This window comes from Macaca fascicularis, chromosome 15 (assembly GCF_037993035.2).
Source record: "Macaca fascicularis isolate 582-1 chromosome 15, T2T-MFA8v1.1".
NCBI classification, from domain to species: domain Eukaryota; kingdom Metazoa; phylum Chordata; class Mammalia; order Primates; family Cercopithecidae; genus Macaca; species Macaca fascicularis.
Genome location: NC_088389.1, coordinates 41658688 through 42235403, shown reverse-complemented (window position 1 = coordinate 42235403; position 576716 = coordinate 41658688). Strand labels below are relative to the sequence as shown.

Below are 576716 nucleotides of genomic sequence, written 5' to 3'. Positions count from 1 at the left end.
GTATAAATTATGTCCTATAACTCCTTTGTGTAAATCTGTCTAACAATATCCCAGGGTAACTAAAGTACATTCAAAGTAAGAACTATAACCTACCAAGCCTTTCATGATCCTTCCTCTCAGCACCTACCTACTATCATTCTCTCCGTTTATTACAATGGTCCTACTTTTGTTTCACACATATGCTAATATTCAACTCAGGATTTTTGCACATACAAAGGCTGTAGTAGAATATTCTTTTCCCAGAATATTTCATGGATAGCTGCTTTTCATCATTCAAGTTTATGTATCACATATAGGGAGAGGGTTTCTCCAAGACCAGTCTAGCTAAAGTAACTTTTACCCCACCATAAGTTACTGTGGCATCACTCTATTTAATTTTCTTTATAACAACTCTTATTAACCTCATGTATCTGTTTTACTATTTTATTGTTGTTTACATGCTTATTGGTGTGGATGTTGTGGGGGGTTAATATGGTTATAGGTGATATTGGTTATATTTGTATTACAGGATGTGGTAAAGAAGGTATTCAATAATGGTCTTTCTTGTGGTGTGGGTTTCATTATGCCTCCTCATGGTCAAATCCAATAACTCCATGATCCTGGCAGAAGAATTGGTGTGTTTAATAAAAGAAATGTGGGTTCAGATGTCTTTCTCTCTTCATCTCTGATTCCAACATAATCACAGTCGCTGGCTTCCAGCCACTGGGGCAAGCCATTTTCCAGGCTTGACTTGAGAGTGAGAACTATACAAATTTCTCGATTTTTCTTACAGGCTTTTATATGATCTGAGCTAAGAATTTTCTGAAAAGGAAGAATATTTTTGGCAGATTTCTAGACTGTTAGCCAAAGCATCAACAGCTGAGTTCCAGCTGACTAACTTCTCCCCTGCTTGGTGCATCTAAGACACAGTAAAAATATTTTTGTATTTGTTTTGTTTTGTTTGTTTGTGTTCCAATCCCAAAGAACTCAAATACTCCCCAAAACAGCATGAGGAACTGCTAGTGTATTGTAGAAAATGTATAGAAGAAACACTGAATACTTAATAAAAGTGTGTACCCCCCAAAATTTGAACTTCCTTTATAAAAAGTTTCAATTCTATGTTTATTGAATATTTATTTTATAAACAAACTCTTAGGCGGAGACTACATAATAATCCCTTCAGACCCTCTTCCCTTCCTTAAAAGCAGGAATGGGTTTAGAAAACACACACACACACACACACACACACACACACACACACAACAGATGGGCATTGGGATGTCGCTAAAACATTTAGAATTTGATCTGAACTCAAGTCTTGGTTCAACATATAGTAGCTGTTTGATATTGACCAAACATTTAACCTTCTTGAGCTACAGCTTCCTCTGTAGTACAAGACATGTGATAACTGCTTTACTTTTTTTCTTGGTTGTTGTTGAATGCAAAATGAATTTGTTAAATCCTTAGGAATTCAATAAATGTCTGTTTTCTTCATCAACCAAATCACCTTAACAATGATCTTTGCTAAGAGAGCAGTCAAGTGAAAGAATTAGGTCTTTCTGATACCCCTTAAGGAACACAATTGCTCTACTAAAATGATTGCTGCTCTTCTTCTGTTACTCTGGAGAGTATTAACCTCAGCTGAGTGCAGCTTGTGGGGTAAATACACACCCATCAATGAGTAGGATGAGTTTGTAAACAATTATGCAAATACGGCTTCATGCTTTTCTCCAGACATAACCACAACATGAGTACAGATTAATCACTGCGGACACTGTTGGCAAACAGAGCATTTCATTCTGTTCTTCCTGAGAGTAGGAATTAGCGTCTAAGATTGAGTCTCATTTCAGCTAAACAAGCAGGGTAGAAATGAGAGGTGGCTGAATTATCTCTGTTCTCTTTCAAGTAATTCTCAAAAGAGAATTTGAACAGTTTAGTGTGGAGGAAAAATGCTGGACTATAGGAAGTGGGGGTAATCCTGAGCATTTGGGAGTTCCTATTATTCTATGGTAAATGTCAATATAAATTCCCGTCCTGTACTGTTGGTCAAAATTAGGCCCCCAGACTACCTGTATCTTTTATCTCTTAGATCTCAATGAAAGCATGAATCCTGCATAAGGGGCAAGAAGACACTTCTACATATGTGATTATCTATTAACTGAGTAGAGTGGAGGTAGAAGGGATCATTTATATTTATATGCAAATATAGCATTAAATGCCAACTATTGAGTGGCCATGGTGAATTCATCTCATTTCTGTTTTTTGTTTGTTTGTTTGCTTGACTTTGTTTATTTTTTGAAACGGAATCTTGCTCTGTTGCCCAGACCGTAGTGCAGTGGCAGGATCTCGGCTCACTGCAACCTCCGCCTCCAGGGTTCAAGGGGTTCTCCCGTCTCAGTCTCCCAAATAGCTGCAATTACAGGTGCACAAAACCTGTAATTTTTACATTTTTAGTAGAGACGGCTTATTTTTACATTTTTAGTAGAGATGAGGTTTCACCATGTTTGTCAGGCTGGTCTTGAATGCCTGACCTTGTGATCGACCCGCCTTGGCCTCCCAAAGTTCTGGGATTACAGGCGTGAGCCACCATGCCTGGCCTCATTTCTGTGTTTTAATGAGCTTCAGTTCTCTCCTTTGCACAATGAGAATAAATTATACGAAAGTTGCCATTTAAGGGAAGAGACGTTTTTGTAATTAATATTCTTATCAAAGCCACACTCATTTATTTGGGCAAGAATTTGACTTAATTTACTTGTTCAACAAATTTTTATTTAGTAACTATTGTGAATCCAGTTCAAGTCTAGTCACTTGAAATAAATTATTAAACTAAAGATACAAAAATCATTGCATTCATGGAACTTATATTCTAGCATAGTTCACAGATAAGAAACACATATTTGTATATATAGAGAGATAATTTATTTGTACATATATATAATTTGTTTATACATATACACATGCATATAAACACATAACATATAATACTATACATTCGATGAAACAAAATCTTGAACAAGAAGACTTCTTAAGATGATGTTTAAATCAGTTGAGTCTGTGAAAACATAGATACAAACAGACCAATATCTGTGTTGAGCATATTGGATTCATTGTGCCTTTGTTTCTCCATCTGTCTAATAAAATTTATCAACTTTAGTAAAATTTCAAAACATAAAATCAATGTACAAAAATCAATAGCATTTGTGGGGTACATAAGATGTTTTGATACAAGCATGCAAAACATAATAATCACATCATGAAAAATTGGGTATCCATCCTTTCAAGCACATATCCTTTGAATTAAAACAATCCAATTATGCTCTTTTAGTTATTTTTAAATGTATAATTAAATTATTATTGACTATAGTCACCGTGTTGTGCTATCAAATACTAGGTATCCACAAAAATTTTAAAAAATTGAAAATAAAAATCAGTAGCATTTCTATACATCAATAATGTTCAAGCTGAGAGCCAAATCAAGAATGCAATCTGATTTACAATACACACACACATACCTAGGAATACATCTAGCCAACGAGGTGAACGATCTCTATAAGGAGGACTATGAAACACTGCTCAAAGAAATTGTAAGTGATGCAAACAAATGGAAAAACATTCCATGCTCATGGTTTGGAAGACTCAATATCATTAAAATGGCCATATTGCCCAAAGCAATCTACAAATTCAATGCTATTACTATCAAACTACCAATGTCATTTTTCACAAAACTAGAAAAATACTATTCCAAAATTCATATAAAACCATAAAAGAGCCTGAATTTCCAAAGCAATCCTAAGCAAAAAGAACGCAGCCAGAGGCATAATATTACCTTATTAAAAACTATACTATAAGGCTACAGTAACCAAAACATCATGTTACTGGTACAAAAGCAGACACAAAGACCAATGGAACAGAATAGAGAACCCAGAAATAAACCTACACACCTATAGCCATCTGGTCTTCAACAAAGGCAACAAAAAATAAGCAGTGGTGGAAGGACTCCCTATTCAATAAATGGTGCTGGGATATGTGGCTAATCATATGCAGAAGAACAAAATTGGACCCCCGCCTATCATCATATACAAAAATTAACTCAGAGATCCATTAAATATGTAAATGTAAGGCTTCAAAATATAAGAATTCTAGAAGAAAACCTAGGAAACACCATTCTGTACATAAGCCTTGGGAAATAATTTATGACTGAGTTCTCAAAAGCAATTCTAACAAAACAAAAATTGACAAGGGGGACCTAGTTAAACAAAAGAGTTTCTGTGCAACAAAAGAAACTATCAATAGCATAAACAGATAATCTACAGAATGGGAGAAAACATTCATCTGACAAAGGTCTAATATCCAGAATCTATAAGGAATTTAAAAAACTCAACAAGCCAAAAACACCTTTATTTAAAAATGGGCAAAAGACATGAAGAGATACTTTTCAAAAGAAGACATATGAGCAGCCAATAAACATGAAAAAACGCACCATATCACTAATCATCAGAGGAATGTGAATCAAAATCACAATGAGACACCATCCCACACCAATCAGAATGACTGTTATTAAAATATCAAAAAATATAGACACTAGTGAGTTGTGGAGAAAATGGAATACTTATACACTGTTAGTGGAAATATAAATTAGTTCATCCCCAGTGGAAAGCAGTTTGGAGATTTCTCAAACAGAACTACCACTCAACCCAGCAATCCCATTACTGGGCATACATCCAAAAGAAAAATGAATTATTCTACCAAATGGATACGTGTACTCGCATGTTCGTCACAGCTCTACTTGCAATAGCAAAGACATGGAATCAACCTAGGTGCTCATCAGTGGTGGGCTGGATAAAATGCAGTACATATATAACACGTAACACTACACACCCATAAAAAAGAACAATATTGCCATTTGCAGCAACATGGTTGCAGCTGGAGGCCATTGTTCTAAGCAAATTAACACAGGAACAGAAAACCAAATATAACATGTTCTCACTTATAAGTGGGAGTTAGACATTGGGTATTCAGGGGTATAAAGATGGCAACAATGGAAACTGGGGACTACTAAAGTGGAGAGAGACAGAGGGGACAAGAGTTGGAAAACTACCCTCTGGGTACTATTCTTTCATACCCCAAACCTCAGCATTACACAATATACCCAGGTAAAAAACCCACACATGTACCCCCTGAATGTAAAATAAAATTTGAAAAAAAAAAAAAGGAATTTGTAATCAATTTCAGTCATAAAAGTAAATCCAACATATTAAATTTTTAAAAAGTATCAGTTTCTTCAAAGCAAGCAAATAGAATGTTTAAGTAACTTTAGAGGAAATGTGTAATAAAATCACATCAGTATAACTTCAGTAGGAAGATAGTGACATCTATCAGTATTCTGGTCTCTCTAGGTGTAATTAGCTCATATATCTCAGATGAGAACTAGCCTGAATTCTGTTTCTCATTAGTTTTTGTTTGTTTGTTTGTTTGTTTTTGCAAAGTTGACATTATATCTATTTGCCTGGTTTTTTTTTTTTTGGTGTTTTTTTTGTTTGTTTTTGTTTTTTTTTTTGTTTTGCAAAGTGGAGGTTATATCTGTTCTATCTATCTCAAAGATATCTGTGAGAACCATGTGGCATAAATGCACTCTAAGTATGTATAAACTCTATGTGGAAGCAAGTGGTTTAAGATAAATTATACATTTCTCATTAGATTGCAAGCATAAATAATATTTTATTTACCTAATGAGATCTCACATATTATAAGCAGTCTGTATCTCTTCAAAAATGTTCTTATAAATTTACTGTTATAAGTACAGAAGCTCTTCTACTTACAAAATTTTAAATTGTAAGTGTTCATAGATTTTAATAAAGCTGCTTATGAGAACAAAAGTAGATTGACTATACCCACCACAAGCAGATAAAAACAGCATCATAAACTCTTTTTAGTCTCATCCATCCTTTATTAGTTTATGTCATATTAAGTATTGAAATTACTAAAATTTTACAAACTTTCTATGATAAAGAAAGACAAAATGCAAACATCTTTGGATATATTTTTAAGAGAGTTAACAAGAAAGAAGAATATTAGAATTAATATTGTCAACATCTACAGTTTTCCTGTGAAACTTAATTTTACATAGGTTTTGAGCAATATTTTAGACATGTTAATGCACTTGTGTACAGCTATTTAGAATGTACACTTTTCTAAAAGACTCATCTGTGCTCACCTTTGTGACTGTTGTGAAAATCAAGGACATGCACAAATAAGTAGTGTTTTTAGGCTGAGTAATGGTTTCCCCAGTATGTCTTTGGCCTAATCCCTAAAACCTGTGAATGTAACCTTATATAGTTACAGGGATGGTACAAATCGTGTCAAGAGTTAACCAGTTAAGAGTCTTGAAATGAGTAGATTATCTTATCCTGCATTATCTGAGTGTGATCTAAATGTAATCACAACTGTCCTTATAATAGGGAAGTACAGGGAAATTTGACTACGAACACAGGAGAGAAGGTGATGTGATGACAAAGTAGAGCAATTTGAGGATGCTAAGCTGCTTGCGCTAGAGAAAGGGGCAAAAGGCCAAGGAATGTAAAGAATGGAGTTCTACAAGCTGAAAAGACTAAGGAAAAGGATGTTTCCCCCAGAGCTTCCCCAGGGAGAAGGACCATGCTGACACCTATGTTTGGGCTCAGTGAAACTGAATTTGGGTTTCTGACATTCATAACTATACAGAATAAATGTGTGTTATTTGGAGCCACCAAGTTTGTGATCATTTTTTTTTGATCATTTTTTTTAGCAGTGATAGGAAATTAGTAGAGTGTGAACCTCGAATTATTGATGACATCCCCCCAAAAGATACAATTTTATAAAGCTAACATTGTGCTATTCTGTGTTAAACAAGATTCAGATTCACTGGGGCCAGAATCTTGAGATCATTTGTTATATCTTCAGTATATCAAAGGACAGAAAGTTTCTTTTCTGGAAGCAGATGAAACCAGATTGACATTCCGGATCTACCCAGAAAGATATCATTTTTGGTAAATTGCTTAAGTTTTTGCCTCAATGTTCTCATCTATTAAAGGGAGCTTATAATAATATCTTTACTCACAAGGCTTAGGTTAAGTTATGATGAAATAATACAGGTTTAGCACATAGCAGAGTTTTGGCATCTATTATGTTTCAGGAACATATTAACTGTCGTTACTCTTGATGGCAGCAAACCTTGAGCCAGGAGGCAGCAATGTATTAGAAAGATCAACATCTGCCCAAGATAAAAGCGAAGTTGTGGCAAACACTAAGTGTAAACTCACAGTAAAAAGAAAAATATGCCAATTACCTTGATTATTGTTATATATTTGTTGAAAAAACCTGTCCAGGTGATCCAACACTCTTTGTTCTTACTCCTGTGTGTTAATATAAACTCCAGTCCCATAGTTGTCAATGCAGATCCCAGGTGACCACACCCATGTTGAAGTCATCTTGGTAAGAATTATCTTTCAGAGTTGGGGACCTGGGCTCTATCACTGACTAGGAAGAAGTACATTGGTGAGTTATTTTTCCATTATGTACCTCAGTTTTCTTACATGTATTGTAAGAAATTTAGGAGATATTATGTAGTTACCTATGTCAGTGGGCTATTTTAGAGATTGAGATCTATTTGGGTACATAGAATTTAGGAATTTAGGAAACTATTGTACCTAGAATATAGCAAGTCCTCAAAAGATGACAGTTATGAACAGTACTAATTGTTAGACACTGGGTGTCAGTCCATTTTGTGCTACTATAACAAAATACTGAGATCAAACAATTTATAGTGAATAAAAATTTAGTGTCTCATATTCCAAAGTCTTGAATATCCAAGATTTAAGGAGCTGATATTTGACAGAGGGCTTCTTGCTATGTCATCTCATGGTTGGAGGACAAAGAATGGGAGATTGAAACTAAGTGATTGAATTTGCAGACTCCAATCCTATTATAATCAGCACTAATCCATTCGCATCTTGCATTAGGCTCCACCTTCCAACACTGTTGCATTGAGGATTAAGTTTCCAGCCCACGTTTTGGGTGAGAAACATCCAAATAATAGCTCTGGGGATATAAAATGCATTAAGATTTGTGAAATCTCGTCAAAGATTTTGTAAGTCCAGGCATTAAACTTTGAGTGCTCACAGTAAATGGATAGATAGATAGTTGATTGATAGATAGATAAAATCACTCAAAGTGGCCTAAATTCTAGACTACCTCTGTGGAAATATAATGTGAGCCACATGTAATGTTTCAATATTTTTAGTAGCTGCATTAAAATGAAGTAAAAAGAAACCGATGAAATAGTTTTAAGGATATGTTTTATTTGCTCTATATGTCTAAAATATTATTTCAGTGTCATTAACATAAAAATATGAATGTAATATCTTTTTTTAATATTTTGTCTTTAAAATCCAGTGTGTTTTTATGCTTAAACAAATCTGTCAAGTTTCCCTGGGTCTGTCTAGGTTTTAGCCCTGGAAGTCTCTCATGCAGGAAAACCCTCAGTTTCAGACAAACTAGGCCAGTTAGTTGCTGCATTTTTTTTTTTTAACTATACTTTAAGTTCTGGGATACATGTGCAGAACGTGCAGGTTGTTACATAGGTATATACGTCCCATGGTGGTTTGCTGCACCCATCAATGCGTCATCTGCATTAGGTATTTCTCCTCATGCTATCCCGCCCCTCTCTGTACCCATATGTTCTCATTGTTCAACTCCAACTTATGAGTGAGAACATGTGGTGTTTGATTTTCTGTTCCTGTGTTATTTTGCTGAGAATGATGGTTTCCAGCTTCATCCATGTCCCTGCAAAGGACATGAACTTATTCTTTTTTTATGACTGCATAATATTCCATATATGTGCCATATTTTCTTTATCCAATATAACATCGATGGGCATTTGGGTTAGTTCCAAGCCTTTGCTATTGTGAATAGTGCTGCAATAAACATATGTGTGCATGTGTCTTTATGGTAGGATGACTTATAATCCTTTGGGTATATACCCAGTAACGGGATTGCTGGGTCAAATGGTATTTCTAGTTCTAGATCCTTGAGGACTCGCCACTTTGTCTTCCACAATGGTTGAACTAATTTACACTCCCACCAAAAGTGTAAAAGCATTCCTATTTCTCCACATCCCCTTCAGCATCTGTTGTTTGCTTACTTTTTAATAATCACCATTCTAACTGGCATGAGATGGTCTCTCATTGTGGTTTTGATCTGCATTTCTCTAATGATCAGTGATGATGAGGTTGTTTTCATGTGTTTATTGGCCACATAAGTGTCTTCTTTTGAAAAGTGTCTGTTCATATCCTTCACCCACTTTTTGATGGGGTTGTTTGTTTTTTTCTTGTAAAATTGTTTAAGTTTCTTGTAGATTTTGGATATTAGCCTTTTGTCAGATACATTGCAAAAATTTTCTCCCATTCTATAGGTTGCCTGTTCACTCTGATGGTAGTTTCTTTTGCTGTGTAGAAGTTCTTAGTTTAATTAGATTCCATTTGTCAACTTTGGCTTTTGTTGCCATTGGTTTTGGTGTCATGAAGTATCTGCCCATGCCTGTGTCCTGAATGGTATTCCCTAGGTTTTCTTCCAGGGTTTTTATGGTTTTAGGTCTTAAACCTTTAAATCTTTAATCCATCTTGAGTTGATTTTTCTATAAGGTATAAGGAAGGGGTCCAGTTTCAGTTTTCTGCATATGGCTTGCCAGTTTTCCCAGCACCACTTATTAAATAGGGAATTGTTTCTCCATTGCTTGTTTTTGTCAGGTTTGTCAAAGGTCAGATGGTTGTAGATGTGTGGTGTTATTTCTGAGGCCTCTGATCTGTTCTATTGGTCTATATATCTGTTTTGGTACCATTACCATGCTGTTTTGGTTACCATAGCCTTATAGTATGGTTTGAAGTCAGGTAGCATAATGCCTGCAACTTTGTTCTTTTTGCTTAGGATGCTCTTGGCCATATAGGGTCATTTTTGGTTCCAAATGAAATTTAAAGTAGTTTTTTCTAATTCTGTGAAGAAAGTTAATGGTAGCTTGATGGGAACAGCATTGAATCTGTAAATTACTTTTGGCACTATGGCCATTTTCACAATATTGATTCTTGCTATTCATGAGCATGAAATGTTTTTCCATTTGTTTGTATCTTCACTTATTTCCTTGTGTATTGGTTTGCAGTTCTCCTTGAAGAGGTCTTTCACATCCCTTGTAAGTTGTGTTCCTAGATATTTTACTCTTTTTGTAGGAATAGTGAATGGGAGTTTGCTCACAGAGCTGAACTAAAGGAAATAGAGACAAGAAGAACCCTTCAAAAAATCAGTGAATCCAGGAGCTGGTTTTCTGAAAAGATTAACAAAATAGAAAGACTGCTAGCCAGAATAATAAAGAAGAAAAGAGAGAAGAATCAAATAGGCACAATAAAATATGATAAAGGGGAGATCACCACTGATTCCTCAGAAATACAAACTACCATCAGAGAATACTATAAGCACTGCTACGCAAATAAACTAGAAGATCTAGAAAAAATGGATAAATTCCTGGACACATACACCCTCCCAAGACTAATCCAGGAAGAAGTCAAATCCCTGAATAGACCAATAATAGGTTCTGAAATTGAGGCAGTAATTAATAGCCTACCAACCAAAAAGAAGCCCAGGACCAGATGGATTCACAGCTGAATTCTACCAGAGGTACAAATAGAAGTTGGTAGCATTCCTTCTGAAATTATTCCAATCGATAGTAAAAGAGGAAGGGACTCCTCCCTAACTCATTCTATGAGGCCAGCATCACCCTGATATCAAAACCTGGCAGAGACACAACAACAAAAAAAAATTCCAGGCCAATATCCCTGATGAACATCAGTGCAAAAATCCTCAATAAAATACTGGCAAACCAAATCCAGCAGCACATTAAAAAGTTTATCCACCATGATCAAGGCAGCTTCATCCCTGGGATGCAAGGCTGGTTCAACATATGCAAATCAATAAACGTAATCCATTGCATAAACACAACCAATGACAAAAACTGTATGATTATCTCAATAGATACAGAAAAGGCCTTCAATAAAATTCAACACCCCTTCATGGTAAAAACGTTCAATGAACTAGGAACGTACCTCAAAATAATAAGAGCTGTTTATGACAAACCCACAGCCAATATCATACTGAATGGGCAAAAGCTGGAAACATTCCCTTTGAAAACTAGCACAAGACAAGGATGCCCTCTCTCACCACTCCTATTCAACAGAGTATTGGAAGTTCTGGCCAGGGCAATCAGCAAGAGAAAGAAACAACAGTATTCAAATAAGAAGAGAGGAAGTCAAATTATCTCTCTTTGCAGATGACATGATTGTATATTTAGAAAACCTTACCGTCTGAGCCCCAAAACTCCTTAAGCTGATAAGCAACTTCAGCAAAGTCTCAGGATACAAAATCAATCTGCAAAAATCATAGTTACTGTATCTTTATAGCACATCTCAATTTGAGCACTAAATTGTCATCAGAAATACCTAATCTACCTTTTGATTCCATCAAATTTACAGAGAAAAACATTCACATATAGAAATCCTTCAAAAGTACTTAAAAGATTGTTAATAACTGAATAGAGCATCCATCTTTAACTTTAAATTAATTAACACTTTAAAATATAGTTCCTCAGTCCTATTGGATACATTTCAAATGTTCAAAACTTACATATATCTAGAGGTTACTCTATTGGGCAATGAGGTTCTCTTGTGATAAAATTACATACCAAATAGTCTATGCTTTCTGGAGGGTCATTCTCCCATATAATTCAAGTTTCATCCCATAACTGAGCTGAGGAATGTATTGTCATATTGTATACATTACTGAGTATTATATTATCCTATAATTACAACACCCTGGGGAGATGTGACCACTGCCTTAAAGGTGTAATATTATACACTGCAACTTTATTAAGACTTAAGAAATATTTATTTGAAACATATTTGGAAGGAATGGAGTGACAAAGGCAGAATAGTTGGAAAGCGGGAGTGAAAGAAAACTGTGAGCAAAGTACATGTAAAATAAATAAAGCACATGGCTATTCATCCACCCTATTGTGGAAATATGAAAGCTAAGCTGAGAGCCAGGAGATCTGGCTCAATGGTAGGCATGCTAAAGACCATGAGTTAGTCCTTCTCCTTTCTTGACCTGACTTCTTCACACTTCTAGCAATATCATGGATGGAGCATCCAGAGACCCACTGTTATTCTGAACACATGGAAATGTGTTATAACAAAAATGATATAGTAATGATATTGCAACAGTGGTATAGCAATACATAGCTAAGACTGAAAGAAAGAAGCACAAATCCTGAAGGGTAAGAGTTAAGAGAGAGATCTAAGCCAAATGCATACGCATTCAAGTTAATGAGATAGTGGTTAAAGACATAGCAGACAACATGGGAATTGAATGCTCCTGTAGGAACAAAAAGTGTGGATTTAGGATTGTAGGGAACTGAAAGCTGTATATAGATGTTCTACATAACTCCAGGGCCATGAAAGATTGTAGAATCTGTGTTATAAGGGGAAATCTTTTCTCCTACAGGTACAGAAAAGTAGCAAGAAAGTTTGTCTTCTGCCTATGACTAATGGAAGGAAAAGATGTATCTACAGTTCGAAATTGAAGAAATTAACATGAACCATACATGCATATTGGGTCAGAATTTGATATTCATATGCAGTTGGGATCACAAGTGAAAAAAATAATGTGAAATTTTCTCTAAGACTATTGTAAGCCCCATGGTTTCAGAATACACTAATGAAAGAAACCACACTGTGGAGACACTTCCAAAATCCAGAGGATACGTGCCTCCCATTGACAGCAGGGGATGGAGTGTGGCGGAAGGACCACCACTGAAAGTAAACACATAGTCCAAAATTACAAATTACTTGAGGAAATAATCCACCATGTGGGAGATCAACAGAAACAACAAAGCAGAAAATTAATACCCCAAGAAGTTGAAATCAGAGAACAGAAGAATGAAGCTATCAAATAAATACATTTTAAATGATTAAAGAGAACATAGACAGAAACAAATTAAAGTGAAATAAGAAATTATAAAAATATAATTTAAAAAATATATACTATAAAGACAAAAATATATGGTCTTAATTTTTTAAAACATTACTGACCGGACTAAACAGTAGATTACTCATACTTGAAGAGAGAAGCAAAGAACAAGAAGATTAAGAAGATAAATTACCTAGATTGAAGTACAGAGATATAAATAAATGTAAACACATTTAAAAATAGATTAAGAATCATGAAGTAGGATATTAGAAGCTTCAATACTTTATTTTGTTAATATTTTATTAACCATCTAAAACAATGTACAGCAAGTAGTAGGTACTCAAAAAAAATTTGTTGAAAAGATGAATGAATGAACGAAGTTTCAAAAAGAGAAGATACATGATGCATGGTGATGGAGTGAAAATTTAAGATAAAAGAGCTGGTAATTTTTCAGAACAGAATAAAGACATGAGGTATCAGTTTAAAGAGTTGTAACCAGTCCTGAAAAGTAAAAAAAAATCAAACTAAACACACAAACAAAACATAGTGAATCTGTAGACATAGTAAGAATTGTAAAAAGCAAACAAAGGAAAATGCACAATGGCAAAAATAAAAATAAGAATATTAGATGTTTGGTAGACTTCTTATCAGTAATAATAGAGGCTAGAATGAAACAATATATATACGAAGGAAAGTAATTTTAATCTGGTGCCTCTATTATACCAAATGTCGTTCAAGATTGATACTAAGGTGAACAAATATTCAGAAAAGACTAAAGACTTATAGACCATTGCAAAAAGTGTTGCTAAAGAATGTATTTCAGAAAGAAGCAAATTATACTAAAAAGGAATTAGAGATGTGCAAGTTATAGTGGTAAGGAAAGAAATAAGTAGACATGTAAGTAAACCTAAATAAACAGAAACAAAACCAATAATAACTAAATTGAGGTTATTAGAAACAATGTGCAAAGAAAGTATTCTAAACAATAAATAACATGAATGACAGGGTGGCAGTGTGAACAAGATAAAGTATTCTAGGCTCTTTGAATTGTTTGGCAAGTTTGCAGAGACTGACAAAACTGACTTTGTTGTCATGTATGCATCCTAACATTTAAACATCAAAAAAAAAAAAAAAGAAAGAAAGAAGAAAGAAAGAAAGAAAAGAAATGTGACACACACTAATTGAAAGATAAATAAACATCTCAAATATATGTTTTAAATGTTTCATCAACTAGGCCACACAAGAAGTCTAAGCAAATTTCAAAGAGTTAATATCATAGACTGTGTTATTTAACCACACTGGAAAAAAAAATCAATAACAAAAAGATAACTAAAGTCTTTCATTTGAAAGACTAAAAGTCAATTAAATTGTTGATTAAGAATGAATAAGGAAAACTAAGTTATTTAAATCTGAATTACCATAACAGCATTGTTAAATATTGTGTAATACGGCTAAAGAAGTTACTAGGGCCAATTTATTGCCTTACTTAAGGAAAGAAGATACTATTCTAGAAGCCCATACCTCACCATTACAATATATACTTGTAACAAACCTGTACACGTACCCCTTGAATCTATAAAAATGTTAAAAAGGAAAAAATTGGATTAAATTATTTAAAAAGAAAAGAAGGCTAAACATAGATGAAAAAATGATTAAATTAAATATTAGAAAAAAACAGCAGAGGGAAGAAAATATCAGTAAAAAAATGAGAGAAATGAAAATAAAGCAGCACATAGAACCAAACTTACTCAAGAAAAAAGGAATCGATAAAACTCAAATCATTACAGAGATTAAATAAAAAATACATCTATATCTAAACATGCACACACTCCAACTGAACCTAAACATTTGCAGAAATGATCAGAACTATAAGGCATATGCAATGCCTGTCTTATACTAACTATTCCAGAGAATGTTGAGCAAAAACATTATGCTCCCAGTCATTTTTTGCTAAGATTAAAATTCAAAACTGGATAAGAGTACTACAAGAAATTTAAAACAGTATCAGTTAGAAAGATTTATATAAAATCCCAATGAATTATTATCAATTGTTAATTCAGTATTTTCTGGATACTTAATAATCAGATAAAAGTTATCTCAAAAAGGAAATTTTAACTGTTAAAAAAATCTGGTACTTTTAACTCCTACCATTAAAAGACAAAAGGAGTAAAAACATATGGTCTTCTCAATAAATGTAAAAAGGTGTTTAATGTAATAATCTCCATCCATGGTATAAGTAACTCTCAACAATATAAGAAAATTAAAAAGCATTTTACAGATAAATTTATCCAGCAAAAAAAAAAAAAAAAAAAAAACAGCAGCAAAACTATTCAATAGTGACATATTAAAAGCATTCCCTGTAAGGTCAGGACCAAGGCAGCAATATCTGTTATTGCTGCTTCTCTTAAATATGACATGGATGTCCAAGCTAGCACAATAAAATGAAAGGCAGAGAGAGAGAGAGAGAGAGAGAGAGAGAGAGAGAGAGAGAGAGAAACAGAGAGACAGAGGAAGGAAGGAAGGAGGGAGGGAGGGAGGGAAGGAAAGAATTCGAAAGGGAGAAGTGATGATTGGTATTTCTACAAAATAATTTCTACATGAGAATTCTAGGAGAATGTCTATATTTGAAATATTAAGAATTTAGACTGTTGGGTACAATATCAAAACATGAATTATCAGTATTGACAAGGCATCATAGCAATTTATTAGAAAACATGAATGTCTTAAAGATGCAATTTATGGTAGCAACATCAACTATACAATATGAAGAAATAAATCCAGAAAGAGATTTACATGAATTTTAAATAAGAATGAAATTATAAAACTTGTTGAAGTACGTAACAGAACATTTGAATATCAGGAGATCATGTTGATAGACATAAAAAATGCAACGTTAATTTCTCCCAAATTATTCTACAAAATCTCCAATTAATCTATAGTAATAAGTACAATTTTAATAACAATCTCAACAATATGTATGAGTCTGTGTATATGCATGCATGTGTACATGTATGTCTGTGTGTGTGTGGCATGTGTGTGTGCCACTTGTGCTTGCATGTGTGTGTGACCTGACAAGTTGTTCCAAATGATTGTATGAAAGATTTTAAGGCTAAGACTAGCCAAGAAAAGTTTGAATAATTATATAAGAGACAGAATTGCTGGGCAGAATATTAATAATTTATATAAGGCTATGGTAATTAAAATAATGTTTAATTAACTAAGGGGTAGACAAACAAACAATAGAATAAACTTTAGAGCTCAGAAACAGACACATTTATATATGAGAAATTGCTTTATGAGAAATGTGGTATTTACATTAGTGTGAAAAGAATTCATTCTTCTGTAAACAGTGCTAAGTCAATTGACTATTCTTAGGGAAAAAATAAAATATTTTCCTACCTAATTCCAGATGAATTAACAATCAAAATAAAAATTTCCCCTACCTAATTCCAGAAGAATTAGCAATCTAAATGTGAATAGCATAACTTTAGAACATTTAACAAGTAAGAAATTATTTCTGTGACGTCAGGGTAAGGAATATATAACAAATGAAATGCTAAACTTTTGCAATGAAAACTACAAAAATTATTGAAATTAAATCAAAGATCTAAATAAATGGAGAAATAGTTTATGTTCACAGATCTGATGACTCAATATTGTTTAGAAAGCAGTTCTCCTTAAGTTTTGGTGTATGGATTCAATACATTTTCTGTCAAAATTTCAGCAGATTTTTAAACTGTTTTAGAAAAAATAATAGTCGACAAACTGAACCTAAAGATTATATGAAAATACAAAGCAATAAGAAAAGCCAAAATAAATTTGTAACAAAACAAGATAGAGGACTTAAACATCTTGAATTCAACTTATATAACTTACAGAACGCAATACAGCGTGACAGTTGTTTGAGGATAACCAATGGAAAAAACTGAGTACAAAAATTAATTTTTACTTTTATGGCTAATTGAATTTTGACAAAGGTACCAAAGCAATTCAATTGCAGAAAGAATAATCTTTTCAACCACGATTCTGAGAAATGAAATAATGAATTTTTTTCACCCTTATCCTGTACCACTCACAAAAATAACCCTAATTAATTAATCATAGATTAATTAATCATAGATCTAAATGCAAGAGGTAAAACTATTAAACTTTTAAAAGAGAACTTTTGGGGAAATGATGTTAGGTTGAACAAAGTGTTCTTAGATATAACATCAAAAGCATAATCCATACAAGAAAAATATTAAATTGGACTTTATCAAAATTAAAATAATTTTTACTGCAAAAAATATTAAGAAGAGGAGTATGCAAGTCACAGACTTGGAGAAAATATTTGCAAATCATATTTGGTAAAGGACTTTTATTTACAATATATAAGGAGGTCATATAATTCAATAATAAAACAAACAATCCAATACAATAGCAAAATATTTGAAGATATATTTTATCAAATAAAATAAATGGCCAAATAGCTCATAAAAAAGCCAGCATCATTAGTCAATAGGGAAATACAAATCAAAACTACAATGAGATAATACTACATATCCACTACAATGTCTATGATCAAAAAGACAGACAATAATGAGTGTTGATAAGGATACAGACAATGGCAATCTTCATACAATGCTGGAAATGCAAGATAGTATAGCCACTTTCAAAAACAATTTCACAGTTTCTTAAAAAGTTAAACATATATTTACCATATGACCCAGAAATTCTACCCTTAAGTATATATTCAAAAGAAATAAAAACATTTGTCACATAGACCTGCATATGATTTTTCATAATAACATTATTAGTAAGAGTTCAGACATGAGAACAATGAAAATGTCTATCAACTGGTGGTGAATGGATAAACAAAATGTGATATAGCCATATGATTGAATATTATTCAGCAATAAAAAGGAACAACCCATTGATAAAAGTGACAAAGTGGATAACTTCAAAAACATTCTAAGTGGAAAAAGACAGACACGAAAGACTGCATATTATGTGGTCTATTTGTATGAAAGTTTCAGAAAAGGTAAGCCTCTACAGACAGAAAATGGATTAGCAGTGGCCTGGGGCATAAGGAGGAACTCTAAACTGATTGCAAACAGACACAGGGCTTCTTTTTAGAGTGATGGAAATGTTCTAAATCTGAATCGTGGTAATGGTTGCACAACTACATAAAGTTACTAATAATTACTGAATTTTACCCTGAAAAACAGGCGAATTTTATGGTATGTAAAATGTACTTCAATAAAGCTGTTAAAGTCATAAAAATGACAATCATAATGAGAAAGATGATCAAATTTGGTCTTACAGTATTTCTAAATAATGTAAATTATTTTATATACATTAAATTTGATATGCATTAAAGTGTAAAACTAGTATATAGCACACAGAGAAGCACATATAAAAACATGGTGTCATTTTTGAGGATTCTCATCTTCCTTTCCCATGATCTAGGGAAGCAGAACTGCGTAGTGGGAAACAGATTTGGAAGTATAGATCTAAGTAATTTCATTTAAGAGCTGTATAAATTATCAGTTACCCAAGTTTCATATTTCCCACCTGTAAAATGGTCTAACATCCTTCTAACAGTAAAGAGTAAGTGATGCAGCGTATAATATAAATATTTTGAAAACTGTCGAGTGCTGTACAAAATACTAAATTGCAGTTGCTACCATATTTGGATACATTCTGTGTGCCAGGGATTCTTTTTTGGCATGTTACATTGTTATCTCACTAAATGACAAAAAAATAAAAATAAAACTTACGAGGTAAGTAACAACCTCTTAGTACAATGAGGCTGAAAAGTAACTTCTTCAAGTTTACCAGACAACGGATATCAGGGATTAGATTTGGCTTAGATATGCTACAGTGAGAACCCTAACTACAACAGTGCAGCCTCTATGAAGCACAGTATAGAAATTCCTCAAAAACTACAAATATAACTGTTGTATGATCTAGCAATCTCACTAGTGGATATTTATTCAAGGGTAAGGAAAACAGTATATTGAAGAGATGTTTGTACCCTCATGGTTATTGCAGCACTTTTCACCATAGCCAAGATATTAAATCAACCCATGTTCAACAACAGATGAAGGGATAAAGAAAATGTGGTACATATACACAGTGAAATACTATTCAGTCATAAAAAGAATGAAATCCTGTCCTCTGAAGCAGCATGGATGGAACTGGAGGCCATTATTTTAAGTGAAATAAGCCAAGGGCAGAAAGGCAATAATGGCATGTTCTTATTCGTATGTGGAAGCTAAAAATGTTGATTTCATAGGAGAAATAGTAGAACTGAGGTTTCTAGAGGTTGGGAAGTGTAGGGAGAATGGGGGATAGAGACAGATATGTTAAAGGATACAAAATTACAGCTAGATAGGAGGGATACATCCTAGTGTTTTATAGCAATGTAGGATATATATTTTCAAATAGCTAGAAGAGGTGATATTGAATGCTCCCAACACAAAGAAATGATAAATGTTTGAGATGATGGGTATGCTGTCAGCATATCTGTAGTATGCTGTTAGCATACTCTGATCTGATCACAATACATGGTATTGAAATATCACTATGTTCCCCCAAAATACATAGTTATTATGTTTCAATAAAAATTAAAAACAAAGAACCCCAAACTATCTTGTCTTGTCTCTTTACGACCAAAATAAGAAAATCAGGCACATTTTCCATGCTTAAGGACTGATTCTCATTTGGAAACCCATCAAGAAAGTATTGGTTGATAGGTGCAGCAAACCACCATGGTACACGTTTACCTATGTAATAAACCTGCACATCCTGCACATGCACCCTGGAACTTAAAATAGAAAGGAAAAAGAAAAAGAAGGTAAAAGAAGGTATTGGTCCAGATGAAACAGGAGTGTTATTTTATTTTTTTATTAATTAATTAATTAATTTTTTATTTTTTCAAGATGAAATCTTGCTCTGTCACCCAGGCTGGAGGGCAGGTGGGGTGATCTTGACTCACTGCAACCTCTAACTCTTAGGTTCAAGCAATTCTTCTGCCTCAGCCTCCCAAGTAGCTGGGATTACAGGCGTGCGCCACCACACCTGGCTAATTTTTGTATTTTTAGTAAAGACAGGGTTTCACCATATTGGCCAGGCTGGGTCTCGAAGTCCTGACCTCAGGTGATCTGGTGCCTCAGCCTCTCAAAGTGCTGGGATCACAGGCGTGAGCCACTGCACCGGGCCTTATTTTTAAAATGTATGATTATTGTGAAAATTTCATTAAAATTGTAGGAAAAAAGTTTTGGTTTTTTTTTTCAATGTATAGGTCACTTAAGAAATTCTTACTGGCCGAGCATGATGGCTCACGCTGGTAATCTCAACACATTGGGAGACCTAGGCAGGTGGATCACTTCAGATCAGGAGTTTGAGACCAGGCCTGGCCAACATGATGAAACCCAGCCTCTACTAAAAATACAAAATTAGCCGGGCATGATGGCGCATGCCTGTTATCCCAGATAATTGGGAGGCTGAGGCAGGAGAATTGTTTGAACCCAAGAGGCAGAGGTTGCAGTGAGCCAAGATCACTCCACCACACTCCAGCCTGGGTGACACGAGTGAAATTCTGTCTCAAAAAGAAAAAAAACAAAAAATCCTCATTTAGGCTCAGAAAGGTCCATACATACCCACCTATATGGAGGACATTTCCACATGAGTCTCCTGCCAGCCTGCAGGGCTTAAGTAAATTCATCTTTGTCTTCCCAAATACATTCTTTTAAACTCTTTTATCTTCTATTTTCCATGGTACTTTTAGAATTCAAAGTCCAGAGATTTGAACTCATCTCTATAACAACAAATAACATAGACCTGTTGAGTCTATATTTTAGATATTTCTCAACTGTGGTTTTCTCTTGCTTTTCAATATCATAAGACTGGTTGAATCTTTTGATCCTTCATGCCCTCAGTATCAGAGATGCTTCCAAATCATTCCCCCCACCTCCAGTCTCTCCCTTATTTCCATCCCAGATTTTACTTAGACAAATAGCCCTAAAATGTCATGTCCATCATGCAATTTTCTTGTTCATTGCATTTTAGTCTACCGAGATTGAAAGAAATATTAAAGGCTACTTACTATAATATCCTTTCTGAAATTTGAATTTCTAATTTCTAGAGTTCTACAAATTTATAAACCGAAGCTTCTTTTCATTAGGGTAAAATTAGCTGATAACTCTATAGCTAGTTCAGAAAGGAAAAGGTTTGAATTCATGAAGGAGGACGCCAGGTTTTTGAAAGAGGGAAAGAGGGATATCATATCTTTGTCTAAATGGGTCTGTAGACAGGAAAATCCCTCTGTCCATGAACTCTTTTTACCTAGATAAGTCTTGCTTATCTTCCAGACCTAATTTTAGTCTTCCCTTCCTTTGAGAAGAGTTATCTCACAACCTAAAGCAGGTGCCACTAAGACATGGTCTTATACCTCTCAGTAATTTTTCTCGATAGCCCTGTGAAGTGATTAACCAACTCTCACTGTATCAAAGTCTTCAACGTGATATCCAACAGGGAGATTGTCTATGTCCTTTACCATTTTCTCACCAGTACTTAGCACAGTCCCTATGTGTTCAGTACTCATTAAATGAATGAATGGATGAATGAATACATTAAGGGAAAAGGATAGACTAATTTTGGTGACAATTTGTCAAAAACCTTGGGCGCTCACAATTATTACATGCCCACAAGCACCGTGCTAAGAACTTTAAAAGTAATGCTTCCCCTTAGAGAGTGATTAATATCTCATTTTATAGAAGAGAAAACTGAGACTCGATGAGGCAAAGTAGCCGGTCCCAGATCGTTGACAGATGCTGAACCATATATGAAGACGTATACACTATAGCACAAACCATCAAAGTTTACACCAAGGACAAGGATGAGCTGTTTAAAGCATTTCATCATAGAAAAAGGGTTTTCTGCCGGGCGCGGTGGCTCAAGCCTGTAATCCCAGCACTTTGGGAGGCCGAGACGGGCGGATCACTAGGTCAGGAGATAGAGACCATCCTGGCTAACACGGCGAAACCCCGACTCTACTAAAAACACAAAAAATTAGCCGGGCGAGGTGGCGGCGCCTGTGGTCCCAGCTACTCGGGAGGCTGAGGCAGGAGAATGGCGGGAACCCGGGAGGCGGAGCTTGCAGTGAGCTGAGATCTGGCCACTGCACTCCAGCCTGGGTGACAGAGCGAGACTCCGTCTCAAAAAAAAAAAAAAAAGAAAGAAAAAGGGTTTTCTGATAACCAGGAGATTATTGCTCTGCTACATATAAGAAAATGGTGCTTTTGGCCATTAATGGTGCCATCAATGGTACTTTTAATTTCACATTTTTAGAAATAGTAGTTTATGGTCCCTTTTAATTAGAATAACTAAAGAAACATCAGCAAGTTAGCTGACCAAAGGTGCTGAGCTTGCATCTCATCCACAAAGAAAAAGCCAAACAACTGACAACTATGTGTCAGAGTAAATAAATGCCTCCACTGTTACAGCTTCTTTTTTCCCTCTGTGTCTTTGAATTTAGAGAAATTTCCATCCTTGCTCAGGCATGCAGGTGAACTATAGGCTCTTTAGACCTTCTTATGCCCACAGGCAGTAAGGGAAATCAGACTAGTTTCAGAGCTGTCTCTACATCTTGAGGAATTTGGGATTTGTTTCATTTAAGATTCAGTAAAAACTCAAATGTATTTGGCCAAACACTCTCTCCCTTTAGGTTTTAATTCCCAGGTGCAATTTAAATTTAGAAAGCTTAATCCCTGGATTTGATTCACAAAATGTGATTTTATATAAGATATTTGATATCTTCTTTTGAATTTTTTTCTTTCCTTTCAAACACCAAAAGATTAGAGTTGATACATTTTGGTTTTAAAAAGTACAAATCCAAAATTCTTAGAATTCTTAATGTGGAAAAATATATTTGGGCTTTGTAGGTTGATATATAGCTTTATCTGTTATCTGAGTGACCTTTCCCCGCTTTCTCTAGTTCTCTATAATTTTCCCCATAATTCTCAAACCTCGGGGTTTAAAAAAAAAAACTGAACTAAAAACTAAAACAATATCACCATCAAACTGTGAAAACTGATTACTTGTAATATTATTTTTTATCTGTGGTTTGTAAAGGCCTATCCCTTAGAAAACATTTTTATGTTCTTTCGTGTTTTATAAAAGTTTCTGAAATTAATGTTTTTTTTCAGCAGCTATCGTCCGAAACATTTCGTTTATACCTTGAAACTGACTTTTTTTTTTTTTTTTCCTGGATCATCTTTTATTTGTGGGGGTAGGAAGTAGCCTCAGGTACAACACATTCAGGTTCTATTTTAGAGGACAAGTGGTAGCTTACAGTTTTACTTTCAGAATAGTTTTCTATTTACATAAAAAATTTAAAAATAGTGCAGACAGCTCCTAAATATTCCTTCCTCAGTTTCCTCTATTATTAACACTTTTCATTACTATGATACATATATTATAATGGGCTAACATGGATACATTACAATTAATTAAATGCCAATTTTTATTTGTTGCTTTATTCCATGAGTTATTGGAGTACAGGTGGTATTAGGTTACATGAGTAAGTTCTTTAGAGGTGATTTGTGAGATTTTGATGCACCCATACCCAAGCAGCATACACTGCACCATATCTGTAGTCTTTTATCCCTCGCCCCCTCCCACTCTTCCCTCTAAGTCCCCGACATCCATTGTATCATTCTTGTGCCTTTGCATCCTCCTAGCTTAACTCCAACATATCAGTGAGAACATATGATGTTTGGTTTTTCATTTCTGAGTTATTTCACTTAGAATAATAGTTTCCAGTCTCATCCAGGTTGCTGCAAATGTTAATTCACTCCTTCTAATGGCTGCGTCCACTGTGTGTGTATATATATATATACCACAGTTTCTTTATCTACTCATTGATTGATGGGCATTTGGATTGGTTCCATGATTTTGCAATTGTGAGTTGTGCTGCTATAAACGTGTATGTGCAAGTATGTTTTTTGTATAACGACTTCTTTTCCTCTGGGTAGATACCCAGTAGTGGGATTGCTGGATCAAATGGTAGTTCTACTTTTAGTTCTTTAAGGAATCTCCACACTGTTTTCCATAGTGGCTATACTAGTTCACATTTCCACCAGCAGTGTAGAAGTGTTCCCTGATCACCACATCCACATCAACATCTACTGTTTTTTGATTTTTTGTTACAGCCATTCTTGCAGGAGTAAGGTGGTACTGCCTTGTGGTTCTGATTTGCACTTCTCTGATCCTTAGTGATGTTGAGCATTTTTCCATATGTTTGTTGGCCATTTGTGTATCTTCTTTTGAGAATTGTCTATTCATGTTCTTAGCCCACTTTTTCATGGGATTGTTTATTTTTATTCTTACTGATTTGTTTGAGTTCATTGTAGATTCTGGATATTAGTCCTTTGTCAGATGTATAGATTGTGAAGATTTTCTCCCACTCTGTGGGTTGTCCATTTACTCTGCTGACTGTTCCTTTTGCCTTGCGAAATTGTTTAGTTTAATTAGGTCCCAACTATTTTTCTTTGTTTTTATTGCATTTGCTTTTGGGTTCTTGATCATGAAATCCTTGCTTAAGCCAATGTCTAGAAGGGTTTTTCCAATGTTATCTTCTAGAATTTTTGTAGTTTCAAGTCTTAGATTTAAGTTGATTTTTTTGTATAAGGTGACAGATGAGGATCCAGTTTCATTCTCCTATATGTGGCTAGCCAATTATTCCAACACCATTTGTTGAAAAGGGTGTCTTTTCCCCACTTTATGTTTTTTGTTTGCGTTGTTTGCTTTGTGGAAGATCAGTTGGCTGTAAGAATTTGGGTTTATATCTGGGTTCTCCATTCTGTTCCATTGGTCCATGTGCCTGTTTTTATAGTAGTATCATGCTGTTTTGGTGACTATGGCCTTATAGTACAGTGTGAAATCAGGTAGTGTGATGTCTTCAGATTTGTTCTTTTTGCTTAGTCTTGCTTTGGCTATGTGGGCTCTTTTTTGGTTCCATAGAAATTTTAGAATTGTTTTTTCTAATTCTGTGAAGAATGATAGTGGTGTTTTGATGGAGATTGCATTGAATTTGTAGGTGCTTTTGGCAGTATGGTATTTTCACAATATTGATTCTACCCATCCATGAACATGGGACGTATTTCCATTTGCTTGTGCCATCTGTGATTTCTTTTAACAGTGTTTTGTAGTTTACCTTGTAGAGGTCTTCTAACTCCTTGGTTAGGTATATTCCTAAGTATTTTATTTTATTTTATTTTATTTTATTTTATTTTTGCAGCTATTGTAAAAGGGTTTGAGTTCTTGATCTAATTCTCTGCTTGGTTGCTGTTGGTATATAGAAGAGCTACTGATTTGTGTTGATTAATCTTGTATCCGGAAACTTCACTGAATTCTTTCATCAGAAAACTGGAGGAGTCTTTAGGATTTTCAAGGTAAACGATCATATTGTCAGCTAACAGTGACTTTTTTAGTTCCTCTTTATCAATTTGGATTCCCTTTATTTCTTTTTCCTGTCTGAATCCTCTTGCTAGGACTTCCAGTGCTATGTTGAAGAGGAGTGATGAGAATGGGCATCCTTGTCCTGTTCCAGTTGCAAAGGGGATGCTTTCAACTTTTCCCCATTCAGTATTATGTCAGCTGTGGGTTCATTGTATATGGCTTTTATTCCATTGAGGTATGTCCTTTGTATGCTGATTTTGCTGAGAGTTTTAATCATAAAGGGATGCTGAATTTTGTTGAATTTTTTTCTGCATCTATTGAGATGGTCATGTGATTTCTGTTTTTAATTCTGTTTATATGGTGTATCACTTTTATTGACTTGCATATGTTAAACCATTCCTGCATCCCTGGTATGAAACTCACTTGATCATGGTGGATTATCTTTTTGATATGTTGTTGGATTCAGTTATCTAGTATTTTGTTAAGAATTTTAGCATCTATGTTCATCAAGAATATCAGTCTGTAGTTTTCTTTTTTGTTATGTCCTTTCCTGGTTTTGGCATTAGGGCTATGCTGGCTTCATAGGATGAATTCGAGAGGGTTCCTTCTTTCTCTATCTTGTGGAATAGTGTCAAAAGAATTGGTACCAATTCTTCTTTGAATGTTTGGTGGAATTTTGCTCTGAATCCGTCTGGTTCTGGACTTTTTTTGTTGATAATATTTTAGTTACCATTTCAATCCCACTGCTTGTTATTGGTCTGTTCAGGGTATCTAATTCTTCCCAAGCTTAAAACCTAGGAGGGTTATATTTTTCCAGGAATTTATCCATCTCCTCTAGGTTTTCTAGTTTATGTGCATAAAGGTGTTCATAGTAGCCTTGAATAATCTTTTGTATTTCAGTGGTGTCAGTTGTAATATCTCCTGTTTCATTTCTTAGTGAGGCTATTTGGATTTTCTCTCCTTTTCTTGGTTAATCTTGATAATGGTCTATCAATATTATCTATCTTTTCAAATAAATAGCTTGTTGTTGCATCTATCTTTTGTATTTTTTTGTTGTTCATTCGTTTGTTTCAATTTCATTTAGTTCTGCCTTGATCTTGGTTATTTCCTTCCTTCTGCTGGGGTTGGGTTTGGTTTGTTCTAGTTTCTCTAGTTTCTTGATGTGTGACATTGTAATGTCAGTTTGTGCTCTTTCAGTCTTTTTGATGTAGCTGTTTAGGGCTATGCACTTTCCTTTTAGCACCACCTTTGCTGTATCCCAGAGGTTTTGATAGGTTGTGTCATTATTGTCATTCAGTTCGAAGAATTTTTAAATTTCCATCTTGATTTTGTTTTTGACCCAGTGCTCATTCAGGAGCAGGCTATTTAATTTCCATGTATTTGCATGGTTTTAAAGCTTCCTTTTGGATTTAATTTCCAATTTTATTCCACTGTGGTCTGAAAGAATGCTTGATGTAATTTTAATTTTCTTAAAATTATTGAGGTTCATTTTATGGCCTATCATATGGTCTCTCTTGGAGAAAGTTCCATGTGCTGTTGAATAGAATGTGTATTCTGCAGTTGTTGGATGAAATGTTCTGTATATATCTGTTAAGGCCATTTTTTCCAAGGTATAGTTTAAATTCATTGTTTTCTTGTTGTTGCTGTTGTTGTTGACTTTTTGTCTTGATGACCTGTCTAGTGCTGTCAATAGAGTATTGAAGTCCCTCACTATTATTGTGTTGTTGTCTATCTCATTTCTTAGGTCTATTAGTAGTTGTTTTATAAATTTGGGAGCTCCTGTGTTAGGTGCACATGTGTTTAGGATTGTCATATTTTCCTGTTGAACAAGGCCTTTTACCATTACGTAATGTCCCTCTTTGTCTCTTTTAACTGCTGTTGGTTTAAAGTTTGTTTTGTCTGATGAAAGAATAGCTACCCCTGCTTGCTTTTGGTGCCCATTTGTGTGAAATGCCTTTTTCCACCCATTTACTTTAAGTTTATGTGAGTCCTTATGTGTTAGGTGAGTCTCCAGAAGGCAGCAGATAGTTAGTTGGTGAGCTCTTATCCATTCTGGAGTTCCGTATATTTTAAGTGGAGCATTTAGGCCATTTACATTCAATGTTGGTGTTGAGATGTGAGGTACCATTGCATTCATCAAGCTATTTGTTGCCTGTGTACTTTGTTTTATTGGTTTTGCTTCTTGTATTTTTGTTTTATAGGTCCTGTGTGATTTATGCCTTAAAGAGGTTCTATTTTGATGTGTTTCCAGGATTTGTTTCAGGATTTAGAGCTCCTTTTAGCAGTTCTTGTAGTGGTGGCTTGGTAGGGGTGAATTCTCTCTCAGCATTTGTTTGTCTGAAATATACTATATCTTTCCTTCATATATGATGCTTAGTTTCGCTGGATACAAAATTCTTGGCTGATAATGATTTTGTTTGAGGAGGCTGAAGATAGGGTTCCTCTCTCTTCTAGCTTGTAGGGTTTCTGCTAAGAATTCTGCTGTTAATCTGATAGATTTTCGTTTATAGTTAACCTGGTGCTTCTGTCTCTCACAGTTCTTAAGAATTTTCCCTTTGTCTTAACTTTGGATAACCTGATGACAATGTGCCTAGGCGATGATCTTTTTCCAATGAATTTCACAGGTGTTCTTTGTGCTTCTGTATATGAATGCATAGGCTAGGGAAGCTTTCTTTAATTATTCCTCCAAATATGTTTTACAAGCTTTTAGAATTCTCTTCTTCCTCAGGAACACTGATTATTCTTAGGTTTGGTCATTTAACATAATCCCCAACTTCTTGGAGGCTTTGTTCATTTTATAAAATTCTTTTTTATTTGTCTCTGTTGGATTGGGTTAATTCAAAGACCTTGTCTTCAAGCTCTGAATTTCTTTCTTCCATTTGTTCAATTCTATTGCTGAGACTTTCCAGAACATTTTGCATTTCTATAGGTGTGTCCAACGTTACCTGAATTTTTGATTGATTGTTTTTTCTTTGAGTTATCTATTTCCTTGAATATTTCTCCCTTCACTTCTTGTATCATTGTTTTGGATTTCCTTGCATTTGGCTTTGCCTTTCTCTGGTACCTCCCTGGTTAATTTAATGACTAACCTCCTGATTTTTTTTTTTAAGTAAATCAGGGATTTCTTCTTGGTTTGGATCCATTGCTGGTGAACTAGTGTGATTTTGGGGTCATGTTAAATAGTCTTGTTTTTTTTTTGTATTACCAGAGTTGGTTTTCTGGTTCCTTCTCATTTTGGTAAGCTCTGTCAGAGGGAAGGTCTTGGGCTGAAGACTGTTGTTCAGATTCTTTTGTCCCATGAGGTGTTCCCTGATGTAGTATGCTCCCCGTTTTCCTATGGATGTGGCTTCCTGTTAGCCAAACTACAGTGATTGCTGTCTCTCTTCTGGGTGTAGCCATCCAGCAAGTCTGCCCCGCTCTGGGCTGGTAATGGGAGTTGCCTGCACAGAGTCCTATGATGTGAGCAGTCTGTGGGTCTCTCAGCTGTGGATACCAGCACCTATTGGGATGGAGGTGGTTGGGGAGGATGGTTGTGCAGTGGACTCTGTGAGGGTTCTTAGCTTTGGTGGTTTAATGATCTATTTTTGTGCTGGTTGGCCTCCTGCCAGGAGGTGGCACTCTCCAGAGAGCATCAGCTGTGGTAGTATGAAGAGGATCCAGTGGTGGGCGAGGCCCTAGAACTCCCAAGATTATATGTCCTTTGTCTTCTGCTACTAGGGTGGGTAGGGAAGGACCCATCCGGTAGGGGCAGGGCTAGGTGTGTCTGAGCTCAGGCTCTCTTTGGGTGGATCTTGCTGCAGCTGAGTATTTGGGGTGTCTCCCAGGTCCTGCAAGTGCAATCCGCTTCCTTCATAGGGTCTGTGGGTCCTCTCAGGATTGCTGATTTGTTCTTGCAGTCCATCTGGAGCTAAAGTTCACAATGTGAGCCTTCCAATGCTGCTCTGTCGGTCCAAGTCAGAGCTGCATCTACTCCTGTTTCCCATCCGTCTCATGTGAGAATCTGCTTTCCTCCACGTTTCTCTCCAGCCTCTTTCAGGCTTCCTACGCCACCATCCCACATCGCTCCTCAGCCCCTCTGCTTCCTGGTGGGAGCTGAGGATCCTCAGGCTCCATCCAGTACTTCTTTGCTTCAGCAATGGGTTCATGTCAGCAGCAGCTGTGGTCCCAAATTTTATTTGGATTTCATTAGTTTCCTTTAATGTCTTATTCCTGTTCCAGAATTTCATCCAGGATACCACATTACATTTAGTTGGCAAATCTCCTTAGATTACTTTGTACTGTGACAGTTTCTCAGACATTTTTATGCTCTTGACAGTATTGAGGAATACAAGTCAGGCATTTTATAGAACGTCCCTTAGTCTGGGTTTCTTTGATGTTTTCCTCATAGTGAAACTAGGGTTATGGGTTATGAGCTTATGGAGGGAAAATCTCAGAGATGAAGTGTCATTCTCATCATAGTATATCAAGGGTACATGCTACCAACATGATTTATCACTGAGGATGTTAACCTTGATGACCCTACCAATAGTGTTTGCCAGGTTGGAAATGGATTAATTTTCAACCAACTCTTTTTTAGCATTCAGAGAAGCAACAGGACAGAGGTTTGAGGTATGTGATCTGAAGTCAATACATGTAAGTTCTTATTTTGGCCTTACCAACTTCCTATGGAACTTCACCCTTCCACGTCTCATCTGTATTCTGCGGGGTTTAGAGAATTATTAAAAGGAAAAAGGAAACATACTGAGTTCTTCTTTATTTCATAAATTTTATGTTCTCACTTTGTATGTTTATCCCACTTTTATCAGTCAGAGTCTCATCTGAAAGAAAGATGTGTAATTTGAGGAGAATATAATAAAGGAAGTATTGACAATGGTGAGGGCTGGGCATAGGGAAACTCAAGGTTTGAGGGCAGCCTGCTAGATCTAGTATGAGCAGGGTGCCTGTACTGACAGGGTGAGAGGAAGATGTTCTGTGGGGACCCCAGAGACACACATACAGCAGGTAAAAAGCTCCCTGGACGGGGCTGTGAGAATCACCCAAAGAACACAGTCAGCCCTTGGCAATCCTGGAGGCAGGGAGCTGATGGGTTAAGTCCCCTGACCTCATGCTCCTTCCCCCCTCCTCCCTCTAATCTTCTGGATGAATCCAACCGGAAGCCAGAAGGCAAGGAGGGTCATGGAGATCAGACACCTGGGCCACAGGGAAGGGTGCAGAAGGTTAGAAAGTGTATCTGGAGAGACCTGTCCAAGATATCCAGCACACCTATATTTTGAATACTATGAGTTACAACTGAATCAATTTAGCTCAGCATATAGCATGTTCAACATTATTTAATACAACTTTTACTTGCATATTTGCAGAGTCAGAGGACTCAATGAATTTCCAGACAGCCCATGTAGATGTGGTATAGTTCAAATTATTGAAGTCTTCCAACTACGTTTTCTATTATTTAATCTCACACAATAGGTCTGATTTATCTTCCATGTCATAACTTGAAGTATGTACAGATAGCTCCAGCAAGCTCTCTGGAACAGCAGATGCTCTGTTCTCCAGCTAAAAACCCCAAGTTCTTTGAAAATCAGGTAGGATATTGAACCAGTACTTTAAAGATTCACCCATATCTCAGATCTGTAATTCATTGGAAGTGCAAACCACTTTTCCCAAAATATTTATGACCGTAAGTTTCACTGATGTTGCATTAAGAATTAACATAAAGAGAAAAAACATTAACATAAAGAGATTAACTGAAAGAAGATCAAAATCCTGAGGTTATGGGTCAAAAAGCAGAGGATTAACTGCCTCTGTAAGGGCCATATATACAACAAATTGTCAATCAAAATGGCACCGGGAGGGGAAGGGGTAATCTGAGCCAGCTGGCAAGTGAGTCAAGAACTTCCAGTTGCATCAGATAGCCAACTGTCCTTTGCACAGAAATGATACCGTCTTGAATTTGATTTGAAGGAAAAGGCAAATAAAACAAAAAATAAACTTTGAACATGTTGCTTTACATTTGACAGATCTTAAATATGTCTTATGTCATTTGCAAGATTGTGATGTAGACATTATTATGTCTATCACAAAGATGAAGAAAAAGAGGCTTGACTCACTAAGCACCTGGTCCAAAGTCACACTGTCCTAGCACAGGACCAGGCACATATTGGACACTCAGCAAACCAATCTGACGGAACGAAGCTTAATTAACTTAAGTGCTGAGCTAATCTTCTAGAAAGGGCTGCCTGACCAGTTTCTACTTCCTGGCACAATTCTTGGGCACAGAGAGAAGTCAGCCAGAGCTCTTTTTTTCATATTGTAGCCAGAGACTCATTTGGACACCTGAATGAAAGTAATTTTTATATTATCTAATGACTATAACTCACTTTCTATTACTTAATAAATGCGATGAATAAAACAGTCCTTGTGAAGCCAGACAGCATTTGCAAATGGGTTGCTGTGACTTGACAGATGGATTTGGAGCCCGAAGCAGGGACCAGAGTGGCTGAAAGCTGCAGGTGTCGGCAGAAACTGACTTCCGAGTCATTTCTCTTTCCTTGGACGGTGATAATCTGGGCTTTTTAAATGATTAGAAAATCTTAAAAGTGCTGCTTAATTGTTTTAGTTTGTATATAAGAATCAGCTAACTGTTGGAATACAGAAAGTTTTTTTTCTTCACTCTTCCTAGCTAGTTCTAGCTTCTCTCTTGACTTTGAGAACTATTTAGCACTCTGAAAATAAGGTCATGAGGCCACTGGGGAACTCAGGAGAAGCCACAGTATTGCTTTTTTTTTTTTTTTTTTTTTTTTTTTTTTTTTTACAAGCTATGCATTGTTTAATTTGTTGAGTTTATGAGATATTTTAAGTATTCTAAAAAAAGATGGATTGGGGTCTTTAAATACTATGCCATGGTCAATATAACAGAAAATAACCTGGGTTTGGAGTTAAGAGTCTTCGGATTTTTAACATATCACTTATATCAGTTTTTTTTTTTTTTATCGGCCTGTTTTTAATTTTTAAAAATGTCTCCGTGTCCTTTATGAAAAAGTTACTTTGTTTCAGAATTCACACTTTAGCACAGTGGTTCTCAATTTGGGCTGCACATTAGAATCTCCTGGGAAGCTTCTAAAAGCTACAAATGCCCAAGTCAGTTAAAGCCTATGTGTGAGACCAAGGTATTTAAATATACAATACTCGCATGCATCTAAATTAAAAAGCTACTGCTTAGCCAATCAGAATGGAAGGTTCAGTTTTACAGGAACACAGAAGTTTTGTTTTGTTTTTGTTTTATTTTTTTTAGACAGAGTCTCGCTCTGTTGCCAGGCTGGAGTGTAGTGGCTGGATCTCGGCTCACTGCAAGCTCTGCCTTCTGGGTTCAAGCGATTATTCTGCCTCAGCCTCCCAAGTAGCTGGGACCACAGGCACACACACCACCACCCAGCTAATTTTTGTATTTTTAGTAGAGACAGGTTTTCACCATGTTGGCCAGGATGGTCTCAATCTCCTGAACTCGTGATCTGCCCACTTTGGGCTCCCAAAGTGCTGGGATTACAGGCGTGAGCCACCGCGCCCGGCCAGGACATGGAAGTTTTCAACGTTTACTCTAAGCCTCCCATAGGTGGGAAAGTTGAAGCTCAGAGAGATTCATAAGCTTGCCTAGAACCATACAGCTTGAAGCAGAATTCAGGTCTCCTGAAATCTAGGTCATAATATTTCCTGTGGTAGTATAGCATTCGTCTCAGTTGCTCATAAGCTGCCCAGAGAAGACAACAGAGTTTGGGACAACAATGGCTTAATAAAATAATCTAGAGGGAGGCTAGCAGTGAAGTTAGCCTCTATAATGGCCTGCACTCTGATTACCAACACCAAAACCTTGTATTTGACATAAACCAAGAGCCATGTAATCACACATCCACCAGTGAGGTCAAGCAGACAACTGACCTGCATAGGATAGCACAGAGAAATAGGAACCAGGATCAAATGGAGAGTCGTGTCCACCCAAAATCTTTAAACTTCCAAATTGTAACAAATTTCAGAGTAAACAAATCAAATTGATGAACTGGATTCCCTTATAGGCTGCTAGTTTGCAACCTTTGACTTCAATGTCAACTGATATATTACAAACTTCAGTCCTAGATTTAGGAGGAACTTCACAGTATGATGTGACCCGGCTTTTTGCCTTTAGTCTGGTTTTGTATCATCTCCATTCTAGATCTAAGGAAACCAGAGGCTGAAGATGTGGAGTAAAGATGCAATGTCTCATGACAAGTGGGTAAGAACTAGAAGATAAGTCTTTGAATTCCTTGCTTCATGGCTCTTCTGGGTGTTGGAAGAGTATGAAACCTGAAGTTGGAAAGAAAGAGATTCAAAATAATAGTGACACCACTTCCTAGCTGGGAGACTGGGGCCAAGTTACATTTGCCTTAGCAAGCCTTGGCTTTTTCCACTATGAAATTTAAAATAATAAAAGTAGTGACTTCATAATGTTGTAGAGGGATTAAATAAAACAACACATGTTAAATGTTTAGCCCAGTGCCAAGTACAGCGTGAGGATTTCTGAACCGATGCTTTGTCATTGCTGTTTTGTTGTGCCTTGTTGCTTCCTATTTCAAAGTAATGCATTCTTAGAGTTCCTGATTTTTTAAGGACCAGCTAATTTCAAATTGGCTCTCTCTCCCCCAGCAAGCCTAGTGTCTCTGCCACCAGAGTGCAAACACACTTGAGTTCACCATATTGAGAGCTCCACCTGCAGTATGTTCTAATTGGCAGTGTGGTGTTTGGAACTAGGGCATCACAGCTTTAGAACTGACTGGTATGTACCTGAGGTCAGGGACCTGGTGCACTGCCACTCCAAGATGTGACAACCCCTTTTTGTAATGTATTCTTGAGAAAAGATGTAGTTATATGAAGAAAGTAAAGGGAATCAGAAGCTTGAAAATCTTCAGGCCTCCTGGACCCTGGAAATGACTTACTTTTCCCATGGCCTGAGTAAGAGGAGTTTGGTCTGGAAGTTGGCTTGTGTTCGTTCCATCTCTGTCTCCTGTGTCTTGCCCCAGCCTGGTCCCATCTGTCATCATCTAGCAGACCTAAGGAGAGACATGTGAGTGTGGAGCGATGGTGGCGGACACATTTTGCAAGCCTCCAGGAAGCCCCAAACTGTGTTACTAGAGTTCACTCTTGGTGATTCTATGCGGGATGAGGCTTCCAAGGGTTATGGGACGTGGACTTGAAAGGAAACTCCTGTTTCCCATTCAGTGCATCCAGCTTCAGGGGAGGGAAGAATAAACCGGCATCTTCTGATGTGGGTTGCTGTGTTGCACAGCCTCTTCCCTGTCCTTGGTGCGGTCCGTGTTGATAACCACAAGGTGGCATTGCAGATTAAAGTGAAATACCACAAACTTGCTTCCCTGTTCCCAGGTGAGGCTCTGGTATTCATTCCACACCTGGGAGTTAAGAGGATATTTATCACAATCTGTTCATTTTACAGATGATGATATTGAGGCCAGAATCAAGGCATAATCTGCCTAAGCGAGTTGTGGTATAGAACATAAATCACCCAAGTACTAATCAGAAAGGGAAATGCATTACCCATTATTAAGTACCCAGGTAATGGAAGTTGCCTCTCAATGTAACAAAGTGTGAAATATGTCAATGTGTATTTTAAATGATTATTAGTATAAGAAATTCAAATGTATCCACCATGAGGGCAGGGATTGTGCCTATTTTGCTTGCCACGTAGAAGATCCTGGAGGTTTTTTGTCTGTTTGTTTTCTTTTTGGAGTATTGGTTTATGTTTTCTAACTTGTATAGATTTAGATTTTTCAGCTCTAAATTAGAAGTTATTGGGGGCACACATTACTTTCGCCTTTATCTCTCACTCGCTCAATTAACAAATGGTTATTAAGAAGCCAACAAATGTAGGGGCTGGGTTGTGCCCCTACTAGGAACCTGGCCCTGTTTTTGGTACTCAGGGGATGACAGGGACACTGAGGACCCTGCCCTGCTGTTATATGTCCACTGTGAACTCACACATTGACTTTTCAAGATGATGGAGATGGAGCAGGGATGTTTGGGCTGCCTTAACCCTTACCTTAACTCTCACTCTCTGGCTCCTCCACAGAAATCAGGGTCCAGCTTAGTTTCCGACTCTAGGAGAAGTCAAGTGGTCTCTGAAGTTCATTGTAGCATCCAGACCCCTGGATGAGCTTCCTGACGTTGCTCTGCTGCAATACTAATACACAAGGGTTCCTTCTCATTCCAGGTTTGTCACTCTCTGAGGTGCCTTAAAAAAAGTTACTTTTCTTGGGACCTCAGTTTCCCTGTGTTTCTCAAAGCCAAATATCCTAATTTTCTAGATCATCTAATACCCTCCTGTCATGAAGTTTGTAAGCAATTGAATCGCCTCTCCTACTGCTTCTGCTTCTGTTCAGATTCCTTTATAGCAAAACATTGGCTGTGCAATGAGGAGTCCCTAATGACTGAATGTGGAATGTTTATTATTTGGGAAGCTCTGAGGTTGGGACTTCAGGGAAAACGAAATGCCATCATGCTGTTTTAGAAAAATGCTCTCCCATCAGAGGAAGAGTCAATGATTCTCAGTAGGAAAAGTTAAAAAAAAAAATCAAGTGCCCAGATGAAGCTTAGTTTTGTTTTATATTTTAATGCTCAAATAAGCCAAGTGACCTCACTTGGGACACTGAATTTCTTAGAGTAATATTCAAGAGTAGATAGATTTTCTGGTTCCAAATTTGAAAATTCCCACGGGTAAAAATCTCCACAGCAAGTAAAACCACCAATGTTGGGGAGGGGAATAACATTAAATCATTACAGGTATGGGTATTTTTTAAAGTGATACATACTAATCATACATATTTACGGAGTGCTTGTGATACATTCACACAATGTGTAATCACTGAAGCAGAGTATTTAGGATATCCATCACCTCTACCATTTATTATTCATTTGTTCTGAGAACATTTTAAATCTTCTTTTCTACCTATTTGAAATATATAATATATTGTTGTTAACTGTAGTCACCCAACTGTGCTATCAAGTCCTGGAACGTATTTCTTCTGTCTACCTGTATGTCTGTACCCATTGACCAACATTTCTTCATCTTACTCTACTCTTCCCAGTCTCTGGTAGCTGTCATTCTACTATCTACCTCCATGAGATCAATTTCTTTGGTTCCCACATGTGAGTAAGAACATGCCATATTTGTCTTTTTCTGCTTGGCTTATTTCACGTAACATAATGTCCTCCAGTTTCATCCATGTTGCTGCAAATGACATGATTTCATTCTTTTTATGGCTGAGTCGTATTTCATTCTGTGTATATAACAGATTTTCTTTATTCATTCGTCTGTTGATATACACTTAGGTTGTTTCCGTATCTTTGCTACTGTGAATGGTGCTGCACTGAAAACGGGAGTACAGGTGTCAATTCGATATACTGGTTTTCTTTACTTTGTATAAATACCCAGTAGTAAGATTGCTGGGTCATATAGTCGTTCTATTTTTAATTTTTTGAGGAACCTCCGTATGTTTTTTTTATAATGGCTGTACTAATTTACATTTCCATCCATAATGTATAAGAGTCCCCCTTTCTCTGCATCCACACTAGCATTTTATTTTGTCTTTTTTATAATAGCCATTCTAACTGGGGTGAGATGATAACTCATTGTGGTTTTGATTGCATTTCTCTGATGATCAGTGATGTTGAACATTTTTTATGTACTTGTTGGCTATTTGTGTGTCCTTTTTTGGTTAGTCTTAGCAAAATCCTTCCTTCGTGTAACTGAGCTCTGGATTTAGTCTCCCAAGGCACAAGGAGATTTAACTGACAGTTCTCATGCTGTCCTGCCACCCTCACTTCAGCTCTGAGTGTTCCAGTATTCTAGCTTAGAGCTGTTTTTGTTCTTTCACTAGTTTCTCATATAACATTGTTTCTAGGCCCCTTTCCATCTGCTCCAGTTGTCCAATGTCCTTTTTGAACAGTGGTGGCCAGAACTGCAAAATTCCCATGTAATTCCCCCATGCAATTTATTTGTGTCCATCTCTGTGCTAAGCAAAAACAATAAGGAGATGTAGAAGACATGGCCTGTGTTTTTGAAGAGCTCTTCTACAAAACAAAGCTATCAAGTGGCAGGTAAACACAGAAACAGAAACAAAAGCCAAAAGTTTTAAGGTGGTTTTCCACGGATGGGACAGAAATTAGCACAGAGAGCAGACAAAAGGTTCTTAGTACTCATTTGTATTGTCAAGTTTCTGGGTGTTCTTATTTTATTCCTAATACAGTATGCCATTAAAATGCATGTCTACATTTATTGCCAATGAATGTTACCCACATGAATATTAAAGGGAAATAAATTCTCAGTGGGGAGCAAGGCTGGTTATATTCTTTCTTTTGTTTCCCTCCTTTCTTATTTTAAGTCAGGGATAGCCAAGTGCTCAGTGTAGACATTTTGTTTCATTAATCCCTTTCTTTTTTGAATATTGACACAGCTGAGACTCAGAGAGAGAATGGTGTTTGCACCCAACGCAGAATGGACCAAAGTGCTAGATTTCCTTTGCAAAGAAACTCATCTTTGCAGTAAATGTGTGTTTCTTTTTTTTTTTTTTTTTGGCTGATAGCACTTGGCACTTGTGAGATCATCATCAGGCTCTGGGTGTGAATGCAGCTTCATGGCCTCAACCTTTGCATCTTTGCTGACTGAGCACTGTTCTTGCCTGTTCAAGGCATAGGTGGAGGGAGGAATAATTCCCCAGCTATTTTGGAGACCCCTTTGCTTTCTCTGTAATTAGTGTAGAACCCACATCTTGGCCACACATTTGTAGACCATGTTACTGGTTACAGAGCAAAGTCATGTCCATCATTTTACTTCCTCCTCATCATAGCCCTGTGAGGCAGGTGAGAATACCACCATTTATATCTAAGGAGACTGAAGCTTTCAGATTGCAAGAGATAGGCCCTATCCCATGCAGGAAAGACCAGGCAAAGGGGCAGAGGCTGAATTTGATCTCAGGGCTTTTGACATCAAAGCTCTTGGTAAATTTTTACACTTTATGGCTGCCTCCAAAACATTCACCTTTGTGTATAATGTGTAACCATCTGCAAAGCCCTTGACACGTAATTCTAGTTCAGTTATGCCTCACAACAGCCATATGGGTTGATGTGCCTATTTTACAACCAAAGTGCATTAGCTTTCCTTGAATTTCTTCACTTTGTGTTTGGGAGAAAAAGGACAATTATATAAAGTTGAAGAATAGAATTGTGTGTGTGTGTGTGTGCGTGCGCGCATGTGTGTATGCATATATGTATGTATGTGTGTTTGATCAGCACAAATCTCCTTCCTGTGTTTTAGAAAATCTAGTGGGGCAAAATTAGAAGCAATTAAATTTCCTCTGCTTCTCTTCAGTCCAGGACACTGAAAATATTCCTTTACAAAAAATGTACCCCAAACCATATAAGATACAAAATGTTTAAACAAAATTCACATTATTTTCAATATAATCCTCTCCCATGGGTAAAAATGGGAATTATGTGTTTTTTAAAGATGCTAAATATGTTAATCAAAGTTTGATTCTCTCAGTTAACAATAACTTATGCTTCCTGGCAATTTACAATTGACCAAAAGATTTTGAATATCATGTATTTAATTCTTCCAGGAATCACACAAGGTAGACATTATCATTTCCACTTTACAGATGCAGAAACCAAGGCATAGAGATGATCATAAATTTCCCAACCACTGAGTGACAGAGCTCAGTCATGCAGAACTCAGGTTTGCATGACTCAAATTATGTACAAGTTCTTGGAATTTTCCATAAGGGACAACTGCATCTTTTGCCCGTCAACAACTAGAAACAACTCAACGACTCTTTCTGTGAGCAAATGTCAAGGTCTTAACCACTTTAGTTCAAGTAAGTTCCTTTTTTCTTTTTTAAAAATCAGGTTGCTGGAAATGGTACACAAAATAAGAGAAAGAAGGCCTAATTCATTCTGTCAGCTCAACTTGTAGTCACTTGACATGTGAAAATTACAGATGACAGCTTCTCTATCTGTGACTTTGACACACTAAATCATAAATGTGCCTCTCACGTCTTTGCTGAAACAGCAGGAACAATAAGTGTCCAATTGCAGCACTGGTAAGCAGTCAGGACCAAAATTATTAGAGGTGTCAGTGTAAGTAATATTCATTCCACCCAGTACAAACCAGTTTTCAGATTTGGCAGTGAACTTCTGAGAGCCTGGACTTGGGTTGCACCAGACCCTGGAGTTAGAGTGGACTCTGAGGAAAAATATAAAAATCGTCAAAGCATTTCATCCTATAGTTTGATAAGTTCAATAACATTATGTAATTAGAAGACATCTTATTCACCCTCTAATTCGTTCTTTCTATGTTGCAGATAAAATTACAGAGGCCCAGGGAGGGAAATGATCTGCCTAATATCCCACAATAGGCCAATTGTGAAGCTGGACATTTGGCTCCTATAGAGACCTTTTTTCTTCCATTACACAGTAGAGATTCACTGCACTCCTATCCCATATCTGGTTCCTGAGTAATGACACCAAAGAAAAAACAAACACATGAACCTGCCCTTCAGGCTGATGAGAAAAACCGATCAGTTAATAGAATAATGATGCATGTAACAATGACTACAATAATTTAAAATAATAACACCAGCCAACATATATTGAGTGGAATCTATTATTCTTATAGAGATCCCAAGAGGTAGATGTGTAATTATCTTGAAGAGGTAAAAGGAAATAGGATACTGGAGGTTAAGTATCAACCAAAGTTATGGTCTTCAAGTAATGGAGCTGGGACTGTGTGTACAACTGGTGGTTTGGGTAATCAGAGAAGGGGAAACACCCATAGCATCCTAGGAGGAAGGAAAAAGTGATGCCTGCACTGGGTTTTCAAGGAAAAATAGAAATTAGACAGGTAAAGAAGGAAAAAGAATGTTAGAGACTGAGGAAGAACATATACAAAGTTAGAAACGCTTGTGTCACATCAAACAACTGGAGGAAATTTATTTTTTTGGAATATCGGATTTGTGTGGGAGAACAATGACGGCTGAGGATTGGTCGGCAAATTTGGGAATCTCAGATTATGAAGCGTCTTGGTCAACACTTCTAAAGAGCTTAAATTTTATTTTAATGCAATTTATTAAGGGCAATGGGGTGTTTTAAACAAATGAGACAGCATGACCAGATTTTCATCTTAGATTGATATTTTTAATCAACAAGCAGAGGTAGAGTGGTCTGAAGAGCTTAGGAAAGAGTCAGGTAACCCACTGCAGAAGAATTTGCATCGACAAGGATGTGCTGATGAGTATGCTCCATGGTTAGGAATTAAGAGTCAAACCATAACTGTGGTACACCTGGCGTAATGTGTCTGCATGCGTTCACATTCATTTCATGTATACATATACATATTGCATATATTATGATGTCATAATACATATAATATACAAATAGATAATTTACATATATATGTACAGGCATAGAGTATAGATCAATTACAATTCTTCCAGTAACGCATAGTCACTCTTCTTACAACAAAAATGAAAAAGGATACTTTCTAAACACTTTAGTCAAACTTACAAAGCTTTTTGTGTCTGTTCCTGTTCACCAATCTGGCCTCATTCTTCACCAATGTACCCCCAGTCTACCCTCTAGGCACACTGTGCTTCGTTTTTTACCCTTTCTAAGAAGCTATGCTCTCTTTTATTTCTCCTCCCCTGATTATTTCCCACTTGACATTCAGCTCTCAATGTAGATGTCACTTTCTCTAGGAGGTAAGTCTGCCCTAACTCTCCATATTAACTTAGGGGGCCCTGCTATATGATTTCAAAGTACACTCTGCATTTATCCATCATAGCACCTATTGTACTCTACGAAAAAGCCTGTTCTCAGCATTGTCCATGTCTTATTTTTAGCTCCATGATTATTGCTCTCTTGTGTCTTCTTTACATCTTAATTCTTATTGCCTATGCCTAAACAGAGGGTAAGAAATGAGATGTATATGGCCAATAGTAGGCAACCAGTAAATATTTGTTTATATTTATTTTAAATAAAGAAGCAAACTAATGAATAAGTAAATAAGGAAATGAATGGAGTACAGATATACCAGCCAATAAAACTAAAATATTAGAGTCCTCACAGACTCCGTTACATCTCACTATTTGGTGGTATTTGAAGTAATTCTGAAATTTCTACCTTCTTCCCTATGATGCTGACCTGTCACTGGGTTTCTAAGGATCCATTCTATGGCAAGAAAATTCTCACTCGAAAATTTTTAGGAAGTGCTTGAAAGAGATGAACCTGCCTTTAGTCACCTGGAAATACTGGGTTGAGCTTTACACACTGAGCTATGACATGCACAGGCTAGAGGAGGCTTTTAAAAGTTTATTTTTTACTTTACTAGCACTTTTGTTGGTTTTAATAGGCCTCAATCAATCACTTTCAAAGAGTAGAATCATTGCTACTGCATCAGTCACACAAGTGATGACCAGGTAGCAATTATAATTTCAATACTTGATATTTTGGCAATTTTCAAAAGTTAAAATGTCTCCAGAGTGTCTAACCAATGTTTTAAGTTATTCTATTGTATTACATTATATTCTATTCTATCCTAGACTCCCTGGTTCTATTCTATCCTATTCTCTTCTAGTTTATCCATTTCCAATCTATTCTATTCTTTTTCATTTACATTTTCCATGCCATGACTCACACTAGGTATTAGCAAAAGTTGTGGTGTTAGCAAAAAATAAATAATCCTTGAACTCAATACTTCAGTAAAAATATTAATTTACAAAAATATTTCAAATATATGTTGATAAGTGCTCTATTCAACCTTGTGCAAAGTTCAGCTCTACACAGAAGAATCCATTTATTTTTATAACATCAAAATTATTTTCTTGGAGAAGATAATAAAAGAAACATTGTTTATAAGAGTGAGTAGGAGTTTGTGAAAAAAAAGGACTACAGAAGGTCATATTCTAGTCAGTGAAAACAGAATATTGAAAGCGATAGGTGAAACACAACGATAAGCTCAAAAATCTATAACTAATGACATTTTGCTAGTATACAAAGTACAAGGTGCTTCTTCCTTCAGAAAGATTTGGCAGCCATCTCTGGCTTCTTCCAAATTCATCAGTCAACCACATTAAAAATAATAATAGTATAATACCATATACAATGGCATGTACTTAGGTGACTTAACAAATTCAAATTCAAAGTGAAAGTGATGTCTTAGTACTTCAAATTTCCATACATTTGGGTCTTACGTTTTTAATTTTAATCTAAATCCCTTAAGTACAGTGACTGCATCTTTAGTCATCTTCATAGCCATCAGATCAATATACACACTGATGTCAAACTGTGTGTAGGATTTTTTTTTTTTTTTTTTTTTTTGCTATATAAAAATCTACATGCACAATGAGATACCATCTCACACCAGTTAGAATGGCGATCATTAAAAGGTCAGGAAGCAACAGGTGCTAGAGAGAATGTGGAGAAATAGGAACACTTTTACACTGTTGGTGGGATTGTAAACTAGTTCAACCATTGTGGAAGACAGTGTTGTGATTCCTCAAGGATCTAGAACTAGAAATACCATTTGACCCAGCCATCCCATTACTGGGTATATACCCAAAGGATTATAAATCATGCTGCTATAAAGACACATGCACATGTATGCTTATTTTGGCACTATTCACGATAGCAAAGACTTGGAACAACCCAAATGTCTATCAATGATAGACTGGATTAAGAAAATGTGGCACATATACACCATGGAATACTATGCAGCCATAAAAAAGGATGAGTTCATGTCCTTTGTAGGGACATGGATGAAGCTGGAAACCATTATTCTCAGCAAACTATCACAAGGACAAAAAACCAAACATCACATTTCTCACTCATAGGTGGGAACTGAACAATGAGAACACTTGGACACAGGAAGGGGAATATCACACACTAGGGCCTGTCGTGGGCGGGGGTGGGGGTGGGGGTGGGAAGGATAGCATTAGGAGATATACCTAATGTAAATGACGAGTTAATGGGTTCAGTACACCAACATGGCACATGTATACATATGTAACAAACCTGCACGTTGTGCACATGTACCCTAGAACTTAAAGTACATTTTAAAAAAATTTACTTTCAATAAAAAAAGATAATAGAGGATACAGTTGTAATAGAGAGTATGTTTAGCAACACAGATCATATAATTAACTTATTTATTCAACCAGTAACAATCACTTACTATGATCTAGCACATTTTAATCTAAAACACGTGTGCCAGACCACAATGACACATTGATATGTTTGGAGAGGAATGGCTAAATGATTGACAATGAATTTAGGAAACATTCCCGGGTTCTCTACTAATCCAAAGACAACACCATTAAGCAGAGGGAGTATCTAATTACAAAAACAAAACAAACAAACAAACAAAAAACCTGAGGACACTCATCTCAACTAGGTCTCCTGCCATTAAAAAACTGAAGCATCACATGTGTAGTAAACAACTGTTTTCAGATATTGAGCAACAGGTAAAGCATAACAGTGATCACTAAGAAATGGGAAACAAATTAGTGAATCCTCAAATCAACAGGCTTACATCCAGGGAATACATTTTGGCCCATAGGGCAGGAAGTATTCCAATATGGAACTGAAGGAATAGAACTTACACTTCCAAACTGCTGGTACGAGCTTGAGAGGAAAGAGTTATATGGAAATGTGGAGATCTCCATACAGAAATTTGGATTTCCCTTTGAGTATTTGACTGAATACTTAGTTGAACCTACTAGATAGCCTGCAAGTCTAGGCAAGAAATAAAATAAAGCAGTAAGAAGACAACTACTAGGGATATATTAGCTAAACATCTATGAGCTGTGAGATTCTTAAGTTTGTACAAAGCAAGCCAGAATGGAGAGATATTATCCATCTTAGATGAAATTCTAAACAACTTTCACCTTAGAAATAAGACTAATCAATTCACAGAGTATAGGTTAATCTACATGATCCTAAGAAAACTTACCAAAAAGCCCCAGAAGAAGAAAAAGACTTACATAAAATCCTCAGAAGAAATTAACTGCCTGGCAAAACAAACATCAACTATTTAAGTAAAGGCAAAATCCAGGCACTTAGTAATGAAGTATCCACATGTTCACGTACATAAATCAAGATTACTAGACTTGGAAAGAAGCAGAAAAGTTTGACTGACAATCAGTAGAAAGATTACTCAACAAAAATGCCCACAAATAACACAACTAATGGAATTACCATACAAGGACTTTAAATCAGTTACTATAAATATATTCAAGAACTTAAAGGAAAATGTGAACATAACTAGAAAACAGGGATCTCAATGTAGAAGTAAAAATTATGTTTAAAAAACAAAATAAATTATAGATTAATAAACCCAATATCTGAAATAAAGGATATTAACTGAATGTATTTAACAGCAGACTAGATGCTGCAGAAAACATAAGCAGCCTTGAACGCATAGCCATGGAAGTTATATCCATAAACATTCTAATTAAAAAGAAGGGATTAAAATGACTTTAAATTATGAATATACCTTCAATGATCTGAGGGATAATAGCAAGCAGTCTAATATATGTTTAATTAGAGTTTTAGAAAGAGGGAAGAAAGAGATCAAGAAGAGAATATATTTCTTTAAGTACTGGCTAAAAATTCCCCAGTTTAATAAAAATTGAATAAACCATGTATTTAAGAAGCTCAATGAAACTAAGAAAGACTAACACAAAGAAAACTACATTTAGGCACATCGTGATCACACTGATGAAAACTCAAGACAAAGAGGAAATCTTAAAAGCAGTCCTCAGGAATAGTGACAACAATTATCAGTAACTTTTCATTAGAAACAGGCCAAGAGCATCAGAGAAATGCAAATCAAAACCACAATGAGATACCATCTCACACCAGTTAGAATGGCGATCATTAAAAGGTCAGGAAGCAACAGGTGCTGGAGAGAATGTGGAGAAATAGGAACACTTTTACACTGTTGGTGGGATTGTAAACTAGTTCAACCATTATGGAAAACAGTATGGCAATTCCTCAAGGATCTAGAACTAGATGTACCATATGACCCAGCCATCCCATTACTGGGTATATACCCAAAGGATTATAAATCATGCTGCTATAAAGACACATGCACACGTATGTTTATTGTGGCACTATTCACAATAGCAAAGACTTGGAATCAACCCAGATGTCCATCAGTGACAGACTGGATTAAGAAAATGTGGCACATATACACCATGGAATACTATGCAGCCATAAAAAAGGATGAGTTTGTGTCCTTTGTAGGGACATGGATGCAGCTGGAAACCATCATTCTTAGCAAACTATCACAAGAACAGAAAACCAAACACCGCATGTTCTCACTCATAGGTGGGAACTGAACAATGAGATCACTTGGACTCGGGAAGGGGAACATCACACACCGGGGCCTATCATGGGGAGGGGGGAGGGGGGAGGGATTGCATTGGGAGTTATACCTGATGTAAATGACGAGTTGATGGGTGCTGACGAGTTGATGGGTGCAGCACAGCAACATGGCACAAGTATACATATGTAACAAACCTGCACGTTATGCACATGTACCCTAGAACTTAAAGTATAATAATAATAAAAAATAAATAAATAATAAAAAAAGTAGAAAGAGAAGAAATGTATATGTTGGGGAAACACCTTGGATAATATTGTAAAAATTCATTTATAATGTTTGACTGCAATAAAACGCCTAAAAGCGTTGTGGGGAAGCAAATAAACTTTACCAAGGAAAAAAAAAAAAAGAAACAGGCCAAGAGTATCCGGAAAATAAAAGAACAACATCTTCAAAGTTCTAAAGTAACATGGAAGTCAGCATCCAACAATAAAATATTTTAAATTAAAAATATTCCTTATGAATGAAAAAGACAGTCAAACACTAAAACAATTTGTCAGCAGCAAACATGTTAAAATAATATATAAGAAATATTAAAGGACTTTTTCAGGCTAAAGGAAAGTGATGCTAGGTGGGAAACAATCTATACAAATGAACCACACTAGAAATGAAACTTTAAAATATGTGTTTTCTCATTCCATAATACCTGTAAATATAATGGGATGTTCAGTGCAAAAAGCAATAACTATCTATGGTTGGATTTATAACATATGAAGAAGTAAAAAGTATGTAAACCAATTACTACAGGCAATGTGTTTTAAGTTAAAAGACACATACAGGCTACAAGTATAAGAATAAAAAATATTTATAAAGTGGTCATTGATTATAAGAAAACTGGCATGCTAGGAGTGCTGGGTTAATATCAGTCAAAATAAACATAAAAATGAATATTTCCAGAGAAAAATAGAGACATTTCTTAATAATAAAGATGGTAAAGTCAATTCACTGGGAAGACTGAATAATCCTAAATGTGCACGAACATAATAAGAGTTTCAAAATGAAGAAGAACTAATAGAAATAAATGGAGAAATATACATATTTGTTGAAAATTTTAACATTCTGCTTTTAATAATTAATATAATGCATAGAAAATCAGTGAGAATGTAGATGAAACAAACAACTCTCATATGAACTTGTTTTAATTGGAATTTATGGAAGACTCCACACAGCGGGAAACACATTATTTTCATGTGTACATGGACCGTTCACCAAAATAAACCATTTACTGGGCTATAATAAAAGGATCAATACATTTGTTGGGGAAAAATAAAAGCAAAGGTAGCATTGAGATCTGATTTCATTTTTTTACATAAATTGATTATAGCTTCATTGTCATTAAAATATCCAAATTAATATTATTACAGTTCAAGTTTGTTGTTCTATTAACTCTTTGTTCAACTTGGCACGTTTTTTTTTGTATCCCTGAACCTCAGTTTTCTCAAGCATCAATGTTTAGTTTTAACTAGACAATGTCTCCTTAAATTAATTTCTACTATTATTTGGGAAAAGAGCACCCATCACGATGTTTTGTATATAGAAGAGCACCTCAACAAATATTTGTAAAAAATGTTAAATAAATTAATAAAAGAGAGACTTTGACAGCACTTTGCTGCATTTCATCCTTTACATTTCTATCTTTAAAATATGCCTTCTTTCCAAAGTGCAGTAGACTAAGTCCCATAGGATAAGAAATTGGAATTTCTTATCCTTACTTAAATACTTGCCCTTTCCTAATTTATTGTAGATATGGAAATAGAGCATAATTTTCAGTCATCCATTTATTGAAGTAATAGTGTGATATCATTAGGTAAATTACAGTATTTATTTGCTGGAGTAGTACATAAAAACATGTTGGCTTTTCTGTTATACAAAATGTTATTAATGCCTGTGAAATATAAAATGGCAATAATGGAATTAATGCAAAAAATTCAAATTATTACTATCTTTGGCCCCTATCTGCATATAATATCTTGCAAAGTCCATTTTGCTGTTGAAAGTGTGAATTCTGGATTGGGTGTGGTGGCTCATGCCCATAATCCCAGCACTTTGGGAGGCCAAGGTGGGAGGTCACCTGAGGTCAGGAGTTTGAGACCAGCCTGGCCAACATGGTGAAACCCCATCTCTACTAAAAATACAAAAATTAGCCTGGCATAATGGCAGGCACCTGTAATTCCACCTACTTGGGAGGCTGAGACAGGAGAATCTCTTGAATTCAGGAGACAGAGGTTGCAGAGAGCCGAGATCATGCAGTTGTACTCCTGCCTGGGCAACAAGTGTGAAACTCCGTGAAAGAAAAAAAGAAGGAAGGAAGGAAGGAAGGAAGGAAGGAAGGAAGGAAGGAAGGAAGGAAGGAAGGAAGGAAGGAAGGAAGGAAGGAAGGAAGGAAGGAAGGAAGGAAGAAGAAAGAAAAGAAAGAAAGAAAGAAAGAAAGAAAGAAAGAAAGAAAGAAAGAAAGAAAGAAAGAAAGAAAGAAAGAGAGAGAAAGGGAGGGAGGGAGGGAGGGAAAAGAAGGGAAAGGAAAGGAAGGGAGAAAGGGAAGGGAGGAAGGGAAGGAAGGAAGGAAAGAAAAGGAAGGAAAGGAAGGGAAGGAAAGGAAAGAAAGGAAGGGAAAGCGAAAGAGAGAAAGAAAGAGAAGGAAGGGAAGGAAAGAAGGAAGGAAAGGAAAGGAAGGAAAGGAAAGGGAAAAGAAAAAGAAAGAAAGAGAGAAAGAATAAGAAGAAAGAAAGAAAGAAGAAAGAAAGAAAGAGAAAGAGAAAGAAAGAGGAAGAAAGAGAAAATATGAATTCCACAGGATTGCTACCTAAAGCGTAAATAACAGTGTGTCAATTGTTTTAAGAATGAAAGAGGCCGGGCGCGGTGGCTCAAGCCTGTAATCCCAGCACCTTGAGAGGCCGAGACGGGCGGATCACAAGGTCAAGAGTTCGAGACCATCCTGGCTAACATGTTGAAACCTCATCTCTACTAAAAAATACCAAAAACTAGCCTGGCAAGGTGGCGGGTGCCTGTAGTCCCAGCTACTCTGGAGGCTGAGGCAGGAGAATGGCGTGAACCCGGGAGGCAGAGCTTGTAGTGAGCTGAGATCCGGCCTCTGCACTCGAGCCTGGGCGGCAGAGCGAGACTCCGTCTCAAAAAGAAAAAAAAAAAAAAAGAAAGAAAGTATGCTATGATTTTGCAACTATTTTTGACTTAATTTTATGATTAGAAATATTTAATTCAATATTCTTCAAAGTGTACTTTGTAAATCATAGCCACACAGGCTATCAATGTTATGAAGAGAGTAGAGAAGGAATGAATCCCAGACTCAAATAAGTTTTGAAAATATTGACCTAAATAAATTCACTGACTTAATAGATCTTTTAATATATTAATGTATATTATAAATCTCTAAAAGGTGGAAGGGAGATCATTGTATAAAGGGATCCCAGAACTTTTCACCACGTGTATTAGAGTCCTGTGGCTGTAGTAACAAAGTAACACAAACTTGGTAGTTTAAAACAGCAGAAATGTATTCTTTTATAGTTCTAATGGTTGGAAGTCCAAAGCTAGCATATCAGAAGAGCCACGGTTTTAGCAAAATAGCCTCAAAAAAAGTTTTCTGCTAATCAATAAGTGTGCTTTAAAAAATGCTAAGCATTCACTAAAACACTTCAAAAAATATACAATGAATAAAATGTATCTTTTCTTTCGCTAATTTAGCACATTTAGTAATTTGGCAAATGTTTTTAAGAATGTCATATTTTTAAAACCTGAGATATAAAAGTTGATGTATAAGATATGGTCCTTGCCTTTATGAAGCTTAGATATGCTTAGGAAAATAGATGTAAACATAAAAAGTCATCTTCAGAATAATAAGATAGTCTGTTAGAAATATAAAGCAAGAAAACAAAATATAAAAAAAATCATGGTGATAACATGTTAGCAAAATAAAAAACTAAAATTAAGTTCTTATGGTGAATAAATGAAAGCATGGATTCAATGAAGAGTTAAAGAATCAAGTGGAAATATCAGACTAATGAATGTACATGGAAGATATTGGAAAGAAATATATTGATTAATATTCTTTTAACTTAAGGAATGTAAAGGAGTAAAAGAGAGTTGCCAATTTTTATATAATAGGAATACTGGAAAGAAGTTAGTGGGGGATGCATAAAAAGCATGCTTGAAGAAATAACAATTGAGACTGTCCTAAAATAAAACAGAAGCAAAATTACAGATAAAAAGGTCTCAGAGTGCTAAATCATGTGAAAAAGAAATCAAAACAAACAAGAAACAAGGAAATAAAAGAAGACTGTACAGTAAAATTAAAGACTTCAGTAAAGGAGAAAATTTTATCCAATTCCAGGGGAAATAAAGACCTGATCTATAGAGGAAGAGGAAACCAGGTAGAAACCAACATTGTGTATGAAGCACTAGATGCAAGAGGATAGTGGAGAAATATTTCCAAAGTGCTAAAAAAAAGTACATGTATATCAACTCTAAATGAAAAAGCCAAATAATCAGTCTTAGGCATAAAAAGTCCCAAAAGTTTTAATACAAAAATACCATTTTTGCAAACATTTTTATAAAAAAATATTACAAGTAGACTATTAAATTCAGGAGAATTATAGAAGATCTTGCTAACAAAGTTAATTAATTACCTTAATAAAAGTTATTGTCTTAATGATCTCTCACAAAATAAAAAAAAAGTGAGAAAAGAGAAAAAATGTATAGGAATTAAGATTAAAACTCAATATGATACTATGAGAGGATGAAGGAGAAGAGGACAAGTAAGAAGAAAATGGGCTAAAATGTTGTTCTTGATCATGGAAGACATGCACATTGAAAGTCTTAAAAATTGATAAGAAAATGGCGAAACAATATAAAATTTTTAATAAATGTTCTCTATCAGAAATAATTCAATATAATTTTTCTAAACTGTACAATAAAATTTACTCCATTAATTGGAGGCAGGAAGGAAGATGAAAAGGGAAATAACCATGGCAAACAGAACTGCAAAATAAAGTTACAGAAATAAGTAAAAATATAATCATGATACATGAAATGTTCATGGTTTAAATTTACTGTTCAAGACTCAGAGATTCTTAAACTGTACTTTTTAATGCCAAAATCCACTAATTTGTTATCTTTAAGAAAAAAATTTAAAAACAAAGGATATGGTGCACACAAAAAAATAGAAACATATATATGAGGATAATATGGACTACAGATGTCTGAGATAGCAATTTTTATAACATATTAATATAATTTTAAGTAAAGTCAGAAAAATAGTAAAATAACATAGGTAATGGAACAATAGATCAAAAAAGAAACAATATTCATAAACATACATGCACCTAAGGAAATAGACACAGAATTAATAAAACAACAGTATAAGAATATCAGAGAGAAATAAATGTGGCAATAACTTATAGGGTGAGATTTTTACATGTTCCTCTAACAGATCAAGTAGATTTTTAAAATAAGTGAAAGTATTTTTAAAAATTACAAAAATATGATTAGCAGGCACTATCTAATAGATACATACAGACCACTGTACCCAACAAAGAATATACATTTTTAAAGGACATATAAAACAGTGACAAATATTAACATGTAAGAGATTACAGAGTTCTATTAAATAATAAAAAAAAGGGAAAGGGAATATAAAGTGTGGGAGTTGCAATTTCAAAAAGAATAAAAAGTTTGGGGTTTCAATTTTTTAAAGAGCTTCAGTGAAGTCTTCATTTATAAATTGACATTTGAATAAAGACTTGAAGGAGAGGGAGTGACCCATGTGAATGTCTGGGGGAAGAATACTGCAGGCAGAGATAACATACACTGCTTTATATTTAGCTGATATTTACAATTGTGCCTTATTGTGTATGGGGTGAGGGAGTTGATATGGTTAGGCTTTGTGTCCTGACCCATATCTCATCTTGAATTGTAATCCCTATAATACCCATAGGTCAAGGGAGAGACAAATTGAAGGTAATTGAAAGTAGGGGCAGTTTCCTTCATGCCGTTCTCATGATAGTGAGTTCTTCATGAGATCTAATGGTTTTATAAGGAGCTCTTTCCACTTCCCTCCACAGCTCTTTCCTGCCACCTATGAGGAAGGTGCCTTGCTTCCCCTTCGCTTTCCACCACGATTTTAAGTTTCCTGAGACCTCCCCAGCCATGCTGAAACTGTGAGTCAATTAAACCTCTTTCCTTTATAAATTACCCAGTCTCACAGTTCTTTATAGCGGTATGAAAACGGACTAGTACAGGAGTGAAATGGGAACCCACTCCCTGCCCTACAGGTGGGAGCCTGAACTGGTGTGGCCAATTTCGAGGGCAAATCTTGGTAGTACTAAGTGAAATTGCATGTGTATGTGGCCAGGGATGTAGGAATCCTACTCTTGGGTATCTACTCCAGAGAAAGCCATGCACAAGTCTATCGAGGGATGTGCATGACAAATTTATTCATAAGATATGTATGGTAATAAGGAAGTAGATCAATCTAAATGTCTATTACCAAAAGTTGGGTAAATTATAAAGAAGAGGGTGATCAATACAAAGCAGAATTAGAGACAGAAGACAAAAACTAGATGCACTTAGAGGAATAAGGTTAAATGTTAAAAACACAGTATTTATTGAATAAATTAAGAAATAGGACAAGTAACAAATGTATAATTTTATTTGTGAAAATTAAAAATGTATATTTACATAAAATAACAAAATATGTGTTAAGCTTGACTGTATATCTAAGAAACATCAATATGCTAGTCTGGATGTTTTGAGGAACAAAGGGGAAAAGAGGAGGGAGAGAAAATGAATAGAAGATAAAATGCAAAGTAAAATAAAACAAGTATGAGGCCTTGAAAGAATCAAGATAATTACCATGAAATAGAGTAAGATTGACTCAATTATATGCTTCATCTAAGGTTGAAAACAAAAACAAAAACAACACAAACAACAAAACAGTTGAATATAAAATTATGCAAGTAGTATATAAAGATGAAAAATAAAAAGTTCAGACTGAAAACTAGAGACATATAGATCATATTTGTGTGTGTGTGTGTGAGTGTGTGTGAGTGTACACACGCACACTCACACACATTTCCAGTTGGTGGGATATAGATGTTTTATGCTGTTTTTAGAACTTTATTTATTTTGTATATTACCACACCGAAGCTCCTTTCTTATAATCAGAGACAAGGAAAAAAGAAAAGAAAAAGTGCCTAAAGGCATCTATATTTCATTTTGATATTTTCCTTTTTAATGTCATAACATATAAAAATGTAAAGTAAATTAAAAAGATATCAAGCAAAGAAAAAGTCTGATGAAATTATTAAACCAAATAGTCAAGAAAAGGCAAAGTCCTAACTTATGCATACCTCCTGATTATAAGACCAATACACAGGCAAGCTTGACTGCCTCTCAAAGCTAGTTTTTGCTACATTTTTAACTGTTTCTATAGCACATATCAAATTCAACATTTTACCCAAGCTCATTAGTTGAAAGACTAAATATGGAGCCTTTAGTTCTCTCCTAAAAGGGTCTCATTACTATGACTAACGTTTAAAAAGAGTATCATTACTAAGCCTGCAAAAATGGTCATGCCAATAATGAGATGGAAAAATCCAGACATGTGGTGCTTTCTAAAGAAATAATGATTTTTTAAAAGGGTAATTCCCTGATGTCAAGGCTTGGCCATTTTTAACTTCCACAAGCTATTTAAAAGATCAGACTTTTGATGCTAAATCAAGAAATCCAGTTTAGACCCTTGCAATTTTGCTGCCTTGGGTCACTAAAACATAGGCCGTAGCTATCCTGGAATTCCAAGAAATTCGCAAGTATAGAGCACTTGGTCCTAAGAGATGTTGGCAGACCTTTGTAAAATAAGGATGAAAGCAGCTTCATCCCAATACCTCTTACGGTATCCTTTGGTAGAGACAAAGTCCACCAGGACTGTTCTGGGCTGAAAACTCTAAAAATTATTTCAAACTGATGGTATTTCTTTTTTCTTAATAATACACATATCACATTTTATGCTCCTTTATAAAGATTTCAATTTTCTCATCTTTCTGTAAAAATTTAATTCATCTTCTCTTTCCCCTCCTTCCTGTCCTCCTCCTCCTCTTTTTTCACCTTGTTCTTCTTCCTTCTCTTCATCTCCCTCATCCTTCTCCTCCTTTTCCTGCCCCTCCTCCCTTTTCTTCATCTTATCTTTATGTCTTCTTACTTGTTTTTATTACTTTCTTCTTCATCAGAAAACTAGCTTCTAACTGACTCAAATACATTTCAGGAAGTAGTGCTGGTTATCAACAAAAGAGTTATTATGATGTCACAATTTTGATTATTTTAACAGACATATATTGAATATCAACCATGGCCAGTAACTAGGCATACCATTTTCATAGACATGGCTACATCCTCTGATGCATTCTGTCCCCAAGATCCTAATTTTATAAATGGAAAAACCAGTGTACATTGTGTATTTCACATAGGGTAGATTCTATGTTAAATTCTTCACTTAAATCATTTTACAAAATATTAAGAATACCCTATGTATTATATCTAATTAGACCATGATACAAATGAAAGAATTGCACTTCAAGAATATACTACATTTCACAGGTCAGTGAAGAAAAAGAGTTAGAAAAAGATATATATATATCTCAACTGAATCCAGATTTGTCTCATGCCAAAACAAGTACTCTTTCTACTACTAATTTCATTGCCCCCAAGAGATTGAAGGGAGATAATTTAAGTGGCAGAACTAAGTTTAAGACCCACTTATATCAGTATAATTGACTTTCTGCTTTAATGCATTGATACTTTTCTATAATCTTATTTCAGCTTAACATGGAATTATATATTATTTTTGACATCCAGACTTTGAAATTTTTTCTATTTGTTTCTTCAGCTGGGCAATGTAAAAAAACAAAAACAAAAACAAAAACAAAAAAACAAAAAACCAAAAAAACAAATTGTTGTCAACATTAATATGAACTCATTATAAAATGATGACTGGCAATTTTTGTCCCAGTGGCATATGGAGGACAAAATCTCAGTTCGATTCAAGAAACATTTATCGGTTGGGTGCAGTGGTTCACACCTGTAATTCAAGCATTTTGGGAAGCCAAGGGAGAAGGATTGCTTGAGCCCAGAATTTCAAATGAGGTTGGGTAACTTGCCCAGACCCTGTGAGCTGTGTTCATGTAACTGAACTCCAGCCTGGGTGACAGAGAGAGACCCTGTCTTAAAAAAAGATCATGGAGCATCTATTACGTGAAAGGCACTGTGAGTCTTTCAGGATACAAAGAAAAAATAAAACTGTCTCTGATCTCAAAAAACAAACAAACAAAAAAAACCACTAAAACAGATAATCACAATTAAATGTACCCATGCCAAGTTAAGGTTAAGCCCTGGGAGCTTTGCCAGCATAGCAGACGGGAGCCTAAATGTGCAAGGTGAGATGAAGAGATGGCAAGGGAGATTCTCTTGAGAAGACAGTTGATGATGAATGTCAATAACAAGAAAAAGTCAACTGGATGGAGAAAAGAACAGAAGGCTCTCAGAGGAAGTACTGTGAGCAGAGGCCTAGGGGCAAGAAACACGTGGAGAATTTAGAGGATGGTGATTAGATTAGTTAATCTTAAGCTTAGAGGTCTTGTTGAAGACTACTGTGAAATGATAAGTGGAGGTTTTCCCTGAAAGGCCCTTTAAGTGAGACTGAGAGACCCGGGATGGATTATCTGGACTGAGGATGGGGTCGTTGTGAATTGGGATTGCTATTAAGAGCCATAGATCAGCAGTGTTCTCCTTCCTCTATTGTACTTAAGAGAAATCTGCATCCTAGAGAGAGAAAGTGAGTTTCTCCAACTCACATCTAGTCAATTGGCAGAGCCATTTATTCAGTCATTCAATAAACATAATGGTTATTGAGTGCTGATGATGATAAGGATACTGCAAGACCCACAGTGTTCTACCTTCATAGATTTACCTACCACTGAGCATTTAAAAATAACTACCATGTATTGAGCTTTTACAATGTACCAGAAATAGTGATGAGCTGTTTAAGTAAATTATCGTAATTTTAATAGAATTAATATAATTATCTTAATACATAATAGAATTTTTTAATAGAATTATCTTAATTTTAATATGATAATTATCTCACATTACCTACTTCCCACTAGATTCTAAACTTGTAAGAATAGGCAACCTGTCTTATCTCGTTTCACTGATGTATTTTCAGAGCCTAGAACCTTCCTGGCATGTAGTAAAAGCTCAATAAATATTTCCATTAAAAAGTCCTCTTTATTAATTGGCCACTTTTGTTAAACCCATTTTTTCATTAAGATTAAATAATCCTTCTGACTCTCAGGCCAGGGTTCTTGGCTCTGAGCAAATCTTTCCTCTCCTCAGTACCCATCCCATCTCTTTTCACTCTCTGGGAAGCCAGATAAACAACCGCAAATATAATCTCATTTTCAAAGAGCTTGATCTTTCCTCCCAAGGCCCTGACATAATCCCCCACATGTGCAGGAAGGCAAATATGTTTCTCAGAAGCCTCTTCTAAGCAGGAGGCAATAGTCCCATGGTATGGCTTGCAGGTGGTACCCATTCTAACATCAGGGAGAGAGAACTTGGAGGGAAGGTTTCCGCTTGGGACAGGATGGTAGAACCCTGTCGGGGAAGATTCCCAGGGAACTGTGGAAAACACCCTACAGATGAATCTGAGGGTGGTTACAAGGGCCCACCTCCAGAGGCTGCGGACCTGATGTAGGGACTGAGATGTCATCAACCCTACCAGAGTGAATGCTGTGTGACTGTAACTTCGTGCACATACTACTCTTTAAGCCCTCTATAAGATTCATCCATGACCCACGGCTGCTTGCAGAATTCCAAGCCACAATTGGTACCACTTGACCTCCCCAACTCCACCCCTCACTGCATCCTACATACCCCCAGCCCACCCTGACAATCCTCTCCACCAATCCTTTGACTTTTCTTTGAATACTATGTTTAAAATACTAAACATGCATTTGGAATCTAGGTAGTTATATGATCTCAAAGTCGGAAAGAAGCTAAAAGGTCGCTGAGCCCAAATGTCCCATTTCGTACAGAAAAAAGCCCTTCGAAGTGGATTAAATCCTGGATGGTTAAAATGATGTGAACAAATCAATGTTTATTAAGGAAATATTTAGTTCTTTTTTTTTTTTTTCTGTTACATGGAATAAGCACACCTCAGAGCCAAGATGGAAAAAGAGGGAATCTTTGGTAAACAAAGATTGACTGAAACAGCAAAGTTTTTTTATTTAACTGTGCATTAAACTGGTGGTTGAGTGAAAAATTTACAAAGCAATGCAGAAGACTTCATAAGTAAATGGAATACTTTATATAAATAAAATTATAATGTTCCTTCACCTCTTTTGACACACACACAAAAACCCACAGAAGTTCACTAAAGTGACTAAAATACACAGGACTAAAGACAATTAGAATTTATTGAATTATCAATAGAATACATTAGATTTTTAATTTTTGTCAAGCTGTTAGATGTAAAGTGGTCTGTCACTGTTGTTATGTTTGTTTCTGTTTTGGATTGTTCATTTTTACTTTTCTCTTATTATTGGTGAGGTAAAGCATATTTTTATATTTTTAGGCCATTGTAAGCCATTATGTTTTCTATTCTGTCAATTGGCTATATATAATCTTGGCTTATTGAAATTTACATTTTTATTGATTTTAAAGTTCTTTATATATTATGGATACCATGAAACACTTCATAATAAAAGATTTTTAAAAGACTTACCTGTAACAAGTCCATTAAAGTATTTATTTTGCCCGAGACGTATTAGTTGTTACTATTTTTCGCGTCATTGAAGAAGATGATGAGCCATAAGCAGCAAGTTCATTACATAGGTCACATCCCTGCAATCTAGATTCAGGAGTCTGCATACACCCACTTTTTTCACTGAAGAAAGAGCCCCAGTCGCTAGTTCGAGAGATCGCCTTCATCTTATCATTGTATTTCTTTGAGGAGTACAGGTTGCTTGTGAATCCGCTAGCACTGAGCCTTTGGGAAGAGAAGTAGGAGAAATAAAACCAGAGATTAATTAAATTCAGCATATCTTTGTTTTTTGTCTGTTTTTTTTAATATAATTTTGTTTTATTTTTTGTTGAAGTACAATCAATAAATATTGCTCAGTATATATTTAAGGTGCACAATGTGATAATTTGATAAATGTGTACATTGTGAAATGATTATCAACATCAAGCTAATTTATACATCTGTCACCTTCTTTCATGTGTGCATGTGGTGAGGACACATAAGATCTACTGCCTTAGCACATTTCAAGTATACAATACAGCCTTGTTAACTACAGTCACCAACATTATTATGCTATGTTTGAGATCCCCAGAAGTTATTCATCTTATAGCTGAAAGTGTGTACATTTTGAACATCTCCCTATTTCTCCCACCTCCTACTCTCTGGCAATCACCTTTCTACTCTCTGCTTCTGTGACTCTGACATTTTTACATTCCACATGTAAGTGAGACCATGCAGAATTTGTCCTTCCATATCTGGTTTATTTCACTTAGCTTAATATTCTTCACGTTCATCCCTGTTGTCACAAGGCAGGGTTTCCTTCTTTTTTCTGGCCGAATATACTTGTGTATATATGCCACACTTCTTTTATCTATTGATCCATTGACAGACACTTTGGGTGTTTCCATATCTTGGCTATTGTGAATATTACTGCAATTAATGTGGGTGTGCAGATACTTCTTTGGCATCTTAATTGCATTTCCCTTGCAATGGAATTAATAGCCATAGTGGGATTTATGGAGCATTTTTTAGTGGTTCTACTATTCATTTTTTGAGGAACCTCCAAACTGTTCACCTTAATGGCCATGCCAATTACACTCTTACTAATAGTGTAAGGGTTCCCTTTTCTCCATAGCCCCACCAACACTTGCTATCTCTTGTCTTTTCGATAATAGCCATCCTAACAGGCATGAGGTAATATCCCAATGTGATTTTTATTTGCAGTTCCCTGATGATTAGTGCTGTTGGGCACTTTTTAACATACCCGTTGGTCACTCATATGTCTGTTTGTGAGAAATATCTATGCAAATCTTTTGCCTATTTTTAGGCTTGTATGTTGTTATTTTGTTTTGTTTTCTTAGAGTTTTGCTAAGTTGTATGAATTTTTAATACATTTTTGATATTAATTCCTTATCAAATGTATAGTTTGCAAATACTTTCTCCCATTCTGAGGGTTGTCTTTTCATTTTGTTGATTGTTTTCTTTGCTGTGCAGAAACATTTTAGTTTAATATAGTCCCATTTGTTTGTTTTTGGTGTCTGTGATTTTTGTGTCATATTTTTAAAAATCATTGGCAAGACCAAAGAGATTTTTCCCTACATCAAAGAGCTTTTCCCTTATGTCTTTGTGTACACATTTTACAATTTCGGGTCTTACATTCTTTAATTCATTTCTAGCTAAGTTTTGCCTGTGATATAAGAGTTCAGCTCTATTCTTTTACTTGTGGATATCCAGTTTCCCAACACTATTTATTTAAAGACTTTCATCACTGTGTATTCTTGGAGTTTTTGTCAAAGATATGACCTTATAGGCATGGGTTTGTTTCTGGGTCCTGTATTCTGTACCATTGGTTCATATGTCTATTGTTTTAATGCCAATGCCATATTTTTGAAATTACTATAGGTTTGTAATATAGTTTGAAATCACGACATATGATTCCTCCGGCTTTGTTCTTGCTCAAGATTGTTTGGGCTATTCAGGGTCTTTAGTGGTTTCAGGTAAAGTTTAGGACTGTTTTATCTATTTTCATGAAAAAATACCATTGAAATTTTGATATGGATTGCATTGAATCTGTAGCTTGCTTTGGGTAGTATGGATATTTTAACAATATTACTTATTCCAGTCCATGCACATAAAACATCTTTCCATTTAGTTGTATCTTTTTCAACTTCTTTAATCAATATCTTACAGTTTTCACTGAACAGGTCTTTCATTTCCTTGGTTAAAATTTTTCTTAAGTATTTTATTTTATTTCTGATGTTATTGGTAAATGAGAATATTTTCTTAATTTTTAAAAAAATAGTTTAATAGTATATATAAATGCAACTGATTTTTGTCAGCATCTCTTAATGAGGACACTGAAGAAGGGACAGAAGAACTGATATATAAGCAATAACTGCAATAGGAACACAAATTTTCTAGACAAACTCAGATTTATAATTTGCAAAGCACTTCATATTATTAGATCTTATCTCATTGGATCTTCCTAGAAATAGCCTTAGTATTTTCTCTATTTCACTGAGAGAGAAATCAAGGTTTGAAGGAGTGTCTAACTAAGTTCATACAGCTAACAATTAGCAAGGCAGGGGTTCAAAATTATTATCTTCTAGTCCTAGATCCTTTTGTCTGTTATTTGAGGGCAGATATATTTTGATGAATTGGCATATAAGCTGCCTGTGCTAGAGCTTCAGTTCACTAACAGAACCACAAAATATATTTTATAATGTAAATTGCTTGTCCTGTTAAAAGTGCATTTACTTTCCCAATTTTTAAAAAGTGAAAGGATGAGCGCAAAAGCCAGTAAATTAAAAAGTAAAATTCTCTGCAAGCTAACCTGACACACAAGAGTCCAGATGTTCATCAACTTCTATTAAAGGCCATTTACACAAGAATTTCCTTGCTCCACACAAGCAACCACATGAATTATCATTGCAATAATAATAATAATAATAATAATAATAAGACTTGCTTTATTCATTCTTCACTAACCAGCCCTGGTACAGAAGCCAAATAGAACGTTTTACTTCCCTCAAATACACATTTTGACATATGCATTTTTATTTTCTTAAGAGTTGTCATTGTTATGTTCTCACAAACTGTCACCAAATGACTGACTCTGTGAGGCTTTTATTGATCTTGGGGGTCCACTCATAATGCTGCCCTTCAGAACCTGAATGAACTCAGATGCTCAGCCGCAGTTTCCAGAATCCATTTCTCTCAAGTCCCGTGGTCCCCTAGTAAATATCTTTTTTTTAATGTCCCCTTTTCATTTTATTTTTGCTCATTGAAATACCATTTGGTTCAAATGAAAACTTAAAGCCTTTTTCCAATACTGTCCCTTCTCTTTTGCATGTGCAAATGTCACTCTCTAACTCATTGCCATCAGCACACTATACCAGCTGCTTGGGAAGGCCTTACCTGCCCTATGAGCCTACAAGCTCTTTGAGGGAAGGGACTGATAGGTCAGAGACAGCCTTTTGTAAGTCTGGACTATGTTCATGTTAATGCTCTTGCTCTTTGTTAAGGGCCAGATTCACAGATATGCTGTAGAGGATGTGCTGTGTTTTCCTGCACGTGTGGTGGGGGATGCAGCTTCCGTTGAGGCTCTGAGTAGCAAGCGATGACCATAAAGGCATTTTACCACACCCTTCTCATCACCTCAGCAATTGGAAACACTGATCCCAAAGGAAAGACAATCACGGAGTACTCAGGGTAAAGAGACAGAGTGCTCACTCATTCAACAAATATCTATTGGGCATCTTCCATGTGCCAGACACTCTCAGGGGCTGAGGATAGGAGGCTGGAGGAGGGCCTGAGACTCATAGTGCTTATAATAAGAGGATAGGTATAGACAATACATCAAATAAATAAGTGAAATGAGTCACATGTTTAATGGGAGAAATTGTATGCAAAAAAATTAAATAAGATGATGATAGTTAACATTAATTTGATTGCACATTTCAAAATTGCTAGAAGAGAATAAGTTGAATGTTTCTAGCATAATGAAAAGCTAAATATTTAAGATGTTGGATATCCTAATTACCCTGATTAGGATTGTATGAAGGTATGAAATTATTACATGTACTCCCAAAATATGTACATCAAATATGTATCAATATAAATAAATAAATAATAAAGCAGGAAAATGAGACAAGGCTTCAGTGGGAATATTATATAAGGTGGTCAGAAAGGGCTTTCTTGAGAAGATGTCTTTGGAGCAATGACCTGAAGAGGTGACGAAGTGACCCAGGCACATATTTATGGTACCATACCTCTAGTCAGAGGAATAGTGAGTGCAGAGGCCCAAGGAAAGAGCAAGCGTAGCATGTTGGAAGAGGGACAAAGAGTCTAAGATAGTTGGTGTGGAGACAGAAAAGAAAAGGTTGTTGACATCATGGGGAGGCAGATTGGAGAGGCATTTGTAGGCCATTTTAAGGACAGGCTTCCAGTCTGAGCAAGCTGCAAAATTTAAGAGAGTTTTAAGCTAAGGAGAGCTGTTATCTGATTTATGTTCTAAAAAAGCTGCTTAGTTTTCTGCCTTGAAACTAGGGGAATGGGATAGCAGCAAAGACATTATTAGTTAGGAGGCTCCTGCACTAATCTAGCAAAATACAATGGCATCTTGCTGTGGAAGGGGGATAAGTGGATGAATTCTGTATTCATTAATGGATTCGAGATGATGGGGGATGTTGAACAAAAGAGGTCAAAGGTTACTCTAGCAACTGCAGGTTAGAACAGGCACTTCATGAGGTAGGGAAAACTACTAGAGAGCAAGTTTGTTTATTTGCTGTACGTGTGGAAGATAAAAGGTTGGGTTCTAGTCATGTTAAGTTTGGGATGCTGATTAGACGTACACAAAGAAATACTGATCAGGCAGTTCATTTAATAAACAAATCTGAAAGTCCAAGAAACAGGTCTGGGCTAAAAAATAAAATGTTTTATATTTATCTGAAATAAGAATGCTTTTTCACCCAAAAAGATTAACCCTAGATAAGAAAGTGTCCAAAGACGAAGACCTGGGCATTTCAATATTAAGAATTCCAAAGGAGACTAAGGTGTGAGCAGAAAGAACAAGAAAAACAAGGAGAGTTTGATGTTCTAGAAATAAGCGAACATAATATTTTAAGGGAAAGTCATTATAAGGCGACTATAGCTTCTCAAGAAAACATAGTTGGTTGCTTGGTCCTTTAAGGCTGCTGCATCTCAAAACAGCCTGACAAAGGTAGGATAGAAAAATGGAAAAAGAAATGTATCTATCAATGTCCTTCTCTGTTCCTGTTTTCCATTGACAAAAGTCTTCCTGGTGGGTAGATTCCTGGTTTGACTCTACCAAGTATCATCCAGGTGAATGTGAAAAGGGTTTTATCACCCAGCCTGTGTATGCGGCCAGAGGCTCCATGGATCCCATCAAGGCTGGAGCTTCCGGGGCTCTAACTGCAGTGGCCCTGATGGAGGCCATTACCAAAACTAGTCCCTCACCCAGGAAAAGGTGAAAGCTGGGCTTTGTAACCATCAGGATAGTTTGAACCACCTGTGGTGCTATTCTGGCTAGCAAACAAGGCAAGTGGATGAGCTTCAGGAAGCACTTAACACCAAGTAGATATGGAATGTGCTTAAACTTGGTCAGTTTCCTCTGTGAAGGGAGAAGTCATTCGTTGCATTGCTGTTTTCTTTCTCAGTTCCACCAAAACAAACTCTTATTTGTCTTTCTTGCTTAGTCATATATCATCTCTTTAATAAAGCCTTTCGAAACAATTTCAGCCTTTCTTCCTCTTTTCTGTCTCAGTGCCTGAACTGGTCAATCAAGGATTTTATTTTGAATTTAAAAATTCTGGGAATCCAGGTTTGATTCTACCACCTATCAGTCAAGTGAATCTGAGTAGACCATTCTTCCTTTCTTTACATCATGTCAATTTAGTACTTTGTGTAAGCTAGAGGAAATTATATTTGCTTGCAGTATCACCTAAGAAGATCATTAGATTACCACATGTGATAATACTTTTATAAACCATAACATTGCGTACATCATCATAATTCTATCTTTGTTTCCTGTGAATGAGACCTTGAGGCCAAGAATGAGGCATCTTCTTTTATCTGTCCCCCAAATTTCTAGTGCAATGATAAGCCACTCAATGACAACTATTGGCCCAAACAAACTTGGAAAGGAAAAAAAAATACAAATCCTTTGCTTCAAATTCTTTGTGGAACTTGGTTAGCCATAAATAAATAAATAAGCACGTGTAAATAAATTACAAATCCAACTGTGTGCCTTGCCCTCAACTCTGTGTTTGACGTTAAAAACCAAGCCTCCCTCTTTTAAAATTGAAATATGAAACATTATGTTTGATTTTTTTTCCCTTTTAGATACAGAGCTGTGGTTGCAGAAATAATTTAATATACTGCACTGCATTTCTCCCACAAGTGTGCCAATTCTGATTACATGTTTCCAGATGCCCTTGTTTGTTGTGGTTCTTTCACTAGTACCTGGCCAAGGAGCTGAACGGCTTATCTCTGTAGGTAGTTCTGGCCAGCAACACTCAGTCAATAGGTGCTCTACGTACAAAGAGCACCCGCAGGATCATTCACACTGAGGTCAGCATTCTAGAGTCCTCTGGACTCCCAAGCTCAGCACCTGTACTTTATGTTTAAGAGCCAAGAAATTGAGGAAGAAGTTGAACTGGCCAAGATAGTCCAGCAGGCAACAAGCCTAAAACAGATTTAATAAAAGATCTCATTCCTTTCCACCATGTTTTTGTGAGATATTTCATGGGAATTGCCACTTGGGATGTGCATACAGCCAGCCTGGAGCATGGCCAACCACAAGCTTAAGGCTTTCAAAGGCTAACTCCTGGTCTATAGGCAGAAAACCTCAAGGAGTGGAGACTGCTTCCAAAATTCTCCAACCCATGAGCTTTTTGCAACAGTGTGAGAGTGGGCACTAGAAAGTATATTGTTCGAGTACAGAGATTTAAATTCTAATTGAAATGCAGCAATTTATTCACTATTACCTTAGACAAGTCCATTTTTCTCTGCAGGCCTCAGTATTCCCATCTCTAAAATGAGAGGCCTCGGGTATCTAAGGCATTTTTCAGTTACACTCTTTTGTAATATGCTCCATGGAGGCAAACAGCTGTGTTATATGGCAAAAAAACAGCGTTCAATCTTGAGCCACACATCCTGGGTTCCTGTTGGCTGTAGTTTTTACTACCTTCTGGCTACATGATTTTATCCAAGTTTTCCCCTCCTTGAGCTTCAGTTTCTCCAAATATAAAACAAAGAAGGAACTGAGCAAACACGCCAATCTCCATTTTGATATTCTGGCATCCTAGTTCACTGTACTCCTTTGTTTCGTATTGGACAGCAAGGCTGTATCCTATACCCCATCAGCTGCCACATCTAGAGAAAAAGAAATCTGTGAAAACTTCCAAGGGGCAATCAGAGATGCTCTCTTTAAACCCTCTCACCTCAGAAAGGCTTGAAGTTTGAACTTCTCTCCCATAATCCCTTTGCTCAGGAGAAAAGATTAAGGTATAGTCCTAGCTATAAGGATGCAGGAAAATGCGCTGCTTTGAGGTGAATCAAAATCTTCACCTTCTACTTTTGGTTTTGCACTTACCTGTGTGTATTGGGGAGTGGCGGTAGGGTTAAGACTCAACGTTTACTTTCTGAGTTTTCCAATTATTAACTGTTGCCAGCTTTACATATGCATTTAGTGTCCCAATTACATCTTGGGTTCCAGCCCAAACACAGTTGCTCTGGTTGCTCCCATTGCCTAGAAAACCTATCTGTCTTCTCTTGCCCATTGCTCTTCAATAGCAGATAATCATGATCATACTATTACTGCTAATAATAACAACAATAGCCGGGCGCGGTGGCTCAAGCCTGTAATCCCAGCACTTTGGGAGGCCGAGACGGGCGGATCACGAGGTCAGGAGATCGAGACCATCCTGGCGAACACCGTGAAACCCCGTCTCTACTAAAAAATACAAAAAAAAACTAGCCGGGCGAGGTGGCGGGCGCTTGTAGTCCCAGCTACTCGGGAGGCTGAGGCAGGAGAATGGCGTAAACCCGGGAGGCGGAGCTTGCAGTGAGCTGAGGTCCGGCCACTGCACTCCAGCCTGGGTGACAGAGCGAGACTCCGTCTCAAAAAAAAAAAATAAATAAATAACAACAATAATAAAACAATTATCACTTACTAAGTCATCCTTATGTGCATTATAGTACAGTGTGATTTATATACATATCACATCTCTCCTAAAGTTGGACTCCAAGTAAATATTTTTTGGTACCTCTCACCTTGCCTAGGACAAGAAGAATGATAGGCACTCAAGAAATGATAGATTCAATTATCTCATTTAATCATCACATGGGATTGGAGGAAAATATGTCAAGAGATGCTCAGAATCTTCTCAAGGTCACACAGCTAATGTAAATGTCAGAGCTAAGATTCAAACAGAAGTCTGCAAGATCATAAATTTCATCAGGATCTGTATTGCAACAAAGTACTTGCATAAACTTCAAGCTTATTTTTTAAATCTCTCAGGGAAGAAGGCATCAGGTTGTAATGAGAGCTGGACAAACTGGGAATAGCTAGTAAAAGCAACCTGGACATCGAAGTTTCTACATGTGTATTTTGGTAGAGAAGTTGGAGGGAGCAGTGTACATGGTAGCAGAAGAATTGCTGGTCAAATACCCTTTTCTCTTCCACTTGAAAGGCCTCTCTCTTTTAAGTACATATTGATTAGAGTCCAAATATCTCAATTCTATTCTTAGCCCAGCACCTTAATTACAATGGATTCTCAGTTAAGCCTGATGGTTCAGTTCCCTACCATCCTCCACCCCAAACCCCTTTTAACACAGAGATCAGAATAATGCCTCAGAATGGCTTTCTTTTTTAAAGAAATGATGATCTATGAGAAAAATATATTAACAACATTATATTCATGGTAAATATTTTAACCTTAATGACTCAGAGTCATTTTTCTTGGCAGACAAAATTTCAATGCCTAACTTATAAAATAGAGTTATGTAATATTTATGGTTAAATAATAATATTGATAACAACAGCAACAACAACAACAATAATCAATTTTAAGCACTTCTATGTAGCAGGCACTATGCTAAAATAATTATATGCATTATTTCATTAAATACAATAAACATCCTATAAAGTAATTACCATTATTATTTTTACTTTGTAAAACTTGGCCTTAGAGAAGTGAATAAATTTACCCACAGCAGCTAGTGAGTGAAAGAATTTGCAGTCTTTCTGGCCCCGGAGTCTAAGTTCTTAATTATTGACATAAACTGATTCTCCTAGTGAGAAACAGGATGATACTTCAAGAGCTGTAAGATATAGATTTGGGAATCAGAGGGGTTAACTCCCAAAGGAAACAGACATAATATGGGTAGAATAAGAAAATGCACATGCGAGTGCCTTTGCTTTTTTAAAGGATTAGAAAAATTTAAGCAATTGCTTTGTATGTCATAGAATTTTACATCAGGGACAAGGAGACCTTCATGACCACCAGCAGCCGACCTTAATGCCTCTTTCACTTGAATATCACTTTATAGTTATCCGGCAAAGCTTATTCCACAGTACAGTTGCATAGTTTCTTGTGAAGTAGCTTAGTCAGACTTGGACACTGTAGTGCAGAATGCTTAAGTGTTTGGCTTCAGATCACAAAGTTAATACATGGAAGTGCCAGGTGTCAAATCTTTGTCATTCTGTTCCAGTTACAGGATTCTTTCTTACAGATAAAAAAGAGTTTGATGAATTTTAAGCATCTTGACAAAAAGTTCAGTTATTTGGTAGCTTTGTCAAAATGGTTTTTAGAGACACTGGGGAAAAATCAGAGAGAGCAAAAATGTGTTTTGGATAATTCATCAGAAATATTATAACAAGATTTAGGTCTTTCAGAAGGAACTACACACTATTAAATGCACCAAATCATGACCAACAAATATGCAGGTTTTCTGGCTTTCAAGAGCTGAAATTAGGTAGCTTCTCCTGAACATGGGGAAAAGGATCCAGAATTTTCCTTCTTCACAAATACTCAGGAATGAAATCACAGAAGATTTGGAGGTCAAGGACTTCAATTAAAATCTTGCACAGTTTTCTCTACAAAATTGTGAGATCCATCACTAGATCCTTTTGTGATATTAAGGCTGAGTTATGAGTATGAATTTAAGCAATGGGAACCACCCTGTGTGTGTACATCTATGAAAATGTTCAATCCAAATGGAATCCAGATCACAGGGGAGGAATATGTCTGAGAGGCAGCATTGTTACTTATACCACAAATCATTTTTTTCCTTTCCATTTTATAAATTCCACTCCAGGATTAAACATTCAAGCTGTGGAAACATACAAGATCAGTTTCTCTTAGTGGCTATCATGGACATACTGAAGGAAGATGAGGACTGGCCTTGAGCTATCTTGTGGAAGCTCATTTGGGGTGTCAATTCCAGGCTTGTGTTTGAAACTTAGAATTTGGGGATGTCAGTTCTAGGCTTCTATGTAACTTAGATTTTTTTTGTGTGTATGTTTTTTATTCTATCCTGGTGATGTTTTCCAGACTGAATGCACTATTGTGGTTTCTATAGAAAAAGAGGAAAACTGGAATAATAATACTCCATGGTGTTTGTAGTTTCCTGCTCCATGTGTGGAGTTAGAAAGAGAAGAGGAATGAACGTTAACATAGTGTGGGCTACTCCAGCAGAGCAGGGGCTTGGGGAAGGTCTTAGGAATGGCTTTGGGAGGGTAGGCCCTGAATTATGTGTTGGTGAAGAGGTTAGGATAGTCAAAGCACCACACTTTGATTACTTTCTCTACTTATCTCAAGGTCTGACTCCCTGCTATTCCTCCAATATGACAGGCATCCTCCTGCCTCAGGATCCTTGCACCAGCTGTGATCTCTACTCAGAATACTCTTCTTCAAAGCTGACTCCCATAACACCTACAATGCTTGTTCAAATCCCATTTTTTTCAGTGAGGCTCACTCTGATGACCCTATTTCAAACTGCAACTTGCATCCTCCCTAAATCCTTGTTTCCCCATACTTACTACTTTCTAACAAACTTGTGTATTTATTTAAATTTGTTTTTAGTTTCCTTTTAGAAGGTATGCTCTGAAAAAGAGAGGATTTCCATCTACTTTGTTCACTGATAAATCCCAAGCACACAGAATAGGGCTAGCGTAGGATATAGGCACTCAGATATTTTTTAAATAAGTGGTTAATATTTTTCATATTGTTTCCTTTAATTACTTTTTTATCACATTATGATGTAAAGCCTATCCATATACTTCCTTTTAAAGTTATTTCTTTCTGCTGGGTGTGATGGTTCATGTCTGTAATCCTAGCAATTTGGGAGGCTGAGGTGGGCCTATTACTTGGAGATCAGGAGTTCAAGACCAGCCTGCCAACATAGCAAAACTCTATCTCTACAGAAAAATACAAAAAATTAGCCAGGCCTGGTGGCACATGCCTGTAATTCCAGCTATTCTGGTGGCTGAGACAGGAGAATTACTTGAACCCGGAAGGCGGAGGTTACAGTGAGACAAGATCATGCCACTGCACTTCAGCCTGGACTACAGAGTGAGACCCTGTCTCAAAATAAAATAAAATAAAATAAAATAAAGTTTTTTTTTCAAAAGATACCAATTTAGTAAACATGCTCAAGGGATACAACTGTACCTACGTCCAAGTCATTTTAGTTTTACAAATACATAATTAGTCAAATCAAAAAAGGCATGTCTGACAGATGAATGAATGTTAAGTCAATGCTAAATAACCTTTAAGGGGAAAGGGTGAGGAGGCAGAGGTGCTTGTATGTATCATCTTCCAGGAGCCAGGCATTGGCAAACACCACTATTACAAATAAAAGCCTGAGATTCTGAAAACTTAAGTGACTTATGGAGGTTACACAGCTAATAAAAAGAAGCGGTATGATTTAGATTCATTATTCCTGACTCCAAATCCTATGATTTACTGCAACATAGTGTACTATCTTCAAACTGTAAATTCTTCAGAAATGGTTATTGTAGACAATTTACATGTTGGATGCAGTGATGTGCCATGCAGATACCTCCATGCAGATACCTGGGAAAAGGGACTCCTTTGCCCAGATGTTGGGATTGCTGTTCACTCTCAGCTCTCCAGCTACCAACTGCCCTCTACTGCAGGGAGCCTCCTCACCCTAGGTCACACCCCTTCCCAGGGCCAGCCCATATCCAGTATTCTTCAATGTGGGGTACAAAAACATGGCCCTCTTGCCTCATGTGGAACAACTCTGAAGGCCATCCCAGCTCCAGCACTTCTGGTGGGACTCATGGAAGCCTCTGTTGTGACTTCATGGGACCCAACTCCTCCCTTTGCCCAGCCCTAGTGCCTTCACACTCCCAAAGGTGTATCTCCCAAAAGCACCCCTTGATGAACTTCTAACACACAAATCTCAGCCTTGGAGTCTGTTTACAGGGAGTCTGATCAATGTCAATATATTAGGTGGTATTGTTGTGTTCAGAGATTAGTGAACTCAACAATACTAGGAGCATATTCCTTAGATAAGGTCCCAGACCATGTGCACTGTTGGGAACTCCTAGTTTCACAAAATTTAAGGCACTCTCTCCTAACTTCCAGAAGCACTTCGGCAAAAACAAATATGATACACAATTTCACCCTTTTGAGATCACCTGTTAATTTGACTACCTTGGTAGTACATCACCAATTTGACAGTTGTATTTGTCCATTCTCACATTGTGATAAAGAAATACCTGAGACTGAGTAATTTATAAAGCAAAGAGGTTCAATTGGCTCAAGATTCTGCAGACTGCACAGGAAGCTTAGCAGCTTCTGCTTTAGGGGAGGCCTCAGGAAGCTTCCAATCATGGCAGCAGGCAAAGAGGGAGCAGGCATCTTACATGGCAGAAGCAGGAGCATGAAAGTGAAGGGAGAGATGCACACTTTTAAACGACCAGAACTCACGAGAACTCACTCATTACCATGAGAACAGCACCAAGGGAGTGGTGTTAACCCATTCATAAGAAATCTACTCCCAAGATCCAATCACCTCCCATCAGGTCCCACCTCCAACACTGGGGATTACAATTCAACAGGAGACTTGGTAGGGGGCAGGAGGGGAGGTGGACACAGATCTAAACCACATTAGCAGTCATCACAGCCAGCAGGTAACTTACTCTGAAAGCTCCTACATTCAATAAATAAGATCAACTGTGAGCTGGGAATTATGCTGCAGTACAAGAAAGTCAAAGGTGCATAAACCTAGTTCTATCCTCAAGTAGCTCTTAGTTTAGAAAATGATACTCTAACTTTTGTTCACCAGAACCACCCAACAAGCTTGTTAAAAATTCTCATGCTTTGTCTTGGAATCAGAACTAATAATGATTTCTGCAGGGTTCTAATATTAATATTGTGACACAAGTGATTCATGAACCACTTGTGGAGAAATTCAAATCCCAAAGATGACATAAAACATACATTGCTAGGTCTAACCATACTAAACACCAGACACTGTGCTAGAATCTGTGAAGAATTTTAAAGAGCACATGGAATGTAGTCCATATCCGTGGACTATAGTCCAAAGTACATAAAGACATATAATCTACTAGGAGTGATAATATTCCAATAAATCTATGTATGTTTAATTTTAAAAATTACATATTAGGTAACATGCTAGCCTCCAAGGCAACACAAAGGTGAAAATACATGGTTCTCCTCCTCAAAAAGTTCCATTAGCGCTAGATAAGTGTAATTAATTTCTGCCTTCACTCATTTACCTATTTGTTGCATCAATTAATTCATTTCTTTATGCATTCAATAAATATTTACAAAATAGCTGCTAAGTGAAATGTGCTATCATCATGGCAGGAAAATACGTGGTAAGTACCTACAGAAAAGTACCAATATCACCAATATCGTAGTATGGGAGGGTTGACACCTTAGCTTGCATACATTTTTCAATATCTAAGTCTTGGATAATTCAAATGCTGCCTATGGCAATGAAATGCAGTCATCTTAAGGTAGTAATCACTGTTAATATATGTGTAATTGGATAACCCTAATTCACTTTAGCTTAAAAAATCTGTGGGCGGGAATTGGTGGTAAGAGTTTTCTTTGGTTTGGCTGATTCAAATGAACCATTTTTGAATTTGGAGAATTTCGTAATCACTAGCCTGACTGGCCCGCACTAGCAGTTTTCTGGATTTCTAGGAAAATCTCTGGTATGCGTCATAGTGAAGAAGTATTCCAACAAAGAAAGGGGATAAATGAAGAATCACAATCATTTAGAAAGAATTCACTGAGAAATAGAGATCTGCGTGGTGTAACTGAGAATTGCACAATGCGATTGCAGGGCATGTGGGATGCATGACAGGTGGGGCTGCCTGCTCTTCCCCCTCGCCCTCCTGAGGCATCAGGGTGAATCAATCTGAGATCTCATTTCTATAGAGCACAGTTGGATCACAAACTGAAAACATACCACAGACATCCACTACCAGTTAATTAGAATTGGCATAAAATATGTTATCTAGTTTCCATTCCTACTGCTGCTTTTTGGATTTAAGAGTGTGGAGACTGGCCAGTCACGGTGGCTCACGTCTGTAGTCCCAGCACTTTGGGAGGCTGAGGTGGGTGGATCACTTGAGGTCAGGAATTCAAGACCAGCCTGACCACAGTGGTGAAACCCCGTCTCTACTAAACACAAAAAGTTAGCCTGGCCTGGTGGCGAGCACCTGTATTCCCCGCTACTTGGGAGGCTGAGGCAGGAGAATCACTTGAACCCGGGAGACGGAGGTTCCAGTGAGCCGAGATCATGCTATTGCACCCCAGCCTAGGCAACAAGAGTAAAATTATGTCTTTAAAAAAAAAAAATGTGTAGAGATTTTGAATTTAGGTTCAGTTCTACGAACCGGATATTTCCAGATATTTTCAACTGACTTAGTTTCTCTTGATATTAGCTCATTTGTCTTTCTGGTAGATTACCTATCTAACTAATGCCTGTGTGTGTTTATGAAGATTGGGGCAGAAAATAGGTGACTCAGCATTGAGAAAAGAAAGCGGGCAAAGGCCAACCTGCTCATGAATAACAGGGCTTTGTTTGACATGGTCCCTGACTTCCTCACTTCTGTGCCTTCTCTCCACTGGATGCACTGGCCCACCTGCAATCTACCTTTTGGATATTTTGAACTCCTATCATTTTCCTGAACTTCTATTATTTTTCTTTCACTTTATCGCTTATATGCTATAATAAATGCTGTTTTCTTTGTCTGAATAAACACCTCTTTCTTCACCCCTTGCCAAATTCAGGACTACTTATCGCTTGACTACGCAATGTATTGAAATTCATTCTTTAGCTTTCATGGCCCGTCCTCTGACGTTCTTGTTAGTGGCATCCGTCTGGGTCATACCACACATACCACATCCTTCCACCACTCCCTGTAGTACCCTTATCTCGGCAAGAGCCTTTGACTGTATCTCTTTTGTAATACACATTTTGTGTAACAAAATTACATGTTAGATTTTATAAAGCAAAGAATAATTTAAAAGAAACTCATAAAAAATAGTGAAGGTTTGGTTATACATTTATCCCATTACCATTTACCAAGTCACTTCTCTATGCCGTGAAATGAAAAAATTAAGAAGAAAATAGCACTGCCTTTCCCGTCAAAGTGTTCACAGCCTAGTAATAGAGACAGACTCAAAATATTTGACTTTAAAATAATGAGGAATTGGGTACTAATAATTTGTTCATGTTAATGGAGTACCTGCAGACTTCATTTTTTCAGGCTGCTATGACAAAATATTAATAGCTTAAACTGGATAATTAATAATCAACAGATTTTGTTGCTTGTATTTCTGGAGGCTGGGAAGTTCAAGGTCAAGGCACTAACAGATTCAGTGTCTGGTGAGGGCCTGTTCCTCAGATGGCACTTTCTGATCCTCACATGGTGGAAGGGGCAAGACACCTTTCTTCAACCTTTTTTATAAGGGCCCTAATCCCATTCATGAGGGCAGAGCCCTAAGGACTTAATAACTTCCCAAAAGGCCTCCCCTCTTAATGTTATTATATCATGTTGGGTACTAGGTTCCAACATACGAATTTTGCAGTGTGAGGGAGGGGTGCACAAACATTCAGACCATAGCAACTGCTATTTGCCAGGCACTGTTCTAGGCAGTGGGGTGTACAGGTATGCAAAGCCAAGCCTCACACTCAGTGAGCTTCTATTACAGAGCTTTCAGTGGGAAATCTGAAAAGCCATGAAGTTTACAGGAGGAAAAGCCTTATTCTGCCTAGGGTGGGAGTTTAGATCTGGCTTTTATGAGGAGATGACATGTTCACTGGGCCCAGTGGAGCAAATGCAGTACTAACTTTTAAGGGTGAAGGAATGCTCACTTAACTATGGAGCATCTAATGCATGATGAATGTGGTTGAAGGGAGCAGAGTTCCTGGCATGAAGTAGGTACTTGATAAATGTATCATATTTGGATAAATAACCCAAATCCAAAAATGAGTACTCATTTGAGAGTCCCTTCCCTCAAGGATCATGCAGTCCAGTGGAGAAGTTCATTCACTCTCATTCACTCATAACAATATGGCAAATGAAAGGAGAAGCCAAGAGTGGACAGAATGGAAACTCTAAAACATACATTCCTCTCCTATCACCATCCTCCCAAACATCCGCTAGTCCCTCTGTTTCCTCCTCTGAAAGCTTATATTCTTCTTGGGAGTTCTGAGTTCTCTGGTGTATCTATTTCTTTTGCTGGGTGCTTCACCTTGGCTTCCTCCCAAATGCCTCCAGCAAATGTTTATTTTTATAAATGTTGTATACACAGGGCAGAAGATAGAGAAAGGGGTGAGCCAGAGTCATTTACGAAAGCACTTTGGCACTCTGCTCTGGAAATCATTTCCGCAGGAGGCTACCCTGGACAGAGTGCACTTACTCTCAGACCTCCCATCCCCACTTCCAAGCAGAAGTCAATGCAATTTTTATTTACAGTCAGAAGCTCCATGAAATTCTGAGCCAAAAGGCTTCTTTCCTGAAAAGCTGGTAGTGGCCTCCAACATTCAGCTATCACCTTTAACAGGAACTGTATGCTGTTTGCACCAAACAAATAACCAGGCACCTGGGTCAGAAGCAGAATTAAGGACCTAATTTGTCTCCATCCATGGATATTTAATCGACACCTACTTGTGCAAATCCTATCACAGCCACTGAGAACACAAGACATAGGATCCTAAAAGAGCAGGAAGAGGCTGTCTTTTATTGATGACATATCATATATTGTCATGATTTACATACATAAAAAAGATATTATCATCCCGCTTTACAGATTGGGGAAAGGAGGAAAGAAGGAAGGGGAGGGAAGGGAAGGGGAGAGGAGTGGAGGGGAGAGGAGGGGGGGGAGGGGAGGGGAGGGAAGGGAAGGGAAGGGAAGGGAGGGGAAGGGAGGGGAAGGGAGGGGAAGGGAAGGGAAGGGAAGGGAAAGGAGTAGGGGAGGGAGAAATGGAAGGAGGGAGGAAAGGAGGGAGGGATGAACAGAGGTAGGGAGGATTTGAAGTTCTGTAACTTGTATAAAACCCACAGCTCATGAATAAGCTTTCTACTCTTTTTCTCTTCATCACTCTTAAATCACGCTTTCACCTCCACCTCTCCACCAAAATTGTTGTTATCAAGGTTATTATATATAAACCTAATTATTATAATAATGATTGACACCCACATTGCTAAACACAAAAGTCAAACATTAATTCTCATCTTGGTTCACTGATTAGCAACATATAATACAGTTGACTGCCTCCTTGTCCTTGAAACTCTTTCTTCACTTGGCATCTGAGACATCTTACATGATCTCTTGGTTTTCCTGGTGCTTCACTGCCAGCACTTTCTCAGTCTCTTTAGCTGGCTTCTGCTTGTCAACATCATCTTCTGCTATTGAAGTATCTCAGAACTCAGCCCTTGGACACATTGTTTGTTTTATATACATTCACTTTCTTGGTGACCTCCTTCCGTCTCATGCTTCAAATCCCACCCGCATACCAATAGCTCTAATGTCCTCTATTCTGTACCTCTTCTCTAAACTTCAGCTTGATATATACAACAGCATACTTGCTCTCTCTCCTTGGGTGTCTCAAACTTATCAGTTTCAAAATTAAATTCCCATTTTTCCCCACCAAACCTACTCCTCTGATAGACTCCCCAGTCTCAGTTCATGGCAACTTCATCTTTCCTGTTGCTCAGAACAAAAAGCCTCTTTTGGTTACACCTCACACCCAATCTGATGGCATACTGGTTTGTGTTACCCCCAAAATACATCCTGGGTGCAGCAATTTCTCACCATCTGCCCTGTGACCAGCCTGCTGCAACTCTCAGTCTTCTCTTATCCAGATTACTTCTTGGAGGCTCTTCCTTTGTATTTGCCCCATACAGCCTGGTCTTAACTCAGTCACCAGTGTGATCCTAATAAACCTATTAGACTTCTTGTTCCTGAACTCACAGCTCTCCAAAGGTCTCTCGTTTTATTCAGAGTAAAATCCAAAGACCTTAAAACAACTGAAAGGACCATACTCCCTGTTCCCTCCCTGAACTCATCACTTATGCCCCACCCCCATCCCAGCCACTCTGCTCTGGCCACACTAGCCTGCCTGCAGTCCCCTCTATCTGAAATTCTGTCCCCCAGAAACCTACACAGCTGATTTTTACATCTCCTTCAGGTCTTCACTCCAATGAGACTTTCTCAGCAAAGACATACTTGACTACTTTTCTTAAAATTAAAATCCTATCCCAACATTTATTTTGTTTCTCTCTCTTGTTCTATTTTTCTCCATAGAAATACCTCCATCATGTATTCTATATATCTTATTTGTTTTGTGTATTTTATCTCATTTCCCACACTAGAAAGTAAGCTTCTAAGGGCAATACTGGTCCTCTCCACTGATATATATATGTAACTAATCTAATAATACATAAAAAATAAATATTAATTGACAGTGAATAATTGTGAGACATATATCTCACAGCACTTTAGAGAAGCATATGTCATGTATGGGAACTTCAATTAATATTTATTAAGTAAATAAATCCAAACAAGAAAGAAAAAGAGAGACATCACTGAGGCTTTTCATAAGCAAGGAAGACTTTGTGGAGAAGAAAATAAAAATAATTTTTGAGTACTTACTGTGTGCCAGATACTATGCTAAGTGTCTTACAGCTATTATCTCATTAAACTCTCTTAATGACTTTGTGAAATAAGTTCATAAAATCACTGTGTCCATTTTACAGATTAGAAAACTGTTGTGTCAAAAGGCTAACCCACTTTCTCAAAATCCGTGCAACAATTTGTATAAGATGCCAGGAGCCAGACCTTTAACTCTCTGGTTGCCAACCATGGGGTACCATTTTAGAAATCTCTCTTAGAGATGAAACTATCCTACTTGAATTAAAGAGAGAAAAAAAAATAAAAAAGAGTTACATTTGAAAAGAACAACTGTTTATTAATTTATTTCTTTATTTATTCAATAACTGTTATTATTAGCTCCTTAAAGCAATTCCCTTATACTGTGTGCTGTACCCATTGGATGGAAAAATGAATGAAACATTGCCTGCTCTCAGTGAGCTTACAATCTAGCATAGCCTAGTTAGTGTAAAATTATCAGTATTTTATTTATTTTTGTATTATTATTATTTTTTTTTCTGAAACAGAGTTTCACTCTTGTTGCCCAGGCTGGAGTGCAATGGCACGATCTCGGCTCACAGCAACCTCCGCCTCCCAGGTTCAAGCGATTCTCCTGCCTCAGCCTCCCAAGTAGCTGGGATTACAGGCATGTGCCACCACACCCCTCTAATTTTGTATTTTTAGTCGAGATGGGGTTTCTCCATGTTGGTCAGGCTGGTCTCAAACTCCCGACCTCAGGTAATCTGCCCGCCTCAGCCTCCCAAAGTGCTGGGATTATAGGCCTGAGCCACCGCGCCCGGCCAGTTATCAGTATTTTAACAGCTTTGTGCTTTAAGAGCGCAGAGAAGGGAGCAATTGATTTCCTTAGGGATGTAGTTATACAAGAAATATCTCAAAGACAGATGGCATGTAAACATAAGCCCACAGAATGGATTACACCATTGCTAAATGCAGAAAGTGGTTTTCAGGCAGAGGCTGTATAGCAAGAGTATGGGATCTGCTCAAGGAAAAGAGCTTAGCAGGTAAAAATAAGGAGATGAACATGCCTTAAGGGTGGTAGGAAGCCATTGCCACGTTTAATCTGGGTTGTGGGCTGGTCAGATCTGTGCTTCATTGAGGTCACTCTGAGAGTCATCAGGGAAGATGGATGGCAAGGGATAAAAAGGGAGACAGGGTGCTGGGTTAGGGCCTTGTGACATCTGGGAGAAAATGGTGAAACCAGAGTTGATATGATTAGGCTTTATGTCCCGACTCAAATCTCATCTTGAATTGTAGTCCCCGTAATCCCCACATGTTAAGGGAGAGACCAGGGAGGTAACTGAATTATAAGGGCAGTTTTCTCCATGCTGTTTTCGTGATAATAAGTGAGTTATCATGAGATCTGATGGTTTTATAAGTGTTTGATAGTTCTTCCTGCATTGATTCTCCTTCCTGCCACCTTGTGAGGAAGGTGCCCTGCTTTCCCTTTGCCTTCCCCCATGACTGTAAGTTTCCTGAGGCCTCCTCAGCCGTGCAGAACTGTGAGTCAATTCAACCTCTTTCCTTTATAAATTACCCAATGTCGGGCAGTTCTTTACAGCAGAGTGAAAACGGACTAATACAAGTGCTAAGTCAGGAGAAGTGAGAATGATGACTCAGGTATCCATACTTAGAGAATTAATCAGTTATCCTCAAATGTGGATGTCCATTGAATGACCCAGGGAGCTTTTAACAACTCTGGAACCCCACACACAGCCCAAACCAATTACATCAGAAATTTTGGTCATGGGGCAGAGTATCAACAGCTTGTAAGGCTCCACAAGTAATTCGAATGTGTAGCTAAGTTTGAGAATCACTGGTTTATGAATTACTGGGTCTGGATGACTAGTTGCATATGACTGGGAAGAAAGAAGGAGGACATAAAGAGAGATTTTCTAGCTCACATGACCTGGGGAAACGCTATTGGTTTAAGGTCTTGTCTCCTGAATCAGAGTGGCTACAACAGGTGCTTGATGATAGCCTTGGGCAAATGATATACTTTTCGCCTAGAAATAATGGTAAAGTCACCTTATGGAATTACTGTGAGGATTAAATGAGATAATACATATAAAACACATAGCATAGTGCCGGAAACATGAGTGCTCAAAATTTTTATTGTATAAATTATTCAATTACGGTAGGCAAGAACAAGTCTACAGGGAAAAGAAAGATGAGTGATATCTAGTAGTTGTTTGGAAATAATACTTAGTGTTCAAAAGGGAGTTCAATGCTATAGGTACAAAATTGGTGTAGTTCAGTGGTATTGTTTAAATCATATAAATATATCATTCAGGGAAAGGGTATAGTGAGATGAGAAGGCGAAAGACTAGTATATCAGTTAGTTCTAATTGTTCTAAGCCTCAGGTGTCTTTGCTGTAGAGTGAAGATAATAGTATCATGTTTTACAGCATTTGTGTGGTATTAAATGACACAATGCAGGTAAAAAACATTAAAAATATGAGGCATCTAGAGTGCAAGAAGCCAGATGAGAAGAAAGGGAAACAATTTTCGGAAAAGTAGTTGTCAAGGAATAAGAGTTTGAGACTTGGAGGAACAATCTTTCATGTTAAATATACAAAATAAATAATTTTGGGACTTGGTGTTCCCTTTGGTACAACGAACCTTTGAATTAAAGGGTATTTAGATAAGTATTAATTTATAGTCCAACTTTAAATATGAGCTTCCTAGCACAGAAAACAAAGAGGGAAATGCAATTAGTTACATGATTGAAATACTACTTCCCAAGAAGAAACAGTTATTTACCTGTTTTGAAGCTGGAAATCAGTTTTGTTCCTAGGTCCTAATTGAAGGAAAAATGTGTAATATAATGGAGCACAATACCCTCTTCAATATCTCTAAAAAGCTTTTAAAAATGAGCTTTATGAGGCTGCTTCTCATAAAGTCTCTCTGTTTAATGCTACCCCATAAATGCATATTTACTAGGGACCAAACGATAATATTGTTTAATAATACCATAATGAAATAAGCTACCATTTAGCGAGCATTTATTATGTGTCAAACACTGTGCAAAGTATCTTATTTACATTGTTCTTGTGCATCACCAGAAGAAGAGAGAGGGCAAATGTTATCCATGTTTTCCATATGGAAAATCTGAGGTTCCATGAGACTAAATGACTGCTCAAGCTTAAACCACCAGTAAGTAGCATGGCCAAGATTTAAAACCAAGTCTACTCACCTTCAAGACCTGTGCTTTTGATACTGCTCTGTTCTTGCATTTAACCTACTGTTTTCTAAACATGGTTTGTTCGTTTGTTTGTTTGTTTGTTTTGAGGCGGAGTCTCACCCTGTCACCCAGGCTGGAGTGCAGTGGTGTGATCTTGGCTCACTGCAACCTCCGCCTCCTGGGTTCAAGCAATTCTCCTGCCTCAGCCTCCCGAGTAGCTGGGATTACAGGCACATGCCACCATGCCTGGCTAATTCTTTTGTATATTTTGTAGAGGCGGGGTTTCACCATGTTGGTCAGGCTGGTCTCCTCCTGGACTTCCTGACTTTGAAATCCACCCGACTCGGCCTTCCAAAATTCTGGGATTACAGGCTAGAGCCACCGTGCCCAGCCTTGTAAATATTGTTTTCAATGACAGTGGTTAAGGCACAAATCTACTGATTTTATTGATAAGGAAAAAGAGGCTCTGAGAGGTCAGAAGCTCTAGGATCCCATGAGTTTTTTGACAGCAGGTACCATATGCTGAGCCCCTTCCAGATGCCATTTTATTACATTATGCCCTGTCAGATATAAGTTTGGTGGATATGAACACAGAACATGGGTTCTTATGTTCCATCCTGCTTATGGACAGAGGATATTTTCAGAAAAGTATGGAAAATGTCAAACAGATGATTTAGTCATAAGTCCTGACCCCTACGTTATCAAACAAAAAACAAAAAACAAACAAACAAAAAAAAAAGATGCTACTTTCTAGTTTTGTTTCTGAACAAAGTACTAGTTTTACTTTTATTATCATTATTATTATTATTATTTGAGACAGAGTCTCGCTCTGTTGCCAGGCTGGAGTGCAATGGTACAATCTTGGCTCACTGCAACCTCTGCCTCCCCAGTTCAAGCGATTCTCCTGCCTCAGCTTCCCCAGAAGCTGGTACTACAGTCATGTGCCACCATGCCCAGCTAATTTTTGTATTTTTAGTAGAGATGGGGTTTCACCATGTTGGCCAGAATAGTCTTGATCTCTTGACTTTGTGATCCGCCTGCCTTGGCCTCCCGAAGTGCTGGGATTACAGGTGTGAGCCACCGTGCCCAGCACAGTTTTACTTTTAAGATGAGTCAATAGCTAACGAGAGAAGACTGAGTGGAGGAGTCTTCACCCAGCCCATCCGGTTCAGCAACACACAATAAGGGCACTTTCTCTCCAGGGGAGCAACACCAGCCATTGCTGTCTTGAATTATTTTCCCTTACCTCTCACAATTTATATTCTCTGACTCTCTTCAGCTACAAAGAAAATTTCCCCCTGAACTTCAAACAACAGAGCTCTGCCAAATACTCTGCCCTCATCAGTCTTCATTTAAATGCCAGCAACATGACCCTATGAATAAAGGTGGTGAGTTAATAAATCAGCATCCTTTTAAAGAATTTTCTTTTAGTTGACACAGGGAATTGGAATGACCACTTTAGAGGAAGAGGAAGTGATGAAATAAAGCAGATTTTTTGACCTCAGGACAGCCCAGCTTCAAATCAGGGCCCTGCTCTTTACCAGCCCTACGACCTAGAGCAAGTCCCTTACTGGATGAGTCTTGGGTTTTTGTTTTTGTTTTCTTCTTTGTATTAAGGGAAAATTAATTTCACTGTTTCCTATAGTAATTGAGAGTACTGTTGCCAGCTGGGGTGGGGGGCTGTGTTTTCATGTGGAAGATGTCGATGATCAAACATTTCTAGGTCCTCTCCACCTCTCACACAACTTGTTGGAACAAGGAGCTGTATTCATAGCTCAGCACTATCCCTTTCCTCCTTGGAATCTTTCTGTCTTCACAGAACCTTTGCCTGGGTGTGCCCTCTTGCCATGCAATGAACCGGGCAGTAAAGGCCCTGGCCATGCCAGAGAGACCTGGAGATGTCCATGATTGCTGTGACCAAGTGGGCACATCTAATTCCAAAAGAAGCCTACTGCACATTTCATATAGCTCTTTCAGTAATAAAGCCAGCATTTGGCTTCCTATCCACTCAACTCATTTGTGTAACTTGGTTATACAAATTCAGAACTTGAGAAGCTCCCTAGAATCCCAACAAGTTTTAAATAAAATAGCGTAGATCAAGTGATTAATGCAATGCTCCTGGTGCTCTTTGGAGGCATACTTTCAGATTCTCTTCCTTCTAATGTAGATTTTGTGTGTCATTCTAATTGATGCACCTGCTTCCCATTATTAGCAGTTAATTTCTAATTATTAAGATTTTGTCTGGTACAAGGTTCTATATATCAGACTGTGTACAATGTAGAGGTAAAAAATAAAAATTTTTTTAAAAAACAGAGTCAACCTCACTTCCCCGGATTTATCAGGCTACAGATGAGAAAAAGAAAAATGTATACATGTTTATACAAAGAGGTAGAAAAGAAATACAACACAAGAAAGAGTCAGATGAACTGCTATGAAGGTTAGCACATAGAAGGTACAATTGTTTTTATTCAGTGAGGAAGCAATTTGGTTTTTTTTTTTAATTTTATTTTTTATCATGAAATTGATATGAATAAACTCCAACCCTTTTTTGGGCCTCTGGTTCTGCATCTGGAAATAGAGGAGGGCTATTGAATGTCATGGTCTATTAAGATCTTCCTGGGCTGACATGCTCTGCTCCATTCTCTTCTATATCTCAGGGTATTGTAAAGACAGAAATAAGAAATGCAGGTTTAAGGTTCCTTATTGGGACTAGGAGACAGGTTGAGGAAGATCCCTGACTCCCAGGGCCCACCCTACCTCTGCAGAATTTCATTTTCTCCCAAAGCATCACCCAAAGAGATTCATGCACCTTCCTGAAGACATGCCACCACTCCCATCCTCCTTCATACTGTCTGCACTTTGTCTTTAGCCAAAACTGAAACCAGTTTCAAAGGTAACAAGATGTGTCCCTGGTCTTAGTCCCCCTTGGGGTGAGGTTTGCAGTTCCACATGTTTCAATAGGAGAGGGGGTAAAGGATGGGATGAGGGGAGCAAAAACTGGATTCAAAAGAGAAGAACTATTTAGTTCAGTATCCTAAGAGTTCAACGCTGAGACTTCAGGGAATCCAGCCAACCTCTCTCCCCAGTAAATACAAAATAGAAATAAATGACCCTCACTCTCATTCCCACCCCTCATCTCAGAGACCACATTAACGTAACAGAAAGAAAAAAATACTATCATGACAATAACTATTCTTTACTGAATAGATTATATGTGCCAGGTACTGGGCTAAGTGCTTTATATATTGTTCTATTGAGTCCTTGTAATATTCTGAGGTACTTCTATTATTGTCATAATTTTATACATGAGGAAACTGAGGCACACAGTATCGTAGTAACTTGCCCAAGGTCACCAGGCTGGGATGGAATACTTGTCTGTCTCCAAAACCTCTACTATGGCATCCCTTCTACGATATCCATGTATGACAGAATGATTTTTCTCCTGTTTCCTTGCCTGAAAATTGGCTCTTTTCCTTTTCTGTCTGCCTTCTTATCACCATCATGCTGACATTGCTCTGGTCCAGGGCATCACCACTTTCATCCCACTTACGTTAGCCCCTTATCTCCACTTCCTCGACATCACCCTGGTTCAAGGCATTTTCACCTCTCATCTGAACTGGACATTCTGGGCCTGTCTCTTGCCAATTCATCTCCCATCATGTAGCATATGGGATCTTTCCCAAAACCAACATCGGCCACAGGTCTGACCCTTACTTTAACTCTTCAGTGGCTCTATTAGGCATGGCCTCTTTAACATGTAAAACAAGGCTTTCACATTCCAGTTTGTGTACCCCTTCAGCCTCACTTATTGCTAGTCTCTCTGTCTCTTTCTGTGTGTGTGTGTTTTACACTTTATTCTCCACTCACAATAAGCTTCTGCTGCCTCCATTAAGTGGCATAATTTTTTCTTGACTCTTTAATTGAGCATATGCTGGTCCCGATTCCACCCACCTCTGATAATTCTTTCTTATCCTTCAACTGTGAATTAGTGTTCATGGAGGGCATCCCTGTGTGCTCCATATTCAGGATAGATGCCCTTTCCATGTGCTTCCACTCATGCCACACAGACCTTTGTCATACCATCTCTCCTGCATCCATATTTACATGCCTTTGTGTGCTTCACTCAGTTGTCTGCTCCATTACAGGAAGAACTGTCTCTTTTTTATCACTGTGCACCTGACTTCATTATATTTGATGAATAAGTAAAGTAGTAAAGGAACAAATTAGATAAATTTAAGTTAGCAATCATGAAAATTAAAACCCCATACCATTGTTTCCTTTGTGCTCCAAAGTTTCTTGACAATTCAAAATATAAAAGTGGCAAACACACAGAGGGGATTACAACTTGCGTTGAAGTCACTAATATTATTAGTGCTTCTTCTTATTAGACATTTGCTTCCTAAAGACAGCGAAACTGGATGAATTAATGCTTCATCAATAGCCCCACAATAAAAAACCATAAGTAGTTTAGATAACAGAAAAGAAGGCCTTTCGCCCTTGAATGCACTTTGATGTTCACTGAGGTGGTAAGAATCTCTCAAAAGCAAGGGGAAAAATAATCCTCAAAGTTTCTTAAAACAAAGAGATTGAAATTTGCAAACTCTACCTCATTAAAAATACTGTACAGTTTCAAGTCCTCTGAAGACTCTCAATAAATATTAATTGAATCGAATGTGAATTGAATTAAGCAGAACACCTATGAATGACTCATTTTTTTCCTCAGAAAAATTTAAGGAGCTGTAACACCTGCTTATTGTCCTAAGATAATGGAAATGTCTAGGCATCAGCCATGGAGAGAAGGGAAAGAGGTGAGAGAAGAAAGATAGATTACAATCAAACAGAGGTCAGTTCAAATCCCAACCGTACCATTACATAGCTGTGCATCCTCAGGCAGCTTACTCAAATGAGCTTTGCTTTGCTTGTCTTTAAAACTGGAAATATTGACACTTGTTTTTTGGAAATTACAAGTTTATTGTAAGAGTAAACCATATGTGTGTTATAACTCTAAATTAGAATATACATTAAAGAAATTACTTGTCAATCCATACAAGTCATGCAATATATTGCCATGTCAACGTATTTGGACTTATTCATCTCCGGAATTGCCTTATGAGTGGTGTAGTAAACTCACTACTCTCTCTCTCACTCTCACTCATTCTCTCTTTCTCTCACTTTCTCTCTCTCTCTCTATATATATATGTATATATGTGTATATATGTGTGTGTGTGTGTGTGTATATATATATATATTCCCTGCCTGAGATTACATAGTACATGGAGGCAGGAGGCAGGATGAGGAGGAGTATTAGCATGGATGAGACACCAGAAGACTGAACTTCAATCCTGGTTTCCCTGAATTCCCTTCTGTGTGACCTCAGGCAAATCATCCACTTTCTCAAAGCCTTAGTATTATGGGAATTTAATATATAATGTGTTTCAGTGGGTTTTGCAAAATACTTCATGAAAGCCTTGGTTCATATTATTTAAAGCAAGGGTTCTCAACTGGGGGCAGTTTTACACAAACACCCCCTAGGGATATTTGGCAATGTCTAGAGGCATGTTTTTACATTGTAGGGAAGGGGAGTGCTACTGGCACCTAGGAGGTAGAGGCCAGGGATGCTGCTCAACTTCCTGCAATGCACAGGGCAGTCTCTTTTCACTCCTCAGCAAAGAATAATCTGGCCCCAAATTTCAGTAGTATGGAGTTGAGAAACCCTGATTTAAATGTTGATATAATGAAAATTTAAAGGTGGTCTCTTAATAACAACATTCAAGAACATTTGTTTATTTCTTAAATTAGCAATTAATGATAGCCAGCGTGATCAGTACCTCATGGTGTACTGTTTCTTCTCCAGCTTTATTGGAATATCATAGACAAATACAAGTAATATGTATTTTAGGTGTTCGATTTTGTTTTGATATACTCATATACTGTGAAATGATTAACATCATTCATATGATTTGGCTGTGTCCCCACCCAAATCTCATCTTGAATTGTAGTTCCCATAATCCCCCACATGTCACAGATAGGACCCGATGGGGAGGAGGTAATTTAATCATAGAGGAAGTTAGCCTCATGCTATTCTCATAATAGTGAGTTCTCATGAGATCTAATCGTTTCATAAGGGACTTTTCCCCTTTTTGCTTGGCACTTCTCCTTGCTGCTGCACTTCACTCTGCACTTCACTCTTCACTCTGCACTTCACTCTTCACTCTGCACTTCACTCTGCACTTCTCTTTCCTGCTGCCATGTGAAGAAGGACATGTCTGCTTCTCCTTCTGCTATGATTGTACATTTCCTGAGGCCTCCCAGCCATGCTGAACTATGAGTTAATTAAACCTCTTTTCTTTATAAATTACCCAGTCTTAGGTATGTCTTTATTAACAGCATGAGAATGGACTAATAAAATCATCAAATTAATTATAATATCCATCAACTCACATAGTTACCTTGTGTGTGTGTTGAGAACATTTAAGATATACTCTCAGCAAATTTCGAGTATACAATACAGTATTTTAACTATAGTCACCATACTGTACATTAGATCTCTAGAACATATTCATCCTGAGTAACTGGAAGTTTGTACTCTTTGATCAACATCTTCCCATTTTCCCCACCCCCACCCACCTCGTGGCAACTACCATTCTACTCTCTGCTTCTCTGAGTTTGATATTTTTAGATTAAAAAACACATAACAATGAGATTATAGTCTCTCTATTAAATAGTAATGGGAAAACTGGATATCCACTTGTTGAAAGAAATTAGACTTTTATCTCACATCATGTACAAAAATTAACTAAAAGGGATTAGACTTAAACATAAGATTTGAAACTGTAAAAATCACTGCAGAAAAACATAGGAAAAATGTTTTCATATTAGCCTGGGCAATGATAACATCCCAAAACACAGGCAACAAAAGCAAAAATAGACAAAGGGTATTGCACAAAACTAAGAAGTTTGTGCATAGCAAAGGAAATAATCAATAGAGTGAAAATACAGCTTATGGAATGAGAGAAAGTATTTGCAAAATGTACATCATGTAAGGTGTTAATATCCAAAATGCATAAGGAACCCAAACAACTCAATAGGAAGAAAATAAATAGCCCAATTTAAAAATGGGCCAGGACCTGATTAGACACTTACCAAAGAGGACATACAAATGGTCAACAGGAATATAAAAAAATTCCATACATCACTAATCATCAGAGAAATGCAAATTGAAACTGCAGTGAGATATTACTTTATACCTGTTAGAATGCTATTATTTAAAATAAAAAAAAAAAACAAAAAACCTAAGTGTTGGTGACAATATCTAGAAGAGTGGTCCTCTGCACATTGTTGGTGGGAAGGTAAATTGGTATAACCATTATGGAAAACAGTATGTAGGTTCCTCAAAACATTAAAACTAAAACTCCCATACAATCCAGCAATCCTACTCCTGGGTATATATCTAGAAGAAGAAATAAAATCAATATGTTGAGGTATCAGCAGTCCTATGTTCATTACAGCATTATTTGCAATTGGCAAGATATCAAATCAACCAAAATATCCATGTATGAATGAATAGCTAAAGAAAATGTGGTATGTATATACAACAGAATATCATTCAGTCTTTTAAAAAGAAACCCTGCCATTTATGACAGAATGGATAATCCTGGTTTTTTTCAGATTCACCCATATCATGGGAGAAGATATTATGATTCTTTGATATAATGTCCTTTCAAAAGAATGTGTTTCTGTGTGAACACACACCACGTGTATGTGTGTTCAACATGTTCTTTGAGTGCTTTCTGCTTTTACCTATAAAACAGAGCACCCCTGTAAGGTAAATAGAGCAGAAAGTATTATCCCCATTTAACAACTAAGAAAATCAATGTCCAGAGGCCGCATGACTTGACTGAAGTCACAAAACTGTTAAGTAGTAAGGATTATTTTGTGTGTGTGTGTCTGGACATCGGAATTTAATAGCTATATAGAAGCTGATGCAGATGGGCATTCATGCTGAGATTTAGTATTTGTTTTGATTCAACATTTCAGTTAAAATCAGCAAGAATTAGTTAGGTATTAAGACTAAGTTTGTCATACCTAAATGACGCAATTCCTGCCATCAAATTTTCAGAGATTTGGATAAATTTCTAATCTAAATATTGCATGAATGTAATGATGTTAAGGAAAAGTTGATTTCAAAATTACTAGGGTGAACAGGTGTTCAAATAAATGTTCTAGGAAAACTGTGTAATCACATGAAATTTAATTAAAAAGTTAATATAAATAATGAACTCTTTCCAACATAACATATGTTATGTACTCCAACATACATATATACAAATATGTGGTATATTCCCAAATGGATTTCAAGTCCCTTGTAAATAGTGACTCTTTCTCATAAAATGGTTAAGATGGTGCTTGGCTCATATTTGGTTCCTAATTTAAAGAAAATGTTTAGGGAGGGGAGGAGGGCAAAGAATAAATATATTGAAAAGCTTATCTATAAAACCAAGGAAGGATTACATTGATGGAGTAATAATTATATTTAAAATGTGTGGTGGATTATTACTTTTAAAGGGTCTTCTATTATTTATAACATCCCTCCAAATAAATAGGACTTCCCTCACTGAATGAAATGCATGCATTTCCATATATAAATTAAATGATCTGTCATCATGGAATTGAGAAAAGTGAAACAAATCAAACTGAATTTCAACCCTGTAGTGGACTTCATAGAGTTGTCCTAAACCTCTTGGAACATTATTCAAATAACCCCTAGCTCATTGAAGTGCATTGTGTTTCTTCACTTCACTTAGAGGACAGGATTGCTGTGAAATTCAAATAAAAACCCCTCTGTGAAAGCTGAACCAAGAGGTAACTAGCATCCTAAACCTACCTAACCTTCACACAGGCACCTGCCAGTCAACAGTTCTCCAAGAACTGATGAGCTCATGATCAAGAACACACCAACTAGGCAGAAAAGGAATCTTAAATGAGCAGCTTCTTAAAAAAGGAGAAGAAATAGAAGAAGAAAGATGATGGAAAGGAGGAAGGGATATCCAAAACAGATTGGAGAGAAGAGAAAAAATACCTTCAATCATTTGACACGTCTAATTTCTCCCTACCAGTCATGCCCAGACTTCCCTTTCTTCCCACAGCTTAGATCCTGGGTGCCCACTTTAAAGAATTCCTTTATCAATAGAGTATTTTTACTTCTTCTACTATGCAACATTCACTGATTTGCTTTATTAATGTTACAGTCTGAACACTGCTGCTGAAAACTGGGAGAATTTTAAAAAATGTCCAACCCTGTGAATTGGGGCTACAACAAACCTTACTTGAGCTCTCAACACTCTATGGATTTGTCTGTTCAACACAGAGGAATCATTCATGTTTCTCCTACACTCTCCTCTCAAGCTTCCTCCATGGCCACTATTTCACTGACCCCAAGCGGGTCTGGAAACTCTACCAATTCTTGGCTCTCCACAGGTAAAACCTCCCTTTATTAGTAATAGAATCCAGGACAGGAAATTTATTCAGTTTTCTCCCACAAGTCTTCAAGTTAAGCTTCATTCCCATTCATTTTCCTCTCCTCTCTTCCTCCCAACCCAATATATGGCTGTGTCCCTTGCTGCCTAAGGACAGTCCCTCTATCTGTGCTCTGGTGAACTTCTCCAGAACTTGTCCCTTTGAGCTATCCCTATGCCATTGTGTGTCATCAACCCCATCCCTGTTTCTCCCATGAATCCTTTCTATCAGCACTACACAGAGAATATGTTCACCCATGTTAAAATACTGAAGTTTCTCCCAGATAACAAACCACAAAACAAGCTGAGCATGTGTCCTCTTCCAGTTACTAACATTTTTGTTTTCAGCCCTTTGGAACCTAACTTCTATAAGAATTGTGCATACTCCTAGTCTCTCATTTCTCATCCCCTATTTTCAGATCAACCCATTATCATCTGGCTTTCTTCCCTTCATTCATATCTCATCCCAATGGCACATGCCATTGTGCAATATGTAATTCATAAATATTTGGTGAATGAATCAAACTTGTTTTGCCCCACCTCCCCACTATCTTCAGCCAAGTTTATCAAAAACCTCACTGTTGCTACATCCAACAAACGTTGCTCATTTCTTATCAAATGGGCTTATTCGCAGCATATGACACTGCTGTCATCATGTCTTCTGGATTCCTCTTTTTTTCCCCTATAACAGCTCTATCAAGCTATAAATCACATGCCTTAAAATTCACCTTTTTTTGAAGTGTACAATTGAGCGATCTGTAGTATATTCACAGAGTTGTGCAAGCTTAACCACTATCTAATTCCAGAATATTTACGTCACTTCAAAGAAACCCCATACCCTATAGCAGTTTTCTTCTTCCACCCATTCCCTGGCGATCACTAATCTACTTTCCGTCTCTATGGATTTGACTACTCAGGACATTTTATGTAAGTGAAGTCATTTAAAATGTGGTCTTTTGTGACTGGCTTATTTCACTTAGCATAATATTTTCAAGATTTATTCATGTTGTAGCATGTATCAGCATGTCATTTTTAGATGGCTGAATAATATTCCATTGCATGCATATATATATATATATATATATATATAAAACATTTTGTTTATTCATTCACCTGTTGATGAACAATTGGGTTGCTTCTAACTTGTTACTATGAATAATGCTGTTATGGAAATGTGTGTACAAGTTTTTGTATGAAAGTGCATTTTTATCTAGAACTAGAAATACCATTTGACCCAGCCATCCCATTACTGGGGATATACCCAAAGGATTATAAGTCATGCTGCTATAAAGACACATGCGCACGTATGTTTATTGCAGCACTATTCACAATAGCAAAGACTTGGAATCAACCCAGATGTCCATCAGTGACAGACTGGATTAAGAAAATGTGGCACATATACACCATGGAATACTATGCAGCCATAAAAAAGGATGAGTTCGTGTCCTTTATAGGGACATGGATGCAGCTGGAAACCATCATTCTCAGCAAACTATTGCAAGAACAGAAAACCAAATACCGCATGTTCTCACTCACAGGTGGGAATTGAACAATGAGATCACTCAGACACAGGAAGGGGAGCATCACACACTGGGTCCTATTGTGGGGAGGTGGTAGTGGGGAGGGATAGCATTAGGAGATATACCTAATGTAAATGATGAGTTAATGGGTGCAGCACACCAACATGGCACATGTATACATACGTAACAAACCTGCACATTGTGCACATGTACCCTAGAACTTAAAGTATAATAATACAAAAAAAGAAAGTGCATTTTTATTTTTCTTATATACCTAAGACTGAAATTGCTAGGTCATATGGTAACTCTGTGTTTAACATTTTGAAGAACTGTCAAGTTTATTTCCAAAGGAGGTGTACCATTTAACATTTCTGCCACCAATATATGAGGGTATCATTTTCTCCACCATTTTCATCCTTGTCAAACTTGTTACTTTTTAAATTTTAGCCATCCTAGTCAGTGTGAAGTAGTGTCTCACTGTAGTTCTGTTTTGAATTTTCCTCATGTAGTATTATGTTGAACATCTTTTCATGGGTTTATTGGCCATTTATATATCTTTGTTTGAAGAGGAATGTCTACTCAGATACATGCCCATTTTTTAATTGCATTATTTATCTTTATTATTGAGTTGTGATCATTCCTTATATATTCTGGATGCAAGTCTCCTATGAAATACATGGTTTGCAAACACTTTCATTATCTGGATTGCCTTTTTCACTTTCTTGGTGGTTACCTTTGAGGCAAAAACTTTTTAAATTTTATCTTATCCACTTTACCTATTATTCTGTCTTCACTTTTGCTTCCAGTATCGTATCTAAGAAACTTTTACCTAACTCAAAATCATGAATATATACTACTATATTTACTTATAAGAGTTTCATACTTTAATCTCTGATATTTAGGTCTATGATCCATTTTATGTTAGCTTTTCTGTACAGTGTGAGGAAGGGTCCACTTTCATTTTTTTCCAGATAGATAGCCAGTTGTTTCAGCACCACTTGCTGAAAAGACTATTCTTTTCATATCGATTTGTCTAGGCAACCTTGTCAAAAAATCAATTATATTGTAAGGATTTATTTCTGAATTTTTATTTCCACTGTATTGGTTTATAGCCTATCTTTATGTGACTACATTTTCTTAAATACCATACTTTTGTTGTAAGTTATGAAATTAAAAAGCATGAATTTTTAACTTTATTTTTCTTTTTAAAAATCATTTTGGTCCTTCTTGGTCGCTTGCATTTTCCTATAAGTTTTAAAATCAGTTTGTCAGTTTCTGCAAAAAGAGGCACTAGGATTTTGATAGGGACTGCACTGATTTTATAGTTCAATTTGGGAAGTACTGCTATCTTAACAATATTACATTTTTCAATCTATAAATCTGGTTAAATTTCAATTTATTCAGGTCTTCTTTAATTTCCTTCAGCAATGTCTTGTAGTTTCAGTGTACATGTCTTGCATTTCTAAGCCTCGTGGACTATGTATTTTTTAAAAATTAATTAGTAAACTTTGGTACAGCAGAATTTAAACTAATAATTATAAGTTACCTGAATATACTCCCAATGAAGAATCTTTCTGTGTTTTTATTTTATTTTTCAATATAGGAAACTCTTTTAATCCATGTATGATATTATTTAGTTTATAATTATGTGTTTGGGCCATACCTTCCTGTTTCTTAGTGTGTTTCACAGCTTCGTGTTGAAAACTGGACGTTTTCATAATCTAATGTGGCAACTCTGGAAATAAGATTCCTCCCTTCCCAGGGTTTTCTATTGTTACTGTTTGTTGTTCCTGCTGTTTGAAGTTTGTTTGGTGACTTTCCTCAACTTATTATTTAAAGTCTGCAATATGTTGTGTGTGGCCGCTGAAGTCTCTGCTAAGTTAGCTTAATGGTCAGCGAATGATTGGATAAAAATTTGCATGAATGACTTGAATCCATAGGTCTCTCACACTTCACCATGGATCTCTGAGTGGATGTGTTGGGGCACCGTTTCAACATTCTGCCAGTTTTCAACTCTGCCTTAGCTTTCAGTTCCTGCTTATGCAGATTCTCAGTGTCAGCCAGCATAAGATATTAGGATCTTCTCAAGTCTTTCCTGGGCATTCTCACAGCCCTGCACATGTGCATCATTTTGCAGATGCCCTTGAATATGTTGGAGTCTTTTAAAGCCCCCGGTAAATGTTTCATTTTTCAGCTTTTTCCTTCAAGATTCTTAGCCTCTTATTTGCCCTAATTGATACAACTGGTATCACTATCTCAGCCAGCTTCAATTTAAATGAAGGACACTGTTCATTTTTCACAAACACCCTGGGGATACAGCATTTCCCCAGTGAATGAGCGCTGACTCAGTTAAAATAAAGCCAGTCTGAATGAATGGGGCTTTCCAGGGAGTTGTCAGGCAGGTCAAATAGTGATAGTTCTCTGGAAATGGACTTTTGGGAGATCTCTAAACACTTTCTATCCCCCCAGTAGCTGTAAGACTGCTGGTTTTCACAATTACCATGCTTGTGAGGCAATTGATTTTCACTGCTACTGTGCGGGAAAAGAGAAATAGGAATAGTGGGGCCAGGCGTGGTGGCTCAAGCCTGTAATCGCAGCACTTGGGGAGGCCGAGACGGGTGGATCACGAGGTCAGGAGATCGAGACCATCCTGGCTAACACGGTGAAACCTCGTCTCTACTAAAAAATACAAAAAAAAAAAAAAAAAAAAAAAAAAAAACTAGCCGGGCTTGCAGTGGGCTGAGATCCGGCCACTGCACTCCAGCCTGGGCGACAGAGCTAGATTCCGTCTCAAAAAAAAAAAAAAAGAAAAGAAAAAAGAAAAAAAAAAAAGAAATAGGAATAGTGTGTGTTAAAATGCTACAAAGCTCTTTGCTATTCTTACAGAAATTCAGCTATTTTTCTTTAATAAAGATTCTTCAGATTGTTACAAGCTTTTAAGTTTTACAGCTCTGTAAAAGTTTATTTTGTCAATTTTTTTAGTGTTCTTTTTGCTGTTATGAAGTAAATTTTCAGAAGTCTTTACTCCAGTTTTCAGAAAGTGTTCCTTCTCCTAATTATCTCTATCTCTCTGGCTACTCTTGGGAGGTTTAAAGGCTTTTCTTCTTAATGCATATGGCCCATAACTGGTGGTGGTGGTTGTTGTTAGAATTCTATGTTCGATGCTGTCCCCTGCTCTCTCACCTTTAATCAAGTCCTTGGATATCCTGATTCTCTGCTATGGCTTCTGCTAGCATCTTTGTGATGGTAATTTCTCATTTGTAACTCCAGCACATGTGCTTCTCCTGAACTCCACACTCTTTTATCTAAGTGTCTGTAGATAACTCTTGAAAGACTCATAGGCATCTTAAATCCAATCTGTTCAAAACTAAATGCATCATTAACGTTTTCCTCCAACCCCATATCTGCATTTTGATGTTCTTTATCATAATTAACAGCACTACTATATACATAGTCAAAAAAATCAACCAACAGCAACCCTTCATACTGCCTTTATCCCGTATAGCAGCTCAAGTGGTATTGTATCTGATAATCCCATTTTCCTGCATTTTGATAACATTGCTTCCCATTTCTTGGCCACTTGCTACATTTAGAAAGGAATTAAAGTGCTTTAATGAAATCTACAAAGAACTTCAAGATTTGGATTCTGTCATGCTCTCCGGGATCATGTTTTTATAATCTGCCAGCCACCTTGAATTTTCATTTTCATATTTTACTTTATCTTTGGTATTTGCAGTCCCAAGAGAAATCTCCGTGTGCTTATATTAGATCTCACATATTTTTGCTTATGCTGCCTTGAGTTGGATTCTGTCACTTGCAACCAAAAATCCTAAATAACAAAATAAGCTTCAGAGCATAACTACAGCATTAGTTATCTTGCTTTACCCATTATTCTAATTTTTCTCACTAATATATCTACTCTTAGCTGAGCTGATGAGGCTGCTGTCATACCCAGTGTGGTCCAGACTCTTCCAGTCTATCTTCTTGTTACGTTCTTGACAGATCTCATCAGCAAACTCTCTCCTCACAGCTCATATTATGCCAAAAGATCAGCCTTACCCATTAATTTAGTCTCTGAATAGAGAGTTGCTGTCTCTCTCTCATTTTATTTCTCTTCTCAGACAAAATCTCCCTTTTGTCAGGAAGAAAAAAAATGGTGTGTTTACTAGCTAAAATTTGCAACTAGTATATGAACTGTTATTGTCCTAGAAGCAAAACCTGATTAGACACTTTTCTCTTTTCTACATCCAGTATATGTAGATTACATAACCCCTTTGAGAACTGTAAAATGGCACACAATGGTTATTATTTATTCTAACTGCGGGGAGGCAGATTTGGGTTCTGGAATTATCATTTGTCTAAATTCATGTTCATTGATCATGAGGGCAGTTTAAGATACAAATTGTTCCTTGGCTCTGACAAGCATGTGTTGCTAACCTGTTTCCTCTTACTGGCTAGTTCCTGACTTTGAGATAGTGGTTTTATCATTCCATCTCACTTTCTTTCTTTCCTTTTTTATTCTTTTTTTTTTTTTTTAACTTGTAAAATCTGGTAAAGTCCATCAGAACTTGAGGATTGTTAGGAGAATTAACTCTGTAAATGGACACAAAAAGCCTAATATGAGATCTTGCCAGTGATAGTCATTCGACAGATGACAGCTCAGGTTATTGTCATCAGCATGGTCATTCACCATGTAACCTCTGCTGTTAACAGATTTCAGACTGTAATCTTTTGTTTCTCCTTTCTAATCCTGAACTTCCTCTGACTGTTCCATTTTGGTTCCGAGCAAGCAGGCCGCTTGTGTCTGAATCTGGCAGATCCTGAAATCTCTGTTTGGCTTTGTCAGACAAGTTCAGGCATGTACAGACAAGTCCATGAGTTTCTCAGAAGGTTGACTCTGCCAAAGCCAGAACACCACTCCCCCCCTTTCCACTGGGTCTTGTGCTCCAAGCTGTTGGACATAAGTTTGTGCTTTCGAAACTTCAGTATTTACACGGAGTCTGTGCCTCTGATTTACCCAGTGTCCAGCTGCTGATACTTATCTTGAAATTTCTAAGTGCAAGGCTGCAATCAAAGCATCAGGGGACAGAAATGAACAAATAAAGATGTTTGGGGACTGCCTGCTTTTCTCATGCGATTTGCACATTTTTCTTGGCTTGCGTAATCTGAGGAGGCTGGGACCATAGGCCCCTTCATTCCTTGGCCCAGTGGCTGCACATGGCAATGTTACAAATACAGGAGCTGGACATTCAGGAGGGGCCTCACCCCTGCTAGGAAAGCATCCACCTCTGTGCCTCCCAGACAGCGTTGACGCATTCAGACATGCTGGACAAAGAACGTACAGTCTACATTCCCTGGCCTTTGAAGGGAAGATGTTGCAATGTACAGGCAGTTGGAGTGTTTTGCCTAATTCATCAAAACATTCACATTTGCTAGTAATACAATGCATCTATGATGAGAAGGACTCAGGGGAAAGCACTGTGGATTAAGGGTAAAATGGCTCATGTCCCCTAATTTCTACCATTCGGCTAAGCTTTGAAGCAGCCTCCCTTCATTCATGAAAGTGTTGCAGGGTTGTTAAAAATGCATGGGCTTTGGAACCAGATGGATCTGTGGTTCAGACTTGCTAGCTGTGGGATCTTGGGCAACATACCCTTTCTAAAGCGTCTGCTCTCATCTGGAAAGTCAGGGCAGTAAAACTAAACTCTTAGAGGTTTTACAAGGATTCTTTGAGATAATGTATAGTGCTTAGCAGGGTAACAGACACAGTAAGTGCTATAAATGAACTTTTATCATTCACCTACTTTTTAAGTGCCTACCATGTGCCAGGAACCCAACCAGGCACTTAGCATTTCTTTGCCCTGAATTTGGTTGGACATTGCAATGGGAGTTGGAATACAAGGAGAAGCGTATTTTGAAAGAGGCAAAGAAGACTTGACTTTAGACCCAGCATCACCTAAAACCAATTCATATGGCTTCAGGCAAGAGATATTTCTCTAGACCTCATTTACTTCAGCTGAAAAGCAGAGTAACCATTTCTGCCCTAAGAACCAAGGGAAGGCATAATTATTATTATTACAATTATAATAGATGGCATTAATATAGAGCTTATTTGCTTCTTAGCACTTTCTAAGCATTTTACATTTACTGATTTATTTAGTCTTCACAACTACCCTAGGAGAATTATTACACAGATTCAACTAACAAAGGAATTAAGAGACCAAGAAGTTAGATGATTTATTCATAGACAGCAATCAGAAATCAGCTAGTCTGGCTGCAGAGTCTTTTCCCTCAATCATCACACTTTGTACTTGGTGGACAATAAAACCTTGCACAAATATGAAGATTTATTACTATGCTGGAAAATTTTACCCAAAAAACTAGTATTTTCATCTGATCATTGTAGGCTCCAATATGGTTATTTTTAAGAGATCTGAATCAATTTCTCTTTACTTTTTCTCAGGATTTTATTATAAAAATTTTCAAATAAATGATATAGTTTAAGTATTTTTATAGTAAACATACATATACCTACCACTCAGATTCTATAACTAACATTTTGCTATTAATATGTCTTATCACATCTCTCTCTCTAGATCTTCCCCATCTCTCTCCATCAATCCATCTTATTTGTGATATATTTAAAACTAAATTGGAAGGCATCACTGTGTTTCACCCAATTCTCCAGTATGAATGTCATTAATTAGAATTTCATCTACTTTATGATCCATTTTGTTCTTTTCCAAAATGAATTTTAGGTTTCATATCTGCAATGAAGATTTGTAAATCTCAGAAAATACTAAGAAATTGGTATTTCTTAGTAAGAAAATACTCAGAAAATGTTAAATTAACAACAAAGCATGGGACAGTCTACTTTTAATATTGTAACTTCATTAATATTATCATTATTGTTAGTATTGTAGTTGATTTTCACACCTGATTTTTCAATCCTAACAGCCAGTCTGCCATTCAGCTGCTATTTTTCCTGTTCAGACCTTCCATTTCATCCCCAGACATAATGACTCCTGCTCAATTTTTCCCACTTCCACCCTCACCCTCTTGTGCCCAAATTCAACCACAGTTTGCTCTTTGCCAGACCTCCATATATCCAGTGGGATTCCAATGCTACCACAGAATTCCACATGGTATCCAAGTATCTGACTGACCCAGCCAATTATTACAATAGCACCTTATATTTAGTTGGTGCTGGTTCATTATTTCATTCAGTAAGTATTTATCAAGAGCCTATTTAACCAGGTGACCAGGAAGAGGGAGGGCAAAGCATGAGCTAGGAGCATTGAGTAAATAAAGAATTAGATCAAGTAACTCACATGTATGACATAATTTCTATGTACACAACATTGCTATCAAGGAGTTTATAGTCAAGTCAGGGGAAGAAAACAAATGCACATGAAACAATTGGAGACCAGCTGTAGAGAGAGAAACAAGCAAAATTTCTATGTAGTCATGTGGAATGGTTTGTGTGAATGTCTGCCAAAGAGATGTAGAATAAAAATGCTTTTAGGATTCCACTTCTGAAGAGAAATGAGACTGTAAATTAATATTGGTTCGATCTAAGGCCATGTCCTAATAGAGGGAATAAAAGAGAGTTTTTTAAAAAATAGAATTATTACATAAAATGTTTTTTTTTAAAAAAAATTATGTTGGGCAATTGATAAAATGTCTTAGAATATGTGAAGAGGCTGGCCGCGGTGGCTTATGCCTGTAATCCCAGCAATTTGGGAGGCTAAGGTGGGCAGATCACCTGAGGTCAGGAGTTCAAGACCAGCCTGGCCAACATGGTGAAGCCTTGCTGTCTCTACTAAAAATACAAAAATTACCCAAGCGTGGTGGCAAGTGCCTGTGATCCCAGCTACTCTGGAGGCTGAGACAGGAGAATCACTTAAACCCAGGAGGTGGAGGTTGCAGTGAGCCAAGATCACACCACTGAACTCCAGTCTGGGTGAAAAAGTGAGACTCTGTCACAAAAAAAAAAAAAAAAAAAGAATATGTGAAGAGATTGAGCGAAGAGTCAAAAACTTAAAGCTGGAGCCAGAGCCAGATGCCACAAGGATGAATTCGATACAGTGAGAAAGATGGCTGTGATTCAGAGATAACATCTTTTCTAGTACTGTTAGAGCTGAAAATGTTTGGCAGCATATTGTGTACCCAAATCAGACAGAGATGAGTGGTAACATTGTACTTAATTGACGAAGAATCAGTAAACAGAGATTGGACCCCAGTGAAGTAACCAAAGAAAAATCCAACAGAAGAAGCCAATGATTATAAAGACTGAAAGAACTATGAGTAGCAAATTCAAGAAGTCTTATGGAATGAATACAAGTTGGTGACCTGATTCTGTTGCCTTCTAGGTATAAGAACTCCAGTTTTATGAGCTCCAGCGTTCTAAGTTATAAAAGTAGAATAGAATTTGCTCTTGAGTGGTGTTGTATGGATTGAATGAGATGCTAAACAAAGCATGTGTAGCATAGGTCCTGATTGAGAGAGCTTGCTGATAATTTCAGTTTGTTTTCTGAATGTGGGTCCTTTCAGCCTAGGGAGTATAGAATTGTGGGAATTCCCACTGAACATCATGAGGCTTTATTGTGGCCAGAGTTAACAGATCTGGCCCATGTTCTACATTGCCCTTGAGCATGTGTGATGACTTTGAATGAATAATTTTTTAAAAAAACAAAAAGGCACCTTTTGTTGAATATTAGTTGTTTACATTTCTTCCTCAGATAAAAATAATAATAATAATAATAATAAAGCCATCATTTCACCAAGCCTGTGCACATAGGTTGGTGAATACAGCACGGATTGGGTTTGAGCCCCAACTCATCCTCTCAGCCATGACAACCCCTCCCTGTCCATGTTTCAAGAAACTTTATTGGGAGAAGAGAGAAATTAGACTATCTGATACACCAAAAAGGAGTTAGTAGGTAACATCAAAGGAGCCATTCAGAAACTAAGAACCATCTATTTGGGTGACTGGAATTGACTGAAGGCATTAGAGAACTTCCAGTGTCTTCTCATCTCTAGGATTTGAGAACTAAGACTCTATATTCTATTGTAGCCTCAACCCCACCACATTATACTACCCTTTGTATATAAATAGGGTTACATTAAAGGTGATAATCTATCTTTTCCTTTGCATAACAAAGGATTTTAACTCCAAACCTCAATTTGTTAACTCTTTGAAGACTATAGATGCCATACATAGGTTCACATGAAGCCCATTCACTCCAGGTACTTTATGATATTCACTATGTTTTACATTTACATTTACTTCCCCATTTCCCCCTCTTTCATGTTAGATCATGAATCCATTTGGAGACGAAGCCTCAGGACTTCCAAAGACACTACCTTGTCAGGATGCTCCTAGAAATGGTATTTCTAGATGTTCTGCATTTCCAGGCACTCTCAAAATGCCAAAGTTTGACTGCATGCTTCCCAACAGTGAGCAGGAGTTTATTTGCATCCATTCAGTGCCATGTTTCTCTTCCTGAATACCAAAGATGCCATCTTTGTACTTCTGTACCCCACAGAGACCCTGTGTAATTACCTATAACCTCAGTCTCTGGGTCATGCCAGACATATCATAGGCATGCGGTTGTTCTCACCATTCCACTTTCTTCCTTCTGTAAAACCTTCTCCATTCCATCACCTCCAACTAGTGCAAAACTACGCATATAAATAAACAGGTACCCAGACAGTTTTCAAACATGTATGAATCCCAGTGTTAGCCACAGTTTGGGCTCATATTACTACATAGTAAATCAGGAGTATTTGTGAAGTCCTACACACGATGGCCAACTGAACTGTGTTTTGGGGATAACATTTTAAATGGAAAATTGGTTGATCCTGCTGTGCAGAAGTGCCGTCAAATAAGGATAGGTTTACTTTTCAAACATAACTGATTTTTTTAACAGAATAAAACAGTCTCATTTTAAACATTTTTAAAATTTCAGATCAACAAAAAAGGAAAGATCAAAAGAAAGAGAGAGAGAAAGAAGAAGGAAGGAAGAAAGGAAGGAAGGAAGGAAGGTAGGAATGAAGGAAGGAAGGAAGGAAGGAAGGAAGGAAGGAAGGAAGGAAGGAAGGAAAGAAGGAAGCAAGCTAGCTGCAGAAAAACTCACTATCCAGACAAGACATCTGCTCAATTTTGGATTGTATCATTCCAGAATTTTCCACAACATACTTAACTAGCTTCTAATTTTTTAATTAAAACATTTCTAACATTGTGCTATTTTAAACCATAAACATTCCTATGTCTTGAAGGAGATTCATGATTATCAACTTAGAATAAATTTTTAGAAGTGGAATCAGTGCCACACAAGCTCACAGCCAATCGTTTGGCAATTTTTGCCACCTTCATTTAAAAAGTGTATCCCAGGCTGGGCACAGTGGCTCACACCTGTAATCCCAGCACTTTGGGAGGCCGAGGCAGGTGGATCACGAGGTCAGAAGATCGAGACCATCATGGCTAACACGGTGAAACCCTGTCTCAACTAAAAATACAAAAAATTAGCGGGCATGGTGGCGGGCACCTGTAGTCTGAGGCTGAGACTACTGCCTACTCAGGAGGCTGAGGCAGGAGAATGGCGTGAACCTGGGAGGCGGAGCTTGCAGTGAGCCGAGATCTCGCCACTGCACTCCAGCCTGGGTGACAGAGCGAGACTCTGTCTCAAAAAAATAAATAAATAAAATAATTTTAAAAAATAAAAAATAAAAAGTGTATCCCAAATCCCAGTACCACTCATTATTTCCCCCTCCACTACCCCACTGCATCTCCCCTTACTCCATCACCCACATTCATTACCCTCATCTACTCCTTCTAGTCCACTCCTCTCCCTAGTCCACCATCTCCTAGTCCACCTCTTTCTGGTCCACTTTCTTTAGTCAGTTTCACCATCGTCTATCACCCAAATCTATCATCCCAGCCCATCTCTCCCAGCCTACCTTTCTTTAGTCCATTTCCACTTCATTCATCACTCTAGTCCCTCACCCTGTTTCATTTTCCCCAGTCTACCTCCCCCAGACTATCACCCTAGTCCACCTCCCCTCATGAGCCTTTCTTTTGTCCATTTCTCCTTTGTCCATCACTCTAGTCCATCACCCAATTTCACTTCCCCCAGTCCATCACTCCAGTCCCTCGCTCTGTTTCACTCCCCCTATCACCAACGTAGCCTCACCAGCCTCGTTACTTGTTTCCCTGCCTCTACATGGGTCCTTCAGTTTGTTGTCCACTTAATGGAATGACATATATATAAAAAAGACAAGTCAGATCATGTCAATCTCCTAGAACACTTGGAATCAAATCCCCATCATGGGCTCGCAGACCTTCAAAAAACTGTCTAAGCTCTACTTCCATTCACAAAGAACTAAAGGGGATAGTTTTAACCTGACCTGGCCATATTATTTTTATGTTTCTTAACTTCATCACAAAATCATGTTCTTAAAAGTTTACTCGTTAGTTTTTCATCTAATTACAAGTTTTCCTAGAAAATGACTCAAAATAAGCATGATATAAACACGTTTCTCCATAACCAAACTTCCTTTTCTACATATATAACTATTTAGAAGCAATGTGTGTGAAGGAAGAAATGAACATCTTTTTAAAAAGCCCAAGAAGGTAAAACTTGAGAGACTGCTTGGTATATCAGAAAAAGCTTAATTTCTGGAATGAGACCCATTTGAATTCAAATTCTAAAACCATCATTAACTCATTGAGTAGCCAGGTAAAATTTTAACACCTGGCTGAGATCTACTACCCTCATCTATAATATAGAAATAATTATCACTTCTGTTTCTGTGTCCTAGTTAGGATTAAATAAAATACCAGCCATAAAAGCCACCTAGAACTTTGTCTGATGTGGTCAATAAATAAAGACTGGTTTTATCTGCATTCTTATCATATTGGTGACTACAGCTCTTCATTCCAAAACCTTGTAGAGAAAGGACATAGTGGAATAAAGAACTGTCCTCCAATATATGAGGTATCATTTTTATGGAACAAGGGGATGCTGTTAGGACAGAACTAAAGTTACTGTTTAACAGACCCTGACCATGAAGAAACTTGGTTCTGCCAGGTAGCACTACCCAGCAAATAATGGGACTCCCCAAAAAGGAGTTTAAAACTGAAGCCCTCAAGAGGAGGCAGGAAGGACAGTCATAGGTAAAACTAGATCCTAGACAATGTCACCCCTGAAGTGTTATCATCCTTAAATTTCTTTTATCAGTGCACCTCTGTGTTGCTTGACAATGGCAGATACTTGAAAGAAGATTTTCCCAGAATCTCTCAAGCCATAGCTCTCTAACAATCTTCTTCTCCATTGAGATAGAAACTTGGTGTCCATGTGCAATTATGAAAGTTTATGAACTCCAACATGCATTTTTAGTATCTCAGTAGTTTGCCAGGAGCGTAAAAAATGCCAATATTCTGTGAACATTCTTGTTTACTAATATAATTTAGAGCTCCTAAGTCCTTTGATTGTCCCTAGATTATAATAAGAAAATATCACTTCTGGTGTTCTGGTACTCCCTATGTAAGCCCAGTTTCTTCTTTTAACAGCTTTCCATCTTCAGTAGTAAAGTCACTGCAGTAAGCTGTTTGTTGGCTGGAGACTAAAAGGAAGTAGAAGACTTACTGATGTCTACCCAGTAAATAGTGCGGTTTTGCATGTTCTCTATAACAGCTGGCACATATCTATAGTCTGAGTCCTATAGTAAGACATCAGAATTTAACCGGCCTGCTCAGTCAAAACACGTGGCATAAGAGAAAAAGATGGCTCCAGCCCCTGTGAAACTCTTGCTCACTATGTGACCTTGAGCAATTTGCTCTCTCTCAATCTCCATGAATCCTAGTTAAGAATATAGGCTTTGAATTAGGACAGATATCTAATGCATGCGGGGCTTAATACCTAGATGACAGGTTGATAGCTGCAGCAAACAACCATGCTACATGTATACCTATGTAAAAAACCTGCATGTTCTGCACATGTATCCCAGAAGGTAAAGTAAAATAAAAAATTTTGAAAAAGAATATAGGCTTTGAATCACACTGATCTGTGTCCAACACCTGGCTCTGCTACTCACTAACTTTGTGACACTGGTTGATTTTCCAATCTTTCAGAGCCTGAGTTTCTTTGTTTCTAAAATGGCGATTATAGCAATCATTCATTCCCCATAGAAGAATTCCTCTAAGACTATTATGGTCATAACTCATAACTGCTAATTGCAATACCACATGTACAGTGCTTAATCAAGTGCCTAGTACACTGTAAGTGCTCAGTAAATGTTCCATCATTATGATAATTAGAGAAACATATTCTAATCCTAGAGAAACCCTATGCATATCAGCTAGTGTCTTCAATTCTGTGTCATTAGTTGAATATCTGGCTGCGACATCGCTATTTTCTCAGTCATTCAAGCTAGAAATGTTTATTTAACAATGGGTCATTTGGGCTCCTATTATGAGTCAGGCACTTTGTAAATTGTTGGGATATTTTGACCCCAGGACAGATGTATTTCTTCCTCCCATAGTTCTTAGCACTTGCAGAGTTGTCACACAGTTACCAAAATCAATTGATTTTGTTGCCTAAATATCTTTCAATCCCACCTTCTCCTCTTACTCCATCTCACTCTCACTAGCTCCTCAGTGCTAGTTCGTTATCTCTTTGCTGGATGATCACAGCAGCCTTTTCACTATGCTTCCTTGATTCCAGCCTCACACTTCTCCAATCACTCTTCCCAATCAGTCACAAAGTAGTGCTTTACTAAAATACAGGCCTCATGATTCCCAGAACAAAACTCAAACTCCGTGGAATTTTATATGCGGTCCTTCATTATCTGCCTCTGTTGACCTCTAGCTTGTTTTTTGACCACTTTCCTACATGGGCAGGCTCAGGCCACACAAAAGCAACTTAAAATTACCTATTGTGCATTTGCTTTTCATGTTTCATGCTTCTGTGTCATTGGAGATGCAGTTTCCTCTCCTCAGAATACCTCTCTCCCTTGCTTCCTGGGAAAACTAGTCCTTTAATATTTATTTCAAATGTCACCTTGAGTGTGACTCAGAGTTGATCACTTCATCTTTTGAGCTATCTTTGTTCCTTGAGCCCACCTCCAGAGTAAAACTTACTACTCTTGGTGGTTGTTTCTTTTCTTTCTTTCTTTCTTTCTTTCTTTCTTTCTTTCTTTCTTTCTTTCTTTCTTTCTTTCTTTCTTTCTTTCTTTCTTTCTTTCTTTCCTTCTTTCTTTCTTTCTTTCTTTCTTTCTTTCTTTCTTTCTTTCTTTCTTTCTTTCTTTCTTTCTTTCTTTCTTTCTTTCTTTCTTTTTGAATTATTTAATCGTTATCAGCTTAAATGTCATCTCCTCTGGGAAGACTTCACTGACCACTCCCTACCCCCAGGGACCCCAAAGCCATAAATTTCTATGCTATATTGTTTTTCATATGGCTCCTTGCTATTTACAAGTATAGCTCAATGAATCTCATAATCTTTTGCAAAATAACCATATATTTATATAACTATAAAGCAATTAGCAAATTTTCTCATACTAAACATTAAGAAACAGTACGCATCTCATTGTATGTAAAAACAAAACAAAAGCATTACCATCTCAAGTAAATATTGGATTAAAAACATGCTGATTATTCAAACCTTAAAATTCTCCACAGTTTTATCCCTAGGTGAAGCCAGATCAGCAAAGAGTGGTGTCCATGGACCATATTCTTTGAGGTCCCTAAAGATTGTCTTTATGGAATTATGATTTAGCACTAATTTTTCAGTGTTCATTCAGACTAAGGCTATATACAAAAAACAGATATTTGCAGAATATCTTTTGGACTCTTGGTTAAAGTGCTGCTGAGAACATCTTCCAATGTATTCCTCAGTATCTTTTGTGACAAATTCATCTCAGAAGTGGAATCCAGGATGACGTGTGTATCTGTCTGTACTTTCTTCTACTAGATGCCAAAAGATAGATACCCATTATGTTTCTCTCCTTGCCTAGGGTTACAGGAAGCTCAATGTTAATTTTGGCACTCAATTGTTGAAAGCTTACTCAACCAAGATTTTTAAAAATATGCTTTTGTCTTTCCTTTACTAACTCCTTGCTTCTTTTCTAGCTCTTAATATACGTCTTTTCTCCCCTACTGATTAAAGGATTTGTGGCAAAAGGAGAATAAAGAATGTGGTAGTAAAAGCAGCATGCATTTTGCCTTGTTTTGTTCCCTTTTGTTGTTTTTCATTTTATTTCAAAATGATTTCAAACCTACAGAAAAAGTTTCACGAATAATATGAAGATTTCCCATATACTTTCATCCTGATTCTCCAATCATTAATATTTTGCCACATCTGCCTCTCTCTTTGTCTCTCTGTCTGTGTATCTGTTTCTGTGTGTGTTTCTGTATCTCAGTATGTCTACAGTACACACTCACACACATTTACACACACACACACTTTTTTCTCCCGATTGATAGTTAACTGCTCGCATCATGGCCCTTTACCTATGAATAATCAGGGTATACATACTAAGAAAAAGGATATTCTCTTACATTACTAGTTATACTGTCAAGTTCAGCCATGTAGTATTTGTTTATTATGTAATATACAGTTCATTCTCAGATTCTGCTAATTACCCCAAAATGAAGAACATGTTTTTGTTTGTTTGTTTGTTTGTTTGTTTTTGAGACAGAGTCTCCCTCTGTCCCCATTGCTGGAGTGCAGCGACAAGATCTTGGCTCACTGCAACATCCACTCCCCAGGTTCAAGCAATTTTCCCACCTCAGCCTGCTGAGTAGCTGGGATTACAGGCCTTACCGCCATGCGCAGCTAATTTTTGTATTTTTAATAGACACAGGGTTTCACATGTTGTCCAGGCTGGTCTCGAACTCCCGTCCTCAACTGATCCACCCACCTCGAACTCCCAAAGTGCTGAGATTGCAGGTGTGAGCCATGCGCCTGGCCGGAAGCATGCATTTTGGAGTCACACAATACTAAATTTCAAGGTCATTTCTGTCCGTTGCTAGTTGTATAACTTTAATTAATTCTACTTTAAGTTATTTCACTCAAAATCATGATAATAACATCTCTAGGTGTGGTTTTAAAGATTATGTGTAAAATAATATTCACATAAGCGTATCTACCACATTGCTTAAAATTTAACAGGAAACAATTTTAAATTATACGTGTGTCTCCTCAAATCCTTTGGGAAGTGGGCAACAAATGTACAAATGGGCAAATGATAAAAAGGTGAAATAACTATGAAGACAACAAGATTTTTCATCATCAAGTGTATAGCAAATGATAAAAAAATTGACTCTGATGGCTTAGAATGGCTTCATAGAGAAAATAAAATGCTGAGCTTTAAAGAATGCATAGGATAGAGATCGAAATTCTCTAAAGAATAGCCAGGCACAGTGATTCATGCCTGTAATCCCAGCACTTTAGGAGGCCGAGACAGGCAGATCACTTGAGATCAGGTGTTTGAGACCAGCCTGGCCAACATGGCAAAAACCCATCTCTACTAAAAATAAAAAAGTTAGCAGGGCATGATGGTAGGTGCCTGTAATCCCAGCTACTCGGGAGGCTGAGGCAGGAGAATCACTTGAACCCGTGAGGTTGGAGGTTGTGGTGAGCCAAGATCGGGTCACTGCACTCCAGCCTGGGCGACAGAGTGAGACTCCGTCTCGAAAATAAATAAATAAATAAATAAATAAATAAATAAACAAAATTTTAAAAACATTCTGTAAAGAATAGAAAGAGGATATTCTGGATAGTGAGACTTAGCAGGAAAGAGTAAAGTGAGGAAACCCAAAGCAGGCAAACCTCACTGCAAGTTTATCAACAAAAGTACCCCAATATGTATTATAATAATAAAAGTTAAAAATTCTGAAGACTCCTGCTCATACGATTGAGAGTCACTGAGCACACAATGAAAAGTTAATTTCCTAGAATATTAAATGGGAAAAGAAGGATGATGTTTGATACATTTCCTCCCTTCCCTGATTTCAAGTGATTGAAGATGTAAAAATGCAACCAGGAGTAGCTCTGAGAAACACCAGGATTACCTATACACCCTTCTGAAACTGAGAAGCAGATTTATGGAATCCGAACAGGGACTGGACTGGGTGCTTAGCACCAATTAGGGCTGCACATGTGAAGAAGGGAAGAGAAAGATCCAAAATCTCGCAAGATAGGAGGAGAGTGTAGATCAGAACCCACCACCTTCTCTGACTCCAAATATAATGCTCTTGGCTTGTCTGCACACCACTTCTTCTCCATCTCCAGGTCACTGCATTTAATTCTATCCCATCTGAGTATGTGAAATGGAAGCTTATTTAGAAAAATCTTTTTATCTGCCACCTCCTGAATCTTAATTCATCTTAGTGCCAAAATGTATAGTAATCCACAAAGCTGAAGAAGGCTGCATCATGTTTAGGACTTGTTCCTTGCTCATTTGGATGGCTGGATTAGAAACAACAGAAGAAAGAATGCTTGTCTCTTGTGAGTTTGCCAACTGAGTATTTGGATTCAGATGGATCACACGCAACACATCAAATTGTTTTTAGCTCAGTAACCAAACATTTGATTTTTTTTTATCTGCACTAATTCCAAATTTTATAACGTTATTGAAAGTTGCTTGTGGATAAGTTCATACATACTTGAAAAAGACACAACCAAAATACATTTCTACTTGTCGGGTGGGGCTGAGACAAAGGAAAGTGTGTTGGTAGAATGAGGGTAAATACTTCTTCCCTGGCAACAGATTTTTTAAAAAATCTAGAAAAGATGTAAGTGATGATCTATTATGGAGATGAATAATAGATTTTAGCAGACAACTACTCTCTAGTGGAAAATGTTATGAAGAATCCTGAAGCTATACTCCGGCAATGCATGAGAGAGGGTCTCCATAGATTGAGGATTTCTGCCATGAACATAGGAGGTATCAGTGGCACACACAGATCAAGCATAAACCACCTCTGATCTGACCTAATGAAATCCTTTTCTAATGACAGACAGGGACAGTGGCTAAACAGACTCTGTACTTAGGTACAGAGCCTAGATTTCCTGACTTCACTTTCATGGTTTTCATCATTCTAGCACAACTTAAAACGTGGTATCTTCCAGTTTGACAAAGAGAAGACTCACCAACATCACCAACATATCAAGCAGTTTCTTCAAGTATTTTTTTCTTTGAAACAAAACCAAAACAATCAGTAATATAAAGTTTCCTCCTATTCTTGAAAAAAATGGTCCAGACAGGCTCATAGACGTCAATGTGGCCTTGCCACAACATCTCAACTCTTAGCCACACTCCCAAGAAGAACTTGTAGATTCCTCATAGATGTTCTCAAGTTAGAAGGCAAAGCACAACCCTTTTTGACTTTTTCTAATTGATGCTTGTTTTCAGAAAGAGTAAACAAGGCCCAGATTTTTATTCATCTGTGAGGATGTGGGTAGCTAATTTTTCTTTGAGCCTGCCAGGTTCTACATTATATAAGGAAGACTTTTAAAAAGAGGAGCCCTGCATTAATTTAGAGAGAAAGCAGTTAGACCAAACATGCTTGTAACATATGGGAAGAGGCACAGAAGGCATGAGTTGTTCCGGACAGATGAGCAGAGGAGGGAGGGTGGGGTAGCAGAATTCTCCCTCCAATTTCTGATCACTGTGGCTGATCTCACCCAAACAACCTCTTCTTAGAACTTCAGAGCCACAACTGGACAGAAAGCTACCTAGTCTCTCTGCCTCCCACAGTCTCACTCTCTTCTTTGTTTTTTCTTTTTTTTTTTTATTTGACAGAATCTGAGCCAAATGGCTCTGCACTTTCCCTGCACTGATTCAGAGCATATTCAAGTCATCTAGGGAAATGCATCTCCCTACATGCGCTCATGCAGAAAAATAAACATGTAATACTAAAATAAAATTTAGGTTTGACCCCAATTTCTAGGATCTACTGTGTCTTCCAGGAGGGGATAATGGTATAACTTGGGGCTACATAAAAACAAGTCCTAAAAGTATAGCTTATAAAATTAAAATGGTAGAGGCTGGGGTCAATGCTCATGCCTGTAATCCCAGCACTGTAGGAGGCCGAGGGGGGTGGATCACTTGAGCTCAGGAGTTCAAGACCAGTCTGGGCAACATGGTGAAACCCCGTCTCTAAAAAAATAATAATAATAAATAAAATTAAATTAACATTAAAATGGTGAATAGTGAGCAGTCCAGTGATCTGCCACCTAGGTTGGACTTGACCTAGAAGATATGAACACTAATCCTGTCTTTAACACACACAAAATAGCTGTATGTTCTTGGGTGAGTTATTGCCTTTTCTGGGACTAATTTCTGGCTCTATAAATTATCTCCGCCATCCAGCTTTGTTGCTCCCAGTCTCCTACAGAACCCTATATTTGCTTCCATTGTCCCATTGTTCCTGCTATACTAGGATATGATTATGTGCTTGGTCTGCATTTTAAGGTGGAGAGAATCTGGGCCTTAGAAGCAGATTTGGATTGGATTCCTGACACCAGCCCCCAAGTGTATAATCTTGAGCAAGCCATTTAAGCCATGCCTAATTTATATAAAGGGGAGTAAACACCATGGCATAATGTCTCCTCACCAAGGTTCTTTTAAAGGTTAAAAGTCAGAGCACATATAAAAATGCCTAACTATGCATAAGTTTAAGATTCGCAAATCTTACCTTCCCCCATCTTTCCTTAATATGTAGCATAAGCTGAACATATGGTGGGTATTCCACAAATCTTATTAGGGAGAATGAAAGGGAAGGAAAAAGAAGGAAAGAAGAGAAAGAAAGAGGCAGATGTGGAAGAAAAGAGGAAATGGTATTAATCATGCTCCCCTCATGAGCCTGTCAGTTTCTAAGAAGCAGCTATGGCATACTCATATCTCCATCTTCAATTCCTACTACCAACATTAGTATTTGCATCTGCTCAATTAATATTTTAAACTAGACATTATTAATCTTTAAAATGAGGAAATGATATATGCTGTGTTTCACCCTATAGGTGTTCTATGAGGATCTAATGAAATGTTGATTGTGAAAGTGCTTTGTAAACGGTGAGAATCCTGATGACTGAGTCAAGGTCTAGCATGTATTATTAGGCCACACTATTTGTCTCAAGTACCTGTTTGCATCATCGAATAAATTTAGAACTGAGGAACCTATTTAAAACAGGCAGCACTCGGAAATAAAGGAAAATATACAGACAAATTTCATAGGACTTTATGGAAGGGATGCATAGAGAACAGAGATAAAAACCGGATTCGAAAAAAGAATTAGACCATGGGTTGGCTGAGAAAGAATCATATATTACATTATATAAAGAAGACTTTTAGAAAGAGGGGCGCTGCATTAATTTAGGGAGAAACCAGACAGACCATACATGCTTGTAGCATATGGGAAGAGGCACAGCAGGCAAGAGTCATTCTGGAAAGATGAGCAAAGGAGGGAGGGTGGAGAGGCAGATTTCTCCCTCCATTTTCTGATCCTTCTGGCTGATCTCACCCAAACAAAGTCTTCTTAGAACTTCAGAGCCACAACTGGATGGAAAGCTCATAAAGAAGCTCAGAACAATATAGGGGCATGGGGAGAAAAAGGATGGGGAGGGTGGGAAAAGTTGTCTAACTAAACCCTGTATCACTTTGGGACCCAAACAAGCAGCACTGCTCTCCAACTTCCCCAAATGAAAGAATGCATACTATCCTCCATTTGCAGGAAGGTGATGAACTACCACATAGGACTGGGGGGATGAATACCACAGTAAGTAAGTGTAGATCTGGGCCTGGTACAAAGAAAACATCCAAAGAAGATGCCTGTGTGGACAACTTTGTACCAAATCCTCAATGCAGAGGTGAGAGAAAATGCTTTATCAAAGGCCTTGGTAGTAGACCCTAGTGGTTCGGGGCAGGTAGACTGCACTGATTAATAAACATGTAAGACAACTCTGAAAGCCAAAAATTATAGGGTTGGGAAGGGAGTACATGGTAAAAGGATAGAAGAAACTTGATTTATTTTTGGTATATCTTATTGCATTAGAAGCCAGTTTTAATGTAGCTATGTCTTTTTTTCCACCTTGAAGCTTCTAAGTAATGTGGATATTTTTTCATTCATAGACAGCATTTGCCTGAATCAACAAATATACGAACTGTTAATTTAGTTGTCTTGATTTTTATGTTTCCCTGTGGCTTTGCAGAGAGCTGGCCTAATTATTATATATATATTTCACTTCACATATCGTTAATGTCACCTAGTTGAGGCAGTTGTGGCCAGCTTCATTTTAGAGATTAGTGTCTGCTGCCTAAAGCAATCCATGGATTTCCTGAGGCCAAACTGTTGTGATCCTAGAGATCCTTACAAGGAAGTAAGAGCAAGTTCCCTCTTCCCCATGTATTTTTCCAGAACCAGGATGACCTCGGGAACTAGATCTCATAGGAGACGATGCATCTCTAGATGGAGGTTACAGTCTGTGAAATGTAACCACGAGGGAGAGGGTGGGCAAGAGATATTTCCTAATGGTCAAGAGCATAGGCACTGGAACATTGTACCTGAAATCTCTGGACTCACATCAGTATGACCTTAGGAAATTTAGGGATTGCTTTAGGCAGCAGACATTACTTTTTTTTTTTTTTTTTTTTGAGATGGAGTTTCACTTTTGTTACCCAGGCTAGAGTGCCATGGCAGTGGCAGCTCACTGCAACCTCCGTCTTCTGGGTTCAAGCAATTCTCCTGCCTCAGCCTCCTGAGTAACTGGGATTACAGAGGCCCGCCACCACTCCTGGTTGATTTTGTGTGTGTGTGTTTTTAGTAGAGATGGGATTTCACCATGTTGACCAGGCTGATCTCGAACTCCTGATCTCAAGTGATCCACCTGCCTTGGTCTCCCAAAGTGCTGAGATTACAGGCGTGAGCCACTGTGCCCGGCCACTAATCTTTAAAATTGAGGTGACCATAACTACTTCAGCAATATGGCATTAAGGATATGTAAAATAAATAATATAAAATAACTAGATCAGTAATTAGCGGGAATAAGTTCTCAATAAATGACTAATAACAATACTATTGTCACTTCTGTGGTTTTTTGCCAACAAAGATCAGAATTAGGGAATAAGTTTGACCAAAAGAGCTAATCCTTGCCCAGGAGACAATCCTACCTTACTAAAGGATTCCCTCCTTTCAATTCACTGAAATTTCTGAGCTCTTAATATTGATGAGGCATTACAAAGGTTATAAAGATTATTGAGGCTTGCCTGTTTTTTAATCACCAGAGCTCAAGATCCATGAGATGAAAAGACACATTAACAAAAATTCTGTGAGACAGAGCAAAGAGCAATTGCACTCAGTAGTATTAAGTACCGTTTTGGTCATTCAAAAAAGGGAATTATTTTACCTGACTGGGGAGTTAGAATAGGCTTTATGAAGCAAGGAGGTGTTTGACAGCACTGGAAGAAAGCATGGAGTTTGGATAAACTCCATGCTTTTGGGTAAGAAGGAAGGACATTTTTGTTTGAGGAAACAAAGTGCAAAGATACACAGATTAGCTTATATATTATAAAAGGGTTGAGAAATGAGGCTGAAAATGTAGGCTAGGAGTACAGGGCAAAAGGTCTTAGAATTTTCTAAATACTATAGGCAATGGAGGAACATTAGACATCTTTCTTGAGGGGATTGTAAATTATCTGAAGATGGAATATTTGAATATTTCAACATCATAATGTTTGAGCAAATGGTAGATAGTGGATGGATAAATGAAGACATGGATGGATGGATAGATGAATAAATGAATGAAATAATGGTTATGGAAGATATACACCCAACTGTCTTATACTCATCTGCTTGCCAATTAAATCATAACATTTAGTATATATTAAATAAATTAATTTTTCACAGACTGTGCTATACATTATTTGTGTTTTGAACTTGGAGTAAATTCTCTCTTTATCATATTAAGCCCAGGAAAGACTATCTTGCCCATACTTTGGAGAGATTCATTTTCTATGTACTGTACTCTACCTATTGGAAGTCATGGATTTTTTTTCTTAGTCATTTTTGTTGAGTCATTGTCTTTATTTTTATAAGAAGGAGCACAGTTCTTTAAAAATTTGGACCCCCAAAGCCAATTTTTATGTTTCCCCAAGCACTGCAATTGAGGCCATTCTGCCTGGCTATTAATACTCTAATGGAACATTGTGCCCTCTTACAGAGGGGAAATCAGACATTGTGCTGAGCTGATTAGAAGTGATGGCATGGAGCTTCTTCCTGAGAACGGAAGTCTTGTAACCTCAAATACCAAGGACTATAAATCTCAGCAATATATAATGGTAATTGGTTTGAAAGGCCTAATCGACACAGAGAACGGAAGCCAAGTGCAGAATACTCAGGACTGGAAGCTCCAAGCCTCTGCCTCCTTCCAGAAGGAGATGTGTCATTTTCTCCCTCGGTGCTAGGAACAGCAATAAAGGATTTCAAAAGTTGAGCCTCGCTAAATGTCCAGACTAGAAGCCCTGGGGGGTGGTCAATAGGGTCTAAGATTGAAGTCTACCTGCAACACATTAATCTGGGGACCTGGTAAAAGCACAGATTCCTAGTTATCATGTTTGACATATTGAATCAGAATCTGTAAATTTTAGCCCAGTGATTAGTGGGAATTTTAACAAGTTTCCAGCTGATTCTTATGCACAATGATGTTTGAGGACCATATTGGCAAACATCAACCCCTATATACTCCATGAGATCTTCCTACGTCCCCTACCTCTATATTATAATGAAAATATCTCTGATCTTGAATTTAGCCAACCCATGCTTAAATTTCATGTGAGCCACCTACTTAATGAGCAGGCTTTAGGAAAGCTCTGCTTTCTTTAATCATATTTTCTTCATTTGGAAAATGAAGAAATTAATGTTCACCAAGCTGGATTCTCGTCAGGATCTAAAATGATTTGATAGTATATGAAAATGCTGGGACATGGCAGAGATCCAATAATAGTAGTCATGAGCTTGAAAACCATGTATAACTTCAAAGGGCATTAAAGACAGATTTGGCTATGCACCTCTGAATTTAACGAAGTCAAATCTGTTTTGAATACAGACACAATACAATTGAGATAGAAAGAGTTGGAAAGACCTTGACTGGACTTCCAGTTTCATTGTTTATTAGCTACAGAGACTTAGGCAAGTCACATAGCTTCTTTCAGACTCCAATTTGTCTTCTGTAAAATGGGCATATACCACCTGTTTCTCATACTGTGAGAATTAAGTATATTTATGAAATGTAGTTGGCATGTGTATTAGTTCGTTCTCATGCTGTTATTAAAAAATACCTTATACTGGGTAATTTATAAAGAAAAGAGGTAAAATTGGCTCACAGTTTCATAGGCTGTACAGGAAGCATGGTGATATCTCTTTTGCGGGAGGCTTCAGGGAGTTTTTACTCATTTGGGAAGGTAAAGCAGGAGAAGGCATCGTATTCGAAAGGAACAGGACCAATGAAAGGACACAAAGATAGATGTGTACCCGCCCCCCACCCGCTACACCCTTGTTCTGCTCTCTAATCTTTGCACATACCAGAGATTTCGTAAGTTCTGTGAGTACCTGGTTTTCTGCACGTACCAGAGATTTTGTTTTGCACATACCAGAGATTTTGTAAGTTCTGAGGCAAGGTCACAAGACGTGTTTAAGTAAGATAAACTCTTGCTGCCATAAACCTGCTCTCCCGCCTCAAAGTTTGAACCAAAATATCAGAAATGGCAGGAACCAATCATAGTTAGCCAAATCGCCTTGTTCAAACACTAGCCAATCATATATCTGATTTGTATAATAACTCTATGCCCACTTTTCTTAGACTATATAACATTGTTCGGAGCTGAGTGGGGGAGCTCTCCTGCCCGTCTCGTTTCACGAGCGAGGGAGAGTTCCAGGTTCGAACCTGTAATAAAGATCCTTGCTGCTTAGCTTTGACTCTGGACTCTGGTGGTCTTCTTCGGGGAATAAACGGTCTGGGCATAACACCGAGAGAGGAGGGAAGTGCAACACACTTTTAAACAACCAGATCTCATGATAACTCACACACTATCATGAGAACAGCAGCAAAGGGATGGTGCTAACCCATTTGTGAGAACTCTGCCTTCATGATCCAATCACCTCCCACTGGGACCCACCTACAACACTGGGGATTACAATTTGACATGAGATTTGGTGGGTACACAGATCCAAACCATATCATTCCACTCTTGGCCCTTCCAAATCCCATGTTCTTCTCACATTGCAAAATATAGTCATGCCTTTCCAATAGTCCCCCAAAGTCTTAGCTCATTCCAACATTAGCTCAAAAGTCCAAAGTTCAAAGTTTCATCTGAGAGAAGGCTAGTTCTTTCTGCCTATGAGCCTGGAAAATAAAAAAATAAGTTAGTTACTTCCAAGCTAGAATGGAAGTATAGGCATTAGGTAAATACTTCCTTTCCAAAAGGGAGAGATAGGCCAAAGGGAAGGGGCCACAGGCCCCATGCAAGTCCGAAACCCAGCAAGGCAGCCATTAAACCTTAAAGCTCCAAAATAATCTATTTGACTCCATGTCTCACATCCAGGGCACACTGGTGCAAGGGGTGGGCTCCCAAGGACTTGGGCGGCTCCACTCCTGTGTCTTTGCAGGGTTCAGCCTCCCTGGTTTCTCTCATAGGCTGACATTGAGTGCCTGTGGCTTTTCCAGGCACATGAGGCAACCTGTCAGTGGATCTACCATGCTGGGGTCTGGAGGATCGTGGCCTTCTTCTCACAGCTCCACTAGGCAGTGTCCCAGTGGGGATTCTATGTGGGGGCTCCAACCGCACATTTCCACTTTATACTGCCCTCCTAGAGGTTCTCCATAAAGGTTCCACCCCTGCAACAGGCTTCTGCCTAGACATCCAGGCTTTTCCATACATTCTCTGAAATCTAGGCAGGTGTTCCCAAGCCTTGACTCTTGCACTCTGAGCACCCATAGGCTTAACATCATGTGAAAGCTGCCAAAGCTTATGGCTTGCGCCCTCTGAAGTAATGGCCTGAGCTATACCTGGGGCCATTTTAGCCACAGCTGGAGCTGGAGTGATTGGGATGCAGGGAGCAGTGTCCAGAGGCTGTGCAGGGCCGTGGGGCCCTGGGCCTGGCCCAGGAAACAATTATTCCCTCCTGAGCTTCTGGGTCTGTGATGGGAGAGGCTGCTGTGAAGGTCTCCGAAATGCCTTTGAGGCTTTTTTCCCATTGTCTTGGCTATTACCATTTGGCTCCTTTTTACTTATGCAAATTTCTGCAACCGGCTTGAAATCCTCCCCTGAAAAAGGGCTCCTTTTTTTCTTACCACATAGCCAGACTGCAAAAGTTTTCCCAAGTTTTACACTCTGCTTCACTTTTAAATATAAACTCCAGTTTCAGATCATTTCTTTGCTCATCTATATGAGATAAGTTGTTAGAAGCAGCCAGCTTACCTCTTGAACTCTTTACTGCTTAGATAGTTTTTCCTCCAGATACCCTAAATAATCATTCTCAAGTTCAAGGTTCCACAGATACTTAGGGCAGGGGCACAATGCCTCCAAGTCCTTTGCTAATGCATAACAAAAGCAACTGTTAGTCCAGTTCCCAATCAGTTAGTTCCTCATTTCCATCTGAAACCTTCTCAGCCTGGATTCACTGTCCATATCACTATCAGCATTTTCATCACAACCATTCAACACGTCCCTAGAAAGTCCCAAATTTTCCTTCATCTTCCTGTCTTCTTCTGAGCCTTCCATACTTTTCCAACCTCTGCCCATTACCCAGTTCCAAAGTTGCTTCTACATTTTCAGGTATCTTTATAGCAATGCCCCACTCTGTATTAGTTCATTCTTACACTGCTATAAAGAAATACCTAAGACTGAGTAAATTATTTTTAAAAAGAGGTTTAATTGTCTCATGATTCTGCAGACTGTATAGAAAGCATGGTGACATCTGCTTCTTGGGGGGCCTCAGGGAGTTTTTACTCATGGTGGAGAGCAAAGCAGGAGCAGGCATCCTATATGCAGGAGTAGGACCAAGAGGGAGAGGGACGTGCTACACACTTTTAAACAACCAGATCTCAGGATAACCCAGTCACTGTTACAAGAACAGCACCAAGGGGATAGTGCTAACTGATTCATGAGAATTCTAGCCTCCTGCTCCAATCACCTCCTACCAGGCCTCACTTATACCACTTGGGATTACAATTCAACATGAGACTTGTGGGAACACAGATTCAAACCATATCAGTATGTATTAATTCTAACAGATAAAACCAGTGATTATGCCACAAGCTGGCTTGAGGTGGGACTAGTGTAGCTTCTCTTCACCTTCTTTAGCCACAGTCCAATTACTTCCTGTTGAACAACTGAAGTTTTCTCAATTACATATAACAGTTCATGGAAGCTAAGTTTTATGTTCCCAAGCTACCTTTTCCCAAACAGATAGCTACATAAATCCCTTGCTACACACACCTCAGTAATGAAACTATGGAATCACTACAAACTGTACCTATATATTACTTAATACCTATGTATATTACTCCAATCTTGCATTGCTGTAAAGAAATACCTGAAGCTGTGTAATTTATAAAGAAAAGATCTATTTTTCCCATGATTCTGCAGGCTGTACAAGAAGCATGGCACCAGCATCTGCTTCCAGTGAGGGCCTCCTGAAGCTCACAATCATGGCAGAAAGTGAAGGGAGAGCAGGCAGTCACATGGCAAGAGCAGCAGCAAGAGAGGTGGAGAAGGTGCCCGTCTCTTTTAAAACAGTGAGATGACGCATGAACTGAGAACTCCCTCATCACCAAGGGGATGATTCAAAGCTATTCATGAGGAATCCACCCCCACAATCCAATCACCTCCTACTAGACCACCTACCCGACATTGGGAATCATATTTTGACATGAGATTTGGAGGGAACAAATATCCAAACCATATCCCTATGGGCACTTGAAGAAGAAGTTAACCTCTCTAAGCTTCCCTTTCCTTCTCTGTAAAACAGTTACAGTGATTGTACCTTTATTATGTACCTATATTAGCTAGGATAAGTAATGTTTGATGTTGTAATAGATAAACCTTGAAATTCGAATAGCATTCTTATCACAGTAAAAGACTATTTTTTTCTGATGATTTCTGATCACTGCCTATAAAAAAGTCACTTAACTTCTCTGTTCCTCAATTTCTTTGTTAGTCAAAATAACAATGGGCTGTTTTTAGAAGTTATTTGTCAATGCCATCTTTCAATGACCTGGGCTCCTTCCACTTTGTTGCCTCTACTTTCAACACATTATCTCAAAGTTTACTGTAGAAAGAGAAGGGAGGACATTAGGATGGAATGCCAGAGACTCAAGTGCCTTGGCCCAGAAGTGACACACATCCTTTCTGCTCATCTTTTGTTGAACAGAACCATTCACATTGCCCACCTAGATGCAAAGAGGGGCTAGAAAAAGTCCCTGGCAAGGAAGCTGTTTACCAACAACAACTTTCCTTTGTGGAAAGAGAGCACAAATCTCTGTAGAAGGAGAGCACAAGTCTCTGTCTCAGCCAACATTACTATCTTGTAAGGTTGTTGTGAAGACTAAATGGGAAAACAAACATCGAATGCTTAGCACAGAGCCTGGTACGTAGAATATAATCAATAATTGTTAATGGAAGTCATCATCTTAAAACTGCAAGTTTAATTTCATTCTTTGAAAACACTGGTGGAATCCTTTGGATACTAATGTATTTATTATTTATTATTTTTATTATTATTATTATTTTGAGATGGAATCTCACTCTGTCACCCAGGCTGGAGTGCAGTGGCATGATGTCTGCTCTCTGCAACCTCTGCCTCCTGGGTTCAAGCAATTTTCCTGCCTCAGCCTCCCAAGTAGCTGGGATTACAGGCGTGCACCACCACACCCGACTAATTTTTGTGTTTTTAGTAGACACAAGGTTTCCCCATGTTGGCTGGGCTGGTCTCGAACTCCTGACCTCAGGTGATCCACCCACTTCGGCCTCTCAAAGTGTTGAGATTACAGGCGTGAGCCACCATGCCAGGCTGGATACTAATTTAAACACCAGATTGACTATCATGATGATCTATCTGATTTTTGTTTAATTTTTATTAATTTATTCAAAACACATTTATTGAGTGAACCAGACATTTCCTGTGACCATGCATTATGTAGAATGGAAAGAAAATGAGCATTAACATGCAGAGAATTACATAAATCATTATTTAAATTACAGTTTTGATGTTACATGAAATGGAAGTACAGAATTTTTTTTTTAATTGTTTCTATCTAGAGGACTTATTTAGGATATCGAATTTAATAGTCTTCTCTGACACCCGAAGAATAAATGGAAATTAGCCAAGTGAAGTGAGGTACAGGTTTTAGGCAGAAGGAATGAATGTGAGTTTTCACTTCTTACTAACTCTGTCCATCATTCAGTTTGGACAGCAGACCTGATGGAATATTCCAAAGCATCATCAGCTTTAAAAATATAAATACATTTTAAAATTCTGGTAAATGTCTACAAGGAAAACTCACAACTTGCAAAGAACACATAACATCCAAACACTTTAGTAGCCCCAAGGAACTTACAAATGTTTTCATCCACTTACAAACATTCTTCTTCTCTAATCTTTGGAATTGTCGACTGGTTTTTCTGTACGTAACTTTTCTCAGCCTGGTTCAAACCTCGGAGTGTGTTTGAAACAGAAACATTTCTGTGATTTATACTACCCTTGGATGAATATCTGGTCGTCGCCAGTTCTATCACAGCTCTCAAAATGCAGAAATAGTGTGTGCATATAGATTCCTAAGCACACACACAACCACACACATGCATTGTATTAGTCTGTTTTCACACTGCTATACAGACCTGCCGGAGACTGGGTAATTTATAAAGGAAAAAGGCTTGGTTGACTCACAGTTCAGCATGGCTGGGGAGGCCTCAGAAAACATAATCATGGCAGAAGGGGAAACAAAGCACCTTCTTCACAAGGTGGCAGGAAGGAGAATGAACGCAGGGGGAACTACCAAACACTTATAAAACCATCAGATCTCACTACCGTGAGAACTGATCTCATGGAAAACTACCCCCATGATTCGATTGCCTCCACCTGGTCTCTCCCGCGACATGTGGAGATTATGAGGATTATAGGAAACTACAATTCAAGATGAGATTTTGCGTGGGGAAACAACCAAACCATATCATGCATGCACACACAGAGTAGGAAAGTGTCACTGGGGGTGGTAGAGAGCTAAGTAGACCTAAGGAATTCAGGCCCAGGCTCTGCCACTTACTAGTTGTAGGGTCCAAATTTCTTAGCATGGCATTCAAAGCCATTCATGATTTGAAACCTACCAAAATTTGACAGCTGAGCTCCTTCCACCATTCTCCCCTCTGTGTGCCCTTGGTTACAGACAGAGCAAGCCTCTACAGGTCCTTGGCATTTTCTTTATGCATTTTTTTTTTTAATACATGGTGTGGACATCCACTACCTGAGATGCTCTCCATAAGCTCAGGCTTCTGTCCTCACCACTGCCACACACACTTCTACTCATCTCCTACTCAGTCTTAAGATGGATATCAGCCCTTTCATTAATCATTTTCCAACCTTGATTTGCCTCATACACTGCACCAAGTAAATTAGGTTCCCATTCTCTGTGGCCCTATCCCTGTACTTACCACACTAGTGCTATTTTCTAACCACTTATGTGTCTTCCTCTCTCAGTAATCAATACAATTACCGTGGCATGGGCAGATTGTGTGTGTGTGTGTGTGTGTGTGTGTGTGTATACATATATATAATCTCGGCACCTAGCATGAGGTCTTATACATGATATGGGCATTTAACACAAGGTTGTTAATCAAATGCCTATTCTAGTCATTTGTCCATCCCAAACCTCAGTTTTCTCACCTGTTGAAATGAAAAATCATACTTTCCCAATGTAGTTCATCTATCCTCACACTAAATGAAAAAATGTACGTAAAGTGCTTAGCAAAGATTCTGTCACATGGTAAGGAAAAGTGAGTGATTGAATCAGCAAACATTTGAGTGCCTACTATGTCCTGGATCACGAATGTAAAAATATTTTTCCAGTGATAAGCACTCATAAATAGAATCATACATTTAATAATCACAGTGTGATTGTTACAATATTAAGACAAACAGGTACATATGTTTTTTGCCTGTTTAATTATAATAATGCTAATAATATGAATAATCCTGTTCAAGTTCTTGAAGAATAATGAGGAGAGTAAGAAATGTAGAGTTTGCAAACATTGGAGTTCTGAACCAGATGATAGCACTCAATGCATAACCAGTTATGAATTCCAGGGTTAGTGAATTTAATACATTTTATATCATTGCAAATGTTTGCTCTACTCCCAGGGAAGATTAAAAATAAAAAATTCCTGTGTTTGGCTCAGGAGCTTCCTTCTCTCCTGGCAGTATGCATCAGACTAAATGTCACAAGAATATTTCAGCATATGTGGGTAAATATTTACACTCATTTTAAGCAGATATTCCAAATTCCTTGTTGTTTTTCAGCAGAGGCCTAAACCTGGTGGTAAAAGTCATGAATAGAACTTTTTCATTCTCACTAAGTGAGAAGGGGATTTTCAGCATTCTTTCCTCCAGGGTGCTCTATTTTTCTCCTTCCATTCTCTTTGGGTTGAACTATTGGAAGGGAGAACTGGCCCTCTGCCATGGATCTCTCTACCACGCCACTTCAAATTATTGCTCCACGGTCCCTGGGAGCCACTAGAAGATTCAGCTGCAAGCTCAGGAAAAATAATAATAATAATAAAATATATATATATATATATATATATACAGCAAAATATATACATATGTATATGTATATGCAAAATACAATGTTTCGGCCTTGGATTACAAAATGTGGACAATGACTAAGCTTCTGATTCTATGAGCAATGAGAAATAATGGCTGGAACAAATTCAAGATTGTACTTGTTCTAATGTGGAGAGCAGAAGGGTATATCAATGGGAGAACACTGCTGGGATGACAGGTTGATACTACACAAAGCTTGGGTGATAGAGATTTTTGTGTTTATGGTACACTGAAATGCTGTCTCTGTGTGTGTGTGTGTATGTGTGTGTATGTGTGTATTTTCCTGGAAATTTCCCTTGCTTTCCAAAATCTCCCAATAGTAGAAGCTCTCCCTTGCAGAAAAGGCATAAAGATCTCTGTTAATAGAGCAAAAGAAGACACTAGGCAAAGCTTCACCCTGGTCCAATAGGCAGGTGAATCTTCACTGGTGCCACAGAGTTGACCCATCATGAAGCAAGATGACTCAGTTTTATGCCCTTGTATTTGTTGGTTATTGCCTGCAGGATCCCCAAGAAGTTTGAGGTTGAGGGCCATCAGCAGTATGTACAACTCCTTCAAAACTAGGTAGATGAGGATTTGAGACTTGATTCTCAAAACAATGGGTAACCACGAATGGATTCTGAGTAGTAAAAATTCGTCACCACAGCTGTCCAGTGGGAGAGTAAGTCAGCAATGCATACTACAGGATGGTTAAAATAGGCATTCAATAAATACTAACAGATTGCATGTTCTTATTACAAATTAATTTACCATAGCTATAGGGTACTGCTTAAGAATGTTGGTGTGGAAATAAGACAGCCCTTAGTTGAAGTACTAATTCTTCCTTTTGCTTTTACTTTGTGATATTGACCAATTCGTTTTATATTTTTAAACCTTTCTTCTCCCATGTAAATTGAGAATAAAAATAGTTCCTCTGCCATAGGGTTATTTTGAGAAGTAGATATAATATTGTATGGTCTTAGCCCCAGTTCTCCAGAAAACAAACTTGTTGCAAGAAATAGGTGCTAATGCTTAATTTGGGCAGATACAATCCCAGGGTAGCAAGAATGTAGGAGAAGGAAAGTGAGGCATGGAAAGGTGGACAAAAATTCAAAGTGACACATTACTGAGCTGCTCACTGTTTCATGATGAACTGTAAAGAGACACAGCTGTACTATGAGAGATGGACCCACATGGTCATATGAGCCATCTCAAGGCAGTAGTATAAAGAATCTACATCCCAGAGCATTCCATGTGACAGGATTTATTCTTTTGCCTTTTGTGGTCCATAGTTAATACTCTATATTTCTGGAATGCTCTATCTATCCCTTTGGAAAGTTGCTAAGAAAACTTAATTTCCCACCCCAACCCACACTCCATGCTGTGCATTTCATTTGTATCTGAAACTGGAAAGAAAACCTGAAATTCAGGGCATGTAGTTGGTGGGTTTGGCTTTGCACAGAAATTCAAGGGGTAGGGGTTGATCCTTCTGGGGAAGCTGCTGGTCAGCTCCAAATGGAGCCAGACAGACCCGAGCAGATCTTCTTGGCCATTGTATTAGTTAGGGTTCATAGAATAGAGAACATAACAGCATAACCAATAGGATACAGCTATAGATATAGATGATATAGCTATAGATATAAATATATAGATATAGACATAAATATGGATATAGGCATAATATTTATTATGGAAATTGGCTCATGTGACTATAGAAGCCAATAAATCCTACCACCTACCATCTGCAAGCTGGGGAACCAGGAAAGCTAGTAATATAATTCAGTCTGAGTTCAATGGCCTGAGAACAATGGGTAGGGTTCTCCCAGTGGTGTAGCTCCCAATCTAAGTATAAGGGCTGGGGAATCTGTGAGTTGAGGTGGGGGACCCCACTAGTATAAGTCCTGGAGTCTGAGGGCCCAAGAACCAGATGAATGATGTCCAAGGGCATGAGAAAATGGATGCTCCAGTGGAAGAAAAAAGAAGAAAATCGCCCTTTCTCCAACTTTTTGTTCTATCAGGTTCTCAACCTACTAGTGCTGCCCACCCACATTGGTGAGGATGATCTTCGTTACTCAGTCTACAAATTCAAATACAACATCCTCAATGACACACACAGAAATAATGTTTTACCAGCTATCTGGGCAACCCTTAGTCCAGTCAAGTTAACACATAAAATTAACCATTATGGCCATAGAGGCAAGCTTGTGAATAACGCTTTAAAAATGATGTGATTTGCTGTGATTGCTGAGGTGCTACCAGCATTTTGAGGTCCCGCAGGGATTAGCACTAAGAGAACCCAATATGGCACAGAAGATGTGTCCGGCACAGAAGATGTGTCCAACACAGCCAGCCAATAATTGAGCACAGTGTCTGGCACATAAAAGGCACCTCATTTAATAAATATTAGTTATTATTTTCTCTTTTATTATGCAGTTAAGAACTTTGATTTAAAATTATTATCTTTATGCTAAAGAGCATAGATTGAATAGAGGAGAATAAGACTTTCAGCAAACTTTGGAACAGATTTTTTTTTTTTTTTTTTTTGAGACAGAGTCTCGCTCTGTCGACCAGGCTGGAGTGCAGTGGCCGGATCTCAGCTCACTGCAAGCTCCGCCTCCTGGGTTTATGCCATTCACCTGCCTCAGCCTCCCAAGTAGCTGGGACTACAGTGCCCGCCACCTCGCCTGGCTAGTTTTTTTGTATTTTTTAGTAGAGACGAGGTTTCACCGTGTTAGCCAGGATGGTCTCAATCTCCTGACCTCGTGATCCGCCCGTCTAAGCCTCCCAAAGTGCTGGGATTACAGGCTTGAGCCACTGCGCCCGGCCCAGAAGATATTTGTGAATCATAAGTTGTGTTGTTATGAGGACTTCATGAGTTAATCTATGTACATTGCTGAATATAGTGTATGGTACAGAGTATGGACTGAATAAACATTGAATTTTATTGAAATATTTGTTGAATAAATGGGTAAGTGAACAATGAATGTCAATCTTGGTTAGTCTGAATTGTAGAGCATTAGAGCTAGAAGAGTTCTTACATATTGGCTGTTCAAACTTCCTCTTTTTATAGAAGACAACATTGAGGCTCATAGAGGCAAAACTACTCTTCTAAGGACCAACAGTTAGCTAATGGCAAAACACTCAAGGATAATTGATAATATTTTAATGTCTTGCTCAAATTATCTATTGATAATACTCTGATAATACAAATAAATCTGGTAATTATAATAATAATAGTTATCATTTCTCTACTACTCAGAATGTGTCAACCACGTTATGCTTGTGTGGGGCGTTTACTATCCCCGTTTCACATATAGGGAAAATGTGATTTCAATAATGAAGTACCTTGCCCAGCTTTCCAAAGAAAGGTCGGAAATCAAACATAAGCTTTGCTGTGTCTCATTCTCTTATGCTTTATCTCTGTGCTACACAGATGTGGTGTTTGATGATAATTATTTCATCTTGTCATCCTTGCAAGATTCACGTGAAAGGAGAAGATGGAAGTCCAATAACATATGACAGGAAACAGGGGCATGGAAAGAAAGCAAGAGAAGTGAGCCATGGACCAGCAGAAAATTTCAAACCAAGATTCCTCTTGCCTCCATCTGCTGAATTTGCCATTTGTTACAACAACAACAAAAAAAATCCCTTCTGGGAAAGACTCACTCAATTCCAGATACTTTTCCAAGACATTCTTGGAGCTGAGACTAGCATATCCAATTTGGCAGTGCGAAGTGTGATTTTAATTAGGCCATTTCCCTCTGGGGGCTGGGGGCTTTGCTGGCTGAACTTCATAAGGGAGTCTGTGGGTGGGCAGTACACAAGGAGCTCAGAGGTGAGGAGCATTCAGGACAAGCCTCCCAGAGAGTCCTGGCTGTCATTTTGTGAAATTTCCTCTATTTCTTCCTCCTCTTAAAGTAATTGGAAATTGCTGTACTTGGGGAGAAATGTGGCTTCCCTTGGATAGGAATGGGCTTTAGAAATTTTGGATAAGAGCCAACTAATATCCAGGGCATTTGTTTTCCAGCCACGGGACTCCTGTGTGGATCAATCACTCAATTCAGACAGGTGTCCACCTTTCTTGCTCAATGAAGTCCCTTCTAGGCCAAGAGAGCCTGGTTATGCCACTACCCAAGTAAAAAGTTCATGTTTCCTCTGTCCATGAAATAATGTAGTCCCAACATTCTCTTCTTCAGCATGTCTAGTGATTTAAGGGTTTTGATTTCTACAAGGGAGAAACATACAGAGATATATCGTTGGCGTCTGACTCTATCTCTTCCTTGCTACAAACCCAGCTGCACAAGCCAAGGTTGTGATCACTCAAAAGGGACTGACTAAAAGCTGCCCAGAGGATGAAAACCGAGTAGCTCTCAGAAAACCTGAGACTCGGGAGAGAACCTCTTACACATCTTCCTTGGTTTGTTATCATTCTTTTGAAAACTGGATATTCACCTTTCATTTTGAGAGGTTTGAGGGAATTTTTAAAATGCAAACCCATTCACATTGATTTTCTGCTTTGAAACAGGTCTTTAGAATACTCATAGTAAGGACCTTGCGATTGCATCAAGCTTTCTTTTTCTTTTTCTTTTTTTTTATTGATACAAGACATTTGTACATTTATATTGGGTACACGCATATTTTGTTCCATGCATAGAATGTACAATGATGAAGTCAGAGTCTTTTGGATATCTGTCATCCTATTTGTTGGGAACATTTCAAGTTCTCTCTTCTATTTCACAATAGCACCAAGCTTTCTTTTTGCTGTGACCTTCACATTGCTCTCCAGCTTTCTTTTCTCTTCTTCCGCCCCACCCCCCATGCTTCCCAAACCAAATTTTGCCCTTGATATTTTCATACATTATTTTCACACTTACTGCAATATCCTTTAAGCCCCCTCTCTCTCCGTCAGTGGGCTCCCCTTCCCCTTCATCCTCATCTCTAGTCCTGTCCCTCTTGCTTGGCCGAACTTGCTAGGCTAACTTCTCGTTCTTCATATATCAGATTAGAAGTTACCTACTCTGAAAAACTTTGCCCAAATACTCTTCTTTCACTCACTGAAAAACCTGGAACACCCAACCACACCCTCTTGCAAGGACCTGTCTTAACATCTATTTTAGCACTCAACATGCTATATTGTAATTGCCTGTTTAATTTGCTCTCCTCCATTAAATTGTAAGCTCTCGTGAAACTAAAGACCAGGCTTATGTATTTTTTATTTTTTTTTTAATCATTGTATCCCTATTTCAGTGTTAGGTATATTGTAGACATGCAATAAATATGTGCTAAATTAATGAATGAGACCCCAGAGGGTATCATGTAAAATCTTTAATAATCTTTGTTATTTCCTGGAGATTAAATACTTCTCTTAAAGATATGCTGAACTGGCCAGGCACAGTGGCTCACGCCTGTAATCCCAGCACTTTAGGAGGCCGAGATTATCTGAGGTCAGGAGTTTGAGACCAGCCTGGCCAACATGGTAAAACCCCATCTCTACTAAAAAAATAAAAAAAATTAGCTGGGCATGGTGACGGGCACCTATAGTCCCAGCTGCCCTGAAGGCTGAGGAATGAGAATTGCTTGAACCAAGGAGGCGGAGGTTGCAGTGAGCTGAGATCATGCCACTGCACTCCAGCCTGGGCAACAGAGTGAGACTCTGTCTCCAAACTTTTTAAAAATTGCAGAATTGGAGGGTTGGTGCAACTGTTTTTTCAACTTTTATTTTAAGTTCAGGAGTACATGTGCAGGTTCATTGTATAGGTAAACTCATGACTTGGGTGTTTGATGTACAGATTATTTCATCACTAAGGTATTAAGCAGCCTAGTACCTGTTATTTTTTATGATCCTCTCCCTCGTCCCACCCTCTGATAGGCCCCAGTGTCTGATATTCCCCTCTATGTGTTTTCATCATCTAGCTCCCACTTACAAGTGAGAACATGTAGTATTCCATTTTCTGTTCCTGCATTAGGTTGCTAAGGATAATAGCCTCCAGCCCTATCCATGTTCCTGCAAAAGACATGATCTTGTTCTTTTTTATGGCTGCATAATATTCCAAGGTGTGTATACATTACATTTCCTTTATCCCATCTACCATTGATGACCATTTAGGTTGATAATTTTTAAGTAGACAGTAAGGACTGTTGGTAGTAAACACTGATATTTTGGAAAATTTTTGGTAAACACCGAGTTTTAATAATATTTTAAAATATTGACCTAAAGTATGGCAAGTACAAGTGTGAGTGAGTTGTATTTGGTCTGGAATCCTATTTATGTGGTTGCTCAAAGAATATGTATAAGCACATTAATCTGATTGGATACCTTCGTATTCACCAATAGAGAACTAAGGGCCTAGGACACAGAAATTTTGGTAGAGCTGAACCTAGGTATATCCAAGAGGTCATGAAACTTAGCTAAGGTGAGAGAAGCTGCCCTTCTGTGTTTCTCCAAAGGGAAGGGTGCTAAGCTGATCCTAGAAAATTATTCAGCAAATTTAAGAATGAGGGAATAGCCAAAAAGAGGATCTGGCTAGAGGAGAGCTTATATGTGGTTGAACTAAGACAATAAGAATAGCTGGAATACAAGAATTATTCAGAATTAAATTTTACAAATGTTGTCTTTCTAGTCTGTGTAGCATCCTATACTTTAAGGAGCATTGACAGATTCCTAAAAGTCCTGGGTAAGTTCAAAGCTGGTTCATAACCATCTCTTAATCAGTGTTAACAACATGAATGATACAATGCACCATAATCTTATGGAGATGGTTATAGAAATAAAGACCTCATGTAAGAAGCAATTTCTAAGCATCAGGCAAAGCATTGACATTTGACTCCTCTCTTAGTAAGAGTTCTTCAGAGAGAAACAACTGATAGAATAGATAGATAGATAGATAGATAGATAGATAGATAGATAGATAGATGGATAGACAGACAGACAGATACATGTACATACAGACAGGAAGAGAGAGAAAGGAAAAGGAATTTATGAATGAAATTAGCTCACTCCACTATGAAGACTGATAAGTCCTACAATAGGCTGTCTGCAAGCCAGAGAACCAAGGAAGGAACTCGAGTATGGCTCAGTCCAAATCCAGATGCCTCAAAACAGGGAAGCTGGTAGTGTCACTCAGTCCAAACCTGAAAGCCATAGAACCAAGGATACTGGTGGGGTGACTCTCTGTGTAAGACTGAAGGCCTGAGAGCCTAGGGGGCAACTTATGTGAGTTCTGGGGTCCAAAGACCAAATAACCTGGAGTTCTGATGTCCAACAGCAGGAAAAGAAAGCAACATGTCACCCTTTCTTCACCATTTTTTCCATTCAAGCCTCTGACTGATTGACTTATCTGACTGCTCACATGGAAGGCAGCTCATTCCCACTCAGTCTGCCAACTCAAACATCAGTCATCTCCAAAAACACCTTCACAGAAACACCTAAGGCAACACAATTATTCTAATCAAATGCCAAAATACCTGGGTTTCCCTTTTAGCTGAAAAGGGACCAGCGTAGTGCCTAGTGAAGCATTGAGAATAATTAATTATTTACCAGCTACCTGGATATTCTTTAATCCAGTCCGGTTTACACCCAAAACCAATCATCACAACTTCCAAGTTCAAATAACCACCATGACTCAAGTTATTACTCTCACTGGCTTCTGTTCTGATACATTCATTTTTTTCATCAGAGAAAGGAAAGAAATTCTTCCTTCTCTTAGGTATCCTCTATGGCTTCTTAACTTAGCAGAAGTTAACAATAGCTGCTCATAAAAATAATAGGCACAAAAAAGCAGCAGAAACCTCGGCAGAGGTAAATGCCCCATCTGACAGCTTTGAAGAGAGTACTGGATCCCCCAGCACGGAGCTTGAGATCAGAGAATGGACAGACTGCCTGCTGAAGTATGTCCCTGACCCCTGAGTAGCCTAACTGGGAGACATCCCCCCCAGGAGCAGACCAACACCTCACACCACACATGGCAGGGTACACCCTGAGACAAAGCTTCCAGAGAAAGAATCAGACAGGAACACTCACCGTTCAGCAATATTCTATCTTCTGTAGCCTCCGCTGCTGATACCCAGGCAAACAGGATCTGGAGTGGACCTCAAGCAAACTCCAACAGACCTACAGCTGAGGGTCCTGACGGTTTGAAGGAAAACTAACAAACAGAAAGGGCACCCACACCAAAACCCCATCAGTACATCACCATCATCAAAGACCAAAGGCAGATAAAACCACAAAGATGGGGAAAAAGCAGTGCAGAAAAGCTAGAAATTCAAAAAATCAGAGCGCATCTCCCCCTCCAAAGGAACGCAGCTCATTGCGAGCAACGGAACAAAGCTGGATGGAGAATGACTCTGATGAGTTGAGAGAAGAAGGCTTCAGTCCATCAAACTTCTCAGAGCTGAAGGAGGAACTACATAACCAGCGCAAAGAAACTAAAAACCTTGAAAAAAGAATGGATGAATGGATAACTAGAATAATCAATGCAGAGAAGATCTTAAAAGAACTGATAGAGATGAAAACTATAACACGAGAACTACATGAAAAATGCACAAGCTTCAGTAACCAACTCAATCAACTGGAAGAAAGAGTATCAGCGACTGAAGATCAAATGAATGAAATGAAGCGAGAAGAGAAGTGTAGAGAAAAAAGAGTAAAAAGAAATGAACAAAGCCTCCAAGAAATATGGGATTATGTGAAAAGACCAAATCTACGTCTGATTGGTGTGCCTGAAAGTGACTGGGAAAATGGAACCAAGTTGGAAAACACTCTGCAGGATATCATCCAGGAGAACTTCCCCAACCTAGTAAGGCAGGCCAACATTCAAATTCAGGAAATACAGAGAGCGCCACAAAGATACTCCTCGAGAAGAGCAACTCCAAGACACATAATTGTCAGATTCACCAAAGTTGAAATGAAAGAAAAAATCTTAAGGGCAGCCAGAGAGAAAGGTCGGGTTATACACAAAGGGAAGCCCATCAGACTAACAGCAGATCTCTCAGCAGAAACTCTCCAAGCCAGAAGAAAGTGGGGGCCAATATTCAACATTCTTAAAGAAAAGAATTTTAAACCCAGAATTTCATATCCAGCCAAACTAAGTTTCATAAGTGAAGGGGAAATAAAATCCTTTACAGACAAGCAAATGCTTAGAGATTTTGTCACCACCAGCCCTGCCCTACAAGAGATCCTGAAGGAAGCACTAAACATGGAAAGGAACAACAGGTACCAGCCATTGCAAAAACATGTCAAAATGTAAAGTCCATCAATGCTAGGAAGAAACTGCATCAACTAGCAAGCAAAATAACCAGCTAATATGATAATGACAGGATCAAGTTCACACATAACAATATTAACCTTACATGTAAATGGACTAAATGCTCCAATTAAAAGACACAGACTCGCAAATTGGATAAAGAGTCAAGACCCATCAGTTTGCTGTATTCAGGAGACCCATCTCACATGCAGAGACACACATAGGCTCAAAATAAAGGGATGGAGGAAGATCTACCAAGCAAATGGAAAACAAAAAAAAAGTAGGGGTTGCAATCCTAGTCTCTGATAAAACAGACTTTAAACCATCAAAGATCAATGAGACAAAGAAGGCCATTATATAATGGTAAAGGGATCAATTCATCAGGAAGAGCTAACTATCCTAAATATATATGCACCCAATACAGGAGCACCCAGATTCATAAAACAAGTCCTTGGAGACTTACAAAGAGACTTAGACTCCCATACAGTAGTAATGGGAGACTTTAACACCCCACTGTCAACATTAGACAGATCAACGATACAGAAAGTTAACAAGGGTATCCAGAAATTGAACTCAGCTCTGCACCAAGTGGACCTAATAGACATCTACAGAGCTCTCCACCCCAAATCAACAGAATATACATTCTTCTCAGCACCACATCACACTTATTCCAAAATTGACCACATAGTTGGAAGTAAAGCACTCCTCAGCAAATGTACAAGAACAGAAATTATAACAAACTGTCTCTCAGACCACAGTGCAATCAAACTAGAACTCAGGACTAAGAAACTCAATCAAAACCACTCAACTACATGGAAACTGAATAACCTGCTCCTGAATGACTACTGGGTACATAACAAAATGAAGGCAGAAATAAAGATGTTCTTTGAAACCAATGAGAACAAAGATACAACATACCAGAATCTCTGGGACACATTTAAAGCAGTGTGTAGAGGGAAATTTATAGCACTAAATGCCCACAAGAGAAAACAGGTAAGATCTAAAATTGACACCCTAACATCACAATTAAAAGAACTAGAGAAGCAAGAGCAAACACATTCAAAAGCTAGCAGAAGACAAAAAATAACTAAGATCAGAGCAGAACTGAAGGAGACAGAGACACAAAAAACCCTCCAAAAAGTCAATGAATCCAGGAGCTGGTCTTTTGAAAAGATCAACAAAATTGATAGACCACTAGCAAGACTAATAAAGAAGAAAAGAGAGAAGAATTAAATAGAGGCAATAAAAAATGATAAAGGAGATATCACCACCAACCCCACAGAAATACAAAGTACCATTAGAGAGTACTATAAATACCTCTACACAAATAAACTAGAAAATCTAGAAGAAATGGATAATTTCCTGGACACTTAACACTCTCCCAAGATTAAACCAGGAAGAAGTTAAATCACTGAATAGACAAATAGCAGGCTCTGAAATTGAGACAATAATTAATAGGCTACCAATCAAAAAAAGTCCAGGACCAGACGGATTCACAGCCGAATTCTACCAGAGGTACAAGGAGAAGTTGGTACCATTCCTTCTGAAACTATTCCAATCAATAGAAAAAGAGACCAACTCATTTTACAAGGCCAACATCATCATTTTACAAGGCCAACATCATCCTGATACCAAACTCTGACAGAGATACAACAAAAAAAGAGAATTTTAGACCAATGTCTCTGATGAACATCGATGCAAAAATCCTCAATAAAATACTGGCAAACAGAATCCACCATCACATTAAAAAGCTTATCCACCATGATCAAGTGGGCTTCATCCCTGGGATGCAAGGCTGATTCAACACACGCAAATCAATAAACATAATCCAACGTATAAACAGAACCAAAGACAAAAACCACATGATTATCTCAATAGATGCACAAAAGGTCTTTGACAAAATTCAACAGCCCTTCATGCTAAAAACGCTTAATAAATTCGGTATTGATGGAACATATCTCAAAATAATAAGAGCTATTTATGACAAACCCATAGCCAATATCATACTGAATGGGCAAAAACTAGAAAAATTCCCTTTGAAAACCGGCACAAGACAGGGATGCCCTCTCTCATCACTCCTATTCAACATAGTGTTGGAAGTTCTGGCTAGGGCAATCAGGCAAGAGAAAGAAATAAAGAGTATTCAGTTAGGAAAAGAAGAAGTCAAATTGTCCCTGTTTGCAGATGACGTGATTGTATATTTAGAAAACCCCATCAACTCAGCCCAAAATCTCCTTAAGCTGATAAGAAGCTTCAGCAAAGTCTCAGGATACAAAATTAATGTGCAAAATTCACAAGCATTCTTATACACCAGTAACAGACAAACAGAGAGCCAAATCATGAATGAACTCCCATTCACAATAACTTCAAAGAGAATAAAATACCTAGGAATCCAACTTACAAGGGATGTGAAGGACGTTTTCAAGGAGAACTACAAACCACCACTCAGTGAAATAAAAGAGGACACAAACAAATGGAAGAAGATACCATGCTCATGGATAGGAAGAATCAATATCGTGAAAATGGCCATACTGCCCAAGGTAATTTATAGATTCAATGCCATCCCCATTAAGCTACCAATTACTTTCTTCACAGATTTGGAAAAACTGCTTTAAAGTTCATATGGAACCACAAAAGACCCTGCATTGCCAAGACAATCCTAAGCCAAAAGAACAAAGCTGGAGGCATCACGCTACCTGACTTCAAACTATACTACAAGGCTACAGTAACCAAAACAGCATGGTACTGGTACCAAAACAGAGATATAGACCAATGGAACAGAGCAGAGCCCTCAGAAATAATACCATACATCTACAGCCATCTGATCTTTGACAAACCTGATAAAAACAAGAAATGTGGAAAGGATTCCTTATTTAATAAATGGTGCTGGGAAAATTGGCTAGCCGTAACTAGAAAGCTGAAACTGGATCCTTTCCTTACTCCTTATATGAAAATTAATTCAAAATGGATTAGAGACTTAAATGTTAGACCTAAAACCATAAAAACCCTAGAAGAAAACCTATGTAATACCATTCAGGACATAGGCATGGGCAAGGACTTCATGTCTAAAACACCAAAAGCAACAGCAACAAAAGCAAAAATTGACAAATGGGGTCTAATTAAACTAAAGAGCTTCTGCACAGCAAAAGAAACTACCATCAGAGTGAACAGGCAACATATAGAATGGGAGAAAATTTTTGCAGTCTACTCATCTGACAAAGGGCTAATATCCAGAACCTATAAAGAACTCATTCAAATTTACAAGAAAAAAACAAACAATCCCATCAAAAAGTGGGCGAAGGATATGAACAGACACTTCTCAAAAGAAGACATTCATGCAGCCAACAGACACATGAAAAAATGCTCATCATCACTGGCCATCAGAGAAATGCAAATCAAAACCACAATGTGATACCATTTCACACCAGTTAGAATGGCAATCATTAAAAAATCAGGAACCAACAGGTGCTGGAGAAGATGTGGAGAAATAGGAACACTTTTACACTGTTGGTGAGACTGTAAACTAGTTCAACCATTGTGGAAAACAATGTGGTGATTCCTCAAGGATCTAGAACTAGATATACCATATGACCCAGCCATCCCATTACTGGGGATATACCCAAAGGATTATAAGTCATGCTGCTATAAAGACACATGCACATGTATGTTTATTGCAGCACTCTTCACAACAGCAAAGACTTGGAATCAACCCAAATGCCTATCAGTGACAGACTGGATTAAGAAAATGTGGCACATATACACCATGGAATACTATGCAGCCATAAAAAAGGATGAGTTCGTGTCCTTTGTGGGGACATGGATGCAGCTGGAAACCATCATTCTCAGCAAACTATCGGAAGAGCAGAAAACCAAATACCACATGTTCTCACTCACAGGTAGGAATTGAACAATGATATCACTTGGACACAGGAAGGGGAGCATCACACACTGGGTCCTATTGTGGGGATGGGGGCGGGAAGGATAGCATTAGGAGATATACCTAATGTAAATGACGAGCTAATGGGTGCAGCACACCAACATGGCACATGTATACATATATAACAAACCTGCAGATTGTGCACATGTACCCTAGAACTTAAAGTATAATAATAAAAAAATTAAATACTTATAAGTCCAATAAAATATGTATCATATCTGTATTGTAAAAGTTATAAAATGCAAATGAAATAAAATTTAAGAAGACTTAAATGAAAAAAAATAATAGTAATATGCACAATTCTTTATATTTTCTAGTGTAGTAATTCCCAATGTGATTCCTCAAAACACCTATTGTAAGAGATGTTAATGAACATGAAGCAAAAACCAAAACATTTCCTGGCAAAAAAGTTTGGGAAATGATATAGCCCCCTCTTAGGAAGTCACATTGCATTTCAGGATGTTCAGAACCTTGATAAGTCCTTTTAAAGAAAACTATCAGTCTAAAAGAAACTATTTGACCTTAGAATTTATCTTTTTGAGAAATACTAAATTAATATTTCACAGAAAAACATGTATGGAAGCTCTAGAACCTCACCTAAGGACTGTGATTGTATGTTCCCCAATATCTGTACCCAATATTATGTTTATATATTTTAAAATCAATTATTTATCTATAGGCTTGTCAAAAATTATTTTTATGAACACACAGAGTGGAATGATAGACAGTGGAGGCTACAAAAGATGGGAGGGTCTGAAGAGGGCTGAGGGGTGAAAAATTGTCTACTGAATACAGTGTTTAGCATTTGGGTGATAAGTACACTAAAAGCCCACTTTTTATCACTATACAATGTATGCATATGAGAAATCTTCCCTTGACTCTGAAAATACATAAAACTTAAAAAACTAAAGTGTAAAAAAATTATTTTAGCTAGTCATTTATTATTATAAATGTGGTCTATTTTGTATTGTCTTTACCGATTGAGATAAAATATATATTCTGCTTTATTAGGAGCTAGAAAATTAAATTCCACAAAAGTGTTCCCTAAGTGCAAGATGCTGAGTTATACATTGATAAAAGGTTGAAAATAACAATAGTATTTTAAATAATAATGGTTACCTTTTACTGAGCTCTGAAACATGGGTCAAAAATTATCTTGAGTATTTTTACAACTGTTTTCTCATTTAGTACTCCCAACAGCCCTATGAAAATGGTGTTATTATTATTCCTGTTTTACAGATGGAGAAACTGAGGCTCAGAGAGGTTAAATAACTTGCCCAAAGTCATAAAGCTAATAAGTGGTATAGTCTGTGATTAGTTAATTGATGCTCTTAACCTCAAGAAATTCGTCATCTATATCACAGAAATGATGGGGTTTAAACATACCAAGTCTATTTTAAATTGCTTCCAGGAAAATAGTGCTTACTGTTTCAGCTAAGACCAGTGTGGATTCTCTGCCAAGGATAAGCAAAAAGTTATGGAGCCTCCCAGCCTTCATTTAAGCAGCAACATACAAGGATGAGATGCAACAGATGCAACCCAAGTTGAGCACTGGCTCCATGGATCAACCTTTCCTGGTAGCACTAAAGAGAAGACTTTCTTTTTTTCAAGTGTGAGGGTAAGTAAGCTGTAACCAAGTGGTTTTGTATTCTCAAAATTATGAGTTTGGCTTTGAGGTGTAGCAATCTATCAATGGTATAGTCACACATAATCTTAATTAACTTCATGCAATGCATATGAGAAAATATTTGTCATTTGAAATCAAAGCAAAATGGGCAATGACTCTCGGTTAACTTGGAATTGTGAAACAGATGAAAGAGATTGTCCTTATTGTAAAAGCTCCACATGAGATATGAGGAACCTTCCCAGCTTTTGACTAATAGAAGTCCTTCAAAAAGGCAATAGAGCTGCTTTCATTTGAAGGCAGAGGAGCTGTGAAACAAACATGATCATGGCATTTTCTTCTTAGAATACTTAGTGACTTTCCATCACACTCAGTGTCATGAATCCATATATTTGAATTATGAGGACTTACATTAGTGGGCCCTTAATTCTCCAGCAATGTCTACCACACTCATTCCTTAGACATCTAAACTCCCCAGTGAGATTGAATTCCCTGCAGTACCTGGAAGATTCCCAGGACTCTCTTGACTTTTCACATGCCTTTCTTTTAAAGCCAAAATTCTTTCCCACTCTTTCCCCATTCTGCCTGGCTACTTACTATCACTTCATTTATTTTTTTAAATCATGATTTTTTTTCACTTAGTCAGCAACTTGTTTGGGGTATCTAAAATAATGTCAGAGCAAGGCAGACTTGAGAAAATTGACTGAAAGAAATGAAAAGCAGTTAAAAAAAATAGAAAAGAAAATGTTTATGAGAGATAAAGGAAATAAAACATAAATACAATTGGTGTCACCAAAAATGTGATCTAGATAAATAAAACATAAAAATAAAATAAATCAAACATTTGATTATATCACTCTTTTGTTTAATACATCAAAATGTGTGCTTTACCAAGGCTGAACTGTATCTCCAAAGACACATGAAACCCTCAAATTTTCTGCAGTGTCCTTCCTTTCTCGTGGGGGAAAATAATACTTATTTATTAAATCAATAACTTGGAGTACTCTGAAAACAAATTAGATTTCCTCAAAAGATAGAAAGTTCCCCACCACAGATAATGTTCATGGAACTGCTAAAAGTATGGGAACATTTCTGGTAAATGCAACAGCATCATATGCAAAGGCAGTAAGGAGAGTAAGTGGAGATGGAAGGAAAGAAGCAAAAAGAAGAAAGTCTCCATTGGAAAGTACACAGGAGCATACCATGAAGAAATTTGTCAATACAGAAAGGCTTTGGGCACTTTTGTCAAAAGTTGGCAATATTTTTTTTTTTTGAAACAGAGTCTTACTCTGTCACCCAGGCACCCAGGCTGGAGTGCAGTGGCATGATCTCAGCTCACTGCAACCTCTGCCTTCCAGGTTCAAGCAATTCTCCCACCTTAACCTCCCAAGTAGCTGGGACTAAAGGCATGTGCCATTACACCTCACTAATTTTTGTATGTTTTAGTAGAGACCGGGTTTCACCATATTGGCCAGGCTGGTCTCGAACTCCTGACCTCAGGTGATCTGCTCACCTCAGCCTCCCAAAGTACTGGGATTACAGGTGTGAGCCACCGTGCCTGGCCAAGAATTGGAAATATTTTGACATTTTATACAAAAGAGGAGACATACTCAAATATTTGATTTGTTTTAATTTTCTTTCATTTTTCCTGATTGTATTCACAGTGACACCAATTATATGTATATTTTATCTCCTTTGTCTGTCTTTCATAAACATTTTCTTTTCTAATGCTTTTAAACTGTTTTGTATTTCTTTAGGTCAATTTCCTTAATCCTACCTAGCTCTGACCTTATTTCCACCAATAAAGATGGTGCTTTTAATGCAGGTTTAAACGACTGTTATATTTTTCACTTTTATTTCATTACTGATCTTGCTTGCTGCCTTGCTATCTGCTTGCTTGTTTATATTTTTGTTGTTCCTTGTGTCTTCAAATATTTTTGATCCCTTAAATCATTAAAACAATTGTTCATATTCTATAAATTCAGCCAAATAACTGGTAACAAATATAATTTCATCTGACAATATTTTCAAAGGTAGTCTTAATTTAATTTAATGTAACTTAATTTAGGAGAGCTAAGTAATTAAACATGAGGCCAAAGTACATAAGAAAGTGGCAGTCTTTTATTGCAAATATGCATACACTCTCTGGGGAGGTTCTCTGGTCCTCAGGTGTGGGGGCCAGGGAAGTTGCCCCAGCGCTCTCCCCTGAAGTTCTCCGGTCCACGAATGCGGGGGCGGAAGAAGTCACCCCGGCTCCCCCGGCTCCCCCAGCAGCAGACTTTTATGCATTGGTACTGGAAGGGGGAGGGCAGTAGGCGGGATAAGGGCATGATAGGGGCGTCTCCATAGGCGTCGCCAGGTAAGTTTCCATCTCTTCGGATTGACGTCTGGCGGCGCCTGCTCAGTTGATCTGCGTTTTCCCATGCGCGGGTAAGTTGGTGATGAAGAACCCAGAAGCAACATGGATTGTGCCTTCTTGTTCACCTTTCTCCATCTTGTCCCTTCTCCCTCACCCAAACAGTATTCTTCAATTGCCTTCCCTTTATAAGGTTTGTTTTACCTTTTCTTTTTGTAGGTATTAGTCTAAATTCTATGCTGTCTCCCCTTGTATTATAATCTTCATTGAATAACATTGGTTTTTTTCTTTATCGGTTTTGTAAAAAAATTAGTGGTGGTGGGAGAAAAGTCCTAGGAGTAGTAGGAGAACTCACCAACTCATAGTCTAATACCTTCTAATATGGAATAGTATGTGTATATGTGTACATAAAGGGAATGTAAAAATGAGAGACAGAAGCATAAGGTTTATGTTTCTCCTCTTTGTTTTCACTGAATTCTGTTGATATTGGAGAGAGGAAGGAACTACAGATACATCTATTTTTCCATCTTAAAACTCACCTATGCAAACAAAGAATTTCAAAAGATCATTCTAGCTACACTAAACAGGTTGAAAGTAAGATGGGAAAGGAAGCTGTAAGAAAAGTGTAGATAAAAAATGATGATTGCTGGATTGGAAATAGAATGAAGGGAATGGAGGTAAAACTGACAAAATGTGATGATTGTTCCAGACTCTACCGCCAATAGCCTGTGATGTTTTCAAGAGTGGAAGCTATATGTATCCATACATATATATTTCCAAGCATTTAAACCAATCACTAAGTAAATAGCAGTAAGTCTTCATTAAAACCAGACAAGAATTTATATTTTAATTCCCATTAATTTAAGTATTGTCCCAAATTAAATATTTTCTATTTCTTTTCAGAAACAACTCAGGTCACAGCAAGAGGATTTGTTTTCACAGCAAAAAGGATTTGTGTGAGAACTTTTTCTTGGGGATTGCTGTGAGATATTTTATGTCTGTTTTCCTAAAAGCACTTTAATGCTTTGGAAGTAACCATTGTGGATAAGTCATTTCACTCTAAATGCCTGTTTGCACCTTTTAAAAATGGGAATAAAAGTAATAGTATTTATTTGATAGGTTTTACTTGGAAAGAGTAAGTAAATATTCAATGTGCTTCCCACAGGCCTTATTTGGTCTAGACATTTCTCAAGGGAGCTCCCACTTGCTCTTTCTTCCTCCTTTCTCAGAGAGGCTATCAGGCCTGTTTAGACTGTCATCTTGGACGTTTCATTATAATTTTTGCTTCCCTTTATCATAACCCTTCTCACAGAGGTATGCAATTATATGTTTATGTGCTTGTACCTCCATTAGGTCACAGACTATGCCATTTTATTCTCATCTCTACCAATACCTAGACATAGTAAGTCTTTAATACATTTTAAATGATTAAAAATTGATTCTCAATTGCAGGCTTCATTTATCATAGGTGGGGATGCAAACACCCCTCCTGGTCCCTTTTCCTAGAAACCTGAGTTAAAGAAAGGCCACCCACAGCCTTTGATCTCTGGGATGAACAGTGAGGCTCATCAGTAACAGAAGAAAAAAAGAGTTGTGTCCATATTTGGAAAAGCATGTCTCTCAGACATACGGGTTTCTATGAGCAAGAGTCACAAGCTATCATGTTTTGATGAGTCATAAATATCTTTGGTATCAACCAGTTCCAGAAGAAAATTGCTTTAATTCATGGAAGAATACATTCCATCAGAGAAGAAACATATTTCTGAAGCAGAATATAGCACCTTAGGAAAACAGATTCTTTAAAGGTATAAAATAAAGCAAAATTGCAATATCATCTAATAACGTTGTTGTTTGTTTTTGTTTTGTTTTGTTTTGCTCTTTTGAAAGGGTAATTTGTTACTTAGTAAGCCCTTTATTTTTATTTGGGAAATTAAATAGTTGTAACTAACCCAATGGAATTGTGTTTTGTAAATGTTGGCCTCTTATAAATCAATTTTACTTCCTTCTCTCTAGTGGTGCTGTAGCTCATCCTAGGAAGACAGTCAGTTGGCAATTGTTTTCTGAACTCCTGCAGGGTTCTCAGCAGCCCATTAAGTGATGGATGGTTAGAAAACTGATGACTGAGAATGTGGGGGAGGTGTGTCTACAGTTAGTCTAGTCACCATTTTATTGAAGCTGGCAGAAGAATTATTGCGTTTCTTGAACTCTAGAAATTATTTTACGAAACCAGAATATTTATAAGCTAATTTATTCTTATAATCAAACTAAATCATATAAACCAAATTTTATCCCTTGTTTATTATAATGAGTAGATTAGCTGTGTTTTTGTGAAGATTTACTATGCACTGGATACTTTTAATTAATGTAGATATCATTTAACTCTTTTTTTAAGGTTATTGGGGGTGAGTTGGCCAAATTCAGCGTGGTCCAGGGAAAGTCGGAATTGTCTTATTTGATTGATAGATCAATTCCGTTTTTCTTTAAACAGTTTTTTAAATTATGCAAGCACTACATTATGTATTTTTTAAAGACCAAAACATTTTTAAAAAGAAGTAGCAATCCCCTTTTGTTACTTGAATTATCATTTTTGGAATGGCACTTTTTAACACTCTTACCTTTTCTTAAAAAATATATTATTTATTTCTTTGTTGTTACATTTTCTTTTGAGTTCTTACAGAACACAAGGATTTATATTTTTTTTGCAAACACACCCATCATCTTTCAATCATGATCTTACAAGTTTAATTATATCACAATTTCTGGTTTAAATAATTAAACCACTCAATGTCTAGGATATACCCAGATTAAATATCTGGATATAAAGTGTATGCCACTGCACAAACTTCTTTATTCTATTGGATAAAATTGCATTCATAACTTGTATAGTTCTGACTATGTAAATATTGTGCTTGGCTGAGTGCTATGAATTAAATGTTTCCCCACCAAATTTCAGTTGTTGCTGATGTGATAGTATCGGGAGATGCAGCTCTTAGGCTGTGATTAGGCCTTGAGTGCTTGGCCCTCATGAGTGGGATTAAGGTGCTTTTAAAAAAAAAAAGGGCTACCTGCATTTTTAGTTTCCTTGCCCTTCCACCTTCCTGCCATATGAGGACATGATATTTCTCCTCTTCAGAGGATGTAGCCCTCCCCAGAAAATCAAACCTGCTGGCAACATATTTTGGGTTTTCCAGCATCCAGAATTGTGGGAAATATTAAAAACAAAAATCATATGATCATCTCAACAGATGCAGAAAAATCTTCCAATAAAATTCAACATCCCTTTATGATAAAATCTGTCAACAAACTAGGTATTGAAGGAATGTACTTCAAAATAAGAAGAGCTAACTATGAAAAACCCACAGCCAGCAACATACTGGATGGGCAAAAGTTGGAAGTATTCCCTCTGAAAACCAGAACAAAACAAAGATGCCCTCTCTCACCGTTTCTATACAACATATTACTGTAAGTCCTAGCCAGAAGAATCAGGCAAAAGAAAGAAATAAAAGGCATACAAATATGAAGAGAAGAAGTCAAACTATCCCTGTGTGCAGAAAATATGATTGTATACCTGGAACACCTTGCAGTCTCTGCCCAAAAGCTACTTGATCTGATACACAACTTCAGCAACGTTTCAGGATACAGAATCAGAGTACAAAAATTAGTAGCATTCCTATACCCCAACAACATCCAAGCCAAGAGACAAATCAAGATGCAATCCCATTCACAATAGCCACAGAAGAATAAAATACCTAGGAATACAGCTAGCCAAGGAGGCGAAAGACCTCTACAATGAGAATTACAAAACACTGCACAAAGAAATCATAGATGACACAAACAAATGTAAAAACATTTTGTGCTCATAGATACAAATAATCAATATTGTCAAAATGGCCATACTGCCCAAAACGATTTACAGACTCAATGTTATTCCTATCAAACTACCACTAGGATTCTTACAGAATTAGAAAAAAACTATTTTAAAGTTCATTTGGAACCAAAAAGGAGCCCAAATAGCCAAGGTAATACTAAGCAAAAAGAGCAAAGCTGGAGGCATCACATTACTGGACTTCAAATGATACTTCAAGGCTACAGCAACCCGAACAGCATGATACTGGTATAAAAACAGACACATAGACCAAAGAAACAGAATAGAGAGCCCAGAAGTAATGCTGCATCCTTACAACCATCTTATCTTCAACAGAACTGACAAAAAAAGCAATGGAGAAAGAACGCCCTATTCAGTAAATGGTGCTGAGATAACCGGCTAGCCATATGCAGAAGATTAAAACAGAACCCCTTCTTATATGATATACAAAAATTAACAGAAGAAGGATTAAAAATTTAAATCTAAAGCTAAAAACTATAATAACCCTGGAAGATAATCTAAGAAGTACCATTCTGAACATAGGACCTGGCAAAGACTTCATGACAAAGATGCCAAAAGCAATTGCAACAAAAACAAAAATTGACAATAGTATTTAATTAAACTAAAGAGCTTCTGCACAAAAAACAAAAAACAAACAAACAAACAAAAAAAAAAACACTAACATCAGAGTAAACAGACAACCTAGAGAATGGGAGAAAATTTTTGCAAAATATGCATCTGACAATTGTCTAATATCCATAGTTTATAAGGAACTTAAATTTACAAGAAACAAGCAACCCATTACAAAGTGGGCAAAGGATATGAACAAACACTTTTCAAAAGAAGGCGTATATGTAGCCAACAAGCATATGAAAAAATGCTCAGTGTCACTAATCATTAGAGGAATGCAAATCAAAGCCACAATGAGATATCATCTCACGCCAGTTAAAATGACTATTACTAGAAAGTCAAAAAACAACAGATGCTGGCGAGGTTGTGGAGAAAAGAGAAGGCTTATGCACTGCTGGCGAGAATATAAATTAGTTTAGCCATTGTGGAAAGCAGTTTGGTGATCTTTCAAAGAACTTAAAACAGAACTACCATTTGACTCAGGAATCCGATTATTAGGTATATAGCCAAAGGAATATAAATCATTCTACCATAAAGACACATTTGTGCTTATGTGCATCACAGCACTAGTCACAACAGCAAAGACATGGAATCAACCTAAATGCCCATCAATGGTAGACTGGATAAGGAAAATGTGATACACACCATGAAATACCATGGACACAAAGAAGGGAACAAGACATGGGGGTCTATTAGAGGGTGGAGGATGGGAGGAGGGTGGTGATTAGAAAACGACCTATCAGATACTATGCTTATTGCCTAGGTGATAAAATAATGTGTACAGCAAACTTCTACAGCATGCAATTTACCTGTATAACAAACCTGCACATGTACCCTTGAACCTAAAAAGTTAAAAATAAAAACAAAAAAACAGAACTGTGAGAAGTAAAGTTCTGTTTATTATAAATTTCCCAGTCTCAGGTGTTTTGTGATAGCAGCATAAATGGATTAAGACACTAAACCACCAGTTTTTGCTCTGTGATCACATTTCTGTTTTGGTATACTTTTTTGTTTGTTTGTTTTTATTGGTGTTAATGATTGCCTTAAGAACAGCAGGGGAGATGTTTGTCTCCATGATTCAATCACCTCCCACCAGTCCCCTCTTCCAACACTGGGAATTGCAATTCGACATGCGATTTGGGTGGGGACACAGAGCCAAATCATATCACCTCCTCACAAATACACCTGTAAATGTTTTAACAGCTACCTGAGCATCACTCAGCCCAGTTGTGTTGATACATAAAATTAAACATCGCACCTTTATTTTCAGTGGAACACCTTTCAATAATGCTTTTTCCATTAAAAAATGTGTGGTCAAAACTAGTAGTTACTCAATCAGTTATAACTTTTTAAAACTTGAATATATCTCTTCCAGCATCCTCTGTCTTCTGGATTCTATGTGGATTAGATTTTCCCTAAGCCTTTTAATCATTTGTTATCCTGAGATTTTTCCCCTTCACAGTCCTAGAGATTTGTATTTCCTCTTTTCTCCTACATTGGAACCTAAGATTTCTTGAGTTCTTGCTTTCCTTTTTCTTGGTTTACTGTCTCTTTTTTTGGAGCATATCCTCCAAAAATGTTTTTGGAAAAAGTATGAGTAAAAGGCAAATTCTTCAAGATCACGAATGTCTAAACCTGTTTTCATTTGAAAATTAACAGGTAGAGATAATTCCCATATAGAAATTAAAGCTGCAAATCATTTTTCATCCGAAGTTTTAATGTATCACATGCATTACATGCATAGGAAAATTCTAATAATATTTCTTTTTTCTATACTTTTTTTATACCCTATTACACCTTTTCTTATTTTTCCTATAACTTTTGGTTTCTACTTTATGTTTCTGGGGTTCTGAAAGTTTGCGATGATTTTCCTTATTGTGTGTATCTTTTGATCTATTGCAGAAGTTATCAAAGCTTTTTCGGAAGGATCCAGATAGTAAATATTGTAAGCTTTGCAGGCCATACATTCTCTATCTCAATTACTCAGCTCTGCCATTGTAGTGTGAAAGTAATTGCAGCAATATTAAACAAGTGGGCATGGCTGTGTTTCAATAAAACTTTATTTAGGAAAATAAGTCGCAAGCTGAATTTGATCTATGCTCTATAATTTGCTGCCTCTGATCTATTGTGTCATAGACCTAGTGTTTACTTTCAACATGAAAATTATTTAGATAGGGGATTTGTCATTTTTCTCTGACATTGTTCTTCCTTTTCATCTGTCTTCTATTTCCGGAACTACAATTAAATAGATTATGGTGTAAAAAGTTTGATTTTATGTATTTTCTCCTTTTTTCCACATTTTTATATTTTTGTTCTTTTGTATCTTCAAATTTATTTAATTAGGAATTTTCAGAGAAAGAGAATCAATGGGATGAGAAGCTTTCTGTCTATCTATCTATTATCTATCCATCTGTTTCTCTAGATTCCAAATCTAAAATGTGGATCAGCATGCTTGAGACTTAAAAGAGTTTATGATCCAGTTTCATTCCAAAGGTGGCAGCCAGAGTTCCGCGGAGAGCTGATGATGCAGATGAAGTTTAAAGGTAGAGTCTTGAAGACTTTTTTTTACTCAGGGGAGCCTCAGTATTTTATGATCTAATCAGGCCTTCAATAGATTGAGACCAATTCCCATTATGGAGGGCATCTTGCTTTAGTCTTATTCAAAAACACCCTGTCAGAAACATCCAGTATGATGTCTGACCAAGTATCTGGGTATCCTGTGGTCCAGTTAAATTAGCACATAAAATTAACTAACATATGTTTCTTCTATCCTATCTATTTAAACTTTGATTCTGCTATTATATATTTAATTTTCAAAAGCTTGTTCTTATTTTCTGAATACCCTTCTTTCATAAGATCCTACCTTTTTGTTTGCTTATTTGAATGCTGTGTATTATCTTATTTCTATAAGAACACTATATTTGTTTAGGTTTCGCTTTTTATTTTTAGTTTGTTTTTCTGGTCTTTACATAAATTCTATTTTTTGAGCTTCCATTTTTAGTTTGCTCTGGTTTCTGCCTTTCATGTTAGAGGATTTACTCAAATATCTGCCAATCCTTGAGTATTCATTCATCAATACGATTTAAGGTAGTGAAAAATTACTTTGAATTTCAGGTTGTGTAAGTGGGACTTTCTGACTGGTGGGCCTCAATGAATGATGCTAAAACAGGGACCTGGCCATATTATTGGGGATTCCTTCAAATGTGAATATCTGTACAGTTTTAGTGTGGTCAAATTTCTTAGATAGAGGCCTTTCACTTTCCTTGACTTTGGGCATATAAACCAGCTTCCATCTCGAAGGAAGTCAAGTTGTAGAAAAGGGAACTTAGCAGTCTTGCTATTCAGGTTGTAGATTTTTGCTTAAGTTTCCTATTTTTAATACATGTCTTATCTAAACCTCAGCTTTGTCCTGCGTACCCACATCAAGAGCATCTTTAGTTTCACTTCTCCAAAGAGTAAGATTCCCACATTCTTTCGGCCTGGTTGGGGGAAGAGCAGCACCTGGCATTCTGGCCAGGGGAAGATATCTGTAATTATAAGTTACAGAGTTATTTAAAAATTAACTTTCAGTGAATCCTCCTCTTTTCAACTGTCTCCTCATTCCTACCTTGTGAGATACCAGGTGACTTTCCTGAGTCTTTGCAAAGTTTTGTGGCATGAGTCATCTTGTTTCTTTTGATCTTCTTCATGCTCCTTCAGTCATTTGGGTTTCTGCTTCCTCCCCACTGATGATGTGGTTTTCATTAATCCATCTGTTTCCCATCTTCCTAAATTTTGTTGACATACCTCATCTGCTTACTTACACCTTCTCTTTTTTTCCACTGGGTACTTCTGGATTTATACCATGTTTATTCCTTTACAGGCATGATAATGGCATTTCAGAAGATCCAAAGAAAAATGTACGTTCTAAGTACACCATACTTAAGTGAAAAACAATAACAAATATTTATTGTTTTCCTGACACATTCCACATACTTTTATATGCATCATAAAGAGAGCAAGAAACAAATGGCATATTGTCTCTGCCCTCTCAAATCTTTATTATAGTAGAGGGAAATAATAAATAAAGAAATAAATGTACAAAATAGTTTTTGGTACTCATAAGTATTGCTTTTAAAAGACAAAGCAAGGTAAAGGGTAACTGGGTAATGATGGGAGGGATCTAATAAGACAGGAAATCAAAAAATCTTTCTCTGAAGAGGTGATATTTAAACAAAAACCCGAATTAGTTAAGGATATGAGGCAAGTTAGAAATTGGGGGAACATATTTCCAAATAGAGGGATCAGCAAAGGCCTCATGGCAAATATAAACTGGGCACTCGAAATGGCAAAAAGACAAATGTGGCTGGGAGGGAATGAGCATGAAGAAACAGACCACAAAACCACAAAGGCAAGGAAAGACCAGATCATTTGGGACCTTCTGGGTCTTGGTAAGAAGGTCAAAATTTGTTCAGAATGAGAAGGAAATGTTAAAATCTAATTTTCTTTCTTTTAAATAAATTTATGTTTGCCATTCTATAAAGACTAAACTCTTGGGAGCTTAGAGGGAAAGCAGAAAGGCCTGCTGAATACTATTGAACTAATCCAGATGAATGAATTTCATGTCTTGAACCCAGCTGGCAATGGAGGATAAAAGTAGTGAGGTGGTATCAATAAGGCATAAATGGTGATGCCACTTATATTGCTGGTAAAAAAAAGACTGAGAGAGAAAAACAGGTTGAGTAATAGATCAACAAAAGTCAAAAGGTTCCTTTTAGTACATACTAATTTTGAGAGATGCCAAGTATCAGTTTAACTATCTCAATTTATGGTAGTCAGTAATGACATTTAAAGTTGTAGAACCAGATGAGATTACATAGAACAGGGATCTACAAACTATAACCATCAGTCCAAATATGGCCATTGGTTGTTTTTATTGGAACATAAAAACATTTGTTTTTGTATATTCTATATGGCAATTTTTGCACTACAATGGCAGAGTTAAGTAGTTGCAACAGAAACCATATTGCCCTAAAGTTTGAAATATTTACTATCTGATCTTTTATGGAAAAAGTTTGCTGACTTTTGACCTAGAGAGTAATCGAAGACAAATAAGAAAGTCAAAGATCAAGTTCTGGAGTTCACAAACATTTAAAGATTGGAAAGATGAAGGTGACCCAGCAAAAGACACTGAGAAGAAACAGCCAGCGAGGAAAGGAAAACCAGGTAGATGTGATATCCCAGGAACCAAGTACATTGTTAGGAAGAGTATTTAACTATGACAGATGTTGCTGAGAAGCAATCCAACATGAGGATGATGGGACTTGGCAAGATGAATTTGTGGTAACTTTGACAAGAACAGTTTCTATGGAGCAGCAGCAATGAGGTCTAATTGTTGTGTGTTCAAGAGAAAATGGAAGGTAAGGATGTGAAAACAATTAATATAAAAAAACTTTTCAGTTTTGCTGTAAACACAAGCAGAAAAATTAGATTGTAGCTGAAAGGAGAAAAGGTGTGAAAGGAGAAAAGGTGTGAAAGAAGAAAGCACAGGTTGGTTTGCTAAGAAGGAGACTTTAAGACAGAAATCAGAGTACAGAAAGGTTGTATTTTCAGAATCAACATCTATGGAAGGGAAGGCAAGATTGGATAAAGAAACAACCAATGGGTCAAACAAGAAATCACAAGGGAAATTTAAAATTATATTGAGACAAATGTAATGGAAACAGCAAAACAAAACCTATGGGATGTAACAAAAGTAGTTTTAAGAGGGAAATGCATAGCAATAAATGTCTACATTAAAAAACAAGAAAGAGGGGCCAGGCGTGGTGGCTCACACCAGTAATCCCAGCCATTTGGGAGGCATGGGCAGGTGGATAACTTGAACCCATTAGTTCAAGACCAGCCTGGGCACCATGGTGAAACCTCATCTCTACAAAAAAATACAAAAATCAGGCCATGGTGATAAGTGCCAGCAGTCCCAGCTACTCAAGAGGCTGAGATAGGAGGATTGATTGAGCCCCAGAAGTGCAGGTTTCAGTGAGCCAAGATTGTGCCATTGCACTCCAGCATGGACAACAGAGTGAGACCCTGTCTCAAAACAAAACAAGAAGGAAGATTCAAAGTAACTAATCTAACATTGCACCTCAAGGGACTGGAAAAGAGGAGCAAACTAAACTCAAAGTTCGCAAAAGAAAAGAAATAGTACAGATCAAAACAGAAATAAATCAAATAAAAAATGGAAATACCATAGAAAAACAAATAAAACTAAGAGTTTTTTTAACAAAAATAAAATCAACAAACTCTTAGCTAGACTAAGTAAGGATAAATTAAAAACAATAAATAAAATCAACAATGAAAGTAGAGACATTGCAACAGTTTCCTCAGAAATAAAAAGGATCATAAAGGGCTACTGTGAACAATTACATGCAAACAAATTAAATAGCCTAGAGGAAATGGATATATTCCTAGAAAAATACAACCTACCAAGATTGAATCAGGAAGAAGTAGAAAGCTTGAGCAGAACAATAACAAATAAAGAGATTAAAGAAGTAACAAAACACCTCTCAACAAAGAAAACCCGAGAAGCAGATGGCTTCATAGCTAAATTCTACCAAACATTCAAAGAAGAATTCATACTAATACTCCTGAAATCTTTCAAAAAATAAAACTAAAGGGAGTACTTCCAAATACATTTTATGAGAAAAGTATCACCTTAATACCTAAACCAGACAGATATATCACAATAAAAGAAAATTACAGGCCAATTTCTCTGAGAATCATTGATGCAGAAATCCTCAATAAAATATTAACAAGTTCAATGTAACAAAAAGATTATATATCATGATTAAGTGGAATTTATCCTCGGCATGCAAGTTTGGCTTAACATATGCAAATCAATAAGTGTGGTACATCATATTAACAGAATGAAAGCTTAAAACCACATAATTATCCCACTTTACACAGAAAAAGCATTCGACAAAGTTCAACATTCTCTCTTGATAAAAGTCATCAACAGTTTATGTATAAAAGGAAAGTTTCTCAACATAATAAAGATCATTTATTTAAAAAACTTACAACTAATGTTATGATCAATGACGAAAAACTGAAAGGATATTTACTACAATCCTACACAAGGCAAGGATGTTTACTTTTGCCTTTTTCATTCAACATGGTACTGGAAGTACTAGCAAGACTAATCAAACAGGAAGAAAATGAAAGAAAAGGCACCAAAATTGGAAAGAGAAAAAGAAGTAAAATTATTTCTATTTGCAGATGACATTTTATCTGTAGCAAACCCCAGCATGTACACACACACACACACAAACATACAAAAACACATACAAACTGTTAGAACTAATAAATGAATTAAGTAAAGTTGCAGTATACAAACTCAACATGCAAAAAATTAGTAGCATTTTTATACATACATAACAACCTAACTGAAAAATACATCAATAAAACAATCACATGTATGATAGCATATAAATACCTAGGAATAAATGTAATGAGCAAATAAAAGATATGTACAATAAAAACTATAAGACATTGATGCAACAAGTTAAATAAGACACAAATAAATGAAAAGATATCCTATGCTCATAGATTCAAAGAATCAATATTGTTAAAATGTTCTTGCTATTCAAAGCTACATACAGATTCAATCCCTACAAAAATAGCAATGGCGTTTTTCACAGAAATAGGAAAAATAATTCCACAATTTCTTAGGAACTAAAAAAATGCCACAGCAATTCAAAGAAAGCAAAACAAAATTGTAGCATTATACTTACTGATTTAAAATAATTTTATAAAACTATAGTAATTGAAACAGTATGGGTACTGCCATTAATATAGACATATCAACCAGTGGAATAGAATACAGAGCCCAGAAATCGATTTGAACATATAGGGTCAACTAAGTTTTGACAAGGGCACCAAGAGAACACAATTGGGAAAGAATAGTTTCTTTAATAAATGGCACTAGGAAAACTTTATTTCCATATGCAAAAGAGTAAAATTGGATATTTATACCATATGCAAAAATAAACTCAAAATAGATAAAAGAGTTAAATGTAAGACCTGAGACCATAACATTCCTTGAAGAGAACACAGGAGGAAAGTTCCTTGACACTGGCCTTGGCAATAATATTTGGATACTATACCAAAATCTTAGGCTGTATAACAATAAATAAAAAAAATACTACTACATCAAACCAAGAAGCTTCTACATAGTAAAGGAAATAATCAAAACATGAAACAGCAACCTATGGACTGGGAAAAAGTATGTTTACAAACCATATCTCTGATAAGAAGTTAGTATCCAAAATGTATAAAGCACTCGTACACCTCAACAGTAGAAAAACAAGCAACCCTATTAAAAATTGGGCAAAGGACCTGAATAGAGAAGAAGGCATATAAAATGGCCCACAGCTCTATGAAAAGGTGCTCAACATTATTAGTTACTAAGAAAATGCAAATTAAACCCACTATGAGTTATCACCTCACATTCCTTAGGATGGCTATTATCAAAAAGTCAAGAAATAACAAATGTTGGCAAAAATGTTGGTGTGGAGAAAAGGGAACCCTTGTGTGCTGTTGGTAGAGATGTAGATTGGTGTAGCCATAATGGAAACCGTGTGGAGCTTCCAAAAGAAATTGAAAATAGAACTATCATATGACTGAGCAATTCCTTTTCTGTTCATATACCAAAAGGAAATGAAATAATCACTCCATAAAGATATCTGAACTCTCATGATCATTGCAACATTATTCACAAATAGCCAAGATATGGAAACAACCTAAGTGTGCCTTGACAAATGAATGGATAAAAAAATGTGTGTGTCTGTGTGTCCTCAATAGTCATTCAATTTTGTCATTCAATTGTATGTTGATTATCTGCCTTATATACACACACATACACAATGAAATGTTATTCAACCTTAAAAGTGAAGACCCCAGCATTTGTCCCAAAATAGATGCATGTGGATGATATTCTGCTAAGTGAAATAAGACAGGCACAAAAAAATTCCATAATCTCACTTACATGTGGAATCTTTAAAGAAGAGTAAAAATATACAGAGATGGAGAATTAAAGAGTTGTCACCAGGAGCTGAGGGCGGGAAGAAAATGAGGAGAAGTAGGTTAGAGGTTACAAAGTGGAAGATATGTAGGATGAACAAGACCAGTGATCTATTGTAAAACATGAGAATAATAGTTAATAAAATTGTGCCGTATTTGCAGAGAAAAGGAAAGTGTGCAGTTTTCTATACCAATGTAGATCCATGTCAAAAATTAAAAGTGAACATTCAGAATGATAATGGCTACTGAACATATTTCTAAATTGGATAAATGTGCAATTATTTTAAGCATATTTTAATTGGTACATCTAGAAAATATTTTTTTCACATTCTCATAAAAAGAAATTTTTTTTGGTCCAATTTCCCATTTTTATCTCCATGGCATATAAAACACATCTTTTAAAATTGCAATGGAAGAAAACTTTTGGAGGTGATTGATTACCCTATTACCTTGATTGAAGCGATGGTTTCACAGATACATGCATATATCCAAAGTCACTCTATTTATACATAAATAAGTACAGTTTATTTTATATCCATTATACCTCAGTAAAACTGTTTAATAGTAATAATAACACAAAATCACCAAGAAACAATCTGTTTTGGTAATTTTTTCATATAAATACAGTGATCTTAAAAAAAAATGATTGAAGAAGCTGGCTGACACAAAATCCAATAAAAATTTCAGTCAACTTCATGGGGAGCTCTGAAGCTGAGATGGCCTTCAGAGACATCCCTGGGTGATAGAAGCATGTCAGACCTTTTGATGCAGTCATTGATCAATCAGTGGGTGTGGGTTGCTCAAGAAAGGGAACACCTGTGGGCAAGGTGGCCCTGCTCCACTCAGGCAATTCCTGAAGAAGCCTGACAAGTTAGAGCTCTCAGCCAGCAGCATTCCAAGCCGCTAGAAGACTAAATCTTTCATTCCCAAGGATGGAGCTGGGAATGAAGGCAAGATGAAGCTAGAATTCACTTCAAAAGGGGTTTTAAAATAGGAAACCTCCTACTCTTTTTTCCCCCATCGCTTCAATGCCTCTCTTGCATTGTCCTTCATAGTCCTGAAAATTTTAAATTTCCCTTCAGACTCGAAATAAACTGGACTTTGTCTTCTGCCTTATCCAAAAATGATGGAAAATGCTTGCTGTTTTACTATCCTGGCTTGGCTTTCTTTCTTCTAAAGAACATTAATATGATTATTAGCTTTTTCTTAAGGAATTATGGATTATTGTTTTGATCCAGAGGTGCTTCTCAAAAACTGTTGGTCCTCCTCCATATAAAATCTAGCATAAGGGAGAATAAGTGTAATGCGAATTCAAGGGCTCTTAGCTTTGGCCTTTGAAAATAGAGCTGAGTTAGAAACTAGATTAGATAGGAAGGAATTTTTATACTGCTTCATGTCTCTTCTTAAATTGTATCTATCACATTCCTTTCATCTAATAAATGTTTCTTATTTTTAGTCTCTTTAACATCAATTTGGAATCACAGGTGGAAATAAATTCATCAGACCTCTAATCCAACCATCTCCCCAGTACAAAGACACCTTGTGTAAATGATTTGGCTAGGTGTTATCCATCTCTGTTTGCATGAATTGAGGAGTGGAGACCTCAGCAAATGTTCAGTATTGAGTAAAAATGATTCTCCCTATAATTTCTATCCCCTAGTTCTAGTTCCACATTTACAGAATAGGTGTAATTTCTCTTCTGCATTAGAGCCTTCCAGATTTCCAGGTAACTTTCAATCCTCTTTCCTTGCCTACCTACCTTTAATACTCCTCTTCTGGTGGCTAAATATGTCCCTGATGTTCATTCAATCTAGCCACCCAACTGTATATTGATTATCTGTCTTAGGCCAGGCACAGGGCTACATTCTTGAACTATATATAAATCCAAAACACCAGAAAGTAGTTTATAGTATTTTCATTATTCTGGTTGCTCTCTTGGGTCATTTCTAACTAAAATGGGGTGTTTCCTCTTGGTTAAAAATTTATTCCTTGCTTCTCTTTCTTTCTCAGGTTAGATTCTTTACATACAAAATCTTAACTAACAGACACCATTTACTGAAGACTCACCCTATAAGATGTGCTATGCTCACCACTTTACAATCATTTCCTCAGTTCATATTTATAAGAAACCTGGAGGTAAGTATTTGTATTATCACTTTTTTAACAGGTTAAGAAACTAAGTCTTTGAAATGTTAGGCAACTTCACCAAGATCTAAGCCAGTCAGTAATGGAACTGATTGTCAATCCTAGGTCTGTGTGGATTGATAGGACCTGAGCTCTTAGCTACAAGGCTGCTCTTCTCTATAGCCTTGGCACTAAATAGCATTCAAATGCCAGTAACCCCCAAATGTATATCACTTCTGTTGTGGGTGGAATTATGTCCTCTCAAAAGTTACACTGAAACACTGATTGCCTTAATACCTCAGAATGTGAACTTTTTTGAAAATAGGACTGTGACAGATGTAAGTAGTTAAGATGAAGTCGTACTGGAGTAGTTGGACCCTTTATGCAGCATGACTGCTATCCTTGTAGGAAAAGGGAGATTTGGACTCAGAGTGAAGGCCATGCGAAGACAGAGGCAGACACTGGGGTGATGCTACTGCCAGCCAATGATCACTTGGGACCACCAGAAGCTGCAAGTGGCAAGAAAGAATCCTTCCCTGGGGCCCTTCACGGGGTACAATCCTGCCAATACCTTGATTTCAGACTTCCGGTCACCAGAACTGTGATACAATAAATGTCTATTGTTTTAAACCACCTAGTTTGTGGTACCTTATTATGGCAGCTCTGGAAAATTAATCCCCTCAGGCCTCTGTTTTGAGCTTCAATGTCACATTTCCAACTGCTCCACAACATTTTTCTTTGATGGCATCGTAGGCAGATACTATTTAAATAGCCAGTGCTGATTTTGCAAGCTTGCCTGCTCTCTCTTCCATGATCATCTTCCAGTGCTTCCTCTTCTCTGTGCATTACACCAATATCCACACAGTAACTCACACTTGAAAGATTTCCACTTACTTTTCAAATATGTATTGTGTGGCTGCCGGCACTGGGAGAGGTGCTAAGGACAAAGAAGAAGAGAACAATTAAAGTAGCTATCACTGTGCTAGTGCTTACTATAAACATGACATCCTTCTAAAGGCTTTGAATATATTACCTAATGTATTCCTTGCAACAACTCCATGAAGTAGGACTAGTCATATCTCCATTTGACAGATCAGGAGATGAAGACACAGAGAAGTCGATTAGCTTTTCTTGGATCACACAGTTGGCCAGCAGCAGAATCAAGATTTGAACCCAAGCAATCTGGCCCCGTGGTTGTGTACTTAATGACGGAGATTTTCATTTTCTTGGGAGAGAACAGCTCCTGCTTCAAGAATTATACATCCTTGTAGAGGAGCTAAACTATTAAAGTACTTTATAAGTGAGTGAATATAATGTTATAAACTGTGATACGTGATGGGAAGGGAAATTAAACAGCATTAGAGGAAAGGCAAGAGGATCAATTTCCCTGGAGAAGAGATGCTCAAGCTGAGACCTGATGAAGGAGCAACATTTCGCCAGGTTAAAAGAGGGGAAAAGGGAATTATTAGGCAAAGGGAACAGCATATACAAGGCCTTGTGATGGAATCAGACCAGACATTTCTCCCTTCCTCATACCCCAAGTCCAACTGATTGCTGAGTGTTATTGAATTTGTTTTCTAAATATTTGTCACTTCCCTACAAGTCCACAGTCACTTCTAGACTACTATGATAACCTTCTAACTGCTCTCTGTGCATCTACATTTGACTCTCCAATCAGAATGCTGTACAGCAGCAATGTTTATAATTTACATGCAGGTTTTATTGGGTCTCTCTTCTGTTGAAAACTCTTCAGTAGGTTCCCCCTTCCATTCAGCATGCAATCCTAACTATGTGTCATGATGCTGTGGACATCTGAGATTTCAAGCTTCTACTGTCTTTTCCTTAGCTCTGATAATAGCAATACATATCCCCTGACTTTGCCTTTGGAGAACGCTTCTTTACCAAATACTTCAGGAAATCATGGTGGCTCTCTCAGTTGCGGGATTTTCTCTCCAGACTGCAAGAGCAAGCCCGTGACCAAGAATTGTTTGTTTACTGCACAGCATCTCATGCTGCTCTGCTTGATGTTGATGGTGAAGATCAAGTTTAGGCCAGAAGCAAGATGCAGAGGTTTATATGTACTCAGTAGAGGAAAGTTCTCTTCTTCCATTGGAATATATAGCTAGGAAGTTGTATGGGGCCATATATAGCCAAAATCCCTCAATCTCTAACACCTAGAAAGAGTCCATCTGTAGGATGAGAGAATGTGGCTGAAATAAAGATAAAAACACATATGAGAGTTGAGAGTCTAGGCAGCATGATCTGAATTCCTGGATCTGATTATTTCCAAGGTAAGTGTTACTCTTACTTTTTTTTTCAATATGAGCAAATACATTCCTTGCTACCACCCCCCACTCCACCACCCCCCCAACACACACACCTTTTTCCCATGCATACTTTCTTATTCTCGTGAAAGTTAGGTTATTTTTTTCAGTAACTTGCAACAAGCTGGCCATGATTATAAAGGCATGGCTTTCAGCACCCTGTCTGATCTGTTTTGGGTCTATTTCACTCTGTTGCATCCAAATTTGGCAGCCTTTCCTTGTCCCTTCACCTTCTGCAGGGGCTTCACAGATTCATATGCTTATCATGGAAGCCTGTCTCCAACACTCCTCTCATCCCTTTCTATCTAACTCCTGTATAAAAGACCTTCAAGTCCTCAGTTGGTCTTCTCTCACCCAATAGGTAAGGTAAGCTTGGTCAGTGCATTCATAGCTTTACTTACCACACAAATAAATATTTGTGTAGTTAATTGTTAAATTTATGTCTCTTCCACCAGAATGTATAAATTCCACACAGGCACAGACCTGACATCTTATTTAAAATTGAATCAGAAAAAAAAAAAAAAACTAGATAAATTGAAGTTAAACAAAACTAAAGGCTTTCATGATTCAAAAGACAGTATCAACAGTTAAAATCAATCATAGAAAGAGAGAAAATATTTGCAAATCACACACCTGATAAGGGATTAGTGTCTAGAATATATAAAGAACTCCTACAACTCAACAACAACAAAAAAAGAAGCTGGTTTTAAAAAAAGGACAAAATGTCAATAATAGACTGGACAAAAAAGTGTGGTACGTATATACCATGGAACACTATGCAGTCATAAAAAGTAACAAGATCATGTCCTTCACAGGGACATGGATGGAGCTGGAAGCCATTATCTTCAGCAAACCAATGTAGAAATGGGAAACCAAATACTGCATGTTCTCACTCAAAAGTGGGACCTGAACAAAGAGAACACATGGACACAAGGAGGGGAACAACACACCCTGGGACCTGTCGCTGGGGTGGAGAGGTGAGGGAAGGAAGAGCATCAGGATAAAGAGCTAATGCATGTGGGGCTTAATACCTAAGTGATGGGTTGATAGGTGCAGCAAACCACCATGGCACACGTTTACCTACATAAGAAACCTACACATCCTGCACATGTGTCCTAGAATGTAAAACAAACTATGATTTAAGAAAAAAACTTTCCAAAAAAAATGAGCAAAAGACTTGAATAGACATTTCTCTAAAGAAGGTATACAAATGGCCAATAAGCACATGGAAAAGCCCTCAACATCTCTAATTCCTAGGGAAATGCAAGAAAAAAAGTCACGATAAAACACGACTTCACATCTCTTCTGAAGGTTACTATTTAAAAAAAAAAAAGCAGCAAATAAGTGTTGGTGAGGAAGTTGATATATTGGAAGTCTCACACGTTGTTGGTGAGAATGTGAAATGATAAAGCTGCTGTGAAAAGCAATATGGCAGTTTCTCAAAAATTTGAAAATAGAATTACCTTTTGATCCAGCAGTTCTACTCCTGGGTATATATCAAAAAGAGCTAAAGCAGACACTGAAGCAGAAGTCTGTACGCCCATGTCCACAGCAGCATTATTCAAAAGAGCCAGAATGTTAAAGAAAACCAAATGTCCATCAGTGGATCAATGAATAAGCAAAATGTGGTATGTAAATGCGATGGAATATTACTCATCCATAAAAAGGAAAGAACTTTTGACACATACCACCACATGGATGAACCTTGAAGACATTATGCTAAGTGAAATAAGCCATACTCGAAAGAACAAATATTGTAGTATTTCATTTATATGAGGTACCTCGGAGCAGTGAAATTCATAGAGACAGAAAGAACAATGTTATTTGCTAGGGACTGGGAGTAGGGAGAATGGGGAGTTATACTTAATGAGTACAGAGTTTCAACTGGAGAAGATGAAAAAGTTTTGGAGATGGATGGTGGTGATGGTTGTACAAATGTACTTACTGTTTGTAAATTGTACACTTAAAAAAAAATTGTTACAATAAAAATTTTGTTATGTATATTTTACTACCTCAAAAACTCCACTGTGACATAGAAGAAAAAAATGTACAAACTACTTTAAAGCCAAAAATAGGACAAAGACATTATGTATATATGAGTATAAGCCTATTTTCCTAAAGAAAAAAATGTAATCAAATATATACCTAGAAAAAAAAAGTCTAAAATCAATCCATTAATTGTGGTTATTTCTGGGTTGAAAGTATGGGTGATAGATTTTTAGTTTCTACTTTATACACTTTGTTACTACTTAAATGCCTTAAAATAAGTATAAATTGCTTCTAGTGTTAAGAAGCAATCAATAAACATATTTTCATTTTGAAAAATAAATGCAAAGCCTGAAATGAAGTACAAAACTTTCTGTGTAGGCTGGCCAGAGCAGGTTGAAGATGGCTATCAGTTGCCAAGTTTGGGATGCTGTGCTTCTAATTTAAGATGAATATATCATATGCCAGGCCCCCAACAAGGTGTTTTCTGGCTTCATGTTAATTCTGGAAAGGTAATTACTCCCACAACCTGGCAACCTACTCTCTGGGGATTTTTCTGGACAGAGCATGTTTTTCAATACAAAAGCAAAAATGATGGGGAGGTTGGAACTTTAGGAGACTAAGCTTAGAAGTAACCTTTTGTGGCTGGGCTATTTTAACCCTTCGCCATTCATCCCACACATAGCATACCACAAGTTTGTCTAACCAGGAAACCCGACCCATGAAAATCAGGCCACAGGTGGAAAGTGAGAGGTGGCATTCGACTGGAAGAAAGGATGTTATTGTTGGTGAATCACATCCGGTGGGAGCTTAAGGGACAGCTAGGGCACTGCCTTGGTCTTGATTTTGTCACTTATGGGACATAAAGTTCCCAATGAAGTCAAGGATGAGACTCTGCAAACCGTGTTGAGGAAAATGACTACGTATGCAGAGAACAAAGTAGATTCTTTAATGATGCCATGGCTTTTAGTGAATGGGAAAAGGACTATGAAGAAGAGGTTCACGTGTGAGTTTGTTTTGGAGAGAATATGGGGAGGAAGATAAAAAAGGGTCCTTATTCATAAGTCAGACACACCTAGCACTAGTTTTAGGTCTGCCTTAATTAGATCTGGGGTTATGGGCAAATCAGTTAATATCCTTGAATTCCATTTCCCTCTGTGAAATGAGGAAGTTGTGCCTGGTGACTTTCAAAGTGTATCTTAGTGTAAAGGCTACAGCTTAATTGGGCTTCAGCTCTCAGCTGTGCCACTTACCAGCTGCGTGTCCTGCTTAGTCCTCCTGCATAGCAAGGCAGGCCAAGCCTGGGGCCTGGTCCACTGCAGGTGAGGTGCTCACACCAATGCTGTTCACACCACCGTGAATGTAAGTGTGTCCCACCCACTATATTGCTTTCGTAGTGTCAGTAATAATTATATGTGTTTATGTATATAGACTACCCAAATTGTGGCTAGTCATGATCATGTGGACCTACCTGAGTGTGCACAAGGCTTTAGAGATCATTCTTACCCCTTGGCTAATTGAGGCACAAAAAGGTTAATGAACTTGCCCAAAGTCACACAACCACTAAATATAAGAGCTGGGATTTGAACTCAGATTGTGTATTGTCAGATTCTTTGCTCCTATTGTGCTACACTGCTGCTTTTGATTAAAACGTCTCAAGAGCACCTCATTCATTTTTTCTGTGTAACACAAATCAAAAGTAATTTAACACAAGAAAACACTTTTTAGCTGCCTTGACATTTGTGCTTCTCCAGACCTTTCTGCAAAGTGTTCAAACCCCCACCACGTTCGAATTATCCTAGCTGGAAGTTTGCATTTAAGAAGCTCCTACTTGAGCTGCAGCATGCATTTGATGTGCATTTTTGAAAATGTGGGAGTTTTCAAAATATTCTAAATTACCGACCTAAGGAAATAAGAGAGAGAAAATGGAGGAGTCATGCTGATTAATATTTGAACATAAACAATTATAAGGAAAACGTACAGAGAATGTGAACTGATAAAATTCCTTGCCCCATACAATGCATTTCTAAGCCATGGGGGTTTGCCTTCCTCCATACTTCCTGTGTACCCTTCTCATGGCTTTCCTGCTGCTTCAACTGAAAATCTAGATGAGCCCTCATTACAGCAACTCCATGATTGGTATCTCCCTCACATACTAGACCAAAGCTGGTTGCTTAATTCCTTTGTTTTTCCACTTCTTTGCTCCAGAACCATCCATGATTCCTCTTTCTCTGCTGATATTTAAGTTTGGCACTCAAAGTTTCTGTGATCTAGTTCTAAGCCACAGTCTCTATATGATGCCCCACCTGTTTCTCCTTTACCTATTCTTTGTTTCAGCAAATCTTGCCCATCCCATGTTCATTGAACATGTTCTCTATCCTTTATGCTTTTGCATATACTATTCTTTTTCCCTGGGATGTCCCTCTCTTCATCCTGCATTCTCAATTTCCACTTTTTTCCAAATCCTACACCCAGTGTTATCTCTTAGATGGCCCCTTACACACAGACTCTGTCACCGATTCTCTCTCTCAATCTCTGAACCCCCATCTGCATGGCTGGTTTCTCTGTTACAGCTCTTTCCATTTTATTCAGTCTCCAAAGTGGAAAGTTTAGGCATGTGATTGCCTTACTACTCCATCTAGCTACCATCCTCTCACTCACCCAAGACAGAAATAGAAAATGCTGAGTGTCTGGGAGAACTGAATACAGGACCCAGAAATTTTGATGTCCCTATTTCTGCATCAGGAATATGTATTCAACATTCATTCCACACATATTTATTGAGTAACAAGAAGTGCACCAGAACTTGGAGACTCATTCAGAGTAAAAGCCAAAACTTTACAATGGCTTACAAAGCCCTGTGCAACGTTTTAGTCTGCTCTGACCTGTCCAGCCACACTGGCAGCCTTACCGTTCCTCGAACATGCGTGGTGTAGCCCCACCTCTGTGTTTCATACCTGCCCCTCCTTCCTGCCCATGATAATCTTTCTCTAGTACCAACCTGCCTCATCTTTCACCTACTTCAAGGTTTTGCTTACATGACCCTTCTGCAATGAGGCCTTCTCTTACCACACAAGGTAAAATTGCAATCACCCCTGATCCTGACACTTCCTGTCTTCCCCTTGATTTACTTTCCTCCCCAGTGCCTACTATCTTCTATGCTTTTTCTATTTATTTACTGATTCTGCCACTAGAACATTAGCTGAAACCCTTAGGTATAGAAAAATACCTTACACATAATGAGAGTCCTATAAATATTTGTTGAATAAATCAATGATTACAAAGTTAGAAAAGACACGATCAGTCTTCACCCTCTTGTTCCTCATGGACCACTGAGAGGATGTGGTCGACTCAACACTCAATAGGAGAAGTGTTCTTGTAAAGAAATAAGGGTAGGTGATACTGACGAGGACAGTCACAGAAAATAAGCAAATCATTGTCCCTGCCTTAAAAGAGTCATAATTTTCTGTCCGGGCTCAATGGCTCACACCTGTAATCCCAGCACTTTGGGAGGCCGAGGCGGGCGGATCACGAGATCGGGAGATCAAGACCACAGTGAAACCCCGTTTCTACTAAAAATACAAAAAAAATAAGCCGGGTGCGGTGGCGAGCGTCTGTAGTCCCAGCTACTCAGGAGGCTGAGGCAGGAGAATGGCGTGAACCCGGGAGGCAGAGCTTGCAGTTAGCCAAGGTTGCGCCACTGCACTCCAGCCTGGGCGACAGAGTGAGAATCCATCTCAAAAACAAAACAAAACAAAACAAAAAGAGTCATAGTTTTCTAGATGAGCTAATGATAATAAATAAATGGCAAGCGACGTGAAAATGACCTTATCCGAAGATAAAATAAACTCTCTTTTTGTGCACATCTTATCCTTTCCACTTGTTTATAAATTCCTTGAGGACTTGGTTCACAGCGAATGCATTATTTTGTCCCCATTGCTCACTTCTCATCTCCCAGTTACAATGTCTAGAGGGAGGGAGCATGAAAGAAGATGCTTGGTGGATGAATGAATGGATTCTGAAACAATATGCAAGCATGTGATCTCTCTCCCCCTTAAGCATCATAAATACCACTGGTGATTTGGCTGTGAGATGACTATATTTTTCTGTTTATCCATTTGGCTGGCACAGTAAGAAGGGATTTCACAGTCATTCACTTACTGATATATGGTGTGATAAAAGCAGGCGTCTGCCTGTGAGCAGCAGTTCTCCATAAAGCTATTCTGAGAAAAACAGGTCCAGTAAGCTGAGCTCACACCCATTACTGGAGATGTATCCAAATTTATTACTGGAAGTAGTATTAGAGGAAGAGTTGACACAGCCTTATCCTGGTCAATTTCATCAATGATTTGGAAGACATGAGGTCATCTAAGCCAAGGAAACCATGCTGCCTTCATACACCCACTGAAAGGCTTGATGTGGGCTCCTGGATGGTGAGGGGATACTGCCTCTTTTAGAATGACATTCTTGTTTTAGAGAAATAGATGATAAAACTGGGGCCCAGAGAGAGGAAGTGATTTGTCTAAAGTCACAGAGCTGCAGCAAGGTTAAGCCTGAATTGGATCCTAAATGTGCATTCTGAAGAGTCCAGGATTTTGCTTTACTAGTCTGCTTCTAGTTGCAAGCTTTTCAAAATAGTTTTGTGCCCAAAGCAAACTCAAGACACACACTTGGTAATATTTTATGTGGTTGTCTCATTTAAAATGAAACATGGCTTCTTCATAAAATGTTTCCAGTTACAGGATTCTTGGGGTAAATGGCCCCATAAAGATAAAAATGGTGATGATCTTAGTAGAGATATCAGAAAGGCCACTGTGCTCTCATTAACACACACACACACACACACACACACACCACACACAGTCTAATAAGGGTATCTTAAATCACCCTGGAGACAGAAGTCAGGTCATTACAAAGGAAGCTAATAATCATGAACATCATCCTCACAAAAGACAAAAGTCAAGGACATGTAGTGTAACTCACCATCTGATACATATTTGTCATTGCTTGCATATCACCAATGATAGAACCTAATACCCACTGGAAGCTTTCAGTTTTAATACTGATAGCACTAGTACAGCTATTTTTTAATATTTAGTTCTTCTATAACAAGAAGCCAAAACAAAAATAATAAAAGTCCAGAAAAAAAAAATTAAGTCAAGAGAAGACTTAGTGTCAGGGTGATACACAAATCAACTTATCTTCTATCCAGCACATACAACATATCTACCAGTAGTGACCTGTCCCAAGTGCTAGGGATGCCAAGGTGCCCCTATCTGCCAAGGTGGTTTAGAATTGCGGTTCTGAGAGTACTAGTAGCAAAAGTAAATAAGTAAGTTTGACTCATACACTTATAGTGTCTATAGGGACCGGAGAATTGGGAGGAGGAAGGGGACCATGATTCAGGGCAAGAGAGATGCCCAAGAGTCACGGCTGCATCCTCAGACGCCTGGTGTGGACACCTAATTTTAAACTTCCATAAAACACGTTTGAGATTACTTGGCTAGCCAAGATCAGGATCTAGAGTATAAGTTCCCCCTAATCAAGGATTATTCCTGATTCATTCCTGTCTCTCCAATAATTAGCTAGACTTGACACTTAGATGATACTGAACGTGTGTATCCTGAATTACTGAAGGTGGCATTGGAACAATTACACAAAGAAACAGATAATTAGGAGACAGTAAAATGTGGTTTAGACTCCAAGTGCCAATAAACTGCAGACTCAAGAAATTGGTGATGGACGGAATATCAAGAGAGATGTCTTGGGAGGAGCATGGTTTGTGCTGGATTTTGATTAATGATAATCCTTCTCATCTGTTTGGTAATTTATAAGGCATTTCTGTATTCACAATTTCAATCTAGCTCACAAACTGTGAAGTTGGCAGGGCTTATGTATCACCCCCACTGTAATGGGGGCAACCGATCCTTGAAAGAATTCACCCACAGATGTGCCTCGCTACAGTATTATTTGTGCTTCACATAGGCATTTAGCCATGATTGCATTCTTAATGTGTTGTAAATGTGAGCAAAATTAGACAATATGGTAAATTGCTTGCCAAGATGATCACAATAATTCCACTGTTCTTGTATGTCCACCCTTTTCAATATGTCTTGGTCATCCTTCCTATTAAAAAGTACAGATTTATTCCCTCCACTTTGATTTTGGGCTTGGCCAAATTGTGAGTTCCTTTGGTCAAAAAAGTATTAGCAAGTGCGACAATGGCAGAGACTTGAAACGTATTTATGCATCATATTTTACAGTCTTGCCTCTGATGAAATCCTGACACTACAACTTGTAGGAGCTCAGGTTCACCTGATTGAGAGGCACCCCAGAGAGTAGTCTGCCAACTGCCAGTCCTGAGGGTGAGGCCAACTGAGATCATCCAGCTCTAATTGAATTGCCAGCTAACCTCAGTCGTTGTAAGTGACCCAAAATTAACCCAGCAGAAGAAACACCCAACAAAAATTGCTGACTCACAGAACTGTGAACAAATAAAATGTGTTCAAAGCCTCTAAATTTTTTAGTGGTTTTTAGAAAATGATAGACAACTGGTGCCCGGGATATCAGTAAAACATGAAACAATTAAAAATAGACCTTCTTGGACTCCCTGTGCCATTAAAAACAGTAGAAAGGTTTTCTAATGAAACTAAGCAGTTTGCAACTATTACTCCCCTCTATTTATGGACAGATTAAAAAGGTGAATTAATCTGGAAAAGCACCCATTTCTGATGTTAAGAAGCCCTCAAAGCAAATTATTTATGTAGGACCATTGTGCCTGGCATCCACTGAGATATTCATTCCAGAGATCTTGTTCAACCACAAGTCTCCAAATACTAGTGACTGCGGGAATGGGGTGAGAAGATAGCCCCTAGAATTGATTTGAGGAAAAACGTCTTTCACTACATTCAAGATTGTGATAGCAGAGGGACTGTAAGATAGTCTTGCCTTAAGATACAACATACCCTTGGTCAAAGAGATCAAGGAAAAGTAAAAGGGGCTTTATAAGAAATAATCACATAATTCACAGTGCTCACAGGGGCACTTCTGAGCACAAAGCTCTTAAACTATTAAAATAATTGTATAATTTTTCAAATATTTATTTGTTGCCTGACAGACTAGTTTTATTATACTGTCAAACCTATAAAATCATTCTTTATAAAAGCTGTTTCCAAAAATTAAATTATCTTTTAAAATAGCTTAAGTTCACATATACTTACAGAAATTATTTTTTAAATTAATGTATTGATTATTTGAAAAGAGGAAATGATAACTTTTATCAGTGGATATTTAGCTGATATAATGACTTTCTTAGACATATTTATATCTAATTTAGTATCGCTGATTTTTCTAATGCTTTTTGCTCTCGGTATGGTCCTTTTAGTTTTGATATTTCCACTAAATTGCTTGCAGTTTTTCTCAGAGATCTGCATTATGGTCAAGAAATGTAAAATTGTTGATACCCTCAATTGACTTTACTTAGTAAACCTTAGTATTGAGAAAATACACTCTACAGATGCCAAGACACCTGCACATCTCAGAGCAATTTATGCTAAGTAGGAAAAATTATCAACTCTATTTTTTCACATTTAAATGTGTAAATATTTCAGCACAAATATGTTTTACAAGTACTCTTTTCTCTCAATTTAACCAGATGGCTCTTTCATCAAATATTTTTACAAGACAAAAACTTATAAAATAAGTATCTCTATTTATGATGCTAAATTTAGGTGCTACAAAATTGTACATCTTCTCAATTTCATTCTAATTCAGCACTAAATATAAATTTATCTGATTAACAATAGGATCTCCTTTAAAAGATTGTAGCTACACAACTAGATGCCCCCAAATGGCATTCGACTGTACCTTCTGCCACTGCCCATATTTAAGCACCGTCATCTAGTCGTTTTCCCAAAATAACCTTTACAAATCTCTTGAAATGGTTTCAAGAATCACGGTATTTAATTTCTGTTTTATTAAAGATGCACTTTCATTATTCGATTTTATTAAGACTGGAAGGCTTTATCACAAAATTAAAAACCATTGCCAAACAAAGCAATATGTAATTATAGATTTACATCAAACAATAAATGATTTTTTAAAAGACTGCAGCAAGGGCATTTCAGACCACTTTCTGTGGAAGGACTACTCAGCCTTTGTTTCCCGTCCGTATTCATGCACATATCACCTCTTTATTTCTCACTGACCTGCCTGGCCATTTCCTCCATTTCCTGGGCTGTGGCAGGGGCCATGAAATTATTGCATGGTACACCGGTGGCCAGCAGGGGCAGCATTGTTGAATTATTTTTTCAACACCTCCAGACACAGGAAAGGTGGATTTTGCTAGCCAGTCCTGCTTGTGTGCTGACTCTGTAAGGAAAATGTTGGTTATTTTGTGTGGAAAGGTTCTAAAAACAAAAACAACAACAAAACGGACTAAGGATGATTGTCATTCAGATGTAACTGTAAAAGGAAGTCTGTGTTAAAGGAAGTCGTCTGCATTGAATGTGTCTCATACACTACAAGCTGAGGCCATGGTAAAGTCTGAATATAATGTGGAGGCCTTACACACCCTCCCTAATTCAAATGCAACTTTTAATAATGATACTTTACTAAAAATGAAAAAAACCTTGAACAAATTGTAAATTGGATGGGACAATAGGATAATTTGTCCCAGGTGAATTAAGGTATTTGGTCACCTGAATTTAAGGTGTTTCCCTTTTGTACAGTATATCTAAAAAATCTCAGCTGAAAATATTCTTATTTAATCAGCCTTGAGTGGATAAGGGAAAAATAATTAGTACAAATATTGGGAACCATAAAATGTTTGCCTTTATAACCAAAATCAGACAATTTTTATGGACATTCTACCTATGTTAAAAATGTGTTCAGAAAAGAAGAATGACTTCTCTCTTGTTTGTACAAGTACCATACAGAGGCAGGCTGAAATACAGATCATGCCCTCCTTCTAGTGTTTTTGCTTTTGTTGTTGTTTTTGTTTACTGTTTCATTGGATTTTCTTGTTATTGTTTTAAGATGTTTAAAACCTTTCAACAGATGCTCCATAGTTGCAAGGTCAAAGTTCGAAATCCTCAACATTTTCCTCAAGGTCCACCATGATCCAGTCCCTCCCTATCACTCTAGGCTTCTCTTTTATGGGCCTCTCCTTTATGTTCTTTCTTCTAGCTATGCATGATTATTTTCATTTCTTGTAATGTGCTACATTCCTATATGACTTTGCACATTGCTGTTTCTGTCTAAAATATACTTTAGCTCATGCCTTTTATTCATTTAACAAGTAATATTTTTGAGTGTCTATGATGCATTAGACTATGTGCTAGACATCCTAATTCACTTCTGTATCCCTAGCGTCCAGTACAGGGTTGAAGCATAGTGTGTTAGTATGTACATAATGGGTAGATAAATAGGCACTAAGTGAATTAGGCATTTTTATTAATTTGAAGAATATACAGGAAGCACAATGGGATGAATCACATTTTTCCAGGTAAAAGGGATCACATGAGCAAATAGCATAGAAATAGCCTGAGAGATTTCCTTCTTTTCCCCCTCTTATTCTTTGGCATTCTGTCATTTTGGTCTATCACAGCCGAGAAGGGCAAAAGCAGTAGTAGGAATGTGATCTTGACCTCACACCATATAATCATTCTTAAATTTTAGCTAATTACATAAAATGTCTTAATATAAAATTAAAAAGCAGATGATCAGGTGGTTACAAATGACAGTATCACTGGTGGAAATATGACCCATCTTCAAGGACAAGTTTCAATTTCACCTCCTCCAAGAAGCTTTGCTCCATATGCAAACCCACTACAAAAGGTTGTGATCACTTCTTCCTTTTTGTTCTCCATAACCCGTTATATGTACTTTTATTTATTTTTATCTTGTATTTATAGCGATTGGCTTATTCTTGTGTCTTTCTATCCTTCAGCACACTGTGAACTATCTGAGGACAAAGTACCACAACTCGTTCATTTTTGTAGCAGGTGGCAACGTGTCCTCAGTATTTGGTAATTTGATTGGAAAGTTTAATCTATTATTTGGATGCATTTTAATATCAGCATTCTCACTAAACAGCTTGAAAAATGTAGGACTATCATATCTTATATGTGCGTAATGCTTTTCACCCATTTGTCATTGGCCTTCAGTCACATCAGTGTGTATTTGGTTCCTGAAATACACCAAACTTTCTTTTATACTTAATATACTCCACACAAATTGGTTCTTCTGCTCATAACATCTGTCTTTTCCCCTGATGTGTGCACTTGTACACACACATACCGCACACACCTCCTTCATGGCTGCCTCTTTCTCAACTTTTAATTCTTAATTTCAGGGTTAGCTGTTCAGAGAGGCATTCCTGGACCACTCTACACAGACTTCCATTTCCAAATATCGTTATAGCCCAAACCATTCGGAACATTTTTCAGTTTATAACTATATACTTATAGTATATAAGTATATATATAGTATATAGTATATACATTATATATAATATATATATGATATTGTATATCATCTGCCTACCCAACTATATTATAAGTTGCATGTTGGCATGTAGGCCTGTTTTATTCACCACTTTATACCTGGTGCTAAGCACAGTATTTGACATATATTCTGTGCTCAATACATACTTGTAGAATGTATGAGCTTCAAAGTGCTTTTACAAAACTTGGTACGTCTTCCAACGCTTCCTGCATTCCTGGAAATTAGAGATGAGGGATGAAGCCATTCTCATTTTACACAGAAGGATAGTGAACCATAAAGGAATTACTAACACCCCGCAATAAATCTGTGGAGAAGCTATTCCAATCTCCTGGCCTGTAGCCCATTACATACAATTCCAGTTCAGGTCTCCCACTCCTTCTCCAGTCTGTTTCCAGTTTGAAAACAAAGTTAACAAGTGCCTTTAGCATGACTTTGACCAAGGACTTCTCATGAGACATGTTGAGGGATCTCAAATGCCTACTTGGGCAAGCAGCCTTCAATCAGAAGCAGGCACGTGTTGCAGGCTGTGAAAGGGGAAACCTTCTCTGTGTCACAGCTGAAAGCACTACTCTAGATATTTAAAGCAAGCCCTCTTTTTAAAAATTAATGACCTGAAAGGGGAGAGAAGAAGCTGCCTATGTAATGTGGAAAGAGGAGCTGAATGACCACAGCCCTGGGCCCTCTCCAGATGATATCATCAGCCTAGATAATAAATTTGTAACAATGTGGCTGAAGGAAAGGAGACATAATTTCAAAATAAGTTAAAGAAGCTGATAGCAGTAGAACAAAAACTAAGGATTTTTTTAAAATCTGGTAGACACAAATCTTCTATCGCCTGGGTAGTTAGATTATCCAGAAAGTAGAGCAGAAACTACAGTTATTTCTGAGTCTTGGCGCCTACTTGTTACCAGCCCATCAGAGCAGGCAGAGTGTTAAGTGGGCCTGTCTCTTTTGTGTGTCTGCTAAACATGCCCTTCTAGTTTAAAAAAGGATAAACAAGAGAATGCTTAAGTTATGAAAAGTCAGTCACTCACTTAACATGAACCATTGCCTAGGGATTCTCATAGATCCTCATAATTATAAATGTGTGATAAGTTAAAAAAAAGAATGAATGCATATGGGTGAACATTGTAATTAATTATGGTGTAATCAATTGTGAAGCACAGATCACTACCTCTTTCATGTCAACTCCAATATTCTGTGGCGATTCCCCTGCCCCACAGGTAGACTGGCAGCAAGAGGTTACATATATTTATGACGCGGTCATCTTAGCTAAGCACAGTCAAAAGATTTACTGGCAAAGTGCTTTTTTTTTCTGTTACCTTCTTTCTCCAAGCCACTGTCATTTCTCTCCTAGCCTACTATAGAAACCTTGTGATGGTTTTCCTACCAACATACTTCCTTCCCTCCGATACAATTTTAATAGTCAGTTGGCATTTAAAAATATTAGTTAGGGAGTTGGGGCATGGTAGACCATGCCTGAAGTCCCAGCAACTCGGGAGGCTAAGTTGGAAAGATTTCTTGAGCCCAGGAGTTCCAGACCAGCCTGGGGAATATAGTGAGTCACCATCCCCTCCCTCTGAAAAAAAAATGTACTATAAGTTCATTTTTGTTACTGCTTTGCCTGAACACTTAAATGGTTGCCCATTGCTTCTTGAATAAAGACCAAGCTCCTTCTGTGGGTGCCATATTATACCCTGTGTCTTCTGATATTCATCTACCTCTCCCATCTCTCCTTAATTTTCTTGAAATTTAAAAGATGATGTGGCTAAAGTGAACAAGGAAGCCATGTGTCTTTCTTAAGACACATATCTAATTAAGAAATGTCTTTAAGAAAGACACATTTCTATTCTACAGTCTTTTTATATCTCTGAGCTTTCACATTTATTGTTCCTTTCATGTGGAATGTTCACTTCCTTACTCAAACCTGGTTAATTCTAATACATGCTTCACCTACACACACACACACACACACACACACACACACAAACACACACACACCTTTTCTCACAATAACCTGGCATCCCCCTCTCACTTGGTCGACCATTTTCCATTTATAACTGTATGCTAGTTTCTATGACTAATTGTTTAATTGCATGTAAGGCGGGAGTGGAGGGGCAATGCCCATTTTATGTACACTGCTTCTTTCCAGAGATTATGCAATAGGGTGGTCAGTAAATATTTGCTGAATGGCCAAAAGAAAATTTACCACATTTTTTATGACTTTGGGAAGTGAAAGACATGAATTCAATTCTGAGGAGCCTCAGCACATTACACTAACCCATAACAAAGATGATAATGATGATGAAAATTATGATCACCTACCATTTATTAAGCCCCTTATACCTAATACTAGGTAGTAGGCACAGAGATAAGGATTTTCTCTATATTTCTCACTTAACTCCTTCAAAAGTGCTATGAAAACAGAGGCTCAGAGAGATTGCGTGCTTGTACAAGATCATATAGTTAGAAAATGTCAGAACTTTGATTTAAAACCAGGGCTGGTCAACTTCATAATCTTTTTTTTTTTTTTTTACAGCTCACCACAGGGTGAACTATACTTCTACTTTAGAAGTAGTTTCCCTGCAGTCTGGGAATAAATAACTCAAGGAACATAGCTGTGGATGTATGGCAGAGATGTGATCCTTACGGATAAAGGAGAGAAAGTCACGAAGAAGAACGGGGATTTTGTAGAAGAAAGCGTGCGCTGTGTGATGGTGGGCACATGAGGAGTAAACACGATCTCACCGATATTTTCTTGACAGTAAAAACTGAGTTATGATGGTGTATTACTATTTAGAAATATTAGAATATAGGGTGTAAGTTGTAAGAAAGAGATTGATATCTGTCTTTTGAGAATCTTGCCAGATGACTGGTGGAGAAAAGTTTAACAGAAATCAAACATCTGGTAGAGATTTTCCCAAATTTGCAACCCTCTTCTTACCTACCCCTACTCTAGCCTCAGTAAAGTTCTTCCTGTAGAAATTTCTAAAATTGATGAGAAACCAAGTATTTTTAGAATGAATCAATAGCTTTTTTAAATCTGTTTTTATTCTTCTAAAGTAGCTTAATAAAAATAACTTCATGAATTTTTCTTAATATTTTAAATCTTAGAAAAGTGAACATAAAATATTCAATGGAGACATGTAAATGAATGATGTTTACCACTACATTATTTTGAGAAAAAAGGATTTGCTTATCAAATAAATACACAATTTTGATATCATTGGAAAGAATGTTTAAACACTATAAGAGAATGAGCTATTCTCAAACACTTTACGTATCAACTACTGATAAATTTACTATAAATCACTCTTTTTTATTGACTAAGGTATGTCCCTAGAGACACCTGCTTGGCAATTTGTTTGAATTAACATATGTTTTTAAAAGACAATCTACATTTATTTTTAAACTTTGTGTAAAAATTTAAACTTTGTGTAATTCAAAGCACTACAGATTTATACCAATAGCTCTGTATTAGTCAAAATTAAGAAGGCTTCAGAATGTTTACATGTCTTCCATTTGGAATTCTAACAAGGGCCACAGAATCTAACTCTTCCTTCCTTCCTTCTTTCCTTCCTTCCTTCCTTCCTTCCTTCCTTCCTTCTCTCCCTCCTTTTTTTCTTTCTTCTTTTCTCTTCCTCCCTCCCTCCTCCCTCCCTCCTTCCCAGCTCCTTCCTTTCCTCCTTTCTTTTTTTCCTTTCTTTCTTTCTTTCTTTCTTTCTTTCTTTCTTTCTTTCTTTCTTTCTTTCTTTCTTTCTTTCTTTCTTTCTTTCCTTCTTTCCTTCTTTCTTTCATTCTTTCTTTCTTTCCTTCTTTCTCTTTCCTTCCTTCCTTCCTTCCTTCCCTCCCTCCCTCCCTCCCTCCTTCCTTCCTTCCTTCCTTCCTTCCTTCCTTCCTTCCTTCCTTCCTTCCTTCCTTCCTTCCTTCCCTTCCTTCCTTCCTTCTTTCTTTCCTCAGGCATGAGGCTTTTATGAAATATTTATTATGTTAAACTGCCTTTAAAAAAGAAACTCTACTTCTATTAGATGGCTTCTGTAAGAATCTAACCCTAGAATTGGCTGAGAACGTCTCCGGATAATATACCTTCCCCAAACAAAATTTGTTATTCAAAACACGGTAATTGAGAGAGCATCACAGATTCTCAAATCAAAGGAACAATTTTAAGAGGAAAAATCTGACATGGTATTGAGGAATGTGCAGTGCATATTATCTTTGAATCTTAACAGCAACCCTTTAGGTTGGCCTGGTTATTCACATGATGACAGAAGCTCAGTATTCTGATGGAGCAATGCCAAGGTAACATATTGGAAGGAGCTCAAGCACAACTCACACCCAGGTCTCCCAGGCTGTGAAGACCAACCTAATTTGCCTTTAACCAACTATAAAGACATTGCAGGGGGAAGGTGAAAGCATAAGCAAAGGAGTGATTAAAATTCCCATGATATTTCCTTGCTCAAGTTCAACTTCCTTTGCACGAATGTCAAAAGCAGTTGCTGAAATAAATAATATTTTGCTTATTTTTTACATTAGATTAATTCATTTAACATTTCAAAGTTAAGAACATCTAAAAAAAGATTAGAATAAGATTTATATACTGAATATCACCAATTGCCCAAATCAATACTAGACAAAAATGTTGAAGATTTTCGTTTTAAAAGTAAACAACAAAAATAAAGGTTTGAAACAAAATAAAGAAAATAAAATGTTACTTTCATCAAAAGCCTTTGAATTATCTTTTTCCCCATGATAAACCTATCCAATATAGCTTTCCTAAGTATAATTTGAGTTATCACTTTCCTCATTAATACAATTCCTACATAGCAGTGCTGCTGCGAGGGTTAGAGGAGATAAAATATTTGAGCACAGTGCACTTGGTCTGGTTCACAAAAAGCATTCGGTCAGTGTTTGTTCCTGTGCTTTGTTCTATTATTTTCTGTTTGTTTCCATGTTCAGACCAATAGTGACATTTCAGGGATAGTATAATAGCAACGCATAAGCTGACAATATTTCTATGGGTCCAAATGAAAAAGCATTCAACATGATTATGCTTTATGACCTGTAAATTTTCCATGATTATTCATGTTCATCTAAAGGGAATGTTAGAGGCTTCCTGATCCAAAAGTCACACATTACAGGTTCAGAGATTAGAGATGACTTTCCCAAGGTCATCAGTGTTTAAGTGATAAGTGTTTAAGAAAAGTTTATTTTGAAGAGGTCTGGAGTGTCATAACATTCTTGATAATTCATTTTCAGAAGACCTAAAGTGACAAAAAATTTAATTCCAAATTAGGATCTTGAATTCCATTACATAACTTAGCCATCTTAAAAACTCCACTTTGCCCAATGGATTCTCGTTCTTAATTCCATGCTGCTTAAACCTGGCCATAGTCAACCAGCAGAAGGCAACCCAATTTCCTTTCTAAATTCCACTACATATTGGCAAGAGTATTGAATTTTTATGAATGCAGACCTGTTTGAGGCACTGGTAATAAAAGACTAAATGGAACCATTGAGTTGCTAGCATTCAGAAAGATTTATCAGTTCCTTAAACACAATGAAATAAATATTGCTATTCTCCATGATAATTAAAAGAACAAAGTTGCTAGAAGGAGCCTAATAGATTACCTTCCCAACACAGTTGTGGTGTAGGTGGGAGAACAGAGGTCTACCCAAAGAAGAGGTATAAGTTGCCCAAGGTCATACAGTGAGTCATGACAAAGCAAGAACTAGAGTTCACAACCCTTGGGTCTCTAGTAAATAAATAGGCAAAAATACATGCATGCATATGTACATAAACATTCCCTAAAAAAGCATTCTTCAGCCACATATAATTCACTTTGACATCTTCTTTGCACAAATCCCATTGTATAGCTATGACCTGAACAGGAAGAGAGTGACATCACTTCTAGAACATCTGCCCCTAGTGGATAGAATCAAAGACCCTAGCCAAGGACACCTCGGATCTCCTTGGACATGCTGGTTCAGCTACTTGCTTGGCTGCCATCAGCCTGACTCACAGCTTCAGAAATGGCAAGATGTGCACAGTAAGGAATGGAACAAAGTCATGCCCAAAACTGAGTCAAGTTTGCCAAAATCATCCCTAAACCCCTTTAGCTAATTGGATATTGCTGGAGGGGACCTCCATTCTGCAGCTGAGCAACAAAAATGCCTCCAATGAAGACTTAACCTCCCAGAAGTGAGCTGAGATCATTTCTGGCAATGTAGTACTCCTTATTTTTTTTTAGATCAATAAAACAGAACTCATTGGCTGACTGCTGGGCTCACACAAATTATTTGGAAGCTACAGCTCTAAAAAAAAGTCTTCCAAATAAGTGTTTATTAATTTGTCCCTGTCTACATTATTAAGAAAAGAGGTTAATTAAGGTATTCACCAAGTATGGCTTTATTATTTTGTTCACCAAATATTTATTGAATTAACTTCAATATGTCAGGGGCTATGTTAGATGCTAGAAAATATAAGTTAAGAACACCTTATTCTATCTCTTCTAGATGTCTATGGAGATGCACTTTTGAAAACGTAACTAACAATTTTTCTGTGGTTCTAGAAAGAGGGTATTATGTCAGTACCAGGAGAGTACACAGTAAGGTTACCTAGCCATTCCAGGAGGTGGTGGAGAGGTTTTTATCAAGGAAACAACATTTAGGATGAAACCTCAAGGGGAAGTTCAATAAAAACTGAGAAGGATGTTTTAGTCAGAGGAAAACATATCAAAAAGATCCAAAGATGAAAAGACTTGGCAAATGTGAGGAATTGAAGGGAATTATCATGTCTAAAGCAATGCGATGAGACTGGGAAAACAAGCAGAACCAAAATTGTAAGAAGCCTTGAAGGCCGCATTAGAAAACTTTAACTTAATGCCAGTAACCAATAAAAGCAAAGAATGGTTGGGAGCAAGAGTGGTATAATCTTACATTCATTATATACAAGTCAGTTAGACTGCAAGGGAGGAGTTATTTAGAACTGTAATGGCATGGGGACTAGTTAGGGACTGCCTTGGTAATCCAGGAGAGAAATGATGTTGAGCCGAGACCCAAGACCAGCACACATAGGGACAAGTGAAACTTTCTGAGCTCCTTCAGAACCACTCAGGCAGGAAGAAGCAAAGGGCTTCCAAGGAAAGGATAATCACCAAAGTGAATAGTGACTGTAGAAGCCTTCTGGAAGAGTGACACATTTGGGTGTCACCAACAAAGAAGAGAACCAAGAGAACTAGAAAAATATTTTAAGTGGAGGGAATAGGGGCAAGAAGTTCTACATTGTGTTTAAGAGCAGTGAGTAGTTATGTTTTGGGAAAGTTCTTAAGTGCCAAGCCTAGGAACTTAAAGAATAGCTTAGAGGCTGGGCACGGTGGCTCATGCCTGTAATCCCAGAACTATGGGAGGCCAAGGCAGGTAGATCACAAGGTGGAGACCATCCTGACCAACATGATGAAACCCCATCTCTACTAAAAATACAAAAAGTTATCTGGGTGTGGTGGTGCATGCCTGTAGTCCCAGCTACTCAGGAGGCTGAGGCAAGAGAATTGCTTGAACCCGGGATGCGGAGGTTGCAGTGAGCTGAGATTGCCCCACTGCACTCCAGCCTGGCAACAGACTTCGCCAAAAGTCTCAAAAAAAAAAAAAAAAAAAAAAGAGAATAGCATATAGGTAGTGAGTTATTTAATGATAAATAAATTGTTTTTTTGTTGTTGTTTCTTGTTCATTTGCTGAATGTGTGTGTGTGTGTGCGTGTGTGTGTGTGTGTGTGATTAGCAAATGCTTCTGTTCAAAATTTATTTTTAGTCTTTTTGAGTCTCCTTTTTTCAGGAATAACTCTTGTGAACTATATATTAATAAACTTTATTCTTTTTAAAACTCAACTTGGTAGTACTTTAACTTTTAAAAAGGACTTATCTAAGCTATATCCCTGCCATATTTGTTGTTTCTATATTTATCTTAACTTTTTTTTGCTCATGCTTTTCTCTAACACAAAAATAAACCTTAGACTAGGAAATATGAACATTTATTTAACATTATTGAAGTAACCTAACTTACACTAACAACCACTATCACTTTCAGTACTGCAACTTTAATAGAATCATTTCTCTTAAAATTTCACAGGACATACAGTTGTCCATTATCACCATTGTCATTAACACTGTTACAGCCATTGCCATATGAAAAGAAGATATAGAACATATAACTATTAATCAAGATAACAAAAAATATCTTTACACATAATATTATTATTCACTTAGAAAATTCAAATTATTAAAACTTTTAAAACTACCACAAACTATTAGTAAATTCCCCCAATTATATAAAACTCAATTTGATAAACTACTAGAAAAAATAAAACAAAGGTAGATCCTTGCCTAATTTCAGAGTATAATAAAATTTCACTTGGACTTAAGATTTGACTGAAAAAGTAAGAAAAGAGGAGGAAGGAAGGGAGGGAGGGAGAAAAAAGGAAAAAAAAAATCATTGGAATAAATGAAGCCACAAGAAAATAGAGATTAATATTTTTACATCTTGACACTCCAAAACATTTTTATATATGACATCGATGTTAGAAATCATAAGGAAAAGGAGTGATATTTATGATTATATCAATTTTAACTTTATTGCTAAGGAAAAGACCTAACATCAACATGCTTAAAACACAAATAACAAAGAGCTATTACCAATTCAAATTTAACAATAAATCTCAACAATGATATAATTGCATTCTTACAAGAAAGAAATGAATGTATTTCAAAAATTCTGGAATGATTTTCAACAAAACATGAAAGAATATTATCTTTGAGTTGTAATATAGTGAGTAATTGAAGATCAATTTAAGATTTCTACCTTAGTCCATTTGGGTTGCTACAACAAAATACCATAGACTGGGAAATGTAAAAACATCATAAGTTTATTGCTCACAGTTCAGGAATCTGGGAAGTCAGGGCACAAAGTCAGGATACCAGCAGATATGGTGTCTGGTGAGGGCCCATTGCCATTAAATGGTGCCTTCTATGTGTCTTCACATGGCAGAAGATGTGGACAAGCTTTCTCGGCTTTCTTTTATGAGGGCACTAATTCCATGCTTGAGGGCAAAGCCCTAACGAACTAGTCACCCTCCAGAGGTCCCACCTTATAATACTGTCACATTAGCATTTAAGTTTCAACATATGAATTTGGGGTCATGGGGGTGCAAACATTCACACCACATCATATCCTTACATCCATTTTCCTTTTTTTTCTAAAATAAACATGCATCATGTGAACATGCATGTGTGTGACTCTGTGCCTGCTTCTATGTGTTGAGATGATGTGTAAAATAGAGATCACCCCGTAGAAGATACTCAGTAAATGTTACATCTCTTTCATTTATTCTTACATTCATTCAGGCATATATAATAAATGATTATCTTGCAGTATTTCATTATATGATGTTATGAGGTATTGGCTAAAATAAGATAAAAGAAACAATAGAATAATTTCTATTAATCAAAGAAGTGTCTACTAAATTCCTACTCTGTGGCAGACATTGTACTAAATGCTCAGGACATAATGGTAAGTAATATAAAGTAAAAGCAATGGAAGAGGGCATAATTTGGCGACAGAAGTAGCTGTACAAAGGAAAAAAAAAACATAATACAATGTGGTAAGTGATAGGACAGAGGCTGCACAAAGTGCTACTGAGCACTTAACTATGCTCAGGAAAATCAGGGAAGGTTTCCTGGAGCAGATAACAACTGGTCTGGGGTCTTTCCATGCTTGGGTGGAACAAAAAGATAACAAAAGAGCTTTTCAGGTATAGGGAAAAACCTACCCTTCTTTGTCTGGAGGATTGAAACTTCCTGTAGAGAGAAAGACTGAGAAAGCCCCTGAAGATACCCTCCCTGACCCATGGCCAAGAAGAGAGCCTCGGTGTCTACAGCACTCTCCATCTGGGCATCTCACAGCAGTCCAAAAATTACTTCTATTGGGGGGAAAAAAAGAAGAAGAAGAAGGAACCCCTGTGGGTTTGGAAGGTACTTTTCCTGTGAATCACTGCTCTGCAACACCCAAACAGAACCTCAGGCAGAGGCAGAATGGGATTTCCCTAGCACCAGCCAAAATAAAGGTTTGTTCAAACCTAAGATTTAGAGGAGAAAAATGAGGACTTTGTCAGTCTGATGCTGGTATAATCAACCTCATCTTTTTCAATTCAGTCGTACTGTTAGTATACAGATTTCAAAGGATTTGGAGTAGTAACATAGTTGGGGTGGGGGCTACGGAGCAGGATTTCAGAATTAAAGAGACTGTGGGTTGAGCCCTTGACTGTTTTAGAGATCTTTGTTCTAATATCAGTTCTACTATTGTTAGTTTGGGGAAAATCCTTCCTTAGCACACTTCTTTTCCTATTAAAATATGGCAGTTGGATTACACTTCTTTGTGTGATTCTTAAAGCTAGGATTCTAAGAGTCTGTTTAGATGCATTGCAGCCTAACAGATCTCTATAGATTTGCATCATTTACTGGGAGACCCAACCATGTTGGCCAGACCATGATGAGACCTGTCTTTGCAGGAGACAGATGAGCTCACATCTTCACAGGTACAGATGCCCTTTGGTGATAGATTGTATTATTTGTCCACAATTTTTCCTTCCCACCGTGACCTTGACATTCTTCTTGTAGGTCAGGGTGCTTTTCTTGGTTCCAATGACTAGAGCTGAATCTTGTCACTGACATGGGCCAATAGAATATGGGCAGAAGTAACTGTATGTGTCAGCTTTAGTCAATTAGCCTTAAGAGATGTGGCAAGCATGTATTAGCCTTTTGGAGCTTCTTTTCTCCACCAGAAGAATAGTATGTCCCATAGAGTTATTGCTGCTTCAGTCTGGGTCATGAAATAAAGACATGTGGAGCTGACCTGAACCCACTCCTAAGCCAAGACCCCAGTATAGCCCAGCCAAGCCTAGCAGAGCTCAGCCACATGACGATACACAGATTCACATATATCGCACAACTGACTTTCAGCAACCTATGAGCCTACAATAGATTTTTATTATTGTAAACCACAGATGTAAGGGTTGTTTGTCATGCAGCAACATTCTTTTAGCCAGAAGTTGACCAATGCAGTAATCCTTTTTGGATTCGATTCCATAGATTGTCCTATAGTACTGGGAAATGGGGAACTGCATTAATTTTCCATTGCTATTATAACAAATTAGCACAGATTTAGTGGCTTAAACAATACAAATATATTACAGTTCTGAAGGTCAGAAGTTTGAAATAGGTCTCACTGGACTAAGTTAAGGTACTGTCAGGGATGCATTCCTTCAGAAAGCTCTAAGAGACAATCCATATTCTTGTCTTTTCCAGATTCTAAACATGACCAGCAGGCCGAGTGCAGTGGCTCATGCCTGTAATCCCAGCACTTTGGGAGACTAAGGCGGGTAGATCACGAGGTCAAGAGTTCAAGACCAGCCTGGTCAAGATGGTGAAACCCCATCTCTACTAAAAATACAAAAAATTAGCCGGGCATAGTGGTGGGTGCCTGTAATCCCAGCTACTCCGGAGGCTGAGGCAGGGAACTGCTTGAACCCAGGAGGTGGAGGTTGCAGTGAGCCGAGATTACACCACTGCACTCCAGCCTGGGAGACAGAGTGAGATTCCGTCTAAAAAAACAAACAAACAAAAAAAAACTACAACAACCAAAAAAACAAAAACAAAAACAAAAACAGCATTCCTGGTTCTTGGGCCTTCCTCCAATCACCAATGCCAGCAATGTTCTTTTTGTGCTACCCTCTTTCTGATTCTTTTCTTCTGCTTCTGTCTTCTAGTTATAAAGACACTGTGATGATACTGTACCTACACAGATAATCCAGAGTAACCTTCCCATCTCAAAGCCAACTGATCAGCAATCTTAATTTCATCTTCATCATTAATTTCTCTTTGATCTGTAACCTAACACATTCACAGTTTCCATAAATTATTAAGGGGCCATATTGGGGGTCAAAGAGGGTATTATTCTGCTTAACACAGGAACCACAGCTAACCCTGTACTCATAGAAGAATCAGAGTGGAAGAAGTATTTATTTATGGGGCTCTTGCTGATTGCTCAAGACTTCAGCCTAGAAAGCAAATCAAAACAAAGACTAGGTATGGCAAATCCTTTTAGTGCCCCACATTTTATACCCTTATCCTATCTATTACCTTAGTGCAGCTATGATGGACAATTCAAAATGCACTCAAAATGCAAAATGCAACAAAAATGCACCTTCAGCAGTACACCACAATCTCTCTCCACATTTCTTCCTCATGGCCTTCTCTGGAACTGTAGAAGTGTACTCAACTCTTATGCAAGCATAGCCTTGACCAGTTAGGTGGAAGCTGATGAAAGAAGCCCCCAGTCTTCTGGGAACAAGGGGCCAATGCTCAATTTTTAAGATTCCTCCAAGCGTGTCAGCAGAACCACAATAATTATAAATTTAACAGCCCACAGTTGATTGGCGTTTCCTCATTTCCTGCTACTCTCTCTCCATTCTCACTCTACTTCCTAGGATCATCTCCCAATTAAACTGCCTGATACCCAGTCCTCAGACTCTGCCTTGGAAGGAGAACAAGCTTAAACACAGAACAATTGGTATTGATGGAACTGACTGAGAAGCCATGTCTTAAGGTTGAAAGAACCCTAAAGGACATCTAGTCCAGCTTGTGTGAGACTGTCTGGTCCAGCTTGTGTGAGCCAGCAAGGCTTAGTCTATAATATCCCGTACTGTGAATTGTCTATTCTCTGTTGATGTACCTCCAGGGATGGTAATACCACTTTTGTGAGGCAAATCTTTCTCATGCAAACAGCTCTCAATGAAAATTTGCTTCCTTGAGAAAGGCTCTCGTTTTCCCTAGTTTATGTTTTTAAATGCATCCATAATGTCATATATTCTTCCTTATGAAAATACTCTGAGATTTAGAGACAAAAAGTGATATAATCTAAAACTTCTTTGTTTATGTTAATGCCTCATGGCTTTTGACCATACCACACATAATCAGATATTCTTACTATTGATGGAATCTTCTTTTACGTATAAAAAGTTCATAACTCAACTGTTTCATGAGCAAACATTGAATTTTTGCTTATGTAAAACAATGTGAATTTTTTTCTTAAAAATGTGGATTTCAAAAACCATCTATGTCACTTGTTTGCTCTGTCTCCTTGGGGAAGTGTTTCACTCACCAATCATCAGTGTCCTCATCTGTAAAATTAAGAAAATGATACTCACGTCAGAAGGTTGTCATGAGGACAAAATCTGTTTCCTAATGAACTACCTGGAAAAGCCTCTGAAATGTTATGCTCAAATAAATGATTCAACTTTAGTTCAAACCTCTAACCAAAGGATGGAACTTTTTCACATGGGGCTCGAACAAGATTTACAATACATTATGTCTTCACTTTGAAATGACTAAGACATTTCACATTGAAATGACAAAGGCCATGGTTAATTATAGTGCTAAATGTTTAATGTGTCCTTTAGTTTGATCTGGTTATTGATAATATGAATCAATCCTATTGCATGGGACCAAAATATTGTTCCATGTGCTGACACTTTTGCAGTCTGCAAATCCTGGAATTGCCACACTTGTCCATTTAGCACCTCCCTTATATAATAAAAATATAGCAGATTTCCTTTTTGATCATTATGTAGAAGGAGAAAACTGAGGGCCAGAGGGAAAAGTACTTATTGATTCTGTGAACTGTTAGCAAAAAGCCAGTTGAGGATATGAGGCAGAGCAGTACTGACCAGTGTAAAGGTCCTGAGGCCAACCTTGGCCTATTCTGAGTAGCACAAACACTGATGTGTCATTACACAAGTGAGTAAGGGGAATAGTGGTAACAAATAAGGTCAGATCAGCAGGGGTCCGATTATACGGAACTTTTTAGAATATGGGGAAAAGTTTCCAGTTTACTTTTAGTATGATGGGAAATCTCAGGAGGTATTCGAAGAGGGGAGTGGCAAGATCTGATTTCTGTTTTTTTAGATCACACAGTGTCGTTAATTGACTGTGGAGAGTGAGTGTGTCCAAGGGAGACTGGTTAGAAGGTAATCACAGTAGTCTATGTGAAAGATGATAATGGCTTGGAATAAGCATATTAAAGGTAAAACCCAGTCAGGTTCAAGAAATATTTTAAAGGTAATGCGGTTAAAACATGGGGTTGAATTGGATGTAGAGTGTTAGGGAATGCAAGGAATGAAGGAGGATTCCTGCATTTTTGGCCTGAGGAATACAGAAAACAGTGGTTTCATTCATTGAAAGCGGGAAACTGTGCAGAAACCATGAGGAAGTCTCATTCTGGAGATATTACATGTGAAATGTTTATTCAATATGTATGCAATATATTTGTATATTTACATATATGTCACTTATGTAATTGAAAGTATCAACCTGAAGATAATTGGTGAGATCACACTAAGTAGAAAAGATATGTTGATGTCATCAGCATATACATGGTATTTAAAGCGCATAATCCAGCGGGGTGTCGTGGCTCACGCCTGTAATCCCAGTACTTTGGGAGGCTGAGGCAGGTGGACTGCCAGAGGTCAGGAGTTCAAGACCAGCCTGGCCAAGATAGTAGAACCCTGTCTCTACTAAAAAATACAAAAAAAAAAAAAAAATTAGCTAGGCATGGTGGCAAGCACCTGCAGTCCCAGCTACTTGGGAGGCTGAGGCAGGAGAATTGTTTGAACCTGGAAGGCAGAGGTTACAGTGAGCTGAGAGCATGCCACTGCTGCACTCTAGCCTGGGTGATAGAGCGAGACTCAGACTCTAAATAAATAAATAAATAAATAAATAGTCCATAAACCAAGATGACTACTCAATGAATATGTGTGTTAAAGTAAGAGAGGACCTGAGACTGAGGCTCAGTCTCCTCAGGTTGTGGAAGAGGAACTCAAAGTCAGTGGAGGATACAGAGAAACAAAGGCCAATGAAGTAGGAGGAAACCAAGAGAGGGCAGCAACTTGGGAGTTAATTGGAGAAAGTATTTCAAGGAGGGTGTAGGTGACAGTGTCCATTGATGCTGGTGTAACAAATAACAGGAGGATTGAGAATAAGTATAATGGCATCTAGCCTATCAGTGTTCTCTGCAGGAAAAAGACCCCTTTCATTTTGTTAAACCCACTTCTCAAACTTGTTTGTCCTAACAGCACTTTTCTTGTTAATATCAATGACCATGCCTCAGAGTAGTCAGTTTGTAAAATGTTGGTCTAGACATAAGGAAAAGAGAAGGACTGAACTCCCGTAACTCCTATTCTACCTGTTTCTTCCATTTTTGTTAAGAAAGCCCTATGAAAATCATCAAGAAAGACAAGATGGCATGCAATCTTGCAAATGTGTGTGGCCATTCTGTCTGATTTCGATTGGGCAAGGCCTGGTTTCTTGGGCATGAGAAGACCTCACATATGAAAATTAAGCCACAAGCAAAATCCAAACCACAGCATTCAGAGGTTCCCTTGTCACAAGCCAGGTCTGAAGTTTGGCAGGGGTGCCTGAGAGAACCTTATGAAGGGTGAGCAATACCTTGCTTGGCCTCAGCACTACCCTCCCTTCCCAGAGTCCAAAGTTCTACTGTTACTTAGAGAAGTGTCAGGAAAAAAAAATTCTTTTCCAGATCATTGGCAAATGTTTGCTCAGACCTATTTTTGGGTCATTAGCTCAACACTGCTGTCTGTTCTTCCCAAAGAATTAGAAGAGTGTTTCAAAACCACATTTATTTGCATCCTTGTCTTTTTATTCCTCTGTTGTCCTCTATTTGCTTTTATCACTTTTCTCTGTCCTTCTTTATTTCTTTATCTGTTCGGATTCAAAATGGATTGTGTCTGTCATGGCATGGAAAAGGCCTGTTGTAGCCAGAGCAAAGAGGAGTTGCTTTGCTATAGCACCGACCCTTGGCTTTCTTCGCAACCATTGCAAATGGCTAAGTCATTGCATACAATATGCATAAAAACAGCTATGCAGCTGCAGCCAATGTAGAAACTTCCACCAATCAAGACAGAGCCACTTATCCCTGTTTAATGTTATGCTCATGCTCACTAATGACACACTTTTTGTGAGACAGGATCTTTGCTATAAAAGCAAAGGACTGGGGATGTACAGGTAATGAAAATATAGCTGCAAGTTTCCATGCAGGTTGCTGCCACAACATTCTCATTGAATTCTTACAATCACTCCTTAAGGTACAATGTAAACATCATTATCCCCATTTTACAGTTAAGGAAACTGAGGCATATTGAAGTGATAGGACTTGCCCATGCCAGTCACAACTGGGCTATCAGCTCAGGCCTTCCTTTCTCTCTGGCCCAGGGTTTTCACGTTGACCTGAGGAGGGGTAGAGAGAGAAAAAAGAAAATAATTTCTGTCTTTTAAGAGCTTATAGTGTAGAATGGGAATTTACTTATGAACATGAATTGATATAAGATAAAATACCTATATCATTTTGGTAAAAATAGACTTCAAGCACATTTGTTTTTATGTGGTTCATATCTACTACACACCATGCTGGGCACTTTTCATGATCCTTGAAAGCCAAACAAGCTTGCCATGTATCCTTTTATGTAAATAGAAAATGCATACTTTTTTCTTTACTTTCTTCTTTTTGTTAAAATTCCCCCTGAATGTCCTGTTCAGTGACACAGAATATTTCTATTGTCATTCTGGCCATAAACAAACATACCACATAAGAGTAATCAATATTTACTCCCAAATTATTTTTCCCAGATTAGAAAAGTACTGTTTTGATTTGACAGCTTAAAAATTATATAAAAGTGCTATTAAAAATTATATCACTGAGAGTTGCATAAATAGAAGCTCTCTCATCATCTTAAAATATCTTCCCAAATGTGTTTTTTTTTTTTTCTGAGTCAAAAGGTCTCCCTAATTTGGCATCACAACTTGGACAGGGATGGAACAAGAAGCTTTGATCTACCATAGCAAAATACAATATACTCTTGTTTTGAATTACCTTCAGAAAACTAGACATTTGGTCCTACAAAATCATGTTTAAACTGCAAAAGGTGGGGACGTCGATGTCTTGATGAACTGCAGTAAATATTAGATTCTTTTGGGAGGCTTTCTTCTCAGCTCCCACCAGCAACCTCAGTACTAAGTCAGGTTATATTTTAAATAAGGATGTTAGCCACTGTTTCCTGGATCTTCACTCAGGCTATGCAGAGAGGGGTGAAGGTAGCTTTTTTCTAGCCACCCTATCTCACAAAGGATGATGGATGACCTTGGTGAATGTATGGTACTCTGGTCTTTTATGCATTCCCTCCTGACTTCAAAAATAAGGCAAAGGGATCAAGTATGACCATGGAATGAATGTGAAGTGGCCAAAGAAAAAAAGAGAAAAATAAGGAAGGAAGGAAAGAAGGAAGGAAGGAAAGAAGGAAGGAAGGAAGGAAGGAAGGAAGGAAGGAAGGAAGGAAGGAAAGAAGGAAGGAAGGAAGGAAAGGAAGGAGGGAGGGAGAAGGAAGGAAGGAAGGAAGGAAGGACAGCTTTCATTCTGTCCCCTAGGGAGGTTTTCCTGCTCACACATCAACTTCAGTTAGGTGACTATCTATTTTCTTACAGCATCTCATGCTTACTTCTATCAAAAAAAAAATCACAGCAATAACAGTCATAGCTACCACTGAGTCCTTACTATGTGCTATTTACATTTTCTATTTACTTATCTAACTGCTTTGTCAATATTAACTTACTTAATCTTTGTAATGATCCTCTGAAGGAAGTACTATTTTTATCCCAGGAAGGAAGGAAGGAAGAGAGGAAGGAAGGAAGGAAGGAAGGAAGGAAGGAAGGAAGGAAGGAAGGAAGGAAGGAAGAAGGGAGGGAGGAAGGGAGGGAGGGAGGGAGGGAGGGAAGGAGAGGAGAGAGGGAAGGAGGGAGGGGAAGGAGGAAGGGAGGGAAAGGAAGGAAGGAAGGAGGGAAGGAAGGAAGGAAAGAAGGAAGGAAGAAAGGAAGGAAAGAAGGAAGGAAGGAAGGAAGGGAAAGAGAAAAAGAAAGAAAGAAAGAAAGAAAGAGAGAAAGAGAGAAAGAAAGAGAGAAAGAGAAGAAAGAAAGAAAGAAAGAAAGAAAGAAAGAAAGAAAGAAAGAAAGAAAGAAAGAAAGAAAGAAAGAAAGAAAGAAAGAAAGAGTCCAATTTCCAGTAAACGGTTTATAGCTATTTATCAAGACATCCATTGTGCATACAGCTAGAGAAGAATGAAAGTCATGGGCTTACTCCTTTAGGAGGCCAACTAATCCTTCTTTAATGGCTGGTACAAGGATTTGTTTCTCTCCCATCAGTTTTAGGCTCTGAAGGGCACTCATGTGTTCCACTGAATTATACCGGATATATTAAATTAATTCTATTAACCAGCTTATCCTCTAAATCTTTAACCAGGCTCTAATGCATATGCATTCACTGGTATAAATGACTTCAAGCAATTTTAGAAATTGCTCATTGGGACTGTAGTTACATTGAAAGGTGAGCCAGTCTCTGACCTTACTGCATTCCACAATGTTAAATAATCGGCTAAATGATTGCAGCCCTTTTTCAAAAGGAGTTACTGCATTCTCCTCTTACCCCCTCTCACTCCTTTTCGAGTTTGGAATTTGCCTTCAAACCAATTGTAGGACTTATGAACTCCAACCAGCAAAAGCAAGAGATGTGAGAGGCAAGGCCTCCACTGAAGTCTGAATATAAAGAAATGCAAGATGTGTTGTTTCTAAATCTCCCATTTCTCTGGCTGTTTCCCTGCTCATCTCCCCACGCCTGGTCTACACTTTCATACTGTCCTCTAGGAAGTTTTTCCTGCTCACACATCACAACTTCAGTTAGGTGACTGTTTATTTTCTTACAGCATCTCGTGCTTACTTCTATCCAAAAAATCACAGCAATAATAGTCATAGCTACCACTGAGCCCTTACTATGTGCCAGACACTTATCTAAGTGCTTTGTCAATATTAACTTACTTAATCTTTGTAATGACCCTCTGAAGGAGGTACTATTTTTATCCCAGTTTACATGTAAGAAAACAGAGTGATTCAGTAACTTGCTCAAGAATACAAAATCAGTAGGTGGTAGAACTAGTACTAGACCTAGGTAGGTGGTCTAATTTAATCATAGTAATTAATATTGTTGAGTGACTCTAGGTGCAAATACTAAGTTGTTTATGCACTTTATTCCATATCATTATGCTAGCAGTCCTGTTCTGTAGGGATTACATAATAGACCTATTTTATAGATGTAAAAGTAAAGTGATCTGCTTGAGTTCACATGCTGAATAATGAAGCCAGGATTTCCAAGCCCAGGCTCTTAATCACTCTGCTTTAATACACAGTTTTGCAGTTGCTTATTTATTTTTCCATCAGATTTCTTTGTGTATAAATCATCTTTGCTGATTCCCGTCCACAATACCTGTGATATGCAACATTTATAAATACTGGCTATGCTCACCTGAACTGAATATATTTTGAAAGTGCCCTGTAAATTTGCCTCATCAGGGGAAAGAGAACTTCAAAGAACAGGAGTCCATTTGTCTTAGCTTTTTCTATGTATTTGCTCTGCTTGTTTAGCCTTTATGAAAATTGGTGGACATATAGAAACCTCCCTCTCTTCCATTCCCATGACAACATGTAAGTGTAAGTTGTGTTTACCGACGCTCCATTGTATAAGACAGGACTATGCTGATGTGATGTGACACAATTCTTTGTGTGTCATGCCAAAACTGCACCAAGCAATCTTAGGAAACGCAAAGATTTTGTGTGTGTGTGTGTGTGTGTGTGTGTGTGTGTGTGTGTGTGTGTGTGTGTTTTGACACAGGATTCTTCTCTATCAGCAGGCTGGAGTGCAGTGGTGCCATAACAGCTTACTGCAGCCTCGACCTCCAGAGCTCAAGACATTCTCCCACCTCAGCCTCCAGAATAGCTTGGACCACAGGTGTATGCCACTATACCAGGCTAATTTTTTTTAAATATATATTTTTGGCAGAGATGGGGGTATCACTATGTTGCCCAAGCTGGTCTTGAACTTCTGGCTTCAAGAGATCCTCCTTCCTCGGCCTCCCAAAGTGCTAGGATTGCAGGCATGAGCCACTGTGCCTGGCCTTTTTGTTGGCTTCAGAAGATCAAATGTAGAACCAGAATATCTCAAATTTGAGCCTATTTTCTGGATGTCTTACTCTGGATAAATTACTTAACTTTGCTGTGTTTTGATTGCCTTGTACAAAAAATGAGAACAGTATTTACCTTTTAATATTCCATGGTGATTAAATAAGATGATATTCATAAAGTGCTTGACACAGTGCCAATAAGAGATAGCAACGATCATGATTATGCATAGCTAAGCAATCTTTGCTTTTCTCCTACTCACCTCCTGAACACTTTCTTTGCGGCCATGTGCCCAGATTCATTAGGTGTGTTGTTACATACACAGAATGTTTTATGGGTGAGAAGCAAGAAACTATTTCAATAATAGTCTTACATGTATTGAGTCCTTGCTATGTGCCAGGCACTGTACTGAGCTCTGTAGATAAACACACTTAATCCTTACCACATCCTATGAAATTGGCACAGCCATTATTATTCTTTATTTTACAAGTGAGGAAACAAAGGATTAGACAGTCTAGGCAACTTGTCCAAGGTCATGCAGTTAGTAAGTAGCATGAATGGAATTCCAACTGAGGCAGTCAAACTCCACAGTCCGATCCCTTAACCAACCTGTTATGCTACACTTTCTTCCATGTAATCTTGGGTTGAGTCTCTGTTTTTAAAATGGGTGACAAAGAAGAACAAACACTTGGAAGGTCAAATTTACCCAGCTGTAAGTAACATTTGGGACTTGGCTTGCCAACGTGGAAATCTGTTTGTTTGCAAGCTTTTATGAGTTCGTTGTTCAGCTCTCTTCACTGGCTGTCTCCTGTGTATTCTTTACAGATGATCTTCAGTGGACTTGTGGGTTCTGGGAAGCAGCTGGGTGTTTCACATAACTGCCTGTGCACTTCTCTGGGACAGGTGTTAAATGTTCTCAAATTTGACACAGATAAAACCTAATGACTGTCAATTGGATTCTTGACACAGGACTCTCAGTTTTTCCTTCTCTCATATTTTACTACACTTCACAAGTGATATTGATGACTTTCTAAGCCTGCTTTGAAATCTTACTGATCATGTAATTAAAAGATCTCCCAGTCTATGTCAGAAGTCCAATTTCGATAAAACTCCTGCTGCCTAGTTTAACATAATTTCAATCCACAATTCTGCAGAGATGCCCTTCTCAGGCTATGCAGCCATTATGTTCAAAATATGTAGAGAGTTTGAAAGGCTAATTTTAGCATGGGTCACAGCCTACATTACAGAAAACATTGCCAGCATGCATCTGCTCTTATGTTTCTCTCACTTCCAGGAAAGCAGTATTCTGATTTTTAAATAGTTCCACATTCAGAAGGCAATTCAACTGGAACCAGGAACATGTGTTCCAAAGTGGACTTGCAACTTCTAAGTGGCATTATACTCTCTGTGCATGGCAAAACGGCTCAGTGAAGGACCAAAGGGACTCATGGGGAAGCCACAATTTGAAAGATGGCGAATGTACATTGTCCACCCATTGATTAATCAAATGTGTTACAGGTTGCTGAGATCCAGGCCACATTTAGGTGATGGTATAGTTAGTTAATCTATCAACTACCCACTATTTAGAGTGATAGCAAAGACTTCTTATATGAGATATGGCAAAGTAGGAAAAAATAACTGTAGCCCGAGATTCAGGGAATATGGGTTATAGTCTTTCACAACTCTCAGTGTCAGTTTCTTAGCTCAGGCTGCTATAACAAAATACAATACATTGAATGGTTTAAACAACAGACATTTATTTCTTACAGTTCTGGAGGCTGCAGAGTCCAAGATCAAGATGATGACAGATTCATTGTCTGCTGAGGATCGCTTCCTGATTTTCAGATGGCCACCTTCTTATTGTATTCTCACACAGTGACAAAAAAGATGCCTGTGGTGTCCTTCTCTTTTTATAAGGATACTAATTCCATCACAAGAATCCCACTTTCATTACCACATTTAAACCTAATTATCTCCCAAAAGCCCCACCTCTAAATACCATAACATTAGGGGCTGGGCTTCAACAAATACATTCAGAGTGGTGGGACAGACACAATTCAGTCTATCGCACTCAGTAGATCCTGCCCCCTCTCTGTGGTTCAACCTGACAATCTGAATTGATAACACGGGTCTGAACATCCCCTCTGTATGAACAGGTTTCTCCTTCTGTGTAAAGCCTGCATGAAGCATTGTGTACTCCCACTCTTAGAGCAGTTTGCAGCAGGATGCAAAGTCTGAAATCACTAAAAAGGGAGGAAGAAAGGCATGACTTTCAGCTCTGTTTTCAAGGAGAATAACCTCACCACTCACTGGCCCAAGGGGGCAGCCAATGTTTCCAGAAGTCTGGTGTTAACTGATCTCAAATCTGAACCCTAGTGAATTATAAGGCCAATTTTCCAATCAATTCTGGCTGAAATTCAGAATGTGTGTTGATATTTAGGAGCTGGTGAGCAGACTAAGCAATAGAATTGCCAGAATTAATTCCTATTACCATGTTCTGGACCCAGAGCAAGTCCTACTAAAAAAAAAAGTTTTAAAAGTCTGGCAGTATTGCAGAGTAAAAGTAATAGTAATTCAATCTGGATGTAAGGAATGCATTCAAGCCCATTTCCAAATCAGCAACAGGCAGGCAGAGTTCAATCTTTGATGTATTTTTAACATCTCATAAAACGGGTGCATTTAGTGTTTTAGTTATTCTTTAAAGGAGGGGATACACAGTGAGAAACAATGGCAAAGTTTTCCTTCACTATAGAAATGAGTTACAGACGGCTTTCTAATGTTGGTCCACCCAACCAGTAGTTGGAGGCTTTAATATTTTATTGCTGCCATTTAAGGTTACAGTGTAGGAATTAGAACTCCCCAATGTCATGCCAGTGTAGGGTGATTCAGTAGCTCTAAGTGTCAATTCAAAATTCCATAATCCTCTTAATGATTACCAATAGTTGAGCACCTACTGTTTACCTGGAATAATGATGGTCATTTCACATAGAGCTCCAACTACTTAAGACATCATGAAGAACTGTTATTATCCTATTTCATAAAGAAGGAAACTAAGACTCAGAGTAGCTAGGTAATTTGTCCAAGGGCTTATAGCTTTGGGATTTGAACTCAATTCTGTCTGATTCTGGAACACATGCTGATCGTCAAATTCATAGTCACAGAAAACGGGTCACAGGTACACTCTGGATCAAGCACTTTGGGTACCTGTGACCCGTTTTCTGTGACTATGAATTTGGCACCTTGTAGTATTTGAAGCATCTCTCATGAAGCTTGCCTCTTCACCCTGTTATAGTGCAGAAATAAAGTAACTGGCCAATTAATTAATAAAGGTAGAATTGAGCATAAGAAGTTTTACTTCATTTAGACAACTTAAAATTTAGTGCTGAAATAATGTTTTTTTCTAGTTATAAAAGCAATATGTATTCATTTTTAAACTTTTAGAAAATCACAAAGAAGAGCATAGAAGTTATGCATCATCTTACAGCTATGAAAAACATAGCTAACATTTCTTTTTCTGAATTACTTAATGGTTAGGTGATCAAATTATAGAGTCAGACAGGCTTAGGTTCAAATTCTAGCTCAGGCAATTAATTGCCAGATGGATTTGCATAGAGAGGATTCATTTTCTGTTTGTTACAAATAACTTCACTTTTAAAATTAAAAATAATAGCCAACACTTCTATAGTATTTACTTTGTACCAGGTAATCTTCTAACACTTCATAGATATAAGTTTTTTAATTTTTACAAAAAATCCTATAATATGGAAACAAATGTTGTCCCCCCTTTGCCAATGAGGAAACTGAGACAAAGAAAAGTAAAGTAATTTCCAAAATCACATAGCAAAAAAGTAGGGCTGGAATTTGAATCCAAGGTTTCTGACTCCACAGCCTATGTTCTCAAACATTAATGACACTACTGCTGGTATTGTTTAATGTTATTTCTTTCATGATTTTTATTTTACAAAATTAGAATCATATTGAACATACCGTTTTGTTATCTGCTTTCTTCATTTAACAATATGCCTTGAACTTCTTTCCAAGTCATTAAATACTTTTAGGGAATACAATTTTTTTTATGTCTGTGTGGTATCCAGTGAATGTCTAAAATGTAACTAACTTAGCCAAATTTCTATTGTTAAGCATTTTGGTTGTTTGTGATTTTTCACTGTAATAAACAATACTGAGATGAACATCACTGTTCGTTATTTCTTTTGGACAAATTCCTAGAAATAGAATTGCTCGGTCAAAAGGATACAACATGTTTTATATGAATATTGGTACTTTTTGTGATTGTTGAGAAATTATGGATCTCTCTCTGTAACCTTACCACATCAGGCATACTGCTGTGACAAGGGAACTGTTAAAAAGTCACATAACTAGAGTTAAGACACACATTACACAGAATGTAGTATTAATTATATACAAAACCAATGGTTCATGAGACCAAACTTCTTGCTAATTCAGGTTGGAAAAATGTAATAACTACTTAACCCTACATGTTGAAACAACCCTACTTTAGGGTCTGGAGACAATGATCCATTGTACCCATTGTTCAATTTCCCATTGTATAAGGTTCACAGCCTGCTGAAGGGAATAGTGCTTGGTTGAGCAATTACTATGTGTCAGGCACTTAATTAGGACCTGTAATAGTGCTTCATTTGGCATTGGAAAATATGCTTCACAGACAGGAAGCTCAGGGGTCATTTTACTTGCCCAATGCCATAAAGATAGTAAGAGGCAATTAGAGTGAGGCCCAGACCCACCTGTCCCCTAGTTTGCTCCTTCTGTATGCCACCACACCACCCTAAAAGTTTACCTTCCAGGAGGAAGTGCCACTGTGATCCTTCCCCTGCTTCTAATCTTAGTCTACTATGCAGTTCTGGTCTCCCATCCAGTAACCTTCACCTGAAATCTTACCTAACCTAAAAACCTCACTGAATCAATTTCTCCTGTTATCACTATCAATATCAAGAAAATTGGGTGTGTATAGGGCAATAACCTCATCCTCATTTGCCCAGGAATATCCTGGTTTTAGCACTGAAAGTCTCTTATTTCAGAAATTCTTGGTCCCGAGCAAACAAGGAAAACTGGTCACTCTCAGTGTCAACTAAACAGTAAAACCTGGGTCAAATATTCACAGATTTGTTTCTGTATAAATTAACTAATTTTTTTTACTTTTATTCACTGTCTCCTTCATTCACACCTGTTCACTGAGTAGCCATTTCATGCTTAACTTTGTACTCTAGCTGGGATTCAGAGAGTGGTAAAATTTTACTTTCTTTTTCCCCTGGGTTAACAGTTTCCAGGAGGAAAGTATCAGGAAAGCATAATTAAACTGTGGGATAAATGCTACAATACAATATGGAATAGGCACTAAAGGGGCACTGGGAGGGATCACCATTTGGGAAGATCAGAGGCGGTTTGCCATAGAAGGGGATATTTGTGCTGAGTATGGTGGGTTCTGTGGGATTTATGCAGTGGAAAGCATGGGGTGACAACGGAGGACAGGGTGGTCCAGGAGGAGGGAACAACAAGAATAAAGGCTAGGAGAGAAAGGAATGGTGCATTTAGGAAACTTTAAGTGGTTAAGTATTGCTGGGACATAAGTGAAGTACTTTAATAGCAGGATCCTGGTAATTGAGAGAAGGGAAGTAGAGGTAGAATGTGGTGAGCAAATTGCTGTCCATTACAGAAAAGGATAAGATTAGGAGGAGAAAGAGTGATGAAAGCCTATATTAGGACATTATGCAGAAAACAAGAGGAATTGGGGCTTGGTATTTGGGGACTTCATTCAGCGGGCAACAGTCACCCATTTGTTCATTTATTCGCTGATTTGTTTATTCTATAGATACTTTTGAACATCTACTAAAATGCCAATAATATTCTAGGTGCTGGTAATACAAAAATGAATAAAAAAGAGGCAACAGTTCCCCTCTTATAAAACTAACATCCTAATAGAGATCTGACAAAGAACAGAAAGCATATACAAGTAAAATTCATTTCAGAGAGGAATAAATAGAGCATAAAAATAAAAGGAGTGATGTGACAGCCAGTGGCTGGATAACAAGTTCAGATTGGGTTGTTAGAGTAAGCTTATCTGAAGAAAACGTCATTTGCACAGTAACAGGAAAAATAAGAAAAGCTAGCTATGCTAAGGGAGTAGAAGATTGTTTTAGAGATAGAAAAGAGCAACAGCAAGACAAAACCTAGTTCAGCATGTTGGAAGGATAGACACAAAATTAGTGACACTGGAATATGGAAAAGAAAAAGGAGACAGGGCAGGGACAAAGTTGGAGAGATCAACAAAGGCTTGTTGGAATAACGACCTGTGCAATGGAAACTTATTGGAAGTTTATGAATGAAGGAGTGATGTCATTCAAGCTAGGACTTTCTACACACACAGACACACAGAGTCACATACATCCATGTCGACCACCATTCAATTTCTCATTGCATAATTCTTCAGTTTTATGGCTGTGGGGGAATCATTTAACTTACCTACTATGTGCCAGACATACTACTAGTTCTGTGGACATAGTGGTGAGGAAAACAGATACACTCCCGTCTCCACAGATTCTTGTCTCTCTGAAGCTCAAGTTGCTGACCCAAAATTGTGGTGATGATAGCTCTCATGTTGTAAAGATGGTATGATGATCAAATAGACAAGACAAATGATAAATAAGACATCTAGCTCAGTGCCTGATACTTAGAAAACGTCCAGTAAATGTTGAGCAGTTTCCACTTCCATTATGAACCCATCATTTATAAGGCAGCTCAAGGCCTTTTCCTACTTTTAGCTAACGCGATCTTAGTCCAGCTCAGTTAAATTTTTCAATCACAGATCACCCATTTGGTGAAATGATACATCCATACTTTGGTACTCCTATTACTCCCTCAGAGTTCCAAGGGCTACTAATTCATTTCAAACCCCAGTTCTGATTATTCTAATTCTTTTTCTAAATAATTTGTTACAAAGTTATAAATATAATGAGAATGACCAGAGGTCAGCGTGTCACCAAATGTCTTGTGTAGCAATAATCAAGAGCAGTGAAGCACATATATGTTCAGGGTAGAAGGTGAAGCTGAGGCAGATGCCATATGGAGAATCTCTTAGGCTCTGAACTTCTATTCATTAATTTATTTTATTATTTATTTATTTATTGTAGATTGCATTTTTTTATTTGTAAACTATATTTTCTTTGAAACATACAAAAAAACACCTACTTACTTCACTTCCTGGAACCAGCCTTTTGCAGGGTCACGCACTATCTACTAGCTATCGGGGAAAGTTTACTAATTACCAGTTCAGTGCATGAACAGGGTCACAACATTTTTGAAAGAGCTATCTCTGAAGTTATTTCCTATGCTTATTTTTTCATGTTAAAGAATTATTAGAAAAGTGAATGTTTGTTGCAAGTTTTCAGAATTTCTTCCAACTTGCGTCAACTCCAAAGGGATTTTGCAAGTTCCTCCAGCCATGCAGGTTCTCCGATTTGGAAATCTAGCATTTTCAAGCAACCACTCCTCAAATTCTACTGTGTGCCAGATATTACATGCCAGGAAGTGGTTCACGAAGATGACATGAACTAGAATTCTGCCCTCAAGTCATTTGTATTCCAGTAAAAATGACTTCCCACTGCCTTCAAGCTAAAGCCCAAACTCCAAGCAAGGCCTCGGAGGCCTTTGGCTGGCTGCTTCTGCTCCACTTTCATACTTCCTCCTCCTCTGATCAAATAAGAGCTCTTCTTCCTTGTACATTTCTTTTCTTTATTTTTTAAATTAGTTTTTAAAACTTCTGTGGGTATATGGTAGCTGTATATATTTACAGGGTACATGAGATGTTTTAATATACATATGTAATGTGAAATTAGCCATCACGGAGAATGGGGTATCCATCCCCTCAAGCATTTATCCTTTCCATTACAAACGATCCAATTACATTCCTAAAGTTATTTTAAAATACATAATTAAGTTGTTATTGACTACAGTCACCCTATCGTGAGATCAAATAGTAGGTTTTTCAATCACTGCAATCTTCCCTCTCTTTGAATTTGTCTCAGGTGATTTACCAGAAACAATTTCATGCAGTGAAAAGAACACAAACATCAGATTCACACCCTGAAACTCATTTGTTGTGTGTTCTTCAGTAGGTCAATTTCCCTTACTCAGTCTCAGTTTCCCTGGCTGTTAAATGAGTAGGTGGGGCTATATTATCTCTACTCTTACTTCCATCTAGGATTCTAGTGTCAAAAGTAGAATGGACAGGACATATCAAGAAATGTTACTAGACGTCTTCTCAAACAAAGGAAAATGAACTGACTTTCTTCTGCTCATTCAATCCCATTTTCCCAGAATGATGACGATGAGATCAAGAAAGATGGCTCAGAAATCTATGCATGCTACTTTTCTCCTTCTGTTTCCTAGTGGACATCTAATAACACTGATTGAAAACTTGCTCAGTGTCAGGCATCAGCTCTCACATCCTCACATCAATATGGCGATGTGTGGATTAGTATTTCCAAGCTACATGTGGCTAAATGGAGGCTCAGGCAGGAGACTTGACTGAAATCTCATAGTAAAACCATGAACTCAGGATGCAAACAGGAGCTCAGGCTCCTCCCAAGGCAGCACAAAGTTTCCCCTATTCAGCCCATGTCCTGTCTTTGGTCCTTATGCCCGAGCCTCCATGCAGATGTGACTGCCTAAGGAGACCACATAATAAGAATCTCAGTGACTAAGTGCCGTGCCAGCACACGTTTACAGTGCCTGGCTCCCTTCTTCATGGTGGGTAAGGGAGAGATCTGGCTCTGTATGTGATAAAGGGAAACCACAACAAGGCAATCCTTAGAACTATAAAACCAAATTAAATCATGGGTTCTGGCTGGGGATTTAAACATCTTAGCCGCTCTAATTTCTCTAGAGAAACTGGGAGATCAAGCCAAGTCCCATCATGCACTCTCTTCTCAGTTATAGAGTATTTTGTCCTAGGTTTTCAATCTGGTTTAACTGTGTCATTTGGGGAGGTGAAAACTTTCCAGGGTGGAAGAAATTAGTTTTCTGAGCTTGAGAAGGACTTTCATCCCTCAGTATGCTCTGCTAACCATGCTGGAAAACTAGGACACTGGTGGGGTAAGTGAATAAGGTGGATGGCTCCTGTTTTCTGAGCGTGGGCCATTCTCTGATAGCTTTACACAGGTTAATTTTCACAGCAATGCCATCATGTCATCACATAAGTATTATCTTCATCCCCAATTTAAGATAAGGGAACTGAAGCTTAGAGAAATAAAGTAAATAATCTAAGGTCATGCTGCTAGCAGAGATGAAGACATGATTCTAACTCTGGATCATCTGACACAAACACCTTTCCTTTTAAACCTCATGACTATCTCACCTGCACCTCCCATTTTAGAATGACATGTGGATCCCTGAGTAGAAATGAAAAACAACAGCCCAACCTGCCTCAAAGGAGACGTTTAGTTTTACAGTTACTTGGACTTGAGGAGCACGGGGAAATGCAGATGGGCAGTTAAGACAAATGTTCAGAATAGCATTGACACTAACACAGACAAAAACTCCCACCACAAATCATTTGGTTGGAGGAAGTGCACAACCAAAGCAGAATTTAAGAAGAGAAAAGGGCATAAAGATAGAGGTACATGCATGTTTTGTAATTGATAAGAGGTGATATACCATAGTAAATAAGCATGAAGATCCTGTATCAAGATCAGAATCTCAGCCCCACTCTTACTCAAACAACCTTGAACAAATTATCTGTTCTCTTATTCTTTCTCTTTATCTTTAAAGAGAAAATAAAAATATTGCAACCTAACGGGATTGTAATGAAGATTAAATGAATTAATATCTATAGAGAACTCAGAAGAGTATCTGGCACATCGTCAATGATATACATGTCTGCTAGTATTATTTTGAACAGTTGTATATACATGTAATTTATATGCCATACAACTCACCCATTTAAGGTGTAAAGTTAAATGCTCTTTGCCATATTCATAGAGTTGTTCAATCATCATCGCAATCAATTTTAGAACATTTCCATCACTCTAAAAAGAAATGTTGTATCTATTAAAAGTCACTGTTTATTTCTAACCCCCTTGCCCTAGACAATCACTAATTTACTGTCTCTGCAGATTGGCTTATTCTGGATATTTCATATAAATTAAGTAATATAGTATATGGTCTTTTGGAACTGGCTTCATCATTTAGCATAATGTTTTCAGGTCTCATACACATTATGGTATGTATCATTACTTTATTCTTTTTTATGACTGCCTAATATTCCACTGTGTGGCTATACCACATTTTATTTATTCATTTATTCATTTATTAGTTATGGGTGTTTCTACTTTCATGGCTACTATGAACAATGCTGCTTTGAATAACCTTGTTTTATTTTCATTTTTCTTCCATATAGAATCAGGAAGGAAATTGTAGGGGGATACAGAAACTTTAACTTCTTCAGGAGCTTCTAGACTATATTCCAGAGTCAGCGATACATTTTTGTATTCCTGCCAGTAATGGATGTAGGCTCCAATTTTACACACCTATGTTAAGACTCGTTACTATCTGTCTCTTTTATTTTAGCCATCTCAGGTGACGTCATGGGTGGCTGTGATGGTAACTAATTATGGTTCTGATTTGCATTTCCCCAATGGCTAGTAATGTTAAAGTTGAAAATCCTTTTATGTATCCACTGTATATCTTCTTTGACGGAATGTCTATTGAGATCCTTGACCCATTTTTTTAAAATTAGATTATTTATTATTTTACTATTGAGTTGTAAGAGCTTATTGACACAAATCTCTTATTAGATATATGATTTGCAAATACTCTGTCTCATTCTTTGGCATGTATTTTCAATTTCTTTACGGTGTCCTTTGAAATACTGGATTTACTTTATTTTGATGGAGCCCAATTTATCTATATTTTTTCCCTTGTCATGGGGGCCTCTGGTGTCACAGCTATGATGACTTTGCCTAACCTGGGACAATGAAGTTGTACTCCTATATTTCATTCTAAGGGTTTTACAGCTTTAGAACTATCATTTAGGTCTACAATTCATTCTGAGTTAATTTTTGTGTGTGGTGTGAGAAAGGGAGTCTAACTTCCTTCTTACCCATGTAGATATCCAGTTTTCCTAGCATCATTGTTGAAAATATTATTCTTTTCTCCACCAAATTGCCTTACACCTCTGTCAAAATTAATATGACTATAAATACAGGGGGTTTTCTTTGAGACTTTAAATTCTGTTTCATTGGGCTATATATCTGTGCTTATGCCAGTAACACACTGTCTTGAATCCTTGATTACTATAGCTCTGAAATAAGTTCTGAAATCAAGAAGTATGAATTCTCCAACTTTGCCTTTCTTTTTAAAGCCTTTTTTGGCTTTTCTGGCTATATATATATATATATATTTCCACATGAATTTTAGAATCAGAATGGCATTTTCTAAAAAACAAACAAAAAAAACCTATCTGACATTTTTATAAGAACAGTGTGTTTAATCTGTAGATCAAATTTGGTGAATATTGGGGTCTTAACAAAGTGTCTTTTTATTCATCAACACGTGATGTCTTCACATTTATTTAAGTCTTCTTTGATTTTTTCAACACTGTTTTATAGTTTCTAGAGTATAAGCTTTCTATTTCTTTTGTTAAATGTGTTCATAAGTGTATTATCTTTTATGATGATATTATAAATTAAATTATTTCAATTTTATTTTGGATTATTTATCGAATTATTATGAAGATATAACCACACTCTGTTTAATCATTTTTAAGTACTGCTAATAAAAAAAACACATATATTTAAAAAATTCTATTACACACATATAATTTAGCTTGGAACACATGAAATTGCTGATTTTTTAACTTTTTCTGGTTTTCTATTGTTTTTGACTTTTAAAAATAAATGTTTCATATGGTCAATCAAATAAGTAGTGTATCTTGGAAATTTACTCCAGACACTATGTTGATAGTTGCTTTATTTCATTTATTTCACAAAATAACCCTGTGAGGTGTATTATATGCGACCCCCATTTAAGCTTTCTTATTTCTGAGGTTCAGGGATGCTACATAACTGGCCCGGACATAGACAACAGGTAAATTCAGAGTTGGGACTCAAAATCGGTATGCCCACCTGCAAGTTCATACATTTGGAGTTTGTCTATATGGTAGAATATTATGCATGTTACTTAAGATCATGAATTGCTAAAAGAAAGGGGTTGTGCTTATTACTTTGGAACATGAGCTCTGGAACTCATTCTGAGTTTGAATGTCTAATATCATCATTTACTGGGTGTGTGACTTTGAATTGAATACTTTTCCTCGATAAAGTGAAACTACTAATTCTGGAGCCTCAGGTTGTGAAGATTAAAGCTGATTATACCCACTGCATATGACACAGTACCAAACATATAGGAGGCATAGAACAACCTGGATCTGCCATTACTATACAGTTTATCAGAGAATTCAAAGAGTTTTTGTAATAATTGACTCATTTATTTTTAAAACAATTAAGATACCTAATAAAACATTGATAATTGCAATGGTTTTATAAGTTAAGTCAATTGTTTGGGGACATTAAACTATAAATCAAGAAAGATAGCAGTTACATGATAAATACAAAATCCAAACTCGTATCCTCTGACTTGAAGTTTAATGCTATGCTCAAAAGACTAGCTGTAATGCACAGTGGTCTGTGCGTGGCCAGAAAGTAAAAACCTCTGGGAATTAAAGTACTGGTATAAATAGGCAGTTTGCAAGCAAATAAATTAACATAAAATTAATAAATCAATCAAATTATTTCTGGTCACAGCAATATCTCCCACCTCAAATGCTATCTTGCAATGTGGCCTTGTCATTCTCTCATCAATAGGTAATGCTCTTTCCTCTTCAATTAAAGCTGAGCTGGTCATCTAATTTGATTTGACTAATACAACATCTCAGAATTGATGTATAACTTTCAAAGCTAAGTTTTAAAATATATGCAGCTTCCACTTTCATATTTTTAAATGCTTCCTCTAAGAGAAAAGCCACCATGTTGTAAGCCCCGGGTAACCACACATATAGTAGTAACCTACATGAGGGACAACCATAACCTACATGAAGGATCCTTGGCTGATAGCTCCAGATGAGCCTCTAAACAGTAACCAACACTAACTGCTACCCATTTGAGTAAGACCAGTTTAGACTAAGCCTAGTCAATATCAACTGAAACAAAATAAAATGTCAGTCAAGCCAAACCCAAAACTTTGACCCACTGAATCATGATCAATAAAATGTTTGCTGTTTTAAGCCACTATGCTTCAGAGTAAATTATTATGCAGTAATAGATTGCCAAATAGCCTGAAATTCTCAGGTAAGAAAACAATGTTAGAATGTTATTTATTTCTAACTTGACACTGCTAAAAACATATACCTTTTCTACTTTAACAACCCTATTCATTCAACCATGCCTCCTAGCATACATCTATCCTTCCAACAAATATGTTATGTCTGCCTGCTAAGTTTTAGAAACAGTGTTAGACCCTATGGATACAGAAATGAATAGGAAACATACATTCCTGTTCTTGTACATCTGAATCACTAAGAAGAAGGAACAGACATTGAATAATAACTACAAGTTAATAACCTGAAATCACATAGCTTATAATAGAGAGTGCTAGGCTTTCTACAGCTCAGGGCTGACTCTCCCATCAGGGGCCACTGGCTTGGAGAGATGGCTACTTATATTTCAGTTATTACTATTGGATAATAACAACCTCCTCCATCCCCCTTTTTCCAACAAAACAATGGCATAAAACAAAAGTCCTATTATAGCGATGAATTCTGTGAGACAGGGCATAGAGTAGATGATGTGTCTCTGCTCTATGATGCCTGGGGCATTAGTTGAGAAGAATTTTAAGCAAGGGATGACTTGACAGCTGGGGGCTGGAAAAATCTGGAGACACCTTCCCTTATGTGGTTTGCATTTGATGCTGGTTGTCAGCCAGGATCTTGAATGGGCTCCTCAGCCTCAACCCCTATATGGACTCTCCATGTGGTATCTCCACATGGGCTCATTCAGGCTTCCTCATGGGATGGTATCTGAATGCCAAGAGTAAATGTCTCAAGAGAGATTGCAGTAGAAGCTAGGGAACATGACTCTTATGACCTAGCTTCAGAAGTTAGCAATATCACTTCCATCACAGTGACAATTCACTCGTATATAAGAGGAGAGAACATAGACCTACTACTTGATCAGAGAAATATCAAAGTTTCATTGTGAGAGAAACACATGAAATAGAAGAAATTGTTGCAATTATCTTTAGAAAATATAATCTGTTTAAAAATATATTTAAATGCTATTTCTTTTAGATATCCATAAATGAGAAAAATTAACTTATAGTTCTTAATTCTGAAATGTAAAAGCCACTTGCATGCTAAGCCACATGAAGGTTTAAGAGCATCTGTATCTCTTAGTCCCAGAGTGCCTTAGGAGGAAAGCACAATTTTCATTATTGTTGTAACTCCTTCCTGAGAAAAGAATCAGGGGTCTGTCTCTTTATTCATGATGTGATGATGGAAAGACATAGATTCTTCTAATTGACTACAGCTTCTGAAGGAAAGTAACCACTAAAATTACAAGAGAGGATCCATGAGAACATATATTTGAAGAAATCACAAACTTTTATTAGATCAGAAGGCCCAAAGGAGTTACCTTGGTTATAAATTCCTCAATACATTCATCAGTTCACCTCCAGGATATTTTCTCTGCTTCAGTTACATGACTGTCTTTCATGTTTCCCTCTAATCCTAGAATTACTTTCCTCCACCCTGGCATCTACTCAATGTATTATGGTTGCTTGTTTTTTTGTTTATTTCATTAGACTGTGAACTCTCTAAGAATAGGCCATAGTTCTCATAAACTAGTATGTCCTCAACATCTAATTATCTTATTGTTTAGAACACAGTGCTTTTCTATAAATATTTGCTTCACAAGTGCATGAGATTTTCAAGATTAAGCAGTTGGAATTATAATGATGTGCATTATCTCTCACTAACTGCTTCTAACTAGCTACTGGGTCCGGGTTCTACTACCCATGAGAACTATACAACCAGTGAGAATTTCCTCATTAGGACTACCTGAGTCATAACAAAATTTCAAGAAAAGAATTGGCTGATTCTAGGACTGTGGAAGGAAATATAAAAGATGAGACTGGAACATTCTGTAGTGCCAAAAAGGAAAGAACTCAAACAAACAAAAAAAACCAGACAAATCTCACAGTGATGGGACATATCAAAAGGACACAGAAGCTAATTGAAAGAGTTTGCAATGGCCAAAACTGTAACAATTTGAGCAACCAAATAGATAAAACAGTATGGAATGTAACCTTAAACATAAGATAAACATCCATGACTCTGTACTGATGCAGATAAATGATTGAATAAGTAAATTGGGGAGAAAATACAAATGCCAAGACAAATTTCAAATAATTTATGCAGTTACTCTGCCCTTAAGGAGGTGGAGAATAATTTCCACTTCCCAATGTGGAAACTACGTTTCTTCTTCTTATAGTGGCTTCTTCCAAAGAGTATGATATGGAAGGGGGAAAATAAAGAGTAACTTTTCTCATGAAGAACTTGACAAATGGTACCTCAGCCAGGTGTTCAAGGTTAACATCCATAGTCACAAACCAGATTGATAGTATATATAATATATGCTATGGCTTTAATATGTCCCCTCCTCTAAAATGTATGTGTTTAAAATTTAATTCCCAATGCAACAGTGCTGGGAGGTATAGAATTTTGGAAGATGTTTAGGTCATGAAGTCTCCACCCTGATAAATGAATTAACACTGATGAAAAAGGCTTATGGAAGTGAGTTCTCCCTCTTTTGCTATTCTACCATGCGAGGTCACAGAGTTCATCCTATTTTGCCCTTCTGCCTTGTGTCATTTGAGGTGAGGACATGGCTAGAAGGCCCTCACCAGATGCACCAGATGCTGGATCCTTGATCCTGAACTTGCTTGCCTCCAGAACTGTGAGAAATAAATTTATGTTCTTTATAAATTTCCCAGTCTGTGGTATTCTGTTATAGCAGCACAAACAGACTAAGACAGTACTCTCAGTATGACTTGATGAAAATATCTCTGTGATTTTCCTCCTCAAAATGCATATGTCCACTCTAATCAGGAGAGGAAAAAAAAAAGACTGAAGGACATTCTATAGAATACCTCAGCAGCATTCCACAAAGCTGTCAAGGTCATCAAAACCAAGGAAAGTCTAGAAAACTGGCACAGTGAAGACAAGCCTAAGGAAACATGAGGACTAAATGTAATGCATTAACCTGGATGGGATCCTGAGACAGAAAAGGGACATTAGGTAAAAACTAAGAAAGTCTGAATAAAGTATAGACTTTAGTTAATAATAGTGTATCAATATTGGTTCATTAATCATGATAAATTTATCATGTCAATGTAAGAAGTCAATCAATAATAAGGGAAACTGGATGTGAGGTATATTGTAACTCCACTATCTTCACAATTTTTCTGTAAATTTACACCCATTACAATGGAAAGATTTACATTAAAAAAAAAAAATCCCAAGGAAACACATACTTTAAAACCCAGAGTTTTCCAGTTGAAAACAGAACCAATGTAAGCCATCAACACAGCAAAGCCAATAAGTGGAGGACTCTTAATCTTTCAATATGATGAAGCACTAGCAGACTTCATGTTCTGATTGTCCTCTTGGTCACTGAAGGAATTGCAGCAGGGGAGTATGGGAGGTGGGCATAAAATTATCTGAAAACTTTTGTCTTAAGATCTGGTGCAAAGATTTTCTGAAGTCTAGAGCAAAACCAGTTTCAATCTATGTAAATATCAGGAAATTAAATTCCATATGTTGCATGCCAGATGCTTTTAGCTGCTGCAGCTGTGCACAAACAGTGAGCAGACAGTTTGGATTTCTAAAGCAATAGAAGTGCCATTCTTTGCAAAAGGGAAGGCTATGGCTTTCAGTTGGAGATTAAGGGGTAACATGTATGAGTGACTTGATTCCAGCAATCTGACAAGTTAAATCACTGGACAGTTGGGAAATCCATGTGAGGCTTAAAGTTGGAAGAACCTACTAAGGGTGTCATAGTCTTTGGAACCAGAGATTGCTTTGAAACATGTTTATTCTAGAAATTGTATTTAAAATGCACATGTATAACAAGGAAAAGATGGGAGGGAGATTTCCATTATAATTCAATATGGAAGATCAGCATGGAAAAATAAGAACTTCATCAAAATGTAAAAAGAAAAGGATAATAAAATTTGCTTATTGTGGCTAAAATTGACTTGTATGGGACAGCTTTTAAACTTTCAGCAGGTGTCCCAAATCTCTCCAATGCCTGTCCACTTAGTTTAAATGCTTTGCAAAATCTGAAGATAGCACAACCCCTGGAAGTGCTAAATGAAATAAATAGTAGAATAGGAACATTTAGGAATTAGACATAAGAGGTGACATATAAAAATTAAAGGTCTTACTATCTCATGGGAGGATGAGGAGCTTGGAGATGTAGAAAAGGGACTGATTTTTCAGGAGTTCTCAGAATAGAGACATCAATTATGCTTTCAGCTCTTCCTCCAAACAGATTGTTTCTCTTGAGCATAAAATAGAGCTTAGACATTGACATTAAATTTCTGAGTTTGAATCCCAGATTGTCACATTGTTAACTTTGTGACTCTCGACAAGCAATTTGATCACTCAGTACCTCAGTCTCTTCACCTATAAAATGGGCACCACATCTTTCTCATGGATTGTGTAGAAAATTCAATTAGCAAATGCCTTTAAAGAGCTTACCCCAGTGTTTGGCACTTACTCAATAAACACCACCTGTTATTTTCTTTTCTAGTACTGAAATGACATTCAGAGCGCCCTTTACAGTCTAGAATGCTAATCTGAAACCAACAAAGAAGGATTTTAAAGAAGTTAGTGTGAGATCCTGAATATAATCTCAAGCAAATCAATTGCACAAGATTGGAATTGTTTTGTGGATTTGGGTAAGGATTTGTGGAATAAGAAGCCTAAGTCAAAGTTGCATTTCCAAAGACAGTGCAACCTGGTTAGACTAGTAGGTTGTCTAATAATTTATGGAGTCAAAACACATTCAGAGCATTGACTTTATTTTTGAACATCTCATTTTAGAAAGATATTGAAAATCTAGAGTCCTCAAAAAAGACTAAGTAATATCATAAAATTCTGAAAGTCACGTTGCATGGAACAGTTGCCTGAGAAGTTTGTAACCAAGGAGAACAGATACTTCATGGGGTACACAATTACCTTCTCCAAACACTTGGAAGATATCTATGCAACTAACTGTCAGAACCATTGAAGGGCGCCTTGAATGACAGGATTGGAATCATTTTTAAAAACCTCCATATCTGAGTTGGCCCTTGCTTCTGAAATCCCCAACACCCTTTTCTCCATCCTCATTCGCAGCAGAGCCCTTTTTTTCTTCCTGTTTCATTAAGAAAATGGAATCAATCTTAAGATAATTTCCACAACCTCTCACGTACCTCCCTGAATATATAAGAATATCTACATTCTAACCTATTAGCTATCCAAGACCAAGATTTCCACCTCATCAGTAGACACTATCCTCTCTCTCATCTAGTCAAAGACATTACTCAGGCAATTCTCCCCTCTTTTCTCATGAATGATTAATTTTCTCTCTCTTCGGGATCCCTCCACTGAGCATGCAAAATTGTTATTTCTCCTATTAACAAAAAAAAAATGAGATCATTTTTTCTTGTATCACCTGCATATTATTTTTCTTTGACTTTATGGAAAAAACTTTGGTTACCAATTTCTCCCCTCCTCTCCTCTTTTAAACTCTTTTTAGTGAAACTTTTACCCACACTAACCACTCTAATCAAAGTAATCAGTAATTGCCATGTTGCTAACTTCAGCAGTCAATTCTCAGTACTCACTTTACTCATCAGGAGCATTTAATAGTGTGTATCACTCTCCTCTTTGAAGAACTCTCTTCATTATTTGCCAGGACAGTCCATCCACCTAGTTTTCTTTCTTCTTCTCCAGACACTCCATAGTCTCCTTTGAAGATTTTTCCTAATCTTTGCCGTTTTTAAACATTGAATGTCTAAGATTCAATTCTGGGATAGTTTATCCTTATCTATACTCCCTAGTTAAGTTCATCCCATTTCTGGTCTTTAAAATACCACCTTGGCCAGGTGTGGTGGCTCACGCTTGTAATCCCAGCACTTTGGGAGGCCAGCACGGGCAGATCACTTGAGGTCAGGAGTTTGAGACCAGCCTGGCCAACATGGTGAAACCCTGTCTCTACTAAAATTACAAAAATTAGCTGGGCGTGGTGGTGCATACCTGTAATCCCAGCTACTTGGGAGGCTGAGGCAGGAGAATCGCTTGAATCTGGGAGGCGGAGGTTGTAGTGAGCCAAGATCACGCCGCTGCACTCCAGCCTGCATGACAGAGTAAGACTCAGTCTCAAAAATAAAATATAAAATAAAATAAAAATGCCATCTTTATGACAACTCCTAGATTTTACCTACTGCCTGGAAATATTGCACCTGAACGCCAGACTTTTATAACAATTACCAACCCAACAACTGCATAGAGATGTTTCATTTTGCATTTAAAATTAACTTTTGAGAACTTAATTCATAATATTGTCCCACTACCCTTGCACTAAAACTGCCCTATCTGTAATTTTCCACATTATAGCCAATGAAAATGCCATCCTTTTATTTTCTGAGGCCAAAAAACTAGCAGTCTTGTGATCATTCTCTTTCTCTCTCTCTCTCCAACACATCAATCCTCATTATTGAACCCTTACAATATATCTAGAATAATATCACTTCTCACCACTTCCATGCCTCTCTCCTTGGTCCAAGCTGCCATATTCTCTCACCTGAACTATTAATGATCTGTTTAACCTGACTCCTTGCTTGCTCCTTTTAATATCTTCTCAACAAAGCAGCTAGCATAGTCCTTTTTTATAGACTTTTTAATTGACAAATGAAAATTGTACATATTTATTGTATAAAACATTTTTTGATATATGTATACACTGTAGAATGGCTGAATTGAGGCAATTAACATATGCATTACCTCACATACTTACTTTTTGTGTGGTGAGAACACTTGAAATCTATTCTCTTAGCAATTTTCAAAAATATATTTATTAACCATAGTCAGCATGTTGTACAATAAACCACTTGAACCTATTTCTCCTTTCTAACTGAAATTTTGTATCCTTTAACTAACATAGCCCCAATCCCCCACCTCCATCCTCTGTAACAAGCATTCTACACAGTTTCTACAAGTTCAACCCTTTTACTTTCCACGTGTGAGATCACTCCATATTTGTCTTTATGTGTAGGCCTTATTTTCCTTAGCATTGTCCTCCAGGTTTATCTATGTTGTAACAAATGACAGGATTTCCTTTTTTCAGGATAAATAATATTTTATTTTGCATATACACATTTTCTTTATCCATTCATTCACTGATGAACACTTAGTTTGATTCCATATATTGTCTATTGTGAATAATGCTGTAATTACTGTGGGAATGTAAAGCAGTCTTTTAAAAATGAGTCAAATTGTGGCACTTCTTACTCAGAACATTCCAATGGTGATCCCTCTTACTCGGAATGCAAACCCGTGTCCACACCATGGCCTGCAGGGCTCTGCATAGTTTCCTGCCCCATACTGTCTCTTTGACCTTGTATCCAACTACAATCTTCATTTTCTCTCTCCACTTCAATGGTGTGTTAGCCTGTTCAACCCAACAGTCAGTGTCTCACTTTTGAGTCTTTATAGTCATTGTTATATCAATTTTGAGCTTTCTCCAAATAGCATCATAGTTTTATTTCTAATATTAACACAATGATATCACCTCAATTCTGCTTCTGCCTCTGTTTGCAGATGACATAATCCTATATGTAAGAAACCCTTAAGATTTCCCCAAAAGCTATTAGAACTCAATAAGCAAATTTAGTAAAGTTGCAGGATACAAAAGTCAACATACAAAAGTCAGTTTTGTTTCTAGATAATAACAATAGCTTATCTAAAAAGGAAATTTAAATTTAAACACAATTCCACGTACAATAGAGTCAAAAATATGATACTTAGAAATACATTTAACCCAGGAGGTCAAAAACTGGTACATTGAAAGTTCAACTGATCTTTGACAAGAGTGACAAGAGCATAATGAAGAAAAAGGAGTTTCTTTTATAAAGAGCATTGGGGAAAACTGGATATACACATTCAAAAGAATGAAATTGGACCCTTCTCTTACCTTAAGCTTAAAACATGAAACAATAATACTCATGAAAAAACAAAGAGAAAAACAAACCTTTTACACATTAAACCAGGCAATGATTTCTTGGATATGATGACAAAAGCACAAGCAACAAAAGCAAAAATAGACAAGTAGAATGACATTAAACTGAAAAGCTTCTGCATAGTGAAAGGAGCAACCAACAAAATGAAAACTCAATCTGTGGAACAAGAGAAAGTATTTACAGAACATATATCTGGTTATTATATAAAATATATATGGAACTCCTACACCTCAATAGTAAAAATCCAAATGATCCAATTTTTAAAATCTAAAAAGGACCGGAACAGACATTTCTCAAAAGAATACATACAAATAGCCCACAGATAAATGAAAAGGTATCTAACATCACTAATCATCAGGGAAATGCAAATTAAAACCACAATGATATATCACCTCACACCCATTGGGCTCATCATTATCAAAAGAACAAAGTACAACCTGCTAGAATTACTATTATCAAAAAGACACATGATACAAGTGTTGGCAAGGATGTGGAGAAAAGGGAACCCTTGTACACTGTTGGTGGGAATGTAAACTGGTGCAGCACTATGGAAAAAATGTGATAATTCTTCAGAAAAATAAAAACAGAATTACCATTCGTTTCAGCAATCCCACTTCTGGGTATATGCCTTAAGGAATTGAAATCTAGATCTTAAAGCGCTATCTGCACTCAGGTTTATTGCAGCATTATTCAGAGAACCCAAGATATGAAAACAACCTAAATACTCGTTGATGGCAAGTGATAAATAAAATATGGTGTATACATATAATGGAATACCATTCAGCCTTAAAAAAGAAGAAAATCCTACCACTTGTGAAAGCATGGCAGGACTTGGAGGACATTATACTAAATGAAATTAGCCAGACACAGAAAGCGAAATACTGCATAATCTGACTAACGTGTGGGATCCTAAAGTAGTCAGACTCATCACTTGCTAACCATGTGACATGGTTGCAAGAGGCTGAGGAGATGTTGAAATGGAGAGGTACTGGTTAAAAAGTACAAAGGTCCAGTTATGCAAAATAAATATATGCTGCAGATCTGTTGTACAACATAGGGCTTATGATTAACAATACTATATTGTATCCTTAAAATTTTGCTAAGTGGATAGATCTCATGTTAAGTGCTTTGACCACAAAAAAAAAAGCAAGTGGGAGGTGATTTTTGGAGGTGATGGATAAATTTATGGCATTGATAGTGATGATGATTTCTGGGATATATACTTATCTACTTAACATATCAAATTGTATACATCAAATATCTACAGCTTTTTGCATGTCAAACATACCTCACTAAAGCTGTTAATAAAAAGAAACATGATATATTGTTTACATCTTAAAATAATCAAAAAATCGTAAGTCATCCATTTTATGGATGAACCACTTGTGTTCTAGAGGTTGAAAGTAATCTGTTCCATGTCACATGGTTAGCAAATGACAGCAAAGGAAACTAATGAAAATAGCTCTTTCCATTAAACCACTCTTAATCCTGGCATGAAGTTTGTATTTGTGTAACATCTTGCCAGAAATAACTACTTTCTTTACCTATTCTCCCATAGTTGAAGTTTAAGTAAAAGAAGGTTCACTTCATTGTGTTTCTGAGGATGTGTTTATTGTATTAGGCACATGTGCCTTTTTAACCTAAGCAAAATGTTATGGTTTTTTTTTTTTTTTACTACAGTGTTTCTGAAGAAAGAGAAAACATAAATCCTAAAATAATTTCATGCTTTATTATATATATGTGTGTGTGTGCATATATATATACACACACACACATGCACACACACTTAAGGAGATAAGTGTGTGTGCATGTGTGTGTGTGTATATATATATGCATGAGTAGACAACAGCACTTTAAAAAACACTGTGCTTTATTGCCATTAGCTGAAACATAGAAACTAAGTCCCATACAGTTTTACCAAGGGTTATAGATTTGATCACAGGAAGGTGAACTAATGAGGGCCCAGGGTGATGATGATTCAGTAGCTGAGCCACAGACAGAACCTTAAAAGCTCCTGAATTGGAGAGCTAAGTGCTCAATTTATTTGATGGTGACAAGGGAGAGACCTGGAGTTTGGTTCATAAATGTCTTTTTCCTTGGGATTGTGTAAGGAGCACATGCAGCTGAAGTCTTGGGTTAGCTGACCTCCGGCAAGGGCAGGAAAAACATCTTAGTCCCCCCTCACGTAGTTTGTTCCTTCCCTTAGGCACAATGTATATTCTGCTAATGCTTTGAAATGAAAATAAAACCACATATTTCCAGCTACTGAAGGAGTTCCCAGAGGAAATCCAACAACCAACAGCAGGGATAGTCACATCCTAGGCATTGCATCCAAAGTCTTCATAGAATTCAGCCTTGCCACCGGGCCTCCACTCCATCCCTCACTAACACCCCAGTGATAATTTTAAAACCTCCTCTCAACCTACATTCTCCATGTTAAGACACTGCATGACTAGATTTGGTCCTACTTTCTTTACTTTTCCTTTTTTTCCAACCCAAATGGAAAATTCTCTCAAAAAAGAAATATCATGGGCCTCTGATGTCATTATGAACAGTGTGTGTGTATCAGAGTGATGTGGATGGTGATGCATTTGCTTACAAAAGTTGGGAGGATAAGGAGTGTGTATGTGAGTTAGTCAACGAAAGGTGAAAATACTGGTGGAAAAATCCAGCCACCTGATGACGAAAATTTCTTTAAATATAGTATCCATGACCCATGTTTCCAGGGAATTTAAAACAGTGGTTTTCCATTGACCACACAAATCAAATGTCAAAGAATCACATACTTAAGTGTGCTTTTATGGACTTGACATGAGAAGAAGGACAGAGAGAAGGGACCAACACAGTTCAGAATGATAAATAAATAGCCCCAGCACACGGGGTGTGTGTGTGTGCGCGCGCGTGCATGTGTGTGCCTGTGTGTACGTGTCCATGCACGCATGCAAGAACTCTAAAACTTGTTAGCCTCAAGGAGAATATGAAATACATAGGGCCTGCCAAGATATATGGTTTCTTTTACATTACCTTATCTTATTGGGAAATCTCTCTGCCTCTCCCAGCATTCAAGATACAAAGGGTTTAAAACTCAAGTTTGCCAAGAAAAACTACCATTTCCAATCTCACTCCTGTGGGGCCCAAATCAACACTACTTGTCAAAGTAACTTCCGATACCCATTGCTCACCAAATATCCTTTGCTTTTGAAACATGCATAGATCACAGTTTTGGAAGCCAACATTTTCTAACTGTGGCTTTCTGTTGATGCTGGAGGAGGGGAAAAGGGCAACACAATCATGGGTTTCCTAAATGATTCTGAAGTTTTTGTCGGCACTGGTTACAAAATCTTGGGACTCTTCAGCTGTTTTGTGCAATGCAAATTCCTCTTAGTCTTTCTCCAGTTATCTTTATCTTGTTAGATGTAGGTGTTCTGTATGACACACATTCCCCAGTTCCTCTTACCTCCCTTCACTGAGGAACATCTTAAAACTATTTGCTTTTTGTACTTACTCCTTGTATGCCATATTGAATTTGTGAGTTTTTCTTATGGCTTTTTTGTATTCCACATTTTAGAATATGTTTCTATCTTTCAATCAGATTTTATAATTATTTTATTTCCAGATTTTCTAAGAGCAATTGAGGTGGTGTGGAAGGTACAGTGGATCTCTCTGAAAAATAAAGTCAGGCAGTCTTGGCCTATAAATTTCCATTCTCCAACTTTTTTCCTGTTTTGGTCAAATTTTTCAGGAAGTTGATCCTTGATATTTTTAACCTTACTTTAACCACAATTTAAATAAATATGTAAAGTTTTATTAACAGAATCATTCATTTATGGAGTCCAATTATGAGTTTAATTGTTATTTCTCCTCCCCAACATTCTGCTTTGAACAATTTTATCTCTTAAACCTACTGCATCTAACAAATAAAACATTGTTTTTCTCATGCAGATAGCCCACATCACTACAATTACTTAATGTGACTCTATTCTAGATACACAAATATTACATTTTACTTAGTCTTTATGACATGCTAAGAATGAATGCCTTATTCCACAGGGCTTTTTGGAACAGCAAAAGTAGTTGGTAACTCCAACATAACATTCAATGTCCCAAGAGGTCCAGAGATAACCTATTATAACATTCATGTATTCAGTTATATCACAAAAAAAAGTTTTTAATATCTCAAACCAAATTAAGGTCAATGAGCCTTTGAATCTTTTCCACATTTAAATTTCTTGCCCTCTTCTTTTTCATGAGCTCCATAACTACATATTCCACTGCTTATTAGAGACCTCTTAGATTCCCACCAGAATCTTTACATTGGCATGAAACTGAGCTCATTTTATCTCCCTTCTAGTCCCTATCCCAATGAATTGTCTAATCATCCATGAACCACTTAATCAGAAACCAGGAAGTTATTCTCAACATACCTTTGTCCCTTAGCCCTCATGCCCTGTCATTCCCAGAATCCTCGTAAGACTACCTCTTCAATCTTTCTCATATATGACACCCCCACTCGACTCTGCCTAAGTTAGGCCTTTTGAACCTCTCATCTCAATTTCAATGACCTTTAACTCCTCTCTGTATTTACAATTCTGTCTCTTCTGCCCTACATAGTAACCAGCGTGATATTTCATTATCATTTATTTTACTCTGTTATTTTACAGCTTAAAACTCTTCACTTCGAAGCTCCTCATTGCTCTCAAGTGAATTTCCAGGAATTCTTTTTATTAGATTCAGGCCCATCTATCTTTGGGCTCATTGCCTTCCATAAGCACCCTCTGCTACAAACATACTATAAACTTCTTTTAATTCTTCATACCAGACCTGCTCTCGCACTCAAAGGTATCCAATCCTTTATATACACTGCTTCTTTTGCCTTGGGCACTCTCCTGGTGCACAAAATTTTTTACCTTTTTAATACCTGCTGGCTCTGTGCATTTATTAAATAATGATTAAGTCCTTTCTCCATGTCAAGCATTGTGCTAGGAAGTTGAGATAAAGAATCAGACACCAACTATATTAGTCTGTTATCAAACTGCTATAAAGACATACCCAAGACTGGGTAATTTATAAAGAAAAGAGTTTTAATTGCCTCACAGTTCCACATGGCTAGAGAGGCCTCAGGAAACTTACAATCATGGTGGAAGGTGAGAGAGAAGCAAAGGCACATTTTATATGGTGGCCGGCATGAGAGAATGAACAAGCAAATGGGGGACAAGACCCTTATAATACCATCAAATCTCATGAAAATGCACTCACTATTTCAAGAACAGCATGGGGGAACTTCCCCCATAATCCAATCATCTCCCACCAGGTCCCACTCTTGACACGTGGGGATTATGGTGATTACAGTTCGAGGTGAGATTTGCATGGGGACACAGAGCCAAACCACATGACCATTCTTTTGCTTCAAGAGTCAGAGTGTAGAAAAGGAATGAGAGAAAAGTATAAATAACTATGTTAGATGGTAAGCAGGAACAAACAAAATAACATAAAGAAAAAATGTATGGTAGATAAAGAAATTTGGCTTTATAAATAAACAAAGCTAAGAGACACAGAGATAGAAATTAGGTGTCAAAGGTTTTACAAGTCTGAATAAACACTGCTCTTACATGCCAAAGATTAGTGCATCCTTCCTTAGGTGATGACTGGGGACATTGGTTCATAATCACAGTATACGCAGTTGTAGCAAATTCTGTTAAGGGTTTCTTTCTTACTTTTCTTTCTTTCTTTCTTTCTTTCTTTCTTTCTTTCTTTCTTTCTTTCTTTCTTTCTTTCTTTCTTTCCTTCCTTCCTTCCTTCCTTCCTTCCTTCTTTCCTTCCTTCCTTCCTTTCTTCCCTCCTTCCTTCCTTTCTTCCTTCCCTCCTTCCCTCCTTCCTTCCCTCCACAATTACAATAATAGATAATCTCGGCATTAGAGCAGAACTTGAGGTTATTTTATCTTATTTTTCAACAGATGTTTTCATCGTAATAAAATTCTCAGCATGCGGTCTTCCAATCTCTGCTTGAGTATCTCCTATGATAAGGATCCCCTTCAACTTTCAAGAAACAAATAATGCTGAGTCTAGAATTAAATAACATGTGTTCAAATCCTGGCTTAGTCATGGATTGATCATCAGAATGCAGCCACTTCAATTTATCTTTCGAATGCTCCTCGTGTATATTTTAGAAATGAACCCTAGATTACAGGGCTACTGTTGAAAAATAGAGAGATAAAGTATGCGAAAATTCTCAGCACTATAACCGACCTTAGTAGGTGCACAACAAACAGCAGTTCCTTGAACTTTATGATGCTTTCCTCTTTGGCAAAATACCTGTTAAGATTTTACCCGTGCTTTTAGGTACCCAAAATACCCTTGATATTTCTGCTTTCATACATTGCTAGTAGCTATAAAGTTTGCCATCTTGCTCATTAAATCTAACACACACACACACCACACACACACCCCTAGAGATGCATAAATGAGTGATTTTGGTGTGTAAAATAAAATACAACAAATGTTATTGTTATGATTATTCAGCTGCCAGGGTGTTTTTTCATGGTACTCAGATGATATGTGACAGAGGAAGCTCTGAGGTAAATAAAATGAAATTTTGCAAACTTGTAAATGGTTCATTCAGCCTTATTCTTTAGAGAGAGAGAAGAAACCTTCACTTTTCTCTCTCTTTAAAGAATGAATGTTAAAATACTCTGCAAAATTTTACATTCAGCAATTCAGGAAGTGTTTTTTTTGTTTTTATGAGAGAGATATATATGTGTGTATATATATATTTATTTATATATATATTTCTATGCCAGGACTCATTCAGAGAGATAGGAAAAAAAATATTGGAGTAATTGCATTGTCTTTTACAAGTCTTTACTTTTACTTGAAAGTTTTGTAAAGATGACAACTTTATGTATATTCTTCAATGTAGTGTCAGCAGCAACCTAAACAGTGCTTTGCCTAGAGTAGTTGCATAAGAATTATTTAATAAAATAATTCTTGTAACATAGGCTGATATTCAAAACATTCTTAGAATGAAGGGTAGCTTGCTAAAGTAAGATGCCAATGATTCATGCATTCTTGTTTAGGTGATGTACTTTAACATGATAGCCTTCATTCTAAGAATGTTTTGTAAAGGGTGGTGCCTTGAAACAGAAAAATAAGGGAAGTGTTCAGACACACATGTACGCGGCTTTTATCAAACAATGTGGACAATACATTTTTGATTGAGGAAGGTTATTAATATAATGACATGTTACATTTTTTGTCTTGTGATAAAGGATTTTGGATAGTTTTGTTTCCTTCCCTTTGATTATCCTATGTTTATAAAGATTGGTGTTTTAAAATGATATATATATTTTTACATGAAGTCGATTAGAAAAGTCTTTCTCATCCCAAGAAAAATGTTCCGTCTTTCAATTTGTCATAAGTATATTTGCAATTGGCATTGCCCCACATCAATTTCCCCTAAAACATTTTATTGAAATATACTTTGCTAAAATATCCACTTAGCCCCAATCATCCTACTAACTTCTGAATATTTAGTTTTAAATAATCATTTTTATTGGGTTTGTGTAATACGGTTGTCCTTGGAAAACTTGATTTAAGCACATGTTAAGAAATGGTCTTGCATTGCCCTATCTAAACAATAAAAATCTCTAATTCTTTCCACCCCAAGCCACCCCCATTCTTTAAAATGGTGTTGACATAAAATCCACATTGCTTCTAAGAAGAAAAAGTGGGGATGAGGGAGTGGAGTATCAAGCATTTCTCAGTAGAAAAAAAAAAACATACTATAAAAGTATCTTAAATTTGTGTTTTCGTTATCCAAAGACACAAAAAAAGCAAAAAATTCTGGTGATAATAATAAAATGTGATGTTTGTTGTTGATTATGTTAATTTTAAAAATCAATTCAACAAACATTGAATGCCAAGGTTTGTGGGGCATATCGAGACAAATATATCATCGTGGTCATTTTTCGTACAGTCTTCAAATAGCACACTAAAGACAGAGCTACAGATAAGCTTAATCTGGCAAAAAATTAAGTGTAGTAAGACCAATAACACAGGAGGCAGAGGAAGAGACTTGCTATCAGCTAAGAGCAATTACAGGATGGTTTAAAACAAAATAGTAGTCGGAGTAAATCTTGAAAGTTGGCTTTCTTTTAGAAATACAAAAATAGTGAAGGATTTATATTAATAAATATGTGACTTACGAAATAACATGGTGAAGATGTGAGTGCAGAAATGTTCTGGACTCATTTGAGATTTTGTAAAAAAGGGGAGTGTTTTCAGTGGATATAAAGTTTCAGTTATCCTAGATGACTGAATTCTAGAGATTTTCTGTAAAATATTGTTCCTATGGTTAATAATACCGTGTTGTGCATTTCAAATCGTATTAAGAGAGTAAATCTCACGTTAAGTGTTCTTACCACCAAAGCAACAAGTACAAAGACAAAAACAAACAAAAACAAAGGGATACAAGAAAACTTTATAAGGTCTTGGATATATCTATTACCTTGATTTTGGTAATGGTATCATGGGTGTTTGCATATGTCCAAATGCATCAAACTATACATTATATATGTGAAGTTCTTAGTATATCAATTATACCTCAATAAAGTTCTTAAAAATAGTACTTTGAGAGAGTCTAGCATGGCATGTGGAGGACAGAGGAGTACAGTGTGAAATGAAACTGAAGGCATAGGTTCAAATGGGACTCCAGAGTCTCGACACTCTTGGTAAACTTTAGACTTAATCATGTAGACAATAATGCATTTTGAAAGAAGTACATGCTAGAGATTTCAGAAGAAAGAGAGTTCAGAGGCAGGACAGCTATCTGGGAGGCAATTTCAACAGAGCACATGGGATGATGAAAGTTTGGACTGCCTCACATTCAATGACGGTGGGAGGAGATGATGGAAGATGTGAACCGTGGAATGGAGGAATCAAGGAAACATCAGTGGAACTCAGCCACACATTATCTTGTGTTGTGGGTTGAATTGTTTCCCCCCAAAAAAGATACATTGAAATTCTAACTTCTGGTAAATCAGAATGTGATCTTATAATAAGAGTATTTGAAAACATAATCAAGTTAAAATTAGATCATTAGAGTAACCTAAATCCAGTAACCAATATCCTTATAAAGGACAGAAAAGAAGACACAGAGACACACAGAGAGGAAGTCCACATAAAGACAAGTAGATATTGGAGTGATGCATCTACAAGCCAAAGAACTTCAAGGAGTCCCAGCAGCCACCAGAAGCTAGGAGAGAGGCATGGAATAGATTATGTCTCAGATCCTCCAGCATGAACCAACTCTACTGACACTTTGGTTTTGGACTTCTGGGTTCTACTGCAAGAGAATAAATTGCTGTTGTCAAAGCCACCTAGTTCATTGTACAGCAGTGCTACAAAATTAATACAAACTAATGTACCTTGGTATAAATTTTTTATCTTTATACTCTGTCATTTGGGTTCTTTAATGTTCTACTCTGGGCAAGACTTCCATACTTCCCTCATATGGCAAAAGAAATAAAGACACAGATATTTTACGTATGTAGTTAGGTTATCTAGTACCTTGCAATACTTGCAATCAAAGCCCCATTGGCTCCTTTCACAGCACAAGTCTGATTCAGGCCTCTGGATGGTGTCTTCCTATCACACAAGGATGCTGGGACACAGGTAGGGTGCTGCTCAGATCCCCTTACAGGACTAAAGGACTTTTTTTCCCACCTGCTAAAAATGCTGCTGGCTGACAGCCTAAGCTGTCAGCTTTCTTTCAGAATTGCTCTTCGATGAAGAGGGTAGCAAAGCACCCTTTCAAGGGAGTCTCCCTTCCTAGCCTGCATCCAGTTATTGGTCTATGCAGGAGTATAAATGCTCAGCCTTCAGCCACAGCTCAGGACAATTCTTTTTCTTTTTTATTATTATTATTATTATTATTATTATTATTTAGGTTCTAGGGTACATGTGCATAACGTGCAGGTTTGTACATATGTATACTTGTGCCATGTTAGTGTGCTGCACCCATCAACTCGTCAGCACCCATCAACTCATCATTTACATCAGGTGTAACTCCCAATGCAATCCCTCCCCCCACCCCCTCCCCATGATAGGTCCCGGTGTGTGATGTTCCCCTTCCAGAGTCCAAGTGATATTGTTCAGTTCCCACCTATGAGTGAGAACATGCGGTGTTTGGTTTTCTGTTCTTGCAATAGTTTGCTGAGAATGATGGTTTCCAGCTGCATCCATGTCCCTACAAAGGACATGAACTCATCCTTTTTTATGGCTGCATAGTATTCCATGGTGTATATGTGCCACATTTTCTTAATCCAGTCTGTTACTGATGGACATTTGGGTTGATTCCAAGTCTTTGCTATTGTGAATAGTGCCGCAATAAACATACGTGTGCATGTGTCTTTATAGCAGCATGATTTATAATCCTTTGCGTATATACCCAGTAATGGGATGGCTAGGTCATATGGTACTTCTAGTTCTAGATCCTTGAGGAATTGCCATACTGTAGACACAATAAAAAATGATAAAGGAGATATCACCACCAACCCCACAGAAATACAAACTACCATCAGTATAGAATACTATAAACACCTCTAAGCAAATAAACTAGAAAATCTAGAAGAAATGGATAATTTCCTGGACACGTACACTCTCCCAAGACTAAACCAGGAAGAAGTTGAATCCCTGAATAGACCAATAGCAGGCTCTGAAATTGAGGCAATAATTAATAGCCTACCAACCAAAAAAAGTCCAGGACCAAATGGATTCACAGCTGAATTCTACCAGAGGTACAAGGAGAAGCTGGTACCATTCCTTCTGAAACCATTCCAATCAATAGAAAAAGAGGGAATCCTCCCTAACTCATTTTATGAGGCCAACATCATCCTGATACCAAAGCCTGGCAGAGATACAACAAAAAAAGAGAATTTTAGACCAATATCCCTGATGAATATCGATGCAAAAATCCTCAATAAAATACTGGCAAACCGAATCCAGCAGCACATCAAAAAGCTTATTCACCATGATCAAGTGGGCTTCATCCCTGGGATGCAAGGCTGGTTCAACATATGCAAATCAATAAATGTAATCCAGCATATAAACAGAACCAAAGACAAAAACCACATGATTATCTCAATAGATGCAGAAAAGGCCGTTGACAAAATTCAACAGCCCTTCATGCTAAAACCGCTGAATAAATTCTGTATTGATGGAACGTATCTCAAAATAATAAGAGCTATTTATGACAAACCCACAGCCAATATCATACTGAATGGGCAAAAACTGGAAAAATTCTGTTTGAAAACTGGCACAAGACAGGGATGCCCTCTCTCATCACTATTCAACATAGTGTTGGAAGTTCTGGCTAGGGCAATCAGGCAAGAGAAAGAAATCAAGGGTATTCAGTTAGGAAAAGAAGAAGTCAAATTGTCCCTATTTGCAGATGACATGATTGTATATTTAGAAAACCCCATCATCTCAGCCCAAAATCTCCTTAAACTGATAAGCAACTTCAACAAAGTCTCAGGATACAAAATTAATGTGCAAAAATCACAAGCATTCTTATACACCAGTAACAGACAAACAGAGAACCAAATCATGAATGAACTTCCATTCACAATTCAAAGAGAATAAAATACCTAGGAATCCAACTTACAAGGGATGTAAAGGACCTCTTCAAGGAGAACTACAAACCACTGCTCAGTGAAATAAAAGAGGACACAAACAAATGGAAGAACATACCATGCTCATGGATAAGAAGAATCAATATCATGAAAATGGCTATACTGCCCAAGGTAATTTATAGATTCAGTGCCATCCCCATCAAGCTACCAATTACTTTCTTCACAGAATTGGAAAAAACGGCTTTAAAGTTCATATGGAACCACAAAAGACCTCGCATTGCCAAGACAATCCTAAGTCAAAAGAACAAAGCTAGAGGCATCATGCTACCTGACTTCAAACTATACTACAAGGCTACAGTAACCAAAACAGCATGGTACTTGTACCAAAACAGATATAGACCAATGGAACAGAACAGAGTCCTCAGAAATAATACCACACATCTACAGCCATCTGATCTTTGACAAACCTGACAAAAACAAGAAATGGGGAAAGGATTCCCTATTTAATAAATGGTGCTGGGAAAATTGGCTAGCCATAAGTAGAAAGCTGAAACTGGATCCTTTCCTTACTCCTTATATGAAAATTAATTCAAGAGGGATTAGAAACTTAAATGTTAGACCTAATACCATAAAAACCCTAGAAGAAAACCTAGGTAATACCATTCAGGACATAGGCATGGGCAAGGACTTCATGTCTAAAACACCAAAAGCAATTGCAACAAAAGCCAAAATTGACAAATGGGATCTAATTAAACTAAAGAGCTTCTGCACAGCAAAAGAAACTACCATCAGAGTGAACAGGCAAACTACAGAATAGGAGAAAATTTTTGCAATCTACTCATCAGACAAAGGGCTAATATCCAGAACCTACAAAGAACTCAAACAAATTTACAAGAAAAAAAAACAAACAACCCCATCAAAAAGTGGGCAAAGGATATGAACAGACACTTCTCAAAAGAAGACATGCATACAGCCAACAGACACATGAAAAAATACTTGCCATCACTGACCATCAGAGAAATGCAAATCAAAACCACAATGAGATACCATCTCACACCAGTTAGAATGGCAATCATTAAAAAGTCAGAAAACAACATGTGCTGGAGAGGATGTGGAGAAATAGGAACACTTTTACACTGTTGGTGGGATTGTAAACTAGTTCAACCATTGTGGAAAACAGTATGGCAATTCCTCAAAGATCTAGAACTAGAAATACCGTATGACCCAGCCATCCCATTACTGGGTATATACCTGAAGGATTATAAATCATGCTGCTATAAAGACACATGCACATGTATGTTTATTGAGGCACTATTCACAATAGCAAAGGCTTGGAATCAACCCAAATGTCCATCAGTAACAGACTGGATTAAGAAAATGTGGCATATATACACCATGGAATACTATGCAGCCATAAAAAAGGATGAGTTCATGTCCTTTGTAGGGACATGGATGCAGCTGGAAACCATCCTTCTCAGCAAACTATCACAAGAACAGAAAACGAAACACCACATGTTCTCACTCATAGGTGAGAATTGAACAATGAGATCACTTGGACACGGGAAGGGGAACATCACACACCAGAGCCTATTATGGGGAGGAGGGAGGGGGGAGGGTTGGCATTGGGAGTTATACCTGATGTAAATGATGAGTGGATGGGTGCTGACGGGTTGATGGGTGCAGCACACCAACATGGTACATGTGTACATATGTAACAAACCTGCACGTTGTGCACATGTACCCTAGAACTTAAAGTATAATAAATAAATAAATAAATAAATAAATAAATAAATAGTAAAAAAAAATTTTTAAAGTATGATGAAATCGTTATTAGGATACAGTAAAAAATTGTGAAAGATACACTTTTTCAAGGAAAGGCTATGAGTTCAGGAGTATATGAGATAGGGCAAGGACACGAGATTTGCAAAATTAACCTAAGTTCAATTTCTGCTTAATAGCTGAATGACCACCCCCTTTCCTGCCTTCTTTTCTCACTCTCTCTCTCTCCACTCTGCCATCTGTCTCTTCATTTGCAAATGGGATATTTGCTGCACAAGAGGGTCTTGAGATTTGAGCCAAGTGCCACTTTTAGGTTGATCAAACAGAGACTACTAGGAGGTCTCTTTTAGATAGGGCAATCACCCATGCAAGCTTGCTGATACAGTCCTAGTTTATCTGTTACACTGATTTAATTATTAACACTTCCTCTTTCACTGTCAAAAGCGTCCCAGTTTGGATGATAAATTATATTGTCATCCTATTCATAGGAGACGTTGAAGAAGGGATTCATAGGCAACAAGACAGGTAATGGTAGAATTTCAAATGTGTTGGGGAAAGAAAGCCAGGGGAGAATGGTCTTTGCAAGAAAAGCACTTAAGGAAAAAAGGAGATTGTATATCCTGAGATCTTTACAACCTGAAGCAGCATTGGTCAAAGCCCAGAAGGAAGACATAGAAAGGACTGCTGAAGGATAAAGACATGGGGTAGAAGAAAAGAGGAAAGAGACATTCGTTGGAAAAAACTAACTGCTCTGTGATATGGAGACAAAGATGGGTTGGGAATTTTTGTTGTTTGTTCTGTGAAATAATTTCTCTTTTATAGGTTTATCAACCCAATCAAGAGAAAGACCAATCCTACTCTGTAAACCCTTTGGAGACAGAATTTTCCTCTGGATGCAATGAAATTCTCAGACTTTCCTGTAAGGTTGTCCAGTGTATTCAGACGACTTAGGCCTCGCAAAGAAAAATAGACAACAGGGGTTTTTATCGGTGCCGGGACTCACAGAAAAGGCATCATAATCTGTAATCATGAAGGATAGAGCTGTCTCTAGAATTCCATTTGGGATTTGGTGCTCCTGATACGTTCTAGCAAACAAAGCAAAGGCCAAACATGTATTTGAAGGGGCCCAAAACAAGGCAGATTTTACCTAAACAGAAAAACCTCAAAGTATAAAGGTTTAAAAGACAGCTAACATTTTATGAACCTGCCATGAGCAAGATACTGTTTTAAGAATCTTTATGTACATACATAAGGAGTACATGTACTTCTCCAATAGCCTTTTGATATTAGGATCTAGATGCCATTACTAATTTTATTTTATAACTGAGGATAAGGAAACAGGCCAGAGAAGAGGAATAATTTGCCAAAGTTCACATGATTAATAAAGTTAAATCAGTATTCTAATTCAGGAATTCTGACTCAAAACACCAGCTTCTGTCTCTTTGTTATATTTCCTCTTGATAGAATCTACAACAGGAATGACTGCAAGAATCAGGACTATCTAGACTGAAGAAGAGAAGATTCAGGACAGACTTAAGCTTTGTCTTTCAACCTCAGAAGAATTGCCACGGGAATAAAGAACTCAGGACAAGACAAACTGAAAGCTATAGGAGAAGCATTGCTGTTCAATATGGGAAGCTCTTCCAGCTACTGAGGCTGTGGAACAGTCATCCAGGGAGTCTCCACAGGCCAACACTGAATGCGAAAATTGCCTGTCAAGGATGCAGAGACAAGCATTTTTCATTGAAAGAAATAATGTACACTTTTCACCCCAAAATTCTCAACTCTTAAAAAAAATCCCAGAAAGCTATGATTTATGTAGATTCCTATGATGTCTTCAGTAGGGGGAAAAAAAAAAACAAAAATGAAGAAAAATACTGATGGACGAAATAAGTATTTGACCAGTCAAATGCAACATTGGCATTGAATATGACTGCACAAAATGGATCATTTTGTGATTTCCCCCTATTCTGGTTTCTGTCACCTTCTCACACAATGTATTCTAACCCTAGATTCTTGCGGGAACTAAAATTAAATCATTTAAGAAAGAGAGCTCTATATGTTTAGTTAATCATATCTTTTGAGAAAAAACTCACAAATTTCCACAGATGCCTTTGGCAATACAATTTGGAATTGTGTACCCTTTACAGTAATGTTCTTACTTAATGTGTGGCTGAATTTCACCAAACTCACTCTTTGTCCTAGGATTGCGTGTCTGCTATGTGCTGAAATTGGGAGTAGAGATATTAATGTGGGGAGTTTCCTCCCTTAAGGAGCTCACAGTCTCCTGAGGAAAAAGGGCAAGCCAACAGGCCCCAAAACACATGTAATAAGGGTTGTAAAAACAGTAAATACAAAGGCCTGTAAAATATCATCTCACCCTAACAAGGGCATGTTGCTATTACCACGGTGAGAAAAAAAAATGGTGTTATAAAGACCAAGATGTCATAGTGAAGAATCTAAACCTGAGTTCCAAGGACCACATCACAAAGAGGCAGGCAGTGACTCAAACTTGGCAAACAACATAGGGTCAGACAGGCTGTAGTCCTGTCCTGCTCCTTATTAGTGGGTGATTGGACAGAGTATTGGCTTGAGAGAACTTGCTGTTCTTTCAGTGAAACGGAGTGTTTTTCTGCTCAACACCTCAAAACAGATGCAAACAGCATCCACACCAAACAAATAACTGTATGGAACCTTCCCAGAATATTTTTTTCCTCCCTTACTTAGAGTGGTGATGTGGAATTCACACAATATTGTGATAACCATAAAATAATAATAATAACAACAAACTCCTGGATTTGATCCCAGCTCTGTCCTTAATGGGCGATGGAAGGTAGGCATGACAGTGAAATACTGTAAGCCTTTATTTACACGCCTAGAAAATGAGAATTGTTATGTGACCCACAGTTCTCAGGGTTATTGGTAGGATTCAATGAGATGCTGTCCATAAAACTACTTTCTAAACTGGAAAATGTTACCCCAGCAGTGAGACGGAACAATTGATACAAAACTAAGTTGTTAGCTTTGTTCAAAGGAAAAGTCTGGTTTGAGAATGCAGTTAATTACTGTTAATGAGGATCATATTCATAACACCTTTTTAACAGAATGAAATTAGTGAATAATCTCAAGATGCCCCCTTTGTCACACCCTATCACATCAGTCCTCGATGTCTGTGGTCACACTTTTCAGCACTTGATGTTTCTTGTTTATTATTTTGCCGTGTTCATTTGCCTGCATTAGAACATGATTGCCTCGTAAGTGCTGACTCTATCATAGTCAGTGCTCCATTCCCAGTGCCTGAAATAGTCATGGTCATGGAGTAAGCACCTCATGTGTGATTATGGAGTAAATACGTAAGTGCATTCATAAACAGACTGGATAGAAAAGTCACTTTGGATTAGTCACTTTCACAGTTTAGGGTCTGATTTTCCTTTTCAAGAAAATGAGATCTTTGGACTCAACCTTTTTAAGAACTCTTTAAATTAGAATAATAACACACCTAAAAGTCAGATAAACAAAATAAAATTGATTTTGTCCCCAGAAAGAGTATATCAAAAAGTCCAAAATAAGTTAAAACCCAAATTTTAACTAAGACACTAAAACCATACTAGAAGCCTCTTACATTTCTTTCTTTGTCCTCTCATTTACCTCTTTCACTTCTGTCCATGTCTTCACTAAAGCAGTGACTGGATTCTAACAAGATTTAGAGTAGAGGCTGCATATGAACAAGGCCCACTGGGACCAGGACCTGTGATGAGATTTTCTTCTTTAAGGTAGCTCTTATGAGCCATCTCACTTCCTTCTCCATTCTTAGTTATCTGCTTAATTCCCAAGATGTGGAGAAGGAAGCACTATCACTGGTTTGAAATATTTCAGGGTCTAGGATGGAAGACAAGAATGGAAGAGATAAATGCAACCAAAGACATACATGTGGCACCAAGGAGGAACAGAGAAGGGTCAGGAGGAATCCAACAAGGCTCTCCAATAGAGATGACCCCTGAAAATAGACACTACGTGAGCAAAGGCACAAAAACTTGAAGCGGCATGATGAACTCCGCAGTATGATGAATTCAAGCAGATGCCTATGAAAAGAGGACACAGTGAGATGTGGGTTGTGGTAAGACCGAAAAAGGGGATAGATTTCTCACAGTCTACCCCACCATCTGAGATGTTCTGACAACTTTCACTGTCTGATCCAGTTCTTGGATTCCTGTGAAACTTCTAAGTATTTTGCCTTGTCAGTCCCACCCATTCTACTATGTTTGTTCATGAACTCTCTATGTGAACACAGATTCTCCTCATTCAATTTACAATCCAGTCCCTCTGCACAACTAATGAAAAAAACAAGTAATTGTTGACAGGACAGAAAACCAACTTGAATTAACCTAGGCAAAAAGAGAAAGTTGTTTGCTTTTATCTTATGTAACTGAGAAGGATAGCAGTTGAACTGGGAAAACTGAAAAAATCGTTTTCCCATGAAGCCCTTATCAGCTTTCAGGATTAAATCTTCTCTGATTTAACACCAAGGAAAAAAAGACAGAAAATTTCTTTTCCTCCTAGTTTCAGGGCTTTTTGTTTGTTTGTTTGTTTGTTTGTTTTTAAGGCACAGTCAAGAGTACTGGTTGGTTCAGCTTAAGTTACATATTCACCCTCTAAACCCATTGCTTGCTAAGTGAGATTCTGGTTTTTGTCCAAATTGTTTCGTAAACCCAGTTTTGGAGGAGTCGCTGTGTTCCGTAATATTTCCTCTAGAGCACTTACTACTGAGGAAGGGAAGGTAGGAGTTGAAGCAGAGGAGGAATGGTTGAATGGTTGCTCAAAGAAGGGAGGAGGACAGCAGACGAGGACACTGGTACAGGTGTCTTGAGCTAGGTTTAAGCTAGGAAACCCTCCTAATTTGTGTTACCACATTATCCCTTCCAACTCCCACCAACGGTTATTGTCTCTCTTTACTTTTCTTATAGTGTGATCTGTGCGTCGCAGACTTTAAACCCTGGATACAATCATATACATTACCTTGAAAATTAGTCTAAATATGGCTACTAATCTGGGAATCTGGAAGAAAAAAGACTTTAGAATATAAAAAGGATGTCAGAAGCCCATGCAAATGTTAATACCATGGGTCCTCACAAAACCTATTCCTGAGACTCAGAAATTTTACTAAATCTTAATGAACATATATCACCGACGTTGTGCCCCACAGTGAATGAAGAGAAGACCACCACAACTGTGGATGGGGAAGTAGAAAGGGGCATTACTTCAAGGCAGGCACAGACACTGAAAGAGAGGAAGAAACCGTTTGAAAAAGTAGAAGCATCTGATCCCCTTAATGGAAAAGTGAACAAATCTAGACCCCTCAGGAAGGCTCTGAGAGTATCACTACAGGTCCAGGACATCGCTACTCTCACTGCAAGAGTGAACATGCAGAGAGATTAGGCTCTTGGTTCCAGAAGAAGCACCTGGGACATCCCTTCTTCCAGACTGTAGCATCTGTGGTGGCTCTGATGATACTCCTCCATACATGGCAAGGAATGTATGTCAGGGAAGCCTTCTCTGTAGGGCAACACAAGGTCAGACTGGCTTATACTTGAGTTCAGACCAGGCTTTTGGAGTCAGGTGGGTGTGTGTAGATATTTTTAAGCTACAAGACTCAGTGTCACCAAAAGAGCCAAACAGCTAGCCTTTCTTCTAGTTTCCAGAAGACACGTCAGTGTACAGGTTTGAGTGAGGAGTATGTTCCCTTGGCCATGATCCCAGGCCCCTCTATGGCTCTGCCAAAGTTGGGATGCGTGGGAGGACACAGCTCATTGTGGCAAACCTCAGCTCCCCGGCATGTCTGGCTCTGGCAACCACCAAAGGTTAAAATAATTTTAATAAAGTCTTAATGAACAGCCCAAAGCCTCAGAGTTATTCCTGGGTCAATGGAGTTTAAGGCAAAATTCTGGCATCAGTCCATTTTGTTAGAACCATTTGCCATCATGGTTCATGCTATCCACTCATCTATGAAATATTTGCAGAACACTAAAATGAGTATTTATAGTAAGTGTACCAGGGATCACCATGTGCTAAGAACTGTGCTAAGCACTTTGCTGACATTATTTCATTTAGTCCTCAAAACACAGCTGTGAGGTAGGTCTTATTATTACTCCTGTTTTACAGATGAGCAAACTAAGGCTTAGAAAAGTGAAGTAATTTTTCAATAGTTACCTGGAGAATAAATGAGAATGAGTAGATTCAAATCCAAATCTAAACAACTCCTTTTCAGGGAAAAGGCCTAGGAAAGAAAAAAAAAAGAAGAAGAAGAAGAAGGAAAAAAAATCTAACCAATTCCAAGTCTGTGTGTTTTTATGCTATGTATGTAATACAAAGTCCTCACATATGAGTCAGGCCCCATGTTAATTATGGGGACATAGAGATAAATAAAGTAATGTTTCTATCCTCAACCTTCTCATAGTCTAATAACATAGACAAATAAGTAAATAATTACAATACAGTAGCTTATGAATAATGTCCTATGCAAACCTTGGGAGGCTCTGAAACTACTGAGGAAAGGCAGTTAATCTGGTTTAGAGGATCAGAGAAGGTTTCCTAGCAGAGGTGATTCAGAATGGGATTTAGAAGAATGGGTAAGGCTTAGTCATTTGGACAAAACAAGAATGGAGGGGTCAAGACACGAGGAATCAAGAATTTGATATATTTAGGAGACTTCTTGGTAGTGCAGTAATGCTCAGATTTACATCAGGCAACAGGAAATCAGCAAAGGAGTTTATTTGGGGAGGGCTGATAGCTGCATATTCAGAAGCTCACTCTAGTAGCACCTTGGGCCGTGGGTTGGCAGTGGAGATCCAAGGGCTAGAATTCCAGTGAAGAGCTGGGCAGGCATGTGTACTCTGTCTCTCTTGGCATTGATGAGCACATTGTCTGTTTGAGAACTGGTGCACGTGGCCATTTGTTTTCTATCTGCTCCTTCATACCTTAGGGGTCCTAACTAGTCTCCTGCAGGTCCCTGCAAAGCTATTCAGGCATAGAAACTGGAAAAAAAAAATCCTAAAGTTTGTGATTTTTTGTGGTTGCAGCTGATTAAAACCACATTTGACAATGCGTAAGGAAGAAAATACCCTGTACTTGATGGCAGCATGTCAGAAGGGACATGAACGATTAGGTGCCTTCCTCTGTATTACGATATCCAATGCTGATCCAGAATCTGGCCTGCTGGAATTCCTTCTGATGCTGGACTATAAGGAAAGATCATCATGAATCACAGAAAGCCTCTACCTCAACCCCTTCTCACTCTGTTGGGACAGTTAAGCAATCCATATCTTCTGGTGAGCTGATGTCTTTCTTCTCCCCTAACTGCTATGAGTGTGGCAAAGTTTTACATCCTGCTTTGCCTCCAGTAGGGGAAGAAATATAGTAAATCACTTTATGGAGGAAAAGGGCTGTTGGGATTGATTTACGGGAAAAGAAAGGTTAAAGAAACTATGCAGTGCATAGTTGAACACAGTCTTAAAGAAAACAACAGGAAAGTTTGCAGATTTGGGGGACAGCCCTAGGGTGATGTTGAGGAAAGTAGTACAGGTGATTGGAGATAGAATTCACAGAGAAAACAATGAGGAACTAAGAGGTATTGCCTGTCTGAAGATGAGGATTGTACATATACATTGATTTTCTTATTCCTCATAGTAATACTGTAAGGGAAGTATCGTTAAGCTCCCTTGTGGGAAAAAAAAACATTCAGAAGAATTGAATTATTAGTCAAAAAAAAAAAAAGTGCAGCTGTTACATAATGCAAGTGGGATTTGAACTCAAGTCTGCTAGACTCCTAACCCCTGTTTCTGAACTTACCACATAAGTGAATGAAGTATATTTTTGTGGTTGGTTAATAAGAAATAGACCCTATAATTTGATTAGTCTGATTTTAAACTTTAATAGTATTCTAATTGTGGAAGCAGAATTTTAGATCTTACTCTGTAGCTCAACCATGTAAAAAAGAAATATCATTAGGAGATTCACTCAGAGAAGTCAAATTTTCCTTACCCCAAAACCATAAAGAATAGCCTAAGAATGATCCACCTCATCTTTTGAAAGAGTGTGATAAAGAGAAAAAGTGTCATATTGTCCTGAGTTTAAATTATGTCTCTTTCATTTTCAAGCTGAGTCATCTTCATCATGTTATATTTTGTTTTCTCACTTAACTCAGTTATTTCATCTATAAAATTGAGATATTTTATACTTCACAAGTCAATCATTAGAATTAAATACGATAATTTTATTAGAAAAAAACACCTATTATAGGGTCTGGCATACAGCAGGCACTCAATAAATTCCTCGTGACTTTAATGTTTGTTAACAGGATTAAATGATGATTATGTTATTGCAATTATATTATCACTATTTCCACTGCTACTATTATTGTTGATGTGTCTAAAGTCATTTTCCTTGAATAAATAAATTCTGTTGATCACTTCTAATGAAAATTTAATATCTCTCTTTCTTTGACTCTCCCCTCCCCCACATTCCTTTGGCATTTTTCCATGGAAACAGAAGGAGACTGTTGGAAAAGAAATACACACACACACACACACACACACACACACGTACGCACAAAATTTTGACAGCCAAAATGGTGGAATGCATCTGCCAAAAATCTACAACTTTATGCCAGGGGCAAACGTGTGACTTAATTTTCTCCCACCAGGATGGACTTATGCTGTCACAGCAAAAATTGATCTTCTGTTTGTGGGAAATTATAGACAGTTTGTTCTTGTCTGTGCTGGGGGAAAATTCAAGTCCAAAACCTTGCTTGAACATTCCGGCAAATGCTTTCTGCTTCATATCTGTGAATTTTTTTCTCCCACAAATGTTTATTGAACAACTATTATATGTCAGGTATGTGTCTAGTCACCAGAAATATAACATGAGCAGAAGCATACCTAACCCTTGTCTTTGCAAAGCTATGGCTCAGGGAGATTGGTGGTGGGATAAATATGAATCAAACACTCATTTAAATACATGACTGGAGCTAGAATGAGAAGCATAAGTAGGGCTTAAATAGGTGAAGAGAGAGGGAAGAATGTTTTCGACACAGTCACATAAGCTAATCTATTCTCTTCCTTACTCATAAGAAATACTTTGAGTTATAGAGAATAAAAGGTTGACAAACTAAGGAGGAGTAATATGAGTTAGGAAGGGAGTGTAGCTCTGATGTATGACCTGGAACCCCATCCCATTATTGTCATTTATAGCTTAATTCAATCTCTCCAAACTTCAGTTTTCTGATCTCTGAGATGGAAATAATCCCTTCAAGTCCCCAAATAACTAATATATATGGATATAAATCTTCTCTTTCTATCTACTCAGCTCTCCATATCTCTGCTGCTTTGTTAACTCCTATATACCTCTAAGATTTTCTTCTAAATGCTTCTTCCTCCGGAAAGTTTTCTTTGACCTTCCCAGACTAAGGTAGATCCTTCTGCTATATACCCTGATAGCACCATTCCTTTTGATACTTACTACACTGATAATAAAACATTTTTTCATGTATATAATTGTTTAATGTCTGTCTTTCCCACTAAACTTTATGAAGACAGGGATCTTGCCTGCCTTGTTCATCAGTGTACTTCCAGTTTCAGGGACAAGTTTGGGCCTCAATAAATATGCTTGGAGTGAACATTGAAAAAGCCTTTAACACATGCGTGGTACAGAAAAGGCCAGTAAATGGATCTTCCTGTTGTTGTTACATAGTTGACGTCAGCAGTACAGAATAACTTAGCATAATAAAAATCTCGGTCAATAATAATAAAGGTTAATTATGACTTAGGTTCACGATGATGGCTTCCTTTTCTCTTGAAGTTATCAACTTTTCTACCTTAGTTACCTTCTCAGAGGCAAACACTACGTGAACTTCCGACTTCTTTACTGTATTATCTTGCCTCTCTTCATTGCCCAATGCTTCTTACCTCTGAGTAGACCCTGAATTTCCTAAAGGCAGAAACCACCCTATTTGTTCCAATACTCCAAGTGTTTGGCTTGTTAAACTTGTGACAGGGAGTGTGAGTTACCCAAACTCACCAGTAATTATAAACTACTATGCCTGTGCACTTGCCCAACACTTCATAGCTTCCAAACTCACTTAATCCTCACATTATGCCTGTTTTGTTGATAAAGGAACTGAGATCCACTGACGAAACTGTAGTGCCCATATCAAGTCTCACTGAAATGATTTAAATTAGGAATCTTAAACCTCAATGCCCTGGAGGACCAGGAAGGTACTTAGGTGAAAGTAGGTAGTGTTCTGGATAATGGTGTGTAGGTGGGAAGGAAGGTGGGATCGGAGGACCCACATTCAGAGACAAGTGACTGCTGTCAGTCGCTGGCAGGCCATGTTGCCAGATATTCATTTTTTTTAAAATGAGAAATCTGGATTTTTATGTGAATCTTACCACTTTCCAATGTTGGCATCTGATTGAAATTCTTTTAAAGCACATTGCAGTCCAAACAAAACAGCCACAAGCTGAACTCAGCCCCTGGACCACCAGTTTATAAGCTATGATTTAAATTTTAGAATCTTCAAAAATAGTTCATATCACCTTTCACAGTGGGGAGAATATCAGAGCTGGGTGACCCTGAGATTCAGTGGTGGCTCCTAGGTGTAGGCCACTGACTAGCAAAATGACAGAGATTATAGTAGACATTTAAATGTGCTGACCTGGGAAAATTAGAAGCATGTTGCACCCACTCTTAATTTTTAAAAATTGTTGTAGTCCATGAAATCCAGAAGTCTGGAAACCAGTGGTTTAGCACAACCCGCCTGTTTTATGGAAGAAAACACAAAGATCCAAGGATGTTCATTAGATGAGCCAAGCATCAAGTCCAGGAGCACTCACCTCCTGTATGAGGCATCTTGCTTTTCACAGATCTCAGTATCTTCAAGAATATTTACCTTCTGGGCCAGGCACAGTGGCTCATGCCTCTATTCTCAGCATTTTGAGAGCCCAAGGCAGTAGGATCACTTGAGGTCAGGAGTCCAAGACAAGCCTGGGTAACACAGCGAAACCCTGTTTCTGCTAAAAATACAAAATTGGCCAGGTGTGGTGGCATACACCTGTACTCCCAGCTACCCAGGAGGCTGAGGTGGGAGACTCACTTGACCCTGGAAGGTTGAGACTGCAGTGAGGCACGATTGGGCCACTGCACTCCAGCCTGGGTGACAAAGTGATATGCTGTCTCGAAAAAAAAAGAAAAAAAAAAGGATATTTATGCCATCTCCTTAAGGGGCAGGAGCCCTTGCCAGTTGACATCACTTGAGCAGGTGTGACAGATGCTTTTTCAATACTTATAGCCCAGGTTCCTTCTTCATCCCCTACTGGGAAGCCCTGCTTGGAGGTTCAGAATTGTACTGTGTTGAATTTAACTAAATGTTGGCTTGAGGATATCTATGTATTTGAGTCCTTATGTGCAAAATGTTGACTAGCAGAAAACCTGATGCAGGAGTAGCTGATTTAAGAGTAGCTGAAAGCCTGATTTAGGAGTAGCTGACTTAGGAGGTGCTCAAAGCCTTAGGAATAATTGATTTAGAAGTAGCCAAAAGCTCCTACTGACTTAGAAGTAGCTGAAAGTGTGACTTAGGAGTAGCTAACTTAGGAGTAGCCGAAAGCCTGACTTAGGAGTAGCTGACTTAGGAGTAGCTCAAAGCCTGATTGCCACAAGTGGCTGAGTCTCTGTCAATGTCAGTAGCCAAGTCCTAGTCAATGGCAAGTGGTCAGCTAATTCAAACAAAGCAAAATGCCAAGCTGTAACCAATTCAGCTGTCTCTGTACATAATTCATTGAATGTCCATAGTGGTCTACGTTGCAGGCCCCAAATTTTTTAAACTTGCTGCCCAGTTCTAGAATTGTGAATAAAAGCCAGGTCAAATCTTTAAATGAAACTTGTTTTAATTTTGTTTTTTGACAACTGGTAACCCACATCTTTGACAAGGCCTCCTCAAATCCCCTCAGTTAAAATGATGGTTTTTTTCCCTTTCCTGTGCTCCTACAAGGTATGTCTGTCTTTCTGTCATAACTAGAGTCTTATGGAAGAGTTATTTTTGACATACCTGTTTCCACAGAAAGACTGTGAGCCAATGGTGGGCACACCCGTGTGCTATTCAACTCTGCCTCTCTTCCACAGATATGAGCTCAGCACCTTGTCTGAAGAAGTTACTTTAAAATACCTACAGAAGCCCCTGTTTTTTAAGGCCTTGTATAGAACTGGCACGTAGTGGGTGCTTAATAATGTCTTTTGATTGCTACTCCCTTTTAGAACCTAACACAGTTCCCTGAATGTGCTATGTACTCACTAGAATTTTCTGAATGAATGAATGAATGAATAGGAAAACGCAGCCATCATCAGGTTAAACACAGATCCCTTTTTTGAAAAACCCCAGGGAACTTCCAGAGAGTTATAACCTCAGTTCAAATGCCCCTATCATGAAGTTTGAGTGGTTGTTCCGTGCCAGGTGGTCTCTTGACAGTTGTCTGGGGTGGAGCTGGGATGAAGTTGAGGCTCCTCAGAAGGGCTTCAGCCCAGGGTTGAAGGACCTCAGGCTGCCCTGTGGTCATGAGAGGGAGTGCCTCACTTGCTCCATGACCCCATCCCAGTCTGCCTGATGTTTTTTGTTGTTGTCCTCTGCCTTTTTTTGTTAGGCAACATAACAAAACACCATTGACTAGGTGGCTTAAACACTGGAAATTTATTTTCTCATAAATCTGGAGGCTAAAAATCCAAGATCACAGCATGTAGGAACTTGTTCCCCTTCTCTCTGTGTCTTTACATGGTCATTCCTCGGTTTTCTTGCTGTCTGTGCCCTCATCTCCTCTTCTTATAAAAGCCCAGTCATGTAGAATTAGAAACCCCCAACAATTTACTTTAGTGACCTCATTAAAGGGTATTTCTAAATACATAACCCCATTCTGAAGTACTGGGATGGGGAGAATGTAGGACTTCAGTATACAAATTTGGGGGTGAGAGATCAAATTCAGGGCATAACAGCGCCCTCCCGTGCCCCGCCAAGCACCATAGTTAACAACTTGTTTTGATCTCTCTGAGAATGGTTTCTACCTTGGGATATTTGCAATTGCAATAAAACCATTAACAGTGTCCATTAAAAGCCAGTTAATGTGGACTTTTACGCAACTCAGTACTACTTGCCCCCACAAGAGATAACAAAATCCCTCTTCTTGTCATCCACCCCTGTACCAGGCCATCACCCTTTTGCACGTCCATATCCTACCTATAGCATCAGGCAAAGAAAATTTAGTGTGGGCTAGACATCTCTGGTTATGATATATGATTATTTGTGATGCGAACAGACAAGAAAAGGGGAGAAAGGCCCAGAATCATTTATGTTGCCCATAAAACACAGTTACAGACAGTACCTAGGTTTAAGTGCCCATAAATTCCTGTAAAAATGACTTATATTATAACCACTCCAGAAATAACTAACTGAAGGATGACCAAATATTTAATTCACTGGTGGAGGTTGTCTGTGGATTCTGGAAGGTTGGAAGAGAAAGAACTCTTTACTGAGATCTTCTTCAACTTAGATAACCATGCTAAAAATCAAACCAAAAACAAAACAAAACAAAACCCTGCTTTTTTAAAAGTATAAGAACAGAATAGGGAACATTGTGATGTTGAAGATTTATAGCTCTATGCAGTTCAGAATATTCCAGAAACGTGCTGGCATGCTTTCTTAGGACATGCATTATAACTTGAGTTGTTCAAGTAGTTCTTGGAATCTCCCCTGTCTTTCCTAGCACTGGAATCACCACCTCAGCTCTAGTGAGCCTGCCACATTTTGGCAGGAAGGACGGAATGAGTTAGGAGGAGAGTAAATACAGTTTGAGATGAGAAGAATGGCAAAAAGCAGGACATTTTGTTGGGTCAAGAAGCTATGCCCTTGGAAGGATCAAACCATGCAGGCTCCTTATCTTACAACTTTGTTTTGAAAACCTTTAGGTTGCTGCACTACTCTGAGCAATTTTCTAAAATGTATTTTATTTTATTTTGTGTTTTACCAGTTCTTTCTTGAGTTGTGTTTAAAACTGTCTACTGACTTCATACATTTCAAATTATAAAGTTAATTTTCAGACTTTATGTTCTTTTTTGAAAATTTATTTTGCTTTTATAGTATTTTTTCATAATTGTTTCTATCTATTTCTTGGAACATATAAATCTTATATATGAACATATATGTTTATATAATATATAATGTGTATAAATATAATATGAGTTATATAATATAGCATATATTAAATGTATACATTATAAATTTATACATATTTAATTTAAACTGTTTTGTTATCTCATATGCTTGGGGTTGTTACCTATTCTGTTTGTGTCCTTTATAGTAGGTTATTTCCATACATGGTTTTTAATATTATTGTTGACCTCATTCTATATGGAGGTTTTTGTGTGTGCATCCAGGCAGGGGGGACATTCTAACAGTGGAGCTCAGAGTATAGTGACCGGGCCTAGTTCTGCTCAAAATTTCCAGGAATTATTTAGAGAAGGATAATTAATAACACTTACCTGTTCTGAAATGTTCTTTTTTGAAAATTTATTTTGCTTTTATAGTATTTTTTCATAATTGTTTCTATCTCTATTTCTTGGAACATATAAATCTTATATATGAACGTATATGTTTATATAATATATAATATGTATAAATATACTATGTATTATGTAATATAGCATATATTAAATGTATACATTATAAATTTATACATATTTAATTTAAACTGTTTTGTTATCTCATATACTTGGGGCCCAGCCTAGTTCTGCTCAAAATTTCCAGCAATTATTTAGAGAAGGATAATTAATAACACTTACCTGTTCTGAAATGAAGATTGTATAGCAAGCATAGTTAATACAGCGGACTAGAGTCAGGGTCCCAGAAGATTCAATGGCTCAAGTTTAACAAGATATGAGAAAACCGGATACCATGCTCCAGTGATGAAAAACCATCTACCATTTACTGAACTGGCCAACTTCCTTTCTGCCCTTGGCATTTGGCACATAGTTACCTTCATGGTCTACCCCTTCACTTTTTAAAAATAAATAGATCAGACGGTATAAGAACGGATTTCCTACATGCATAAAGTGAAGTTAGCCCTTCGCTTTAACACGGTTAGCTGCTGCTAGTTCTGCAGGTCTAATTCTCAACGTCATTTCTTCTGGACTGTCTTCCCTCTCTACTTTCCTCAAGACTGGAATGAATATCCTTCCTCTATGTCCCCATGGTATCCTACACTTTCCTCCATCATGGAGTTCATTACAGCACTGATGCTTTCTATCTCTCCCACGATTCAGTAAAATTCTTAAGGACAAAGATCACATTGTTTACAATAGTGCTTTTTAAAATAGCCATAGTATCGGACACTCACTGTATGCCAGAAAGCTGCAGTAAGTTTTTCACATATATTTTATCGTTCATAACCTACAACAAACTTACAAAGTCACACATTTTCATCTCTGCATTAAAAATGATAAAACGGAGGCTCAGAGGTCAAGAAACTTTCTCAAGATGATTCAGTTGATGACTGGCAGAGCTGGGATCCAAATCAAGATCTGTCTCCAAAACTTGTATTCTTAATAATAATATATATATATGTCTCCAAATAATATATATTCCCCCACTGCCTCTAGCATGGTATAAAATGCATATTTAGTGAATCAACTCATGTGAGCTTTTGGGTACTGAAATTTAAAAGAAAAAAAAGAAAAAGAATGAAACACCTTTCTAAATGGAAGGGAAAAAGGGGGAAATACAACGTTCTGATTATATATTGCCATACGTGAAACTATCCTCAGGTCTTAAAAAACAGCATTTCCATTACAGCTCATAATTTTGTAGGTCAGAAATTTGAGCAGTTTAGCTGGGCAACTCCTCAACTCCATGTAGCACCACCTGGGATCACTCAATGGTATTCAGCTGATGGCTGGGCTGGTCTGGAGGGCACCTTGGTGGGGAAGTCTGAAAGACTGGGTTCATTCAGATCCCTCTCTCTCTTTCCATTAAGTCTCAAGGTGTTTCTATGTGGTCTCTCCTGCAGGATAATCATATTTTCTACCTGGCAGTTCAAGACTCAAGGTGAAATCTATCAGACTTCTTCAAGGCTAGACTTGGAATGGGCACAGCATCACTTGATTCTAGGGGAGGAAAATTGACATGCATCGCAGATGAAAGAGGGTCAAAGAATTTGTAGCTATCTTTATTTTACTACCTATGGTGAATTAAATCACAAAGGAGAGTTGTGCAGTAAAAGACCTTTGTATTGAGGGTCTGCAGGGCTTCTCTCTGGGCTATATCAGGTACCTCATTATATTTTCTCACAGCACTCTGATCTCCTACTGTCTTCTTCACAGTGTATGTAATATGTTCCACTTGACATTACTTGATTAGAGTCTGTTTTCTTCTCTGGACTGTTAGCTCCAAGAGGGCAGGGAACATTTCCATTCTGTATGCCACTGTACACTCAGCAGTCAGCACAGAGACTGACTCACAAAGGGAACTTAAAACATAGTTGTTGGAAGGGTGGATAGATGGGAAGAAGGACGCATGAATCGTTCTTCTAGCCACTGAACTGGATGGCTATGCTTCAATTCACCCTTTGTCAAAAAATGATCTTTGAGGTTTCTCCTAGCCCTGACATTCTGTAATTCACCAGCTGAGGCATATACAATGACTGGAAGGAAAGCATGAGCCAATGATGGGATAAGGTTGCCAAGAAAGCTAATGGGATCTCAGGCTCTTATGAATGAGGATGCTGAGTCCAGGACAGTGTCTGCTGCACAGTGTTCTGGCCTCTAACTGGAAACCACCTCTGCTTCTGGGCACAGTACTTTTAGAAAGATATTGACAAAGTATAAGCTGTCCAGAAGCCACTATACTGGTAGGTGAAGGACCTAGATGTCATAGAGAAGTTGAAAGCCTCAGGATTATTTTTCTATAGAAGAAAAGTCCTAAGGCTCATCACAAATGTATTCAAATGTTCCAGTGGTAGCCTCAAGGCAGAAGTAGACTTGCTCAGTGTAAACCCCAGATTGCAGAACTATGACTGATGAATGGAAGTTATATGAGGAGAAATTTTGGTCCAACAGAAAAAAATTTATAAGCAAGAAGTTGCTTGATAAATACTGTGAGGTTTAAAGGAGGCATGCGTCCTCAAACACCAGAAGTATTCAAGAAAAGAGTCTCAGTGCCTAAATACAGATGCTAAAAAGAGAATCAAAACACAATTAATGATTGGACCAGATGGCCCATGCTGCTGAAGTACAAAGCTCGGTGGTATTTGTGGATTTGAAGCCAGAGGACCAGGGTTCCAACTATAACTCTACCACTTTGACATGGTGTTAGGCACATGATTTTGCCTCTTCAATAAGAGACTCCTGAGAATTAAATAGAATCATGCATATAACTACCTAGTATATCAAGTAAGAACAGAGTAGACTTGTAATAAATGGTAGGTTTTTTTGTTTCGTTTTGCTTTGTAACAGAGTCCCACTCTGTCGCCCAGGCTGGAGTGCAGTGGCGTGATCTCAGCTCACTGCAAGCTCCGCCTCCCAGGTTCATGCCATTCTCCTACTTCAGCCTCCTGAGTAGCTGGGACTACAGGTGCCCGCCACCATGCCCGACTAATTTTTTTTATTTTTTTTATTTTTAATAGAAACAGGGTTTCACCATGTTAGCCAGAATGGTGTTGATCTAAGCCACTGTGCCCAGCCAATAAATGCTAGTTTAAAAAAATTATTTCTGTTAGTATGATTACATGAAAGGAAAAAGAAAGGAGAAAGAAAGCATTTCCCAACATCTGCTTTAAGCCAAACCATGTATGTATACATACATATATATTTAAGCCAAATTATATATATATTTATATATATATAAAAAAAAGAGACTCAGTATATATATATATATGGTTTGGCTTATATACATATATAACTTCTTTTCCTGTTTACAAATTCTCCTTTTGCAAATGAGAAAACTGGGACTCAGAGAACAGAAACAGTTCACCCGAGACACACATATAGGAAGTGGTAGAGAAAAGATGCAAACCCTGATATTCTAAACACAGAGTCCAATTTCTTTATAAATCAGCCTATATAGCACTCTACAAGTATGCCCTCTTATTCTAATAACCATATTTTCATTAAATGTTATACAAGCATTTGTCCTATTTTCTCCACTAAGCCAAAACCTTTGCAGCACAAGGACTTTTTTCCATATTCTGTTTGTATTCTGTGTCTCTAAGTAAGTCCTTAAATGCCTAAAGGGTCTTAATATTTCTCACAAACTGTAATTTTGCTGCAAATTTCTTTCTAGAGAAGATACTTTCCTATAATATTTATGTGGGACTGCTGGTTACTAGGCATTGAAAGCATATTCTCCAAACCATAACTATTTTAATATTTTGGGGGTCATTCTCACTCTACCAACCCAACCTGAGTATGCAGATATACCTCCCTCCAAGTTCATCTGTCTGTGCTGCCAATTCAAAACCTGGGCAATTAAAGGTAATTTAAGGGATGCCAGCTTGCCTATTGCTAATTATGTGAATTTGGGCAACTTATTTAACAGTCGTAAACTCCAGTTATCTCGTTTGTAAAGTATTTATTATAAGCTGTCTTGTAACAATTTTATGAAGATTAAATGAGATAATACAAGGGAGCTAAAACTGTGCTCTGCAAATTTTTTTTATTTTCCTTCTGGGCACATAAGTAGTTTTTATTGCCCAGGTTCTTTATATCTAAGTGAGGGCATCAGTGCCTAAATCTAGCCAAAAGAATGGGACAGTTGTGGCATAGGCCATTCCCTTCCCCGGACCTCAGAACTTTCTACCCACTAATCCTTCCCTAGTTACCAGTTGGATGTTTAAAAAAAATCCAGGGAAGGACACTAAGGTCCTAGAAGAGGTCTGAGATGAAAGATGTCACTCAGAGAAAAGCTGCTCTAGCCACATTGGACTGTGATCACTGTACATAAGTTTTTATTTGGGGATTGTTAATTACAGCAACTAGTATTTCTTGCTATGGCTTACAGAGCTGATAAATAAATGCACCATGCACCTAACATGGTATCTGCCACATAATACTTTATCATTGTTTGCACTCTTATTTTTCCTCTCATAATTTCCTTATTTTTGGCACAAGATGCCAAAATAAGAACATTTTCAAATAGCAATACTATTACAATTTATAAAGCTTCTCATCTCTGTACAAAAATATATATTTATTTGAATCATGCAACTCCCTAGAACTGGCATGAATTTATTGCCTTCATTGCAGTTAAAGAGACTCAGTACAATTACAGGGAGAGGAAAACATATTTTGTATGAACATTATCTGTGGGCCTGATCAACAAATAAGTGCTTCATTTAGTGTCTCATACCTGGCCATACAGGTAGTTAATGACTATTAAAACACTTGATGTGAGCACACTGGTACTCAGAGCACAGCCCAAGGCTGTATACCTAGTAAGTGATCAAAAGAGAAATTTAACTTGAGTCAATGTGTCTCTAAAACCTGTGCCCTTTTGAATACACAGGCAGTCATGAGACTGCCAAGATTACACAAGCAGGCTGCCACTGAGCTCATAGAAGACTACAAAAGTGTTGACTCCTAGCCTAGTTCCCCTTTCACTACCTCACATTGCCTTCTCTGGAGACAAATGATCTATCCCATCTATCCCCTTGTAATTGGTTTCTCAGCTATCAGGAGGAAGATAAGAATCTTTTCCATCTGCATCCCTTCTCAGTGACAACATTGTAGCATAGCAGTTTTTGAGTGAATTAATCAGATTTTAAATATTTAGAATTTACTGTGGTTGCCCCTTTATGAAATCAAATAAACCAAAAGAAATATGCTTCTGACTTTGTGCGTACCAAGAAATAAATATATCTTCTGCAAGGGAAAATATGGGTGCCTTTTGCCATTGAGTAACACAGCAACAGATGGAAGTCAGCGTGAGACACAGAAATCCATGGGTGTTTCCTGGTGGAGATGTCATTTGCCAGAAGAAAGCTGAATCGTGAGGCTGTTTTACAGCAATGAAAATAAACAACTTTATTCAAACATAATTCATCTTCCCCAAAATATTCTTCCTTCCTTGGTGTTTTTGTTCTCACCAGTGTTTGAGGAATCTCTCCCTAGGTTTGAGTCACCAAACACCTATTTTGATTTTTTTAATGTTTTATGTTTAGATACAGACATGTCATTACCCACTGAGAGCTTAGTCATCCTTTCTCAGGGTCACATCAGTGCCTCCACCCATCCATGAGTCTAGCTTTTCAGTTTCAATTACCCCTACATCTTTATGTCCACCTTCAACTACAGCTCATCCAGTTGTAAACTGATCCCTATGTATGGCTTGCAGCATTTCATCTTTGTATCTGTGTCTCTGTTCCCTCACTTCTGTTTTTCTTGCCTTTATATCCCTCTACAAAAATCCTCCCACCTTCCCTTTCTGTTTCTTTTTTTTAAAAAATTGTTTGTTTTTTGTATAATAACCCATTACCAGAAAATTGCTATAAATACTCCTTTGCCTGCATTTTTCCAATTCCATTAGTTTTTCACATTAAAAAAAAATACATTTCTAAGATTTGTTGAAAGCCAGAAGGCAAAAAAAAAAGAAACCGATATATTTGGAGTGCTTGGTCTGTGCTCAGTGTTGCGCCATGCACCTCACAGAAATTAGTTTGTTGAATGCCCACGATGACCTCGCAAAGTAGACTGACATGCTTCTTCACTGTTTAACAATTAAGAAACATAGGGCTCAAAGTGTTTAAGGAATTTCCCAAAAATTATCCAGTCATAAAATAAGTGGTGGAGTGCAGGATGCAGAGCACAATCTCTTTCACTTTTAAATCCCTTAAAATTCCCAGAACACTGCTGTATTCAGCTTCTTCCACTGAGCAAACCAAAAGCATAAATACTGAAAGGATTGTCAAAGAAAAAAGAAACATCCATAATTAACCTTTCTATATGAACCACATTATCCTTCCTTGGTTTCATGGAGACTTGGATTCATTGTGTCTGCATGACATATCAGAGGCTGCTTGACAAGCCAACCATCCCATCAACTTCCTCATTGCCTTCCCTGATTTGAACCACAAAACTGGAGAGCTTCGTTAATCCAATGTTGCATAGAAGACTTTGAAGATATTCTTGCTCTGTCTTTTAATTTGGAGTCTGTATTAGGTTAAACCCAAGTACATTTTCAACACTCCATACTCAAAAGGAAAAAAGAGAAGAAGTAGGAGAAAAAGAAAGATATGGAGAAGAAAAAGTGTACACTATTACTAATTTTTCTATAAAGCACTGTCCTATTCTGTTTCTTCTTACCTTACGTGCTTTTTCATTAACAGTGTGAAGGTGACCTCCTTTGGGAAGAGGGAATATTTTTCTAAAGAAAAAAGTGTTTCATATGCACATTAAGTTCCCAATAAATAGATGTGTGGCTTTTAAATGATTACTTGTCCCAGAGCTCTATAAGAGAGTGGTGTTGAAATTCTCCCTGAAACTTCTATATTTTGTCAAGGACCTTTATTTTCTCAAAGATTTAAAAATCTGGGCCTATCTTATGCCTATAAATCCCAGCACTTAGAATGGCTGAGATGGGAGAATTTCTTAAGCCCAAAAGTTCAAGACCAGCCTGGGGAACATAATGAGACACCATCTCTACAAAAATAATAATAATAATAAAAGTTTAATTAGCTGGGTGTATTGACACACACCTGTAGTCTCAGCTACTCTGGAGGCAGAAGTGGCAGGATTGCTTGAGCTGGGGAAGCTGAGGCTGCAGTGAGCCATGATTGCACCACCGCACTCCAGCCTGAGCAACAAAGCAAGACCCTGTGTCAAAAAAAAATTAAAAATTAAAAAAAATCTGATTAAACCCATCAAGTACATTTAAATTAATGTAAATAGAACTCAACTTCATAATAAGATGAGATTAAAACCAGTTCATTACCTTGAAAATTGGTGAATGAAGGGAAAGACTCAACCATTTATCCTGCCCTTCCTATAGCAACTGTACCACGGGTTAACTAAATAGTAGGTAATGGAATGTGACTTTTTATAAAAATATCCCAGTAGATAAATGCAAAAAATAAAATAAAATTAGAGTATTTTGAACTCTCCTTCCCCAGTGAATTGATAGATCCAATTACTGATCTTCAAAAGCTCTGAACATTACAAGAAAAACAACCAGCAGTCATAATGCAGTTGTTGATGGAAGAACTCATCACCACTTCCAATGTTACTAAAGGGATTGAATAGAGTCTCATCAGGCCTTGGATCCTGCTGCCACTTTGCAAGAAATAGGACAGGGGAACATGTTGTTCTGTACTATGAATGTGTATCAAACACAATCCAGACTGTGAGAGACTTCCCAGATGCCCTAAGTACTCTTGTAGATGAAGAATAAGGAAAAGTGAGAGTTAGAGGGTGAACCTATAGATTAATAGACTCAACATTAAAAAACAATAAAGAGCAAGCCTAAATTATGGTCTCTAGGGGTGGATACTTAGGTGACAAATCTATAAAGAAACAGAAGGTGATATGGCTTGCTTTGTGTTCCCAATCCAATCTCACCCTGAATTGTAATAATCCCAAGTGTTGTGGGAGGGAGCCAGTGGGAGGCAAGTGAATCATAGGATTGGGTTTTTCCCATGCTGCTCTCGTGATAGTGAATAAGTCTCATGAGATTTAATGGTTTTATAAAAGGGCAGTTTCCCTACACAAGCTCTTGCCTGCCACCATGTAAGATGTGCCTTTGCCCTTTCTTCACCTTCCTCCATAATTGTGAGGCTTCCCCAGACATGTGGAACTGTGAGTCCATTAAACCTCTTTACTTTATAAATTACCCAGTCTCAGATATGTCTTTATTAACAGCATTAGAACAAACTAATACAGTAAATTGGTGCTGGTAGAGTGGGGTGCTGCTATACAAATACCTGAAAGTGTGGAAGGGACTTTGGAATGGGGTAACAGGCAGAGGCTGGAGCAGTTTAGAGGACTCAGATGAAGACAGGAAAATGTGGGAAGGTGTGAAACTTCCTAGAGACTTGAAGAGCTCAGAACACAGGAAGATGTGGGAAAGTTTGGAACTTCCTAGAGACTAGAGACTAGTTGAATGGCTTTGACCAAATTGTTGATAGTGATATGAACAACAAGGTCCAGGCTGAGGTGGTCTCAGATGGAGATGGGGAACATTTTGGGAACTGGAGTAAAGGTCACTCTTGCTATTCAGAGACTGGTGGCATTTTGCCCCTGACCTAAATATCTGTGGAATTTTGAACTTGAGAGATATGATTTGAAATTGGAACTTACGTTTAAAGGGGAAGCAGAGCATAAAAATTTGGAAAATTTGCAGCCTGATGATGCAGTAGAAAAGAAAAACCCATTTTCTGTGGAGAAATTCAAGCCTGCTGCATAAATTTGCATAAGTAATGAGGAGTTGAATGCTAATTGCCAAGACAAAGGGGAAAATGTTTCCAGGGCATGTCAGAGACCTTAGCAGCAGCCCCTCTCATCACAGTCCTGGAGGCCTAGGAGGGAAAAATGGTAACCTGGGCCCCCCTGCTGTGTATAGCCTAGGGACTTGGTGCCCTGAATCCCAGCTCCTCCAGCTATGGCTAAAAGGGGTCGAGGTACAGCTCAGTCCGTGGTTTCAGAGGCTGCAAACCCCAAGCCTTGGCAACTCCCACATGGTGCTGAGCCTGTGGATGCACAAAAGGCAAGAATTGAAGTTTGAGAACCTTCACCTAGATTTCAGAGGGTATATGAAAATGCCTGGATGTCCAGGCAGAATTTTGCCTTCATGGAGAACCTTTGCTAGGGCAGTGTGGAAGGAAAATGTGGGGTTGGAGCTCCCACATAGAGTCCCCACTGGGGCACTGCCTTGTGGAGCTATGAGAAGAGGACCATCATCCTCTAGATCCCAGAATGGTAGGTCCACTGATAGCTTGCACCATGCACCTGAAAAAGCTGCAGACACTCAATGCCAGCCTGTGAAGGCAGCCAGGGGCTGCATCCTGCAAGGCTACAGGGACAGAGCTACCCAAGGCCATGGGAGCCCAACTCTTGCAACAGCAGGACATGGATGTGAAACATGGAGTCAAAGGAGATTATTTCAGAGCTTTAAGATTTTACTGACTCACTGGATTTTGGACTTGCATGGTGCCTGTGGTCCCTTCATTCTGGCCAATTTTTCTCATTTGGAATGAATGTATTTATCCAATGCCTGTACCCACATTTTATCTGGGAAGTAACTAACTTGCTTTGGATTTTACAGGCTGAGAGGCAGAAGGGACTTGCCTTGTCTCAGATGACATTTTGGACTGTGAAATTTTGAGTTAATCCTGAAATGAGTTAAGACTTTAGGGGACTGTTGGGAAGGCATGATTGTGTTTTGAAATGTGAAAGAGACATAAGATTTGAGAGTCACCAAGGGCAGAATGATGTGGCTTGACTCTGTCTCCCCACCCAAATTTCACTTTGAATAGTAATAATCCCACATGTCATGGGAGGGTCCTGGTGGGAAGTAATTGAATCACATGAATGGGTTTTGTTTTGTTTTTTACTTCATACTGTTCTCGTGATAGTGAATAATTCTCACAAGATCTGATGGTTTTATAAAAGGGCAGTTTCCCTGCACAAGCTCTTTTGCCTGCTGCCATGCAAGATATACCTTTGCTCTCCCTTCACCTTCTGCTTGACTATGAGGCCTTCTCAGCCATATGGAACTGTGAGTCCATTAAACCTCTTTCCTTTATAAATTACTTAGTTTCAGGTATGTCTTTATTATCAGCATGAGAATGGACTCATACAGAAGGAGATGACTAGAAATAAGTCAGGAAAGTTGTCAGTTTTGTGAGAGAGAGGTTGGGATACAGGGTTGATTTGAGACAGGGTACAAGGTAGTGCTATTGGAGTACTGGCAAGATTCTATTTCTTAAGCCAGGTGGCAGTCACAAAGCTGCTTTATTTACAGTAACTCATTTTTTGTTTTGTTTTGTGTGCTTTTTTGTGTCTCTATTATATTTTATAACTGAAACAATAAAATACCCAATTAAGCAGCTCTCTAAGACTCTAGTTAGTAAATTGAATAGTCATCTTAACCACATATTGAACTCAATAAAGGAGAGTGTTCCTAAATATAGGAAGCATTAATTTTTTTAAAATGAGGTAAGAAAACATTTTCTCCCATGAAATTCGGAATTACACATGCCTAGATTCAGAGTATGTATTAGTCCTATAACTTGTTACTACCTCCTCCACCCCAAGATGTAGTTTCCTCATATTTAAATGAAGAAATTTAAATTTAAACGTAAAAGGGGATAGTAACATCTTCTTCAAAGTTTTTTGGGAGGATTAAATAAGACAATAAGTGAAAATTAAATTAAATGTAAAATGCCTAAAATAATGTTCCTACACAGAAAAACCTCAAATGGCACCTCTGCTTAGTAGAGACAGGCTTTTATAATAGTGCCCTTTTGACTGTGAAACAGTTTCAAACAAGACATAAGTCAGGTATTAGAGTTAGATGGCAGATTTAAATATTTAAGTTCATGATGCAGGTGATGCTCCAGTGCCCAGGTGCATATTCACAGTATAGTCAACAAGAATCTAAAACAGTTGTCATTAAATGAAAAGCAGACACTGTATGAGAAAGCATTGCCCAGTAAAAAAAAGATACAGACCTCGCAGAATAAAACTAAGCTTTCTCTTCTAAGGCAGGGATTTGCATTTCTACATGGAAAAGTCAAATTGCTACCAGGTACTGCTTAGCAAGCAATTGAGTTTTCTGTTTCTGGAATTCAAGAAATAATCAGTCACCTTCTTATCAGGGCTGTTGTTTAGGTAATTCTTTCATTGGCAAAGAGTTATCCCAGATGGCCTTATGTTCTTTCAAACATCTCTGGTAGAGATGTATTATATGGAGATGCAAAATATTACTAAATAGCTACTATATACAAGATACTAAGCTATATGTTAAACATGCATTATCTATTTTAACACATACACAAGACCTAAGATTCAGATGTTATGGTCTCCATTTCAGCTATGGGAAAAAAATGGAGGCTCGAGAAGTTTAGAAGGTTTGTTCAAGGTCACAGAACTAGTGAATAGTGGAAGTGGGATTTGAAACTAGATGTCTGTGGTGACAATTTCCCGACTATATTGCTTATTGCTTAACATCTCCAAAAATACATAACACCAAATATGGGTAGTAAAATATATATATCGACCTGGGTGGCAGTCACAAAGCCTGTGTGTGTGTGTGTGTGTGTGTGTGTGTGTGTGTGTGTGTGTGTGTGTGTTTTTACAGATTTCACAATATATACTGGCTCAAGGCCATGAAGCAATTAAATAACTAGATGATAGAGACAGAATTTTGACCCAGGCAATCTGATTTAAGAAACCTAACCTACGTACACACTACCTCTAAATAGAACATCCTCTGGATGCAATTTTTCTTGGGAAATCAGAGAAGCATAACTCCAAATGGAGCTCACATTATACACGAAAAAGACAATAGTAGATGTACTAAGAAGTAATATAAGTAAAGTGAGATAATGAAGGCTAGAGAAAAAATAAACCAGTGTGAAGAGATGAAAAATAATGAAGATGAGTTTGGGAATAGAATGGTTCAAATAGTCTCTTGGAAAAATTAAAGGAGTGTGAACACTTGAATCAAATGAGATATGGGAGTCCCTTTTCTTTCTTTTAGTATCTTTAAGCACCACACACCCACACACGAACACACACGTGTGTGTGTTCACATAAACACATATACATTAAGGCATGCATATATACATACACACACGAACATATCCTGCCTTCCTCCTCTAGCCCAAGCCATCAGTCTTGATCAGTTCTGCCTTCACAGCCTGAGGCCACCAGCTCTACATTCACTGTTTCTTTCCCGAGAAGGTTTTACACTCTTCGTTTCATAAAGTGCTTATAAGACATAAACATGATCAGATACCTATGATGATGTTCACAGGCATCATCCGAAAATCTCATTACAACGCAAATCTCTGGGACTTAACCCCATAGACCCCAAATCATCAAGTCTTGTGTGAGAACCAGAAATTGCACTGTTCACCTAAACCCTAGATGACTCTGATGCAGTATCAGGAGCTCAGTGTCTCATCATTTGGAACTGTTCTACCTATGACACATCAGAAAGAAAGTAGCCTCTTCTGGACTAGAAGGGTAGATTGACTATTGACTTTGAAGCCAGCAAAACTTGAGTTTCAAATCTTCTTATTCAGTTTTCCTGAGCCTTGTTTATCTAATCTATCTATAAAATGGAAAAACTGATACCTACCTTATTGGATTGCTGAAGATTAAATAAGATAATACATGTAAAGTATGTGATAGTAAGTTTTTAGGAGGACCTCAGAACATTCTACTCTATTTCATCTCTCTCATGACATTATCTAAGTAGTTCTGTCCCCCTGATATGGAGAAGGATCTCAGTATGCTTATTGAGTGAATGAATGATGAATGGACTTCCAAAGAAGCACAATTTTTGGAGTTTGGAAAAATCATCTGGAACTAGCCATAAGAGAAGGATTAGGCTAACTACCTGCCAGATTATTAGGCAAGACATGAAGGTTAGGAGACTCTAAAGGAAACAACCCAGTGGGGGTGGGGGAACCCAAGAAGAATCTCTACCACCTGTAAATCTTTAGCAAGTTAATTATTCTGTCCGAAAACAAGTTTTCTTATGACTAAGCACATTTCCGTTCTTTGTGCTTAACATAAAGGAGAGATTTAACATACTTTTATTCCTTTGGGGCATAGTGTAATGAAGTAGTCTAGAGCACAGCTCTAAAGTCAGATTGCTCAATTTTTATTTTGACTCAACCACTTCTTTACTGTGTGACCTTTGGAAAGTCACTAAATCTTTCTGAGCCTAAGATATTTTATCTGTAAAAGTGGATAAAAATAATATTTACATTATAAGATCACTGGAAGGAATACATGACAAAATTCATGGGAAACATTTAGCATTGTGCCTATCCCAGAGATAGCACTCTTCAAGGATTATCTTTAATATTATACTGATTTTAATCTTATCTTTTCTATTTTCTTTCTGGAATTATTTAGATAAGTTCGGAGCTCCACACTTTATCTCTGCAAAACGGATTGCAAGTAATATCTCCCACATAAAAGCCATGATCCATGCAATGCTTGCATGCCACCAACAAGAATGAACTCAAGAAAACATCCCAATAAACTATGAAGACTTCCCAGTAGTGCAGTCTACTCAAGAAGGAATGCATTCTTAAGTACATATGTCAGGTACACTCACCAGTAAGAGTCAGCATGGCCTGACTCTGCTTCCTGGCTACATGGAAACTTTCGAACAAAACCCTGGGATCAAAATTTACCCCAAACTGGTCCACAAAGAGCGGAGCCACAGAGATTACTCATATTATGTGCAGGGAGTTTTATTCTGCTGACATCATGACCTTAAAACTCTTTTTCTTTACCCAGCCATAACCTGATGTTGATCATAAATGTCAGCCACCCTATAAAGGTGCCTCTGCATACCTGCCAAACCCTTGGGTCCCTCACAAGTGCTGCTCACCTTGAACCAGAGGCAGCTGCTGCTTAACCTCTCAGGAGAATTCTCAGCCTTAACAACAAGAGGGACTTTATTTCCACCATCACTTTCCCCTCTTTCTACACTTCCTTCACTGTACTAGGTCACATTTTCTGCATCCCTTCTGTATAAGTCAGGATGGATTATGTTGTAGTTACAGACAACTCTGAAAACTCAATTGTTTAAAATGGCAAACATTAATTTCTTACTCATGTGCCTCTAAAGAGATATAGGCTGATGGAGCAGTCACCAACTTTAATGTTGCTTGTCTCTGTTTCAAAGAATAAAGTGCTCTAGAGGGACTTACTGTGACAATTAAATGCTCAACTCACAAATGATACTTACGTCTCATTGGCTGGAACTAATTACTTAGCTCACCCATCTACAAGGGGGCAAGAATGTGCATTCTGCCACATGATCAAAAAGCATTAAGTGACCAATGCAATGAATAGAACTAATGACTGCTGCTGCTCCTGAAAGAACATATTTATTCATTCATTCAAAACACATCTCTCTACTGACTTCCTACTCAAGCATTGTGCCTGCCCTCAGGAAATTCCTAGTGGGAGAGGCAGACTAGTAACCTGATGCATGTTCTATTCATGGGCACAAAGAATATATTGGAGTGTAGCCAAGTGCCATGGGAATGAGGCTAAGGAAGTTTTCTTAGACAGGGAAACCTTCTTCAAGGTTTCTCAGCCAAGTCTTGAGGGATGAATTGAGATTGACTAAATGAAGGGCTAGGATATTTTTGCCTGGTAAAGGACTCAGTATTGGCAAATGCAAGTAAATACAGCCTGTTTGCATAATCAAATCAGTTCAGTATAGTTGAAATGTTGAATTTAAAGAGGAGACTGGCAGAAGATAAGGCTAAAGTAGTCAGAGAGGCACATCCTGAAGTGCCTTTCTGGTAATTCAAGCCATGAAGGGAGCTTGGTCTTTATTCTAAGAGCAATGGGGTCCCATTCAAAAGTTATCAGGAGGAGAGTTAGTTGCCGTTATGGAAGATGACTCTGGGAGCAATGTGGAGAATGGGTTAGTGAAAAGACCAACAGCAGTTAAGGAATAGCCAGAATGGTGTTGGAGCTGAATGATGAATGATGATGCCCAGGAACAAGGCATCACGTTGAGGAGAGAGAGAAATATGTGGCTAGAACCAGAAGGTAGTGAGAAAACAAAATCACAGTCAAGACCTGATCACTGTGAGATTTTCTAAGATACATTAAAGATAACCTTCATCGAGCTTGTACTTTCTTTCCAGAAAATTAATAACTCAAATTGTACCAACAGTACTTAAATGTTGGCAAAGATCATTATTTGTTCAGGAGGAAAGGCAAGATAACTTAAAATTTTAAGCACTTTTCACATGTTTGGTGAAACTGTAAAGTATACTTGAATATTCACTACAAGGTTATGTGTTAGTATTCTTATACCTATTTTACAAAAAAACAAAAAACTCAGGTAAATTAACATGCCAGGTTTGCAAGATATGAAGGGAGAGCTGAAATGCACACCATAATTTCCTGAACTCTAAAACCTATGTATTTTCCAGGAGTGTCATATTTGAAAAGACAGAATAAACATCCTTACAGTTATAAGGTGCTTCCCTGATGCCAGTCCTTTTAATAATCATTATTAATACACATTATGGGTCACTTTTTGTGCTTGGTTTAGGCATACATAGTGATGGACTATTTTATGACTTTAGGGAGCTTGGAACTGTATATTCATACAGAAAATAGAAAATGTCTTAGCGTCTTTAGAGAAGTATGGTAAATAAATAGGAGCAGATTGAGTTATAGGAAGATCATGAGATCTTCCATATTGAACTGGAAATGTCAGAATAACATTCTATGTGGGGACCTCTAAGAGTGAGGAGTTATGTATTTAGAAATAAGCTGCATACATGTGGTGTTTGAAACCTAAAGAATATATAGGTTTGCTAAAGACAGAGTCTAGAATAGCATACTCCAATTTGCTTCAAAGTGTTTATAGAGATTTTCTAAGATGAGGCTAGGGTAGGCAGTGCTGTCCAGAGTTTATTGACAATAGAATCCTTTTAATAGATAACCTCTCAGAACTGATGTTACAAAGAACACACTTTAATGCGTTTTCATCTAGACCAGCAAAGAGAAGAAGATTCCTTATTCAGAAGAAAGTAGGGTCTGTTTCAGTAACAACCAACCTCCATCTCTCAGTGGTTTATAATAACAAAGGTTTATGTATTGCTTTCATCACTGGTTGACAGGGAAACTCTCCCATATGCTGTCACTTAGGAAACCAAGTTGATGGAGCCACCACTATCTTGAATGTTGTCTCTGCACCAGAGGGAAAAAGACCTCTGCTGGGTGGGTCTTCAGTTTATCCCTTAAATATTCTGGCATGGAAAAGACACATAATACTTATCTTTACAACTTATTGATCAGGACTAGTCTCATGTTCCACTGCACCCCAGAGAGATTAGAAGTGTGATCCTACTACATGCAAAGAAAGTTTATCCTACCATTATTAGGTGAGTGGCAGTAGCATCAATTCCAAGGAGAAAGCCTTGAAGAATTCCCTTACTTATAGAGCAGGAGAAAGGACCTTGAACAAAGGAACAATGAAAGAGATGCATGAAGGATTTCTGGTATAGTTCAAGACACAGATTTTCCTGGGCTCTGATAAAATGCTCTTTCCAGACTTCTCTTCCAAATTTATTTCTCCTTGCAAGGGGGGAGTTGTGTTGCGAGGGAAGTACTGGAAATTCTGTGCTGTCCCATGTTTGGCTATGATATTCCTATTTTAAACCATTTCTCTTCTTTCCCACTTAAGGTCACACCTTTTTTGGATGGGAATGTTGATTCACCATGTTTCCAGCCCTCACCTGTGTCATTCTTTCTTCCTGAAATCCCTCCTTGTTTTTACTTGGTGATCAACTTTTCCTTTCTTTCATGATTTAAGAAGGTTAGACAAGAATCATCCCACTTGACCTTTATTGCTTTCACTCTTGGTGTTCTCTTGCTCAGACTTTGGTGCATGCCCTCATGGAGCCCCACCCGTGGGTGGCCTGCTCTCCTGTCTCCACTATGTTCAACTCTTGTCCCAAAGTCAAACGCCCTGATCAACCCACAAGTCATTTTTTTTTTTTCACCTTACTCAAGGTAGTGTGACATAGTATGAACTACATAGAATTTGGAACAGACAGACAGAGTAAAGCCTTGACTGTACCACTTCTGGTCCCCTGACCTTGGGTACATTACTTCTCACTTCACTAAATCTTTCTTTCCTCATCTCAAAAATGGGGTCCATGATGCAAAGTCTCACAGAGCAGTTGTGATGATGATAGGAGAAGATGGTATACAGGAACAGAATACAATTCCAGTATCAGTTGTCTACGACTAAATACCAAACCACTCAAATACTTTGTGGCTTAAAACAAAACAATTTCTTACTGCCCACGAGTCTTTAGATTTTCTGGGAAGTTCTTATCTGTCCAGGCTGTGAAGACATCAGCTGGCCTCACACATGTGTTTGTAGTCTTCTGGTGGGTCAATTGGGGCTGACTAGTCTAGGATAGCCTCATTCATTGCTTGGCAATTGACTGCCAACTTGGGAGATGGGTCACTTGACCAACCATGTGTCTTACATTATCTAGCTAGCCTGGGCTGGTCTTCATGGCAGCTGGCAAGGATCTAGGAGACAAAGCAAATGTATGTAATACCTCATGGACTTTTACTCAAAACTAGCACAGTCACTTCTGCCACATTCTACTGGCAAAGCAAAATCCAAGGCTAGCCCAGATTTGAGGGTTAGAGAGGAAGACTCCACTTAATGTGGGAAGCTGTTAAATAGCATTGCAAAAGATGTGGATACAGGAATAAGTGGAGGTATTAGAACCATTTTGTAAACAATCTATCAGAGTTCCATTTTCTTTCTTCCTCTCTCAAGTCTTTCCTGAATGGTCCTACTGATTGTGAGTTTCTTGAAGTCAGGGGCTACATTATATACATTTCTATTTTTCATATTCCCTAAGCATCCAATGAACAGTACCACTATCATCACTACCATTCATTAAGTGCTGACTATATTCAATGCTCTGTTTTAATCACTTTTTAATACATCACTTTGTCCTTATGACTATTGTCTTTGTAATTGCTACTCTTGACTGTCTTCCTATTCCCATATACTTAGTATATTCCCAGTGTAAATCTACTAAAGGCACTTTTTCTTCTGCCTCAAGCTATTCCATGGGGTTAACACTTGCTTTGTGGTTCCAGGAGATGGGGCCAGAAGTGAATCAGTGAGTCAATCAATCCCGTCTTTGACTTCTTCCAAAATCCACTTCTGTGTATCACCTGTCTCACCTCCAGTTCACCCTACAGACTTGTTATCCTGGATTGAATTCAGCCTCCCATGAACTCTTGTAATACTTCTCATGCCTCACAGTACCCATATTACTCATCTTGCTCACCCACACACCGCCTACTCCCCTCCATTCACGTCTTTGCATACAATCGTCCCAGCCCTTTGCTTATATGAGTTTATCACAGTTATTTTTCAGACAGAGATACCATAAACTCTATGCTTAATCATAAAGAACAATGATAACAGCAATGTCTTTCTATTGCCAAGTGCTTGTCCTGACATCTCATTTGATTTCTGGAACCACCCAGCTAGATATGTGATGCAAGTACAACAGTCCCTGTTTACAGGCAGGAAAACTGAGGCATAGAAAGGTTTAGTGCCTTGCTCAAAGTCACACAATATATTGATGTTCAAGACAAGAGGAAAACATGGGATTTATAATATATAGACCAGCAATGGATCTGCCCTCTTGTCGTTCAGTGTGATTTATTTGGAAGTTTCTTACTTTTGTCTAACTTTTTTTGTCCACTGTGCAGCAATGCTAACTCAACATAAACAAAGCACATCTAGTGGACATTGATTATATGCTAAGCACATTTCCAACATGGAAAGCATGTGAAGTCTGTCCATCCAAGGAGAAACACTGGTGTGTTGTATACAAAAGTTCTTTGTATTTAGGCAATCCTGGTTAAGCCTCTATCTCTTACTCATCTTGAAATCTTGGGCAAATTGCACAATATGTTTGATCCTCAGTTTCCTCCTTCTTCAGAAGTGAGAATTAACCTTCACACCATAGGTTTATTAGGAAGATTAAATGAGATGATGCAAATAAAGCTCTGACACATTGGAGCCCTTCTGTAGACTATTATTATTGTTAATAAATATGAATGAGGTAAGAATGAGTCATGTTACTCAATTGCTCAACTGTTCCCTGTTCAATCTTCATCACATTTATGTCCCTGTTATTCATTCCATGTTTGTCTGCAAAAGATATAAACCTTTTTTTTTTTGTCTTGCATGCCAAATTCCCAGATGACCCTCCTAGCTCAGAGGGGTATTATGAAACATAAGTGATAAGTGACATATTCATTCCAGTAAGTGTCTTTTTTTCGCTTAGGTGAAGGTGAACAAGAGATTGAGGGAGCAGTAGCTTAGGAAAACATTGATATCCAAAAAAATCAGTAGGGACACAATACTGAGTTCTTGTCAGGAGACCACTACAGAACTGAGCTTCTGATAGTAAATACAGCAGCCTGTATTATGATGCTAAGGGCAATAGTCTGTTCAAATCTAAAATTCTCTGAAGTCAATTTTACATGTGTTGTTGCTTTTCAGATGTTATTTAGATGGATCAGAACTCACTAAAGTTAAAGACAAGTTTAGACAAATGATAAGGATTTCCTTCCAATGCCTCGATGTTGTAATAGTAAGTACTGTGTACATAAAATTTGCTTTGTGCTTCTTTGCTTACAAGCAGTTTTGCATATATTTCTTTCTACTTAGTTATCTAAAGACCAGTGTTAGTTAAAGTAATATTACAGTTCATCTGTAAAATTTGGAGGAGAAGAAATAGGACTCAGGAGGTGAAGTAGCATGTCCAAGTTTGTGGTGTTAATGTGGAAGAGTTGGAATTTGAATGCATGTTCCCTAGCACTAGTGTTTTCCCGCCCCAACCTAGCCACCTTTCAACATCAACGGCTGTATTGGAATAGCATAAAATGGGACCAAAGATGGTCTGATCATTGAATTTTCTTCCAAACTTAGCTATACAGGAAAGTTTACAAAGCATGACTTCCCTCTTGAAGAGTGGAAAGTTGGAAAGCACTGAATGGATCCGTAAAAGACAGATCACTCTGCGAAGGAGCAAGGAAGAAACTGAATAATTCAGTGAACGTTAATGGGCTTTTCAGAACATGACAGCCGTCTGTTCCCATTTCCAAACCAGACGGTCACTGAGCCAGCATTCTTCCTGTCTGATTCTTTTGGGCAGCCTGGAGACAAATAAGGAGTGCTTTCTAGTAGGGTAGAGGCTCCTCGACTTGTGAGAATGGTTGTCTTCCCCCTTTCTGGGTGCTGATTTACACAGATGTTGATTTGCTGGGTGCTGATTTACACAGATATTGGTGGGGCTAAATGAGGTGGTAAGAATCTTGAGGGCTTCTCTCCTTTTGGACCTATTGTTATACACCAGGGCAGTGGAGATATACCAGATACAGTTTCCTGGCCACTTTGTAGCTAGATCACATCTCTGATGTCATGATGTCAGTTACCGTTATGGATGTTATCTTCCCATCTGTAAAACAAGAAAGCTAGGCTTCTATCTCTGAGCACCCTTTGAGTTCCAAAATGTTACGGTTCTCACTTACCAAATTTTTTCTTGTCAACACCAACAGATCTGTATCATTATTTTTAATGACCACATTGAATACCACAGTGGAAATTCTTGTTTTGTGTTGCTGTTTTGTTTTGGTAAAAAGCCTTTAGCGATAGACATTTAGATCTTTTTTAGTCTTTTGATGTTACACACAATTTTCTAATGTACTTGCATATTAGTGTATTTGTGCAAATACTTTTGAAGGTGGCTTTCTTGAAAAGGATTGGAGAAGTCAGGGTACATGATATTTTAAAATTAAATTGATATTGCCAAGTTCACTTCCCAAAAACTAATGCCATGAACATTTTATTGCATTAAATCTCAAATGACTCTAAAGACTACTGTAGAAGCAGAACCCCTATCAGATCTTGTCCAGAATATTGATGATGATGAAGATGATGATGATGGTCATGGTCAACATTTGTAATATTCTTACAATGTAGAAGTATTATGCTCTGCATCATTCAGACCTTGTAGGTATTGCACATAAGATAAAGGAAGCACAGAGAAATAAAAGTAACTTGTCCAAAAATAGATAGCTAGTAAATGGAAGAGCCATGATTTAAGCCTGTTTCTTTATGACTCAAAAGCCTACTCTACCACTGCAAGAGTACACAAGTGCTTACCATACACTAGTATTATGAGATGTTCCGCTAGGAAAAACTGCATAGTAAATGAAAGGGTTCTGTGACCAAACAATTTTTGGAAACTTTTTATATAGCCTGTACAATTTTGGAGATTCACAGTACTCATTAACTAAATAAATGCTCTAGGAAGGTGTTTAACCAAGCCAAATAAGCATTTTTCAAACTTACTTGATTGTAAAACCCTTACATTAAAACATGCCTATTCTGAGGAACACACTTTGAGAAATGTTTTCCTGCTTGTACAGTATCTCTATGATTCATCCATAGAATCTCAGGAATTTTTTAAGTTGCTTAATGTCATTTCCAATAAAATATTGACATGGATAACATTCTTCCCAACAACATTTGCAGACATGGGAGCTTACTACCATATAGAGCAGTGAATTCCATCTTAGGATTCCTCTGTTGTTAGAAAGTTGTTTCTCACAAAGTCGAGCCCACACATCTTTGTGAAATGTAATCATTGAATCTAATTCTATTCATTTGCAGTTTCATGGAATACACTGAATCCCACTTTTCAGATTTGTGTTACCCATGATCACATCTTAGTCCATTCCTCATCATCTTATCCCTTCAAGGCTCAAATCTCTTGCTTGTTCTTATCTGGCTTGTTTTTGTCATCACTTCACTGGCAACATGATTCCCTCTTTAACATACTACTCTTTGTCTGTTTTGGTAGCAAAGTATAATTCCCACAACTGGATACTCCATTGTGACTGTGGATTGACCAGCCGGAATCAGAATAAAACCAGATTCTCTTGCTCTAAGCATTCCATTTCTACTAACATGTCCTAGTTTGGAATAGTTTGGTTTTACAGCCACAGCACGCTGGAAACTCCAAGTGAACGTAAAAGCAGTTCAACTTCTTAATATCTATTAATTTGAAAGGGAGGGGGTGCTGATTGTAGCAACCACTGAAAAAAGCAGACATGTAGGTGATTACAAAGTTTTGTTCAGTACAGCTCTGACCCCAAAGTAATATTTAGCTTTGTGGTCTCCTGGCTTAAAGAGTTCTCTCTATACTTAGATAAGTTAATAAATTAAGGTAGGAGAGGTGAAGGGAAACAGTAAAAGATGAATTATAGCAATTATAGCAATTATTGCAAAATTTGCAAGAAAGATAAAAATATTGAAAGTATAGACCAAAGGAAAATAATTACAAACCAAAGTAAGAAGAGAGTATAACTTGTATGACCTGGCATTTTGCATATGTCTTCTCTCTTAATTTTCATATCATGAACTATTTTTAAAGTGCAGAAACTAAGAATTTGAAAGGTTAAATGACTTATCCATATACCCAGCTGGTAAAATACAGAATCAAGTTTTCTGCCTAGTTATATTTAACCTTAAAGCCCTAAAATTCTAGAATTACAAGACTGTCCCTCAGAACACCTAGATGAACCCCAGTGGTCCTGGGGCAGAGCAGCAAAGTCCAGACAGCTCCACTTCTGAGATGTGCCAAGGGTGGGTACTGGACAAGAAACAACTTTCAAAGACCTGAAATAGTCATGGGAAATTGCCCAATTAATCAGCCTCCATCAAGGCTCTCAAGAAGGAACTCTTTTAGCTGACACAATACGAATTAATTCTGAAAACCATAAGCCTTATAGACAACATGTTGGGGGTCCTCTATTAGGCTGCCTTGGACTCCAGGGATTTGGCCTATGAATCTTGTCTCCCTTTGAAATTATCTTATTGCTTCTTGTAAGTTCCTCACATCCCAGGGACACTGCTCCGCTGATGGAGAAGGAGCTACACAGGGCTAGATGTTATAATTTTCCTGTGTGGAGGTTGGGATTTGCAAAGTTATTTACCTATGAATTTGATATTATCAATATGATTCATAAATAACATCATTATACATCTATTACATGTCATGTACTATGTTAATTGCTTCATATATAGCATCTCATCCAGTTGTAAGAATCACATTTTGAAGTATTATTATTATTCCTATTTATCAATAGGGGAACTACAAAGTTAACTTGCCCAGAGTTACACAGTGAATAAGGAGTGGTGCTAAAATTTGAATCCAAATTTGTCCAAACCAAAGCCTAGTTAATTCAATACATACACTGAAGCATTTCAGATGTTGGCTGCATTGTAATCTCCTAGGTCTTAAATACACCCCAAATCCAGATTCTGATTTAGTGAGTTTTGCGATGGACCAATCACATTTTGAATCTACATTTTGACAAGCACCACGGGATAATTCTGAGCATCGATTTTGCAAAGAAAACTCTCTGAGACTATAAGAAGAGACCCCTCTAACTATGAATTGTCACCTTTCCCTTTCCCCAAAACGTGAATATGATGTTCTTCTAATAAGGAAACATCTGAAAAGCATCAAGGCTGAAAAAAGAAATGCATTCCTGTCTGGAGAGAAGAAAAGTGAGTGAGGCTAGGATAATGAAAGAGGATGAAACGATCCATCCTGAAATCCTAACACTCAGTGATTTCTAAAAGTTTAACCTACTGAGTGGGTTTTAATCACAGTGGTCTTCCTTGGCTTTATCCCACAGGCTTCCTGAATTGCTGGTGGGAGGATTTCCTGGACCAGTAACAACACAGCAGCAAAATGTTGGGAAAGCCATGACTGGTCAGGGGCTCGATTTACAAATCAAACACCTCCCCTCTCCTGCTCTTTTCCAGACTCCTGTACCCAAGAGGAGTGAACAAAACTGGGAACAAAAGTAGCCATGAACAAAAGTAGAATGAGCAGTTTCCCATGGAATATAAAATGTATAACTTATGCATTTCCTGGAAATGCCATAAGAAATTAATATTTGTTACAGAAACAGTGGGGTTGCATTAATATTTTAATGGTGAATGAATATTTAATTCAAAACTCTGGATGGAAGGCAAACAAGACAACCATGGCAGGAACAGTTACACTACCCGGTTAAGGATGCTAATGACTCATTGGATTTGTCAGTGGTAATAATGCCACACAATTTATAAACTATATAGTTCCTTTAACATACTGGTAAACACACCTTGGAATCAAAATCAGGACAAGTTTTTTATTATTCGAGAGGCAACATGATGTATTGGTTGGAGCAACTATTTGCAATCAGGGGAGCCTGACTTTGGGTACCAAAGCTTTAGTTTACTGGCTGTGCAACCACAAATAAGTTCAGTTACCTCTTTGAGCATTATCTTCAAGATAAAATGACTGTCTACTTTAGAGGATTGTTGGCAGCATACATTGTTCATTCAATGTTTCCTTTTTGTTCCTACTAATTTTTGCAATATGGTAGAACAAAACAAAAAAAACTGTGACTGAAATTTCTCTTAATTTAGCCCCAACTCTATTCCTTTGAGATAGGAAATAAAATTTCAATTTTTCTATTTCCCCTGAATACTTGTATGTGTCTTTCATCACTTCTCTTCAGTGGAAATTTCTGTAAATAGTTGGAGAAAACTATCTTGCTAATTAAAAACCCAGTTCTATCTATGACCACTAAAATTAAATTACAATACATTGACAATACCTGTTTTTTAAATGCATTAAGGTGTCTCCATATGGTCCCACTGTTAATGATTATGTTTAAAATCTAATTGCAGAAAATCAACAAGCTACTCCTGGCAGGTAATTCTACTTTATTTCACGGCTAGAATATGGCCTTATAGTACATGGTCCCTCTTATCTCTCCTTTGTGGTCCTGCTATACTTTAATAACTTCTCTATTCTGCCAATTTGGACTTTCTATAATTTAATAGTTAAATGCATGGGCTTTAGAATCCAACAACCATTAGATACACATCCTCTCTGGGCTTCTTAGTAGTAGTATAGTCTTGAGCAAGGTAAACCCCCTAGGCCAGGGGGTCCTAAGTTGTAACATTGAAACAATGACACCTACCTCATCACATTATTAGCATCTATGAAATATACAAATATAATAAAATATATTGTACCATTCTAAGTTTCCAGCTTAGGAAACTAAGATTTAGGTATCAAGTAACTTACTTAAGTTCATTCAGCAAGGACTAAAACCAAGTCTTTTTGAACCCATTTCCTGTGTACTGAATTTCTATAATACACTAAGAAGACATATTTTTTAAGTGTAAAGTTACAGTCAAAAGTTAACCACAACTCAATGCCATACAATGCATTCTGTCTAAGGGAAATAATCCTCAACGTCTTTAGACTGTAGTATTTAAGTGTAGTGTGATAGTTGCTCATCTCACATGGCCCAATCTGGAAACCAACACACAGAGTATAATAGGCCATTCACAAGAGCTAGAAAGATTACTTTATTGCTTCTATTCATTTTTTAATGAATCCAGGTATTACTGAGTTTATCAATCTTTTTCTCATATTCACTATGAATAAAAAGTATTCTAATATTAGATTTTTCTTCCAATCCTAGCTATTGTCTTCTGCTATATCAGTCCTAAGACTCTGAATCTCAGTTGTTTATTTCTTAAAGAGAACATGTGCAGTGATGACATCAGGCCCTATTTAATTCTCACTTCTCTAAGAAATTAACTAAGTGGGACATTAAGAGAAGAATTTTAAAAATAGTCTATATGGAAAACCCCATTGACTCTACAAAAGCACTCCCAGACTGTTAGGTAAGTTTAGCCAGATTGTATGATACAACGTAAAAAGAAAAGAAAATCAACAATATTTCTATCTTCTAAAAATGAACAATTAGAACCTCAAGTTTAAAACAAAATACCACCTATCATAGTTCAAAAAAAAAAAAAAAAAAAAAAACCCTGAAGTTTTAGGTTTAAGTCTCTGGTATAAATCTAATAAAATGGCTAGGCACAGTGGCTCACACCTGTAATCTCAGCACTTTGGGAGGCTAAGGTGGGCAGATCACGAGGTCAGGAGATCAAGACAATCCTGGCCAACATGGTGGAACCTCATCTCTACTAAAAATACAAAAATCAGCTGGGCGTGTAGGCACGTGCCTGTAATCACAGCTACTCAGGAGGCCGAGGCAGGAGAATCGCTTGAACCGGGGAGTAAGAGGCTGCAATGAGCCAAGATCATGCCACTGCACTCCAGACTGGCAACAGAGCAAGACTCCATCTCAAAAAAAAACAAAACAAAACAACAACACTAATAAAGCATGCACAGGATCTTTATTAGTAGCTGAAAACTACACAAAATTTATGAAAAATAATAATAAATACTTCAATGGTAAGACATACTATGTTCATGAATTGGAAATCTCAACAAAGTAAAAAAGTCAGTGATATGGTTTGACTCTGTGTCCCCACCCAAATATCATCTTATAGCTCCCATAATTCCCACATGTTGTGGCAGGAACATGGTGGAAGATAACTGAATCATGGGGGCAGGTTTCTCACATGCTGTTCCCATGAGAGTGAATACGTCTCACAAGATCTGATGATTTTAAAAAATGGGAGTTTCCCAGCACAAGCTCTCTTCTCTTGTCTGCCACCATGTGAGATGTGACTTTCACCTTCTGCCATGATTGTGAGGCATCCCCAGCCACCTGGAACTGTAAGTCAAATAAACGTCTTTCTTTTGTAAATTGCCCAGTCTCGGGTATGTCTTTATCAGCAGCATGAAAATGGACTAATACAGTAAATTGGTACCAGTAGAGTTGGGCACTGCTAAAAAGATACCTGAAAATGTGGAAGTGACTTTGGAACTGGGTAACGAGCAGAGGTCGGAACAGTTTGGAGGGCTCAGAAAGAGACAAAAAATTGTGGGAAAGTCTGGAACTTCCTAGATACTTGTTGAATGACTTTGACAAAAATGCTGACAGTGATATGAACAATAAGGTCCATGCTGAAACGGTCTCAGATGAAGATAAGGATGAACCAGAGCAAAGGTGACTATTGTTATGTTTTAGCAAAGCTAATAATAATATTTTGCCCTGCCATAGATATTTGTGGAACTTTGAAATTGAGAGAAATTATTTAGGGTATCTGGCAGAAGAAATTTCTAAGGAGCAAAGCTTTCAAGAGGTGACTTGGGTGCTGTTAAAAGCATTCAGTTTTAAAAGGGAAGCAGCACAAAAGTTTGGAAAATTTGCAGCCTCACTATGTGATAGAAAAGAAAATCCCATTTTCTGAGGAGAAATTCAAGATGGCTGCAGAAACTTGCATAAGTAATGAGGAGCTGAATCTTAATCCTCAAGACAATGGGGAAAATGTCTCCAGGACATATCAGAAGTCTTCATTTCAGCCCCTCCCATCACAAGCCCAGAGGCCTAGAAAGAAAAAATGGTTTTATGGGCCAGGTCGAGGGCCCCCTGCTCTGTGCAGGCTAGGGACTTCGTACCCTGCATTTCAGCTGCTCCAGCCATGGCTAAAAGGGGTCAAGGTACAGCTCTGGCTGTTGCTTCAGAGGATAGAAGCCCCAAGCCTTAGCAGCTTACACGTGGTGTTTAGACTGCAAGTTCACAGAAGTCAAGAATTGGAGTTTTGGAGCCTCTACTTAGACTTCAGAAGATATATGGGAATGCCTGGATGTCCAGTCAGAAGTTTGCTGTAGGAGCATGGCCCACATGGAGAGCTTCTGTTAGGGAAATGCAGAAGGGTAATGTGGAGTTGGAGCCCCCACACAGAGTCCCCACTGGGGCACTGCCTAGTGGAACTGTGAAAAGAGAGCCATTGTCCTCCAGAACCCAGAATGGTAGATCCACTGATAGTTTACACCATGCACCTGGAAAAGTCACAGACACTCAAGGCCAGCCCATGAACGCAGCTGGGAGGGAGGCTCTACCCTGCAAAGCCTCAGGGCAGAGCTGCCCAAGACCATGGGAGCCCACCTCTTGCATCAGCATGACCTGGATGTGAGACATGCATTCAAATGAGATCATTTTGGAGTTATAAGACTTGACTGCCCTACTGGATTTCAGACTTGCAGGGGGCCTGTAGCCTCTTTATTTTGACTGATTTCTCCCATTTAGAGTGGCTGTATTTACCCAATGCCTGTATTCCCACTGTATCTAGGAAGTAATTAGCTTGCTTTTGATTTTACAGGCTCATAGGCAGAAAGGACTCGCCTTGTCTCAGATAAGACTTTGGCCTGTGGACTTTTGAGGTAATGCTGAAATGGGTTGAGACTTTGGGGGGCTGTTGGGAAGGCATGATGGTTTTGGAATGTGAAGACATGAGATTTGGGAGGGGCCAGGTGTGGAAACATATTGTTTGGCTCTGTGCCTTCACCCAAATCTCATTTTTAGCTTCCATAATTCCCATGTGTTGTGGAAGGGACCTGGTGGGAGATAACTGAATCATGGGGGCAGGTTTCTCCCATGCTGTTCTCATGATAGTGAATAAGTCTCACGGGATCTGATGGTTTTAAAAAAATGGCAGTTTCCCTGCACAAGCTCTCTTCTCTTGTCTGCTGCCATGTGAGACATGTGTTTCACCTTCCACCATGATTGTGAGGCCTCCCCAGCCATGTGGAACTGTAAGTCCAATAACCCCTCTTTCTTTTGTAAATTGTCCAGTTTTTGGATATGTCATTATCAGCAGTGTGAAAACAGACTAATAAAGTCAGTTTTCCCCATTTTGACCTGTTGGTTTAATACAATTCTTGTTGAATCCCATCAGGAATTCTTGTAGATATAGACAAAATGATTCTAAAATTTGTATGGAAAGCCAAAGTATTAGAATAGCTAGAATAATTTGGGAAGATAATATAATTGAATAAATTATACTACCTTATTTTAAAACTTATTATATCCTTACAGTAAACTCTACAGTGTAGCACTGATGAAGGGATAGACACAAACATCAGGGGAACAGAACAGAGAACCCAGAAATAGACACACACAAATATGCCCAACTTACTTTAGATAAAAGTTCACAGCATTTCAGTAAAGAAAAGATAGCCTTTTCAACAAATTGTTTTGGAACAACTGGACATCCATAGACCAAAAACAATGTACCTTGAACTAAATATTACATCTGACACAAAAATTTACTCAGAATGGATTATAGAGTTAAATATAAATCTTGCAACTATAAGAACATTTCACATAGGTGAAAATCCTTGTAACCTAAGGTAAAGTGAAGAATTCTTAAATAGGACACCAAAACCATAATCCATAAAATAAAAAAAGTTAAAACTGACCTTAAAAAATTAATAAGTTTTGCTCTGTTAAAGTTATTGTTAAGAGAATGAAAACACAACCGTAGACTAGGAGAAAATAAGCAAATCACTTGTCTGGCAAAAGATTTTTAATCAGAACATGTAAAGAATGCTCTGAGCTCAACAGTAAGAAAACAATCAATCTTATTTTAAAAAATGGCACTTTATCACACAAGGTATATAGAGAGAAGATATATACATAAAATATTGTCAACTTCGTTTACCATTAGTGAAATGAAAATTAAAGCCACAATAAGATACCAGTACACACTTAATAAAATGGCTAAAATAAAAATTTTCTGGCAATAAGCACTATTAACAATAGCAAAGACATTGAATCATCCCAGATGTCCACCAATGTAGGACTGGGTAAAGAAAATGTGGTACACGTAAACCATGGAATACTATGCAACCATAAAAAGAAACAAATAAACAAAACCATGTCCTCTGCAGCAACATGGATGCAGTTGGAGGCCATTATTCTAAGCAAATTAATGTAAGAACAGAAAAACAAAATGCCACATGTTCTCATTTAGAAATGGGAACTGTACATTGGGTACTCATGGACGTGAAAAATATTTTTTGTTGTTGTTTTTTAAGCCACCTAGTCTTTGGTACTTTGTTATAGCAACCTGAACTGACAAAGACATACTTTTATTTGCAAGTTCAGAAAATTGAAAATAACTCAAACATCCTTCAACTAGATGGATAAACAAACTAGTATATCCATACAACATAATACCACTTAGCGTTAAAAAGGAACAAACTATTGACACAACCAAAAACTTAGACAAATCTTAAAGACATTAGGCTGTGTCTTTATAATCTTAAAAGATTACATATTGTATGCTTCCATTTATATAAAATTCTTGCAGTGAAAAACTTCTAGTGATAGAACATCCCTCAATCAGGTTAGTGGTTGTCAGAGTCAGACTTGGGGAGGGTGTGGCTACTGAAAGTTAGCATGAGGGAGTTTTGTGACGGTGTTGCAACATTTCTATATCCTGATTGTAGTAGTAGTTGTACAAATGTATACATGTGTTAAAATCTCATAGAACCATACACCAAAAAAGTACATAGAAAAAGCTGGTGAAATATGAATAAAGTCAGTAGTTTAGGAGTGTTTTGCCAATATCAATTTTCTAATTTTTAAATGTACTATCATTATGTAAAATGATCAAGAGAAACTAAGTAAATGGTACCTTGGAACTTTCTATGCTATTTTTGCAGTTCCTAAAATGAAAGAACAAAACTAACTTGAATATCCTACTCATTATCATTTAAGTCTCACTGATTTTTTCTTTTTTATCTGCTCCTATGAGACCAACAGCTACTGTGTCCTCATAATCTCAACAGTTCTTTTCTCCCTTTGCTATCGTAGACATTTTCAACCACATAAAATCACTAGGTGATTAAGCTAAAGGTGAAAACACTGCCCCCTACCAGTAGTGGATTATTTCTTTTGATAAATGTTCATTGACTGTTCATTATGTGCCTAATTTTACAGTATGTGTAATGGTGAGAATGGGAAGATGGTTACTTAGATAAAGAAAACCAAGTAAGTGGGATAAGAACATAAATTATTGCAATTCAAAGCAGAAGGCCATTTTTAGCAAAGGAAAATAATATATCGCAAATTGGAAACAAAGTAACAACTTAACTTTTAATTCATGTATTGGGGCTCTATCTATAATTTCGCCAGGAGGAAAGTGTCAACAATAAGAAATAGAAAAAAAAAAAAAAAAGCCAAAAAACACTCTGATAGATGATGTCAATGAACTACAACCAAACTTTAAACATCCATCATTCTGTGCCTTCTTCTGGATAGAATTAAGTCATGAAACAGATTTCTATAAATGCTTACCTTTTTGTTTTTCCTAGAAGAATGCATGAAGTTTACATGGGGGAGTGAGCATGATGGATAGACAAGAACGGGAAAAAGCCCGAAGCCTGCATTTGTAAGAGAGTATGCAGTCCTGTTACAAAGTTTCCGTGTTGTCAAGAAAGGAAAGGATCCATACCATTCCCTGCCAGGAGCTGTGCAAAATGCCCTACATATCTAATTTCTTTTAATCTCCAAACACCCCTAAGAGGTGGGAATTGTATCAGCAACAACAGAATTCACCTCTGCCTCTCTTAAACAACAGGTTGTTGTTGGGCAGAGGAAAAAGAGGCATCAGTAGACCTCCCCTCTATGAATGCTGACACTGAGACACCTCCGCTCCAACTGAGAATCCCCTCTCCCTGGTTCCACTGTATCTGACACATTCACTTGACCTAGAAAGTCCAAGGCAGAGGCATCCAATGAGCCACTTCAGAGTTATACCATTCATTCCAGGACACATGAAAAGATGCAAATCTCATACTGACTTTTCTGCTTTCCTTCCAGACACACAATGAAGCCTCCCAAATGGGGAACAAGTCATATGCATGGTATACCAAAATGACAATTGTCTACTGTAGGTACTATCATCCCAATTTTACAGATGCAGGCTTCAAGGTGGAGAGAAGTGAAAAGAAAAATGTCCCAAGGTTGCATAGCTAGTTTTCATGATTCTAGATTTTAGACTATGTAACTGGTTCTGAACACAAAGCCCCAGGTCTTTCCACTATGATTTTCACACCAGTTTTTCTCTCTCTGATGTGGTGCTTCTTATTTTATTTTTACCATTTCCATGCACGCTAGCCTGATTTTCCAACTCCCAAGACTTCCCCTCTCTCAATTCTTTGTGTGTGGGCTTCCTCAGGCCAGAAAGCCCACTTAACTTGTGTCTGAAACAGACCAGAAGTAAAGTGGGAGAATCAATATTTTGGGTGCATCCCTCAACCAATAACAGGTGTTGGTGTGTAAATAACACAGCTTCCTTGCTCCTCCCATAGGTGTTTTTTTTTTTAATGTGGTAAAATACACATAATATAAAATTTACGCTCTTAACCATTTTGAAGTGTACAGTTCAGTAATGTTTAGTATATTCATTGTTGCGCAACCACTTTCCAGAACTTTTTCATCTTACAAAACTGAAACTAAACTCTATGCACATTAAACACTAACTGCCCATTTCCCACTCCTGCCAGCCCTTGGCAATCACCATTCTACTTTCTGTCTGTAATTTTGACTACTCTAGGTACCTCCTGTAAGTAAAACCATGCAGTGTTTGTCTTCCTGTAACTGGCTTATTTCACTTAGCCTAATGTCCTCAAGGTTCATCCATATGGTAGCATGTGTCAGAATTTCCTGTTTATAAAGCTGAATAATATTCCATCATATGTATATACCACATTTTGTTTATACAATCATCTGCTACTGAACATGTGAGTTGCTTCCTCCTTTTGACTATGGTAAATAATGCCACCCTGAATATTAAGTGCACAATTATTTTTTGAGTTCATTCTTTCAATTATTTTGGGGTATATGCCTAGAAGTAGAATGCCTGGATCATATGATGATTCTGTTTTTAATTGTCTGAGCAACCGCCATACTGCTTCATATGGAGGCTGCACCATGTTTACGTTACCGCTAACAGTGCACAAGGGTTCTGATTTTGCCACCTTCTTGCCAACACTTGTCATTTTTTGTTTTTCACTCTTATTTTTATAGTAGCCATCCCAATGTGGGTATGGTCATCCATAGGATCACTTTAAGTGCATGTTCAACACTGGCTCCCAGACTTCCCCAGTAGGATGAGAGCTCTAGATGCCTATAGCAGTGATTTACTTAATAACTTAAAAACCTACTTAAAGGTTTCCTTTCCTTCCTTGTTATACTTCCCCACTTCATTACTGCTGCTTTATTGTATTACCTCCTAAAAAAACTATCTACACTAGAACTCTTACCTCAAGATCTGCTTCTGGGAATCAAGACACATATTTAAGATTATTCAGTATCCCTTATGGCAATTGTTAACAACATGTACCTTGATCAGTTATGTTAGACTGAGTTGCTTTTCAGCCTTAGTTTGCTGAAAGGTTATCTCCTTCCACATGCAGTATAGAGTCAATATTTTCCTAAATAACTCCATGAGCATAACCAACACTCCTAAGTAAACACAGGATTCATGCAGCCTACCACATGGATAAGAAATCCCTCAATCTTCACTGTACTCAAGATTCTTAAAACTGTACAACATCAGAAGTGAATGGGAGCTTATGGATCTCTAGAGCAGTTGTTTGAAAATGATGTACCATGGACCTCTAATGTTTCAGAGACTCTGCACATGTTTAAATTGTGCAATAGAAGAAATAAATTAGTTGTACATAAAATATCAAGACATTTCAAGTGGGCTAACTTGAATTACCAAGTTCATGGCTTTTGGTGCAAAACTCTTTTCACCATTTCTCCAATTATCTCTGTTAACTTAAAAGTATCCAAAGTCTCTCAGGCAAGTTTTTTTTTTAATGTTGTTATATATAGTCACAAATCTATGTCACTCAGGACTTTATCAATACTGTGTCATGATACTGTGACTCCAGATCTCTTATTTTTATATTAATCAAGACAATAAAAATATTAAATAATTTTCCAAGAAATGTATACCACTGCTTTTATCCTTATGTATACACTGGGGGTTCCAGTATAGTCTGATCAAACATAAACAAAGAGAAAATTTTTCATAGCCACAAAATATTGTAAACCATAGATTTATGTAAAGCCTTCATTGAATTCATAATGTCTTTCAACAGTATCTTGACATGTTAAAGAAAGCTTCTACCTTCTGGGGAAGTCTCCTTTATTTTAGGATATTTCTAATTCCTATGAATATTTCTGTTTTTACCCCTATTTTGCTAAAATATGCCTCCCTGCAACTTCCAGTATTCAATCCAAAGATTTTTTTATCCTTACTCTTTCGGAGCAGCCTTGGGACTTTGTTGTGGTTTCCCAGTGTTCTCCCTCAATCAGGCAAGAACTGCTGCAAGTGTTTGAATCTCTTTGCCTTTTGGCACCCAACAAGAAGAAAATTCCCCTTCTCCAGTGGCTGGCAACAAGGCTTCCTCTCCAGTTTATCTATAACCTATAGCAAAGTGATGGCAAAGATATGGATTTCACCAAACTTAAGCCTTAAGTGAATCAACAAGAATAGGGGTAGGAGGGAAGTTAGAAGTGAAGAGAAGGGATAGGCAACTTTCCAACCCCAAAACATATGGCAATCATTTTGAAAGTTCAAGACGGTATTTATTTCATGCAGCAACATTGTCCCAAGAAGAATGCAGGCCAAATTTCTAATACATTAACCCTATATCCAAGTTTTCAGATCATCCCCTTTTCTTCCCCAACCCCACTTCACTCGATGCTAGTTCCCCCTCTTTATTTTTTAAAGACTCCCTGTTTTTCTCAAAAACTGAGGCAGTATAACTGGAATGTTTTAATCTACTACAGCGCCTCTGAATCAATTAATTTCTGCTCATTCTGACAACCGAGGGGTTGGGGTAAGGGCTGAGAGACAGCAATGGTTGGGTGGTGAGAAGTTAGAATGCAGCAGGGAGTGAGGAGAGTGGGAGATGGAACTCCCTGGAGGACGTTAGCCAGGGGAAGATAAATTACCCTTGTGCTTGCTGTTGAGAAAAAAACGACTGGAGACTCTGGTATATGAGATGAGCACACATGAGCATTGGGGGAGGGAGTAATTCCTGTCATTCAGAAGGTTAAAAAATAGAAAAAGAAAGAGGCTATTGTACATGAGATTGAGTTCTTGATTTGATTATCAGCTTGGTTGTTGTTGGTGTATAGCAGGGCTACTGATTTGTGTACACCGGTTTTATAACCCGAGACTTTACTGAATTAATTTATCAATTCTTGGAGTATTTTGGAAGAGACTTTAGGGTTTTCTAGGTACAATATGATATCAACAGCAAACAGGGATAGTTTGACTTCCTCTTTTTTCCAATTTGGATGCCCTTTATTTCTTTCTTCTGCCTGATTTCTCTGGCTAGGACTTCCAGTACTATGTTGAATAGAAGTGGTGAAAGTGAGCATCCTTGTCTTGTTCCACTTCTTAGGGAGAATGCTTTCAACTTTTCCCTGTGCAGTGTGATATTGGCTATGGGTTTGTGATATTTGGTTTTTATCATTTTGAGATATGTTTCTTCTATGCTTAGTTTGTTCAGATTTTTATCATGAAGGATGCTAGATTTTATTGAATTATTTTCTGCATCTGTTGAGACTATCATATGGCATTTGTTTTTAATTGCTTATGTGGTAAGTCACATTTATTAACTTGAGTATGTTGAACCATCCCTGCATCCGTGGGATGAAACCCACTCAATCATGGTGTACTTTCTTTTTAATGTGCTATTGGATTTTGTTTGCTAGTATTTTGTTGAGGATTTTTGTGTGTATGTTTATCAAGAAGATTGGTGTTTCCTTTTCTTTTGTTGCTATGTCCTTTCACAGCTTTGGTATCAGAGTGATACTGGCTTCATAGAATGAGTTAGGGGGGATGTTCTCCTTCTCCCTCTTTTGGAATAGTTTCGGTAGCATTGGTACTTATTTTTCTGTGAATGTCTGGTAGAACTCAGCTGTAAATCTGTCTGTTCCTAGGCTTTTATTTGTTGGAGGATTTTTTTTTATTATTTATTCAATCTCACTGCTCATTAGTGGGCTGTTCAGGATTTCTTTTTTTTTGGTCAGCTTTGAAATTTATTTTATTATTATTATTATCATTATTATTATTATACTTTAAGTTCTGGGATACATGTGCAGAATGTGCAGGTTGGTTACATAGGTATACATGTGCCATGGTGGTTTGTTGCACCCATCAACCCGTCATCTACATTAGGTATTGCTCCTAATGCTATCCCTCCCCTAACCCCCCACCCCCAGACAGCTCCTGGTATGTGATGTTCCCTTCCCTGTGTCCATGTGTTCTCATCGTTCAACTCCCACTTATGAGTGAGAACATGTGGTGTTTGGTTTTCTGTTCCTGTGTAAGTTTGCTGAGAATGATTTCCAGCCTCATTCCTGTCCCTGCAAAGGACATGAACTCATCATTTTTTATGGCTACATAGTATTCCATGGTGTATATGTGCCACATTTTCCTTATCCAGTTTATCACTGATGGGCATTTGGGTTGTTTCCAAGTCGTTACTATTGTGAACAGTGCTGCAATAAACACACATGTGTATGCATCTTTATAGTAGAATGATTTATAATCCTTAGGGTATATACCCAGTAATGGGATCACTGGGTCAAATGGTATTTCTGGTTCTAGATCCCTGAGGAATCGCCACACTGTCTTCCACAGTGGTTGAACTAATTTGCACTCCCACCAACAGTGTAAAAGCATTCCTATTTCTCCACGTCCTATCCAGAATCTGTTGTTTCCTGACATTTTAATGATTGCCATTCTAAATGGCTTGAGATGGTATCTTATTGTGGTTTTGATTTGCATTTCTCTAATGACCAGTGACGACGAGCTTTTCTTCACATGTTTGTTGGCTGCATAAATGTCTTCTTTTGAGAAGTGTCTGTTCATATTCTTAGCCCACTTTTTGATGAGATTGGTTATTTTTTTCTTGTAAATTTGTTTAACTTCCTTGTAGATTCTGGATATTAGCCCTTTGTCAGATGGATAGATTGCAAAGTTTTCCCCCATTCTGTAGGTTGCCTGTTCACTCTGATGATAGTTTCTTTTGCTGTGCAGAAGCTCTTTAGTATAATTATATCCCATTTGTCAATTTTGACTTTTGCTGCCATTGCTCTTGGTATTTTAGTCATGAAGCCTTTGCCCATGCCTATGTCCTGAATGGTATTGCCTAGGTTTTCTTCTAGAGTTTTTATGGTTTTAGGTTTTACTTTTAAGTCTTTAATCCATCTTGAGTTAATTTTTGTATAAAATGTAAGGAAGGGGTCCAGTTTCCGTTTTCTGCATAAGGCTAACCAGTTTTCCCAACACCATTTATTACATAGGGAATCCTTTCCCCATTGCTTGTTTTTGTCAGATTTGTCAAAGATCAGATGGTTGTAGATGTGTGGCGCTATTTCTTTTCTTTGCTTTGCTTTTTTTTTTTTTTTTTTTTTTTTACTTTAAGTTCTGGGATACATGTGCAGAACATGCAGTTTTGTTACACAGGTATACACGTGCCATGGTGGTGGTTTGCTGCACCCATCAACCTGTCACCTGCATTAGGTATTTCTCCTAATGCTATCCCTCCCTTAGCCCCCAGTTCCCAGACAGGCCCTGGTGTGTGATGTTCCCCTCCCTGTGTCCATGTGTTCTCATTTTTCAACTCCCACTTATGAGTGAGAACATGCGGTGTTTGGTTTTCTGTTCTTGTAATAGTTTGCTGAGAATGATGATTTCCAGCTTCATCCATATCACTGCAAAGGACATGAACTCATATTCTTTTATGGCTACATAATATTCCATGGCGTATATGTGGTGTGGCATTATTTCTGAGGCCTCTGTTCTATTCCATTGATCTATATATCTGTTTTGGTACCAGTATCATACTGTTTTGGTTAGTGTAGCCTTGTAGTATAGTTTGAAGTCAGGTAGCATGATGCCTCCAGCTTTGTTCTTTTTGCTTAGGATTGTCTTGGCTATATGGGCTCTTTTTTGGTTCCACATGAAATTTAAAGTAGTTTTTTTTCAATTCTGTGAAGAAAATCAATGGTAGCTTGATGGGGATAGCATTGAATCTATAAATTACTATGGGCAGTATGGCCATTTTCATGATATTAATTCTTCCTATCCGTGAGCATTGAGTGTTTTTCTATTTGTTTGTATCCTCTCTTATTTCCTTGAGCAGTAGTTTGTAGTTCTCCATGAAGACGTTCTTCACATCCCTTGTAAGTTGTATTCCTAGGTATTTTATTCTCTTTGTAGCAATTGTGAGTGTGAGTTCACTCATGATTTGACTCTCTGTTTGTCTATTATTGGTGTATACGAATGCTTGTGATTTATGCACATTGAGTTTGTATCCTGAGATTTTGCTGAAGTTGCTTATCAGCTTAAGGAGATTTGGGGCTGAGACGATGGGATTTTCTAAATATACAATCATGTCATCTGCAAACAGAGACAATTTGACTTCCTCTCTTCCTGTTTGAATACATTTTATTTCTTTCTTTTGCCTGATTGCTCTGATCAGAACTTCCAAAACTATGTTGAATAGGAGTGGTGAGAGAGGGTATCCTTGTCCTGTGCCGGTTTTCAAAGGGAATGCTTCCAGCTTTTGCCCATGTGGTATGATATTGGCTGTGGGTTTGTCATAAATAGCTCTTATTATTTTGAGGTACGCTCCATCGATACTTAGTTTATTGAGAGCTTTTAACATGAAGGGGGTTTGAATTATATCGAGGGTCTTTTCTGCATCTACTGAGATAATAATAGTTTTTGGCATTGGTTCTGTTTATGTAATGGATAACGTTTATTGATTTGGGTATGTTGAACCAGCCTTGCATCCCAGGAATGAAGCTGACTTCATCACAGTGGATAAGCTTTTTGATGTGCTGCTGGATTAGGTTTGCCAGTATTTTTTTGAGGGTTTTTGCATCGATGTTCATCAGGGATATTGGCCTGAAATTTTCTTTTTTTGTTGTGTCTCTGCCAGGTTCTCGTATCAGGAAGATGCTGGCCTCAAAAAAATAGTTCAGATGTTGGGGAAAAGACTAAAAACAGGCCAGAAAGATTTGATGTCCGGAATGGCAAAAGGAAATCCTAGTCTCTGACAAAACAGACTTTAAACCAAAAAAGATCAAAAAAGACAAAGAAGGGCATTACATAATTGTAAAAGGATCAATGCAACAAGAAGAGCTAACTATCCTAAATATATATGCACCCAATAAAGGAGCACCCAGATTAATTAAGAAAGTTCTTCGAGACCTGCAAAGAGACTTAGACTCTCACACAATAATACTGGGAGATTTTAACACCCCACTGTCAATATTAGACAGATCAACAAGACGGAAAATTAACAAGGATATTCAGCACTTGAACTGAGCTCTGGACCAAGTGGACATAATAGACATCTACAGAACTCTCCACCCCAAATCAACAGAATATACATTCTCCTCAGCACCACATCACACTTATTCTAAAATTGACCACATAATTGTAAGCAAAACACCCCTCAGGAAATGCAAAAGAACCGAAATTATAACAAACAGTCTCTCAGACCACAGTGCAACCAAATTAGAACTCAGGATTAAGAAAGTCACTCAAAACTTCACAACTACATGGAAACTGAACAACCTGCTCATGAGTGACTACTGGGTAAATAACGAAATTAAGGCAGAAATAAATAAGTTCTTTGAAACCAATGCAAACAAAGACACAATGTACCAGAATCTCTGGGGCACAGCTAAAGCAGTGTTTACAGGGAAATTTATAGCACTAAATGCCCACAGGAGAAAGGGGGAAAGATCTAAAATCAACACCTTAATATCACAATTAAAAGAACTAGAGAAGCAAGAGCAAACAAATTCAAAACCTAGCAGAAGACAAGACATAAATAAGATCAGAGCAGAACTGAAGGAGATAGAGACATGAAAAACCCTTCAAAAAATCGAAGAATCCAGGAGCTGGTTTTTCAAAAAAATTAATAAAATAGATAGCCAGACTGATAAAGAAGAGAGAAGAATCAAATAGGTACAATAAATGATAAAAGGGATATCACCACTGATCCCACAGAAATACGAACTACCATCAGAGAATACTATAAACACCTCTATGCAAATAAACTAGAAAATCTAGAAGTGGATAAATTCCTAGACACATACACCCTCCCAAGACTAAACCTGGACTGTTCAGGATTTCTATATCTCCCCGTTTCAGGCTTGGTGGATTGTATGTCTCCAGGAATTTATCTATTTCCTCTAGTTTTTGTTGTTGTTGTTGTTGTTGTTGTTGTTGTTTGAAACGAAGTCCTGCTCTGTCTCCAGGCTGAAGTGCAGTGGCACGATCTTGGCTCACTGCAGCCTCCGACTCCCTGGTTCAAGCGATTCTCCTGCCTCAGCCTCCTGAGTAGCTGAGATTACAGGAGTGCGTGACCACGCCCAGCTAATTTTTGTATTTTTAGTAGAGATGAGGTTTCACCATGTTGGCCAGAATGGTCTTGATCTCCTGGCCTCATGAGCCACCCACCTTGGCCTCCCAAAGTGCTGGGATTACAGGCATGAGCCACTGCGCCCGGCCTCCCTTAGTTTTTCTAGTTTGTGTGCATAGAAGTTTTCACACTAGTCTCAAATAATATTTTGTATTTCTATGGTATCAGTTGTAATGTCTCCATTTTCATTCCCGATTAAGCTTATTTCAATCTTTTCTCTTATTTTCTTGGTTAATCTAGTTAGTGGTTTATCAATTTTATTTATCTTTTCAAAGAATCAACTTTTAATTTCATTGTTCCTTGGTATTGTTTTCTTGGTTTCCATTTAGTTTAGTTCTGCTCTGATCTTTGTTATTTCTCTTCTTCTGCTAGCTTTGGGTTTGGTTTGTTGTTGTTTCTCTAGTTCCTTGAGATATAACATTAGGTTGTCAGTTTGTGACCTTTCTATCTTTTTATTTCAGTCCCTGAGCTTCCCTAGGACTTTTTGTCTTTTTGTTGTAGGCGTTTAGTGCTATAAACTTTCCACTTAGTGCTGCTTTTGCTATATCCCAGAGGTTTTTATAACTTGTGCCACTGATACCATTCATTCTGAAAATTTTTTGAATTTCCATCTTGACTTCATTATTGACTCAAAAATCATGCAGGAGTATTATTTAATTTTCATGCATTTGTATAGTTTTGAGGAAAGCCATTACCTAAGTGAGGTAACTCAGGAATGGAAAGCCAAATACTATGTGTTATCACTTATAGTGGGAACTAAGCTAAGGGTAGTCAAAGACGTACAGAATGGTGTGATACACACCGGAAACTCCGAAGGGAGGAGTATGGGAAGGGGGTCAGAAATGAAAAATTACCTATTGGGTACAATGTACACATTTTGGGTGACAAGTACACTAAAATCCCAGACTTCATCATTACATGTACATCATCCATGTAACCAAAAGTTATTCCTAGCACTAAAGCTATTGGAATAATTTTTATTTAACAAAAGACAATCTTATTCCAAGAAGATAGAGGACTAGGGTATAAGATGTCTCCCCCACTCCCCTGCTCCCATTCTGTCTTGGGTTGCCTGAAGCCATAATTATGTTTTGTTGCCTGTCCATTTACTTCTGCAGAAGTAGCTCCATCCGAGGTGAGCAGCAATATTTCTCAAGAGCAAATATTCAAGGATTCTGGTGGAAAAGACTGAATGATGAGGCATTTCTTTACCATTTCCTTCCTTCCTTCCTTCCTTCCTTCCTTCCTTCCTTCCTTCCTTCCTTCCTTCCTTCCTCCTTTCTTTATTACATTCTCTCTCTTGATCACTCAGTCATTCACTTTCAAAATGTACTAAACAGTTATTCTATGAGAGACTTCATATTAATCATGATAAGAAAAACCAGACTTCTAATATATAATAAAATTCATTTCAAAAGCATTGCCTCATCAAGTCCTCTGCTAGATGCTGGAGATGCTGGGTCTAAGATGACGGACTCATCACTGATTGTGATCTCAAGAAATCCATTGCTCTGTAAGGGGAGACAGATATGTTACTCATTTGTTCAATCATTGAATCCCTAGGTGGGATGCTGGGACTGTTGGCTCTTTTCCATCTTTAACATGCAGGACCATGCCTGGACTCCAGTTGATATGCAATAAATGATGAAACAACTACATTTATTTATTAGAACACCTGTGATGTGTCAGGTATTTTACATGTTTTATTGTTAATCCATTTCCCAATCTTGTGACAAAGATGTGGTCAATCCCATTTCATAGATGAGGAAAAGAGATACAGAGAGGTTAGGCAGTTTGTCAATCTTAAACATCATTAAGGGATAAAATTTTAAAATGGTAATTCAGGTCTGCCTGATGCCAGTGCACATTATTTTCCTACTTTTCCATGTCTTTTTTTCAAAAATATGTAAATAAAAAACTATTAGGTATTTTTTATTTACCGTTGATGAGACCTTTCAAATTTAAGAGAGAAACAGTGTTCTTAATGGGCAGGAATTTGGGTTGTCGTCTATTTTTCATGGCAGGAACCTTAACAAATAAATATGTAAATATAACTGGCATGTCCCCTATGTCATTCATACTAGCCTGAAGTGTCTATAGCATGAATACCCAAATTTTGTTATTTCAAAGGCTCCCACCTGCAAGATTATAGGATCTTAGCACCATCTAGCTAAAATCCCTTTCCAATTATTGTTGCTATCCACATATACTCAGTAGTAACTTATCTCTTATTCTTCTATTTTGGTCCCTTTGTTGACATCTCCTGTAGAAAGTCACTTGGGGTGGTTGTTGCCATTAACATGGCACTCAGGATCCTGAATGACAATTCTGTACTCCTGCTGAGGAAGATTTATGCTAAGGTATTCCAAAATATACTTCCAAAGATTTGTTTATGATTATGACTATGTGCCCAAAACAATTTGTCAAAAAGACTTTGTTCATGGAGTAACTCACTCATCACATGCTCCCACCAGCATCTCAATAGTGAGTTGAGAGCTCCTGGAGTTGCCAACCCCTGCTGTATTTTCTACAGTACCCATTGCATCAGACCCAAGTTACATTCCAGGCCTAAAGGAGGAGAATGCTCCACTCCTCAACTCTGCAAGATCTTTATGACATGGCCTGAAGAAAATGTGCTTATATGTAGTAGATTGATTGCAAAACTTCTCACTCCTCTCTGAATCCATATCCATTGATAGTAAACTCCCTGAATCTGAGTTTTGCCCATGTGATTTGTCCAATGAGGTAATAACAAACTTGATGTAAGCAGAGACTTGAAAAAGAACTTTCAACAACACGCCTAGACAGGACTGCTAGAGGATGAGACGTGAAACAGATGTAGCTGTCCCAGCCAAGGCAATTTTAGATTTGCCAATACTCAGATGATCACCTGAGTCCCAGAAAGACCAGAATAACTGCCCAACCAAAACCAGCCTCATTTAGCAGAACTGCTCATAAAAGTCATAGACTTGTGAAAAATAATTTACAATTTTTCAAACCACTGTATTTTTAAAAATATATATTTTTTAAAATATATATTTTTAATGTTTGTGGGTACATAGTAGGCATTATGGGGTACATGAGATGTTTTGATATAGGCATTCAATGTGTAATAATCACATCATAGAAAGGGTATATATCCCCTCAAGCATTTATCCTTTGTGTTACAAACAATCCAATTATATTCTTTTAGTTATTTAAAAATATACAATTAAATTATTATTGACAATAGTCACCTGTTGTGCTATTGAATGCTAGGTCTTATTCATTTATTTTAACCATTTTTGTATCCATTAACCATTCCCACCTCCCCCAATACCCCACTACCCTTCCCAGCCTCTAGTAACCATCTTTCCACTCCTTCTACTATCTATCTCCATTAAAAACACCACTATTTTTTTAGTGTAATTTATTATACAGCTGTAGCTAATTGATATATTTTGAGTTGTATCACAAATTATCTCATTGAAACAGATAATTTAGCTCCTGCTACCAACATTTCTCTCCAGAGAGTCATCCTCCTGTTTCCATTCTCCTGTATCACCCCTTTCCTTTCCACCTTTCCCCCCACAAATCTGCTTAAAAATTCACCTACAGTGCTATCAAAAAGCAGGCGCACATGACCTATTGTCCACTACATTCTCCTGTTCTTAATCCCCAACCTTTCTCCCAGTCCCCACCTCTGCATTCACTAAGATCTCTTCTCCTTCAGTAAGAGAGAAAAATAAACACAAGCCTCTCATATAAGTTAATTCATGCAAATAGATGTCTATGGGTCTGCTAAATCTTTCATTTTTATTAAGCAGACATAAATAAGACTAAATTATCTTCAGACTAAGCAAGGATTTCACAACAGAAAAAAGAAATACATATAAACATAATTTACATACAGTCTGCCCTTTGTATACAAGGGTTCTGCATATGCAGATTCAACCAACCATGGGTTAAAAATATTGGAAAACAAAACAATAAAAAAGTACAACAATTTATATTTTATTCTCCTAACACTGATCTCTTCATTTTTATTTTATTTTTATGGGTTTTTTAATGTGTATAATTTCAACTGATATTTTACACTTAGGAGGTATAGGTACAGGTCATTTACATGGGTAACATGATGTTGAGGTTTGGGACATGACTAATCCCATCATCCAGACAGTGAGCATAGTACCTAGCAGTTTTCCAAATCTTGCCCTCTTCCTTCCCTCCTCTATCTAGTAGTCTCCAGTGTCTATTTTTGCCATCTTTATATCCATGAATACCCAATATTTAGCATCCACTTGTAAGTGAGAATCTGCTGTATATGGTTTTCTGCTCCTGCATTAATTCACTTATGATAATGGCCCTTAGCTGCATTCATGTTCCTGCAAAGGACATGATTTCATTCATTTTAATGGCTAAGTAGTATTCCATGGTGTATATGTACCACATTTTATTTCTCCAAGTGACCATTGATGAGCACCTAGGTTGATTCCATGTCTTTGCTATTATGACACATGCTGCAATAAACATATAAGTTCATGTGTCTTTTTGGTAGAATTATTTTATTTATATATATATATATATACACACACACACACACACATACACCTAGTGATGGGTTTGCTGGATTCAATGGTAGTTTGTTTTAAGTTCTTTGAGAAATTTCCAAATTGCTTTTCAAACTTGCTGAACTAATTTACATTCTCACCAACAGTATGTCAGTCTTCCCTTTTCTCTGCAGCCTCACCAGCATCTACTGTTCTTTGTATTTTCAATAATAGCGATTCTGAGTGGAATTGCATTGTGGTTTTAATTTGCAGTTCTCTGATGAATTGTGATATGTAGCAATTTTTCATATGTTTGTTACCCACTTACAAGTCTTGTTTTCAAAAGTGTCTGTTCATGTCTTTCACCTACTTTTTAATAGGTTGTTTTTGCTTGTTGAATTGTTTAAATTTCTCATAGATTCTGGATATTGAACCTTTGTCAGATGTTTAATTTGTAAATACTTTCTCCCATTCTGTAGGTTTTCCTTTTACTCTGTTGATAGTGTTGATAATTTCTTTTGCTATGTAGAAGCTCTTTAATTAGGTCCCACTTGTCAATTTTTTGGTTTTTTTTTTTTTCACTTGCTTTTGGGGACTTAGTAATAAATTCTTTCTCAAGACCAATGTCCAGAATGGTGTTTCCTAAGTTGTCTTCTAGGATTCTTACAGTTCGAGGTTGCACATTTAAATCTTTCATTCATCTTGAGTTTTTTTTTTTTTTCTTATGGTGAAAGGTAGGGGCCCAGTTTCATTCTTCTGCCTGTGGCTAGCCAACTATCTCAGCACTATTTATTGAATATAGAGTCCTTTCTCTATTGTTTGTTTTTGTCAATTTTGTCAAAGAACAGATGGCTGTAGGTGTATGGCTTTATTTCTGGTTTCTCTATTCTGTTCAATTGGTATATGTGTTTATTTTTGTATAACAACCATGCTGTTTTGGTTACTGTAGCCTTATATTATAGTTTTTAGTCAGATATGTGATGCCTCCACCTTTGTTCTTTTTGCTTAAGAACAATGGAACAATGTTTAAAAACAAATGAGAAAACAATACCAGCATAACAATAATTTACATAGCATTTACATTTTATTAGTTATTATAAGTAATTTAGAGATTATGTAAAGTATACAGGAGGATGTGCTTAGGTTATATGAGAATACGACACCATTTTATGTAAGGAACTTGAGTATCTTCAACTTTTGGTATCTGTAGGAAGTGCTGAAAACAGTCCTCCAAGGATAATGAGGGGTGACTGTACACAAGTATATCATGAACACACACACACTTAGATGTGACTTATATGCATTACACAGATACCATAAGATTAAATCAATATGAATAAGTAGAGGAGATGATGAAGAGTGAAGTCAGAGAAGATTGCATTATGCTATAATACATTGTTACCACTAAGGGCAGATTTTATTACTTATTTTGGCTTCTGTTATACATGAGCATCACACATACCCTTTCTTAACTGCAGCAGATGCTAAATTAGCAGAGTATAAAGTGAAGATGTGTTCACGCCCTCATCCTAAATTGTGATTTTGCCAAGAATACATGAAAAGCTTTGGCTTTCTGGGAACCCATCACTTTTACCTGGTGGGAAACCAGGCCCAGCCTTGCCAGGCTATCCTGGTGGCATAAGAGAAAATCAGTCATGCTCTTATTTCTAAGAAGCTTTTCCCTTTAGCCTCATCTCTCAGATACCTGCAAACAGGTCCCCTTTTCCTTTGATCCATGCTCTTATTTTACCTAAAATAACCCCCAACATCAAGAACAACATATCTTCCTTCTTTTCTTAGTCAAAATGGTCTCTGCATTTTGTGAGCAATATTTTGCTTGTGAAATACTTGATAAGGACCAATATAAGCATGTGAATACAGTAAAAGAAGCACTGTACTGGGTGTCAAGAGGCACAGTTCTAATCACCGCTCTATCACCAACTTACTGTGTGAGCGTGGACAAGTTATTTTAGGCTGGATTTTTGTCTTATATTTTTGAAATGCAGTGCTTTTGTGAAATGTTCTCTAAGACTTCATCTAATTTCAAAAACTGCATGAGTCGATCCTGAGGTTCTCAAATTATGTCAGAAAGCTTGAAGTTGTACTGCTTCAGGGTCTAGATCTTAGACTATTATTATGCCCCTGGTCAGGCCACTGTGATTTTTGGCCTGATCTGCTTGAATAGATTTCTGTTTTGTATTCCTGTTTCCACTTTTGTATTACTAGAATTAATTGCCCACATGGATTATCAAGTAATGTCTATAAACACAAATCAAATCATGTATCTCCTTTCCATAAGCACTCTAATTGTTTTTTATTGCCCTTACAACAGAATCCAAATGCCAGCTAAACTCAAACTGGCCCTAACCTCCATTACCAACCTCATCTCCTGCCACTCTCATAGGCTGATAACCAGCAAAGAAATAGAAATGCCAGTCTTAAAATCACATGGAATTGGATTTATCCTGCAATCTGAATGAGCCTGGAAGTTGATTCTCACCCAAGAAACTCAGTAAGAAACACAGTCCTGATGACACCTAGATCTTGATATTGTGAGACCTTACTCAGAGTCCACTGGACTTTGTGTGAGATCCAGCCAAGCCAAACAAAACTTACAATCCACAGGACAGTGAGATAATAAATTTGTGTTTGTTTAAAGCCACTAATGGGGTAATAACTTTTTTTACAACAGCAACAGAAAATTAACACAACAAATGACAGGACTCATCTGTAAAGATTCCATGAGGAAAGAGGTCCCAAATCTCCTTCCATCTCTTATAACTGTTTCTTCTCTCTTAGAAGCTTTCATCCTACTTTTATGCCAAACAAATCCTAAAATTCAAATTACTACTAGTCCTGGATGAAATCTCAGCTGATATTACTGACTTGCCCTCATTCATTGTAACACGAAACCTGGGCTTTAGATGTAGCAGGTTGATTCCACTGAAGTCTCAGAATTCATTCTTTTTCCCATCATTGAAGATGGTAAGGATAGAGTAGGGCACATCCAACATGGAGAAGACCCTGTCAATTATAAAATAGAAAAAGCTAGGTGATATTTTGCAAAGAGAAGGGAGCTCAGGGGAGAGAAATGTTTGCAGGGCCTCAAAGCGGTGAGAAAACAGAGTTCTTCTAGTACCAGAGAATATAAATTATATGCATAGGTATGTATCATAGATAACTGTGTCTAGGGGAAAAAATGCTAACCATAAAAGGTGTTCAGGATTACTTTTGGAGGTACTTAGATTTAGGATATTGTATTTGGAGAGCATAGCCAAATTGACAGAAATTTGGAGCATTTCAGAATCTCTGGTCCAACTTTCTCATTTTGTCAATGAGTAAACCAAGTCCCAGAGAGCAAGACTTGCCTCATGATCTTTAAAGTCTTTTGGTATCATGAAATTTAGTTTAAATTATTCCTGTTAGACCAAAACCATATGATCATCTCAATAGATGTTAAAATGAAAAGCACTTAATGAAATTTAACATCCTTTCATGATTTAAAAAAAAAAAAATCTCCTAACAAATTAAGTATAGAAGGAAAGTACCTCAACACAGTAAAGGCCATGTGTAACAAACACAAAACTAAAATTATACTCAATGGGAAAAAGTCAAAAAATTTTCAATAATATCAGAAATGTGACAAGGATGTCTACTCTCTCCACTTGTCTTCAACACAGTACTGAAAGTCCCAGTCAGAACAATTAGGCAAAAGAAAGAAATAAAAGGCATCTATGCAGGGTGAGGTGTCTCATGCCTGTAATCCCAGCACTTTGAGAGGCTGAGGTGTGCAGATCACTTGAGGTCAGGAGTTCGAGACAAGGCTGGCCAACAAGGCGAAACCCCATCTCTACTAAAAATACAAAACAATTAGCCAGGCATGGTGGAGCGTACCTGTAATCCCAGCTACTCAGGCATGAGAACCGTTTGAACACAGGAGGCAGAGGGTGCATTGAGCCCATTTCTTGCCACTGCACTCCAGCCTGGGCAAAAGAAAAAGACCCTGTCTCAAAGAGAAAAAGAAGAGGAAGGGGAAGAGGAAGAGGAAGAGGAGGAGGAGGAGGAAGAAGAAGGAGGAGGAGGAGGGAGGGAGGAGGAGAGTAGTAGTATTGGAAGAGGAGGAAATCTCAAAAAAAAAAAAAAAAGAAGAAGAAGAAATAAAAGCCATCCACTTTGGAAAGAAAGAAGTTAAACTGTCCTGGTTCACAGGCAACATGACCTTACATGTAGAAAACCCTAAACTACACACACACACACACACACACACACTTGTTAAAACTAATAAGGTGGTTTAGTAAAGTTGTAGGATGTAAAATCAACAGACAAAAATCAGTAGTATTTCTATACACTAACAATGAACTATCCAAAAATGAAATCAAGGAAACAATTTTATTTACAAAAAGCAAATAAACAAAAAACTTAGGAATAAACTTAACCAAGGAAGTGAAGACCTATACACTAAAAATTATAACATATTGATGAAAGAAATTGAAAAAGACACAAATAAATGAAAAGATATTTCATGTTTATAGATTGGAAGAACAGAGGAACAATAAAATGTCCATCCTACCCAAAAAACTCTATAGATTCAATGTAGTTCTTATCAAAATACCAAAGACATTTTTCACAAAAATAGGAAAAAATTCCAAAATTCATATTGAACCACAGGAGAACATAAACAGCCAAAGCAATCTTGAGCAAAAAGAACAAAGCTGAAAACATCATACTACCCCAATTCAAAATATAATACAAAGCTATAGTAATCAAAACAGCATGGTACTGGCATAAAAAGAGACACATAGACCAATGAAACCAAATAGAGCCCCAGAAATAAATACATGAATTTACAGTCAATTGATTTTCAACAAAGGAGACAGGAATACACAATGGGGAAAGGATGATCTCTTCAATAAATTGTATTGGGACAACTGGATATTTAAATGCAGAACACTGAATTTCTCACACCACATACAAATATCAACTTACAATGGGTTAAAGATTTAAATGTAAGACCTCAAGCTGTGCAATTACTAGAAGAAAACAGGGGAATAGCTCTATGACATGGGTCTGGGCACGATTTTTTAGACATAAACCCAAAAGCACAGGCAACAAAAGGAAAAATAGAAAAATGGGATTACTTACTCCAAACTGAAAAATCTTCTTCACAAACAAGGAACCAATCAACAGAGTAACCTATGGAGTGGGAGAAAATATTTGCAAATCAGATATTTGATAAGGGGTTAATATCCAAAAATATATAAGGAACTCAAACAACTTAGTAGTAAGAAAACACATTACCCAAATAAAAAATGGGCTATGCACCTGAAGAGACACTCTTCAAACAAAGACATACACATACCCAATAAAAAAAATACTTAATATCATCAATCATCAGAGAAATGCAAATTAAAACCACAGTGACATGTCACCTCATACCTATTAGAATGGCCATAATAAAAAAGGTGAAAGATAACATGTCTTAGAGAAGATATGGAGACTAGGGGCCCCTTGCACAGTGATGATAGAAATGTAAATCAGTAGAGACATTATAGAAAATACGGAATTTCCTCTAAAACTTAAATCTGTAATTACCATATGATCCAGCCGTCCCACTTCTGGATATATATCCAAAGGAAATGGTATTGATATGTTGAAGAGATAACTACATTAACATGTTCATTACAGAATTATTCACAATTGCCAAGACTTGGAGTCAACTTAAGTATCCATCAATGGATGAATGGATGAAAAAAATGTGGTGTATATACAAAATAACATACTATGGGCTGGGTGCGGTGGCTCACACCTGTAATCCCAGCACTTTGGGAGGCCTAAGTGGGTGGATCACGAGGTCAGGAGATCAAGACCATCCTTGCTAACAAGGTGAAACCCCGTCTCTACTAAAAAAAAAAAAAAAAAAAAAAAAAAAAATTCGCCAGGCATAGTGGTGGGCGCCTGTAGTCCCAGCTACTTGGGAGGCTGAGGCAGGAGAATGGTGTGAATGCGGGAGGCAGAGCTTGCAGTGAGCTGAGATGGCGCCACTGCAGTCCAGCCTGGGCAACAGAGCGAGACTCCGTCTCAAAAAATAAAAATAAAAAAAAAAGCATACTATGTTGTTGCAAATGAAATGATTTTCTTATTTTTAAAGGTTTATTTTCAACAATATGAATGAATCTGAAGGACATTATAAGTGAAATAAATCAGGCACAGAAAAATAAATACTGCATAATCTCACTTGAATGTGGAATCAAAAAAGGTGAACTCATAGAAGTAGATAGCAGAATGATGGTTACTAAGGACTGGAGTGGGGTGGTCTGAAGGACATGTTGGTTAAAGAATACAAAAATTCAGTTTGAAAGAATCTGTTCAAGAGATCTATTGTAAGACATGGTAGCTATAGTTAACAACAATGCATTGTACTCTTGTAAATTGCTAAGAGAGTAGGTTTTAAATGTTCTCAGAACAAAATTGATAACTATATAGGGTAACACATATGTTAATTAGCTCAATTTACCCATTCCACAATGTATACATATTTCAAAGCAACATGTTTTACATTATAAATTTATATGATTTTGTCAATTAAAAGTATTAATTCAGTAAAATAAATAAATAGTAATAAATAAATGATTCCTGCTGTATGAAATTTTAAAAGGCCCATGAGAAAGACTATCTAAAGAGATTATGTTGAAGCTTTTCAGTAATTGCAAAACCTTATTCATACCATTTTTCTCTAATTCATACTCTGGTCCTGTTTCTCTCTAATTTGAACTCTGAATTTACAGTATGTACTCTTGCTGTCCATGTGCTGAAAAAAACCTGAAGGAAGTGCAGTTCTCATCTGAGTCTTCAAATGAAAATCTTTCAGATTTCAGATGTGCTTGTGGCTTATCCTTTCTTGTCACTTGAAAAGGGATTTATATAGCCAAACAGGGGTTCAATCAAGATGTTCAAATCCTGTTTTATCTACTGAGCAATATTTGCACTTTCCCTCATTCAATCACATAAAAAAGCATTAAGTCCTTCCGTGATTAATAGAAGTATTATAGAAACGAGTAACACAAAATCCCCACCCTCTAGCTCATAGGCAAATGACATGGGAAGAGACTGCTGCTATACCATACCAAGTCATATGTACTACAGTGAAGGGCTCTCCAAGATAAAGATGAAAGGAATAGAGAGTGTAGAGCCTGAGGCATAAAAGAACAAGGTGGGCTCCTTGTACAGAATGATTGCTTCATAGGCAGCTTGGGGATAAATGGACAGATAACAGATGAGGCTGGGAAGCTTGGCTAAGGTCATGAATGCCATGTTAAGGAATTTGTATTTTATTCTGAAACTAATGTACATTAGAGGATATACCTAAAGAAGAGAGGTGACATGGTGATATTTTATTTTTAAGAAAATAATTCTGGCACAGTGGAGAAGACCAATTTCCCATAATTCCCTTAGTCACAGCCATTTTTTTGTTATTGTACTAGAAATTATTCTCCTCATTACAATATGCCCAGTGAGGCTCCTCAGTTGTTTACATAATGTTAGCTACTAATCATTGCTTTCAAAGAATATATATTAGCCATGATTTTAAAAATATTTCCATAGTATCTGTGCACCCGTATTTACAACAGCATTATTCACAACAGCAAAATGTGGAAGCAACACAAGCATCCGTTGGTGGATAAATGGATTTTTAAAATGTGGTATATACATACAATGGAATATTATTTAGCCTTAAAAAGGAAGGACATTCTGATGCAATTATAACATGAATAAACCTTAAGGACATTATACTAAGTGAAATAAGCCAGTTACAGAAAAACAAATACTGCATGATTCTATTTATACGAGATACGTAGAGTAGTCAAACTCACAGAAGCAGAGAGTAGAACTGGTCTATCAAGGTGTGTGGGGCAGGGGAATGGGAGGTTAGCATTTAATGGGTATACAGTTTCAGCTGGGAAATATTAAAAAGATGGAGATGGGTAGTGGTAATGGTTGCATGACAATGACAATATACTTAATGCCACAGTACTGCACGCTTAAAAGTGATTAAAATGACAAGTTCTAGGTTGTTTTGTTGTTGTTGTTGTTCTTGTTGTTGTTGTTGTTGTTTTGAGATGGAGTTTCACTTTTATTTTCCAGGCTGGAGTGCAATGGCCCAGTCTCAGCTCACCTCAGCCTCCACCTCCCAGGTTCAAGTGATTCTCCTGCCTCAGCCTCCTGGGTAGCTGGGATTACAGGCATGCGCCACCATGCCCAGCTAATTTTGCATTTTTAGTAGAGATGGGGTTACTCTATGTTGGTCAGGCTTGTCTCAAACTCCCAACCTCAGGTGATCCCGCCTCAGCCACCCAAAGTGCTGGGATTACAGGCATGAGCCACTGCACCCTTCCCCGGTTGTTTATATTTTATGACAATAAAAAATACGTATATAAATTACTGGACAGGTGCGGTGGCTCATGCCTATAATCCCAGCTCTTAGGGAGGCAAAAAGCAGGGAGATAGCTTGAGCCCAGGAGTTCCAGACCTGCCTGGGCAATATAACAAGACTCTGTTCTCCACAAAAGGAAAAAACAAACAAACAAAAAAAGACCAAAAATACATATGTGAATTACAAACAAGAGGCAAACTCTAAATCCAGTTTTGTCAGAGTCCTGGAGTATACTTGATACTATACAGCCTGTCAGTGATTATGCAGCCACTGTCTTCAATTCTTTCTTCCTCTGGATTCTTCCCAGCTGCATATCCCTCCTCAAAATGTGATAGACTTTTCCTCTTCTGGCCTGTATAAAACAGGGACCAGTTCCATTGCTCAGCAAAACTAAAATGACATGGGAGCTTGTGAGATCGTTTCATACATCCCACATCTTTATCTGTACCAAGAGACAAGCCTGGGCCAACTCTTGCTCATTTTGTTCTGCTGAATCAGGGAAATTCCATCTTTCTTGTAGTATGTGGTCACACTAATAGGGCCTCAGGTAGGGGGACAATCTGCCAGACGTCTCTGTGTCTCTGGCCTTCTCCCTTGTATTTGGCATGAGACCAGGAACCCAGGTATTTTTAAAGAGAGGGAAAGGGATGACCTGCAAATTGAGCCAGACCAGAGGCCTGAGTTGATAATTTTTAGTCAAAAACCAGAGAGGATGCTTGCTGTAGAGTAGGACTCCAGAAACCTAGTGCCTGCTGAAATGGCACCAGAATACAAAACACCTGAAAAATGGGAGATGCCAGCAGAAACAAACATAATAAAGACAGGGAAGGGAAGCCCAAGTGGCCCGGGTGCAAATTCTGCTCCACGATTTTGGGAAACTCTCTTACCTCTCTGAGCCACAGGAAACCTAACTTATAAAATGAACACTTTATTCTATAGAGTTATGATGCATAAAGGGATGACAAAATATTGTGTATGATATGCTATAGGTGCCCACAAATGTTAGTTCCTCTCCTCCTGGCATCATATCAAGAGGAAGTCCAGTTCCAAATGATACACTGGTCTCCCCTTAACAGACATCTGTGCATCTCTGTTGCAAAAGATGGTACCACTCAGTTTTCCCCAAATACGTCATCATCTTATTAAATGCCTACTGTGTGCATTGTGATTGTTCATCTCAGATCTCATTCTAGCCTTACTTCTGATGCTTGAATTGCTTTTGCTACCTTCCTTTTACTTCTTTTAAGTCCATCTTGTCTTGCAGGTTTCAGCCCACGTTTGGGTTAGGATTGTTGTTGGATGCCTGGCTACGGGTAGGTGACACAGAACGATTCTTCTGGGACTTCTAGAGCTCTTTCTTTCCTTGCTCATGCCTAAGTGGGTTTGTGCTTCAGTTTCCATGCTACCCACTACTCTTAACTATCTGCTGAGGGGTCATGTGAAATGGGAGAATAGTCAGGGCCTTAACAGTCAAACCAAACAATAATTTAATTTCTCCACATGATTCCAACTCCACCTTGAGTACTATCTTCAGAGAATCACTTTTTAAATGCACATTTGAAAAGTGTTTGCTCTACTGGGGGAAAAAATCAGTAGATGATATTTGTTCTTCATTTTGTCACATTACCAGGGGCTGGCCTCCAAGGATTTTAAATGTGGAAAGGACCTTTGAGATCATTTGATGCACAGGTGGTAAACTTCAATGCCCACCAGGGTCAAGCAGGGAAAGTATGATGTGATGTCAGCCAGGAGAGTGAACTGGAAAGGCCGGGTTTTATCTAAAGGCAAAGCTGCTACAGAGGTCCCAAGATTGATGCCCTCTGTGATTGTAGGAACTCTAATGCACCCAAATATTTATATGTTGGCAATTAATATCCTTAAAAATATTAATGTTGGCACTAAATACAAGTGTTTTAAAGATAATACGTAAGCCAAATAAGCATATTATACATTCCTGGACCACCAGTTGGCAATTTCTGACTTGTCCAAACCCTACGTTTTACAGAGATCCAGGACATAGACATGTGCTGTCCAAAGTCGCAACAAACAATCCTGGCAGACTGGAATGAGAGCTCAGATCCAAGGCTGATCTGCAGTCTGTCCAGTATACCTCCAATTGCAGGGCCTCAGTGATTCTTTCATCTCATTTGAGAAGAAGAGGAAAGAGAGGATGAAATGCACTTAGAATGAGGAAGTAAAAACAGGGGTAACCCTGAGGTGGAAAATATGATACCTTTCTCAAAACTTCATTAACTCAACACATTTTTGTTGAACAAATGCAACCTGCTGACACTGTCCTAAGCACTGGGAACTCTACAGGGAACAAAGCAGAAGTCCTTGCCCTCATTACTGAACTCACTTCCATTTCTTGAACGTCTCAATATTTCACTTCCACACTTTCATAATACTCTCCCTTTGATGCGAACAGGCTTCTCATGGCAAAGCCTGGCTAAACTTACTCATTCTTCAAGATTCAGCTTAGATTCTACTTCTTCCAGGAAGCCTTCTGGCATGCACACACTCATAGACCTGTATCAGATAAACGTCCTGAGACCTCTCAGTGCCTTGCACTTCCCTACTGAAACACATTTCACAGGCATTCTAACGTCCCTTGTCTCCACTAACTTCTGAGCTACTAGGAGAATATACCATGGCTATCTTGTGCACAACTTACTCTCAGCACATTGAGCAATCTGTAGCACAGAGTTGGTGTTCACTAAATGGAACAGTATCCCTCCTTCCAAGAATGGCAAACCAAGACAATGAGAGTTCCTCAATACCAACCTCTGATAGATTCCATACTGTCCCACAACCCTGGTCTCCTAAGAGCCTCTCCGTTATCCTCTACTAGGGACCCCTCCTTGTGCCCAGATCTTCCTGCCTCTCTTTGTTTCTCCTTCCAGCCCCATGTTTTAGTTCTGGAATCAGTCTTTGCTTTATTAGGCTTGTGTTCCCTTTGAAGCCGTGACTACACATGGCCACACAAACCCTGGCATCTCGGCCCCAATCATCAAGATCCTTGGTGACCTGACAACAAAACATCTGGGCAACTGACTCATCTTGGTTTTCTCTTCATGCACATGGCTTGGCACTACTTAGGCACTGCCTGAAGGTTGGGTGCTGAATCCCTGATGCCGTGACAATTTTTCTTTGGTCTCTTGAAATCATCAAGAGCTTGTATACATGGGTAAGGTTGTTTTAATCAGGGAACAGCTGGTTGTGGTGGAATCTATTTGTTGTGCCCACTATTAATTAGTAACATTTTAGAAAGCAGAACAAGAAGAGCAAAGTTTATGACTAGAAGAGAAAATTGGAAGCCATATATAAAAGCTGTGGGTGATGAATGTTGGATTAATGTGCCGTAATTGAAGGATTTTCAGGTGAAAGATGAAGATTTCTTTTCCATGACTTTAAAGGATGAAACTGTGATTAGAAGTTTCAGGGAAGAAAACGTTAGACTTTATTCTTTCAACAAAAAGACCAAATTATAAGATACTCTTTTGTTGTTTTTCAATAAACATTTGTAAAATTCCTGTATTTTGAGCCACTTCATGAACCAGGCATGAAATGAACAGTTATCAAACAGAGTTCTTGCTCTCAAGGAGACTGCAGTCAAATGAGGGAAACCAACACTGAAACAGGAAAATTTGATCATGCAACGTTGAAGTGCAGTGACACATAAACTTTGTGGGAGCAGAGGAGCAGGGCACCATTTAGGGTTTTCAAACCTGGTACTACCAGCTACTGGTGACGTGATCTTGAGAAAATCTCTTAACTTACCTGGTAGGATGATACTGGACCTAAAAGGATTTCATACAAACAACAATTTGTAAACTAAAAATGGACTAAAAAATGTTCGTGTCCACCATTAAATTTTCCCAAATTCACACAGGACTGTCTTGAAAGGTATTGAGATTCTGGTCTTAGGAAGAATTTAAGGAAGCCAGTACCTTCCTAGATAAGGGATGTTTACAGAGAAATTCCTACACTGGGGAGAGGCTTGTATATATTGAGAACCTCTTCTTTACAGTGCCTTGTTTTAAATAAGATTAGTGAATTTGTTCCAAGAAATAGAGAATGTGTTGAAGTTAAGCTAGTAGCCATGTGGCACTAAAAAAATAATTCATCTCTAACAATGGAATTGAGATGGCTACCCCTCAACCCTGCCCTGATTAAGAATATTTCAACGTAGATCACCAGCAAGCATAAGTGGTGAGTCCCCTTCTCATTCTCCAGTGATATTCTATCTAGTTTCAGAATTTATTTTCCAAGACTTTGCCTTCTTTCTTTCTTTTCTTGCTTTTCTTGCTTTTCTTTCTTTCCTTCTTTCCTTAAGATTGAGTTTTACTCTATTGCCCAGGCTGGAGTGCAGTGACATGATCTCTGCTCACTGAAACCTCCATCTCCTAGGTTTAAGTGATTCTCCTGCCTCAGTCTCCCCAGTAGCTAGGATTACAGTTATGCACCACCATGCCCAGCTAATTTTTGTATTTTTAGTAGAGACGGGGTTTCTCCATGTTGCCCAGGCTGGTCTTGAACTCCTGACCTCAGGTGATCTTCAGCCTCCCAAAGTGCTGGGATTATAGGTTTGCAACCTGTCCTTCTGTCTCATCACTCCACCATCAGCAAGTCCTGTTGATTTTACTTTCTAAACCGATTTTTATTCATCTTCAGGCATTTTCTTTGTGCAGCCTTCACTATCTGTCATCTAGCCTCTAGTCCTGTTTTCTCACCTCCAGTGTCCAGTATAATCCCTTCTTTGAACAATAGCCAGAGTGATCCTTTGTAGATGTAAATCCCATCATATTAGCTGCTTATAGAAAACCATTCATTGCCTATCACTGGCCTCAGGATCCAGTCCAAGTTTTTTTAACAATGTGCAAATTATGCTCTGACCAGCAAAAGCAACTGCACTTCTCAAATTATCTATCTCGGCTGTTCCACAGGGCCTTTGCACATGCTGTTTCCTATGCTTGAAAACATCACCCTTCTCCTAGTCTGAGTGAATCTGTGTTTCTTCATTTTTGAAATCTTCTCAAACTTTTGCCCTCCTCAATTCTCATCTATGTTAGAATTAACCACTTATCCCTTGAGGCTCCAAATGGCTGCATGTATACCTCTATACAGTGTTTGTTAAATTAAGAAATTAAATTGCCCACTTGGTGGAAAAATTAAATTCCACTTGGTGGAAAAAATAAATCAGCAAATTCATACATTCGTTCTTAAGCTTTTTCTTATTATAAGAGGTCCCAAGCACTTAGCATTGAGCCAAAGAAGAAATTCAGCAAATTTCAAGATTTACTCACTTTCTTCAACTAGCTCATGATCTTCATACAGGAGCCTGCTAATTAGACTATATAATTAGTGTCATCATGGAGATCTGAAGAATAATCAAGTGAGGTGAGATTTTTCATTTTCCTGTGCCATCTGGGGACATCGAAAGCATAACTTTCCGATGTCATATCATTAACAAAACATTTATTCAAGCAAGAGATAGTACCATTTATGTTTCTGTGGGACAAAGGTACAGATTAAGCATGAGCTGTTCATCCTTAAAATCTTGACTGTTCCCATAGAGTCTCAGTTGGTGGGCAGGGGGCAGTAGCCAGCCCTTGCATTCTCCTCTGTGGAAGCTGCTGGCCAGTGGCAGTCCTTTCCACCAGGGACCCTATTGCCATGAAGGAGGAGGATTCAGGAGCATATTCGGCTTTTGATGGGCCACCATCTGGAGCTGTCACATTTCTTTCCCCCAGGCAATAAAGGTGTTGTTTGGAGCTTATTAATCCAGAATAACAACAACCAAAAGTATATAACTACATGGAGAATTTAGCTGGCTGGGATGGGAGTTGGCGTATGAGTGCTTAACTTTTGAGGGAATGTGACAATTTTTTTTAGGAAATGTGAAGGGCAAGATAGTTACTCCTCAGGGACATTGAAAACCAATAATAATAAGCACCTTAAAATGGCATGTTGATCTTTGTAGCAACCTTTCTTCTGCACTGTAAAGATGTACAGTTCCTTGGATTAGAGTCACCTAGACAGGAGAACATAACTGGTGGGAGTCATGGCATTCCCTGATTATGTTGTTGTTGTTGTTGTTGTTGTTATTATTATTATTATTATTATTACTATTGAGCTTATTCAATTCCTAATGAAATTTCTAGGCCTAAAATGTGTTTCATTAGCATACTTCATCAAAAAGATTTAGCTGAACTCGTGCTATCCACAGGAATTGTGAAAGAGTAGATTGTGCACTTATGTAATAGGACTCAAGAGACCTGGATTTTGTCCCAGCACAGCCCAGGGTGAATTGACATCCCACCCTGTTCCTGCATTTTCCCATCTCTAAGACTAGGATGGGATATATTGGTCATGACAAATTTCTTTCTGGCTCTGCCTTTCTTGGCATCTATATTTCCATGAGTTTTATTATCTCAGCTATATTTCTCTTAACAATGATACTATAATAGAATATTATAAGGAAATCATCAGAGAAAGTTCACTAGAACATCAAAATTTCCATTGTGTTGATCAGGAATACATAGCTCTGAGTTCTGTGACACTTATAAAGAAGGCCTTATAATCAACATTAGTGTAATTGGATGTTCATTAAAATATTGGTAACATTTCTAAAAATAATGATAGCCATGTCAAGCAGGCCACAGAATATATCCATTACACAACTTTGGTGACCATAAGGTATCAAATCAAGTGCATTAATTGTACTCGAGTGGACCAGTTATCACTATAACTTTGACCAGTATTGAGATTGTTAGTAATCATAATTAATAATAATGATTTCTATATAGCTTAAAAGTCCATTCAGAACACTTTTAAATTCATACATAGTATTTCTCAGTGAGTAAAGAGAGCAAGCTACTCAGAGGTGAGTTATCATCTGACAGATATTAGGTATGTGACATCAAGATACAATGGTTATAAAGTTTACAGCATGGTGTCTAGCATAAAGTGAGTGCTTGGTAAAAGTTGGATCAATTGTCATTTTCATGGGACAGGTAGGCAGGAGGAGAAATAGTTAGATCAATTTTCCAAGTGCCCCATTTACCACATCTCCTTTAGAATCCAATTCTCCTTATTTCTGAGCCTACGTACTATTTCTATAATAGTATATTAGGAAGGAAGGAAGGAAGGAAGGAAGGAAGGAAGGAAGGAAGGAAGGAAGGAAGGAAGGAAGGAAGGAAGGAAGGAAGGAAGGAAGGAAGAAAGGAAGGAAGGAAGGAAGGAAGGAAGGAAAAGGAAGGAGGGAGGGAGGGATGAAGAGAGGGAAGGAGGGGAGGGAAGGAGGAAGGGAGAGAGGGTAAGCGATCGGGAGAGGGCAAGGAAGAAAGAAGGAGCAGGGGAAGGGAAGGAAAAGGAAGGGAAGGGAAGGGAAAGGAAAGAGGAAGGGACAAAGGAAGGAAAGAAAAAGAAAATTTAAAGCAGGTCTAATGAAAATATGGAATGTTATCTCTCTTTTTCCCTCATGAAATATAGACTGAGAATGAATCCATTTGGATAGAATAGAATTTCTTGGAACAAGTATTTGTGGTTGGAATGGCTCCTGTAAAAGTTGTGTAACTCTCTATCATTCAGTGGGTTTTGAGCGTTAGAAATGGGCTGAGTGTGGTGTGAGATATGGACACCTATCACAGACAGCTTCATCTTTAAGCACGTACTCTGTGCCAGGCACCGCGCCAGGGACTTTAGTGCACTATCCCATTTGTGTCTCACAATGGTGTTGAAAAGTGGATAATTTTAAGCCTATTTACAGATGAGGAAACAGAGACTAAGTGAGCACTTAAGTAATTTGCCCAGGGACATGTATCTTGTAAGTGACCAAGCCAGAATTTAAATCCACACTTTTTGTACTCCCAAGTCTGCTTCTAAGTCACAAAGCTTATTCTCTAGTCTTCACATCCTGCTTGGCCAGAGAGGACATTTACATAAGAGGCAAAGCGAAGGAGCTGCCTCTGTGGAGAGACTCCTTTGTATATTGGATCATATCATTTTTTAGAATTGAGTTCTGTGAAGTGAAGGAGGCATTGTCATTTCCATTTCTCAGATGGTGAAACAGGTTCAGATGGGTAGAGTGGCTGGCAGGAAGATGAGGGCAGGACAACAGCTCAGGTGCTCTGGGAATGTTTTCTCAGGAGTTAGCCTTGAAGTTGAGTTAGTGTGGGTTTATTTTCTCCTTTCTGATGACTGGCAAGAAAGGCGTTAGTGCAAAGTAATAAAAGCAAAGTCTCTTTGCCTTTATGACTTTGGCTGAAACCCTACCATAACCTCCAGGGAGTCAGTCAGCTTTTGCTGGTAAGCCCCAGGCTCTCCATTAGGAAAACATGGCTAAGAATTGTGCTTATTTCAAATGGGTGATGAGAAGATTTGATGCTTTAAAGTTTAGCAGTGTGCATTGTCTTAGCAAGCACCATAGAAATTTTAATTAGCACATCATCGCCATCATCATCATCAATTTTACTGTCTAGCAGCAATGGGAACTTGAATTAGCCAGCCAAGATGGAGTCAATTCATGAATTAATGTTCACATGAAAAATCCTAGGCTTACCACCTCTTTTCTGTTTTATCTTAGGCCAGTCACTTGACACTCTTTCCCCTCTTTGGGCTTCAAGATTCTCATCTCTAAAGTGGGGCTAATAAAGATTCCTGCTGTTTCATCCCTTTGGAGGGAGGTCCTAATTTTTCAGTAAGGTAATGAAAGAGAAAGCCTTTTTGCAAACTCTAAAGCGGACTGGGTATATAAAGAGCCTGTGTTGCTAATTCATCTTTAAGTATTTTTCTATTTTTTAAATAACTAAAATTTATGCATAAATATACTTTCATTGTGGATATAAAAGACAAAAATATAGACAAAACGAAAGTCCTCTAGACTCATGTTTATATGCTTACCCTGGGCTCTCCCAATCTCTTCTTCAGAGGTCCCCCAGTATGTACCATCCCAATCCCTGTTTCTATCATACTCAGTTTGCTGTTGTTGTTATTTAATATTTTGCTTTTCTAATGAAATATATGGCAAAGTGGTTAAGTGGTGGGTTCAGGACTCAAACTGCCTGAGTTTGAATTGTAGCTGTATCATATTTTAGCAACGTGAATAAGTTGCTTTTCCTGTCTGGTCAATTTTCTTCTCTGAAAAGTGAGTGGAGTGCACAAACTCAGGACTTTGTTGATAGGATTGACTAGGTTAATGCAGCACCCAACATTTAGTGATTCTTAGTATATGTTTATTAGTATTATTATTGGACAGGTGAGTTAATGAAGACATGGGTCATACTTGAATCCTTGACACTTAGCCTATTGCCAGGTGCCCAGTGGGGTGATTGATAAACATTTATTCAGCAGAAAAATGCTATGTTCATTTTTATCTGAGGATGCCACTAAGGAGTGTAGAAAGCTCAGTAGAAAGACTATTAAAATGAAAATAGTTTCCATTACTTGAGTGATAACTCTGTACCAGACAAGCCCCAAATACTTAGTAAATACTGATTCATTTAACACTCACAGAAACCCTAAACAGCAGATCTTCTTATTACTGCTCTCGTCTTATCAGTGAGTGAACTGACTCATAGGTTAAGTCTCTTGCACATAGTCATATAGTCAGGATTCAAACCTAGCCAGTGTGTGGCAGGGAGGAACTTTTGCTCCTGGCATAGGAACTTTTCATTTCTCTCCAATCTTGCTTCTCTACCCACAAGAGTTTGTTAACCGACTTCTCATGAAGATGCTGAGTAACTTGGCTGGTAATAACCACCCAATGGTTTCTCCACTTGTCTATCTGGGTTGATAGTGTTCACTCTCTTCCCTCTAAATGATGAATATCATGATGCAGGACATAAAAATCAGTTAATACTGCCTTTGAGAACGTACGCATGACAGTGACCAGGTAGTCTGAGAAAGGTGTTGAGATAATTTGGTAGGTTGAAACCTGATGGGCTGGGTAAGGCTGTTGTCCAGAGAACCGCTTCATACTCATAGCCCATTGAACTTCAAGACCTAGATTACCATCCTGAACTGTGTTCAGAAGTAATATGGAATGACTCTAGAGTGCTGATGAGAATCAGGTAAGAACTGAATGGGTAGGACTCTTAGTGGGCACATCATCTGGGAGTCTTAACAGGATTATCATTGGAATCAGGAAGGAAATTACCAAGTCTATAAAATAAGATGTGAAATTGTGTATAAACATGGGGTAATGTTCAGAGTCATTTAATAATGTATAGGAAAGTGGGTAATGTTTAGAGCCATTTAATACTGTGCAGTTCATAGACAACCAACCAATCAGAAAGGACTTTGATTCTATAGAACAGAAAGGACAGTGGTCCTAGAGAACAGCTATACTAGGGCTTATCTGTTGCCCATAAGAGCAAGAACCATATCAGTTTCCATTTCCAAAGTCCTGGCACGTTCTCAAAGAGAAAAATAAAAGATCTGTCTAAAGCAACACAGGAATTTAGTGGCAGAAGTGAGACCAGAGCCTGGACTCTTGAGTCCCATTAGAGTTACTCAACCAGTCTAGTCTCTCCCATGGCCCTACTGAACACTGCAAGAGCAGATCCAAGTGTGAGCTCATCATTTCTCAACATGACAGTGTAAAATAAGTTTAAGTTTCCCTTTCTTCTGAGGAGCACAAAGTAATCTCCATAAACTAGGGCCACTGTCGAAAGTTATTATTGTTTATTAACTGTTTGAAATTAGTGGTTTCACTATTCACAATAGCAAAGATATGGAATCATTGTAAATGCCCATCAATGGTAGACTGAATTTTTTAAATGTGGTTCATATACACCATAGAATACTATGCAACCATCAAAAAAAAATCAGGTCATGTCTTTTGTAGCAGCACAGATGGGGCTGGAGGCCATTATCTTAAGCAAACTAATACAGGAACAGAAAACCAGATACTGCAAGTTCTCACTTATAAGTGGGAGCTAAACATTAATACATGTGAACACAAAGAAAGGAACCACAGACAACAGGGCCTGCTTGAGAGTGGATGGCAGCAGGAGGGTGAGGATCGAAAAATAATAGGTACTATGGTTTATTACCTGGGTGAAAAAATAATGTATACATCGAACCCTGCAACACATAATTTACTTATATAACAAATCTGCACATGTACTTTTGAACATAAAAGTTATAAAAATATAAAAATTAAAAGAAAAAAATAATAAAATAAAATTAGTGTTTTTATGCATGGTCCAAGTCAATCCAGGGTCTGTATGCTCCCAGGATTATGTGATGCTTTCTCTCAATGTTCATTGTAATAGTATCGCATATGGACCTAAGTTTGAAGGGCTGGCCACTGCTGGTTCCCTTTATCAGTGAAGTTAAGGACTGACTTGAGGCACTGCACAGTAAATCTCCAGTTATCATGAAGGAAATTTCAAATTTCTCATTGCTGTAGTTTATCTTAAAGGTTAAGAAATATGAACTTTGGAGCCAATTGTACTTGGTTTTTGATTGTTGCAAATTTATGCGGTAGTCTAAAGATGTTTTTCTCTATAAAATGAAGATAATCATATTACTTGCATCCTAGGGTTCTTATAAAGACTAAATAATGTAATGTATAAACACTCACCCCATAAAACACCAATAAATGTCCACTATTCATAACAATACTAATAATAATTTTAAGAATGAAAAATCATGCTAGTCAGCTAGCCAGGCATTAACATATTGTTGGGCACATAATTGACAATTGATAAATAATTATTGATAAATAAATGAATTATCATCATCTGCAATAACAGAAGCAGCATTTTAGTAGGAAGCATATTGGTTAGGAAATTCTCACTTTGGGATGGTTTGGATGTGTGACTTTGGGAGAGTCCTTTCCCCTCTGTGGATCTTTATTTGTGAATCAAGAGTGTTAGATTTAACAAGTTGTAAAGCACTTTCTGTTACACACACACACACACACACACACAAACTATAATGAGATGGTGTGTCAGATACTAACGGCTAACATTGTCTTTATATACCATCTAGCTAAGGTTATGACCACGTGACAAGTTAAGTAGCAACATAAGGCTGTGCATGACAGTGCTGGCTCAATGGCTTGGGGATTAAGTATGAGAGCTTCAGAAGAGGGAGAGATTAATTCCAGTTGGTGGAAGGTATAAGGAAACTTTCCTGAAAGAGTCAGGACTTTCTTCAAATGAATTTTAAGAATTTGTAGGACTCAAGCTAAGGTGTAGGAGAAGCATGACAAAATTCTGGAAGTCAGACATAGCTAAGGGCTATGGAAGTTTCACAGAGTTCACCAAATGTTCACTCAACTCCTATTCAGTATAAAACACAGAGGGTAGGCCAGGCACAGTGGCTCATGCCTGTTATCACAACACTTGGGAGGCCGAGGCGGGCAGATCACCTGAGGTCAGTTCGAGACCAGCCTGGCCAACATGGTGAAACCCTGTCTCTACTAAAAGTACAAAAATTAGCCAGGCGTGGTGGCAGGCACCTGTAATCCCAGCTACTCAGGAGGCTGAGGCAGAAGAATCGCTTGAACCCGGGAGGCAGAGGTTGCAGTGAGCTGAGATCCTGCCACTGTACTCCAGCCTGGGTGACAAGAGCAAGACTCCATCTCAAAAAACAAAACAAAACAAAACAAAAAACAAAAAACACAGAGGGTAAATCCCATGAAAAGTTGCAAAAGACAAAAGACTCAGGTCTCATCTTCCAGAAGCTTGAAGTGTGGCACAGAAAGGAATACAGGAGTATAAATCTAAAATACAAGAGACAGGGATAAAAACTAATCCTCTAGGAATGATTTCTTTTAATGTTTCATCAAGAACAATGTTATGAAGATATTTGCACTCGACTGAAGTCAAAGCACATAGGTTAGAGTTCTTCTTTGAACATACATCTTTTGGCAAGGTGATTCCGTGTAAATTGCTGCCTCTTTCTGAACCTGAGTTTCCCATCTTTTCAAACAGACAAAGCAAAACCTACCTATTTGAGTTGCTGTGAGTCTGTAGGTTAGGTCCACGCATGGCACAGAGAAGGGGCTCAGCAAGTCATGCTATTCTCAATTGCTGTAGATTGAGCTCATCACAAAGCATTGCTGAATTAGTTTCCCATGAGAAGGTCTTCACTGAAGAAAAATTGCACGTCTTCAACCTCAGTTGATATAAAACTGGCCAATTAGACAGAGATTCTGCAATTTCTGAAAAAAAAATTAAAAAAAAAAACAGATCTGAAAGCATTGTCCATTATATGACTCAAGGCCTCCTCTCAAATAAACCACAAGATACATTTGTCCTGGAATTAAGTAGAAGGGGTTATCAAACGTTTCATTTTCCACTCAACAAAACACTGCAACATGCACTGCATGAAGGGGACGCCCACCATTGCCCATTTCTGATTTCTCACAAAGCTTCCTCTTCCAGGGGATATCGAGATATTTTCCTGATTAAAATTTAAAACAATAGCAAGATTAAAGGTGGATTAGAGGCAGGCCAGCCAAACAGTTAAGAATGTGAACTTTGGAGAGAGATAGCCTTGGTTCAAATGTGTCATGGAATCTCACCAACTTTTTAAAAATCTCATTATTTTCAGCTTCATTTTTTTAATCTGAAAAAATTGAGGAAAATAAGAAACATTACAGATCATAATTTGAGAATTGAATGAATGTAAAATTAAATATATGTAACCAATCAGAATAGTGTCTGTCATACTAAATCATACCTAATTATTATTACTAAAGGAATAATAAATGAAATTTATAAAATAATATGCCTTTTTACAATTTTTTAAAAGCATGCAGTGTAAATTAGTGGTCTCCATCTTTAATTAAAATTCTATGCATAAGAAATGCCTTGGGCACCTGAGATTAACAAAATAGGGCACCTTGGCATGAGTCAAAGGACCAGGGTTGTAATGCAGACATTTCTGTTTCAGTTTCCTAGTCTTAAACCTGCAGGAAGGTTAAGAGAGAACTCTAGTTGATTCTAAGCCAACCACCACTGGACACAAAAATTTCAAAAACATACAGAGGAAAACATCCTGAGGTCACCATCTTCACTTCCAGTTTCAGAAGTCCCTGACTCCCAACCCCCTATCTACCCCCTACAGGCAAACAATCTGATCACCAGCTCTCTTTCTGTGCGGCTCTAACCTCAGAACAGCAATACGTAAATCATTTGTATTAATTTTTGTTTCCAAAGGATCTTGGAGATTCTGAAAACTACTCTGCGCTGTGGGTAAATTTATTTTTCATATGATTTAAGAAGACAGAAGGACAGATAGAAAATTTATGGGCAATTCAGATAAACTGGATTCAGACTTACCTCCTAGTCTTGTGAAGTTAAAAACTTAGTACAGGGTCCAACACATAGTGGGTGCTTAATATGAGGGAGTCATTATGACTGCTGGTATGATTATTACAATTGTCAACTCTAGTATATATGTTAAATTAATACAACTAAAGTACTGTTGGGGGGAAGTAAAGAAGTTAATGTTTATCCAACACCACTGACATATGTACTCATCACTGTGCAACATGATATCCACGTCTTATTTAATCTTCTAGATAACCCCATGAAATCCATAAAAATGAAAAATGAGATTCAAAAGGTTAAGTTGTTTTTCCTATCGCCTTGAGCTAGTACACAGAGTGCTAGATTTGGATTGGCTGGGCTCTCCACTATTTATTTAGTCTCTCCAGTTCAGTGTTGTTGTTTTTTTCTCCTGCAAAATGGGATGACTGTTAGATCTCCTCTGTAAGTTTGCTATAAGGATTAGATGGGATCGTTCCAATAAACAGCGCTTATATATTGCTTGGAACACAGTGCACACTCAATCAGCATAAGCTGTTACTGTAATTGCTATTTAGCAAAGATAGGATTTGAACCCAATTTATTCTACTCCAAAGTCTACATTCTTTTTAATGACCATCACTTGAGCAACTGATGAACTGTATCTGTCAGGGTGTTCACAGATGCATTATCTGGGAAAACTGAGGCAGAGAAAAAAAAGAAATTAAATTAATTGTTTATTAAGAAACTAATGGACTCATAGCACCATGATTGGCACCACAGGAGAAAATAAAGAAGTTCTACAACATATAAAAATATATATACTTAAATTTAACAGGGGTTGTGGACAAACATCTTTATGCACAGCGCTGAGCTAGGCAGCTGGGAAAGAACACATATGAATGCAACAGTCTCTGACCCAAATGGAAAAAAGAAGCATGCCAATATGTAATTATGCCTAAGAGTTTGCTTTCAGGGTGTGCTGATAGAAATTCAGAGGAAGTTCGACAAGAGCCCAGAGGAGGGAGCCCTTCAGGCCGCTCCAGGAGGCGTGCAGTTAGTTGAAGATTCTCCGAGCAGGTGACAGAACTGGCCCTTGAAGATTCTTGCCTTTAAAGGTCTTCACCCTCGAAAGGTTCTAATCTTGGAGGAAAGATATAAACAGTACACTACACTAAGAACAATGGGAGATCCTATCTCAGTGAGTTCCAGATTCTGTGAGACAGACGATGTTTGCTTTAGGAATTCTAAGATGAGAATTATCCATCTGGCTTGACATAAGAAATACATAGGGCTCTGGCTCCAGAGAAAAGCTGAGGAAAAAAGCTCAAAGGGCCATTAAAATTTAGATCTGTGGAAATGAAGAGAGGGTACTTATTTATCGAGGACCTACTATGTCATGCAACACACTAATCTAGTCCTCATGACAACTCCATGGTAAGGTCACAGAGACTCAGAGAAATTAGGCAATTTGCTGAGAGTCATAGGAACCCAGGTCAGGGTGACTCTGAAACGTACTTTGAACCACCCTCACCCACCCACATTAAAATCAGTATCAATCTTTAGGGCCCTACTTTGACGTTACTGTTCTAACTTCCAATAGAACCTTATGTCCTTTCTGGAAAAATGCTTTTAGTAATTACCAAACAAAATGAACATTGAAGAAGTATATCATAAGAGTAAAGAAACAGAGTCAAAGTACCTTTTAGGACAAAAATCCCCATGAACTTAAAGGAATCCCTGGGGAGGGGGACTGGATGGAAGGAAACTAACTGAATATGGGATGACTAGATGGGAATTGTTGCCTTACTCCAATAGTTAGAGGCTCCATTATATCTCAAATCTGGAAATGATCTTAGGAATATTTGATTCCAGTTTTTTTCATTTTACATGAGAATAGAATGAGATCTAAAGACCCTACACAAAGCAGAATTAGATTCTGAGTCACCTGACATTCAAATGATTGCTCTTCTACTAAAAATGATTAAAACAGAGGGAACACATCCATAAAAGATCAAGTGTTGGAGTAAAAAAGGGATAGCAGCACATGATACATTATATATATATACACACATACACACACACACGTGTGTGTGTGTGTGTATATATATATGAAGGTCTTATATATATACATATATATATGAATGTCAGTCATAGATCAAGGGTTAGGGTGAGTCATGAACCAATAATTAAATTTTATCTAATTTTATGCACTCAATTAAAAACAAGCAAATACATACATACATATATGCATAAAGAGTTAGAATGGCTTCCAAGACAGATGGAAACAAATAGTCAATGTATGTTCAATGAATCGATAAGTGAAATGTCTTGCCAAGTGATCCCAATGCATTTGGGGACTGAGATCAAGGAGCTCAAAGAGCTATAAGACATGAACTTCACTGTCCCTTCGTTTTCCTGCCTCCTAGAGGAGAGAAATAACTTGGCCTCTTCAATTCTTGTTTGTCTTTAAGAACCTGAGGAGCCCTTTGTCTTTGACAACAACAATAGAACAAATGGTATTCATATATCATTTTTATTGTTTACAAAAGATTATACTCCAGAGCATATCTTGTCTTCAAAATAAATTTGCCAAGTAGATATTCCCATTTTAAAGGTAAGGAAGCGGAAGGGAAGAGAAATGAAGTGACTTACTCAAGGCCAGAGAACTGATATGAGTTGAAGGGAGTAGGAAATGAGAAGGAAAAATCTTGTGCTCCCACTGCTGGTCTGAGAATTGAATAATTCCCAGTTGTCTAGGAATATTCAAAATTACTGCATACAATGACTAAAAATCCCCCTGGAAGACATGCAGTTTCTAAATGCCTAATTGCCACAACTGAAGTAAATCAGTAGTCATGATCCAGCCTCTATTGGAGAGGAAGCGGGATTTTGAATGATACAATTTATGTTGTTCAACATAGCTCTCTTTTTATCCAATGGCAGCCTTTTACAGATGACTTGGAGTTGCAAAAAGTCAAAGATTTGCTTAGGCGAATTCTTTATTCATGACATTGTGCATCCAAGATTTTCTTTCCTCCAGCCAGTCTCTGGAAACACATTTAGGTTATGGTGCTATTTTCATTTTATGACTACAGAAACATAGTTCAAATGTACTTAGTCTAAGACTATAGAGCAATTTCTTTCTAAACTAGGAAGGTATGAATCTGAGATCTCCCATTTTCAGAACGCTTCCATGATCTTTGCATATATCGCATTCCAGCTTTCATAGAGGGGATGTCTGAGTCATTTGCTCATCCGACAAATCGTCATACTTTCACCAACAAACATTCTTCCTCCCTGGTTTTCTCTCTTCCTGAAGCGTGTAGCAATGTTGCCAGCTCTCAAGAAAGATCTGGAGCAGCTCGGAAGATAAGAGCACTTGGAGAAGAAAGTTACAATTTAGTGGAGTTAATTTCATTGCAGGCTTTCAGCACGCTATTCACATGCAAACTTCACACAGAATATTTTTATCACTACCTTATTGGAATAGATTGGTAATTAATAGTTTGTAATCCACCACTGCTAACACGTTTTGACTTATTAAACACTTGGACAAAATAAAAGAGGATCTGTTTTGCCATAAGGGGGAGCTTTTGAGTTCTATAAAGAGGGGGAAAAAAGAAGAAAAAAATATATTACACGTATGTCCCAGTTCAAAAACAGACCTACAAAGCAGCAAATAGTCAGATCCTTACCTGTGACTTTAACAATTTCAGAGGACCTGAATTGCTTCAGTTGAAAAAATTAGGCAAATTAATATTTTTCTCTCATTTTCTTCCTATAAAATTAAAATAATTTCTAATGACCAACAGAGTATTTTAAAGAATATTCGGGGGAATTCAGAGACCCAGTCGCACTGGGACTACAGCTTCTGAAAGGCGGATGTCCTGGACAGGGCCTTTCTTCTATTTTCTTCTGATGATTCCATAAGGACTTTGGAAACATTTGAGTTAGCTGAAGTCAGCCTTATCTGGGGGCTCAGAAAAGAGGGGAATGGTTCATCATTGTACAACTTTAAGGAAATTCTGAGAGAGAAAAGGACAGAGGAAGCAAAAAAAGAGGGAAAAGAAGAAGGAAAGAGGTAAAGGGAGAGGAGAGAGGAAGGGGGAAGAAGAGTGAGGGGGAGACTGAGAAAAAGAGAAAGAGGGAGAGAGGGAGGGAGGGAGAGACAGAGAGAGAGAGAGAGAATTTTTAAAAATCTAAGAATCAAGTTTCAAGACTCTTTATGTGCTATAGAAAAGGATGAGGTTTACCGGCAAAGTGCAAAGGGGATCCTAAGAGAAGAGAGAGATTTTTCTTCCGCCACCAGAAATAATAATAATAATAATAATAATAATAATAATAAGTGGGGGGAGTGAGGGAGGGAAAAAAAGCAAGCAAAACAAAATAAAAACAGGAATGTGTGTTTTGAGCAGGAATGAAGAGAGCTGGGAGGACCGTAAGGGGGTGTGTACAGAATTTCATTAAATTGTTACTTTAAGATTGTCTTCTTAAAAAAAAAAAAAAAAAAAAAAGGAAGAAGAAAAGGAGGGGGTGGAGAAGCGGGAGCGAAGGAAAGGAGGCAAACGGCAAAGTGAAGGAAAGCTGGGTAGCTCGGCCTCTCCAAACTGATTGATTAGTCATGATCCCCGCAGTTTTAACAGGGACTCATTCAATTGGGAAGGTGGAGCGCTGGGGAGCAGATTAGCATACGCTTGTTTACTCATCTTCTGAGGGATTTTTTCCCCCTCTTTCCTTTCATTTTGAGAAGAAGGAGGGAGGGGAGGGGGGACTGGGGGGGGAGAAGGGGGCTGTGGCTTGTGTTATAAAGGACGCAAAAAATAAATAAATTAGAGCATCTTTTGGGGGGAGGGAATTCAGCGGATCAGTCTTAGAGGAGCTTTTTTTTTTAGGAGAGAGAAATCATATAAAATAAAATGAAATAAAACAAGGAGGAAGGCAACCAGCTGTTAGGGGGGGAAATAAGGCAGATAAAGGAGCGGGGAGAGAAATTAATTGCCAACCAGGAGGAGTTGGGCTGTATTTTTCAAAGGTGGGGAGAGTGGAGCACACACCTTGAGGAGGAAAGCGAGAAAGAAAAGAAAAAAGCAAGTGGAAGGGGGGGCTCGCGCAAGAAGGGTGAAGAAGCGAAGAAAGTCGAGGCGCCGAGGCTCCCAAAGCTGGCAGCTCCGGGCGGCGGTGCAGGGGCGAAGGGGGGGCGGGGGGAACCGTCGGACATGCGGCTCTGGAGTTGGGTGCTGCACCTGGGGCTGCTGAGCGCCGCGCTGGGCTGCGGGCTGGCCGAGCGTCCCCGCCGGGCCCGGAGAGACCCGCGGGCCGGCCGATCCCCTCGCCCCGCCGCCGGCCCGGCCACCTGCGCCACCCGGGCGGCCCGCGGCCGCCGCGCCTCGCCGCCGCCGCCGCCGCCGCCGGGCGGTGCCTGGGAAGCCGTGCGCGTCCCCCGGCGGCGGCAGCAGCGGGAGGCGAGGGGCGCCGCCGAGGAGCCGAGCCCGCCGAGCCGGGCGCTCTATTTCAGCGGGCGAGGCGAGCAGCTGCGCCTCCGGGCCGACCTCGAGCTGCCCCGGGACGCGTTCACGCTGCAAGTGTGGCTGCGAGCGGAAGGGGGCCAGAGGTCTCCGGCAGTGATCACAGGTAGGCGAGGGCGCCCCGGCGGGCGCTGCACCGTCCCTGCGGCCCCAGAAGCGCGCGGGTGTCTGGGCGCTGGTGGCGGGCGGGTCGGGGGCTTGCGGGCGTGTCTGTGCGTTAGCTGCCCCGCGAGCGTTGCAGAGACATCTGGGCGAGCTGAGAGCCTCACTTTGCCCCATCAGTGGAATGGGCACACTTGGAAGGCGTCACTGCCCGATCCCTGGGAGGAACCTGGTGAGTCCTCCTGGCGGCCCCGCGGACCCTCGGCCAGTGAGGGCTGGTTCCCGGAGAGCCTAGGGCACATAACCCGTGCTCCGAATGGTCAGATGCACTCTCTCCGTTTGGGATGAAAGGGAGGATGACCCAATTGAGATGCTTGTGAAAGGAGACTTGGGGACCGTTGATTTCTTTGACATTTTAATAGGGGTAACTCCCCTACATTAGGCCCCATTCCCCCGAAAGCCGGCAAGGGCAAGGTTGTTGTAATCGCCAGGACTTAGAAGTCCTCGAAGTGCCCCAAAGTTGCTCACTGATTGAAGCCTGCCTCTGGGACTCACCCTCATCCCCTCCCCGCCATCCTATGTCCTAGCTTTTAAAGCCCATTGCCTGTCACTCGGGGCTGGGACGAGACCTTCCTAATGCACACCCCGCCAGCGTTCCCCAGACGCGGCTGCGAAACGGGGCGCTTTTCTCATTTGGAACTTTATAAGCCCGTAATGAATTTGAGTTCTCCCTCCTCAACCTCCCTCTCTCTCCCTTTCGCTGTTCCACAGCAAAGCCTATAGTGAAACCGGACACTTTGCGAGGATTGCAAACCTTAGAAATGCTTCTGCATCCATTTTTCCCCCTCTAAATGAATCTGTGGAAATGCCTTTAATAAAACTGGGGAGCGGAGGTGGGGGCGGCGCTGGAAGAGAGAAGGAAAGTTTTGCCTTTTCTGTCTGGGAGATTCCCTTTCTGCACAAACAATCTTGCCATGTCCTGGGACGTCTTAAAGTGAGAGTAGGGGTTCCCCCTTCACTGCAGCCAGGAAACGTGTGAAGGCGTTTTGCGATCCCACCCCCTCACACACACACTTTCTTAGAAGGGAAAGCTCTGAGCTCTTCGGGCAATTCTGCTTCTTCCTGTCTTTCCATGGCTTGGACTTTCACAGATGTAGCACTGACTATCCAATTGACATGAAGACCCCTTTAGGAGACACACACTCTGCTGCTATCCCAAGAATACGTCTCCCAAAGCCCCCGCTTTCCAGCTATCAAAGGAGAGCGATACAGTGATTCCCCCCAACAACCCACAACTGACGTCATCGCCTGCTATTTTTCCTTTTTTTTTTTTTTTTCCCCGGGAAGAAGAAGGAAACTGAACTCATTCACTTTTAACTCGCAAGCCCTATTTACCCAGAGGAGGGTCTAATTTGGAACAGAGGAGATGTTATCCTTAATAATAATGACGATGGTGATAATTTAGGGCTGTAGTATGTTGAGTTCTCTTTCCAAACATGTGAAAAAGCAAAGAGACTGCTGCTTGGAGGTGATTCTTTTTTAATCTGTAGGTCTGGTTTTTCCTAGTCTTTACCTGTCGTATCAGTGATTTGGAAGGCATTCCCCGGAGAGAGGAGAGCACAGGGTTATGTAGGCATCATCAGTGAAAGGGTAGTGAATGCATTTTAGCTATGTAAGTGTGTCTACATAAATACATGTATATACATATATACACATATATATATAAAACACCTGGGATTCCACAGGAGACTGCTTTATAAATGTCTATAATTCAGACAAGCAGCCTCTCTTCACACGCATTCTCTTGAGCACTCATTCACTCTCTCACACAAAGATTGTTGCAGTAAAATACTTTAATTGAATGGGGGACGTTAGGTTATTATTGCTTGTATAAAATGCCTGGTCCATTTTATGTGTGGAAATAACATTCCTCTCAAAACGAAAAAAAAAAAAAAAAAAGCACTGCTGTCGTGTAGCACCAGAAAGCCAGGAGCTTTTCTCCTGAGGATTCTGGTGGATTTCTTTTCCCTCCCCTAGTTGAGTTGGAGCCAGATTTGGCGGTGTGTAAACACCTGGCTCTGAGCCAGAAAAGACTCATTCTGCATATCCTCCACATGGTACAGGCTGTTGGACTAAAAAGAACCTGCTTCTCCTTGAATTAAAAAGCAAACAAACAGAGGTTCTTTGCAGAAGTACTTTTTCAGCTCCCTCCTTCATGTAAGTTTGGGCTGGGAGAGCCAGGATCGAGGTGGGCAGCAAGGATCCGGTGCTAAGGCTCACCCTCTCGCTGCGACCTCAGGTGCCCAGTTTGCTGCCTGACCTCTGCTGGCTTTCTCTGGCTGGGCGTTGCCACTTTCCTAGGAATCCCTGGTCACCTATCTTGAGAGAGCAGTCATCGCTCAGCAGGGACCGCGCTGCTATTTCAGGCAGAGAGTTGCTGTCTTGCTGTCAGGCCAGGCTGCCTTACATCACTCTTTGCTGCAGGATTCAATTGGGTTTCGTAAAGGTCTAATTTTACGGTGCTGTTAACCGGGTCTGTCGTCTGGCAGAGGCAGGCCTTGCCTCTCCTGGTAGGCGGGCTATGCTCCCAGATCCGCCCGGGATGCTATTTCTGCCCCGGTTCAAACTTCACTGACACCAGTTCAGACAGGCGCTCGGAGAGACGGGGGAAGGAGCGAAGGAGCAGTTTGCTTCTGAAGCTCAGAAAACATGCCTTTTATTTTTCTGAAAGGAAAGGAGAAGAATATATATATTAATACATAAAAAAGGAAAGGCTTATGCAGGCAAAAACAAAGCCAAAGTTAGAAAGTGCCTGTGTGTAGGATTCTCTGGAGGGTCCACCCGTGGATGGTCTCCAGGACTGAAGAATCCTTTAAGGCTACTGTGAGAAGGGTCCTCAGAGGTTACCCAAGCCAGTTTCCCTTTTGGCCGAATGGGGAGAGAGACACACAGAGAGGGGAGGGGCGTGTGCTAGATGACACAGCTCCTCAGCGGCAGGAACTAGGATTTAATCCCTGGCATCTGACTTCCAGGCCTTGCCCCCCTGCACTGCTGAGAGAATGTGTCTCATAAACACCATCACCTCTCACCCCACACGGACCCACCACCCACACACAGCCTTCAGCCTTCATGCATAGCAATTTGGGTTCCCTTTCAAGTCAGGGGATGGGGGGTTGTTTCTGACACATCCCTTTGCTTTTGTACCACACCAGGCAGGAGGAACCAGACCCCAGTTCCTCATCCCCCAACTGCCCCCCCAACACCCCTCCAGTTCGAAAGAAAAGGAAAACAAAAGACTCAATTTGCTCCATCGAGCAGAGGCCTTGAGCAGCAGTTAATCTTGTTAAAGTTTCTCCTGACCTGTTAGATAAGATAAGTACTGCCCTCCTCCCACCCCTGTCCCACTCCCCTTCCCTTAGTGATTCGGAATTCCTGCTCAGGAGGAGAAAAGGATTTACCTGAATCCCACCCAGCACCTCTGCTGGCTGGCCCTTTTTCTTTTGTTCTAATGGTTGGACTGGATTAAGTGTGCTGGTTACTCCCAGGAATCTTTTTTTCCTTCCCTTCTGCAGCCCCCGCTTCCTAGTATTCACCCAACCCTCATAAAAGAGGGCCCACATTTTCTCCACTTCAGCATTGCTGTAACAGTGAAGGCTGGGTTTAAGTATATGGCTAGGAGTCCATATATTAACAAGGCTTTCTCCCGATATCTGTAGTCCTACCTGGGATCTAGAATATTTTAATAGTTAGAACTCAGTTTTAGTAGCCAGCTTACGTAAGTAGAATCTCTGCCCCTAACTAACTGTGTGACCTTGGGCAAGCAAGCTAGTTGACTTCTCTGGACTTCATTCACCTTCCTCATGTACAGAATGATGATGGCACAAGTACTCATCTCATAGAGTGGTGTAAATGCTAAGAGAACTTGGATGTGGAAGGTACTTAAAACTGGACTTGGTATGTAATAAGTGCTCAACAAACTTCATTCTTATTAGACATGATTTTCCAAAGATCTCAGTCTTGGCTTTCTGGACTGGGGAACACTTGAAGGTATGAAGAAATTCAACTCTAGCTGGGTGCTCCCTTTCCTTGTGCCTGCATGTTTTGCCCTCACAACTACCCTGAGAAGTGTGTATCATCGCCTGTACTTCACAAAAGAGGAATCTGAGTTTCAGAGAGTTGAAATGACTTGGTCTAAAGTCCCACAGGTTCTCAGTGGACAGAGCCTAGATGTGAACCCAAGTTCTTGTTTCCTCTTTCAGCAGTCTTTCTGGAGAGAGAAGAAATGATTCACATGCTCTTCCTTAATCTTTCTGTGGAACATTTCCATTCCTTTCTGCATCTCTGTATGTTGACCATACACCTACAGACTGAAGAGGATGAGAAATGGGTATAAATCTCAACTGAAGCCCTGGATGAGACCTAGCAGGTCTGTTTTTCTTTTCACATCAAATTATCGGACAGACAGGCTGGAATTTCTCTTACATGCTGTGTGATTTGAGTCAAGTCACTTCATCCATCTATCCCTTGGTTTACTTATCTATAAAATGGGCATAATGACATCAGGATATTTCAATGAAAAAGTACCTAGAGCAGTGTCAACTTGTATTAGGGACTTGGTCAAGGGTAGCCAGATCTAGGAAGTAGCTGCATCTCTTTTTCCAGTTTCCGGCTTTGGCTTTCAAAAGTGGGGACTGTTTGTAGGGCTTCCTTTCTTGAGTTGCTGGGGAGTCTCTCTAGAGTAAATAATGTATCTTGGGGAATAATTAGATTCCTTCAAATACCTTTCTTTCACTTTGATCTTCTCTTCTTTGACATGCTAGGATGACCCCTCGGTAATAAGAGCCAAAGGAGGCCCAGAACCACTGGAACCTGTTAACAGGAAAACGAGTTAGCATTCAGAGAGAGCAAGCACCTCCAAAAAAGGAAGCCACACAGATCTACTGTCGACCTCTTGCTCCTTCCCCAGGTGCTCCCCAAACTCTCACCTTCCCTTGAGCTGCCACTCAGTGAACAACTAGAAGTGATAAAGGCTGTGAAACCTGGGAAAGCACCTCCCATTATTCCCTGCACAGAGGAAGGCAAAATTGAGGCCCGTAGATACAGAACTCGGGAGTATGGGTTGTGTATGGCCAGCCTGGACATGAACTCGGTGATCATCTAGGTCAAACAGCTCACTGTGCAACAGGAAAGTTGAGGACCAGGGTCACACAAAATTAAACTGTATTCACAGGTAGTCCCCTCTAAATAGTCTGAGAGATCATTTGGTCCAGCACTTCCCATTCCTGGCTGCACCTGGAATAACCAGCTTTTAAAACATCCTTTGCCCAGGCTGCACCCTAAGGATTCTGATGCTGTGGGTCTGGGGTTGGCCTGGGAACGGGTTGGCCCAAAACCTTCTCAAGTAATGTTGAAGGACCACTAGTGAAAGTAATTACCGATGTAGTCTGACATCCCCTTGTTCCGCAGAGGCCCAAAGGGGAAGTGATGTTCCCTGCTTACTGAGCTGGGTAGTAGCTAAGCCTTTAGGAAAGTTCTGGTGCCCCAACTCTGAAGGACCCCTCTTCCATCCTGAATTCCTCTGTTCACTCCAAACCCCTGGGTGACACAGGTTCTGACATTTCATTTTTTCCAGTGCCATTCCTGTGTGGGACCATGGTGGTCCCCATCTTTACAGGATGCACCTGATGTCAAATGAATCTCTCGGAGTTTTGGAGACAGAAGCCTCTTTGAACAGGAAGAAGGATTATAAGAAAGGGAAGCCCAGCTCTGAGGCATTCACCATTCACTTTGCCCTGGGCTAGTTCTTTAGAAAGATGTGTGTTCCTATTACTTCAAAACCTCTCACCTTGAGATCACTGTAAAACCAGCACTGGCTGCAGGTGTCTCCAATAAGGAAAAGAGAAAATCTCCAGGTACCAGAGGTAGGAGGACTCCCTCTATGGGCAGCTTGTATCTTAATCTACCTATGGCCGAGGGCTCAGGAATCCAGTAGGCATCTATTTCTCTCCTCACCAGCTTCCCCTTCTCTGGAACTTAGTTCCTTTTCCCTAAGGTTCTCCTAACTTTCTTCTTACTGTAGTAAGAGCTCTGCTTCTTGCCTTGATGCAGTTACTGGAAGTGCTCAACTGTGATTCTGACACCAACAGCTGAGAACTAACTTGTAAGTTCCTTGGCTTTTTTGAAGCTCTGTAAGTGGGAATTAGGAGGTCAGAGTTCAGGTCCTGGTTTGGCTTCCTCTGAGCTGTGTGACCTGTGGTCTCTGACTTAACCACTGGGGCCTCGGGAGAGAGGGTTTGGCGGATGTTTACTCTCAGTGTCCCCATCTCATTGGCTGTCATGGGAACCAGGTGAGACAATGGCAGGCGAAGCTGTTGGCTGAGGTTAGACCACAGTGCACAGGTCAGCATGGTTAGGAGGAGCTAGAAGGTGAGAGATGCGAAAGATTAGTGCAATCAAGGTCATTCCTGGAAAGGTGCTTTTTTTGTCATCATTCACACTGTAGATGATAAACAGTTTTGGAGTTAGCAAACCTTTTCATGCCTGTTACCTCACTGGAGTTCTTTGATGTTGGGACTTCGTAAGTCTGCCAAATCCTGCCACTTACTGCTTTATGACCTTGACCATTTACCGCTTCTCTCTGGACCTCAGTGTTCTCAGGATGCAAAAAGAGGGTCAGGGGTGAAATAGGAACTTTCAAACTGTGCTCGCCAATCGTAGGACGCCTCTGGGACAAGGGTGAAGGGCAGGACTCTGTCTCTCTCCTTCCCTTCACCTTATCACACTTAAATTGTGTGATTCTACAAGCTTCTGTTTAAACGAATATGTTCCTCCATTACAAAGAGTTTAAATGGACGTGGACTGACACTGAGGAGTTATTGTTAATCATGATAGGTGTGACATGATATTGTTCTTATGTTTTTTTTAAAGATCCTAATTTGTTAGAAATGCATAGTGAAGTACTTGTGGGTAAAATTATGTTTTGTCTATTTTGTTTGTTTATTTGTTTAAAAAGCTCCAGGAAAAAAAAAAAAAAGGCTTTCTAGGGGTAGTGGTACGTGAGAGATTAGCAGACTGCTAACAGTTGTTGAAACCAAGTGATTAAACCTTGGAGCTTTAATACATTTTTGTTCATGCTTTCGTGTGCCATTGAAGATTTCCATAATACAAAGTTAAAAATACTAAAAGTGTTTGAGAGCCACAGGAGGAAGTGAAGTCTCAGTTCCCTTCGTGTTCTGTGACCTGAAAGGTTTGCAAATACGGAGACCACCGCTTAGAGAGGGTTAGGGACTCTCCCAAGGTCACACAAAGATTAACTGAAGGTGGTGATGCAGCCCAGGCTTCAGATCTGAGGAGCTCCCCATCCCCTCCTCTCTGTACAGTTGCAAACTCAAGTGAAAATGATTATCCAGGGAGAACTTGAGGGGAATAAAAGTGAAGAGGGGAGCCTTAGGAGGAGCATGGAGAAGGGGCAAATGGAGACTTGCTCTGCAATAAGAAGCTTTTGAGTGAGAAAATTATTTGCTGTATGGGACTGCCCTACATATTGTGAAATGGCTCTGTTCATGAGAATTTCATGGGATCTGCTAGTGATTATGACAGGCCCAAAAGTATTGTGACAATACACACACACATACTCATATACTCACAGGTCCACATACCCTTAGTTCCAATTTTTCTGGTTCCTTATTTCTCTCCATCCTTAACTACCTGGAGAGCAATTCTAGAGCGTTCTAGAGCCCTGGGGCAGCGACCTGAGGGAGCACATGTTTACTGAGGAACTATTTTGCAATGGTTGATCACCAGACTCGGGAATCAAACTGCCTGGTCAAATCCTGACTGTTGCACCTGCTAGTTGCATGACCCTGGGCAAGTTACTTAGTATCTCCAAGCTTCACTTTTCCCCTCTGTAAAGTGCAGATAATACTAGCTGTTACTTTGTAGGGTTGTTTTGAAGATTAACTGGGCCTCCATGTGGAAAATGCTTAGTAATGGAATCTAGACCATGCAGTAACCCAGCAAATGTTCACTCATATCAGTATTATGTGTGCCAGCCATTGCCACGTGTTATTTCTAATACTCTCAATAACTCTAGGAGTTAGACATACTTTTCTCTTTTGGCAAAGCCAGGAATTACCTTTTCCTCCCTTACAACTCAGGAAAGAGTTATTGCTGTCATCTTAACATTAAAAAAATTAAAAAATTAAAAAACTAAAATGAAAGGCAAACAAGATAAACACATTATTATGTCATTAAAAAAAAAAAAACAGTGCATGCTCATTGTAAAAAAATCTCAGAAATACAAACAAAGAACAAGAGACCAGGTAAAATTTGTCTATTTCCTGCCCAAGCATACAACAAGTATCTTTTGAGTTTCTGCTCCATGCTGGGTACAGTTTTAGGCCTTGAGGAGAGAGTAGTCAACAAAAGAGAGAAACATCTCCGCCCTCAGGGAGTTTATATTCTGGGCAGTGGGTGTTGGGGAGAAGGTGGAGACAGACTATAAATGAATAAGCATATATATCTCATAATGTCAGGTGAATGTTTATAAAGAAAGAATTGAGAAGGAAGTCTAGGAATGCTGTGTGGGAGTGGGGATGCCGGAGGAGTGAGGAGTAAGATTTGAAAAAGAGTGGTTAAGGGAAGCCATCCTGAGAGTAGCATTGGAGAAAAGACCTATGAGCAGGCCTGAGGCTTTCTGGAGAAGGCCACGGTGTATCGCAAAAGGAGGAGCAATGCACTTTGAGCTAGGAGATGTCAGTTCTAGACACTAGCTTGCTGTGTGACTTTAGGCAAGTCACTTTCCTTCTCAGAATCAGTTTTCAAATCTGAACATTGTGGTAGCATAGGGATTATCTTCACTAAAGACACTTGTACAGACACCTCCTAAGATTCTATAATCCTCATCAAGGCTGTCCTCAGACAAAACTGTGAAGTTGGCAATAGTTCCAGTTTTCTTCCTTTTCTGGTGTATTTTCCTCCACTAGGTGGTGCCTGTGCCTGTCACCCTCAGGGGCCAATTGTGAACACATTTTCGGCTTCCACGCCTCAGCAACACTGGGAGAAAAAGAAGATGGTACACCTTCTTGCTAAGTACCATTGACTGGTAACAACTTGGAATGTTACTACTCCATTGGTGGATACTCTTTTATGACTGCCCAGAAAGCTTTGTGTCACAAAGCAATGTACCAGTGGTAGAATTTCTAAGACTGACTGAAGACATTATTTGGGGAATATTGGTACTTCTTGATAGCTGGAAGCCATACTATTAATAATATAACTAATTATAGCCCCCACAAATATCCAGAAAACTCGCTGAGCAACTTCCAGTCATCACTTACTGGGTGAATGCTAGCATATTCATATTTTGTAATTTCTTAGGATATAAAGGCCATTCCAGACAAATTCCTGGACCTTTTAGTATTGCTTATCATTTTAATCAGATAACTCAGTGAATTAAAATACCAGAACTCTGGAGTCTGTCATCATTTTACAGATTGTTTTCCTTCAGAGGATCCCTGGAACTGTCATCCCTGAAGTATATCCTGCTTCCTCTCAACTCCCTCCTTCTTCTCTCTCTTCCTACTCCTCATACCCAGCTTATTTGCTTTGACCACTTGGATTTTTCTCCAAACAAGATAAAGAAAATGTGTTTGGTTTTCAGTGTTATTTGCCACAAACCCAGGGTCCACAGAACCTGGAAGAATAGAAGAGGTTCCCCTCTTCTACTGCAGATTGTAGAGAACCCTGGTCAGGTCTCAGATTCCAACCCACTTGGAGGAAACTAAGACATAAAAGCAGTAACAACTTGGTATATCAAAGTATGTGAGTAGGGGCAGCGTACCAATAGTTGCAGAGCCCTGGTATAGCCTTGTGCGTTTAGGAAGCCGGTGGTCCAACCTGTACCTGTTATCCTTGTAATTAAGAAGTCATTCCTATGTCTGTCCCATATCCATTCCTGTTGCTCTGTGAACATGAAAGATGGCTCGGCAGAATATGGCCAAATGCATTTGTATGGAGGGGGTTATTTTCCCCAGTGTGACTGTGGATCTTTCAGCTCAGAGGCTGATGAAAGAAGAGAGAAAGCTGTGTTAATAGGCCAATCTTAAGATGCAAGGCACCCAGGCGGAAAACATAAAACATTGGTAAATGTGATACTCAGTTTTGTGAAGTAAACTCCATTTAAGTCCAAAGAAACAAGGTGTGTCAAAGTCCAAAGGACTTACCCAAGCCATTTATTTCATAGATGAGGGACTGAGGGTTGATGAGGAAAGTGGCTTGTCCAAGTCAGTGACCAAGCTGGGTAAGACTGAGTACCACTGACTGATAACAATTTAAAATGTTACTCTTCCATTGGTAGATACTATTGCATGACTGCCCAAAAGCTTTGTGTCACAAAGCAGACAACTTAGAATGTTACTTCTACATTGGTAGATCCTCCACTGGTAAATACTTTAAAGTCTTAAGCCAGATCTGGGTCCACTTGTTTCCTGACTTTACACCCTTTCCCATAGATTAATTACCCATCTGTCTACTAATGGTCATTATTTGTACAGACTCCACTGGGCTCCAGACTGACAGATCTACCTGTCTACTGGAAATGTTAGCATGTTCTACAAACTCAACACTTCTGAAACAATCATCTTTCCTCCAAAATTCCTTGCATCCTGATCTTCATTGGTGTCACCCACTCTAAATTACATCATCTACCATGTTCAATCAGTCTTCAATTCCTGACTGTCCTGCTTCCTTAAACTGTTTATAGCCAACCTCTCTTCTCTGTACCTTAAATCCTCTTTATTTCTTGCTGTGACTATTTCCCTAGTATTACAATGCCCACTTCTCTGAAATTCAATCCCTGCACCCCCTTCAACCTGCTCACCAACATCCAAGAGTCAGATCTTTCCAGAATGCAAACCTGACTCTGTCACCTCTAGCTAAAAGCTTTTCAATAAAATCTGAATTATTTGAAGTTCCCCCAAATGCACCTGGCTTTTTAATTATCACTTTTTTTACTTGGCTTATCTTCTATTTCCAGTGCACCATTTTGCAGAATGCTTATGCCTTTACAGGATTTTGCCAGAGTTTTCTGTCTTCTGAGAAGCCCTTCATAACTTCTCCCAAAGTGTAACTTGTTCCCTACCTTATTCATCTGTTCCCACTATGCTTTCTGCACACTTTAATCAAAACACCTGGAATTACGACATTTAATTGTGTACATATTTGAGATCTCATCCATCTCAAGTTCTCTATTGCTTAGCTCAGTATCTGACCTATAAAGGGGCAATATGTATTTTTGTTTAATAAATGGCTGACTGGATCAGAGAACCAGTTGAATATCTAATGATTCTGGGAGAAAGAGCTCAGGAACCTTAGGCATGTTGCATTACGTAACCAAAGCACATGACCTAGCATGTGCGTCACCGTCAGAAACATTACACAGTGGTTAACTCCATTTACCCCTGAGCAAAGAAGCCAGAAGGGAAAAGAAATCTGGCCTTCCAAAACAGAAGGGGGAGGGGAATAGTGTATTTAAGGGCCTCCTCAGCTCACATTGTGGCCTTTCTAATCCAAGCCACATTTTGGCCTTGGTCTTCGTCTCTCAGCCCTGTGCCTGTTTGCAAAGCGTTTGTTTTGTGTGTGCATGGCAGCACATAATCTTAAGCTTTGCTTGCCTCTCAGATTTCCCTCTCTCCCCCTTATCAGTGTCTTTCTGAGCCTCAAGTGTCCTGGAAGTCATATCTGTTGCTTGAGTTTTCACCCATTTCCCTCTCTGATAGTGGGGCTTTCTATCTGCTTTCCTTGATTTTCCTTGATCTTGTTAGACCTTGTGATGACCTCAGGATCTGGAATTCTCTATCCACTGTTTATATACCCCTAGGAGAGAAGACACATTCTCAGCAGTAATAACAGTAATGAAAGCAGCCAGCTTATAATAAGCACTTACTATGTGCTGGCACTATGCTGAATGCTACACTTTGAACACTCTGAAACTGGGTTATAAAGTTGCATGACTCCCTGAAGTACCCATGGCTAATGGGTGGTGAAACTGGAATTCTAATCCATACCAGTTTAATTTTGTCTCTCTTCATCCTCAAGGCCTAACACATTACTTGGAACACTGCAATTACTCAGTAAATGTTCCATGAGAGAATGAATATATGAATGACTGAATGAATGAATGATGGTGCCCCCCAGTGGCTAATGCAAACATTTGAAGAATGTAGAATGAAAAGGTAAAGAAGGAAGAGAGGGAGAGATAGAGGAAGAAAAAGAGGAAAAATCTGAATGAACATTATAAGATTTCAAAGAGATTGGCTAAGAAATCTCAGATATGCAAAGTATATTTTATTTGCAGGTGATTTTCAAACAGAAAGACAATTTACATCCATTAGAGCATTTCCCACCTTTAGTCCTTTAGGAGATATACGGTTGTCCCTCAGTATCCACCGGGGATTGGTTCCAGCACCAACCCCCGCAATGCCAAAATCTGAGGATGCTCAAGTCCCCAATGTAAAATGGCATTATATTTGTGAATAACCCACACACATCCTCCCATATACTTTGAATCATTTATTGATTATTTATAATACATAATCCAGTGTAAATGCTATATAAATAGTTATGTGGTATTGTTTCATTTGTATTATTTTTATTAAGTATCATATTTTAATTTATTCTGGAATATTTTCAATCTGAATTTGGTTGAATCCATAGATGTAGAGGCTACAGATAAGGAGGACCAATTGTACACTGATTTCAAAGATACTCTCTTTGCCAAAAATGTTTTTGGATTCCTCTTTTGAGAATCAGTGCCTGGGACATGTTTCCCCAGATATGCTCAATGGAGCCTCCTTGTCATCCTCTGATGAGGGCCCTGATGAGTTCTCAGGCAAATCTTGGAATTATGTGGGTGACCCTGCTGAGTGAATATGAGCTTTTGAATAGAAAAGTGACTCTGGAATAACAAGGCTGATTTTGAGGAGACTATCATCAGAACTGATTAAGCCTTGATAGAGCCAGTATTAAGCTCTCAGGATGACCCCTTTACAGAACAGCCCCCCAAGAGGCTGATTAAATCTGCTAAAAACAAATACAATATCTTGACCTTCCCTTTCCTAAATTCTAAAGCTGGAGTAACAGAAACTGCTTTTATCAAATCTGCTCAGTTTACAGATTGAAAAACTAAGATCCACGGATGTTTACTTGTTAAGATAAGCTAAGTGAGTAAGGTTAATCAGCAAATTGGTGGCAAAATTGAAACTCAAGTTTAGATATGTTGATTTTCACATCAATGCTCTTTCCACTGGGTCACTTTATTTTCCCTTACAGTGTGGGGTGATAGTTATAATTATGGGTTTATATTAGTAAGATTATTAGAAAACATCATATAGCTATTGAATAACTTTTTTAAAGAACTTCTTATATGCCAATCTGTTGTCCTAGACATTCTTTAAGGTTCAATGAGAAATGCAAGTTTATTAGGAGAGGTAAATATTCCTTCATTTCTTCCTTCTTTCTAACCATTCATCCTTCTATTTCATATATAGTTATTAAGCAATTTTTATATGTTATACATTGAGTTAGGAGATGAGAATTAAAAAGGAGAACAAGGCATAGTTCCATGCCTTGAGGAGCTCCCAGTCCTAGTAGTGGAAGCAGACTGGTAAACAGATACATGACATCATGGTAACTGCTATAACTAAGCAATTAATAGAGTTTTGGGGAAGTACAGAGCAGAAACACTATGTTATGAAACACCCATGTTTATCATGAGGTCTAAAAAGTGCTCTGAAATTTCAAAGGCATAAGTGATCTTTTCCACCTGGAAGGATTGGGGACTTGTTCATGAAGTGAATGTGTATGTAGGTAGAGTGTGTGCTCTGCCTTGTGTGGGGGTATAGTCATGTATGTAATTTTAAACATGTAGCCATAAATCAAATGAGAATAATCAACACTTCTGGATTCATGCCTCAGCTGTAGATAGTTACTCAGAGTATCTTTTAGGACCATGGTGTTAGGAAATTATTGGACAATTCAATATCCATCACCATATGAATCAAGCCAATACAACTCCTTATCTTACCATCTCATAGCATTTATCACACTCTGTTGTGATTTCTTTGGTGTCTGTCTGTTTCTCCCCAATTGTCTCTGAGCTCCTTGGAGCAGAGACTATTTTGGTCTTCATCTCTGCATTATTCCTATTATTTCGCAGAATACTAGTCATGTTGGTAAGTGCTGGGTAAACACTGTTAAATGAATGAACAGATTAGAGATGGCTCCAAATGAGGAATAAGATAAGGTGAATTGAATGTGAGTGCTGTGAAGGAAAGGTGCTTTGAGAATTAATAGCATAGGCCTTAGAAAGACCAAACAGTGAAGGCAGACACATCGTGAGTGGCATTGACTGTGAGATATGGCCCTGGGCTCTCTGAGCTAACCAGTTACCTGTTGAAATATATATGCTTATCATCTTTCCCTGTCTCTCTGCCTCTCTTTCTTTCCAGTGAACCAGTATACCATCTATGCTAGCTTTAAGTCCCTTCCCTGTGGCTGTCCTTCAGCCTCTCCAAACGCATTTTTGTTTTGTTTTGTTTTTTGAGATGGAGTCTCACTGTCACTCAGGCTGGAGTGCAGTGGCACCATCTTAGCTCACTGCAACCTCCACCTCACGAGGTCAAGCAATTCTCCTGCCTCAGCCTCCCGAGTAGCTGGGATTACAGGCGCCTGCCCCCACACCCAGCTAATTTTTGTATTCTTAGTAAAGACGGGATTTCATCATGTTGGCCAGGCTGGTCTCAAACTCCTGACCTCAAGTGATCCGCCCGCCTTGGCCTCCCAAAGTGCTGGGATTACAGGTGTGAGCCACCACACCTGACCTATCCAAACTATTCTTAGAGAGAGCTGCTAAGAGCTAGGTGGAATTGTAAGGGATATGTCCATGCTCCTCCTGCAGTCTTCACCTAGAATATAAGAGGAGGAGGATGGCACACTAGTTTTTTTTTTTATCTAGTGTGCCAAGAAGTTATCAGAGAGCTTCAAACGATGGAGTTACTGGATCTGGTTTATGGTTTCCAAAGATCACTCTGACTACTATGTGGAGAATGGATTGTGTGAGGCCAAGAGTGGAGTCTCAGTTACAGCAGCATCATGATATGGATCGATTGCTGATGTTATGACTTAGTATTTTGGTTAATATAATTATAATTTATTTCCTTATTAATATGAATACCAAGTGAAATACCAGAAAAGCACTCCTATTTTAGATCAACAGAGGATAGGGGAGTTTTTGCACTTGGGTTCAGAAGTACTTGATTTGTAAACCCCAAGACATTTTCTGTAAAAATTTGAGGTTGTGCACATTTTTCTGGAGTCAAAGTTCTTTTAAGTTTCTTGAAGGGATCTATGTCCCCCAAATGGTGACTTACATGCTGAAAAACAGGGGGCATACCAGGTCATTTCCTGAAGCTTGTTCCCAGCTCTAAAATATGAACACTGTAGGGGATCTGTGAAAATGAGAATGTTGATGTTGAGTTGTCATATCAGACTGAGCAATTGCACTTTCCTTCATCTGTACCCTTGTTGGAGTAAATAGAATTTGGACCTTTTTTTCCTCTAAGGAAGAATTAGTTTATTTCTTAGAAATATAATCTACAACTTTGTTTATTCAAACTCTGCTTTCTGAGTTTCTCTGAGTTTTTAAATAGGCAAGTTCACTTCAAATGTGGCCTGAAGTGGTCCTGCCCATAAGCATTCACTGTGGACTTTGACCATGAATCCACAAATCCAGCCATCTATCCACCCTTCCATCAATCTACTCTTCCATCCATTACCCATCTATTAACTCTCCTTCCCTCCCTTTCTTCCTTCCTCCCTATTCCCTCTCCCCACTCCCTCCATCCCTCCCTCCCTCCCTTCTTTCCTTCCATCCACCCTTCCATCAATCCATCCCCTTTCATCCCCATTCATTCCCTAATCCATCCACCCTTCTTTACTTTCTTCTTTTCTGCTGTCCGTCTACCCATCCATCCATTCATCTGTCCATCCATCCTTCCATTCTTCGATACATGTAATCTTCCATTTACCAGGCTTTGTGCTAGAACTGGAGGAAGAGTTAGGAGATTCCAATTCTTGTTTTTATGCCACTGTGAGTTCTTAAAAAAAAAAATTCCCTGAGACATCTTCACTGAACCTTTGCTTTCACAGAGTAGAGTGTGAAAACCACTCATTGAAAACTAATTTGAAAAAGTTAGTGTTCTTCCTGCATAGTTCTATCATTATAGATATTCCTGGTAGTGCTCTAAGTCTGGATCTAGATTACCAGAGGCTCCTGTATCAACAGTAGTATTTTAGATCAATAACAGTTTCTACCCTTAGGTTAGCAGGTGCTGGAAAACCAATAGAAAGTTTGAAATGGAGCCCTCTCTTTGAGAAAGGGCAGGCTGAGGTGAGACCAGAGAAAGGAGCTGCCAGTCACTTAGCTTCTGGGACTCTCTTTTCCCACAGCCTCCCAAAGCCCTTATTTAGTGATGCTGAGCCTTCACGTTCGGTGTATGCCTCTGGATGTATGATGTAGCAGAACACCCTTGTGGCATGAGGTTGTTTCAGTTTCCGAAGCATTTTCGACATGTACCTATCATATTCCCACTCGCCTTGTAAAACAAGCATTTTCATTTAATACAGTGAGGTCTTTGTATTCTCAACAACAAACACATGGTCTAAGGCTCTAGGACACAACCTGCCTTTTTCTCCAACCCCCACTTTCATTCCCCCCCACCGCCCGACTCTGTCCACCCTTACAAAGCCCAGTGTTAGCAGAAATATCTGTTTACAAACAAGGGTTCCAAAAGAACAGTATCAGTAGCTCAAACAAGCGTCTGAAACATGCCCCTGACTCTATACTTGGGATCTCTGTGAACAGTGTGTATCACTGGCAGCAGCTTTCACAGAAGGCTTCCTGCCTTTCCATCTTTCCGTCTGTCCTCATGTCTGACTTTCTCTATCTCCTTCTCCTTATTCATTGAAACCATGGGGAGCCTGAACTGGAGAGGCAGTCAGATGCTGGCCGGGGCATTGTGGATATCTAGGAGACAAAACCCAGACAGGGAGTTGCTTGCAGACAGCAAGACAAACCCAAACACATCCGCCTGCAGTGTCATCTGAAGCAGAAGCTGATTGAAGAAGGATTATTAATTGGGTGGATGTAATAGTCACATGATAATCATGCAGCTCTAAGCATTTTTCTAAGGAATCATCAACTGAGGAGCCGCTATTGCTGCTCTCTTGAACTTGAGTCTACTGTAGCTCCCTATTACCTATGCATAACAGCTAATATATTTAATGCATTACATGTGTCGGGCACTGTTCATAAAATTTTGCATACATTAACTCTTTAATCCTCACCATGACCCTCTGAGGTGGGTACTATTATTACTGCAATTTTCCGGATGAAAGATGAGGAATGTTAAGTGAATTTCCCAAGGTCCACACAAGTCAGTGGTGGAAGCAGTCTTCAGAGTGCATATTCTAACTCCTCCACCATAAACCTGTCTAGATTGGGTCTAAATTCTGCAGCCTCACATTCACCTTCCTCCCTAAGCATTGTTTACTACCATAACTTTCCCTCGTTGCTTCCACCAGGATTCTCAACCTCAGCACTATTAACATTTTGGAATGCGTAATTCCTTGTTGAGGAGTTTGACAGCATCCCTGGCCTCTAGGTACTAGACACAGTAGCCACACCCTCCTCCCCAGTTGTGACAATCAAAAATGTAGACATTGCCAAATGTTCCCTGTGGGCAAAATCTACTGGTTGAGAACCACTGACTTACATGGATTCTTCTGATTAAACAGAATCACCTGATACTCCTAAAACACGTATTTCTCTCTCTATGCTTTTTCACATTTGTTTTCCCCCTTGACCTTACAGTGTTCTTGGCCTCCTCCTCATCAATCTTCTCTGTTTCATAGTCTTTCAGTTTCTGAGCATCTTTTACAGCCAGAGAAAATACTAACCTGTCTGGTTTCTGATCTGCTTGTTTTTATACCTTTTTTTATTTAAAAAAATGGTCACCACTTCCAAACTTTTGATTTAAAGTCCCTTAAAGATCCCTGGAGTCTTGAGTTTAAAATTTAGTTTGTACTATGAATTCCACAATATTTTACAGTCTACCATGTATCAGATCTCAAGCTAATCAATGAGGATATGAAGTCAAAGGAGATAAAATCCCTTTCTTTCAAGGAGTTTATGAGATAGACTCTCAGAGAAATCAAGGGATCTGAAGACCAACTCTCCATCCTCCTTCAGTTGAATAGATGGGGAAACCAAGAGACAGAAGGTAGATGACATTTGCTCAAGGTCAGCTAGAGACCAGGATCAAGGCTGAACTAATCATCCTCTACCTAGTGGAACAGAATTTAAATTATGAAGCCCCAAAGAGCATCTAAAAACTATTTATCCATTTAGAGCCTTAAAGGGTTTTTTGAGTTATTTATAATTTATGATTTTCTAACAGATGTCAAAACAATAGAAATTTAGTAGTGTATCAGACCTCTCTCTTTGAAAATGTGCTCATATTTCACCCTCTTCAGTAATGAATCTTAAGGCTAAATGGCTCCAGATTGCCACATGAGCACTGGACAGGAGTCCTGAGACTTAAGTCCTGGCTCTGTTAGCTCAGTGACTGTCAAAAGGGATACCATATAATCCCCAGCTAATGATCCCCACCCACCCCTGTGGACTGCCCAAAAAACACCAAAGATTCATTCTTTTCTATGGAAGAAACTTTAGATCTTTTGGCATGTCATTCACAACCCTTTGTGAGCTAGCCTCAGACAGCCATTGTACTTTATTTCCCTCAGTTACTCTGTGCACCCTCAATCCTATCAAAAGCAGATGTCTTTCTCATCTCGAGAGTTACCTTTAGGCGGACTTCACAGCTCTTGCCATTGCTCGTGCTTCACCTTGTGCTAGAAAGTCTTGGCCCAGCCTCTCCTTCCCCAAATCCTGTACCTCATGCAAGGTTCAGCTCTTTTGAGACTCATCCAGGAAAACTTCCCTGCACCTTCTTGTCAGAATCAAGCAGTCCTTCTGCTGAGCTCTGTTTGCTTGTACCTCTACTATAGAACTCGATTTATTTCTCTTTATTTATCATTAAAAGCAGCCCCTTGTCCTGGTGTAGTCAGCTTTCTCCTGACTAAGCAGAAATATTTAGAAGTTAAAATGTGAATTCTGGAATCTGATTGCTTGGGGTTAAACCCCATCTTTTTCAGTTGGCCAACAGGTTACTCAGGATTAGGCGAGTTATTTGGACTCTCTGAGTCTCAGTTTTCTCATCTGTAAAATCTGTAAAATGGTGATAATAATAATATTTCCCTGTTCGCATTATTGTGAGAGTTACCTAAGTTATCTAGGCAAAGAGTTTCACACAACACCTGGCACATAGTAATCACTCGGTAAGCATCAGCTGTCATCGCTCTCCCTGACTAGAAGGGTAATTCTGGAGGGCACCAGCCCTGCAAAGCAGAGATCTGCCTGTCTGGCCTTGTCCCTTTCTTATCTCCCTTTGCCATCTTTCTCCTGAAAGGCTCACCCTAGGCTGTGTGGGCCAAGATGAGGTGATGGCAAGCTTATCCGAGAGAGGAGCTTTTTCTCCAGAGCTCATCCCACACTGTGTGGGCTGTGTTTTTATACAACTTGCTGTAGGCCTGTATCAGGTATGAAATTTATATCATTTGACTTTCCCATGTGAGAATCTTCCCCATTCCTCTTGGCTGCTTACATTGGGTACAGGTGCTCAGTGCCTCCTCCTCCCAGTGCTCTTTGGCAGATGAGGAACCGAGGTCCAAAGATGAAAACAAGGCTGATGACTCATCTGGAGACACAGTTGGCACAGTGCCTGAGGTCTATGGTTGTTAAACTGCAAAAATGGATTAATTCTTTCTTTTAGAATTAATGGATTTCTTTTAGATTAATTAATATATTTTAGAATCAGAAGAACAAATAATATAGTAATAATACATCTATAATAAGGAATCCAGCCTCTCAATTACATTTATTTTTATAACAATGCAATTATAAATCATAATTATATATATATTTAATTCATGAAAGTCATGAAGTGACCATGGATGAAAAGAAATTTGCCCAAGATTAATAGTAGCAAATTAAAGCACAAGTTCATGTCTTATTACCCTCTATATAGAAATTTTTTTCTCTGCATTTTTAAGAAAACTGGTAGAATTTATTTTACCACAGTCATCTTCTTTCACAAATAAGAAAATGGACACCCGAGAGAGAATGTGACTTGCCTAAGTTCTTGGCAACACATAGCTAAGCTGTGTTTTCCTAACTCCCTGTTACTCTTTCACTATTTATACATTCAAACCTAGTGACCACTGATGCCAACCTCCCATTATATAGATGGAAAAATCGAGGGCCAGGAAGTTGAAGGAGCTTATATGATGTAACAAGGACCCCTACTCTTGCCTCTAAATCAGGGTGACCTCCAGTACTGAGAGGAGCATTTGAAAACTGGATACACAATTTTAGTTAGACAGCAGGAATCACTTCGAGAGATCTATTATACAACATGGTGACTATAGTTACTATTGCACACTTGAAAATTGCTAAGAGAATAGATTTTGAGTGTTCTCACCACAAAAATTCTAATAAGCATGTAAGATAATGCATACTTAATTAACTTGGTCCAGCCATTCCGTAATGTATACATATTTCATAACATCATGTTGTACAGTATTAATATACATAACTTTTGTCAGTTAAACATACAATAATACAAATTTAAAAGAAGAAGAAAAGATTGTTTGAAACCTAAAAATCCACCCAAATTAGGTTTCCTCACAAACCTTGGGCACATAAATCTTTCATTTATTTATCCATTCAGCAAGCGTTTATTGAGGTCTTATGTCCTAGCCACAATATGGAGGGTTCTATATAGTGATAGAGGCTCTATATAGTGATACAGGGTGGTGACAGACATGTACTCTGTGCTCTCATGAGGCTTACAGTCTAGCGGGGGAGAGAACCATTGGAGGTTGACCTCAGAAATGAGTCATGCTGTCAACAGTGATCATTGCCATAAAAAAAAAAAAAATTAGATCAACAACTAAACAACCAAAAACAGTATTAGGACCCCAGAAAGACTCAGGAGAAAAGAGACGCTATGCCCTCAACAACTATGTGTGTGAACTATCAAGAAACAGCCCAAGTGTCCTGTGGCTGGTACAGAAAGATGTGTGGGTCAAAGACTTACTACATCTGTGTCAGATAGCACGTGCTTATCAACATTTATATAACTGATGGTGGAGACTCATGAAGACTGAAGGTCTGCTGGAAGAAATAATACTGGTATTGGTTTTGAAGATCAGAAAAGAGAAAGGACAGGGACAATAGGGAGACATTTCCACCTGTAGGAAACAGTGTGGGCCAAAGCGAGGAAATCTTACCGGGGTCTGTCTACATATTCAGAGAGAGGTTGAGACCAATTTCCGAAAGGTGAAGTTGATATTGGCCTTTACTCCGAGGGCATCAGAGAAAGAGGTTTGTCTGTTTGAGGGAATAGTGAAAAAATAGTATTTTAAGATGATGAATCTGGTGATGCTTCACAGTCTGTATCAGGGAGCGATGAAACTTCTGGACCATGGGCCAATTAGAAGAGTTTTCCAATAATGATAATGATGATGGATTAAGCACTAGCTGTTTTTTCATACCCTTTATGGTGCATAATAGGATGCTCATTTTACCAAGTAAGAGAAGAAAAGCTCAGACCAAAATTATGACTTGCTCTAATCTCTGCTCCATGGTAGCAGAGCTGATATTTGAAATCATATCTCACACCCCAGCTTGGAAAGATAAATATCTCTCTCTCCTGTTAGTCTGTAAATTGTGGATAGAATGCTATAGTATCCTTATAACTACATATACAGCATTCATTCAGTTAGAGTCTGTTGAGCACCTACTAAGCACCACCATTATGCTAGGCAATATGTGATATATTATTTTAAACTTTAAACATATGTGCATGAACATACACACAAGCAGAGTTACACAGAGAGATAAAAATGGAGTTGACAAGATGAGCCAAGGTCTGATTATAGCAAAACTGAGAGAAAGTTATCGTATCAGGGAAGCTTCCTTTACTTCTCCAATAGTATTAATGGCTATTGATGTCTTGCTCTCTGGAGTACTGAGAAGAAAGACACCCCCCCCCCCAATATTTTTATTAGTGACATTAAATTGACATGTCCATGTGGCTCTGTAGGGACATGTAAAATATGTTTCTGAGCTTATTAGAAACAGTTCTCTCCTTCTTCAATTCTGTCTCATTTCTCTGATACTTGTCACGTGCATTTGTTTTTTCTTTCCTCACATACATCCTTCATGATGCCCATTTCTTGGATGCTTATTGTACACCAGGCACTTTGATAAGTGTTCTATGAACAGTGTCTTATTACATCCTTCCAACCAGAGCTGCTTCAAGGTCATCACAGAGCCAAAACTTAAAACAGCTGTATTCACTCCCATATTGTGCTCTTCACCACCAGACTGTCCACTGTGCTTTCACTCATGCAAACACCCTCACATGCATTTCTTTATTTCCCCTTAAATGCATGCATACATATAAACATTTTGTCAACTTAATTGGTGCTTTCTACTTGCCAATCATTGTGCTGGCCTGGAAATATGAGCAGTCAGTCATGTGTTAAAATATTGTCCAGGTGATTCAAGTATGAGATTAGTTGTGAAAGGGGATGATTAAATAACCAGTAAGAGAACTTCCAGCCCTGACTCTGCCTAATTCAATGAATGGTGAAGGGTCAGTCTTGGGGCTGCCATGCAGGATATGACAGCAGGATGAACTGACCCTTGACCATTTTCTGGCAAGTGGTATCATTGTCTCCAAGGCTTGATGAGTGAGTGGAGAGAGGAGCTTGTAGATTCTCAAGTCATTGAAATGACCGAAGGAAAGATCTCTCTTCCAAGACAGCCCCAACATCAGCCCTGCTCAGTCCACCAGGATCTGGTTTGTGCTGTGCAACTTTCAAGGATGAACAAAACTATACTGTACTTCGTTGACCCCATCCCCCGCCACTTCTTTCTTCTTGGTCTTTTTTTCTTGTCCTTCTCCACTTCCTTTCTTACGCTGATGTGCACCAATTTTAGATGCACTGATTTCATCAATAATGTGTGAAAAAAGAGAGGAATAAACATGCATCTTCATTTCAGAGAACAGTGTCAGAAAGAAAACTTTATGTGTGTATTTAACAGCACAAAAAAGGGGGGAAATAATCCCAATTCTGAAAAAGAAGGAAAGATATTTATTATTTTTTGTTTGTTTGTTTCTTTGTTTGAGACGGAGTTTCGCTCTCGTTGCCCAGGCCGGAATGCAGTGGCGCGATCTCGGCTCACTGCAACCTATGCCTCCCAGGTTCAAGCGATTCTCCTGCCTTAGCCTCCTGAGTAGCTGGGATTACAGGCATGCAATACCATGCCTGGCTAATTTTTTGTATTTTTAGTAAAGACAGGGTTTCATCATGTTGGCCAGGCTGGTCTTGAACTCCTGACCTCAGGTGATCCGCCCAGCTCAGCCTCCCAAAGTGCAGGGATTACAGGCGTGAGCCATCTTGCCTGGCCGGAAAGATATTTATTATTAATATACATTTTTGAAAAGTGTAGCTACAATGATCCCTTTCTATGCAAATGAATATTTGGATTCTCTTACTAAATCGTGGAAATGGCACTATTTATTAAGTGCTTGTTATTGTCAGTTTACATATGAGGAAACTATCAAGGAGATAGAGATTTTGCCCAAGGCTACACAGCTAACAGGGAGCAGAGCTGAGATACACAGATCAGCCTCATGCCACTGTCCATGTGTTGTAACACTTGTTTTGTTGCCAGTGGCCATGTGCCAAGTGCTGTCACATTTGTATTCTCATTAGTTCCCCCACTACAACTGTCAGAGGAAGATGTATCATGTCCATTTTACAGATGGGGAGACTAATACTGGGAAAGGTGCCCTGACTTTCCCATCCATAGCTAGTAAATGGCAAAGCCAGCATTTGAACTCAGATTTACTGGCCTGTAATCCCCCAACCTTTCTATGTCCATGCAGACTGCTTACACATGAGCAAAGGAGGAAGACTGGAGACACAAGAGCCAAAGGGAATTACTGGTGCACCTTGAGCCCTCAAGAGCAGTTTGCTGTCACAAATGCATCACATAAGTCTGTGTATTATTAAAACTTATGGGTTTCAGGAACCCTCAGGCATACTATTCTCAAGCTTGCCTCACATCTGGATGGCCTTAAATAGTTTATAAGGAAATATGCATACATTTATCTCTTTTCTCTCTCAGAAGACATCTGTGAAGTGTACAGAATAAGATTCTTCATCCTAGTGTACATGTGGGAAAACTGAGGTTCAGAGAGGTAAATTAACTTGCCTGATGTCACACAGCTAGTAAAAAGGGTGAGCAGACCCATGTAGTCAAGGTACTTTCAGGTAACAGTTCCCGGCAAGGAAAAAGAATACAGGCAGGAGAGCAGAGACAGGTGCCATCGAGGGTGCTCAGTCTACTGCTCCATGCCATCCTGAGAAGGGCAGTCTTGTCCTCCTCCTACACTTGCGTGGCCAACACATGGGAAACACCTGAGCTAACCTGACCTTGAGAATTGTTCCATGTGGTTACTTTCAATGCTCCTGCCTCTGTTGTATAAGACACAGAGATGTCCAGAACCCAGTATAACTTGGTATAATCCTCCAGTCCTGTATGTCTCCCTTTAAGCCTCCTCCTTCCTCTGAGCCTAAGGCAAATCTTTTGACCCAGGGTGGATCCAGAGGGATGAGGATGCTGAGGAGCAGTCCCCCAGGTACCCTCCTCAGTGACATCCCAGCCTTCCTCTGAATGCCTGATGGTGCTGAGTCCTCCAGGTCATTTTGGTGGGTCTCCCCCCGACTGAACCAAGTGCAGGGACCATGGGTATACTTAACCCAAATCTGTCTGTTTTAATCACTCTCCTCTGGACAGATAAAAGCTTTCCATAGGATTGCTCTCTCAAGCATTCCTCTGTGGCTTTGATACTAGCGATTAAATCATGGAAGGGAAAGCAAAACAAAATAAAACAAAAAAGGGACCAGTTCCAACCTTTAGCTTTTAATTTTTTTAGCCTCATGAAAGAAACCAGATTGTTGACCTAAATTCCCCCTTTCATCCCCTCATCCTCTCACCTCTTCTTGTATTCTCCTGGCAGATGTCCCACAGCTAGTGGGCATCCTTTAATTGAAGGGTCTGAAACTGCCTTTTACCCTGCCCCGCAATGACCTTATGTCTCCCACAGGGGGACCAAGGCTGGGATACCTGGAGTCACTGGGATCTTGGAATCACAGAATGTATATGGAAGGGACCTCTGTGGCCGGGTCTAACACTCTCATATCCTAAGGAAAGGAAGTGAGGAAGCCCAGAGTGGGGAGCTACTCACCCAGAGACCACAGCACAGCATGGCAGACCTGGACATTACAGCCTTCATGGTGGATTGAGAACACCAATCCATCATGGAAAGCATCTTGGTGGGGAGCTTTGGCTCTGGAGTGAGAGCGATGAGAGTTAGAATCGTGATTCTCCCAATCCCTCGCTGGATCCTTGGAGGGAAAATCAATTAACCTCTCTACATCTCAGTTTCCTTATCTGTCAAAAGAATACTAATAAATCCCACTTAGTCTGTGTTTAGTAAAGAGACGACTACATAGAGGCTTTCAGAAAGTGTTTGTTATTATTATCATTATTTATTTTAAAATACCACTTTTTCACAGCAGAAATGTCCTGGTAGAGTTTTTCTCCTTCTATATCTGCTCTCCCAATGACAGAAAACAAACAATAACACGAATTGCATATAAATTGCCATCCTTTGCTAATTATCTCAGCCCCTCCTCCCTGCCCCCAGACTGTGATGGCAGAAAGTCAAATGTTATCAGAGATAATTTTATGTTGACTTAAAGCTTCCCAGGAAAACATCCTAGGCAAGACCACAGGAAGAAAGCATAGCTAGAGTCCCCCTCAACTGTGGGGGAGCTTTCGAATTTGAAATTAGGAGACTCAAATTCCAGTTTTTCCTACCCCTTAGTGCTGTGGGACCTTAGGCAGGGGACCTCGCCTCTCTGACTCTCCAGTTTTCTGATCTGTAAATAGTACCTATTGTAGCAGATTATTGTGAGGATTCTAGGAGACACCTTGAGAGGGAAGTTGCTGCCCACATGCCCAACACACAGCAGGTGATTCAGAAACACAGAAACCCCACTCCCCAGTGAGGAATGTTTCCTGTATGTGATGAACACACCACCAATTTTGCTATCTTTCTAATACACCTTGCTCTACTCAAAACACCCATTGAGTAAATTGAGACATTGCATTGTAACAAGAGAAAAATTCTGAACTGGGAACAGATATTAGGAGATAAGATAGATTTTAGAAAAATTTCAGTGGGAGAGCTTAGAAAACTGGTTGAACGATGGTTTGCTAGGGCAGTCATAACAAAGGACCCCAACCTGATGGGCTTAAACAACAGAAATTTATTTTCTTAAAATTCTGGAGATCAAAAGTCCAAGATCAAGGTGTCAGCCGGGTTTGTTTCTTCCAAGACCTCTCTCTCTCTCTCTCTCTCTTTTTTTCTCTCTCTCACTGGTTTGTAGATGGTTGTCTTTTCCTTGTATCTTCACATAGTCTTTTCTCTGTATTACTTGTGTCCTAATTTTCTCCTCTTATAAGAACACCAGTCAAATTGGATTAGGATCTGCCTTATCACCTCACTTTAATTTAATTACCTTTTAAAAGACTGTATCTCCAAATACAGTTAAATTCCAAGGTACTGGGGGTTACATCTTTAACATATGAAGTTTGGTGGAACACAATTTAGTCCAACACAATGAAAAAGAAAATGAGAGGCAGCCAAGAGTGTGGGAAGAAAAATCAATAGACCTTGGAAGTTAGAGGAAACCTGAGTCAGAAACCATCAGGCAGGTAGGCCGGTAACGGAAGTCCAGATGCCGAAGGACAAGCTCAAGGAGGAACTCCAGATGGACAACTATGCCTGGACAAACTTTGGATTCTAGTGAAGTGGGGTGAGCCCAGTGGAATAGATTACTATTTAGTAATAAAGAACCATCGATTCTTAGTTAATTGTTTAGGTCCATACAGTAGAATGATAAAGACAGCAGCCTCCTGGCTTTCAATTCAATTCACCTTGCTTGTGTGGGTGCTGTAGAACTTACAGAAATCTTTCCAGAGGGGGCCATACCTTTAAACAGCCTACAACAAAACATTTGGCCTTTGGCACTTAATGTGGTGACCATGACTAAGAGCCTGGGTGTGGGAATTCTATAGACCTGGATTCTGAACTGTGTTGCTTTGGGCAACCATTTCCCTATCCTGAGCATCCGTCTACCCTGAAGAGGGAACAATGCTGATTGATTTGTTGTGAAGATTAGGCAAGATAATTAACATAGAGTAAACGATAGTAAGTTCTCAATAAAGAGTAAGATACTCTTATAGAGAAGGCAGAAATAGGGAAGTATCCCCCCTTTCTTTCTTTATTTTTAACTTTCAATAACAAACTCTACAGCGCACTTACAACATACCAGACTTCAGGTTGGATGTTGGGCATTTATAAATGAAGCAAACAGCCACATATGTGGGAAGCACAGATCTTGAATGAGTAATTACTCGGTGATGAGGTAGTTTTCGAATGGGGAGGAGTATGAGGAATATACAGGAGGAAGATATGCCTGAGTGGCATGGGGTCATCAGACAGACTTGCCTTGGGGTAATATCTACCGTGATGATCTTTAGAGAATACCCCTAATGCCCAGAGTATTCTCCCACACTCTGTACAGCCTTAGCCAAGGTTCTGAGAGACTCTTTCCATGCCTTTGAGCTTTTTTCTTTTGTGAATGTTATTCCTTTCTGGGATGAAATTGAATGCATAGATGAGAAGAAAAAGAGGCAATGAAAAAAAAGAGACATCAAGTTTCTGGGGGCCTGTGGAACCCTTTTCACATCCAGCCTAGCTGCAGGAAGATGGGGTGCATTAGAAAGATCAGCTGGCCAGGGTTCCAGCGATAGTACCTTCACAGGAGGACCAGGGCAGGCTCCTTTCCTGCTGCACCTCAGCCTCTCACTGTGTGCAGTGTGCCCAGACACACTTCTGTAGAGTGACTCTTGCACACTTTCATTGTCTAATTCTATGTGCTTATAGCATTGAGACAGACATATGCTAATTATATGTAGATTGTGTGCAAAATTGCATGTGGCCTTCCATCTTGCCACATGGGACTATATGCCCTGGGATCATCCTCTAGTCCCACACACATGGTGCTGACTTCAGACACATTTGCACCATTTTTTTTGTACTATGCCTATATCTTCATGGAGAACTGTGAGGAAGGGCAGTGTGGAAATGTGGGCGTTCTTTTGTGTCCTCCAGAGAAGAGCATTCTGTGTCCTGTATAGAGATCCTCAGGGGAGACAGAACCTAAGCATGCAAGAGTTGGGAATGACATAAGGCATCTAATTCAAATCAACACATATTTTTGAGCACCTTCTCCTTACAAGGAACCATTCTAACAGAGAACAAAAGAGCTCTTAAATTCTAGCAAGAGATCATTTTTATCCTGACCCCTTCTTTTACAGAGAAGGGAAATTAGGTTCAGCAGCATAGAGGAGGTGGTATGACTTGTCCCAGGCAAGGTTACCTGGCAAGTCAAGCCTGATCTCTGGTGCCAAACTTCTGGTTCTGAGCTGGCGATACAGGGATGCTTCCCTTTCAGACCCTAAAATAAGACTACTGTTGATTAAGTTATTTTCATATAGAAATAAAACCCCATTGCCACTATACTCCCCCAACCTTATGGAAGCTCCGTGATTTTCTTTCACTACTTATACTCCAGGTAAATATTTCCCTCTGAACTTGTGAATCTGCTGCTTCAAGGTTCTCATTTCCCTTAATGTGTTTCTTTTTGGTTCCACTGAAAACGCTCTCTTTGCCCTTCCTCTCTGCCTCCCATGGCTAAGCCACCCCTTATTTCTTAGCTCTTTGGCGGAATCTGCCTTTTCTCACTTCTTCCCCCTTCTCTCAATTGCAAACAGAGGTGGCCTGAGCCTGGGTCCCAAGCCCCGGCAAGGTTCTGAACTGAGAGCACCCTACAGATGTGTAAACATTTTACCTTGCTAACTAGGCTAGCTGCCTTCCAAAGGCAACAGGAAAACCAGGGACTGGGAGCCCCTGACAAAATAAAAACCTGCAGAGAGAGAGACAGAGAAGGAGAGGGAAAAAGGATCTTGTTTTAGATTTTAATTTTCTCGTTAGAAGGTCATTCATTTTCTTTTCATGAGTGATAGGGTTAGCTGGGAGAGACAGAAGGTGAGCTAAGAGGTGGGAAAGAGCATGAATGTCATGGCTTCAGGAACCTCTGCTCTCACTGGTTCCCATAATGGGCAGCAACAGATAGATCTGGGGCAACTCACTTCAAATCTGGAGTTGGATCTTAGGCTTTTGAAGGAGTCAGTGGGGAGGCAGCTTTTAATATGTAGTCTCATGATATCATCTAAGCTGACGGAATCTATGATTTCTAAGAAGGGTTTGCCAGTGGGTTTGAGGAGGACCGGGGCTTTTTTGAGCCTTCCTTCTTGATATATCGGGCAAAATGCCTTCAGGGTACCCTCTCTTTCTGGCCTTTGTATTTTGTTTGCTGTCATTTCCTCACTCCTTTTCATCGTCTACATTGCCCCTGAACCCTTCAGCATCTTAACAATGAACTCTCATATGGACAGCCGTTGTATGCGGAGGATGTAATATTCACTATGTCTTTTATGACAATATATTTAGAGATACAGATGAAGGAATTAAGGCTTAGAGGTGAAGCAATTTTGCCCCATTTGTACAACTAGTAACTGCTGTTGTCAAGATTCAAAGTAAATTACCGTGAGTCCAAAGATCCTGATCTTTCTACTTTACCAATAATAGATTTTATTCTCTGATTCTCCCTGTACTTTAGTTATAGAGACATAAGTTAATGCCCTTGATTCTGTTTGTCCTTAAAATCCCTACCCTTTCGCATCTCCTGCTCTATGTAGAATCATTCCCATGCCTGCTGTAGCAAGGTGCTGGACAGGTTACTGGAATGACACAGACATAACCGTTGCTCTCGAGAAGAATACAGTTTAGCAGAGAGGGGATAATGGTGAGAACACAGACAACGCCAAAACCGAAGAGCACATGTCGAGTTTCCTAAAAGTAAAAAGAGTTCAAAGAAGAGAATAATCACTATTCACAGGGCAGTCAGGAAGAACTTCTTGAAAGAGGTACCTTGCATGTTAGTCATTGGGAAGTCTAGAATAAAGAAAATCAGACTTGGACCTGGTATGTGACACAGAACCTCACTTAACCCCCTCCTTTACCAGATAGAGGATCAGAACCCAGAGGACATCAGAGGAGGCACTTGGTGCTTCATTAAGGTTGTCCTGATGGTAAGAGCAGGATGACTTTATAAGGAGACTCTGGCCATTTCCTGAAAGATGGTTGAGCAGGAAGTGGGAGGAGAGGTGTAGATTGGCATAGATGCTGGGCCAAGACTGCTGGCCATGTCAGCTGCTAACAAAGAGATTTACACCAATTCTAAGCTCCCACTGCCCACAAAGGAGTGAAGAGTGTGTGGGCCTCCTCTATTGATTTTGCTGGAAGCTCTCCATGCTCATTTGATGAGCACTAATGGCAGGTGAACTCCCAGAGTTATGGTGACCACAACAATTCTCCAGCTGAGAGCGGTCACTGTCCTTCTAAATGAACATCTTTTATTCACTCTCCTCTCCCTCTCTTTCTTCTCCCACCTGGCCTCATACATCATCTGACACTTAAAATACACTCTTAATTAGAAAGTCCTCTTCCCCATCCAACAGCTTTGTCTGTGCCAAGGACACTGGGTATATTCCAGAAAGGCTAGGAAATGGGGGTTGGTGAGCATAAAGATAATTTGATCCAGAGAGAATCCGCTAACCTACTTCCTGGGGTTCCCAGAGTAACTATAGAGATGCTTGGCTTGGAACTTCCTCAAATATCAAACTCAAATGTGTGACATGCTCCAGGTAGGTGGCATAGCCCAGATGCCTGATGACTTTGGTGAGGCAGGGAGAGTTGCTATAAAATTAGTGCCTAGGATGGTGAATCTAAGGGTCTGATGGATCTAGGATCCACTTACCAAGCAGTTGACCTTCAACCTGTCTCTCCATCTCCTTTCCATATTCTCATCAGTTAAATGAGAAACTTAATGTCACCACCTTAGGGATATTACATGGATTAAGTTAATGCATATACAGACCTTAGCACAATGTCTGGCCTGCCATAGAGGCTTAGGAGATTTTGCTCATTATTATTAAATATATATATATATACTGTCAATGACTCTGTGACTTGACAAATGCCTTCTATTCTCTGGGGCTCAGCTCTCTCACCTGTCAAACAAACGGTTTGGTAGTGGTGATCTTTGAAAACCTTTCTAGTTTAGCTCTGAAGTGTGTTTTCTTTCTTTGGGGATAAATGGCAAGATTCCTGTTAGAGAATGAAGTTCCAGCTTTTCAGCTCCTGACCCTCACTTTTATACCCCAACTTTCCTGACAATTTAATGCCATTGATCATTTAATGACTGCTAATGGCAGATGTGCACTCAAAGTTCTGGTAACTGTTGTAGGGACCTCCCTTCTAAATGAGCATCTTCTGTTCATTATCATCTCCCTCTGTTTCTCCTTTCACCGTGTATATTATCTTACACTTAAAACACCCTCTTGATTACGAAGTCCTCTTCCCCATCCAACAGCTTTGGAAAATGGTTTTCAGATTTTTATTATTATTGCTGCTGTTGTTGCATTTTCATTAGGTGAAGTACCCTTTCTTTAAACAAAAATCTTTCTTGTATGCTTCATATTCAAAACTAATAAAAGTTACACTTCGCAGGTTAAAGTTGTGATGAGAATGCCCCAAACCCAACTTATTCACTCTCTCAGCTCCTCCAGCCCTTGCCTTGCCCTCGAGGTGGTCCCAGAGGCACTGCTAGGATCCCACAGAGCAGTTGGAAAGCGATGAGTCTAGGATAACCTGATACAAATTTTATAAGAGAAAAATAAATTAACCCCCCTTCCTTTTCCATCCTTTATTTATTAATCTTTCTCTTTTGGGGCCACATAGGGCTGTATGACAAATGTTCTTATACCTCACGTGACCGAGGATGGGTCGTGGGCATTCACACCATCAGTGACCAAGGCAACAGAGACCCACGCTACTTTTTCTCCTTGAAGACAGACCGGGCTCGGCAAGTGACCACCATCAATGCCCACCGCAGCTACCTCCCAGGCCAGTGGGTATATCTAGCTGCCACCTATGATGGGCGGTTCATGAAGCTCTATGTAAATGGTGCGCAGGTGGCCACCTCTGGGGAGCAAGTGGGTGGCATATTCAGCCCACTGACCCAGAAGTGCAAAGTGCTCATGTTAGGGGGCAGTGCCCTGAATCACAACTACCGGGGCTACATCGAGCACTTCAGTCTGTGGAAGGTGGCCAGGACTCAGCGGGAGATACTGTCTGACATGGAAACCCACGGCACCCACACTGCTCTACCTCAACTCCTCCTCCAGGAGAACTGGGACAATGTGAAGCATGCCTGGTCCCCCATGAAGGATGGCAGCAGCCCCAAAGTGGAATTCAGCAATGCCCACGGCTTTCTGCTGGACACAAGTCTGGAGCCTCCTCTGTGCGGACAGACGTTGTGTGACAACACAGAGGTCATCGCCAGCTACAATCAGCTCCCGAGTTTCCGCCAGCCCAAGGTGGTGCGCTACCGCGTGGTCAACCTCTATGAAGATGATCATAAGAACCCGATGGTGACCCGTGAGCAGGTGGACTTCCAGCACCAGCAGCTGGCTGAGGCCTTCAAGCACTACAACATCTCCTGGGAGCTGAAGGTGCTGGAGGTGAGCAACTCCTCCCTTCGCCGCCGCCTCATCCTGGCCAACTGTGACATCAGCAAGATTGGGGATGAGAACTGTGACCCCGAGTGCAACCACACGCTGACCGGCCATGACGGCGGGGATTGCCGTCACCTGCGCCACCCCGCCTTCATGAAGAAGCAACAGAACGGGGTGTGTGACATGGACTGCAACTATGAACGGTTCAACTTTGATGGTGGAGAGTGCTGTGACCCTAAAATCACCGATGTCACTCAGACTTGCTTTGACCCCGACTCTCCACACAGGTAAGACCTTACCGGGCTAAAGATGCCCTGTTGAAAGTTGAACTTGATGTCCTCCATATTATAGATAAGGCACCTGAGGCCCATGGGTGATATGGGGATTTTTCTGGTTCAACCAGCAGCTTCATGATTGAGGCAACTCTTTTACTCAGGTCATCGTGGAGACCATAGGCAAACAGTTTATTACAGAAATAGGTACTGAGTGCCTACCATGAGCACTCAGTACCTATTTCTGTAGGAAGCCTGAGAGCCCTGTTTTTTCTAAGAGCCCGGAGTTCAAATTGAGTGATATGAACTGAGTACAAATAGCTGTTGTATTGCATGACATAGAGTGGGTGAGAGTTGCAGAGTCCAATATGGTAGTTCCTAGCAACATGTGCCTACTTAAATTTAAGTCAGTCAAAGTTAAATAAAACTCAAAATCCAATTCCTGAGTTGCATTAGCCACATTTCAAGTACTCTAGCCACAGGGGACTAGTGGCTACCATACTGACAAAGCAATATGAAACACTTTAATCATCACAGAAAGTTCTGGTGGACAGGCTCAAAGAGCTGAAGTCACATGGGGCTAGACAACCTGGCCCCATGGTCTCAGCTGTCTGTGACTTCCTTATTTTGTAACTTCTTAGAAGCTGTTTCTTCGTCTATAAAATGGGGGAAATAATGGTACCTGTTTTGTCAAGTTGCTCTGAGGATTGATAGAGAGGAGACATATAAAGTACACTCTCTTGTAGCACATCATTAATTCTCAATAGTATGTTTATCATTACTTGTCTAATGAAAGGTAATGTGCTGTGTTTAGGGACTGCCCTAGATGATCAAAGAGAAAAAGTTGACTTTCAGCTTGACTATATCAGGGAAGCCTTCTTGAGAGAGGTGACATTTGAGCAAGATCTTCAAGAATAGCTCTAATTTGAAGAATGTTAGACAAATCTAGAGATCTAATGAACAACAAGATCAAAACAATCGATATAATAGAACAAATCTAGAGGACTAATGTACAGCATGAGGACTATAGGAAGTAAGGTTGAACTGTATTTGGGATTCATGCTAAATAACCAGATTTTAAGTACTTTTGGTACAAAACCAAAAGAAAATGGGTGACTTAAGATAATGGATATGTTAATTTATTTCACTATATTAAACTGTTTACTATCTCTATGTTTCCCATAACATCATGTCTACCTTAAATATACACAATAAAATTTACCTGAAAAAAAGAATAGGTATATTTTTGACATCAGAGATTGGGTGGAGGAAGAAGGGAGGACACTCCAGGCAGAGGGAATTTCTCATCTACTGCTAAAAAAAAGGACAGAAAAGGGGTCCTTTGATCTAATGCCTCACTTAGCCTCTGCCATTGCTATCAACTATAACCAGTAATCCCAAAGTAGAACCCAGAGGTGAACTCAAGAGTAACCTGTATTAAATGTGGGACCTGGAGGAACGAGATTCAAGCCGGAGAGACCATCAATATCCACTTTCTTGTTTTTCCCAGATTCACACTGAACTTTTCTATTCTGTCCAACACACAGGACCCTGGACTTGCTGATGGCTCGAGCACATTTGCCGACCTCTGCAGGTTTTCTGCTGACTCTTCTCTTTATGTCTCTCTCAAAAGAGCAAGGGCCTCCTGTGCATGAACAAAATACCTATGTGCAAAAGAATGAGGATGCTGGCAGGAGAATGCCCTGCCTGGCAGCAAGTCAGAAAGCACCTCAGCTCAGCTTCCTGGCACCAGGAGGGCCCCTGGACTCTCACCTTGGCTCCAAGACATGAGCAGTCCATGTGAAGAGAAGCCTTGGTGTGTGACCAGTCTCTTCCAGATCACAGTGCATTGTCATCTCTGCTTTAACTTGGGCCTTTCCAGAACTTGGCAGGGGAATCAACACAGAGGTTAACATTCACATTTGACTGATGGGAAATCGAGGAAATTTAGAGAGTGCAGTGACTTAGCTAAGTTCATGGGTCAAGAAAATCATTAGGCTAAATCACAAGTGCAAGTCTGTGATCAGTGTGCTCCACTAAACTAGACTCCCAAGAGGTACCTCTGTGCCTGGTCAGAATGGGTGTGGGGTAGAATGGATATAATTGGATGTCATCCATTCATTTGCACATCCATTTATTTGCTCATTCATTCACTCATTCATTCATGCAACAAATGTTTATGCAGCACCTGCCAAGTGCCAGGAAGGTGGTTACCCTTAGCCCTGTTTTGCTTTGAAAATTCAAGATTCAGAAAGATGAAGGGACTTACCTAAGCTCACTCTGCTAATAAATGGATAGCTTGGATTCAAACTCAGGACGACTAGGTTCAAACCTCCCATGGAAGAAGGGTATTTTTTAATCTAAGGAACAATAAGAAGCAGAATGAAGAGACAGGTGATAGGGAGAGTGGCGCTACTAAAGTTTTGGGGAAAAAAAACTGTGTATCATTGAGACAGGATGAAGAGCAGCTGACCTTTGCAGAGCACCATGCTGTTGCTGAGGGGCCCAGGTTCCAGATACCTCATAATCAGCAGACAACACTGGCAGGTTCCAAAGGCCTCCTCTTTTCTAAGTCACGGGAATGCATGCCCAGAGTGTCTGTGAGCGACCATGTGCCAGCTGTGACCGCTTTGACCAAGGCTTGTTTGTTTGCTGGCTGGGAAAGCTGTGTGCCCTGGGTGAGGCCCACCAGGCCACGTGTCATCTCTTGATGAGGCTGGGGTTTTCTGGGTTCTGGCCGAATCAGCTCTCCTGTGTGCAGACAGAAACCTGTAGAAGGTTGCAGATAAATTTTTGCTTTGTGAATTTAAACAAAAAAGGGAGGGAGTGAGGGAAGGAGGGAGATAGGGAGGGAGAGAGGGTCATGATTACTTGGTCATGACACAAACACCTCAAGCTCTGAAGGCCTATCCTGTGGGAAAGTCACAGAATTTTTCTATATGGTTTCTAGGCCATGGCTGGGACTAGAGTGTTGCAATTACAGGAGGCAGCTTTGAGCTGAGTAATAGACGATATCATCTCCAGTCAAAATAGTTCTTTTGGGGGAGGGCTTTGTGTGTGGGTGAGTGAGCTCCCCTTCATCAGAGGCATGCAAGTCAGTACTGATAGCCATGGATAATGAGGCCATAGCTAGGTTTACAGTTCTCGTGGAGAAAGTGGCCTTGTGGTCTTGGGGTTGAGCACTGCACAGTAATACCTTATTCCATATCATATCAGAAAACCAAATATTGACTGTTTCTCTTCTCTTTAACAGGCATTTATTGGACATGTCTATCCCACCAGCCATTCTGCTCTTCACTGGGAGTGTTGCAATGAGTTGGACATGTTCCTCACCATTGAGGGGCTTCCACTTTTGTGGGAAAGTCATATAGAAACATAAGAAACTCTAATTTGTAAATTTAGTGGCACACAGTAGGACAGGAGACCTAAAAAGCAGAGATTTATTTGACTAGGAAAACAAGGCAAATCAGCTGGAGGACGCATGATTTGAGTAGGCATTTGAGAATAGGCAGCCTGCTGAGAGGTAAAGATGCAGACTGCATCAGTCAGGGTCCTAGCAGGAAACAGATGGCACATTCAAACAGAATAATTAAGGAGAGTTGAAGGAGGGGCTATTTTCAAGGAGAAGCTATTTACAATGTTGTAGGCGGGATTAAGGATAACCAACAAGGCCTCACACTATACTCTAGGGCGGACAGCCATGGAGAGCCATTTACCCCCTTGGCCTGTAGGGGCAAGAGGAGAAAGTGGTTATGGGACCCAGAGACAGGGGCTGTGTGGAGAGGGTTTCCTGGCAGCAGCTGTGGCTCTCAGCAAGGGAAGCAGCCAGCCTACAGCCACCTGACCAGAAGGGAACCAGGAGAGTAAATTCCATGTTATCATTCTTTCTGCCTGCCAGTCTCCTGCCATTGCTTCCCATTTGATGAATCCAACTGAAGTCACAAAACAAAGGAACCTGTTGATGCAAGCCATAGGTAGCCAGCCTCCCAAGGGCACAGAGCAGGGTGGGGAGTTGATCTGCATGAGCAAGCAGAGATGTCCGGAGCATAGAGACAGCCAGCCCATGAAGAGGGTAGGGCATAAGCCAGGCAGTGGAGAGGGTGAGGAGTGGTGTATAGAAGAGAGCATGGAGTTTAAGGGGTTATTATGGCTGAGATCTAGACCATGAGCAGAGAAAAGTTCAGTTTATCTCATGGAAAACTTTAATGTTAGGCTTAATCCTCTGTTCCTTTCTCCCTACATTCTTCCCACCTTCCCTTCCTTCTGTCCTTTTCTTCTCGCAATAAATATTTGTTGAATGCTATATCTGTGCCAGCCCAATCACTGCCTTCCCAGAGCTTACCACCTAATGGGTAAGACGGAGAAGTAAACACCCCACTGCAATCACTGGTGTGAAGGAAGGGTCTACAGTACCAGCCGGGAGGAGCAGTCTGTGTGAGCAGTAAATGCCTTGCTGTGACACTAGCCAGTTAGAAAAAAGACACTCCAGGTGAACTGTGGCCATTCTCTACAGTGGTAGAGAATAGCCAGGGAGGCAGGACTTCATTTGCAGCCATTAGAGATGTCTACATGCAGGTAGAATGCACTTCACACACCCTTTTATAAATGAAATGGAAAACCTGGATATTAATAAAAAGTTTCAGTGTCAGGAAATCCAGGGGCATTTGACACTGAAGACTGTAGCTACCTCATGAGAGAGGATATTGCAACAAAACAACCAAGTTCCTGTTTGGACCCTTCCAAACCATACGCCCTGGCACCCTCAAGTGAACTCACCTTTGTTCATGAATATCTACTCATACAAAATGGGATGGGTGGGAAAAAAAGACACTTTCCCTACACACTGTTGTCTCATAAGGAAACATTTCCTTTGTCTTCTCTTTATTATTATTTGGGAATGATTTCCTTTGTCTTCTTCTTCTTATTATTATTATTATTATTACTGTTTTTAATGTAACAAGGGCAATCTCCTGAGGCCAGGTTTTGTGCTTGTTGCTTTTGGACTCCAGTTAGTGTTGTTGGAAGTCTCACAAAAGAGGCTGCGGTAAGTCTTGAGGTCACCCCTGACCACTCTGCTGGCAGCTATAGCCCCCATCAGCCTCTTCCCCTGCTCTAATCAGGGCCTGCTGACTGATTTGTCCTCTCTGGGTGGGGTTTCCTACTTAATTTCTGATTTGATCTCATGGAGCATAAACTTCCTACTTTCCCCTTCCTTTTCAATCTGAATGAGGGACTCTCAGAGCTTAATGGAACAGTAGATTGGTCCAGATGGGGAGACTTTCTTGCTGCAGATGGGGAGACTAAGCCCTCAAGGAAGGGCAGACACTGATGCAAACCACCCAGTGAGAGTGGGGCTGAGCTGCGATGGAGACCCAGGATCTCACTTCCTACTCCCATGCTATTTCAACTGCTTCCTATAGACACCTTAGACACCAGCTTAAAACCTGGAAAGGGTATATTTAGCATGTTTATGTTCTTACCCATCATCCATATTCTATAAAGACACCTTAGTATACAGAGAACTGTGATAAATGCTGTAGGGGTCCAAGATATAATCTCTGTCTTCAAGGTGCTTGTATCCTGTGGTTTAATGACATTTTGTTACAGTCATTCCAGAGGAGGCAAGAGGGCAGATGACTAATTTCCCTGTAAACCGCATAGCCTATAAGGCTCCCATGAGCTCTGAGAAAGGGCAGGATCACTGTGGTTTGGAGAAGTTAGGAAAGGTTTAATGATGGAGAAGGGACGGCAATAGGCTTCTAGCATGAGCAGGCTTTGTAATAATAGAAAAGAACTGGTGGGCAGGCCAGACATGTAGTGTTAATGGGGTAAAGAAATTGAAGTGGAAAGATGTTGAGAAGATGCAAGAAAGATGTGAGTCTTGTTGGGGCTTCATGCAGGTAGATACCACAGTTTTTTCTTCAGACTGTAGACACTGAAGACTCAGGCTGAGTTAGAATGAAAGAATTCAGGTGAAATAGATTCTAGCCTGGGCTGGGCAGTTTGTTAGCTATGCAATCTTAGGCAAGCCTCTTAATCTCTCTGAGGCTCCAATTCCACATCTATGTAGAGAGAATAATAGTATCTGACTGCCTGGATCACACAGTTGCCATGAGGGTCTCATAAAATAATATCCCAGAAAGAGTTCTGGGAAGAGTTAACCAGCATGCAGATGAAAGGGAGCATTGTTATTTTTTCAGTAACTTTGTTCATTCTTTTCCAGTAATCATGTAAAAGAAATTGCTTGGAATTTTATAATCAGAATATCAGGGTTTACTTAACGTGACTAATATTCATTAAAGCAATAACAGGAGTCAGGTCTGGTGTGGTGGAAAAATTATGCGTGCTAGAGACTGACCAGGGTTTGAATCTTGGCTCTGCTCTGCACTAGCTGTCTGACCTTGGCACATTGCTCAATAAGAGTCACTGGTTTCTCATATGTAATAATTGGGTGATAACAGCTATCCTGTGGCATGTCATGACACTCAAATGGAGTCATCTGTGTGAGACACCTGGTATGATACAGTACCTGGCACGTAGTAGGTGCTGGAGAAAAGTCTCCTCCCTTCTTGCGTGCACATGTGGACACCATCTCCTGCCTGTCAGCATTGTTTTACAGAGGCTGTGTTCCTACAGGCTCATAAAAACAGGCCTGGATGAAACTGCCATTTACAAATTGAGAGCATTTGCTAAGATTATTTCATTCTTGAAATACTAACTTTTTAAAAAGGACTAGCCACAGAATTGGTATTTTTAAATAAAGACCCTATAACTTCTATCAAACTCATTGAGTTATTGAATTTACACACTGGCTTATTTTTAAAATGACCCAAATGTCTGGCATTGTTAAAGGACATATTTCTGTATAACACCATTCCAGGCAATGTTGGGATGGATCATAACGAGAGATATGCCAGACTGGTGAAGTTACTGTATGTTTCTACCATCTCCAGCCCTCGTGCCTGCTTGAGGGTTTATACACAGGCCATACAGATTCAGGCATACTTGCACATATGGTTTGATTTTCTCTGATTCAGTCTGGGTTTTCCTCATGCTTTTCTTTCAAACAAAGTCCACCTTTACTCACAAGTTCCATCTGTGAGCCTTGCACACATATCACTTTGGTCTTAAGAGCAGAATAGAGAGGTGAACTGAATTAAAAGAAGAACTGCTCAAGACCCCTAAAGATGAGGTTAATAAGGAGCTCAAAACAGTGACCTATGAGGAACAGTAGAAGATCAGTACAGTCTAGCAAATAAATAAGAATACAAGTTTTGGAGACAGAGCATACTACAGTCAAGTCATTTAACAGTTCTGTAACCTTGCACAGGTCTCTTCCTTTGTCAAAGACTCAGTTACCTCCTCTGTAAAGTCAGGGATGAAAGTAACAATCTACTGCATTGGGTGGTTTAGAGGATTGGATGAAATAATACACAGTCAACCCTTTAGGACAGCACCTGGCACATAGTGAGGTCTGAAAATAGCAGTTGTTATTGCTGCTGTTGTTTGGGAATTTCCCCCCTCTGATAGATCTTCTGGCTTCTTGTTGTACATATCCCGAAATTCTTAGCCCCTTTTCAATCCTGAGCCCCCTCACTACAATCTCAGTGTGGGAGTAAGAGACAGAAGTAACCTAATCAACCACTCTGTACTACCAAAAGCCCTTTTATTTTATCACCCACAGGTTTCATTTTTTTAAATATTTTTTTAATTCCAAAAGTCCTGTATAAACTGAATGCTAATGTATTCATTTTCCCAAGAGATAAGCAGCATGCCACACTAAGTTTAAGCATTTCCAGCAAAAAAGCAAAGGCATGTCTTGGATTCCAAGTTGGGGTTCATTGAATAGTGAGTAGGGAAGGAACTGGAAGCCAGGAAGCCAGGAGGGTACCCATAATATGCTCAGGACTACACCAACCAACGCTCTCTCTCCTGGCCTGGGACTCTTGCCCCAGCATACTCTGTATTCTCAAAGTTTACAGACAAAAGTTGGAACTCTTTTGTGGGGAGAAGTCAGGAACATGCCAGGATCTGAGGTGCTCCTTCTCTCATCCCCTTCCCAAATGTGTTCCCTCTTCCATGCCCAGCTGCCTGAATGGATGGCAGCACTGGTGCCCTTTTAAGGGCCTCAGTAGGAGGCAGTTGGTTTTTTCCCACCCTGGGTTTGGCATGCTCAGCACTCTCAATTTCCTTTCTGCATCCACTGATGACACTGACCACTCATGACAGCCTCTGCACTTGGTCAGATGCCCTTCCAGGTTAGGAAACAAAGCCGATGGGCGTGCGAGTGAGGGTTGAACTGACAGACAGCAGTACCTTTTGTTTTACTGAAATACATTTTCCTAAGTTGGTTACAGCTCAGCTTCTTCCTTCAAACCTACTGCTGGGCAGTTTTCCACCTCCTGAGAGGGAACCTCCACACCTCCACTCTCACTTTCTGAAAACACAAAACTAGTGTGTGAATAGCAGTGCATTTTGTTCACGGGTTTGTTTGCATAACTAGAATATGCTCGTGTTTCCCCATTTTTCAGAGGAGCATTTTCTGTCTTCCTCCTTTCTCCTTTCTTCTCTTTCTTTTTCTTTTCCATGTTCTAGGTTGTTTTAGTGGCCTGGTGGTGAAGGGTGGAGGAGCACTGTCTCCACGTCAAGCTTCTGATGTGTTTGATTCCAAACTTGTGTGAGTTGAGACAGCCAACTGCAGCTCTTAGCCTTGAACTTCACTTCTAACTACTGAACTATTTTTATGGCCACAGAGGGCAATGGTGATTATAACTCCACAAAATCATGAAGTAAGAGAGATGTAAAGCTAGTTTCTTTCCCATGAGGATCCATGGTAGAAAAATACAGTTTGCCAGTGGTTTGGCCAAGCATGAGGAAGGAAGTGACTAGATTCTTCCAGGAACTTAGTGACCAGGATGAAGTAAGACACTTTTCTTCTCTCGTTTCAAATTCTCCATCTGTAAAGTGGGAGGATTTGAGGTTTGTTCATGCACAGATATTCTCAAATCAGACATTGGAATCCTGGTTCCAGGATAGTGGAAAATAGAACTAATGTACAGAGGAAGGGCTTAATGTTTAAAAGGTAGAAATAAAGCCATGCACTGGCACTGGAGACACCAAGGGATATAAGAGACAGACTTTGCCTTCAAAGGATTGACCAGCCCCTGTATCTACTTGAGTACAAAGTGTTCAATGTGGTAATGAGGAACAATTATGCTCTGTGGCAAGCTGAAAAAAAAATCCTACTCATATTTCTCAAGTCCCAACAGTGGCCTTGTGATGGTACCCCATAGTGGGGCAGTCTACATGTCTGCTATTTTATTTTCCCTCAGGCTCCAAATGTGGCATCCTCTTTCCAAAAATCAATTTGAATTTATTTCTACTTTTGACAGCCTGACTTATAATGTCATGCTTTCTAGCATCATTTCTCTATACTTGAACTTCTTGATCATCACATGACTCTCTAAGAGTTGTCTCTCTTTAACCCCAAAGGAGACCCAAATTTGTAGAAGTTACTAGACTTATTCAAGGTCATCCAGAGGGACCTACATGTACTGTACGGACTGTATTGTTTTAGTTTTAAATAAATTTGTTTTTTGCCTAAGGTTAAGTGATTTGTATGGGGCTATGGTCCAGATTAAAATTTAGACATTGCCATTTTAACACATATTGGTGATTATATAATTCTTGATTTATCCTTTCTAAACTTACTATATTTTAGTTAGCCTTCACATCAGTTATGTGCCTACATGGCTAAAGTCTAGAGCCAAACTATGCAGTCTTCTGAAATAACCTTTGTTCCTAAAACATTGTGACTGCTGCAGCTTATGAAGGAGATGTGATTGTCTTTGCTTAGTTGTTCTTTAAGCGTAAGACAAATCACAGGGCTGTCGATGAGTTGTGCATATTCTGCTCAATGTGGTCAGTTGTGTTATTTATTAATTGTGGTTTTGATGCTCCAAGAAGGAAGTGAAGTAGCGAGAAGAGAGCTGTGGGCCCTTGAACTTTATAGTTCAGTTGCGAAAATGATCATCTGACATAAGATAATTACATTACTATTGTGTTACTTTTGAACACAGCATCACAATTCAATTGTTGCACCTCCTTACTTAGCAAGAGGTTCCTCATGCCTTAATGGCTGCTCTGAAAATAAATGAACTCTGAGTTTCTGAGGCTGTCAAAACAGAGATTGGAGTACCCCAAGAGAAGATCTTAGGGAAGTGACTGTTCATCCAATAGTTTGTGCATGAGTGTGTGTGACTGCCTTCTATGTGCCAAGCACAGTGCCAGATGCTGGAAGTACAACATTGAACATTGCACAGGACACCTGTAATTCAGCCCTTTTGGAATTTCCTGCAGCAAGATAAATAGCTAGCTGGATAATTGCTGTTATGGAGAAGTCCAAGGTGCTGAGCGAACACAGAGAATGGCTACCTGACTCAGACGTAGGGGGTCAGAGTAGCTTTTAGGCTGTGTCCTAGAGGATGATTCATGTTAACCAAGTGAGTGTAGCTGAGCTTGCCAGGAACCAGGTGTTCTGACACTTTGCTTTCTGTCCTAACAATCTCTAAAATTATTTCACAAAAGGTAAATGAGAAAAATAGCAGCTGTGTAGTTTCTAGTAAAACACATGCATTGTAAAATAGGGCTCTTTATTCTGAGATTACTTTTTCTTTTGGATTACTACTCAAGTACCATTTATTTTATGATATGAGGGACCTCATACATGGTGGAGTGTTTTTTTCCCCTTTTGAATGCTTTATTTATCCATCAAAATTACACATCACTGCTGACTTCCATCGCAATGTTTATTATTAGGTTGGTGCAGAAGTAATTGTGGTTTTTGCCATTTAAACGTAAGATTGAAAACCACAGTTTACTTGTGCATCAATCTAATAATATCCCAAAAGTCTAAGAACCTCACCACTGGCACACTCTGCCTCTCTGAACCAGCACCTCCTCTCCTCTGAACCAAATTCCCAGGATTCTCCATCCCACCCATTATTTGGTCCCATCGTGATCCAATCCACAAGGAGCTGAAGGTCAGTGATTTTCCTATGGGTTGGCCTTCCAGGAGACTCAGCAAAGGACATGCCGCTGGCAGATAAATCTCTTACTGGGTCTAGCATTTAGAACAGCAATAAAGGGGGCTTTGATGTGCAGTGTCTGTGACTGATAGAAGAAAAATACTACAGGAGACAAAATCAGAAACCAGACCAACATTTCAGCTTCCCTCACTCCCACCCTAACTCAGTATCAAATTTTTCCCCATGTACGAATACCACTACTTCTTATATACATTCCTGTTGCTGTGAGACACTGCAAATGCCTCCTTCTCCACTTTCATCACCTCTACTCCATCTCCCAAATTCCTTCAGAAATCTCCCTGGAAAATGTAAACCAGATCATTTTATCCTCTTACATATAATCTGCCGTCGTCTGCTTGGGACTCCCAGGACACTTTCAATTCTCCATTGCCTGGTATACAAGACCCTTCCTCATTGTCTTAGTTTGTTGTGTATTGCTTCAAAGGAATACCTGAGACTGAATAATTTACAAAGGAAAGAGATTTACCTAGCTCATGGTTCTACAGGCAGTACAAGAAGCCTGGCACCAGTGTCTGCTTCTGGTGAGGGACTTGAACTGCTTCCCTTCATGCTTGGAAGGTGAAGAGGAGCCAGCATATGCAGAGATCACATGGCAAGAGAATAAGCAAGAGAGAGAGTGGGGAGATGCTAGAGTCTTAAGGGATCCGCCCCCATGACCCAAACATCTCCCACTAGGCCCCACCCCCAACATTGGGGTGATTCAATGTATATTTGGAGGGGACAATATCCAAACTATAGCACAGATGTAACCATTGCTGTCCTCTCCAGCTTCATCTTGTGAGGTTCCTCAAACTTGCAAGTGAGGGCTTGTAGTGTCTCTTCTCATGCTTTTACGCTGCTGGGCTTTCTGGAGCTTCTGCCATTTTCTCTATTTCCCACACTTGGTTCAGTATCAAACCAGGGTTTATTCTTTATGTGAAAACCTCAGTGGCTTCTGACCCTCCTTCAGCTGGGTGTCATTGCTGCATGCTCTCATTATATTTAACACCCACCCTCTCTATCGTAACACATATGATAAGAGGAAGTAAGAGACTAATGGCTAAGGATCTGGTCGGTAGCATCAAACAGACTAGGGGTTGTGTCCCACCTCTGACACTTTCCAAGTGGAGGGACCTTGGAAAAGTGGTGTCAGCCCTCTTATCCTTGGTTCCATCACTTATAAGTTGGGGATACTCTAGGGCTTTTGAAAAGCTTCAAAAAATATACAAAAATACTTCAACAGTTCCAGTGTGTAGTAAACTTTCCCAAATGGTAGTGTTATTAATATTATCATATTATGTTGTGATCATTCATTTGTTCGTCTCACTTTCTTCATAAAACTTCTAATACATTGATAATGAAAATTGTGCTTTTTTTCATTATCTAGAGGCAAAGTTTCTAGCTTAAAGCATGGTATTTGATAGAATCTCAATAAGTGTTGATGAATGAAAGCAGAAAAGAATGAATGAATGATATGTGGAAAGGAAGGAAATTAGGAAGGAAGAAAGGAAAGAAAGAATGAAAGCAGGGAAAAAGGGAGGAAAAAACGGAGGTAAGGAAAGAATGACTCATTCAATAAATAAAGGAATGATCAATTTTAAATTAGTCTTTGATTGATGCTATTAAATTTTTCTTTTCTATGTGTCAAGCTTCCATACAAAATCTGTTATTTTGGAAACTAATCATTCAAGATTCCAAGAATTTAATAAACTCTCCCAGCATTTTCTTTCTGTGTCTCTTTTTATAGACTGGAGAGGCAGATTTAGGCATTTTTGACAATGCAACTAAGCAGGAAGATCAAGTCCAGATTGTTAGGGCCCTTGGGATAAAGAACAAAATTCAGGTTTTTGTACTGGTCACAGCTTGGAGAAAGCTTGTTATTTGGAACAAGGATATGGATGCAATAAACATTCTGAGGTTTATCTTGCTTTAATGACTTGCCTTGAGTGGCTTTGATCTTTATATTTGATAATCATTTTCAAATGGTCTGGTGTGTTCTGAGAATTAAGTAGTGGTTCATGGACTTGAGAACCTCCTTGGAAATGACAAGCTACAATCAGAATTTGGAAATGGGCAATGTTACAGAATTTGCTCTATGAGATGGAGAAACAGGACAACCTCCTGTGAAGAAGGTAAACACATTGATCCAGCGTTGGGAACCAGGGTTGGCTGGTGGAGCAGGAACCCAACAGGCATTCAGAGCTAAGGCCAGTTTTCTCTTGATCCATCAACTAGCTTGAAAGAGAGTTTTGCATCTCGAGGGTTTTTCGTGAGTTGAGTACTCTTCTAGGCATTTCCTTGTGCATTCCTTCCTCCTTGAATTTTTATATCCCCCTTTCTGGGTTGAATTTTCTAATTCCCATTTCACAGGTGAGGAAATTGAGATACAAAGTGACAGGGTCAATTGTCCAAGACCACAGAGCCACTTTGTGGAAGAAGGAGGATTTGAATGCCAGTCTGTCTCTCTCTTAAAATCACCCTCTGCTGCCTTTTATTCTAACCTGAAATAACTGTTCCCAGTCTCTAGCTAGCTTAAAAGTGGTCCACTCTTGGCCGGTGTATAGCTCACACAAACCCTCCTCCAGTTGAGGGCATCTACACATGGCCAGCACCATCTCTGTGAGCAGCCACACCCATCAAGAGCCCAGGAAGCATGACTCTGGCATGATGTTGCTTAAAGATCTCTTCAGCTATCACTTCTGCATAGGGGAAGTCCACTGAAGAGTGACCTGCTTTGAATGGGAATAGAAATTGAGAGTCCTCAGTCTTGACCTGGGCTCACTATAAGCTGTACCATTGAAACGGGAAGGCCAGTGTATTATGCTTCTAGAGGTGAAAAAACTCAGGCCCTCTCACACTTTTTTCCCATGATTTTATTTAAAGGATTTGTTGTTGTTGCTGTTGTTGTTTTGCATTTTGAATGTGGTTCCCTTTTGCTTCTCTCTCAATAAAACAGGCCCTGACAGCCCTCTCATTCAGATTATTACAGAGTTGTGCCATCTCAGGCCAGTGCATTTAGGAAATATGTTGTTGGCACTCACCAACGAGTGAGATGCATAAAGAAAATATTCTAATGACAGTTGAGTTGAGAGAGCTTTGATCTCCCTCCAGAACTGCACTCATGGCTTTGAAATGCAGTTCTGGCAAAGGGGTAAAGTCTGGGCGCCTTGGCAATCAGGGCTGGGCCCCCTGAAACAGACATTCCAGGGGACCCGCAATCTCCACAGTGGGATCCAGGTGCATGGGTTGTGTAGGAAGAAAACAGACACTGAGACACCACTCTTGACACGCGGCTCAGGGGAAAGTATCTAAATCAGGAGGGACATTTCGATCTAGCCAACATTTTCCAAACTTTTTTGTTTGTACTGTTGTTTGGTTTTTGGCAAAGGTGGAAGTGTGTAAGGGGGAGGGGTGTGGAAGAGGAATTATGGTTACATATTTTTGGGTACACTTCCTGCACTATCTATCTTACTCTTATTTTGTATATTTGAGGCTCCGAAAATTCTTGCAATTAAAAAAATATATGTATTTAACCTTGTTTAACAGACCATGTCCCAAACCCATTTGATTCAGCAACATTTTTCTTTAAATATTCATCTCTTTCTTATAAATTTAGCCTTCTGTAGACCATGATCTGGAAGACACTGATCTATTTCACAACCTCACTGAACAGGTAGGGACCCCAAGCTACAGAACAGCCAGCAGAGTATAGTGAGGAGTGGTCAGATATTCAGACAATGCAGGTTCCCACACCCAGGTGTCCAGCTGAGGGAGAGAATGGAGGCTGCCATCCTTCCCATGATTTGTTCTCTAAACTATGCAGGGAACTGTGTCCACCTGAAGGAAAAGGTGACTTTACTTATGGTACAAAATTGCTGCTATACACGAGTGACATGTACATAGGTTAGAGCAGAGCGGTTTGTTAGCAGGCTTTTCTATTCCCTGTATTAGATATATGACCTTGGGCAAGTCATTTCCCTTCCTTGAGCTCTGGGCTTGCTCATCCTGTTTTGAAACTATGCAATTTGAGAGAGAGGCACTCAGTAGCTGCTCATTGGTGGTGGTTCTCTCTTGAAGGATACTTTTAAGTGATACGGAGATAATAAAGATTTGGTCCCAACTGCCAGAAGCTCATTACCTGATAGAAAAGATAGATGCTCACACAGTGAATATAACCCAAAGCAGAGTGATAAGTACTGGAATTAAAAGTAGGGGGCACAGAGGAAGGAGGACTCATTTTCAGATAGAGGTGATGATGATGATTTGAGTGTTGCTAATAATTTTCGTTTTGCTAACAATAATGCAATAAAAGGAGCCTATTCTGATCAGTGATGCCTTCTCTGTGCCAGTCACCATGCTAGGCACTTAACCTGTGTTGCCTCTAATCCTCATGACATCCCTGACAGGTGGTAATCATCATCCCTACTTTATAGACGAGGGTGGTCATAAGAGGATACATAGAGTGCATCACATGTAAGCTGGACTTTGCAGGGTTCATAAGATTTAAAAGGGCCAAGAATCGGGAATAAAGATTGCAAGGCAGAGAAGGGAAACTAATGGACATGCTTAGGGGTTGGGCATAATTGGAAAATCTAGAGGTTCTCAGAATAAGATAACCAAGAGAACTTGAGTGATTGAGGTTGTAGGAGGAAGAAGGTTGGGTAATGAGGAAGAGACACTGAAAGCTGAGACTGGGAGAGCCACCCAGAGGCAGATTGTCAGTTTAGGTTCTTTCCCAGCAGGAGAAAATAGGAGACCAGGATATGGAGGGCCCACATTTTCTAGTTATGTGCTGGGACTGTGCTGAGCTATCTTATTTGATCCTGTTGGGATCTGCACGAGCTAATTGATACTCAGAGACTTAAACCTACTTGTCCACAGATATAGGTCTATCTGTCCAATTCTGAGTAGCAAAGCTTCTACGCAGATTAAGCCACACAGATTAAGCTACAGATAAATACACACAGATTAATCTACAGACTAATACACACACAGAGTTGGACAGACAACTTGCCGATAGATATAGGTCTGTCTGTCCAACTCTGTGTGAGTTGGGGATTTTGATTGATTTTTCTGGGAAGTGAGTAATGTCTGTTTGTTTGGGTTTTGTTTTAAGAGATGGCCTATTGCTCTATTGCCCAAGTGGGAGTACAGTGGTACAATCATAGCTTACTGCAGCCTTGAACTCCTGGGCCCAAGCAATCCTCCTGTTTCGGCCTCCAAAGTAGCTGGGACTACAGGCACGTGCCACCATTCCCAGCTTAACTTTTTAAATTTTTTGTAGAGATGGGATCTCCCTGTGTTGCCCAAGCTGGTCTCAAACTCCTGGCCTCAAGCATTCCCACCGCCTTGGCTGCCCAAAGTGCTGGGATTACAAGCATGAGCCCTGACATTTTAAAGTACATTTGACCAATTTACAATGTATACACAGCCTTCCCAACAATTGCAAAATGGAAGTCAGGTGGCCATTTTCCTTCTCTCACCTTCACTATCCCTAGACAGTCATGGTCCTTCTGAAGTTGACCTCCTGTGCTTTCTCTTCTATCTTGTTGAAGCAAAAAAAAAAAAAAAAAAAAAAAAAAAAATCCTTTCAAGGCATAGGGGTAGGAAGGTAAATACCCACATGGACTCCTGTCCTGAAGATTTTCCCCCTGATATATTTGACAGACACTCAGCCTGGCTCTGTATTAGTGGGAAGACCTCAAGCAGCAAAAGGAAAACTTTCATCCACAGGGCTGTGTTGTTGCTTTTTTTTTTTTCCTTTGGGTGGGTTCCCCTTGGAGAGGTGGGGAAGAGAGAGGCCAGTGGGGCCTGGATTGCTGCTGTGGATTCTTCTGCCTTAGGGAAATGGAGGCTTCCCAAAGTATGAAAAAAAAAAAAATCACGTACAAGCCAGGGAGAGGCTCCCACATCCCACTTCTCTGCTTTGGGCTAGGATGAATACCACTTCTTGAAAAGATTGGCTTCTGCAATTACCACTGAATAAACAACCAATTAAAATGTCTCCCCTGCCCCTACCCCACCCTTTTTCTCTTGAAGCTTTCTCATCTCAGAGCTATGGGGCAGAGGTGGCTTTCTCTAATAACATTTGTGTTCTCTGCCTGAGAGAACATTTGATGGAAATGAACAAATCAATTAGAAAATAATAAATTATGTGGAAAGGGCTGATCCAAGAAAATCTCAGCTCCTCTGTGTTTTCATTCTCCTCCCATGCATTGTTTCCCCTTTCACTGTGGGCCTGGGTGAGCTTGGAAATGAGGGTGAGGTTGTGGGAAGAGTTGGACACGTCTAGATTTGTACTTGGTCTTGTCGCCAGTTGTGTGATCTCTGAACCCCTGTTCCTTCATCTGTATGATGGGGATAAGTGATAGGAATAGCTAAACATGCACTGGGGCTTTCTACATGCCAGGCATTATTCTAAGCCCTTTATGCTCTCTTTATTAACTACCTTAACCCTCTGAACAGCTGTATGGGGTAGGTACTATTACCACACTCTTTCTGTATATAAAGAAACTGAGGTGCAGGAAGTTAAGTACATTGCCCAGGGTGGCCCAGCCATAAAGTGGAAGAGCTGGCTTCAAACCCAGGGTTGTAGCTTAAGAATGAGCCATCTCACCCACTCCGTTGCATTGCTTCAGCTACCAAACAGGGATGAGACATGTGTACCTAGCACAGGGTCTGGCATACAGCAAATGCTTAATAAATGTTGGCTGTCTCTTTCCTCGTTCTCTTCCCTGATGACAGAGCAGACTGAATAGAATTCCTCACAAGGCTTCCAGCCTAAGAAGTTGAATATGGGCTCTTGGGGAAGAGAAGGGCTCAGCAGCGAGATTTCAGGTCAATATCTGAGTTTGTGTGGCTATTCTTGGAATTAGTCAGCTCAACCTAGATATAGATGTAAGCTCTCCTGGGCCCACCTATATCTTCAACTCATGTTTTTTGCGAAAAGTTGTACAAATTATGGTCACAGGAATGTTTGATTTCGTGAGCTTGGGGCTTTCTGTGACATGGGCGGCCATGACATGCTAGGTCTCAGATGTATCCTGTTCACAGCAGGGTAGAGGTGTAGGTTTTCCACCCACAGAAATGCTCTGTGGAGCATCAGGCAGCTGTTACTAATTTCAATGTATTGATAAGGAAACCAAGGCCCCATTAGTCAGGAATTATTGAATTTGAGACTGAGAGTTAAGTATTTTTACTCTTACTTTTCCCAATTTAATTCAATTCCATCAAAATCTACTGAGGGCTCACCGGGTATCAAGCTTTGTGCCAAGAACTGGGCAAACAGAGATGAATAGGGCACCTCCCCTTCCCCCAGGTGGCCACAAGTATGTATTATATAATAGAAAGAGGAAGCAATTTATTGAAATGGCAAATGAGAGAGAGTGCACTGCTAGTAGGAGGTGGACGAGTATGGAGATGTTAAAAGGGGTGCAGGTGAAAAGAGCATCAGGGAAGTCTTCCTGGAGGAGGGATACCAGAACAGACTTTGTATTTGTTCATCAGAGAACAAAATGCTGATCAGAGTCCCAGCAGAGGAAACAGCATGAATAAAGGTACCAATGGGATAATGCACCATACAGGGTGCAGAGATGTTGTCTGTATGCAGTGGAGTGCTCAAGAGAGGTTGTAGAGAGAGATGAGGCTAAAGAAAAGTCTGTGTCTTGGAAGCCATGCTAGGAACTTGGACTTTCATATATGGGGAGGCCCTTCTATTATTCTAAGAGGTGACGAGTAGGAAACCATCATTAATGTGTGCTACTGGCTGGGCTCTGTGAGAACTCCTAGGGAGAGACAGCATTAAGAAAAAGGAAAACACTGCCAAGTAGCAGCTTGAACTTAGTTAGGTATGAAGAAGGTTCTCTAAGCCTCTGGAGATAATGATACTACCCTACATCTCTATTCATAAGAAGCCTAACAACTTTGGCAAGCCTCTTAAACTCTCGAGGACTTAATTTTATGATCTGTAAAATGGAATCATCTTTCTTATAATATTATTGGGGGAATTCAATAAGGTAGTGTTTATAAAGTGCTTAGCAAAGTGCCTGGCACACAAAGTAGCTCTAAATTATTTGGAGTGTGCCTATTATTTAAACAGTATCTTTTTGGGGGCATGATAACAGTCAAGGTTCTTTTTCTGTTTCAGAGCCTACTTGGATGTTAATGAGCTGAAGAACATTCTTAGATTGGATGGATCAACACATCTCAATATTTTCTTTGCAAACTCCTCAGAGGAGGAGTTGGCAGGAGTAGCAACTTGGCCATGGGACAAGGAGGCTCTAATGCACTTAGGTGAGTCTTAGAAACTCCTTCAGGAGGCAACTGGAGTAGCACAGTAATACATTTAGTGCGATGCTGATCATTATTGTGATCATGATGGTGGTGGTGGTAGTCATGAGGGTGAAAAACCCATTTATTTATCACTTTTTAATTTACAAAACTCTTTAGCATCCTTTATCTCATTTTGACCACCAAGCAATTTTCTGAAGGAAATAGCACCGTATTATTAACCATGTTTTATCAATGAGGAAATGAGACCCAGAGAGGAAATGGGGCTTATCCAACATCATACACAAGACAGTGACAGTCACAATTGGAATCTAAGTTTCCAACACTGTCCATTGTTTGCTTTCTCCTTATACCCTCTGCCTCCTAGTTCCCGCAAATATCTTCTTAGTCTGGTAACCACACTGTACTGGCACAGCCAGTCATGGGTTGGCTTGAAAGACACCAAAGAGGCAAGAAAAAGTGAGTTCGCAAGAACTCCATGTTCCTCCATGTTCCACCCACCAACACCAACAGGAACTCTTCTTACATTCAAATTATACATATCCATAAACAAGACATAAGTTTGTACAAACCAATCACCAAAAGTTAGACATGACAACAGTTTCTGAACCAGGCCCTGTAAGCAAACATTGTAGTTCTTTAATTTTATTTTTTCCATGGTCTCTTCCAGGACACATCTATATGTAAACATGCATTTTTTTAACTGTACATTTTAAAAATCATAGCATAGATGAAATTCTGTGTTCTTTTTTCACTTAATATTATACTATCTACTTTTTTTCCCATGTTGCAGAAGTCTTTTCCTTAACTTCCCACACATTTTTTTTCACTTAAAATCACAAAAGAAAAGCACCCTTCTGGGTTATTTCCCCCTCTCTAAAGACAAGATTTTTAATAGCCACATAATATTCCCTTGAACAAGGGCACTGCCATTTATTTAATAATTTTCCCTTTGGTAGAATGTTCCCATTATTTACAAGAATGAATCGTGATGACTCAGTGAACATCTTTATCTGAGAATGTTCAGGCTCAGCAGTGACAGTGCTGACTCTATCCTCAGGCCTGCCTGGTCTCCCGGTGAAACATAGTCCAGTAGCTGCTCCACTGCTATTCTGTCTTGGAAATTAGAAATTCAAATAATGGAAGTTTTGCTGAATGAAACCATAGACTTAGTTTCCTCCAGACGACTCTCATGTCTCAATTGTTTTTTAGAGAATGAAACCCATTTGTGTGTGCGTGTGTGTGTATGTGTGCCTGTGTGTGGTTGTATAAATAAAGATAGATACAAAGATAAATATCTACTTGTTCTCAGCTGGGAGGATTTTATGCCCCAGGAGACATTTGGCAATATCTAGAGACATTTTTGCTTCTTACAAATGGGGGAATGCTACTGGCATCTAGTGGGTAGAAGCCAGTGATGCTGCTAAATGTCCACAATGTCCACTACAAAGAATTATGCAGACTAAAAAGTCAATAGTGCTGAGATTGAGAAATCCTGAGATAGCTGATGTATGGGTATCTACATAGGCATATGTAGATAGGCAGATAGACAGACACAGACAAGCGGGGTTGGGCAGAAGAGAGCGTGCAGCTTAGGCAAATTTGAAGGTGATCAGCTTATATCACATACCTAGTATGATGTATGGAAGTAATGCTAGACTAGAGCCAAAATTCGTGTTTGTTTTCAGCTGTGACTTTACTTAGCAGTATGGCCTTAGGCAATTATCCTTCCTTCTTCAGGTCTCAGTGTCCTTCAGTATTAAGTAAGCAGGTCCTAGGAGGCCAGAAGACCCTAAGGATCCTTCTCAATTCTGAAATTCTGTCCTATTAGAAAAGCAACTGAAAGGGCCATGATCAGAGTCTGAGAAGGATTGAGTAGCAGGCTTCTACAGTTAGAAAAAACTACTCCTGATAATTCCATAAATTTCAGAGACTGGCTCAGGGCCAGGAATAAGGGAGGCTATAAATCCATAGCATGTTATAGTATTTCAGGATGATGTCAGGCTCAAGCTATTTCACCTTTTAAGAGAAGCAATGAAACAGGACTGGGGCCCAAGTGCTGTCACTCTGTGAAAAGGGGTGAGTTGGGAGGGGATGAGGTAAAGCAAACAGGGTTAGCCTAGACATTAAGTCTGCAATCCAGTCATCATCCCTGGAACGGTCCTTTCCTCTCATTACCTTAATAATGAAGCTTCATGGAGAGACAGAGAATCATTGGCATTATTGTAGCTGCTTATTTTAGAGCTCACCAGAGATGCAAAGTCCATTTTCCATAGTCACAAGGCCAGTGTGAAGCAGAACAAGGATTGCAACCCATGTCAGCTAACTCCAGCTGGACTCCAGGCTGCCCTCTCCCCATCCCAAGAGATGCTGCTCATGAGTAATTCCTCTGCAGTAGCCCCAGTCAAACCCAATTTATTACAACCATATTTTTCCTCTCTTTTTCTGCTGTTACACCATGATCCCTGGAAAAAGTCTTGGGTGGGAAGCAGATTATGTTTCATGTTGTGATTGACAGAAAATAATTGAGAAAGATTTCCTGTCTCAATTTCTCTTCCTCCCTGCCTCTGCCTGCCCTCTTCTCATACCCAAGTGCATGTGCACACCCACACACTCACATGCCCTCTCACACATCTTTATCTTTGTGTTAGAAACCTCTAAGCAATTCAAAATTGCTCAGAAATTCAATCTCAGAAATCAAGTCCTCCAGTGACCCTAACATGGAGACAGAGTCCTTCTTCAAAATCAGAGACCTCTGCATAGACTCTATGAGTCCCTTGACTGAGCAAGCACACCATTCCAGAGGTTCAGTCTAAGATGAAACTCCACATGCCCATGTGGGGCTTGCCAGCTCAAATCAACAAGACCCTAACTCCTCACTAATTTATAAGATGCTGCTCTACACCTAAAGTGCCTACTTTCAAGGTTCACAGACCTGAGTTTTAACCTTCCCCTAAACATTGTTAAATTTTAAAGTTTAATTATCTCTCTGACAGCCTGTATGCATCTTTCCAATGCCTAACATGAACACAGCACAAATACTACCCATAAATTCTGCTGAGATCTGTTCTGTCTATCTGCCTGAGCCAAGCAATTTTCAATTTTTTGAGGCATGTGGTATAGACCATTGCTTCTCAAACTAGAATATACAGACAAGTCATTCAAGGCTCTTTTTAAAATACAGATTGTACTTCTGTAGGTCTGGGGTGAGGCCTGCGATTCTGCATTTCTACTAAGCCCTCAGGTGATGATCATGCTGCTTGTCCTCAGGTGATGTACTTGATGTATGGAGGTGCTATTCTAGCTGCTCACACTAGATTAGCTAAACCTCACAAACTTCTTTAGATGAGTTAACATTCAGCAAATATTCAACACACATTTAATGAGATACTCAGCTCCAGGCCCTTTGATAGTCATTAACTATAGAATATTGATTAAGAGTCCTGCTCAAGTGACATTAGCTAGTATGAAAACTGTTATAATAGTGAATACAACATGGTGCTGACCTTCATGAGTGTTCATGCTCTTACAGCATCAGAGATGAAGATATGAGGTTCAGAGATGCTAATTAATCCACTCGATGTCACAGAGTTAGTGAAGGCAAAATGAGAACCAGAACCAAGATCTCTGACCCTGAGGGCTTTGTCTAGACAAGAATATGTAGAATATTTGTAAATAAGAGTAGGCCTTACTTTGTAAGGGAGAGGTTGCAGCAGAAAGGTTTACTGGCCCAGAAATCAGAATTTCTCAATTGCTCTCCATTGAAATAGCTTGAAATCACCTTGGGTAAGTCCCTTCACTTCTTTAGGCATTGGCGTTTTCATACGAAAAATGAAGGAATTGTACAAAATGACTTTTGAGATTCCTTCCTGCTCTGATAAGTCATGATTCATGTCACAGGTTGTAACAGCTCTCAGGGCAATGGAGTCCTAGGGTGGAGAAGCTTGTGTTTATTTTGGGCAGCATCTCTTTATTCTTGGTGGACTTGAGGGTTCTTGTACCAAGAATCAGAGTACCTAGTTTGCCTGATTCTCTGGATTTCTCCTTACAGGTGGCATTGTCTTGAACCCATCTTTCTATGGCATGCCTGGGCACACCCATACCATGATCCATGAGATCGGTCACAGCCTGGGCCTCTATCACGTCTTCCGAGGCATCTCAGAAATCCAGTCTTGCAGTGACCCCTGCATGGAGACAGAGCCCTCCTTCGAGACTGGAGACCTCTGCAATGATACCAACCCAGCCCCTAAACACAAGTCCTGCGGTGACCCAGGGCCAGGAAATGACACCTGTGGCTTTCATAGCTTCTTCAACACTCCTTACAACAACTTCATGAGCTATGCAGGTAGGGCCCTACACTCTGTAGGGTGAACAGGACTGGATGTCAGATGTGGGATCCAATCCTGGCTTGGGGGAGCCTTGAACGAGCTACTTACCTTTTCTAAGGATGGAAGGTCTAGCTCTGCCACTCATCCACCTAATGTCTTTGGGTTATTCTCTTTCTGGGTTTCACTTTTCTCAAGACAATGGAATTGTTGGACTTGCATCTCCATGATCCTTCCTAAATGTGCAGCACATTTTTCTAAGCTCGTGGTTGTTGAACTTTTTTTATTTAACCCATGTGTCCCTTAGATAAGCATAAAACTCTCACATTCTCTGTTATTATGTTTTACAAGAACAATAAGATTGCTTTGGATTTTGCAAAGAGAAAATCATGACATGAGATTGGGTATGATTTTTTTTTTCCTAACTGAATATATCTCATCATAGTCCATTTGTGTACCACTAATAACAGTGTTAGGAGCATTAGGGGATACCCTACACTTCCCTTTAGGACAAGATACATCAAGGCCTTTGAGCCCTTTTAGCACCTTTGGCAAATTAGAACAAGACACCCCTTCCTCAGGGCTGTCATAGCCCTTACCACTGCACCTTCAGCTAAGAGTCTTTGTGTTTGTCACAATGCACACAATTGCACATGGCGGGCCAGCATCAAATTCTGTTATCATACTCAACTTGGTGTCTCTTTCCCCGCTAGAACAAGCAAATTCTATCAATGAAAAGATTGCATCTAATACATCATTCTATTCTCAGAAGTTAGCACAGGGGCCAGTGCTTAATAAATGTTTGTTAGGAAAGGAAGAAGTAAAGAAAGAAAGGGAGGAGGGAGGGAGAGTTGGAGGGAAGGAGGAAAATGAATAAATTCTCTTATAACGGGTATATAAAATTTATTATTTTCAAAAGCAATATTTCTACTCATGTAACAAAATATTGTCCAGAAAGGCCTTTAATATGCTCTCTCTCATTTAATTCTCACAACAAATGTGTAGAGTTAGAACTATCCCCACTCTGCAGATGGCAGCATTGAAGCTCACTGAAGTCATTTGCACCAAGTCACATATCTGCCTCCAAGTATTTTTCTCTTTTACTCTTATATTCCTTCTGAAGACAGCTAGCTGATGGTTGAATGGGGAAACTGAGCAACTTCGGTAGCTTTTACACTCTATTCCACAGAGATGCTTCAGGGCACTGCCCTGGTGGCTATATGAGTAGGGCTTTAGGCTCTCATTCCTGCTGGAGCCAGGGAAAGCGCACCCACTTTCTGACTATTTTACATTTCTGTTGAGGTGTTGCCTCATTGCATTTGAAGAGAGGAATTTGCTGCTGGAATGCAAAGGGTTCTGTGATCCCCAGTGGTTCTTTCTGCTTGTCCATTTGGGCTGATGACCCCTGGGGGCCTCTCCAGTATAAGGTTCATACAGTCCAAACCTAAATTAAAGTGTCAATAACCCACCTCTGGTACAATTAAGAGTCTTAGATTTGAGTGCTCAAAAACGACCAGGGTGCTGGGTATTTCCTGAAAAGCAGATTCCCACTGGGCTCCCATTCCCAGCCAAGCTGACACCCCGTATCCGGTGCCCCATCCCCTCATACAACATTGCTTACGTTCCATTTCTGTAGCACCTTTTCTTGGCCAGCTCAACGTACATGCAAAATAAACAATAACATAAGTTTGGAAGTTTGCCGGCCTCTTAGGGGCTAGGAGCTGCCACTAGCTACCAGACCCCCATAAACTAAATCTTTTTTTGTTCCCCTTTGTACAGATCTAAAGGGTGATTGATTTACTGTTTTTTTTAAAGGAACCCCTCAGCTCAGTGACCCATTAACAGCAGAACTAATTCACTGAGCTACGATAACAAACTTACACCCACAAAAGCATATTCAAGGCGACCACGAGCTTTGAAATGTTTGTTTTCCTTAGGATTTCTGATAGATGAGGTGACAAAAGCAGCTGGATGAAATTCAAAATGCAGAACAAGACTGGGTTCTCAGGGCTGCGGAGAGCCACCATGAGAGCTCTCTCCATCAAGACAATTGGGTGAAGACATTGCTGGGTCAACTTCTTCTTGTTGCTTTATCTTCCTGGGTGCTTCTTCTTCAGGCTTGATCACTAGTAGGGAAAAGGTTTGTGGCTCGGCATTGCCAACAGAACTTTCTGTGAAGATAGACATAGTTTGTATCTGTTCTGGCCAGTATGGTAGCCACTACCTGTACTACCTGTGTGGTAATTGAATGATTAAAATACAACTAGTGTGACTAATGACCTGATTTATCAATCTTATTTTAACTAATTTAAATCAGAATAGCTGCGCGTGGCTGGTGGCTACCATATTGGTTAGCTTAGGCCTGCAGTAATTCTTGAATACGTGTGATATGCCGGACACTGTATGAAACTTTTCATAGGCTTGTCTCATTGAATCCCCAAAGTAGCCCAAGGAAGTGCACAAGTTTTACAGATGCAGAAAATGTGGTTCAGATAGCATAAGTATCTTGCCCAGCATCACAAAGTTAAAACAAGGCAAAAGTGAAACCTAAACCCAAGTGTTTCTTACTGCAGAACCTGTGTTATTAACTAGCAGATATCTGCCTCATTTTCTGGTTCTGGGGAAGGTTGAGAGTGCCCCAAATGCTCAGATCAAGCAGGCACCAGGCAGGTGATGGGGGGAAGCCTAATTCAGTAGGCAGGCTGGACGGAGCTCCAGAGGAGTATAGTTACGTGGAATTCTTGGGTAACTCTTGGAAACCTCAGCAGATAAAAGAGCAGCAGACTCAGTTCCACTTTCTGGAGATAATAGGCTATAAGAGTTCCTGGAGGAGGACACTCTGGTCCTCAAAAATGCAGGAAGCCAGGCTTTCTCTAGCCTACAGGAGCAAGTGTCTTGTCCCCATCTTTCTGTATGTCATGGCTTCTTAATATGCACACATAGATTGACCCAGCAATTCCACTTCTAAGGAATATATCCAAAGCAAATAAATCAATTGGTATGCTTAAAGAGTTAACCGTAAGAATGTTCTTAATGATATTTGTTTCCTAAATATTTATTAGGCATTTACTATATGCCAGGTATAGAAAAAAAAATGTATGAATAATTAGAAACTGCTTACGAGCCCAAAGATAATGGATTGCTGAAGTGAACTGCAAGGTATTCATGTGATAGAACATTATAGGGCCACTAAAGATGACAGAGAAGAAGGCTGAAGGACATGAACAGAAGTGGAGTAACATGGTGGTTCAAAGCATGAAATTTGGAGTGAGGAGACCAAAGTTGAATGTTCCGTGCCCAGCTTTGATCTTCAGCAGTTTACTTGTCCTCTCTGAGCCTCAGTTATTTCATTAATACCATTGATGATAAGGATGCTTGCCTTGCCTGATTGTAGGTGTAACGGTACAAGTGAAGCCGTTAGGTCTGTTATTGTTATAAATGCAGATCAATGATAGACTGGATAAAGAAAATGTGGTACATATATACCATGGAATACTATGCAGCCATAAAAAAGAATGAGATTATATCTTTTTCAGGGACACGGATGGAGCTGGAAGCCATTGTCCTTAGCAAACTAATACAAGAACAGAAAACCAAACACCACATGTTCTCACTTATAAGTGGGGGCTCAATGATGAGAACACATGGACACATAGAGGGGAACAACACTCACTGGGGTCTACTGAAGTGTGGAGGAGGGAGACGATCAGGAAAAATTACTAATGGGTACTGGCCTTAATACTTGGGTGATGAAGTAATCTATAAAACTCCCATGATACAAGTTTACCTACGTAAAAAATCTGTGCATGTACTCCTGAACTTAAAATGCAAGTTAAAAAAAAAAAAAAAAAGAACTCTCCTTGGTATCATAATTAGTGCTCAACAAATGATGATTAGTAGGATTATTCATTGACTACTTACTGTGAAAAGGGTCAGAAAGCCATATATATCATGTAAGACCTGTACATATGTATGTGATAAGAATTACAGAAATTTACTGTAGATATTTACGTCCCTATACAAACAGATACATATACATACATATACACACATATACCTTAGACATCAATTTTATTATATATAGGTAATGAGTTCAGGGTAATGTTTATTTTTTGTAACATTTTCGACATATTCCAAATATTCTACAGTGAATTTTTTATTATAAATTTATTATCTACATTTATTATTATGACTATTATTACTATCATTATTTTTAAAAACATCAAAAAGACAGGGAGTTTTACACAAGGCAACTTAGTTATCCATTCACTAGACATTAGTTAGCTTGTTAAATGCTCTCATCAGCTTTATGAGACAGGTAACATCTTATTCCTCATTTTATGGTGGGTGAAAATGTGGTTGACAGGGGGTCAACATTGTGCCCAAGGTCCTAAGTGGAGTGAAGGCATGGTGTTCATGTCCTGAACCTCCATGCAGTGGGGCCTTTCAGCCACAGGTGAACATTTGTTCTTGAGAGCAAGCTTCAGTTAGCAAACCCAGGGTACTGTATCAACAGCGTGGGGACTAGCATAGGCTTCCCAGTGCTGAAGTCCCAAAGTTCTTTCTGCTTTGGGACAAGATGAAGACAGAAAAACAAGATGAGCTGGCCAGTCCTGGAGACCAGAAGAAGTGGCCATAGATTTCAAGAGGGGAGGCATTGGGGGGACGGAAGCCGAGTGGGGCCGACTCTAGACATTAGCTAATTGAGACAGAGTTTTTGTGATAAATGAAAACCCTTTGGTACCTCTCCCAAGATTTTGATAGCTGCTAAGTCTCCAAGTAGTGCACCTTGGGATAGATTTCGACTTCAGCTTTTCTTTTTTTTTTCTTTTGAGGTGGAGTCTTACTCTGTCACCCAGGCTGGAGTGCAGTGGCATGATCTCAGCTCACTGCAACCTTTGCCTCCCAGGTTCAAGTGATTCTCCTGCCTCAGCCTCCTGAGTAGCTGGGATTACAGGCATGCACCACCACACCTGGCTAATTTTTGTATTTTTAGTGGAGATGGGGTTTCACCATGTTGGTCAGGCTGGTCTCGAACTCCTGACCTCGTGATCTGCCCACCCTGGCCTCCCAAAGTGCAGGGATTACAGGAGAGAGCCACTGTGTCCAGCTTCAACTTCAGCTTTAAAGTTCAAATACATTCCTGTCTCCCTACTAGGTTCCATCACCTATCCATTTTTTCAAACTTTTTTTTTATCGACAAATGTGAAAATGTTTCCTTTTTAGGTTATAAAAGAAAAATATACTTTTTTGTTGTGGGGGAAGCAAGTAGAGTAGATATTTATACAGGGAAAAAAACCTACTGTTTTTCAGCATCATTCATTTTGATAAATGCTTTTTGTGCTCTTGCTTGTTGAATTCTCACAAATTCATGGTTTGGAGTTTATTTAAATGCCCCCAATTTATGCACGAGGGAACTGAGTCTTAAAGTTATCTCATTTTTTGGTCATGCCTGATTAGTATTCTGTTCTATGTCTGTGCCTTAAAGTACACAGCCATTTCCCTGTAAATGAACAGATGTGCTATTTGTAATATTTTCACCATTATAAATTATGCTTCAAGAAACATCTTTGTATGTCTATTTTACCCATGTTTATCGTAGAGTATCTATCTTTTGAATCCATAAATTCCTTATTGTTAGATCAAAGAGAATGCATATTTTATATCCTGAATTTTTTTCCTGCTTCCAGTTTTGTAACACTCACACATACATGAGCACACACAAGCATACACACACACCACATACACACTATTTCCAATTCCCATTTACTAGCATTTATCATGGGACAGGCATTGCTCTTAGTACCCCACATCACTGCACCTTGGCTGTGTTTTGAAATGAGCAATCGTGTTATCATCACTGTCTTCACTTCACAGATGGGGTAACTGAGGCACTGGGGGCAGAAAATCACTTGTCCATTTGACTCCAGATTCTATGTGCACTAATCTAGTCGCATGGCTATACTTCTTCCCTTAGCCATCATGCCCTTTTCCTGCATCTAACCTATTCGGTGGCTTTTCCAAAGCTTTCGAGATGAAGTCAAAAGTTCATGGCAACAAAGAAAAAAGTGTCCAATTATCTGGCCCTTTTTGGACTGAGGACTCTTTCCTTGCAATAGGGAGCCATAGAATGTTTGGTATTCAGGAGTTACATGGTGGGAATCTGGGTTTGAGAGAGATTTACTCGTTTATTCACTATACTGTGTTTCTTAAGAGACACTGGGCTCTTCTGCTTCTCCTAATGTGTTAAAGACTTACCTGGGGTGCTGGAAAGGAGATTGGAAAAAATTACTAAGGGGATTTAAGGCAGCTTCTGTATAGAACCTCCTTTACACCTCTGCCCCTTCCCTAAGCTGGATTCTCAAAGCCATGTCTAACTGTCCAGCACCTGCCCAAACGTATTTAATGTTTGTTTGATAAGAAGAAACCAGTATATGCTGCAGGATTCCCAGTAGCGGATTTATTTTAAGATTGCAAGAGCCTTGTGCTCCTCTGTCTGGGGCCTAGCTGTGGGCTCCCTGACCAGGTGGACACCTCTGGGAAGTGGTGTTTTTGGAAATTAAGCCAAAACAGTGCCTTGTCCTGCCCCTGGGGCAGTTGAATGAAACTGCTGGAGGGAGAAATGGGAAGCAAGCGTTCTCCCTCAGGGCCAAGTCTTAGGTCATGCCCTGGAAAAGAGATTAGGATCAAAAGTCGTTAGATCCAAAGACACCTGAGAGATTGTGTTCCAAGCTCCCTTAGCCTCAGACTCAACTCCCATTTATCAACCACCTGCAGGATTTTATATCCATACAATGTCTCATTTATGCTTGAAAAGAAGTTCTCATATCTCATATTGATCAGAAGCACGGCCTTGAAGTCAGGACTGCCTGGGTTCAAATCCCAGATGTATCCCTAGCTTTGTGATTTTAAAATAGTTGTTTACCCTCTGTCAGCTTTAATATCCTTTTGTGTACAATAAGGAAAATAGTAATGCATACTCCAAAACTCGAGAGAAAGGAAGAGGTTTACCGTGTCTAAAGCACAGTGGACCAATGGCAGCACTGAGTGGGAGATGTTACTACTCATATTTTCAGCATGCACACTACTCTCGCTTGTTCCCAGGTCTGCCTGACTCCCTGGCCTGTGCTCTCTGCCTAGGGCACCATGCCTCTGTAGTCGTGCAGCACTTTCTCCTGCAGCCCCTCTCCTTTCTTTTCCAATCTTAGCCATGCAATCTGATCAACCTCAACTATCTCCTTTAGAAGACTTCCTGGTCACCTGCCTGTCCCTGCCCCCACCCATGCTGTCTTCCTCCCTTATCACTGATCGACATCACGGACTTTAGCAGCCTTGTAACAACCTTGACTCATACATTGGACTGGTCTTGACCTCATAACTAGACTGGTACCTCTTCATGGGCAGGAACTTTTAAAGTTTCATCTTTCCATGCCCTTGGGCACAGAGCAGAAATGTAGTAGACACTCAGAAGATTTGTTTGAAGGGCAATATCACCACATCAGTTAACAGTGAAATTAATAAATGAGTAGATGAAAGAATGTGAAGGAGTGAGTTGGAACCAGAGTGCATCAATGAATGAATGAATGAGTGCATAAACAAGTGAATGAATGAATGAATGAGACGTATTGAGTGGGGGTTGAGGGAGGGAGGAAGTAATGGAATTGTTGACTTAGTACCCGGTGGATCTGGGGGCCGTGGGAAATAGCTCGTCTTGCCTGTGTCCTTTGCCATGACCTCCGGGCTGCTCTCTTCCCAGTCTCAGCCATAGTTTTTCAGTTCCATCCACTCTTCCCTCCCTCCTGTTTCCTCTCACCTGTCTCCAGAAGTGATGACTACACTAATTTGTTCACAGGTCATTAACTCTTGAGCGCTGGAAGAGGCCAGCCCTGAGTTGGCAAGGAACGACCTGGGTGCTGGCTCTCGGGCCGCCAGGAGCCGTCATAACTCTCTCGTATGCCTGCCTGCCCTTGCAGCATGATGCTTATCTCTCCCTCTGCCTGCTTGCAGATGACGACTGTACGGACTCCTTCACGCCCAATCAAGTCGCCAGAATGCACTGTTACCTGGACCTGGTCTACCAGAGCTGGCAGCCCTCCAGGAAACCGGTGCCTGTTGCCCTCGCTCCCCAAGTTGTGGGCCACACAACGGACTCTGTGACACTGGAGTGGTTCCCACCTATAGATGGCCATTTCTTTGAAAGGTGAGTGTGCCCTGTGTAATGTTGATCCCTTTCTCTCTCTCCTGCCAAGAAGAGGGAAACTTGGAAGGGAAGCTGAGTTGGAGAGGGATTTTTACTGCATTTCTTGTTCTTGTTCAAAAGGTATCTCCACCACCTAGCATGCTTTAAATTTGGGATCAGGGAATAAATAAATGGTTGTTAATAGAAATGAATAAATAATAATAAATATTTTTAAGTGAATGGGTACTTAGATTCACTTTGTTATTAGAAACTTGGAATCCTCTTTTGCTACAGACCTCCTCTGGGATGGAGGTACTAGTCTTGTCTCCATGAGCTCAGGAGTTGTGATTGCCTAGGCAAAAACGTTTATATTATATTATATTATTATATTATATTATATTTCAATTAGATTATATCATATATATACTTATATATGGATATATATATGGGTGTATCACGTTTGTATATAAGTACATATTTACATAAAAGAATACATATACAAGGCCGGGTACGGTGGCTCACACCTGTAATTCTAGCACTTTGGGAAGCCAACGCAGGCAGATCATGAGGTCAGGAGTTGGAGACTAGTCTGACCAACATGGTGAAACCCCGTCTCTACTAAAACACAAAAAGTAGCCGGGCATGGTGGGGGGCGCCTGTAATCCCAGCTACTCAGGAGGCTAAGGCAGGAGAATCGCTTGAACCCGGGAGGCGGAGGTTGCAGTGAGCCGAGATGGTACCACCACACCCCAGCCTGGGTGACAGAGTGAGACTCTGTCTCAAAAAAAAAAAAAAAGAAAGAAAAGAAAAAAGAATACATATACATATATAACATATAAACACAATTTTTGACTGTGCCAAATTTTTTTTTATTATTTTGTAGAACTAAAGGTAGCATTTTTATAAGACCAGGGAATGATAAACTAAGGCACAAGATACCTCTGTTCTGCTGCCCTGACTGTTCATTAACCACATGGCCTTGAGAAGGTCACTTTCTCTCTCTAAGCCTAATTCTCCCTTCCCTGAAAACTGGGTCTAATGATACTACAGTGGCTTGAAGGTGGAGACCTGAATCAAATGGTCTCTTGTGATACTTTCCCCCATATAGACTCCTTGAGGAGCTCAAGCTCTAAGGGGACCAGATTTAAAAGGGTCATGAAAATAGACCAAGGTATTTGCATCTATTTTGGAATTTTGCCGTAATTCAGGGAAGATTAGTGTATTACCCCTATGCCCAGCCCTTCTTTGGGATGCTTCATCTACTAATGGTGATATATTAATGATGGCAAAAATAATAACCATGCTAACAATTAGTTAATACTACTTTATTGTAGTTGCTGGGATCTATCAAGTGCTTACTATGTGAGGGATTCTCTACCAAATGCTTTACATACAGAATCTTATGTAATCTTTCTGGTAACCTTGTACAAAACGAATCATCTTCCTCATTTGCTAGATAAAAAGAGAACTGGAGCTGAAAGAGGCTGAAAGGTGACCAGAGAGCCATAGAAAGTGGTAGGGACTGGGCTTCAGCTCCTGTTTTGTATTGTGTTATCTCAGACTCCTATGTGCTTTCATTAAGTTGTTTCAAGACTAGAATTGGAGAAAAGGCATTACACTGCCCCCCGCAAGAAAAAATAAATAAAAGCGACAAAAAGAAGCAAGAAATTCTCATTTACAAGTGTATTTGTCTGAATTTGTGTGTATGTCAAAGATATATTAGGCAAAGGACCTAAATAGACACTTCAAGACACACAAATGGCCAACAGCTATGTGGAAGAAATGCTCAACCTCACTAGTCATCAGGAAAAGGCAAATTAAAACCACAAAAAGATATCACCACACCCCTGTTAGAATGGCTATTACCAAAAAGATGAAAGATAACAAGTGTTAGCCAGGGTATGGAGAAAAGGGACCACCTGAGCACTGGCAGTGGGAATGTAGGTTAATATAGCCATCACGGAAAAGAGTATGGGGGTTCCTCAGAACATTCAAAATAGAACTGCCATATAATCCAGGAATCTCAATTCTCTGTATATATTTAAAGAAATTGAAATTAGTATGCCAAAGAGATTGCTACACTCCCATGTTCACTGTACATTATTCACAATAGCTAAAATATAGTCAACCTAGGAGTCCATCATCAGATGAACAGGTAAAGAAAATGTGGTACACAGATGGTCTCCAATTTATGATAATTTGACTTCCACTTTTTTATCTTCACAGTGATTAAAAAGCAATATGCATTCAGCATTTCTTTGAGTATTAAGATGGTATAAACCTATTTTAAGTTGAAAATATCTAAGTCAAAAGTGCATTTTCAACTTACCGTATTTTCAACTTAAAATAGGTTTATTGAGTGAGTCCTAACCCCATTGTAAGTCAAGGAGCATCTGTATATACACAGTGGAATACTACTATTCAGCCTTAAAAGGGGGAAAATTCTGTCATTTTCAACAAAATGAATGAACCTGGAAGACATTATGCTAAGTGAAATAAGACAGGCACAGAAAGACAAATAACTGCATGCTCTCACATATATGTGGAATCTAAAAAAATTGAATTCATAGAGGTAGAAAGTAGAATGATGACCACCAGAGGCAGGTGGGGTGAGTGGGGAAAGGGACGATGTTGATCAAAGGGCATAAAGTTTCAGGTAGATGGGAGGAATAAGCTTTAGTGATCTGTTGCACAGAATCGTGACTAATAAATGATAATGCATTGTATATTTCAAATTTGTGAGAATAGATTTCAAATGTTTTTGCCAAAAAAAATAAGTGTGAGAGATGATGGATTTGTTAATTTGCCCAATTTATTCACTCCACATTGTAAACAAATATCAAAACATCACACTGTACTCCATAAATATGTACACAATCATATGTCAATTAAAATAAAATTTAAAAAATTTTGAAACATATTTGATCCCAGTACCACATAAAATGTGGGCACTAATTTTTCATCACATTACCATCAGTACCTGAGTCTAGAACCTTCTTTGGCAGCTGGCAAATGTGATCATCAGGGCAGGAAATGCACTTCCTACGCTCTCTGTAGAAATTCCCCTTCCCCTGCCCCAGCCATCCTCACTGGGAGCGCAGAGCTGGGTTTGGGAAACCTCGTGTGACACTTCAGAGCTTTCCAGCAGCCCATAGATTTATTTATTTTTTCTGTGGTGATGAGAAGTATCAGACTTTTGGTCAAGCCTTGGCCTCCATTCCACTTAAAAATGGAAGTTTTGTAAATGAAGCTTCCTGTGTATGTATTTAATTTATATTTCATAAAGCAGTTATTGTCCATTAAATAAATACCACCTGATTGTTGGAAACCTATTGGAGGGTTAATTGTTGTGTAATGAGATATGTCTCTATTACACAGTGTCCTCAGCTTCAATCAATATGTTTTTAATAACCTATAGTCAGTTGGTTCTTGAGGCTCATACAATCGCTATTCTGTTCAGTTTAAGATTTCATAACATAGTTATCATACGTTAAATTAAAACTGACATTTCCAAAACATATCTAATTAGAGTTAGCAGCTACATTGACCATAGTCTATGGCTAAAAGAAGTCAGTCCACAAGTTCAATAAATTGTTGTAAAGAAATGGAACTGTCTTTAATGTATATCACTCTCCCACACAGATGGAATTTATACTCATGCAAGTTGGCTTAGTAGAAAGTGTACAAGCTTTAATGTCAGGTCATCCATTTCCCATCCTCAGCTTTATCATTCCCAGTCAATGGGACCTTGAGCAAAGCCATCTCACCTCTGATCCTCTGGGTCTTCTTCCATCAAAATGTGCTAATCATGCCCACGTCACCTAGCTTTTGTGAAGAATTCAGCAAGATAACTGTGAAATGCCAAGCACACACACTCTATGTTCAAGAAATATCAGCTCCCATTTTGTGCAACATTTTCCAGAGCTGTTTAGCTACTTGAAAATTCCCTTTCTCTGCAAAGCCTCTGGTGTTTTCCACTACATCCATCAATGCCAACCTCTCGCCCCTGGCCATCCTCATGTCCTCCTGCTGTTCTCACATCTGTGGTCTAAGAGAATACAAGGGTTTCCCTTAAAAAAACATATTCAGATCCTCCCACAGCCTGTGTCCTCACACATGGGCAACTGAATAAATAATTCAAGGCCACCCCTGGTTTTCCTAACTCCTTTATTTTTATCCGTCTTGCAAACACGTGTTGACTGGGTGGTTTCAGTTATCTGACAATTGGCCATGGTGTATTGGAAATAGTACTGGACTGAAAACCAAGAAACCTGGGTCTGAAGTCTTTGTGACCTCATCCATTCCCTCTGCCTTTGGTCTCAGTTTTCTGATCCGTAAGTCAAAGAAGTTCTGGCCTTTCTCAACCAAGGTTCCTCTTCTAAATTTTAAGATGTGGAAAATGATTTAAGTAACTATTTCCTCATTTCTCCCAAAGATGGTACATAATAAGTACTATTTTAGTTTCATAGGAGACAAGTTAATTCATTATATATAATGGATGCCTTGAAGAAACACTGTCCAATAAGATTTGCTGCAATCATGGAAATATTCTATATCAGCACTAAGATTACAGCCATTAGCCAACTGGGGCTTGAAATGTTACGGTGTGACTGAAGAATCAAATGTCAAAATGTATTTATTTTTAATTAAATTAAATTTAAATAGCCACATAAGGCTAATAGCTGCCATAGTGGACAGCACATACTTAGAGCTTTAAGCTTTGATTTTCATGAAACCCAAGTAAGAAAGATGAGCTCTCCCAGCTTTGGTATCCTGCATGTCTATGATTTCATTGTGCATGTTTGTGTATGTTTATGTGTAAATATAGGCACCCATGAAGACAAAATGAATGCGAAAGTTAGGAAACACATACAATTCCTAGATGTGTAGGACAGGACATCATACATATGCTTCAGCTGGATGATGATTTGTGCACTCATCAAAGTATTTATTGGGAGCCTGGGACATATCAAGAATTCACTGAAACTCAGGTGACTTTATGTGTATCGCCCACAATAAAACATCTAAGGGATATAGAAAGAAGGAATGAATGACCATCAAGGTCAGCATGGTTCCTGAATTCATCCCAGAACATTTGTAATCCCAGTGTCAATCTAAAGCCAGTCATGTGACTCAGAGCCACTAAGCGTGGATTGTGGTCATCCTAAGGGAACTCTGCCTTCATTAGCAGTGCTGAGGAAGTCTCTCTCTCCACTCCTACTTTTCTGCATATGAGTAGATTTGTATAATTGTTATTATTGCTACTCCAAGAGTAACTCATGTATTTAAAATATTGAGAAAATTTAGAAAACCAGAAAGAGTAATAATAGGGGGTGGGATCCATCATCCTATATTCCATTTCCCAGAAATTGCTGCTGATAATATTTTGTTTCATAAGGTTATTTGAACATTGAGATACTGCTGTAGATTTAGCTTTGGATGTGACTTTTTCATTTAATATTATAGCTTACACATTTTCCATGAAGTTGCATAATCTTTATAAATATTTCTGCAATAACTGCTTGCCATTCCATTAAGCATATTAACCATGGACTATTTAATGATTATCTTATCACTGAATATTAATATTAGTGTGCTTGCAAAATTTCCACCTACATATGGGTTCATACTTACAATGATAAGGCTGAGAACGCAAAACCTACAATTTGAAGATCTGCACTAGGTTAGCCATGAGTATTAGCACATGCTTAAGTGACTAGTATCCATCCATCCATCCATCTATCCATCCATCCATCCATGCATCCATTCAACTGCTTATACTGACCAACATTATAAAATAAGTTGTGTGCTGTGCCGTGTGAGATAAAAAGATAGTTATTAGATATTGACTTTGTCCTCAAGGACCTCACAATCTTTTGGGGGAAACTCTCTTGCATGTCGAAAAAAATGTCTTCACAGAGGAAATGATGTCCAAGGTGAACTCGAAGGAGGAGAAACATCAGCCAAGTGAAAAAAGTCTGCAGAGGGGATTTGGGTAACATGACACAACATGATAGGTAGGCACAGCTTATCGTGGAGAGAAACAAAGCTAGAGTGAAGCAGAGGATAGTATGAAAGAGGATTGAATACCACATCACAGGGCATTAGGGGATAAAATCACAGAAAGAGGTAAGCAGGGGCATGACCTGTTCATCTTGAGGTTTGGGGATGATCTCCTGTCAGCTGTGTGGAGGAGGAACAGGGAGAAACCACACACTGTGACGCTTACAAGCACAAGGTTCCTGACTGTGTGAGCCCAGAGGCATAGTGAATGTCTCTGTGAGGGGAAAGCCATAAGGCTTCAGACCTGGCTTCTCCCTTGCATCCTTTCAGGTAGCCAAAGCACAGACGTTCTTCCAGGAATTATGACAGAGTTATCATCAGGACCATTGCACTTTGAGAAATAACGGGTTGTGCTGGGCCATTTCTCAACATCTTCCCGAGATTTCATTTCCAGTCCCTCTGCAGAGGTCACTCAGATTTGCTGGTTTTGGTTCACAACAAGACAGGAGAAGAGGACTCATTCCTCTCCCTTCTCCACAACTGCCTCATAAACAGATGCTAAATCTGGAAAATGAGTAGGATCCCAGAGACTGCTATGGCCAAAGGAAGATTGAATCCAGATACACAAGACACAAGTTGGTAGGGGAAGCCATCGTAATATTCCACTTCTGGGACTGGTCCCATTGAGGGATTGGCTAGCCCCTTGGAAAGCTGCTAAAATGAATTAGATGGCATGGTAGAGAAACTGCTTTTGACTGTAAAATCGAGGAGTGACTCATCCATCCACAGAATGTCAAGGCTGGAAGGTTCTTTAGCCATCATTTAATCCAGCCCTCTTATTTTCAGATGAAGGAACCATGCCCTCTTCGTATTTAATGCCTAAAACACAGGATGGTGTCTGGCACATAATAGGTACCTGATAAATATTGTAAAAGGAGTAAACTTTGAGAATGAAATGGAGCAAAAGGTTTTCTCATAACTACATTGCAAATCTTCAGTGGAACTTTACATGCCTGATAAAATTAAAATTACCGCAGGTGGTGAGTCTTCAGCCTGTTGACTTCGTGCTGCTAAAAATCAGAGAAATGTGTACATCATCAGAACAGAGGCCACTTAGGCCCAAACGAGGTTCTTGCTGGGCAATGGGGAGGCATTTCACTTATGGTTATTTCTAGAAGCCTTGGCATATGTAGGGAGGAAAGGGGGAAACACAGATTTGCTGTGTCCTCTGCCCCATTGACTCTGGCCTAGTCCCATCAGTTGCTCATTCAACTGTTCCTAAGTCGGTGCATTTTCCCTTTCCTTGGCCTCCTAGAGAATTGGGATCAGCATGTGATCTTTGCCTGGAAGGGAGAATCCTGGTACAGTATGCTTTCAACGCCTCCTCCCCAATGCCCTGCAGCCCATCAGGACACTGGAGCCCTCGTGAAGCAGAAGGTAAGTCAGCCTTCTGGAAGCTCACTGACAGGTGGAGTGTGCAAAGAACAGGTCTTTCAATGTATCTGGAGTAGTATGATTTGTATGGGTCTTTCTCATGTATCATTTCATTTGATTAACATCATCCTGCAAGGTTAGTAGTCAAGCGCTCATCCATTTGACAAACACTTTTTGAGCACCTGCACCATCCTAACATGTTCTCGTATTACAAATGAGGAAACAAAGACACTAAGATATTAAAGAGGCGCCCAAGGCCACACACCTGATACAAGCACAGTGTCTTGGGGGTATTTATATATCCTTCAGTCCCCAACTGCTTGTAGTTAGTTACAAACAAGGTCACTTTAGAGTCAATACAAATATTTTGGGGCTTCAAGGCATCAGTGGTCTTTGATTCTTCTTCTGTTATTTCTTAGACTATACAGAGCACTTTCACATGCATTGCAACTATTCCTTTTAATTTCTTCTATGTACCCTCTTTTTGAGATCTATTTACCTGTAAGACACTTAATGGAAGTGCCTTATGATTGCCACTGTTATGGGTTCCACCCACTATCAGACTTTTCCCTGCTCAGGAGTGTCTCACCAGCTTCCCAAGGAACCAATGATCTCTGTGCTTTCTTACATCATTATTGAAATTAAGAGAAGAATACCTTTTGCCAAACGCTTGTTGTCACTTGGCCTCAGAACCAGGCTGGCAGAGGCTCCATACTTTCCTCTTATTGTTTCATCTCCCCATCACTGGTCCTCTGGGTTGTGCACATAGACCCTGCCCCCACCCAGTCCCTCTTGCTCCTCTGCAGGTCAGCTCATGCCAGCAGTCACTGAGCGAGCACACTATTACACCAGTGCATCAGAGGGAGCGGAATCAGTCTTCTCACTGAACACCAGTGAGAACTCCTCCGCTATCCTCTATATTTTTAGAAAGAAGGTTGAAAAGAAAAAGCCAGAGATAGAATAAAGCAAGGGGGAAGGATCAGAGAGGAAAGTGAAGTTGAAAAACGACGGCACCGCACTTTATTTTTTAAAGTAGCTTAAAATAAAAATGAGAGTCAAACTTGGGAAGTCTAAACAAATCCATCTGGAATGTAAAGCAAGAGGGATGTCTGGGAAAAGCCCTCAGTTCAGCCTCACAGAATCACAGGCTATCAGACCTGAGAGGGACGCCTGGGGTCATCAGGCCCGGGCTCCCCCCAAGTGCAGGAATCCCCTCTATGTGCATCCTCACTGAGGTTCCCTGGCACCTGTTCAAGCTCCAGTTTTTTAGAAAGTTCTTGAAATCTGCAATTGTAATTTTTCCACCCAAACTGAACCCACTTTGGGTTGTCACAAAGAATGTGTCTCCGCCACCTGACAACATTTTGCATACTTGCATCTAGTGAACCCGTCTCACTAGTGACCAACACAGGCACTATATGCTGGGCACTGTCTTGGGCACATGGGCAAGGCAATGTTGAGTGTCTGCTAGGGAATTCAGATAAGTAAATGGCCAATTGCCATTCAATGTGAACAGGCTTATGGTAATAGAAGTACCAAGTGGTGCTGGGGGCCCATAAGAAGAGGACTTCATTCTGAACTGGAGACTCAGTCTTCCCACGAAATATCACAACATTATTAACAAGGTGCATCTGAGAATGTGAAAAAGTTTGGTATGTTCACAGAGTGGCTGTTTTCTAAATCTAGTTCAGAGGCTTATGGGGTTCCTGGAAACTTTTATAGGGTGTCCTCAAAGTCAAAAGTATTTTCATAAAATTACGTATGACATCATTTGCTTTTTCCACTCTCATTCACTCCTGAGAGTCCAGTGGAGCTATCTGATAGACACATGACATGTGATGTCATTTGTGCTCTGATAGCTAGTGGAACACACTCTTACGTATTCTTGAATTTTCAAATTTCTTGGTTTTAGTTTACAATATGGAAACTACTAATAGATATAACCTGCATAAGCAAAAGTTCAGTAAGGCTGTAAGAGTTTAAGTAGGTTCAGAACATGTAAAACAAGGTGGAGGTGGCAGAGGTAAGACTCTAGGTGAGATGGATAATGGCCAGGTGAGGAAGGGTTTGGATTCACACCGAGGGCAATGAGAAAACCACGTGCCTTAGGGCATGATATATGGTATGACTTGGGTGTCGTAAAGATTGTTCAGGCTGCTGTGTGAAGAAGAGATCAAGAGAGTTTGGTTGCTGGAGGAAGGGAAGCAGCAAGGTGGTTGTTGCCAAAATCCAGCTGAGGAATGATGGTGGGCTGGTGAGGTCGGTGGCTGTGAGAATGGAGAAAAGTTTATGGGGTTGAGAGGTACTTGGAAGGTAGAATTAGCAAGATTCTCCCCTGAGATGTCTCTGGCTAAAATTATCTTGCTTTGTTCTACCACTTGTTTGAATAAAATTATTTCCAGACATCTCCCCACACCTACATCCAACGCGACTATTAGTTGGTGAAGTTTGCTCCTAGTTTGTTCCTGACCTTCTTAAAGCATAATATGCAGAATGGAGTTCAACTGGAGGCACTGAGGTCTCTGGTTCCCTGAGCCAATTCGGAGCTCCAAGGAAACTCAGCAGCCCCGGGTTTTCCTCCTATGTAAATTTAGTACATGTGGGCCAGGAAAAGACACTGTTCTTTTTTTAGAGCATCCTATTACAGTCTCTGTGATCCTTTTGGCTCAGACCCTTTTAATATCCTTGAAGAAATAAACTTTTCCATGAGCCAAACTCTGCAATTTATTCCTCAACTCATTCTCATCCTATTTATCTTTGCATGTTTAAGTTTTTGGACTTCCCAAACTAACTTAAAACACCCAAATTCATGAGCAATGCCAGACATATCTGTAGGATTGGGGAAAAAACATGGGGAGTGCAGGGGAGAGAAAGGAGGAGGATTGGATCATGGTCTCAGACCTACTATTGATGTACTCTGTGCCCTTGAGTGAGTCACATAGCTTCTCTGAAAATGGCATTGTATCCGCAGAATGAAAAGTTGAACTATAATGTGTCCCTTCCAGCTCTAATATTCCATGGAGCTGTAACTTCTTTTCATATAATCCCATGTTAACTAGCAGAAGACTCTTCATTTGACAAATCTTTATTAGAAATCTGCTGCATTTCATTAACTTCATTTCAAAGAAGGTAAATACAGTCATAGAACTGTTTGCCTTTGTTCATAGACAGTGGTTGTGCTCCTACCTCTTGAGTAAAAACTGTATTTCATACATAAATATTTTTGAGATATTTGATGCCATGTTATATCTGTAGCCTATAAATTAGATAAATATAAATTTCTTGATCTGACTGACTCAAATCCCAGTTAAGATCACTTATGCAAGTATTAAATAGATCCCAAGTGTTGGGTTTTCCATGAGAGATTAGCACATGGCACTAACTGTTTTCATTTTTTCTCATTTGTGTGTTTTCTCTATTTTTCTGCCCAGAATATTTCAGGTGTTCTTAACTATTCACCTGGAAAAAAGCTTGGCAGCAAGTTTTTATAACTATATTTGTGTCAACAGCTGCAGTGTGTATATACATAGATATATAATGGGTGCCTGTATGGTGTTTCACAAATGTAAATGTAGATCAGCATGAGTATGTATAAATATATATGTCTATACACATATATGACCTTATTTTTAGTGGACAACTTATATAAATATGTAATTTTTCATTTAATCACCATATATACAAAAGAATATCTATTAATAATGAAGTAACAGGGCTTCTGCGCTTATTTCTCTTTTCTTCTTTATTCTTTTCTCCACTTCCACACTTCCTCCTCCCCTTTCCTTATCTCCTTCCTTCCCTTCTCTCTTTGCTTCTTTTCTTCAGCTCCTGTCCTTACCTTGCAACTACATGTCCAATCAATCTACCAGCTGTGTTCATTTTTCCTCCTTTGGAATTCTGACTTGCCATCTCCTTGCATGCTTTTTTGCAGTTCATGTATTGTCTGCATTAGTCCAGTACTCTCCTAACTGGTCTCACAAGACTAAAAGCTCCCTGAGAACAGAGATCATGTTGGCAAACTTATTCTCTTGGAGCCTAGCCTACCTCTGGACACACACCTGGCACTGAATAGTTACTTTTTGAATAAATGGAATGAATGGGTGGATGGATGGATGGATGGGTGGATGGATGGATGGATGGATGGATGGATGGATGGATGGATGAATGGATGGGTGGATGGATGGATGGATGGTGTCTGTGTCTCTAAACAGTGTTTTTTCTTTTATTTACTTACTTTCTTTTTTTTTCTTTTTTTTTTTGAGATGGAGTTTCACTCTTGTTGCCCAGGTTGGAGTGCAGTGGTGTGATGTCGGCTCATTGCAACCTCTGCCTCACAGGTTCAAGCGATTCTCCTGCCTCAGCCTCCCAAGCAGCTGGGGTTACAGGCATGTGCCACCACACCCAGCTAATTTTGTATTTTTAATAGAGACAGGGTTTCACTATGTTGGTCAGGCTGGTCTCGAACTCCTGACCTCAAGTGATCTGCCCGCCTCGGCCTCCCAAAGTGCTGGGGTTACAGGCGTGAGCCACCACACCAAGCCAACAGTGGTTTTCCTAAAAGGCAGCTCTGATGTCACTCAGTTGCTTAAAATTTCTCAGTAGCTCTTCATCTATTTCAGTATAAAGTTCAGTTTCCTTAATGTGGTATACAAACTACTTCACAATCTTGATTCTACTTAGCTTACCAGCCTCAGCATTTGTGGCTCTACTATTGTACTCAAAACCATAGTAACCTTAACTGACACTCTCTCCCAACTGTTTTCATGCTTGGAATACCTCCTCTTACCAATATTTTCCTTGTTAATACCTCCCTACTTTCCAGGACAGAACTAATATATTTATGAGAATCTATTAATGATCTCATCCTATTCGAGGTTTACAGCAACCCTGAGGTAGGTAACATTACAGTAGGTAACACAGTAAGAAACCCTATAACTGATATTTTAACCCAACTTTCATTCCTTCAAAGCCTGGCACACTGCCTGGACCAACAATATCATATTCTACTCCCTGCCAGGGAATTTCTGAACCATCTGAGTCTCAGTTTCCTCTTCTGTAAAATGAATTTCATAAGACCTGCGTCACAGACTTAGTGCCAGCGTAAAAAGACCTGAGGCGTGTAATGTCCTTGGCACAGTGCCTGCACATTGAGGATGGGCAACTCGTGAAGGCTGGCATTATTAATGAGGTTGCTGCTTTGGTTATGGTTACACTCAGTGCCTCTAGGGACTCTTTTTTACATCTAAGGGTTTGTCTCTAATAACCAGACAACCACAAGCTTTGCTAAGATTTCTACTCCTGTTTACTTGCTTGAGTATAATGACCAGACTCACCTTCCTGTCCTTTGGAAGCATTTGGTTCCTCTGTTGATTAACAAGAAACTAGGGAGGAAGGATGAGCCAGGCAGATTTGTCATCTTTGCTCTCCTGTGGCTTCCCACCACTGACAGTCATTTTCTCCAAGGAAGGGAGAAAGATTACTTTATCCCTTGCCAGTTGCAGGAGAAAGCCCATGGAGGGGTGGAATGTTCACCTGGCACCCACCATCAGGAAGCATGCCTTAATGTTCCATGCTGTAACTTTTAACTCGATGTTAACCGGATAGAAGGTCCTTCCTTTAACAAATATGTATTGAGCATCCACTATGTGAATTCTCTATGGACCAGGCGCACTGTATTAAGCAAAAGCTGCATGGCATTGAGTGAAACAGCGCTCTTTGATAGAGACAAAATGACAACGATTTTGTCTTACAGGATTTTGATGACAATCAGATGAGTTAACTAATGACTGGGAGATGTGTTTCATATACTGTAATGTGCTGCCTTCAATGAAGTTGACTGAATGAATAAGTGATACATGTGTGTCAACGTCCCACAAAGTTAAGAGAGTCAGGAACTCAGTGGGTTGGAAAGTAGACAAGAAGAAAGGCTTCAGCTAGGTGGGGAGTCCTACTTGTGTTTTTCCCCTAAACTACAGGTTGCTTTGAGCCAGCAGTTGCTGCAAATAATGAATGAAACTAGCCAAGGAGAGATAGAGGAAATCTTGTAATTAAATCTATCTTTTCTTGCTCTGATGCATTATATCTAAGAAGCCTTTGTGTATTTGCTCACACCTCCTTCTCTTTTCCTCTTCTCTTCTCCATCTCTACTTGGTGGCTTCTCTCTTTTCTTGGCTAAGCAGAGGCAAGGAGGTTAGAGGCATTTACAGCCTTCACTGGCATAGTTTTTTCACTCCAAATAACTTTCTAGTGTTGACATTATAGTGATTCCTGTTACCCTGAAACATTACCACAAAGCATTTTTAAGCAAAGATCTTTTTTTTTTTTTTTCCTTATTTGCTTCAGAAATGTCCAGGGTCACCACCACCCTCCCAACAAACCACTGATGCTGAAGAAAAAAAGAATGTGCCTAGGTGGGCATGGGGACACATGCCTATATTCCAGCTACTCAGGAGGCTGAGGCAGGGGGATTCAAGCCTGCAATGAGCTACAATCAGACCATTCCACTGCAGCCTGAGCAATAGAGCAGGACTCTGTCTCTTAATTTTTTTTTAAGGTGGCTAGTTGGACAACTTGAGGTCCTTCATCTTACCATCTGGTCTGTCTCTCTCATGAGGCTCCCTTAAACAAATTAGAGCCAGTCACTACATTGAGTCCTGGTTGTTTTTCTCAGTAGTGCAAGGAAGAGCTCTCTGGGAGTCTAGATGTGATCTCAGCAGAGAAAAATTCAGAAGTCGCTGCAGGCTGAGATCAGTGGGGATGAGGCATCATCTCCCTAGGGAAAGAGGAGAAGAATCCCTCCTTCTTTCTCCCTGCTCCTCACCCAACCCTCCCCTTCCTGAGTCAGACAGAACAGAGCGCAGAGAAGCTCAGTGGTATGGAATGACCGCATGTAGAGAAGGGGAGGAGGAGAGATAAGAGGGCTCCAAGGCTGCCTTCCAGCTCTGTTGTTCATGGTTCTAGACAGTTTCCTCCCAGGTCCTCAGTCTGCAGGGTGGATGCTCTTTATGCTCACATATTCTTTGCTGGTCAGGGGGTGGGGTTAGGATTTCTGTCATTCCAAGTAGGTTTTACCAATGGCAGTAACACCACAAGGATTCTAATTTATTCTAGAGTTCCCTGCATCCAACAGGGACAAGAACAAAGAATGCAGATTCCAAAATGAAACAAAACTTGGTTCCAATGCTGACCTTTACACTTCAAGTTGTATGAACCTGATCGATTCACTCTATATTTGGAGCCTTTACTTCTTTTCATCTTAGGCAGCACAGCCTCCTAAGTGGAAGATGAGGAAGGAAAGTTTGAACATTGACTCAGTAATGAGATGAAAGCAGTTTGACTGAATGTCTGGTGATTCCTCTGAAATCTGTATTGCAGGGGTGCGGATGAGATGGATGCTGTGTGTATAGCAGATTCACCAAGACACCAAGAACCTTCCTCTCCTTTTCCCCTCTGTCTAAGTTCTAGTCAGGCTGGTTTCTCCTGGGGTCCACAGGAAACTCTAAGGATCAGAATAAAGCTCTTTCTTCAAGAACTCATTCCCTCATCTCTTCTGCGTAGGTCATCCTGATGTTGAACAGCCCTGTAAGTCCAGTGTCCGCACCTGGAGCCCAAATTCAGCTGTCAACCCACACACAGTTCCTCCAGCCTGCCCTGAGCCTCAAGGCTGCTACCTCGAGCTGGAATTCCTCTACCCGTTGGTCCCTGAGTCTCTGACCATTTGGGTGACCTTTGTCTCCACTGACTGGGACTCCAGTGGAGCTGTCAATGACATCAAACTGTTGACTGTCAGTGGGAAGAACATCTCCCTGGGTCCTCAGAATGTCTTCTGTGACATCCCACTGACCATCAGGCTCCAGGACGTGGGCGAGGAGGTGTACGGCATCCAGATCTACACGCTGGACGAGCACCTAGAGATCGATGCTGCCATGTTGACCTCCACTGCAGATACCCCACTTTGTCTACAGTGTAAGCCCCTGCAGTATAAGGTGGTCCGGGACCCTCCTCTCCAGGTGGATGTGGCCTCCATCCTACATCTCAATAGGAAATTCATAGACATGTAAGTGCACTCTCTGAATAGGGAGTTTATTAAGTGGGTGGGTTGTGGAGAAACGTGAGGCAGGTCAGAGAGGCCTGGACAGGAAAGGGAAGGTTCATCACAGCCAAGACTCATTCTATGGATTGTAACCCATCATTGGGTGTAGATTTGTCTTAACATGGCAGAGTTGATATCATGGGAGGAGCAATGGGAAAGGGACCACTAGACCTGGATTTAGTGACAAATCTGATGTGTGACCTTAAGCCTCATAAGCCTTTCTTAATTTTAGTCATTCCAATAGTAAATGAAGGAGGTTGGATGAGAGTAGCAGTGAGAAAATCATTTATTACTAATGAAAGTAGAAGAAGTGAAGTTTGTGAATGATTTTCTTTTTATATTAAATTAAAGACAATTTATGCATTTTGATTGCTTTTTCAGTGGGTGAATCAGGGGTGAAGTTATAGTAGATTGACTGGGGGTTGGGCACAGTCCTAGGTATTTGCACAAAAATTGTGCTGGAAAGTGAACATCAACTTTAACAGCGTTTTTGTCTTGTTTCCTGAGGCAGAACAGTGGTTCAAACCCACTTGATCCTTAAGGCCTTTGCAGCTTTGGGTTTCTGTCACTGTTTTTGGATGCTCACTGCTCTTATGTGAAGTAGTACTTGTCTTTCATACTCACCTCTCAGCCGGGGAGGTGGCTCACACCTGTTATCCCAACATTTTGGGAAGCCGAGGCAGGTGGGTCACCTGAGGTCAGGAGTTTAAGACCAGCCTGGCTAACATGGTGAAACCCTGTCTCTACTAATGATACAAAAAATTAGCTGGGTGTGGTGATGTATGCCTGTAATCCCAGCTACTCGGGAGGCTGAGGCAGGAGGATCGCTTGAACCCAGGAGGCAGAGGTTGCAGTGAGCCGAGATCACGCCATTGCACTCCAGCCTGGGCAACAAGAGTGAAACTCCATCTCAAAAAAAAAAAAAAAAAAAAAAATTATTCACTTCTCAAGTCACCTCTCTATTACTTCTTCCCCAAACATCCTCAGAATTTCTGTCTTAGGAGGAAGACCATCTTATAATGAAGCCATTGGTGCTTTTCCTGTGTACTAGAAAATGGGCTAAGTTCTTTGCATCTTTTACTCATTCCATCCTCTCCACAACCACAGCCGTACTATTCTTATTTTACAAAGAAGAAAACTGGGGCTTAGAGATGTGAAGTCACTCATCCAAGATCACACAGTTAGGAAGTGGTGAAGGTAATGATTGGAATTTCGTTCTGACTTCTAAGCCAGTGCACTCAACTGATGCTCAATTAAAGATATGATTCCAACTTCTGTTTTAATCTACAAAAAGGATAGAGTCTTCGCCATCTAATTTGGGTGTCAATGGTTTCTATAGGCCTTTTGTGGCTCTTTATTTGGTTCTAAAATAATGTAAGACAATCTCCGCTCTGTCTACTTGAAAATATTCACTAAGCCAATCATTAATGGAAACCAAGTTCTAGAGGAAACTTTTAATCTTTTTAAAGGGCAGAACCACTTTCAAACACTTTACCAGCACTTCCTTTTACATACTAGCAATTAATGTGCACATCACAGGCAAACTCTTTCTAATTCATTGAATCAAAGATGAGGAACAGCTGTTTAAGAACTCAGAACGAGCACTTGGTTTGTGTTTGAGAATGTACTTAAAATTTAAAGGATAGTCCTGCCTTAAAAATATTCCATAACCCTGTCTCTTCCATCTCCTCACTTGTCTAGAGTGGTAGAGTTCTATAATATGCTTCCACTTAAACTTTCTTTATAAAGCAATGGAGGGAAGAAATAATAGATGTTTTAAAATCTCAGTTTAAACTCAGCTTTCATTTTTTTTGCCTCAAGTTATGAGCCTGTGAGAGCTGCCATGGGTTGATAAGTGTGAAATGGTGAAAATTAAACTGAATAAATGAAAGCACCCTTAGTGATTTAGCTTAGTTCTATTCTCAGCTAAATCTCAGCTAAATCACTAACTGCCTCTACCCTCTTAGGTGAGTCACTTGTCTTTTCTAGTCTTCCGATGCCTCAACTTGGCATGCAGGAGGTTGCACTAGATTAGTTCTTCTCTTTTTTTTCTTTCCAAGACAGAGCCTTGCACTCTCACCCAGGTTGGAGTGCAGTGGTGCGATCTTGGCTCACTGCAACCTCTACCCACCAGGTATAAGCAATTCTCCTGCCTCAGCCTCCTGAGCAGCTGGGATTACAGGCACGCATCACCACGCTGGGCTAATTTTTGTGTTTTTAGTAGAGATGGGGTTTCACCGGGTTGGCCAGTCTGGTCTGAGAGCTCAACTCGTGATCTGCCTGCCTCGGCTTCCCAAAGTGCTGGGATTACAGGCTTGAGCCACTGTGCCTGGCCAGTTCTTCTCAATTTGGATTGCACATTTAAAAACTGGGACATTTAAAAATTGCCTGGGTCTCCCTTGTATCCCATTTCCACTCTCTATCCCCTCAGATATTTATTTAATGGTTAAGAGTAAGTCCTGACCATTAGAACTTTTAAAATCTCATAAGGTGATTATAATTTGCAACCAAGTTTAAAAACCAGTGCAGTAAAACAAGTTCTCAAAGTGTGGCCCCAGACCCACGGCATTAGTATCACCTGGGAACTGAGAAAGGCCAGGCTCTCAGGCCCCAGTCTAGCCTAGTGAATCAGAAACTCTGAGTGCAGGGCCTCTCCAGGTAATTTGGATGCTAGTTAAAGTTTAATAGCCACTGCTCTAAATTGTCTCCAAGGTCCAGGAATCTCCAAGTTCTCTTTCACTCATGCAACTACTTGCTCAATTCACAAATATGTACTGAGAACATTCTATATGCCAGATTCTGCACTGGAAACAGTATTAGGATGACTCAGACCAGTCCCTTTCCTAAAGGCACGCAAACTTAAGTGCTGAACTCCTACCTACTTTGTAAAAGTGCTACATACTATGCCAAATCATCAGTATTGAGGTCGACACTCTTACGCACAATTTGTTCTTTCATTCACTCTCCAAATATTTCTTTAGTCCCTACTATGTGACAGGCACAAGGGCTAGACTGAGGCTTTCATTGGCCTTCCTCTTGTACTCTTTTGTGTTTCAAGGAGTTTATTGGAGATCTGGGCTGGGCTGGGCTGGACTTCCTGACCTGAATATTCTCTGAGGCTGAAAAAAGAGAAACACATCCTTCCAAATCAACCTACCATTTCAACTCCTTTATCTCTTGGTAATTTGAGTTCTGAACCCCACCACAAATACCTCTTTGTGTGTGTATGTGTGTGTATGTGTATTTTGCTGCTTTCACATTTTTTCCATATCAAATAAATTGGCTCTTATACAAGTTCTATATAAAGACTGTTTTGGAGAAAAAGAGGAGAGGGAAAAAATGCTTTCTTTTTCTTTCCTGACTCAACCCATTACATGATTCCCTTTGACCTTTGTCTTCATTTTTTTTCTCTCAACAAAAATATTTATTCTTTCTGTTATCTACACTGGAGATAGTTTCCCAAGGTATGGCAGTGATGAAGAGAGAGTCTTCTGTGCTTACCCCATGGAAACTTCTAGTAGACTGATTACTTTTGGCCAGGACCAGAAAGAAATGTGGAACATCTCCATCTCCCTTAAGTGGAAACCCCTCTATTGAATGAGAAATGCCACTATCAGAAGAAAGGGGACCAGTGCCAACTCTGCTACAAACTCATCATATGACACAAAGACACACCACATCACCTATTTGGACCTCAGTTTCCATATCTGTACAATGAGAGGACAACACATTAAGCCCTTCTCTGTGGGCAGACACAGAGAAGTGTCTGGGGTTACAGGTGATTCATATACTTTTTTGTAGTAAAAGGAATTCAATAGGGATTATCTGTAAGAATCAGTACCCAGAGGAAACCTCACTGGCTCTGGATGCCCTTCTGAAATGTGGACCACAATAATAATGACAACCTTTACTAAGTATTTCCTCTGCTTTAAGTGCCTTACAGACACTTCTGAGGTAGGTGAAAAAGCTTAAACTCAGAGAAGTGATTAAACTAACCTCATACAGCTAGTAATGGCATAGACAGGCCTCAAACCTAAGTCTAATTCCAAATTTCACCTTCCTAACCGCTACTCACACTACCTCCTACTGCAGTAATGTAAAGGCAGAATTTTAGAGCCGAGAAATGCATCCGATCTGGTCAAAGCTCTAAATATAGCAAGCGGAAGACAGGCTTACAAGTCAGAGGCCACTAGTCCACAGTCAGTCCCTGTGGCCCACCCTTGATGTCTTGGTGTCCAATAACACAAGTTACACAGGCAGTTCTTTATGCTTCTGGCTGGGAAGAAATAACAGCGAAGCATCTTTTTCTCCACTTGGCTGTCAAGTGCTTCTGTACTGAGCACTGTGCTCCTTGGCCTATATGAAATCTTCAGATTTCTCCAAGAAGTAAATACTCTGGGCAAAACTAAGAAAGAAAAGTATAAAGCAAACCAGGAACAGTGAAAAGTAGCTCACTCTCGTTATCCATCTACTCGTTGGTCTGTCTCATTCATCCATCACTTCATGAAACAAATATTCACTGGGTATCTATTAGGCACTATGCACTATGTTAAGAAATGGTGATCCAGTGGTGCTGAAAACTCAAGGTGCTCACAGTCTATGGGAAAAGAGAGGCACAGGCAAGCAGTGCCATTGCAGTAAAATAATATTCTGATGAAAGAAACAGAAACACAGAGTCAGAGGTTTCTAACACAAACTTGGATGAATTGAAGTCTAAACTTACAACTAGAATGTAAACACCCTGAGGGCTAGATTTTTTTTCCTCTTTTTCTCCCGGTGCATTCCAAGCACCTAGAACAATTATAGACACAAGGTAAGCACTGAGTAAATGTTCTTTAAATGGTTCTGGAAAGAAGAATGAGGAGTTTAGCATTTGAAGAGAAATGGAGAAGCCAAAATGTAATAAGCTTGTACTTTGTGTCAGGCACTAAATAGGGACTTTACATAGATAATCTCATTTGATTTAATCATCCCAACAACCCCACAATGTAGGCGGTCCTATCCCCAGATTATAGAAAGGGACTGGAAACTTAGAGAAGGAATGTGGATTACAGTTTACAACTATCAAGGGGCAAAGCTGGGCTCTTAAGTAGATCTGTCAACTCCAAAGCTAGTGCTCCTGATCATTCATTCTCTGGTTGAACAAGCATGTTTGTTTATGCCTCTGTTTTCTTAGGATCCTCAATTTGGAGCTAGAAACACTCTTAAAAGTCATCTCTCTCAACTGGCTTATTCGTGTATCCCAATTTAGTCATCTATTAATTCTTCTCTCACATTCAGACCTGTAAAGCTTCCAACACAATCTATATCTATTTTATCTCACCTCCTTGGCATTCTCAATATAAGTCTTTGGGGAAATGAATAGACATAAGGAAAGGAGATGTTTATATGATCTGGGTGGACGTTCTTGTGTGTCCAAATTTTACAAATCAGATCCAAATTTCTGCCTCTGAATGTCAAATGCTTTGAACACCCATCAATCAGAAACTTTAGTTCATTCATCAATTCACTTGCTCGGCAAATATCTGTTGACTCCCAACATGAGCTTAACTACTTTCTAGCCTCTAGGGGTGCAATAATGAATACAGCAAGAAAAAGTTTTTGCTTTCGTTGATTATTACAATGTAGTTGAAGAGAGATAAAAGAAGCATGTTATCGTATAATATCTCAGTTGGAAAATATTTAATGATTTTTAGATAGATGGTCAGGGAAGTCCTCTCTGATGAGATGACATTTGAACAGAGACCGGAAGTGTCCCCTACTAACTAATAATGAAAGCTAGTTGAGCCACCATCCCTGGGATCCCAGCCTGTTTGGAATACGAATTTCTTATAACATGATCCTTAGTCCTTGATCATAGTTTGTGTTGTATTATATTTAACAGTGCTTGTGGTTTTTCCTTCACCTGAAGTACAGAATTTATGACACTTATATGGCACAGTAGGGGCTCCATGGATACTTGTTGAGCATGTAAGGAATAAGTCAGAAGCAGCACAAAGTGGGCTCTCAAAAGATGAGTCTCTTGCTTTCAGATCTTAGTTATAACACTGATACATGATGCCATATTAAGCCTCAGAGGATTTGGAAAGTTTAGCCCAAATCAGGGTCAGGTGAAGGCACAGGTGGCTCTTATATGCTCTTTCTATGGCTCTCGAGCTGAGTCACCACTTTCTTTCTTTCTTTATTTTCCCTAAGCCTCATTTCTTTTTATAGCTCTTTCCGTTTCTCACCCTGTCATCCATCCTTTGTTCTTGTGTGTATTAATTTATTCATTCATCCATCCATCAACTAGTGAAAATCTAATATAATCCATGTTAAATAATACTTATCCCATTTAACAAGTATTTATTAAATGTCTGTTCTGTGCTAGGAATACAGCCCTGATTAATAGACGTGATCTCTGGCCTCATGAGCACACGGTTCTAAATGAAAAATATTATACTGCAGCATAAAAAGTGTTATGGTGTGAGGAGCACGGGGGGCAGGGGGCTGTGAGAAAACATGGGAAGGGTGTCAAACCCAGCATGAATAGGTAAGGAGGGCTTCTTGAAAGAAGAGACATGTAAACTGAGACTTGAAGGATGCATAACAGCTGATCATTGAAGAGGTTTACCACAGTTCAAATGGTTGAAACTAAGTGGATGTTCAGTCAAGATTGATAAATGAATGAATGAATAAATGAAGGGAGAAAAGAACAAGCATACTGCCTGTCAGAAGGGTGTGCTCGACCACAGATCAAATGTCTAACTTTGGGGTGGAAATTGTATTAATTTGGGATATCTATCTACTTCAGTTCTTAGATATACTTCAATCTTTTTAGCTGCTGTACAGTATCCCATAGTATGAATGTGCTACAGGTAATTTAGCCATACCCTTAATGGTGGGCATTTAGGTCACTTCATACATTTTTCTACTGCAAGCAAATGTTGGAGTCAGCATTCTCATACAGACATCCTTGTAGGCACATGCATTCATGCAAGCATTTCTCTAGGGTCAATACTGAGAAATTGCTGGTGATAAACAATATATGGGTCTTTTTCATTTTAAGGGACACAACTATGACATTCTGGGCAGGTGAACTAGCTTCCACCCCACCAGCAGTGTGTGCCAAGACCTGCTATTTTGTATCATGACTGCTTATTATTTGGCATAATGGAAGTATTTTTTCTTTGCACTTTTTTTGTCCACTTTGTTGGGAAAAATATGACTTCTTGTTGACATTTCTGTTACGTGTTCTTAAGTAAGCATCTACTCAAATACATTTACTGGATAATTGCATTTCCTGTTCTGTGACTTGTCTATTCATATCCTTAAGATAGGCCACGTCTTTAATCTCCTTCACACCTCAATTTCTCATTCATTAAATTGGGATTTCAGTGTCAGCCCTACTGCATATCCATTAATGTTATCAGAATCCAGGGTGAAACAGGAAGTTAAGAGGGAAATAGCATTTATGAAGAAGTTACTCTGATTCTTCTTTTATGTATTGATATATTTATCAAATGCTGATTTAGTACAATCCCTTTGCTGAGAACCATGACACATTCTGAAGATACAAGAAGTAACAAAACCAACCCAGTTTCTGCTCTCAGCAGAGCTTAAATTTAGTCACTGTGTTAACCACCTTCACATTGCTAGTATTCTTGTAGCATTTACTACTGGTAGCACTAACATTGCTGCTAACAATAACTACCATGTAGTGAAAACCTCATATATGCTCAGTACTTTTTTATAAGTCTACCAATGATGTTTAGGTATTAGCATGCCTGACTTCTTAGATGGAGAAGCTCAGACTATAAGACATAAGATCATGATTTAAGTTGCCCCAGTTAATAGATGCTAAGGCCAAGTTTTATATACCTTTGTCTGACCCCAAAGGGTGTGCCTGGCAAGAAACAGAGCACAGTCATTGTCATAATGTCTGACAAAGAACAAGATGGTATCTTGATGGATGGAGAAAATGAATACTAAAATTAGATCTTCTTATTTCCAAAAGCAATAGAATAAACACCAAAAAGAGAATAAAGCAAATTTTTTTTTATTGTTTTTTGAACATTTAAGCAGATGAGGAGGAGGCGGCTTAGGAAGTGTGGACATGGCCAAACCAGCATGATTTCCAGTAACCTGTTGCTGAAATGCATGATTCAGGCTGGACCCCTTCCTGAGCAGGGCCTTCTCCCACGCCTGCCCAGCATGGTTTTGCCTACATTCTGATGTCCCACCCACCAGAAGAGATGAGCAGCATCAGTAGAGAGAGTTGTTTTTCCAAGCCCAGAATGAATACCACTTCTCTTAGCTCAGGCCAGGGGAGCACATAGTCAGCACAATCTCACTCTGGTTCTGGAAACCAGGCGTTATCCACCTATGACTCCCTCTCATCAGTCTTGGGCCAAATATTTCTCAGAATGAAATATGGGTTCTGGGAATATTAGGATAAGCAAAAGGGCTTAACAAAATCAACTGATCTCCAGGGTCAGCAACAGCCATAGAAGTGCTGTCTCCAAGTGCCTTCTCAATTTTGAAAGGGTGAAGGGCTCCTGTTTGGTGCTAATACCATCAAAACTGCTTACATAAATTTTTATAGATTACTCGAATGCACTACTAAACTTTGTAGTGAGTGAATCATTATAGATTTTCTTCTACAGATGGGCAAACTGAGACCCATAGAAGTTAAAAATTGAACTAATAGCTCCATTGATAAATTTATTCATTTGTTTGTTTCTACATTTATTCACTCATGCATTTAATAAGGAGTACCTTCTGCATGTCAATGTTTGTACTGGCAGTGTAACTCTGAATCTTATAATCTGGTAGGAGAACTGAATAATAGCACACGTAAAATTATAATTACAAACTGAAGACTATTATTACAAGACGTTATAATAGAGTATAATTCCCCATTAAATTAAGAGAGAGTCTGTAGAAAATGAGTAAAGACATAGAAGGGGCCAGACTATTATAAAAAGACAAAAAATAACAGATGTTGGCAAGGGTGTGGAGAAAAGGGAACTCATACACTTCTGGTTAAAATGTAAATTAGTACAACCTCTATGGAAAAAAGCATGGAGATATTTCAAAGAATTTCAAATAGAACTACTATTTGATCCAGCAATCCAGTCCTGGGTATCTACACAAAGGAAGATAAATCATTATATCAGAAAGATACCTGCACCCATATGTTAATCACAGCACTGTTCACAATTGCAAAGATATGGAATCAACCTAAGCATCCATCAGTGGATGATGGGATAAAGAAAATTGGGTACATGTACACAATGGAATATTACTCAGTCATAAAAAGGAATGGAATCTTGTCGTTTGAAGCAGCATGGGTGGCACTGGAGGCTATTATCTTAAGGAAAACATCTCAGACATAGAGAGATAAATACCTCATATTCTCACTTATAAGTGGGAGCTAAATAATGTGTACACATAGACATAGAGTGTGGAGTGACAGACAATATGGACACTCAGAAGGGTGGGGGAATGGAACGGAGTGGATGATGGGAAATCACTTAATGGGCACAGTGTACATTATTCAGACCATAGCTACCACCAAAACCCTGACTTCACTCTGTCGTCTATGCATGTAACAAAATTACATTTGTACCCCATAAATTTAGATAAATAAAAAAAGAAGGGGCCAGATTATGAAGAGTTTGTGGCTCATGTTGAGTTTAGATTTATTGACTGTGAAATAGAGGGACTAAACCAATCAGTTCGGAGCTTTTATAATACTTCCCTGGTACTCTGTGAAGAAAGGATTGAGGAAGAGTGAGTGAATCCATTTAGGGTTGACTGCTGCAGTCCAAACCAAAGATGATGATTATCTGCATAGAAAAGTGAATGAATTGGAGGTATGTTTTAAAGGTAGAGCCAACAGGATTTGGTGATAGTTCGGATTCAAGCAGTTTAATGAGAAGTAGCTGTTTAATGACTCTCGAATTTCTGGTTTGGGTATCTGGAATGAGGGAAATGTTATTCCCTGAAATAGAGGAATATATTTTAATTTATTGTTTTGTTGGGCATGGGGTAGAACAAGAGTTCAGTCTTAGACATATTGTGTTTGAGATGCCCATGAGTCATAAGAGAAGAAATGCTAAGAAGGCTGATTAAACACATAGGACTGAAATTGTTCATGACTGGACTGGAACTATTGCCACACAACGCATGTCTACTTACAACATGCTAAGAAACCTCTCCTCAAAGTAACAGAATCTTTTTCCATAACCATAAAATTACTATCTCATCCACCATATTTTCTTATCTTTCAGCTAATCATTAAAGATAAAATAATCTGCTCAATCCTGATGCCATCCAAATAGAAAGAAAGCAATACTCTATATGGAAAATTGTGTGTAGCTAACATAACCCTTCCTGTTTTAGAATGATTTTGAAAGGCTTTGAGAAGGCGTTTTAAATGTATATTTGAATGAAGTATCCAAAATGCATTAGGCCTGTCCTCCATATAATGATAGGAAAAATGTAATAGGTCTTTACAACGGACCTGACACAGTGCCCATTAATAAATAATCTCAACAGTTATCCTAATGTCCTCAACAGATTTTTTCCCCCATTCTGTACAAGATGCTCAGATAAACTATGTAACGGGCCCACATACACCCAGCTGGTAAAATAATGGGTTTGATGACTCTAAGCTAGGACTATTTGTATTATTATACAAGTGTAATACAGTGTAATAATTATATCCATCATTTATTGGCTATGTACCAGGCATTGTGCTAAGTGCTTTAAAAAGTTTTTCCTATGTAATCCTTTTAAAAAAATTCTTTGAGCTTTTATTATTAGTTCCACTTTACAGCTGAGAAAACTAATGTTTAAAGACGTTAAGAAACTTCCCTCTGGAAGAGTTAGAGGTAAGATTCTTAGCCACTTCAACCTTGTGCCTCTTATAAACATGCATGAATAAACTTGAGTGGAAAGAAACTTCCTGGCATGCCAGACTATTGGTTAGAATTGAGATGGTTCTCCTGAGAAATGATCACAGCCTAGACATTGAAGTCAGGTTTTTTAAAGAGCAAGGTTATAGATAGAAAAGAAAATGAAGGCCAAATGCGGTGGCTCATGCCTGTAATCCCAACAATTTGAGAAGCTGAGGTGGGAGGATTGCTTGAGCCAAGGAGTTCAAGACCAGCCTGGACAGCATAGAAAGACCTCATCTTGACAAAATAATAATAATAATGATAATGATAATAATAATAATAATAATAATTTAGCCAGGTATAGTGGTGTGCACCTGTGGTTCCAGTTACTCAAGAGGGTGGGAGGAGGATCACTTGAGCCTGGGAGGTCAAGGCTGCAGTGGTGAGCCATGATTGTACCACTGCACTCCAGCTTGGGCAACAGAGTGAGACCCTGTCTGCAAGAATAAAAAAAAGAGAGAGAGAAAATAAATGTTGTTACCTTGGGGAAGGGGATGATGGGTCTTAATCATCCAGCTGCACCACATTGCTAGAGAAAATGTGTCTATATCTGTCAGCAGAAAAACAGATAGAGCAATTGTGATATGTCCAAATGTTTCTATAGGTTTCTATGGATTAATAGTTGCATGACATATTAATATCAGTTCTGAGAGGGAAAAAGAGGTCTGTGTGTTTGCAAGGAATCCTAGTTTAAACTCTGTTCAAGAGGCCTTGTTCTGCAGAACTTCACAAAACATGTTACTTTTCATTGTGAATCTCCCAGAGATTGCTGGAATGCTTTATGTAGTCTATTCTGACATTGTTTGAAAAAGGTACGCTGTTTTCTTATCACATATCATAGGACTGGCATTACTGAGGAAGCTCCTTTGGAAATGATGAGTTAGTGAAATCAGGTTGCAATGCCTTTCCTGGTGTCACCTACTACTTTGTTATTTTCTGTTCACCCTGGGGGTAGGTAGGATGGACTAGACTTGGTTGTGCTGCTCCAATTCCTGATTTTTAAAAAAACAAATAAATGAAGAGGAAAGAGAAGGAAAATAACAGCTGTCAGAGCAATTACAGATGTGAGAAGAATGGAGGAATTTATCTCACACTGGGCATTGGCAAGAGGAGTGGACAAAATCTATTCAGTCTGTGCTTGGAGACACTGAGAATCATGAGGGCAGGTCTTGGTGGGTTTATGTTGTGTCTGTTAAAACACAACCTCAGACACCACTTTAGAGATGCTGAATTTGGAATGAGGAGATCTGACTCCAACACCAGCACCAGTCTTGCTGTGGAACAGGTTTCTTCCATTGTTTGAGCTTAAGTTCCTTTCCTTAGACAAAGTGGGTGACTGTCCATATAGTCTAACAAGGAGTGGTGGGAAAAACTGATAAGATAATAGGCTTGCAAGAACCTGATGCAATCTTGTGAACTATAAAGATTTAAATGTTCATGATTCTTTCTATTGTCTGATTTTTCACTAGGCTTGTTCTTGGCCAGAGCCATGACGGAGAGTATGTGCAAAAGGCAAACACTCTGGCACACACAGACACACACACATCAAGCAGTTTCCCATAAACTCTAACAGGAGTTGCCATGCTTCAGTGTTGGGTTAGAAGAAGGAAAAGAAATTGTACTTTAACCTTTGAAACTCAGTTAAAGAAAAAATAAGAGAGAAAACCCACCACGTGCTGGCCCTGTATCAGGAGACCTGGATTCTAGTATTGGTATCCTGAAATTTTGCTGTGTCCTTGATCAGATGGGTCCCCAACTGTGGGCCCAAGACCCCCTTCTATAAAATAAAGGGGTAGGTCATAGCTCCGACATTCTGTTCAGATTATCCTTTAGCTCTCAACTGTGCTCAGTGCATCTAATTAAGTAAAGACGGAGGCAGCAGGTTATATGTCACTTTGTTAGTAAGTCTGAACTTTGAGTTTGGAGGCTGGCCACGTAGATCTAAAGAAAGCCTCCGGGCACAGTGGGACTCTCAGGACTCCACCTAGACCCAGTCTTTCTCTTAGGACTTACAAAGCTCTTCCTTGATAAGACAATTTCAAAATGTTTTGGTGCATTTTTCCTGGGTGGCATTTTAACTTGACACTGAGATACTAGAGGTGGGGGCTGTGTAATATCTGCCATGTTATTCTCTATCCTTAGCTTCTTGTGCAAGGCCAGACATCATGTAGATGGTCAATAAATGCAGATGAAATAAATGCATGCATGCATGAATAAATTGATCAGTAAACCCTGTGGTACATCAATAAGTGGCCAGAAAATCATGATAATACACATCATATCTGGTATATTGGAGGTCATTTTTTTAACCTCCAAGGTGGATTAGTTACTTGAGGATTGAAAGGACAAATGAGAATCTTATAGCATGGTCACTGCTCCTCTTGGGGCCTCAGCTCTCTTATCCTTAAAGCAAAGGCATTGGGCCAGAAGGTGTAATTCTGTGTTTCATTCATTCAACAGGCAATTATTTAGCACTGTCTGTGTAACAGGTCCTATAGTAGGCAGTGAAGACAAACCAGTCAGTAAGGGACATACCAGCCTTCCAGGAGCTTAGTCTACTTAATGTGAAAGTAAACACATAAACAAGTGATATCTAACAGTGTGAAAGATGTTATGTTAAGGGAGGCACATGGGCTAAGAGCTCCTCACTCAGCTTCACAGGTCAGTGAGAATCTCCTGAAAGAGGTGGCAACTAAGCCTAGGCAAGAAAATGAAGCCACGAAAGGAAGGTGAGACTGCTTGCTCAGGGTGGTGGCTGAGGGTAAAATTTCAAGAAGAGAGGTTGAGCAAAGAGGCCAGAGAAGTTGACAGGGGTTAGATCATGATGGTTCCAGAGTTCATTGCTGTGACGTCTGGACTTCATTCTGAGAGTGGTGATGAGCCGTTGAGTGTCTGTAAGGTAAGAGAAGATCTTCATTAGATTTGGTTTTAGGACATCTCTTTGACTGTGTGTGTATATCTGGATAGAAATAAGGATGGAGGCATAGACCATAAATGGTAAAGGAGGAAAAGCAATGTTGGCAAACTGAAGTAGATGATGACAGTTGTCTATGGTAGTCAAGTGGAAATGGAGAGTACTGGATGAGGGTGAGAGATATTAATGGGAAAAAATACCTGGATAACTAATCAATAGCAGGAGGCAGGTGAGTGTATTATGAAAGATGCCTGTGTTACTGGCATCACTGAAACACACAATGAATGCAGCTATAGAGGCATATTTGGGTTGGGATGAAACAAGGAGGAGTTCAAAAGTGCCTTCCAGTTGCTGGCCTGTGAATCAGAGGCAGGCATACAGGCACTTCACCTTCAGCCACAACATTTCTTTCCTATGTAGAGATACAGGAGCAATTGAGGCATACATGTGCAGGTTTGCATGCATTTGTGTGTGTGCATGTACATGCATGCGTGAGTACCTGCATGTGTGTGTGTATGTGTTGGGAGCAGGCAAACAAAGACCTGTGAGACCACCTGTTTTCATCATCCACTGATTCTCAAAGTGTAGTCCAATGTTCTAAAGAGGTCCCGAGGGGGATCGGGGGTTAATCTTCCATAGAACTAATACCTATAACGTTACAAGACTCAGGCTTTGTTTTCTACCCAGGATTAATCATTTACTCATGGGCTTTAATACAAGCCAGACACCACCTCACTGTGCAAAGCAATACCAGCTCCCCTTCCATTCTGATGCTGGCTTTTACATTCTTGTTGTCAGAGTGGGAACTAGGTTTTTGCCCCAGTTTCAAAATCCTATGAAGTGAAAAGTTTAGAAACTTCCATCTAGGAATGTTAGTCAAAAAAGCCAGGACAGCTGGACTCTGCCATTAACTTGCCATATGACTTACCGCCATTTGTTTCCCATCTCTGGGCTTTAGTATCCATCCCACAATGAGATACTTGGAGTAAGTGATATTCAAAGTCATCCAGCTCTGATTTCTACATATTTGTGTTTCCTTCTTGAGCTAAGCTCTGTGTATACAAAGTCAGTCTCCAAAAATTTTAAGCAGAGAATTTTGAGATGCTCAAACTTCCTACTGTCTAGGAATTAAACTGAAAAACTCTCAGACCTGGAAAGAGCATTGAAGATCATCAACACCAGGACTGACACTTGAGAGACTGACATATGAGAGAATTGAGTTGAAAGAGAGGAAGCCACTTCTTCAGAGTCACACAGTCATTCAATGGCAGAACAGAGAATTGAAGTTAGCGCTCCTAATTCCCAGTCCAGGTGTTTCTTCCCCTATGTAACAGAGTGCTGGACATTGGCCAGACCTTGGGACTCACATTTGAACTCGGCTCCCTCTGATCGTAGAGAAGTCTCCCTTGTTTGCTCAGAATGAAATCTTAGAGAGCTAACATAGTAACGTCATGGCAGCTGGTGCGGGTGATGGGGTTGGTATAGGAAATGAGAGAACGCATTTGGCTAAGCTCAGGTTCATGTGACCCTCCAAGAGCCTTCATTTCAAAACAAACTCAACCTTTTAGGTTCAAGTTCTCTCTCTCATCAGAAATGTGACTTCCTGCTTCTAAGAAGCAAGGCTTACAAAAGGGCTCAGAAGACTTCGTGGACATCAAATAGCTCTTACAAAATAGTGTTTTGATGAGTTAAGTGTAAATGAATCAGAAACATAAGGATTACATTTTCCCCAAGTGCACATGGGTTTCAGAATTGAGGGGAAATGTAGTTTGCTAACTGCACACTGGCTTTGATGACACTCAAGCCACTCCTGGGGAGGGTAAGGGGAGAGAAGAAAGAGAAGCCCAGTCCCCAAATGGTTTAGATGTGGTGCCAAATTCGAAAATGCTGTTGGGTTTGCCCTCTGCCAATAATAAAATTGCTGGCCACCCAGAGAGGCCACAGGGAGGAGAAAGGAGATGGCTTTCCTTACTGGCCCTTGGCCCTCCACAACTGTGTTCAGTTAGTGCCGCTCAATCACCAGCTGTCACTGGGGCCCTCCGCTGGACTCATTGGCCCTGACTTGGCCTCGATTTTCACACTCTGCAGCATGCCTTGTTTACCTCCAACTGTATCTGGTGTTTTGGCTCCCAGAGTCCTTGGCGACCGGTCAGCTTGTCACAAGCCCCTGCTCTGTAATCAAGTGACCTGTCCATCACCAGTAGAATGTTTGGGGAAGCTGTCACACATCGCCTTTGGTTGCATTCAGGAAAAAACAAGAGTTCTTTGTAGATCTTTTCCTCTCTCCCTTCTTTAATGCTATCCAGGTGTGGAGTTTCCTCCAAACTGTTAAATGTCTTCCCTTCAAATCTCAGTCTGACACAAATTACCAGTTAAATCTCAGGACTGCTGTTACCTTATCCTGGGATTTGAAGCTCTAGATCTTTTATAATTTCCACATTGTCCCTCCATTCTTTCCCTTCTATTTTGTTTTATTGCACCAAGAAAGTAGAAAATCATTTCAATTGGTGGTAAAAGATGATTAAAACAAAATAACAAAGGCCTTGGCTGCAAACTGTTAGTTTTATTAAATTGGCTACTGTGTTTTAAATTAGTACCAGGGCAAATCTTTGGACAATTATATCAAAGACTGCTGGAATTAATCAGTCACATATACACAATTGCTTCTTTCAGGGCCTTATACAGAGTAAGAATGGTGTTGCCAGTAGGAAAAGAATAAATCTTGCATTACCTGTGTGAGAGGGATGGACCCTAGCCCCATTGAGAAGGAATCCAAATGCCCAGTGGAGTCCCAGATCTCTATCATCTCATTTTTCATTTATTTAATCCAGACAATGGGTTGGAGTTCACAGTGACCACCAGGAGAAATAAGAAGATGGATGTTGCAAGGCAAAAGGCCATTTTCCCAAAGACTTTTTTCTTGGCACTGAGTCCTCAGCATGACAGCTTTGCTTTAATAAGGGGGCACCTGAAGTGGAAAGGCTGCACAGTCTACTGAGTAGCTGGGTCCAGAAAGAGGGAAGATGGGTGTGGTGGGATCCCAGGCTATACAAAGACTGGATGCAGATTCAGTATCTCAACTATTGTTAGCACATCTAAGTTCTGACTTCTACAGCTGCAGATAGGCTGGAGGCTTGGAGAATTACTGCATTCAGTTCCTTGCATTTACAACAGTGATCCTCCGTCACTTGATAACTCAAGCCCCAACATCTCACCTCAGAGCCTCCTGCCATCTACTGTACACTCCACCCAACCATTTTAGCAAAACGTTTCAACTTCCTTTGGTTTACCCTGAATTTCAGTCCAAATGAACTGTTCTTAATCTAGAAAAAGTTTACCTCTGTCTTGCTTTATGCTATTTCTACTATTCAGAGCACCATATATGCGTGCTTTCTCGAACAATTAATTCAACAGATATTGCTGAGAAGTTATTCTGTGCTAGGCAGTGGACCAGGCACAGAGATACAGCAAGGAAGGGCTAATGTTCTCTGTCCTTGAAACACTTAACATACACCAAGGTAGTCAGGCATTCAACATGTGATTGCAAAATGTGTGTTCACGTTTGTAATAAAGTATGGGACACTAAGGACACCTGTGGAAGGAAAACAACATAACCCAGGTATCAAAAAGAAACCTCCGTAAGCCTTTCTCATTATTTAAACCACTATTTGGTCTTCCTCTGCTAGCACTCTCCAAACTCTACTTTGTGTTACAATCACACTCTACTTGGTTTATCCTCTCTTTTGCCCTTTGAACTGTTTGAAACCAATGGCAGTATCTTCATCTTTCAGTCCTCCATTTTGACTGAACTTCAAACATTTTTTAAAAAATTGAACAATAAAGGTGATGTCCAGAGAAAAATAGCTGATTGGGCCACAGTCACAACAAAAACTAATAAAACAGTAGCCATTTTCTTTCTGATACTTGGTCCACAGTCAGTATGTTAAACTATCTTTCAAAATATTGCTTCCCAAGGGCATGCAATACTTTCTGTCCCAGATCCTTAACAACCACCCCCACCACCAATAAAAAGTGAGACCAAAGGACCTCTCAGTCAACAGAAATAAAAGGTTTCCTTAAAAATTCAGAGTAATACTCAGACAAAATTGGAATTAAGGCATATATAGTCATCACTCAGTGGGAAAAACTGTGTGTATGTAACTTTAATATGTGAATATTAAGAAATAAATTCTTTTGAGAAGACAAAATCACATCTCCAAGGCCATTCAGTAAAGAAGGACGTTTTGTAAGTTTTAGTTCTTTTTAAATAAAATAGAATATAAAAATATCTAGAATACTACCAAAATTTTGTAGGTGCTCCATTTATTCCATCCTACAGGGAATATTTGGTCTCTTTCCCTTCAGGTACTGCCTTTTCAACTTTCCTTCCAAACTAATTATCAATACTGCTACCTAAATGGTCTTCCACCAAACAAGTATGATGATGTCATTTGCTGGGATAGCCAGTCCTTTCCTCTTTCTCCTGATGACTTCTTCTGACTTTCTCCAGTCAAGCCAGTGTACCTCCTTGGGAAATTTTCTCACATTCCCTCCCCATCATCCAGGGTAAGAAACCAACCCTCTGCGCTCCTACAGCACATACATTTTTTAGGCTATTTTAAAGCCATCAATTTTAATGTTGTCTCTTCCCTGACATCCAATGAGCATCCTAAAAGCAGGACCATATTGTGTTCATCTTTGCATCCCAGAAACCAGTGAAGCCTATTTGGATGGTTAAGTGTAAGGACATCTAAAATAATACAAATATATTTATTCAGAAATTTTAAAAAATAATCAAAGTCATAAATATAATCAGCTAGCATTAAGCTACTGTCTGGATTTACTTGCCAGTCTTTCTTCATGAACACTAAATATGAAGTGATATTACAAATCTGTGATCTTATATTTATACAAAATAATGTGTGTATGTGTGTATATACATAGAAAGATACTGAAAGGATCCTCAACAAAATGTTCCTGGTAGCTGTCTCAGGGTAATGGAATTTGAGATTATTCTACTTTAATTATTTCATATAGCATTCTAATTTGCTATCATAAACATGGATGATCTTTATTTTTGGGGGAAAAAAAGCAATTGCGATTATATACTGTCACTTCCCAGTTTCTTAAAAAGTCAGCTTCCATTCTAAAGATATGTTAGAGTTGAAACTACTGTTCTCTACCTTTCATCATTTAAAATACATATAATATAATATAATATAACATAATATAATCTGAGTTTCACCTTCCTAAAATATTTCAGAACCATAAAGGGAAGCTTGTTTTATCTGCAAATAGTTTTTGTGGTCTGTATTTTACTGGATATTGCTATACGGCTCACTAGGTCGTGCCCATCCAAAAAGTCAGCTCAATGTCATGGAAACATAAAGGGTTCTAGAGTCAAACAGCATGGTTTAAATCTTGTTTTATAATTATTATGTCTCTGACATTGAGCAGATGACTGAACTACACTGAGTCACAACTGAGAAATTAAAATAATTTCTGCCTTTCAGGCTTATATTAGAAATAGTTGGAAATTTTGGTAAACTAAACTAAAAACATTTCCAATATGAGCATTCATTGGATATTCTAGATAAAATGTTACAGATATAACTAGCATCCTTTAAAATGCATGACTGAGATCAGAAAAACAGGAAAGGATATTTCCAGGGGCAAGACATGCAAGAAATAAAATAGAACTGGGAAATGAACAGGTAAGCCCTGGATCTAAATTTTTGGTTGGTATAGTTTGGATAAGGGAGAGCTATCAGTTTTGAGTAGCTTGAATATTTTTGTTCACCCCAGAAGGGGAGATGTGGCTTTCCAACTCTGCAAGGTAGTGTATTGGGACTAACACCTTTAAAATAAGGATTTTAAATGAGATTTTCAGGACCCCTGAAAATCTACATGTTTAGTGAAAGGGTGTACTAGGGAAAAAATATGTATATGCATATGTCTAGCTACTTACCTTAATAACATGACAATTAACATGATTTGACTTAACTGTCATTAAGACTTACTATCTTTGCCTAGGATGTAAGTGGAAATTTAAAACCATTTGCTTATACCTCACAAAGACTTCATGTTTGAATTTATACTGCTGAGTATGGTGTGAAAATGCCTGAGCTGAAAAATTAAGTGGAAAAAAAAAAAGATTCCAGGTTAGTGATGTTGCAGGGGTAACAAGACATTAATGTAAAATCACTCTGAGGAAGGACATGGACTTGACCCAGGGAGCCCATGATTCCCACAGATTAAAATCCACTGAACATGAAACATCTCAAAATTTAAAAACATAAAAAAAAGTAAACAAGGAATCAGTAATAAGGGTCAGTAAACAACCTAAGGGCTTTTTACTAAATTTTGACTTTAGTGAGAAGTATACAAATTAGTATTTTAGAATAAACAGAATACAATAACAATAAAAAATAAATAAAATTAGAAAATACAATTTTCGTAGTTAAAATGAACAAAGAAGAGACAAATAATGGAAGTTTAAAAATTCGATAAATCCAAGTGAAGGGAAGAAAGGAGGAAAGGAATAGATAAGCAAGGAAAAAATGGAAGTGTAAGTCATTATACTAATCAGATTAAAGTCAATTGGATGAAGATGGAGATTCTCTAGTCAGATTTAACTCAAGAAAGTTTTGCTGAAAGGTTAAAGGTAAAAGTGGGGACAATATTTACCAGGTACATGCTAACCAAACAAATTAATACTGTTTTCAGACTAAGGAAACATTTGGCAAATATGTTACTGTGACTAAAAAAAAGTCACCACATAATGATAAAAGGAAGATATTATGATTTAAAACCTGAATTTACCAAATAATGTGACCTGGAAATATACAAATCAATGACTTTTACCTAAAAAAAAGATAAATGCATGACATTGTGATATTTTAACACATTTTTCTCAATAATTTATAGATCAAGCAAACTAAAATATAATAATAATCTAGAAGATTTTGAGCAACACAAAAAAATTTGAGGTGATAAAAATTTATAGAACCCTGATACAGAACCAAATTATGAATATTTCCTTCTAGAATAGAGATGCAGACTATTTTTTAAAGTTTTTTTTTTTACTATGTCCTAGGCCACAAAACAAATTTAAACAAATATCAAAGTATCAGTATCACATAGAACATGAGCTCTGTCCACAATGCAGTACATTAACAAACAAAACACAAACAAATGAAAAAAGGTGAAACTTTTCAATCAATGGGATTTCTAACAAATAAGCAGAAATCTTAGATATTTGCCAACAGAATTCAGCAATGTATTAAAAACCACATACAATGTTAAAGAGGTGACTTTAATATTAGGTGGTCTCTTAATGTAATTCACAATATTTGTGAATTAAATAATTTTTAAAACAGTGATTTTTACTAGATGTAGAGTATTTTTCAAAACCCTGTGAAATCAGATTCCTTCATGATGAAAAAATTATAGTAAACTGGGAATAAGTAAAATGTAAAAAGTATCTTTTTGATCACAGGGTTATATTCAGAATGCCCAATTTTGCCATTGGTCTCCAGCCTAGTGCAGTTAGACAAAACATAGAAACAAAAAAAGTCTGAGGATTGAAAAGGAAACAAAAAACTATCATTATTCCTCATCTACTGGAAACAATATAGAAAAATTACTAAGAATCAACAATTGCTAGAATGACTAAAACAGTCTATGAGGACTTCCAAATACAATATAAATTTATATAACACTCAATTATTTTTTATTATCCCCAAACTATTAGAATACAAATATACCTACATGTAATTGTGTAGATGTGTGTGTGTATGTGTGTGTATGTAAATAGCTAGATAAAAAGCTATTATTTACTATAGCACTGACACCTATAAAATGCTTAGAGTAAGGCATATATTGCTAATAAAAAATCATCACAATTTTTATGAAGAAAGCTTTAAAACTTTACTGAGACTATAAAAGAAGACCTAAATAAATAAAAAGATAAACTGTGCATAAATGGGAAGACACAGTATCATAAAGATGCCCTTTCTCCTCAAATACACTGATGCATTCAATGAAATTAGAATCCAAATCTCAACAGGCATTTTTAAGGATGAAGCTTCACAAGGAGGTTCACATGGAAGAGCAAAGGGCTCTTTTGAAAAGGGAAACTATAGAATGAACTTACAATGTAAATTAAGACTTTTATATTGCTATGGAAATTACTATAGACTGCTACTGATAAAACAATAGATAAAAAATAGACCAATGAGGCCAGGCGGCGCGGCTCACGCCTGTAATCCCTTTGAGAGGCCAAAGCGGGCGGATCACCTAAGGTCGGGAGTTTGAGACCAACCTGACCAACATGGAGAAACCCTGTCTCTACTATAAATACAAAATTAGCCAGGCTTGGTGGCGCATGCCTGTAATCCCAGCTACTCGGGAGGCTGAGGCAGGAGAATTGCTTGAACCCGAGAGGCGGAGGTTAAAGTGAGCTGAGATCGCACCATTGCACTCCAGCCTGGAAAGCAAGAGCGAAACTCCGTTAAAAAAAAAAAAAGACCAATGAAACAAGATAACCCAGAAAAAAAAAATTATGAAAGTACTGAAATGATATATGCAAAGGCAGTATTGCAATTCAGTAGTGAAAGGATTAACTGTTATCTTAAAGAGGTTAACTAGTGCTGGACACATAATTTTAATACATATTTGGGGGAAAAACAATCCTTATTTCACATCATTTAAAAAACTATACTGTGGGCCAAGCACAGTGGGTTATGCCTGTAATCCCAGCACTTTGGGAGGCTGCGGCAGGTGGATCACCTGAGGTCAGGGGTTTGAAACCAGCCTGGCCAACATGGCAAAACCCCATCTCTACTAAAAATACAATATTAGCTGGGCCTGGTGGCATATGCCTGTAATCCCAGCTACTTGGGAGGCTGAGGCAGGAGAATCGCTTGAACATGGGAGGCAGAGGTTGCAGTGAGCCGAGATTGCGCTACTGCACTCTAGCCTGGGCAACAAGAATGAAACTCCGTCTCAAAAACAACAACAACAACGACAACAACAACAACAAAAACGTATCGTAGGTGCTTGAAACCATATAGGTACCAAACAAAACCTTAAAATTATTGAAAGGAAATAAAAGAGACTATTTTATTATCTTAAAGTAACGTTTATTCAACAACATATGAAAAACACAAATCATGAAGGACGTGAAATTCTCTTATCAACAAAGCAGCATAAACATAATGAAAAATTAGGAGTCATAGAGTATGAAATGGTATTTGCAATGGCTTTAATTATAAAGAATTAATATCTAGTATATGTAAATATACTTACATATTAATGTATAAAAGCAAAAGCAACTTAATTTAAAATAGGCAAAAGGATGAACAAACAATACGCATGACTAGAAACCTACTTGATCCACAAACGTGTAAAGATACTCAGGCTTGTTAGTAATCAGGGAAAGGCAAAATAAAACAATAATTAAGTATCATTTAATAACCATCAGATTGACAAAAAAAAAAAATTACATATTTGGCAGAATCAAGTGCTGGCAAGGACCTGAAGCAATGGGAAGCATTTGGGTAGATGTGTTAATTGATACAATCATGTTGGTAAATACTTTGGCAATATCTAGTAGTTGAAGATGCAATTACCTTAACCTATGATACCATTTTAGCCTTTTTTTCCTTCAGAAAACTCTTGCTATGGGCACAGAGGAAAAGAACACAAATGTTTAAAGCAACATTGTTGTAAATAATAAACACAGTGATTAAATAACAATATTAGGAATAATAAAAGAACCAACCTAGGTATCTATCAAGAAAAGAATGGCCAAATAAAGTATAATATATTCATACAATAAAATATTTATGTTAGTGAAAATACGCCAGATCTATTTGTAGCAATATGTGTGATCTCAAACAATGCTAAGGAAAAAAGAAAAACAGCCAGCTACAAAATAAGTATAGTATTTAAACATCTATGAAATTTAAAATATGTAAAACAATACATATGTGCAAAAAGTATAAAAATGTGCATGGGATGGAAATGAGATACAGGAGGAGCATACAGGTGGGTTTAAACTTGATCACTATTTATTCCTTTCACACCAAAAATAAAAGATATGAAGAAAATATGGCACAAAGTTATAATTTGACAAAGCTGTATAGTAAGCCTATGAATATTGGTTATAGTATAGTCTGTACTTTTCTATAAAAATGAAGTATTTTCTAATTAAAACAATAATAATAGCATGTATAGTCTTGGCACATCATCTCAGGCTCAAAAAGTGAATGTTTCCTTCCCTTCCCATTCTTGGCTGAAGGTTTATATACCAAGTGCCCAGACATACCCTCTGGTTCTTAGCTCAAGGCTAGACTGGAACACTTGGGCTCTTCCTGAGCCAAAGGCATCCTAGGTGGTCCCATCTTATGTCTTCTAACTCAGATAATCTGGGTGATAGGTCCAGACCTACACACATTCTCAGTGCAGAATTTTAAATGCTGAAGCAGTTTGTAGCCTGTGGAAAAGCTCAAGACATAAGGATACAACACTACACTCCTCATTGAATTAGAACCATGGATTGCAGAACTAATCATCACATCCTTCCCAGATTGTTCTTTCATAGATTTTTAAAAATGGATGGACAGAAAGAGGAAATGTCTTTTCCATGATCAATGAGTCAGCAGTAGTATTTCATAGGGAAATACTATGAAATTAATATAGAAAAACAAAGATTTGGAAGTCACAAGACACAAATTCCAAATCTTTCAACGGGTCTTTGTATGTAAGCTCTTTGTGATCCAAAACAAAGTCTTCTGATTTCTGTTCTGCTGTACTTTCAGAAAGCTTGGGGCTTCCGTCTTTGGAAAGCACCGTCTTGGAATGGAGTTAGACCGAACTGGTTCAAGTCCCTACTCCATGACAAAAATATTGTGACTATCGGCAAGTAGCTTAATCTTCCTAAGTGTTGTTAGTTTCCTCATCTGACAAGGAGGATAATTATTCAAGGGATTGTTCTTTTGGTTGAGACTGTACATAGAAAACATGATACATAGTGCCTAGCATATAATAAGTGGGCAACACATAGAAACTATGATTACTGTTTTTATTCCAGAAGATGGAGTTTCAAAGAAATATAACACAGTTTAGTTATAGAGACTATTTGAAGAGATAGACAATGATAAATGAATGCTATGATATGGAAACAATAGGATCAATAATGAGTATTTAAGGAGCTCAAAGAGAGTTTTCTGGAAGAAGCAAAATAGGGTAATGAGGCTGTCTCTCCCCTTCCTCCTATATGACTTTTATGTTTCTTATTTGACCTTCACAGTGGTATGGGACAAGAATCAAACATCCTAATTAGAAGACAGAAAAACAGACCCCCGCAAAATCACATGACTTGTCTACAGATTTCAGATAGGTTTTAATTGACTTATCATATTAACTACATACCAATACGCTTTAATTTATGCTTTTTAAATGCATATTTAAGCTTAAGTCATAAGGTGCTTACCCTCTTTATGTATGTATTAATATTTTAGATAATGATTTCACAACCTGTAATTAAATTTCAGTGTAAGTTGTGCTCTAAATTTGATATACATTTACCATCAATATGACTTTCTGAGGCAGAATACTGAGATTATTATCAATCAGAAATGCCAGCATTTTTGTTTCTAATTATCAGAAATACAACCCTCTGGCACATATGCCATTTGCGATATGTGTTAAAGAAAGATAGCTAAATGTAGAAAAAGGTGTTTTGTTTTGTTTAAAAAAGAAAAAAGGCATGAGGGCCAGGCACAGTGGCTCATGCCTGTAATCCCAACACTTTGGGAGGCCGAGTGGGGAGGATCACAGGATCCCAGGTGTTCTAAACCAGCCTGGGCAACTTGGTTAGACTCAGTCTCTACAAAATATGTTTTAAAAATTAGCCACTGTGGTGGTGCATGCCTGTAGTCCCAGCTACTAGGGAGACTGAGATGGGAGGATTGGTTGAGCCAGGGAGTTTGAGGCTACAGTGACAGCTATGACTTCTGCCTGGGTGACACAGCAAGACTGTCTTAAAAAAAAAAAAAAAAAAAAAAAAAGGCCAGGCACGGTGGCTCAAGCCTGTAATCCCAGCACTTTGGGAGGCCGAGACGGGCGGATCACGAGGTCAGGAGATGGAGACCATCCTGTCTAACACAGTGAAACCCCGTCTCTACTAAAAAATACAAAAAAATAGCCGGGTGAGGTGGCGGGCGCCTGTAGTCCCAGCTACTTGGGAGGAGAATGGCGCAAACCCGGGAGGCAGAGCTTGCAGTGAGCTGAGATCCGGCCACTGCACTCCAGCCTGGGCGACAGCGCGAGACTCCCTCTCAAAAAAAAAAAAATTGCAAAGATTCCACAGAACAACCCTTCAGAAGAGACAAACAACTTCATCACATTAAAATATATTAGCTACAAACATAAAATATTCAGATGCAGACTTGATGATTTACTACTAATGATCGTTGAAGTTTAAAAAGAAAAAACTGAAAATGGCATTCAAAATTTGATGAAATAAATCAGAAGTAGCCAAAATAATCACATCTCAGATGACCTGCTAAAATTTTAGTTCCAAAGAAAGAGTAAATTGGAAATTTCAGCTTGGTAGCAAGCTCCTGTTGCTGCAGTAGATGAAAAGATTTTGAGCTGGAGAGTGACTCTATATTTAAGAATATTCTGACGATGTTGGCAAGACTGGAAACAGGATATGGTTGAGGCAGGACATTAAGCCAGAAGCTGCTTCGGTCATCAAGATTGACATATGGGCCACAGGAGAATTGAAGAAAGGATGATGTAGAAACTCCTGAGTAGGGAGAATTGAGAGGGCTTAGGGTCCATCTGAATGTAGGAGGCACAGGAGGGGAAGGAGTTCAAGTGATAGCATAAGGCTTTCCAGATGGTTTTAGGAGCAGCTGAAAGGCACAACTTGACAAAAATGTCCTACTTTTAGACCAACAATGAAATAGGTTCTAACCTCCAGCAAAGCCTTCAGAAGCCACTAGCTTATCCTTCTGAAGGAAATCTATTCTACCTAGGTTCTTGAGAAAAGAGCCCTCATTTAACATTAACTCTGACTTTAACTTGGAGAAAATATAGTTTTATCATAGAAATTTTTCTGTGGAAAACATGATCTTTTTAGTAACTGTTGTACCCATCCCACTGTCCCCACCTTTTAACTTAAGGGAGTGACTTGGGCTTTTATTTTTCTCTCTGAAAACGTGGGATAGCAACACTTTCCTCAAAGAGCTGCTTAAGCTTCTGGAAAACAATGAAATATGAACACCACACACACACAGCTAGAAGAAGGAAGGTTATTAAGGTTTCTGTACTAATCAAATATGATGTTGGTGGATAAGAAGGAGGTCAGTGGGTGGAAGTTACAGGGACACAGATTTCACCCCAGGGTAAAGAGAAACGTTCTGGGATTCAGAATTTTCAGAAGCTGAAATGGGTCACCTGGAAAGAGAGCAAGCTACCAGGCACTGGGGGTGTTCCAGCCAAGTGAAGTAGCAGAAAAGATACTTTTCATCAAGCCGTGGCACACATGGTAGATCATGGCTCCATGTTCATGGGCTTGCCTAACCAAGATTACATTACTTATTTGTCTCTCCATCTCTTCTAGTAAGGGGACCATAGCATAAATTCAGTGGACAAGGATATTCATAATTAACCATTAATTGTAATGGATTAACATTTATTAAATGTTTATCATAGGCGGGACACATATGTGCTTTATAAATGTTCTCACACTTAATCTGCAGATAAATGCTGTGAAGCCAGGTTTATGACTGATTTGAAATAGGCTCAGAAAGGTGAAACACTGGCCCATGACTTCCTGGCTAATAAGTGAGGCAGCCAGGACAGAAACACATGTTTTCTTGTCTCTATGTTGAAGTTTATTGAGGAAAAGGAGGAGGAAGAGATGAGGCAAGAGGACAAAGTAGAGAGAGGAGGAAAACATTCACAAATATTAGCCAAGCACCTTAAATATGATCAGCCATAAATCACTCATGACACATGCCAGAAGTGAAAAACACAATGTAGAGAGGTACTTTTCATACTCACCCTTTTCCAGAGAACTACCCCTATCTACTTAGACAATGACTGGATAGCCCCAGTGGACTGGGATGTAGTCTGAAGAAAAGTTCTTATTTTATATCACAACGTGGCCATTTAAAAAATATAAAACATGCCTCCGTATTTTAGAACAAAATGAACACACAATAGAATGCATGTCATATTTATCATGTAACTTTGTGTATCCCCTGGGATTGTTACGTTTTTCTCCACCCCACTCCAGTTTTAGAATTATCACCAGATGAAGTGTATGCTCATTAGTCTAGATGTGGATAAAGTAGCCAACGAGCTAAATGAAATCATAAACCCTATAATTCTATCAACAAAATAGGATTCGAGGTTTACAAAACAACCATCATTCATGCATAAAAATCTCTCAAGATATTTGTATGTCCACCTATTTCATCTTCATTGGCAGAGCACTAAGTCTCCAGGGATTTTTGGTCTACCCACAATATTAGTAGTTCCAGTGCTGCTGAAACAAACTCCCTTTGGGGTAATACATCCAATATTCTCAGGAAAGTTGTGTTCTTTCCCAGGGTCCTTCAATGCTCATAAACTCCAACTCATTATTGCGTTGAGAGTCTGAAGACATTCTCCGTCCATTGCCCCTGCACCTGTTATCTTGCTGGCCTTAACCAAACAGCCCAAACCCTAACAGCAGCTGAAATAACAGATGGGCAGGAGAACTTGAGATTTTTTGACATCATCCTCTTGTTTATGAAATCCCCCCCAACTCTGGAATCTGATAGGAATTCTCTTCATTATCATTTTGTGATTTTTCCCATGGTACTTTTTTATTATTAAAAAAATTATTATTAAAAAGAATAGATACAGAGGTAGATGAAAGACAGGAATAACATCTTCATTTGAGAATGGTCATAAAGGAAATAGGGAGGGAGATGTGGTCATGTGGAATTGACATGAACATATATTTGCCTTGGAGGATAATTGGCAGTAGCCGTGTTCATTTGGTGGTTTGTTTTTGAGAAGTCAGAGCAGGTACTAGGAGGTCTTTAGGTCGAGGAGAGATGCAATCTAGGCAAGATGGAAATCTGGCAGGAAGCAGTCCTTGGAATTGTGATTCCCAGGACATGACCCGACTTTGCAAGGGGCGAGGTTATTAAAACAGACCTAAAATAGGGATAAGATAGGCAGAATATAGGATATCACTTAATAGCATATGATTATAAACAAGTTGCTTTACCTTCCTATGCCTCAGATTCACCATCTGTAAAATCAACATGTAAATACTAGCAGCCATGTAGGGATGTTTTGATTCTCAAATAAGAAATTCATGAAAAGTGTTTAGCCTAAGGCCCCATATTCTATTAATGGATGCTGTTATTATTATTATTATTATTATTATTATTATTTTGTCAAGAGTGAAAGAAGTAGGGAGAAGCAAGTGGCAGGGAGGCAGAGATCCACTGTACATGCAGCATCAGAAAGGGGTTTGCTCACGTGTAATGGAGTTTCTGCTCAGGTTTTAAAATGAAGAAACATGATCACACCTAAGAATCTGGTGTGGTGCTTTCCCACCTCTGTGCTTTTGTTTATATTTATTTTTCCTGAATGGCTTCCTCACAAACATCTTCATTTTTAGTCATTTGCCATCTGATACTTTTCCAACAGGGTTGCTGTATAGGTTAAATTAAAGAAAAAAAACACATAGTAAGTACATAGTTATCAGTCAATTGATGCTAGTTTTACTGTACATTTTAGTGTAGTCCATTATACTTAGCCAACTGATGTAACCATAGTGGACAATAGAAAGTATTGGATAACTAAACGTGCATTTGATTTCACAAATGAGCAAGACTGATAGAACGTACTCCAGGGGGTCAGTTTACCATTCTCTCCTTGTCTGCCCAGTATTGTAATTGTATAATTATGTCTTCTTTGTATTTTCCAGGGATCTAAATCGTAGCAGTGTGTACCAGTATTGGGTCATAACTATTTCAGGAACTGAAGAGAGTGAGCCGTCACCTGCTGTCACATACATCCATGGAAGTGGGTACTGTGGCGATGGCATTATACAAAAGTAAGTAGATCTAATTAAAGAAAGAAGAGGAGGGATGCTGATTAGGTCAAGAGATGGTTAGGGTGCTGAATAGAAGAGCTTATGACATATTCTTCGATGCATGAGCTGTGAACTACTAGTGGTCCCCAGCAGTCTCTGGATTGGTCTCCAAACAATTTGCTGAACTCAGAAGAAAAGCTATGACTATTTTTTTGAACACATACATTTTGCAACTATGTAATACAACATATGATTGAGACAGAACTACCCTTATGCACCTACTATCATTTGCTCTTGCTCTCAGTTGCTTTATGTGTGCTACAAGGATTCCATTAGATTTTTCCGTCCCAGTCACAGCACACATTCAGTTAACAGGACACAGTTCATCTAGGTTAAAACACTTTTACGTACTTTGCTGGTTACCATTCACATTTGTGAAAACTGCATATTTATTTGTTACCTCTATTGTATCATATTATATAACAATTTACAAAATGGGTCAAAGGCTCATAAAGATAGTGAAGTATTTTAACTCACTACAATGTTTAACCCATAAATAATAAACAGTACTCTGGAGTGAAAATTGAATGTGTATATGAGTACACTGAGGCAAATGAATCAGTAAGTGTGGATTTTATGAGATTATCAATCCATTCATCCTCTTATTCTCAGGACAAGATGCTATGCAACTGGCAAATAGGGAAGGGGAGCCACCAAGACTTTTGCATTGTTTAAAACTCAATAAATAAAGTTTTAAGCGCTTTTCCTCCAGAATAAGAAAAAAAGTTTTCTAGCACAAAATTGAGAGTTTTGTTTCTAGAGGTGGAGAAGAGACCAATAATCTTTCAAAATTATATCTCTTATTGCTAAAATTATGCTCCTCATTGCTAAAGTGTTTATCTGCAAGTCACACTATTGCTAAGAGACTTTTTAAACTATGGACAGATTTAATGATAAATATTACATGTGGAGAAGGCAAAACAAGCTATTGGCAAAATTTCTTCATTAAATAGCACTGTTGGGTGTCACATAATATCTGTGCAATATGGAATTGCAATTACTATTTCTATAAGGGGAGGGGTGGTATGAAAAAAGAATTTGCTTCACAGTTGGATGAAACCACTGATGTGTAGAACATGAATCAACTCGTAGGAGTAGTACATATATGAAAGACACACACTAGATGACTCTTTCTTTCTGTTCATCACTAACACTAAGCTAGAGGGGAAGAACAATTTAATTTGTTTCTGATGATTTTGTGGTATGGAATGTAAACTGGAAACATCAGCTTTAGGATGAAAGGACCAGCTAGGAATACAGCAAGGATGATGCAGTAATGCAAGTGAAAAGAGTTGGCATATAGATACTCATCCACATAGACATCAGTTATTTGCCAGCAGTATTCTTTCTGAATATAACTTAATATTCAAGGCAATAGAAATGTTGCAAACATGATCAGATCATTGGCAAATTATATCTTTTAAACTTGCTGTGTAAAAAGATAGCAGTATTTATAAGATTCTGTTCCTCTTTGCTCCCCACTCCACAACTAAAGTTTGCCAACTGTTAATGAAAAGGTACTAACTCAAGTTATTAAAATAAGAAATGACATTTAAAAAATTGGCACTGATAAGGCACATAATTATTTGCATAATCTCAAGTGACTTTCTGAAGCAGGAACATATATTTATATCATATATATATATACACACACACACACATATATATATATATATGGCTCATATATTTATTTCTTAAATGTCCTACACCTGAAATTTAATATCTGAATTGTCAAAATGTTTAAGATTGAAGAGATTAGTGTAAGGGTTTTTAAGTGTTGCATTATAGTGCAAATCAGCTGATTGCCAAGAATTTGTACAGAATAGTACAGAATAGAAAGCTCCTCACTTTGTTTGAGCTATTTAACATACAATGCTGTGTGTATTTAAGATCCACATTCATATGTAGCAACAGAAAAAGAATATATAGTTTCCAATGCAGTAAAATTGGGGAAAGGGGAACTTCCCGCTCTTCTCTCCCACATTAATTCATCAAATTCCAGGTTTTAATACAGCTACTGTCTGATTGAACATTGAACAATTAAGCGGAGGGCTTTCCATGGAGAAAGTACCCCATCATTTGTGGGTCCAATAATGAACTTCATATCTAGAATATCCAGAAAATATTTGCAGTCATTGCTGATAACTCATAATTGTGATTTGGGAATTTCTAATTTAGCCCAATTTTTTTTTTCAAGTCGCCAGATTTCGATTCTCATCTGCTGCTCATCTCAGCTCATGGTGGAAACAGATATAGATGCATTGGTTAAACACTGCAAATGATATCATTCTTGCTGATCTAAAACTATTAGTATCATAATTATTATTAATTTTAAATAGTATACTTAATTTAATACAGTTTTTTTTTTTTAGTATTTTTACCTAGAATTAGTATCTTGCATAAACATCAAACACATGTTCAGTTACCTGTAGATATCAAATATTTGTTGATATACTTTGTAGGAAACTAAATATAGCTTACAGATGTTTCCCTAAGTGGGGATGGGGAGTGGGGGGAAGGAAAACTTTGGGGAAAAGAAGGGATATCATCTTAGCTAATAGGATTTTTCCTGGAATGATGCAAGTTACTTTGCTCTGTCTGTAAAAGAATTTACGAAGAAATATGGATAGATGCAGCACTCAGTGAGGCCCTTAATGGATGAGTGCTGTCTTAAATGATCCATAGCAGCAGATCCTACATTTCATAGATCGGGTAAAGGTGAAGGCAATGGATGAGCGTTTTGATAATGGCAATAATATTTATACACACTTCTTGAGCCTCTACTGTTCATGAAGCACTGTGCTGCATTATTGTCTCCTTGACTTCTTCCACCCAACAGCCATGTGAGATAGGTCTTATTATAATACTTTACAGATAAACAACTAATGCACAAAGAGATTATAGAGGTTTTCTCAAGCTTCCATGTCTGGTAAGATGTAGAACCAGTACATGAACAGAGGGCCCAAATTCTCATCTGGATTCCCCATTGCATTGTTGTGCGATGTGACAACTCTGCAAAACTAACAAGTAAAGGAGTGGCTACATGCTGTCTGTTGTATCCTAGGCACTGTGCCAGAAACTGAGGTGCTAGGATGATGAAGACTCTGTCACTTCCTTTGGCAAATTACAGTCTCTTATAAGGGGCTCTCAAGTAACAGGCAAAGGCAGTCAGTTTGACAAGTGCTGTGATAGATGGAGCAAGATGTCTATGGACACAGAGAAAGATGGCCACCTGCTCCAGCCCCAGAGGTCAAATAAGGTTTCGCAGAACCTCTTTATCTAATGATAGATCTGTCATGCCTAGAAGATATTTGTAGTGACCCGAATGTTTTGTTTAAACCAGTAGAACACTGTTTGGGTGGCAATGGAAGGGAGGTTGAAAGTAAGCTTTGTGGCTTAGGGAACCAGCCCAGGTATTTTTTTTTTTTTTTTTAAGTCTTTTCCAAAACAACCCATGAATTAGCTTAGAAGCACAAGGTCATCAGCAATTTCCAGCAAGCAAGATCCACTGCCAGAGAATGCTGAGACCAGCTAGAAATACAAACTTCTTTGCTCATAGGTGTGCAGACAGGAGAGGACTTGGGTGGCTCTTTGGAGATCAATGCAATGCCCTAGACATCCTAAGGATTGATTGCAAGGCATTATCCTGCTACTCTGACACCTCTTAAAAGCAACAAACATTGTCCAGTGTTAATTGCCTGGGTGAAAGGAGAAGTCTAAGGCCTCTTCCATGCTGTGACAGGTCCCAGCTGGTCTCTGGGGAGGGAGGGACAGCTGTCACACACTCTGCAGAGACCTCCCAAAGCAAAGTGGGAATGGGGACTGTGACTCCTTGAGCATCTTCTATGTGTCACCCACTGTACTGACCACTTTAAGCTACTCAGAGGAGTAGGACTAATTATTTCCATTTTAGCACATGAGAAAACTGAAGTTCAGCATCCACAGGAGCACTGTTTAATGGATTTTTCTGCAATGATGGAAATGTGTTCTGTGCTGTTCTTTACAGTAGCCACTAGCTACATGTGGTTCCTGAATACTTGAAATGTGGCTACTATGACTGAGGATTGGAATTTTAGTTATAATTCATTTCAATTAATTTAAATTTAAATCATCACAGAAATATCAGATCAAGAGGTCAAGTGACTTAGTCAAAATTATACAGTTAGTTTGAGACATGGGGTTCTAAACCCAAGTGTTTTGTTTTTTGAAGGATGATCGTTTTCCAGAAAGCAATAACCCATCCAGACTTTCAGGTTTTGCTGTTCCTTCTTGTTACCTAAACCCAATTCAAAGATCATTGCTCATTTTCTGCCCATCCCAACCTTTGCAAAATCATCCTTAGGTGATGGAAATAATTCCAACAAAAACAAAGGGAGCATTAATATTTCTTAACAGTGTAGTCTCGCAGCCCTTGGAGTTCTTGACACCAAGAAATGACACACCCAATGGAGAAAGCAAAACTTTCCAATGGAAGGGTGACTAAACTTGCATGTATGAATGAAAAAAAAATTGTTACCTTTAAGTATATTGGGAGAATAAGAAGGATATCAAGGCAGGGAGTGGTGAAGGAACAGAATCTCTACATTTTCCTTCAAATATGCTCTTTTAAGATCAGAAACAAGAAAATGTCCATGAGACTTCCTAGATGCTGTGAGAGCAAGACCATTTATTTGTTCATTAGTTCTTCCATGTGTTACTCCCATCTGACTTGTTAACTGACTCAGAGAATCTCAGAGAATGAGTTGGAATCAGGAATTCCACTTTGTCATCAGAAACACAAAGCAAAGCAAATGTGAAAGTATCTTATAAGTCTACACCTTTTAGAAATCTCATCTTGAAGATGAAGAAAGAGACTCAGACAGAGAAAGGGATTTGTGCAAGGTCTCACTGACAGTTCATGGCCCAGGGAGGGACTTTTCCATGTCCAGCCATGGTTTTGAGACTAAATTGGCACATTTCTCTTCCATATCTGCTCTGCAGAGACCAAGGTGAAGAATGCGATGACTTGAACAAGATCAATGGTGACGGCTGCTCCCTTTTCTGCCGACAAGAAGTTTCCTTCAATTGTATTGGTACGTCTTTTTCATTTCTCGTGGCCTTCATGAAGAAGTGAACGGTGCAGAATGGTTGGTTAACAATAGTTATGACTAAATGATGATTCACTCCTTTGTATTACACCTGTTTATTGAGTGCCTCCTACGTGCCAGGCACTGTTTTCAGTATCAGGAAATACAGCAGTGAAAAAACAAACAAAGCAATCCCTCAAGAGCTTAAGCTCTCATAGATGATGCCAGTGACGGGTAACTTCTTTTGATCAAGCTTTACCTTACAAACATCCCTGCTTTTCTTCACACTAAATGTCCAGGATGGGTATTACTGGAGATGTTTTAAGGCTTTTATTCCTACTTCAGAGATAAGAAAAAATCAAATGCCAGAAAAATTTCAGAAGTTGTCCAGAGTTATACAGGTCAAAGGTGATTAAAGACAGAATCAGAACTTGAACCTGATTTTGTCTGATTCTCAAGCTCAACTCATTTTGCTTTGCAACCTCCAGCCGGGATCCAGGAACTACCAGGGTCCCCTCTGCAGACTCAGAAACTTGGACAGTCTCTCCGATCTGAGAAAGGAGGAATAGCAGACCAGCCTGTGTTTAGGAAGCAAATGTCCTTTTCCCACCTTCACCAAGCCGTTTGGGAAATTTGTTTTCCTCTGCCTTCTCTTGGAGTCTGGCTGATCTTGTTGTTTCAGCCCCACTTGGGAGGCCCTGGTCAGCCCCGGGCTGGTAAACAGACAGGGCTTGGGGGGCAGGGGTGGAATTTTGAGCTGGCCCAGATGAGATCATACTTCCTTTAAGATGCAAATCGATACCTGAAGATCAAAGGTCCCCCAGCTAATCCCCTGGGCTGGAGGTGAAAACTAATCACAATTCATTTGCAAGTACAAAAGACAGAGGTGCTCTATCTGAAGAGAGAAGGGGCAGTTACAAGGGGATGAAAACCTTCGTGGGAAGATTTCTCACTGACAGGCAATTTTCCAAGACTAAAGAGGAAAAGATAGCATTGCATCCTCGCATCTGCAGTGCATTACAGGGGTGCATTTAGACATTCTGCCAGTAGATTGTGAGCTCCGTGACGGTGAAGACCATATATCACGTGTGTCTTATTCAATTCTCAACACACATTTGTTGAGCACCTACTATCTTCTTGGCACCCAGTAGGGGCTAAGCAACACAATTGAAGTGCTCTGTAAATATTTATGGTTGGAAGATAAGAAGATGCCCCAGAAGGAAGGACACGGGAGTTTCTAGGCAGGGCCTTGGGTTTTAAATTGCCAAAAAATTTTCTCTCCTCTGTGGATTTGAGTATGGTCTGGTCCGTAGTAAAAGCTTGATACTAGCCTAGTGGTGTGGTGGAAAGAACTTTGGATTAAAATTAGGAAAACCAGGTTCTAGTGCCAGCTGTGCTGAGAACTTACATAACTCTGGCCAAGTGGCTTCCTTAGTCTTGGCCTCAGTTTACCTACTGTAAATTTTTAAATGATTGGGTTAAGTGGTCTTAACTTAAACTTAAGAGCCTTACCTGCGCTTCTGTTGTGTGATTTTTTCGAGGTGGGTGACTGAATTCCTTCTAATTGTGAGCTCTACCTGAGCCAAACTCTTACCTTTGTCATCATCCTTATGGCAACTAACACTAGTCCCAGACCATGGTGAAAAATATCTGCCTATTTAACTTGCACTGATGTGGCATGTAACTTATGTGCTTCTGGAAAGAAAGTAGGATGGGATGAAGGTAGGATGTGGTACCCTGAAAAGGATGCTTGAGCCTTGACATTCATCTGCTGTGTTGCTTCAGAACTATGCAATGATCAGGAAAAATAAGGGCATCTCTAATAGGTAGAAGCTCCTCATCCATGGAAGGGGTCTGCAAACTGTGGTCCCTAGGCCATAACGAACCTACTCCCTGTAATTGTAAATAAAGATTTATTGGCACACAGTCACACTCATTACTTTGCATATTGACTGTGGCTGCTTTCATGCTACAGTGAAAGAGTTGAGTGATGGCAGCAGAGATTCCATGGCCCAAAGAAACTAAAATATTTATTATCTGGTATTTTACCTATGAAGTTTATCAACCCCTGTTCCATGGATTTGGGATATTTTATATGCTTGTTTACTGGAGCCAGGTGCAGATAGTAGGTGAAAATCATAATGTGGTTCACCATTTCTTATTAACAAAAAACTGCATTTTAAACATACAGTGTAGCTGGAAGTGGTGACGGGCACGCATAATCCCAGCTACTTGGGAGGCTGAGGCAGGAGAAGCACTTGAACCCAGGAGACAGAGGTTGTGGTGAGCCGAAATCGCGCCATTGCATTCCAGCCTGGGTGACAGAGTGGGACCCTGTCTCAAAACAAAATGAAAAAAATGAGGGAGTTTCCGAGAGGATGAGACTGAGATCCTCCTAGGTTCATTTTGTAGACTGTTATTCTCTACCAGATTCTGTGTTCTGCTGCTGATGATGATATTTGCTGAATACTTCTTATATACCAAGCACATTTATAAACTCTTATTCTCATAACAACTCTTGTACTGAACTGCCCTTTCAAAAGAGGAAGTTGAGGCATGGGGTGATGATCTAAGGATACACAGTTAAGTGGTGGAGCTGGAATTTAAACCCAGAGAGCCTGACTCCAGAGCTCACTATGGTAAGTTACCTGCCAAAAAAGATAGCTCCTGGTCTTGCAGGCTTTCAGGGTGAATGAAAAAAAAAAATTGTGAATCAAGTCATGTCACAAATTAATGGAACGGAATACAAAACCATCAGTGGTGTGGACAGTGTCCAGGGAAGGCTCTCTGTTACCCCTGTATGTTGAGTGGAGTTTATGTTAGAGGAAAGCCTTCAGCTACGCCCTTCACTGGCCACTTAAAATCTCATTATAGACACTCACAGAGATACAGGCATTCCAGAGATCCCAGCTCCCAGGGACTACATTCCAAGGACAAATCGTGTAGCTCAAGTCTAGAAAACTATCTTCCTCTGAAAGGAACAGCTGAAAAATAGACAGTGAATCCTTACTCCCAGCAGACCAATCTTTAATGAGTCAGAGAAATGAGACAAGTGTGGGAGGCTGTGCTGAGGTTGACATTGTTTCCATGATTGCATTTGTTAAGACAGTGGTCAAGATAGCAGCCAGGAGATCAGGCATACCATGACTTAGATGTGTAACTGGCTAAGCCTCAGTGTTCTCATGTAGAAAATGGTAAAAGTCCTAGAACCCAACAGTGGAAGTTATTTACCAATATTTTTGGATGCTATCTATCAGAATTTCCTTCCTAGACTTAGGAGATAATTATTCTAATAAGGAAAAACCCAACGCTTAGTATAGAAGTTGATTATCCGCCGGGCGCGGTGGCTCAAGCCTGTAATCCCAGCACTTTGGGAGGCCGAGGCGGGTGGATCACGAGGTCAGGAGATCGAGACCATCCTGGCTAACATGGTGAAACCCCGTCTCTACTAAAAATACAAAAAAAACTAGCCGGGCGAGGTGGCGGGTGCCTGTAGTCCCAGCTACTCGGAGGCTGAGGCAGGAGAATGGCGTAAACCCGGGAGGCGGAGCTTGCAGTGAGCCCAGATCGCGCCACTGCACTCCAGCCTGGGTGACACAGCGAGACTCTGTCTCAAAAAAAAAAAAAAAAAAGAAGTTGATTATCCAAGCGTCTCCTCCCGGTCTTCCTGGTAGCTTGAGTGTGGGTATATAAAACCTAGGCTTTCCCTCTGCCCTCCAATCAGACACACCAACCCAAGACTTTGAATTGGAAGCTAGTAGTCCTTAGACTTAGGGATACTGTAGACACCCTTTTGCTGAGGATGGTGGGAGTAGCCACATCCATATCAGCCTCCTAAGTACCAGGGAAGGCATCTAGCATCAAAGCTGAGATAGCTATGCACAGCACCAGCTCTGGATCCACTCACTAAACTAGTTTTGGGACATAATCTTGGGCTTGGAATTGAGTTTCAGAGCACAAAGTCCTGGCTCTCCAGAGAGTGTTCCATATGTACCCAATATTCTTCGAGTAAATTTTGCTTGTTTGTTTTGCTTAATTTATCCAAAGTTGTTTTTTGTTGACTGTCACTCAGAGTCTTGACTGAAAATTATTGCCATAGATAATGTGAGATTTAACCCCATTTCTAGCAAGTTGGATGTGCTTGATGCACATGAGCTATTACTTTTTTCCGTGTGTGTTTGTGTGGAATGTTGGGGGCACAGGATACCAGCAACAACCACCATTTATGGATACCCACTAAGTGATTTGTTCTTCATATGCACTTCTGTTTTCTGTGAACTACAGGTGGTCTCTTGTTTCCATATGTGAGATCTGAGGTCTCTTATAACATCTTCACTTGCACTAGGTCACACAGCACACAGAGGTGTGATCCTGTCTCCAGTCTGAGTAGAGAACCCTGCTTTTTCTACTCCTCTGCCTCTCCATTTGAATGACTTTCTTCCTTCCTTCCACCATTCTTTCCTTTTTCTTCTTTTCTCTTCACCTCTTCCTCTTCCCCCCTTTTCCTCTCCTCCTCCTCTTCTTCCTTCACTCCTTCTTCTGCCTCTTATTCTTCTCCTTTTTCTCCTTCTCTTCCTCTACCTCTTCCACCTTTTTCTCCTTCTCCTGCTTCCATTTAGAAAGGCTGATGTTTTCTCTGGCTTAGTAACACCAGCGTTAGGGTGGGTGACAGATTTATGGTGACATTCCCATTCACTTTTCAGAAGCCCACACATCCGGAAATATTCCCAAGGTGCCAATGTGTTATTATGCAACACCCTGGGGACTTCCTGTTCTCAATTTCCCACCCCTGGTGCCCTCATCCCCCAGCACATAATAAGTTGCTTGTTAAAATGAACACCACCCACATGACCTCCCAAGCAATGCAGGCTTCTTCCCCTTGCAATGTGGAAGTTATCTTGTCTTTTTTCCCCCTCTTTTAAAAATATAACATACACCAGGCCTGAGGTTTCAGTGAAAAAATGTGATATCAGTAAAATGATAACTCCCCGCAACAGGCACTGGCTGCAGGCATTGTTCACAGCATTGGGAATTCTGTCTCTAAAGCACTGAGTCATAAACTACAGACAGGCTGCTGATAAAAGCTGAAGGAGGTGGGGTAACAGTCAAATTAGTCAGACAAAATGTGAAGGGTCCCCAAAAGGGGTTATACTTTGTAATATATCTTTAGCTGGTGCTGGAAGCGTGCGACCTTCTGAGATGGAATCTAGTGCATTACAGGAGATGCAGCTGTGGAGACGCCCTCGTGTTCTGTTTTCACTTCCCACCCTGTATTCTTCAGCATAGCCGGGTCCAGGTCCTAGTTTAGACCTAGAGGCCTCCTGGCTGTAGCTTAGCATCTCAGAGTCTCAGTTTCTCCCTTTGTGAAATTAGGGAGACTGGACTGAGGACTCTAAAGCTTCTTCCCTCACCTGATACTGAGGAATCTCTGATTTGTCAAACAGCTATTTAAAGGTTTTGGGTTTCAAATCCTGCTTGACGCTGATATATAGTTAAGAAAACAAAGCGAAAGGGACCCCCACGTCGTCTTTCCCAGATGTAGAGGCATTCCCTGTGTGTCTCTTTTTCTCCCTCCTTCCACACTCCTCTTCTCTCCCCTACTCCTGCTATTAGCATCACTTTGTGATCCCTGACACAGCATCCCCAGCCCTGTCCTAGAGCCAAGGCCAGTAACTCAATTAGCAACCCCCAGCCCCAGCTCCCTCCCCTCCTCTGTGAGGCACATCAAGCGGGGGAGAAGAATCGGTCCGCCTCCCCACCAGTTGCTGGGAGGGGCAGGGGTTCACCGAGCCTTGTGGCCCCTCTGTCAGGCTGCTCTGGCCTGCTCTGAGCCAAGGCGAGAAAGGAAAACAAGAAGATGAATCGCCCCGTCTTCTTAGTGGAGGTTCCGATGAGACTTTAGAACAACAGTGACTGAAAAGGAAAACAGCATCTGCTGGAGGAGAGGGGGAAGAGTGGGCTCTGCTGGGAGTTGCATTTATTATTATTTTTCTTTCTAACAATGTGAAATCATAATAGATGATCCACCTCTCACCTTAAAAAAATTAAAATTAAGAAAACAAAATAAAACTTCTCCAGACTGCATGTATTCAATCAGACCTCCCTCCATGGAAAACGTAGTAACTTTTCCCAGAACACATTTTTGAAATAAAGCTTCCCTTGGCTTGAAGGCAGGCCTATGAAAGAAGAAAAAGAAAGAGGAATATAGATGGGGGTCATGGTGGTAGTCTTTAAGGCGATGACGAGGGTGATAATACGTCAGCTAGATTGGTGGCATTCTTAACACCGAAGTAATGACATAGGGTATCACTGTTAAGAACACGGATTCTGGGTGGAAAGCCTGTCCCTGACACTTAGCTTGTGTCACAGTTTTCTCATTCATAAAATGGGTTAGTAAGTTCCTACTTCTTAGAATTATCGCGAGGAAAAACAAGTTTATATTTGTAAAGCATTTAAAATGGTGACACCTGACAAGTATGTCAGTAGATGTGTTTGCTACTGATGCTATTATTGTCATAATTAATTTTTTATTTTTAATTTTAATTTTTTATTTTTTTGAGACAGAATCTCACTCTGTCACCCAGCTGGGGTGCAGTAGCATGATCTGGACTCACTGCAACCTCCACCTCCCGGGTTCAAGTGATTCTCCTGCCTCAGCCTCCCAAGTAGCTGGGATTATAGATGCGTGCCACCACACCCTGCTACTTTTTGTAGAGACAGAGTTTCACCATGTTGGACAGGCTGGTCTCGAACTCCTGACCTCAAGTGATCTGCCTGCCTTGGCCTCCCAAAGTGCTGAGATTACAAGCGTGAGCCACCATGCCCGACCAATTAATGTGATTAATTCAGAAGTTGTATCCATCTTCCCAGAAACCCTATGAGATAAATAATGTTATCCCTGTTTTGTAGAGGAAAAAACTGTGGTTCAGAGAGATTTAGTAACTTGCCTACAGTTACACAGAGAAATAGCAAACATGAGATTCACAACATCTAAGCAGAGTCTACACGTTTTAACTATGAAGTTATTCCGTTTATTAGATACCCAACTGTGCCAGTTTTTCTGCTAAGAACTGTTTGTAAAAGTGATTTCATTCACCCTCCCAGCAACTCTGTAGAGTCAAAATAATTACACCATTTTGCTGATTAGAAAATTGAGGCGTTGAGAGTTTAAGTGAATATCTAAAGTCATATAGCCAGGTAGGTCAAAGAAGGAGACTTCAGAGTTTGTCTGCCCTGAAGCCCACAGCAAGAGAGTGTTTCTCCTTTCCACTATCTCTGTTTGGTGCCATTGAACCACAGCAGGAAACAAAAGTGAATGCACATGTTCTTGTGCCATTTTCATGAATCATGAAACAATCATTTTCAGTTATTATCACCCTATAAATGTTCCATGGCATAAAGCCCATACCCCCAATGGAAGGTCATACTGTATTTTAGGCTATATTTTTATTTTTAACAGATCACCCTCCATTGACAGTAGCCAAATCATTTTTTTTTTAGCATAAAATGTGTTTGGCACTTAATAAGGTTGTCATAGCAATGTTGGAGACAGAGGAGCTTGAGTTCAAATATCTATTGGTTGCAATTACTACATGGATCATTTTAGGCATCTCTCAATCCCTCTGAGTCTCAGTGTCCTCTTCTGAAAAATGGACGTAATTATAACACCTACAGTTTTGTTTAGAAAAAGAATGAGATAACATCCATAGAGTGTTTAGCACAATGCACAACAGTTATTGGACAATCAAGGATGTCAGTTAATGCCACCTCTTCTTCCCCTTCCTCATTGCCTATCTCAATTGTGAGTGACGCAAAGGCATTTGACCCATCATCTGCAAAAATGGTCCTGAACCAAATCCTGATGCTAAATTACAGTGGTACCATTTGCAAAATGACCGAATCTCCTAGTTCTCAGTTTCCCCACTGTAAAATAATGAGGGAATTTGATGAGCTCCCAGGGAGCTTTCAGCTCTGATTTTTAGGATTTAAATCCCAGGTTGTTATTGTTTTAAAACTGGTGCATTTTAAAAGAAATCAGGGCTTGGGGAAGAGAAAGGAATTCCTTTCACCCAAAGGGTCAAAGGGGGTCACTGAGGGGACAAAAGAGCAGGAAAAGGAGGCGATGGGGCGGAAGGCTGACGTGCGGGCAGCACCAAAGATCTGAAGTACTCAACAGGGAGGTCTGATGGATGCATTCAAACACCCTTGAGTCAGCACCGGTTAGGATCAAGCTTGCCATCCTGCCTCAGACCAAGGCTTACCACCTCCTTTGGAAACCCGGGAGGCCTACCCCACAGAGAGGCAAGGCTGGAATGAAAAGAAACAGAACGGCCTCTGACGCCAGAAGGGAGGAATTCTAGCCCGCAGCCCAGGTCAGCTTCCTGACTCTCAGGAAGGGGTCAGGCTCAGGGAACCAACTTGGTGCTTGCTTGAATGTGAGGAATCGAGACCAAACTTTGATGTGTGCCTTTGAAAGGCAGCCAGAGTCCAAGGCAGGTGAATCTGGGTAGCCAAGAACAAGGACTTCATTGTGATATTTAAAGTGACCAGAAATTCATCTGCACATACATATGCCTTGATGTACATCTGTGCAGTTATGACTGAGGCGGCCTGGGAGAGGGTAGAGGCCTCTGGGCTGGGTATCAGGGTCTTTTCTTAGCTCCCGGCTCTCCGTTGTTTCTTGGAGTCCATGTTGGGTTGGAAGAGACATTTAATATTCATGAGCTGTGATCTCTACTTGAAGGGAGTACCCTGAGGGAAATTGAAATATTAAGCAAGTGAGGGATATAGACCTAATTGTATCCTCCTTTTCTTGTTGGACAGAAAAGTAATGTGCCTAAAATAAAATGATGGATGGGCAGTAAGGATTGTGTGAAAACCTCACTGCTAGAGCCTGCAGGAAAAATCAGCTGCTTGCCCCAACATGTGCGGTCAGACCCAGGCAGAAGATTCTGCAAATTGGCTGCTGGATGATGTCATTCATTCATTTAGTTCATATTTTTTGATGCCTGCTGTATGCCAGGCACTGTGCTTGTTTCAAAGAAAACAGCAGTGAAAAAGGAAGGCCAGGGAGGTTAGGAAAAAGACACAAATAATTATTTTAGTGTCATTGTTGAAAATGACACTAAGTGGAAATACTTAGAAGTGTATAACCAAAGGGCCTCCTTTACATTGAGGGGGTCAAGAAGATCTCCTTGAAGATTTGACATTTAAGCTGAGACTTGAGGGTTGAGTAGGATGTGAACCCATTAGGGAGATATGGAACAGGTAACCGAGCAAGGATTGCAAGAAGTTCAGACTATTCGATTCCCAAGGCAGAGAAGAACTTTTGAAGAGGGAAAAGGAAGTCAGCATGGCTGGACTGTAGTGAACAAAGGAGGCATGAGGCGGAAGTCTAGCAGGCTCTGATTTCTCAGGCCCTTGAGGACTATGGTGAGGCTGCTATTTACAGCATGAAGGAAGGAGAAGGAGACTCAAGTGTGTGCCTTCTACACTCTCTACCAAGCCCTGCCCTGGGCATAATAGCCATGTGCATACTTGCACAAACCAGGCATCAGTAAACCACCACCCATGGCCAACCCAACCTGCTGCCTGGTTTCGTAGACAAAGTTTTACTGAAACACAACTATGCTCCTTTGTTTACATATTTGCCACTACAAAGGCGGAATTGAGTCATTCCAACAGAAATCTTGTATGGCCCACAAAGCCAAAATATTTACCATCTGGTCCTTTACTGAAAAATTGTTGACTGCTGGCAGAGATGGATGAGTATACAGTTGGCCTTTCATATCCTTGGATCCTACATCCTCAGATTCAACCAATCTGAGATACAAAATATTTGAAACTAACTGACTAAATAAATAATAACACTACAACAATTTAAAAACAGCGCAAATAGAAAAACAATAAAGTATTTCCAATGTATTAAGTGTTATGAGTAATCTAGAGATGATTTAAAGTACATGGTAGGGTGTGCATAGGTCATAGGCAACTACTAAGGGACTTTGTATAAGGGTCTTGAATATCTTCAGATTTTTATGTCTGTGGGGGTCCTGAAACCAATGCTTCAAAGATACCTAGAGATGACTGTATAAGCAGGTAAAAGTATAGCCAGTTGGGCAGAATAACGCAGATGAGAGAGAGAGAGCGAGGAGTGAGAATCATTTCATCCATCTCCCTCCTGAGTCTATACCAGCATAGCTATAATTTCACTGACTCCTCATGTATTTTACTTCCATATCTGTGTCCCTTACCCTTAAGGGAAGAAGCCATACCATCTACCCTCGTGTCCCAACATCCAACTTGAGCCAATCATTGAGACACTGAAGCAACTGACACTTTGAGGCTAAAAAGGGTGGCCAGAGCAACCCAAACAGATGACCGTCCAAAAGGCTCAGGCAGCATCCAGGATCCTCCCCTGACCAGTGGAAGGGAATGTGTTCATATTTATGGAGAACCTGCTGCAATAGCTCATTTCAAACCCATAGCACCCCTGGCTGCCAGGCATTGTTAACACCATGTTCCAGGTGACACAACAGAGCCCCCAAATGTTTCAGTGACTTTTGAGAATGTGGCCTCCATTCAACAAATATTTATTGAGCTGGGAAACCACCCACCTGACAAGCAAAATCTTCCTGAGTGCTGCATCTTATGCCAGGCCAGCTGCCTCACACTCCACTTAACTATCCTCTTGATTTTCCCAAGGCTACAGGAAGGTGGGGGCCATTATCCCCCATTTTACATGAGGAGAAATTAAGGCTCAAGAAGACGAAGTGGCTTATTCAAAGCAGGTGCTTATTAAGTGGCAGAGTTGAGATTTGAACCAAGATCTGCCCAACTTCAAAACTAAAGTCACCAGATGACCTCCTCCAAAATATGAAACCTTTAGAACAAGAAAGAGCCAGTAAGAAATATACAGTCAATCCTCAATATCTTTGGGGGATTTCTGCCAGGACCTCTGTGATTACCAAAATCTGCTGATGCTCAATTCCCTGATATAAAATGGAGTAGTATTTGCATGTAACCTACAAACAACTTCCTGTATACTTCAAATCATCTCTAGATTACATATAATACCTAATACAATGTAAATGCTACATAAATAGTTGTTATACTGTAATGTTTAGGGAATAAGGACAAGAAAAAATGTCTATACATGTTTAGCAAAGATAGAATTTTATTTTGCATCTCTTGAATTCACAGATGGAGAACCCATGAATATGGAGGGCCAACTGTATAGACTGCATATATTTCCACCCTTTTTCCATCTCACCATCTCAGACAAAAGTCATAGTAGTATACATAACTCAAATTATTAATTTAATTAAATTAATTGGATAAAATTCACTCAAGCTTTTTGTCTATTAATTCCACTGGTTAATCACATTAATCCTATGAGGTAGTTTTAACATTATACAGGCATTATAAGTAAAGAAATGGAGGCGCAGAGATGTTACATTCCCAGTAAGGGATTCTAGCCCTGGAAGTCTCTGGCTCTTAAGCCCTCAGGCTTAACTACTAATTTATGCTACATCTCCATCATTAAGGTTATCTAATAAAGTGTGTACTCTCAAGAGCTGAACAGCCTAGCAGCAAACAGATAATGAGAAGGGGAAACAATGCACGGAGCTAAAGAAATCTTCACATAACAAAAGGATCCCAGGGTCTTTTTAAGAAACACTGTCTGAAGTGTTTGTTTACAGATCATTAAATACTTAACAGAGAAAGAAACTAAAAACCACCAACTTTCTCTAGGCCAATACTGATTAAGTACCAAAGAGATGTTAATATAAAGCAAATAAGAAATTATAATAGTTATTAAAGGACTGAGGGTTTTTTTTTTTTTTTTTTTTTTTCATTTTAACTTACTGGACAGAAAGATAAAATAGCCTAAGTCCAGTGTCTGTCGCTCTGCCCTCAAGCACACGGTTGCTTTTCTCTCTCCTCCAGGCAGCAACCATGGTGGTCCTGCAGTCAGTCTAAAATGCATGTGACCAGGCTCACACTGGTTTTTGTCTATATTAAGCACCTGCTGCATACAAAGCTCCGTGCAATGCAGGGTTAAGCAGCAGAAACCTTTGTTGGAGGGCTACAGAAGGCAGTGGTCATTAAAGATATGAAGGGATTGGTGTTAGAGGCCCCCTGGGAGCAGTGGAAAGCCCCTGGTAGGGGGTTGGTGAGCCTGGGAAAGATTTCTGGACAGTGGGACTCAGATAAGACCAGGTTTGACACTCTGCCACTATAAAGGTCCAGACAGAGGGCTTTTCTTTATACAGTGAGTGCACCAGTCCTAAAGGAAGCTACTCCAGAGAAGTCACAGGGGGATGAGTGGGCAGTTCTTACCCCATGGCAAGCAGTAGTTTCTGGGCAGAGGTATGACATGATGAGAGCAGTATTTTAAAAAAGATCAACCTCCCTGAATGGGATGCTCTTCAAGGGCCAACAAAATACTCTTGGCAAACTGACCCAAAGAGAGATCAGGGAGATTTTAGCTTTCAACAGCAGTCAGAAACTCAGCCCAAATTATCCGTAAGTTTAAATTAAACATCAGCCGCCATTGGCAGGACTCTGAAAGGTCCTGGCTGGAGCTGGTCCCTCAGTTTAGGAGTCCAAAACCACGTATATAACTTGAGTTCAGCCTCATTACCAAGGAAGGGGCCGCACGAGAGTCTGAAATCCCTTTTCCATTTGTCCGTGTGCTTTTTGCCAAGAGAACTTCTAAAGGGACAGGGAGAGAGGAAAAGCTGATTGACCTGCCCCAAAGCACAAGGACCACTTGTCTGCCTCAGGCTTCATCCCCCAAATACCTTTTTCCACCTGAGAAATAGGAGTGCTTTCTTGACTTCATAGGATTGTTATGATATATTGTTTTATTAATTTATCAATTTATTCATTCATCACATAGGCTTTTATTTATTGAGCACCTCTTACGTGCCAGGTTCATGCTAGGCACCAAGGGATGGCTGTGTTTGTGACAGTTCCTGTCTTCCAGAAAGTGATCAACAAATATTTATTATTACGGCTATCAAAAGTAAGACAAAGATTATTACAAAAGTAATAATCTAGTTCTTACTCACAAGTAGAGAGTGACCTGTCTGTCCCTGGAAGAGACTGAGCGAAATTTGACAATCATTCTTTAGGGAAGCCATGCATGAGATTCTATTAAATAGCATGTTCAAGCAGAAATATTTCAGTAGTTTCCTCTTTTGTCTTATCTGGCTCTTTCTTGAAATTCAGAACTCCTGGTACCTGTGAAGTGTTAGCCTCTTCTGTTTTTCTTAACTTCTCTGACCATCCCTCCACAGACCTTCTTTCACCTACTCTTTAAGTATCAGCAGTCTCCAATGTTCCATAACAGGCACACTCTCATTCTCCATTCTCTCCTTGTATGACTCCAAAATCTCTATCTTTAGTCTGTGCTTTTTTTTTTTTTTTTTTTTTTTTGACCCATGAACTTGTATATCTAATTGCTCTACTTGGACGCCCCACGGGAACTCACAGTCAACACATCTTACACAAAGCTTGCCATCTTTCTTTCCAGACCTGCTGCAAGTGTTTTTCCTAATCTCAACTGGTGGCGCCAGTAGCCAACCAGACATTTAAACAGAAGCTTGGGAAACATCCATAACTCTTCCCTCTCTGCCATTTCCCACATCCAAATAATTGCCATTCTTCCCATGTTACCTTGAAAACGTTATCTTGTCTTCGACCAAATCAGTCTGTCTCTCCCTATGATCATTGCCCTACCCGAGGCCCCCTTCAGCTCCTGATTAGGCTTTTACAAGAGAACACTTATAAAATGAACAGGTTGCTGGTTCATTTTTTTGCTTGCCCCAATCTACCTGCCCATAGGTGAGAGCAAGCATCCTAAAGTGCAGACACCTTTTGTTGCTCTCCAATTGAGAGTGTCAGGTGGCTCCATGTTGCCCTTGAGATAAATTCAAATTCCTTACTGTGGCATTCAAGGCCTTGCACGATCTGAGCCCAGGATTTGCTTTTTGTTTTTGTTTTTGTTTTTGTTTTGTTTTGTTTCGTTTTGTTTTTGACAGATTCTCGCTTTATCGCCAGGCCAGAGTGCAGTGGCGCTATCTCAGCTCACTGCAACCTCCGCCTCCTGGGTTCAAGCGATTCTCCTGCCTCAGCCTCCCGAGTAGCTGGGATTACAGGCATGCGCCACCACAACCAGCTAATTTTTGTATTTTTAGTAGAGATGGAGTCTCACCATGTTGGCCAGGATGGTCTCCATCTCTTGACCTTGTGACCCACCCACCTCGGCCAGGATTTGCATTTTATACTCCAACGCCGTCTTGTACTTTATACCTCCGACCTTGTTTCTGGCCTCACCTCATTTGCTCACAGAGTCCCCCTGCTGGAATATGCTCCCCACCATCCGTTCCTTCTCTGAGAGATAAAACCCAGGTGTTGCATCCTAAGGGAAACCTCAAATCTGGGTAAGATTGGAGTGGAGGTCCCTCTTCTGTGCTCCCACAGTATCTTGTACCTCAGATCAGAATCCTGTGCAGTCATCATTTACATATCTCCCCCCTCTCACTAGGACCTGAGTTCTTGGAGCGCTGAGACCTGCTTTAATTCATCTGATTTCCCAGCAGTTAGTCCAGGGACTGAAAAATAATTTGCAGTTCAGTAAATATAGGATAAATGAGTAAAAGGAGGATGTATTTCTTAAGAGACAGTTTGATTTTTCAGGCAAGAAAGTGTAGTTGAGCCTTGCTGGTCTTTAGAGTCAGACAATCCTGTCTGAATCGGAGACTTTCCCCCTTAGCTGTCATCTCGGGCAAGTTATCTCGGGTCAGGTGGCTCGGGGTGGTGGTTTCATGCTCAGATCCCAGAACTGGGCTGCTTGTATCCAAATCCTAGTTCCGCCACAAAAGGGGTGGGGGCTTCTTTAAAACGTTAATTTTACTATATCGATAGACTGCAAAGGTAGAAAGTACCTTATCTTAGCCAGCAGTACTTTTTTGAGGCTTCTTTTACTAAGTAGAGACCGGCTCAAACGCTGCCTTTCCTTCTCTATCTCTGTTACTGACAGAGGTCATTACTCTTCGGTAAGGTCCAAAGGCTTTAGAATTTTAGAAGAATGGGTGGGTGGAACCAGTGATTTTGGTGGTATTTGGATCACCCCATAAGACTCTCGGATGGCCCCAAATTGAGCTGCTTTTTAATACCAAATCTCAGTCTGCGGCTTGCTTCCATTTGGGGAGAAAGCCTAATTAACTCGTAGCTGGAAAGAACTGCAGGTCTGCCACCCCCCAGGCAGAGAATTCAAAAGGAAGTGGATAGCTGTGTAAATAACACTGCTTTAAGGGGCATTTAAGCCAATGCTCTTTGTTAAGGAAATTGATGGCTTTGTAAGTACTGCGTCTGAAGGGAGTACTTGAGCTGAAGGTCCCCATCTCGCCTCGTAAATTTCCTAATGGACTGTGGGCCTGGAGGCTGGGCCCAGCGTGTTCAATCACTTGCCAACAAAAACTCGGATTTCACTCTAAAAAAATTAAAAACGTTTAACCAAAACATAAGTTATTGAGCCTGTGCAGTTTAACTGTGGCACAAGGTAGCAGAGACAGATTACTTCCTTTAAGGAAAGGGAAACTCCTGATCTTTTACTTTTAAAAAAATTGTTTTTTAAATGCTGGATGTGGTGCTCCGTGCTTTCTCAACAGCTTCTCATTTTTTTCTGTCCTCAAAACAGTTGGGAAGATAGTCATTATTTTACCAATTTGCCAAAAAGGAAACTGGGATTCAGTGCTAAAGTGTGCTGGCCATTGACACCAGCTAATTAGTGGAAAGCCAGGTCGTGATCACAGTTCCATCAGGCCCCTGAGCCCCCAAGTAATACCAAATCATAGGGCATCCCAGAGAGAATCAGATCAACCCATCTCATCAGATTCTCCTGAATATCCACGTCCATACAAAATAGATTAACTGGACAGCATGGGAATGACTTACCCTATTGAAACCTCAATTTCATTGTCTGTAAAATGGGGATAATAATAGTACCAAACAACACGGGGCTCTTCTAGAATTGAATGCATTATGTATTTGAAACATTTAGCACAATGCCCAGCATGAAGAAAGTTATCCAGTTATTCATTTCACAAATACACTAAATACAATTTTAGTTGGGGAAGTGGATGATGCTATAGGAAGATCTAGCGAGGGGCCATTAGCCCTTCTTGGGGTGGATTTCCAGACAGGTTTTTGAGAGGTTAAACTATGAATAAAGGACAAATGGGGACTAGCCATAGAAAAGGCAGCTCTGGGGATTTGAAGAAAGCTTCTGCAAAGGTGGGGAGGTGAGAGGGAACATGGTCCACTTGGGGCAACGACAATTTGTGCCCGGAGCTTAGACTAGAGTGCGTTCGAGAAGAGAGAAGCTTGAAGAATCAGGCAGGGACCTTGTACACCTTGTCAGTCATCATCAAGCTTCTGTCAGGAAAAGTTGAATGAATAACTCAGTATGTTCTAAGGCAACCACTTTCAATTTTAGACCAACTGGACTTTGTTAGAAGAGTTTTCCACTGTGTCCTTCCTGATACTTCTTTTCTTCAGGTTAAACATCTTCATACCTATATGATTATCGCTCAGGGTTGGTGCCTATCCAGGGTCCTGTTCTTTGACCATATCCTACCACATCAGTGGCCCAGAATTGGCCTCTTCAGCCATGACTGGTCCAGCTAGGACTGGAGACAACTTCTCTGGCCTCTAGCTTGGAATCTATAGCCAGTGACTCAATCGGCGGTCTCATGCTTTTTTTGGGCAAACACATCCTTCATTTGGTGGAAACTGACTTCAGAGTGACCACTGCTTCTTGGAACTTTTTGTGAACATGAATAGTTATGATTACTCTTACCATCTCTGATCAAAAAGGGCAATGGTTTTGACTGATATTTTCAAATGTTCCCAGTTAAGTCTTAAGATATAGGACCAGGCCGGGCGCAATGGCTCATGCCTATAATCCCAGCACTCTGAGAGGCTGAGGTGGGCAGATCACGAGGTCAGGAGTTTAAGACCAGTCTGACCAACACGGTGAAACCCTGTCTCTACTAAAAATACAAAAATTAGCCGGGCATGGTGGTGTGTGCCTGTAATCCCAGCTACTTGGGAGGCTGAGACAAGAAAATCGCTTGAACCCCAGAGGCAAAGGTTGCAGTGAGCTGAGATTATGCCACTGCACTCCAGCCCGGTGGCAGAGCCAGACTCCGTGTCAAAAAAAAAAAAAAAAAGGCCGGGCGCAGTGGCCCAGCCCTTTGGGAGGCCGAGGCGGGTGGATCACGAGGTCAGGAGATCGAGACCACCCTGGCTAACACAGTGAAACCCCGTCTCTACTAAAAATAATTAAAAAAAAAAAACTAGCCGGGCGTGGTGGCGGGCGCCTGTAGTCCCAGCTACTCGGGAGGCAGAGGCAGGAGAATGGCGCGAACCTGGGAGGCGGAGCTTGCAGTGAGCCGAGATCGCGTCACTGCACTCCAGCCTGGGCGGCAGAGCGAGACTCCGTCTCAAAAAAAAAAAAGAGAAACGATTTAGGATCAATTTATTTCTGTCTCTCTCCTTCCTTCCTTCCTTCCCTCCTTCCTTCCTTCCCTCCCTCCCTCCCTCCCTCCTTCCTTCCTTGCTTCTTCACTCCCTCCCTCCCTTCCTTCTCTCCCTACTTTCCCTCCTCTTATTGAGAGACTGGAAAGACATATACACATCTTGTTAAAGAAGAAAATTAGAGTTAAGCAATACAAATCAGAGCATGTAGATTTAAGTTATTATAGCATTTTATTCTAAGGGCTGAAGAGTAACCCATTAATTACATAAGAGAAAGAAAACTTACCCAAGAGCAATCCTGTGCACCCTCTCTTTTCTGTTCTTTAGAGGACTGCAGCGTGTCTCATCAGCTTGGAGAAGACACTGTGGCTTGAATGGCTCATCTTTTTAGACTTATCTAAACCATACAGCAGGAGAATGGTCTCTGAGGTGAACCAAACCAGTCAGAGCTCAAGGGGAGAGGGATCCATTTTAACACTCTGGTTTCTGCATGGGAACCCTACCAAGAACATAGCATGCTGCAGTCACCTTAGTCACAACCAGCTATGCCAGATTGGGGTAACTGGCTTGGTTTTCATGTTGTGCCTGACTCATCCTCGAGTCCTTGGCCCACTGGTAGACATAGCATCCACTTGTCCAAGCTTCCTTCTTTGCTGGAATCTTATGCATGCCTTATCAGAATGATGGGCTGCTTGTTTTACTGGATTGCAGAACAGATATGCAGATAGATAGATAGATAGATAGATAGATAGATAGACTTTCATTTGCATGCCTTGTTTTACTTAATGCTTACAAACATGCATTTCTCACGGAGCAATTTTTATTTGACATTGAATAGTCCCAATATTTGTATGATAAGCCTTAATCAACCAGTCAGAACCCTTGACCTCTAACGATTATGCAGCATTCAGTGAGTTTCTTAATCTTTCTAAGTTTCAGTTGCCACTTTTACACAGAGAAGCATAGAAACTAGAATCATACAGAATGTCTAGAGAACCTTGCAATGTTAAACCATTCATTTGTTCAGCAAATATTTCTGATTATCTTCAACGTACTAGTGTCTGAATGCAACAATGCACACAACAGCCTATGTTTCTGCTCTCACGGAGTTGCCATTCTGTTTTAGAGAGAATAAAATTATCAAGTAAACATTTGAAGAAGTTAGATCACGCTATGAAGGGAATAAAATAGACTAGTGGTATAGATATTGTAGTGAAGGTGAAAACTATTTTTTGATAGTGTGTTTAGAAAAGTCCTCACTGAGAAGGTAATGGTTGAGCTAAAACCTAAACAAAAAATTAGAAAAGCCATTTGATAATTGGGGACATGAGTTCTGGATTGTATCTGCAAAAGTAAAATGTGAAAACAACACTATTTATAGTTTTTATGTTTGAGTAGTTTTTAGTTTTCATAGCATTATTTTACTTTATCTTTTCACCCACTTTTGAAAACGGGTAGGAAAAGTAATACTGTCATTTTTTTAATAAGCAAAAAGAATCAGATGCAGAATGATGATGTATGTTACTGGTACCATGAAAGTAAGTTAGCAACAGAGTTGAGGCACACACTTTTAACTTCTGGCCCTTTATTCCATCTGCTTTTCGTTATAGTTCTCTGCGTGTTTTTCGGAATGGGTTCATCATCTACACCCTTCTCGATCTTCATTTTGCTGATCATGTTTCTCCATCTTTTTTTTTTTTCCATGTTTTCCCTCTTAACTGAATAACTGATTTAGTGATCAAAGGGGAAAATGTCAAGAACTAAATATATTTTAGAGTGACACAGCTAAAAGGGATCACAAAGCTACTTAATTTAACTATTATTCTATACAAGGGGAAACAGCAGCCCAGAGAGGGAAAGTGACTTGTCCAAAGTCATAGGGTTGATCACGGTACCTATTCTAATCTCCAGTTCCCTTGACTCCCTGCCCATTACTGTAGCAGGCTGCAGGATTTGAGAAAGTGTCCCATTTGATTCTCTCTCTCCCTTTCTTTCTTCCTTCTCTCTCTGTCTTTTTTTAAATATGGAGATACAATCACACTAAAACTGCTGAAACTCCCTTTGTAGTTTGCCATCTTTTATTACCCTCTTTCTTTGCCACTTTTCGCACGCTCTCTGCATATCAGTGTTTTGGATTGTTTTTTTCCATTTATTAGCTTATATTATCCAGACCAAATTTCATTTCGTTATTTCCTGCCCGTACTTTTATAGACCTTTGGGTCCTAGGTATTGCTCTTCCTTCTGTTTGTTGTTAGAATGCCGGCCTATCTCTTGGCTGCTATATAATTCATGTAGCACTGGATTTTACCCCCCTTTCATATCTTGAGATATCATTGAAACCCGAAAGAGAACTGGCTGAAAGTCATTTAGGGCTTTGAACATTCTGCTCTGTTGGCTGCATTGTCATTTATAAGGATTACTATCTTTGCTTACAATCTTTTTAAGCCATTCAAATTACTATACTAAATTCAAGGTGATGTAAATGCATCTTCAAGTTCCAATTCATAAGACTGTCAAGTCTCTTTATTAAATTTTAGTCTAATATGTGCTACCTTTCCTATCCAGATATTCCATTTCTTTTCAAATTCAGTTAGGATAGAAAATAAAACAATATTTGAGACAGATGGTGAAGCATGATGTCTCATAGGAAAAAAAATACATTGTGAGACAATTTGTGTAGAATTGAATTTTCCCCCTAATATGTGCTTGGATTTATGCTCTGAACTCTTTCTAATTAATATTTTCATAAAAATTTTTACATAATACTACTAAAGCAGATTGAAATCAGGTTTGAGACATCTTCAGAATCATTGATAACAGAGATTCTAAAGCTCCAAAAGAACTTTGTTAATTCATCATTTACTGAGTACCTGCTATGAGACTGACACGATCCTAAGTATTCGGGATATTAATTAAAGTAAGACAAGGGCCAGAAATATCTGAGAATTCAAGAGCTGCACAAAATCATTCATTCATTTATTCACTTATTCATGTATTTTTAAACATGACATAATATAGCCAGGTATATTGCTTTTTTTGAGACAGAGTCTCGCTCTGTCAGCCAGGCTGGAGTGCAGTGACCGGATCTCAGCTCACTGCAAGCTCCGCTTTCCGGGTTTACGCCATTCTCCTGCCTCAGCCTCTTGAGTAGCTGGGACTACAGGCGCCCGCCACCTCGCCCGGCTAGTTTTTTGTATATTTTAGTAGAGACGGGGTTTCACCGTGTTAGCCAGGATGGTCTCCATCTCCTGACCTCGTGATCCGTCCGTCTCGGCCTCCCAAAGTGCTGGGATTACAGGCTTGAGCCACCGCGCCTGGCCAGCCAGGTAGTTTTCTTGATCCTAATGGAAAAGATGCACTTTGAAACATCTTCTATAAAACTTGTGTTGGTTGTATGGGAGCAGGGAACAATACTAAATAAATTTATTTTTTATTTTTTATTTTATTTTATTTATTTTAAATAAAATAAAAAATTATTTAAGATAGTGAATACTACTATAAAGGAAATAAAACAATATGGTATGCTAATTTGCATTGGGGATGGAGAATTAGAATGTGAGCTAACTGCTTGTTGTTTGAGAAAGTAATATTTGAAATGACTGCTAAATAATGAAGAGGTCATGAGATAAGCCAGGAAAGAGATATTCCAGAAAATGTGAACATCAAGTTCAGGTTCTTGGTTGCTTATTTAAGGAAGAGACACTTGTGTGGATAGATGTCTGTCTGGATGAGTGAATGAATGAATGAATGAATGAATGAATGAATGAATGAATGCATGCATGCATGCATGCATGAATGGAAGGTCATGAGCAAGGAGACAATAACAGGAGATGGAGGGATAAAGCAGGGGCTTGTAGGCCTGGATACAGACTTTGAACTCTTCCACATGAGATGATAAGCCATTGAGGAGTTTTAGATGAGGGGCATGGAGTGGTGCAGTTTATGTTTTTAGAAGAGCACTATAGCTATGTTCTGAAGGAGGGATAGCTGGGAAACAAATGGTTGAGAAAAGAGAAGCAGATAGGCTAGTTAGGTGAGAATTGCAGTAGTGATGTTGGCTTGAACTAAGGTGGTAGTGATAGAACAAAGTAGATCTATTTGAAATGTCCCAGGGAAAAGCAGCCTATGAGGTGTACTGATGGAGTTTGTGTGGTGTTAAAGGGTGAGCTGAAAAAAAACAGGACAGGTGACTGGGAAGGTTTCGGTTTGGTCATTGTTAAGCTATGGTGTTGTCATTTACTAAGGTGGAGAAAAAGGGAATGTGGGGAGAAATCAGGATGTTTGTTTGAGATACGTTTTTTGATGTCTTTTGATGATTTTTTGATGCCTTTAAATAGGTAGATATTTAGTAGGGATATAATTTTAGGCAGTTGGGATTCAGAGAAGAGGTCATATCTAAGGCTATAAATGTTTCAGTCATTGGCACATAGAGGTTTTAAAATTTTTATTTAGAAACTGAGACAGGATAAGAAACTGTAGGTAGAAAAGAAAAAGGGGTCCCCATCTAACCCTGAAGTCTGGCAACATTTCATGTAGAGTTAGGGAAGGAGAAGACCTCAAATGAGTCTGTGGGGGAGGAGCCCAGACGACTAGGATGACATGATGTCATGGAAGTCAAGAGAGGGAGGACTGCAAAAAGAAAGAAGGGGGCTTCTTCTTTATATGCTTCAAGGCAGTCTAGCAAGATGAGGATTTTTACATTATGCTCAACTTTAGCAACTTTTAGGTTGATGGTGACCTTAATGAGATTAATTTTGGTGGAGTGGTGAGTATAGAAGCTAGACTGCAGCGAACCAATGGGTGAAGTGTAGGAGACAAAGTGGATAACACTGGTTTAGAAGACGCAATAAATTTTACTGTGAATCATAAAAAGAGAAATGTGGGGTAAGAGAAATAGTATTTAGAAGATGTATAACAGAATGAAAGGAGATTTACATTTTTGTTAATTTAAAAACTTTGTATATTTCAAGAGTTTTTAAATTTTTAGATCTTTAGATGGGCTATATTCTATTTTGCTGATTTGGGAGACTAATGATGTAGGAAATAAAGGGAAATGGTTTGTGCCAAACAAGTAGTGATGTGGAAAAGTGAGAGATATCATAGAGCCGAAGTTGCTAGAATTAAATCTTAATGGAAGACTCAAAGGCAGGACCAGCCTTTCAGGCTAAGGAAGTAAGGGCAGATGCTCTGAGATGTGAGTTCTGGGAAAGAACTGGATGTATTTGATGGTGGAGGTGTGGTTGGAACTAAGAATGAGTATGAAAGTTGGAGCTAGAATACAAAAGGACTTGAAAGCTAGTTGGGGAAGTTAAAATTTTGTAGGAGTCTATTAAGTATTTCAAACAGGCTGGGCATGGTGGCTCACACCTGTAGTCCCAGCACTTTGGGAGGCCAAGGCAGGTGGATCACCTGAGGTCAGGAGTTGGAGACTAGCCTGACCAACATGGAGAAACCCTGTCTATTAAAAATACAAAAAAAAATAGCAGGCTTGGTGGTGCATTCCTGTAATCCCAGCTACTCAGGAGGCTGAGGCAGGAGAATCAGTTGAACCCGCGGAGGTTGCGGTGAGCCAAGATTGCGCCATTGCACTTCAGCCTGGGCAACAAGAGCAAAACTCTGTCTCAAAAAAAAAAAAAGTATTTCAAACACGAAAATATTCATAGTTTAGATAAATCATTCATGGATTCATAGGCTGTTTTGTAAGAAGGTAAGGAAGATGCAAAACCAGTTTTGAGTGTGTAAGGGCTAAGTAGACAGAATATGAGGCTGTGCTACAGGTGCTTTCCTTGATGGGCCTGAGTGTAGAGTTAGTGTGATAATGTGACTACTTCCAGGGATGATCTTCTTTTCCAGTGCCTTCAGTTTGGTGGAGGATGCTTGATTCTCACAGTGAAACACAGGGAGGAATTTCTGGCCATATGAATATGTGGCCAACCTTTGAAGGAACCAGAAACCAACTTAAGCTCCTCAGATTCAGTAGACCTAATCAGCATCTGAAGCTTGTTAGCACATTCATCGTTCTTTAGGAGCCCTCACTACCCTGTCTTTTGTACTCTGAGCTGATCTGGATGAGGAGGTTAAGAACAAACCCTGGTTTGAATAGAATTAAATGAGGTCAGCAATGTGGGTTTGACACGAAGCCTTTGAAAGATAGGCTATATAAAGTCAAGATATTTCTGTCCCAGAGGACACATGTGCCAATATATAGCACCTCCCAGCCCCACCCAAGCTTCCCCTTTGTAAACCTTCAGCAGGTAAGCACTCCTGCTCCCCCTGTTCCAAGAAACTAATGTTTAAGTACAAAGATCGCGCTTGTTGTGTGCGGGGGTTTTTCTTTTTGTTGCTGTTTGGAAGAATTGTGATGTGGCATAAAGACTGTTGTTATTGAACCCATTTCTAAATAAACAGCTGAACTTAAAATATTCTACTTTTTTTCTGGCCTTTAAAGGCCTTTTTGAGAAGTAATCGTTGGACTAAAAGAGAATATCATAATGTCAATCACTGTTTTATTATCTAGAAATAGACACTAATTTCTCAAAAGCTGTCCTATCTTTATTTGCAGGAAATTTAGAAAGACAGGTAAATCCACTCATCCTTTGGAAGGAGGTTCATTTCAGAAGAGTGCACTTTCAAACTCTTTGCTTTCTCCTTAAGCTCTAAATTAGTGACTAAGAACCTTCATCTCCCCATCTACAGGTAGTTTTGTGTATGTTTGGTTTTCTTTTTGGCTCATCAATGGGCTGGAAGATTAGTAAACTCAATAGCTTCCCAGACTAGTTATATTTAGCCTATACCAGTGAATGTTACAAAAAGTGAAATCAGAGATTTCCAAAAGTAATATTGAGACTCACTTAAGGGTAACCAACTATTTTGCTCCCAGAATTATATATTGAAAATTGGGCCAGGCATGGTGGCTCATGCCTATAATCCCAGCATTTTGGGAGGCTGAGAGGGGTGGATCACCTGAGGTCAGGAGTTCAAGACCAGCCTGACCAACATGGTGAAACCATGTTTCTACTAAAAGTACAAAAATTAGCCAGACGTGGTGGCGGGTGCATGTAATCCCAGCTACTCAGGAGGCTGAGACAGGAGAAATGCTAGAAGCCGGGAGGAAGAGGTTGCAGTGAGCCGAGATCATGCCATTGTATTCCAGCCTGGGAGACAGAGCGAGACTGAAGAAAGAAAGAAAGAGAGCGAGAGAAAGAAAGAAAAGAAATTGGGTCTGATGAGGTGGCATGGTGCAGTGAATTACAAATTGTAACACAAATTTATATTTGACATGTATTATAAATTCAAGATCCATCAGTCTAGTCTTATCTGTACTGGAAATTCTCTCTAACAGCTTCAGAAAATCACTTCAACCTTATGAACCTCAGCTTTCCCATAAGTAAAATGAAATAATTGCTTTCAACTTCATGATCATCATCATCATCGGCCACTTATTGACCACCTGTTACATACTAAGGACTTTACTTGCATTTACTACTAGTTGTGAGTTCACAAAAGAAGAAGTGGTGGCTATTTTATTTATTACTCTGTGCTTATAGTTTATCATTGTACCTGGCCTATAGAAACAACTAAGTACATATTTTTGGTTGTTATATACTTGCCTTTAATATTCAGTGACTTGAGCTTCATAAACATTCAATCCTTCAACCATTATTCAGATGAGGAAACCAAGGCTTAGCAATTCTATGCAATTTGTTCAAATAAGTAGAAACTGGCATGTGTGCTAAGAAAAATCAATTATAACACCTCATTGCCTCTAACAGTGTAAAAGTTATGAGTACAAAATAACTTTCTCATTTAGAAAAATTTTCAAAGTCTCCTGATTCCTAAGGGATAATTTCAATTTCTTTAACATGGCATCGCAATCCTTTTTGTATCTAGCTTCAGATCAGTTTCTCAATGTATTAGTTCCAGGTTTTACTGCATTCCCTTACTAAGTATTGGTCAAAGTTTATCCTTTACTCAGACCCCTCTCTTTGCATGCTCAAATTATTTATATCCTCTATGATGTTTCCCTCAAATTATTTTGTCAAGGAAACCTTCTCTCATTTTCCCAAGAAGTACTGATAGGAGAAAGTCCTGTCCTGATTCATCAATGTATTTCCAGCACCAGCATGACAACAAGTAGATGTTAGTATATTGATTAAATGAATTTATAACCTTCTCCAGTTCTCATCTAATGATTAGGAGATATTTTAGCTGGGTATTGCAATAGCCCTCACTCCTAAAATCTCCAGAAAGCTTTGGTAGCTGTTATGTGTTGCTCACTCATTGCTGAAATAATAAAAAAATGAATGACTGGGTTCTTAGTGTTAGCTGGGCATCTCAGAAATATTTGAGAAGCAATCCCTTGGGGTTTAATTTTGAAAACTGCAATCCCAAGGTTTGAGAAAATTTTATAGTGAAGCTGATGAATCTTTTAGGAAAAGTATGACATACCCTATAAGAAGGTGCCTCTGTTTTGATGAAATCTGGTTTGTAGTACTATCATGGTATGGTTGGTAATAGCATTACAAAAAAGTACACAAACACCTAATTAGTTTAGACTATGTATAATTTGGTAACAAATGAACTCTAAGATAAATCCATTGTTAGCTTTCATTTGTCATTCATCCAGTCATATATTCCTCAATCACTGGCTTGGTGTCCCCTTTACTCTGAGCACTGTTATGGGTTGGAAATACTACTGTGAAGGACTCCACAATTCTGTTCGCAGAGATCTTGTCTGCCTGATAAGGAAACAGACCCACAGATAGATAGTAAGGAAACTGTATTGGAAGAAATCTGGGAACTGTGAGAACACAGGAATGACACTCAGCGAGGGTGGGAGTCAGGAAAAAGGGATGAAGAATAGAGAAGACTTGCAAAAGAGATACTCTAGATGAACCTTGAAGAACCAGTGGGAGTTAGCAAAGTGAAAAATGGAAAGCACATTTCAGGCAGAGAAAAATAACCTTTGTAAGGGCATGGAGAAATGAAACAGAATTGTTGGTGTAGAATGTTTATGAAGAGGTCAGTTTGTGGATGATCTTGTATGCCAAGCTAAGGAAAATGATCTTTTTAAAAATTATTTTTATTTATTTTTATTTATTTATTTATTTAGAGACGGAGTCTTGCTCTGTCGCGCAGGCTGGAGTGCAGTGGCGTGATGTCAACTCACCGCAACCACCGCCTACCGTATTCAACCGATTCTCTTGCCTCAGCCTCCCACGTAGCTGGGATTACAGGCACACACCACCATGCCTGGCTAATTTTTGTATTTTTTGTAGACACAGGGTTTCACCATGTTAGCCAGGCTGGTCTCTAACTCCTGACCTCAGATGATCCGCCCACCTCAGCCTACCAAAGTGCTGGGATTACAGGCATGAGCCACCATGGCCGGTGGAAAATGATTCTCTGTAAGTAGTGAGGATCTATCAAAGGAGGAGCATGGTAAGATTCATATGTCAGGTAGAAGAGTTATAGCCAAAATACCTTAAATTATCCCACTATCTTGGAGAATATACATTATCTCAGGCCTTGTTTGAAGAACACATTGGCTTCAGTTAGCTTTTACAGTGACCAATAACTTATGACTATCTGTTCAACATTTTGAAACTGATGAGAGTCAATGTGAAGGCAAGTTTCTTTGTGAAAATTATCCCTGATATCTTGTACTGAGAAGACACGAATAATTTAATAAACATTCAATCTTCCAATATAAATAAAAATAGGGTTAGATTATGTTCTCTATAAGGGTAAGATCTAGTCTCTAAAATGACTTAATTTCCTTAGCAAAAAACCTCTCAGAATGACAGAAATTGGGGTTAGATTTTAGTTCTTCTAAAGGCTAATTTCTTCCTAATTATGTTTAAGACCACAATAAATTTGTCTGCTAGGTCAGCAGAACCTGAGAATGGTTCCTCCCTTCTCCAGCTCTGACTTCTTTAGCCTCTTTAGTTATTTTTGTCACGTATTCACCTGAGTGATTCCAGTGATGTCATAAATTCCCAAAGTTTCTAATCCAGCTAAGTTAATTATTGTCCACCAGTTGTATTGAAATCATTCCAGTATAAGTCAGTATATTATTTTCTTTAGGTTGTTACCTTTTTCTTTTGTTCGTTTACTTGCTTCCTTGACATTTATATTGAAAATAGCTCATGCATCCTCTTTGATCATTTCTATCCTTCAAGATGCCTTAGGGTCTGGGGCTGGGTAGAGAAAAGTAGAATCTCTAATTAAGCAGACTTCTTCTCCAACTCCAACCTCATTAGCATCATTATTAAGAATAGACCCTTTGTCTTTAAGACCAGTATTATTTTTCCATCTCAGTCTGTTATGCTATTTGATCATCCTCAGAACCTTGTTGAGAAAGTCTAAAATGTAATTTTGTTTTCATTTTATATATGGGGAAACTGAGGCATAGGGAGGTGAAATACCGTGTCCAAGATTAACCAATAATCAGAGATAGATCAGGAGCTTGAATCCAGGGTTTCCGACTTCAAGGATAGGAACTCTTAACAATAGCGCTAACCTGAGCCTTTGCTTATACTTCAAGGTAAACTAATCTCATTTTCCTAAGATTTGGTCTTCCAAGCTTTCAAATGAGAATAACAATCTCTGTGTATCTTAAATAGTGTCCTGCAGACGTGCCTCAGAAACTCAGGGACATGGCATTTCACCTTGATGCCCCAGACAAATGAAAATAAAAGTCAACTGGTGGCAGTATCATCTATGTCTGTTCACTTACAGAAAGTCCATCTGCCTCAGGCTTTTGAAGCTGAACTCTTTTCTTCCAAAAGGAAAAGAAAGTTTCTGGCATATGAAATCTCAACTGGGGAAGACAGACTTTGCTAATGGCACCCCACCCACATCAAGTCTCCTAGCTGGATAGAGCAGATTTCTAAATGTGTCACCACACGAAAGGGAATGAACCTGAAGTGAGGAATTCCCTGATGTGAGGGGAAGATGGCGTGGGATGGAGAAATCAGAGTGCCCAGTGCAATCCCACTATCAGCTAGTCACCACCTGGCTTACAGCTCCATTTCCTTCACCCTAAGGCGCAGTCTAAAGAAAACAGTCAAAGAGTGCAGAGTTTAAACTATATTTGGATGAGAGTATATACATCGGGGATGCCACATTTTGGTCATTTATTCGTTCATTCAACAAATATTTATTGAAAGTGTATTATGTTTTCAGAATGTATATGTGTATAAAAGTGTGTGCATGTGCACATGCATGTGTATATCTGTGTAAAATTTTCATAGTACCCCTCACAATGAAATGTACTGTATTATTATCAATGCCACCTAGCTACTACATGGAAGTTATTTGACCTTGGTATTGACTTCAGACTCTTTTCACTACAACTTGCTTAGTAACAAGCAGAAAGTATTTAAGGAGCACCAAGTAAATTGATGTAATGAAAACAAGACCAGTTTGTTTTAATGTTTTGTTGTTGCTGTCTTTGTTTTTTCTGGCTGCACATTTGTATTCCATTCCTCACTCTGTTCTCTTCTGTGCTTGGGGCAAAGGGAGTAGAGAGGGAGAGAGAATTCCCCAGACACGGGCTGGCAGATGTAGCTGAAGGGCCCCCGGGACACTAGTAGCAACAGAAACTGAATAGCTGTGTCCAAGGATGTTATTTTAAAAAGGGACTCACAATAGCTTTGTCAGCAGAATCTTGGAAAGAAACTGCACCTTCTCTCTTTCTTTCTCTCTCTCTCCCTTGTTTTCTTTTTAACTCCATCTTTGTTTTCTGTCTTTTAACTCTTCCTCTACCTCTCCATATATAATCTGTCTACTTATCGACCTGCCTACATACCTGTTTACCTACCTATGTCTGTTTCTACCTTTCCTCCATCCTCAGGTTCTGCTGACCTAGCAGACAAATTTATTGTGGTCTTAAACATAATCAGGAAGAAATTAGCCTTTAGAAGAACTAAAATCTAACCCCAATTTCTGTCATTCTGAGAGGTTTTTTGCTAAGGAAATTAAGTCATTTTAGAGACTAGATCTTACCCTTATAGAGAATATGATCTAACCCTATTTTTATTTATATTGGAGGAAAAGATAGTGATACCAAGAGTTAGGCACCCCTATGATCTTATTTCCAAGAGGCTGTTTTCGTCATTCTGTAGCTATGGCATGTAGGGGGAGGATTTCTCTGCTAGGTATAAAAAGGCCAGTCTTCTACTTCTTGCTCTGCTACCACCTGTCTCTGTGACCTGGAAGCAGATGCCTTCCTCCTCGAGCTCACAGTTTTCCATTAGATAAAATGGATGAAGGGGCCAGCATTGTACCCACAGTCATCTGAAATCACTGCAACAATGCTGGGTAAACATCATTACCTCCATTTTTTTTCAGATGATGAAAATGAAGTTCAGAGAGGTTAGGTTATTTTATTTATGTCATCTTTGTAGTGCTTATAGGAAGCAGAATTCAGATTTGTACCTACTTCTGCCTGATGTGAAAACCCTTGCTCTTTTCAGTTCTCTGTATTGAGTTTCTGAAGAGTGTACTCTGGATTTATGGCTGGTCACTCTTGGATTGGGCCTAGGTTATATGGTATGTAGAGAGGCCACATTCACAAGAGGTTGGAGCTACTGAGAAGTGCTGAGCCTATATTCTTTCTAGGGTTGAACTGCCATGAATGCTACTGGTCACTTATAACTAATTGATTTATTCTGTTTCTTTTACTCGTTCTTTCTTTCTTTTTCTTTTTTATTTTTTGTTTGTTTGTTTGAGACAGGGTCTTTCTCTGTCACCCAGGCTGGAGTGCAGTGGTGTGATCACTGTTCACTGCTGCCCTGATCTACTGGGCTCAATAAATCCTCTCACCTCAGCCTCCTGAGTAGTTGAAACTACAGGTGTGCACCACTATGCCCAGCTAACTTTTGTATGTTTTGGAGAGACAGGGTATCATCATGTTGCTCAGGCTCATCAGATTGTTCAAGCAATCTACCTGTCTTGGCTCTCCCCAAAATGCTGGGATTACAGGCATGAGCCACTGTGCCCGGCCCTATTTGGGCTCCTTTGATAGTATTTCACTAGGTAAACTGTCACCAGAAATAAACAAGGGATTTTGCAACTTGGAAGAAGTTCAGCATTCTGCTGCCCCTGAATCCAATGACTTCTTTTCAGATACTCAAGGTCATAGAAATCTGTCTTGTTTCTCCTTGGTGGGGGCTCTTTCTAGCTAGGGGAAAGTTGCTTGAAAATGTTTCAAGTGAGCACTGATTTCACAAGCTGATTTAATTCCTCCATTAGAAGAAAATCGACCCCTTAAAAGAAGAGTATTTTTTTCTCTCTCTCTCAGTGATTATTGTAGGATGTACAAAGCACATTTATGTTCATTTCCTATTAGAGTTCTATGGTTATCCTGAGAGATTATCCTGGTTGGGACTATAATTTCTACCTTATAGATTGGGGACAGGGGGCAGAGGCCAAGAAGTAAGTGAAGCCAGTTGTGCAAAGTTACACAGCTAATATAAGGGACAGAAACCAAACCCTGGTGTTTGGCCCTAAATTCAGTGCCCTCTCCAGAGCTCCACTCTATTATTTTGTGGAAGAATGTTCTAAATCAAGCAGAAGCCTTAGGGTGACCATATATCCTGATTTGTCTGAGAGATTCAGATTTTCCCAGGATGTGTTCCTTTTGTTTGGACATAATTTTTAATAGCACCACTATCATTTTCAAAGTGCTCTAGTTTGGATGATAAATTATATAGTAACCCTAAGACACTGGCTAGCAACTATATTTCAAGTAGCTCAGAATCTTTCAGAAGTCCTGCAACATGTAGACTTAATAGCAGCACAGTGTGATAAGTGTTAAGATAGAAATCTTTATAAAATAGGCACCCACACAGGAGGTGGTATTTAGCTTTGCCTAGAAAAGTTGGGAAAATAGCACAGAAGAGCTGGTGCTAGAATTAGTAAAAAGGTGGACAAGGTGATCTCTTTTGGATGGCCACATTGAGGTTTTTCCTTGTATTGTTCTGTGTTGAAATATCAAGAAACATGCATAGGTCATACCTACTTAGAAGGCATCCTACTGCTCGCTTTGTGCTTCTGTTATCCTTGTCCTTGCAGCTAAGTGAGAATCATTGCAACCGGCTACAGCTTTAAATCATTCCAAACAGAAGCCCTTGCTGTGGTTTAGATGACATGGGAGCTTGAGAATTCACTTGGTCTTTAACTGAAACTCCTAGGGTATCTGACCAGCCCTTGGAAGCCTATAGCATTAGACAGGAAGGGTTCTTGGCATCTCAATAGTGTAACCTCTTTCTCTGCTCTGATGGTTGAGCCCAGTGAGGCAAGGAGACTTGTTCAAATTAACAGAGCAATTTGGTTTCAGATCTGGAATTGAAGCAAGTGTCCCTTGTAAATCAGTTCATGTTTTAATGCAAAACTGAAATCCTCTTTGGAGTTAAATAACCCCCAGTTTGCATCTGTGAAATTCTGTTGTGTCAACTGCACTCAGAACTTGGAAAGTGAATGCCTGAGTTGGAGACCCAGATCAGGCATTAACATACTGTGTGATATTGGGCAAATGATTAAAGATGTATGGAATCTCAGTTTCCTCATCTGAAAGAATGATATCTTCCTCACAAAGTTTTTATGAGGAATATTTGGAGTAATGAAAGTGAAAGTGTTTGTGAACTTTTTATTACAGCGTAGACACACAACACAAGGTCTACCTTCTTTACATATTTTAAATGTACAGTCCAATATCGTTAACTATAAGCACACTATTTTACAGCAGATTCCTATAACTTTTTCATGTTGTGCAATTGAAACCATATACTCACTGAAAAGCAACTCTCCATTTCCTCCCCCTCCAAGACCCTGGAAACCACCATTTTACTTTCTACTTCTATGAGCTTCCCTACTTTAGATGCCACTTATACGTGGAATCATGCAGTATTTGTCCTTCTGCGACTGGATTATTTCCGTTAGCATGGTGACCTCAAGCTTCATCCATGTTGTTGCAGATGACAGATTTTCCCTCTTTTTTTAAAGACTGACTAATAGTCCATCGTGACTAATGATGATGGGCTTGACAGTGCCAATGGTTTTGGTGGTCTGATTCTACAGCTGCTGATGATAGCTGAGGCCAAAGAACAAATATTTATTTATTCTCTCCCTTTCTATGTCAATCTTCTGCAGATGAACCCAGCCGGTGCTATTTCCATGATGGTGATGGGGTATGTGAGGAGTTTGAACAAAAAACCAGCATTAAGGACTGTGGTGTCTACACGCCCCAGGGATTCCTGGATCAATGGGCATCCAATGCTTCAGTATCTCATCAAGACCAGCAGTGCCCAGGCTGGGTCATCATCGGACAGCCAGCAGCATCCCAGGTAAGATCCTAACCATGTGTGACATTTCCTGCAGACATTCAAAATCTCCGCTATGCCCCACAAGGCTACTCACCTCTAAGGCAGTGTCATTGGATGTGGCCACTGGAGCATATCTTTATTAAATGTACTGTTAGGGCTTCATGAATACCATTTGTAAAGGATTTGATCTGGAATTGTTAGGGCAGGGAACATTGTATGATGGGGTAATGACTTTCCTCCTATTTCCTTGCCTGTGATAACTAATATTTGGAGAAAGAACTCCATTTTGCATATACCATGTGTTTCAATGAGGTAAGAATGAATTTATATTAGAAGTCCCACTTTTTAGGGGGTGCCAACTGTGTACTCCCTGATTTAACAGTAATTCTACAGTAATTTGCTATGTGGCCTTAGACTAGTTCCCCCACCTCTCTGGGCCCTATTTTTCTCCCTCATCCTTAAAATACAGAGTAGTTGAGCTTGTTGATCTCCAAGGGCCTTCCCAATTCTAAGAAGCTGTGACTCATGCCTCAGTCCCCTAATGCACTATTTATGTGCCACAGTTCTTCTCCCGGGGACTGACAGCTTAGTCCAGGGAGTGAGAGTTTTGGGGCCACCAGTGCTTATATGATTCTAGAGATGGCCATGCTGTCCCGAGGGCCCCCTTTCCAATTATCCTGCCAAGGAAGCACCTGCCTTCCCCAAGACTCACATTTCTCAGGGGCATGACTCAGCGCTTCTGGTTGCCTGGCCTAGTGGCCTTTCAGAGACCAGCCTGCCTCCTGGCCTTGCAGATGAGCTGCTACTCCCAGACATTCCTTTCTAATACTGCTTTCTTGATTTAGGTTCAGTGGGGTAGGCCTGGCTTCTAGATGAAAGAAAGATATGACCTTCCTCTGGGGTCCAGTGAAGAATCACTGGGTGAGGTACAGAGTAGGACTACCTCATTTTTAGTTGTTGCATGTTTGATTATTATTGCAATGAATTGATTATTTCTTCATTCATTTTTTGTTTATGTTTACATTACTAAAGCCTTTATTCATTTGCATTTATTTTTGAATGCCCTCAGGAGAGTGGAAACAAATGGTAACATGGCATTTCCTGATGCTTAATATGTATAGTGCCAGCCTGCTGAATGAATGAATCAGTTCATGGATAGATGAATGGCTAGGGTTCATCCTCCCAGTGTGCCACCTCTGTGCTTGGTGGAATCATCTGTGTGGTTGCATTTATCATACTGAACTCTGAGGTATCTGTTTGTCTGTCTGGCTCCCCCATTAGGCTGCTGGTTCTTTGAGAACAAGTTTCAGTTTATTCATCTTTGTCCCCTCATCTTCAAGCACAGGCTAGATAGGCGCCCAGCAAATGTGTGTTTAATTGACTGTAGATACACACACATACACACACATACATCCCATTGCCACATGCAAATGAACGACACTGACAGAAAACACTCAAACATTTCCTCTCTATCACATAGAATGTCCTACTTCAGAAACAACAGGGCTGGGGCCAGCAAAAGAAACAGGAATTCCAAATTCAACACTAGCATCCAGTTCTTAGAAATGTTTTAAAAACAACCTTCAACCAAGAGAATTATTAACACACTCAGAACCTCCCATGAGCAAGAGTTGAGGTAGCAGCTGTGCTTAAAAATCACCCAAAGGTTATTGCGACTAATGTGAGAAAAGAAGAGAAAAAATTTTCCAGTCTTAGCATTTGAAAAGAAGCTTCATGGGGCAATTATTCCAATCTTGTAAGGAGGGGCTGTCAGGAATTACTGGTGATTATCTCTTCCTAAACAAAAATCCAATTTAAAAAATCATTATAAATACTAGCTCTTCGATCTACAAAGAGGAGATGAGGAAACAAAATCATCCTATTGAATTATTCATTGTAACCAATTTTATTTTAATGAAATCGACTAGGTTCCATTACTCTGGGCTTGGACATAATCTTTGTTACAAGGAGATTTCAGCTGTAACTAAATTTGCCATAATGAGATCAGCTCACTGGAGAATACAGGGTCAGGGGAGGGAATATGTGTGCAGGCTGGGTGCAGGGCCAGGCTGAGGGCAGCGGAACAAAAGTCTTCTGAATTCCTCATCTGAAAGCAAGTACCTAGAAGTCATTCGCACACACACACACCCTAACACCACCACACACAGGGGCACAGGCACACGCATACACATGTACATGGGCACACAGTCACACACACACAGACACACACACACACACACAGAGCCTGCATAATTAGAGGTAAGGGCTATTCCTGAAGTGCAAACGTACCTTCCTTCCAACAACAGAGAATGAGGAGGAAATATAATTGTGCCCTTCATTACCTTGTACAGTGATTAGAAGAGATTGGTGGTTAATTTTCACCCTGTCAGGGCTTCCAGTGAAGATGTTGATAGCTTGAGAGGAGGAGCTGGGAGGCTCTTAGAAGTCGGGCTTAGGAAAAAGATGGGAATTGTATCATGTGCTTCTCACTTCCCCCCAGATGCTCATACTCTTCCTCTTCTCTCTCCCTCTCTGTCTCTCTCACACACACACACAGACACACACACACAAACATACATACACAAATTTACACACAAAAAGGCCCTGTAGGAGCATGGGAATACCAAAGCAGATAGAAGAGAATAGCAGGAAGGAAATAGTAGTTATCAAGGTCCACCAGGCACTGGACACATGTATGCACATTACAGCCAATCTCCTTGTCATTCTTCGAGGTAGGAATTGTTGTCTACCTTGGAGAAACTGAGGAACACAGCGGCTTCACTATAAGTTACATAATCCATAAGGGAAGAATCTAGGATTAGAAGAATCTCATGGAAGATGAATGACAGTGGGCCCTTGGGAACATGAGGTCACATTCAAAAGTTGGAAGTGGCTGGATTCCTGGAAAACTTCACTTGAAAACAAGCAGAAAGACTCCTAGATGGATAGATCTCAGCGTTGAGTGTCACTCTGCAGACCTCATGAGGTACTTCAGTTCTCTTTGAGCAAACTTATAGTCACTGCCTCTACCTTCAAACTCAGGTTGTTCCCATTCCCTGACGAGGTGGCCGTGTTCCATGATGCCCTGGAATTCCTTAGGACACTCCATTAACTTAGGGAATGATGAAATAACCTAGTCGTTCCCATTTCCTCTTTACAATTCAGTTTGGTCCCACTTTCTATTTTTCCCTAATGCAATAAAAATGATAAACGCAGATGTTTATTGGAGTTATGTGCCTAGTTCTGTGCTAGAGCCTCTTGAAGATACCAAAGAACTGAAATACCCAGCCTCTGACCTAGTCACTGTACAAGAGTTAGGAGTGAGAATTCTATCAAAGGCACATTCTTATCACAATAAGTCTGCAGGATCTCTATGACTACTACAAAGAAACAGCATGCATTGTACTATATGGCTTGAGAATATTGAATAAAACTTCAGTTTTGATGTTGTAAAAGTCTGCCATATCTAATGGTTTCCAGTGTTTCTCGTTCATTCTTTTCAAACAAGATTCCCAAATTTGGTTAAGGCAAAGCTAACCCTGAACATTGAGTCTCATATCCAAACCTTATCAGAAGTATCAAAACTTCCTGGTTGTGCAAATTGGGTTGAATATCCTATAATAAGAGACATTCTTTGGATATTTTGGCCATGCACCTTCTTGGCCCAGCTGGAATTAAGAAGTTCCTGAGACAGAAAAAAAATGGAAATTAACCGAAAAAATCAAGTTATCTCTCTTCTGGGAACCTTAGAACCTGGTTTGGTTTAAGTGCTTGCAAAGATCTCTTATTGTTCTTATTTTGTCTCCATGTTTCACATTTCTCTAATGCTTTACACAAAAGGCTGCCAAAATGAGATGTTGATATTCCTTCCTTTTACCCCTACCCCCAGCATTTCTACCAAAGTCTGTTTCCTCCTATCCAAACATTTCCTCCTTTGCAGCGGCCTGAGTAGGAAATGGAAATATTAAGACTATCTGGAATTTACAGTGCTCTCTTAAGGGATTACAGACCTTCAGTCAACCAACCAATTTATTTGGTTAATCCTTTGAGGGTAAAACTTAGACTAAGCATTTCGAGGGCAGTAGTTTGAGGGCCAAAGTAAAGAAAACTTTTCAAAGAATGAGAACTATCCACAGTGGGATGGAGTGCCTTGTGATATAAGAAGTTCCCCATTATAAGACATTCAGTCTGGGCAGCTGACTGAACAGAAGATTACTGTACTAGAAGGCAGGTGAGACCTAGGTATGCCTCTTTTCTTTGTAATTTATTCTCTGACTTTATGTCCCATTAACCCACAATTGGGTATATTAGTCCTTGACCACTTCATTTTGAATTGCTATTATTATTCCTTGGCCCATTCATAATACTTCATGCCTCTACTAGAATACAAACCAGGCTGGGCACAGTGGCTCACGCCTGTAATCCCAGTGCTTTGGGAGGCTGAGGCTGGCAGATCACCTGAGGTCAGGAGTTCGAGGCCAGCCAACACGGTGAGACCTCATCTCTACTAAAAACACAAAATTTAGTCGGTTGTGGTGGCAGGCACCTGTAATCCCAGCTGCTTGGGAAGCTGAGGCAGGAGAATTGCTTGAACCTGGGAGGTGGAGATTGCAGTGAGCTGAGACAGTGCCATTGCATTCCAGCCTAGGTGACAAGAGGGAAATTCCATCTCAAAATCAATCAATCAATCAATCAATCAATAAAATGCAAACCATACTACGCCTTGCGAGATAACAATTTATGTATTAATTTATTTATTCACTTGATTGAACAGAAATATGTTTGAGTCCTGCACTAATGAATGTGAGAGAGAGCACATCCGTTAATGAGGTGAAGTAGAAATCATGCAGATCTGGCTCTGCTCTCTTAAATTCCGTTCTGACATGGAAACCCTGAGTAAGTTACTCTTCTGGGAATCTTAGTGTCCTATAGAAAATGAGAATGATAACATCTACCTGGTAGAAATTAAGATGAATGATATCTACCTGGTAGAAATGAAGGAAGCAGAGAAAACACTCTGGGCTCGGTTTGTTCACTTGATGGGAAGTACAAATGTTAATTCCCTGTCTTATTCGTGTCAGGTTTCCTTCTTTGCACTCCCCCCAAAGCTGGCTGTAGGGACCCACACAGAACAGAAGCTCAGTCAAGATTTTGTTGAATTAAACATTGTTGCATCAGCAAATGTTTGCTACATACTCAGAACTGCAGCAGGCACTTTGAGAAGGTTCAAAGAAGTACTGGTTCTTTTTCTGCCTTCATAAAGCTTACCATGTCATCAGAAGGGTGTTTTCAACTAGAAATAGTAGCCAAAGACCCAAGAGTGTAAGATTTAGAGGGAGTTTCCCCGAGGAAGAAACCACACTGCTATCAGCTTACTCAGCCAGTAGGGATTAGAGCCAGTGTGTAAGACAGAAAAGTCCTTTGCCCACTTTCAGAAGATCCTAAACAAATTATAAAAATAGCATTTGTCAACTTCTTCCAGGCTTTCCACCAAATTTCATGAATCCTACTAAAGCTACTACAGAGGTAGGAATCACTGTTCTCACTTTACAGATTAGGACACAAAGCCTCAGAGAGCAGAGTAACTTGCTTCAGGGCTCAACTCTATAAGGGGCAGGACCAAGATGCAGGCCACTGTGTTCATAATACAGCTACAGGACCAGACAGCTCAAGCCTGCTCCAATGACTGACACATGAGAATAAGCTAGAAGAGCTAGTGTCTTTTGCATCTTTTAATATGTGGTATGCATTAAGACCTACCGGGAAAGTGGGCATTCCCTCTCTCCAGTGCCCAAAATACTGCCCTATAATTTTTGCCTACTGCTTAGATCTCCAGGTTTTGGCACCCATTCTTTCACCCATTGCCCTTTCCAGAGAGTTTTCTAAAATGTGTGTATGGAAATAAGAGAGACACATAAGTGTTTTAAGTTGCCAACCCTTGCATGTAAAAATGATTTCTTAAATTTTGGAATGTCTGCCTAATTATAGCAGGAATATGGGGAGAAAAAAATAATAAATGCACAAATAGGAAGAAGAAACACAAAGAGGAAGAAGAAATTTCGTTCAATTTACAAGCTATGTGCTATACATAGGAAACCTTAAAATGTCAGTGAAAGAAAAGTGTAAAATGTGCATATTTTCTTTCTTTTTTTCTTTCTCTTTCTTCTTTCTTTCCTTCTTTCTTTCTTTCTTTCTTTCTTTCTTTCTTTCTTTTTTTTTTTTTTTTTTTTTTTTGAGACGGAGTCTCGCTCTGTCGCCCAGGCTGGAGTGCAGTGGCCGCATCTCAGCTCACTGCAAGCTCCGCCTCCCGGGTCTATGCCATTCTCCTGTCTCAGCCTCCCGAGTAGCTGGGACTACAGGCGCCCGCCACCTCGCCCGGCTAGTTTTTTGTATTTTTTTTAGTAGAGACGGGGTTTCACCATATTTAGCCAGGCTGGTCTCGATCTCCTGACCTTGTGATCCGCCCGTCTCGGCCTCCCAAAGTGCTGGGATTACAGGCTTGAGCCACCGCGCCCGGCTCTTTCTTTTTTTTTGGCAAAGTCTCACTCTATCCTCCAGGACAGATGGTGTAGTCTCAGCTCACTCCAACCTCCACCTCCCAGGTTCAAGTGATCCTCCTGCCTCAGCCTCCCAAGTAGCTGGGATTACAAGCCTATGCTGCTATGCCCAGCTAATTTTTGTATTTTTAGTAGAGATGGGGTTTCACCATGTTGGTCAGGCTGGTCTCAAACTTCTAACCTCAAATGATCCGTCTTCCTCAGCCTCCCAATGTGCTGGGATTACAGGTGTGGCCACTGCGCCCAGCCAGATGTGCATATTTTTTGATGGCTGCCAAGTCTGAGGCAGGAGTGGAGAAACCATTCATCTGTGTCTTCCTCATCCTTGTCTCCAGAGCAAGGGACTAGATACCCACTAGGGTATTGTATGGATACAAGGATAAGAAATCTTTCCACGTATACTTACGATGCAGTGTACAAAGTGCTCAGAGAGACGGACCCACAGGAGACAGGGAGAAGTGATTTTTGAGTTTCAACTAAAAGGATAAGCTGGAGGACAGGAGAGGGAGGAAAGAATCGCATGATGGGGGCTGCGAGGGGCATATCCAAAAGAAGGTAAATAATAAATGAAGGGGAAGTCAAGAGAGATGAGCTAGGAAATATGGTTAGGAAAATCCTGCCAATGCTTGGAACTTGACATTATCCTGAGGGCAGTGGGGAGTTTTTCTGAGTTTTTCAGCAGGAGACTAACATGGTTGGTCCATTGAAAGAAGAACATTGACAACTGTTGAACACTTCTTACATGCCAGGCCCTGTATTATTTTGCATAGATTTCAGAACAACCCTGCTGAGAATTCTTAATATTCCTCTCTCAAAATGAAGAAACTGAGTCTCAGGGAGATGAATCACCCCACCCATGGCACTCTTTCTTCTATTTTCTTTTGTTATACCAGGATACTGGTATTGCATTAAAACAGCCTCACTTGGAAATTCTGCATTGATAAGCAATTCCGCAATGCTATTTAGAGTGTGCTATTTGCAAAGGGCAGGAAGAAATCCTGTACTCTATATACCCAGTGCTGAAGTCACTTCTAAGGGGCTCTCTGTCCCTTTCTTGCCTGCCCTGCCTGCTATGGCCTTCACCAAAGCACTCATCTCCTCTCATTAGTGAAATGAGAGAACCTTTGCCAATGGTGGTGGAAGGAGGAAAGGCGAAGGGAACATGCTGAAATTTCAGAGACAATTCCAAGCAGTTTTCCCAAATACCCAAGGGATCTGCTTTCTCCTGGTGGTTTCTGAATAATTTTTCAAGAGCACGTGTGCAAGTCATCTAAGGAGACAGAACAGAAAGTACCATGGTCTAGTTCAGCCTGTCCCATGGTGTGGGGCACCCAAAAATCCCTCCAGGAAAGTAAAAATCAGAGCCTGCCTCAGAAGGGAGCCCACTAAGTTGGTCACTATAACCACCCCCAAAACTTGTCATGAAAACCTTGGGCTGTGGGAGACTTTAAATCTACTGAATCTTATGGGGCCTCAGCAAAGAGATCTACTAGATTCTGCTCCTGGCTGTCTCTTCTATTCATCCTTTGGTCATTTACCCTTTCAATATCTGTTGAAATCTACAAAAATCTAGACACTCTGATTGGCCCTAGGATTTGGACTGAAAAACTCTGAGTGACTGGAGCTTTATAAAAAATGAGATCTGGGGATCAGATCTGGGGATCAGATCAACCTGATTTTCACTTACTAGCTGTGAGACTGTCAGCAAGTCAGATCTCTTTGCCCCCAACCCAGTTTTTTTATCTGTAAAATAGGATTAGTAACATCTCCATGGCAGTTGCTTGTCAAGGATGAAACAGAAATGCAGTTTTCCTTCTGGTAGCAACCAGCAAAGTTTTAAAGAAACATTTCTGTCTGCCTGTGAAGTTTTGGCAACTGAGGAACAAATCCAATTAGGGACAACATGTGGACTTTTTTTCTAACAGAATAGTATTTGGGGCATAGAAATTTAAGCAGAGAGAGACTTTGAGAGTCTCTTGGTCTTACTTCACTTAATAAAGACTTGATTTTGATTAAACAAATTCCCTGAACCTCTCAATCCCATCTGTTACAAAATGATTCTGGTATTTGGATTCAAAATCAACAGAATCTTGTGAATGTTCTGTGTCCAAAGCATCATTTTCAACATGAGGTTGAACAAAGCAACCACTGGTGTCAAGCAGTAAGTTATGTGCCATGGAGGAAGGAAGACACCAAAATAGCTTCTTTCGATAAGAAAAGACAAAGCTTGCAAAGTGCTGTGATATGTGGACAAATGGAGTTAACCTTAGAGGTTAACCTTTGAGGAGGAAGGGCGAACCTGAATAAAGCGACAGGCTATCCAGAAAGTAATTTTTCTTTCCACTTGGGGATTTGGGGGAAACTTTAAAAAGCATTGTAGTGTAGCCATATTGTTTCACAGAAGAAGCATAAGCTTTGAAGCCAGAAAGACCTAACTTGAGTACTGTTTCTTACCAACTGTCTGATGCCTGGAAAATGACTTCAGTATTCTGAACCCCAGTTGTTCTCATCTTCACATGGTCCTGCTGTCATTCTGTGAGATGGTATGAGGATCCAATGAGCTAACATATATAAAGTGTCCAGTACATGGCTACGTCTTGCAAGACATCCAATTCGTGTCAGTTCACATCCTTACTAAACCATGTTATCCCTGAGCAAATTGAATCTGGAGAAGGAACAAAAATGTGTAAGAGAGGAAAACAATGAAGGGATGAGCCTGGCATTTGTAGGCATACAACAAACACGTATTGATTGATTGGGGAAGGTGCGACGTGGAACGGTGAGATCCTGGTTTGAATAGCGAGTCTTCATTTTTCAACTGACACTTCTTGACTTGAAGCCCAAGAATAAGCAAGGCTTTGTGGTTTGGGGCTGCTTCCACTGGTTCTGCGTGTAGACTAGACACATCCCTGCCAACCCCTTCCATGACCCATCTAGGAAGATTCCTTGGCCTCTCTCTTCCTTTTTCTTCCAAACCTGGCCTACTCCTATCTCATCGCCTTCATTCTCCACATCCTCTTCCTCAGTCTTAGCTTCAGGACCAGAAACCTTTATTTTATCCTGTCATTTGTTCTGGCTCCCTTAAAACCCTTCTCCATTCTTGTCTTTAATGTTCTTCTCTTTCTTTTTCTTTCTTTCTTTCTTTCTTTCTTTCTTTCTTTCTTTCTTTCTTTCTTTCTTTCTTTCTTTCCTTTTTTATTTATTTATTTTTTGTTATTGTTTTAAGTGGGGTCACCAGCATTCAACCAGCATGGCCTTTGCTGTGTAATTTAGTTTCATGTTCTGTACCCAAGAAACATGTAAAAAATGTAAACAGCATTCACTCTCCTGGGCTGTAATGCTCTTAGGAAGCAATAGCCAGTTGAGCTTGCTGAGCCTGCTGCTTTGGAGGTATTGAATTTTGTGCCTAAAACCACATACTCATTTCTCTAAGTCTGAAAGTAAACTTTCTCAAGCCAGACCCAAAGGATGGGGTTTCGAAGGGAGTTAGAGTTTGGCTGTATGCAAGATTTTGTTTTTATTTGTGTGTGTGTTCATTTGTTTTTGTTTGTCTTTCAAGCCCCCTCCTCCCTACTTTCTGTTCCTCCCCACTCTCTATTCCTCCCCATCCTTACTTTGATAAATTAGCCTGGGTATGTTACCTGTAGAATGAGACCAGAAAGGGCCTTCTGCCTCCTCTTAAGAAACTCCAACCATGATTTTCTTAAACCCTGGGTAATTCTTCAGCCAGATCCAAGCACCAGGGTATCCTGGGTACATTTGTACATGTTTGTTTTCCAGAGAGAAATGGGCCCAGTGAGGCCCATGAGAGATGTCCCTGCCGAGAGGTTCCCTGTGCCAGGACAGTCCAAGAAAGTTTTCCCTGGGGCTCCTGCCCACCCCAGAATCCTTTTCCAAACATGACTCATATGTGCAGCTGGTGGAAGGGGACACTTCCGTGATGTCTGCATTTCTCCCCTTCCTGGAAGAGAGACCCCTGGGGAAGTCACAGGTTTGGGAGAGATCTGGTCTACTGTCAAGGTACTGCTTTCAGAGATGCAGATGCCACCTGGGTAATGCCCATGTCTGCAGTGCAACTGACTGGTGGCAAGGGCTCCAGGAAGAGAGTATCAATTTAATGCAACGGGAAGGAGGAGATAAACTGACATGCACCATGGAGCTACGGTCAGGAGTTTATGTTTCAGAGACAGCAAAATTGTATCAGTGTTCACAGACCAGGCTCCAGACTATCTGTCCAATAGAACCTTCCATGATGATGAAAATGTTCTACACATGAATGTCCTGTTCAGTAGCCTCTAGCCGCCTATGATATTGAGCCCTAGGAATGGGGTTTATGAAACTGAGGAACTGATTAATTGGTTTAATTTTAATTCATTCAATTTAAATAGCATATTATGTGGGTATTGGGCTCCCCTACTAGACAGAGCAGGTCTAGAGTACATCACATGCCAGGGCTGCTACTTGCATTGAGATCTCGAGCAAATTAATTGGCCTCTCTGTGCCTTAGTCCTCTCATCTGTAAAATTAAATAATTAAGGGGAGATGGTGAGAATTCCATGGGATAGCACACTTAAAGCACTTAGGACAGTGCTTGGAATAGGGTAAGTACTACCTAAATTCATTCAGTTCTGTCATTGTATCACATCTTTTTTTTTTTGAGATGGAGTCTCACTCTGTCGCCAGGCTGGAGTATAGTGGTGTGATCTTGGCTCACTGCAACCTCCACCTCCCAGGTTTTTCAAGCGTCCTGCCTCAGCCTCCTAAGTAGTTGGGACTACAGGCATGGACCACCACATCCAACTAATATTTGTATTTTTAGTAGAGACAGGGTTTCACCATGTTGGCCAGGATGGTCTTGATCTCCTGATTCCATGATCCACCCGCCTCGGCCGCCCAAAGTGCTGGGATTACAGGTGTGAGCCACCGCACCCGGCCTTTCCAAAGATTTTTTAATGACCTTTCTTTTTCCCAGAGTGAGATATGACATACTAAATTTTTGTAATTCAATGTTTTAAATTTTTTAAGTCTGCATAAATTCTCACTGGAGGACTTTTGCTTTTGGAGTATATTCTCCATAATTCACAAGAAATATTGGTCTCAGTGATTTCTCACCTGTGAAGCTTTCTATTTTGTTCCCCATGGCTTATAAACTCCAAACGTCTTGGCAGACAAGGCCACGCACAATCTCTACCTTTGCTTTACAGCCCACTGCCTAAGAGGCACATTCCAGGCAGTATGGGCCAACTTGCAATTTCCAGATATGTCTTGGGGTTTCCTTTTCTCCTGCCTGGAAACACCATCATTTGCTCCTCTACCTTTTTAGGGCTTAACTATCCTATAGCGTTTAGCTCAAGTGGCTCCTCTTGCATATCCCTCCCCTGACAACCTCAGCCCATGAGCAGCCTCCCTCTTCTATGTACAGAACACTTCTGGAATTATCAGACAGGCTTGAGCACAAGCTGACTTTCAGTGTGCATTGCTTGTGTCCACAGCTTTTCATACCAAATGACTGGTGAGCAGCTAAGGATTTGGCCCTCATCTTACGCTTTTAAGTATTTCCCATGCCGAGCACAGGGCCTGCTGTGTGGACAACACTTAGAAAATGGACTCATTAAATGATGTTGTTGGGAACAATATCTGCTGGGTGTTACCTCCTTTATAATTGGAATACATTTATAAATCAGTGTCTACAGTGATTCCCTTATGTTTCCAGGTTACAGCCTCCTATTAATATCATAGGTGATCAAAGCAGGCAGGGCCTTCTGAACTCTCCTGGTTCATCCCTTCACATTACAAAGAAGATAAGTGCTGCTGTGTGAATTCGGGGAGGAAGAGGACCTGAAAACCCATCCTGAACCCAGACCTCAAGTTCTTTCTGCTACTCTGTGCCTCCGTAATCCATCATCACCCCCGGAATGTTCACTGCACAATGAGAAGGGTTTTTTGGTAACTGTTTTTGTATGCTTACTACTGTGTGTTCCAGCATCAAGAACAGGGCCTGGCATATAGAGTTTCATGATAAATACTGAGAAATAATTTTTTTTTTGGTCTGCTAACAGCTTTGGGCAAAAAGTAGGAAACAGCTTCTGAAGGCTGAGTCCCAGGAAAGAAGCTCTACCCTTTGCCTCTTGTTATTGCAGGAAAGATTGGGGTCTAAGTGATTTTCCTGTGATTGGCTTCCTACAGAGATGGATGGAAACCTAATGGTCTTCCTTTCTGACTCGAGAATGTGGTTCACCTTCAGAGAGATCTCCCAACACAAGGCCCAGCACAGAAGGGTGTGAAGGAGTAAGAGGAAGAAAGAAGGGAGGAAGAAAAGGTGGAGGTAAAAGGAAAGAAGGAATATAGAATTAAGAGACAGAGGAAAAGGAAGGACTACACAATAACAACAAATACCAGTAATAACCATAATATAAGAGTAATTACAGAAATTGATAATGATGAGTAGAATAATCGGAATGACTTGGCTATCAGGGTGATTACATTAGGTAGGGAACTCGACACTGTTTTTTAATACATTTAAACCTGTCAACCACCCTATGAGGTAACTACTGTAATTTTCACTGATTTACAGAGGCGTAAATCAAGACTTACAAAGGTTAGGTCACTTACCCAAGTTCTACAGGTAGCCCAGTGGTAGAACGGGGAAGTCTAGAATTTGAACCCAGAACCATGTCCCTCTATAGCCAGAAAGAAAGAAGCAGCAAGTTATAAAGGAGGAAAATGTCAATTTTGTACTTTAGTGAGTAGGGTGTATCTAAATATTTGCATGTGCAAGAGCTCTTTGAATCCTCACAACCCTACAACATAGGTACCATCATTTCATTCTGCAGTGGAAGATATTAAACTTTATGAAGGGTTCAAGGCCATGTTGTCAGTGAATGGCAGAAGCTGAAATTCCAACTCACATTCCTTTGATTTAAAATGCATGTGGCTTCTGGTCCTCAGTGAAAGATTCAGGCAAGTGGCAGGTGCAGGGGTTGTTGAGAAGTTCACATTGTGGATCCCGGATTCCCAGGCACTGCATCTCAGAGCAGCTGCTTCAACACCCTGTTTTTGTGCAGATGTCTGTTGTCCTGGCCAAGGCTGCCACTAGGGGAAAGCATCACTCTGAAAGGTCCTTGTTCCTCAGAGAACTCTGCTGATAGAATGGTGGACACATAAGTCAATAGTGTCCATTGCACCTGTGGTGGACAAAGCTCCCCGGTTTGTACATCACAGTCACTGTTTCTACCTCTGAAACGTGGAAGGGCAGGCCAGGGAGAAATGCCACTTTTGTCTTTAAAAATGGGAGTTCTTGTTTGAATTGGAAGGTCTGCAGGACACTGTTAAAAACATAAGTGACTACTGTCCGCCTGTCCCTCACATACATCACTGCATTGCATCCTTTGGAGACTCTTCCTAGGAAAAAATCAAGCTCGAGGCAACCTAGACAAGAGTACTGCCTCCTCTTCAAAAGCAAAAAGAAGAGAGTGAATCATGCAGCAATTCCCAGCCCTTACTCATTTAGGCTATAAGAGGGGATGGGAGGACCCTGAGGTCTGCAGTGAGAAGCAGGAGCCAGAGACAATGCACTCTGCATGATCATCTTGGCATCTAGTGAGGTTCCCTGCAGGTAATGTGACTTGTACTTCATTTTCAACACAATCTGGAACACACAGCTCTTAATTTGGAAAGCTGAATAACAGGAGAAAGGGGGAAGAGGGGAGGAAACAAAAACAACAACCTGGAAACTTCTAGTTTTATGAACTTGAGAAAGTCTTGTTCTTTCAAGACAGATGTTTTTAAGTAAAAAATCACTCCTCTGACCTTTCTTGAATAGGCCAGTGTGGTCAAAACTGCCATTAACCACTGTTCAACTATTTGTAACCAAGGGTTTCGGTGACCAGGCACCGAACTTGGATGTGGTCATCACTTTTCTGATTAACCCATGAATGCCCAGGGGCTTTGATTTAAAATCAAAGGACGAGGAGAGGTGTAGAAGCTTCCTAAGACAGTCCCCTTTAGTCTTAGTAGCTCTGAGCTGAGTGATGGAGATTTCCATGTTTTAGTGCTTTACTCCAGGGTTGGCTGTGTGTCTGAATTTCACTCTAGAGCCAGCAGAGAAAGCATTTGGATTAAAGCTAAGTAGATGTGTGTTTTTTATCTTCACTGTCTAAATCTCAGTCAGTTTCAGGTTTGGGGCTATAGAGCAGAAGGCATTACCCAGCCCTGTTCTAGGATTATGGTGTTTTCGTATTCTGGTCCAGAACTTGGAAGTGTTTCAGTGCTCAACATACTGCTCTAGAACTGACAATGCCTCTGGGCTCTGAAATAAAATTCATGATTTTTCAGGATTCTTATCTGGAGCTGGAAATGCCTTAGAATTTTCTACTGCTGGCAGTAGCTCTGTGCTCCTGTCTAGAGTCAAGTGTTTATCCTGACTGAAGTTAACAGTGCTCTCTTGATCTGATCCAGAGTCTACACTGGTTTTATATTCTGATCTAGAATTTGTAACATTTCATTAATTTCTTTCAGAACAAATGCAAAAATAAAGTTTAAACTACAGAAAGTTAGCAATGTATTTTTTAAAATAACATGCTCAGAACTGTGTTCACAGCAATATTCAGCATCTCAAACTTATCCTTCACGCCTCTGCTGTTGACATCATTTGGAAAACTGGGTTTGTTATGGCTTAGCTGTGGCCGAGTTTTTCTCCTTCACTGGCCTTTTTTTTTTCTTTTTTTCTCCAGTTCCTGCTCTCTAGAGCCCATTTGATATTGATATTAAGACCTGGCCTTCAGACATAGATTGCCTCAGCAACTCCCTTCTCCAAGCCCCTCCCTCAGCCTTCACAGCACTTGAACGCAGAACCTACCACATTTCTCTATGAGTGTTTGCTTGCTTCATTCTTCATCTCCTACCCCCATGGGTTTGGGAGCTTTTAGGAGAAGGAATTTTTATCTTTATTGCTTTCGTTCCTTTGGGGTCCATTTTCTTCATGCGGACCATGGGAATGAAGAACCTAACACATCAGTAAGTGCTAAATAATGTTTGTTGAATGAGTGAATGACTGAATGAGAGAGACGTAGAAACATTTGAGCCTAGTCTGGACAAGAAAAAAAAAAATGGTTCTTTCAAAAGAAAACAGATCCCTGGGAGCACCCAAACCACTGCCTCTCACCCTGTAAGAATATAAGGAAGGTTTTGCATCCCACTCTTTTAACCCCGTCAGCATCTAACTCTTGGAGGTAGCACATGTGCTGTGAAGTCACCCACGGACCATCTGGCTGGGGATCCCGTGTTCCTCCTCTGCTGCAAGAGATTACGTAAACTGGACGGCAGCCTCCAGATGTTAGCAGTTTCTGCTCATTTTTTTCCTCCCTTTTCAACAACAATAATAATAATTAAAACAAACACAGGCCTCATCCCCTACCCGCACCCCTGAAATTACAAACAGGTGGGCCCAGATGTCCTCCCCTTTCTGTCCAAGGGACTCCTAGTCTCGAGACCCCGTCGCCGGCCCTCAGCAGGGCCTGCCTTGGGCTGAGCCGGACAGTCATGCCAGCTGCCCTGTGGCTCAGGCCACAGTCTCCCGAAAGGGGAAATGGCCATGTCATGAGAAGTCTCTGTGCCAGACTTTCCCTCTCCCCACCTCCCACCCCAAAGCCTTGGCCTCCAACTTAAATGGATGTATTTTGGAGGACTAGGTGGCTTAAGAGATTAGTAATGAGATCCCAAGTCTTTCAGTGCTGGGTCAGGAGTTCATAGGCGGGCCTGGGCGACTAGTGAATGGCATAATTAGGGAGACAGGGAGCAGGCCTGCGGAGGGCCCGTGTGAAATGAGCACGGCCAGGCCTTTAATGGCAGCAGTTGTCAGCAGCACAAAAGGCGACCGCCACATCCGACACTAATCACTCTCCCTTGTTAGAGGATTTACTAGCTGGAGGAGCTCGAGCCCCCTGCCCATCTCCTCCTCAAAACGGGCATCCAGGAAGAGACTCGGCCCGATGCCTGGCTGTACTGTCTGCAGAACGGAGAGCTGATGCCAACCCCACGGGGTAGAGGTGTGAGAACTAACATTTCATGCAATATAAATGAGTGACTAGTGTCATTATTTTAATCAGTACTTCCACTGCTATTGTGAATTTTCTTTCTCCATTTGAAAAAAGGGGGTGGGGTGGGCGATGCATCGCCCCGTCACAATGACACCATAAGGATGGTGTCCATGGAGGTGAAAGCATTTGGATATTTATCATCCTCACCGTTATTGTCACCATTCTCATTAAGATCAGCGTGTACACTGTGTGGGTTTCTGTTTTCTCATCTGTAGAATGGACTGGGAATAGGAGATAGACTTGAAGTAACACAGACTTCAACATCCACTCCTGACAGGTGTGGCCTTGGTGCCTTATTTATTACCTCTGAGCCCAGGCTGTTTATCTATAGGACAAACAAGGAGGAGGATAGTAACACTGGCTTCCCGGGAATGTGGGGATTCTATGTTTGGAACATAGGTGCTGGACAGTAAATGATGGCAAAGAAAACATGTTAGCTTTACCACTTTCATGAATGCTGTCTTAGGCCTCTAACATAAGCTTTTCCCTTAGAAGAAGGTTGAGACATCTATCTGCTGTCCCCCAGAAATCCTGAACCTGTGTGTATGAAATTGAGCAATTTAATGAGTAGTCTCTAAGAATCGATTCTATGATTCCGAACCATATCAGTTCTAAGAAACTTAGTTTCCCTACCTGTAAAAATGTTAGTATGCTGTAGGGCAATGATGCCTTATATGATTTCTATATTCCCTTTCCATTGAAAGCCTGGCTTTTCCTCCATGATCATTTGGCCTGGCCAGGGGTTTGCACCCTAAATCCCAGGATTTCAGACTTGTGGGGAGGTGCTGGCCTGAAGGGTATAAGACCCCTACGGAGTGTGAAATGCCTAATGTGTTAGGGACAGATCCCTGGAGCAACGAGGTGCTAATCAGCCCAGAGCTGAGCCCAAGGCTGGAGGGCATCCAATGCCAAGTTATCTTATCAGAAAGTGTCTCCTGGGTGGAGGCCCTGAGATCTGCTGCTATTTCTAGAACTCTGGGAGGGAAGAAGAAGCCATCTCTCTGTTTCACACTCTGGCCCTGCACACAGGAAATTCTTCTTTCCTTGATTGTCTGTCTATGCCAAATAATAAATCCTCATATTGAAAGAAAGGCAAACCACCCCTCCCTTTCCCCTCTATCTCTTTAAGGCAGGCATCAAAGGGGAAAGCTGCTCTGGAGGCCTGGGGAAAGTGATAATTGTTTCTAATGGTTGGTAAAAGAAAGCCTGGCTCCCCCCTCTCTTTTTGCTGCCATTGCTATTAAGTGTGTAAAAAGGAGGGGTGTGTGTGTGTGTGTGCGCGCCTGTGTGTTGTGTTGTGTATCTGTTAACCCTTGGTTTCCCTTAAAGTTTTCTGTGTTCAGTGGGTCAGTTTGGAATTAGAGGCATAAGAGGGAAGCAGGGACAGGAGTAGGAATGAAGAGAAGATCCCAGGTAGGAGAGGTCTATAGTGCTCTGCAGGTAGTGGGAGAGGCCCTGAACCTGAAGCTGGGGGATTTGAATTGTGTTTATTCATTATATGCATTAACTGAGATGAGACATGTAAAGCGTTATTGTTGTTATACATTCTTTTATTCAACGAATATTTGCTTAGTATCTAAGCTGGACCTTCCTCTACTCTTAATACTGAAGATAGAAAAGGTAAAAGCTCATTCTTCTTGAACTTGACCAAGTTCAAGAATTGCAAATAGGGTTCATCTTCTAGGCCAGTTCTGAGCAATTAACAATGACTCCCCATGGTGTTTTGTTGAGATGGATTTAGAGGCCTACCTTCAGGGATGCACTATTTAATTAATGGTGCCTGTCCTGTGCAATGGATGAGAGAATGATAGCACTGATGTCACATGGGAATGAGTCCTGGTTCTCCTGGTCCCTTTCCAGCACTACATGGTTATTATTATCTCTAAACATTGGTCTAGGCCCTATAGACTTGGATTTCTAGATCTAATGCATCAACAGTGAACTGCCTGTAAAGCCTTGAAAAACCCATATTAGTTTAACATAGGGGACATTCAGTGAGCCCTGCCCAGTAACCTGCATTAAACACTGATGAAAAGGAAAGAGAAATCAGGCATAGGCACTGTCTTTGAAGCTCATATGTGGAGATTCAGATGGACATACAAGGAACCACAATGCAAGTGTATTACACCAAGGGTGTGGACCAAGAGTTATTGGGAGGTCAAGCCATGGAGTAAGTAGAGAACAGACTTTGAGTCAGATGAGCATGAGTTTGACTACTAAGTCTTGACAAGCTAATAAATGCCTACCCAAATCTCAACTGGGGATAAAGATGCTTATTTCACAAGATTATTAGGAGGGTAAAATGAGATAATACACAGGCAGCACCCATTTTGGGCAGACCATCTTTAAGAGCTGGTGCCGGCCAGGCGTGGTGGCTCACGCCTGTAATCCCAGCACTTTGGGAGGCTGAGGCGGGTTGAATACCTGAGGTCTGGCCAACAGGGTAAAAACCCCATCTTTACTAAAAATACAAAAAGTAGCTGGGTATGGTGGCAGGAACCTGTAATCCCAGCTACTTGGGGGACCAAGGCAGGAGAATCGCTTAAACCTGGGAGGCGGAGGTTGCAGTGAGCTGAGATCATGCCATTGCATTCCAGCCTGGGGGACAAGAGGAAGACTTCGTCTCAAAAATAAATAAATAAATAAAATAAAATAAAAAGAGCTGGTGCCCTCTCCGACTCTCCCAGGAGAACACTGAGGAGGGGGAACACCATCTGATAAAAAGAGCAAAGCCTAGTTTATGGAGGAGGTTTTATTTCACCTGGGCCATTCTGTGTCCAGGTTCCCTGAGGCCCTTTACAGCTGTAGTCTTACAGGCTGTCTCTCAGCAGGCTTTCCCTTCTGTAGTCCTCAGGACCCTTAAGGATCTTGGGGGTTTATATCAGGAAATCAACTTATGTCCTTCTTGCACCCTTGCAATTCTTGGGAAATAACCCTGCATTGGAACTGCAAGCCTGAGGTTAAAATGTGGCCTAAGGAGAAATATTGAGAAACACTGCCTGGCCGTGTGTGTGTGTGTGTGTGTGTGTGTGTGTGTGTGTGTGTTGCACACTCGTGCATTTATGCATATTGTTATTGTCAGTATCCATCCCCACACTCCTCCTCCCCATTCCTTTTCCTATTTTCTTCTATAAGGCTCATTCGCAGGTCCCTTTGGGTGGAAAAAGGAAATTGGAGAGGTTGGGCTAGAGGCTTGATGAGCACTTCCTCCCTCCCATGATTGACAAAAGGGCATGTAAATCTGTAAAATCGAAATTCAATGGAAACCTCATGGCATGTCCCCTGTGTGGGAAAATACCAGAGCCCCCGCTCCCCCTCTTCTCCCTCCGTCTCCCTGCCTTTGTGTACATCGTGTGTGGGTGGAAGATAAACTGGATTTTAAAAAACCCTTTGAAAGCAAGACATCGTTAACTCCTCTAATTGAAAGCAGTCTTCTGCAAAGGAGGGGGATTTGAAGGCGGGTGCTGGATGTAGCGGCTGGCAGTGCACTGAGTGGACAAGAGTCCCCAGGTCCTGGAGCCACAGAGTCCTCTGTTGCTGCAGACCTGGAATCCCTAGTCACCACCAGACATCCTGGCCCATCACAGAAGAGCTTACTGTATATGTTTAAGTCAGTCTCTTCTCCCTTCACCGGGCTATGTTTCTCCATCCATCAAATGTGAGAATTGGAGTAAGAATTTCCGAGGACCCTCCCAGCTCAGACATCCAATGATCCCAAAGCTCTGGACGAAGGATTTCCCCAGCTATTTTGCAACATGCAATTGCAGACACGAAAAGAGAGAGAGAGAGAGAGAGAAAACACATTGCTGGAAAGGCTGCAGTAAACTTTTATGTTACTGTTCTGATTGTCTTTGTCTAAAAAGGTGTCTTGGAAATTAGCCTTCAGCTTCAGAGAAAGGGACCCGTAAGTCTCAGAAGTCAACAGGATGTTCACCTGCTGCACGGTGTGGTTTTGTTGTTGTTGCTGTTGTTGTTTGTTTGTTTCTTTGCTTGTTTTACACTTAGAGTCAACATTCTTTTCTGCAGCATTCACCAGAGAAGCTGTGAATCAAAAGCCAGCAGAATGTCAGGACTGAAAAGCCCTCTGGAGATAAATTCATCTTACTTTGTCTTTCCATAAATAGGAAGAGAGAAGGTCAGAAAAAGTGAGCAATTGAGTCAGTTCTAGGAGGCAGGTCCCTTGCCTGGCAGTTGCAGGTTCTTTCTACCGTATCACTCCACTCCAGGGCAGACCTGAAAAGGCCTGTTTTGGTCTGTTGAAGCAGCTTCTATTTCAGGAGCCCCAGGGGAAGACAAGAAGTCCCAATTCCATCTTCCATGTGGCTGAGATTAAGACCCCGCTAGCACAGATACATCCATTCTCTTGTTTAAAAATCTTGTCACAGCCCTGAGAGGTATGTAGGCAGGCTCTCTTGAAGTTAACATCCATGGTTAAGAATGTGGGCTAAATTTGTGCGTGGATTTCAATTTTGGTTCTACCGCTAATTAGTTGTGTGACCCTAGGCAAATTACTGGGCCTCAATTTTGTTATCTGTAAAATGAGAATCATTCTAATATCTACCTCACAGAGTCCTTGTGAGCACTGCATGATTTAGTACACATGGAGTCCTTAAAACAGTGCCCAGCATAGAATAGGCACCTGATACATGTTGCTGCTGCTGCTGCTGCTACTGCTGCTGTTGCCTGCTGGGTCCCTATTATTTCCTGTGTGCTGGGAAATCTGCTGGGATTTATTTGAGGATAAATAAAACATGCTTCTCACCTTGGAAGTCTTCAGAGTTTAAAGAGATGAGACTGGACACTAAACAACTATAATCTAACTTGACAGGTGCTGTAACTGAGGTATAAATAAGGAACTATATGGACACATAAAAAAGAGCAATTAATTCTGCCTGGGGAGTGAGTAAAGGCTTTCAGAGGAGGGATGATATTTGAGAGTGGCTTTGAAATGCGTGTAGTATTTCACAAAATGGGCAGTGCAGCAGTGGTCAGGGTGGGGGTTCTGGGCTCCAGCATCATGGAGGGGGAGTCTACAACATGTGGGAGAAAGAGTTGTCCAGCTTGAAGGAGACATCACTGTATAGATGCCAGGGAAGGGAGCACAGAGAGCAGTGAAATTGGTGGAAGCTGCTGAAACCAGCTCCTGAAAGCCTTTGTAAGCTGTGTCAAGGGAAGGTTCCATCCTGTGGATCGTGGGCAGCATGGTGGGTGGATAAGTAGCAGGGTGGTATGGTTAGTTTTTCCCCTTTGGAAAGTTAATTATGGGGAGCATTTTTATGAATGAATGTGGTGGGACCAGAAGCAAAAAGACTGGTCTTTGGTGCCCTTTCTCCACCAGAGGAAGCAGAGGTTTCGGTCGAGTCCAAGTAGCAATTGTGTTGCTTTGTAATTAAGTATACAGAACATGGAATTCTAGAGATCAGTCAACTCCTAGTTGTGATATACAACTGGATATAGGACCTTGAAAGGGTTTTTCAAAGCCTCTGAGCCTCATTTTCTCACCAGAGAAAATGCAGTGGCTCTAATCTCCCAGACTATCAGGGTTAAACGATATTGTGACTATGAAACCCTTGGTGGATGTTATGACTGTGGGTGTCCTTAAGCTCCTGGGGCCCTTAAAGGTCATTGAGCGCAACCATTTAGTACAATTGCAGAGGGGGAATTGGAGAGTGAGAGAAATGTCCAGTTAATTGGTGACAGAGCTGGAATTAAGCCAGGTCTTCTACTGTCCATGGATGGTATTTGAAGGAAACACAGATTATCTCTGCAGATAATGGAGAGTCGAAGGGATTCTGCTAAAATGAGTGGCCCTCCCTCAAGGCCAAGTGGAAAAGGGGTCACTAGCCTTTCAGTTCCTCCAGGTGCTAGGATGAGGGTGAGAAGCAGTCATCTGCCCAGCTTCCATAAAAGACACAGGGCTGGGTATCTTGGAGAAGAGAATGGTGTTGGGCACTAGAATTGCTGTCTGTCATTTCTGCCATGATTTCTTGGGGGAAGAGGTATAAATGTCACTGGAGATGTTTCTACATGGCAAAAATAGGATCAATAAGGTACAGAACATAAGTGAGAAAAGTGCACTATTTCTGGGAGACAGAAAATTTTGCTTTTTCATAAATATGTTGCTCCATATTGGCTATACATTACTGTGCAAGATACCTCCCCTCCCTTGACCACTGCAAAGGGGAATGGTCTCAGCAGATAACCTATTCTAGTCCCATCTAACTTTAAAATAAGAAAGCTTATAGGCATTGCTACTTAGAAGAAACAGTAGGAGAAAGTGGAGCCAGGAGTCTCTCTCTCTCTGACTGTTGGAGAGGACTGTCCAATGGTACATAGGCTTTCTATAATGGAAATGAGCTGTATGTCCATGAAGTAATCAAGAGGCTATGTCATCCCTCCTCCAACCTGAGAGGACCTAAGTGAGGGTGCTTGTCAGCCCAACCACATCTGCTCTTTGCCTAGCACTGCTATATCAATTTATTTTTCCCTTCACTTATTTTATGTAATAAAATATTTTATGTAAAAATATTTAATGTATTTATACATTAATAAATGTAATTATTTATTGTTGTCCCAGGACAACAAAGCTGTGACCTGAAGCCACCCCAGGGACCAACTATTTTCTTAGAATAAGGGCTGGGGAAGCTGCTTGGAGGGACCTGCTAGATTGCCCAGGATGAGAAAAGAAGCAAGCAGGTTTTCTGCCAGTGTAGACACCATTAAACCTGTACCAGGGGTTCAAAGAGTCAAATACTTTCAGGCCAGTGGATCAACATTGAATGTCAACATTTTAGTCATTCAAAGTAATAATTATTTATTTTTTATTATGGGAAGAGTCATTCAAAGTAATAATTATTTATTTTTTATTATGGGAAGAGCACACCATGAGATCTACCCTCTTAACAAATTTTTAAGTGTATGGTACAGTATTGTTCACTATAGGAACAATGTTTTGTAGCAGAGTTCTAGAAATTATTCATCTTGCTTAACTGAAACCTTATGCCTATTGATTAGTCACTGATCACTTTTTCCTTCCCCATCCTCTAGCAACCACCATTCATTTCATCTTTGGTTCTATGAATGAGTATTTTAGACACTTCATATTAAGTGAGCTAATGCAGTATTTGTTTTCCATGTCTGGCTTATTTAACTTAGCATAACGTCCTCAAAATTCATTCCTCTTATTGCAGATTGCAGACTTTCCTTTTTTAAGGTCCAGTAATATTCCATTGTATATACATATTCTTTATCCATTCTTCTGTTGATGGACATGTAGGTTGTTACCACATCTTGGCTATCATGAATAATACTGCAATAAACACGGGACTGGGCAGGACAGAAAAACAGGTTTCAGCTCCATAGAATCTCTCCTTATCTCCTTTTCCATTTCCCTAAAACTGAAAGCCTAGAGGTTGCCAGTGTTTCTAGAGCAGTCTTGATGTGCTCCACGAGACAGGGAACAATGTGAAAGGAGGGAGCAGGTCTTGTTCACACCAGCATGGCAGAAGAGGGGAAAAAGGGTTACTGTGTTACTTCCTGACATCTCTAGGGCTGGAAGGCTAGGAAGAACCTCAGCATCACTGGAAGGATGGAGTATGGCTCTGCATGGGGTATAAGAAATGGGCAGATTGGGAAGGGGGAAAAGGTTGAGAAAGATTGGGAATGTCACTGGAGCCAGTGTCACTGAAGAAACTGGAGGAAGGGAGATGATAAGTGAAGAGGAGCTTAGGGGTGATGGTAGGGAGAGCTAAAGAGGCCCCTAGAATGTGTGATGTAACTCTCCTGCATGTCTCTTCCCAAAACATTCAGTAAAGTCAATATTGTTCAGCAATGCTTTATGGAGTTGGATTTGCCTTTTTGGAAAGTGAAAAAAGCCCCCAAAAAACAAACAAAAAAAAAACAAAAAAACAAGGGTGGATGAAAACAGAGCATCCCCGTAAAATCAGTCACCTTGGAGATCACACTTGTGTCCTTAGTGACCAACTCTGTGTCATGGCAAGGCTCTTTTGTTTGCAGTTATCTGAAGCCTGGCATGCCATATGCCCTCAGTAAATGGCTGCTGAATGAGCAAATTCACTCAACGTCTATGAAAGCAGGAGGCTTGTAAGGGTTTGCCTCTCTCTTCCTCTCCAGCCTCCCTCCACTTCCCCAGGAACATAGATGATTTTGCAGATCAACTAGGGCTTTGGGCAAAATTTCAGCTGGATTTGTTCATTCTTCTCTGATCTGCTTTGACTGTCCTTGGTCAGGATTGCAGCCAACTTGAAACAAACACAAAACAAAATAGGAAAGCAGAAGAATAAAATAACGCCAGTATATTCCTCTAAAACCCTGTCTAGTGCTAATAGAACTGACAAGAGGAAATAGTATTTAAGCAATAAGAGGGCTTTGTTCATGTCAAAGATTCCTGTAGCCATGAATGTTTCAGATGCAGAGATAAGACCCACCCCCAATCCAGCCTTCAGAGATGTGCTTCACCAAGCTCTGCTGGGAGACAGACAGCTAAGAACACAAGGGGAAAGAATTCCGAAATGATACATGTCGAATTGCTGGCCTGGATTTCAAATTCCATAGATAGTTTATGCAAAGTCTTGCACTGTTGTAAAGTGTAACACAATCCACTGGCAGATCTGCCTAAACCCGATCCCAGTTGTTTTTGAGAAAAATAAATAAACTTAAAAACGTCTTCCAGCCCATTTAAGTGGCTGTGTTCTACTCTTAGCCTCCTCAGTGTGAGACTTCTAGAGATTTGAATAACTGAAGCCATCACCTAATTCCTAGGCAATGGGATAGTTGATTCATAGCATGTTTCTTCTCAAGAAGTCACCAGTGATATTCAGAGAATTAATATTGTGCTCTCAGAACCCATCAATTTCTAGGGCCGGGGTGAGGGGAACTTTGGCAGCTAACACATTTCAATACTTTTTGATGTTTTTAAAGCAATGAAACTCTTTTCTTAAATGAAATATTATAAGGCAGCTTGATATATAAAACAGGTGAGTGGAGATGCTCTGTTTGAAATAGTAGAGTGGAAACTAAGTAGATCTTCTCTACATCATGATCCCCTGGCCAGCTTCTTCATGGAATCCAAGGAATCCATGGAAGACGCATGAAAACCTGTTGTATAACCCAGCATTCAGATGTGCAAGGTAAACTAAGGGCCAAAAGATAAGACAACTTGTTCACAATTGCACACCACATTTTGGTTATCTGTATTATCTGTATTATACTTGCAGCTTTACTATAAATATGAAATTACTTCAACAAAAGGTTTATTTAAAAATAAAAGTACGCCGGGCGCGGTGGCTCAAGCCTGTAATCCCAGCACTTTGGGAGGCCGAGACGGGCGGATCACGAGGTCAGGAGATCGAGACCATCCTGGCTAACACGGTGAAACCCCGTCTCTACTAAAAATACAAAAAACTAGCCGGGCGAGGTGGCGGGCGCCTGTAGTCCCAGCTACTCCGGAGGCTGAGGCAGGAGAATGGCGTAAACCCGGGAGGCGGAGCTTGCAGTGAGCTGAGATCCGGCCACTGCACTCCAGCCCGGGCTACAGAGCAAGACTCCGTCTCAAAAAAAAAAAAAAATAAAATAAAATAAAATAAAATAAAAAAATAAAAAAAAAAATAAAATAAAAGTACTAATGCTTGCAACTGCAGATTATGATGCAACCATGTGCTTCGATTAGTGTCTACTTATTACAAAGATAATTGAGACTTGGCATTTTCCAAGACCTCCTTGAAGCCAGAACCATTGCAAGAAGTAATGGAAAGAGAGGCATTTGAGTTTGCACAGATTTATAGATGGGATTCCCAGAATGGCACATAGCATAGAATATAGATGGGATTCTCAGCAAGATGGTGCCAAGAGTAAGAAGGATGGGCTGTCGTAGAAAATTCAGACCTGGTCCAGGTCATTGGAGCCCACTGTACTGAACACATTGTTAGGAAAACTGATGTTGATGGTTTTATATCTATTTTCAATGGCTTTCTAAGCTAACAGTTTGGATTTTTTTTAATTTATAAAATTACATAGGATGATATAAACCAAAACCACCTATGTATAACAGGTTTATGGACCACCTGCAGTTGACAACTGTGCAAATTTTTTCATATTTGCTTCATGTCTCTTTCTGTAAGAAAAATAACACACCACAAATAAGATTGAGGGCCCTTTTTTCCCTGACTCCCAATGTCATTCCCTTCCTTGATACATAGAAACAACTACCACCCTGAATTTGATGTATACTTCTCTACTCTATTTTTAATTCGCATGAATCGCTGGGCAATATATAGTTTTGCTTTGTGTTATTTTTATAAATGACGTCATGATGTACTTATCCATTTGCACCTTGTTTCTTTTTTTCCACTCAATGTTACGTTTTGTGATCTCTCCATGTTGATGGCTGTGAGCTTACCATTAGGGCTTCCTTTTCATTTGACTAGAGACCATACTGAGCCAAGCATTAAAATATTTTTATATCATCCTTGTATATGAATCTAGTTTATTTCTCTTACTGTTCCTTTGTCATAATAGAATTCTGTCATGTGAATATTTCATATTTTATACATTTCTCCGCCAACAGGAGAACATATAAACTATTTCCAATCTTTTCCTACTATATTTATTGTAGAAATGGATATTCTTAATCCTTGTGTATACTTTTCCATTTTACTTTTGGTTTTGCTTGTTTTAGGTGTTTATGTTTGTTTGATCTTGTTGAGGATATATCACTTTTTTTCAACAGCATATGAGATCCTCAGGGCTCTCCAGGTCAGCCGTACTTTTCAGATGAGTAGAATGCACTGAGAAGACATGAAATGACAGGACCAAATTCACAGGGAAGTTTTGAGAGAGGAGCCACATTAGAGACCAGAGGAGAAGTGTCAGTTTGGGATGACCTTCTACCAAAGGCCTCACCAATGTCAAGGACAGCTCAGCTGTTCCTATCCTCTTTCCCTCATTACACTGTTTTCTGTTTATATTTATATATGTATTTGTAATTACTTGACTAATATCTGCACACATTGCCTGCTCTAAGCTCTTCAGCATCTGTCTTTTTTTATCATTTTGTCCCAGAGTGTTTGACAAGCAATAGTTACTCAATAAATATCATTCAAATGAATGAATGAATCAGTAAACAAAGTGACATTTGAATATGCAAGAAACTCCTAAGTTTGAAGAATCCTGCTTGTCTATAAATGTTTCCTATTTCTTTTAATACTGTTTGGTATTATCTGTCATTGAGAATGAATGTGTGTGTGTGTGTAGGTGTGTGTGTGTGTGTGTGTGTGTGTATAAAGTGATGGAACTGATTTTCTTTGTTGATGGAGAAGCAAATGCTAATGTTTTCACAGTCTTTTCTCTGTTGTAATATCACTTGGAGCACAATTTACAGATTTCTTCTAAAATCATCTGCTTGACATTCAAGATTCTATGAGATCTAATTATTCAACCCACCTTTTCTGCCACTGTCCCTCAGCCTCAGTAGTAACAGGCATTTTATCACAACCTAAGCATTCTGGGTTTCTGCTTTCCTCTGAGCCTTGCTTCTATTCCCTCCACCTGCAATGCCCTTCCTCTTATCACTGCCCTACTCTTCCAGGCCCAACTCAAATATCATCTCCTCCAGGATTTGTCTCTGTGAGAATATCTCTGTCATCTCTACCATCAAAACACATTATCTATTATATCCTTAAAAGTGTTGAGGATTACCTCTTCTGCATTAGAATGTGAGCTCCTGGACCAGATTCTGGTCTTTTCATCCTTGTTTTTTCCTGTGGTGCCAAGAGCAAAATAGGTGAACAGTAAAGGTTTGTAAAATTGAATTTAGTTGAACTTCTGACACTCTCTAAAACATAATTTTTTTTTTTATGTTTTTCCAGGTGTGTCGAACCAAGGTGATAGATCTCAGTGAAGGCATTTCCCAGCACGCCTGGTACCCTTGCACCATCAGCTACCCATATTCCCAGCTGGCTCAAACCACTTTTTGGCTCCGGGTAAGCTGAAGCTCTGAGAGCTTTGGAATCTCCAGCAGCGAGCCACAGAAAACACGGACTCCCATGACCCTTTCTGAAGATGGGTTGTCTACCTGCTGAGGGTGTTAATTGTAAGAACAGGGAACAAAACACTTAGCAGTGTGATGCTTCCTGAAATGGAATCCTAATTGCTCATGGAATGCCCCCACTGAGCTCTTGTTTTAGCAAAGAGTTTGGGATACATCTTGTCCGCCTGGAACCTCCTATTCATTGTTCAAAATCTTTTAAAATTATCTTTTCCTCCTTGAACCTTTTACTGATCACCAGAGAAAGAAGTGACCATTATCTCTCTTCTTGTCCTGCACATGTTTGGTCACTTGTAGGAAGGCACTTGTGACATGGTATTACAGAGCTGTCTGGTCTTTCTTTCTGGCTAAGGATTGTGGATATTATTGCATTTTGGCTGTGTGTCACTGACCTACTTTGAATTCCCAAAAATGCAAGGGCCATATCTTCTTTAGCTTTCTCTCCTCAAAGCTGAGTGCAGAGGTTGACATGGAGAAGTGAAAGATAATAGTATTTATTGTTGTTTTGTGGGTTTTGGTGTGGACCGGGACCTTTGCTACACACTTTACTCTCATTATCTCATTATCTTAGTAGAACCTCACAACAAGTCTATGATGTACCTGTTGGGTTTTTTTTAATCCACCATTTAGAAATGATGGAATGTAGACCCAGAGTGGCCCAGCCATTCACTCACTGTCACACAGCTAAGTAGGAGCAGAGCAAATATTGAAATTGGGTTTCTGATCTCAGAGCCTGTGCTCTTCACTGTTAGGTTTCATTGTCCCCCTTCCCACCTTGGACCCCGATGAGTAGTAGCCCAGTTCTTAAAAAGGAAGTTTCTCCTCAAATGCACCCCAATGGGGCTGCCTCCCCACCACATGACTGAGTGCACATGTGACCCTCCTATGTCTTTGCAATTTCAGGCGTACTTTTCTCAGCCAATGGTTGCTGCAGCTGTCATTGTCCACCTGGTGACGGATGGGACATATTATGGGGACCAAAAACAGGAGACCATCAGTGTGCAGCTGCTTGATACCAAAGATCAGAGCCACGATCTAGGTAAGCATGCTCTCCTGGGCTTGGCTTGCTCTTGGTACCTGCTTCCACCTCTGCACCATGACTAGTTGTGAGAATCAGCTTAGAATGAGCTTTTCCTTCCTTTCTCCCCTTTCTTGCTTATTTTCTATTTGGCATTCTGGTTGCCCTCAAATCAAGATGTGGTGATATATCCAGAGAAATCTAGATCTGGCAGATACAGGGATAAGGAGTCAATGGCCAAGCACTCCCTTCTGCCAGCCCCCTTTAACCTCAGATATCCCATATTATTCCCCAAAGACCCCAAGAAGGAGGGAGACTGAGTAAGAGCCATTTCCCCATTGTATATATCACCACCTGAGACCCAAAGAGAGGCACTGAGAGACCCCAAGTCACATGGCAGGTCAGGAATTACTAGTTAGATTTTCAGTGTCATAGCCTATTGCCTTTTACCCTATAACCGGGAGTGTTCATGACCCTCCACCCCAAGTGGGGACTGTATCACCAATATAACCTCTGGAGAAGTTTCCAATGGGAATAGGAATAGGAATATTGTAGGAGTAGGGAGGCAGTTGAGGAGTCAGGTTCTACCATGGGAGGGCCTGCCTAAGGGGAGGGCCTGCCTAAGTGCAGGGCCAAGGGGGAGGACAAGGGCTGGACTTGCCACTTGTACCACCCCTTTGCATACCCACATGTACTGAGGTTCAGAGAAGAGAGCCTGAATCCAGAGCTGACAGCTGAGGTTTGGATCCTGTCCCCACCACTCACTCACCTTGAGAAGGTGAGCAATCTTCCTGCCCTCAAAGCACGTTACTTAGAGGCTCACTTGCTTCATATACACAGCAAAGACAATGATATCCACCTTAGAGTCAGAGTGCGCTATTATTTGACACTGCTGTAACCATGCCTAGCACAAGATCAGAACCTAAGAAATTCCTATTGTCGCTACGAATTTCCTATGACACCTTCACACTTCCAGTCTACCCCGGAGAGCTCTGGGCAGCCTGGCTACTCCAAGCATTTGGAATTCTTGGCCAGTACTGAAGCCTGGACTTCAAAGCTGTGCCCAGACCATTCTGCAGAGAATGCCTTTCAAAGACCTGTATGAAGCAAGCAGGAAGGGGTCATTTCAGGGTCAGATAAAAGCCAAGGGATCAGGGAAAGTTTTCTTGTTTTGTTTTTATGCTTATTTATTTAGTTACTTTTAAAGGCAAGGGGAACCTATGAATAAGGAAGAGAAAGAAAACCCCTCTGGACTTAGCAGGATTCCTGGGAAATTTCCCTAAGTGAGAAACAAATATTTTCGTAGTTATTGTTGCATAGCCCAGGGCTCTGAGGAGAGGTTTTTCAGCAGAGTGGGGAAAAGTCTGGTTCCACAGAAGCTCTTTGGATCCTGCTACTGATGCCTGAGGCCTTTCTGATTTTCCCCTCCACCCCCACCATCACCATCTTCCTCAGTCCACAGCATCCCAGGATTCTCAGAGGCAGCTTCACCTCTGGAACTGAGAAGGGCACCTGCTTCAGGCTTCCACACGAGAGACTTCTCCTTACATAGCAAGTCTGCCAGGACATGGTTAGGATTATACCATTTTTTGGATGTGAAAACTGAGTTTTAGAGGCTTTCTGGAGTCCCATTATTAGGAAGGGGCTACACCATCATTTAAACTCAGGTCCGCCCAACACCAAAGCCAGCTTCCGTTTTGCCAACTATATCTTGCCACAGCCTTCCTTTCCTTCTGTCCCTTGTGTATCTTTTCTCCCTGGCCCTCTCCCTTCCTTCTTGGAGAATGGGAACCTGCTGCCTGCGTTAAAAAAATACAAAACAAAACTGAGGACTCTTGAGTGAGGCAAGCTTGGATTTTTCTTAGAGTTTTAGCCATGCCCGGGCTGTGTTCCTCTGGAAAACCATCCCTGCCCACGATTCTCAACCTCTTCTGCAGACTAAGCAAGAGGTCCTTTCCTCTCAGGGCTGCTCCCAGGTTCACAGATTACTTATGAGAGTGGGCTTTTTACCCTGGGAAGCGCCTGTTGCTATGAATTATTTCCATCACTTTTCCAACTGACCAGGCAGGCAGCCTGAAACCCAGCAACTCAGACCAACAAGCCCTACAGCAATGTGGGAGGGAGGTGAGGGCCTGGGATGCTTGGCTGAGGGGTGGCCATTTGGGGGAGGGAGAGGGACTTTGGGCAGTAGGTGAAGGGGAAGCTGAGGGGGCAGGGAGGCAGGGGGATTGGAAAGATTTGGAACCAAGGAAAAAAAGGCAGACAAAGAAACTTTCAATCAGACTCAAAATCCTCACCGGCCGCCCAATGGTGCTTTTGTGCAGTGACATGAAAGGGTCTGGGGGCTTCGGGAAGGGCCCGTTGGGGAGGGCGTGACTGGCCTTGAGTAATGAGCCTGGCCCCTCGGCCCCTCTGTCTCCCCTGACAGGCCTCCATGTCCTGAGCTGCAGGAACAATCCCCTGATTATCCCTGTGGTCCATGACCTCAGCCAGCCCTTCTACCACAGCCAGGCGGTACGTGTGAGCTTCAGTTCGCCCCTGGTCGCCATCTCGGGGGTGGCCCTCCGCTCCTTCGACAACTTTGACCCCGTCACCCTGAGCAGCTGCCAGAGAGGGGAGACCTACAGCCCTGCCGAGCAGAGGTAAGGGACCCGCGGCAGACTCGCCCTGGGCCACTTGTAGCCGAGTGGAGACAGCGTGATTTTGAAGCTGGGTAGCCATTTGTGTGGCTGTAAAAAGTCTGTGCATTTCTCCCTTCTCCATCCATCCTCTGGCCTCTGGCCGGCTCTGCCTTTGGGCTTGAGAGGCCCATGAGTCTCTGAATTCCTAGGACAATTGAGGGAAGCAGGGTTGTGTGGTGAAAAAACCTCCTTCACCTGGCTTGCAGCGGCAGAATTGACAATAGCTTGCAGGGTGACCCTGGAAACATCAGTTTCCTTCTCTGAGCCTCAAGGTCCTCATCTGAACAAAAAGAGGATTAGCTCTCTTTTATCTCTGAAATACTGGGATATTCTGCTTCCTAGGTGGCACAGGCAGGAGGCATAACCTTCCTAACCAAGGGGGATAGAGTGAGACTGGTATTGGCATCATCCTAGTTCACCATGTGTTTCAGAGATAGGTGAAATCTCTGTCTTCCACAAGCCTAGCTCCTATGACGTCACGAGTGGTCTAAGAGCCTGTCTTTCAACTGCATGACATCACTCCCTCAGTGCTTTTGAGCTAGCATCTATTAATGCACCTAGTTTGGAGCTATAAGGGAGTGGACTTTCCTGAAAAGAATACAAGTTTTGGGAATACTCTTACTTGGGTTTGAACCTCCACATTGCCACTTCTTGAATGTGTGTTCTTGGGCAAGTCACTTCAGTTTTCTGAGTCATAGTTTTCTATTTTGGAATAAGCAGATGAAATCTACTCCACAGGGTGGTTGTGAGGGTTAAATGTTGCACTACAGATAAAAGTGTTCCTGCAAACTGTTAGGCACTATGTAAACATAATGATTTTGAAAAGAATATTTATAACCACCTTTTGATGATGATGGTGCTGCTTCTGTGCACAGAATTTTGTGTAAAGTTCTTAAAGTTGGAGCTGGAAAAAGCTTCAGAGATTATCTCATGCATCTGACATGTCCAAACTTCTGTGTTACCATGTAGAATCACAGGGCCCAGAAAGGGGACAACTTGTGCAGAGCTGCACAGCGTCTCTCAGATTTGTTTCATGAGATCCAGAAGAAGAGAAAGTTATGATTTTTGTCGGCTCCGCAAGAGTGAGGCTTTCTGAAAGTTGATTCAGTCTTGCCCTGTATACCTGGGGGGTAAGAAAAGAAAAGAGAAGAGGGGGACAACCAGCCTTTCCCACGCCCCTGTTACCACAGAGGACACAAAAGGTGGTTGCAAAATCCACATTGTTTAGCACCCACTGTCTCTAGCTTCTGTTGTGCAAAGTCTGTCGCAATCTTTCAGAAGCAAGAGCTTCTTAAATATAACTCATTGTCTTATTTCACTCTAAGAGGATGTTTTTATCCCTTGTTTTCCAGACCCTATAAAAATAAGCTAATTCTCAAAGCCTGGGGAAACCATGTCAATGGAAATCCATTAGACCTTTTCCACAACACTTTCCCATTTTTAGCCAGCCTTCCTGACCATCCATAAGTTGACCGAGGCCAGGACTGACTTGTTTGAATTCTCGATGAATGGTGTCTGTGCCCTAAGTAAACAGTAGGAAATATTTAACGACTGAAACATATCGATCGATATGTATTTGTTAGTTCTTTGGTTGTAGGAGGAACATTGAATGAGGGCAAAGTGCTGCCCTATATCTGACTAATTATGTGACCTTGGATTAGTCATTCCCCTTCACTGGGCCTCAGTTTCCCCATCTTTAAAATGATGATGGTGGATTGCATGGATTCTCTGCAGTTCTTTCCAGTTCTAACAGTGTGTGATTCCCAACAGCTAGGAAAGATGAGAGAGGACAGGAAGAGACAAACACTTGTTGAGCCCCTAATAGATAGGAACATTATCTTATTATTGCACTTCTTCTGTGAGGTATGGCTCAGAGAAACAGAGCGAGTGAGTCATGACCATCCAGGCAGTAAGAGGCAAAATCCTACTTTGTCTGTCTCCGAAAGCCATTCTCTGCCCACCACAGCAAGGCACAAGTATCAGAGAAGAGGAATTTTCACAAGTGGACCCATATGCTCATTTATTCAGAGGAATTCTGAGTAAGGGGATGGAGCTGCAGCTCTGAGGTCTTTGGCTGACTTGTCCCTGAGCTTGGATCAGGCTATGACAGGCTGAGTCTTGAGGGCTGAGGCTGCAGAGCAGCAGCACCTCCTCCTGAGCGCCCCAGTGGGGAAAGGACAGCAGCTGTTCATGGGGAGCTAAAGAGGCATTTACCAAAACAAGCAGGACTCTGCAAACATGCAAATGCATTAAAACAAACAAACAAGGGAGGAAAAGAAAGAAAAATAAGCAGCAACTGTAAAGAGCCATGGGATGTTTTCCTTCATTCTCAAAACACCAAAATAAGTAGCATCACTTTTTATAGCACAAATTTCAGCTGGTTGTAAGAGAAACATCCCACTTTACCCTCAGCTGTTTCCCAGGTAGTGAAAAGTACTGTTTCTCCCCTCCCCTTCTTGTCCTCCCTCCCACAACCTTTCCTCTTCTCCCTGCATCTCTCCTTCTCTCTCCTCTCCCTTTTCTCCCACCTCTCCGTCTCTCTCTCTCTCTCTCTCTCTCTCTCTGTCTCTCCTCCTGAGAGCCGTGTGATGCCTACTGTGCTGCCTTGGGAGGAGTCCTATAGCAAAACCAGTTTGGGTAATGTGTTCTACCCTAGCTTCAGGGGTCTCCAGTCTCTTTGCAGTACTTGGTATAAATTCAGAGACCCAAGAAAACAGGATCAGTTTTCAAAGGAGAGGTCCAGTTGTGCAATTCTAGTCAAATCTCAGCCCCACACCAAGTTGTGGAAAGGAGAAAAGGTGGGGAGGGGAGCACAGTGGTGGGGTGTGGGGTGGTTAACAGGCTTCTTTAATGAGAAAAACTACAGTGGTGATGTTGAGGCTCCAGTATTTGTCTCTCACACACACACAAACACACATGCACATATATCATGTTCATCCACCCTTGTGGTTCTTAACAGAAATTGAACAGTTTATTATAAAATTGAATGGACCATGTATTTAGAAAAGTAACTTCCTTCCCTCCTCCCTCCATTTATTCTTCTTTCCTTTCATGCTTCCTTTCTTCCTCTCACCTCTTTTTCACATTCTCTTTCTTCCTTTATCTCAAACTCTTCCCCATTTCTACATGCTGGTCCATTCAGATAAAGGCAGTTCTGATTGAGAGCTAAATTTTAGAAGGCCAACTTTGGGGGGAAACAAATTCTTCACATGGCTACATTAACACTTTCAGCCACAGAGAACTTAGACTGTTGTTGGTTGGTTGGGGGTGGGGGTGCCCAAAGACCGGAGCCAAGTATTTCTAGAGTCTGTGCCCTGATGAGACCCCATGTGTGGAATATCCCATTACATAATGATACAGGGATTCATAAGTAGGATTTGGAACACCGAATGAAGCTGCTCTTGGCCAGAGACCACAGATTGCTCAGATCGCTGCCATAATCTCATTCAACTTCCCCAACCCGCAAAGGAATTAGTGCCTCTCAGCATATTGATTGAGAATCACATCTGGGGAATATAACTGCAAATGGAACTGCTGTGCCTAAGCATGTGTATGTCTTTGACTATCCCAAATACTGCCTGACTCTTCTCCAAAATATTGTCCAATTCACAGCCCCATCAGTGATCTACCAGAGTTCCAGTTGCTCCATATCCTTGGCAATGCTTGAGATTACCAAAGACTACTTTTTCTTATTTTTCTCATTTCAAAGGGCTCTGAAATTATAGATCTCTGTTGTTTTGTTCTCATAAAATCATGAGGCCTGAAGGTGGGGAGGGCTCTCAAAGATTTCCTGGTTCTGTGCCCTCATTTAAGGATGAGAAATCTAAGGTCTAAGCAAGGGAAGTGATTCACCTAAAATCACCCAACAAGTTAGGAGGAAAACCAGCATTGGAATCTAGTTCTCAGGAATCCAGTTATCTTTCCTCTCCATCAGAGATTTCAAGACTGGTGTTCCATAGACCATATTAGTCCATAAACAATCTCTCTTTGGCCTCTATTAGTTATCTTCTTTAATTACTTGCCAACATTTAAATATCAGGAGAGTTCATATTAAAAACCAGAATTCTTCTTGGACCTCTTTAAAGAAATGAGAAGCTTTGAAAACATCAGGCCCTCCATCCCACTAGGCAACCTTCGACTGGAGCAAAGCACTCTGCTCTCTGACCAGGCACATACCCTCTCCTCGACACACCCCACTCAGTTCACCTGAACCCTGCAGACCACTGAACTTGCATCGTCTAATCTTCAAAATCTTGCCTCCATACCACACCACAATACTGGCTCCTGGAAATCCAGGGTAAAGAACCTTTTAGGATCATTCCCCCAGTAGCCTCATTTCTGGGTAGAAAATGAGGTCCTAGCACAGTAGCTCTTTCACCGTTTCACTTCCTAAGTGAACTTGCAGAATTGATGCCAAGAACAGTTTTCCCTGCATTTCCCAATGTGGAGCACGTGTCTTTTTTGTTTCCCCATCTGAGCAACCCAGAATGATTTATAAACAGCCTTTCTGTTATTATCTCTGCTTCCCTATGGCATAATTGCAGCTAAGTGGCAGGGCACAGCAGTTATACTGTGAGTCGTGAGTCGAGGAACAGAACCAGGAGAGGAACCCTTGTCAGCCCTTTAACTTCTGGCTTTATGCGGGTTCCAGAACTCTCCAGGTATCCTCTGTTATGCATGACTGGAGTCCGTTCTTATTGACAGTGGAGACAGCAGTGTGGGGGTTGGCTATTGGATCAGATATGGTTTTACCTCTATGTGGAACTTGAGTCCATAGGTAAATATATTACACTTGTAGATAAGAAGAAAAGAAAAAAAAGTTATTTAAGTATCTGATTAGCTCTGCACCCCAGGGACCTCCACTTTTGCCCAGGTGTGAGAATTTGGTCTATAGAATTACCTGCATCCTTTCCCACTCGTCCATCCAATCAGCCACCTTTCTCCCTTCAGAGAAGTGTCGTCATTTTCTCCTTCTTTTGTTATTTTTATTGACTTCCCATCACTGTTATTAAATCCTTCCCTCTTTTTTTTAATGAAGCAGCAGAGCCTTTTCTTTATTTTGTTTTCCTTGTTTTGTTTTTTGTTTTTGTGTTTCAGAAATGACAGGGCTGTATCACAGAGTTATTTGAGAGGGTCAGTCAGGGTAATGTTTATCATTTTTGGACAGTGTGTTCACACAATCTTTTCCAACCAACAGGATAGCAAAGAAAAACGAGCAGCGACTTAGGGGACAGACTGGCAGATCTCCACTGGAATTCTGTCCAAGCTGAGTGCCCTTGGGCAAGCAATTTAAAAATCTTAGTCCTAGTTTCCTGTTCTTGAAAATGGGAATAATATCACTACCTCAAGGAGTTCCTGTGTGGAATGCAAATAAGGTGATGTAGGTGAAACAGAGTGGCCAATGCCTGACACATATTACCTCCCTTATCCCTTTTCTTCCTGTTTTCAAGCCTGCAGGCCAGGTGCAGACAGATGTGCTGAAAAAGCAGGATGCCTCAATCCCTGAAGTGTATTCTGGAAGGCAGTAGTCCTAAGAAACGTCCCATGAAAAAAAATGTGATCAGAGTTTAAAAAATAACGTGTACCTTAGCCCCTTCTGGAAATTTTCAATGGATTATCCAAATTATTGAGAAGTCCTGCAACTAAGAAAACTAACTGGTTTCATTAACTCAGTGCTACCCCTACTGATCTGACCATGAGATCTTTTGGTCAGGTGATTCATGGGACCAAGGACTTTTTTTTTTTTTTTTTTTTTTTTTTTTTTTTTTTTTTTTTTGAGACAGAGTCTCGCTCTATTGCCGAGGCTGGAGTGCAGTGGCGCGATCTCAGCTCACTGCAAGCTCTGCCTCCCAGGTTCATGCCGTTCTCCTGCCTCAGCCTCCCGAGTAGCTAGGACTACAGGTGCCCGCCACCACACCTGGTTAATTTTTTGTATTTTTAGTAGAGACGGGGTTTCACCGTGTTAGCCAAGATGGTCTCAATCTCCTGACCTCGTGATCCGCCTGCCTCGGCCTCCCAAAGTGCTGGGATTACAGGCGTGAGCCACCACGCCTGGCCTGTTTTTCCTTTTGTAGCAAAAAGAGACAGAGAGACTCATCTTCTCAAGTAGCTCTATAGTTCCAACAGCATTTCTCTCACTCTCTCTTTTTTTAAAATGTTATTTATTTATTTATTTATTTTGATACACAGTCTCACTTTGTTTCCCAGGCTGGAGTACAGTGGTGTAATCTTGTCTCACTGCAACCTCTGCCCTCCAGGTTCAAGTGATTCTTGTGCCTCAGTCTCCCAAGTAGTTGGGATTATAGGTGTGCACCACCACTCCCAGCCAATTTTTAAATTTTTACTAGAGACAGGGATTCACCATGGTGGCCAGACTGTTCTTGAACTCCTGACCTCAAGTGATCCATCTGCCTCAGCTCCCAAAGTGCCGAGATTTCAGGTGTGAGCCACCACACCTGACCTCAAAGCATTTCTCATACATTGGCCTTTCTAGTCTACAAACACAACAAGCTCCATCCTGTGCTGGAATTTTGTACCTGCTCTTCCCTCTGCCTGGTTCTACCTCTGCCCCAAACCTGTGTATGGTTTATCCCTTCATTTTATCCAGGTAGTAGTTCAGATGTCCCTTCCTCATGGATCCTTCTATAAAGTGCCTTGCCCCTCTCCACCACCTGTCACTCTCTATAATTTCACCTTGGTTTAACGCCCTAACTGCATGCATCATTATCTGAAATGATCTCATTTATTACTTTTCTTTGGCACACACCCTTCCTCCTGAAATACATAGATAACAGGCATCTTGTTTATCCCCTCTGTCCACTATATTCCCAATGTATAGAACAATGTCTGGTGCTCAGTAAAGCCCCCAGTGAAGGTCTGTTTAATAGATGAATCAGTGGATGATGTTTTACCCTGTTGACAATCCTAAGAAATAAATTATTTTATTACTTCCACTTTACAGATAACGAAACTGAGCCTCAGGATGTTATATAAATTTCCGAAGTCAAACAACTGTTAAATGGCAGAGCAGGGGCTGGAGCCCAGATTTCCCTGATTGATAAACCTTGTGCTCCTTCTACCCTAGAAAATGAAGCATTTCAGATATTCATTTTCTTGTGAAGAACTTAATGCGCACAAAATAATTGGGGAAGGCACTGTTTATACTTTAATGGCTCTGCAACTTAAAGAAGAAAATTATCTTTCCCTCTGGGTCTTCATAAGAGCCCAGGTATCTTCTGGGAGTGCAGAGTAAGAATGCCCAAACTGCTAGGCACAGGTCAGAAGAACAGCTTGGGAGCTAGTAGCTTACAGAGTAAATATATTTAAATTGGAACCATGTGGTTCCTTCCCCTGGTGCTTACACAATGTGAACAGATGCATTGTTTGGTGTCAAAGCCCTTGTGTTGACTCCACAGTTACAGCCTCTTTGAGGTCTCTACATGGTACAACGCTGAGGCTGTCAGGACTAAGAAAAAAGGGCTGAGAATTGGAGTTGTCTCAACAAGTGTTCCTTAATGCCAGTTGCCCTGCATTTCAGAAGGAGAGTATTGGAGAACTGCAAAGCTCCCATCAGTGAGGGTCTGAGACCTAAATTAAATGCTTGTCTTTTTCTGGGTATTTAAAAAAGTAAATTGGTTTGTGATATGTTTTGGAAGCTTTTAGCTCCCCCCGCCTCCAGACTTTATTTCTCACTATGCTTTTGAGCAGAGGATAGAGAACAGGAATAGGTCACAGTAAAACCCTTAGTTGGGTATCGTGAAACTGAGAGAAAACAAAAACAAACAAACAAACAAAAGTGCAAAACTTTTCTGACACTGGTTTGGCCAAAATGTCTCCGTCTCCTAGATAAAAACGGGAACATAAAAGCCTTGAGGTTCTGGATGCAAATCTACCCATCTGGGCATACGATAGGCCAGGTGTTGGGGGTAGACACAGTCAGAGAGGCAAAAGTCAGAGAAAACTGCCCCTTAGAAGCTTTTAGCGTTAGGCAGAATCAACCTCTTTAAAGTGTTTAAGAGCTATTGCAAGGCACCATCACCATTGGTTTCTTGCCATTTAGGAAACATCTGCAATGAATTTTTATTGGCACTGCAAAGTACACCAAGATGAAATAGGCATTTTCTCTGCCCTCAAGGACATTCTAGTCCAGAAACATGGGACAAGGTTAACAACAAGGCCTTTGGAGTCACCTCTCTGGATGAGCACTTAAACAAGTAACGTAATCTTGCCAGTCCCCAATTTATCCAACTGTAAAATGAGTAACACTTAGCTCATAGGGTTGTTGTAAGGATGGAGTGAGCTCATGTATATAAGCAATCAGCAAATAGTAACTAATATTATTGAGTGCTTGCCTAACTGTAATACAAGGGGAATGATCATCCAAGAATGAGGATTTGATGCTGTTTCTGTTTGCATCCTTAAAGATTAGCCTGCAATCTGGTATGTTCCACTGGCACTGAGGAACTGAGTTTTTAATACATCAAACATGAGGCAACAGCCTTAGAGAAAGAAGGGTAGAATACCCATGAGGGTGCTTGCCAAGGGACACAAGGGAAAGCTTCCTATGGAAACTTGCATGATGCTTAGACCTAAAGAACGGTGGAATTCAGACTGGCAGAAAGGTAGAATTCAGAGTTGCAGCAAGATGCAAGTCATAGTCTCCGTACAACTCCACTAATGATGTGTAAGTTACTTCACAGTTTATAAAAGACTGCTACCTCCATCATCTCAGTTGAGTCTCCTGGCTGTATGAGGTTGGCCAAATTTGAGAGTATGCTGAATCTCAGAGATGTGATGTACCTTGCCAACTAGGTAATAGAGCATAGGTGTATTTATAACATCAGCTACCACTTTTATTTATTTATTTATTTATTTATTTATTTATTTATTTTGAGATGGAGTTTCACTCTTGTTGCCCAGGCTAGAGTGCAATGGTGCAATCTCAGCTCACTGCAACCTCTGCCTCCTAAGTTCAAGCTATTCTCCTGCCTCAGCCTCCTGAGTAGCTGGGATTACAGGTGCCCGCCACCACGCCCAGCTAATTTTTTTTTTTTCTTAGTAGAGACAGGGTTTTACCATGTTGGTCAGCCTGGTCCTAAACTCCTGACCTCATGGTCCGCCAAACTCAGCCTCCCAAAGTGCTGGGATTACAGGCGTAAGCCACCGTGCCCGGCCCAGCTACCACTTATTGAGTGCCTAGCATATGCCAGGAGTTTTGCTATGCATTTTTTTCTAAACTGATTTAATTCTCAAAATGGTCCTTGTAAGTGGGTACTCATAAAATACAAAAAGGGCCGGGCGCGGTGGCTCAAGCCTGTAATCCCAGCACTTTGGGAGGCCGAGACGGGCGGATCATAAGATCAGGAGATCGAGACCATCCTGGCTAACACGGTGAAACCCCGTCTCTACTAAAAAATACAAAAAACTAGCACTTTGGGAGGCCGAGATGGGCGGATCATGAGGTCAGGAGATCGAGACCATCCTGGCTAATACGGTGAAACCCCGTCTCTACTAAAAAATACAAAAAACTAGCCGGGCGAAGTGGCGGGTGCCTGTAGTCCCAGCTACTCGGGAGGCTGAGGCAGGAGAATGGCGTGAACCCGAGAGGAGGAGCTTGCAGTGAGCTGAGATCCGGCCACTGCACTCCAGCCTGGGTGACAGAGCGAGACTCCGTCTCAAAAAAAAAAAAAAAAAAAAAAAAAAAAAAAAAAACTAGCCGGGCGAGGTGGCGGGCGCCTGTAGTCCCAGCTACTCGGGTGGCTGAGGCAGGAGAATGGCGTGAACCCGGGAGGCGGAGCTTGCAGTGAGCTGAGATCTGGCCACTGCACTCCAGCCTGGGAGACAGAGTGAGGCTCTGTCTCAAAACAAAAAAAAAAAAAAAAGAGTTTTTGCTCAACCTGGTGCCTGATAGAAAAATTCAATAAATATTCACTGTAATCATGATGATCCCCTTCTCACAAATGGAAAAACTGAGGCTATTCAAGGTTTAAATCTTTATAATGTGCAAAGCTTTCAACTGGCAAGATTTGAACTCTGGTTTGTCTGTTGCCATACCTTGTGCTCTTAATGAGAAATTTTATTCACTGCCTCTAGGGTCATCTTTACCCTAGCCAGCACCTCTTTCTGTCCACAGTCTCAAGCCCCCTGAAATCTTGGAGAAAGAGGCTCTTAGCCTTTATCTTCCAACTGAGTGTGGCTGTCCTGTGAGGAGACTCCTTCTTCCCCTTTTGTTTCTTTCCTCCCCAGCTGCGTGCACTTCGCATGTGAGAACACTGACTGCCCAGAGCTGGCTGTGGAGAATGCTTCTCTCAATTGCTCCAGCAGCGACCGCTACCACGGCGCCCAGTGTACTGTGAGCTGCCGGACAGGCTACGTGCTCCAGATACGGCGGGATGATGAGCTGATCAAGAGCCAGGTATGTGCAGGTGCTGAGCTCAGAGCCTCTCTGCAGCCCAGAGAAGGCTTACTGGGTGTTGAACATGTTCTCTGCTAAATACCCAGCAGCACTTAAAATAGTGCTGCCACACAGTAGGTGCTCAATAAATATTTATTGATTAAATGAATGAGTGAATGAATCAATTAACCAAGCAAGCAGTCTGGAATCTCTAAGAAAAAGGGTTCCTGTGCTGACTGGTGTTCTACACAATACTTGCCAGTGTTTTTGTATAGGTTGCAAATCTCCAAGACCATGGGGCTGAGTATTTTGGAATGAATACCTTACAGTCAGAACTCTGACGTAATTGAATGGGCTGCTTTAGGACAAGGTGAGCCCTGTCAATGAGATGTTCATTCATTCACTAATTCATTACATACAAAGCATCTGTTCACTGGAAATTGGATGCTATACTAAGTGCTAAAGAAGAGGAAGCCGTTAAGACAAACCAAGTCCCTCCTCTGAAGGAGCTTCATGCCTAGTGGTGGAGGGAAAGTCAGACAACTCATTAATAATGACCGCACTGTGTGATAAATGCTGTCAAGGGAAGTGTAGGGTGTTGTGGAGGTACAGGGAGATTCAAGGGAGGTGCCTGGGAAAAGTGACATGGATCAGCAAAGGGGTGTGTGTTGGGGAGAAGGAAGAAATATATAAATATATGCACTAGGCACAGGCATGGATAGTATGTGGAAGCACATTGATGAGGAAAAAAAAAAAAAAAACATGCCACAGATTGTTTGTTTGTGTGTTTTCTTTTTCCATACTCACCCAAGCAATGAGGCTGGAAGGGCCAGCTGAATCCACTGGTGCAGGGCCCTGTCAGTTTTGTCAGGAAGTGTGGGGTTGATCTTTAGGACAACAGGGAGCTGTTGCAGGAAGTGACATGGTCAGATCCTGGTGACAAAGTCTCTTCTAGATACTCTATGTAGGTGTAGCTTGGAGTTCAGCAGTAAGACTGGTAGCAGGGAGACCCCCTCAGTCATCAAAGGAGTCATGGAAGATAGGACGTGTCCTGCATGAGATTAGTGGTAGTGAATGATTTGGAGTGATGTGACAGAATGTTCCTTCAGCAAGATGGTGCTATAATGTCCCAGGTGGGGCATGGGGGAGTGGGACAGGTTGTCCTGGGATTTGAGGATTTCCGTCAGTAAATGTAGCATTTTCCAGGGCTGGCCAGTGGACTTTGCCTTCAAACTGCAAGCACACAGGGCACATTCTTTATTGTTGGGAATGCCTATTTGTACAGAACTTCTGGACTTGCTCTTCTTAGACACCTACTTCTGTGTGTCAGACTTGGCAGGCCTGAACTCCTGTAGAAACAATGAAACTGTTTTGGCAGTGAGGGACCTCACTCAAGCACACATCCCTTTGATGTGTGCTTAAGAGGGAGAATGTCCTTGCTTTTAAAATCCCAGATCAACATTTGGCATCTCCAGTCTCTAGGATTTAGTGGCTTCCTCCTTGAATGAAAGCCTCCAGGCTGCAATGATTGTCCATTCCTTGGCTCCGTAGCATGGCCTTGCCCTCCGCCCAGCTCTGCCATCTTGTAGTTCGGTTCAAATCTCCATTTACTCTTTCATTTTTCCTAGGCTTTTTCTGACTTTGTGCCTTTCTCTCTTGACTATTGAGCCACTAAATCTCAGAGTAGGGAGTGGATCTTTGAGCAGTTCTTGAGTTCAATCCATCCATTTTGCCAAAGGGAGAACTCAAGTAAGGAAAGGAACTTGCCTGTGGTCTGATAACATGGAGGAAAAACATCCAGGTCTCCTATAGCCATGGAGAGTGCCTACTGTGTGCCAAGCACTACAACAGGTTCCTAGTAACTCCCCTAGAGCTAATAAAAGACACAAAAATCAACACTTGATGTCCTACCATTGAACTGTATTTCACAGTCTGTTTTGTGAAAGAAGTCATCATGCCCTTTGAGGTCTCAAAACCTCAAGATTCTCACAGTGAAATGGAAATCATGATCTGGGAGACTCTATAGACAGCAGTTAAGAGCATAGCCTTTGGACTCAAGTCCGACTTATCCTTTTTCCAGCTGGTTAACTTAAGGCTGATCATGTAATGTCTCAGAGTCTCAGTCTCTGTGTCTTTAATTGAGAACTGAAATATCTAATTCATGCAATTATTGGGATCATTAAAAGTAAGCTAACGTTAAACACTAAGCATTGGTCTCCTAGTACCTGGACGAGACTCTGAGCTGTCACCTTGGGAAGAAGGGTATTTCTCCACATCTAGGGCTCAGTCTGCCACTCCTCACTATGCACGCCTCTGCCTTTCAGATGGGACCCAGCGTCACAGTGACCTGTACAGAGGGCAAGTGGAATAAGCAGGTGGCCTGTGAGCCAGTGGACTGCAGCATCCCAGACCACCATCATGTCTACGCCGCCTCCTTCTCCTGCCCTAATGGTACCACCTTTGGCAGTCAGTGTTCCTTCCAGTGCCGTCACCCTGCACAATTGAAAGGTATCAAGAACGCCTTCCCCAGCTCAGCCTTCCTCTGTCTATGGGAAACCTAGAGGCTACATCCAGGCTCTCTTTCTGGCTCTCAAACACCAAGAGTGGGATGGGGTTTTATCTGTGCTCCTGACTTCTTCCTACCAGTTGTGTTTATGTAAACTGGCCTGCTGTGAAGATAAGAAAGAAAAAAGAGAGTACGGATAATTATGACAGTGAAGCCCTTTCCAAGACCTTGGAAATCTTGCAAAAAAGAAAAGAAAGAGAGGATAAAAGTGAAGGAGGGAGGGAAGAAGGAAGAGAGAAAAAGAAAAAAGAGTTGCATTTGGAACTGATGAAATGAATTCACTCGTATGATTAGGGCCAGTAAGCCTTACGAAGTAAGTGTTACTATTATTCCCATTTCACACCAAGCCTCAGAGGGTTTAAAGAACTTGCCCAAGGCTGCACCATCAGTGGTGGGGACCATATTGAAGCCCAGGTCTGTCTTTCTCCAATGCTGGCTGCTACTTATCAAGAGGGGCCAGCTAGGCAGAGAAGAGCAGATATGGACAGGAAGCATCTGGCATCCTCCTGAGCGAGGCACCAGGGCTATTGAGGGGAATAAGACTCTGGCATACCGGAGGTCACATTTTAGAAAAAAGTGAGTAGCTGACCTGGGTGTCCTAGAATGCTGGGATTAGATGTGGAATGTATTAATAACTCCAGACTAGGAAATCACACTTCTCTCAATCAATCAGAGGCCTTTGGGAAAGGGAAGTGCATAAATTAGCATTGATTATTACAGCCCTCATTGTGGCTAATAATAATCGTTAATCAAAACAATGCATATCCTTCCGCTGCCAACTGTGGTTAGGGAAGAGTGACCTGGCTGGGGAGACAAGGCCTTAGGAGGACCATCATTCTAATAGTTGGTGATCCCAACTTTGCTTTTCCTTTGACTGGGCAAAGGTCCTGCCGCCTTTTTCTTGAACTTGATATTGGCACCTAATTTGCCCTCCTACCCTTATCTCAAGCCAGGGGGTAAAGAGGTGATCAATGTCACCTTTCCTTCTTTTACTTGCTTCTCTTTCCTCCTTTCTACATTTTGTTTTTTCTTTGATCATAACATAGTTTAAACAAAAAGAACAATAATTTTTTAAAAACATATTTTATTTTAAGTTCAGGAGTGCATGTGCAGGTTTGTTATATAGGTAAATTTGTGTCATGGAGGTTCATTGTACCGATTATTTTATCACTCGGGTATGAAGCCTGCCTTAATACGCTTTAGCCATTTTTCCTGATCTTCTACCTCCTCCCACCCCCTTCCCTGTGAATAGGCCCCAGTGTTGGTTGTTCTGCTCTATGTGTCCATGTGTTCTCATTATTTAGCTCTCACTTATAAGTGAGAAGATGTGGTATTTGATTTTTGGTCCTGCATTAGTTTGCTAAGGATGATGGCCTCCAGCTTCATCCACGTTCCTGCAAAGGATATGATCTCATTCTTTTGTATGGCCACATAGTATTTCATGGTATATATGTACCACATTTCCTTTATTCAGTCTATCATTGATAGGCATTTAGGTTGATTCCATGTCTTTGCTATTGTGAATAGTAAAAGCACTAATTTTAAACAGTCAATAAATAATAATGATAATGACCAGCTTGAAATCCTTCCTGCCCTCAGTTTTTGCCCCACCTGGCCCTCTCCTCTATTCTTACCTCTTGTTCTTCTTAATCTGTCTTATTCCTCTGTAACTTCTGTTAAAGTCTACCCCTTACCAAGTCAACCCCTCTGTTCCTTGCAATCTCCCCGTACCAGCCCTTGGCTAATGTAGCCTCTCGATTGAGTGCTTGTCTTTATTCCAGTCCAGCTGTTGCATTTTTGTTTCCTCCAAACAATATAGTGGCCAATATTATTTCACATTCTAACATGCTAGAGATGGACAAGAACTCAGAGATGGCTTTGGTTTAGGGACAAACAAGTTTGGTGATTTGTTCAAGGTCACAGGTAAATTCATACTTTATGCATTCAACAAATGAATACCAAGGACCCGCTATGTGCTCAGCAGTAGGCTAGGCTCTAGGAGTAAAGAAGGTACAAGATACAGCCCTTGCCTTAGGATCTAGAAAGTGCCAACAACATGAGGCAAGTGTTTAGAATACCAGATTGAAGGTCTGAATTTCTCTCCTTGAGTTCTGTTCTATGTTAATTTCAATCTTTATGGCACTCCAAAAGAGACTCAATCTCCTGGGTAATCTTTTAAATGAAGTAATAAAAATAAGTACCTCTCTTTTGACACTGCTACAAGTTCACAATTATTTTAATGCTCATTAGAGATTGGAATTTCCTTAGCCACATTTGTAGAAAGGCTGAGCAGGATGTATTTGTCTGCATTAAAAGATGAACAAGTGAACTTACAGAGTCCCAAAACTTGATGGAACCTAATCTCTAATATCAACACCTCTACCAAGAGATATTACCCTCTACCAGGAATTTCAGGCTCAGACATGCCTTCACTTCATGTCTTGAATCATGTTCCCCCAGGAAATACAGTGGGGGAATGAGGGCAGAAGACATGGAACTGACAAAAGTCAACAGGTTCTCTTCTAAAGCCAGTTGCCACTGTGGGCAACTAGAGCTCAGTCCCTCTGGGAAACTCTAGGAGACAGTGGAGAACATGCCTCAGAGTTATTGCAACTCTGGAAACTGGCACATGAATCCAACAACTCCACCATTAGTTTAGTGGTGCTTCCAGGGGCATTAATTCCTTGGTACTTTAAACTCGCCCTACATATGGACAGAGTAAGCATCCATGACCAGTATAACAAGCCTCAGGCAGAGAGTTGGCAGTGCAGTAAGCATCTTTCACAGCGTACAGGCCAGTGCCAAGAAGACAAAGGAAGGGCACATCATGTATCATACGCTACTTTCTTCAAAGCCACATTGTAGATGCAGGGTAGTGGCTACAGCTGGTGCACGGAAATACTGCCCGGCTGAAAACTCTCTTGGAGTTTGTTGCAGGGATGGGGGGACATATCCATGGTCCTGAATCACCAGTGCCTGCTTTAGCTGTGGTGCACTGCTAACTCATATTCACCCTCTTCCAGAAAGCACATTTCTGGTTTGCATTTTCTCTCTTGATTAGCATTTTGGAATCTTTATGTTCTCCTGTCACAGAAGAACCATTACTTTCACTTCATAATTTACAATATACAAAGGTAATACAATGTACTTTTTTAGAGTCCCAACACCTTTTCCGCAGATATGTTATCTCTCTTGGGCAATTTGAAGAGAGTGTGCTTCCTGTACTTTTTATACAGCTCCCCTTCTCACTAACCTTGTGCTTTACCTGGGCACCCCAAAGCAATGACTGCCCCGATTGCAAGGGCAGTGCAAAAAGAAGTTTGTAGACCCTGGTATTCCGGATGCTTCTATGCTTCTATGGAAACCAAATGAATCACCTTTCCGCACACTTTACTCTTTTTACTTGATGTTAAAATATCTATAGTTGTCAGTCTCACAGTTTATCAATGTGGAATCCCCTCTGGGGTTTACAGACACCAATCTGCCTTGTGCTAACCGGATGAATCATACTGACGAAGAAGAAAAATGACAAAAATGAGAAGGAGTAAGTGGAGAAGCATATATAAAATTGCAAAGTACTTTCTCCCCTTTCTTCCTTTTCCTGCTTTTTCTTCATAGTACTTGGCACCTTCTGGCACGCTAAGTAGTATACTTTTTAGGATAACTTATTGTACTCCTCCCTGTTCCACTAGATTACAAGCTTCAAGAGAGCAGAGCTATTTCTATTTTGTTTTATTTTATTTTGTTCACTGCTTTTCCTTCAACATATAAAAGTATCTGGTGCAGAATAAGCACTAAATAGATGTTGGTTGAATGAATGAAGACTTCTGTGAAGATTCTTTCAGAGCTACTAATGAAGATGAAAAGAAGAAGGAAAGTGGGAGGAAGTGGGGAAGTGAAGGAAGGAAAGGAGGGAAGAAGGAAAGAAGGAAAAAAGTTAAGAAGCAAATGAAGACATTGACAACACTTTCATGGGCACTTTTCATAAATGTTGTTTTATTTCATCTTCTGAGCACCCTGAAAGGCAGAAGCAATTGTTTGCTTTTCACAGATCGGAAAATTGAGATTTGATGCTTCCAGAATGAATAATAAAAGCCCTGCTGATCATATGTAGTAGCCAACTTCCCATTAAAAACAACCATCTCTGTAGTTAGACAGAATTTGTTTTGAACCTCAGTTTTGTCTTTTGCCAACTAGAATAACTTGGTCGAGTCACCTCTTTCTGAGTCTTCATTTCCAAATAAAGACTGTCATACTAAATGCACTGTTTATTGTGAGAATAAATGAGATTGCATATCAGAAGCCCTCGGGACACAGTAACAGCTCAATAAGTCCTCGGTACACAGTAACTGCTCAATAAATGTCAGTTTTCTCCCTACCACTCCACCCCTCCAACCTGCAACTCCCTGAGCTTCCCAAATGCTTCAAGCCCTGGTTGTCAACACCATTCAGTAATAACCAGGAAGAGGAGAGTTTGGTGGAGAAATACAAGTTTAGGCCCTCCTCTATTTGTCTCGGGAAGGTTTTAGGCAGGCTGTGCCTCGATAATATATGAGCTGGCAGTGAAAAGCCTAACTCCCGTGTTTTACTTTTATTTGCAACGTTCCCCTTCAGACCAGCTTCCCGATGGCAATCAGCACTCTGTCAGAGCTGGCACAGGCTACGGGGGAAGTGCTGTTCTTTCAGCTGCTTTGGCAAAGCTTCACTGAGCACCAGGACCTGAACAGAAAATCAAACCTCCTGATAACACAATGCTGTCATTTCCAGGCATTGCTGTTGGGAGCTGGGGGAGGTGGTAAGCAGGACAGATACAGGGGTGCTGGGCCCAGGGGGAGAGTGGCAGCTTGACGTTATACACTCACTGATATCAGAGTTTGCTGTAGTTTCTGGTATGAGCTTTTGCTGCCAACTATTAGAAGGCAAGTTCCTCCATCTCTGTGTTCAGATGCCCACTTGTAAAGTAAGAAAGATGGATTCAAGGATTGTGAATGTGTCTTTTCTATGCAGCAGAAGAGGCTCAGGATCAGAAGTCAGAAGCCTTGGATTTTAATTCACTGTAGACATGGGGGTAATTCACTCCCCCCATTTAGATCTCCTCTTCTTTGTGGCAGCTCTCTTGATCTCCCTAGGCTCCTCAGTTGGAAGTAGAAGGGGTTGGAATTCCACATAAGGGATCTCCTGGTTTGTCAAGTCAGCTAAAATCCAAGTGGCTATGCATTAGCTTGGCTAGCTTGGCTATCAGAGACTCCTCCCTCCTCTATCCCTGCTTGCCCTTGTCTTCCAGGCAACAACAGCCTCCTGACCTGCATGGAGGATGGGCTGTGGTCCTTCCCAGAAGCCCTGTGTGAGCTCATGTGCCTCGCTCCACCCCCCGTGCCCAATGCAGACCTCCAGACCCCCCGGTGCCGAGAGAATAAGCACAAGGTGGGCTCCTTCTGCAAATACAAATGCAAGCCTGGATACCATGTGCCTGGATCCTCTCGGAAGTCAAAGAAGTAAGTGGGGTTGGAAATGCAAACTCATGGGCTCTGGGAGGACAAGTTAGGTTCAAATGCCTTGCACTCATTTCTTCACTGGAGGCAATGCCTGCCATTCATCCCATTCTGTTCTGTGAGAAGCTAGAAGGATTTGTTAATAATATTAGCTTTGGGTCAAACAGAACAAACTTTAAGTTTCAGCTTGGCTGCCTAATGGCGATGTGATCTCAGACAAGTGACTTTACTTCTCTGCACTTCCCTTTTTTTTTTTTTTTTTTTTTAGCAATAAGAAAGGTACGATAATAACAGTTACAACATAAGGTTCCTATGAAGAACAAATGAACATGTGCATGTAAAGTGTTCACAACGTGCTTTGCACATAGTAGTTGTTCAGTAAATGGTGGATAATCATAGCATCATGGTTCTAACACCCATCAGAACACTCTGTAAAAAAGGGGAGAGAACCTGGGGCTGGAAGGGCCTGAGTTTTGTGTCAATCTACATGTAGCTGGAAGCCTGACATTTCTGCCTGCTCTTGCTAAAAGAGTTCTGTGGATGAATTATCCTTAATCCCTACACAGGCCCCACCACCACCCAATAGGTCAGGTGGGGAATCAAAAATAGGAAATAGGAAATGGGGGCCCAGCTGGTGGTGTTCATGCAGGGCATGGATCTAGCCAATTGGTCCTTGAGATGTCTCCTCTTTGATCCTTTCCTTGAAGACGGGCCTTCAAGACTCAGTGTACCCAGGATGGCAGCTGGCAGGAGGGAGCTTGTGTTCCTGTAACCTGTGACCCACCTCCATCAAAATTCCACGGGCTCTACCAGTGCACTAATGGCTTCCAGTTCAACAGTGAGTGTAGGATCAAGTGTGAAGACAGCGACGCCTCCCAGGTAAGCGTCCTGGAACTTGAGGTTGATACCATGGTCCCTTTCCTTTCTGCTTACCAAAAACTAGCCTATACTTCAGGAACCACTTTCTCCAAGAGACTGTCTAACTAGGCTCAAGTTGTATAATGGCAGTGTCAACAGTGCAGAAGTTAAGAAACTGGGCTCTAATTATCTACTTTCATAATCTCTCTGAACCTCATTTTCCTACCTGCAATACCATATTTTATTTGCTCAGAGATTCTTAGCTTTGAATTTTTTTAAGCATTGGAACTTTTATGAAGGAAATCATACATGGAATCCCAATGTATGAAGTTGATAAAAGTTAAGTTCCTCAAACAGGAATGGCCAGGGCTCTTTTGCCAGTTTGCTACCACCATTACCACCCATGTTGGTCCTTGAAGTATTTAAAATCACAAGACTGCCACTATACTTAGACATCAATTGGCTCCTGAAGCATAAGGAAAAAGGGGACCATATAGATGAGAAGTACAGTTTTGAGAACACCGTGGAAGACAGGAAGAGCAGAAGGAGAAAGGTTTGAATTTTATCTCAATGCACATGTAACTGAGAGCAAGTCCAACACTTCTGCCTGCCTCTGCTGAAGGAATTTTCCTCAAATCCTACACATGCTCAAAAGGACAGTATGGGAATCAAGAATAGGAAAAAGAAACAAAAGGCTGAAAAAACCTTAAGTCCACAAGGAGCTCCATCTCCATCAAAGCAACCATGTAGAGTTGATAACCCAAGTCCTGTGTGTCACAGGTGTGCAAGGATCATCAGCCAGGTGGGGACAGATTTCAGTGCTGGCATCGTCTTCAATCAGTCTTTATTGGTCTTTGTTATTTCATGTTAGCCTCCAAATACCAGGCACTACCAAACCACCGTTCTGAATCCCTCTCACTCCCTCCACATCCAAGCAATTACCGAGTCATACCCATTCTCCCACCACAGCATCTCCTGAAGCTGTTCTCTTTTGTCCCCAATGCCACTACCCTGACTCAGGCCAACATCATCTCTTTGATGAGCCACCATGCAGCTTCTTGATCATTTTCCTGTTTTCATTGCTGTGCCTCTTTCCAGTACCTTCTTCACATTTCAGCCAGAGTGATTTGAGCAATTATGTTAATCTCTCTGAACCAGGAGCCCCCATCCCTTAGGATAAAGTCCCAACTCCTTAGGGTGGCATTTAAGACCCTTCCCCCATACCAATAAGATGGATCTTCCTTCCCCACCTCTGCATTCTCTACCTTAAAAAGAGTTATCCTTGTACCTTTTTCAGCTGCCTGACACCTCATCTTCCTTCGCAATTTAGCCTAGGCACGCTTTCCTGCGGGAGCCCTTCCTCAATGTCCCTTCCACTGCTGGGCTCCGTGGCCCTCCTCAGGCTTCCCCCATGCCCCTCCTCAGATTCCCCCTCACAGCATTGGCCACACTGCGTTGTCACTGCCTGCTTTCATTCCACATCCCCACACTAGGCTGTGAAACAGTCCTTCACTGCATCTGCACCCGTCCTTGTGCCTTCAGCACTTAGGACAGTGCCAGGCACCTAGTAGGTACTCAGGAAATGTCACCAGAACTAAGGGCAGGAGGAAGGACCACAATGAACATCAAAGGCGGGTTCCTCCTTTTACAGATGAGAAAACCAAGACTCAAAGAGGTTACTCAACTCCCCATGGTGACACAGCTGTCATCGGCCGAGTCACAGTCAGAATCCAGGTTCCCCTGTCTCCAACTGTAAATGGGCTGAGTCCAGTAGGCACCACCTGAGAATCCTGCTCTCATACATTCATGGCATCTGTGTCCATTCATGGGAGTCATTCCCATCCTTGACTGCCAGGGAGGCAGAAGCCAGTGCCGGAACAAACAAAGGCTAGAAATTACCATGGCCTCTTGCAGGCCGATCAGCTTCCCTCTCACTCCCTTACATAAAACTGTTGCTAACAGTTACCCAAACTGATGAGCCAAATAATATTCTGGCTGCGGTCATGTTATCAAACTGAAACTCAGCCTGCCTGGGGCCTTCCAAGTAACTTTCATGGCCAGTTTGTATTTAAAGGAGAAGAAAATGTAAATGTATCAGATGACTCAAGCAGCTCTGTTTGGCAACTAACGGAGAGGCTAGTCGCAAAGGAGCAGGGTATTGCTCGTCTGCTTAAAGAATGAGGGTGTGCGTGCCAAATGGACTCCTAATACAATTGACATTTCTACTTTGTACTGAAAATGAATTTCCTCTACCCTCAGACCAGGGGCCTGAGAGCCAAATCTAGTATTCACCTCAGATTCCCTCTTGCTGCCTATAAACATAGCAGAAATGCATGGCCCAGAGCATCTTGAATCAGCTTGTATGGAGCAGGGATTCTTTGCTTTCCAAACAAGTTTCAGATCCTGACGGGAAAGGACAAGGGCTATTGTAGGGGAGATTCACACACTCTCTTCCACTGCCACTAAAAGCAAATACAAACCTCACTTTATTCATTCTTTGGGAGCCAGTATAACACTGGATCTGTAGTTTGAGTTCAAATCCCAGCTTCATTACCTAGTCACTGGAGGCCAAGTTACTTAACTCTTTAAGCTTCACTTTCCTTGTATATAAAATGAGGAGAAAGAATACTACATACCTCATAGTTTGTTTGTGAAGATTAAATGAGGTAATGAAAATAGAGCATGTCTATGGGTACCCACTGGCCTTGTGCAGTGCAAAACCTATGCAATCATATGTGGTAGCCCTGGGGACTAGACAAATGAACTAGCCTGCTTTAAGGTCACTCCAGTGGTGAGACTCCCCTATGCTCTATGTGAGCTCCTGGAGGGCCTAGAAACACAACAGATCGCAACCTAGCCCTCTGCTGGCTAGCTCTAAATACTGAGAAGTTTTCTGTTCTCTGCATATGGCTAGTCAGTTTTCCCAGCACCATTCATTAAATAGGGAATCCTTTCCCCATTGCTTGTTTTTGTCAGATTTATCAAAGATCAGATGGTTGTACATGTGTGGAGTTATTTCTGAGGCCTCTGTTCTATTCTATGGTCTATATATCTGTTTTGGTACCAGTACCATGCTGTTTTGGTTTCTGTAGCCTTGTGGTGTAGTTTGAAGTCAGGTAGTAGGATGCCTCCAGCTATGTTCTTTTTGCTTAAGATTGTCTTGGCTCTATGGGCTCTTTTTGACTTAAAACCTAGATAACAGTTTGATAGGTGCAGCAAACCACCATGGCACCTGTATACCCATGTAACAAACCTGCATGTTCTGCACATGTATCCCAGAACTTAAAGTAAAGCAAAAAAAAAAAAAAAAAAAAAACTGAGAAGGAGGCACCCATCCTGCATGAGGCCAGAGTGTGGAGTAAACAGACCAGCATGAGCCGTAGTCAAACCCACTCCCTTGCTTAAATAAACCTGTAGAATAAATAGTACTGTAGCTCCTGTAGACCAGCACTTCCCAGTAGAACTTTCTGCCGTGATACAAATGATCCATATCTGTGCAAATGATGACCACTAGCCGCGTGTAGCTATGGAGCACTTGAAACATGGTTGCAGCGAATGAGCAACAAAATGTTAACTTTTATTTAATTTAAAATATTCAAAGTTGAAGGTAAATAGCCATACTTGTACAGTGGCTACCATATCAGACAGTCCAGCTCTAGCACTTATGGTATTCTTGTCTGTTTAAACCAGCACAGAGAACCTTAATGATATCAGCTTTCTTTGTCTTTGTTTTTGAGTGTCTAATGTATACCAAGTTGCTGCTGCAGGCTTGCTCTCTTTTGACAGCTCACAACATACAGTTGGAAAAGAAACAGAATCCCCATTTTACAGATGCAGAAAGAAGGCCTGGGGAGGCTAAGTTCTTGCCCGTGGCGACAAAAGAGCAGGTGGTGGTCTTTCTGATCCCTAGCTCTGCTCTTTCCACTGCTCCCAACATTTTCAGGGCAGACCAGCAGCGAAAGGCAGAGATTTTATCCCCAGGGGGTGAGGAGCTACTCATCTCAGGGTTTAATGCAGCTCAGATGGCCCTAAGCTGGTTGATGAGATAACATAGGCCTGGCTCGCTGTGAGAAGCACTGTGGGGGGCTTTATAGGTGATTCAGGGAGTGGCCAGCCTTGGGATGGGGACGGGGTCTTTGGAAGATGCATCAGCAGGGGAGGAAAAAAGCTAAAGGTGCTTTGTGGGCAAAGTGATGCACCTAATGATGGATTTCAGCAACTCAGCAGGAGCAAGAGAGAAAGGGTGTGGTGGAATCTACAACACACCCAGCTCATTGCACAGATCACAGAAGGTGTCTCTGAAAGCCTTTCTGCCACAAGGGGTGTAGACCTGCACTCTCCATTTGTGAGCCCTGCCAACGACGAGGTATAGCTCACATATGTGCAGTGCCTCAGCTAGGTTTTCATTTCCGGGTTGTTAAATGTTTGGCCAGCACCCAGGATGTCCTAGAGGAGTTCAGAAGAGTCACAGGCCCATGTGATGTTAGAGGTAGGCAGGACCTCAGAGACCCCCACTGCAGCCCGCTTGTTTTACAGATGGGAGCCCTAAAGCCCAGAAAGGGAAAGAGACTTACCCTGAGTCGTACAAGCAGAGCCAGGTCTTAAACTACGTCACTTCGTAATTCACACTTTCCACTCATCCTCCCTCGTGGGGCAACATGTCACCCCTGTACCTACCTTGGAGGATACAAAACGCATAGGAGGGCATTGACTGGGAACAGAGACAAATGATTCACAGCAGTTGAAATATAACGAGCACTTACTACATGCCAGTCACTGGGATGAGCACTTTAGACTGATTGCTTCATTTAAGCCCCATGGCATCTGGCATTACTGCCCCATTTTACAGATGGGGAAGCTGGTGTAAACTGATTTGCCCTGTCTTATACAACCAGATGTGGTGGAACTGACACTCTTGTTATTAAGTCAGCATGCCTCCAAATCTTAGCCATCTAGCTCCTGCACTTGCTGCCTGGGTTTTTCTTGCTCGGATGCTGCTACATTTCTTCCTGCTATTATTTTGTTTATTTTCGTGTCTTCTAAGGAGAAGAAACCTAATACTTCTCCCTCTTTCTTCCTCTTCTCTTCTTTTCCTTCATCCTACTAGGGTACAACAGCTTACAGTCAAGAGACATGGTCCTGACATTGGCAACCTCTCTGACTTGGGCACATTACCTCCCCTTTCTGGCTGCTGTCATTTCTAAAATGCACTGCTGGTGGGGTTTATTCTAAACTTCTCTTAGAGACAGTACAGTAGAGTGAGTAAGAACCTCATCTGACAATTACAGAGCTCAGTATGTGTGTTAGGCTTTAAATGCTTTATATAAATGGACTCATATGATCCTCATGATCACTCTCTCAGGTAGTAGACTCCATGCCCATTTAGCAATCAGGGAACTTGAGGAGGCATAGAGAAGTTAAAGAACGTCCCCAAATCTACCCAGCTGGGAAGTTGCCAAGCTTGCATTTGAATTCAGGCAGTTTGACTTACACCCAGGCTCTTAAAACTATGACACGAGCATCATTCGAAAACTCACTTCTTTGCTTTCTAACAGTCAGTTCCCAAGTCTGCAAAAATAATATAATTTCACTCTACTGTATTGTTCAAGTGATTTTTAAAGCACTGAGCATGTTATAGGTGTTTGATAATATTATTATATGCCTTCAGCTCTCTGTGGATCTGTGTAGCTAAAGCAGCAGGGAAGTTAGAGCTCAATATGCTCTTGTAAAAACAGATGCACAGGCACAGAGAGGCAAACTGTTTTGCTGAGAGATATTCAGTCCTCTTATAAGAGATTTCACCTTAGCATGAAGAATTGTACATTTGGAGTCAAACATACTCAGTCAGTTCCCTGACAACACCCAGAAAAAGTACCCTCTGGTCTTCCCAGATTGCAGCTTCAATTATGCCAGATCTTCTCTGGTCAAACTAGACTCAGTCAGCAATAATCGACTATGAAGTTCTAAACCAGGTGGTAGGCAATTTCTGAATGCACTAGCATCTACTCTTAAAGAAGGATTTAAAAATCCAAAGAGGCTCCAGAAAGTCTGCTGTGCAGAGGGCACAGCAAGGGCAAAGATGTGGAGGTGGGAAAGCAAGAAAAGTTTGCAGGAGAAACAAAGCGATTCACTTGTCTAGAAGGAAGGATATGTACATAGCAAGAGATGGAGCCAGAAATGTCATCTGGATTCCACTGTAGAAGCCCTGAAGTGCCAACCTACCAGTATGCCTCGTTCTGAAGGCTAAGGTGTCTTAGCAAAAGGATGCTACATATTTTTAAAAGCAAATTTCGCAACACAAAGTACCAGATGAACTGGGCAGGAGAGAGATAAACCAATGGTAGCAAAACCAGTGCTTTATGCTCCCACCTTTCATTCATGGTGGGGCCTCCCCAGTGTGAAACTCCATGAGCAGACTCCGGCTACTTCTAATACATTCTCTGTTACAAACTAAGCTCTCCAGCCAGCCCTGGCCCAAGTAGTGCTGAGGTCTGCAGCCCTTCAGGGGCTGGAAGCCAAATGCATCACAGGCCCAGGCCAAGGCTCCAGGAAATTGGGGTCAATTTCCTACTCCCCAGAGGGCCCAGGAGAATCATGGGGCCTAGAGCCTGGGGCTCTGAGAGGGAGAGTCTGGGTTCTTTGAAGCCACATGAAGCTGCGTAACTTTGCCATGAGCCCCTACAGAACCTCTGGGAGTGAACTCTGCAAGCCGCCTTGCAGCTGCATGCTCAAGATGGGCCACCCTTCTCCCAAGGCCAGAGAGGTTTCCATTGCAATTGCACCCTCCTTCTGCCGGCACAGGAGAGGCCTGGAAAGGGGCCCCTTTCTCTTCCAATCCTGTATCTTTGCAGCTGTTTTCTCACATAGGGGAGCCTCAGCTTACATCAGTTCTTTTAAGGAGTTTATTCATTTTCTCATGCATTCATTCATAATTTATTCCCTCATTCATTCATTTCTTCATTTACTCACTTGTACATTTATTTCCTCATCCACGCATTCATTTATTTTCTTATTTCTTAAAGAAATACATTCTATCACTCTCCACCAATTCTTGTTATGAACAAACAAGAATTAAACAAACAATTCTTGAATGAACAAAAATGTCTATTAAGTGATGAATGAATGCACTGAGTGGCCTGGACCTGTTAGGCATTGTGGAAGACCCTGAGGATAAAAGGTTGAATAGGACACCGGCCTGGGGCTTGAGGAGCTCATTGTCTTGTTGCAAAACCGATGATAAACAAATAGGTAATGTCTTGTCAGAGACATTTAGGTAGTGCCCCATGCAGAATTGAGGTGGCACGAGAGCAGGATGGGTTGTGCCAGATAAGGTGTTTGCAAGGTAGACAAGGCGGGTGGGTAGGAAACATAGCAGACGGAAGGAGCAGTGAGCATGAAAGCACAACATATGATGCCTTCACGAGTGCAGGCAATTTAAACTGAAGTTCAAGGTTGGTGGTGGTGCTGTGGAGAGCAAGAAACTGGAGAATTAGGCAGAATTAAGGCTGGGAGGGTTCTGGAGCCAGCACAGGAGTTTGCATGGAAGTTGAAGGTCACAGGAAGCCATTGCATAAATTTTTGCATTGGTGGAGCACAGCCAGCTCCTCTGGCCTCATGTCAAGTTTCTCATCTTATTATAAGCCTGAAAGGAGTAGAGAATATATAGCTTGTTCTTAGATCCTTCAGAATGTGGGTCCCCTGCACAGAAACCACCTGTGATTCTCCATTTCTTTTTCATAGAGTCTAAACTACTTACGTTGGCATTTAAGGCTCCACACTTTATCTGTGTTACCAGCTCATCTTCCCCTTCTTCATGCCTTGAGTCATACAATTAGAACCACACCAGGCCCTCCAACATGCACCATGTTTTTCATTGTTTGCACATGCCCTTCCATCTTCCAGGAGTGTCTTCTGTTCCTTTTCTGCCTGCAATTCCATGCATCCTTGAAAATCCCTTTCCATATATCATTTCCTCTAAGTGGCCTTCCCTGATTGTCCCCTCATAACCAGTTATTCTTCCTTGTGTACTCACAGCACTGGTATAATATTTAATCTGCCTCACTGAGCACAGTCACAGTGACATGGCTGGTGGCTCACATGACTGCCATTCCCACTAGCCCGCAGAGGCGGGCACTGGCTGTCTTCACTTCTGCACCCCACAGAGCTGGGCACAGATTGGACACTAAGGAATCTTACTTGAATTAACTTTCTGAAATTCGGAAGTTGGAAGGGGACTTCAAGAAGGGATTATGTCTTCAAGCTGCATTTGCCTAATGCTTTGCAGAAGATCGACAAACTGTAGTTCCCTGTTTTAAAGAATTGGGAGGAAAGCACAGATACAAATACCCCCATATCACCCTCTTCATGCCATTATTGTTGGAATGGAATGGAATGGAATAGAATGGAATGGAATGAAAGAAAGAAAGAGAAGATCAGGAAAGGAAAAGAAATGTCTTGGAAGAAAAAGCTTCTCAACTAGACTCAGATTACTTAGTCAACATATGACAGAGCCCTGACATAGGATACTTTCTCACTATTTAAGAGGAAGCAAACTTTAGTGCTCCTCATTAACCCATGCACTTACTCTCTGTGTCAGTCAAGGAGCTGATGGGCTCCTACCCTCGCAATTAAAAAAAAACTCTCACACACAAATCAAAACTATAATTGGCTCTGATTGAAATTTCTGAAAGACTACTAAGCTTGGACTGGCATTCTGGAAGGCCTTGAGCAAGTTTCTTCCCGGTCTGAGTCCTCAGTTTTCCAATATATAAAATGGAAACACACTAACAATACCTCCTTTTCAGGGTGGTTGAGTTTCAACCATTGTTAAGAAATTGTTTTGGAACACTTCAGAGCTCTGGAGAGATGAAAAATTGTTTTCTGTTTTATTCTGAATAGCTTATTCAATTGGGGCTGGTGTCTCTCTTGGTCCTGACTGTGTTTCTCTGTTGTTCAGGGACGTGGGAGCAACATCATTAATTGCCGGAAAGACGGCACCTGGAGTGGCTCCTTCCATGTCTGCCAGGAGATGCAAGGCCAGTGCTCGGCCCCAAACCAGCTCAACAGCAACCTCAAACTGCAGTGCCCTGATGGCTATGCCATAGGTATGGTGGGCCCAAGAGGGGAGCAGTAGGAGGGGAAATTCCTTCCAGCAATTCAGGGCTAATGCCTGGGTGGGTCATTGAACACCCTGGTCACATGAGTTCCTGCATAGGCACTATGGAAAGAGAGATGAATGAGTGTAGACCATGCCCTCCCAAGAAGAGAATCAGGGACAAGGATATGATGACCCAGTGGTGGGTGAGTGTAAACAGTTACACCAGAATACAGAAAAGCTGTCAGGTGCCTGCGGGGGGGACACAGAAGACTCCCAGAGGAAGGGATGCTTATGTGGGGATTTGAAAAAGCTTGTCGGGGAAGAAATGCTATTGCAGGCAGAAGAAACTCTGTGACTGAGGAGCAGGAGTTATGAAAGCACACATCACATTTAGGGAAGCAATAGTAGTCTAGTACAGCTGCTTTTATTATTAATTTTAAAATTTGCATCATACTAAACATTCATGAGTACCTGATATAGTTCAGGCCCTTCGTCAAGCACTTGAAAGGCATTATATCTTATTCTCGCAATAACCTTTAGTAGATGAGGGCATCAAAACTTGAGGGGATAATGGAACATGCTCCCAAATCCTGAGACCCATCCCATTCCAAAGCCTGACTTTTTTCTGTGGCATCTCAGCTGCATCCAAGATGAGCATAAACTGCATTTTCAAAATACTCTTTGTATGGTGACAGGCCAGCTCAAGAAATACACACAGTGAGGAGAGACAAGCTGGGAATGTATGCCAGGGATTTGCCTCGTTGAAACCAGGTATCTGGACGGATGCGTTAATCACAAGCACCACAGCTTTCCAGGGTACTCAGAGTGCAAGGAGTGTGACCTCATTTAAGGGCAGTGATGCTGACCTTTTGGGCTGATTCCCTAATTGACCATGATGAAAAGCCTAGGGAACTGAATGTCCTTTCTCCTGGCCAATATGATTTATGGAGCAATCGCCAGGGATGTCTGCTGTAGAAGGTTATCTGAATGTGCAGAGACCCAACATGATTTTCATCCAGCAAACAGAGAGTTATCACTGCATGTCCAGAAGCAAGGCCTGTGGTTGGAGAGGGAAAGTTCATGGGGACTGTCCGTCTCTTTTTGAAGATGAAAACACATGCACTCAGATAGCAGAAGTTCTTCACCTTAACTTACAGTGGGAATCAGCACTCTTGCATTTAGCCCAAGACACTGGCTCCTGCATGGGTCAGAAAACACCAAAGCACATGATTGCTCTCACTGATGGTTTGGAAGGTACTTTAAGATCTTATACAGCCATCAATTCATCTTGTGTGTAAGTTCTTATACAGCATCTTGTAATGCTGACCAGGAGGGTTGCAGAGAGATGGGATCTTATAGGACCTGCTAATATAGGCATTCTAGAAGGTGGGGCAACACGTGTTGCCGTGGTGAGCAGCATGGGCTGCACCATCCCAAGGCCAACACTTTCTTTCTCCTTTCCATCATTCCTGATAGGTGTGTGTGGTCCTGATAGGTGTGTATGTCTGTGAGGGGGTCCCAACCTCCAGCTCAATCATAATATGCAAGTGAATATTCATTCATACTCTTAACTGGCATTGAGTGGCCCTGTGAGAAAAAGCCTAATTAAGTGACCTTTAGGGAAAAACTACAGAAACAAATTTACTGCATATCTATACCCACTGACACATTCAAATACATTCACATGTTCATACATAAACACATGCCACATGCTGAAATGTTTCATAACCAAACAGCCCCAAACACATACATCATATAGTAAGCTCATGCCTAACACCTACACATCAGCCAAATACCACACAAATGCATCACTCACACAAACACATACACACACAGGTAGCACATAAACCTATACATAGCACTCACATGCAGTACATACAAATCTCATACTTCAACAAACGCAAACACATTTTATGTCCCAAAACATGTCAAACACACAGAAAGATGAACAAAAGGCAAACAAATCTCACAGACGCATTTACACATTTTATTCACATGTCTCAACTGTATGCAAATGAGTACAATACCTGGCTCTCTTCTCTCCATCAGAATAGTAGAGAAAAAGGGGAAGGGGTGGGAGGGTGGTATTTACCTACTTAGTATTTTCATGGTCAAAGCAGAAAGGGGAAAAAATCTATGTGATATTGCAACCTGAATTAACTCCCCTTTCCTGTACCCCAAGTCCCCACGGCTGGCGCCCAGATGTCCATCTTATGAACGTGATAATCCAGGGCAGATGATGAGTGCATAGGGACATTGGAGGAGAGCAGAGAGAAAAAGCCACACAGGGAGACAGGAAGGCTGAGGATGAGAGTGAGAAGCAAGGCAGGAGAGCAGTTGTTGCTCATCCACTCCTCAGCCCCAGCTGTATCCTCACTTTCCTTCAAATGCCCCTGACTTCCACCTCCCAGGCTGAGCCCTTCCCTGGGGAGAATCCACTTTGCCAAGGAGAGGGATTTGATCACTGGCCTTATAAGCAGGGGTGAGATATGTGTCGGGCTTAGGGGCTGGAGGGCACCTTCTGGAGTCACCCAGACCAGCTTCCCCTGCGTGCCTCCCCCAGGCCACCTGGGGAGGCTTCTGTGGCAGTTATGAGCCCTCAGAAAGTTGCTGCTGCTGCCACCAGGGCTGCCACCCTCCCTGCGCCTCCCGGGAAGGAGACGCAGAGGCCTGGTGAGATCACCACTCTGCAAGGATGCCAATTACGGCTCATATATCACAACACAGCAGCCTGGTCCTAAAGCCCCAGAGCTGGCGTGGGGGAGGGGAGCCTAGGAGAGGGAGACGCAGAGAAAGAGAAATTAAGACACGACTGCTGCATTGGACAGCAAGTGTCTCCTGTTTTGACCACAGGTTTTTTGGGTTTTTTTTAATTTTATATTTTTTTCCTCTCTTGGGATAAGATAGCCTTTGTCTATTTCTCAGAGGCTGCATTTTTTTTTTCAAAAGAATTTTATTATCACAGCCTTGTCTCATCTTTGCTACCTAAAAACTCCTTTAGAACTGGTCTCACGATAAAGCATACCCCATAAGCAGTTCCTCTGACTGCTTAGGGATCTTTGCTCCTTATTCTCATCACTCATCGTTTTTGTCTGCTTGTGTTGTCCCCATTTCTTGTCTCTCTGGCCCCTCACCATCTCTCCTGCTTCGATGGCTGCCTCCTTCTCTCCTCTCTCTGTGTGGCTGCATTGTATCGATTGTGGGGCCTGGAATTAGAGATGTGGCTCTCTCCTCAACAGCTTTGTGCCCTGAGCTTTGTGCCTTTTGGCTCTCCAGCCTGTGAAACGGATGTCATGACTGAAACAGGCTGGATTTGCAGGGAAATCAGGTAACATAGGAAAACCACTGGGTGGGGCCAGAAATTGCCCCTAGTCAGGCTCAGTGTCCCTGTGTTTGAAGTGAAGGGCTTCTACTCAGGAGGCCGAGGCGGGAGAATCGTTTGAACCCAGGAGGCGGAGGTTGCAGTGAGCCGAGATCGTACCACTGCACTCCAGCCTGGGTGACAGAGTGAGACTCTCATAATTAAAAAAAAAAAGTAAAAATAAATACAAATTTAAAAAGTGAAGGGCTTTTAAACATGGTCCTGCCTCTGCCACTCCATCCTTGCTCTTTCTTTAGATTTGTGAGCCTCTTAGACTAGAAAGGATGATAAGATGGCAACAGGAAGGGCATTGGATAGATTGTATATATATACATATACATATACATATACATGTATACATGCCTCTATGTATATTGCATGTTTATGTGTGTATGTATATGCATATCTATTTGTGCATGCCATGTTAGTCATTCAGCTTTTCATGGACTCATTACCTGATTTTTTTTTACAGCATATATATATACACACACACACACACACACACACACACACACACACATATATATATTCTACGTATATATGTATATTTGGAAGGGGGCTTCTAAAATGGCTAATACATACATATGTGTATTTGGAAGGGGGGCCTTTAAAATAGCTAATAGAATAGGATATTTAAAGAAAAGAGGTGACTTGCTTCTAGTGTTTGGAGGGTGGTTTTGATACTGACAGAGAAATGGCCTCCTTCAGGCCTAGTCGGATTCTGACCGGTTGTTTCTTTGCCCACATGAATAAATGCCTCTTTGGGGTACTGAGTACTTTCCATGGACTAGGCTTGATTTTTCAGATGACCGCAGGATGTGTGAGGTCAGGGTAGAGAATGAATGAGTTGAATTAGAGTCAACTTGCCAACCTACAGTCTGGAAGTCAACTGTCTTCACGCAAAAGTTCCTGGACCAAGGGCTTCTATGTAGTAGCCCTCTCTCTGTTACTCATTTACCCCTTCTTTGACTCATTATCTGATTTTTTAAAAATTCCTTTATCAATTTAATTCATAATTTACTCATTCACTTATCCATTTATGTACTTACTTCCTCCTTTATAAGATACCTAAATGCATATTCATCTGTCAGTCATCATGCCATTCATTTATCCATTAATTCATTCATTTTCTGATCCATTGATGTATTTATTCATTCACTGTCTCTTACACTCATTTCACATATACTTATTGAGTGCCCATAATCTGCCATGCATAGTGCCAAGCTCTGGACATAGAATGGGGACCATGGGTAGTACTGGCCCTATAGAATTATAGTCCAGCTGGGAAGAGAGCTATTGACATCACATTCACCAAGCAAACAGGAAACGGTCACATGACAATTCTGTCATGGGCACCTATGAGGGGCTTGGCCTGTCAGGAAACCATGGAGGTCTTCTCTGAGCAAGTGGCATGCGATTGAGGTCTGTGGGATCATTAAAAATGCACTTGTTAGAGTGGGAAGGGTCTTTAAGGCACAGGGAAGGGCAGGGATGAAACCCTGGGGAAAAGAAGCTGGTATTGCATTTATGTGCTCATCACTCACTCAGCCAGTGCTCTGAGCTCTCCCTGGGTGTCAGACACGGGGTTAAACTCCGAGATGAATCAGGCACATCTAATGATGGAGTACTCTCACTCAGTTGTGAAAATCAGGGCAAACTTCTTAGAAGAATTGAACTGGCCCTTGAATAATGGATAGAATTTGGTTATGGGAAGGCAGATTGGGGGACATTTCAGGATATGGGATGAACAAGAGAAGAAGGACAGAGGCTGAGAATTGTGGGACTCAGATGGAAAACCAAGTATAGTTCAGTCCGGTTGAACCAACCAGAAAGTGAAGGTGGTCAGTGAGAGAGAAGATTGACCAGACTGCAGGAGGCACTGAACGCCTAGAAAGGGGGCTGTATTTTGTTCTGGATGTGGGGAGCCTTGGAAAGGTGTTTGAGCAGAGGAGGAGCTTGATCAAACTAGGGTCAGGGCCAATGAGGGTGGCAGCAGGAACCAGCCAGATGGGAGGCATGTGAATGGAGTCAGGGAGACCAGAGGTGGCCCTGCCTGGGGAGCCTTCTCCTTCCCACTGCCTTGAGGTTGGGTAGCTGAGTCCACTGGGGACCAGGAAGTGGCAGGGCCCACTCTGCAGGAGGACAGTTTGCAGCTGTCGAGGGTCTGGGGCCTGAGCCGCTGCCTCATGCTGTGCTTCCCTCAGGGTCGGAGTGTGCCACCTCGTGCCTGGACCACAACAGCGAGTCCATCATCCTGCCAATGAACGTGACCGTGCGTGACATCCCCCACTGGCTGAACCCCACACGGGTGGAGGTGAGTGACCAGGGACATCTACCCACCTGCAGCTAAGGGGGAGGAAAATGATATTGTTAAGCACTTGCTATGTCCCGGGCCTGAGTTCATTCTTTCACATATATTATCTCATTTAATCATCACACCTGCCCTGTGGGTGTGTGTTGGGGGGAGGTGGGGTAGAGTGGGGAGGAGACTTACAATCATTTCTCTAGTCTTTAATTATTTAATACTTTCTCTCTGTCAGGACCTACGTGAAGGGCCTTTTATTTACTGTCCTACTAAATGCTGATATCAGCCTAGGAATAAACTGAGGCACCAATAACAGAGGTAGGGAGCATAGAGCCGGATTTCAGACCTGAGTCTGTCTGGCTGGAAAGTCCATACTCATAAGGATGGTGTTGTGTGGCTTCTCTGGTGCCCTCCCATGTAGCCTTGCACTTTACATAGCCTAGGTTTCTGGTGTCTTTCTCCAAGCTTTACCTGTTTCAGGGAAAGCAATTAATAGGTGTCTAGCAGACTAGTAATATCGGTTGTTTGTGGAGAACCTGCCATGTTCATGTGTCCAGTGCTTAGCACGAAGACTGTATTTCAGCCTCAGTACAGTTGTATGAAAGAGGGGTCATTGTTTGCATTTTCTAGTTGTGGACACTGGAATATCAGAAGTGAGGTGATGGGCCCTGAACCAAGGCTTGAACCCAAACCTGAGTCTGAGCCCTGTGTGTTTCCCACGGTATCAGGCCGGCATGCCCCCAGCCAGATGACTACAGAGGCCCCCACCTCGGGGCAGTGTCGGTTTGACTTTGAGATGGGCTGTTCCCACTCGCCTTTGTGTCACCCAATCAACTGGGGCCCCTGGAGCTGATGTAGGCCCTGCTTTTGTCCCCCGGGACATCACAGGTCCAGGCCTCATGTGTCACTCTGGGCACTGGCTCTTCACCCTGGAGAAACTGAAAGAAGGAGACCGGGGTTGGGGCGCGGGTGAGGTTTAGCTCTATGTCTCTCCACCAGACTACTGCCTGGGGTGCTGAGAGGCCACGGAGCCAGGGAGCTGCCATCTGCCTGCCTGCTAGAGATCACGCTTTGGATAGCTGGGCAGAACCTGATACTGGGTGTACTGTTTCTCAAATGCGCTGAGGGCACAATTGCCAGGGCTTACTCAGCACTCTGGGCGTATAGACCTGGCCAGACCTCCTCCACTCTTCTGTGTGCCCCGGCATACTCCTCCCCTCCTTTTTGCTTCCTCTTTCTCTTCTGCTCTCTCTTTTCCTGTCTCCATCTTACTCTCTCTAATTTTTTTCCTATCTCTGTTTTTCCACTCTGTTTTTCTCTCCTGCCTCTTCTGATATACCTTTCCCCTTGTTCTGTCTTCCTCCCTCCCATACTCTCCTTTCCATCATCCCCTCTGTTTCTCTCTTTCTCTGTCTGACTCTCCATATCCACAAGATAGCCCTGTTTCCCAAACCTCAAGCTCTGTCATCTGTTTCCTCCACCATTCCTGAACCAGAATTCCTGCACAGATTCCCCTGAATGCCCCATTGCGTCCTGATATGCTCACATACCCAGGCATGCAGGGAGCCCACATGTCAGAATCTCAAGGCAGCTAGAGATAATCAAGAACAGGCTCCTCATTGTACAGATAGGGAAACTGAGGCCTACAGAGGAAGGCGGCTGGTCTACACAGGCAGCATAACTGGAATGACAAGCTGGACTTGTGATTGGCAGTTCCTTCAATACTACCAGCTCTCCTTCCTTTCCCCACCCTAACTCCCACATACCCGAAAGCAGGTGAGTTTGACTCATATACAGAACAGACATAGGAGACCTCCCTCTCACCCCAGTATCAGAGATCTTCTTGGCCTGGCCCAGCCTCCCACTTAAGACCTTTTTCCTACCCCCTGGGCAAATTCCCACCCTTCCCTCTGTGAGCCCTGGGCACTAAAGAGTTCAGTTATAATTCACTGTGAAATAAATCCAGGGATTTGAAAGCCTGAAAGCTGCCCCCCCTCCCCACCATTGCCCACCCGCTGCCTGCCTGCCCCATCCCCCACCCAGTTCCCTGGTCTGCCTGCCTTTATTGATGCTGGCCTACCGAGAGAACCATAACGAGGTTCAGACCTCCACTGGTCTCTGGAGGCCTCATTATCCAGGAGGAAAAAAATGTGGTAGAAAAAGGGAGGAGGGCGAAGGGCAGAGATTGATGATTTCCAGGAATAAGGCAGAAAAGTTGGCCTCTGCTGCACCCTTGCCCCTTGTGCGGTGAGAGCTACAGAAATAGAGCTGCTGGTGCAGGCATTTCCAGGCCAGAGGAGGCCCTGGATAGCTCCTCTGCTTTCTGGGGGTCTGCCCGCGAGCACCAGTGCAATTTAGATAGCTGGGGGTGAGGCTCTGCTCCAGCTGCTGCCACTTTTATCCCCAGGGTAAGAGAGTGAGAGGCAAGAACTGGCATTTACAGGGCACTTGCTGTGATCGGGCACTGGGTCAGGCACTTCCAATCCTTTATTTCCACCCCCACCCCCTACCACACACGCATAACCACACACATATGTCCCTATCAGGTGGGTATTAGTCTCTTCCTGCTTCCAATGGAAGTAATGGAATCTCAGAGGTGGAAGCTACTTGCATAAGAGAAGTTGAAGAGAGACCCAGGCCAGTCTGGATAGTTTACTTCAACTATCCTTGCAGCGTTTATGAAATGTAGAGTAATAAAGGCAATACATTTACTGATGGCTTACCAGGGATGTGCTGGCAAATAGTTAACAGCTGGCTCTCCACAAACATTAAACTCTGATTTGTAGCATTTCCCAACTTCTGCGATACAAATATTCCTACCGTGGCGGATTTCAAGGTTTGCAGGTTGCTGTCACTGAGCACAAAGTTGGGAAGATCCAGGCACAGTTGGCTCTTGCGAGCCTATGCAAGCCAGCTGTGGTCCACCACTGACACTTAGTCAACACAGACTCTATTTTAAGTCCTTTACATATATTGACATGAATGAAGAGAATGAGGACTACTTAGATGAGTGGTATGTCAACATTGAGATCACAGGTCATGATGAGGACACCAGGACAGTGAGCTTTGTGAAGGCAGGACCATGGTCATATTAGTTACCATAGTACCTCCCTCAGTGCCTAGCACACAGCAGGTACTTGCTAAATATTTATGATTGCTGAGTCAGGTGACCAAAGTTTTAGTGTAAGCTCTGGCGCCTTCCTGCTCTATGTCCTGGAGCAAATCCTGTCACTTCTCTAGGCCACAGTTTACCTAGTTGTGAAGTGAGAGCTAGGCTTCACTCAGAAGTCACAAACTGAAATGCCACCTGAACCAGGCAGGTGGAGAAATGAGTGAAGCAGGCCAAACATACTCTTTTGTACATTAAATACTGAGGCAGCCGGGCACGGTGGCTCATGCTTGTAATCCAAGCACTTTGGGAGGCCAAGGCAGGTGGATCATCTGAGGTCAGGAGTTCGAGACCAGCCTGGCTGACATGGTGAAACCCCATGTCTACTAAAAATACAAAAATTAGTCAAGCGTGGTGGCGCACGCCTGTAATCCCAGCTACTCAGGAAGCTAAGACAGGAGAATCGCTCGAACCTGGGAGGTGGAGGTTGCAGTGAGCCGAGATTGTGCTACTGTGTTCTTGCCTGAGCAACAAAGTGAGACTCCGTCTCCGAAAATAATAATAATAATTAAAAATAAACACTGAGGTATATTAGTAGTAGTATTTACTATAAATATTTTGGAAAGAAAGACTTGCAGAAAAATATAACACCCATACACATACTACCCAACTTAAGAAATAAAAACTTTACAGATACTGTTGAAGTTCTTTTCTATTTTTCTTTTTTTCAATTTTTTAATTTTTTTTTTTTTTTTTTTAGTGGAGATGAGGTCTCACTATGTTGCCCAGGCTTATTTTGAACTCCTGTCCTCAAGTGAGCCTTCTGTCTCGGCCTCCCTCTTTTCTTTTTTATTGAGCTATAACTTACTTCCTTATCGTAAGTGTAAGGCATTATAAATTGTTTTGTCTGTGTACACTCATGAAACCACTACTCATATTAGGATGTGGACCTGTCCAAATCTTCAGGGAGTCCTCCCTCCCCATGCCAGGCAATTTCTCCAGCACCAAGGTAACCACTGTTTTGTTCTCTATCACTATGGATTGGTTTTGCTAAATTATAAATTTATTTGTAGACTTGGTCCCTATCTCTAAGAATTGGTTTTGCTTATTTGTAAACTTCATATAATTGGAAATCATGAGCCATTTTCATAAGTGTATTTTCAATTTCTATAAAGAGAAACACAATGTACCTCCTTTTTTGTGTCCTAAGCCTTCTTTTTCTCAGTCCCCTTCCCTGTACATGCACTTTTGAAAGTGATTAGAGGTACAGAAAAGTCTTCCTCTAATCTAATAAACAAAATGATACAAACTCAATAAGAGGTGGAAATGCCCCTCAGGTTCAATGCTGGAGAGACTGCAGGGAATGGTGGGGACTATGGCAAACTATGGAAAACACGGTTGTTGTTTTTCTGCTTCCAAATGGCGACAGCATTAGCCAAGTGCAGCAATGTGGAAATGTGGGCCTCCTGTGGCCAAATTTTTCATTTTTTCTTGGGTACAAGAAACCTGGCGTTTTTAAAATTTGAAATATCTTTCTTTTTAAAAAATTTTGGCAACTAATTTTGACTTTTTTAAAACATTTGTATGCCAAACCAAACATTTCTGTGGTTTGTGTAGCCTAGAAGCTGTTGGCTTGCAACCTTTGGATGAGACAGACTATTCCAGTCTGGGGATCTAGAATTCTGGGGTGGCAGCCTGTCTTCCATCAGTTCCTAAGATATAGATCCAATTTGCTCACACATCGTCCCTTGCCCAGGGATGCTGAGAGTGTTTCACAATAGAAAGTGCATCTCCCTATCCCCAGAACCTTATAATTCCTTTAGGTGCTGAGACCTTGGCTTTTATAATAGCTTCTGAAAAAAAAATGGGAGGAGGAAAGAGAGGGAGGGAATGACTTAAGGAAAGGAGAGATAAATTGCCATTTATTGACTATGTCTAATATGTAGACATGGTTTGCTAGGCAATTCTATATACGCCACTTCATTTTGTCTCCATCACCCCCCAGTGAGGTAAGGATTATCACGTTACAGATGAAGAAGCTAAGGCTCAAAGAGGTTGTCATTGCCCAATTCACATAATGAATGTGGCAGAATTAGCTAGCTAATTGCACGGCATTCCATCCTGCAAGGGCACCCCTCATACATGTCTTTCAAAAATGTGCAACACATGCAGACACAGAATGCAAAATTCATTTGTGAAAAGAAGGTAGCTTTGTGGAAAACCCTGCCGAGTGTCTAAAGGTCAGAGGCCGAATGGTTCTGAGTGACTGTGAAATCCAGTCTAACTGACATAGAGATGGAGAACTGAGTGCACTGGAGGGGAAGCCCATGGTCAAAGAGATGCAGCCAGAATCTACTGATTTTTTTTATTCATTTATGGACACGCTCATACATTCGTTTATTTGATTGTTCATTTGTTCATTTACTTATTCAATAAACATCGAGTATGCACTTCCAAGTGGCAGGTACTCTTCAAACACTAGGAATACGAAGTGGGAAAAGCCTAGGCTTTTAAAAAGCTCTCCCTGGAAAGAAGCTAGAAACTCGGTGGCTGATAACAAAAAGCAAATAATTAATAATTAATAATAATAATAATAATAATAACTGATATGATTTGCTCATAGCAGGTCCCAGAAATCAAGGGAAAAAGCTAAGGGGAAAAGGGCTCATCTTAGAAGACATCCAGGAGAGGTGTCAGATCTGGGCTTCTGGATGAGGGGGCTCTCTTAGATGCCTTCTCACATGTCTTTGGCTCTGCTTGGGGCCTGTCTTCTTGGACCTTCATCTTTTAGATGCTCTACCCCCTCCAACATTTGTCTCAAAGGGCCTCTCCACCTTTCTGAACTTTGGTCTTCCCATCGGTCAAAAAAGTAAGCTATTTTCTACTTACAGCTTCAGGGGATGGTATACTTTGAAGGAGATTATGGTGTTCAAAGCCTAGACCTTAAAACCAGATAAATGTGGGTTTAATTGCTGACTGTCACTACCTATGTGTACGATTTGGGGCAGGTCATTTAACTTCTCTGTGCCCCAGTTTCCTCTTGTGTAAACCAGAGTCAAAAATAGTACCTATCTCATAGTTATGGTGAGAATTACATGAGATGAAAGCTCCGAGCCCAGGGCTTAGAGCATAATATTTATTAAATAGAGAATTTTGTGCTGATGAGGATGAGGATACTGGTGGTGATGATGGTATTGATGTTGGTGGAGGTGGTGATGTTAGTGATGGTGTTTTCATGCTGCTGATGATGGCGGGGTAGTGGTGCTGCTATGATGATGATGGTAAAAAGAAGATGGTGCAGATGGTGGTGGTAGTGTTGGTGGTGCTGTTGATGATGATGATGGTGGTGGTGGTGATGATGATGGTGGTGCCAGTGGTGTTGATGATGATGACAATGATGATGATGGTAATTGCAGCCAGGAAGAAAAGATAGTCTGTTCTTCCTACCACCAAGGCAGGAAATGAAAGCCCTCTTACAAAACCTTATCTGAAAAAGCTGTGACTGGGCTAGATGTCTCACTGGAATCAAGAGGAAAAAGGCTGACATTTGAGGGGCCCCATCTGGGATCTCCCAACTTCTCCTATAAACAGCCTCGCCATTCCTCAGCTCCCACTGCCTGTCCCCTTTCCCAGTTCTAGCACACAGAGGGGCCCTGTAGTGAGACAGGTGGGGCGTGCAGCCCTGAGTAATAGTGGAAAATCCAAAAGCCTTGGAAAGATAAATAGGCTTATGCAGATAGTATAAAAGTCCTTTTTCCAAACTCACGTCAGGTAAACCTCAACTGACAGAAACTTGTACAACCACACCAAGACACTCCTACAGATGGATTAAATTAGCCCTCAGATAAACAGGGGAAGGCATGAGCATCAAATCCCCAGTGAATTCTAACTGCTGTTTTCTACTTCTTGAACCTTTACCAAATGCCCTCCAACATCTATGGATTTTGACTGGGAACAGACTCTCATAATGAGAGATGAAAATCTGGTTAAGAGAATGAAAAGAGATGATCCTCTTCACCCAGCCCCATGGCTGGGAGGCAGAGGGGGAAGAACATAGCTTAACTGGAAGAAAGGAATACTGAAACAACCCAAATTCTCTCATTTGTATTTGTATCACATTCCTTCATGTATTTCTTCACTGTGCTCCATGCTTCACCCTGGAAGGATACAGAAATGTCTACAACTCAGGACCTGCCCTCAAGAAACTTACACAATTGGTACTAGGTTTACCATTTTCACATCATTTATATGAATGCACCATCTCAACAAGTCTATGACATTTTCAGTACCCATCTTATGGATGAGAGAACCAAATCTCATAGTGGAAATTTGCAAAGCAATTCCAAATCAGAATTGCAACCACATCTGTCCTATATCATGTCCCATGACTTTTCCCCATACCAGTTTATGCGTGTATTGGGGACAGGTAGACAATTTCAACAGAAGTAGTAAGAGACAAGATAGCAGATTTCACATTGCAAGACTGATTGGAAGATCATCAGGTTAAGCTCTTTCTCCAAGGTCTTTGATTTACTTGGAGGATGAGAGTGGCTACATTTAGCCTATACTAAACTGGTCCTCTAAACTAGACTTGTTTAGAGGACAAGTCTAGTGCTTGACCTTAGATGATCTTCTGATGCTCTAGAAGACAGGAAGACAAGTAAATAAATTATTGTCCATTGGTAAGATCATCTCTCTTTTGAGAAGAATCTGTTCCTTTATAAAATAAATATTTATTTAGCATCCCCTGTGTGCCAGGCATTGCTGAAGGCATGGCATATCTAATGTGAACCTGACATGCTATGGAGCAGAGAAGAAAGGCACCCAATCCAGTCTTAGGGTCACCTGATTCCCTTTGTCACAACCTCGCCAAGAAACCTAATTACAATTTGGCTCCCATATAGGTCTGCCCTCAGGGAGAGAATAGGCTGTTTACATGGATTTTCCACATTCTGGCCCATGTGACTGTTCATTTTTTAATTAAAATTAATCAACTGGCCTCTCAGTCAGTCAGACAAGCTCTGATCATGTGGACTTCCATGGCTGTTTGTTCACAGTTGCCTCTCAATACACATCTAAGCATGTACCATTTTATTTCATTTCATTTTATTCTTTAAAGAAATAATTGTAATCTGGCATGAAAACTGGGCATCTATGGAGAATAGAAAAGGGAGCTTCTAGGATTTTTTTTTTTTTTTTTTTAATGGAGTCTTGCTCTGTCACCAGGCTGGAGTGCAGTGGCTCAATCTCAGCTCACTGCAACCTCCGCCTCCCAGGTTCAAGCAATTCTCCTGCCTCAATCCCCCAAGTAGCTGGGACTACAGGCACATGCCACCACACCCAACTAATTTTTGTATTTTTAGTAGAGTTGGGGTTTCACCATGTTGGCCAGGATGGTCTCGATTTCTTGACCTCGTGATCCGCCCGCCTCGGCCTCCCAAAGTGTTGGGATTACAGGTGTGAGCCACCGCACCTGGCCAAGCTTCTAGAATTTTTATGGTAGCTGTATCCCTGATACTATGTTATCTTTCTAGTCTTATTTAGCTTTCTCCTTTCACCCACTTTAAAAAATATCATCATGTTGGATTTTATGTTATGAGCTTTATTAAATCATTTCTGAAACAATTGGTTATTTTCAAATCCTGGTTTCCCTACCTAACAGCTATGGAGCATGGGGAATTTACTCTCTTATGACATAAGATTAATGCCCACCTCACAGCATCGTGGCAAGAAATAATAAGATAATGCATACAGTAATTAGCACAACAAATATACTCAATATATTTTAGTAGTCATTATCATCATCATCATCATTATTTTTAAAGAGGAGGCTATAAATAAGTGCCTATAAGCTCTGCCTGACGGGGCTAGGAAAAGTGCCAAAGAAGACATAAGTTTTGAGCAGACATTGAAAAGATTCTCAAAGTGACGAAATGGGGAAGGGCATTCAGGGAAGGGGAAGAGCAAGAATGAATTCACCGTGGGCAACCTCAGGGAACTGAAGGCAGACCTGTATGACATGGCAGCAGGTGACAGCAGGAGGGGTTCTCTGCCTTTCCAGGGTTTTGAACTATAGGTTGGTTCATAATAGCCCATTTACTCTCAGACTGCAGTGTGCATTGGAGTCATCTGACAGGCTTGCTAAAATGCAGAGTCTCAGGGCCTGGCCTCAGAAAATCCAATTCATTAAATCCAAAGCAGGTCTGAGGAATCTGCCGGTAATTTAACACACTCCCACGGCAATGCTGATGAAAGTGGTCTTCAGCTCATGCTTTAAGAAATGCTTCTCCACACTTTTCTCCCATCCTCCTGCTGTAGCCACACACATGTATGCACACATACACATGCAAACACACACATGCGCGCGCGCACACACACACACACGCACACACCCCTCCTCCCCCAACCTTATCCCAACTCCACGAATGGGTTGAACATTAGTCAATAATTTTCTGAAGGGCCTTTCTGATTGTGTCTCCACCCCCAAGTTCTGCTTCTCCTCAACCCTTGTTCCTGCCAGGGAAATACAGAACCATGACACATACGGTGAACACAAATATTATTTTAATCTTATGGCTCCTGTTATTGCAAGTACCCAGGCAAGTTCTCCATGTAAAAGCCAGGGTGAGGTCAGGACTTGGAAGGTCCCAGAAGAGGTGGGGTGGTTGAATGTGATGCCAACACGGAGGTGGGTCCCTCCCAATCCCAAGCCCATCTGACCTCTCTCTCCCTCTTCCCACAGAGAGTTGTCTGCACTGCTGGTCTCAAGTGGTATCCTCACCCTGCTCTGATTCACTGCGTCAAAGGCTGTGAGGTGAGTCACCAGGAAGGCACTCCTCGGTTCCCTGGAAATAATCCTGCTGTTGTTATTGTTATTGTTATATTAATGTTGGCTATCCTTTGCCATACCTACTGAGTGTTGAAAATATCCATTTAGCAGACTTCTTGGACGGGGATTAGCAGCCTCATTTTACAGATGATGGAATTGAGGCACAGAGATATAAAGAAGCATATTAAAAAGCATAGGGAATGGAGTTGGGTTCCAGGCCAGGCTTTTGTGGCTCCAGAGCCTGTGGTCTACAAAATATGGAATCTGTAAGAAAGGAAGGGCAGGAGGCTATAATGATTTACTGTCTAGAATATGCTAATGTTGGAAATTTACCAACATTGTTACATTTAACCTTTACAGAGTCATGTGAGGTGGTTTTCTTTTTAATTTCCATGTTACTGATGACCTTTACTTGCAGACCTATTCCTTCTGCCCACATCTTAGTCATTTACTCATGCCTCAACCCTAGAAGGAATATGAATGCCTTACACCTAACCATTGAGCTGAAGTGGAAGAGCCTTTATAACCCTTAAATTCTATGACTTCACAGTTGAGCCATTCCTTAGAGCTTGGAATTATAGAGATCTGGCTCGGTGTCTCAGTGACAAGCTTGGGAGGACTCAAGAAGCATGGTTCTTGGGACATCAGCTGTGTCCTGAAGGGAGGGCTGTCCACGGAACTCAAAGACATTTCTGCACATTACTCTGCCCCTTGTGGCTCTTCCCAGCTGGCAGTGAAAAAACGGTCCCAAATCCCTTCCAGGTGGATGGCCGAATCTCTGTGGTTCATCCAGAGCCCACTGAGGAAAACGCAGGTGAAAAGGATCAGACCATGCCCTAGAAAAATTTGTATTTGATGAAAGTATTAGAACGCCAGAACCAGAAAGACTCTTTTACTAATCTCAACTAACCTTTTATTTTTAAAATGGGTAAACGGAGACCCAGGCAGTGGCTGGATCTAAAATTTGATGGAATGCCAAAACTGGGAAGGCTCTTAATTTGATCTAGCTCTATTTTCTTGGTGTGTAGAGTAGAAACCAAGGGCCAGAGAGGGGATGGAATGTCCAAGTTTGCACAGCATGATAACCACAAAGACAAAACATGGGCCCAGCTCTTCTAACGTCCAGGCTGGTGCTTTTTCTCCTGCTGCCTGCCTATGATCCATTCCCTAATCTGTGTCACAAGACAGTCCCTAGGTCATACATTTTTTTCTCTGCATTGTTGAGGGATTTCCTGAGGGCACTTGACATTGTACTTGACTTTAGGAACCCCATTCTCCCAGGCTTCAATTAGGAATGGCAAAATCAAAGCCAAGGCCCTGTGGCTGTTGCTTACTTCTATTTCTTTGGGTCAGTCCAGCATTGTGGGAAAAGAAAGCTTGAGTTACCTGGGCACTCATTCTGCTGAGTCAGTGGTCTGGGCAACCAGTGTGACAGCAGAATTCAATCCTTCCTTGGACTCAGCAGTGAGACCCAAGAGACCCTCACCTGTCAGACTCTGAGCCCTGTCAGTGATGTTTATCGCCTTTGCCCTTGCAGGTGCCCCTCATCTCCTTTCCTCTTTAGCTTTGTTCTAATAGTGCCTTGTCTGGAGCTGAAAATTATGCTTAGAAGACATACAAACTCTGGGACTATCAACCTCGAGTATCCAGAGGTATCCAAGATAAAGAAAGGGTTTGGGGACCCTTGAGCCCCTGTTTTCTGTACCATGCTGGGTCCAAAGTGATCATTCACTCACTTGTTCATCAAAGCTTCACTGAGAACCTCTTATATGCCAGATACTGTTCCAGTTCTGGGAATATATTGGTGTTAGTCCAGTGAAAATAGTATTATGCTCTCCTGGAGTCATCTATGATATCTTATTGCCTGTCATCCATCCATCCATCCATCCATCCATCCATCCATCCATCCATCCATCATTTTAATAAATAAATTTGTGGAATCTATATTTGATAAAGTTTTGCACAAATACCAGACATTTTGCTAGCAATCTAGGATACATAAATGGATGATGCTCACATTATAGTGAAGGATATAGACAATTAAAGAGATAATTTTAAAATTCTGAAGAGCTATCACAGAATCAAATAAAAGAGGCTATGGCAGCACAGAGCATCCTGAGGCTATTAGGGGTGGCATTTTGGAGAGGTATCATTTGAGCTAGATCTTGAAGGATGGTTTGTTTGTCTGAATGCGTTACTAGTAGAAGTAGCAACATGAGATACACCAGAGACAGGAGAAATCTCTAAGTACCAGAGCTTTTCTCATGTTGTTCCCTGTCTCTAGAAATTCTCTCTTCTCCACCCCCATCTAATTAACTCCTACTCATCTTTATGATCTCAGCTGAAGCGTCATTTCCTCAGGGACACCTTCACTGAGTTCCCTGTCTAGATCAAATCTTTCTACTCTTTAATAGCATCATGCACCTCTTCTCCATAGCTCTTATTAGAGTTGAAATTGGTTAATTAGATGTGTGATTATGTGATTAAAGTCTGTCTCTTCACCAAAGTATAAGGTCTGGAGGGGTAGGAACTATATCTATGTAGATTCACTATTGCATCCCTTTCCTTAGCATAATGTGTAACACATAGTAGGAATTAAATACATAGGATTGAATAAAGATAAATGGATGGATGGATGGATAGGTGGATGAAAGGGTATGGTTGCAGGAAAGAACATATAGGGTAAAGTAACTAGTGATGGGACTGGAGAATGTTTTTCTGGGCTCAAATAAAAAAGTACCACCTTCATTTAATTTTTCTCTTTTTCCCTAGCTACTTCTTTACCAAGCCAGTTCGTTTAATTCTAAGGAAGGGACAATTAGTCTCCATCATTATTCTGTTCATTTATTACATAAAAAAGAACATAGCCCACAGGCAGACCTCCCGAGGCAGGAAGGAAAAGAAAGGGTTTATCCTTCATTGTTTGTACCCCGATGTTCTAATGTGAATGTGATGTGTTCATTCTGGTGGTCACACAGCAGAGTCACATCTGAACTCACAGCCATGTGCATGCATACCCACATACCTGAGCTCAGGTCTTCCTTGCTCTTAGAGCTCTATCTAGCTGTGATCTTTTTAGGACTCTAATAGTGGAGTGAGGAAATGAAATCTGGCATCATGAGTTCAGGGTGCAAAGGTTCTGTGAGTGAGAATTTGGAACACAGAGGCAAAAGCCAGGAATGCCACCTGGGATGGAGCTTGGTTCTTTCTGGAGCAGTGAAGATGGGAAAGGGAGATCACTGGATCACAGAAGGCATGCTCGGATGCAAAGATGTTAAACCAATGACGTCTCTTTCCCATGAATGAGTTACTGAGCTTTAGAGACCCCAACCAGCACTTTAATCAGAGTGGTTTCACTTTCATCTGCTTTCTATATTGAAATGTCACACAATATTGCATTTGATGGTGAGGAGAGGGGTAGGTTCACTATTTTGAGAAATTACTGGACTAATCTGGCCTCTTTATTTCATTAGTGGGAGTCCTGAGGCCTAGAGGAGATAAAGCTACTTAACCAAAACCACGAAGTAACCACCCCATTGGCTGAGGTTGGGAGGACTAGAACCCAGGTTTTCTCAATCCCTGCCAGCTGCCCTTGACACTATGCTAGTACAGTTACATCCCACTGCAGAAACATTACTAAGAGCCAAAGTTGTATGCAGCCTTAAATGAGGTGACTGGGAGGCAAAGACAAACTAGGCATTGCCCATGTCCATGAAGAGCTCACAGTCTTGCACCAGCTACAGAAACATAAACAGACCACAGAATACAATGTGCTAGCGGTTGGGATTAGGAAATACAAGTGACTAGGGAATCCAAGAGACTCTTGGACTTTCCCCTAAAAAGGCTCTGGGTTCAGATAAATAAAGGCTTGACTCTATTATCTTTTCTTCATCTTGGGTGTGTCCCGGGGTGGAAAAACACATAGAAGAAAAGAAATAAATCAGCATATGCTAGAACAGCCGAGAATGATGAAGTAAAAAACCATAGAGCCAACTTAGATTTAAATCACTTACTCTGACTGTGCCAGTGTGATTTGGGGCAAGTCCCTGTCTTTGAGTCTCCACATCTTCATCTGTAGAGTGAGAAAAACAATACCTATCTCACTTATTGTTTGGAGAGCAAAAGAAGAAAACAAACATGTAAAACATGTGACATCAAGTATATCTGCTCTCCTTGTGAGAGGGAGCCCACCATCACACACAGACCATGATGCCAAATTTCTATGAGTTCTTACATTTTATCTTTTGTTTTTAAATACTTCTTGGGGCAGTTTACATTCAGCTTCCTAACATATTTGCATATATTTTATTATAAATTATGTTTTTAATTATTACTGAAAAAAGTGGGAGAAGGAGGCTCACGTTTCCTGGTCATGTCTTTGAGTAACATGAGCCCTCTTTCAGGAAGATGTAAGTCATTTAATTTGTGGTTTTGCATACCCAAGCACACAAGAGTATGTACCTCAGCATAACTGTACTCTAGTTGGAAAAAACTGGGTAAGAGTCTTTATGAATGGTACAAAGAAAGATAAGAGTCTTTATGAATGGTAGAGGTGATAACTTATCCAAGGGGGTGTTGGGGATGTGAAGCCTGGCCAGCTAATCGTGGAGGGCTGTGAAAAGATGACAGACACCCGAAGGACTGCAGACGTCAGCTCCCACTCACTCCAGGATGCTAACAAGGCCTCATTTCCTGCTTCTCTCTCACTTTCCAGCCCTTCATGGGAGATAATTACTGTGATGCCATCAACAACCGAGCCTTTTGCAACTATGACGGCGGGGATTGCTGCACCTCCACAGTGAAGACCAAAAAGGTAGGCCAGGGTGCAGTCCTCGACAGCTGCCTCCTGCCCGCTTCTCCAGCTTGTGGGGCCAGGATCACTGCTACATGGCTGGACAACCCTTGTCCTAACTGTGTCAGCACTGTCCACAAGCTTTATTTCATTTTATTTTTTTATTCTTTTGGTCAGTAGTTGAACTAATATCATGGGCTAGGCCCTGGCTGATTTTTACAGATGTGGTTCTCAAAGCTTAGAATCAGGTACAGAAGCAGATAATAAAACTGCAATACATACTTTCAGAAAGGAAGGATGAAGTGCTTGGGGGGCTAGGCAAGAGGTCAGAGAAGGCGCTGCAGAGCAAGAGGCATCTGCACTGAAACTTGAGGGATAAGAGGAAGGGGTGAGGAGGTGGTCAAAAGAATGGTGTCTGGAGCAGGACACTGGCATGTAAAATCCCAGAGAGAACATACATTTTTAGGGGGTAGGGCTGAAGTCTAGGAGAGAGAAAATAGTACATCCCTAATGAGGTCATTTACAGTCTTATGAGCATTTAATTATCTCTTATTTGTCATACCTGTAGAATTAGGGAAAGATGGTCATGGTTTTTTTTCTTTATATTATTTTTTTCTTTATTCTTTAATCACCCAGGAGTGATTCAAGTGTTTATAGTAAACCAAAGAAAAAACATTCGATAGATGCATGTTAACCCCTCACAGAAAAGTGGCCACCTCCATTTTTCTCTGACTGCCACTGAGACCAGAGTGAGGAGCCCCAGCCAAGAGTTGGGAGCGAGGTGGTAACCCAGCCAGCCTGGGCTGAGAAGCGTTCTTGTGATGAATGAGTTAATGGAAAACTATTTCTATTTTTATATTCCTCTGCAATCTGAGCTGAAAGATCATTTCATCTGTGTCATTTTAAAGAAGAGGGAACTGAGTTTCTGAGACAGGAAAAGCAAAGAATCATAGTCAGTCATGCCTAAAGAGCCCTCTATGACTATCTTGGCCCAAACGTTTCATTTTATTAATAGGGGCACTGAGGCCCATAAAAGACGAATGATTTGTCCCAGGTGACAAAGTGAGTGATAGAAAGAGTGAGGTTCCTGGATTCCAATCCCAGTCCCTTTATTTTGCAACATCCTTAGGAGAGTTGGTTTCTTCAAGAAAGAAGCTCTGACCCAAAATACAGGAACAAATAGGACAAGACCCAAGGAACACATTCTAATCGAATGGCTGTTACTGAATCTTTTGGTTGAGGAATAAAGATTCTGGGATTGTCCAGGATCAGTCAGTCCCATGTGGGCAATACTTTTCAGATGCCTACCCTTCTTTGGTTTCGGTTTGGTTTTGATTTTTGATAGGACACTGAAGGTGTACAATTTTTGCTTAAGTAGGGGACAATAAAATTCATTTTCTGTTAAGGAATTTTATCATTTTTTTCTAATTATGAAATAATGCATATTGGAAAATTCAGAAAGAAGAAAACAAAAGAATTCACTTATTATCTTAAAACCCAAAGAAAACCACTGCTTTTTATTTTGGTGTATTTTATTCTGTGTATTTTGTTAAGTGTGAGGGTATTTTTGTCTATGTATATATCACTGCCTTTCTAGCTTGCAATCTTGTTTTGCTTAGTTTTGTTTACTTAGCATAGGAAATCTTAGACATAAGAATTATTTGCACTGAGCACAGTGGCTCATGCTTGTAATTCCAGCACTTTGGGAGACCAAGATGGGCAAATCACTTGGGACCAGGAGTTGGAGACCAGCCAGAGCAACACAGGCAGACCCTTGTCTCTACACATAATAATAATAATAATAATAATAATAATAATGTAGCTAGGTATGGAGGCGCATGTCTGTAGTCCCAGCTACTTGGGAGACTGAAGCAGGAGAACCACTTGAACTCAGAGATGTCAAGGCTGCAGTGAGCCGTGATCATACCACTGCACTCCAGCCTAGGCGATAGGGTGAGAGCCTATCTCAAAATTAAAAAAAAAAGAAAAAAAAATCTGATAGTAGTATAAACATCTCAGCTGTATTTTTTGCTGCATTGTTGTTTATTATATGGTTGTGATGTATGATAATTTATGTAACAATTTACTTCAACTCTTATTTTTAACTTTTGGATTATTTCCTTTTTCTTATAACTAAAATGATACTCATGAGCATCTTTGCACATAAAATACTTTTATAGCTCTAATTATTTCTTTATCGTTGATCCTTACAATTGAAATGCTAAGGGAGGGGTGTAAGCATATTTAAGGCTCTTGATACCTGTTTCCAAATGAATATAGTGAACAATATTATCCATTTTCTTCCATTGGAATCAGCCACCTTTGAACGTGAATGGACGATGAAGTTTGTATTTGAAACAGAAGTTTGTACAGAATTATGGCTCCATCTGACAACAGTGGCTGGAGAAAGAGCAGCTCTATTTAAAATAACGTTCCTACCTATTGTAACTTAGGTACTAAAATATGAAATATGAAGCTGATTTTTTGACAGAGAACTTTCCAAAATGGATTCCTCTCTCTACGGAGTGCATTGTGGGAATATGAAGTCATGAGATTGAGGTTCAGGTTCAGATTCCAAATATTTATTTATTTATTTATTTATTTATTTATTTATTTATTTTGAGATGGCGTCTCGCTTTGTCGCCCAGGCTGGAGTGCAATGGCACGATATCGGCTCACCGCAACCTCTGCCTCCCAGGTTCAAGCGATTCTCTTGCCTCAGCCTCCCAAGTAGCTGGGATTACAGGTGCCCACCACCACATCTGGCTTATTTTTGTATTTTTAGTAGAGATGGGGTTTCACCATCTTGGCCAGGCTGGTTTTGAACTCCTGACCTCATGATCTACCCACCTTGGCCTCCCAAAGTGCTGGGATTACAGGCATGAGCCACTGTGCCTGGCCAGGTTCCAAATTATTATAGTAACTTTACCATATACATATTATTTGAACATCAAGCCACCATTTTGGCTCTCTGTTCCTGTACTGAGTTCCAGTGCAGCAATTTCAGACTCCCAGGCCCTGAGATAAGCACAGACTCTTCACTAAGGAACCCCAGAACCGGTTCTTTGCTAGCTCTGATGCATTTCATACTCTTTTTTCTTCCTTGTCTACCCACATTATAAATGTAGTTGGGCTTTTTATGTTAAGAAATCCTCTTCTTCCACTTTAAATTCTTGTTTCTTCCTGTTGGCTGAGGGTGTAGAATGCAGATGGCCAAGCTGCCTTCATCCAATGAGTTGAATGTCCATTGAGGATCTCTGTGTACTCAGCACCAGACCAGGTTGTAGACAGGCAGTATTTCTGCCCTTGTGAAACTTGTAGTCTATTAGGGGAGCCTGTTATTAAGCAGGGAGCCACACAACTATTGCACTTAATTACTTTTGTGGAAGAGGCAATGATGAGGAAGTGTGAGATTTTATGGAGAACAGCATGAAGGTCCAAGAAAGCTTCTCTGAGGAAGGGACATTTACATGGAGATCTGAAGAGGGAGCAGGAGTCTTCCTGGTGAAGGTGAATAGTGGTTGGGGGTAGAAGAGGAAAGGTCTCTTAAAACTGTACATGAAGTGTGGATTAGAGAGACTAACGGCCTCCTTTATGGCAGATAGGACTTTGCCATCATTATTTCAGTTGTGGACAGGTGTTTGGGGCTTTTCAGATGCAAGTTTCCTAGAAGTCTGACTTCTGGAAAAGAATAGTGTCTCAAATTAAAAACACACTTCCTACAATTTAGACTTCCCAGTTTGACTTTTAAGGGAACTTCAACTTCTTGAAACTTTTATCCTCTTTCTTGGACACCCCCAAATACTCCCTGCAGTAGACTGGCTTAAAGGTGGTGATAGATGGAGACAATAAATAAGAACACAAGACTTCCCCAAGTGAACCACTGCATGTTTCAGACACTCTGCCAGACACTTGGCCTCTGCAATCCTCTTTAATCCTCTTGTCAACACAGAGAGGTCACTATTCTTATCCCCATCACACAGATGAACCAGTCTGGGCTTGGAGTATATATGGGACTTGCCCAAGTTCACTTGGCAAGTGAGTGGGGAAGCCCAAGTTTGAACCCAGTTCTGTCTGACTCACAAGTTCTGCTTTTTCTCCTGCATGGTGCTGAGTTTCAGAAGAAAGCACACGGGGTGCCTATGTCCCCAGCACACCTCGGCATGACCCTCCCCATTCTGGTTGGAGACATTTCACCATAAGCCCAGACTGCCAGGGAACCTTGGGGGTGGGACCCCTCCCTTGGCAAAGAGGAGAGCAGTTTTTCCCAGCAGCAGCAGGGATGGGGTTGGGGGAAGATAAGTCTCCCAGCCTTCCCATCATCCTGACATCCCCGGCAGCCCAGACTGGAGTTTCCCCTGGGCATCCACAGGACAGAAGAAAGTGCTGGTTTCTGTTTCCATCTTCCACCTTAGGAAGCCTCTCAGAGAAGGAGAGAGGTTACTTTCCTTTCATGCCTCTGCCCTTACCTGCTGGACCTGTTTAGGTCCCACTTGTCCCCTCAGCCCCAGTCCCATATCATGAGACATTCCCTTCCCTTACGCACCCAGGCTAGCACTCAGAGAAACTCACCCCTGGGTGACTTCCAAGCAATTTTCTAAATTATAGGAATTCAGTTAACTGAGCACTTACTATGTGCTGGGCTATGGCTGGGATCTCTGTGCATCTCTCACTTAAACTCCAGAATGTTTCAGCCAAGTAGAATGTTGAGGTTGAGGGAAGTGGAATCATTTGTACAAGGTGACAGAGCTGTGTTTGGGATTTAGGATTTCCTAACTCTGAACGAATGGTAATAGCTAAGAGTTATTGCTTTGCTTTACATGTCATTTCATTTCATCAGCACAATAACCCTGCTGTAGATGTTGTTCTTTTTTTTCTTTTTCTTTTTCTTTTGAGATGAAGCGTCACTCTGTCACCTAGTCTGGAGTGGCTCACTTTAGCCTCAACCTCCTAATAAGCTCAAATGATTTTTCCACCTCAGCCTTCCAAATAGCTGGGACTACAGACACACATCACCACACCATGCTAATTTTCATATTTTTTGTATAGAAAGTGGTCTTCTTGTATTGCCCAGACTGGTCTTGAACTCCCGGGCTCACATGATCCTCCAGCCTCAGCCTCCCAAAGTGCTGAGATCACAGATGTGAGCTGCCCTAGGTGTTATCTTTTTAATCCTCATTTTATAGATGATGAAACTGGGGCTTAGAAGGGTTAAGTTCACACAGTTAGCAAGTGGTAAAGCTAAGATGCAAACCAAGAGAACTTAAGCGGCACAGCACCTGCCTCTAATCCCTGGGAACATCCTTTTGCAATGGGCTTGTGTCTTGCCCAAGCATCTTGTCCTGCCCCTTGTGGGTAATCTTCTTGCTTTGTAGACCTCCAAGAATGAAGTTCTTGGTATGAACTCCAGGCCCAGAGTTAAGCACTCAGCATCTTCTCCCAGACTTCCTTCTTGCCAGTTTTCCACCTAAATTTCTTCCCAGTTCCCAGGGCTAGGGCCTCTGCGATGCCTTGGCACAGCATGATGACTGTCTGCTCCCTTCATTCTCCCTCCCGTATTTGTCTGTACAGACACCAGCTGTTCCCCACATCCGCCTTATGGGGTGACCTGGACCCGGCTGGCAGACAAGAGCAAGACAGTGCAGGAAACTCTGTCTGACAGGGGTGTCCAATTTCCCACCCAGACACCTGCCTGCAGTGTGAGGCAGACAGGAAGGGGCAGGACTCAGCCTCTCAGGATGTCAGTTTATTATTTTCCTGTTGGAGCCTTGAGGAGCCTCAAATACAAAGCAGATTTCCAGAATGGTCGCTCCAATGGTTTCCCTTCATGACAAAAAATATTGAGTTTATAATTGGAATCATTCTAAGTAAGCATGTGTTGGGGTGTGAGGGAGAAAAGGGAAACAACCTTAACGTATTCAACATACCAAAGCTTTCTAAGGTGTGGTGGCCTGGAACACTAGTTGTGGTCATGTTTCAGATGGCTGCTAAGAGACTGATTGTTATAGATGTCTGGGGAGTTGGGGTATAGTCCCGGTTCTGTGACTTATTAACTCTGTGACCTTGAGTAGGCCAGACTCACTTTGGGTTTTTATGTCTTGATATTTGAATTAGATTCCTGTCTAAGAACTCAACATACCAAGGCTTTCTAAAAATGTGCCTAAGGACTCTTCAGATGGCTTCCTGGATGAGTTGGTCATTGAGCAGGAAGCGGAGGGATAGTTAAGACTGAGACCTACAGAGAATAAGAAGAGGTTAATCCCAGAAACACATCTCAGCACAGGATGGTGCACCCAATTCATGCAATTATGTGTAGGGCTGCAATATTTGCTAAATGACCGATTTGCTAAATCTTAAACCCTATCTAAATGAGAACATGGTTTCTTAAGAAAGGACATTTTACCCAACATGTAGCATATTGGTCATTGGTCTAAGAAGGTTAGTGATTCTATAAGATATGGAAAAATAATCAACATCATTACATGGAGAGCAGCCTTCTTAGCAGAGTGGGTGATAACCTATATCAACAAAGGGCTGGGTGTTGGGTAGCTGACTTGGGGATGTACATCAGTGTCTCTTCTTGAGCCAGCAGCCAGAATAATCCTTTTTGTTGTTGTTGTTGAGACAGAGTCTCGCTCTGTTGCCCAGGCTCATTATGTAGTGGCACAATCTTGGCTCACTGCAACCTCTGCATCCTAGGTTCAAGCAATTCTCCTGTCTCAGCCTCCTGAGTAGCTGGGATTACAGGCACGTGCCACCGCACCTGGCTAATTTTTGTTTTTTTAGTAGAGACGGGGTTTCACCATATTGCTCAGGCTGGTCTTGAACTCCTAACCTCGCAGAATAGTCCTTTTAAATCAAGTCAGATCACATCACACCTCAATGCAAAGACATACAGTTCCTTCCCATTTTACTTGGAGTGAAAACCTAAGTTTTCCCAATGCCTGCAAAGCCCTTGGGAAAATGTGGGTGCTTTTCCCACCCACATTGCTTCTCTGACTGCCCCCTTCCCACTGTCTATGCCTTTTCTTATCCACCTCTGGCCCTCTGGACTCCTTGCTGTCCTTAACTCAGCTCAGGCATCCTTCTACTTTACAGCCTTTGTCACTGTGTCATTGGCAATTTCTTTGGTGGAGAACCCCCTTCTATTCATCCTCATGACTCACTCCTTCACCTCTTTCAAGTCTTTGCCCAAGTGCCATGTTCTCAATGAGTCCAACACTGACCACCCACCCCACATCACCCTGGCACTCCCACATTCATTTGCTTTGCCTCCTGTTTTGTTTTTTCTTTCTTCCCTAATACTTATCACCCTGTAATACACTATAAAATATATTTATTTATGATCAGATGACCCCTACCCCTCTTGATGCTAGAATGCAGAATTAATGAGGATAAGAATGTGCTTCTTGTTTGTTTATTGATAGATTCCAATTTCCAGTGTACCTCAATGTTTCCTGTCCAATAGTACGTACTCAACACCCACAAATAAATACTTTTTGAACGAGTGAATTTAGGGTAGTACCTGCTGTGTGATAGATACTGTACTAGGCCATGAGCAAGAACCTGGTCCCAGCTGCGCTGAGTTCATGTTTTATGGATGAGTAGCCAGACATTTAGAGTATAGCAAGTACTCATGGAGACACAGCAAGTCAGGAGGTCAGCAAAGTTTCCTAGGGAAGGCAACAACAAAGGCAATACACGAAAGGACCAGAAGTTATTTCCCAGATGAAAGGAGTAAGGGAGGACCAGAGATAGGGGTGGGAGGGAAAAGGGTATCTCTGGCCAGAGGAATAGGCTGTGCAAAGGCCCAGACACTAGGGAAAGTGTTAAGGAAATTATAATTCCCTGAGTATGCCCAGAGCATGGTGCAAGGGGAAAAGGGATGAAAGATGAGCCTAGATGGATAAGCAAGGCTTTTATCACCCAAGCCAAGGAGACTGAACTTTATCCAGAGGCCAATGGTGGTATTCAGGAGAATTTGAAGCACTGAGCCAGTCTAGGGAATCCCAGAAGGCCTTTTAGAAGAGGGAGTAGATATGCTTAACTTGGAGGATTAGTAAGAGACAACAAGCAGATGGCTAAGCACACTAGACTAACTCTTCCATATTCAAAAATTACTGGCTTCTGGAATGTTATTAAATCCCATCCCTCCCCTGGTCCCCTGCTTTGGAATGTAGCCCTGACTTTTTCCTTATGGATGAAGTAGACACTCATTTTATTTTGGTCCTATGATGGAATCCAGCCCTTCTATCCCAAAAAAATTATCAGCATAATTATCAACATTATTACCACCACCATAATCATCATTACCTCACTGTCAAAACTATCACCACCATCACCACTAGCATCATCATTTATTGAGCACATATTTTATGCCATGCATTATGCTAAATGCTTTACTTGCATTTCATACTTTACCCAACATGCTTCTGTGTGGTAGGACTGTTACTACCTCCTTTTTACAGATAGAGAAACTGAAGCCCAGAAAAGGGAAGTAACTTGCCTTATAGCATACACCAAATTCAGCAACAGGGCAAAGACTCAAACATGTCTTTTTCTCCTCTAGGCCAGTGCTTTCCTCCAATTGACCCATATTTTTTCTACTTTATCTTCCATTTATCCACATGACCACTTTATCTTCATTTAAACAAGCTTCTGTATACATTAACTGTTCCATGTTTTATGCCAGGTACTGTATCCATCCTACCTTTAAGAAACTTACAGAGGAATCTTTGCCCTTGGTGTCATGCCTTTATCTACTTGGTCCTCATGAAATCTTTCCATCAGCACTGTGAAGACCCTAAGATTCAACCAGGTGAAGTGACCTGCCAGTGATGTGGCCCCCACAGCCAGCAGGAGACAGAGTCAAAGCTCTCTGACCATCAGCACAACATGACTCTTGTCCCTCCTCAACCAGCACCCCCACCATGCTCTGCTAGTTACCTCCCTGTGGAGTCTGAGTCAGAATCCAGCCCCTGCATGTCTCTCAGCTCTAGACAGGATCTGCAGCCAGAGCCTTGTGGTACAGTTGCCTCAGCTGCATTCCTGAGCCACTCACACTCACAGATGGAGGTGTTAGCCTCAGCAGCTCACCCAGAGGGAGAACCCATGTGCCGGAGCACCCTCTCTAGCCCCGAGTAAAAAAGGAGAGAATCCTGGCAGTCACGGCCCTGGCTTGCTAACAGAATCCCAGAGTGGGTGGCCAAGCCATTTATGGGACAGCCTAGCCACATGATGCTGCGAATCCCCAAATGTAAACTGGCCACCATGGTGTTCATGCTGTGGGTGGTAGGTTTTCTTGGGAGGCCGCCTCAGGGAGAAGGTGGGGAGCTGCTTGGGGAGTCAGGGAATCTGGCAGTTGGGCTCAGAGCTCTGATTTTATCAAGATGTGATTCTTCTCTCCATGCCTCAGTTTCTTCATCTGCGAAGAGAGGACCCTGACTGCTGCTCTGCCGTCCTCCTGGGGCATGGTGCTAAGGAGTGCCAGGCCACCTGCCAGTCCACTGACTCACCTCTTTGCATCTTAGTTTCCTTTAAGATGTAAAATGGGGATAGTAAGAATAGTTACCTCTTAGCATTGCTGGGCAGAGTGAGTAAGATAATGATACACATTGAGTTTAGCTCAGTGCCAGGCACGTAATAAGGATAAAGGTTATTGGTGATTAAAAAGACAAAGCAGCAGTCAGCCTTTTCACGTTGTGAAGAAAATACCTTTTTCCCCCCCTTCTTTTTACTCTCACTTGCTGAAAAGCTCTCAAGTGTTTGAACTGGGTTTTGGAATCCTGCATCATCAACTCACTGACTGGTACTGAGGCCTGGGACAGGTTAGTTTTGCTTTAAACATTCTGAAACCTCTATTTTCTCATCTGCAAGATGGGTAGCTAATAGTGATAGTCTCACAAGGTGGTGTGGAGTCAGAGAGCTATTATATAAAAATCATCTGGCATGTGGAAGGTCCTTGGGAATCACTAGTGTGTGTACAATGGTATTCACCGCTTGAACCTGCATGAACAGGTGTCCCAAAGTCCTTTCCAGGTTAGACCTAGGAATACCTGAAAATCTCTACCCTTTTCTTCTCAGCTTTATATCTGTGATCAGTGAGGAAGCTTGTAACAGACAATGCTCTGAACAGGCAGTTCACAAAGAGGCAACAGGAGGGAAGAAAACACCATGTGTCTCCTCTACATTGGGCACTCTGAGAGCTAGGTTGAACCTGACATGACTTCACTGACTCCTCACCAGAGCCCTGCGAGGTCTTGATAAAGACTCTTGTCTTACAGATGGGGAGGCTGAAGATGCCAGGGACTTGCTGAAAGTCATACAGTTTCTGTGTAAAGTCTACAACATACTACTTACAAGCATGTAGTGGAGACAAGGAGGCTCTGGATAGGCCTCCTAAGACCAACCCTCCTAGGCTTTGTCATATTCTGATTGAGTTTCCTTCGGTGTTTATTTGGGAAGTGCTTAAACTGCCCAGACTGGCCTGGGGAAGGAAGAAAAAGGTGATACCACTCCAGCATAGCCAGAGTGCTGAGACAGGCCTGAGAAGCTAACTGGTGGCAAGGCTTTGCCAGCCAACAATTTTGGAGAAGCTGATTGAACTGGGGAGGGCAGGAAGGGAAGCATTCAAGACAGGATTTGTGAAGAAATTCTATGTTTCAACTTCCTTTCTGGCCAGGTCTTTGCCTTCTACCTTTCTCAGACTGAGAAGGATTTTCAGCCAGATGGGAAGTTAGAAGCTATGAAAATCAACTCTTGTTATAGGTAGGGAAACTGAAGCTCAGAGAAGGGAAGTAACTTCTCTAAAGTCACCCAGCAGCCAACTGCAAGAGTGGAGGTTCCCTGATTTGTATTCTGCCTGCATATTAATGCATTCATTTGCTCATTCATTCATGGGTCATTGAATGCATAAAGACTCAGTTCAACAACAGTCATGGTCCCTGCCCAGAGGGAGCTGACATCGAAGTAAAGAAGTAATTCAGTATTAGAAGGGTGTAAAAATAAGATGCTGTGATATGGTATGAAGGCGATGGTGCTATTAGATTGGTGCAAAAGTAATTGCCATTTTTGCCATTACTTTCAATGGCAAAAACCACAATTATTTTTGCACCAACCTAATATCTTTGGTCAGACTACTGAGGGAGGTAGTGATACTTGAGAAAAGACCTGGACAATGAAAAAGAGCTGGCCAGGGAAGGGCAGTCAGAGTGGAGGACCATTAGTGGCTAAAGACACAAAAGTAGGAAAACAGAGTATATGAGGAACCGATAAATAAAGAAGCCAATGAGAGTGAGGAGGAGAAGGGAACCATGTAAGATCTGAGAATTATATAGAAATCAGATCATGCAAGGCCTTGAACTTGTGGTAAGGACTTTGGATTTTATTCTAAGACATATAATTTTTTGAATATTTGCCTTGAGTGAGGTGCAGCAGAAAGCACAAAAGATAAAGCAGACATGAAACCATCCCTAATGGGTGTTTGAACTCAATGGGAAAGTGTTACAGAGAGAATTTTAGAGAAGACATTAGAGGTAACTGGATGGTGCTAATGATAGAATGAGAGCAAGGGTAGGAGACAGGGATGGATAAAGCATGGGGGAGTTAAGGACAAGGAGATTGTTCAAGTGTGGAAGGTGGGAGGTGGGGGACAATAGGCAGGAAAGATGGTGAAATATGAGTGAGTGAGAAATTTGATTCAGCATATATGTATTCGGCACTGAGCATCTCAAAGGTGTTAGGTCATGTGCTGGGACTTTTGCATGTTTCTTCTTGCTATGATCCTCACAAAAAATGCGATATGAAATATGGTATTTTAAAAATCCTCCTTTCATAGATGTAGAACCTAAGATCATGACAGTGGAGGGATTTTTTCCCAAAATCGTTCAGCGAGTGTGAAGCAAACAAGGATCCCAACCCGAACCTTTTGGCTTTCATGATAGTACTGTCCACACTCTACCCCACTGGTTGGATTTTGACTTGGCTTTCCCCTTAGTTTCCCTATTTGGACTGGAGGGTTTTCTCTCTATGACACTTCCAGTTCTAACATTCTGTGCTTCTCTTCAAGGTAAAATGAATAGGAGCAAATATTCTAGATTCTAGATGGAATATCCTAGATGTATTCCACAGAGTCAGAGAGGCTGGAAAGTAAATGTCCTAAACAGAGAACAGCAAGTAGCTGTGAGCAAGAGAGGTGCTGCTTGGAAAAAGGGACTGTGGAAATGCTTACCACAGCATCAAGCACTTAGGAATTTAAACTGAAAAGAGAAACAAAGACTTGTGGTAGCCATAAGTACAAAGAGTCAGAAAGAGATGGAGCAATGCATAGAAATTTATTCATTCTGTGGCTTAGGCCCTGTGAAAACAGAAATAAACACGATTGACCTGGTCTCTGCCTTATGGGCCACAGAAGTGGTGGGAGGATAGACCAAAAAAATAAAGGAGAGGGAGCGGGAGAGAGAAAGAGAGAGAATAATTGAGCACTTAGCATATGTCAAGCACTGTGTGAGGTGTTTTCGTGAGTTATTTCATGTATTCCTTATCACAACCTCAGGAGGTCTACACTTTTATTTTTCCCATTAAATGAATGAGTTCATTGAGACTCAGAGAAATTGTCACATGTTCAAGGTCACGTCTCAAGTAGATGTTCTCACATGTTCAAGGTCACGTCTCAAGCTGGGGTGTATACTTAAATCTTCCTGATGTTCCATTCTACGTTTTAAATTATTGCAAAATTTCAGGATGGAGAGAGGTTGGGAGGGAGGGAAAGTGGTCAAAGAGGCAGAGAAAAAAGAAGAGCTAGACATTGAGAATGAGTACACAAGTACATGAGAGAGAGGGATAGAAACAAAGATTCTCTCTGAGACTACGTGACCACTTGGAGACCCTGCCCAGGCAGGAGGCAAATGAGGTCATTAAATCCATCTGCGCAGATTGGAGACTCTCTGGGGAAAGTGATATGCAAATGTCATGATGCAATGAGGTGAAATCTACTTGCGTTAGTTCAGGCGGGGACTCAAGCAGGGACTGCACTGTGCTCTTTGGAAAGATAGATTATCTGCTGGATGGGGAAGACACTCGCTCTGTTGGGCTCTTCCTATCAGTTTTCAGAAAGGAAAGCTGGCCAAGGTCACAGAACACATGAAAGAACGAACTGGAAATTGGATTGAACTCAGTCCTCTCACTTTTTCGTATGCTAAAATCTGCTTCCCAGGTCCTTCAAATTTTGTGCGAAACCTCCATACGATCTATTCCCTACTCAGGATTCCAAGCCTCCCAGAAGGTGGTCTAGCTTCCCTGAGACATGCTTTTTGTTTTCACCATTGCCTACTAAAATCAAAGTGACTAATATGTACAGAGACTTATGGTTTCTCAGAGGACACTTCCACATCCTTTCTTTCACTTGATCACATATACATCAGATATTCCATTACACAATTCTATTAATCAACTTTGCTATAGTGCACTACAATTTTCCACCCATGATTTTACTCAGCTCCTATAGTTTACAGTACAAAGTGGGTCTTATTATATCAGCTCTACATAGGGACCTGAGGCTCAGAGATAAGTAGCTTGTTTTACTTTAAATACCAGACTTGACACTTATTATTACTTTTGGCAAATTCTTATTCCTTTCTGAGCTTCAGTTTCCCCATCAATAAAAGGGTGATTGTTGCAGCATCTATCTTACAGAGTTGTCAAAAGTGTTTTCTTGTTTGGAAATCACTGAGTACATTGCCTTACCCCATAGCAAATGCCTGACCCATAGCAAGTGCCTCTGTAAATGAAAACTGCTGTGATTATGATCATGGTGCTCTAGATAAAAGTTATCACCAGGATATAGCAAGAAGCAGAGCCATGACTTGAACTTGAACCTTCTGCTCCTCAAATCCAGTGATTGTATCACTGCCCCCCACTGCCTTCCTGATCATTACTGCTTCAGACCAAACCACCTGATTCGCTTCTTCTCTCTTTCTGCAGGTCACCCCATTCCCTATGTCCTGTGACCTACAAGGTGACTGTGCTTGTCGGGACCCCCAGGCCCAAGAACACAGCCGGAAAGACCTCCGGGGATACAGCCATGGCTAAGGAAGGACAAGGAGTTGTCAAAGAATTCCCAACGCCAGGACCCGCATCCCTTTGGTATTGATTTCACAGTCAGCTGCTCAATGGAATGGCCTCTCCACACCAGGGATCCTTAGCACCCAACCGGTCTGCCTTTAATTTTACCCAGGAAGGACTCACAGTGGGGTGAATGAACCAAGTTTCGCCATGCTGGATGATGAAATGGATTCCCATCCCAAAGTCTGAGATGGATTGCATATACAGTGTGCAGTCCCAGAGCCTCCTAAAATTCTAGCCATTTGTCACACAACCACAGCAAGAAACATGTTCTATATCTAGAGTGTGCCCATCTGTGGTTAGTACACATGCATGCATACACACCCATACAAACATCTGTGTGAGGGCAGTTCTGGAGATGAGCAGAGAGAGACTGGAATAAACTCAATCTTTTCTTTCCCAAGCTCCTAGCCAACTATCCTTGGGAGAAAGAAATTTGCAGAAACTGCTAAGACCAAGTGTGGAGATGTCAAGATAGTTCACACCCTGAGGCTCGGAATATGTAGGACATGCACAATTGTACAGTCCTTTGGGATTGGCAGTGAAATAGTCTGTGATCACCTATCTTCTAGGGAACTAGGAGCTAGGAAGAGGTAAAGATTATAAGGTATGCAAAGCGCCCCAATTCTTCTGCTGCCATGGGGGATTTTACCCCAACTCCAGGGTTCGAGGCCAATCTGAGAATGGCTTAGGATTGCAATGTCAAGGTATTATGTCAGCCCCTTGCTTGAGGCTTGAGGTAATAATATCCCTCTAGGACTTACCTGTTCCCTCAAAACTTGCCTTGGGACCACATTTGCTGCTACTTTTCCTGCTGCTCTATCCTATACATTGAATAATCCAAGATGGTAGAACTAGGTTAGAAAAAATCCCACACAACCAAACAGTCTGCCTTAAAAGTGACCCACATTTTTCCATAGCTCCTCACTTTTTAGCCCTTCTGCAAGAGAAAAACCCTTATGGGTCCACATGGTGAGAAGTTAAGTTTCCTGTAAGTGGGCCTCTCACCCTGGAAAGGAGTTGAGGGACATCAGATGCTGGAACCCTCACTGAAAGTCCAGAATGTCTAAGCCAGTGTTAGATTTTGTAAACAAGTGGAACAGTGTTAAATTTCTATGATGTTGGAGCCATCCAGAGACTATTGGAATTGTTGAGACTCTTGGATTATTATCCTTATCCTAATCTTCCTAGCCCTTCAGGCTAGAGTAGGCTTTGGTCCTGAGAACTTCGCTGTTGCTCTGAGGAGATATAATTCTGGGAGAAAGAATCTTTTATAAGAATAGTATACATTGTTCTCGAGAGGGCCATCGGAAGCCAAAGAGTTCACAGCCTCAGCACCAACAACTCAACATGGTCATCGTGTTTTCTATATGGTTTTTCCAGCTACCAGTACTCCCTTCCATACCTGTGACTGGGCAATGCTTTTCTCTCTCCCGTGTCTAGCCTTCAAAAGTTAAGTGAAAATTAGCCAATTGTATGTCGAAGCCCCCACCACTTTGGGGATCTCTTTGTTTCTTTTCAGCCAGGTACTTGTCCACTCCCTTTGAATTAATATGGGAAGAAATTAATACAGGATGAACTGGAGAGAAAGGTTGAGTGTGACATGCTTTCTGAAACCTGGAGCTGGGAATTGAGGTGAAGGGAAGGTCTAGACTAGTTATATCACATAGGGATTACTGTAAATCAAGTCATCTCAAGTCTAGTGAAGACAGCCAACAGAAACAAAACCTAGCATAGGGATAGAAAATATCACGCACATGTGCAGCCTCACCTAACTCCTGCATCCAAGGCAGGTGTTGTTAATCTATCATAGTCTTTTTTCAAGAAAAAAAAATGGGACCAAAAATAACTTTAGGAACCACCATATTATATCACTCCCAGTAGCACTTAACTGGTGATCAAAAACACTTGAGAAGACATCTATTGGCCATCTCTGGCCAATTACATTAAGAAACATATCGCCGAGCGCGGTGGCTCAAGCCTGTAATCCCAGCACTTTGGGAGGCCGAGGCAGGCGGATCACGAGGTCAGGAGATCGAGACCATCCTGGCTAACACAGTGAAACCCTGTCTCTACTAAAAATACAAAAAAAATTAGCCGGGCGTGGTAGCGGGCGCCTGTAGTCTCAGCTACTTGGGAGGCTGAGGCAGGAGAATGGCCTGAAATAGGAGGCAGAGCTTGCAGTGAGCCGAGATAGTGCCACTGCACTCTAGCCTGGGTGACAGAGCGAGAATCCGTCTCAAAAAAAAAAAAAAAAAAGAAACATATCAAGGTGCTTTTGGCACAGGTGCCCACAAATACGGATGCAGTGCTGAGATAGTTTATGAGACTTATACCATTTCACAAACTCTGAAATTGGGTTCCATATTGGCAAGACTGCCACAGTTGTTAAGAATAATCCTCTATGCTTCTTCCTCACAAAACCATATCTCATTTATATCCAGACCATTACTTCACTGTAATTATAAGGACCAATTATTAGCAAGAAATAAGAATAATATTAGAAGAATCGATCCTATTCTGAACCCCTCTCCAGTATCTTCGCACTCTTGCCAACTCTCCAGGCCTCTCTCTTGCCCTAGCTGAGTTATCAGCCTGTGTGATGTTAACTTAGAAGATACAAGCTAAGAAAGGTAACAGTATCAACCCTCCCAGTTGCTTAATTATACCCATAGGTAATACAAAAAACTTTGAAGACCCAAAGATGACATTACTAATGATGTGATTTCAGGAGCCACAAAAGAACCTTACCAGCTTCCCTCAAATCAGTCCTTATCCTCTTTCTATCTTCACTCCCATCATCATCTATCCCCACACTATCCAGCTAAGCAAAGATTCCTGGAGGCTGACTTGTATCTTCAGACTCACAGAGTGAATTCAGCTCTTCTGAATTAAGACCCACTCAGTCTCTTTCATTCAGACCTGTTGCTAACAAACATATATTTGCCAAGGATATTAGGCAAAAGAGGCTACTTGATTGGTGGCCAACCTCATGCCCACGTGGAAGGTATCATTAATAGGGTCTTTTCAAACCTTAGTGGAGGAGTGTCAGCTCAATTTGAGCAATGTATTTATTCCCAGTTTCATTTTCCTCCTGGGAATTAACTCATCGTTTCATTCCTTCAGTCATCTTCTGTTTAGGTGACCAGAGCACTGAGAGGCAGCTCTGATGCACTATTGTGTATCAGCAGCTCAAAGGCCCTAAAACACTGAAGGTTCTGCATTTGAAGTATTAGATTGTTAGCAGTAAAAAAGAAAAGATGAGGTGGACAGTTCTCTAAGCCCTATTTAGGGAACCTTTTCCAAGTCACAATGTTAACTATCTACCCAAAGGATTTGCATTGCCCCCCCCCGATTCTGTGCCAATAACCTTTTAAGGAAATACAGTCTTTGGGAAATCAGTTTCAATGGTGAATTGGGGTGTCAAGGAAGGGAAAGATTAATGGTCATAGATGGTAGGGCTTTGAAAATGTAGGGTATCAGCTGCCACTCCTGGCTTCAACACATTGAGTCACTGCCTAGACAGTTCTCTTGGTCTTATTCCCACCTTGGCCAATGCTTAAATGCTATTTGTTGAAAATAATTCTTTGAGACACATTTCAGCTACCTCCCTTCCAGGTTCGATTTAACTTGGTTGCAATTGTCAATTTGTTATAGGTGTTACCTGTGTGAAAGAAAGAAAGGAAAGAAAGAAAGAAAAGAAAGAAAGAAAGAAAGAAAAAGAAAGAAAGAAAGAAAGAAAGAGAAAGAAAGAAAGAAGGAAAGAAAAGGAAGGAAGAAAAAAAAGGAAGGAAGGAAGGAAGGAAATTATAAGGTCAAGTTAACAGTTTTGAGGTTTTGTGTTTTTTTCTGGAACTACTTCAAGTGAGAAAATAAAAAAAAATGGTGACAAAGCTGTACAGATAGAGATTAATAGAAGACAAAGAGATTAAAAGGAAATAAAAATGCATGATTAAAAAATAAGAATAAAAAACCTATTTTTATGTTTCCTAAAGGAAATTGTTTATTCTACAGACTCAGTAGGTAGACACAAACATAAACATTTCCCTAGAAGACATAGAGTGGGATTTGATAACACTGTCTGTTATTTTCTGTACATTGTGGTAGGTCCAGGAAATATGACATTTTCTCCCTTGATGTGTTATTGTTGTTGTTGGGGGGGTGGGCATTTTGTTTATTTGTTTGGTGGCAATCAGTGGTAGTAGGGAGTGGGAGGGCTTGATATTGTTTTTTCCAGATATTAAGGGGACATATTGTGTCGTTGTGCTTTTCACGTTATAAAATGTTTATATTTACCAGTACAGCACTGGGCTTTATAAAGACTGCACTCAGAACCACACTGCACAGTCCAGTTTTTTAAAAAGCTGCTACATGACCAGACAGGTAATCCCAGTGAGTTTTGAGAAACAAAGCAAACGAAGTAAACAACAAACATAAAAACCAAATAGCAAATGAATAAAAGCTTGTTCTTGTAATTTATTCAACTTTTGCCAATTCCTATGAATCACTTGTTTTTTAAAAGAAATGTATAATAGCCAAAAGAGAAATGATGTCCCTATTGTAAAGAACTTAGAATTTTTGACTCCAGGCAGCAGTTTGCTCAGTGATCTTTAACAAGTTATCCAGTTGCCTCTACATTTGCATCAGTTTCTCTAGCTGCAAAATGGGGATAATACTATATACCTACCTCAGAGTGGGAGGGCAGGAGATTTTGAGGCCCTGAGGTTTTAGGTGGGCTGTGAGGGCCAACGCTTGACACAAAGTCCATGGATTATTATTCAAGAATGCACAGGCCCATTGGCCTTTTCAGAAAGACAAGGAGTGCTTGTTTGATATTTCAAGGAATAAAGCCGGAGCTCCTGAATTGTAGTCCCTCTTAAAAGAGAGACCTGTATTGGAGAATATTTTATTGTTTTGGCAGATTTGATCTTACCCTTTACCAGTTTTATGATTTGGTTTAAAGCTGATTATGTCCTACAATGTCAAAGTCAGCTAACTGTTGTCTACTTAAGACTTCCGGTCATTTTTAACTTATAGAGGAAGGGAGTCTCTAAAATCTCTTCTTCAGAAGGCACCTCACTTCTCAGACTTAAATTTCCACACCAAGTGTTCCATTAAAAGAAGATAAGGCATTCTGAGTGCAAACAAATGGGGGCTTCTTAAACTACACACCAGCAGTCAGTGAGGAAACCTTTGAACAATTATCGAGTTGCTTTCTTGGGTCTCTATAATCAATAACCTGTCTGCAGATATCTATCTATATAAAGATATTATATATAAATATAAATTTACATATATATGCACATGTATATATAGTTGTACATATATGTGTGTATATATATACTTAAATGTAATATTTACAAAATAAAACTGTGATCTCGTCTAGAGAAAATGTATTCATATTACAAACTGCTCTTCCATATTTATGTATCATATTATACCTTTTTATTATTGTTATAATTATTATGGGTATTTCTAATTAATATGATGTTGAAACCTGTTTGGCACCTTCTGGAAGCTACCAAAAAAATGACACTCCATTGAAGTGCTTAAAAGCTGTTCTCATAAGAATTCTACTGGCCTATGGTAAAAAAGAAAAAAAAAAAAAAAGAAAAAGAAAAAAGACACAAAGAAAACAATCTAAACACCAAAAACTAAACACAATTCCAATCCTTTCTCTGTACCTCACACGCATAAATTTGCTGCTCCTATGTTTGGTTTTTTTTTCTGTTTATGTGTTTTTATGGATCTAAGTTAAATCTTTTGGCAATATATGAAAATGTAAATAGTAAACTTTATTTATTAAGAATGTCATCTTTTTTTAATTTATATTTACACAATTGTTCATCTAATTTATTTTTTCTATACAGTTTTAAATACTTAGACATATTTTACTGTTCATGATATTTTTATCCTGTTCTTGTGGATTTGTTTTTCCATACTGTTTTCTCTTATCTCAATTACAGGTTGGATCTCACAAATAATAATGTCAGAGACAGAAATATTTTGCCACTGTTGATTACTATACTTTAAAGTTCTATATTATGAAAATATATAATAGCTTGTATGCTTCAATGTGTTGTTGTGTGGTTTTTGTCTCTTGCAGAATGATAAAGGGCTGTCATATATACACACTAACATGGAGAGAGCCCTGGGGCCTGGAACTGGACAATCAATGACAGCACAAGATTTTATCCAATATACATCTATTCCTCTACAAAAATTAATTCCTGAAAGCATCTAATTTTGTGTATGCAAAAATTGAAAAACTTTCTTACATGTTATAAGAAAGTTCTGGGAAGCTAAAGCATGTGTCACTCTTGGTTACATACCACCTTTTGCACACAGCCTTTAATAATATACTTCCAGATGTAAATGCTGGTATGGTCCAAAGACACAAACCAGTGTAGTGGTTCCCAAGTGCTAAGCTGTGGATCAGAGCTAGTTCATAACTAAGTTTTCATTTGTCTAAGGCAAAATGTGGGATACATTGTTCATTCTTGTGGAGTTCTATCTTTTAAGATTAACTCTTTCTTACTCTTCTGGTATTACAATATCATATATATATCCACACACACATATGCATATGCAGGCATATATATATATATATCTCCACACACACATATATATAATTTTTTTATATGTGAAAATGAGCCTGCAGCTGAAACGGAAATGTTGCTGCTTTCAATCTGTCTAGTGTATCTCATTGTTCATCTTATCACCAGATAGTAGCTATGTGATTTTTGGAAAATTATTTAATGGCTTTAAGATTTAGTTTTCCCGTAAGTGATATGAAAATAATAAAAGTATCTCATAAGATTTTTGCTAGAATTAAATGAGACAAATATGCAAAGTGTTTAGAACAGTGCTGGACACATTATATTATCTCTTGTTATGAGTACTATGAGATCAGGCTACGACAAGTAATAATACACTAATTTTTGTGATATCTACTTATTTTATAAGATAATAAAAACAAAATGCATAAATCATTCAAGAGCTTGCACAGGCATTTTATGGAGTGAATTTATTGGCACTGTCCACTGAGCTGCTAGCTGGCAGTAACAGCATAAGGCAGGTCAAAATATGTGTTTATCTGCTGATAACTACATTTTGAATTTTTCACAAAAAGGCTGTGTGGGAACATCAATGTGAATTATATAGAAGGGCAGGGATAGGGAAGTCAAGAACTACTCATAGTGGGGTGGCTTTTTTCGGACTCTAAAAATATAACTCGTGGAGAAACATGAGGGAGACTACTAAAAAAGAAAAAAAAAGTCATTTCTAAATTCTTCCAGATAACTGGTTATTTTCAAAGTAAAATAATTGACAAAAGAAAAATGTTTTACACAGTTCTATTCAACGTGAAGATTGAAACAACATTTAGACAATCAGCTCCTGAAAAGAGGCCAATATTTCTCAAACAGAAAGATTAAAAGATGAGAGTTTTAATGTGGCTTTTTATATTCCTTGGTTTTGTCTGAAGAGACAGAAATTCATGGGGAAAAGAGCTTCCTACTGCAAGATGAAAGATCTTAAATCCAGTATCTTCTTCCTTCTTTCTCCAGCCCTAAAGACACACACACACGCACGCACACACACACACACACACACACACACACACACACACACACAGAGTAATGGAGAGTTCATTGGACTTTATTAATCTGTCAAATGGGAAATTATTTCTTTCTCACTTCAAAGAAGGCAGAAATATTCAGTATTTTGATTCATTTATATTTATAACGTAAGTTCTAGAGTTTGTCTATCCAAAAAAATTAATGTTTAAAAAATTTGGAGGGGAGCATTCTATTATGCTGCACTGGCATTAGTAAATCTATTCAGTTCTTAACCTTTAACACCAGAAATAAAAAGTTTGGACAAAAGCAGAGATTCTCTAACCTTCAACCCATGAGAACCCTTGCTTCTTTGCTTTAAACTCTAAAGGAATGATGTTTGAGGTGAGAAATAGCGGTGCCATACAGAAGCATGGGTTAGCAATGGGGGAAACCAAGTTCAAGTACCATCTGCCCTGTGACTTGGGCAAGTCACTGACCTTTTCAGAGACAGAAGGAATTGGCAATGAGAAAAAGCAAATGGTGTGTTTAAGCAAATGGGACCAGCAGGTGCATCCTTCTAAGTAAGAAAAAGCGTGACACTTTCAAAGAACTGAAAAAAGTGCCAATGTGTTTAGACAGTAGAAAGGGTAACAGTGGCCCAACTAGAGGATGGATAAGTCACCAAGAGCCATAAAAAGGATTTGGGGCTCTATCTTAACAGCAATGCAGAGCTCCTGAACAAAATTTACATGGTCAGATTTGTGGTTGAGAAAGGTCCCTCCAGTGGCAGTGTGAAGGAGTTGACTAATTGATTAATTTTAGATGTGTTTTTTTCTTTCTTTTAATTAATAGACTGGGTATTTAATTAAAAACTTATTTCTTAAATAAGTTTTTAGTTTATAGAAAAATTGAGCAGGAAGTAAAATTCACATTAGATTTCACTTTTAAACAATAAAATATTGAAACAGGAAAATCTGGCTATTTTCTAGGACCAGCTATCAGGAAAATATAGAAACCTAAGACCATGTGATCAGGTTTGTAGGTTTGGAAATTCAAACAATGTTTTTGATGACTCCTCAGTGATTTTGTCATAGGGTCTCAAGATGAGAGAGGAAGGCTTTGGGAAAGGGGTCAGAATAGAATTAGGTGAGATCTGGGATCATAGCCTCTAACATGCTGTGTTACCATGCGGTGCTGGTAATGTTCTCTTTCTCGATTTGGGTGCTGTTTACACAAGTCTGTTCAGCTTATGAAAATTCACCAAGCACTTAAAAGTTTACTTACTTTTCTGTATGTATATTATATCTCAGTATAAAAAAGTTTTAAAAGAGTCATCCACAAAATTTCTCCATAGAAAGAAGACATTTTTCCAGAGCAATTGGGGGAAGGAGAATAAGACACCATTTAACTTCAGCCACAAAAGTTATCCCCCTATAATTGGCATTATAGGGCCACAAAAATTGGCCCTATAATACCTTTTGTACTGTAAAACTGGTATACAGGGGAAATGGCAAAGGGAAAAGGTTAGCAAAGTTTCCTTAAAATACAACAGTTTTATAATACAAAATGTAGAGCAGGGAAGCAATGTGTGTTGGCATTGTGGAAGTATGAGTAGGTAGGAGTCCTAGTTTCCAGTTCTGCTATTCTGCTTTATAGCCCTGTGATCATTGACAAGCCACTTAACCTTTAAGCCTCATGACTCCTCATCTGAGCAATGAGGATAATGATTACCAAGATGAAGACGAGATGAGCTGTCTGAGCCTGTTGCTAACTGAGTGCCATGATGGAACACTAAGAGATGTGATGGAGAAGCCAGTGAAGAAGCAGCCAAAAGAATGGAGTTTAATCCCCTGAGGAACCCCATTCTACCCCAAACAGAGCTAGACTAGTTTTTAATTTGCTTTACCCAAAGATATTCCATGTGCTGACAATGAACTCCTGCCACTTTTTTTTTTTTTTTTTTTTTTTTTGAGACGGAGAGTCTTGCTCGGTTGCCCAGACTGTGCTGTGGCACAGTCTTGGCTCACTACAACCTCTGCCTCCCAGGTTCAAGCAATTCTCCTGCCTCAGCGTCCCGAGTAGCTGGGATTACAGGTACCTGCCACCATGGCTGGCTAATTTTTGTATTTTTAATAGAGACAAGGTTTTGTCATGTTGGCCAGGCTGGTCTCAAACTCCTGACCTTCAGTGGTCCACCTGCCTCGGCCCCTCAAGGTGCTGGGATTACAGGCATGAGCCACCACGCCCAGCCCCTATATCCAATTTTGATATCTACCTTCTCCTTCACTGGGTTTTATATCCTTGAGGGGCTGCCTCAGATGTAACTGAATCAGTCAAACATTCTCAGAAATTTGGGCCGCAGAATCCATTCTTCAAGTGCAAAATTTATTTGAAATGCCAAGTCAAAAGAGCTTCTCTAATCAAGAGGGGTGGGGTAGCCCAATTCCTAGTAGCTCAATTCTATTTTCTTCAGAGCTTTAGGGTTCCAAAGAGCATGATGTAAAAGCAATTGGTCTAATCCACTCTGTTTTACAGATGGGGAAATTAATAGAGGTTTCATTCAGAACTTGAACTTGCCACTTGCCCAGAGCCCCTGAGTAGAAAACAGAGTGACATCACTGACTAACTTGCCCCTGCTGCTACCTGGTACCTGGGCTCTCCCGACAGGGGTCTTGATGGAATGCAGAGATCTGTGGAGTTTAGAAACCTGGGCTCCATGCCTAGGGACAAAATGAGGGGGATTTGAAGGCAGTGAAGGACCACAGTTTTTGAGATGCTCTGTTTTCTTTCTTCTTGACATGCAGCCGAGCCACAGACTACTCTGGGAGTGGGAAGTTTGTTATCTCCATATTTTTCTGAGGCTGAAACATGTATATTCCAGCCTGGGCTACATGCTTAGCTGAATGTTTTTATTTCCCTCTTTAATCTTTGGCACTCCAAACAGAATTTTTCCCAGAGGCTGCAGAGATGGTGACCAAGTCTCTTAGACAATGTCTGGGTGTCAGCTTGTTAAAATCATATTAGAAATAGTTTTTTCCATATATACACCACTTTATACCACAAAAACACATTTGTTAACTTATGAAAGTATTCATTTACTCAAATATTTTTGAACAATTGTTTATTGAGCATTATTATGCACAATTCATTGGACTAAAACACTGATAAGAGTGGTGGCCAAGATAGACATCCACAGCCATTTTCCTCGCAGAGTATCCAAATATTCCAAATACAAAGACAAGCAACTAGCTCATTGGAGTGCAATGTGTGGGGTGTTGCAAATGTGGAAAGCCATTGCAGAATAAAATGGCCAATACTGCAGGCAGAGAAAACAGCATGTGCAAAGACCAAAAGGGTGAATTAGGGCATGGCTTGTTTGGGGAATGGTAAGTATTCAGGCCACCAGGATCTCAATTTGAAAGAAGGGGAACCAAGAAATCACACTGGGGCAGAAAGGTGCCAGGTGATGTCAGAGAATTAGAAAGAGACCAGTTGCCAAGAGCTTTGTAAATGCATTTCTTGGTTTGGGTTCCTTTGGAAGCCAACAGTATTAGTTCATTTTCATGCTACTAATAAAGACATACCCAAGACTGAGTAATTTATAAAGGAAAGAAGTTTAATGGACTCACAGTTCCTCACGGCTGTGGAGGTCTCACAATCATGGTGAAAAGTGAAGGAAGAGAAATGGCATATCTTAAATGGTGGCAAGCATGGGAGTTTGTCCAGGGGAACTCCCATTTACAAAACCATCAGATCTCATGAGACTTATTCACTACCACAAGAACAGTATGGGGGAAACTGCCCCATGATTCAATTACCTCGACCTGGCCCAGCCCTTGACACATGGGGATTATTACAATTCAAGGTAAGATTTAAACCCTATCACCAACTCTGAGGCAAAGGTTCAAGTACAGGTATATTATCTGGATGATGATTCCAATGAGTAACAGAAGAGGAGATGGTAAAGACGGTAAGGTCATCAAAAGAGGTAGTATTATCAAATACATTACTACTGTGATCAGCTGCAGCTTAATCACCCTGGGGACAAATTCTGTGAGCCAGGAGAAGACACACTCCTCAGAATTATCCCACCTGAGATGTTAGGAAACTGAGGTATTTAATCCAATCATGCCTATCAGTGGTTGAGAGATTTCCCTGGGGCATTAATCCCCCAGCACATCTGTCTTACCTGCTGGTGGGCAGAGTGGGCTCAGGCCACCAGACAAAGCTCTCAGGCAAAGAAAAATGAACAGTGGCGATGGGAAGTCATGCTAGAAGATGTTACAGTGCCAACAAATATGGGCAGAGCTTCAGTGGGATCTGTTACAGCACTAAAGTGGTTGGACACCATTGCAAGGGAGATTAACAAACACAGAAGCTTCTAAGAAAAGAGTTGTAGGAACAATTTTCAATTTTGAGGTAGATCCCTTTGTGTGAAATAAAGATTGCAAGGGAGAGCCAGGATTCACTAGGACCAAATGGGAAGCAGGAGTAGTGGTGGAGGTGAGCAATGATCTGGTAGTGCTGAGGCAATGAGAAAAGGAAGTTGGGATCAATAGAGTTATACAAAGTAGTAGGATAGCATAAGTATAGGTTTTATACAGAGACTGAGGAAAAAAAAAGAGATGATATGATTTAGGTAAAACGCACATACATCCCAGGGTGTTTAGGGGCCAAAAAAGTAGCCATAAAAGATATAAAGGCCACGAGGAGTCAAATCAATACCAATTCATTTTTCATAGAATAGGGGAATTGAGTGCAAGAGATATAGGCCATGACAGACCTGGGTAGTTGGATGGGTCCTTCTCACAATTTAAATACACAGAAGACTGTCCAGAGAGTTCCCTGGATTAACCTCTGAATAAAGTAAAGAACTGTTTGTCCATAGCTCATGACACCTTTGAGTTCTATTGAGGCTGAAATCAACAGAACCTCTCAGAGCTATGGACTTCTCATCACAGTGGTCAACCCCTTCTTCTAGACCAGGAGTTCTCAAATGTTAGCATGCATCAAAGTCCTCTAGAAGGCTTGCTGAAACACAGATCTCTGGGTCCCACTCCAGAGTTTCTGATTTAATAGTCCTGGTGTAGGGCCCAATAATCTGCATTTCTAAAAACTTTCCATATGATGTGATTGCTGCTGATCAAGAGGGCAATGCTTTGAGAACCACAGATGCCAGTCCCTTCAGCAATCCACATACTCACATACTCATATCCTAGGTGATAGGGATTCCCAAAATAATAATAATAAAAAAAATCACATGACTCCTTCCCTCAGAGAATTCTCTGTCTGTTGGTGCAGATATGAGTAAATGCATCTTTAAATTCCAATGTCAAAGATCCTCAGGCTTGAGGGCAAGAACATGTTGCTGACATGGAGTTTTGAATATGAGTAGGAGCTGTGCAGATCAAGAAGGGAGAGATCGGTGGTCCAGGCACAGGGGGCAGCCTGGACAAAGGTTTGTGGGTGGGAGGATGCACAGGAATGCACTTAGAGAACTGCAAGCCATTAGATGTGGTCAGAACATTGTCTAAATGTGGCTAATCCCAGGAGATGGGGCTGCAGAAGAGCCCAGGAGACTTAGAGGAGGTAGCACTTGAGCTGAGTCTTGAACAAATGGGATTTTAGAAAAATAAAAGAAGGGTAGTCTGGCTGAGAAGACCTCAGGCACGCTTGATTTCAGGATTCCATATTTTCTCCTCATTGGCTTTATATTCCTCTTCCAAATGTATAAGAGAGCATAGAAGTGGTGTCCTTTCACAAGAGTTTGTCTAAGAGCTGGAGTGGTGCTCTATGGTTCTTCCTGGAGGCCTGTTTGAGCTTTGCATGGAAAGGAGTAGCTCATTCTCCTGCATACCCTTGCATCATATCGAACACATTCCTTTCCAGGATAAAAAATATGTCAAGGTAACACAGACCACATGTAAAAAAGGAGGTGACCAGACATCCCATTTTCTTCAATCCTTAAAACAGTGACATAGTGCATCTATCCATCCATTCATCTGTACAGACACAGACACACACACACACACACACACACACACACACGCACACCATACCAGCACAGACCAAGGAGGTGAAATTTGCAAGGACCAATTTCAATTTCAAAACCTCTTTCCAAGGAACCAAAGACAGAACTTAGTTTCCAGACATTGTATGCACCATCCAAGACCTAAACCCAAACCTTGGTATTTCTCTTCCACTAGCAGAATGGTTTTCCTTCACGTTGTTACACATATTTCTTTGTGTTGATATTTTTAAAATATTTTCCACAAAGCTCCCTGCCAAATGCTTTCATCTCAAACATCTGCAGCTCTCCTGGAACTCATGTTAACACATACAAGGTATCAGTTGTTGGGACCTCATTCACCTGTAAATTTGTCTTCAGAGCCTGAAATTTGTACACGTTCACTCCTTCAAAAATACTGTTGCCCAAAGTTTTAGCCTACCTAAACCCTTCACAGTAGATTCTACCTGCCTTGCTAGGCTTATCTTTTACTGTCATCCCCATCCACTCCCTACCCACTCCTCAATTTTTACAGCCAAACCAAACTTCCTTTAGTTACCTTACCTTGCAGTGTTCTCTTAGTTCTGAGTTCTGGAACATCTGCCCTTATCTATACATACATACACACCTCACTCCTCTTTGTTCTTCATTTTAGAGTTTAGACGAGCTCATTAATGATCATTATTATAGCTTACGTTAATTGCAGACTCACTATATGACTGGCATGAACTTAAGTACTTCACATATAATCATTTACTTAATATATGTAAAAATCCATTGACATCGTAAATATCAGTATTCTCATTTTAAAAATGAGGAAATTGGGGCAAGAAATTTTAAATAAATTTCTCAATGACATATGACTAATAATCAGATGAAATCTGAATTTGAACTAAGGCAATCTGTTTATGAACTCAAAAACATAACAATGCCTAATGACACTCCTAGAAGGCTTCTCTGAGCCTGACCAAGCTAGAAGGCTTCTCTGTGCCTGACCAAGCCTGGAAACCCTGTGAGCCCACATCAGCTCTTATTTCCTCCACAATTGTCTTAACCACACTATGGTAATTGTTTACTTATTTCATTCCTTAGATACACACAGAAGCTGCCTCTTATTCAACCTGTATCCCCTGACATACAGTAGGTCTTCTGTGATTATTTGAGGGAGATATGAATAAATTTGAACAGAGCCTGAATCAAGTACCATCCATGAAGAAAACACATGCTAATCCAATTAGTGATATAAACTCCAGGCTGAAACTAAACCAATTAAGAGAACAAAGTTTTTCAGCATTTTAGAAAGGCCTGTTAACATAAAAATCATACATCAATTACCAATCTTTCTGATTTTTCATTAAAGAAGCTGTCCTCCAAAGACCTCCAACTGCTAAAGCTTTCCAAGATGAGTATGTTCTAGAGATAGCAAATTTGACTTTTAAAAAAATCAGTAATTCCAACTCTTCGCACATCCAAATTGCCTGTTTGGATAATGGAGTCAGATATGGAGGAGAGTTTGGTTAATCGAGTAGAAAGCTAAGGTTTAAAGCTTTGAGGCCAAGTGGGGAATTGGAACAGACAGAAGGACAACTAGGCACCTGACATGTGGTAGGTATAACCAACACTAACCCCACCACCTAGGACATGGGTCTCAGCCTTCGTAGGCTCAGAGGTGAGGGGTTGCCAAACTCCTTCTCCTCAGGCTGAGATGGGTTCTACAACCTGAACCTGCAACTGGCAGCAAGGAAAATGAGGTGGCTTCTTGGATTGACGCGGTCTTCTTCTTTTGACAGTCTCAGATTCCAAATGAGATGGTTTCTGGTCACCAGTTAATTCACAGAGCTGATGATTAGCCAGACTTCTAGGTTTAGACTTCATTGTGTGACCAGACTCAATAAGACATCTGACCTCTCGATTGTCATCGATCTTGGTCAGTTAGGAATTTGGTTCCGTTATCTATGTTCACAGTTTTTCTGGTAAAGCAACAGTATCTTTCTCTTTTCCACCCAAAGCTAGTCATTTTCTTTTCATCCTTTATTCTGATTTTTGCTTTTCTTCTTTGAGCTTCCTACCTTGTTGCAATTAGCCAGAAGGAAACTACAAGCTGTAAGATTACAGGCTACGCTGCTACCAGAAAGATACCTAAAAATCCCATTGCACTGATGCTAAAGTCCAGACATTGCTGGGCTACTGGTCCTGAATGATCCGGCCTGGCCCTGTTTAATCCAGTAGCCACATGTGGCTACTGAGCACTTGAAATTCAGCATTGGTTAGACTGAATTTACATGTGTTGCAAGTCAAAAATTCACCACGGATTTCAAAGGTAATGAGGTTTTTCTCATAATAATTACTGATATTAATCACATTAAAATGTCACAATTTTAGATCAAACAATACATTATTAATTTTAATTTCACCTGTTAATTAAAAAAAAATGTTTAAATGTGGCTATTAGTGGGCCAAGCACAGTGGTTCATGCCTGTAATCCCAGCACTTTGGGAGGCCAAGGTGGGCGGATTACTTGAGGCCAGGAGTTTGAGACCAGCCTGGGCAACATGGTGAAACCCCATCCCTAATTAAAAATACAAAAACCAGCCGGTGTGGTGGTGCATGCCTGTAGTCCCAGCTACTCCGGAGGCTGAGGCACAAGAATAACTTGAACCAGGGAGCCACAGGCAGTGAGCCAAGATTGTGTCACTGTACTCTAGCCTGGGCAACAGAGCAAGACTCTGTCTCAAAAAAAAAAAAAAAAAAAAAAGAAGAAGAAAAACAAAAATTAAATGTGGCTATCAAACTTTTAAATTACATATGGAGCTCACACTTTGTTTTTATTGGGTAGCACTGATATGACTGATAATATTCAGCCTCCATTCCTACCATTCTTCCTTTCACAATCTGTGCTCAAGGTATGCTGAATTTCTTCTAGGCTCACTAACCTTGCAAGTTCTCTATCACTCTCCAGCGTTTATATATCTGGAACATTCTTTCATTCTTTCATTTTCATCATCTAGCCTTATTCATCCTTTAGGCTGGAGTTGAAATATTTCTTCCTTGGAGAAGGGTGATATGTGTTCACCCTTCTAAATTTTAAGGTAGGGGCCCCTCTCTGTGACCTCACGACTCCCTTTGTTTCCATTCATCACAGTACTTGCCAGGCTGCTGTAATTGATTCTTTTCTGCCTCTCAGGATTGTAAGCAACAAAAATAAAGCAATTGCTACTATACATGGTACATAGTAGGTATTCAGTAAATACTTAAGAAGTGAATGAAGAAAGGAAACCTAATCTGATCATGCTGCATCAATGGTGCTACACACTACAGAGCAAATCTGGCCCTCTGCCTATTTTTGTAAATAAAGTTTTGATAGATCACAGCTATGCTCATTTATGTATATACTATCTATGGCTGCTTTTGTGAAGCAGAAATCTGTAGCTGCGACAGAAACAGTATGGCCCACAAAGCCTAAAGTATTTATTATATGGCTTTTTAAAGAACAAAGTTTAAGCCAGGTGTGGTGGTGTAGTCCCAGCTATTTGGGACTCTAGTCCCAGGTACTTGGAAGGCTGAGGCAATGATCCCAGGAGTTCGAGGCTGCAGTGACTGTGCCTTTATGTTCAAGCCTGGGCAAGAGTGAAACCCCATTTCTAAAAATAACACAAACTCACACACACGCAAACAAAAAAACACAAGTTTGTTGACCCCTGTCCTAAAATACAATGCCCAACTTTTCAGAACATATCCCTGCTTATCTGTTTGGACTTGTCGGATAGTGACTCCACTACATTTTAAATGTACTGAACTATTGGAAGTGCCTGGATATCTCCTACATTCTTGTGCTCATCTATTCCATCTCCAGACCACACTGTAGGTCTCAACACTCTATATTATCTAACTATTTTTTACATAATATATAAGAACATGAACATGTATTCACTTATAAGTCTTTATTCTGAAGAGCAGGTACAACCCATTCATTCAACATATATTTATTCAGTGCCCAAGATGTGCCATGCCCAATTTCAGGAGTTGGAGATAGAATGGCCACTGTGCTTATAACACTTAGAACCAAATAGAAGACTATTCTCTCTCAATTCTGTGTTTCTACTGACCAAACCAGTGACAGGCATGTTGTAGTCACTTAGCACATGTGTGAATGAATGAATAAATACTTTTTAACTAGAATCACACTTCTATCTTTATTTAACGCTATAAGCAGCAAGATGAAATTAAGGGTCAGACTTGATTCTATTCCCAGCTTTGACAGGCAGGCAGGCAGGCAGGCAGGCAGGCAGTAAATAATGCTTAAGGACATAGAGTTTGAAGGAAAACTGCCTAGGCTTGAATCCCCCACTTTTGCCACTGGCTCTCTGCGTGATCTGAAGCAAATTATTAGATTGTTGTGTGACTCATTAAAGTGGGGATAAAAATGTCCATCTTAAAGACATGCCATGTAGATTAAATGAGCTAAGGTTATAGAGTGCTTGACCAGTGCCTGGTACCTACTGAATGCTTTACTAGTGTTGGCAATCATTATCATTGCCATTGTTATTGTTATCACTGCCTAAGCAAGGCCACGTGACAGTTCTAGGAGCCTCATTGATAAAATGGGGACAACAGTATCTGTTCTGCCATGGGAGTCCAATTAGAGACATCAGTAAGAGAGTTTGTAACCTGTGAAGTACTCTCCAGATGTGAACTGTGGTGATATCTCCCAGATGTGTGGGTCAAACCGTCACTGACACATCTGCAAGGAGCAAACATCTGGAGGCCTGGCATGCCATCATCTCATCTCAGCCTCTGCTGCCCTTCCCCCCTACTCTAGCTCCTTTCCCCACACACCCCTTTTCCCACCCAAGGGCAGCGTGCCAGTTTCAAGGTTTCAGTGAGAAAAATAACATTCTTCTGTTCTCTGTCCAGTGTGGAAATTCCATCTCTTTGCAGTTTCCATCATGTCAGAGTTGCACTGAGGGTCCATTAAGGCTCCTTATGGGAAGGGAGGAGTGTATGGAGAGAGAGAAGGAATGGGAATCCCTTTTCCTGGGATTTTTACTAGCACCCCTAGATGAAATCTTTCCATCCAGTCACCAAAGTGCTTATTGGGTCATGGCTACTGCTAGGAGGTGATTTTTTAAAACCAGGCTAACAGCAAAAGAATGCCTCATTGAATCAAAGTACACATCCACTGCAATTTTTTTTCCAACCATTTTTTTCCTCTTTGCTTTCCCAAATACAACAGTGTCTGGGTTAGTTCTCAAAGCAGTTTTGAATTTAAGGCTGAGATTGCTTTGTAGGGTGTCCCCAAAAGGAAGTCAACTGAGTTCAACACACATTTATTTTGCATCAACTTTTTTTCTGGGCACTATGCTGGGCAGTAGAGGTCTGGAGGTGAATGGAGCATTGCACTGTAATTATGGACTCCACAGACTCTGGGGGAGATAAGTCACAAAACCCAGAGCTTTCCAACATGCTAAGTTAGGACTGGTGCTTGGGAATTTCCCACAGACTCTGGGGGAGATAAGTCACAAAACCCAGAGCTT

The 576716-nt window shown here is 39.7% G+C and overlaps 2 protein-coding genes and 1 long non-coding RNA gene across 4 annotated transcripts; 1 reads left to right on the top strand and 2 right to left on the bottom strand.

Moving 5' to 3' along the window:
- Positions 1 to 39095: 39095 nt before the first annotated feature.
- LOC107127578 (uncharacterized) lies at positions 39096 to 75793 on the bottom strand. Its single transcript, XR_001485485.3, has 3 exons — positions 75609 to 75793; positions 57729 to 57992; positions 39096 to 39415 (listed from the first exon to the last, which is right to left on the bottom strand). It is a non-coding gene; the product is annotated as an uncharacterized lncRNA (long non-coding RNA).
- Positions 75794 to 313168: 237375 nt separating this feature from the next.
- PAPPA (pappalysin 1) lies at positions 313169 to 559879 on the top strand. Of its 2 annotated transcripts, XM_015436678.4 has the most exons (22): positions 313169 to 313595; positions 345844 to 346906; positions 366125 to 366270; positions 370319 to 370612; positions 378600 to 378792; positions 386090 to 386211; positions 393766 to 394264; positions 424164 to 424292; positions 429312 to 429403; positions 462104 to 462297; positions 490816 to 490929; positions 491898 to 492033; positions 494441 to 494654; positions 504939 to 505107; positions 507411 to 507594; positions 512937 to 513147; positions 513852 to 514023; positions 522959 to 523106; positions 528665 to 528774; positions 538617 to 538688; positions 543418 to 543516; positions 557476 to 559879. In XM_015436678.4, exons 1-22 carry the CDS (start codon positions 313181 to 313183, stop codon positions 557581 to 557583), a joined length of 4884 nt encoding a protein of 1627 aa, XP_015292164.2. In that variant the 5' UTR covers positions 313169 to 313180; the 3' UTR covers positions 557584 to 559879. The 2 variants fall into 2 exon arrangements, with proteins under 2 accessions (XP_015292164.2, XP_073872798.1); XM_074016697.1 differs by lacking the exons at positions 313169 to 313595; positions 345844 to 346906; positions 366125 to 366270; positions 370319 to 370612 and having other exon boundaries at positions 378700 to 378792; positions 386092 to 386211.
- On the bottom strand, positions 559424 to 560050 carry LOC107127556 (protein PAPPAS). Its single transcript, XM_015436679.3, has 2 exons — positions 559887 to 560050; positions 559424 to 559577 (listed from the first exon to the last, which is right to left on the bottom strand). Exons 1-2 carry the CDS (start codon positions 560048 to 560050, stop codon positions 559424 to 559426), a joined length of 318 nt encoding a protein of 105 aa, XP_015292165.1.
- Between the last annotated feature and the right edge of the window lie 16666 nt (positions 560051 to 576716).

Coding starts and splice junctions, on each gene's coding strand:
- LOC107127556 (XM_015436679.3), bottom strand. CDS start 560,050: ATGAGATATGGTTTTGTGAGGAAGAAGCATAGAGGATTATTCTTAACA. Junction 559,578..559,886: donor CACCTGTGCCAAAAGCACCT/TGATATGTTTCT, acceptor CACCGCGCTCGG/CGATATGTTTCTTAATGTAA.
- PAPPA (XM_015436678.4), top strand. CDS start 313,181: ATGCGGCTCTGGAGTTGGGTGCTGCACCTGGGGCTGCTGAGCGCCGCG. Junction 386,212..393,765: donor GAGCCCTCGTGAAGCAGAAG/GTAAGTCAGCCT, acceptor TCTTCTGCGTAG/GTCATCCTGATGTTGAACAG. Junction 507,595..512,936: donor TCACCCTGCACAATTGAAAG/GTATCAAGAACG, acceptor CTTGTCTTCCAG/GCAACAACAGCCTCCTGACC.